Genomic DNA, 576,716 nt, shown 5'->3' on the forward strand with positions numbered 1-576,716 from the left:
CTACTAAAAAGATAGTTTCACCACGTTTAATAGTGCAACTTCTTAAACCATCATCAGCAAAATATGTGGCTGCAATGTGATATAAATCTAATTAAGCCTGATTTCTGACATTTGCTATTTCAAACTTGACTTTCTTGCAAATACACCCATGCACACCACCAGCCCCCACACATATGTTTGCATATATAAATGGAGCTATGTAAATAATAGCTAATAATTCAGCTATTCTCTAAATAAAAAAATGTAAGACTGACAGTTTGCATGAATTCTTACACAAGTGCCTATTTCAAGTTTCTGAGACATTAATTTCTTCAAATGCTCCAGACTACCTTATCTTTATGACTTTATATTTTAAGAGCCCACCTAATTAGATTCCTACACCTGAATTTCCAGTTATGAAATTATGTTAAGGCAACATGCTTTTCATAAATTGAATGATGAAAGTCCACATGTACTGAATTACTATTGTTGCTGTGACTTCTGAAATTACATAACTTACATACATCACCAAACTTCAAGGACTTGGGTGGTTCCTTCCACTTTCCTCTTCTGCACAGCTATGTGCAGAATCAGCACAACAACAGGATCCTTGTTTTATTCTTGTCTATAACTTTAATCCTAAGGTTGTTTTTAGCAAAGCATTTCAAAACACTGGACTGTTAATAGATCAGTACGAAAACTACATTTTTGAAAAATGGTATAGACCAACTCTATTTCATTAAATTATTTCTAATTAGAAAACCATTTTTGAAAGTCCAAATTAGAAAACAAAGTAAATTGACCTTTTTTTTTTTTTAGCCTGTAGGAAGAGATAAGATGCTAAAATGATACTTCACAGCAACAATATTAACCTGAATAGATTTGAGTCTGTAGGAAATTATGCTTATGTCTACCATTTTCCATTAGACACACAGCTCCTCCAAGGCAACCCATGGTGCCCATCAACCCTTTGAAATCATAACCTTTAACAGTGTCCGGTACACAGAGGCACACAAAAAGCATAAAGGACTGGTTTCCTGCCACAGGCCTGCAGCCAAAACAGAGGAGTTAGGAAATCTCATGAGAAAGATCTAGAAGAGAAAATACTGAAAGTCACTAACTACGTACCACTAATCTCAGGGAAATCAGAATTATTTTGTGGATCTATTTCCCAATGTGCTAAATGGAGGGCAAAATGCACTATTTCCAAATATGATAAGAGAGATAAGATTAAGAGAAAAATCCACATCTTCATGTTATTCCTATTTATTACCATAAAATATGAAATCTAAAAAAATGCTTTCAATACTAATTTTCATAACACCTTGCAGCAAGGTGTTATTCTCAGAATAATTCTCAGAATGATTCCCCATATTTGATTGTTCATTATCATAGTAAGATACCATATCATGGGTAACTTTTATAGAAGTGTGTGATATGCACATTCATTTATTTGTACATTTATCATTATTATAGAAAAACTAGAGGACAGATAAGCAAGAAGAAAAATGACACTTAAAATCTCACTCTTGAGTAATGACCACTGTTAAAATTTTTGTAAATATTCATGTTCCATGCAAATATATTTATATGTTATACATACTGTAACTTGCCTTTCTCTTTGCTAATACCTCATGAATCTTCCTTTGTCAATAAAAGTATCTATACTATTTGAATAATTTGTTAGTATTCCCTGGACATAACAATTTCTTCACTCTTAATTTTATTATTTTGTTTTTTTTATTATAAACAATACTGTTATGAACCACTTCCTAGAAACATACATCTTTGTGCCCTTATCTATCCCTCAGAAATATTCCCATATATTCGCTATATCTATGTCGAAGGGTGTGAACCTTAAGGCTTTTGATACATATTGCTCTAATGTCCTCAAGAACACTTGTACTGATATATACTCTCACAAACTGTTATCTGAGAATATTCCTTTTCCACATCCATGAAAATGCATATTATTCTTTTTAATCTATGCAGGCAGGTGAGCAGTATCCTATTGTTTTAATTAGTATTAGTTTCTGATTCAACATTTATGTATATTTACTGGCCATTTTATTTTGCCTATACAAGTTCTTGATCAAGATTATCTATTGGTTGGGTCTTTTATGAATTTGAGAATGCTCCTTATGAATTAAGGGTATTTGTCATGCATGTTGTAGTTTACCAGTTTGCTTGCCTTTTAACTATTTATGGCATTTTTGCCACACCAAACTTTAAGGACTTGGAAAAGAAACAAGATGTGCCTCCTTGTGCTTTCCTCTTCTGTGCTGCTATGTACAAAACTGGTGGTAACATTAGGATCCTTGTTTTATGGGAAGGATTTCAGTAGTTCTCCACTAGGCATGAGGCCAGCTGTTTGAGACAGCAAAATAGAAGGGAAACAAGGGAGAAAAACAGTTCCTTTGCATGATAATAACTGAATCTAAAAAACAAATTGGAAATAAATTTTTGAATTTTATCAAATGCCTTTTACACTGAATGAGCTATTGACATTTTTTGGTGTGTTTTGATGTACTAATAGTAAATAAAACCTTTCTTGTTCAGTTCATAAAGTAGTACATAGAAGTATAAAATAGTAATTAAAAGGACTAGGAAGTCAGATTGCTGCTACCTCAATCGTGGCTCTGCTAGTTACTAGCTGTGTAACCTACCACAGTGACATCGTGTCCCTATACCTCAACTACCTCATGTACAGTATGGGAACAGTAATAGTACACCTGCCTTACAGGGCTACTGTGTGGATCAAATAGGGTAACGTGCATGGAACACTGCACATAATAAGTACCAACAGTATCTATTATTCTTATTAATACACTGTTGGACTTGATGTTCACTTTACTTATTATGAATTTATCATGTTATATTCCTAAGTGAAATCAGTTCTTTGTTTTGGCAATCCATGTTATTTGATCTCTGGATTACATTAGCTTTAAAAATATTTGGGAAGCCTTCCTTCGGTCTCCATACTCAGGAAAAATTAACGGTTTACAGAAGTATTTTTGTAAAATGCTGCTTTGTATATCAGCAAAATAACCTACAAAATTTTCAGGCAAGAGGGAAAACAGGCAGACGATGTCATGGAAGGAGTCAGAGTAGCAGATAGGAGGAGATCAGATGTCTGGGTAGCCCCATCTCTGCCAAGGCCATGTGGATCTCAAGGACACAGTGAGGATGCTGAACTAACACCTAACACGTCTCTCCTACCTCTGTGATGCCTCTGAGCAGATGTCTGACATATACAACTAATTAGTTCCCCCAACTTGTTTTAATTACATCTATCCCAAGGGAGAAAAAAACCTCACAGTATACTTCTGTTTTATTAATACTACCCACCCCAACATTTTAACTGAAATGAGTATTAAGTGTAATGAAACAGCAGAAAAGGATTACACAGAAATATGTTCTCCTAGACAAATAAAGACCGGGATTTAAGAGTTGAATATGAATACAAAAACCTCAAGTTTTCAAGAATTACCAGTCAGGTGTGTCCAGAGGTACCGAAAACTTAATTTCAATCCTTGGGTTCACTCCTGTATTACATCAAACTCCTAGATGGTTGTTTGAAGGATTTCTTCTCCTCAAAAAGCAAAAAGTATTATTCTAAATACAGTATAAACAAAAGTAGGTAAGTCCTACCTCAAAAAAAAAAGTCATAATTTATCCAGATTTCAGAAAATAAGCTCTTGGGAAATTTTTACTTAAGAGTAAAATTATACCTCATTTAAATTATACCATATTCAATTAAAAAGTAAGACAAGTAACCAATAAAGATGAAAATAACAATAAGTATTAATCACTACCTTTTACAGAGCATTAGTATGTGATAGGGATACAGTACTTCATGTTTATTTCATCACTTAACACTCCTAATCACCCTATGAAGTATTTCTTTACTTTTTAACATAGGAGGAAATTGAGGCTCACAAAGGGTAAGTCATTTGGCCACTATACTGGGCCTAGGATTATAATCTAAGTTTCAAAGCCCATCCTTTTTAATATTTGCAGTCAAATGAATAGGTGAAATTAAATTTGGCCATATAATTGTATTCAGAATCGTATTTCTTTTAACTCTAATACCTACCACTGACAATGGAAAGGTACCTTTAAAATATACCATTTTACAGAATAACCATCCTGGAAAGCATACTAAACTGAAAAAGAGCCTAAAGAAATGTTACTTCCAAGATTAGTTATCAAGTTTGCCATCAAAATAAGTATGAATATTATTTTATTGGATTATGTGTAAAGGAGTCAAAGATAAATTCTAGATCAGACATGCTGACTTCAACCCAAATTTATTCAATTTTTTAAAAAGTAATAAAAACATTTTTATTAAACACTTCTATTGAACATGTTTAGGTAAAATACCTTGAGTTTATAATCCCAAACACCAGTGACTAAGAATAAAAATGGAAAAATAATTTGAATCTATTTTCATGGTCCACATACATTGAAATGCAAAACAAATATAATAGACATATGAATATTTGGGCTTCAGAGAAAATATCAGGAGACTGACACAGGCATAAGGAATCTTAAAAATGTCATCCTATATGATTACAAGCAGATTTATATACTAGATTTTGTTTTATTATACTGTACTTCCCAAAATTATAAATATTTTAGGTATAACCCGATTATAAATATAAATTCAGTAATTCTATCTTAACTTTAGTTAAGGAGAAATGAAAATGTATTACGATAGTTTGACATTACTTAAAGCTGATTTGGCATAGTAAATTTGAAAGGAACACTTCAACTGAAGCAATTTTAAAGGTAAAGATAAAGGTTATATTTAAGTAAAATAAATTCAGGAAGATTTACTTAAAAGAAGACTGGAAAGAGTCCCCTTTATAGAAATCTTTGAAAAAAAAAATATATATATATTCTTTCAATTTAAAAGAAGACTGTCATCTAGGTGAGATGTTTACAGTAGATATGCAATAGATATACAATATTTTCCCTAAAAAGGGTCTTTTGTATCAGATCTCAAAGTAAAAAATAAATTGAATCCACTTTTGTTCAGTATTTAGGTCACACCTCAAAATAAATATATTAATTCTACCAAGTAAAACTGCTAGCATGAAAGCTCTGAAAATTCTTTAGCTTAAGATATTTTCTCCAAAATCTATATAATAATTAAGATTTATGCTTATTTTATCTATGAATACAACTTCAACTACGAAATTCAGTTCAATACTCTGCGTAAGTCAGATAACAGAGAAGCATGCTACAAACCCTTTGCTATTTCTCTCCCAACTATCTAGCTATGAAAAGGGAAAGAATAAAATTTTTAAATAAAGCTCCTGAATTTGCCCAAATATACTTTTAGAAATTTACATTTAAAGTATAATCATCTCCAAAGTGACTCTGCTTTCCACAACCCTAGAAAAAACCGGGTATTCCAAAATAGGAGGGATTTGACAGTAGGACATACTGAAGTAGGTGAAGCTGAATGGTTGGTCACATATAATAATCTTGCATAGATTTTGTGTTCAGCAAAATGTTTGCAGATCATGGGCATAAGATGATGAATTAACATGGAGAGGATCTTTGAAGACAAATGAGAACACTGGAAAGCAAAAGGCTGAAAAACTGAAAATTTCAGAACATGTTCCCCTGAAATGGTACATATTTTTCTCTTCAGATGAGAAAAAGTTGTAAGATGCATTTTCAATTCTGGTTTTTCTTAGGAAAACAATAATGATCTGTGCCAGAAGATTTCTTATCTTGAAATAAAAGTGTACGAGGGAATGGACTCTTTAAAACATATATACCAACCATACCTTGATGAAATTTATTCTCCAGTGTGGAGTAAGGGCTCTCCAGTTCTAAAGGTAAAAATTGGTCACTTTATTCTATTTTAAAAGATATACAGATCCAATCTCAGCGTAGAAGATACAGGTTCAAAGTCTGTTCTTGGTTATTCCAAAAACTCTGCTTGCAAAGTGTTCATAATTTTGACAAACCCTATAAAACTCTTCCACAATGAACTTTTTCAACCTACTGAACAGAATTCATGCCCACACTCTGTTCACTTGAGCAGCGTTTGTCTCTGTGAAGCACATCAAAATCACTCAAACATCAAATTGCTGATTTGATAGAATGATTTATTTTCCCATTACAGGAAAGTCACGAGTGACTTGTTCTGAGGTACGTTTTTGAGCTATGAAGGACATTGATTAGAAAGCTCCACACTTGAAGGTTTCTCTTTAGATGGTAACATTTTATGGCTGGACAGTCTCTGCAGGTACCAGATTTCCTGTTGTATCCAACTGCATACATTTACATGTGCATGCAGAAACGGGACACTCTGCATGGTCCCTAAAAAAAATAGGTCAAGTAAAAATTAAAAATCTAAATTAAGCATATACATACATACATTTATCTATATACCTATCTGTATGTAGAATGGTATTTGAAAAAATACAGGAATTAAGACCCAAAGAATTAAACAAAAAATGACTGACAAGCTGAACTGGGAAGAAAGTTACTAAAAAGTAAATAGCTTTACCTTTTAAATATACAATAGACACCTTATTTATAGTTATGAAGTTGACAGGGATGTGCTCAGAGTTGTAATTAAAGCCAATGTGACAAACTGGGTATAAAAGTTACAGCAATGAGGACAAAGGGCCACTGGCACTATTCAAAGCAGAAGTTAAACGTGGCTTGAGTCTCCAGTGCATCGAATGCATACTTACTATATATATAACAAGTTTATTTAGAAGATAACTGATGCGGTAGTTTGATATGTATACTCTGTCATTTAATTTCTAATTTCAATTACACACTAAGATTGGATATTAGGTTAGCTGTAAAAACTGTAAATTCATACATTTAACCCATACATAATATTTAAACTATTTCTTATATAAGTATTAATCTTATAGTTTAAAATTACATAGGCTATCTAATGATAGAAATGTTGACACCACCTTTGTTAACTCCAACGACAGCAAAAAAGAAATTTATCCTTCGGCTACATAACCCTGAACTATTTAAAAGGCCATCTGTGCTATCACCTCCAACTCCAAGCCTATTAAAGAAGAAATGTGCTGATTACCTGAACCAACTAAGCATATGGCCAGCATGTCCACCATGCCTGCAATTGTGACACCATGTGAACCAGTTGTTAAATTGAGCTAATTTTTTATCCTTGCTCAAGTCTACTTTTTCATCTGATTTGGATCCTCCTATGGGTTAAAGAAAATCATCTTCATTAACTATTATCACAAAATTTTATTCAAAGCTTTAACTTGAAAGTTATTTCTAAAACTATGTTAAAATACAAATCATACATCATATTGAAGTAGCTATTTTAATGCTACGACCCAGTTTAGACTGAAAAACTACTGAATAACAAAAGTTTCCTTACATTTTTAATAGTCCAAAAAAAAGGAAAAATATAAATTACCAAACCCACTAAGAAGCAATCTGGATTAACCTCAGAAAAGCAATCAGTTTAAAATCTTCCCACAGAGAAAATACCAAGCCCAGTTTACAAGTGAGTTCTACTAAACCCTGAAGGAACAGGTAATTTTCATCTATACAAACTCTTCCAAAGAAGAGGAAAAGAGAGAAAATTTCTCAATGTACTTCCTGATGCTGGTATAACTTTGCTAAAAGCAGCAGACCAAGATAATGTATGAAAGGAAGATTATAGGACAATCTCTCTCCTGAACAGACATAAAAATCCAAAGGAAAACGTTAGCAAACAGTATTAATTAGCAATTCTATTTCTAGGTACATAGAGAAACTTATGTACATGCACAAAGGAGTCATATGCAGTAATGTTCGTAACAGTATTGTTTGTAATAGTAAAAATCTAGAAACAACCAAAGCATCCATCAATAATAGAATGGAAAAACTGTGTTAGAGTCAAGAATGGAATATCAAATATTAATGAAATGTGAATAAACTACAGCTATACTCATTAGCACAATTAAAACTAAAAAAAAAAAAAAAGAACCCCCCCCCCCAAAAAAAACAGTGTTGAGCAAAAAATGGTAAGTCAAAGGATATATTCCTGAAGATTCATTCGTATGGAATTTAAAATACAGACAAAACCAAACATGTGATAGAACATACAGATAAGCAAGCAACCAAGTAACACACAATTTATGGCCGTAGTTACTTCTGGGGAAGAGGAAAGAGGTAGGACTAGGCAGGGAATAATGAGCAAAGGCACTGGTATAGACAATGTTATCTTAAGCAGGCTAGAGGTCTCGGGGATGTTCGATTTGTGTTACAGTTCACAAAAAAGTTTAAGAAAAATGTTTTATTACACATGCATGTTTATACATGTGTATCTTCACACACATATTTACATAACTTTTAGTACTCAAAAAATGCTCATTCTATTAATCCTGGCCACCTTAATATTTTTATTGTTGTTGTTCTAAAACAGATCAAAGTATTTTAAGATTGTATATGATTAGAGGCAATAGGAAAAATGATTAAGTAAAAATATTAAGTTTAATCGAGCAATTGTGCTATTAACATATGATGCTGTGCTAGTAACACTTTAATGACCAAAGGGATAGTCTTACAAATAGTTTTTTAAAATATCCATCTGTTTTTGCTAATGATATAAAGGTGAAAGGATGTACAGGTGGTTGAAGAATTTAAGATGTAAATACACTGAAATTCTTCCTAAAAGCTTCATAAAAATGATTAACAATGAAAGGGGAGAGGAAGACAAAAAGAAAGAAAATACAGACCTTTATTTTTTTAAAATAGACCTTTTAAAGATAACCATTTTATATTGTGTAATAGCTCATAAGTGATTTTCACTTTATTTTTGTAACTTCTAAGATGCAGAAAACAGACTGAATCCAGAACAGTTTATTCCTTATGTTCCTCTGATGAAGCTGAAAATATTAAGGTCTGCCTCAATGCCATGTGAAAAGGCTTCTGAAAGATCAAACAGCTTTAGCAAATGATATATCTGATAAAGGGTTAATAACCAAAATACAAAAGAAACTTCTATAACTGAGCCAGAAAACAAACAGTCCTATTAAAAAAATAGGCAGAGAACCTGAACAGTTGTTTTTCCAAAGAAGACATACAGGTGGCTCACAGACACATGAAAAGATCAGGGAAGTATAAGTTAAAACCACAATGAAATCTGACCCTTCTCAAAATGGCTAGCAACAAAAATATAAAAATAACACGTGCTGGTGAGGATGTAGAGAAAAGGGAACCCTCATGCACTGTTGGTGGGAATGCAAATGAAACAGCCACTGTGGAAAGCAATATGGAGGTTCCTCAAGAAATTAAAAATCCAGTAATTCCAGTAATTCCAGTATTGGGCATTTACCCAGAGGAAATGAAAACACTAACTCAAAAAGATACATGCACTCCTATGTTTATTGCAGGATTATTTACAATAGCCAAGACATGGAAGCAACCTAAGTGTCCATCAATAGACAAATGGATAAGCAAAGTGTGGTGTACATATACAATGGAATATTACAAAACCATAAAAAAGGATGAAATTGTGCCACTTGAGACAACATGGATAGACCCAGAGGGTATCAGGCTAAGTGAAACAAGTCAGACTGAGAAAGACAAATATCATACAACTCCACTTGTAAATGGAATCTAAAAAACATGAATAAACAAACAAAAAGCAGAATCAGGGCACCTGGGTGGACCAGTCAGTTAAGTGTCTGACTCTGGATTTCAGCTCAGGTCATAATCTCACAAGTTTCATGAGTTCAAGCCCCATGTAGGCTCTGTGCTGACCGTGTATAGCCTGCTTGGGATTCTCAATCTCTCTCTCTCTCTCCCTCTCTCTCTCTCTCTCTCTCTCTCTCTCTCTGTGTGTGTGTGTGTGTGTGTGTGTGTGTTCCTCCCCTGCTCTCACTCTCTCAAAATAAATAAATTTTTAAAAAATTAGAAAAAAAGGAAGAATCAGACATATAAATACAGAGAATAAAGCTGATGGTTGCCAGAGGGAGGGATGGGAAGGGTTGGGCAAAATGGGAAGGGGGGAGGGAGATACAGGCTCCCAGTAATGAAATGACTAAGTTACAAGAATAAAAGGCAGAATGTAGGAATACAGTCAGTGATACTGTAATAGTGATGTAACAGGTAGATACACTTGTGGTGAACATAGTATAACATATAAACTTGTCACATCACTAAACTGTACACCTACCTGAAACTTAAGTAATGTTGTGTGTCAACTATACTCAAAAAAAGATCAAATAGTCATAACTTTTATAATATTCACAGTGAATTACAAAGATAAGTGCTACAGAATAGTCAAGGGAAGCTAGAGTTTCACATAGTCACTAACTACTACTACTACTGCTACTACTAAAAGAAGAGTAAGAGAGAAACTAGTATGTAACCTAATTTTAAAAAAGGTATCACATCTGTACAGTAACATCTATAAAGGCAGGGATTTTTCTGTTTTGTTCACTGTACTATTCCCAGCACTTAGAAGAATAAGTGCTAATTAGACATTTGTTGACTAAATAACGGTTACAATTCATACTGCTAAATATGTTTACAATTAAACATTATAGTTATAAAATTATAAACATTTATAAATAATTGTGTTTATAATTATAAACTCTATTGAGTTTCAACAGAGTCCAATCTTTAAAGCACAACTGAGTGTAAAGATATGCAACCCTCCGTTAAATAAGCTTATGGAAATCCTGGCCACTTGGATCACAAAGCATGATGGATGGATGGTATCTCTAATTGTAGGCAAAGCAACAGAGGGATGTGTACACCTCAATCTTTAAATTACCTTGAGCTAGCATTTTATTTCTATTAGGTCCTGTCTTATTTTGGAACTCAGAGTCTTCTGATTTTACATACTAAAAAAGAATATGCTTATTATAGCTGACCCTTGGAAAACATGAGATTGAACTATATGGATCTGCTTACATGTGGATTTTTTACAGTATGGTAAATATATTTTCTCTTCCTTATGATTTTCTTAACACTTTATTTTCCCTAGTATTATATACTATACAGTATATAATACACAAAGCATACACTGTATGTTAATCAATGGTTTAGCTTATCTGTGAGGTTTCCAGTCAATAGTAAACTACGAATTGTTCAATTTTGGGGGAGTCATAAGTTATACCTGGATTTTTGACTGTCTGGAGGTTGGTTCCACTAATCCCCTGCCCCCACGTTGTTCAAAGGTCAACTGTATTTTGTAATTAGCACAACAATCACTTAAAGACCAGGTTTCCCTAATTTCCCCACACTATTTCCTATTAATCTACTTCTGAGGCTTTTGTCATACAGACGCAACTGCTAGTTCCCATACACTCTCTGTACTAACACTCACTAATCTCTTTACTCTTGTTTATGCTTTGTACACTTCGTCTCCAACCTGGAAGGCCTCTCTAAGATCTTCCCATATTTAAATCTCCCAAACTTTTTAAACGACCACCTTAAACGGCATCTTCTTTCTGAAAATTTCCAGATGTCCTTCAAACAGAAGTATAACACTTTCTTTATACAATATTCCTTATCTAACTCAGAAAGCCTAATGTGTTTCAGAATACAGAATGCTTGGGATTTTTGGAAAATAGTGAGCAAATATTATATAACAACTCCAGGAAAGTCAGAGGCAGCATCCTGTTATCAAAGACCTTAACAGCCTTCTGCCAGTTCTGAACAGGTTTGTTTACCATATGAGATTACTGTAAATTCATTTACAAAACTTGGATTTTCAGATCTTTTTAGAGATTCTGGAATGATAGATAAGGGATTCTGGACCAGTATTTCTTTTCTTAAACATATCATTTCTTATTTTATCCATGCTCATTGTACACTATAAGCTCCACAAGGATCTTCGATTCAACTCAGCATATACAGCCTTCAACTGTTCAAATATACATTATATAAAAAAAAATATTACTGAAGCAAAATACAAAAAAAAACTTTCTGACGCAAATATGGAAAAATGTTAAGATTTTATAAACCTGAGTGTAGAATATTCATTAAATTAACAATCTCTATAACAGGGTGAAATGTTTTGAGCTTCCTTCAAATTTTAGAAAATTGATTTTATCTTTTCTTACCTATTTCAAAAATTAAAAAGATTGAAAAGGAAATATCTAGCAAAAAATAATAGGCCATTATGGCTTCCTGAGGCTATGTTGTGAAAGATGGATTAAATTTACTTTAAAAAAAAATTTTTTTTAATGTTATTCATTTTTTGAGAGACAGAGAGAGACAGAGCGTGAGGGGCAGAGTGGGGAGGGGCAGACAGAGAGGGAATACAGAATCCGAAGCAGGCTCCAGGCTCTGAGCTGTCAGCACAGAACCCGACATGGGGCTCAAACTCATGGACCAGGAGATCATGACCTGAGCCGAAGTCGGATACTTAACCGGCTGAGCCACGCAGGCACCCCTAAATTTAACTATTTTTATGTATCCCAGTTCATATAGAACTTCTTTATGCAATATTTTGCCTCCTTGTTCTTTCACTGTAGATTTTTAGTCCAAACTATTTTCTATTTACCGTATCAGGACCACAAAAATGGTCAGCATGCAATGTATAAAATGAAAATCAAAATTTGAAATTTCAATCAAAACTAATATGTAAATTTGACAATATTATGTATTGCCTTTATTTGCTTAAAAAGTATCAAACTTGAAAAATAATTACTCAGCCAATGATACCAGCACATCTCTTTCACAAATGTTAATGTAACAAATGAACTATTTACATGAACCAATTGCACAGTTGATTTATAAAATTTCTTAACTAGAAAGGATCTCCGTCTAACACCTTACATGAAAGATGGCTAGAGTAACTGAATGTCAGACTGTCACAGAGGGAGAATAAAACAGGCATTCTGACACCATATCCAGTTCTTTATTATACCACTGTGCTAAATACTCAAATGTTTTTAATTAAAGTTTTTGCCATAGTATAATTTTCAAGTTACATAAACAGCTTGAATATTTCCAGTCATTGGATACATTATATTCAATTATCTACTGTTCTCAAAAAGTTTTTCTATATGTTTACTATAAGCAGTAAACAATAATCCTAATACTTCTAACCATTAAAAAACACATGTTTTTACTAGGTAACTGACAAATCTAGCAGAAGCAGCACCAAAACCTGGAAGTAAAGGGATCTGACTTCTAGACTAACACTTCCTCCATGTATTTCACAGGTAGATTTTGAAAATTATGTAAGATAGAATGTAAAAGTGCTTTGGGACTATCAAAAGCTCTTTATGCATACAAGGTACTTGTTAGCAGATGAGGGCATACTGACTTTTAAATATAAAATTTGAGGGAACTCCTCTTAGAAAAGTGATAAGAAAATAGTATAATTATAGGGCTACTTAATAGTTAAGCCCTTTTCATGAACTTTAAATTGGCCAGCATTTGTGAGATTACTTGTGATATCATGAATACAGATTTTACTTTTAATGTATAGACTTTATAAATTACAGGAAATACAAAACCTTTAAGCCAGCAAAGTGGCTTTCTCCTAGAAATAATATAAACTCAATCTAGTATGTCTTCTATTTACAACATTAAGTCAATTACGTAGGAACAATTTCAGCTCAGAAAATTATAGAATTATGTCATACCAGGACAGCTAGAAACAGGTGTTCCCATATTAATGAGGCAAAGCGCACATCGAGGAAGGGGTTTTCGACAGCCAGGGCAGCTTGTGACTTTAGATTTTGTTGGTGAACCGCTGACACCGTACTGACTAAAACCTCTGCCCTGATGAGGCACAGTTGAACAGCTGTAGGAGATCGACTTGCCACAGAAATTGCAACTCACAAACACCTATACAAAATGAAAGGAGGGATAAATATCATGCAAATTTTACAAATAAAATAAATTTAAAGTTTGATCCTAACAAATTACTCTTAAATAACTGTTAAACTTTATTTTATATTATAAAATAATTTGTTATCTGCTAAGTTTAACCAGCTCCCATTTGAGATTTCCACTTAGCAGTTATGTTATATGAATACTTCTTCTGTTACCTCTGTTTAGTTATATTTCTCCTAATACTACTAGTATCTGTAGAAAAGCCTAGAAATATTAGATAATAACATTTTAGAAATAACAAAGACTTTAGAATTCACTTTGAACATTACAAAATAACCCATTTTAACTTCTGATCCACAGTTCAATGATTTGATCTCCTGAACAAAATATTCTTATAAAGAAAGCACTCATTTCCTAAGACAAAAGGAGTTAAGGATCCTAAAATGTCAAATAGTTAGAATTTTAGAATAATAGCAACAGAAAAGTGTTCATTTTGCCATTACGTTAAATTCCTAAGCTCTTAAACACTTACACAGATTAGTAACAAATATTACCATGCAATGTTATTTTACAAATACTTTGGTTGTTTTAATATAATCACTAATTTCTCAACTTTCTAAAATAAGAAAATAGCACCATCCAGTGCTCACATTGAGGATATACCTGATATCTAATGTCTGAATTTAGATATAGTGATCTCATGGAATATGCTTTATGTGATAACTGAGCTAAGGATTTTTAAACTAATGCTAAAAGAAAAAAAATGTCCATGTCTAATTAGACATATGTATATACTGTTAGAGAAAAAAGGAAATCCTGCCTTATTACACATATATCAATAGGAACTTAATATAAGCAAAAGGATGAGCTAATAATAATTTACTAAATTGAACTCTAAATTTACCCAATATAACATGCTGTAAACACTTCTATTTTGGGCTGGGTTATTAAGTACATGTTACAATTTGATTCTCTCCAAAATATTGTACTTACCTGTGCTAAAGGTTTAGAACTGGGATCCAACTTACTCCTGTGAATATCAAACTCAGCTCGTTTGTGCCAAAACCTCCAGGCATCTAATAAATTTCTATAATTCTCAATCCAGTACTGGACTCTTTCATCTTTAAGAACATCTAAAGGAGAACCCTAAAATGAAAACATGAATTAATACAAGTGTTTAAAAACTTCCTGGCTAAGTCAGAAAATCGCAGGTAACATGTGAGTATGAGTCGCACAGATGAAATAGGCTCCCTTTTTGCCAAAAGCTGATTCCTAATGAGGATACGGACAAAATAATTGGCGGAAGCTTCTTTAATTTACTTTAAGCTGGCCTCTACTAATGACATAAATATGTACTATATATATTATCATTATACCTGGCCAGGAAAGTATAATTCTGTATCTCTTACTTAAGTTGAAGGATCCAAGAGGAAACAATTCACTTTCCTACTTGAATACAGTACAAAGTGATGTGAATACTCTGTCCCCAAATTAAAACCTCTGCCTTCACAAAATCTGTTTACTGTTTAATCTAAAAGCATACCAAAATAGCTCCATCACATATAAAATAATACTGAGCCTTGTCCTTTGGATCTAGCAGTGTACTGTGAATGCAGATGCTATTTTTTGTATACCTATTTATCTGAAAGTTAAACCTGTCTATTCTCTCTCTTGGCCTCAATCAAAACATACATTTACTACCTTCAAAATAAAAAAAAAAACAAACAAACACAAAAAAAAACCCAAACCAAAAATGTTCTTCATTCTTTTGCCCCTAGGCCACAGTGAAAAGCAACAGTTTCTTTACCTTAAACTTAGATTTCTTCTCATTACGAACTTCAATTTCTTGCCAGTAAGGCTCTTCCTAAAGCTGTATTCTCCCTGGCAGCTGTGACATTTCACATTTCACCTGTGCTTATTTTGGGTTTGCACAGAATGCTTTTAGCCCTGTCCAGCATATCTTCCTTAAGTTCACATGATGAAGAAAGTAGAGAAAGTCTCAGCCTCCAATGACGCCACAGGCATCAGTAATGAAGCCCAGGTTTCCCAGTTTTAGGGAGCCAGATAGAAAAGTAAAATGTTAGAACTTAGCATCTTACTAATGGAAAAAGGGAAGAAACCTGTAACAGCTAATAGACAATCTATCTTTTAACATTCTATCAAAACAGAAGAAGCTTATCTTTCACCTATTAATTAGGTATTAATTTCAATTAAATTCAGGGTTAAATTCAGCAAAAAAATATGTGAAAAACTCTTGGCTGACAATTTCATTTCTTAAAAAAGTAAACATCTCCTCTAGTCCTAATAATGACCAACTAGCCAAAACTAAGTGCTAAAGTAGAGTATAATCCCTAGTTTAAAAAGAAAATTCACAGAAAAATAAATCTTCATATCCCACGCTTCCCCAATTTGGTCAATTCATATTTGATAAGTCTTCTCTAGATCTGCCCCCCAAAAATCTAAATTTAATCTCCAACAAAATGTGCAATGTAAACAGTTCAGAGATTATGACTGGAAAGGCTTGAGAAATACCCCGGGCTTTCCAAAAATCCATAGTAAGAAAATCTAAGACCAAAGTGAGCAGCTAGTAACTGAACTTCCAAAAGCATTAACCAACATTCTTCAGGAAAAGGTAAAAGAACCCAGATCTCTATAATGTACTATACACAAAATCCAGTATTCAAATGAAAAACCACCAGACATAAACAGGTAAGTATAGTTCAAAGTCAAGGAAAAAGGCAGTCAACAAAAACCAAATCTAAAACACCCCACATTAAGAGAGTTAGCAGGAAAAATCATAAATGCAACCATTAAATATATGTTCAAAGACTTAAAGGAAAAGTAGAGTTTTTGTTTTTTGTGTGTTTTGTTTTTTTTTTTTTAATGTTTATTTATTTTGAGAGAGAGGGAGAGAGCACATGCGTGTGCGTGAGTGGGGGAAGGGCAGAGAGAGAGAGGGAGATAGAAAATCCCAACCAGGCTCCTCGCTCAACACAGAGCCCAATGCAGGGCTCAATCTCAGGACGGCGAGATCATAACCTGAGTCAAAATCAAGAGCCAGGCACTTAACTGATTGAGCCACCCAGATGCCCCAGGAAAAATGTTTTAATCAGCCTACAGATAGGGATCTGAGTGAAAAATGTAAACTATATAAAAATTAAGACTCTAGAACTCAACAGTACAAGAGCTGAAAATCTTCTCCTCAGGTGACGTTAAGAGTCAATGAACAAATCACAGCATTTAAACTATTTGAAGAACTTCACAATCTAATGAGAAACACTGACTTGCAGATCAGTGAACCACAAGCAGGACAAAAAGAACTACAACTAAACATCAAGGGTAAACTGCTGAAAACCAAAAGCAGCCCAAGGAAAAATGAAACATTACACAGGGGAGACATTAATAATAATGGTTGACTTTTCTTCATAAACAATGGAGGCCAGAAAACTATGAAACGACACCTTTAAAGTGCTGAACCAAAACAAGAGTGAAATAGACATTTTCAGTTAAAATTAAGCTGAGAGGATCTGTCATCCATGAAACTGTACTACAAGAAATGCTAGAGAGAAAGACCAAAGAGAAATAATACAACGTGAAAATTGTGTCTATTGGAGGAAGTAAACAGTCCCAGGAATGATAAATAAATAAATAAATGTAAAAGTCCATGTTTTCATTTTTCACATAATTTACATAAAAGACAAGTGACTGTTCAAAACAAATACAATAACACTGTTAGTTGAAGTTTATAAGGTATATAGAAGTAAAATAATAGGACAAAGGAAGGAGATGTGTAAATGGAATTACACTGTTGTAACATCTGAAAAGTGTGAAGTATGAAGATAAAAAGTGGAAACGTCAGGTGTGAGGTAAAAGAGAAAAAGTAGGAAACATGATGTGTTAGGTGTGAAATGTGAAGTATGAGGGGGTAAAAATGTTAACTGATGAGGCAGGGATGCATTTTTGTTAGACTAAGAACAACTACTTCAAAAAAATAAATAAATATAAAAGATAACGACAGGTTAATAGTTAAAAACCCAGTGGGTGGAGTGAAACAATGAAATGTTCAATTAGATCAAAAGAAGGGAGGAAAGGGACAGAAGAACAAAAGGAAGAAGGAAAAATAAGATAGAGAACAAACAGCATGATGGTAGACTTAACCTTGATCATATAAATACAAATGGGGGAAACATCAGAATGGATTTTCTAAAAGCAAGATCCACTGTCTTTTATTATACACTGTCTGCATATTAACTATATTTTATAAATCTTGTTAAGAAGCTATCAACTCATTTGTACTTGGTAGTCATACTTCTCCAGTGTAATTTAACACATGTAATCTCATTTCAGTCAGACAAAATTATGCATTATGTTACAGAAAGACACCTTTTCTTCCATGGACAGTGGCCTGATATGTTGGTAAGTATATTATAGTGTGGTTTGTGGGCCAGTATCTGTATTTGTTCCTGAGATGGTAGGGGTGGGGAAGGGAGCATTCTACTACGTTTGCCCAGTACACAGCATGTTATCATATTGTATGAAGGGATGGGGACAGGAAAAAGGACACCATGAAAGGGTAAGAAGAGTTGGAGAGCTATAGGAAATCTCAGGGAAATGCTCTAAATTTTCATGGTATGTCTATCAAAAGTAAAGCAGAAGGAAACTTTTGCCAGAAATCTGTTTTTAACAGCTAACAGTAAACTACTAACAGTAAAAACTGAAAGTAAAGTGACGAACTTGTTATTCCAAATCATGCCCGTTGATAACAAAGAGCGAAAATGACGAGTTAAGAGAGTTGTGATATAACTTGCCTTCAGGACTTCAAGGGAGACTACAGTTCAGGTCAGGGAAAGACCATCTCTTTCACAAAAGGTATAATTCTGTCAACTGGAGAAACTGGAGAGAGGTTTCTCTGCTCCATTTGAACTTTATATAAATTCAACACTGAAACTTCCCCAAATGAAAGGAATAACTGGATAACCCAAAGCAGGAGGGTGAGGGACACGAAGAAGTCCTCTATAGATCAAGAGATTGGGTTAAAGTGAAATGCCTCCTAAAGATCCTAAGCAAGCAAATGGCATAACCATTCGATGAGGGAGGAAGGTGGTTAAGCACTATTTTTCTTTAAGCTGCCACCACACTGCACTAACCTGTAACATGCAGTAACTCGCTGTTTGGACGTCTCCAGTTCTATCGACATAACTCTCCATTAAGTCCACTCCATCTTTAGTAAGGCCTGTAAGCAGTATTCCTTCCAAATTTCCAGCCTCTTTCATTTCGTTGGTCAACTTTTCAATATACCTATTTAACTGGAAAATTCAAAGTGATTTTTCTGAATTAATATGTTTTACTATATACTTTGTACCTTCAAAACTTGTACTTTTAAAATAGTGCTATATTTATGGAAAACATTTTAAAACCAAAGCCCTTGCAAAAATCTAGATATGATCTCTAAGAAGTCTGCATCTATCATAAACTACAATGCAGAATCCATGATCATTTAAAACACTTTTTCAAAACAGCAAGACATTTATTGTTTTAATAATTATTCTACAAAAGAACTACAGAGTTTACTATTTTAAACTTAAAGAGAACTGTCCTCATTATTCTGCCAAGTTCTTGCTGTAACAGAATTGGAGTTGAAAGGGAACTTTAAGATTATCAAAAATAACATCTCTTGGTAAGGTGTTCCCTGGCCTCATCCCACCCCAACCTGTAGCCAAGATTCCTCCGTTTTCCCTCAGCACTTTCTCGTTATTGTAGCACTTAGCACATTATGTTACTCATTGTTTCTGTGCATTTCTCTCTCACTATACACATAGCATATGCATTTAATACTTGTTTACTATATTAGGAAATGAAGGAATTCTCTTATGACATCCCTAAGGGGTGAGTTTAACATCTTTATCTATAGGCCAAAAGCAGAAATAAACTAAAATATTAAGTCAGCATTCTTACACAAGCAAGTTTGGTTATGATACACAGGTTTATAATATCTTGACCCAACAAAGAATTATTAGTTTACTTTTTTAGAATAATTCATATATAAATGTCACATATACATATCTATACAAAAAGATTAATTTCCTAATGCAGTAAGAGTAAATATTAATAACTTCAAACATAGAATTGTATCAGTTTTTACCTGACTATCGCTAAGGAATTTACAAGCAAATGCCACTCTGTCACGTACAGCAACTTTGTTTTCATACTGAAAAGGAAAGAGCAAGGAGTTACTTGTAGGTGCTATGAGTTTTATATTTTTGCAGACTATTTTACATATCTAATACGCAATTTAATTTTCAAATGTTTTAGTAAGTTACTGAGTATATACTGGGAGAGCCACTGACTGCCTAAGATGCCTTTTTTTTTTTTAAGTTTGTTTATTTATTTATTTTGAAAGACAGAGGGGGTGAACAGAGAGAGAGGAGAGAGAGAATCTCAAGCAAATTCTGCACTATCAGCGCAAAGCCCGACACGGGGTTCGAATCCACGAACCATAAGATGATAACCTGAGCTGAGGTCAAGAGTCAGACACTTATCTGAATGAGCCACCCAGGTGCCCCTAAGATGTCTTTCTTCATGTAGCCCTCAGGAAACTCCATGCTAAGGTTATTATTCTTGCAAAGTAAAAATTTATGTCTAAAATGCTGACCAATTCAGGTTAAAAATATTCCAGTTCAGTTTTACATAATTCCAACATAAAATGCAAGCAATAAAATATGGTTTATCAAATTTAAGATGCCATGTAATCCTTTCATTATAGAAATACATCTGGGGGAAACTGAGGAAATCTTTTCTGGGATGCTAAGTTAATCAACAAGTCTAGGAAATCTGTGAATTACCAGTGAATATACCAATACAGAATTTAAAAAGACTATCAATACATGTTTCTAAATACAAAGTAGAAAGTTTTAAACATACCCTTATAAATAAATAGATACACTTTTTTTTGGCCATAGTAAAATACTGCTATATTGGTGGTTTGTGGCAAAAATTTCAGGGGTACTGTGATACTTAAATTTTTGTAGACTTGTCAATATTGTAAAATACTATTTTGAATTTCTATAAATGTAGGAAGGTAATTAACTTTGTGCTAAATATAAAAGTTTAAAAGTGACTTCCATTGATTTCATCCTATGAGATATAGTTTCCCTGCTTTAAACATAAGACCATTTCAACTGATACCTATCCTAACGTGCACTTCCAAGTATAAAATACGGTGCTGCATTTAAGATGGAACATGTCTCATGCAAACTAGATTTAACTCTTTAGATTCAGCGCATGTGTATAATTTTGACTGCAAAAGAATTATAAATATTATCTGTCCCATTTTACAGCTCAGAAAATGAAAACCCCAAAAGTAAACTGACTAGCTGAAGTAACTGTGCTGGAGCAAGGACTTTATGTTCGATTTCCCAATTCAGCACTTTTCATTAGATTACTGCAACTTAACAATTTTTAACAAAGGACACATTAATTATAATTATTAATACATAAAGAATAATTAGGCACACTCTCAAAAGAGTTTGGAAATATGAAGTTTCTACTTAAGGCAAGATATATCTTACTTAATAACCCAAATTTAGATATAAGAAAATAAGGGTATTTGTAATAGATCACTTAATTTAAAATACAGAAATTGAGTATTTAAACAATACTTCTCTATCAATTTAAAATATGAACAATCTGGGGCACCTGGATGGCTCCGTCAGTTAAGCATCTAACTTTGGCTCAGGTCACGATGTCACAGTTGGTGAGTTTGAGCCCTACATCGGGCTCTGTGCTGACAGCTCAGAGTTGGGAGCCTGCTTCAGATTCTGTGTCTCCCTCTCTCTCTGCCCCTCCCCGACTCATGCTCTGTCTCTATCACTCTCAAAAATAAACATAAAATTGAACAATCCACTTCTTCTTCTTGTCTTTACCATACTTTACTACTTCCTGAAAGTATTTCTCCAAAATACAACATTTTAAAGTCTTCTGTTTAACAAAAAAGAGTAATTACAGTAAAAACAAATAAAAAAAAAAACACTCTTGGATATTAATTTGAAGTGGTTAGAAAAGTTCAATAGTTCTTTTATTAGAAGTTAATGGACAAAATCCATAAACTAAGGAATTGCCAAAGTGGACATTAACAACATTTATTAAATTTTTCATTAAGATACCTCAATAAAATACATGTTTTTTAAAATTCTTAGGGCCTGACCCTGTAATCAATCATCCAAGCAATGTGTCTTTTATATGAAGTGCTCTAATAGCAAACACAGAAATAAGTTCCATGTTAGAAAGCTCTTCTCAGTGGTAGAAAAGTATCCAACAATGCAAAAAAAAGTTATAGTACTAATGTGAAACTTAAAACACTATAACTGAAACTGATAAGTATATCTCATTTCACTCTTCTGTCCCCACTTTGTGTAAAGAACTTATTTGGTGATATGGTTAGATACATATGTGGGTAAAGCAGGAGAAAAAAGTGATAGAGAAGACCAAATAATGAAAAAATGAAACAGTTCAGTATAAGTAATGTGATGATAGATCTTCCAAACTGTCTGTATGTCTGAGAATGCAAATACTAACTCAGATAAGTTACATGGTTATTCTAATCATAATTGATCATGTGTTTGTTTACTTAACTAAAAACAAAAACACACACTTTTAAAAATTTGCATTTTTGGGTGCCTGGGCGGTTCAGTCCATTAAGCATCCAACTCTTGACTTCAGCTCAGGTCATAATCTCATGGTTCATGGGTTTGAGCCCGTGCCGGGCTCCGTGCTGACAGTGCAGAGCCTGCTTGAGATTTTCTCCCTCTCTCTCTCTCAAAATAAATAAACTTTAAAAAATGCACTTCAATATGAAATTTATATTTATATAGTTGTATAATTCTAGAGCTGTTCTTAAGCTAAACAATAAAATCCTATTCCCTCTGTATCTGCAAATTATATTGTTAAAACTATTTAAAAAATCAAGTTTGTTATCAGGTATTTAACTGTAGAATGACATTCAAGAGCCGCCCAAAGATATTTAAGATACCTTATTTTAACTAATACAAAATACATCAAAATATAACAATATTTCATGCAACAGACATTTGAACATTTTAACAAGGCTAGATAAAAACTTTTATTTTAAAAGGAACCTTGTCAAACAGAAATTAGCTTACCAATACTCCATCATAAGATCCTGTTTCACTTGTCAGAAATGCAAACATGACACACAGATATGGGTTATTTAACTGTAGTCGTAGAGTGCTGCACATTTCTCTCCAAAGGGAGTTTTTCTCATCTGTGTAACCCGATAAAGCCATTGCTACCACATTGAGATTCAGATCGCCTGCATGTTAAAAACAGTCAGCTAATCAAAGTAATCAAAAGCTTAATATCTCCTCTTCCAGTTCTTAAACCATAAACCAATAGACTGGAAGACAACATTTACCTACAGAAAAATAAGCCCACTAGAATAGGGGTTTTGGTCCAGACTGGAAAATTTGGCAAGGACCATGAGCAAAAATTTCTATTCTTCTAAAACTGTTGCCAATATTACTAACCCTGTGCAGGACAAACACATCATTAAATTTTCAAGTTCTCATTCCAGGCAGGTTCCTATACCGTGTTATTGTGTAGGGTCTAAATGAAGAGAAGTGGAGCCATACTACCAGAATCATTGCCAGCCTTATCATGTTCATTTACATACAGATATTTCAGAACACTGATAATAAACATTACTGTACCTCAGGACTACAATTTTCAAAATAATTTTGTTTTCCTATTCCTAAATACAGAATGCACATACTTAAGTATATGTTCTGAAAGCCATTATTTTAGCATTCTTATTATAGTATTATACTTTTAATTTTTCTAGGGCAAAATTAACTATCAAAATTAACAGAGTAACATTGTATTTAGACACATTTGCAACAAAGCATTTGTTACCAATAGTCTTCTAAATTGCAGTTTTTAGCAGTTCATACAGCCATGGATAAGCTGCTAAACTGGCAGTTAGCCCTATGACTGCTTGGCCATCTAAGTTCAGCTTCAGAAAAGAAAACTAAATTCACCTTTAACTTTTGAATATTTTCTACATTTATTATAGCAATTTTCTTATTCTGTTCCTTGAGACTGATCATTTTCTTTCTTTTCCAAATAAAACAGCATTTCCCACTTTATGTTCTTAAATAGCCTTGCTATTCATTCCTATGAACACTTTCCCCAAGTTACTTTGTGCTTGCTTCCTCTGCCTACTCTATTAAATTAGATTTAAAGTCTTTTGAGATAAAAACAACCACTCTCACAACCAAAGAATATCTTTGTGAATCCTGCTTAAAACAATTTATTTCCAAGTGGAAAGGAGTATTTGACTCAGAAAATCTTTTCTTTAGTCCTTAACCAAGTTATTAAAATCACAGGAAATATACTTTCCCTATTGATAGTATGGGTGCTTAAATCTAACACCAAATTCTCCAGGCACACATGATAGGGAGGCATCAAGCTCTCAGGTTATACGAAAATTATAATTACAAATGGCTTAAATATCGATTCTTTTTTTCATCTCCACATTATCTTCTATTGCTCTCCCAAATGGGGAAGACTTACACTGGAGCAAAAGTGAAGGAAAAGAGGCCAATCTGGGCAAAACATTAGTTTTTCAAACTTTTTTTTACTGCAAGCAAATACATTACAATTATTTGCATGTTTTTCTCTGTGGTACAATAGAAATGTAATGTTTTCAAAATGGACCATCAAATAAGAATTACACATTCTGAATATTCAGAAATAATTTGCTAGGTGTATTAAAAATCAAAAGCTATATATAATCTTAGTTACTTTCAACTGAAATATTCCTGATAAGGAAAAAACTGCATGTCTAGACTGAAATTTATTTGCCCACGTATTCTCTTGCAAAATGTCAGAGTAAAAACTTTACATTTCACTGTTTCTTCCTTTTAAAAAATATTACTATTTTTTACTATACTATTTATACTATAGTATAGTATAAATAGTATACTATTTATACTATTACTATAAAACTATGTTTAAGTCACCAGACTCCAGTAAAAGCATTTTTGCAGATCAAAGTATGATTTTTATAAGAATCTGTATTAGTCTAACTAAAGTGTCACTTAGTTTCCTAAAAATCAACCAATAACCATCCGAAAGATGATGTATAAAATACAAATGTTTGCCATAAGAATGCCTGCAAACTGAAGTAGTCCCATCTCCAATACATTTTTAAAAATGTATGTGAACCATCTTTAAAAGAAAAAAAAAACATTAAAAGGGACACATTTGAGCATTTACTGTAACATCATTAAAATGGTACTTAAGACACATTTTCTTTTTTAGACATAAACCAAAGCATACACATAAGAGATGGGATATCTACTTTCACAGATACAGTTCTGTGCTCACTACTCTTTCAAAAAAAATTATCTAAAAATACTGATTAAATATTTTAAAGTTATCAGCATCTTTACTTTAAAGGATTCTATGAACTGCAGTCATCTTAGAATATAACCTAATACCTTTTTCTGAAGATGCTCCTTCATTCAGGATTTGGATTGCTCGTCGAATATCCAAGTTGAACAATGCCACAGCAGCAGCTCTCTCCCATTCCCCTTCTTGTACAAGGGAGTTCAAAAATGGCCCCACATCTACATCCGTTCCTTTCTTTATCCACCCGCAAAGCTGTAAAGCTAAAATTCTCTCTTCATTTAAATTCTGAGTATCAGTTTGCTTATCCAAACCGCTCCAAATATGTCTGCTACTTTCCACCATTCCTAAAAAAGATAAGTATTTTTATATTAGTTGCTTTATTACTATATTTTGAAATATATTTAGGAAGTAAGTCCGGGGATGCCTGGGTGGCTCAGGCAGTTAAGCATCCGACTTCAGTTCAGGTCCTAATCTCATGGCTCGTGAGTTTGCGTCCCACATCAGGCTCTGTGCTGACAGCTCAGAGCCTGGAGCCTGCTTTGAATTCTGTGTCTCCCTCTCTCTCTGCCCCTCCCCTGCTCACACTCTGTCTCTCTGTCTCAAAAACAAACATTAAAAAAAAAAAAGTAAGTCCATTTTACACAGAAATATTTCAATATTACACTCTGGATATTTGACTTTTTTAAGTGTATTTTTTAAACTTATTTTGAGAGAAAGAGAGAGAGAGCACGAACGCAGAAAGGAGCAGAAAGAGAGGGAGAGAGAGAATCCCAAGCAGGCTCCAGTGCTGTCAGTGCAGAACCTGACAGGGCTCAAACTCATGAACCATGAGATCATGACCTGAGCCGAAATCAAGAGTGGAACCCTTAACAAATGAGCCACCCAGGTGCCCCTGGATATTTGACTTCTTAACCACAAATTCATGACAGCATAAATGTAAAATATGCCACAAACAAAACATGCATTACATGTTGTTAACTACAACAGTTACTTGAGATACCAAAAGAGCTACTGGAAGAACAATTAATGCTTGATGGACTGAGCTGCTGCTTCAGAGAAGCTTCCCTGACCACCTAATCTAAGAGTGTCACCTGCTATTATCTAATGTAACACTGTTTCTTCGATTTCCCTTAGACCTAATGTAAGCTCCCATATTTTATTAGTTTTCAGTCTTATCTCTTCTCCTACTATAATATATGCTTCAAAAGGGCAGGTGTCTTTTTTCTACTTGAAAGATTATCTCCAGTGCTTAGAATTCAATAGACCGACTCTCCCTCTCCGACTTTCTCTCTTTGTATGTATGTATGTATGCATATATGTATGTGTGTGTGTATATATATATATACACACACACACACAGGTATATATATATATATATACAGGGGCACCTGGGTGGCTCAGTTGTTAGGTGTCTGACTTCGGCTCAGGTCATATTTTCATGGTTCGTGGGTTCGAGCCCCACGTTGGACTCTGTGCTGACCGCTCAGAGCCTGGAGCCTGTTTCAGATTCTGTGTCTCCCTCTCTCTCTGTCCCTTCCCCACTCATGCTCTGACTCTCTCTCTCTCTCTCTCTCTCTCTCAAAAATAAACATTAAAAAAATTATATACATATATATGAAAAAATGAGATCGTAAATACCAAAGTACTCTGAAAGTTTGAAGTAAATACTAAAGCTAAAACAGAATGGGAATTATTTGAAGGTTTCTTCCCCTTCACTAAATCAAAAGATTTTATATATTCTCATTCTCTTTTCAGAAGGAATCTAATTCTTCGAGTATTAGATTGTAATCAAGGCAGATGATCCTAATGGCACTAAATAAAGGTGAAACAAATAGAAATAAAACCTGACTCCTATTGCATATCAAATCCTTAAATGTTCTAGAAAGTTGTACCATCAAAATTGTCATTATAGAATTATCTGTTATTTTAACAAAAAGGATTTTCAGAATAAACTCAGTTATGAGTTAGGCAGCAAGAATGTTTAACATTATAAACATCTTTTATTATAACTTTTATACTTACATATAATACATAATTATACCTTTGTAAATAACTAGATCAATAGGTTTTAAGAAATAATTCCATTTGTCTGTGGTAGGCAGAATTGTAAATTGGGCTCCATGATTCTTGCCCCCTAGTATACCCTTGTATAATCCCCTCCCCTTGTGTACAGGTGAAATCTGTGACTTGCTTCTCAATTACACAATATAGTACAAGTGAAAGCATTTTGCAGATGTAATAAAAGGTCATTACTTAGTTGACTCTGAGTCAATGAAAGGGAAATTATCATGTGTGGGCGTGACTTAACCACGTTAATACCTTCAAAAGAGTCCAGAGAAAATGAGAGAGGTTCTCCAGCTATACTAGAAGTAAAAGCTGCTTTGTTGTGAGAAGGCTGTGTGGCAAGGAAGCGTGGGTAGCCTCTAGGAGCTGAGGACAGCCCCTGGCGACAGCCAGCAAGGACAATTCTGCCCTACAAGTTCAAGGAAACAATTCTGTCAATAAGCATATGAGCTTGGAACAATACTCCAACCTCCAGAAACGACCAAAGCCTGGCTAACATCTTCATTTTAGCCTTGTGAAACCTAGAGCAGAGGACCCAGTGAAGCCATGCCAAGACTTTAGACCATGGAAATGATGATATTTGCATAATATAAAAACTAATATACTGTCCAAAGTTGACTTTATACTCTTCTGAGAAAAGAATTAAAGAAATGAACACAAGCAAAATTGGGAAAATATTAAAAACTGAATCAATTGCCATTTGCAAATCAAATACATATATAAATAATGCAAAGCATTATTTCTTAAAGTCCATTTAATCTAAATACATGGGTAGAGTAAAATTAGTATATAGTGAATGTCTAAATACATAAGTAAAGAGTAAAATTAGTATAACAGCAAAAGTCTAAACTCTCCAAACCTAATTCACACTTTTAAATAACTTCCTTCATTATATGATGTTAGGCCGTGGCAAAAGCTCATAATATTATTCATGGTAGGACATATTTTAAGCTATATATCATTGCTTTATAAAAAAGTTTCAAGATGAGTTATTTGTAAAATCTGAAAATTAAAAAAAAACAGTTAAATATCTACACGTGAAATTATTTATTTTTAACCTTACTGCTGAAAACTGTTGCCGTTAAGTCAAGGGGTCAGGAGGAAACTTCTGAAAAGTTTTCTTCCTTTAAGAGAACCACCTGCCCATTGAAAAGAGGAAGCATGCTGCTCTATTTGCAATCATGAAGAAAGTTAGTCATGACAAAATCACTTTTAGCTTATGAAAGTGAACTTTTAAGAACTGTTATAAAATTCTGAATAATAAGGTTAAAGCACGTTAAAAATTAAATACAACAGGGACACCTGGGTGGGTCAGTCACTTAGGCATCCGACTCTTGAGTTTGGCTTGGGACATGATCTCTCAGTTCATGAATTTGAGCTACACGTCAGACTCTGCACTGATGGTGCGGAGCCTGCTTGGGGATTCTCTCTCTCCCTCCCTCTGCCTCTGCTCTTCCCATGCTCTCTCTCAAAATAAATAAATAAAAACTTAAAAAAAAGCTAAACACAACATTTTTCTGAATAACAAATTTACATTTAGATAAAATGTAGCTATTAAATTTTAAGAATAAGCTGTAGATGTACCATTTGGTATTTATTTTTGTATCTCTCCTATAAATTTTGGATTGAATGCTGAGGATATTAAAAGGTAAAAATGACTATTTCAGGGGCACCTGGGTGGCTCAGTTGGTTACGCATCCAACTCTTGACTTCGGCTCAGGTCATGATCTCACGGTTCCTGAGTTCGAGCCCTGCATCAGGCTCTGCATAGATAGTGCAGAACCTACTTGGGATTTTGTCTACCTCTCTCTCTGCCCCTCCCTTGCTTGCTATGTCTCTCTCAAAATAAATAAACTTTTTCTAAAAAAATAAATAAATAATACCTATTTTAGGGGCACATGGGTAACCAACCACATGAGTTGGTTAAGTATCTGACTTTGCCTCAGGTCATGATCTCACCATTCCCAAGCTTGAGCCCAGTCAGGCTTTGTGCTGACAGCTCAGAGCCAGGTGCCTATTTCAGATTCTGTGTCTCCATCACTCTCTCTGCCCCTCCCCAACTCACACTCTCTCTTCTCTGTCTCAAAAATAAACAAACATAAAAAAGACTATTTAAAATTGTTTAATGTTTATTTATTTTTGGCAAAGAGAAAGAGAGACAGACAGACACAGTGTGAGCAGGGGAAAGGCAGAGAGACAGAGAGGGAGACTCAGAATTTGAGGCAGGCAGGCTCTAGGCTCTGAGCTGTTAGCACAGAGCCTAATGTGGGCTTGAACTCACAAACTGTGAGATCATGCCTTGAGCCGAAGTCAGACGCTTAATGAACTGAGCCACCCAGGCACCCCCCAAAAAAGGATTATTTTAAACAGGTGAACAAAAAGCAGCAATTTATTTTTCAAACAAATTCTCACAGTGTAATAATATTTGAGTTTCTTAGAGTTTTTACTTTACAGAAATTGTGCCATGGAATAAAGATGAATACGTACAACTCCAAAGAGTTCAGTACTACAAAGTGGAAATATGTCCTGTAAGTCAAGTGCATGGATACCACGTCATGTATTTTGCCTGATCTTTTGGCCTTCTTATGGCTTGATAACTATGCAACTGGTAATTAGGGTTATCAAATAAGCAGCGTGATATTATTGTGCATTTTTAAGTATATAGTCATTCTTTTTAACACATATAAATTTTAAAATTTATGATTTTAATTTATCTCTGAAAAAGAATTAAAATGTATTTACACATCTTTCAATACTAAAAGAACAAAACTATATCCCTTAAATTTAAGACTAACCTATATATATAAATAGAATCGATGTTTTATTGACAGGCGCAAGAGAAACAAGTTCACTTAAACATTAAAAAACATTTTTAGTTTGTGAGAGAGGAATTAAGATGGTGGAGTAAGTAGTAAGGGGACCCCAGACTTGGGGATCTCGTCCCTTAAACACAGATCAACATCAAATCATATGAACACCCAGGAAATCGATCTGGGGATTAAGAGAACAATCTGCATAATCTGATAGAACGTGGCAGGTACTTGGTGCAGGGAGGCAAACTGGGGGACAGGAAAGCCATGGTGCTGCACAGGGGTGGGAGCCTTTTTCGCGAAGAGGAGAAAGAGAAGGGGAAAGAAAGAAGTGTGTTGGGTTCGCACAAGAAAAGCACTCCCCCAAAACCACTGATGGGGGAATCTTGAGGAACTGACTATCCCAACTTTTTGCAAACAGTTGAGCTGAAATTCTGGGTTTTTGACAGTCTGTGCCATTTGCTGCAGTAGATCCAAGAGGGTGGTGGTGCTCCTAGGGAGATGGAGGGGAGGCCCCGGAATAGACAGTGCGATGTGGGGATCCCCTGGGTCGCACTAGGAGAGAATGTTCCTTTCCTGGAGTGCATTCGGACAAGGATATATTGCTTCTCCAAGGACAAAAGCTGAGGCTGGCGCCTTTGAATGTTCAATAGGAAACAGAGGTGTGCACTGTGGTGGGTAAAGTGGTCACAGCTTTTCACTGTGCATCATCATAAACTCCAGGCACCTGTACAGCCCTGCAATTGCTTTACTGGGACAGAAGGCACAGCACGGCGAGCCTCTCCTTTAGAGGGGAGCAGGTCCACATTGTGGTGAGCCCTTTAAGATTCAGAGTTTTGAATCTCAGTCCTGCACCAAAGATGAAAACACTGAAGGGACACCTGGGTTGCTCAGTTGGTTAAGTGTTTGACTCTTGATTTTGGCCCAGGTCATACTCTTGTGGTTTGTGGGTTTGAGCCCTGCACTGGGCTCCAGCCTGCCAGTGCAGAGCTGGCTTGGGATTCTCTCTCTCCCCTCTCTCTCTCGGCCCCTCCTCACTTACATTCTCTCTCTCTCTCTCTCTCTCTCTCCCCTCTCTCTCTCGGCCCCTCCTCACTTACATTCTCTCTCTCTCTCTCTCTCTCCCCTCTCTCTCTCTCGGCCCCTCCTCACTTACATTCTCTCTCTCTCTCTCTCTCTCTCTCTCGGCCCCTCCTCACTTACATTCTCTCTCTCTCTCTCTCTCTCTCTCTCTCTCTCTCTCTCCTCCCTCTCTCTTCTCTCTCAAAAGAAATAAATAAACTTAAAAAATATATATAAATAAATGGGAAATATTAAAACAAACAAACAATAACACTGGAAAGCTATGGTGCCCAGCATGTCTATGGCCCAGGGAACAGAAGGGTTGAGGGCACGGATCTGACAGAAGCCTGGGACACAGGAGGAGAAATTGTTCGCTTGTCTGTGAGGACTACCAGAACAGAGGTGGGCACCAGCTCTCCTACCCAGGAATAGAGGAGAGAGCAGGGTGGCGCCATCTTCCCCCACCCATCAACAGGGTCTGACTTCAGCAAATAACACAGCTCCCCCAGTCAAGGCAGAAGCTGTTTACACCAAACCCCGCCCCCCTACACCCTGCAGGGACATCTTTACAAGGGCAGGTCTGATTGTAAGCCAGTGCAGTGGGCCTCTTCCCCAAGGACCAACACAGCTCCCCCCTCCCCCACCCCCAAGTGCACAAGTCCACTGATCATAGAGTGCTCCAAAGCATCAGCTTCAATTCTGGTGGAAACAGGACCCGACTTTTTTTTTTTTTTTTTTTTTTTTTAAATCAGGCTTAGTTTTTTGTTCATTTGTTTGCTTTTGGTTTTTTGTTTCCTTTTCTTGTTTTTTGGATCAGGCTTCTCTTTCTTTTTCTTCTTTTTTGTTTTCTATTCCTTTGAAATCAGGCTTATAGTTTTTTGTTTGTTTTATTTCTTTTCTCTTTTTTTTGATCAGGCCTTTTTTTTTTTTCAGTAGGCTTATTTTAATAGATCAAAGCACACCCAATTAAAGGTCAAATACTCCCCACTACAAGCAAGGAAGAACTCTGCCAAGGACGGACCAGGGGGAAAAAGCAGCTGTATCACAACAGCACAGTGCATACATACAGCATATACCTGAAACACTTCCTGAAATGCCAGGCCCTGGACAGTGTATGACCCCTTCTTGATATACCCATTACTCTCAGGACCAGGAAATATAACAAGCTTTCATAACATGCAAAAGACAGGAACCTAGACAAAATGACAAGATGGAAGAATTGTCCCCCAAACAAAAATCAAGAAGAAACCACAGCCAGGATTTGCTCAAAACAGATATAAGTAATTTATCTGAACAAGAATTTAGAACAAGAGTCATAAGAATACTAGCTGGGCTTGAAAACAGCATAGAAGACACCAGAGAAACACTTGCTACAAAAATCAAAGACCTAAAAACTACTCAGGCTGAAATAAAAAATGCTATAACTGAGATGCAAAACTGACTGGATGTAATCATGAGGATGGAAGAAACAGAGGACCAAATAGGTGATATAGAAGATAAAACTATGGAAAATAATGAAGCTGAAAAGGAGGAAAGAAAACTATTAGATCATGAATACAGACCTAGGGAATGCAACAATTCTATAAAGTGCAATAATATCATATCATAGGAGTCCCAGAAGAAGAGTAGGAAAAAAGACAGAAGGTTTATTTGAATAAATACAGCTGAGAAATTCCCTAATCTGAGGAAGGAAAACAGGCATTCAAGTCCAAGAGGCATGCTGAATTCCCGTCAAAAACACACACACACACACACACACACACACACAAAACAAAAAAACAGGTCAACACCAAGACATATCATAGTGAAATTTGCAAAAAAAAGAATTATGAAAGCAACTAGGGACAAAAGGTCCTTAACCTACAAGGGTAGACACATAAGAGTACCAGGAGACCTGTCCACAGAAACTTGGCAGGCCAGAACAGAGTGGCATATGTTCAACATGCTAGTCAGGAAAAAAATGCAGCCAAGAATTTTTTTTTTTTTTTAACTTCACATTTTCCAGAAATGTTTATTTATTTTAAGAGAGAGAGAGAGAGAGAGATGGAGAGAGACAATCCCAAGCAGGCTCCATGCTGTCAGCACTGAGCCTAACATGGGGCTCAATCTCACGACCATGAGATCAGGATCTCAACCAATCAAGAATCAGATGCTCAACCAAATGAGCCACTCAGCCGCCCCATCAACTGAGAATATACAGCAAGGGTGTCAGTCAGAAAGGAGAAAGTTTCCAAAACAAGCAACAACTAAAAGAGTTTGTGAACACTAAACCAGCTATGCAAGAACTGTTAAAGAGGACCCTTTGGGCGGGAAAGAGAGACCAAAAACAACAAAGATAAAGGAACAATATACAGGAACAGTGACTTTACAGGTAATACAAATGGCACTAAATTCATATCTATAAATAATTACTTCTGAATGTAAATGGACTAAATGCTCCAATCAAAAGACATAGGGTACCAAAATGTGTATGTATGTATGTATGTATACACACACACATACACACATACATATAAAAGACCCATTTATATGCTGCTTACAAGAGATTCATTTTAGACCCAAAGACACCTCCAGATTGAAAGTGAGGGGGTGAAGAACCATCTATCATGCTAATGGACATCAAAAGTAAGCTGGAGTAGCCATACATATATCAGACAAACTATATTTTAAACCAAAGACTATATAATAAAAGATGAAAAAGAGAACTATATCATCATAATAACGGGGCCTATCCAACAAGAAGATCTAAAAATTTTAAATATTTATGTCCCCAAACTGGAAGCAGCCAAATATACAAATCATTTAATAACAAACATAAAGAAACTCATTGATAATAATACAATAATAGTAGGGACAGTAGGGGACTTTTATACTCCTCTTACCAAAATGAGAGATTATCTAAGCAGAAAATCAACAAGGAAACAATGGCTTTGAATGACACACTAGACCAGATGGGCTTAGCAGATACGTTCAGAGCATTTCACCCTAAAGCAGCAAAATGCACATGGAACGTTCTCCAGAATTGATCACATACTGGGTCATAAATCAGGCCTCAACCAGTACAAAAAGACTGAGATCATACCGTGCATATTTTCAGACCACAACACTATGAAACTTAAAGTCAACCACAAGAAGAAATTTGAAAAGACCACAAATATATGAAGGTTAAAGAACATCCTACTAGAGAATGAATGGATTAAGCAGGAAATTAAAGAAGAAACTAAAAAATACACGGAAGCCAATGAAAATAAAAACACAATAGTCCAAAACACTGCAAAAATACAAACAATTATAAGAGAATATTATGAAAAATTATATGCCAACAAAGTGGGCAATATGGAAGAAACAGATGAATTCCTAGAAACATATAAACTACCAAAATTGAAACAGGAAGAAATAGAAAATTTGAACAAACCCATAACCAGTAAAGAAACTGAATCCAGGGTCCAGGGCTAGATGGCTTTCCAGGGGAATTCTACCGAACATTTAAAGAAGAGTTAATACCTATTCTTTTGAGCCTATTCAAAAAAAAACAAAAAGGAAGGAAAACTTCCAAACTGATTCTCTGAAGCCAACATTACCTCGATTCAAAAACCATACAAAGACCCCACTAAAGACGAGAATTACAGACCAATACCCATGATGAACACGGATGCAAAAATTTCCAACAAGATACTAGCAAATAAAATCCAACAGTACATTAAAAGAATTATTTTCTATGATCAAGTAGGATTTATTCCTGTGCTGCAGGGCTGGTTCAATAACCACAAACCAATCAACATGATACACCACATTAATAAAAGAAAGGATAAGAACCATATGATTCCCTCAATAGATGCAGAAAAAGCACATCCTTTTTTGTTAAAAACCCTCAAGAAAGTAAGGATAGAAGGAACATACCTCAACATCGTAAAGGACATAAACGAAAGACCCATAACTAATATTATCCTCAATGGAGGAAAACTGAGAGCTTTTCCCCTCAGGTCAGGAACACAACAGGGATGTCTGCTCTCACCACTGGTACTGAAAGTCCTAGCTTCAGCAATCAGGCAACAAGAAATAAAAGGCATCCAAATTGGCAAGGAAGAAGTCAAACTTTCACTCTTCACAGACAACCTGATACTCTATGTAGAAAACTCAAAAGACTTCACCAAAAAATTCCTAGAACTGATCCATGAATTCAGCAAAGTCGCAGGATATAAAATCAACATACAGAAATCAGTTGCCTTTCTATACACCAATAATAAAGCAGCAGAAAGAGAAATCAAGGAATCAATCCCATTTAAAATTGCACTAAAACCACCAAGATACCTGGGAACAAACCTAATCAAAGAGGTAAAAAATGTGTACTCCAAAAACTATAGAATATTTTTAAAAATTGAAGATGATACAAAGAAATAGAAAAACACGCTCATGGGTTAGAAGAACAGATATTTGCAAATGACATATCGGATAAATGGTTAGTATCCAAAATCTATAAAGAACTTAACACCCAAAAAACAAACAATCCAGTGAAGAAATAGGCAGAAGACATGAAAAGACATTTTTCCAAAGACATCCAGATGGCCAACAGACACATGAAAAGATGCTCAATATCACTCATCATCAGGGAAATACAAATCAAAACCACACTGACAACCACCTCATACCTGTCAGAGTGGCTAAAATTAACAACTCAGGAAACAACAGATGTTGGTGAGGATGTGGAGAAACGGGAACCCTCTTGCACTGTTGGTGGGAATGAGAACTAGTGCAGTCGCTCTGGAAAACAGTGTGAGGTTCCTCAAAAATTAAAAACAGAACTACCCTACAACTCAGCAATAGCAATACTAGGAATTTATCCAAAGGATACAGGAGTGCACACTGATAGGGGCACAAGTACCCCAATGTTTATAGCAGTGCTTTCAACAACAGTCAAATTACAGAAAGAGCCTAATGTCCATCAACTGATGAATGGATAAAGATGTGGTTTATTACTTGGCAACGAGAAAGAATGAAATCATGCCACTTTCAGCAATGTGGATAGAGCTGGAAGGTGTTATGTTGAGTGAAGTAAGTCAGAGAAAGACAGTTATCATATGTTTTCACTCATATGTGGACCTTGAGAAACTTAACAGAAGACCATGGGGGAAGGGAAGGGGAAAAAAATAGTCACAAACAGATAGGAAGGGAGGCAAACCATAAGAGACTCTTAAACACAGAGAACAATCTGAGAATTGATGGGGGAGTAGGGGAGTGGGGGAGAGGGGAAAATAGGTGATGGGCATTGAGGAGGACACTTGTTGGGATGAGCACTGGGTGTTGTATGAACCATGGGAATCTACCCCAAAAACCAAGAGCACACTTTACACACTGTATATTAGCCAATATGACAATAAATTATACATAAAATACATACATATTGTTAATATGTTTATACTACCCAAAGCAATCTATACATTCAATGCAATCCCTATCAAAACAATGCCAGCATTCTTCACAGAGCTAGAACAAACAATTCTAAAATTTGTATGGAACCAGAAAAGACCCCAAATAGCCAAAGTAATGTAGAAAAAGAAAAGCAAAACGAGACGCCTCACAATTCCAGACTTCAAGCTATATTACAAAGCTGTAATCATCAAGACAGTATGGTACTGGCACAAAAACAGACACAAAGGTCAATGGGAGAAAACAGAGCACTCAGAAATGGACCCACAACTGTATAGTCAATTCATCTTCAACAAAGTAGAAAGAATACCCAATCGAGAAAAGACAGTCTCTTCAACAAATGGTGTTGGGAAAACTAGACAGCAACACGCAGAAGAATGAACCTGGACCACTTTCTTACACCATATACAAAATAAACTCAAAATGTATGAAAGACCTAAATGTGAGACAGGAAACCATCAAAATCCTAGAGAAGAACACAGGCAGCAACCTCTTTGACCTCAGCCGTAGCACTTCTTACTAGACACATCTCTGGAGGCAAGGTTAACAAAAGCAAACATGACTTATGTGAATTTCATCAAGAAAAAAACCTGCACAGTGAAGGAAACATTCAACAAAACTGAAAGGCAGCCTATGGAATGGGAGAAGATATATGGAACTAACATATCTGATTAAGGGTTAGTATCCAAACTCTATAAAGAACTTATCAAACTCAACATCCAAAAAATAAATAATACAGTTAAGAAACAGGCAGAAGATGGGGCACCTGGGTGGCTCAGTTGGGTAAGCATCTGACTTCAGCTCAGGTCATGATCTCACAGTTCATGGGTTCAAGCCCTGCATCAGGCTCCGTGCTAATAGCTCAGAGCCTGGAACCTGGTTCAGATTCTATGTCTCCGTCTCTCTCTGCCCTTCTCCCACTCATGCTCTGTCTCTCTCTCTCTCAAAAATAAACATTAAAAAAAATTTTTTAAGAAAAAAAAACAGAAATGGGCAGAAGACACGAAGAGATGTTTCTCTAAAGACGACATACAAATGGCTAACAGACACATGAAAAGATGCTCACCATCACTCACCATCAGAGAAATACATATCAAAACCACAATGAGATACCACCTCACACCTGTCAGAATGGCTAAAATAAAAACCCAGGAAACAAGAGATGTTGGCAAGGATTCACCTTACACTGTTGGTGGGAATGCAAACTGGTGCGGCCACTCTAAAAAACAGTGTGAAGGTTCCTCAGAAAGTTAAAGACAGAGCTACCCTACAACTCAGCAATTGCACTAGTAGGTATTTATCCAAAGGATACAAAAATACTGATCTGAAGAGGCACAAGCACCCCAATGTTTATAGCAGTACCATCAACAGCAAGCCAAATTATAGAAAGAGCCCAAAGTCCTTCGACTGATGAATGGGTAAAGAAGACATGGAAAACACACACACACACACACGCACACGCACACACACACATACTGTATGATTCCACTCATATGTGGAATTTAAGAAACAAAACAGATCAACATGGGGAAGAGAAGGGAGAATAAAATAAGATAAACACAGAGAGGGAGAGGGCACCTGGACAGCTCAGTCAGTTGAGCATCTGACTGTTAATTTTGGCTCAGGTCATGGTCTCAGGGTCATGAGATCCAACCTTGCATTGAGGTCCATGCTGGCTGTGGAGCCTGCTTGAGATATTCTTTCTCTTTCTCTTTCTCTCTCTCTCTCTCTCTCTCTCTCTCTCTCTCCCCTTTTGCCCTTACACTGCTCACACGTATGCTCTGTCTTGCTCTCAAAAAAATGCAAACAAAAAAACAAGAGGGAAGCAAACCGTAAGAGACTCTTAACTACAGAAAACAATTAGGGGTTGCTAGAGGGGAGATGAGTGGGGGGGATGGGCTAAATGGGTGATAGGCATTAAGGAGGTCACTTGGTGCTATATGTAAGTGATGAATCACTAAACTGTACTCCTGAAGCCAATATTACACTATATGTTAACTAACTTGAATTTAAATAAAATCTTGGAAGAAAAAAAAAACACTTTTAAAAAATTGGTTTCAAATACTACACCAAGCAGACACTATGCTATTTGCAGATAGTAATTTGTTGCATTTATACATCTGTATAACAAAGCAGTAAAAGTATCAAGTGTTTATAAGAACATTTTGTTAAAAACATTAAGTCCTAGCTATTCTGTCTGTTAAAATAATTCTGAATAGACAAGTTCTATAGATCAGAATTTACCCTTTAAGTATGAAAAATATTTTCATCATATTGGGTAGAAGGCTGACCAGTATTTATTACACAATTTTCTGCCATCTTAAAAGGAAGAAATTATAATTAACATTATGAACACTACTCCACAAGACTTACAAGACATTCCCTTAGAGCATGCCTTCTCATCCTGGTTGACTTCAACACTCAGTCTGTCCAATAAATCAGTCTGTCTCTTTGCTTCCTTATATCCAGTGGTTCACGCCTCCAAGATTTTACCCACTCCTTTAATGAACACATCCAAACTGATCCTCCTTCAAAAGAGCCACTTTCTTGGGCGCCAGGGTGGCTCAGTCAGTTAAGTGTCTGACTTCAGCTCAGGTCATGATCTCATAGTTTGTGAGTTCGAGCTCCACATCAGGCTCTATGCTGACAGCTCAGAGCCCGGAACCTGCTCCAGATTCTGTGTCTCCCTCTCTCTCTGCCCCCCACCCCTCACATTTTCTCTCTCTCTCTCTCTCTCTCTCTCTCTCTCTCATAAACATTAAAAGGAAAGTTACAAAAAAAAAAAAAAAAAAAAGAGCCACTTTCTTACCACAACCTCATCGCCTTTCAGAAATCTCTCTTCTAAATTTTTCAACCTTACAATCTCTTGGACCCTCTTATTTTTACTTACCAGCCTCCTGTCATTTCCCTCCCCAAAACCAACAAATGAATCATTCTCTTGCCAGTACCCTTAATTCTCTCACCATACTGTCCTTTATTTTATCTTCTGATTAAAACAATTGCCCCACAATCCTCTCATGTTTCTCAAAACAACCCTGGCTCCTTTTCTCCAGGTCTTCTACCACCTTCCTGCTCCTTTTCAACAAGCAAACCTACCACACTGAGAAGAGAGAGCCATTGCGTGGTAAACTCATCAGCCTCCAGTCATTCAACCTTATACAACCTACATACCTTTCCCTCTCCCTCTGGCAGTATGGAGAAAGTGTACATCCTGTCTAAAGCTAATCTTTCACCTGTGCTCTGGATCCTATTCCTTCATATTCCTAGGAATTTTGCTCTTCACTCCCTTCTCTCTGCATCATCACTTCTTTGCATGGGTTTCCTCACATTAGCATTTAAACTTGCTTAAATCAATCCCACGTTAAAAACAAAGCAACACAAAAACCTTCCTATGACTCTGGATTCACCTGCTGTGCTGCTTTTATTGTATCCCTTTTTATCCTCCTTCATGTGGTCAAATTCCTTGGAAGAATTATTTAAAATGGATGACTTTACTTCTTCAACCTACCCTAAATTTCTTGCCCACTGCACAGCTCCACCTAGCTATCTCAAATTCAACTTTCTCTAAAATGAACGTTTTCTTCTCAAATGCACTCTTAGGTTATTCCTATCTAATCAACTAGTACCAGTATTATCTTAGTTTCCTAAGGTAAATATGTGTGCTTTCACTTTTCCTTCCCATCCGTCTCCTTTACTCAATCATTAAATTTTGTCACACTCTCTAATTTACCCACATTTCTCTCACTCCTCTGCCACTAACTTTGGTAGGAACACCCTCATATCTTGCCTAATAACTGTAGCTTTTATCTGAGGTTCCTGTTTGATCCTTTCCAATTCATTCCACACATAGCGACAGCTCTAAAACACAAATCTAATTTTGTCAATACTCTGAAATCTTTCCTTGCTTCCCCTTGTTACAGGGTAAGTCTCCCTAAATTCTTACCATGATTTCTAAGTCCTGAGCTGCCCCACTGCTTACCTTTCTAGTCAGCACTCTTTCCTTATTTTTTTTCTCTCACACTCTGTTCCAGCAATACTAAAATGTGCTACAGTCCCTCTCCTCTGGGTTAATCGCATATGCTGCTCCATGTCTAGACCTTGTCTTCGCTGTTACCTCCTCCAGGGAACCCTCTCCAATCCTTAACAGCCAGGCTAGCATTCTTCTATACATAATTGTTTGTTCTTCCTTATGTTAAATTGCCTATGTACTTGTCCATATTCTGAATTAGAATGTAAACTTCCCAGGAATAGGGGTAATATCTACTTTGTTCAGTCTCTACAAAGGAAGAGACTTATCTTGTTGACAGTTATGCCTTTATTATTCCAAGGACAATTCTTGGCATATAACAAGCAAATAATAAGCATTTGCTGAATAAACAAATTTACCTCATACTGTAATTGTAAGAATGACATAAAGTAACATGGGGAAAGCAGTTAGCATGATGCCTAATTCATAGAGCACTCAGTATCTATTATTTGTGACCAAAGTTAAAATTTCACTGTGTGGTCTAATAAACTTGTATATGAGATTACTGTGAGCAAGAAGGTTCAGTGTGTTGACTTACTATGTGTTGAATCATTAGGGATACAATTAGAGAAAGGAGTAGGGCCAGATAAAAAACTGAAGTCCACAAGTGCCATCTTTGACAGTTATTTCTCTACTTTTTACTTTGGGGCTGTAAAAACAAAAATATCAAAACCAAAACAAAGAAAAAGCTAAAAGTCTAACAATGAGGAACTCTCTCCCATATAGTTTTTTAATGTGGGTAAAGACTATTTTTGATTCAAGACATTCGGTTTCTACTTCACCAGAAATATATAATGATGGTCTATTTTTCCCCTTGCTTTTCCTCAGAGGTAGTTTGTAAGTTTTTTCCCTAAAATATGTCAAAATACAACAACAACAATAATAAACCTCAGAATAACTAAGAATGCAATGTGCCCTCACCTACCATATGGCAAAAATACTAAAAATTCTATAAACTCGGTGTTTAAGTCTTTGCAGCAGCAGTTCCAAAGTCATGAACCATGGTACACAGGTTCATCTACAGGGATATGATAGTATTATCTGCCCTTTTATTTATATGAATAAAAATGGAAGTTTCTAGGTAGACTCATTTTATTTATAATAAATTTACTTATTTGTTTACATTTATTTTTGAGAGACAGAGCACAAGTGGGGAGAGGCAGAGAGAGAAGGAGACACAGAATCGAAAGCAGGCTCCAGGCTCTGAGCTGTCAGCACAGAGCCTGACACAGGGTTCGAATCCACGAACTGTAAGATCATGACCTGAGCCGAAGTCAGATGCCCAACTGACTGAGCCACCCCAGCACCCCAATAATATATTTATAATAAAAGTTACTTTTGGGGCACCTGGTAATAAATTTATTTATAATAAAAGTTACTTTTGGGGTGCATGGGTGGCTCAGTCGGTTGAACGTCCAACTTGGGCTCAGGTCATGATCTCACATTTTGTGGATTCAAGTCCCATGTCAGGCTCTGTGCTGACAGCTCAGAGCCTGCAGCCTCCTTCTGATTCTGTGTCTCCTTCTCTCTTTGCCCCTCCCCTGCTCACACTCTGTCAATCTCCCTCTCAAAAAATAAACATTTAAAAAAAAATTTTTTTTTAAATAAAAAAAGAAATTTAAAAAGTTAGTTTTTTGGTGGAAAGCTAGTAATAAAATACCAAAACGGAACTGATCAGATAATAGTCTATTGCATGTTCAGCAATGTGGAACAAAGTAACGTGAAAGTCCTTTAAGCTTCTTTTTAATAATATAACAGTTTAGTTAAAATGCTTAACCTATTCTTATTAAAAAATAATATTTTATTTGGTATTATTTGTACAGTATTTATGAAAACCCTATTAAAGACCAAGTTGAACTTATTATTTGAACTGCCACTCTTTGACTAATAGTATAAACTACTTTTCGAGCAGCCTGACTTTGTGGCCCAAATTTGACTGCCATCAAAAGCTAGATACTGAATACTAGGTCAGGGGAAGTACCATAGTAAAATGCACAATTCAATTCCAATAAAAACAGTAAGAACAACGGTTCAATGAAAAGATAAGTTTGGCTCTTTTGTCATCTTTATCTTATTCTTAAATAGTTGATCAATTTCAACCCTGTATTAATTCATACATTAATTTAATTATCAAGGATTCTTTCAGGTAAGGCTCCTTCAGGCAAGGCCACACTTCCTGACATAGTTACTTAGATCTTGCCATAGATAGCTAAGACAAAGTGTTTGGACAGCAGAATTAAAAGGGAACTCCTTCAATTATACATCTTTTTATTTAGTTTTTATAGAAGCAAAATACTGTGATAAAATCCAAACCAACCACCATGACCCTGTAAGTCATCGGATGTAATACCTCTCAGGATCTTCAAAAAATAACATGGGATAAATGAATAGATTTAGAAAGACAGTATCACTTGAAAGAAATAAGACTCCCTCCAAAAAGAATTCTGGATATAAAAACAATTATGCATTTAACTCAACTAAAATATCTAATCAGAACCCCCCCCAACAAAAAATAAAAAACAAAGTATGTATGCATACTATTCTGAAGTAACTAACGAGGAAAAAGTAGAAAATAGAGTACAAAAATTATAAAACTTTAAAAAATAAAATTGAATTTTCTTACCCAAAGAGGATTTTACAATTGATTTAATTCCTGCATAAACCAATGATCCTTTGTTTCCTGGAGATTTCTGATCCATATCTTCTGTATACTGCTTCATAAGTATTTAAACGCATAGGAAATACTAATGATGATGTATAATAAAATACGTCAGAGCTGAATTTATTTTGATACGGAGCCAATTCATAATAGGCATCAGTGATAGTTCTACTTTATCGTAGATATACTTTTCTTCTTTCTCTACAATATATAAAGCAGTATTTCAAGCTCAAGTTTTAAATAATTCTACTCTGTAATTTTAGCATTATGTAACTCGTATTTGCATATAAAACATTCGGAATAAAATTTAAAGGCTGACTTTTCAGCAAACTTTCAGAACATTTCTACCTGATTCAGCTCATGAAATTCACAATGAAAAGGATATAGTGCAGAGTATACCAGAGTGACTTGAGCTGTGGATCTTCATTTCCAGCTAAAATATGGTTTCTCCACACCTGTTCTGTATCAAGTCCATACCTGGACAAAGCCCGAAGGCGCATCTTCGTTGCTATATCTTTTTCTAAAGAATTATCATTTTCTTCTTCTGCACATTCATACAAATGACGGCCACAAGCCCACATTAAAGATGTTATTGGGCTCCAGGCAAGAGATATCCTTTCAAAAACAGTGAAATCAGACATTGTTCGGTTGGGAGTTACAACTATCATTCGATTTTGACTCGTTGGATGCCAAGCAAAGGAAGCAATGTAATTGTCACAAGGTTGCACACTTCTTTCAATTATTGTGGGCTCAGTTTCATCTCCAATGGGAGTGGGTGTGTGCTGCATATCATATAATCTAATAATATTACTATCCCTTGTCAAAGTGGCAAGCAGACCAGTCCTAGTTGGACACCATGCTACTTTTGTTAAGGGCTTTGGCTGCTCAGTCAAAGTCAAAACTGGCTTCTCAAATTTCCTTAGATCCCATATTGCAACCTGACCTTCATAGAAGGAAGCAACACGATCGTGGAAGTATGGGTCTACTGTCACCCCCTGAACAGCTTTTGTATTTACAAACATCTTTTGGCTCGTATTCCGAAGATCAAATATGGCTAGGTTACGATGCATACCAGCAAGGAGAAGTTTCTGGTCTCGTGGAAGCCAACAAAGAGACAGACAAGCATCATTCTGTCCCAATTCATAAAGAGGTTTTGTTACCAATAATGTTGTTTCAGTTTCACCTGCTGAAAGTCTCACTTTCTCCATGGGAACTATGTCAGGTGTATATTTGCTGCAAATATCCCAAATCAGCACCGAAAAATCAGCTCTATGTTTATCTAGCCCAGCAGCAAGCCAGTTACTATCCAATGGATTCCATGCAAGGGTATTGCATTGTCGGGCATGTTTTGGGACAAATTCTTTTCCTATCAAATCTTTGAATTTTGAGTTATGATCCTGACCAAGACTTGTAAGTACAACTCGACCATTTGCTTGTCCAACTGCTAGGAGGCATTCAGGATCATAATTGAGATACCAGGCAACACATTTCATATATGGTGTATCTGAATTTATTGATAGTAATGTAGCTGCAGAGTCTTCAGATAAACGTAAAGATCCAGCTTTGAGTTCTGAATTCACAGTAGATTCCACGTGATACAGGCTCAGTTCTGAGTCACACACAACAAATCTATCAACTTGGTGTGGTGCCCACAATATATCAGGTTTGGTACCGCTCATGTTTAGTGATGTGCTCAAGTAGTCCAGTCAGGTCCATTCACTGAAAATCTGTTTAAAAATAAAAAGTTTTAAAATGTTAACAAAATACAAATCTAAGATGAATAAGCTATTTGGAAAGTCAGGAAATTCTCTATATAGGTACTCTGTTTCTCAATATATTTCTTCCAACTGCTAGGAATTCATGACCATATTTATTAATTAAAGAGGGAAAAAGAAGGGTGCCTGGGTGACTCAGTCAGTTGAGTGTCTGACTCTTAATCTAGGCTCAGGTCATGATCCCAGGATCGTGGGCTTGAGCCCCATGTTGGGCTCCATGCTGGGTGTGGAGCCTGCTTGGGATTCTCTCTGTCCCCCTGCCCTTCTCCCCTGCTTGAAGGGAAGGGGAAGGGGAGGAAAGAAGGAAGGAAGAAATAAGGAAAAAGAACTTCTCCCAATAAAATGAGGTGGTAAGATTCTGAGAACTATATTTTGGCCTTTTTTCCCATGATCAAGTATTTTAATTGCACTGTGACTACTAACGTCATTAACCTCAGAATTAATATAACTTCAGCATGGTGAGCAAATTAATAAGCATCATCCCTTTGAAGGGGGTAAAACTTTAAAGAATTATGAATCATGTTCTTAAGCAACAGTGTAGAGCAACACTATCCAACAGAACTTTCCGCAGTGACAGAAATGTTCTCTAGCTATACTGCTGTCCAATAGGGTAGCTACTAGCAACATGTGGCTACCAAGCACTAAAAATGTGACTAGTACAATTTTTAAATCTTATTTACCTTTAATTTTTAATAAATAGCCACAGGTTGCCAGCATAATAGACAATGAAGATTTAAAATACAATGCCACTACAAAGACAGAGGTCTCTTTCTCAAGGTTCAACAATAACAAGCAGCTCTATATGGCAGAATAAATAGCAGCATGTATTGAGCAGAGCTGACTTTTATTCCCACCCCTGACGTATATTAGCTATACGCCTGGGAAAGGCCTTTGTGACTGGGGGTCCTTTTGTTTTTTCGTCTATACAACCAAAGAGTTGGTTTAGTGTTTGCCAAATTTCATTCACATACCATCTATTTTTACTTAATATTTTTATTTACATTGACTATTTTTAAAATCAGAAAATCTATTTTAACCTATCATAAAATCCATGGATCATGGGCATGGTATGCTAAATGTATTTTTCTAATATACATTGAAATGTATAACTATTAAAATGCTTAATATGTTAACTATACTGGAATTTTTTAAAAATGCTTATGTTTTACCTAAAATCATCCTGTTTACAACCAGCAGTACACACTGCATTTGAGAAAAACTGAATTAAGTGATCATTAAAAGCTCTTTCAGATTTCAATTCTATACATTTTGATTAATATTGACTTGGGATTTTGAAAAGATAAATATGACAGTCATTTAAGCACAAACTAAAAATAACTATGTTAAAATGTTATTTTAAAAACAAAAGCTATTTAACAAAAATGTAAATGTAAATGTCTGTTTTTAACCAATTCTCGCTAGAGACTATAGTGTGGATTAAAAAGGAACATGGGGCGCCTGGGTGGCTCAGTCAGATGAGCATCCTACTTTGGCTCAGGTCATGATCTCCCGGTTCATGAGTTCGAGCCCCACATCGGGCTCTGTGCTGACAGCTCAGAGCCTAGAGCCTGCTTCAGATTCTGTGTCCCCCTTCAGATTCTGGGACCACCCCACCCCTGCTTGTGCTCTGTCTCTTTCAAAAATGAATAAACATTAAAAAAAATTAAAAAAAAAAAAAAAGGAACAAAGACATTTAGTACCTTTATGGCAAATGGTATCTGCACAACCATGTTCTCAGTTTTTTTTTTTTAATAGGTTTTGTTTTGTTTTGTTTTGTTTTTAACTTTTACTTATTCTTGGAGGGGGAGGAGCAGAGAGAGGGAGACAGAGAATCCCAAGCAAGCTTCGTGCTGTTAGCGCAAAGCTCTGGGGTTCCAACTCACAAACCATGAGATCATGACCTGAGCTGAAACCAAGAGTCCAATGCTTAACCAACTGAGCCACCCAGGTGCCCCTATAGTGTCATTTCTTAAAAGGTAAAGCTATGGTTCATTCATTCATCCCCTATACCAGATAGAGAACCTGGCACAGACTCCTAATATAGATAAACTAAATAAATTCAGCTCAAACATACTTGCTTTACTTTTTGATCTTGTAAAACTTTTAGTCAGGAACTATTAGTCCAGAATTCAACAGACTCATACAATTTAAGTGGAAAATCCACTAAGAATACTTACACTGGCTTATTTCCTTTCTTCGGGTTCTGAAGCTCAATATCAATCATTTCAATTATATTCTTACTAGACAGACCCTCAATTTCTTCATTTCCTTGCCACTTTAGGCTTGTCTTCCCCTAACCTTGATCAACCCTTATTCTTCTCTCCTCCACTCAGGCTGCCAAGTTTCACAGCTTAAGGACAGTTTCCACAGAAATTAAGGTATACAACATGTCTGGCCTATGGTGCTGATTCTGCAATTCTTTTACTTATCTGTATACTCAGGCCTTTATGAAATTCATCTTTATGTAATATCACAGGGACCTTTCTAAAATGCAAACTTAACCAGGTTATACAATCTCTGTTTAAAACCCTCTAATGGTTTCCAATTGTTCTCAGTACAGAGTTCCAAAATCTTCAATATAACCTATAAAGTCCTAAATCTTTTGGCCTCTACCTACTGCTTTTGCCTCAAGGCACACCATTTTCCTCCTTGCTGTGTTCTGGCGACACGGTCTTCTTTTCAGTTCCTAGATTATAACCTCCCTCTGTCCCCTCCCCTCATCACCCCCCCATCACCACTCTTACAAATGCCGTTCCCTCTTGTTAGAACATTCTTCCCTCCCTTCTTGGTCAAGTTAACACCTGCTTGACCATCTCTCAACCATCATGGTTGACATCAAACATCCTCTAGCCCCTCCCTAGTCTGTCAGGTTACTTAGTTATGTACTCTCAGTAAATAGTATTCCTTCCCTTTAAATCACCCTGTCTCTCCTACTAAATTATAAGCTCCATAAGAGCAGGAAAAGTACCTTTTGCTTTCTATTTGTACCTCTGATACCCAGCCCAGTGCCAGGCACTTAGTAGATACTTAACAATTATTTGTTAAATGAATGCATTTGTTAAATGCTCCATCTGACATTTCCCACACTGTTATATCCAAGTTTTACCAATCTCCTCATGTTTCTACCTATACTCTTCCTAGTAGAGACTGGCTCCAGGCAAGAGCAAAGTGCCCACTGTCATAACTGGTTCCAATGATGGGCAAGAGCCCACAGTGAGCCACAATGATCCTAAGAAAGGATCATTCTAATACCTTTCATTTATTCTATAAATTTTTATTGGGCATAGTGTATGTGCTAGACACTGTTTCAAATGCTAACATGGTAGTAAACAGGGACAGATAAACTCTCTGACTGCTATGGACTAAATTGTGCCCTCTCCCCCAAATTCATACTGAAGCCCTAATCCCCAATATGATAGTATTAGAGAGAGCCTTTAAGGGGGGTGATGAGAGTGAAATGAGGTCATAAGGGTAGAGTGCTAAACTCATAGAACTGGTGCCCTTACAAGAAGAGAGAGAGAGCTACAGAGCTTTCTCCCTACCATGTGAAGACACAGTGAGGACACAGTAAGAAGGACACAGTGAGAAGGCAGCTATCTGTGAGCCAAGAAAAGAACTCTCACCAAAACTAGACCTGGCACCCTGATTTCAGACTCCAACCTGTGAGCACTGTAAGAAAATAAATTTCTGTTGTTTAAGCCATCTAGTCTAGGGGCTTTTGTTATGGCAGCCCAAGCAGACTAATAAAGGTCTAATAATGCCTGCGTTCTAGAGGTGAAGTTAGGATGTACTCGGATGTAGCTGCAGTAGGACGTAGGTAAGACAACAGAAAGCAGGAACAGATACTACCAAGTAAGGGTTCACACTCATGCCTGTACGGAGAGAGGAAACCTCTTAACTGGAGGTATCTGGAGATCTAGCCTATCTTCCTATCTTATCAATAGGACTTTCAAAGTGTGCTTCTATTAAGCACACCTTCAATCTGGACTTCCATCCCATAATCATATTCTTTACATGGATGATCTGTAAGAAAACTTGGTGGCAAACTGAAAAATCCACCTTAAAAAACACAGAGGGTGCCTGGGTGGCTCAGTTACTTAAGCATCCAACTTTGGCTCAGTTCATGAACTAGCAGTTTATGAGTTCCAGCCCCACATCAGACTCCATGTTGACAGCTCAGAGCCTGAAGCCTGCTTTAGATTCTGTGTCTCCCTCTCTCTGCCCCTCCCCCACTCGCACTCTGTCTCTCTCTCTCAAAAATAAGTAAACATTAAAAAAAAAATTAAAAGAAACACACAAAATAGAAAGTGTTACTATAATTTAAAAAACTCTGATTTGCATGACTCTCAAGGGAGGACCATCAGTATTTCTTCTGATGTAAGTATGCATGTACAACGTTTATATCCATAAAATGTTTCATATCCATAAAATCTGATTACAGTAATTTTTGTACAAAACTTGAGAGTTAGACTGGCAAACCCCTCTCATTTCACACTGGAGTAAAGTGAAGACCAGGCGTTTTGGTTCTTGTCCAAAACCTCCCAACTCCCATCCCAGATCACTGTATAAGAAAAAAATCAACTACATCATTTGCAGGGCCTAGTGCAAAATGAAAATAACAAGGCCCTCTTACTGAAAAATCATTAAGAATTTCAAGGTGGTGACAAAGAACATTAAACCAAGTGCCAGCCCTTCTAAACAACAGGTCATATGTGACTGCATAGGTTGTATTAACAACCTAGAGATATATCCATAACCACCCTTTTAAGAAATATGTTTTTTTTAACAATCCAACACATGGTATAGATGGATCCTGGCTCATGAACGTAGATGACTAGGAATAAGGTGAAGAGCAAAGAGAACTGAACCTGGAGTCAGGGGACCTCCAGCCACGCAGTGGCTAAACACAAACAAGTCTGTTAATACACCAAGACTGTAAGAGATAGAACACACCCTACCTTCATGTCACAAAATTGTGACAAACTGAGTTCTTCATATCACACAGCTGTTAGTATCACTATGATTTTCTTCCACAACCCTGAAGTTAATGTTTTCAAGTGTTGGAAACACTGAAAAGTGGGAGTGGAAGGGGTGAAATCTGCAATAATTACAGCTTATGTTAACATCTTCACCTTCAAGTTTTACAAGCGTTCACTTCCCCTCAATGGTTTTGAGCACAGGAAAGCCATGCTGATCCTGTATTCTTCACCATAACATCTGTAAACAGCACTATCCGACAGAAATACAGTGTTAGCCACAGGATTTAAGTTTCTAGTAGCCACACTGAAAAAGTATAAAGAGATGAAATTAATATATTTTATTCTCCCCAACATATAAAAAAAAATCCCTTTCCAACATGCAATCAAACTAAAAAACTATTCAATTTTTTTTTGTCTGTTTGGGAGGGGGGTGTCAAGTCCTGTAAATCCAATGGGTATTTTATCTTACACTCAGAGCACATCTCAACTCTGTGTGGCTACTGGACAGTGAAGATCCACAATACTAAGTGTACAAAGTATCCAACTACCCTCTCACATCCTTTTGTTGTCTTCTACTCTTCTTACCGTAACAAATAACAACAGCAGCAGTTTCAGGAAGTTTTCACCCTCACCATCTTCAAGGAGATGCACTACACAAATTTCCCTTAAAATATAGTTATACAAAGGGCCTGTAATGCAGGCATCTGCAAATCATTTTAGCACTGCTCGTGGCACACGTGAAAGGCTTTATTCATCCTCTTACGGAATTTTCACTACTCATACAATCACAGAACACAGCTAACCAACCGGGTGACAGGCCCTTTAGGAAGTATTTAATAAAGTACAACCAAAGCGAGGCTCTTGCTATTCCGGGTAAATCAGGAATCTGAGGGCCACTCCCACGCTCTAGACACCTGGCTGAGCTGCCCGTCCAAAGCGAGGACGCAGTTCCGCAAAAACTCGCCGCGCGGCGCACGGCCCCAGCGTCCCCGACGAGGTCCGAGCGCGCCCCAAGGCCTCCTGCAGCTCCGAGGCTCCCAGCTAGGCCCTGCCGGCCGCCCGGCGCGGTTATCCCGCAGCGCGGAACGCGACGCCCTGTGCCTCGGCTCCGAGATGGCCCCCGGGTACGCCCCCGCCCGGGCCTTTCAACCGGGCTTTCCCGGGCCCCTCGCGGCGGCCCCGGCACTCCCGAGCCCACTACCCGGGCCTCCGTCGGAGGTGCTGAGACGCGCGGCCCGAGCCGCGCTCACTGACCTGATGAGGCAGCGCGGCCACCGCACAGCCACTTCCGGCTTGGTCACCGCCCCTCCCGCCGCGGGAGTCCGGGCGCGGGCAAGATGGCGGCCGCGGTGGCGCGGTCAGTAACCTAGGCCACCCGGCTGGGACCCACGACCCCACCACCGCGCCTCCGGCACACGCGGACGTGCTTCGGCCTCGAAAGGATAGTTCCCCGCCCGTCAGCCCCGCCCTTCGTCGCCCCGGAATAGCCCCGCCTTGGGGCGGGGCCACTGCCCAGGAGGCCCCGCCTTCCGCTCGAGCGCTCCCCTGCGCCCCGGAGGCGCCGCCCCTGCGGCCTGCGAGAGGTAAAGCGGGCAAGCTTACCTGGACCGACTCTCGGAGAGGAAATTTCCCAAGTACTACACACACTTTAGCTCATTTGATCAGTTAAATTTACATTAACAATTTATGCAGGCCATACATGTAGTGGAAACTCCAGGGTGTTTGGTTCAAGATTTATTCATTAATTTACTCATTCTACAAACACCTCTTGAGTGACCTTGTGTACCTAGCACCGTCCTGGAATGCTCGGGAACTGAAGTGAACAAAAAAGAAGTGGTCCTGGAAGAAAACAGGGATGCCTTGTAAGGCTAATACGTGCTCCATCGAAGGGGCGCCTCCTTAGTGTAGGGAGGTCAGGAAGGCTTCCTTGAGGACCCCTAGGGTGAGACTGGGGGAATTAGATGGGGAAGGGAAGGGAGAGGAGGGGGTTGGAAGAGAAGAGCCTTTTAGGGCAGAGGAAGAGTGAAAGTTGAGGAGGGATGGCATCTCAATGGGGAAGCAGTCAAGTATGGATGGATGAGCAGAGGAAGTGGGGAGAGATTAAGATGCTGTATCAGAAAGGCATTTGGAAACCACGGTAGTGGGTTTGTCCTAAAGACAATGATGCAGTATTGAATGTTTTTAACTAGGCAAGTGGTATGATGGTTTTTCCAGGAGAAAGGAAAGGATAGGGTAAGTATCCCCACGAGAGATTATGGTAATCCATACTACCAGTGATATGGAGAGTGGGAATGGAGAGAAGTGTGGGGAATATTTAGAAGATGGAATGAACAGAGCTTGAGGGTTGACTAAGATGAGTGAGGGACAGAGAGGGTTCTAGGTTTCTGGTTCCCATAACTGAGTGAATGGTGCAGCCACAAGGGTCACAAATCTGACACAGGCTTCCTTGAGATATCTGGCAACCATGCTTAAAAATGGGCGGTTTGGGGCTTGTAGTGATTGGCACAGATAGCAAAATGAGCTTAATCCCCATGATCTTCAAGGCAGATCGTTTTGGCAAGAGGATGAGTTTGGGAGGAGCATTGCCTGAAGTGGTCTGAGGCTCCTTTTCATTCCTGCTGTTGGAGAAGTGGCGGCTGGAGAAAGTACTGTACTGCTGTGGGGAGATACCACAAGATCCATCACCTCAAACACTACCTTGCCAATCTTCTCAATGGTTTAGGCCCTGGACCCAAAACACCAGATCAATACAAGTCTCTTCCTTATCCACTCCTACCATATTCATAGCCAAGGAAAACATCTCCCCTCATGGTCAGGAGATGATGTTGCTTCCTACTTCAGAAAGAGAATTTAAGGTATTTGGTAGGAATTTCCCACAGCCTTCTACTATTTTCTCTCTCCTTCCCCCAACATCATCATTCACTCCCATTCTTTCCTTCTTCTAGTTGACACAAAGGAAGAGGAGGGACTAGATGTTTCTCCTCTTCTGGGACAATTTTCTTCTTTTCTGTGTGTCCCTATTTCTACTGTTTTTTGTTGTTGTTGTTGTTGTTGTTGTTTTTACTTTCAACATGTGTTCAAGTCACTCCCATTTTTCTCCTCAAAGGAGAAGGCCATACTGGCTCTCTCTAATCCTATATTTTCCTGTTTTCCCCTGAATTCACTCCTCTCAGGCCTTCATGTCACCGCACCACCAAAACTGCTCATTATTTGCCTATAGTTCTCTTCTGCTTCCAGAATATATGCTCGACATCACCAGTTTTCATTCTGTTATATGTTAGCCAAATGTTAGCAAGGCACTCGGTGACCTAATTAAAGAGAAGAATTCCTTGGCCTCCCTTTCAGCTAAGTATGGTTATATCAAAAATTGTGGGGGCACCTGGTGGCTCAGTTGGTTGGTCCTCCAGCTTCAGCTCAGGTCATGATCTCATGTGCTGACAGCTTGGAGCCTGGAGCGTGCTTCGGATTCTGTGTCCCTCTCTCCCCCTCACACTCTGTCTCTGTCAAAAATGAATAATAAACACTAAAAAAAAAATTTGTGACCAAAGCGATGGAAGTAGAAATGGATTATGTCCCTTAAAAGAGAAGCTGCTTGACATCTACATTCCTTTTCTCCCTTCCAGCTGTCTGGAAAATAGGAAAAAATAAACATGCTATAGAAATGGAGGCCATGTATTAAGGAAGACAAAACTGTCCCCTTCCTCTAGGTCCCAGCCTAACTCGGAAAGCAGAGGTACCCCCTCCCTTGGATCAACCATAGATTTCTGGACCATTACACAAGAGAAAATAAACTGTGTTCTCTTAAAAATTACTGTTTGTTTAGACCTGTTTTGTTATAGTGGCTCAGCCTATTTCCTGATACCCAGGGACACTATCTATTTTATTTTCTACTTAATCTCTAGAGCCTAAAACATAGGGTATGTGCTCAATAAAAATTTGTTGAATACATCCTAAAACAATACCTTTCTCTACACTCTCCTCCAGCTAGTATATTTTTCTCTCCTTCCTTTTCCATCTAAGCCTTTGTGAAAGTGTGTTGCCACCAGTTTCTTGCACTCTAAAATCCCGATAGGAGTAAGTGACACTTTTCGCATTCTACTTGGAAGTCAATTCTCCTTTTTCACCAAACGGTGTTCCTTGTTAGTAAAACTGGACTGGGTCCCTTGGAAGAGAAGCTTCTTGCCATTCACTTCCTCTTCTCCCTTCCTGCCATCTGGAAAATGGCAGATGGCACTTCCTGGTGAGTAGCGTAGAACTTTGGATTTCCTGTAGCTCCTGCTATATGATATGCATTCAAAAATATTTACTGAGTGGGAGAGTGCATTGCATTTTTTGAAGATTATAATGTGTCAGGGAACTTAACAGACTGCTCTGAGGTTACACTAGTCGTTTCTATCAAACGTGCGTTTTGTAATGGATGCCAGAGTTGCTATAGTTCAGTCTCATGGTTTTTTGTTTTCTTTTTTAATTTGAACTTCTGTGCCATTAACAAGATACTCTTCTAAGTTCCTTTACATATGGTGTGGCGATCCAGGATAGGATTTGTTTGTTGTGGTTTTAAACCAACAAAGGACAACAGCTGAAGAACTGCTGATTTCCTTCTTTTTAAAAAAAATTTTTTTAAGATTTATTTATTTTTGAGAGAGAGAGAGAGAGAGACGGGAATGAATGGGGGAGGGGCAGAGAGAGAAGGAGACACAGAATCCGAAGCAGGCTCCAGGCTCTGAGCTGTCAGGACAGAGCTCAATGTGGGGCTTAGAACTCATGGACTGTGAGATCAAGACCCGAGCCGAAGTTGGAGGCTTAACCGAGTGAGCCACCCAGGTGCCTCAGATTTCCTTCTTATTTACGGCTGCCCTTAGAAGGAATTCAGTTACTATTGGAACATGCTGTGGAGTCTGTGACTGGCTAATCCCAGCTCCCTTTATTTGCACATGCACAAAATCAGTCTGTACCTGAGAGGACCTCAAGCAGGCTGTGTGCTGTCAGCACCCAGCCACCTCCATCTCTTGAACTGTGAGATCATGACTTGAGCCTTGATCAAGAGCCGGAGGCTCAACCGACAAACCCACCCAGGTGTCCCAATGTGAGAGATCTTAAACTAGTGGTCTTCAAAAAGTATTCAAGTATACTCCCAAATCAGTGTGTAAATCAGTATACTTATTTGTATATTTTGGGGGGTTATATCTAACAATGTCATAATAAACTTACATAGCTTCAAGGATATGATTTATAGTACATTTTTAATACTTAAATTATAAATAAAATTGTTACACCACACTTTAAATGTACTTGATGAAATTTAAATATGTTAGAGTTTCTTACAATCATTCATTTAAAATTTTTGTGACTAAGCTATTCTTTAATCGTGGGAAACTTTATATTATTCTATTTTTTACTTCTTGATCTTGTGCTTCCCTTTTACTTTCTTCCAGAATTCTTTGATAACAAACAACTATATGGCATATACCACGTGCCAGATGCTCTACAACACAAGGCTCATTTACCACTGTCTCGGATTAGATGCTCTGGAACCATATTTCAAGATGGAGTAGGACGTAGGATACTTGTGAAGAAGTGTTGGGATCAGCACCCATGGAAGGAAGAAAGAAGATGCAGGACTGGGCAGAGGGAAAAGCTGAGCCGTGATCCAGTACCAACAAAAGCCTCAGCCAATCCACGAGAAGCTTTGAAACTGGATTGGCCCTCAGGAGTTGTCTTGAATTGGGACAAGGGACTCAGGACTTTATACCACCTCACTGATGTGGATATGTCATCGATGTGACCTGTCCCTTGAAGGAAGTGTGGCTTTGAATGAGGCAATTTTCTCCAGCAAACAGTCCCCAAACACAGCTGGCTGCTGAAGGACATCTCCTGGCAACTCTCCCAGCAGCCCAAGGACTAAGTCATTTATTACTGAAGGAGGACATCTAGGAGGTGCACCATGGACTCTATCACATCTTCCTCATAACGAGGATGATACTGTTATTTTTTTCCCTGTTACAAATGAGACAATGGAGGCATGGAAATGTTAAATAAGTTGCCCCAAGATATCTCTTAAGTGGTGGAGTCCTTGAGGATATGAACCCAGACAACATGGCCCCAGCATTGTGCTTCTAACTATTGGCCCAAGCACTTATCAAATGGAAAAGCCACTTAACCTAATTCTAAGTGTTATTAAAATAATCTTTGAAAACAGGACTTGGCAATTTTTTTTTTTTTTGTAAAGGGCAAGACAATAAATATTTTCAGCTTTTTAGGTTACTCTGTCTCTATCACAACTACTCCATTCTGTCATTGCAGGGCAAAAATAGCTGTGATAGTACATAAACAAAGGGGTGTGGCTATGTTACAAGAAAACATTATTTATAGAAACAGGTGGCAGTTTGGATTAGTCTGTTAAACCCTGTTTTAGAAAAACATTAAAGACAGAGGAAACACTCACGGTGTACTATTATAGGAATAAAATAGTACCGAATGGAGTAAACATAATAATTCTAACCTTATTTTTTGAAGGCTGGAAGGAATTATGCCAACATTTCATTGGTAGATTTCTCTGTGTGATAGGCTTAAAAGTGATCATTATTTTCTTTATTATATACTTTTCTATGTTTTCTGAAATAAAAATGTAAAGATTTTTTAATGAGAAAAACACCCAATGAATATTATTTTAAAGAGTGTAGTTGGAGGAATTAGGATGCTAAATTCCATAATGATAGGCAGATACATCATAATCCTGTACCCATGGGAGTAAGGCAGAAATAATAAAGTTTAAGCAGCATACTATATGCTTCAGGAACTGAAGCCATTCTAGGACATTTACTGCAACATGAGTGGTGCTAACATTTCCTGCTTGGCTAACTGATTCTTCACAGGGTCTCTGTTTCATTTGTGGGCAACTTGGTATTAAGGAATGAATGTGTGTGTCCCCCCTAAAGTCGATATAGTGGAATCCTAACACCTATGTGGTGACAATAGGAGATGGGGCCCTGTGAGATAAGGTCATGAGAGCGGAGCCCTCACGAATGGAAGTAATGCCCTTACAAAAGGGACCCCAGAGAGCTCTCACACTCCTTTTCTGCCATGTGTGGACACAATGAAGTCAGCACTCTGAAATCTAGAAGAGGGTCCTCATCAGAACTTGACCACACTGGTACTCTGATCTCAGACTTCCAGCCTCCCGAACTGTGAGAAATACATTTCTGTTGTTTGTAAGCCTTGCAACCTATGGTAATTTGTTACAGGAGACAGAACTAAGAAACTTGGCTTGTCCCTTCTGATGAGCACGGAAGCACGAAAGCAGTAGCCAGCAAAATACTATCAGAGCAGCACTGTTAATTCTAGTGAAACACAGGCCACCTCACTGCCTGGTCTCTTCCCCTCCTTGGATGGGATTTGAGAAAATCACATTTGGGCTTTTGAAACAGATGATTAGGCTAAATTCTGCTCATCTCTCTGCTCCCACAGCCATTGCCCTAGTTTTGGTCTTAATTACTGCTCACCCAGACAGTAGTCTCCCAACTGGCCTCTGTCCCTACCTTTTTCCTTTAAACCCTGTCCTCTGTGTAGCTAGATTGATCTTCTTGAAGCACATCTCAAGTGACTCTCTTATGTGGAACTCTTCATTGGTTCATGTTCCCTGCAGACCAACATCCAAACTCCTCAGCCCACAGTTAAGACATCAATACTGTAAGTCTTAACTGTCGATGAGAAAGAACATTTGTGTTTTCAATGGATCAAATTAATTTTAGAATTACCTAAACCAGACAAAGCCCAAAGCAGTCATACAGGCACACTTCTCTTGGTAGTAAGATGAGAAAAAGATTCCCAGAACCATCACTGAAAGTTAGACATATATCTAATTATGAAGATGATGCATTCAGAACCAGTGTAATTTTGAGCAAAAGACCAGGTCACAGAAAAACCAAAGCATATCTGATAGGTCTAAGCCAATAATATGGAATGTTTCTGATGTAATGTATGATGAGTGACTATAAAACATTTAAGTGGATGGTTAATTTGATTCTCATGTTCAAAATCTTGGACCATCAGCAGCTTATTTGAGAAGCTAAGCCTGACTTTCTTATTAAGTATAATTGCAACCCCAGGAAGAAATGCAAGAGGTAGGAAACCAAAAGCATAAAGAGAATCAGAATTAGAATCAGGATAGAAATGATGAAAAAATCTACTTCCTAAGGTCTAACCCTTTTGTAACTTTTGTTATCAGTCAGTTTTATAGTCATTGAAGAGTGGGGCGTATTTTTTCTTTTTGTGAAAAACATTAAAGAAATATCTGCTACTGTATACTTGAGAAGAAGTATTCAGTTTGCAATGTTTACGAGTTTGAGGAAATCTAGCTTATTAAATTCATGTATTTTCAATATGTTAGTTGTATAAATGAAGTAAAATATGTACTAATGATTTAAAGGTTAACAAATTACATATAATAGTCAATACTCCTCTCCATGTAACATGCATGAAAGCTTCTGGGATATTAAAAGGAATGTTATCACCATGAAGTTGTCCCCATTCTGGCCCAATATGTTTTTCCCATTTGATCTCTTAGAGCTAGTAGCTCTAGCCCTACTGAATTGTGCCTAATTATTTTTATATAGCACTTTTCCTGTAACATGCCTGCTAGCGTAAGCAGTTAGATACACATGAGCAGAAGGGGAGAAAGGAAGATAACAGAGGGACAAATGCCAGGGACTACCCCATCTCTGCCAAGAGGCTGCCCCAGTTCCCTTAGACCAACCCCTTTTTTGGCCTAGCACAGACTGATAAGCAGAAGATACTGGGTACAGGGACTTCCCCAACTTCGGAGCATGCACACTTATGAAAGACCATGTGCACTAGTAATTCTGAGGCTGTAATGATATCATTATAATACCATGTGCAATGCGGTTTGGGCCCCCAACATGGGTTACGCCTACACTCATGGGAAGATGACTAACACAGACTTACCAGAAAGGTTGGAGGGGAGGAAACCAAGGCAGACCCAAGATGGAGTGATAATAATAAGATGAGAGGGAGGAGACCAAATAAACCCCATAAAAGAACACAATGAGAAACTCAGCATGCTGCACCCCTACCTTTGGGTCAGTCCTCTCCTCTGTCTTTGGAGTGTACTTCTGCTACATAGAAGACCTTTGCTACTTTAACTCTCTATCTCTCTATCGGGTCTCTCAACCGAATTCTTTTCTTTGAGAAGACAAGAACTGAGGAATTCCACAATCCACCGCCCAGGAATACACCTTTGTTCCTTTTTTTTTCTGGAATGTCCTTCTCCAAGAATTAGAAAAATTAAGTTCTATTCATCCCACAAAATATATCACTCAGTTCCTCTTTGAAGTCTCCTATAGCTGGAAGTAATGTCTATCTTCCCAAACTCCTTAACACCTTGTCTACTGTGCCTAGGTTAGATCCTTTGACTCTTCACACACACACACACACACACACACACACACACACACACACACACACGCACACACACACACACAATTATATACTGTAATAATGCTATTACCTATTATATTGCAATATATTTATATAGTTTATGAATTCCTTGAGGGTGGGATACGTTACAGTCATCATTGTTCCCCTCATTATTTATTAAATCATGATGAAAGAAATGCATAATGTAAAGTTACACAACTATATGAATGCTTCCATTCCAACTCAAAAATTTAAAAATATTATTGTGAAAACAGTATTGAAGGAAATGTCTTGAAATTCATATATTCCCACCATGCACAACTGTTTTCATTTCTCTGTTTCTGTTTCAGGATTTATCCATGCTCATACAACATGTTTGTTTGAGTAATAAGATGTTAAAAATAAATTTGTCATTTCTAGTAACTAGCTAAAGCCCCGCTAGACTGGGACAGAATAATAGGTGATGATTACTCCCACATTCCAAAGTGAGATGCTACCACTGTGCAGGGCTAGAATAGATTTTGTAGACTAAAGACCCCAAACCCTCCTGAAAGGGGCTTGAAACTGAAGAATCTGAGAGAGATTTCTTTGAAGAAATTCATGTCCAGAAAATCTTACTCCTAATTCCCTAGGAGAGATCTGAGAGTGCTGTTGTCCATGGAGGGCTTGATCTGTGCAAGCTGGAACAGAGACACAGGTAGAGAACATGATGGTCTGTTGTCTGAGCCATGCCTGAAAACTCCAAAGGCCAGCTTGGTTGTTCTGAAGGCTGAGAGGTGAGAGGAGCATCTGTTGGAAAGAACTTTCATTCCTGGAGTTTGTCAGGATAAACGATGCCTGAGTGTACCCTGTGGACAGGATGAGGGCCACAAGGGCAAGAGAGGCAGCATAACCCAGTCAATAAGAGGGCTTTCTGGTGGGAGTAAGGTGACCTCAGCTGAGAGACACTGGAGGTGTTCCTTTGGGAATAGGCTGGGTGAGAGGAGGGGGAGTTCAACCCCCACCCCCACCCCCACCCCCACAGAAGAGACCTAGCTGGCTTTAAAAGAACTTGGGATAAGAGATCCCCAGTGACGCAGTCTCCCAAAGAATGAGGGAGAACTCTACAGTGGAGAAAGAGATCACTTTAATACCTTCCAAAACCACCGCAAGGCAGTGAAGTAGTTCTTTCCTGCTGGTCTACCTGCTCTTCGTGAGTGTGTGAAAGACAGACAGACACAAAGTGGGGAAGTGGGAGAGTTGACTATGCCCCTTTTCCTATTGCAGGCTTCCAGCTTGAAGTGAATCCCAGCTGAGGAGAGGAGAATCTTCAAGCTCAGAGTTTGGACTACTATATGGGAATAGATATTTTGATTATGGAAAGAAGATAGTGTTTATAATTAAATGTGAAAGAAATGATTTTTATATAAAAGACTGACCCAAAGACTTAGGGCACCAACCTGTGATCCAAGTGGCAAAAAGGGAAAAAAATATATATATATGATATATATATATGATATATATCCTGGCCTCAAAAATAGAAACAAAAGGACGGTGGGAAGTAAAATAAAGTTATTCTATAATGCATCCTATGGAGTCCTGCATATTCAACAGATTGATGATACTCAAATGGAATCAAATGAGCAAAAAAACAGTATGCATCCAAAATTTCAAGTTTTTAATAAGTTAATACAAATGATAAGATATAATAGGGGCACCCGGGTGGCTCAGTCGGCTGAGCATCTGACTCATGACTTTGGCTCAAGTCATAATCCCAGGGTTGTAGGATCAAGCTCTGCATCGGTCTCTGCTCTAAGTTTGGAGCCTGCTTGAGATTCTCTCTCTCTGCCCCTCGCCCCACTCATCCACATGCGCTCTCTGTCTGTCTGTCTGTCTCTCTCTCTCAATAAATAAATAAATAATAAAATAATAAAATTGAAAAAATATATAATAAATTGCAAACAAATTTATACTTTTTATACCAAAATATTAATTGCATGAAAAGTGTGTTGTTACACAGGGCTGAAACCTATAGTTCTGCAGGTTATGCATTACATGACTCTGGAAGGGCCATTTGCATTGTGGTTATTCTGACAGTTGTCGGGCAGTAAAAGTCTTGAGAAAAATACACTTTTCTAGTATGGGGTATGATCCTCTATATTACATGTGTAATACTGTAAAAGGAATGGACTATGTATCATTAGAAGCATTCACACATGGTGTATAAATTAGGCAAATGCTCAGGCTATTAGAACATTATTTTGTGATGATGGATGTTGATACAGGAAACTTGGACGAATGTGTGTTAGACTATCGTGCCCATCATTCAGGATAAATCTAACTCCTTCTCCTATGGGGAGGTGTGAATAGTGGGAGGAAAGAGATACCAACAGTTATACACTAACATAAGTACCATAGAAAAATGAAAGAAGGGGAATATTTGCTAAAGAAAATGGAAATATCAGTCAACATCCCTGTTAGAACTATAGTCAGGCATCAATTGCAACCAGAGGTTGACTAAGGATACAAGAATTTGGCAAAAATAAATGAAAGCATTCTATGAGAATCAATTTGCTATATGGAATTCATAATGCAGAAATTTGTATATCTTATTATTTGTAAATAACACCTATAAATACACTATATACTCCTTATATCAGTAACATTTATAATAAGCTTACATAAACTTGTGTACATATGTATACACACTTTTTTTCAGAGAGCCAGGTGCTAAATCCTCTTCAGCAAACTACTGGACGCTGTGCTTTTTCCTTTCCTTTCCTTTCCTAAGCAAGTTAGGTAGTAAGCTCTTTGGTTCTGTTTCCTAAGTATTTCTCAGAATTGTTCACTTCTTTCCATCTCTGCTGCTGGTATTTGAGAGTCTTATCTTTCATTGGTATTTTGCTAAGTTTCCTTATAGGTCTCTCAGTTTCCAGGTTTGCTTCCCTCCAATTAATTCTTCACATAGCCAGTAGAGTGATTTTCCTAAAATGAAAATGTGATCATGTCTCTCCTCTGCTTAAAACTATTCAGTGGCTCCTTGTTGCTTTCAAGATAAAGTCTAAACCCTTTAACATGGCAGCAGAGAAATGTCTATTTATCTTCTGCTCCCTGGACTTCCAACTTCTGTGTCACAGTGTGGACCGGGTGCCTTCTTCTCAGGTCTCTTTTATAGATATCATCGTACTGTATTGTCATTACCTGTTTTTTTTCACTAAATATTTTTTAATGAAAATTTTCAAACATACAGAAAAGTTGACAGAATTACACAGTAAACTCACTACCCACCATCTAGATTCCATGATTAACATGTGATCAATAACGGACATATTTGCTCCATCATATATCTATCCATCTACACATGGCTTTATCCATCTTCTTTTTATCTGATGCATTTCAGACTAAGTTGTGGGTAACAGTGTATTTTGCTTCCAAACACATCAACATGGTATCATTAACTAGCATTTGTCTTTCGATTACTTAAAAAATATTTTTTTGGTAAAATTTGCCACTGCCTTTTACTTCCTTATCTCTTTCACTGAGCTGAAGTGACTAGGTCTTATTTATTTTTTACCCAATGCCTCACATATACTAGGAACTGTATGTGAGTTAATGTTTGTTAAATAAATACGTTTGGAATTTCATCAGATGTTAGTTTCTTGATTCATACATAAAAGTAATTTTGCCATCTCTTTGACTTACTCTCTTATTTCCTTACCCAGAAAATTTTATAGAAAGCAATTTACATTCTACCCATTCAGCATCGTAAGCAATTAAGAATTTTAATCTGTTAATGATAGTAGGCAAGCGGACTCTCACACTGTGTCTTTCCACAAAGCCCCACAAGGTGGTGCCCAAATATCTTTTTTCAATCAATAGTCCCTCAAGACCCAGGGTCAGTCCTAATTTGTGTATTTGGCATTTCCGAATTTGGTCAATTAACATAATGGAAAATATATAATTAAGTAAAAATTACATTAAAAATTATATAAAGAGAGAAGTTAAGATGGCAGAGTAGTAGGGGGACCCTATGATTGCCTGATCCCTAGAACACAGATGGATAATTATCAAATCATTCTGAACAGCCAAAAAATCGACCTGAGGTCTGAGAGACCAAACTGCACAAGGAGAGGGAGAAAAGAGGCCACATTGTGGAAGTAGGAGGAAGCATTGCATTGTGATTTTCTGTGTGGACTCTCACACCTGGTTTTTAATTCTGGACTCTAGAAATTGCATATGTGATCTTGAGCTAGTTGCAAGATGCCTTTGTCCCTCAATTTCCCCATCTGTAAAATGAGAATGATAAAATAGTACTAACCTCCCAGGGTGGTTCAACAGGGCTGACACTTGCAGCACTCAGCTAGACAACTTGCCAGGAACACCTTCTTGGCTTCTGCTCTCCAGACTGCTTGTCCCCACTCTGTAGCCAGTTCTTGGAAATTGTGCTGCTCCAGGAACACACGTGTGCTGCCAATTTCCACAGCAATCCCTTGGCCTGCTGGGCGGAACCCCAACTCCCTACCATTGCTCATCATGGTGCTTCATCTACTCAAAAGACTCTCTTCTCACTTCTCTGGTTACTAAGTTTTCCCCTCCCTGCAAATTCCTCTCAAGCCTCACTAAATCCCCAAATCTTGGTGATCTGTTTTCCACATTGGCCCATCTGCTCTGAACACCTTCAAATCAAAGAATCCTTGCACTTAAAGCGCTTCATTATTTAAGTCCTGACACTTAGTGTACTGGCTTCTGAATTTTTTAAGTAAAAAAGCTTTCTCCCTAAAAAAATTATACATGTGTAATTTCAGAGTCTATAGTTCTGGATATAAATAATAAATAATGACTATAATATACACCTTATACTTGTGTAGAGTGTTATTTTATTAAAATATTTTTCATATCCTAAAATAGTAAAAATATTAACTCACCTCAGGTCTCTTTTGCTGTAAACTTTGTCCATGAATAATCTACTCTTATTGCAGAATTTAAAAGGACAGAAACTATATAGGAGAAACTACATAATTTAGATGTAATGCAAACAGTTGACTCTTTTACTTCAAATAGGGACAATGTTCTGTAAACCAGAGTTGTCATGGGTTGGTATAATGTGGCATAATGTTACTTAATGTTCTTAAAGCATTTTAGTTCCAGAAATTTGAATTATTTTACAAACTTCCTTTTGGGGGATATTCTTATTAAATCACAAAAGTACTGACCACAACATCCAGATGGGTGTTGAGTTTCTGAAACTTACACATACAGATGATGATGTCTTCTTATATTTCTGGATGTATTTTGATTAGGTATCAATAATATGCACAGTTGGTCACTGAAATCTTTGTAATAATCCTCAGCTTCTCAGGCGAACCTACCCAAACCCAGAGGAGACAGTTCTTCAAGGACTGGTGTTCATTGCCTTTGATAGTCCAGGCATACATAGTGAGATGTGAGACTCATTACATGCAGGAATTTAGCTCATGATAATTTGTCCTGAGCCATTGGCCCCTAAAGCAAATCCATATTTTTCAAACATATATTGTTGGCCATAGACCAGCATCCTTTTTCTCCTGCTGTGGCACAAACCTAGACGGTACAAAGGCCAAGCAATCCTGAGGGCTTCAGGATTAAAGAAAGATGGCCAGCTACCACACAAAGATCTAAACTCTATTCCCTCACCGACTCACGCTAGGACCTTTGGGTGGGTCACAATACCTACCTCTAGTTTATCATCTGTGAAATGGAAAAATCAAATAGAAGTTGTGTCTAAGTTTCCTTTCAGTTCTGATATTTGATGCTCTTCTTTGCCCCTCATACAAGAAAAGCTCCAATACCATCTAGTGGGAAATTAAATAATTCACCCCAATACAGTACAACATTAAAAAAAAATTTTAATGTTTATTTATTTTTGAGAGAGCGAGAGAGAGCGAGAGAGACAGAATCCAAAGCAGGTTCCAGGCTCTGAGCTGTCAGCACAGAGCCTGACGCAGGGCTTGAACTCATGAACCACGAGATCATGACCTGAGCCGAAGTCAGACACTTACCTGACTAAGCCACCCAGGCATCCTAGTATAATATTTTCTAATACCTGAAAGTAAAATCAACTAAACGAAAAATAGAAAATATTTTCTCCATTAAAACAAGAGTTTGGGCAAGGCTTAAATAGATCTGATCTTTCTTTTTTAGTGGACTCTCCATGAAAAAGTTAATACTGCCCTATCCACTAACTGAAGGGAATAATTTTGAAAAAACAAACAAAAATAAAAAAACCTTAACATTCAAACCTATGGTACCACAAGACCTAAGCACTTTGAGACATTTATCAGACAGGAAAATTTTAAATTTTTCCAGAGAGCACTCTGGTTTTTTGGCATGAATTAATTTGATCATAGTAAAGAATAAATGCAAAGAGGAAATATCAATATTGAAGGAAAATTTTAAAGAAAGATTTTAGCAATTGAGATTGGGACAGTGGGAATTTATGCTGTCACGGTGGTCTAGGGCACTGTGTGTTACATTTGTGACACGATTACTCAAGCTGAAGGCCAAATGACAAACAATCCAGATATATCAGGGAACAAACAATACAAACCGTAAGTGAGTAAAGAGAATGCAGAAGAGTCAACTCAATCAGCATTTGGTGAGGGGAGGTGCGCTGTAGTCACACTGCTCCATACTGAAGCAATGACACATTGCCTATGTTTTATTACCAATGATAATTTTCACTTCCTTGTTGTCTTTGAATATTTTTAATCCTTTCCTTAGTTGATAAACAGAACCAAATCCATTTTGGTGTCCCTCTAATTTACGGATGAATGACATGAGAGAATGTTCAAGTCATACCCTTAAAGCCAAGAAAGATGGTGAATCCCAGAAGCTCCAGAGCTTTGGGGCAAAAAACAAAACAAAACAAAACAAAACAACAACAACAACAACAAAAACCAAAAAAACCCAACTCTACTATCTCAAGATTTTATACGGAAAAATAATAGAAGGGGACCTCTAATGATTACAGATAACTCCAAATTGGGCAAAAAAGTCTTTGGCTTCTCCATTCTCAGTTGATAATGTTCTTTTCTATTCTAGATCAGCACTGTGAAAGGTCAGGGAAATTGGGAGAAGATTGTGAAACATTATGCTATAGCTTGGTCTTGGTCCAGATGTATAACTTCAATACAAGTTTGATCTGATATATTACTTAGCCTTTTCATTATTTCTGTAACCTCAAGCAGATAAAACCTTCCAATATACACAAGTCATCCCAGACTTTGATTCCTTTTAAATGTTTCTAGGACCCCAAATACCATCATTACTGAAACGGACATCTCGGCACTGGTACCAAAACAAATAAAGCCAACATAGATTCTACTGTGGTAGCGTATTAAACATTTTTGAAAAAGATGCAAAAAGATTCCTTGTCTAGTAAATCTCTGGAAGAGAACAAGCTATTGTATCACAGTTCTCAAGTGATTGATAAATACGAAAAAATTAGTTCGAGTAATCACTCAATAAATATTTCTTGAGTGCTTATTCTAGGCCATTACAGTAATAATAGTAAAAATAGTGTGCTTCTTTCTTCTATGAAGACTTTGCTACAGCCAGCACTGTGCACTGTAATAGAAAAATTAGAGATATTAAGGTAGATGTTGTCTAGTGGGTGTATAAAGGAGGTAGCGCCCCTATAAGCAATAATAAAAGCATAATGAAAATTTAAAAAAAAAAAGGTCTTTGCTACAGAACAACTGTCAGAAGGTCATGGACTCCAAGTTGCCTTTTCTAGTCATCATCATTCTCCATGTTCCCTTATTTGGACTGTGTATGTCCAATTGCACACTAATTGAAGACCACCCATTAGGATTAAGACTGCATTCTTCACCCACGCCATTTTGCTTCTCCGTACGTAAAGCCAATTGCCTTATGTAACTAGCCTTTTCATGTAAATGGACAGAAGATTTTCTTCAGAGTCATCTACCCAATCAACCAATGTAGTGCTGATTGCCACACCTAGGAATGAAAGGTGGAAAACCCTGGGTGTGGGTTACCCTATTTGACCTTGGGGGATGAAAGGAAAACGATGAACAAGCAGGACTCCAACCTGTCACCAACTTCAGTCAAACACTTCCGAAGCAGGAGGGCTTTAGTCCATTTCTCCCCTCCAGGAGTTGCCTGTTGCTTCTTAGAGGTATTATTATTATTCCGCAAGTTGGTACTTTACCCCAGAAAAAAAGGAGTTGACCTGAAAAAAAGCCACTTCCTTGTCCCACGATTCTCATCTCACAAAAGTGATAAGTGTGGCAAACATCCACAGGTTATTTAAGGTATATATGTGGTTGCTTCCTGGGAAATTCCATTTGTACTTCTGCACAGTTACCCACTGTTTTTCTATTACCAAAGCCTCACAAAATTTCCTCGGTTCCTCAAAAACTGCTTTGTGGTGCAGAAACCATGAAAACATGAACGTTTACCCAGACACGTAATTTAATAATGCGTTAGTTGTTGTAAGTGAGGCTCAGGGTTCAGATACATCTGAGTTAAGATCCTGTTCTGGCATTCTCTAGCATTAGTATGACAGTGAGAAAGTCTTACCACACTCTTCTCTGCCTCAACATCCTCATCTGCAAAATGAATTCTTACAACACTTACTGTACCGTAGGTGGTGATGCTTTGGGAGGGCTAAATGCCATTATGTGAATGAAGCATTTAGCGCAGTGCCTCACACCTGGTAAAATGTTCATGAAGTAGAAGCTATTATGTTACAATAAGTGTATCTGTAAATGTCAAAATGCTTTCCTAAGAAGGCTACTTTTAAATAATTATAACGTGAAGATTTGTGTTGCTATCTCTGATCATCTTGCTACTCTCTGTGAGGCAGTTCCTTGAGAAGCCTGTCTGTTACTTGTCTAGGAGTCGAGTGGCTTCGTGGCAGTATGTTTTGCACTGATAAACATCTTAATATGGGTTGTAACCAGAAGGTAGAAAACAGGAAAAAAGAGAACGGAGCCACTTCAGTGACTACCTTTCTGGAACAGAGAGCTCAGAATATGACCACTGTAAACCTAGCTCTTGTGTTATACTTTGGAAGGATCTTGATAAATAATTAAATTCACTCCCTCATTTCATAAATGGGAAACTGAGGTCCCCATATTAGAGACAAAACCAGAACTAAATTCAGATCACTCTTTCACTGTATATAATACCAATGGTAGTATGAAAAATTTCAAAAATCACAGACATAGAAAGGCTAGAATAAGGAACTTCTCTATACTCTTCATTCAGCTTCAATAATTTCAATCCATTGCCTCTCTTGAAAAACCAGTTTTGCATCTGAGTCTGTTGTCATTTACACTCCCTCACAGAGCAGTTAGGAACTAGTATCACACAGAGCACACCCCAGGCAAAGAAATGTAGAAACAGAAGGAGGATATGGTATGAGACACAAAGGCAGGCTGTCAATAAATGCCGAAAATGTAGAAAATCTGCTCAAGTTATTTTTATAACAGTTTGGAGAACATAGACTTGTTCCAAGAGGACACTGTTCCTTTAAATTACTTACTGATCCCACCCAGATCTTGCACCCTGGCCAAATGCCTGACCACTCTTGCTTTAACTTAGGCTAATAAACACAAATAAAAGATTGCAAAAGTTCCAAAAGCAAAGATAATTTTTTTTTCCACAGAACAGAACAATATCAAATAGCTAACTCCATCCCCAACAATGGTCCTTGCCGTTGGCATTTGCTTAATCAGTCTTTAATTCCAGTTTGACAAACTTTATAAGGTAAGACATAACTGTTTTATTTTAATCACTTGAAATCAGAGAAGACCACCTAGGCACTGTGGAAGACTGCAAGGTGTGCATACTTATTATGTGAAGAAAGCTGAAAATAATAGCTGATAGAAAAATTTTCTATCCTCTGCCATTACTTTAAATTAATTATTAGAAAAATATAAATAATTGTTAAAATGTAGACATTTAAAATTTATGTCAAAATTATTTGAAAATTGATTTTTAATTCACAGGCTACTACATAGCATTGCAATGATGTTAATATCTTTTGGGACCTCTTTTTCTTAATTTGGAACATATTTTTATAACTCAGTATTACAGAATGTTTTATACCTTGGTTAGTTTGGCAATTTGAATAAAGTGCTCATTTGATAATTTTATCTTTATGTGAAATAAATGCTATGCAAACACTGTGAATACAATTGGTAAACTCTGCTGAAAGAATTTTAGTTTTAAAACATCATAACATATGAAGTCTCTTGGATTTATTGATGCTGATATTTACCCAAAATAAATTTTAGACAAAAAAGGCAAATATATAGCATTTGGTTAAAGATAATCGCTGTCTCTGCATTTATAAAATGCCACTTATAGTAAACACAGAGGTTTTTATTTCTTTTCTTTCTTTCTTTCTGTCTTTCTTTCTTTCTTTCTTTCATTCTTTCTTTCTCTTTCTTTCTTTCTTTCTTTCTTTCTTTCTTTCTTTCTTTTCTTTCTTCCTTCTTTCTTTCTTAATTTCTTTTATTTAACTTTTATTTTATTTATTTATATCTTTTATTCTTTTATCTGAATTTATAAATTTCTTTTATTTAACTTTTATTTAATGGCATTTTCCCTCTGAAACCTATTTTACTTGTATATGATGTCTAAATGAGCAAAAGGTAAGAATTATTGAAAACTGAGGCAAAATAAAACATGGCAAAAATGATTAGAAATGAGTGTCTCTTACTATGCCAAACTAATAAAAAAGAAAGAGATTTCAGAAAGGCTGTGGAACTAGAAACCAAACGTATAAGGGTATCCTCAGGCTAATACCAGTAAAGAGAGAGGAATAGCAAGACTGCTTTGGGAGAGCTGGATAAAAAATAACAGAGGAAATAGTAATAAAATATGAGATTGTGATTGTTGCTAGTGAAGATGTTGTGACGGTGACCATTGTATAGAAAAAGCTTCAGGTGTGATTTCATGGTTATATGACCAACCCCCCCCAAAAAAAAAACAAAAACAAAAACAAACAAACAAACAAACAAACAAGTAAACACACACACACAACTGTATGAGTAAGTGCTTAGTTTTAGGGAAGACAAGTCTTTATTTAAAGACAGCATTTCCAAAGCCCAAAATGAGGCCAACAAATGAGAAGAAAGTGGTTTTCTGCTCAGGGTCCTGCATGGGAATCATCTTCTTTAGATTTTTTTGAAGAGTTGTATTGATCGTGTAGCTTGTAAAATCGTCTTATTTTCAATGAAATTAAATCCTCAGTCTCTTATTCCTATAACTTCTGAGACGCTTCTTATAATAATGGGCTCAACGAAAGGGAAAGGTCATATGTCACACCAGGGACATGGTGTTATTGCCCTGGCCTGCCCCCCTGAAAATGCAATAGCAGCTGTGTTTTGCCACACAGCCTTATTTTTACGTTAGTCTTCAGTTAAACTTGTACTTCCTTCTGCATTCTTCTCTTTGGTTAACAAGGGATTACTTGAGGGAAGGATGTCCTTTATGTGTTTTATTTCCTCAGGAAACTTCTTGTTCTTCTTCTTTTTTAAACATTCAGCTGTCTTCACATCTTAACATACCTGATCTGAAAACTGTTGACATCTGGCCAATTGCACTTGATGCACTTGCCAAAGAGAAGCTTGGCCAGACTGATACAGAGTCAGCTTAATAAACTTCCTGCTAGGCGATATTACTTGAGGAGCAGATTATGGCATGGAGCCATCCATTGGTTCATCCTCAACCCAACAGCTTTGATTCCTTTTTGGGTTTCTCTATGTGGCATATATGAAAGAAGTCAGTGATCCATTCCATTCCTCACTACCTTTGCATATATTTCCACCCCCTATTTGAGCCTGGAAAAATCATGCTCATGATTTCCTCGTTCCCATTCCCTGAAGGCAAAGTGAAGGAAAATGTGATTTCCTTTTCCAGAACTTCTGAAGTCAGTATAGTTTAAGAAGGAGAGCATTTCCAAACCATGCAGAACATTGTTTCAAAAAAGACTTTTTGTTCCTTCTCCAGTATACTGAGCTAGCCACATGTGAGTTTTCTCTTGCCAGGGAAGCCTGTGGGTTTAAAAGTCATCCAGCGGATAGCTGGGCATATTGAGGGATGAAGATGGCTGAAGATTTAATACAGGATTAGAGTTTTCATTGTTAATTGACCCAGAAAAATAGTTTCATAGGAATGGTCAGAGGAAGTGTGTTCTGATATCAAGTCTTATTTCTGCCCATCAGTTCTTCGCTGGAAGAACAATGTTGCTGAGCAAATCTGCTATTTTTGTTCTCATACTCATTTGATTCATTGGATATGCAGCTGTAGTCCAGCTTGGAACTCTGTTGTAGATGAAGTTTCCAAGCAAGAGCATAAAAGAGAAATGATGTTCTATGGGAATACAAGGGCAATTTCATTTTTGACTAGCCTTTTGAAGTCACTAAAGTTGTGCATGTATTATTAAGACTGGAATGATGGTGGTTCTCTACAACCCTGTAAAAATATTGAGATCATCAGGAATTAGTTATAATGAAACAACCATGTAGCAATCTGATATCACCTTGAAGAATGTGGAAATGTCAAAACAGACCCTATGCTTGAACCATGGTCATCATACAGAGTGGGACTGAAGTGTTCTCAAATGGCTTTTCCCACTCTCTGCTTCTCATAATAAAATGGGAAATTCAGATTACTTGGCTGTAATTCTTTGACTATATAGAAATATTCAGTAATAAGTGTTGGCTTGTGGTGCCATGATTTATTTCAATTAAAATCTTCTAAAATCTCAGTGTAGATGTTTTTCTGGAAATATGAATGAAAACCCTTTTCTCTTGTCACATGCTGGTTTTCAATTCTGCTGGCTTGAAATTAAAAAATAGCAAACATTTTATTTTACCAAAGTATTTATAACTGATTTTTCTATTAAAGGTGCTACAAGACAGATGACCTTTCACCACCTGCCATGATGTGGAACAGACATTTTGTCTTCTATCTCCTGCTTTTGCCAGCTTTTATGAGTCAAACAATACATGGACAAAGAAAGAAAGGATCAAAGTCCAATTTACTTGCAAAGAAAAATAACTTCCAGGGTAAAAAAAAAAAAAAAAAAGGTTTTTTTTTTAATGATTAGTTTTAGCCTGAATATTTTTTTCTGAATAACACTTGATATAAATATCAAACCATACATATATAAAAACATATGTAATATTCTATTTTAATATAATTATGTTGTGATAATAATATACCTTGTATACATACAAAGGATACTTATAAAAACTTTAGATGTTTTAGAGCCCTTGTACATTCATTATCTCATTTGAGCCTCACAGTAGCTTTATAAAATAGTAATGACAGAAAGTGCCACTCTCATAAAGAAATGGCAGCCCAGAGAGATTAAATGGCATATCTCAGGCCATAGACAAATGAACTAGTAAGATGCAGAGCTAGAATTCAAGCTCAAGTTCTCTGTTTTTAAGATTCCCCCTTATTGCTAAAGTGATGTGTATAGTTGTTTTCTCCCTGGATTTCAAAAAAGCTAAAAAAAAAAAAAATCCCCAGACCAACTATCCGAACAAGATGAAGCCTCATGAATGTGACATAGAACCTGAGATTTAGGCAGAGTGTTGTTTACGTCTAGACAGCTTTGCCCAATATTTGCTGGATTTCTAAGCAGCTTTTACTTTGAGGAGATGCTCGATATACATGGTATTTTATTTGTTGGCTTTTCATTTGCATGATTTTAAGGGGTAAAGAATTTCTAGATTTGGAAAGAGATGTAGTTCTTCACAACTTAAGCCCCATCTCCAAGGCACCTCTCTTTTGCACTCCCCTCTCCTCTCCAAAACAACACACATCCCACCACCTCAGGGCTTTCCTTAGGCAAAGTGGTTTCCTGATTAGGAACAAATATTTTGCCTAACCTGTTTGTTCTATTTCAGACTCTACTTGCTTCATAGATGTGGTCTTCATTGTGGACAGCTCTGAAAGTTCTAAAATTGTTCTCTTTGATAAACAGAAAGATTTTGTGGCTAGCTTGAGTGACAAGGTTTTCCAACTGACCCCGGTTCGCTCCTTGAAATATGATATCAAACTGGCAGCACTTCAGTTTAGCACCTCTGTCCAAATTGATCCACCTTTTTCTTCTTGGAAGGATCTGCAGACTTTTAAACAGAGGGTCAAATCTATGAATTTCATTGGGCAAGGCACCTTCTCCTATTATGCAATCTCCAATGCCACTAGTTTGCTTAAGAGAGAAGGGCGTAAAGATGGTGTGAAAGTGGCTTTGCTGATGACTGATGGCATTGACCATCCAAAGAATCCAGATGTCAAGAGTATTTCTGAAGACGCCAGAACTGCAGGAATATTGTTTTTCACCATTGGACTTTCCACTGTCGTCAATGAAGCCAAACTTCGTTTGATATCTGGGGAATCATCCAGCGAGCCCATTCTACTGTTGAGTGATCCCACACTTGAAGATAAAATTCAAGATCGCCTGGTAGGTACTTGAGGAGTGGGTCTTATATATATATTTCCAACCATAATATTGATACCTTAATTATAAATTCTGTGAGGATAGATACTGGGTCAGAAAGATAAAGGAAAAAGAATCCACCTCGGAAATAGCTAAGAGAATCTTTCCGAAGTCTCTCCACTTCCTTGATAGTTTACACCAGATAAACTGGGAAAGTACCAGAGTTCCTGCTCTGGAATTGCATTCCTAACTTTATTGCTAGCCAATGCTGAGAATTTGGGAAGAATTACTTTCCAGTTATACACTTCAGTCTCCTGTTTATACATCCTGGGATCACGAACACTGCTGACTTATATTCAATTTGTGGTCAACTTGTGGTCTGCAGTATTTGTACTAAGTTGGGTTTTTTCCTCATTTAACATCTGCAGAAACATTTTGACTCAATATGTCACCTACAGCAATATTATGCTACTCAAGCAAAGTTCATAGACTTCTAATTTTTTCATTATGTCCTTGTTTCTTAGGTGTTCGCAAGCCCACCCAATGTAAAATCACCTGCAACCTTCAGTCACCCAACAGTTTCTCCCACATATCAATGAGTGCCATTTGATTGGTCTGATTAGCTATGTCGATGCTTTTCTTTGCTGATTGCTCAGCTGTGTGTGAGCTCCTTTCCTTTCTGCTTGGGAAAACACAAGGCAAAGCAATCAAAATAAAATCCCTCTTCAGAGTATTTCTCAAGAAAAAACTCCTAGAGAAAAAGTGGTTGATTTGTTAAGTGTTAAAAATCGATTTTCCTACAAATACTGATTTTCTTTGATTTCTTGAGAAGAGGGCAAGGCACATGTGTCCCTTATACTAGGCATTTCATATAGCTGTTTTCTATAGGTTGCAAAAAATCTCAGCCTTGTTTCAGAGATTGTTTTGCCCTTTTGTCCCTTCTCCCAATCTTTTTCCTAACATTATTCTTATAAGTTAATAACTTAAATTCTATTTATATTTTATTTTTATATTATATTTATATTTTTATATTATATTTTTCTGTTATATTTATATAACTATTCTGTAAGTTAATTCTCTTAAATATTAACTTGAAGATAATAACTTGTAAGTTATTCTTATAACTGTTGTTTTCAGCATGAGACATTAACTATTTTATCTAAATAATAGTTATCATGTCTTGAGTGCTCTCTGTCTTAGCCATTGTTCTGAGTACTTTACTTACATCTTTTATTTTATTCATTATTTTATTTATTTTATTTTGCAACAATATTATGATGTAGGTACTATATTATCCTCATTTTATAGTTGAAAATGTAATGCCATGCAAAGGCCCTGAGGTCTTCACAGTTAACCCTATGAAGTTATCTTGAAGGGGGAAAATAGAAACTGTGTTTTAAGATTTTCTCAATCAGAACTGCCTTGAAACAGTTAAGCAACATCCCTCCTCCAAAGCTGCTATTGTTTCTGGTCTCTTTTCCTTGGGCATTGGGGGTAGATAGGGAGAGCTCAGCCCAGGTTGGAGATGGTGATTTCAGTCCCCAGGGGAGTTAGGGGGAGTGCCTACCCTGAGCATCTTTTTTGCATGAAAGGGAAATGTGCAGGGGTACCTGGCTAACTGCCTAGGTCTGTCTGTGCCATAATGTAAACAGTCCTTACCACTGAACCCAAAATAGAAGATTCTAGCATGTGCTGGAGAGAACACTTGAATTGAGATAATGAGTTGCCAGTTGCTGACTATAGAAGTTGCAGGGGAGGCATCTCTTTGGCCAGTTGTGTAGGCTCAGGAGGTTCATACTCCTTCTAGACACATTGTCTTGGCTGAGAGCTCCTGCCCAACTCAGAACACAGGATCTTGGCAGTAGACTTGACACAGGACTATTTGTCCATTTTTGGGGGAAACCAGAAAATGATCAAGTGTCCCAATGACCCCGCTCTTGCTTAGCATCCTGTGATTTCAGCTTGTTTGTTCAGATGGAAGCTCTATGAACAAGCCACTTCTCAGGAGACGCTGCTTTCCAAACACTTCCAGCAACCAAAGTGCTTATTAGGCCCTCAAAGAACAATATGCTAAGTTTCAACGTTTCCAATTGCCACTATGTGGGAGGCAGAACTTGACTCTTGATCAGGCCATTGGAAAAATTCCTCATCTAATCTATTTCCATTACATTTTTTTTTGTTGAATTTTTAAGCTTTTCATTTTGAAATGATTATGTAGTTGACTTTCTAAAAGAAGTTAATTAGGTATAATTTAAAAAAAATTGCATCTACTTAAAGTACAGAATTCTATGAGTTTTGATAGATGTACACATTCACGAAACCACCAACACAGTTAAAATACAGAACATTCTGCCACGCCCAAATTTCCTCATGCCTCTTTGCACAATATCCTTCCCTTGCCTCTTAGCTCCTGATCTGATTTTTGTCACTCGAGTTTAGTGTACATTTTCTAGGCTTTTATATAAACAAGCTTATGCAGTGTGTACTCTTTTTCTGTCAAGGTTTTTATACCCAGCATGACAATTCTGGAAATCGACTGGGTTGTTTTTTATATCAACAGTTTATTTCTTTTTACTGAGGAGTAGACTTCAGTTGAATTTAATGGACATGGGTGCCCACAATGAACAGATTTTGCAGGAAGCAAGACAAATCAAGGAATCATTACCAACTCCCTGGTACCTCTAGTAGAAAGTATCATGTAAGAACCCCATGAATACATTTCAACTCTGAATGACCCAAGAGATACCTGATGATTCCACATTGAAGAGGATATGTAAAATGTTTTAATACTATTTTATTATGATTTACATAACAGTATTGAAACCAAGGAAACAATTCCAACCCAATATCCCATACATATAGTTGGTCTTTCAGAAAAGATGTTATGGTGGCTATTTTGCCATTATATTAAGCTGTAGATATTTTTTTGTCACAGTTTGTAATCCTCGCCTATTAAGTCTTTGTTCTGATCCCATCTGCTACCATGCCAATACCTTTGCCACCTTCCTCACATGTCCTCTGTCCCCTTCTCAGAGCATTGACCTCATACTCATTCACAAAATTGGCAGTTCCATTCTAGTCTTTTCCTTCCACATATATGCCATCATAGAACTCTGCCTCCATTAATAAAATGCACCTTCTTTTGCTCAAGGGAGGGCTTTTCTCCATTTATCCCTTCCATTTAAACTAGAGCAACCGCATAGATCTTTTTTTAAATTTTTTTAATGTTTATTTATTCTTGAGAGAAAGAAACACAGAGCATGAGCGGGGGAGGAGCAGAGAGAGAGAGTGAACAACAGAATCTGAAGCAGACTCCAGGTTCTGAGCTGTCAGCACAAAGCCCAACGCAGAGCTCGAACCCACTAACTGTGAGATCATGACCTGAGCCAAAGTTGGACTTTTAACCGACTGAGCCACCCAGGCACCCTCATCTGCCTAGATCTTAACTGAACGTGCCCTTCCCTATGGCTTTGACCACGTTCTCCCAGCTGTATGCTACATAACCTGCCTCTCTGCTAAGTGAAGGCACTCACTACTTCCCAAGGTGTCCAGCTCTGTCCACATGGGCCCTTTTGTCCACTCTTTGAAATGTCCCTCCTCACTGCTTCCTTTGTCTTATTGCCCACACTAGTCCTTATGACTTTTTCCTCATAAACTTTGACATATAGGGGAGCATTCCATCAATGAGCTGGTCCTTTGCATTCTTCTTGAAAATTATCCAGAAAACCCACCTATTTCCAGAAACTGTCTTGTTTCCCACCTCCCCACCCAGTCTGGGATCTCCTTCCCACGCTGCTTGCTGTGGCTGTTTTCTGTCACTGGGGCTTATAGACTATAAGTGTCCTTAGGGATAGAACTTTGTTCTTTGTTTGAAACAGTCTTATCTATTGTATAGTCTTTGGTCTACTTTTGTTTCCATAGAAATACAAATTCCAGCAAACACAAAATCAAATGAGTTCCAAAATTAGTTAGTTATGTTGTTATGGTTTTAAGCCTCATGGCACATATTTTTAAAGAGTTAACATGGCACAGCAGAAATTAAATTCTCAAAGGAAGAGCTGAAAAAAGTGTAAAATTATACATCAGGCATAGTGGCAGCTAAATTCATGAGCTTAAAAACTGATGCTAGATAATAGAAGGGTGTTGCTTATTATAAAAAGGTTGTAAGGTGACAGAACTTTGCATTTTTATTTATTTCAGTAGTTGCTTTCAAACATTACAATTTGTCTTGAATTATTACTTGTTTATTATATTTTGAACTATTTTCAAATTCCTTTCCCTCTCTCAGGAAAACTAAACTTCTGACATGTGTTCAAAATATTTTCATAATTTGGATCACATTCTATAAATCCCTCTGCAACTTGCTTTATCACTCACTGTCCTTGGGAAATTTTCTATGTTGAAATATGTAGCCCCAATGGATTCACTTAAACTGCTGAATAATATTTCAGTTATTGACCCATTCTAATACTGATGGATATTTTCATTATTTCCAAATTTTCACTATTGAAAATAATGAATGCTGAAATATACAATACTTCAAGAATTTCTCTAAGATATGTCTGGAAGGGATGTCAGAGTAACAGGTGGAAACAAGGACTCATCCTGGGCAACCTAGAAATAAAGTATGCACATCTTCAGTTTTCTAGGCACAGCCAAATGTTCTGGAGAGGGGAAATTACACCAAGACTGTCAGTATATCTGAATTCCCATTTCTCCACATGACCTGTTAGTTCATAAAGATACAAGCAGTTCATCTGCTTTCAGCCTGAATTTATACTGGCTGGCTATTTTAAATCAGGAGGGTGGAGAGTGAGGGGAAAGGAAGGGACAAAAGGCCATTGGTGAGACTCTGAGTTTTGTAAATAGGGTGTGTGGCCAGAGTTTTACAGCTCCTGAGACCCCATGGTCAAAATTTCTTATTTTTTGTATTTTTGGAAAATGACCTGGAAGGATTATGTGTCTTGTCCAAAGCCACACAGCTAGTTCATGGTGGACACAGGGTAAAAACTCCAGACGATGCTTAATTCTCAGCCTAATTTTGTCCTCCTATTAGATCCTTAGAACTGCTTAAAGCATTTTGCTACATCTTCGCTCTGTATTATTAGTTTGTATGGAAATAAAGGTAAAGTAAAAATAAAAATAAACGGATGTGGGGTCCTCCATAAAGGTACAGCTCTGACTTATCTTTAACTTCCTCATTACATTCTTCATTTCTTATCATTTTATTTTTAAGTTTATTTATTTATTTTGAGAGAGAGAGAGAGAGAGAAAGAATGTGAGCTGGGAAGAGGCAGAGAGAGAGGGAGAGGGAGAATCCCACTGACAGTGCAGAGCCTGATCTAGGGCTCAAATTCACGAACCATGAGATCATGACCTGAGCCAGAAGCAAGAGTTGGACACTTAACCAACTGAGCCACCCAGGTGCCCACTTCATTTTTAATATCTTGCAACAAATATTCTAGGGCTTTTTATTTCCATTTTCTATTTTATCATATTAAATTAACCCTTCAGGTCCAGTTGTAAGGCATCAATCTGACACATCATTTCTACATTATGAAAACAATTCTCTCATCTGTAAGCATTGGTTCATTTCTTTCCCATGTTTGGCTTCGGACGTGGCCTTAGTGCCCTCGTCAGATAGTACCTCATTCAGCGGAAGTAGGTCAAGATGTTAGACAAAGACTAGATTGTGAATTTCTCTAAAATTGTGAATTTAAAGGAATTTTGAAAAATATTCTGGCTCATTCATTACTGTGTGGGTAAGTATAAAGTACCACTTGAACTTGTTTAGGTAGCTCCACCCAAGTGTATGACATTGGGCAAGTGACAGCACAGCAGACTCAAGTTTCCTTGAGGCAAAATGAAAGTCTGGACCTGATTGACTTCAAACGCTTGTTGTTATTTCATGAAATTATCACGCTAAACTTAATGTTTTAATGTTTGAAAAAATGCATGTATGTATAGGGATGGAAAAATAAAAGTAGAGAAAACATACAATTATGTATTCTGGCTAAGTCTTTATAAGTAAAAGTGAAAAGTCTTTATTATGACTGATCAAGCTTGTAGCCAAATTATGGAGATTAGACAGCTGATTAAGAAAACAAAAGCTAGAACATAGGATGTAACAAGATAAAGTTCCTCAAAAAAGAGTAATTTTTAATGTTAGTGCCCTTCCTGTCTCTTGTGATATGGCTCAGAGTGCTCCTTGGGAGGTTGGTTGGGAGGCTCTACTGCTTTTATAAGGTTAAAAAGACTGAATTGCTATTCTTCTTGAAAATTGCATATCCCATAGAGAATAATTAAGACTAATAAGAAGCTGGAAGCAGAACCATGAAGCGAGTTAATGTTTTATTCTTTTTTCCCTCCTAGGATATCTTATTTGAAAAGAAGGTAAGCACCACATGCTTTGATTACTATGAATTAACTCTAAAATTTGCATAATCAAATCAGCATTGTAATTCACATTAGAAGATAAAGAGTGTCTAAACAAAAATGCTTAATTCTTTCTAAAATGAGCCAATTTTGAGGCAGCCATCTGATTTCTTTTATGCTGCTCTATCTACTGCAGATTGGAAAATTTAGAAAAAGTAAGAAATATTTAATATGATTTTAGAGAGTAACTTTAGAAATCAGTGGTAGCCAAAATGCATAATTTTTTTAAAAGATTTTATTTTTAGGTAATCTCTACACCCAGTATAGGGCTTGAACTCACAACTCTGAGATCAAGAGTCACACATTCCACCAACTGACCCAGCCGGGTGCCCCCCCCGCCCCCCCCCCACTAAATGGCATAGATTTTGCTTGTTTTGGTAACACTTCCTTTATTCTAAGCATGTCTCTGATACCAGCTACTCGTGGGGATCCTTCACTTTGGGAGGTGTTTTAGCCAAGATTCCTAGCCCAGAGACACCGCTCAGAGTCTCCTGCTGCTGCCCAGGGATTGACTTTAAGCTCATTCTCCTTCTTGCTGGTGGCAACCATACCAAGTGGCAAAGGAAGCTGGCTAATATCGTTTGGATAGTGCTTAGCACAATCGAAGACCACAATGTTGCTGAGGACTTCTATACTGCATATGTGTTTCTTAACACAGAGTTTAGAACATGCGAATTTTGTTTGATAAACTGCTTATTAAACATCAGGAAATGTACAGATAATAGGAGCCAACTAGACCCTGCAGAACACCATGTTTCATCAAATGGTCAGAGACACCATTGTTTTGTGTACCACTGAGATAGGAAAGGACCCTGCCAATTAAGCTGTGATATAGTAACTTCTTATAAATTACAATTCTTGATTTTATACTTATGGTAAGAGTCCCTTTAGGTTTATTTAGACATAGAGTTTTAAATACTGTATCACTTTTGTCACGTATAAGGGAAAGTAGAAGCAAACTAAATTGGTTATTTCTAAAAGTTCTTCGCATTCAGAGTCTAAATCCTCTGCATGGCTTTTTGTCTCTGAGTCATTGATGCCCTTCCTCCCACCTCCCCCCAATATCAGCCTGTGCACCATCAAAAACACTGGTGATGCAGCATTTCTTGAGTGTGCTCCAGTAGTGTCTCTGGAGTTTTCTTCCATTTCATTCTGTAAGTTTTGAAGAACTTCAGAAAATAACACCTTCATTATGATCAGGCCTGATTCAAATAAGACTCATTCTGATTTCAGACATGTTAAAATAAGGAGAAATGTACATCCTAGAATTTGTAAAATATGGTATGCCACATGTTTTCCTTTTTGACTAAAGGAATATTTGATATCTGTATGTTATTGAGTTTTGATGTACTGTATAGAAGAGAAAAGGAAGAAATTCGAAAAATCCACTGAAAATGTTTATTTTCCCTTTTAACTGGCAACTAGATGTTATACATATATTTTTGGTGGGAGGTCTAATTTATCTAACCATGGCAATGTTTAGTAATACTTTATTAGCTGGCTCTTACCAGATCTGAGTTAGCCTAGAAGACTTGAAAAGGGAGAGCAAAAACTCCATAAATTTGCTTGGTAAAATTTCTTCAAGGGAATAAGATTTGAAATGCTGCATTTCATTATGTGTTAATATTGGATTTCATTCTTGACTCAGTGTGAACACAAGATTTGTGAATGTGAGAAAGGGGATCCAGGCGATCCAGGGCCTCCTGTGAGTATGTTTCCACTTTTTTTTTTTTTTTGTATGTTTATACTTTGAACTTACAGTCAAGTCAGGAAGCCCTAGTCATGATTGCTCTACTGACGCTTGAAATCGCAGGACTGTTTGATGCTGTTGAAAAGAAGTTGTGGGGCGCCTGGGTGGCTCAGTCGGTTGAGCGTCCATCTTCGGCTCAGGTCATGATCTCGCGGTTCATGGGTTGGAGCCCTGTGTTGGGCTCTGTGCTGACAGCCTGGAGCCTGCTTTGGATTCTGTGTCCCTCTTTTGCTCTGCTCCTCCCCCGCTCATGCTCTGTCTCTTTCTCTCTCAAGAATAAATAAAAAAGAAAGAAAGAAGAAAGAAAGAAAGAACGAAAGAAAGAAAGAAAAGCAGTTGTGTGCAAATAGCAGCAAACACGGAAATGCTGTTTTTTTCTTTTATTCCTAAAGGGATACACTCTGTCCTTACAAACAGGCCTGGGATTTTCCTGACCTGAACTGAACTGAGGGCAGATTTAGTTTAAAATGATGAAGCTGTTCTCACAAAGGATATTTCAGGATCACGTCTGATGTGACAATTGGGGCCAGAATTTCTCAACACTGAAGTGAAAACAAAGAAAAAGGTCATACAAATCCTTGGTGCTTTAGGGAAAGCTTTATCCCACTCCACCTAAGAACAAGTGACACGGATCTCTCTGGAAGCTAACTGTGACTTCACATGTATCCAAGAGCAACACTGTGTGGGCCTCTCAGGGAGGAAGCTGGTCAGGAAGCTTTGGGGATTAGAGTGAATCCTGTGAAATGGAACTTGGCAACTAAAGGTTAAAGGCAGGATTTACTATGATGATTCAATACTTGATAAGATAATCCCAAAAGGAGTGTTTCCTTTATATTCTGGCCTAACATCTGGAAGGTACCATCTAGGTACTGGGAAGGGACTTGAAAAAACATCACAATGGTAGAGATACTATATATTTCTCTAATACATTTCATTCTGATGCATCCATGCTGCTCATTCAGTATTCCATTTACTTATGTTGTTTCAAACCTTTGAGGTCATAAGCCCAGTGGACATATCTCACAAAAATGCATTGATACAGTTTTTGAACGAATGCTTGTATTTGGGGGCAGGGAGCGGAATGTGCACTGTGAATTGCTTAGACTGTGCACATTTTCTCTTGAGACTTGGGTCCAAAGACTATATTTTTTCAAACCATTCTATCAGTTGAGGCATTAGAAAGCAGGAGGGTCTGTCCTTTATTTTTTTTCTCCAAAATGTAAGTTAGATATGTTATAGGATAATGTGGCAGCCAGTAGAAGCTGATTTGGGCCAAAGCAAAGGTTTAAACTTCCCCTTCTTATAAAGTCTTCACTTATGTTTATTACACCAAGAGGTTTTCTGGGAAGGTGTACTTGGGATATTCAATTATGTTTTAGAATGAACTGTAAAGAAAATTTACTAGTTGCTGAGCTAATCTGACAATTTTAGTCACTCAATATTGTTAGAGATTAATGTACCATTTTTTAACGGAAGTAGAGTTGACACACAATGTTATATTAGCTTCAGGTGTTCAACACAGTGATTCAACAAGTTTATACATGATGCTGTGTTCACCACAAGTGCAGCTACCATCTGTCACTATACAGCACTATTACAATACCATTAACTATATTCCCTATGCTGTAACATACCATGTTTTAATAGAGATAGACACAAAACTATGTCATTTAGCATTTACTGAGTCTCCCTAAAAACTCTCAGAAAAGCCAGCTTTATGGCGGTTGAGAATGGGAAAACAAAACGCCTTTCTGGAACAGGATTGGAGCACTCTCTTCTCTCATATTTTCTTCTTCTTCTTTTTTTTAAATTTTATTATTTTTCTTTTTATTTAATTATTTTTTTAGATAATTTACATCCAAGTTAGTTAGCATATAGTGCTTTCAGGAGTGATTTCAGGAGTAGATTCCTTAGTGCCCCTTACCCATTTGGCCATCCACCCTCCCACACCCCTTCCAGTAACGCTCCGTTTGTTCTCCATATTTAAAAGTCTCTTATGTTTTTGTCCCACTCCCTGTTTTTGTGTTATTTTTGCTTCCCTTCCCTTATCTTCATCTGTTCTGTGTCTTAAAGTCCTCATATGAGTGAAGTCATAGGATACTTGGCTTTTTCTGACTGACTAATTTCGCTTAGCATAATACCCTCTAGTTCCATCCTCATAGTTGCAAATGGCAAGATTTCATTCTTTTGATTGCCGAGTAATACCCTATTGCATATATATGCCACATCTTCCTTATCCATTCATCCATCGGTGGACATTTGGGCTCTTTCCATTCTTTGGCTATTGTTGATAGTGCTGCTATAAACATTGGGGTGCATGTGCCCCTTTGAAACAGCACACCTGTAACCCTTGGATAAATACCTAGTAGTGCAATTGCCGGGTCATAGGGTAGTTCTGTTTTTACATTTTTGAGGAACCCCCAGGCTGTTTTCCAGAGTGGATGCACCAGTTTGCATTCCCACCAGCAGTGCAAAAGAGATCCTCTTTCTCCACATCCCCGCCAATATCTGTTGTTGCCTGAGTTGTTAATGTTAGCCATCTGACAGGTGTGAGGTGGTATCTCATGGTGGTTTTGATTTGTATTTCCCTGATGATGAGTGATGCTGAGCATTTTTTCATGTGTCAGGTGGCCATCTGGATATCTTCTTGGAGAAGTGTCTATTCATGTCTTTTGCCCATTTCTTCACTGGACTATTTGTTTTTTGGGTGTTGAGCTGGATAAGTTCTTTATAGATTTTGGATACTAACCCTTTATCTGATATGTCGTTTGTAAATATCTTCTCCCATTCCATTGGTTGCCTTTTAGTTTTGCTGATTGTTTCCTTTGCTGTGCAGAGGTCTTTTATTTTGATGAGGTTCCAATAGTTCATTTTTGCTTTTGCTTCCCTTGCCTCCAGAGACGTGTTGAGTAAGAAGTTGCTGCGGCCAAGGTCAGAGAGGTTTTTGCTTGCTTTCTCTTCAAGGATTTTGATGGCTTCCTGTCTTACGTTTAGATCTTTCATCCGTTTAGTTTGTTTTTGTGTATGGTGTGAGAAAGTGGTCAAGTTCATTTTTCTACATGTCTCTGTCCAGTTTTCCCAGCATCACTTTCTGAAGAGACTGTCTTTATTCCATTGGATATTTTTTCTTGCTTTGTCAAAGATTAGTTGGCCACATGTTTGTGGGTCCATTTCTGGGTTCACTATTCTGTTCCATTGATCTGAGTGTCTCTTTTTGTGCCAGTTCTCTCATCTTTTCTTCTTCTTCTTCTTCTTCTTCTTCTTCTTCTTCTTCTTCTTCTTCTCCTTCTTTAAGTTTCTTTATTTGGAGAGAGAGAGAAAGAGAGAGAGAAGGACAGGGTTAGCGAGAGAGGGAGACAGAGAATCCCAAGAAGTTTCCATGCTGCCAGTACAGAGCCCGATATGGGGCTTGATCTCACAAACTGCGAGATCATGACCTGAGCTGACATCAAGAGTAGGACGTTTAACTGACTGAGCTACCCAGGTTGCCCCTCTTCTCTCATCTTTGAGATTATCCCTTGGATATTAAGGAGGGAGAGACATTGTCCTCTTTTGAGCAAATCTAGAGAATCTACCTCTTCAAGACAGTGCAGTCTGCCTTGTTTGTAGTAAAAGAGAGAATACAGGTAAATCTCTGCTTGGTAGGTTAAGTTTTTTTACAGTCTTCCCTCATTTTATGGGATGGAGCTGATGAGAAATTATTGTAATGTGTAAAAAACGAATATAATGCCTGCTTAATGCAATCATTTTTCCCTTTGCCTTCAGGGTACACATGGAAACCCAGGTATCAAAGGTGAACGAGGACCAAAAGGAAACCCGGTAAATAAATAAACAGCTTTCTTTATAAACGAATGTATCTCTTTCTAGATTCATTTAAAGAACAAAACTGAAGAAAACAAAAGAGAACTGTACTATATGTCAGTGCTGGAAATATGATGATTTCTGTGAAGACTACAGGATGTTTACTTCCCATATTGTCTGGTTTGTGTTAGCTTGCTTTTACAAATTCTAAGTAATATATGACCATTTTAGTTAATAAATCTGGGAAACGTAGGGATACTGAACAAATAGAAATTAGTAATTACATAACGGTGACCCTATTAATTTTTACATTGTTCCATGAATTACTAATACATATCCCATATGAAATTGATATTGGCACTTATGTTTTTTATAGATCCATTTTATGTATAACCGACCTATGATAATAATAGAAAAAACAAGTATCTCTTACTCCCAGACCATCTTCAGGCATTTCCCTAGTTCTTTTATTTGTGAGCCCATAAAAAAATTTTCTAGATTAATTTTTTAAAAATCAGATAATATTTCAGGTGATGATCTTCCAAGTTCAAGAGTGATGAAAAGAGTCATAGGAGAGAGATATAACTATGTGAAAATTTATGGCAAAATTCTATATAATGAAAAATAATAATTAAAATCAAGAGGAAAACAGGGAAATTTTGCTTTAAATACAATGGATATTGGATTAATTTCTATAGTATATAAAGACTTTATAAAACAGATAAGGAAATATCAAACCACTAATAATTAATTGGTAAAAGGAACCAACAATTTTCAAGAAAGGAAATAAAACCAGTAAATAAAGAAGTAGAAGAATATTTATTTTCACTGTAGAGTGAATGATACTTAAAAAGAGATAATGAGGTACCCTTCAATATTAATTATTCACATTTTAGAAACTTTGGAGTCCAGGGCTGTTGGGTTGTTTTTGTGTGGAGAGGGGAGCAATTTTCTAGTTCACATAGTTTGGGGTGGGTTTTTTTTTGTGTATTTCAGATTAAAAAATTTTTTTATAGCAGTTAGCACAGTGATATTAAAATAATAACTAGTGATAGCAATGGGTGGTTTGTTCATTGCAAAGGTAACTTGGCATATTTTGGAAAGCAATTAGGCACTACATAAGATGTATTTAAATACTCAGAATTTAACCCAATAACTGCACTTCTGAAACTATGTTTAGGGAGGTAATGAAAAAGAGAATAAGTTAGATGCATTAAAGTATTTAGATACGTGAAAGCCAATTACTTGCTTGTCAAAGAAAGAGAATGTGAAATCCTCAACAAGATATTAGCCAACCGGATCCAACAATACATTAAAAAAATTATTCACTACGACCAAGTAGGATTTATACCTGGGATGCAGGGTTGGTTCAATAACTGCAAAACAATCAATGTGATTCATCACGTCAATAAAAGAAAGGACAAGAACCACATGATCCTCTCAACAGATGCAGAAAAAGCATTTGACAAAATACAGCATTCTTTCTTGGTAAAAACCTTGAAGAAAGGAAGGATAGAAGGATCATACCTCAAGATCATAAAGCCATATATGAAAGACCCAACGTTAATATCATCCTCAATGGGAAAAAACTGAGAGCTTTCCCCCTAAGGTCAGGAACAAGACAGGGATGTCTCCTCTCACCACTGTTATTCAACATAGTATTGGAAATCAGTCTCTGCAATCAGACAACACAAAGAATAAAAGGCATCCAAATCAGTCAGGAGGAGGTCAAACTTTCACTGTTCGCAGATGACATGATATGCTATATGGAAAACCTAAAAGATTCCACCGAAAAACTGCTAGAACTGATCCATGAATTCAGCAAATTTGCAGGATATAAAATCAATGTTGAGAAATCGGTTGCATTGCTATACACCAACAATGAAGCAACAGAAAGAGAAATCAAGGAATCAATCCCATTTATAATTGCACCAAAAACCATAAAATATCTAGGAATAAACCTAACCAAAGAGGTGAAAAATCTATACACTGAAAACTATAGAAAGCTTATGAAAGAAATTGAAGAATACACACACACACACACACACACACACACACACAAAGGAAAAATATTCCATGCTCCTCAATAGGAAGAACAAATATTGCTAAAATGTCAATACTATCCAAAGCAATGCACATATTCAATGCAACGCCTAAAAAATAACACCAGGATTCTTCACTGAGCTAGAACAAACAATCCTAAAATTTGTATGGAACAAGAAAAGACCCTGAATAGCCAAAGCACTCTTGAAAAAAAAAAAAAAAGCAGGAGGCATCACAATACTGGACTTCAAGTTGTATTACAAAGTTGTAATCATCAAGACAGTATTGTACTGGCACAAAAAGAGACACTCAGATCAATGGAACAGAATAGTGAACCCAGAAATGGACCCACAAACATGTGGCCAACTAATCTTTGACAAAGCAAGAAAAAATATCCAATGGAATAAAGACAGTCTCTTCAGAAAGTGATGCTGGGAAAACTGGACAGAGACATGTAGAAAAATGAACTTGACCACTTTCTCACACCATACACAAAAACAAACTAAACGGATGAAAGATCTAAACGTAAGACAGGAAGCCATCAAAATCCTTGAAGAGAAAGCAAGCAAAAACCTCTCTGACCTTGGCCGCAGCAACTTCTTACTCAACACGTCTCTGGAGGCAAGGGAAGCAAAAGCAAAAATGAACTATTGGAACCTCATCAAAATAAAAGACCTCTGCACAGCAAAGGAAACAATCAGCAAAACTAAAAGGCAACCAATGGAATGGGAGAAGATATTTACAAACGACATATCAGATAAAGGGTTAGTATCCAAAATCTATAAAGAACTTATCCAGCTCAACACCCAAAAAACAAATAGTCCAGTGAAGAAATGGGCAAAAGACATGAATAGACACTTCTCCAAGAAGATATCCAGATGGCCACCTGACACATGAAAAAATGCTCAGCATCACTCATCATCAGGGAAATACAAATCAAAACCACCATGAGATACCACCTCACACCTGTCAGATGGCTAACATTAACAACTCAGGCAACAACAGATATTGGCGGGGATGTGGAGAAAGAGGATCTCTTTTGCACTGCTGGTGGGAATGCAAACTGGTGCATCCACTCTGGAAAACAGCCTGGGGGTTCCTCAAAAATGTAAAAACAGAACTACCCTATGACCCGGCAATTGCACTACTAGGTATTTATCCAAGGGTTACAGGTGTGCTGTTTCAAAGGGGCACATGCACCCCAATGTTTATAGCAGCACTATCAACAATAGCCAAAGAATGGAAAGAGCCCAAATGTCCACCGATGGATGAATGGATAAGGAAGATGTGGCATATATATGCAATAGGGTATTACTCGGCAATCAAAAGAATGAAATCTTGCCATTTGCAACTATGAGGATGGAACTAGAGGGTATTATGCTAAGCGAAATTAGTCAGTCAGAAAAAGCCAAGTATCCTATGACTTCACTCATATGAGGACTTTAAGACACAGAACAGATGAAGATAAGGGAAGGGAAGCAAAAATAACACAAAAACAGGGAGTGGGACAAAAACATAAGAGACTTTTAAATATGGAGAACAAACGGAGCGTTACTGGAAGGGGTGTGGGAGGGTGGATGGCCAAATGGGTAAGGGGCACTAAGGAATCTACTCCTGAAATCACTCCTGAAAGCACTATATGCTAACTAACTTGGATGAAATTTTAAAAATTAATTAAATTAAAAACAAAAAGACAGGGAATGTGAAGAATCCTCGAGCAGCTTTACAACACACACAACTGTACCTCTTCATCATGTGAGTCCGAAATGATGTCATCGTGTCTTCTTTTTGTTTTGTTAAACACACGTTTTAAATTTATGTTTACATTTCATTTATTTGGCTTGTAATTTTGTGCCACATCATATATTTTCCTAAGTCTTGCCGAAATCAAGCAATTACTCTTAATGACATCTTGGAAAACATTCCAAAGCCCCTTGGAGAAAAGCCAGAGTGCCTGGCTCCGATTGGGTACAATGCTGCATTTGAAAACAAGGGCTGTGTTGTTAAACTGAGAAGCAAACCTAGGCCTAAGCTATGAAAATGTATCTGGAGTCTGCACCCTATGCATCTGGCTTCGCTCCAAAGGGCAAAGGCTATCTGAGCAGCGATTTTCTTCCCTAAACTCCATGGTGAAAATGTCAATGGTGAAGGCCAAAGATTTTTTCCCCACTGGGTTAACCTATTAATCTGGGAATTCGGAATAATTTTATTCCGAGCATTTTATTGAGCAATCAGTCACTCTGTAGGGCTGTGGAATTTTGACTGAGTTTTTTTTCTCCCCCACAGGGTGATGCTCAAAAAGGGGAGCCTGGAGAAAGAGGCCCAGGGGTATGTATGCAAGTGGAATGCTTTCCCCAGAATGTAATCTAGGATGCTAAGTTTCTGTAAATGATCATTTTGCCCCCTGTAGTACAAGTGCCAAAATGACTTACATATACATGTGCTCTTGATGGCACAGATGGGCAGTCAGACAGACATGGCCTTGGAAATGGAAATATGGGGAGAAAATGTTCTACTCAACAGGAGTGATGATGACACAGGGTGGTCAAGCACATGACATTCTTGGATACCTAAGTGGGTTTTGTGGAAGACTCAACTCAGGAAAATATTTTTCTTTGCTTCTTGTGTTTTTTTAAAATATGTTTATTTATTTTTAAGAGAGGGGGAAGGGAAGAGAAAGAGGGAGACAGAGAATCCCAAGCAGGTTCCACACTGTCAGTGCAGAGCTGGCCGTGGGGCTCAATCTCACGAACCATGAGATCATGACTGGAGCCAAAATGAAGAGTCAGACATTTAACCAACTAAGCCACCCAGACACCTCTGTTTGTTTGTTTTTTTCCAATAAAGAATGCGTTAAAAATTCTGGGAGCACAGAACTAATAGTCTAAACTATGCTTTTGTAAATTTGATCTGCAGACAAAAGAAAAAGCATTCTAGTTGATTTATTATCTCTAAAATTAGAAGATGTTAGAGATTGCCTGAGAAATAATTACAGAAAATTTCTTCTTTTTCATTTTTCTGGGAGTTGTAGTAAAGTTGCAAAGAGCAGAGAAGGGTGTACAGTGAATAAAAAAAGACCATATCACATTTCTCTTCCTGGCTGTCCCCCTGGCAAAAGCCTAGGAGACAGGCCCAGAGGTTTTAAAAACTGGTCTCTTGGTGTCTTTAATCAACTTTATGAGTAAGTCTAATAGAAAGATTGATGATCAATGGAAATTCATTCAGATATGTGTGTTGTTCTTTTAGGAAGTATTTCTTAGGTGTTGTCTACATGTAAAGCATATTATTATGTGAAAAGAAATTAAGACAAAGCACTCATATTTTTTGAAAAGTGTGTTATAGGAGAGATTAAAATATCTAAAATAGCTACAATATTGGTTGCCAAAAGGGAGTCTGGGGGCAGCAAAATGGGTGAATGGGAGTAGGAAGTATAGGCTTCCAGTTATGGAATGAATAAGTCACAGGGATGAAAGGTACCATATAAGAAATATAGTCAACAGTAATGTAAGAACATTGTATGGTGACAGATTGTAGTTACACTTTGTGATGAGCATAGCATAACATATAGAGAAATTGAATCAGTATGTTGTAGATCTGAATCTAATGCAACATTGTATGTCAACTATACTTTAATTTTTGAAAAAAAATAGCTACACCATGAGGCAGAATGTCAAAATACTATAAAAACTGCATGCACAAATTATTATGGGCCTTCAGAGAAGATTGAAGCTATCGGGATGGGTTTTATAGAATGACTTCTGGAGAGTAGGATTGTGACTGGAAAGGATAGAACAGAAAGGTGGAAGGGACAAGCATTCCAGATGGAGAGTGCCATGAGCATCGACCTGAGGGAAGGCTATGGGTTGGAAAATGGTGAGAGGAGGTGCCTAAAGAGGATGTTGGCAGACACAGCTTGAAGGGCAGAGTGGATGTTCCATGCCGACTGTAGATCTGGGCTCTGCTAGGTGAGAGACTGAGATTTCAAATGAAGGGTGCAACCCAAGAGCTGTGTACTTGGAAGATTAATCTGGCATGACTCTCAAGGGGAAACTGAAGTGGGAATAAACAGAAAGAAGGAGTACTTAGAAGAAGGTTTTTTGTTACGGCCTGTCTGAGAACAGGGACATTGGCTAGGGCTGCTCCAGGCAGGATGAAAGCCACTAGCCATATGTGCTTACTGAGCAGCTGAAACACGGCTAGCCTGAACTGAGGTGTGCTGTAGGAGTAAAATACACAATGAATTTGGATGACTTAGTGCCAAAGAACATGTAAAATATCTCATGAATAATTTTTATATTGGCCAAATGTTGGAAACCCTTGTATTTCAGACCTAGAGGGATCAGTAAAATATATTATTAAAAATTAATTTCACCTGTTGTCATTTTCTTAATGTGGCTATTAGGGAATTAAATCACATTCAATTGGATAGAATGGGGCCACAGTGATGACAGAATAGAGAAGAAGAGAACATTGTGAGAACCATAGAAGGCAAGAAGGATAGGCTGTGGGGACTGACACTGACTCATATAGTCAACAAATATGTATTGAGCGCTTGGTATATGCTGGGCCGTTCTTTAGGTGCTGGGGATACAGTGAGCAAGATTGATAGTTCCTGTTTCATACAGTGTGCTAGCAGGGTGAGCAATCAACAGGCCAACAAATAAATGAGATTTCATCAATGAGATGTGTTCTTGACCTATAAAACCAGGTCATACGTGAGGTGCCTGGGTGGCTCAGTCGGTTAAGCACCCAACTTTGGCTTAGGTCATGATCTCACGGTTTGTGTGTTTGAGCCCTGCGTCGGACTCTGTGCTGACAGCTCGGAGCCTGGAGCCTGGAGCCTGCTTCGGATTCTGTCTCCCTCTCCCTCTGCCCCTCCCCCACGCATGCTCTGTCTCTGTCCCTGTCTCTCTCTCAAGAATAAACATTTAAATAAATAAATAAATAAATAAACAAATAAATAAATAAATAAATAAAACCAGGTCATGAGGATGTTCTAGGCAGAAAGAGCAGTAGGTACAACGACTCTTGCGTGGGAACAAGCTTGTAGGCTGAAGAAATGGAAAGAAAGCCAGAACTTGGCAAAGAGTGGTGGTAGACAGGTTATGGAGCTAAGTAGGAGTGGGTCACAGAGGATCCTCCTGGCTGGGGTGGGGGGTGGGGGCGGACAGTGGAAAGGATGGACTTAAAACTAAATGCAGTGACAGCTGTTGGAGAATTTTAACTGGTTGGATTCAAGGAATGTAAGGGGCAAGTAGAGAGAAAAGATAAACTTTTGATTCTGTGTGATTTGAAATATGATGGCACCACTAATACAAACAGGAAACAAATTTGGCAGACCAATGAGTGCAGTTTTGGATATCTTAAATTTGAATACTTTCAAACAAGTAATTAAGATGTCAAGGAAGGACGAAAGAAAGGAAGGCAGGAAGGCAGGAGGGAAGGAAGGAAACTGATAACAATCAAACAATAAATTGACCAGAAAGTTCAGAAAGAAAAACAGGGGAAAAAAGAGTATAATATAAAAAAGTAAGGTTTTTGCTGCAAACATGAATTGTTTTAATAAAGTACCCCAATTTAACTATCTATAATGTGGCCTTTAATTTTAAGCACAATACTAAAACCTAAACCCTTTATGCTAATAAACATATCTGAGAAGAACTAAAATGCAGCATAACAATACTTTTGACCGTAGTTCTATTTTTAGTTTCAATTTCCCAGTGACCACTCATTTGGAGAGAAGTGTTATTTCCTTCCCGAAGTTTTCCTTTTTTTTTGCCTTTTGTAAAAAAAAGTCATACAAAACAATATTTTGTCATCTGACACATGTAATTGTGATAATAGCTTGTTTCTCCATCGGTTTCTCCGGCTCACTTAAAATATATCTTACAATTTTATTTTCATACTTAAAAGCTATTGTTGTATGAGAAAGATATAAAGTCCTATATGGAAAAGGCTTGCTCTTGCTTAAAGTTGTTAATTTCCTAGTTCACTTAATATTCAGAATCACATTACTTCAAGGGCTCACAGGCAGGGACGCAATGGAGGAGGTTGTGCAGGATTCCCAGGACTGACACAGAAGAGGAGTTAGCCCCATAGTTAGCATGAGATAAAATATAGTGCCTTAAAGGCCACCGTCTCATTAGGGTTGATAAAGGAACCATGCATTTCATTGATGTTCCATATTCGAGACTGAATTTGAAAGGAGGACCGTAATGGATATAAATATTTACATACATTGTAAAGGCCATTATCTCAGCTTATTTTCAAAGCCAATTTCTTTAACAGTCTCTGTGAAACATTCTCAGCTATGATAGTTCATAGTTTAAAAGTCAATATAACAATTTTGAATGGAGCATTGTAGGTCGTCCCTTTTACAAGTTTCAGTGTATAGTTTCTCCTTCAGCTTTGGGCCAAAGGGTAAGAAATTGGGTTTGAAAAAAATATGTGGAACTGAGAATAGAATGTAATGAAGAGGAAAATGGGTTCTTTTCTTCTCCCCAGAGAAATAAAATAGCTTACATTTCTGTGTGTGGTCTTATTTTCCTTGACTGTACAGATGTGTTTTTTTATACTTTGTAAATGAAAAACATCAAATACTTCCTCCAACTATGTCTTCTAATATGTTTTACTCTTTCTTTCTTTTTTCTTTTGTAACTAGGGAATCCCTGGGTACAAAGGTGAGAAGGTAAGTTGGTAACAATGAATAGACAGGCCAGGATTTCAGAGAGAAAAACAGAAGCATAACTGTATTTATGTACTTAATAAAAGTTGTTTTCCTTTATTTTCCTAGGTCTAGGTTCCCTAATTCCCAAGTATACTCTTAAGTCTGTAAACATAAAATAATAATAAACTTCAGGTACGGAGATGTGTTGGAAGGGGTGAAAAGCATCCTAAGATGCCTGAGATTAGGATCCAGCCTCTCTCACCTCTGCAAACACGAGGACCCCTATTTACCAGCCATGTAGCACAGACTATAAGTTCCAAATAAAAATGGATGCGGCAATACTTCAGTTAGGTTGCTACCTTGATGCTTAACTTCCTATGAAAGCTAGACACCAAAACCTAGACATCAAATCCTCTTGTAGAAGCAAGAGGATTTATTCTGGTTAGGCGATAAGGAACCTCTTCATACAGTGAGACATCTGGGTGGAGCTTGCAAGGGGAATAAATTTGACAAACCAACAAAAGTTATGGGCTGGTAGACTATTTTATGATTCTTTACAAATTAGAATGTTAGCAAAGTGGATGGGGGCTCAAGAACCATGTTGACAGTTGTTCATGGTTCATTCATAGATTTTTAAAAAATATTTATTTATTTATTTATTTTTGAGAGAGAGAGAGAGAGAGAGAGAGAGAGTGAGAGAGAGAACAAGCAGGGGAGGGGCAGAAAGTGAGGAAGACACAGAATCTGAAGCAGGTTCCAGCCTCTGAACTGTCAGCACAGAGCTGGGTGCAGGGCTGGAACTCAGGAGCTGTGACTCAGATCATGACCTGAGCCCAGGTCAGATGCTTAACCAACTGAGCCACCCAAGTGCCTCAAGTGCTCATTCATAGATTAATGTCACAGTTCTATCACCAGATGTTCTATCTGAAAATAGAGTGTGTCCTCGTTCATCCTGTCTACAGCCCTCAGACCTAGGGCAAGAGGTCTTTCTCTGGGTCTCCTATGGCCTTCTGACCCCCGAAGGATCCAGGAAGCTACAGGGCATGAGGCTTATGCCCCCTTAAACCTGGACCACACTTTAGGTAACCAAGACCCCAGCAGTCCCTGCAAAATGGCCTGAGCCTGCTTTGAAGGCAGATACAAACATCTTTCCTTTGTCCATCTTTTCCCCAGGCCTGAGGGGAAAAAAAATGTAAGTTGGTTTTGGGGCTGGAAGGGGCCCTGGTGGGAGGTTCACTGTATTGTATTGCCTGGGGCACCTTCTTGTGCATTTGTTCCTCCTCTCCTGGGAGGAACCAAAGGTGGGGAGAGGCCAAGTAGGAGCTGGTCTGTAGGCTGTGGGCATGGGGTTGTACTAGCACTTAGACCTCTAAGGAATACCACAATTCTTTCATTTTTATTCTTATTGATACTTGTCAAAAAAGGAAGCTAGAACATTACTAGGTTGGTTATTAGCTTAATTTATAACATTCAGCTGTTTAGATACATGGTACGTAGGCCTCTGTTTGCAGTCTTGTCCTGGGCCCTGCAAATATTAGAGGTGAGTCTCCATACAGGCAAATAAATCTGTCCCCAGTCACTAGAAATGTTAAGTGTTTGTTTCTTCATCCATATAGAGCTGGATTAATATAGGCCTTCTAATTTACAGGGTGGTTGGAGAAGCAAATGAAATAATGGATGTGACAATGTCTTATAAGCTGTTTGCTGGTCGATAAAATGCAAGGTGCTGTTATGAAGAGGCAGAGAACAAATGATAAAATAGGAAATTTAAGAAAATTTGATGATTATAAAATTGTCCTATGTATAGTTGAAGAAAATTGTACAGGTCCCCCATCTTGATTTATAATATGAGCTACTCATGAACACTAAATATATATACATACACACACACACACACACACGCATAAACACACACTATATAGTATATATAGTGCTATGTATATATACTATATATATATTATATAGTATATAGTATACTACAAATATAGTATATATGTGTGTGTTTATATATTTATATATATGAAAAGACTCATTTTAACCTTCTGGGAAATTATAGAATCACTGGTGGAGCTCTCATTTGGAAAATACAAGTTGTCAGGGTAGAGTGACCCTGAACCATTGACATTCAAACCAGAATTTCACCAGGAACAGCAGCATCAGAAATCAGAGGCTGGGAACAGAGCTAATCTGTTCATAGCTTTCTGAAGCACTTGCTCTGTGAAATTGTAATTGTGGCCATTCCACAGGGATTACTGAGCCCACCAAAAAAGAAAACGCCTTTACAAAGGCGAATAACAGGAGTACAATATTTTCATTGATGGAAGTCTGCCCCCAAAACAAATGCTGTTCCTCAGGACCTATAGCTAACAAATCTGTCTGGACAAATGGAATGTGAATTCTGGCCAAAAGAATTTTGAGTGTATTTATGGTACTTTTCTGTTTTATATTTTGGTGGTTGACTCATTTATTCCCATCCAACATTATTAAATTAATTGCTTTCTAATTGACTCTTCAAGAGTGAGTTTCCATTTGCATTCAGAAATAAATGTTCAACTTGTTCTAAGTGAAAGGTCAGTTTTTCCTGGGTCAGTCTGACTCACAATATGATGTGGAGAGAGAACAGATTGCTTTTGAACAGAGGCATAGCTGGATCTAGGAATTGTACCTCCCTCTTTCTTGCTCCTGATGCCAGCGACACCCCATGTAGTACTCTAGGCTAGTGGAAACTATCTTGCAGACCATGGTGGTATGCCTTGTTCAGCTTTGAGTGGCTGATGACCATGGACTTGGGAATCTAACAGACTCAAGCTTGTGGTCACGGGCAAACTATTTAATCCCTCGGAGTCTCCTTTTCCTCATCTATGAATGGAGATCTCTCTCTCTCTCTAATCTAATCTGCTGTGGGGATTAGCAGTAATGTAAAGGTTTGGACTTTGGATCCATAATTGGTGGTTACAATGGTTATTTCCCTTCTTAGAGCGGAGCTATTCAAAGTGTGGTCTGTATGCTGGCCGTCAACCTGTGAACTGCTTGATGGTATTTTGTCATGACATAAAGATTGTACCAGAATATAAACCCACTATATCACTAAACACACTGTTTAGTTCAGTTGACATTCATTTTTCACAGCATGACTTCTTTAATGAAGGAAGCAGGGCACTGATCATTGTAGTGCAAGTTTCTTATGTCACTGTGAGGTGGCATTTTGAGAAGCATGCTTACAGCACATGGATGATAAAGCAGTGGTGAGGGCACTGGACTAGGAGCCACTGGCTAGCATGTGCATTTAAGTAATTCATTTAACTTCTCCAGTTGAGTTGCCATATCTTAAATATATGAATGGCTTTTAAGGAATAGAATCAATGATATTGTAACAGCATCGTATGGTGACAGATGGTAGCTTCACTTGCGGTGAACATTGCATAGTGTATAGAGAAGTTGAATCACTATGTTGTACACCTGAAATGTAACACTGTGTGTCAATTATGCTCAAATAAAACATTTTTATTTGATTTTATTCTATTTTTAATTTAAATCCAAGTTAGTTAACATATGGTGTAATAATAATTTCAGGAATAGAATTTAGTGATTCATCACTTACATGTAACACTCAGCGCTCATCCCAACAAGTGTCCTCCTCAATGCCCCTTGCCCATTTACCCATCCCGCTACCCACCTCCTCTCCAGCAACCTTCAGTTTGTACTCTGTATTTAAGAGTCTCTTATCATTTGTTTCCCTCTCTGTTTTTATATTATTTTTGCTTCCCTTCCCTTATGTTCATCTGTTTTGTATCTTAAATTCCACATATGAGTGAAATCATATGGTATTTATCTTTCTCTAACTTATTTCACTTAGCGTAATACACTCTTTTTCCATCCGCATTGTTACAAATGGCAAGTTTTCATTCTTTTTGATTGCCGAGTAATATTCCATTGTATATATAACACATCTTCTTTATCCATTCATCAGTTGGTGGGCATTTGGGCTCTTTCCTTACTTTGGCTATTGTCAATAGTGCTACTATAAACGTTGGGGTTCATGTGCCCCTTCGAATCAGCACTCGTGTATCCTTTGGATAAATAGCTAGTAGTGCAATTGCTGGGTCATAGGGTAGTTCTATTTTTAATTTTTTGAGGAACCTCCATACTGTTTTCCAGAGTGGCTGCACCAGTTTCCATTCCTACCTCCAGTGCAAAAGCATTCCTCTTTCTCCATAACCTCACCAATATCTGTTGTTGCCTGAGTTGTTAATGTCAGCCATTCTGACAGGTGTCAGAGGTGGAATTTCATTGTGGTTTTGATTTGCCACATCAGCCCTGATGCTGAGTGATGTTGAGTATTTTTTTCATGTGTCTGTTAGCCATATGGATGTCTTCTTTGAAAAAGTGTCTATTCATGTTTTTTGCTCATTTTTTGGGTGTTAGTTTTTTTTTTGGGTGTTGCGTTTGATAAGTTCTTTATAGATTTTGGATACTAACCCTTTATCTGATATGTCGTTTGCAAATATCTTCTCCCATTCCATCTGTTGCCTTTTCGTTTTACTGACTGTTTCCTTTGCTATGCAGAAGATTTTTTATCTTGATGAGGTCCCAATAGTTCATTTTTCTCTTATTTCCCTTGCCTCTGAAGACATGTCAAGTAAGAAATTGCTGCGGCCAAGGTCAAAGAAGTTTTTGCTTGTTTTCTCCTGTAGGATTTTAATGGCTTTCTGTCTTACATTTAGGTCTTTCATCCATTTTGAGTTTATTTTTGTGTATGGTGTAAGAAAGTGGTCCAGGTTCATTCTTCTGCATGTCATTGTCCAGTTTCCCCAACACCATTTGCTGAAGAAACTGTCTTTTTTTCCATTGGATATTCTTTCCTGCTTTGTCAAAGATTAGTTGGCCATACATTTGTAGGTCCATTTCTGGGTTCTTTATTCTGTTCCATTGATCTGAGTGTCTGTTTTTGTGCCGTAACATACTGTCTTGATGATTACAACTTTGTAATACAGCATGAAGTCTGGAACTGTGATGCCTCCACCTTTGGTTTTCTTTTTCTAATTTATTTTTAAGGTTTATTTATTTTTGAAAGAGAGGGTGGGGAGGAGCAGAGAGAGAGAGAGAGAGAGAGAGAGAGAGAGAGAGAGACACAGAATCTGAATTAGGCTCCAGGCTCCAGGCTTCAACCTATCAGCACAGAGCCTGACGTAGGGCTCAAACTCACAAACAGTGAGATCATGACCTGAGCCTAAGTCAGACACTTAACTGACTAAGCCACCCAGGTGCCCCAGTTTTCTTTTTCAGCATTGCTTTCGCTATTTGGGTCTTTTCTGGTTCCATACAAATTTTAGGATTATTTATTCTAGCTCTGTGAAGAATCCTGGTGTTATTTTGAGAGGGATTGCATTGCATATGTAGATTGCTTTGGGTAGCATTGACATTTTAACAATATTTGTTCTTCCAATCCATGAGCATGGAATGCTTTTCCATTTTTTGTGTCTTCTGCAATCTTTTTAATGTGTTTTATAGTTTTCAGCGTGTAGATTTTTCACCTCTTTGGTTAGGTTTATTCCTAAGTATTTTATGGGTTTTGGTGCAATTGTACATGGAACCGATTCCTTGATTTCTCTTTCTGCTGCTTCATTATTGGTGTATAGAAATGCAATTGTTTTCTATACATTGATTCAATATCCTGCAACTTTGCTGAATTCATGGATCAGTTCTCACAGTTTTTTGGTGGAGTTTTTTAGATTTTCCACACAGAGTATCACGTCGTCTGCAAAGAGTGTAAGTTTGACTTCCTCCTTGCCGATGTGGGTGCCTTTTATTTCTTTGTGTTGTCTGATTGCTGAGGCTCATATAAAAAAAAAATTTTAATCAATTGCTTTGAGGCTCAGATAAAAGCATGAAAGCACTTGAAAATTTTAACTTTGATAGCTGTTTTTCTAATTGCCTTTGATACATTTTGGTTCTAATTATGCAAAGTCTTAGAAGTCTGATACAATGGATTAGTATTCAGAGGTCCCAATTCTCATTCTACATGAGCAAGGTACTTAACCTTCTGAATCAAAAATTCTCAGTCTGTAAAATTGGGCTAATAATATCTGTGTCAAACAGTTAATGTCAGCTTACCTGAGATAATGTCTGCTAAATAAAATTAATCATAAACTGTAAAGCACAATTTAAATGTTAGTTCTTTTTTCATTAATATGCCAGGAAAGGCAGGGCAGTAGAGTGTGTTGGAAATATATGGCATTCTTGCCACCATGCCCGTCCCCAGCAGACCTTGCTAATTCTTCCTGGCTCCTTTCCCCACCAAGCCATGATGTGGTCTCAGGACCTTTCTCTCACAGTTCTCTGGGCAAACACTACTAATTGATCAAAGCTGGTACTCAGGGTGGAGTATAGTGTGGCAAAAATAGGGACTCTGAATCAGAGCTGCTTATTTGAGGAAAGTTATCTGGGTGAACTTAAGTTTTCTCATCTATAAAATACAACTGTAAAACTGATCTCATTGAGCTGTAATGTGGATTCACTTAAATCACAAAGAGCATATGGTGGATACTCGGTAAACCTTAGTTTCTTTCCTTTAAATGTCATCTCCCTTTCAAAAATGTCAAACCTTACTAGGTGGTATCACTGATTTGATTCTGTCAAGTGGAAGATGACTCATGGATAAAATTTTTCAGAGTGTAATGCCCAAATAACCCACAGGATTCAGGATAAAATTGTGTAAAACCCATCAGAGTGCTTATGTCATAAGAAAACTTTTTAAAACATCCTAACCCCAAACGACTGCAAAGGTCTTCTTATTTGTTTCATTTCTTTATTTTTTAGGGTGAAAATGGAGAATGTGGAAAACCAGGAATAAAAGGTGACAAAGTAAGGAACATGTTTTTAAAATGCTAACAGTTGGGATCCCTTTGGGCTGAGTTTCCCTAAGAGGAAATTCCTGGGATGCATTACCTTGCTCTCACTCCTGGAGTTGGAAAGTTACTGGCTCAATTTTCACGTCTGTAAAACATGAAGCAGAAAACAAAACTATACCTAACTTTACTTAATGGAGCCTCCACATACCTTTCATATGGATCTTTAAGACGGTGCTTTGTGGCCCCCTAACCTTTGAGGCTAGGCCTGTGGAATTTTATGGCAAAAAAGGATAATTTAACCAGCAAAGTCAGTTCAAGCTCCAGTTGGGTCTTTGCATCTGGAATTGTTTTCCAGATGTAAACACTGACAAGCACTTTCCAAAATAGAGTGAAGAACTCTATGGAATAAGTTAATGAAATAGTTATAAATAATGTGGCAGAACTAGGCATAGATAGGGGATTGAAATTTTGAAACTGCAGTACGCCACAGGCAATTGGGTGGGTCTTAACCTTTCGTTAAAAAATAAATATGAATAAAGTATTTAAAATGGAGACAATATTAAATGGGTCAGAAATATACAGACAGTACATTTGAAACTTAATGACAGAGCATCCAAAAATGTACAGAGTAAAAATAGTTTTCATTATAGTGAAGAACTATTAACAGCATGCTACCAAGATACTCAACTCATTCAATATCTGTATTTTAATTATGGGAGAGAGTCAAGGAATAAAAATGAGGCAGAAGGTGAAAAGCAGAGAATAAGATGATAACACTGGCCTATGTAACTAAGCACTTTAAATAGCTTGAGACTTTTGTGAAAGCTTTTAAAGTACTGTAGAGTTAAAGGCCAGGTGGATCTGAAAAAAAATGTAGGCTTGATAATTATCTCTGGGCAAAATGAAAACTGTAGTGATGAATGGATTCTGCCTGGAGGGTAATTGAAAATGGGAGGTGGACACAGACTTGAAAATACAGAAGGGGACAGAGAAGAACGAAAATGAAAGTTAAACAGTAACTGTTGAAAACTGTTTGAAATGAGAATGGTTGATAAAGAGCTAATCATCATACTTCATTGACTAAGATGCCAGGGGTTGTGAAATGCCCTATTATATTCTGTGCCAAAAAGAAAGAAAAAGTGCTGCCAATTACAAACAGAAGACGCAATTGATTATAAGACGTATCTTGATATTAGAGATGTAAAGATCTGAAAAAAAATGCATGTCTAGAGTCAATGAAATACAGCGTCCTTGACATGAAGAGTTCATATAAGTTCTTAAGTCAGACTATAAAGAACATGAAGAGACACAAGAGAGGAACTATAAATGGCTAATAAGTGAAAAAAACCCAATACATCAGCGATCAGAGAAGTGAAATTAACACATTAAAATATTATTTCACTTATCAAATTAGCAAACACTGGGATAATAGACAATACTCAGCATTGATGGGGGTGTCTGTTAAGGTGGAGATGCACATTCTCTACTCAGGTAGTAAGAATGGAAATCTGAGCAAACTATGGAGGAAAGCTTTGCTTTTTCTTCCCATGTATTGGTGTGAGACACAAAAGAGAGCGAGAGAGCCTTGAATGTGTTCATCATCTCTGTGTCTGTCATCCTCTTCCAGGACATTACCTTCAGGAATCTTTCAGAAGTTGGACATGACTTATAAACAAAGATATTCATTATAATATTATTTAAAATAATAATCATCAGAAACAATTTAAATGCCAAAACTAGGGAAATAAGTAAATTATAATAGATACATATTCTTGAATATTTTTCCATTTACTAAGAGTTTTTAATTACATGGAAAAATATTTTTGATACAATGGAAGACCAAATAAGTAGGACACAAGATTGTATACACACTTGAATCAATTATTTGAAGAAAAATATTCTATATGCCTAAAATGTTAATAGCAGTTGCTTCTGTGTGATTTTTTTCTGTTTCTTTACTTTTTTCCTTTAATTGCCAAGGTGTGTCTATTGTGAACAGGTTATATTTTGCTAAGCAGAAAAATGAAAATCTGAGAAAAGAGTGATTAGACTATACTATATTCTCATAAAAATAAATTTCAAAGGGTTTCCTAGTTATGGAACATATTGCAATATCTTCTATTAGAGAGTATTGAGTATAAACAGTGTTTTGTCAAGTTGCATGTCTTGAAGATGGGCAAAAGAGTGATCTAGACATTGTGGAAACTCACTAAATTGTTAATTTAACTGATTTTGCCTTGTTGGAAAGAAACAATATTCCACCAACTGTACTTTTTCTAAGGAATTGTAAGGAATAAATTGTTTGCTCTGACCAAAATTTCAATATACAGGTGAAGGACTTACATCTAAAACTGTTTTCATGGAGTTTACTGAAGGAAAATCTGACCTCAAATTGGCTTATTATTTAGGATCATTTTGTTGACAATGTATCGGTTTGCTTTGCTGTTTGGATAAAGTGGGAAGATTGGCCATCACTGAGAACACATTCTTTTCTCCTCTACCTAAAATCATTGCATTTTGAAGATGGATACTTAGAGCAACTTACCATTAATTTTATTCCACAGGGATCCTTAGGGCCGTATGGACCAAAGGGACCCAGAGGACTTCAGGTAAGGAGGCTAAACCAAATCTATATCTGAATTAGAATCACCTAGGAAGCTTTAAAAATCTGTTTGCCCATTTGCTCCCTCTGCCAATTCAATTAGGATGTCTAGGGATTGGAGCCAGGCATCAGTAGTTTTAAAGATCCCCAGGTGATTTCAATGTGCAACGAAGTTTGGAAATCACTGCCCTAATGTTTTGAATGACTAATTCAGGCTCCCCAAAGATAGGTACCAGCAGGTGAGTTTACTTAGTAGAGGGATAGAAGTTTAAAAATTCGAGTTAGGAAGATGAGTGAAGTCAAAGCAGTTAAAAGAAGGATGTAACTATTTTTGCTTTGCTAGTATAATATAGTTGGAAGAACTATGCATTTTATCTAATTACACTATGTGTAATTTAGATACAGTACTTAATATTCAAAAACATGGAATGCTCATTATAAGTACTTAATGTTCAATAGCATGGAAAAGATTTTGAAGGCATTTATTTAAGTTAGACATATTCCATGGATTTCAGAAAATAATTTAGATCAGTTTTTTCCCAGTCTGGGGACTTGCCCAGTCTAAAGTTTTCATGGCGGGGGGGGGGGGGGGGGGAGGATGTATGTATATGAAGAGTTCATTTATGTATTTCAAAAAGTCTACTGAAAATTGTAACTTGGCTCAAGATTTCCCAGACAGCATCTAATTAACCATCAACTCCTTTGCTCTGGTCTGGAATTGTGTCAACACAGGGCAGGAACTCTGGTTATCACAGGGTCATTGGAAGCTCCAACTTCCAGTTATAAATGCCTTAGCTATTTAAAAAAGTTGCTCATTCAAAATTCTTTAAGAAGGGTGTCCAGCACAGGGATAAGGTTGGAAACAGGCTTAGAAAGCAAACACCTCATTAATAAATGTTTGTTCTCAGCTTAAGTATAGTATTTTAGAAGCTGCCTATTTGACAGGAGGAATTTTATCTCATTCCATTTCTCAGTCACATTTAACCCTAACTTAACTCTGAGATATTTAGTCTGACTTCTAAATTCAGGATCTCTAGGGACCTTAATGAATAATTCCTTCTTGGTTGGCCTTTTATATATAGAACTAATTGTTGGTTTTCACCTCGGAGCAGGGCATTAGTGGACCTCCAGGGGATCCAGGCCCGAAGGGATTTCAAGGCAATAAGGTAATCATACCCTTTGAGTAAAGACAGGCAGAGTGCCTTTCCCCGGTGAGCTATAGTAATTTATGTTTTTATTAAGCAGAAGTCAATGGACTCCTTGAGGATGTATCTTTGGCAATACATAATAACCTGCAGGTATATACACAGAATCATGTTCAAGTACATGCAGGAAGTCAGTGGCGTGACTTTATCATTTATTATTACATTATTCAGAGGGGCATTATTAAATACAAGCCATTATTCAAAATCTTTGCAGTATTTCCAGCTTTCTCCTGCCCTATAGTCATTTTATGGTTCACTAGAAACTGAGAAGTAGTAACAAATAACCAATTCAAATCATTCTATTTCCCCATACATGATGTCAACTCAATATATAGTTTATAAGAGTAGGCAATTTGTGACTGTCATGCCAACAAAGATTGAGCTTTTAAAAATTATTACAGGGGTGTAATCTCAACCATCAGTACCATGCTTGTAATGGCATTCCACGGATCAGCAAGACAGATGGGGAGGGATCGAATAAGAGCCAAATAGAACCAAAAGATGCTACGGCTGGGATCTTTAAAAGACCTTGATACAAGGCTCTGTTTTGCAATGAAAGTGGCCATTAATTTGCTGAATACAAGCTTTTTAGTACCTTTTAAACTTCTCAATGCTTAGTAAATTTCATGGATATAGTAAATATACAATAAATAGTGTCAGTGACTAGAGATCTGTGGAAATCTGTGGCAGTAATAACAGCAGAAGGTGCCATCCTCAACGGACCCTAGATAAAGCCAATCTTTTAAGGGTACTATCAAATTTAAGCTGTGGGGAGCAGCTGGGCTACTTGAGTGTTCTTTTTCCAGAGAGAGGAAAGAGAGTGACAAGTATAGTATTTTTAATGAGATAACAACAATGTGTGATTTCCCAGGCCACTTTTAATTGGCAAATTAAAATAGAATGAGTTTCTCAGTGGGAGTGTGCTTAAGCTTCATCTGGGGAAACTGCCTTTTCCAGTCCTTGACTATGATTAATTCTCTCTGGGGAAAAGAAATGTATCTCTTGAATACTGAGTAGAAGTTTTTATAAAATTGCTTTGGCAGTAGATAAAATCCTGCAGCAAGAATAAAAAACATTTTGACAGTCCACACTTATTTCTAGGATTCTTTGGTTACCTAAGATGATCATTTTCATGCTTGGGAAAAAGAGGCTTCAAATCAGGTATCAGTGCTGGAGTCTGCAACAGTGATAGAATTACAGAATGTTTGAGCCACCAGGTATATTAGGAGATCATACTAGCCCAAGGTTTTCATTCTGGAAAATGAGAAGTGAAGTCCAGATATCAAATGGCTTGCCTGAGGCAGAGACACAGCCAGACTCATCAGCTCTGGGGAGTGCCCATGCAGGACTGAGGACAGTGCATGTAGTTTTGGGAGATGCTTAGTGGCAGTCCCTAAAAAGGTGTCATCATTTGCTCACTTCTCTTTATGTCTCATAAATTACGATTTCAGTTTTTCTTTTAACATAAATTTATTTAAACAGAATATAGCTTTTAATTTCACCAGTGCATTAATTCTCAGAAAGAATAAATACAGTTGAGTGTTTAGGGGAGCTTGTAATGCTCTGATGTAATAACACTTCATGCTTGACTTTCACATCATCATAAAAGGAGTAGTTTTTCCAAAAGTATTTGAGGACTTCATGAGTTTTCCAAGGTCCTCTCTTTAAAAAAATTTTTTTTAAATTGTGGTAAAGGATACGTGACATAAAATTACCACTGGGATTTAGTCACAAAATTCATTGCCAGGTGAATACACGAAGTTCACTGCCAATTGAAAAGATGTCAATTTCTAGAGAATGTTCTGGATTGCTAGGGGCAAGTGAGGTAGTAATGAGTTTTTCTTTTTCCTTGTGGTTTATGGTCACAAATTTAGTGGTCTCTTAACTCTTAACTCTTAAGAGTCTCTTAACTCTTTCTTCAAGACTATTACTAATTTCTACTTCTCTTTGGATCTGTCAAGGAGAGATGCATGTTGCATTGATCATTAAATTTTTAAAATGTTATACATTTATTTGTGTATTATCTTAAAAGTCAGGTTTCAGGGAATAATTTCATCTTGTGTCTCAGAATGTACTTCTAAATCTTAAAGACTTAATATACTATATTTTCCTCAATCTGGAAATAATATTATGTTTATAATGACACTTCTTTTCATCTATTACCATTTTATCACAAAATGTTTTTAAGAAATTGCTATTGCAATTTGTGCAGAAAAACTCTAAAATCCAGTAATTCTGTATTTTCTAATGGGAACTGGGAGGATTATTTATTTTGAAACTTCTATAATAATCAATAACAGGGGTGCCTGGGTGGCTCAGTTGATTGAGCGTCTGACTTCAGCTCAGGTCATGATCTCGTGGTCTGTGAGTTTGAGCCCCGTGTCGGGCTCTGTGTTGACAGCTCAGAGCCTGGAGCCTACTTCAGATTTTGCGTCTCCCTTGCTCTCTGCCCCTCTCCCACTTGTGCTCTCTCTCTCAAAAATAAACAAACATTAAAAAAAATAATAACACTTAGTGTATATTTACTACATACAGATATATAGTTCTTTATTTATTTTGAGAGAGAGAACACGTGTGGGAGGGGGAGAGAGAGAGAGAGAGAGAGAGAGAGAGAGAGAGAGAGAGAGAGAATACCAAGCAGGATACACACTGTGAGTACAGAGCCCAGTGTGGGACTTGAACTCATGAACTGTGAGATCATGACCTGAGCCAAAGCCAAGAGTTGGACACTTAACTGACTCAGCCACCAGCCACGCCAACAGATATGTAGTTCTAATTATTCATGTAACATAATACTACACTTTGAGGCATGATCTAGTCTTACCCCATGGTACAGATTAGGCTACCCAGGCACAGAGAGTTTAGTAATGGGTCCACATCTACATGCTAATAAGGGACAGAGCCAGGATTCAAACCCAGCCAGTATGCTCTGAACCAACATATTGTATTTGTCTCCTTAGGAACATTGCTGAATTTCCTCAATAGTTGACCTGAAATAAATGCATTTGTTTGGACAATATGGAAATTGCATCTGTCCCTCTTCTCATGTACTCTGGCTGGAAACACCAGTCTGTTTGTTGAGAGGTGTATTTCTATTTGATTATAATGTTAATCTGAAAGTACAGGAAGAGAAGGAAGGTAATCACATGGGAAAAAGAAACCAGGGATGTGCATTTTCAAATATTTTGTCTCTTAGGGGACCTTAAAATAAAAACCCTCAGATTTGTAACATTTGCAAAGATTACATATGAATTTCTAGATGGGGCCTCTATATATCTTTGAATTTATGAATGGTCTCTGTCATGAGCTATAGTCCCATTTTATTGCTCTAGTAGTTGATGTTCTTCATCAAGTGGTTTGCGGAAAGGTGGTCAAAGAACAGAAGGAAAAAATAGGATGTGATAAATCAAGGAAAAACGTGATTCTGGCCCAGTTTCATGAATCATTTCTGTCATTAATATTTCCACATGTAAAGTAGCTCCTATTCTTGTTGCTTTGAAACAAAACAGATGTTTCTCAGGATGAAGCTGTGGCTCTGAGGCCACCTCAGCCTCCCCCATATATGGAGATCATGCAATGGCATTCAGAAGAACAACATCCTGTCAGTCTCCAAAATCAGTATTATAATCACACAAGTGCCTGAGAAGCCTTATCCCTAGGACCAAATGGAAAATGCTATTTTCTGGACAGAGCTATGCTCCGGAGAGAGCGCTGTGCTTTTTCTGAGTAAAAATTGAGTACCTAAGAGCCCTACACCAACATCAAATGGCTATTGTGATGGCTTAGATTGCAATCCCTTCTGTCCATAGAATGGGCCCTCTAATAACTAGAAAAAAAATGGCTCAAGATTGGCAGGCCTTTCAATTCACAGAGAACAAATTACAAAATCAGTTTTATACAAATAAACACAGTAGAATGCTGGGTGTGTCAAACCCACATTAGGTAATTTTTGCCATTTCTTGATGTATTTCTGATGTTATTTTTGAAGGGTATTTCCTTCTCAAGTTTCATGTATATTGGCTCTTTCCAAGACGCTCTTTGTGCTCCTGGGAGGAATGACTGCCCACTGTGGCATGAACAGAAAATAGCTTGTGACAAGCTGACATATCCTAGTCCTAGTGCTTTAGTGCTAAGGCCAAAAGAGCACTAGGAAATATCCCTGATATACTTTCCCATGTCAAAGTACCACACATTAATCCTCAAACAATGAAAAATACCATGAGATTATATTATATACTAATTTATCTTAATGGATGAATTATCTCCCTTCTCCTAACCTCTTCCATTGTTTTACTCTAGGACATTCATCTATTTCCTGCAGGGTTTTTCTCCACTAAGATTTTTCCTCTTATGCTACACTCAAGTGTAGGAAACACAAAGTCCTTTTATATATGAGACTTTGTCTTAACCCACTTTTACTTCTGAGATGTTATGAAAACCCACAGAGAAATAGCACCAGTCTTTTCCAGTTTAGTAAATAGATATGGGGAGGGTAAATAATCCCCAGTGAATCAAACATTCATCCATCCATTCAAAATAAACAAAGAAGCTCATATCAACGAATAAAGGGAACCTATGTTTCAAGAGGACTGAGGGCAGATCAAACACTTAGATCATTCCATGGTTCTGCACCAGACCATGATTCTTGGACACCCTTCTCTTCCTTATCCAAGTCTGTTAAGGTTTCACCTCATTTTTTTGACGCTTCCAAGGACAGTACATGTTTTTCAAGTAGCTGGTAATCTTATGAAGAAGTAAATAAGAGTCAAATGTACAAATCCTAAAATTGAAATTGTAAACCTAGTAAACATCTTTACACAACATCCTGTTTTCCTCAAAATGCTCAATGAAAAGAAGTCGATTTAATTTTTTTTAATTTTTCAAATTAGTTTTTAAAGTTTATTTACTTGAGAGAAAGAGAGAGAGAGAGAGAGAGAGAGAGAGAGAGAGCAAGTGGGGCAGGGGCAGAGAGAGAGAGGGAGAGAGAGAGAAACCCAAGCAGGCACCACTCTGTCAGTGAAGAGCCTGACATGGACTCGAACCCATGAACCATGAGATCATGACCTGAGCCTAAACCAAGAGTCAGGCATTTAACTGACTGAGCCACTCATGAGCCCCCAAAAGGAGTTCAATTTTGAAAAGAGGGATGGATGTCAACCTTTGCAATAGCTACCAGGAATGTACATGCAGATATTTTTGGTAGCCAGTAGTTCCTTTTAGCTTCCATGCATTATACCTTTAAACATTGCTAGACTTCTTTCAGATATGAACCACTGGCAGGAGAATTAGACAAATGTGTGCAGGTCCATCACTTTAAAAAAAAACCCGAAGCAGAAGATGTAGTGACAATGGGTCGGGGGCACCACTATCACATGAAAGAAAAAGTTATATGTAACAAAGAAGTATTTGTTAAATGAATGGATGAATGAGTATTTAAATGGAATGAGTTGTCAACAGTATTAAGCTGCAGACAAGTGAAACAGGCAGGAGCCCAACAGAGTTATTTAGTTTGTCAACTTTGAGGTTTTTGGAAATCTTTAAGGGAGCAGTTTCAATAGAGATATTGGGGAGGTGACAAAGGAGAAGAGTACAAAAGCCAGGAATTCTGACCATTCTTCCAAGATATTGGGATAATAAAGGGAAACAGAACAGTGTTGACATAACCCATGAAAAGCTTCTTGTGTGTTAAATAATCTAATGTGTTCGTATACTTCCACTTTTTTCTAAGAGAGGCATGAGAAGACTCATGTTTTCTATAACTATTTTTGCAGGAACCGAAATATCATTAATGAAGATTTAGTAGATTTAAAAATACTTTCTTGTTTTGTTCATTATTTAAATATTTTACTCAACTCAACGTTAGCTTTGTAGGTCAACCTACTAAATGTAACTAATATTTCACTTATGGTTTGGGAGTAGTTCAACACCACAGGTATGAACAACTATGAAGAATTTTAAACTTCTTCCTCCAACAAGCATTTATGTAGTTTTTATTTCAGCTCTCACACAATTTAAAAACCTAACAAAATCTTCTGACATCATGATGTTGCTTTCATCTGTAAAAAATCATGATTTAAAATAGGATATAATTCCTTAAAACTTTATAGGACGTAAACCAGGTGAAACATACACAGACATCAACAATCCTGGTATGGAGTAATTACTCAAACAGAAAAGTTTTTTAAGTTCATGGCTCTTTTAACAGAATGACTATATTTTTTGCTTCATGTAAAGCATTTTAAGTCAGGGTACTTGAACATGTCAGCTTTCCCAATTGTCCAAAACCAATAATGGGCCTTCTCATTCTCCTGGAAAGCTAACAACTTTTATTATTAATTTTTAAAAATATTTATTTATTTTTGGGAGAGAGAGAGACAGAGTGTGAGAGAATGAGGGTTGGAGAGAGAGGGAGACACAGAATCCAAAGCAGACTCCAGTCTCTGAGCTGTCAGGACAGAGCCTGACACAGGGCTCAAACTCACAAACCAAGAGATCATGACCTGAGCTGAAGTCAGATGCTCAACAGACTGAGCCACCCAGGTGCCCCTGGCAGGCTAACAACTTTGAACAAGGTTGTGATGCTTGTAAAGCACTGTAAAGGGAAGAATCCCTTTACAATTGTAAGTAAAAATATCTGTTTAATGAAGAATTGGAACCAACCTGCCAAACTATGTGAATATTTTTTCTTCAGAGGGGTCAAAGTTTAAATGCTATTTCTGTCCTGGGCCTAATTAAAGGGAAAAAAAATCATTAGTAATCCAGCAGTTGTTGCGAAAAGGGCTTTGACCTACATGCACATCTGCCCACCAGGAGTCTAAATGAGCTTATTAACCAATTTGACATGAGACAGCTGATAGTGACAACTTGAAGAGGCTGCCAGAACATGTGGGATGTCAGCCAATGTCTTCAAGGCAGATAATTTTCATTCCCAAATCTCTGATGCATATGGTTCTCATCAGGAGGGGTATACTGTGTATGTGTGTGTGTGCACACGTATGTGTGCATGTGCATGCATGTGCACAGAAACTGTCAAGGTAAAGACTCTGATGGATCAAGAAACCCAAACCCAAAATGCTGCCAATATAAAGGTGCTGAGTCTAACCCACAATGCCCAGGCAAGCTGGGCACTAATGTGGAACAGAATCAGGTACTGCAGTGTCTTCTGAGGGATGTCAGAATTTAAAAAACAATCACACGATTGTCCCGAATCCAAGAAAGTTGCAATAGCTTTGCAACAGGGAGTATGAAGTTTATTCCAAGGGTAAGCCTTTTTTATTGTGATAAAATATGCATAATATTTATCATTTTAACCATCTGTGAGTGTACAATTCGGCGGTACTAAATACATTCACAATGTTGTGTAATAATCACCACCACCCATGCCCAAAAGCTTTTTCATCATCCTAACACAAACTTTGTACCTTTCAAATAATAACTCTCCTTATTTCTCCTGCGCCTAGTCTCCAAGTGTAAGTTTTTAAAGAAACATATCATATGATCATATGAACCCATCTTCTCTAATAAACTAATGTCCTTGTTCTCAGATTCATGGGTAGGGATCACAGTGAATATTTTCCAGTGAGTCATTTTGTGTTGGGAGAGTCCAAGGAGTGTCCACCAGAGCTGGGATTCTTTAAAGCTATCCTGATGGGCCTCTGAGCAGACTTTCCTCTTAGGGACAATGATACACAATTCTTTATATTTTATTATATATGATGAAGTATGACTTTCCTATTAGATTGAATCATATGAATGTCATTTTTGTAGGTCAACCATGGTTGAATATTATCAATTTCATGCGGTTTAACCTAATAGCAATCAAGAAAATGAGTTGAATTACTAAAATCTGGTACAGTTTTCATTACATTTTCACCACTTTTTTGTTATTATGGGTTTTTTTTTTCTTTTTTGAAAAGCATGAATAAGTGGAATATGTGGACTGTGGTCTTTTCTCTTATCCAACTAGATGATATTCAAAAAAGATTGCAGTTGGAGATTTCAAATAATCATGGTTTCTAACTCAGTGCAGTTGGTTAATAACTGATTTATATGTAGACCTACACTGTGTGATTACACGACTGCCAATTATAATTTATGTTACCTTTACCACTCACTTAGTGACAACACTGACCCAGGTAGACTTAAATGCCTGAAATGAAATGTGAATTGGCTTGTAAAAGTATATTTTCTCTTGGTTTGCATTTTATTTTAGAGATCCTCTGTCTTCATATGATGGATCTTCCACAATGAGTAGTTTCTTATAACTAATAATAAGTTTCTTATAACACTTCTCTGAAATAAGAGAAATTAGGTATTAAAAATAGAGCTTGAGTTATCAAGTATTTGATAAATGTTAGTTTTCTGCCTCCTAACACCTGCTTTTCTTTCTTTCTCCCCCAAAAAGGACCTTTTTTTGCTTTTCTCCCATATCTTTGTATGCAGTCATCACTGTGCTGAGTTTCAGATAAGACTGTATCTTGGCTGTACTTGAACCATTCTGCATCATTTTCCTCCATTAGGAAAGTATCAGAATATTTGCCATAAGACTTAAAATATTAAAGTTGGTGCTACACATATTTGGGAAATGATAAAAAAAGAAGTTGCTAAAATGTTGTTCTCATGTTAAGATCCTAAAGTATGATTAAATTGTTCATAACTGAATTATTCAAGAAAAGGTAAATTTCTGTCCCCCCAAAATTCAGAATTTTGAACAACATTTCATTATTTATTATCTTAGGGCAAGGAAGATGTTGACTCTGGTTAGAACTGGTGCCAGGAATAAGGCATTTTAGGTTTCTTTAGCTGAGCTTCCCATACAGTGTAACCTTAGTCTGTCTATTGGGATTTCATTGTGACTTCAACTGAAAAAAAAAAAGTTTAATTGTGTCTGGGTAAGTTTTCAGGAGAAACTGTGTAATAGGTACTTTACATCACTTTGTAATTTATGTACAGTTGCTCTTGGTTGAAACTTAAGTAAACCAGAGGGAACCCCAAGGGAGCATTTCTAGATTTCCAGCTTCCCCAGCCCAGACCTGTTTGGTTTCCTGTTTTGGTCACCTCCAGCAGCTAGCACAGCACCTGCTTCCAAGTTGCTGCTCAGTAAATGTTTGCTGCATGGATGGTTGAGTGAATGTTATCCATTAATTAACCATTGACAATGCAAAACTGAGCAAACTCACATGACATCCTCCCCACAGTCTAGGGATAGATGCTAACTAAATGCAACATTATAATTATAATGAATACGCAGAAAAAGAAGAAAATGGTGCAATCAGTGCCTCTAGAATAGGGATTTCACCTGATCAGAGAAGCCTTCTCTGAAGCTGTGCTGCTTAAAATAAGATTTGAAGGATGAATAAGGATTAACTAGGGGAAAAGGGAGGTAAGAACATCCTAGATAGACTGAGTAGCACATGCTAAGATCCCGTGGCAGAAGGGGGCCTGGCAAAGAAGGACAAGGAACAGAACAAAGGCCAATGCTGCCAGGGTGGTGAGTGAAGAAGCAACTAGTTACAGATGGGAATGAAAAGACTGTGGGACAACACCATGCAGGGGCTCGCAAGCCTTGTAAGGAGCTTTGTCTTTCCACTAAGAGCAAAGGGAAAGGCCTTGAATGGTTTCATTCACATTAAAAATCAAAAGATTGGACTGGCAGTAATGGTGGGGGTGGAGGGGAATAAATTAAAATGTGCAACAATGTATGTGTGTAGGGTACTAAGACTTTGTTGTAATCTGTGCAAGAGGTGAGATTAATTTGAAGTAGACTACAGAGGCATGGTAGGGGATTAAAAATGGTAGATAGATTTGAGAGAGATTTAGAGGGCATATTGAAAAGAGTTGGCAATACATTACACATGGTAAGTAAAAGAGTGAGAGATGTCAAGAATGACTCCTTGTTTGGCTTGACTCATGGAGGGATTGTGGTGCTCTTCCCAGATAGAGAATGCTGGAAGGTGATCAGGTCTGTGAGGGGAAGAATATGAGTTTGTCTTTGGAAATGATGGGTTTCTTTTGAAATTCTCTTTCCTGACTTCTATCACACTGCGTTTGTGAGTTCCCATTTCTTTTTCTCAGACTGCCTTCCTCAACTCCCCACAAGACATTTCTATGTTCTTCCATTCCCACCCAACTTGTATGTTGGTACTCTCCATGGTTCTGACCTAAGCTTCTGGCCTGCTTAGTCACTAAACCCACCCTGTTCAATACAGTAGTCACATGTGGCCATTGAGCCCTTGAAATATGGCTAGTCTGAATAGAGATGTGCTATAATTGTTAAATATACGTAGGATTTCAAAGACATGTGTTAAAAATAGTAAATAAAATCATTGATAAGGTTTTTATGTTGATCACATACTGAAATGATATTTTAGATATATTGAATTAACTAAAATATGTTATTACTTTTTTTAAAAGTTTATTCATTTATTTTGAGAGAGAGAGAGAGCATGTGCATGCATGTGAGTGGGGGAGGGGCAGAGAGAGGGATAGAGAGGAGAGAATCCTAAGCAGGCTCCATGCCCAGCATGGAGTCTGATGCAGGGTTTGATCTCACGAACCATGAGATCATGACCTGAGCTGAAATCAAGAGTAGGATGCTTAATTGACTGAGCCACCCAGGTGCTGCTGTTATTATTAATTTTTTAAGGTGACTACTAGAAAATTTAAAATTACATATGTGAAAAAATAAATAAAATTACATATGGGGCTCATTGTATATTTCTAGTGGGTGGCTCTACTCTAGACAGTGACCCTATTGTTGCCTTATTTCTGTCCGTTTGAGCCCACAGAGCTGTTTATTGTCCCCAGAACATTTCACATCATTTTATGCCTCAAACACTTTCCTTTTCCTTAACTTTTGTTCCTCTTCTTTTATGCCAGATTAGATATGATTCCTACTTTTTTTTGGTTCAGAGAAAATATCTCCTCTACTATTTGAAACTTTTCTCATTCTTTAAGGCAGACTTAAACACTTGTGTCACAGAGTCTATCATCCTCTGTTAATATCTTTATTATAGCTAATTCACATGCTTATATTTTCTTTTATATTCATTTGCCCCTCCAGCCAGATTGTAAGTGTCTGCAAAGTACAGGTGTGATCTGATTTATGTCTATAATTATGTAACTGGGTACTCAGTATGAGGGTGGTACTCAGTGAAAGTCTGATGAGTAACAATTGAATCTACACATATTAAATAGTGATCATATAATTAGTTATGACTTAGATGTTTTATAGATAATATCTTGAATCCTCTCAACAACTCTGCAAGGTAGATATAATTATCCTCATTTTGCATATGGAGATCTTGCAAAAGCTCAAACTGTTAGTAAATTATAGAGCCAGAATTCAACTAGACCGAATGAAAAAAGCCATGTTTTTTCTTCTGTGATTCTATGCATACTGAAAAATTGATTAAAAAGTAGTGATTATATCCTAAATTATAAAATAGGGAAAAATACCCATTTCCTAAAATTGTTAGAAGATTAAGTGACATAATGTATATAAAGTGTCAGGGCAGTGCTTAGAAATGCTAGGTTTTATTAAACATTGGCTTCTTCGATGTTGAGGGCCATAGCACAGACATCCTTAATTTCTTTTTCTTTTTAAATTTTTTTAATGTTTATTTATTTTTGAGAGAGAGAGAGAAAGACAGAGTGCAGGCAGGGGAGGGACAGAAAGAGAGGGAGAGACAGAATCCAAAACAGGCTCCAGGTTCTGAGCCATCATGGTGTGGGGCTCGAGATCGTGACCTGAGCCAAAGTCAGATGCTTAACCAACTGGACCACCCAGGTGCTCCTAGCATCCTTAATTTCTGAGAAAGACCGAAGTGTTTTACCCAACCTCCTCGATGCCCCTACACATGCTTACACTCATATGAAAGTCATGTGAAACAGACCACCTCCAGGGCTATCCACTTTAACTCAATCTTCTTTGTATATGCCTCTGATGGTCAAAGAAAGTGAAATTGAGAAATAACAAGTAGTACTGAGGCCATTCAACCTTTCTCTGTGTATTTGTGCTTATTGGTGAAGGTTGTGGTAGAAATAATGGCAGAAAAGGAATCAAGCCTGGAGGCTTACCAGGGCTATGTTGCCTTGGTGAATTTCCAGAAAATCATTGTGAGTATTCTCAATGATTCTTCTCTTCCTGTTCTCTTACCCAGCAATGCTATGTTACAATCAGGATCACTTTCTTTACCACCTCAGGAAACTTTGTAGGAAAGGGGAAGGAGAAGTATGAAACAGATAAACATTAATTGTAGGCCAATGCTGGTCTGCAGGCCTATGTGGAGGTGCTGAGCTCCTGAAAAGTAAATTCACGCAACTGAAATGTGAAGATATGTTGCTACTGAGCTGTCTTGAGGAAAGGGAAAGAGATTCCTTTATAACCTTCAGATCCCTGTAACTTCCCTAAAAAAAGCAATATAGAGAAATTGCTCAGTTGCTATGGGTACTTGACCAAGGCTAAAGGAAACTCATGGGTTTCAGGGTAAGATAGTCGCTCTTCTATTGATTTTCCTGATACACACATTTCAAGTTAACAATGGAACCAATCCCTTGCCCCTAGTTAGAGGAAACCTTCTCACCAACCTGTGCTCTTATTTATTTTAGATCAAACATACAGAAAAGTGGTACATAATATATAATATTATAAATTATATTATATAATATAATATGTAATATAATATAATATAATATAATGATATATACTATGAATATAATACAGTATAATATAATATAATTAAAATAATATAGCATAACATAATATTTAAAAGCCTTCTGATCCATTTTAGAACCAAACAAATATAAATGGGGCAGGGAATGAATAGAAAAAGGGAACTTAAGGCCTTATGTTATTATTATTTTAATGGTGTGTTTTACCTCTTAAACTAGTCCTTTGGGTTTAGGCACTATGTCCTAAACTTTTCTATATTTACTTCATTACTGTCCACATAGTAAATGCTTGCTATTCCTTTGCTGAGTGACGGAAGCTGTCACCCATTCACACGGATAAGGATGTATGTAGCACAAGAAGTTGTAGGGAAAAGATTCTTTGAAATGAAAATTTTGAATCGACATTAGGAAACGGAATATTCTCTAGTACTTAAATCAAACTTTGATATCAAGAAGACAGCTTCAAATCTGGGAGAGCCTTTGTGTCTGATATTATACATGGAGAAATTCCATGGCCAAGAACATGTGAAAAATAAGAATGGCAATTATCTGGCTGCTCCAGAAAATTTAATATGCATAGAAAAATATGTAAAGCTTTGATTTTAAGGGAAAAATGCAAGTTTATTTTTCTGCCAGATTGACTTATTACAAGAATGAACTGAAGGAAGATACCTTTAGATACAAGCCACTTAAATGCCAAAGCATCATAAACTCTCACAATCAACTGATTTTGAGACAGGTTTTCTTTGTTATGATTTTGAGCCTGGGCTTATCTTTTGGGGGGCTGATTTGACTCTGACCCTTCTTCCTGTCTCTTCTTTCCCCCCTTTACAATTGATTAAAGTCCATAGACTTCCTTAAAGTAAGGCCTCTACCATATCAATAGAAATTGCTTTAGTCACTAAAGAGTCCCCTTCAAAAATCACAAGCCTCCAGGGAAAATTGAGGCTTTAACATTGGTGAAAATTCTTTTGTTTCCCTCAGTCTGGAGAAGGATTGTTTCAACTTCTTGTCCCATTTTACGGTTAATTAATACAAGGTTGAAGAGAAGAGAGAAATCTGTAAGTTGGATGAAATTTTAAATAGCAAGTATTCATTAACTCAAACACAACAGTATTCAGAAACCTTCCTTCCCATAAATTAGAGGTATGTGTGTGCATAAAGAACTAGAAGGAAATGCCCCAGAAATTAATAGTAGCTATAGACAGATAAGTTAAAATTTTCTATGTGTGTATGCCTTTCAATATGTGGTGAATTTCCTATAATGAAGGTATGTTATTTCTGTAAACAGAAACAAATTAAAAAAAGAAATTGTAATCAATAGCCACTTCTAGTAAACAGAAGGTTTGAAGGTGGGTAGCTCAATGAGGTTTTGTTTGATCAAGTTCAGTGAGATTTTCCAGGAGCCAGGCACTTAAAAATGTTTTTCTGCATGGTCCTCTTCAATGGTTGGCATTCAGCCAAGAGATTGGCTGCCTCAAATTTACAAGATACCTATCGCATCTCCAAGTAGGAAAGAAGAGGCAGGGGCAAAATCTTTTCTCTTTGCACCTAATAATGTCACCACATCTCATTGGTTGGTACTGAGCCAAAGAACCAACCAGTGGCAAAGGAACAGGAGATGGTAGATTTGCATTAAACCAATTGTTATTCATCCTGTGACCCTGAGTATAAAGAACAGCTTTCCATTGACATGAACAGATCAGAGTTCCAATAGCAGGGAAGGAAAGAGGGCAGGGGATGATCATTGGGTAGGAGACAAATGTGTCTGTCAGAAGCATATAATAAAGACTTGCTGAACAACAAGTGAGGGCTACAGTGCAACATGCATCCTGAAAACGTTTGCTTTTGCGGGCCTCTTCTTCCATTAAAAAAAAAAAAAAGCTAAAAATTATACATTACAACTGAATTGGGATAAAGACAAATTTAATCCAGAATGAATTCATTGTCATATATTCATCATTTTTTTTTAAATTTGTATTCTGATTTTAAACATTAAAATAGAAACATTTTCATGGACCCTATACATTGTGACTTCTGTGTTCAGTGGTTAATTCAACCCTGAGTCTTTGTTGTCCTTCCAGCTGGATTATAAACACTTTGAGGGCAGTGACTGTGTCCTAGATTTCACTGTTGCCCTCAAAACTCCTACCACAGCACTATGCTCTAAGAGCTGTTCAACAAATACTGTTGAGTTGACCTAACATATAACTGTTTCTTCTTGTAGGGTGAACCAGGTCCCCCTGGTCCTCATGGCCCTCCAGGAGCCCCTGGTATTGGACAGCAAGGAATTAAGGTAAAGATTCTTGTCTTTTTCCCTATTTATGAGTATTAATTTTATTGTTGGGCTGGAAAAGCTATGATTTGAATCCACTCAACCTTACCCTCTAGATACAAAGAGGCTGCCTGCAGAAGGTACTTACAGTCTAGGTTCTTGGAAACTGCAGTGCTCCAGGCAGGGGCAGTTACCACAAGAAAAATCAATGTATTTTTTATTTGGTTGGTATGAAAAATTTGTCTTGTCTCCAAATAAATACCCACCTTATTGCCAATGTACATCAAGTTCTATTAATTTCATGGAATGTAAATGTTAACATGCAAAATTGTTATTGGGATGTGAAGCATCTTAACACATAAACTATCATCTTCTCACACTAAAGAAGCATAGAAGGGCAGAAACCAGAAGGACCACAACACTGAACGAGTAAGTGTTGATAGAAAGGTTTTCAGGGAACTAGAAAGTACTGGAACATCCAACACCCTGGAGTGCTCTGCATCATGTAGGATGTCACAGAGCAAAAGTGCTTATTTTAAATGGCTTTTCTATGTCATTGGGACAATAAGACTTTGTTGCAGGAATAAAACAGAGAGCAGCACAAAACAGTGCACTTCTAATGAAGTCAAGTATCACCGTGGATGGTATTTAAACAATAAGCATATTGAGACTCTAGAGAAAGTGGAGTTTATATTGGCAGAGTTATCGGACAAGGATTCTGAAGGAGATCAAGTGTGAAATAGAATTGAAAAGAGAGGTAAAATGGAACAGAGTGGGTAACATTCCAGGATGGTGGCAAGGGGGGCAGGGAACAGCACAAGCATTGTTTGCTTGGTCATCTCTGTAACCAAAAATGAATCGAATACAGTCTATCCTGCCAAATACTACACAATAGCTTCTGAAAGCTAAAAGTAGAGTTCACTTAAATTCAAACCATTTTTCCTCCTCCAGAATTTTTTTTATCTTTATGAATGTGAAAAGTTTGACTATTTTGCCATTATTTTTGTTGAAATCTCCAGAGTATCTTGTGGTATGTTTATTCTTTATTTAAAAACTCAAACCTTCATTTGATTATTTCTTTCTCTTAGGGGGAAAGAGGTCAGGAAGGAAGAACAGGGGCTCCAGGACCGATTGGCATTGGTGAACCAGGCCAGCCAGTAAGTATCAAGAAATTCTAGATGGAATAAAAAGGACAAATACAGTTCTTATTTGCTCTTTGTAGTTAGACTAAATGGTTAAATTAAGCCATCTTGTATCTTTGGGACAACAAAAGACAATAAATATGCAAGGACCAGATATGAGTGTTATTTTTCATACCACTTGGTAGAACCACACGCATACACATGTGACATATACGACTGGCTTTCTCTTACCATAATCTCTTTCAAGATTGATCAGCTTGTCCAAGAAGGAAAGAGATCTCATGTGTCAAAATTTCCTAGGATATAGGAGAACTGGATTTAGGCATAGGTCTATACTTTGTAACTGACTTTCCTGTAACCATGAAAAATCCCTGAGAATAGGACCTTGTTCATAAGCTAATTTATGGGTAGGATTGATGAAGGTAGACAGGTGATACCTGTGTTATTTGCAGCTTCTAACTTATGTAGCTTTGAAGTTTACTATTTTTGCAGAAGAAAAAAAAAGTGTTTCTATCAAGAGATCTGGAGAAGAAATGAATAAAACATGACTATTCTAGTATAGAAATTCTCTTAACTTTTCAAGTAATCATTATTCTCCCAGAAAAGAATAGTAACTAACTCACTGAGGTACAAATAAAAACAACTGTATTGGATTGGGAGAATTAGTATTGTTAAAATGTCCATACTACCCAAAACAATCTACTGATTCAATGCAATCCTTATCAAAATTCCAATGGCATTTTTCATGGAAATGGAACAATCTTAAAATTTGTATGGAACCGTAAATGATCCTAATAGCCAAAGCAATCTTGAGAAAGAAGAACTAAGGTGGAGGCTTCACACTTTCTGATTTCTAAATATATTCCAAAGCTATAGTAATCAAAACAGTATTGTATTGTCATAAAAACAGACACACAGACCAATGGAATGGACTAGAGAGACTAGAAATAAACTCATACATATATGGCCAATTAATTTCCAACAAAGGAGCCAAGAATATACAATGGGGAAAGGACAGTCTCTTTAATAAATGGTGTTGGGGAAATGGGACAGCCACATGCAACAGCATGAAAGTGGATCACCATCCTCCACCATACACAAAAATTAACTCAAATGGCTTTGATTCTTGAATGTAAGACCTGAAATCATAAAACTCTTGGAAGAAAACATAAGCAGTAAGCTCCTTGACACAGGTCTTAGCAATAATGTTTTGAATTTAATACCAACAGTCAAAGGAACAAAAGCAAAAATAAACAAGTTGGGACTATATCAAACTAAAAAGCTTCTGTACAGCAAAGGAAAACATCAACAAAATAGGCAATCTACTTAATGGGAGAAAATATTTTCAAATAATATATCTGATAATATCAAAAATATGTGAAGAACTCATACAACTCAACAATAACACAGGCAGAAGAGTCGAACAGACATTTTACCAAAGAAGACGTACAGATGGCCAACAGGTATATGAAAAGATGCTCAGCATCATTAGTTACCAGAGAAATGCAAATCAAAATCAAAATGAGATATCACCTCACACCTGCTACAATGGCTATTATCAAAAGTACAAGAAAACAGGTATTGTTGAGAATGTGGAGAAAAGGGAACCCTCATGCACTATTGGTGGAAATGTAATTTGTATAGCCAGTGTGAAAAACAGTATGGAGATTCCTCAAAAAATTAAAAATTCTATTACCATATGATCCAGCCATTCCACTTGTGGGTATTTATTCAAAGAAAATAAAGTCACTAATATATTGAAAAGACATATGCATCCCATGTTCATTGCTATTTATAATAACCAAGATAGGGAAACAAACTAAGTGTTCATTGATGGATAAATGGATAAAGAAATTGTGATATATTTATAGAGTATATCCATACATATATGATGGATTACTATTGGATATATATATAATGGATTACTATTCAATCATAAAAAAGAATGAAGTCTTGCCATTTGCAACAACATGGATTGACTTCGAGGACATTATACTAATTGAAATAAGTCAGACAGAGAAGGGCAAATGCCATATGATGTGGAACTGTAAAAACAAAAAATCAAACCAGTCTTCTAGATAGAACAGGCAAAATCAACTTTATTTTTATATTCCAGTAGCAGACACATAGAAATAAAAATTTTAAATACAATAGAATTTATAGTCATTAAAAATAGAAATACTTGGGTATAAATTTAATAAAACATGTATAAGCTTTATATCCTGAAAACTTCAAAACACTAATGAAAGAAATAAAAGAATATTTAATAAATTGAGAGATATACCATATTCATCGATTGGAAGACCTGACATCATAAAGCTGTCAATCTCTTTAAATTGATATAAGGTTTAATGCAAGCCTTTTAAAAAATCCCAGTAAGATTTTTTTAAAGGTATGGACAAGATTATTTTAAAATCTGTATGGAAAGGCAAAGGAGCTAGAATAATTAAAACAATTTGCAAAAAGAAGAATAAAGTTGAAGAAAGGGTTTAAGATTTATTCACATAACTACAGCAATCAAGACTGTGCAGTTCTGACATCATAGAAACATGATCAGTGGAATAGAATAGAGAACCCAGATACAGACCCACACACTGATTTTTTTATTTATTTAAAAAAATTTTTTAATGTTTATTTATTTTTGAGAGAGAGACAGAGTACAAGCAGGGGAGGGGCAGAGAGAGGGAGACACAGAATCTGAAGCAGGCCCCAGGCTCTGAGCTGTCAGCAAAGAGCCCGACGTGGGGCTTGAACCCTTGAACCATGAGATCATGACCTGAGCCAAAGTCGGACGCCTAACTGACTGAGCCATCTGTGCATCCCTTGAATTCATTTTTTAATAATTGTTTTACTATACTTCTATTTTTAGTGTAATATTCTCTTCTTGTATTTTATATTCCTATTATTAGACCATTAAGCATTCAAAGAGACCATTTTTTGGTCTCTGTTTTATAATTTTATTATTTGACATTTTGGGGAAAATTTATGTTATATAGGCTCACTTTTATTCATTGTCAATTGTTTTCTTATATGTTTTGTACTCTGTCATCTGAATTCATGGTCATCAGGTCTTTACCTGTGAAAATCTTAAGTGTTCTGGGTGGAGGGTATTTGAAAGGAATTTGCATGTACACCTCTTAGGTACTCCTCGGATATCCTTGATACTAATGTCTTGACTAGGCGTTCCTGGATCACCTATGTGATGGCAGTTAAAACTACAAACCCATACACAGCACTGGAGCAGGCTTGGAATTTTTAGGCCCATTTAGAGCCTAAGTGAGGGTAGACAAGATTCTTGTCTTTCATATCGCTGTGTTGACTAAATGGCTTTTTTCTCAACCCTGCCCTTTCATTGACAATATGTAAGTAACTTTGAAGGTCCTAGCTTTCTGTGGGGATCTCAGGTCTAATACTCTCCTCATTTTCCTTTGAGTGAGCCAAAATCTTTGCTCCTGGTTCTCTGTCTTTGGTTTTCTAGACTTATTTCCACCATACGACCACACGTTTCCACCCAGAACAACGACAGCATCAGTTTCTATGCGCACTACCCTAACGTTCAGCTCTTTTTGTTTTGGAGCCCTGTGACTTCCCTCACTTATTTATTTTTGGATTTCAGCCTTTAAAATTTATTTTAAAGAAAAATTGTATTACTTGCCTTTTTGTTTATAGCTAGAGAGTTTACACAATATTGCTAGAACATGAAGTTCTTGTTTGTTTGCTTTCTAAGCCACAATTATACAAATCAGAAAGACACCATGAAGTCTGCAGTTCAAGTGGGAACCGAAATCATTACAAAGATGGGGAGGATCGCAAATAATGTATGCAAATGTTGTACCAAAATGTCATAATAAAAATCCAACACTGAGTTTCTGAATTATTTAGAAGTAACATAAAGACTTACCTTGGGACTGAGAAAGGTTCTGCTGAAAAGTCTCTTACCTTTGTTTCTTTGTCTGGATGCTTTCAAACGGTGTCAGGTTTTTTTTGTTTGTTTGTTGTTTTCTTTTTGTACAAGGATATTGAGAACATTGTTAGTAAAAAATACCCACTAAAGTAGAACTATAAATACTTTGAAGTTAAAAATTATATAAACAGTACTGTTTGAATATTATGGGCAATTTTTATTATTATTTAGCACAGTTATTTTTAATGCTTGAAATGTATATTAAAACCACTTTTACTGATTATCTACACTAGTGAGAATATTAAGAAAAGTAATAAGATAATGGATGATCACATTTTACCTCATTAATGTCTCAAATAAAGCATTTCACTGATCAGACTGTGTTAACTGATAATAACAGTCCTTATATTTTTTTTATTAGAGGCATTCAGGAGAAATCAAATAAGTATGCCATAATTATAATTGATTTTCATGGCTTTTGAAAAGGACACTGTGAGTTTTTTATAGAAGCATTTCTGTCTTTTAGAAATAATCCATGGGTTCTGTCGTAGTAAAGTATAGTTCATCTACCCGAGTACCTGCTCTTTCTCTTAACCAAGCAGTCACCTTTCATTCTGCTTTGCTGTAAAATACGAGAATACTCTGATAATACAGACTGTTCCTCTGACGGTTGGCAATAAATAAATAAATTTTGGATCACTGTTGTTTTAAATGCCTTTAAGCAATTACTCACAAGTATTAGTTCTCTGTTCTCTGCAGCTTGGAACACATGGCTCATCAAAGCCTCCAATGTTTTCAGTCTCATCTTGGCTGGTGTACTCTAGAAATGCAGAGATGAAAGGAGGGTTGGGTGTTTATGCCACGTAGCAGCCCTCTCTCCATATTGCTTACTGTAAACCATTCACCCCGAGGCTAACTTATTCATAATGCCCTGAAAGGACATTCTTCACCATCACAAGATTCAAATAAAATAATTTCGATAGTGATGGCAGATGTTTATTAAGTGCTCAATATTTAAGAGCTTTAAGTCTCTCTGACCTAACCCATATATTAATACTCATGGTTCTGGTAGGTACTATTGTTACCACCATCATGATGAGGACGCTGAACTTTAGAGAGATTAAATTCTTTGTCCAAGTTCGCACTGCTAACACATAGCCGAGCTGGGACTTGACCCTCAGTCCATATGACAGTATAATTGTCAGGAAAGCCTGTAAGCTCTAGGAGACCAGGGAGCAGGTCTGCCTGCTGTTCCCAGAACTTAGCACACTGCCTGGCACTTACTAGGCATTTGGTCAGTATTTGCTGAATGAATGGAAAAAATTGAGTGAACTGGAAAAAGACTTCTTTGCATTGAATGTAAATTGTGTTATTTTCATTTGTTTTATCATTGGGGAAGAGGAATCATTTGTCATTTTTTTTTTTTTTTTGGTTAAAGCATATGATATTAGCTAGGCACTTACTCTTTGATTTGCAATCTAGTTTTCATGCTTATATTTATTTTTCCCCTAGTTAATCACTCTAACGTTAGAGTAAGCTATCATGGATATTAGTGCTTTGATTAAGGTCTTGGACTGTTAAAAGCTAGGTTTCCCATAAGCATAGCAATTTAAATTGAATTAAATGTTAGCTTTTTTCTTTAATTAAAGTCTTTATGAAATTGGTTATGCATAAATACTGAAGAAGACTGTCTTTTAAAATATACAATAATAGGGGAAGGCAAAAAAAATTTGAACACGGGATACAATTAGCTTTCTTTTTTATAAATCTGTAACTGTGATCAGTCACTGATTAGCATAATGCTGAATCCTAGCTCTGCTCCCAGGCTCAGTAGAAAGCACCTCCTAAATTATCCCGGATTACTGTGTATCGAGCCCGAAGATCATTCACAGTGCCTGCCGTTTGCTGGCTTTGGAGCTGCTGGGCAACTCGGTAGACTTTGTTCTGTCCTAGGCTCACTTTCTGGCAAGCAAGCCCTCATTATTTTTCTTTTACATCCATTAGAGGAAAAGCTCCTATCTGTGCTTCTAAGGTTCTTGTTGTTAGTTCCTTTTCTACTTTTATGCCTTCTGGCCAAGAATAAAGAGAGGGAAAATTCGTAGCCTTTTAAAATTTCCACTTTAATTGAATATCTTGCTGTTGTCTTTTCTTTTTCAATCAGTTTGTTTCCTGCCGGTCCACTTCAAAGCCAGAGAGTGTGTTGTTTCTCTTTACTTACGTGAGAACTCTTCACCGTCTGACTTTCTGAGCAATAGTTACATGGACTTTTTAATTTGAATCACTGAGATCAAAAACCATGCTTCCCCTGCATGATTCTATCAAGATTCCTATTTGCACACAAACCCCCAGTGGACTCAACCAGTCCTCGAAAGAATTCAAGAATTCAAGTTTGAATCCAAATTTGTCAGGATAGAAATTAAAACACATGTAAACAGAATTCGATGTTTTAAAGCAGCTGTGCAGTGATTTCTTCACAGGGCTCCTCTGATGTTTTTAAATTACTTAATCACTCAGCAACCTCCTCCAGGCCACACAGTGGCTAGATTTTTAGACTTCCCTCAAAGGATTTATTTCCTAATCCTTATTCCGAAGCATCACTTAATTTCCATTTTCCTCCAATATGAGGACACCAGAATAGAACATCTTATGCCAATCAAATGGAATGAGTAATACAATGGGAATATTCTTCTTCACAACTCTACAATTCTGCTGATCAGTATGGAACTTACTAGGATTCTCACTAATAACATAAATAGGACTATATCATTGCATGCCCATGTGAACGAAAATATAACCATTTTCTCTCTTCCTTCTTCCTTCTATCTCTCTCCCCACTTCCCATTCTCTCTTTCTTTCTCTTTTCCTGTTCCTCATTCCCTCTTATCCAAACAGGGTCCCCGTGGTCCTGAAGGAGCACCAGGAGAGAGGGGCTTACCAGGAGAAGGATTTCCAGGGCCAAAGGTAACAACACCTCCTGTACTATGAAAAAAATGCTTTGCCTTGCATGGTCATGATTTATAACTTTAAAAAAATGGGTCCTAGCCAATTACCAGAAGTCAAGTATTTTCCTGACCACCTTCACCCTATTAAATGAAGGAAGATGTAAGTTTTTCCTTAACATGAAACTCTGGTGAAATTTGCAATTATAAATAACTAATTGGCAGACTTCTACTTCATATAATTATTGCATGTGAAATGAGAAAACTCTCTTAAAGTAATCTATAGTCATTAAAGTCACAGTGATAAATAGCATCGTTATGCCCAGAAGTTATCAAGCGTAGCTACCATAGAACTTTATTCACAGCTTTGTTTTGTGAAACATAGATAAGAAACTAATAAACCAATTTGTAATCACATTGTCATTAGCATAATAAGAAAGGAAATATGGCAGGGAGGAGGGCACTGGAATTACCTTGTTATAATAAGGAGCAAAAACTATGAAAAACATACCTTTTACCTGGCAATTGAGAATTTAAATGCTTCTATTGCTTCCCATATATAATTCTTGGTGCTCAAGTTCCCCTGGGAACCTTGGTTCCTTGAGGAACCCTCTGGGGTTGGCACACTTTTTCCGTAAAGGGAAAGATAATAAATATTTGAGGCTTTGTGAGCAGTATGGTGTCTGTTGCAACTACTTAACTTATGCTGTTGTAGCATGAAAACAGGCATCAGCTCCGTATAAATGAGTGAGCGTGACTGTATTCCAGTAAAGCTGTATTTGCCAAAAAATGTAAGCAGTGAGCTGGATTTGGCCAGTGGGCTATAATTTGCTGACCTCTGGTCGAGGCTACTTACCCACAATCTACCAAAGGCCACACAGGAAATGATTTTGCAAGACACTTTGGGCAGCATCAACAAAATTTCAGTAACTAAGAAAACATTTGGGGGTTCTTTTTCCTTCTTTCTAGTCTTTCCCCAAACACACATGCATGCACACATGCACCGCCCAGGGAGGCACATGCTGTTTTCTTTCTTTTCTTTTCTTTTCTTTTCTTTTCTTTTCTTTTCTTTTCTTTTCTTTTCTTTTCTTTTCTTTCTTCCTTCCTTCCTTCCTTCCTTCCTTCCTTCCTTCCTTCCTTCCTTCCTTCCTTTCTTTCTTTCTTTCTTTCTTTCCTTTCTTTCTTTTTCTTCTTGTGTTTATTTATTTTTGAAAGAGAAAGAGAGAAAGAATCCCAAGCAGGCCCTGCATTGCCAGCATGAAGCCCAATGTGGGCTTGAACCCACTAACCATGAGATCATGATCTGAGCCGAAATCAAGAGTTGGATGCTTAACCAACTGAGCCACCCTGTGCCCTGCACAGGCTGTTTTCTTAAGTGTCTAAGAATTTCCACTTTAGTCAGTCAGATTGCTAAGATCTCACCTTCTCAGTATAGCCTCATGCTCTAGAATTGCATCTCATTCTTAGCCTTTTCCACCATGATCAATATTCTATTGTCTATGAGAAACCTGAATCTCCACTAGAGGGAAATCAACTAGTTAAAACCTAATTTACACTAAGTTGTGACTGCTGGGTTGAATTTTAAAAGAGGCCCTCATTAACTAACAGACTTTAATTTGTCACAATAAGTGGGAATAATATGTAGGATAAAAGGGACATTACTAATGCCCTGACTTAATCAGAGTATCACTCTCAGAAGACAGATGTTAGCAACTTAGCACTACATTTCAGGAAGTTTTATAATACATACTTTCTTGATTTTTTTTTTTTGGCATAGAAAATTTCTGTTTATGTGTAGTCCAAACAACCTGGGAAATTCAAATATCCAGGGTTACTTCTCTTTACAATCTGTGGGGGGTTTTAAGATAAATAAATAAATAAATAAATAAATAAATAAATAAATAAATAAATAAGAGGGGCACCTGAGTGGCTTGGTTGATTAAGTGTTCAACTCTTGATTTTGGCTCAGTTCATGATCTCATGGTTCGTGGTTTTGAGCCCCACATAAGACTTTGTGCTGACAGTGTGGAGCCTGCTTGGGATTCTCTCTCCCTTTCTCTCTCTACCCCTTCCCTGTGTACATGCTCTCTGTCTCTCTCTCTCAAAATAAATAAATAAAAACATTTTAAATGAATGAATAAATAAATAATGAATAATTGAAATACAAGAAGCATATTGCAGGGTGTGTCTTAGTGACAGGTTTAACTGTATGTTATAATAATACACTCACAATAACCCACAGCACTGTGTTACCCTCATCCCAGAAAGAATACATTATATTCAATGTTATTTTATGGTTGATTGTATATAATTGTACTCTGTGGTAATGATCGGAAGAAACCATTAGTCAGAATACCTCATTCCCCAACCAGCAGGACCAAGGGGAGTTTTCTATATGTGCTACATGGGGTTACTTTGCACTGATATAGAGCTTAAGTGAATAAATTATGAATCTAGAGGGACTTGAAGGTTTATTGTTTCCTAGGTTTCTTGCAAGTGTTCTTTGATTTTACCCTTGGCTTAAACAAATTCATGAAACAAAAGCTATTTCTAATTGATTATATGGTTTATTTTTCATACAAAAGCACAGAATGTCATGATTTCATTGGTATGCCATCACGACCAGAGCTATTCACGTAGGTCACATGACTATAGAAATCTACCCAAGAAGATTTTCTATGAATTCTCCTAAAAACTAATAGCCAAATTATGGAAAGAGCCTAAATTCCCATCAACTGATGAATGGATAAAGAAGATGTGGTTTATACATACAATGGAATACTACTTGGCAATGAGAAAGAATGAAATCTTGCCATTTGCAGCAACACGGGTGGAACTTGAGGGTATTTTGCTACGTGAAATAAGTCAGTCAGAGAAAGACAGATACCATATGTTTTCACTCATCTGTGGATCTTGAGAAACTTTACAGAAGACCATGGGGGAGGGGAAAGGGAAAAAATAGTTACAGAGAGGGAGGGAGGCAAACCGTAATAGACTCTTAAATACAGAGAACAAACTGAGGGTTGATGGAGGGGTCAGGGGGAGGGGAAAGTGGGTGATGGGCATTGAGGAGGGCACCTGTTGGGATGAGCACTCGGTGTTGTATGGAAACCAATTTGACAATAAATTCTATTAAAAATACACACACACACACACACAAACTAAATTTTCAATGAATGTTTATAAATTATGATATAAAACATATGACAAGTAATTCAGTACAAGCAAGTATTAGCTCATATTCTAATATGAGAGACAAATGTTCATTGTGTGATGGACCTATAGCTGCATCAGTGTTGAGGGAGTGGAGGGAGTACAGTTTGTTGTACTATATGATTAATTAGGCCCCCCATTTCTAGATATTTCTGATTATATTGGGAATGGAGTTCTTTTCCAAGGTTAGTGATGCTGTGTACATGTTCTGTTTGGATAGATTCCTTCCTATTTAATAGTATTAAACCTAATTATGTGTATTTTGCAAGTTACAAATCTTGGGGTCCGCTAGAATGACCCATTTGCAGTGAATAGTGAATTTGAATGCTTTGGATGCTTCAACTGTTTTTAAATCCTGATTTTTATTAGTATACTGATATTCCTCCCATATATATTTTTAGGGTGAAAAAGGCTCTGAAGGACCAATTGGCCCACAGGGATTACAAGGCCTGTCAATCAAAGGGGACAAGGTACTGCATATGGAGTATACAATAGGAAAGATGCACCAGTGTAATTATTTTTATTCATTGTTCTTTATGCATGTACATTTATGAACTGTATTCAACCTGACAACCCTATCACACAGGGATCCAGGTTATTATAAATCAAGTATATGCAGGGTTTATTGTTATGTGAGATGAATTATGATTTGAAAAATCCCATCATTTATATTTACAGTAATGGCTCATTTATTTGGGTTTTGACTTCCAGTAAAACTATCTTCAGCCAACCAGCTTTGTAGACAAACATGAGCAAAACAGACCCCTTCTTAGTAAAGAAAATAGTTTTTAAAAACATATTTACTTGACCTATTACAGAAAGTGCATGTCCATCCTTAGATGCTCACTCAAAAAAATATTACTGGGGCACCTGTGTGACTCAGTCAGTTAAGCATCCGACTCTTGATTTCACCTCAGGTCATGATCTCATGGTTTGTGAGATTGAGCCCTGTGTCTGGCTTGGGATTCTTTCCCTCTCTTTCTGCCCCTCCCCCTGCTCATGTTTGCTTTCTCTCTCAAGTTAAATAAACTTTAAAAAATGGGACTAAAATAAGAGAACTTATTTAAGAAACCTAGCGTTGGTGCCTCCTACAAGGACCAACAGAGATCCACCTATAGTTGAACAAAGTTAGGTTTTATAGACTCATTGCAGTGAGGGAGACCACATACCATGGGGAACCCATCACTACTCAGTAAGAAGATGAAAGTTTTCTTTATAGGACTTGGGCTTGTGTTAGGTGATTTGGGGAGTGTCTAAGAAAGTACAGGTTGGGTTTGGATTGGACACTGCAGGTAATTTTAAGGTGAGGTAATTTTAAGATTGGATATTTTAATGAGTCTTATCTAGGAGGTGGGAAAAATGGAGTCAGGTTTAGCTATAATTGGTAAAGAAATAGCCATTCATTTTAGCTCAAATAGGGGGATGTTTGATCATTTGTCCAGGAATGGGTTGTTTGGATGTTGTTTTTTGTTTTTGTCTGTGTTCAGACATGGCTATAGACTCCTCTTGCTTTTGTCTTGGTTCATTACATAGAATGTTCATATCTGATACTGGTAGCCTGTAAAACCGTTTATGTTCAACACAACACCATGGCCTACCTGCCATTGCTTGTCTCTTTCTCACTAGTTACTTGTCTTCTTTAAAATAGCTACAGATTGTCCCCAGATTAGAAGTGGTATTGAGGCTGCTGATAGAAGCTGCTGGAGGCTGATAAGGCCCAACAGACCAGAGGGAACAGAAAGCTGCAGAGGGGGGAGAGGATATAAGAAATGTGCAAAAAACAGAATTCATACCAATTTGGAGTCATGTATGTTAATTTCTAAGCATGCCATCAGATTTTATATATTACAATAATGACTTAGATTCATGATTATCTTGGGTCTTGTGTTTCAGTTTTGAATGATTTATTTCTTTTATTTACTGGTAACTGTCTCTTCCACATATCTGTATTTAAATAGCAGAGATACTGGTAAAAAGTGACTTATACCAATTTTAGTTGTAATACAGTTCTTGGCTCGAATCGCTCAGCCCTGGTTGTAGCTCTAGCTCCTAAAAATATGTAAAGATGCTCTTTCTTCCTTTGGAGCAGTGAGAACTGAGTACAACAGAACTATGGTTCTATGAGTTTAGTTTAATTTACTAATGATGATACAAATTTGTTTATAAAAACATATTTATTTAGCCCAGGTATTGGCAAACTAGGGCTGGCTGCTTGTTCTTATAAATAAAGTGTTTTCAGAACACAGGCACACCTGTTCATTTAGGTATTGGCTGGGGCTGCTTTTGCACTACTAAAGCAGCATTCGTTAATTATGATAGAGACCTTATTACGGTCCTTGAGAATAAAATATTTACTATCCAACCGTGTAAGAAAAAGTTTATGGACCTTGATATAGCCTAAATACAACTGACATTTGAATATCTGGGGGGGCCTGCTGGCTCAGTTGATAGAGCATGCGACTCTTGATCTCAGGGTTTGTGACTTGAAGCCCTACATTGGGCATGGAGCCTGCTTTAAAAAAATAAAAATAAAAAATAAGATAAAATATGCAACACATTGTGTCTTTGCTGTTCTGGGCTGTTCCGGCATCATCATCCTTGCAGTGGATGTTTACTCTGCCTGGAATGCTTTTTTTCTATGTTTCTACTGGATTCATTTTCTCTCTCCAATGAGGTCATCTCTGGCCACTTTATGCAAAATTGTAGCTGTCCCCCCCTTCCCTGATTTAGTTTTCTGCTTAGCTTTTATCATTCTTTAACATATTATTTATTTTATCTATCCTGTTTACTGTCTTCTGTTTTTCCCACTAAAATGTAAGCTCCATGAGAACAGAGACTTTTGGCTGCTTAGGTCACTGTTGCTTCCCCAGCATTTGGAATAATTCCTAGCACATAATAGGCACTCACGGGTACCTGCTGAAACACACAAAGAATGAATGATAGTGTTCTTCTTGCTGATAACTCTCACTTTGCTTCCCAAATTTATTTCAGAGAAAGGAAAGGTGAGGTTCTTCAGTTCTGTTGCATTTACCTTAAATAACTTCTTAATTTTTAAGGCATATTTTTATAAGATGTGGAGGGTAAAGGTATTTAGATAATTTTGAAACATTTCTCTTCAAGTTCTCTCTCAAATCCTGATTTTTTTGTACCCAATGAATATTATACATTTAAATATTTGTTATAATCCTAACAGGAAGCAGTTGTGTCATTATAACAACCATTTAGGAATTTTGTGTTCCTGTGAGAAAAATGACTGATAAATACAAACATGTGCAAATAGTCACCAATTTAGACTAAACAGTGAAACTAGCATTCACTACTTTGGCAAACTTGAACCATAAACTGTTTAAAAGAAAGAGTTTTCTAACTTTTTATGTTGAACCGTTTTATGCTATAGATGGATTTCAATTCAGCATAATTCAAGATTAGCAAAGTATGAAAGAATGAGGTTTATTGTTATATTTCTCTCTTATTTTCAACACAGGGGGATTTGGGACCTGCGGGACCCCAAGGGCCAATGGGCATCCCCGGAATTGGGAGTCAAGGGGAACAGGTAATCCAAGCTTTCTCCCTTTCCTCTCAGTACGGAACATTCTGGCCAAATCCTACTGTTCATTGAAAGCCAGTCCTGCAAACACCTCTGAGTATATTTGATAGTCAAAGCACAAGGGATGTACATCCAAAAGTTAAGTGTAGGGAAGGAAAAGATGGTTCTATGAGATTTTATTTTCTAGAACTTCCAAAGACTTAAAAAATAAAATGTGTGCTTCTTGGAGCTGTGACTTTTAACCTTCATGTCTAATTAACAGGATAAGAGTTTCAGATTGAGTTTATATTTTTAGTTTTCCTTAGGAGCAGTGGTTTATTTTCCTGTGGGTTTGTGTATTTTCCCCTTGAGGCTTTGTGAATGGTTAGATCCCACTTTCTCCCAATGCCAATAGTGTAGTCTTTCCTACTCCCCAGCCATGTACCAATCTTAAAAAAGTATTAAACTTAAAACCAACACCAGAATCAGAGGTAACCACTTAATTTAACGGGTACTGTTCCTGAATAGAAGCAAATCACAGAGAGGGTTTATAAATAACATTTGGCCTCCCTCGGTCAGAAGAAAGGAAAGCACTCTGAGGATGTCTCTACATTCACGGCTGGAACTGCTTCCCAAATCTTCTGACCGTAACTTTTGGAAAAGATGGGCAATTTTGTTAGATCTGAGTAACACAAAAATAATATAATAGTACTATCTACCTACAGAATCTCATTTAATCAACGTGACGAACAAATCCAAATTTATGCTGAATGTCCTCCTGCATAGAAAGTAGCCAATCTGTTGATTAAGATTTATGATTAAGGTTTGAATTATTCCATTGCCTAGAGAATGAACAGTGCTTCCTTTATCTAGGACAATGGGAAAAGAGGATTAAAAAAGGATAATTCCAAATCTCATTGTTGACATTAACTCTGGGTTTATTTCTAAACATCTAGTAATTAATTAGTATTTTTGTTGTTATTGTTAATCTAAGCAACAGAAAATCTGGATATAACTCCTCTTTCCATTTCCTTTCTCTTTGTAGAAATCCTAGTGTAATACATTAGGAAGGTTAAGATGCAGGAAAAGCCAAGATAAGTCTGTATATAAGTATTTAGATAATAATTAAGAGCTGGATATTTTGATTACATAAGGATTATGGTTTGACTATGGCATCAAGCAGTCTCACACTTTGTAGTTTATTTGCCAATTTCATACAGACTTACATTCTGGTCCTGGATGTGACTGGACAGTCGTGTTGCTTCCTGAGTCTTGTGGTCCTGGTGCTGAGTTACCACTATAGGCCTGAAAATTAGGTCCAAAAAAAGCCAAATCTTTCCAGATGGCCTGTAAATCCTGGATCCCACCTGCAACTTCCTATTGCCTTTACTACTGGATCTTGGTGGATGTTGTTGTGCTTCAGGTTAAAAAACATCTCTGACTTCTTTTGTTTTCTCACCCCTTTCTCTCCTTTTCCAAGAGAAGATAACTTTTAAGGTAGACCTGTCTATTAGGAGCTGACCCCTATCGGTAGGAGATTGAATAGAATGTGTTATTTATAAACTGCTTTAAATAAGAAATCATTTGCCCTTTTAAGACAAATGATTTAAATCCTACTTACATTTAACCTCCACTTATACAGTTATTCATTTTTCTTCTTATCCTTAATTGAACATGTTTACCCACGGAATGATTGTTGTTGCTAGATCTCCCTAATTCTCTTATAGAAATGAATTTTCCCAGTCATCTGTTTTGGAGGAAATTCTTGTTTTCAGGAACATGTTTATAATATGACTCAAGTGGCCGGCAGATTTTCATTAAATGTTTGGAGGCCTGACAACTTCAACTCTGTTACAAATTGGAGTGAAATACAAATAACCACATACACATAAGTGCACATAACCCTTCGAATTTTTTGGTTCCTTGTCACATACCATGCTACTTGTAGACTATTGTAAATGATTCCTTCTAATAATAACATTTTAATTCCTTATTATAATAACCTTAGCTTTCTTAAATTGTTTACGCTGCTTCATCTTCATTAACCAGAGAAAAGGGGAATCGTGTTTATAATTAAAAAATAAACAGCAGTTGTATCATCCAGCTGGAGAAAAGGGGATGCCATTTGTAATAAACCAATCATATATCTATAACCATTATTTATGCAAGCATGGCTTGTGAGGTGTAAGTGAAATAAAATTTTAGTTTTTTCCTCATCATCCCTTAAATATTTTCCAGTGGGGAAAGTTTTTTCTTTTTCTGGAAGAAATTACCAACAAGCCTCAGTCTTTTCTTATCACTTTTAGGTAATAAAACTTATTGTGTCACCTCTAAGTTGTAAATCACAGTTTTAATTATGTAATGCAAATTATCTAGTCAATATGTTAATTTTCTTTTTAATCTTCATTCATCTGGTATGAGCTGTAGGGAGAGCCTGTGGTCCGTGGGAGGGATCGTGCTTCTCATCCCTCCCAGGCTGAGTCAAGGATGAGGGTAGAGGGGGGAGGCCACAGAGGTTCTTTCCTGGCTGGTCTGTTGTCACATGGCTTCGGATCCTCTGGTCTTGACAGATGTTTGACACTACGTTTCCTTGTGGGGCTCCTGCCTTGCCCCTGTGACTGCCACTTTCGGGACATGGATGAAGAACTCTCTTGCTCCAGTCATTTCTCCCCATCAACCTCTGCTTTTCTGGGGGTTCATTTAACACTGACTCTCTCTGTTGGAGTTCCACAGCTCCTCCAGGTCCTCTTGGCCAGGATTCAAAACAATTCCAGGCCAACCCTGTCTCTCATCTAGAGTACATCTGGTCCACAGAAAAAAACTAGTGTGGCCTTTGTGCTGACAGACCCTGGATGGATGGGCTGATTGCTCCCCCCGCTGACCCCACCCATGCCCCTCTTGACCATCATAGTCCATTTTAGCTCTCCCAGGTATGAGGCAGACAAAGGTCCCTTGTGTCCCCAAAGCAAAAATCAAGGTCAATAAGTGGTTTCACTGAAGCTCTCTCTCTAGAATAGGCTAAAGAGGGAAGCAACCCAAATCCCTCTCATTTTCTGCAAAGAAAATGCTTTGTAAGACTACTTTCTCCAAAGAAGAACTTATTAAATCCTGTCTCTTTCCCCTTTTTATATCCACAATGTGAGTGAGAGTCTAGTGTTTGAACATTCTTCAATTTGATGTCTATAAGCTATTGCTTTTTAGAGCCTATGGCCAAACCTTTAACTTAATATCCTGATATATTTTCATTGATGCAACTAGAATATAGGTTTGCCTGCATGAGACTGAGATGTGAAATAAGCTCGCAAGACGGAATTTTGTTTCTCTTATTTGCAACTCCAAGCTGGTGTGGTGGCTCTGCTCATCAGGGTCTTCAGGGGTTTGGTCTTCTTCATTCTTATGAGTCTGCCCTTCCAAGGGTACTTTCCTCATCCACAGGATCCACAATAACCAGTATGTCTTCACTTCAGCCACTGGGGCAGGGGAACATGGAAGGGGAAGGCATACTTCCTCCTTTGTCATGAATCAGAAATTGCACACATCACTTCCATTCATATCCCATTGGCCAGAATCCAGTCCATATGCCAATGCCTGTCTGCACAAGGGACTGGGAAATATGGTCATTATTCTAGGCAGCCATGCAGGTCAGCTAAAATTCTTTTACTATGGATAAAGGGGAGAATGCATATTATGGTTCAACTAGCCGCCTCTGCCATGCCATTCAACAAATATTGAGGATGAGTAATGTATTATGTGATGTGAACTAAAATTTCATGTTAGAGGATATGAAACTAGTCTTATCCAAATTTCTGAATTTCACTAATACTATTTTTAAACATTTTATTTTAAAGGGAATCCAAGGTCCTATGGGTCCACCTGGTCCACAAGGGCCCCCAGGACAAGGCTCACCTGGTTCTAAGGTAACTTTCTTTCTTTTCTTTTTCTTTCTTTTCTTTCTTTCTTTCCTTCCTTCCTTCCTCTCTTTCTCTCTTTCTCTCCCTCCCTTCCTTCCTTCCTTCCTTCCTTCCTTCCTTCCTTCCTTCCTTTCTTTCTTTCTTTCTTTCTTTCTTTCTTTCTTTCTTTCTTTCTTTCTTTCTTTCTTTCCTTCCTTCTTTCTTTCTTTCCCCAAGGTAACTTTCTAAATGAAAGCAGAGTTTAGTACATCCATAGTCTATTGCTGTTTCCTGGTCAGGAGCCAGTGCACTGGGAAAGCAGTAGATGAAATGAACTTAAACATCAGATTTCTACTTAATGCAAAACATTATGGATATTCCTGATGGTTTAGATAAGGTAATGTGTATTCTTTATGCTCTTAGACACATTTATTTATGCAGTCTTAATTTACTGTTTTATTACATTTTCTCAAGAGATCCTATTCTAGCAATTCAAGGAGGATTGTCAGTAGAGGCCACCTGTGGGCTTGCTAATTCATTCTGACCAACACTCCCACAATAGGTCAAACTCCTGAAACATTTAATTAAAGATATGGAGTCAGAAATACATAAAACTTTTCTGTGAACATGGGAATCTTATTATGTCCTAAATTAACAGCTATTATTTATCCTTAGGGAGAGGCATGGCACTTATTATTTAACTAGCTATACTTAATGTTGCTTCAAATGGTCATTAATGATTATTAAATAAATACTCCTCTGAGAGTAGTCACCTTCCAGTACACTCCTTAGAGATTCCCATGTGAGAAGCACTTGACGGCATAAAGTTACTGTCCTTGAGACTTTTGATCTGGGCTCACCATTGGAAGCTCAGGTCATTCTGTCTGTTCACGATATTGCCCTTGATTAGCAGTCACTTGGGCTTCTCATGTGTCAATTTTAGTTAATGTGGAATGTAACTGCCTATATTCCAGGTGCCCCCCACCTTTTAAGTATGCTACCTAGCCTGTATTTTAAGCCAGCCTATTATATATTCCAAATTTGGTACAACTCCATCTACCTAAAGGGATTTTAGGCATATATATATATACACACATATATATATATATGCATACATATATTTGAATTACATAGAAACATATACTTAAAAACATAATATATTCACATATTTTCATATTTTACATTACAACATATTGTGAGCATTGATATTAATAATATAATCAATATATATTAACTATATATATATTCAAACACATATGAATTGAGGACATAAAGCTCTGTTTTATCTTATTGTGTTGTTGTAAGAGAGCACTTAGCTCTTAAGGCAGGAATATATTATTTTTATTTTACTGTTGTAGTCATATACTCTTCAAATACTCTTTCCTCACTAGGGAGAAGTAGGCCAAACAGGAGCTACAGGTCCTAGAGGGCCAGTGGGAATTGGAGTACAAGGCCCAAAGGTGAGCTGACCATCCCGATCAGAAGCACTTAGATAATTTATGTCATATTATGTGAAGTTTCATTCATATCCAAATGCAATACGGATCATGCATGTGTCATCTATTATTTCACCAGAAGAGAATATTTGTTTGGAAAAGTGATGCTCAGTGTAACTCTTATCATTTAAGAAGAACCAAAAATCTTAGTTTATTTTAACAACCGCTATCTGTTTTTTTATTCATATATTTATTAGCATCAGAGGCCCTCTTTTGGCACAGATTGATTCTTTAAGAACATTCTTGCCTGTCTTATTGTAAAACAGGGCACCTAGCACGGTAGGATTGCAGCAAAGGGTACATTCCTCATCTTGCTTGCCGCTGGCTTGTGTTTCAGGTGCAAGCTCAAGCTACTTCTTCAGAAAGTCGTTCCTTAAGCCTAAAGTATGCCTACCCCACTCCTACTACCCAGTTATTTTATGTCTCAGCCTGCAGTTTCCTTTGCTTTTACCACTTACCTCAACTTGCATGCTTTCTGAATTGCTTCTCATCTGACTAATCCGCTCACGAAAGACCCTGGTCAACATTGCAGCCACTGGCCACACATGGTTACTGAATGCTGGAAACATGTTGAGTGTGTAGTGGGATTTGGGATAAGTGTGAAATACACACTAGGTTACCAAGCTTGGCACAAAGAATGTGAACTATGTCATTACATTTGCATGTTGATTACATATTCAAGTGATGAAATTTCAGATCCATTAAAGTAAGTAAAATACATCAGTAGAATGATTTTCACCTGTTTCTTTTAATTTTGTAAATGTGGCTACTAGAAAATTTACAATCATGTATCTGGCTTGCTTTATGCTACACTATTAAATAGTGCTTCTCACCTGTGGCAGGGACCTGGTTTCTTTTTTCGTCTTGTTTGTTAGTGGATCCCCAGTTTTAGTGACATGATAGGTACTCAATAAATGCTGTTAAGTAAATGAATGAATTCTTATTTTGCCCTTCACAATTTCTAGAAGTAATCCTGAAGGCATATAGGACCTGGCTAGCCACACTGAGGATTAAACTCCATCATTGTTTCTGCTGACATGGTCACTGTTTGTATAAGTATTTGGGATGTGTAAGATGTGGGTCTAGAAGAATATACACATTACATATGCATAAACATACAATTACAAAGGCTACAAAACATACCAATATAAATAGCAATTACTAATATAAATCAATGGTTATAATAGCTGCCATTTGTTGAATGGTTTTGATGTGCCACCCAATATGCTAAGTGCTAAGTGTGACTTACATATATCACCATACATCTATGTAGTGTACGGATCTGTATATACACATATTACATCATTCATGTGCCAATTTCAGAAAGGCACTGTAGGATAGTAAGGCTCAGCAGTTAGACTCCTTGTCTAAATCCCAGTTTTGCCACTAACTAGATGAACAATCTTAAGCTTCTCTCACTTCAGAAAAGGAAATCTTTCAAACATACTCAATAGTACAGAGAATAATGCAAAACAAACAAACAAACAAACCCACCCATGTATTCCACAACCCAGCTTTATCCAATGTTAACATTTTGCCTTATTCATGCTAGCTATTTTTTAAGAAGAAGCATTAAAAGCATTATTTTTAAGAAGAATCCACCTGGTTGGCACATCTGGTTAAGCATCTGACTCTTGGTCTTGGCTCAGGTCATGATCTCACATGATCTCACTGATGGTGCAGAGCCTGCTTGGGATTCTGTCTCTCCTTCTCTCTGCCCCTCCCTGCTTGTGCTCGCTCCCTCTCTCTCTCTCAAAATAAATAAACTAAAAATTTTTTTTAAAATAGAGTTTTATAAAAAAAAAAAAAGAATTACAGATATATGTAGAGGCCTCTGGTTGTGCCCCTCAATCTCATGGCCCCTCCCCACCCTCCCCTGATGTGTTATTTTCATGACTTGGGTATTTATCATTCTGTCAAAGTTTTTATAATTTTCCCACATATGTTTTTATCCATAAACCACGTATATCTTTTGTGTGTTCTTGAACTTTACATAATGTATCATTCTGCCATATATCTGTATTCAGTCTCATGTCTTATTTGTTTTCCTATACCTTTAATTTACTCATTTTCTTTGTCTATGGTAGTCTGTTGTATAAAAATATCTCATTTAAAATGTATCCATTTTCCTATTGATTGACATTTAAATTGCTTCTCATTTTTCGCCTTTGCCAACAATGCTGCCATAAGCATTCTACAAGTTTCCTTTCGTGTAAGTCAGACTGCAAGTTTCTCTTACTAGTAGGTGATAAACACTATGAGCAGAATTGGAAGATCATAGAGTATAGGCAAGTTTTCACGTCTGACATTGTGAAAATCCTGTCCAAAATGGATGATGGGTACTCTGCCCATTTGCCCTCCTTCCAGCAATATATGACAACGCTCCTTTCTCTACCTTCTGGCCAACAGGAAGTGTGAATGATAAATCTCATTGTTTTAATTTCTATTCCCTGGTAACTGTTTGAACAGTTTTTGTGTGCTTAATGGACCTTCAGGTTTCCTCTTTTGTTTTTTTAAAGGCTTGGTGTTCCTTTTTTATTAATAGCTCTTTCTGTATCTGGATATTAATTCTTTGTTGTTTAGGTTGCAGATATCACCTCCAGGGCTATGGCTTGTCTTTTTTACGGGGTACCTTTTAGTATACAGAAGTCCTAAATTTTGGTGTATTTCTATCCCATTATGGTCTCAGCTTTCTGAATATTATACATTTCTTGACTCCAAAGTCATAAAGATCCTCATGTATTTTCTTCTTAAAACTTGGTGTGTTTTTGTTTTTTAAAATTTAGGTATTTAGTCTTTATTCCACTACAGTTTATTTTTTGTATATGGGGCAACGTGGTGATCTTTTTCTTCCCCATACAGATAACCAGCTATCCCCACATCAGTTACTGAGCAGTCTGTCTTCGCTGCACTGATTTGTAACTACACCTATGTCATACGTCAAGCTCTCTATGTGTGAGGATCAGTGTCTGAGTTCTCTATTCTGCCCCATTTGTCTATTTCTCTCTCAGAGCTATTACATCTCTGTCTTGATTATGATCGATTTATAAGTTTTATCATCAACAGGGAAAATACTCCCAATTTCTTTCCTGGTTATTCCTGAATCTAACATACTCATTTCAGGATTGACTTGTCAAACTTGACAAAATATCCCATTGGAGTCTCCGACTAGCGTTGCATTGAACCTTCATATTAAATATTGACTCTTTCAGGGACGCCTGGGTGGCTCAGTTGGTTAAACATCTGACTTTGGCTCAGGTCATGAGCTAACAGTTCATGGGCTTGAGCCCCATGTCTTTGTGCTGGCAGCTCAGAGCCTGGAGCCTGCTGTGGATTCTGTGTCTCCCTCTCTCTCTGCCCTTCCACTACTTGCTCTCTGTCTCTCTCTTCCTCTCAAAAATAAATAAAACATTGAAAAAAATTTAAATATTGAGTCTTTCAAACCACAGAGTAAAACTAATTTTCCGGGAAAAATATTTGTCATTTTATCCATATAGATCTTGTAGTTTTTCAGTTATAATGGTACATTGGAGGGGATCCTGGGTGCCTCAGTCGGGTAAGTGTTGGACTTCAGATCAGGTTGTAATCTCATAGTTTGTGGGTTCGGCCCGCTTCGGGCTCTGCTCCCTGCAGACAGCTTAGAGCCTGGAGCCTGCTTTGGATTCTGTGGCTCCCTCTCTCTGCCCTCCCCACTTCGCACTCTGTCTCTCTCTCAAGAATAAATACACATTTTTAAAAAAGTACATTGGAGAAATGTTTCGCAATTGTGAATTGTTTTCTTTTTCTACATCTTCTAATTAGCTATTCCAGGTCTACAGGAAAAGTATTATTTTGTTGGTGGTGTTGTTTGTTTTTTGGTGTATTGATTTTTGTATCCAGGCACCTGACAGTATCTTTTATTTCTATTTTTAAGTTTATTTATTTATTCATTCTGAGAGAGAGAGAGAGCAAGAGCGTGTGGAGAAAGGGGCAGAGAGAAAGGAGAGAGAGAATCCCAAGCAGACTTCACACTGTCAGCACAGAACCCAATGCAGGGCTCCATCTCACGAACTGTGAGATCATGACCTGAGCTGAAATCAAGAGTCAGATGCTCAACTGACTGAGCCACCCAGGCACCTTCCTCTTATTGTTTCTAATTGTTTACAAAATCTTCGTTTTTTATTCCCTGTGTACGTAATCATATTGTCTGAAAATAAAAACTGTTTTACCTATTTCTTTTTAGCTTTTTTCCTATTCATTTTTAAAAATTATACACTGACAGGACCTCCAGTGCAATGTGTAAAAGAAGTGACTTCAAAGGAAGTGCTTCTAAAATTTCACTTAAAAAATTTTTTTTAATGTTTATTTTTAAGAGAGAGAGAGAGACAGAGCACAAGCGGGGGAGGGGCAGAGAGAGAGAGGGAGAGAGAGGGAGAGAGAGGGAGAGATGCAGAATCAGAAGAAGGCTCCAGACTCCGAGTTGTCAGCACAAAGCCTGATGGGGGGCTTGAACCCAAGAACCTCGAGATCATGACTTGAGCTGAAGTCAGATGCTCAACTGACTGAGCCATCCAGGCACCCCTAAAATCTCAATTTTAAGTGGGGTATTTATTGTAGGGTTTTGATAGACAACCTCTACTATGTTAAGATAATTACTTTCTGTTTCAGTTGTACCAAAAGTTCCTTATTAATTATGAGTATTGGATTTTATCAGATTCTGCCTCTACTAAGATAATTGTTTTATGTTTCCCTTTTAACCTGTTAATAGTAGTATATTGCATTTCCAGAATTTTTAGGTATTGAACCATTCTGCATTCTTGAGATAAACCCATCTGATCATGATGTATAACTTTTTTAATGATAGCAATTTAATCGACTAATCTTTTATTCAGGATTTTTTCATCCATTTTAAACAATTCCATTTATTGCATAGTTGACATACAATAAAGGCACATGGTTAAAGTGTACACTTTGATAAAACATATGTATATGTTCTTGAAACCATCACTAAAACCAAATAAAGTATCCATCATCCCCCACCCCCAAAATTATTATGTGTCCCTTTGTAATACCATCCCTCCATCCCTCCATCCCTCCATCCCTCCCTAACTTCTCCTACTGATCTGCTTTGCAATCTCTGGTAACTATTGATCTGCTTTCTGTCATTATAGATTAGTCTGCATTTCCTCGAATATTATATTAATAGAATAATATATCGTGTAAGCTTTTTTCTCTGTCTTCTCTTTTACTCAGCAAAATTACTTTGAGATCCATGTTTAACATCTATGAACAGCTTCTTTTTTTATTGTTCTTTTTATTGCTGAATAGTATTCCACTGTATGGACATACCATAATTTGTTCATCTAGTCACATGTTGGTGGGCGCTTGGTTGTTTCCAGATTTGGGATAGTATACATAAAGCTGTTATGAACATTTATGTACATGTCTTTGTATAGACATATGCTGTCATTTTTCTTGGATAAATGCCTAGGAGTGAAATGGCTAGGTCATATGGTAGGTATCTACTCAGCTTTTCAAGAAACTGCCACATTTGTTTCCAAAAAAGTCTTTATTTTGTCCATATTTTCACTGGGTATGGCATTCTAGGGTGATGGCTGTTTTTGTTTTGTTTCTTTTTGTATGTTCAAGATGTTGTTCCACTGTCTTCTCACTTGCATTGTTTCTGATGAGAAATCTGTTAGAATCTACACATTTGTTTCTCTATAGGTCTCTCTTATCTGGCTACCTTTTAGGTTTTCTCTGTATCACTAGTTTTGAGCCCTGTGATTACAATGTGCCTTAGTTTTGTTTTCTTCATATTTCTTGTGCTTGCAGTTCATTGATTTTCTTGGGTCTGTAGGTTAGCGATCTCATCAAATTTGGAAACATTAGGCCATTGTTTCTCAAAATATTTCCCACTGTCTGTCTTCATCCAGGAATCTCCATTTTACTTATATTTGGCTGTTTTCCTGATGCTCTGCTCATTCCTTTTCAGTCTCTATTCTCTCTGCTTCATTTAAGATAGTTTTTATTGCTATGTCTCTCAGTTCATTGATTTTCTGTGATGTCTAATTTGCTTTGAATTTTATCCAGTGTATTTCTTCATCTCCTACTTTGCAATTTTCAACTCTAGAAGTTCAATTTGTATCTTTCTCTACCTTCCTGTCTCTATTTAATGTATTTCAACTTTCCTTTGGTTTCTTGAACATACAGAATTCAGTATAATAACTTTCAGTGTCCTTACCTACCAATTCTATCACCTGTGTGAGGTTTTTTTTGGTCAGCTTTTTCCTAGTTTCTTTGAATTCCTGATAATTTTTGGCTAGATACAAACTTCATAAATTTTACCTTTTGGGGGGCTAGACGTTTTTGTATTCCTATACATATCTCTGTATTTCTATGCATTGTCCTGGATTCTTTTAAGACACTTAAAACAGCTTGAACCTCTTGGTCTTGCTTTTAAGCTTTCTTAGGTAGGACTGGGGCAGCATTTAGTCTAGGGTTCATTTTTCCTGACTACTGAAGCAAGACCTTTTCTAGAACTCTAATACATGCCCTCAGAATTGTGAGATTTCCTTTTTTGCCACTGGAACCAGGCACCGTTTCTGGTCTGCTGCCAGTTCTTTATATTCTTTTCGGTTGGTTGTTTTCTGGGAGTCAGGTAGTTTTGTCACACTGTACTGAACAGTATTTACTTGAATATTTGAGGGGACACTCCTCAGAGCTTCATTGTTCTGTGTACCTTCTTCCTATCAGGTAATCTAGTCTGTGAATTTTTGATACCTGGCTTACCCAGACTCCTACCTTTGTCTCCTGAAATTGGAGAGATTTCTGAACTTTCTCCAGATTCTCCTTCCATACACCATGGCCTGGTAACTACCCTGGCAGCAAACTGGAGAAAGTATAGTGTTTACGTAATTTGTTTCCCTGCTCCCCGGTATTATTATCCTTTATTACTGGTGTCTAATGTTTTGAAGGATACTATTTTATATATTTTGTCTGGTTTTTAGTTGTGTCAGGGAGGAAATTAAATCTGGCCCCTAATCCTGCATTTTGACTGGAAATTTACATTATATCTATATTCATAGGTAGTCTGGTCTACAATGTAGTTTACTCATCCTATTATTGTGTGACTTTAATTAAGGTTTTATTACCCTTGTGAAATAAATTGGGTAGACTTCCTTCTTTTACTGTTTTTCACAACTATTTGTATAAGATAGGGAATATCTGTTCTTCAAAGGTTAAAGAATTTATAAGGCTTGACTGTTAAGCCAACGAAGCCTGTGATCTTAGAAGGAAAAGAAGTTAGAGATTTTCATTACTGATTCAATTTTTTGATGCTTCTCGTTCATTTAGCTCGTCTGTTTCTCCTATGTCATTTAAGTGATTTATATTTTTCTTAAAGATTATTTATTAATGTTCTCCAATACATTTGTCTGAAATTGTCATGAAAATTTTTCTAAAATTTTTATTATATGTATATAGTTGTATTTCCTTTTAACTCTTAATACTGTTTAACTGTGACTTTTATTTTTAGTATTAGTAATTCCTGCTAGTAGAGGCTTATTTATTTTATTAGTTTTTAAAGGTAATACCCTTTAATTTTGTTACCTTTCTTACTTTTGGCTTTCAACTTTATTACTAACTGCTCTTATCCTTACCATATCCTTCTACTTATTTTTAGGTTTACTGTGCTTTTATCTTCACGAGTTTGTTTTTTTTTAGCTAAGTTAGGTGAAATGACTTTCACTTATTTTTAATATTTTTGCTGTTAATGAATGCAATAAGCACTCTGGCACTGTTTGAAGGTAGCACATGTTATCTCTAAACACTTTAAAGGGTGTATTCTTAAATACAAATTAACTTGAAAGCAAGTAGCAGTACTGAATATTAGAGCTGAAATTTCACTTTCATGTTAACTTCTTAGGGTTGCTATACAAAGAATCACACACTGTGGTTCAACACAACAGAAATTTGTTATCTCACAATTCTCGAGGTTCAAAGTCGAAAATCAAAGTGTCTGCAGAGTCATGTTTCTCAGAAACCTGTAAGGAAGAATCCTTCTTTGCCTCTGCCCAGCTTCTGGCGCTGGCTGCCAATCCTTGGCATTCCATGACACACAGTGGCACCACTCTTGTCTCTGCCTCTGTCATCACATGGAGTTCTTCCCACGTGTCTGTCTTTACATGGCGTTTGCTTCTTCTTCTAAGTACAGAAGTCATATTCAATTAGGGCCCACCCTGATGATCTCATTTTAACTTGGTTACGTCTATAAAGACCCAATTTCCAAATGATGTCACATTCACGGGTACCAGAGGTCAGGACTTATGACATATCTTCTTTGAGGTTACAGTTCAATCCAGAACAACATAATCCAAAACTGAGATCCAAGAAGTTGAAGTAACTTGCCCAAGGTCAAATAATTTCATTACTACTGGTTACTACTCAGATTTCCCCATTCAGAGGTTTGTTTCAAATATTGTAAGATATACAGTTGGTAAGCACCTCAAAATGGTGGTGCATAAATATGAATTTAAATTATGGTAAACATGACACTTATAGATAAATATGAATTTCTGGGAAATAAAATCTTTGCTCATCCACCAGGGGGAGCCAGGCTCAACAGGGCTCCCAGGACAACCAGGAGTACCAGGAGAGGATGGGGCTGCAGGAAAGAAGGTAACAACAGTATGTTTTTCTGTGACTAGAGTAAAAACTATTGAACCACACTGATACCTTGGTCCTGCAGGAACTCAAAGTAAACCATCCAGGACAAGCTTAGTCTTTTTAAAACATCTCATAATTATAAATTTCCTTTTCCACTTATTTCAGAGAGGAAGAGCACCAATTTAATGGGTGAACAGGGTCTCATGCTCTCTGCTTTCTCTCTGGTGTTTCGACCATGGTACCCTCCAGTGATCTAGTCCCTTTGTGATTCCTAGAAAGTACCTGAGTGTAGCCTTAGAGAAAAACACTTTTTCCCCTCCAAAATGAGAGGCTGTAAATGCATTCTGGAAGTAAGGCCATTGTAAAGATTTTCTGAGGTGTTATGAGTTGACATTTGAAATACTCATTTTTCAATATAAGTAGAGAAAAATAGCAGATGGAAAGGCTGAAGGTCTTTCCATTTTTTTTTTCTTTTTAAGCCAAACCATCACATGTGAATGATGAGCCATAGGAAAGTGAGTATAGTCTTTGAAAATTGGCTGAGAAATTGGACTTTTTCATATTTCAGCGGCTCTGAGCTAAACTAGAGCTTGATATTAATTTATTAAAGTTGGTAGATTTCCAAATCCATTTTAAGACTAGAATGAATGTCTTATTTCGGAGGGTCTCAGCAGAAAATCCACTGACCAGAAAAGGAGACAAGGTGGGCTTACACAAACTGTCCATGGAGAGTCAGCTAAGGCATCATTGTCATTTCCTCTAGGGAGAAGCAGGGCTTCCAGGAACAAGAGGCCCAGAAGGACCACCTGGAAAAGGACAACCTGGCCCTAAGGTATGGAATTGACAAAGTGTTGAGGAAAGCAGATTGCCCGAGGAGACAACTGGGGAGAAATTCGATTGTTAGACTGGTATTCCTGCTATGTCACATGCGTTTACTTCTGGTTTAAAATTATGGATCTAGCTTGTCGGAACCTTTGAAAGACAGCAAGTATGTATCATTCATTTTTGTTTTCCTAAGATCTATCATAAGACCCAGATAATAGGAAGAGTTCAACACATGTTTTCTCAATAAATGCCCACATTGACATTTTAGAAACAGAAAAGAAGCCTTGAAATACATCCTTGAGACTTGAAAGTCCATATATTTTCTTCAAAAATTTATAGAATCTCACACAAAGCAATAAGAAATAAGTCATAATCCCAACCTTATTAAATGGAGGTTGCACTTTCACAACTTGGCCTAAGTTTATTTTGCACATTATAGAAATGCTGGTTGAATAACATCTTTATAGGTCAAGATAAGAATATCCAAATTCATCGACAAGACCACGAGTGACATAACCTACAGACTCTAAAGTGCCAGATGTTCCTGCAGTTTTTGTATAGTCATCAATGTTCATATAAAGATTATGAAGAATTACATATGAGTAAAATAAAAATAAAATCTGTATAATTATTAGTGTTCTATTTATAATTGTCTTAAAATGGTCATTGAAAACCTAAGAAATCTATGTTTTATGCAAATATTGGCTAAAATTGAGTCCTTAACCTTAATTGTAAGAATTTGAAATTTAAATTCATTTGTAGAATTTCAAACAGTTTAATTTATTGACTTATCAGACTATGAGATCTCTTTTTTTGTGGGTGAATGTTGACAGAGAATACCTTTTTCACATCGTACAAAAACATTTTTATAAATGCTTGTCTATTAACATTCAGGAAAACGAACGTTTTCTAGAATATACTTTCGGAAAATAGACCCTTGGAGTTAACCATTGAAGCTGTAGAATGAATGATGTCTCTGAGAAAGAGAGCTGAGGTTTGAATCCCACCTTGTGGTGTAGCTGGAAAAGAACATTCACAATAGTGTGAAGATAAGCAGAATAGCTATCATGTTAGGGAAACCAAGGAGAGGGGCTTTCAAGAGGAAAGCAATTGGTGGTGTTGAATGCTACCAATAGAGCAAGGACAATGCTTTGGAAAAAGAGGGCTCAGGATTTGTAGCTCTGAGGGGTTTTGTGGTTTATGGAGGGTGATGGAGAAGAGTGGTAGGAATATATCACACAGCCCAGGCATGCTCTTGTTCAGTGTTGGCACTTTATTACCTTTAATTGGGTTCCTATTGCCATCTTCTGGGTTATTTAGGTCAGTAAATTAAACGTGGGAGTGAATGGAAGAAAATAACTAGTTGGGGTTAGATTTTGCCTCCATTGTCAAATGATAATGATACAGTAAGTTCATGGTACAATAACAGTCAACTGTTATTTTTTATCACCCGTGTCACTGCTCTTTATTAGTTCGGACCTTGGGGAGTTAATTACAATCTGTGGGTGTAATAGGAGTTCACCTCTTCTTAACGGAGTGTCTGCATTGCTGATGACCTTGGGAATGTGTCAGAAATGTGAATTCTTGGGTTTCAATGCAGACCTACTAAATCAGAAACTGTGGATGTGGGGCTCAGCACAAACCCTCCACGTGGGGTGACAAGCCCTCCACGTGACTCTGATGCACGCTTAGGTTTGAAAACTGTGGTATAATCATATCTGATAAATGATTAAATGGTTTCACCTGCAACCCCCAAATTCATTCCTTTGTTGAGCTGAGCACACATTTAGATATGATACCTTGCAACTGAGCCCTAGTTTAAGGATTGCTTTGTAGTTCTCTGAGCTCTCTGGTTGGAGGTCACAAAATTCTTTCAGAGAAGCATAAGGTTACACAACCAGGCTGAGGAACAGCCAGTAGGCAGTTTCTAACTCTGCTCCAGGTTAATGCTCATGGATCTTTCTACCAATAGAATTATTGGTCTCCTTCGGGAGATAGAGCTAGACTCCTCATTGAGGAAGAAATGGGGCTGGATTTGAAAAATATGGTTTCCTTCAGTGGTAACATTTTGTGTAGCTATTTCATGCTTCACTACCTTGTTGCCACTTCTTTTTAAAATTAGATTTTTTTCCATTCAACTATAATTAACATACAGTGTTTTGTTAGTTTCAGGTGTGTAATATAATGATTCAACAATTCTATACATTTCTCAATGCTCAAGATGAGTGTACTGTTCATCCCCTTTACCTATGTCACCCATTCTTCCACCCAACTCCCTTCTGGCAACCGCCAGTTTGCTCTCTATATTGGAAAACATCTCATTTTACGTTTCAACACTGAAGTGGCATTAAAGCTGAAAAAGCATAGGTAGCTCTCTTTTCTGAAACTGTGAATGTCTCAGAAGCATCTGTTAATAAACCAACGGTGAAAAGAATTGTGAATTCAAACTGAAGTCCCCAAAGAGAGATACTGAGCTTAGATTGTTAAAAATATTAAATCACATTGAATAAATGGTGAAGACTGAACAATTCTGAAGTCACCCTATCTGCTCAAGCACATTGACAAATCCCATGCCACCCAGCAGGACTTGGGACACATTGCTAGGAAATCAGTGTCGGTTGATAACAGGGTCCTGATAGGGTTGTTAGAAGAGCGAGGACGGTTTGTTAACACAACTGTCTTTTTATAACTATTTCATCAGGGTGATGAAGGGAAGAAAGGGAGCAAAGGAAATCAAGGACAGAGGGGATTTCCAGGGCCTGAAGGGCTGAAGGTATGCTTCTTATATTCTCATTTGTGCTCTCGGGAGATTGAAATTGTGTCTGGTTTTAATAGAATAGATTTCCACTGCAAATTGGATTCCCTGGTTCCTACTCAACAAATACAAAACAAAACTCCCCAATGAAAAAGGCTTTAGAATAAGCATACTATTCCAGACCAAACAGGATGGAGTAAAGAGTCCACAAACTGTGTCATCTTCACTGGAACATTTATGATTCTTAGAGACAATCTGTTTGTCAATTCTTTCAACCTACCACCAAATATTCAGAAGTTGGGATGAAGTTATGACTGTAGGAGATACCAATTCTCTACCATCCTTTTTTGCTAAACAACAGCACAATTCCAGACTAAGGCAGCACAGTGATGATGAGGAGTGGGGCTTCAGAATGCGGTACAGTAGGATTTTCATCCTGCCCCACCCCGAACCTTTCTGGGCCCGTCACTTCAATCACAGAAAGAAAGTAAAAATAGTACCTATTCTAAGATTGCTGTGAAGATTGAAAGAGTTAATAAAGCACTTAGCACTGTTCCTGGCACATAGTACGTGGAGCTATTCAGAGAGTAAAAAATCAATACTGTGAAATGGAAAGTAGGAGATATATGTCCTGATAAAGTGACCAGGACAGCGTGCTGAGGATGAAGAAAAGGAAATTGTGAGGCAGGCAATTAGGTATGTGTCCTGACTTAGCAGGAGAGAATATTGAGGTCATTTGGATGTGTCAGGAAACCGAAATTGCAAACCTAAGACAGTTCAGGCTTCTAGGAAGATGCTACTTGTAAGGAGACAAGGAGCATGTTCAGGGACCAGATATTAAAAAAAACAACTAAAAGGGAAAAAAATGGTATCAGCCACATACGAGCAGGTAGAAAATAAAGCATTCTCTGTAGACCAGTTATTAAGCTTCAGTGTCCATCAGTGTCACCTGGGAGCTTGTTACAAATCCATATTTCTTGCGGCATCTGGGTGGCTCAGTCAGTTGGGCGTCCGACTTCAGCTCAGGTCATGATTTCATGGTCTGTGAGTTCGAGCCCTGCATCAAGCTCTGTGCTGACAGCTCAGAGCCTGGAGCCTGCTTCAGATTCTGTGTCTCTCTCTCTGCCCCTTCCCAGCTCATGCTCTGCCTCTCTCAATCTCAAAAATGAATAAATGTTAAAAAAAAATTTTTTTTAAATTGTATTTCTTGGTGCCATGCCTGGATAGCGTGACTTAATAGGTGGGTGGGTCCTAGCCATCTGTGTTTTGTAAATAAGTGCCCTATGCTCCAGGTAATTCAAGAAGCACCTGATGAGAAATGCCGCCATGTAGGGAAAATGTTGTATTAGTATTAATAATAATGGTTATTCCTTATATCTTACTCTTATTCAAAGTATTTTTTCTGTATTTTGAAATAAAGCTTTTTTGATGAAGAATTGCTATTTTTTAAAGCATAATCACAATTTAATACAGTCTTTAAGAGAATTCTATACTATATGTATAATTTCTTATTTTAAAAGAATAGATTAAATCTAGAAGCATAATCTTGTTTACTCTGGTTTAAGTGAGAATTTTAATGAGTTGATGTTTTATCCTTGGCCATAGGATTGAACAGGGTGGTTGTCTGTTGCCAAAATCCTCACTGTGTCATGTGCCATTGCCTTACAGGTTCGGAATTAAAGACTGGTGTGTGCATGTGTTGGCATGATCTGGGCCCTGGTTGGCTGGTGTGCTCAGCCTGTGGGTCGTACAGGGTAATCAGCACAGTGGGAGGGTCTCAGCTCTGAAGATGAATGTGGTCTAGGGCAAGAGTCTTAGTGGTGAATCTGATTGATGGAGTCCCTCTTGGAGGAAACACGGGGGCCAAGTGGGCAGCTCATGCACTTGGAAACAGCTCAATCTCTAAGGCAAGGGGAGGCAAATTTCTTGGAAAAGTATAAGTAGTAAATAATTTAGGCCTTGTGGCCAAGAGGCAAAATTGAGGATATTACATAATCACTTATATAACAATCATTTGAAAATGTGAAAACTGGGATGCCTGATAGAACATGTGATTCCTGATCCCGAGGTCATGAGCTCAACTCTCATGTTGGGTGTGGAGCCGACTTACAGAAACAAAACAAAATATGAAAACCATTTTTAGTCAATGGCTGTGTAAAACATGGCAGCAGGCAGGATTTGGCCTGAAGGTCCCAGTTTGCCACACCTATCCTACATCAGTAGTTTCCAAACTGATTGATTATAAATCCCTACTAGCAAAAATGAATTCGACCACACCTCAATATAGGTTTATTTTTTAATTGTAAGTTTTATTCATAAACTATCATATTGTTATGATATTTACATATATAATTGAAAATCTAAAAGATGAGATAAAAATATATCATGAAGCTTTAATATTTTCTTCTAGTATCCCAAATGGGTCATTTTGGACATGTCATGTTCTTTTAATGACAATTACTTTGCATAGTGTTCTCAATTTTTTTTTAAGGTTTATTTATTTATTTTGGGGAGGGGGAGGGCTTTCACACATCAGGGAGGGACAGAGAAAGAGGGAGAGAGAGAATCCTAAGCAGGCTCCGTGCTGTCAGCACAAAGCCTATCACAGGACCAGATCTCACGAACCACAAGATCATGACCTGAGTCAGAATCAAGAGTTGGATGCTTAACCAACTGAGCCACCCAGGCTCCCCGATGGTGTTTTTAAGTGAGGTATTTGTACCTATATCAGAACCACCAGAAGTGCCTCATAAAATTCATATTGCTGGGCCCAGCCCCTAGAGCTACCGAATTAAAGTTTCTGGGGCTGAGAACTGACTATATTTTACCAAATTCCTCTTATGATTTCTCTACACTAAAATTTGAGAATCCTGGTCTAGAACCAGGTGGGACAGAGATATTGCTTGGGTTTTTATTGAGAGTCAATATTGAGATGCCAAAAAAATTAAATAAGTAAGTAAATAAAAGACATGTTTGAAATTTTCTATTAAAAATTCCATTGTTTTTACCATAAACTCCCTACTTCTGAAAAAGGATGTGAGATAGCATACAATAGAAGACTGATACACCATGGGCCATAAAATAAAATAAAATAACAAAGGAAAAAGTTATAAACTAAAAGGAACATTATTTGTCTGCCAAGTGTACCCAAGAACTTATGCTGGAGAAAGTTCTTATAATTGAACACATAGTTCCCTCTGAGCTTCCTGGCACACAATACAGAATGGAAGCACCGTGAATTGCATAATTTTTATTGGCAAATAAAAGAATACACAAGAGATAAAAATTTCCTAATACTCAGAAGTTAACTGAATGCATTTATTAAAGGCACTGAAATCTTAATCATGAAAAACTTTAGTAGTGGTTTACAAAGATGCTCAAATATTTTCACATTGGTCTGGGAAATAGGTCATAATATTTTAAAATGCTGGGAATACATTTCTATTTTTCCTAATATAATTCCTATATATGATTTCTTTGCTTGCAATGTAGTAAGTATTTTGCTCTTTTTTTTTTTAGGGTGAACCAGGAATTATGGGCCCTTTTGGGATGCCCGGAGCATCAATTCCTGGACCACCTGGGCCAAAGGTATGCATTCTTGAGAATACTTATTTTTTATATATACATATTTTAAACTTGGATCTTTGGCAGGTGGGGTGGGGAAAAAAATTCATGATACCAATGGACTAGAATTTTAGTTTTGGAAGAACCCCAAGATATTATCTAGTTCAACCCTGACAGTTCACAACTAAGCAAACTAAGGTCTAGCAGGAAATTTAAGATTAGAAAACAGATTTCTAGCTTCTGCTCTTGAACTTGTCACTTCATCATGAACTACCTTCACCAAATCCTGGAACCCTAATGCAAGTAAAAATGTACTGTGTTTATTCAGAAGAATCAGGTAGGATTAATAATCAGAAAGTCTGGCAGGAAAGAAATCTACTCAGATTTAAGAGGTTCCCATTCTTACAGTCCAAGTATTTGAGTCTAGGTAGCCACCTATTTTAGTGGCCTTCCTCTAAACAGCTGTCATAGTCTTTACCAACAGGTTTGATTTGCTTAGGATTTGCAATCCCCCTCAAATACATTAGAAGAAGCCACTACCTCAAGATCAGAGACTGATAGATCAAAGCCTTTATAAACTGGTTCATCTCTTTTGTGCTTCGTGCTATTATGGCTTCTCCTGATACTTAAAGCCTGAAACTGAACGTTATTTGAAATATGCAGGGAGACAGGGGAGGACCCGGGATGCCTGGATTTAAAGGAGAACCGGGAATTGCTATTCGAGGACCAAAGGTAGGCTTTATTCATGTTCTTTCTTCCCTCTACGAGACAGAAGGGAAAGGGGATTTAATGCACAGTAAGTTTATAGTTGAGACTGTTCTACTCACTGTCTACATTGAAGAACTCAGTGCACTGTTTTCGTTTTTAAAAATCAAGCCATCAGATAATTTATTTTTCATAAATGTGGAGGAATGATAGCCCCTTATGGTGAAATTTTGGATGACTCAATAGTTGTTTGAAAATACTCCTTTTGTAATGTCTGTGGTACAAGAGATTATATGACCTCTAGCTTCTTTCATTTACATATGAATGGCCTAGGTGTCTCTTCTGCAAACCACCACTGTGGAAAACAAAGCAGAGAAATTTAACTCAATAAATCTTCCAAACTTGAACTTTTTGGACAGCGTTTTGCAGAAGAGATACTGAAAGTTCATGTTTGGAAGCTTTATTGAATTAAATTTCTCTGCTTCGTTCTCCATCTTTCAGTTATTTTAAATGAAAATGCAAATAATTATAGGAGAAGACGGCTTTCAGTAATCATATCTATTTTCCATGGCAACAAGGCACCATTTCCCTGTTCACACAAAACCCAGCATCGCAGCAAAATTTAACATTCCAAATGTCACAAGCACATCCCATCCCCGTTTATGAGAACAGGCTTCAGGGTTCCATAATCAGCGCTTCATTAAATCAGTAGCATGTTGTTATGTGGTTTTGAAACTGGTTTTAGTTCTATCAGATTGCCTCTTGTGGATACAAGGATTCAAGTACTAACATCAGGGATTTTCAAACTTCAAAAAAGAAAACTAAGAACCATTTTTGAAATATAATGCAAAACTTATTATATACTGCAATTAAGTTGGAGTGGTCCTTTTAAAGGTCAAGGGAAGATCCTGAACTCCATTGTTCTTAATCACTTTAACAGTTGTCCTTGCTAGAGAGGCAATCTTCTGGTTTATTGAGGACACAGAAGGTTCCCAGGATGTGGGATTTTCAAGCTAAAACAGAGAAAAGTCCAGGGCAAACCAGAACAAGATGGTCATCCTACTCCCCAGACACTGAGGTACATGGGAACCCAAGCTCTGTACGACACAAGGAGAAAATTCCAAATTTTCTAATGCTAATACTGCAGATAGGGCTTTGATCAAGAACATTGGGTAGCAGTTTTCATATTGTTTGATAACTCCCTGAATCTGCATATTCCTAGTTCCATGATTTAAAATTACGTCTCTCTACTTATACTGTCCTTTACAGTAGAAATAAAATCCAATTAAATGTGCAGCCTGGATTTACTAGCCCCTCTTGTTTTTTTACTGATCGCCATTGGCATTGCTAATGATGTAGTTAAAGTTATTTGCTTCTTTACTCCATGATTTTTCTAATCCCTTGGTCTCTAATGATACTCTTTCTGCCATTCTTCCCTAATGCGCTATTTTTTAAAGCTTTGAGAGGTTAAACGTCTGATAGAAGTTTTGGCACATAATTCAGTTTTGTATATGACTTCAGGGAGCTCCAGATCCTCCCCTAAAGCCCATTGCAAAACACCAGATTGATATTTCTGCCCTAATTTCTATTGAACGAGAGACGCTTCAAAGGGAATTGCTCTGCAGGACATTTTCTTGAATCCAGCACATAAAGGCCAAGTGACAAAAATTCTCTCTAGAAATATATTGTGAGGAGTCCAGAATAAAAATCTGAGACAGAACAGTGCCCCTATCCCTGCCCCCTGATATTTCCTATTAATATTAGAAGTAACAAGCTAGCTGAAAATTTTGCAGGAAGCAGCACAAGGATCTCTAGGTAAAAAATGTTTAGCTGTAAACTATAAATGTTTTAACATTTTTTTTTCTCCCCATGTGGGTGCCAGAGGATAAACAGTAACAGCTGTTGATAATCTGTTATAGTCTTGAAATTTAGAAATAAAACCTGAAAGTGAATCTTGATTCCAGTTTTCTTTTCCTTTCAACTTAACCAGGGAGCAGTTACTATTTTCTTCTGTCGTTGGCCTGTTCCTTGTGTAGGCATGGAAAGAAACGGATATATTGTCTTGGGACATGTCTTTATGTAATGTTTGGCACTTTAACATTAAATTTGGTTGGATTAACACAATACATTGCTTCTAGTGACTAGTTAGTTCCTTAGAGATGGGGATATGCCAAAATTCACCTCTCCAGAAGAACCTGTTTTTGCTCTCTGTCACATAACTTGAAGAGATCATCCTGGGGTTGTGTTCATGATAAATAGTAGATTAAGTTCTTACAAGTGGCCACACGTTTCCTAGAGATCACTCTTAAGAAGGTTAATCCCATAAAACCAGTCTCAATTTAATAGGAAGAAACAGCTATTGTATTCATGATTTTCAAAATAAACTTAACTTCTTTATACTTAAAGAGTATGTAATTTTCTTCCCCCCAGTCAATCATTCATTCATAGAAGTAGAATTAGGAACAGCTTTTGAGGGTTGGATTGTGGGCAGCATTTGGCTTGGGATAATGGTAGTTGGATCTCAGAATTTGAGATCCTTGCATATAAGGAAAGCACTGAGAGTCCTGCTACTTTTTCCAATCTTGGGAAACAAAGGTCTGCCAATTACTAGTTTCTTTCTAATGTAAAACCCATAGGAATATGGACAGTTTTTAATCAAAATAGTTGATATGCGTTGAAAGGGTCATTGTAAGAGTTATCACAGCAACAGAATGGAATGTGATACAAAAAAAATTACACATTTTAAATACAGTGTAATAGGTTTATATTTACTGAATCTTCTAAGAGTTTTCCTCATTTTTTTCTTCCTCTCTCTCCATTTCACTTGAGCCAGAAATTTCTTTGATTTCCATTCGAAGGAGAGTTACACTTTCCCGAAAATCCTGTCATTCAAAAGGCAGTAATCACACTTTCCTCTATAGAGGAGGCCAATTGTAGCTACCAAAAGTTTTTGATGCCAAAGGTTATCATGTAAAGCAATATATAGAACTTCTTCCTCGGTCTTGAGATATGAATCACAACACAAACTCTGTATCCTATATGTTTACAACTTGTTTTTTAAAAAAATTAATCTGTATTTAATTTTCATTTTGGCTTATTTATTCCTTGTGTAATTTGGGCACCAATGAAGAGGACAATGGATATAGTTTAACAATAGGTAGCACATAGTTATCTTACTTTACATTCAAAATTTTACACTTGAAATATAGCTATGTATTCTTTCCTTCTCTTCTCACACTGTGCTTATTAAAATTTCTCATTTTTATACTTCTCCACAATTTATGATGCAGAAAAGTATAAATTTAAAAATTAACCTATCAACAATCGGCCATTTTTAATTCCTATGAAATGTGTTTCCTATAGAGGACTTTGTAATGGTTCACATATATTCCCTGTATTCACTCCACGCTTCCCACTAAATGCAAATGGATAAGACTTATGAAGAGAGACTTATAACAAGTTGCCATCTGTGGTAGAATTCCCTTCTAAAATTTTTCAGATCATTCCTTTGCATTATCAAATGCATGTTTGCCATATAGAGTTGGTATTGTGCTTAAGTTTTGCCAGGTGTTTCATAGTTTAGTCTAACATTATGACCTGGTGTTGGAATTTACCCAGGGTGCGCAAGGACCTCGGGGACCAGTGGGTGCTCCAGGACTCAAAGGTGATGGCTATCCTGGTGTGGCTGTAAGTGTGGACATCACTGTTATTTCCTTCATTTCCTCTCTCTTCCCTCCTTCCTTCCTTCCATCCTCCCCCCCTTCCTTCTTTCCTTCCTCCCTACCTTCCTTCCTTTCTTCTTTGATGAACACTGCACATGACAAGTACACTCACTCTCTCCTTTATTATGTCATCTCAGGGACCTCGGGGACTACCGGGACCCCCTGGACCAATGGGTTTACGTGGAGTGGGGGACACTGGAGCAAAGGTAAGATTTTAAAGTAAGTAACATAGAAGCTTCTAAAAAAATGTATTTATAGGTAAGTGACTTTGGTAAAGGTGAATTTTTTTTTTCCAAACATGCTAGAAGAGCAGTGGTGTCTAAAGAATATATAGTTATTTATCTTCACCTATGGACTTTCTGGGGAACTCACACTAATTTGAACATGTAGATAAACTTTGTGGATTATCTCCTGCTTCTCTGGTATCAACTCCCATGTTCCTTTGCTGCTTTGTTTTCTGTACGAAAGTCAGAGTTTGGTCCAGAGCCCTCTTCCCTACTTTAGACATCTCTTCCCTGGGTGTACTCATTCAGTCCCATGGTTTTCACCACTACCCATGTGCTGATGCCTTCTCTCTTCAAAACATATTTTTGATTCCAGCTGTTTTTCTCCTTCTGCTTCACCAGGGCAGACCACCATCATCTCTTGCCTGGGCTGTTAATCTCCTCAATGGCCTTGCCTCTTCCATCTTGGCCCTTCTGTTACCTAGCAGGCAGAGTGGTATTTTAAAACCATGAACCAGGGGTGCCTAGGTGGTGCAGTTGGTTAAACATCTGACTTGGGCTCAGGACATGATCTCTCATTTCCTGAGTTCGAGCCCTGCATTGGGTTCACTGCTGTCAGCACAGAGCCGGCTTCAGATCCTCTGTCTCCCTCTCTCTCTGCCCCTCCCCAACTCACACTGTCTCTAAAATAAATAAAAACATTTTTTAAAAAGTCATTAAAACCACGAAACAGATCATATTCCTTTCCTTCTCAAAAAACACTCTGATGGCTTGTCTCTGCACTTAAAACAAGCTCTTCCTTCTTTCTGTGGCCTGTGAGGCCCTTCATGACCTGATGGTAGCTTCTGCCTCCTTCTTTGTTGCCTTCCGCCAGCCACACTGCTCTGCCCTATTTCAGCTCATTCCTGCTTCTAGCTCCTGGCTCTGTCAAGATGGCTCATTTTCTCTCTCTCTCTCTTTTTTAAATTTCTTGATTTATTTATCTATCTATTGAGAGAGAGAAAGAAAGAAAGAGAGAGAGAGCAGGGGAGGGGCAGAGAGAGAAGGAGAAGGAGAATCTTAGGCAGTCTCCACACCCAGTGCACAGCCTGACACAGGGCTCGATCTCACAACCATGAGATTATGACCTGAGCTGAAATCAAGTGTCAGAAGCTTAACCGACTGAGCCACCCAGGCACCCCAAGATGGCTCATTCTTAAGGCCTCCACTCAAGTCTCACTTCACCTGGTCTTGACCACCTAAACAAAGAACAATCCTGTCTCCCCTTCTCCATCACTATCACATCCCCTTGAATATTTCCTCCATAGCATTTATCACCTTTTGAAGCCATCTTGTTCATTTACTGTTCTGTGTATCCCACGGAAGTGTAAGTTTCCCTGAAGGCAGGTTGTTTGTCTCATTCCCTGCCAAATCACTGGCACAGAAAGTAGGTGTGCCACACACAAGGAGCATTATAACATCTAATGAACTGCAGGGGTGCCTGGGTGGCTCAGTCGGTCAAGCTCAAGTGTCTGACTTCAGCTCAGGTCATGATCTCATGGTTCATAAGTTCGAGCCCTGCATCAGGCTCTGTGCTGACAGCTCAAAGCTTAGACCCTGCTTCAGATTCTGTGTGTCTCTCTCTCTTCCCCTCCCCACTCATATTCTGTCTCTCTCTCTCTCTTTCTCAAAAATAAACATTAAAAAACAAAACAAAAAACATGTAATGAACTGAAAATGAATGAAGGATATTACTCTAAAGAAAAAATATTTCCTTGGAGGCATATCTACTTAGCTTTTCAAATGCTTCCAGGTCATTAGTGAGAGAAGTTGTAATTGCTCCGTGTCAGCTTCTCATTTTGAGTTTTTGGTCTCTGCCGTCGAACTTGGGAGTGACAACACCTACTGATGCTTCTGTGCAGTGAGGCAGATGCCCTTTTGCCTTCTCCAAAGATGATTGGAGACCCATGGCACTAAATATTATCTCTAAAGGACAGCTTGGCTCCCCCCTTTCTCTGTTAGGGTAACCATGAGAGTCCAGGAAGAGACTGCATCTGAAGGTACTATGTAAACGTGCAGCTGAGCACAGCTGAGATACTTTGATCAAGGTTCTGGCTTGGTCTGACTCAGAACTGAATCCAATCCTCTAACACCCCTTGACAGTGTCAATACCATACTAAATTTGGGGATTGAAGTATTCTTTGTTTCCTTAACGCATGGTAATCTGTCAAATGTTAAAATTTAAAAATAGAATGACATTTCAATACATAAATCTTGTTATTTTCTGCTCTGAGTGAAGCACTGGTAAGAGCTTTTGTTATTACATAAATATTCCTTCAGTTAGGAAAGTAGAAACTTATTTAAAATATGGCATGAAATAAAATGTATTAAATATCTACTGGAATGCATTTGTATTCTAGTGGAAACATGATCATTTACATTTCCACTGAGCACATTATTATATTTTATGTAAGTATACATCATATTATATTAAATTATACTATTATGCTACTGCTTTATATTTAGCAATGATAATAAAGACAGGCACTTATACACGTAGGACATTTTAAAATCTGTTTCTTGTGAATATTCTACTGTGTCAGTTTATTTAACATACAGGCTAAAAGATTTACTAAATGATTTTGGGGCACCTGGTTGACTCAGTCAGTTAAATGTCTGACTTTGACTCAGGTCATGAGCTCACAGTTTAAAAGTTTGAGCCCCGCATTGGGCTCTGTGCTGACAGCTCAGAACCTGGAGCCTGTTTCAGATTCTATGTCTCTCTGTCTCTCAAAAATAATAAAATAAACATTAAAATAAATTTTAAAAAAGATTTACAAAATGATTTCATATACTACTGTTTTTCTCTAAAAGTCCCTTGTATTTGCTATCATAACATTTTAGGGGGGAAATAAAGAAAAAGGGTATTTCTTCAAAATTTTATCCTATTTTGCTTCTTTTTAAAAAAGTTTTTATTTATTTACTTTTAGAGAGAGAGAGAGAGAGAGCAGCAAGGGCAGGAAGAGAGGGAGAGAGAGAGAGAGAGAGAGAGAATCCCAAGCGGGCTCTGCGCTGTCAGCCCAGAGCCCAACGTGGGGCTCGAACTCACAAACCATGAGATTACAACCTGAGCAGAAACCACGAGTCAGACACTCAACTGACTGAGCCACCCAGGTACCCCATGCCTATTTTACTTTTTGAAACAACCAACATGTTGCCAGAGATGTGTCTTAAGTGACACTCATTATCTCTGTTAGCTCACACAGGAAGCTGAGTGGAGGCAGAAGCTGAGAGCTCATTCCCAGCTGAGATGAGGAAAGAATATTTGCAGGACCTGCCTCTGTTTCCCTGTCCCCCACCACCCTCTAGGCTGCCTTTTTTCCTCTCTTTGGCCTCTTCCTGGGGATACTAGGAAGATGTGTTATCCTGGAAATTTCTGTCCCTAGAAGGAGATGTTAGGAGTATGAGCTGGTCTTGGAATGAAAGAACATGGATCATAAACTTGAAAATAAAGGAAATTCTAAAAGCAAACACCAACTTTCAAATAATTTTCAATATCACCTCTCGTCTTTGTAGGGGCCATAAAGTCTCTATACGGCCTCTTCCTCTGAAGAAAACTTTTGGAAACACACACACACACACACACACACACACACACACACACACAAAGAAAAATGTTTGGAAAAGTTTAATTTCACCTAATTTTGTCCTTCTGATTTGGTAAAGTGGGGATGAGAGCCTTAAAATACCTAAAGGTGTCAATGGTAGCAAAAGCACTGGTCTCAAATGTGTACAAAATTCCTTGCCTTTCTTTCTGACTTAAAATAACAGAGAAATTGTAATTATGTGGGAGTGTGTGTACGTGTATGTAATTGTATAGACATATATATCTGATATGTTTTTCATTTAAACCCTGTGTAGTCACCTTAAAATATTGGCCTTAGCGCATTAACTTACAAAACAAATGTGTTTTGAAATGAGGAAACCATTAAGGTTGACAATTTATGGTAGGTTTTTGTGATATTTAGTTAAGGGCACATGTGTTTAGCATATGACACAGACATTAGAATCAAAGCTCCTATGTTTCAAAACATATCAAAAGCAGTCCCTGACATCTTGCACCCTTGTGGTGCTCTCTGGCTTTTTTCCAAGTGGAAGAATTCCATATGACATCAGTGGGTATAGTGCTTCTATATACAGTGACCTTGAATTGCATCCAAATTTTGACAAGCACTTCTGAAAGATTTCTACAATTCTTGTAGAAAGTACACTTCCAAGCGGATGGTAGATACAGTTTTAAAACCTACTTTTGAAACACGCCAGGAAGAACTGACAATTTGGTTTCTTGGTAAGCGGGACATGCTCATCTAACACCCAGTTCCCTGGAAACTGACTTGTTTGTTGATGGGGAAGGCCAGCTCCATGGTCTTATTTAATGCTGCCTGGACCCCTAGATGAGAAGGACCCTTTGTGATTTGGGGACAATCATTATGCGAATCTCTTCTCCCTTTGAGAAGCCCAGATAACTCTTTGATCCTGTATTTTCACCTGCAAAGGCTCATGAGGTGCATGTCACCCAGAGCCTTATCCACTGACATCTCTGAGGGTAAGAGTTTATTCTTGGCCTCTTAGAAGAGAAATACAAGGAGTGGCTCTCCTGAGCTCTATAAGGGCAAGTGCATTCTGCCATGCACCTGTCTTGGCCCTTTCAGCCCCCTTCAGTGTGCTAGCTCATCAGAGAGGAAGTCAAGCCTTCCCTAAGGCTCTGGAGCAGGTGAGCTTGGGCCACTCCTTGCACAGAGGAAATCTAACCTGCCTTTTAGGGTGTTCAAGGGACCTCTTAATCATCAAGTGGTTGGAATAAAATCTGTGGGCAGAGAACACATGTTGGGTTGCTGTTGCTATTATTACTGTATACCATATAAATATATATTATACACTACTTAAGTATTTCCAGAATATCATGGCATTTTAAGCTATTCCCTTATTTTATAGGTGAGGAAATCAAGACCAGGAAAGGTTGAACAACTTGCCCCTTTACAATACAAACAGTTTTGATACTATGTTGTGTTCATGTGTAAGGGAGAGACTATGGATATGGATGAATGAACGAAATCAGAGCAGAGAGAATGACTCACCCTGACCTACAGATGCTTAATCTTCAAAGCTGTCTATCTTCCAGTTATCTCAGCACCATTTAGTATATAGTTGGATTGTTTCTCTTTCCATCCTAGCTTTTCCATCACCAAAACTTAAATCACGTAAATATTAAAGGGACGCATAAACCCAAACCCAAAAGAGTTAAACATTTTTCCAAAGATTTAAATGTTTGAATATTGTAAATACACGCTTTATTTGACAAAAGTGGCCCAGAGTCATAAATTAAAACGCAAGTCTCTGTGAAATTCCACCGAGTATCATTATTCTAAAAATGTTCCCAGCATTTGAATTGTCCCTCTGTTCTCTGCAATGGCTCACATATGTGCACACCACCAACAAGCAGTGGCAGAACAGAGGAGCGATTCACACAGAGATGCATTCGGAATTTGCAGATTCTCTTGGTGGGTATGGACTGGACAAGAAACTCCAGCTTGAACAGTCTCTGACAAGGAGGGCTGGCCTTGGATGCAGGCTTAATGACAGTGAAATTAAGGGTCTGTAACTCCAAGTTGGAGCTGAAGAAACCCACCTCCCATAATATGACTGCAAAATTGTGACAGGCAGGGCAATCGGCTCAAAAACAGGATTAATTAAAGCCAGAGCCATAGCAAGTTGAAATGCCAAGCAATCCGACCTTTAGATTTCAAAAGAGGTCACATTCAAGACCAGGAAAACTTGACGAGGTGACCTTTCCAGGTTATCCGCCAATTCAGTTCCATGCATGTTCTTCAAAATCAGAACTGCATTCCGGCCTGTCTTGTGACCTGCAGAGTTGCTTTCGTCTCTCCTTGCTGTTTTCCTGGCTCTGCATGGCTCTCCCCAGCAGCACATACATCCTTCCCTTCCGCCTTGGAGACACACACTAAATCCTCTTAACATAAGCCAACCAACTCACCATCAACACATTTCTATTTGCAATCATGCAGACTAGAGGAGTGTGCCCCCAGTGGGAAGTATATTGAATATCAGTGCAAGAGAGCCTTCTCTTCTGTCATTAGGGACAATATCAGTATTTTTATTTTCAAGGTTTCTAATTCAGCTAAATGAGAAAGACTCTCTCTCCAATGAGATTCTTGGCATAGGGGAATCATTTGTTCATCTCTGATGAGTTGATTTTGAGAAAAGAAAGATCCTCCCTGGATCGTAAAGCAAATTTTTAAATTATCACGGACTGTGAGAAACTGCTGCTTTGGGGTGAATATTAAAGTTCTAGGAGAGAAATTACCTGGAATAATTGAAATTAGCTTAAATATTTTGAAATTTAAAGCTAGGAAAATATGATAAAGGAAATGTTATCATGATTTGTGTTCTTGTTTTCCAGCACCTTCTTTTTTTTTTTTTAATTTTTAATGTTTATTTATATTTGAGAGAGAGAAAGAACCAGAAGGGGAGGGGCAGAGAGAGAGATGAAGACAGAATCTGAAGCAGGCTCCAGGCTCTGAGCTGTCAGCACAGAGCCCAATGCGGGGCTCAAACTCACAAGCCGTGAGATCATGACCTGAGCTGAAGGTGGATGCCCAACTGACTGAGCTACCCAGGTGCCCCTCCAGCACCTTCTTAATTATTTTCACATCTCCCTGATAATTGTGCTAGAAATCGTTGCTGTCTCCCTTCTCACATTAAAGGGTGTCAGTGAGAAGTGACTGAGTATTATGACAACGGCCAGTCAATAACCAATACTCATTGTCAGTATCAGATTGCGTATTCATAAACTTAGAATAAGACCTCTAAAATTTCCATTGACATCCTGGCAACCACAAGGGAGGTATTGCAGTCACTAAACCAGTACCTATGCTCATTAGATAATCCGTTCCAGAGTGGTGCTTGTGTTTGTGGTAGTTGGTGCCTTAGTAGGTACATCTTAATTTTATTTAAAAACCAGAAAGGAAAAAACATTAAGCAGTTGCTAATCATCGCTTTGACTTATGCCTTAATTTTTTAAAGTTTATTTATTTTTTGAGAGAGAGAGAGAGAGAGAGCGAACAGGGGAGGGGCAGAGAGAGAGAATGCCAAGCAGGCTCCACGCTGTCAGTGCAGAGCCTAACTCAAGGCTCGATCTCATGAACCAAACCATGAGATCATGACCTGAGTCAAAATTGAATCAGACGCTCAACCAACTGAGCCACCCAGGTGCTCCAGACTTGTGCCTTATTTTAAAACTCAATCATTTCCTGGTTTCATCATTTAGGAGAATCTTGAGTACTGTTCCTTGGAAAATTTTTAAGAAGTGAATTCTTTTCATAGGGAATTCAGTTTGCTTTTCATTGTGCCCAAGTAGAAAAGCATGAAATCCTTTTTAGAACAACTGTAACCTGCTTCCACCATCCTCTCAAAGAGTGACAGGGACCTAAGTGGCACAGCCAGGAGAGAGGCAGTGAGTGATTAAAGCCTTGTCTAAATGTGGGTGGGGGAGGGGGGGGCAGTCTAACTGGGCTCCTTTGTCTCTAAGAGCACTGTCTTCTCAAATATTTTATTTAAATCTTATAAAATATAGAAGGTATAATAGATTGTTTCCTTTTCACTGCTCTACTCGAAACCTCTGTTATCTACTAGCTGTGAGACCTCAGCAAGTCATTTAATTTCCTCAACTATGGTTTAAGAAATTAGTGGAATAATGTCTATAAAACGTTTTAATAAACTGTAACACACTAAAGTAGTAGTAGTAGTCACAGCATGTGTTACTCTGCCAAATCAAGTATATTGCAGTAGGGATACACGGAGAAAATAAGAATTGTGTAGGCAGAAGATCTGGAATGAGACTAAGTACAAAATTGGGGTTAAGCCACAAAACCGAGCAACGGCAACGGCGGGGAAATGAAGAGGGAGGCCTTAGGCAGCTGGGTACCTGTACAGGTTGTGTGAGCCTGTCAGGGATCTTGAAATGAGGATGCTTTCTTCCTTCTCCTTGAGAGAGTGTGATTAACTGAGTATAGGAAACGCCTTTCACAGCTACAGAGCCATGTCTTTGCATTTAATGGTGGTTGGAAGAAAGTCTATGGAGACATTAGCTAGCGTTTTGCATCTAGCTCCAGCCACCGCCAAGATGAGAGATGGGCTCTGGAGTTAGGCCTGGGTTTGAATTGCTGCTGGCCATGTGGTTTTGGGGAAATCGTGTATTCTTATCTGAAAGTCTCAGCTTCCTTAGTCTATAAAATGAAGTAAGTTGATGTTGATAGGATCGGATAATGAATGAAGAGTACTTGCCACCTAATAAATTTAATAAATGCCAATTGTTATTAATTTTATTATTAATTATGATAATTTTAATGTTAACCAGAGCAAAGAGAAATGAGAAAAAGAATGAATGCGATAATGTGTTTGGTTCCTTTCTCTTTCTTTTAAAAAGTGAATGTTGTGATATTAATCAATGAATGATTTTCAACCATTCTACAAGGTTATGGTCCATGTAAAACCTTCACTGAATCATTGTTAAATTACATATACAAGTACTGCAGGTAGTTAGTTCTAAACTTGGCCATTTCCTGTGAAAATGGCAAGAGTATCTTGAGTCTAGAATTCTCTTTGTGGGCCAAGGGGAAGCTCTGGGCAATCTAAACAGTTTCGATTTGTTTTGTTTTGTTTTTTCTTTTGTTTTGTTTTGTTGAGGAAGGGGAGGGATAGGGCTTAGGCTATGTGGTCTTATGAAATTGATGGATATAGTTAAAAATGGCAACTCCAGAATTTGCCTGTTTATTATCTCCTAATGCAAGGGCTCCCTCTGCAGGTTCTAATAACTCTCAGATCCTGCATGTCCAGCTGTGCGAGTCCCTGTTGTAATTCCTTTTATTTGTGATTGTCACACCATCCACTGACAATAAAACTGCATGTCTGAAAATGTCATGTCTGAAAGTGGTACTTCTTAGGTACCACTTTTGCTGCATTGTGGCAGATGGGGTGCTATCAAATGGTGAAGTCCGTCTTGACCATGGTCTTCTTGTATGCATTCACCCACTGTTGTGGCCTCATATGGACACATGGCCCAAGGAGCAAAAGACATAATACATTTTCAAGACCCCACCATAGTAGAGAGACTCTGTCTCTGTGGATTCACATAATTCATTAAGTGCCTGATATTCCCACCTCTTGAAAAGTATGGTACAGAAACACCAAGGAACAACCCTACCTAATACCATGTTACAGACCAACTCTAACATCTGCAGAATATGTTAAGACTTGGTTTGAAGACTATCTATATATCAGATGCATATCTCAGATTATATTTACCTAGGTCAAAGGTTACAAAAGATTATTTTGATACGTAAAACATAGCTATATGTCAACAGTTATATGAGTAAAGATGGACAGCTTGTTTGAGGGAAACACTGAAGCACCACAGGTGACATGGGAATCACACCTTCAGAGTTCACTGGCCAAGGTTCAAGGGTAGAAAGAGCAACAAGGTGCCCACAAGGTCGGCACTCAGCCTGCAGGCAGTCCTACATGATGAGAGTTAGGGAGAGCCGAGTAAGAGAGAGAATGAGTAGCAATAATAAACGTGGACAAAGCTGGCCTAAAGTACACTCACAACAAATTTCAACTGTTTTTCCCCTTGCTTTCACATCTGGGCTCTGTGTGCGTGTGTGTGTGTGTGTGCGTGTGTGTGTGTGAGAGAGAGAGAGAGAGAGAGAGAGAGAGAGAGAGAGAGAGACTAATACTAAATGAGAAGGAAGTTTTAACCAAAACCATCACACACACACACACACACAAAATACCACGAATTAAATTGTAGAGTATTGAATTCTTTCTTAAAAGAAATATTTACTCAGTTAAAAAAATCTCCTACCTTGCCTCCATATACTTAATTTTTAAAAGTTATATAACATTTGGGACATGCCAAGAATGCATCAAAGACATGTACGTTCTAATGATACTGAATCCACTTGTGTGCTTTTACCCTTTGCCATATTTTTGTCTTTAAAATCTTGTATTCTTCTTCTCATTAAAGGTGAACATCACAGTAACATTTCCTCCCCTTCACTGGTGAGATTGTTATCAGATATTGTTGATGGATTTTAAAAATACTATTAAAAACATTTTATTCTGAAAATTATCAAGCACATATAGAAGTAGAAAGGCTAGTAAAATGAACTCCCATTTGCCTGTTGCACTTCAACAACTATCAGTATGTGGCCAATCTTCTATTATCTTCTTCCCCCTCTCCTGCTGCATTACTTTGAAGCCTATCCCACACATCTCCCATATAAAGGTTTAGTATGTGTATCTCAAATTAAAAGCTGTTTTTAAAAACATAACTGTAGGGGCGCCTGGGTAGATCAGTCAATTGAGCATCCGACTTTGACTCAGGTCATGATCTCGTGTTTGTGAGTTCAGGCTCTGTGCTGACAGCTTGGAGCCTGGAGCCTGCTTCAGATTCTGTGTCTCCATCTTGCTCTCTGCCCCTCCCACACTCATGTTCTGTCTCTCTCTCTCTCTCTCTCCCTCTCTCTCTCTCTCAAAAATAAACATTAAAAAATTTTAAAAACGTAATTGTAGTACCATTAACAAACCTTAAACAGTATTAATAATTTCTTAGTATCACCAAATATCCGGTGTTCAAATTTACCAGCTTGAGGGGCGCCTGGGTAGCTCAGTCGGTTAGGCGGCCGACTTCGGCTCAGGTCATGATCTCACGGTCCGTGAGTTCGAGCCCCGCGTCGGCCTCTGTGCTGACAGCTCAGAGCCTGGAGCCTGTTTCAGATTCTGTGTCTCCCTCTCTCTCTGACCCTCCCCCGTTCATGCTCTGTCTCTCTCTGTCTCAAAAATAAATAAACGTTAAAAAAATTAAAAACAAATTTACCAGCTTGTCTTACAAATTTGTTGCAGTTGGTTTGTTTGAATTGGGATCCAAATGATGTCCACACATTGCATTTGATTGAGATGCTTCGTAAGTCTCTTTTAATCAAAGGTTAATCATCCTTTGTTTTTTCCTTGGGCTTTCTGTGTAGATGAGTTCTGTGTCCTTGAGGGTCTCATCCTCGCTATTTTTTTTTTTTAATGTTTATTTTTGAGAGAGAGAGAGTGCATGCATGAGAGCGAGCTGGGGAGGAGCAGAGAGAGAGGGAGTTACAGAATCTGAAGCAGGCTCCAGTCTTCGAGCTGTCCGCACAGAGCTGGATGCGGGGCTTGAACTCACTGACTGCGAGATCACAACCTGAGCGGAAGTCAGATGCTTAACAGACTGAACTACCCCACGCTATTCTTATAGTGTTACATGTTTCTACATCCTCTGGTTGTACAGAAACATCCTCTGGTTTCTGCATCCTCAGATTTAGAGACTTCCTCAAATACAGGTTCTGTTTTTCTTAGCAGAATTCTTTCCAGGTGGGGCTGTGTACTCCCCATCGCATAGCAGGTTGCAGCCATATGCTTTCCAACCTCACTGTGGAAGGGGAGAGGTGAATAGAAACACAAGAGAGGGAGCCATTGTATCTGGGGTGGAGTTGACAGTAACCAGGCAAAGAAGACAATTATTATTTTTGATAAAACGTTGAATGATTTTGGGTAAAATCTACTGAAGTATATTTACCTGGGTTCTGTTTTGCTGGAGGGTATCAAAATGCAGCGAGTGTGAGTCAGGTATAGCTGGATACCCTCCCCCAGGGAACTTACATATACTGCCTCTAAAGGCACATCAGAGATACTTAGGAAAGGAGAGACAGCAGAAATGTATGTGATATAGGACATGTTCATGTTCTCTACTTAGAGCTTTTGATGACAGGAGAGATCATTTAAGCCGGGAGAATCTGGGGGTCAATTAAGACCCAAAAGTTGGGAGGCAGAAGGAGAGAGGTGTTAGAGAATTAGTACCTGTGACCACAAAAGCAGCTAAGAACTAAGTGGAAGAGATGGTAACAGGAGACCCACATCATAAAAGTGGTCTGCAAGCACAAGGAAAATAGGTAATTATGAAAAGAGAGATTGAAAGAATTAAGTCAGTAATAAAATAAAGCTTAAATGCTTTCTAATTCTTTTAAGGCCTTGTTTTCTCTAGAAGTACTTTAGGATTTATACATAGAGAGTAAATTTAAATAAGGATGGGCTATTTTGCTAAACAATGTCATCATTTCTTATAATCCATGATCTTTGCACTGTTGAAATCTATAAGGTATTTAGCTCCTAACAGAACATGGATGAAAGCGAACCTGGGACAAGAGCTTGGGAGATTTACCTTCAAAGCCTGGCTTTGGTTTCTGTCCTTTTTTCTTTATAATTTCACTGAGGCATATTTTATATATCACAGAACTCACCCATTCCAAGTGTATTTTTCAATGATTTTTAAAGTACATTTAGCGAGTTGTATGGCCTCACCATAAATCAGTTTTAGAACACTTTCTTCCTCTCAATAAAATCCCTTATGCCCATTTACAGTTAATCCTGTCCTAGTTCCTATTCCTGGTCCCAGGCAATTATGGATTTGCTTTCTATCTCTATAGATTCGCCTTCTCTGGACATTTCATACAAATGGAATCAAGCAATGTGTGGTCTCATATATCTGGCTTCTTTTATTGAGATTAATGCTTTTGAGGCTCATCCCTGTTGTAGCATACAGCCGTAGTCCATTCCTTTTTACTGTGGAATATACCACGCTTTGTCTATCCATTTATCAGTTGATGGGCATTTAGAGGGTTTCTAGTTTGTAGCTATTATGAACGATTCTGCTAAAAGCATTCATTTGTAAGTCTTTGTGTGGACATATGTTTTCATTTCCCTTGGGTGCAGGAGTAAAATTACTAGATCTTATGGTAAATTGATGATGAACTTTTTAAGAAACTACCAAACTTTTCCTAAGTGTCTGTACCAGCAACTGAGGGTTCCTCCTTCTCCTTGTCCTCCTAGTCCTACTTCTCAATAGCTGTGCAGCTTTGGGCTAACTTTAGTTTCCTCTTTAATAAAAGCTGCAATGAGGAGCACCTGGGTGGCTCAGTTGGTTAAGCATCTGACTTCAGCTCAGGTCATGATCTCACGGTTTGTGGGTTTGAGTCCCGCATTGGGCTCTTTGCAGACGGCTCAGACCCTGGAGCCTGCTTCGGATTCTGTGTCTCCTTCTGTCTCTGTCCCTTCCCTATTCACACTCTGTCTCTCTCTCAAAAATAAATAAACACTTAAAAATTTTTTAAAGACAAAAGCTGCAATAAGGAGTTAGTATTTCCCAAGTGCCTACTCAGCTAGACGTTGTGATAGACACACTCACATTCTTTGTCTCACTTCTCTGTCTCCCCATGAAATGTAAGTATGACTTTCTGTGTATCTGATGAATTTACTGAGGTTCAGAGAAGTTAGGTAAGTTAGTCATCACTGTGATGCAGAATTGTCGCGAGTACTAAATCACATCGCTTAGCATATGTGAACGTGCACAGCACAGTGCTGGGTACATAGAAGGTGGTTTGATGAAGAGATTTCCATTTCTCTGCTTCTTCCTATCATTCACATCTCACATGGGTCTAGGCACAGGGCCGGACCTACCCCAATTAAGCCCTACCTTTTCTCTGGGCTAGTTGCCTGTTCTAAAACACTTCCGGGACTCTGAAAACACTTTATAGGAATTTTCCTGGAGCCTCAACTGCTCTTGGGGCAGAAGTATCACAAAGTTCATCCGTACCCCAAGTAGCATAATCTTTGTTATATGAAAGAACAGGAGGGACTAGTTCGGGTTGGAGCTCTACCTTTCAATGGTTTCTTTTTATTCTCGTCTCGTCTTTCTCTCTCCACTCACAATGGTGGCACTTCCAATTCCAGAGAAGGGAGCTCTGAAAAAAAGTACCTAGGAATGTTGTCACAAGTTAACTGACTTGATTGCTTTGAAGTGTACCCATATCAGTTGGCTGGAAGATTGCATAAATGGCAATAAGAAGTGAAAACAAAGGGCGATAACATTCCCTTTGTCAAGTATAGGGAAGTGAGCTGATAGAAAAGGCCCCAATTAATATCTCAAATTCAAGGGTTTGGGTTTTAAAATATATTTTCTTACATGAAAGTTCATATGGAATATTGTTAATATGAAATATGACATTTTATATAAAATATACCACATAAAGCTTCACTTTAATCAGTGACTTGTCACTCATTGTGTCTTTTCAGGGAGAGCCTGGTGTCAGAGGCCCCCCAGGTCCCTCTGGGCCTCGGGGCATAGGAACCCAGGGGCCAAAGGTGAGTCTTAAATTCTGTGCTCTGTGTGAAGGCCAGGTACCAAGTGAACATTAACTTCATAGCAAATGTTTATTTTAGCGTTGACTTATTTTTTCTTGATTGCTGATGAAAAGTCTCAGTTTCTCATATTATGTGAGCTTTCAGTAAAATAGATCATAATTTCATAAAGCCATTTATTTCCCCCAAAGAAATTAGGAAGTGGTTGCAAAATGCTCAAAATATTTCCAGGTTTCTTAAAGGCTGTGCTCTCCTTAAGAAGCACATCTTCACTTTGGTCGGAGGCGCCTCTGCTGGCCTTTTAACAGAACACCTGCTAATGTATCTATTGTGACATATGTGCGTAGTCCACTCTGTCAGGGCCTCAGTGCAAGGGTCCAGATTTATTGCCCCCATAGAACATGAAAGAAACTGCCTCTGGATCCCTTTGCTCTGTTTTCTATTCCTCTTTCTTTTTCCATGTCCATTTTGGTGATTATTCATCTTTCATTCTCTTAATCAAGTGTTTTTCAATGAGGGAGTTCTTGCCTTCCTGGTCTGCCCCCAGGAGACATTCGGCAATGTCTGGAATCATTTTTGGGTGTCACAACCAGGGAAGGGGTGCTACTGGCAGGTAGTAGCTGGGGGCCCAGGATGCTGCTAAACATCATACTGTACACAAGATAGCACCCATCACAAAGAATTAGGCAGCTCAAAATGGCAAGAGTTCAGAGGCTCAGAAGCCCTGTTTTAACCATTGATTCACATGCCCAACAAAAAATTCTTTGATTTGTTCAAAAACTAAAATAAAAAAGTATCAGGCATGTTCATAGGGAAAACGGGCGTCAGGGAGCCTCTCATTACACATGCAAATTTCAAACATGTATATTCACGACCAAGATGCACAGAAATGAATGAGAGCCCCATTATCAGAGAGGAAAGGGAAAAGGCTCTATGAGTCAAAGATTTTTCTGAGGATCCCAGAATTACCACGATTCTTAGTTTATCCTTTTTTGTCCATCAACTTCATTCTGGCAGTAGGCGATTTCTTAACTTTATGGATCACTTGATATGGATGAAGACATACCCAAGATGTTAGTAGTTGTTATCACTGGGTGGTGGAAAGAGGGGTCCATTTTTCCTTCTTCATTGTTATCTTTATTTCTGTTTTTAGTTTTAGTTTTTGTTTGTTATTTTCTTCAAGTGAACAGGTGTTCCTCTTACAATCAGAAAATAAATAAATAAAGCTTTTGCCTATAGTGGAAAGAAAAAAAGACTGACTTGTACTGTAACTTATGTTCATCCAGCCTTGCTCAAAAGCTTATTCCATCAAATGTTACTTTGGGAACTTCTGGAATAAGCAAAGTCAAACTAATCTCTCTATTGTGGGACTTTTTAGAGGCTTTAATATATTCATATAGGCATACCTTGGAGACACTGAGGGTTCATTTCCAGACCACCATAATAAAGCAAGTACCACACTAAAGAGAGTCAAATGAATTTTTTGGCTTCCCAGTGCATATAAAACCATTACCTTCTAGTCTATTAAGGGTGCAATAGCATTATGTCTAAAAAAGCCCAATGAATATACCTTAATTAAAAATGCTTTATGGCTAAAGATGCTAACCATCCTCTGAGCTTTCAGTGAGTTGTAATCATTTTGCTGGTAGAGGGTCTTAATTCCATGTTAAAGGTCACTGGCTGATGAAGGTGGGGGTTGCTGCAGGTTGTGACAATTTCTTAAAATAAGACAACTATGAAGTTAGCCGCATTGATTGACTTTTCCTTTCACAAACGATTTCTTTGTAGCACGCGTTAGATAGCATTTTACCCAGAACAGATCTTCTTCCAAAATTGGAGTCGTCTTCTCAAATGCTGCCACTGCTTTATCAACTAAGTTTATGCAATATTCTAAATTCTTTGTTTTCATTTCAGTAATTCTTCACATTTCCTACAACAAAATGTATTTCCTTTTTTTTTTTTAATGTTTATCTGTTTTGAGAGAGAGACAGTGCACAAGCAGGGGAGGTGCAGCAAGAGAGGGAGAGAGAGAATCCCAAAAAGCTCCGCATTGTCAGCTCAGAGCCTGGCTCAGGCCTCAAACTCAAGAATCCCGAGACCATGACCTGAGCTGAAGTTAGATGCTTAACTGACTGAGCTACTCAGGTGCTCCACAAAATGTATTTCTTCTTTTTTTTTTTTTAATGTTTATTTATTTTTGAGAGAGAGAGAGAAAGAGAGAACACGCATGAGTGGGGGAGGGGCAGAGAGAGATGGAGACACAATCTAAAGCAGGCTCCAGGCTCAGAGCCTGATGTGGGCATGAACCCATCCACTGGAAGATCATGACCTGAGCTGAAGTCGGGCTCTTAACTCACTGAGCCACCCAGGCACCCCTGTATTTCTTAAATAAGACTTAAAAGTCAAAATTACTCCCTGATCCATGGGCTGCAGAATGGATGTTGTGTTAGCAGGCATGAACACAACACAACTTTCATTGTCTGTCTCCATCAGTTGCTCTTGGGTGACCACAAGCACTGTCAATATTTTGAAAGGGATGTTTTTTTCTTTTTTCTTTTTTTTTCCTCAGCAGTAAACCTCAACAGTAGGTTTGAAATATTCAGTAAACCGTGTTGCAAACAGATGTCATTCGGGCATTATTGTTCTCCTTATAGAGCATAAGCCAAGTGGATTTAGCATAATTCTTAAGAGCCCTAGGATTTTAAAAATGGTAAATGATAACTGGCTTCAACTTCAGGTCACCAGCTGCATCAGCCCCTAATATTCTTGTGTCTCAGGGAATAGAGATGCCTGAGGAGAGGGAGAGAGACAGGGGAATGTCCCCATTGCTGGAGCAGTCAGAACATATACAACGTTTATAGATTAAGTTTGCTGTCTTATACGGGTGTGGTTCGTGTCCTCCACCCCCCCCCCCCCCCACGAATTATGATAGTAACACCAAAGATCACTGATCAGGGGCACCTCAATGGTTCAGTCGGTTAAGCCTCTGATTTTTGATTTCAGCTCAGGTCATGAGTTCATGGTCCTGAGATCTAGCCCTGTGTTGGGCTCTGCATTGTGTGTGGAGCCTGCTTAAGATTCTCTCTCCCTCTCTCTCTCTCTGCCCCTTGCTTATGCACATGCTCTCTCTCCCTCTCTCTTTGCATCTCATTTATGCACATGTGTGCTCTCTCTCTCAGAAAACAAATAGAATTTCTTAATAAGTGCGAGACAGAACAGATCCTGCTCAGGATTCTCTCTCTGCCCCTCCCTAGCTTGTTCTTCCCCCTGCCCCCCAAGATAAAAAAAATCAACTTAAAAAAAAGATCACTGATCAGAGATCACCATAACAAATATAATAATAATGGAAAAGTTTGAAATATTGTGAGAATTACCAAAACGTGACAGAGACAGGAAGTTAGCAAATGCTATTGCAATAATGGCACGGATAGACTTGCCTGACACAGGGTTGCCACAAGCCTTCAATCTGTAAAAGATGCAGTGTCTGGGAAGCACAAGAGCGAAGCACGATAAAACAAGGTATGCCTGTATGCACTAGGGATCTCCAAGGAGAGGCACACACGGTGGGATAGAACATTTTCCAATCTCATTTGACCACAGGAGACTTTGCCCAAGAAGCGTGGGGTTAACTTGTGCTGCAGAATGCACACACTGGGCAATGCTACACTTTCTGCTTCATTTGCAGATTTTCTTAAAAGTTCGATATTGTATCACTCAACAATCAAAAAGAATGAAATCTTGCCATTTGCAGCTATGTGGATGGAACTGGAGGGTGTTATGCTAAGTGAAATCAGTCAGTCAGAGAAAGACAAATATCATATGACTTCACTCATATGAGGGCTTTAAGAGACAAAACAGATGAACATAAAGGAAGGGAAACAAAAATAATATAAAAACAGGGAGGGGGACAAAACAGAAGAGACTCATAAATATGGAGAACAAACTGAGGGTTACGGGAGGGGTTGTGGGAGGTGGGATGGGCTAAATGGGTAAGGGGCATTAAGGAATCTACTCCTGAAATCATTGTTTCACTATATGCTAACTAATTTGGGTGTAAATAAAATTAAAAAAAAAAAAAGTTTGATACTGATCCACTGAACCTTTCACTGCAAGCCCGGTGAATAGCACACCATGTTGAAATGAAACAACACATTGGAGGCTACACAGAATTATGTGTGAGCAGCCTTCACACCCCTGGTGTTCTAGGGGTTGGTGGTAGGTTCAACCAGAGGAGGCCAAGCAGACAAGGTGACTGGGACAACACTCGTCTTCGGTCAAGCAGCCCTGCCCTGCCTCTTTACTTACATTTGCATTATGTGTAAGATTTTCACAAAGGATTCTGTGGCTTAAAATTTTTGGAAAAACACTGCTTTATAAAAAATATGATCTAGCTTGTGGGGTGCACAGATGCAGGTCCTGATAGGACTGAAGGAAGGAAGGAAGAAGGAAGACAAGAGCAGAGATACATTTCTTCTTCCTAAATCTCCTCATGTTTCTCTTTGGTTTCTCTTCATCTTCCAACAGGGAAATATTGGGCAGAAAGGCCTGCCTGGCCCTCCTGGCCCCCCTGGCTACGGATTACAAGGAATTAAAGTAAGTGGATGTGAACGCACGAGAGTCATCTCTCAATTCGCCAGAACGATGAGAAAAGAGGTTATGGATAATATAAAAACATGACTATAATAAAATGAATTTAATATAAGCTTAGCGGGTAAAATTACCTCCAGTACTTTAGAGACACAATCCAGAAGTGTATAAATGGTGTAAGTACATTGGTTTTCATGAACACTAGACATTACATAAATTGCTTGGTGAAATGTGTTACAGTAGGTTTGTTGTTCTTGCTGGTCTCTGAGTGGAGAATTTATGCCCAGCTGTGTGTTCTCTCTCTCTCTCTTACCTTCCTCAACTGTATCTTCCATTCTTAGCCTAAGATTTCCTAGTCTTAGCTCACAGTGGAACTTCCTGGGGAACTTCATGAATAATACTGACAACCTACCCCAGAAGAATGAAATCTGAATCTCTCGGGGTAGTGCTTGAATACTGTGGGCTTAAAAGCCCCCCAGGTGATTCTCCTGAGCATCTGGGGTGAGAACCGTGGCTCTCAACCCTGAGTCTGTGTTATTGGAATCCACAGCCACGTATATTCTGCTGTATTTCTGTCTCAGCAGCAATAAGCCTATCCAGCAAGGTGCAACTCCCAGGGTGCCCCATGTCTCAGCAGACAAAATTTGGCATCTAATGGTTGCAATGTAATTTCAAACAATTTCCTTTTCTACATCTCCTATGTTCATTTTTATTTTTAATTTTTTTTTTACTCATTCACATTGTAGTTTCTCCCTAAAAAACTTCTATTGTTTTTACCACAGTTAAACTTTGAAACTGAGTAATTCATCCCCTGCATAGTTGGTATTGACTCTTAAAAATTGAAACGTTCAAAATAAACTGTTTTTCAAATAGGATTTCTTGGGATGCCTGGGTGGCTCAGTCGGTTAAACACCCAACTCCTGGTTTCCACTCAGGTTATGATGCCAAAGTTGTGGGATTGAGCCCTGCATCGGGCTCTGTGCAGGCGTGGAGCCTGCTTAAGATTCTCTCTCCCTCTCCCTCTGCCCATTCCCTGCTTGTGTGCCCTCTCTCTCTCTCTCTCAAAAAAAAAAAAAAAAAGGCAACAAAATAAAAACAGAAAACAAATAGAATTTCTTAGCACGTAGGAGACAGTGGGAGCTTAAGATAATAATTGTGAAATCCAGTGTTGAGAAAATAAACTGCCTACTCCTGTGTAAAGAGTGAGGTTTGTCAGAAGCAAAACTCACTGAATCTGTGTTAAATCTTTCTATCTCTCTCCCAATGTCTGGGGCTTCCATGTCAGGTCTTTTCAATAACAGTTGCTCGTCTGTGGGGCTGAGTATCCAAGGGAAGGCCTGACAGTTAACATGTTGCTGATATTTTACTAGCACTGGAAGATACAGCAAAAAACTGCTTCCTTGTAAACAACATCGCTCTCATACTTAATCTTAAAATTCTACGGTTAAAAGATAGAAACGCTCTATAGATACCTTTGCATGGGTTTGTTTAAGCAATGAAGCCACGTTCGATCACTGGTCTTTCCGCCAACAGGAGCTCCATTCACATGTGCCGTTAGTTCCTTATTGCCACCGTGTTAAATCTGGTGCCAGTTTTTCTTTTTCATGATCCAGGAAATACTTCCTTATTCAACAAGGAGTGGCCTGGGTTGCACGTAGTGCTCACCAACCTACTGAGGTGCCCTGCCTTCCTCACCACTTGTCTTTTATTATGCCCTCCACGTTATGCTATGTTCAAAGTCCATCTTGAGTGAATCTCTGATACCGTGAAGCCTACCACGATAGGGAAGGAACCAAAATTAAAACTGTCACATATCCAGGGCTAGCAGAAATGAGATACACTCTGAGGACTGTGGCCTGATACTACTTGGCAGTGAACCTTGACCACGGTGGCCTCATAGAACCTCTCTAGACATACTGGATTGCCTGGCATCCTGTTGGCAACAGGGCGAGCCTATTTTACTCAGGACTGCCACCTCATTTTCTTGACCCTGGGTTATACCATCATGGAAAAAAGGGAGGGAACTGGTGTTCCTCCAAGTTATTTTAGGGCTATGTGGTGAGTAAAATATCATTTATGTTCATTTGTTGGCCCATTTCCCACCTCTTTCTAAAAACCCATTTGAATTAGTAAAACTCACTTCTGCTGGTAAGTCTTTGATGGAAGCCCTTGTCGCTGGTAACATTTAACATTGGGGTATGATCTATGCCCGTCTCTCATACTGTCCCAACCACAGGGAAAATGGGGATTGGGTTACAATCACAGAGGTATTTGCTCCAACACCCACCTAATTTTGTTGCTAAAATATTTTTCTAAGTTTATTTATTTGTTTTGAGAGAGAGAGAGAAAGAGAGAGAAAGAGAGAAAAAGAGAGAGTGAAGGGGTGGGGCAGAGAGAGAGAGAATCCCAAGCTGGCTATGTGCTATCAGGGCAGAGCCCTACATGGGGTTCAGTCTCAGGAACCATGAGATCATGACTGAGCCGAAATCCCACATCAGACATTTAACTGACTGAGCCACCCAGAGGACCCTGTTGCCAAAATATTGTGTCTCAGTCAGTTACTCATCCACCAACCAACCAACCAACCAACCAATACTGATTGAACACCATCTGTGTCAGGCAAATAAGTTAAGTGCAATATAAAATGATGACTGAAAAGACAGGAATTTAGTCCTCATAGAGTTTACAGGCTATAAAATAATCACACTCTGAACTCCAGAGAGTGTGGAGGGGCAGTACATGGAATAAATTGGGCTTAACGTAGTGCACAGTAATGAGTTTAGTCTTCACCCTAAGAGTAATTGAAAGTTAGGGAAGGATGACATGATCAGAGAGGTATTAGCAAAGACTCACTCTGTCTACCATCTGTAGACTGGATGTGCACTGACTATGAGGAATGTGGGCCCTCCCCTTCCCATACCCCTATGTATTCTCCTGATTTTCCATATGAAAGAGTGTGACCTTCTGGTAACCCTCTCTTCCTACCTTTCCTGAAGCTCTGGGACCATATAGGGCTGTTGCCATGGCAGCCTTGGTCCTGGGAAACATGAAAACCTGATGGGCTCACTCCCCGTGGGCACCCGGGCAGCCTCCTGCAGTTTCTCTGCAGTCCTCACTGTGACTCAGCTGGCTCTGCATTGCAAAGAATCTCTGGCTCCTTCGGAGACTTCATTGCTTTCTCTCAACTACAAATGTCTATTGATTGAATGGGTGAATCTGGGAGCGTGGCATAGACCAGGAGTTTATGTTATTCCACCATCTTGTCCCACTGTGAACACTGACCGTTTCCTAAATATGGACTATATATATGCCGGTAATCCTCCAGATTAAGTCAGGAGGGAGGAGAAATGGGGTGGGGTCTTAAGGGATTCCATGATATGTCAACCATCCAACCTCCTAGAGTCCAGGAGGGATGTAATGAGAGTGTGGGCCAGTTTTCCTCTCTCCATCTTTGTTGAAGTCAGTTCCAGTGTCCTGATCAGCTCTGACATTCCTGTAGTGCTTTTTCTCAGACAATCAATCGGTATTTATAAAAATAAGATTCCTAGTGGCCCTCCTTGATTTCAGGAGTTTCTGAGGTAGATTTGTGGACTGGTATCTACTATAATTCCTGCTGGACATAAACCCTTCACTCATTTAAAAAAAATATGCTTCTATGGCATTGGCTTCCATTCTGTATTTAGGCCTGAGCATGACTGATCCAAACCTGGCTGAGGGAACTCTCCCTGCAGTTAGGCTGTGACACAGGAAGGGCTGATATTTAGGCCCAGCCAGTGTGAAAAATAGCCTCAGTGACATGCTAGGGGAATCTAGTGAACATTATCTGGCAGAAATCCCAATATCTCCGAAGCGGGTAAATAGTGATGATGGGAGTGGTCACATGGTTATAGAGTTAAAGGATTAACCTCTAAGACAACTGGAGCCCAGAAATGGAGGGAAACTCCATCCAAATGATCTCCCCCCTCTACCTATAGTCTGACCTCAAAGCATGATGGGAAGAAAATGAGCTTGAGAGAGAGCTACACAGACCTTGGGCTGAATCTTGCTAGTTGTGTAAGCTTGGATAAATCCTTGAACCTCAGTTTCTTCATCTTTAAAATGGAGATACGACAGCCTATTTTACAAGGCATTGTGAAGATAAAATTGCACAAAGGGCCCAGGACACAGTACTGAGTACTCAATCAGAGGTTGGCTGTGGAGTCAACAGATTTGAATCATGGCTTCCTCAGTCCTGCAACCTGGCCTCAGTTTTCATATCTGAATAATGGAGATAATAATAGTATAATTGCCTAAAATATCATAAAGAAGAGATGGAATTAAATGAGACTGTATGTATAACAATTTAACCCAGGACTCGGCACATAGTTATATAGGCAACAAATATTTATGGTTACTCACATTATTATTCCTTCCCTGCTTCCCTCACTTTCCACTAGTCCCCTTTCTATTTTCCAGGATGAAGGCTCAGAATTCTGGCATTCAAATGACTTCATGCTCTACAACATAAAATCTTGGTTGTGTGACTTAGTGTGGGCCTGGCTCCATTATTCCAAAAGGAATAACGGCTCAAAAACAGTAGAGCTCACATACAGTATGTTTGCTCACATAACAGGCCAAGGTAGGTGTTCCTTTTTGGTGGACAATTTTCTTTCATTTAGAATTTGAGAGAACCTCATCTGCCATTGATGCTTCCTCCACGTGCTGGGCCTCTTTACCACTTATTCCCAGCAGGCAGATAGGGACAGTGTGAAAGAGGCACACCTGCTTCTTCAAAGTCTTGGGCAGGTGTTGACATACATCACCTCTGCCCCCATTCTACTGGCTGGAATTAGTGTTGTGGAAAGGCAGTACAGTTATGTGACCAGGAAGAAGAACCACAGATTTGGTGAAGAGCTAGCATTAATGCCACACATAATTTAACCCATCTCTAGGAAGAATGGCAAAGTTAAAGTGATTTGTTGTTCTGAAGTATATTGGTGCTTCCAGAAGCAAACACAAGATAAGAGTAGTCTCCATGGCAACTTCCAGAACGGCTAGTTGCTATCCTGACAGTGTGAGACTCTGTTACCTGGGCTTACAAAGACTGAGTTTGGCTTCATCATTCTTTTATCCTAACTTGAAAAGAAAACCTTAGAACCTTGATATCTTCTTACTTATTTCACGCGGCATCAGGAGCACCAGCGGATGATTTAGAAATTTGTCTTGAGAAGACAGGCCGAGTATTAGCCACAGAGCTGGAGGAGGCTTGAGGTTTGGAGGGACCAGGAGAGGAACAGGAAATGCTCATTCCTATCTGTGACAAAGGCAGGGTGAGAGGACAAGAGCCACCTGGAACCTGGCAGCACAGCTGTGGTTCAAAGTCTAGAGAGAGATGACATCAGAGGAGGGAGGCAGACCTGGCATGAAGAGGAAGAGCCAGACAGGAATAAAGAGAAGCCAGCAATTGGGCTCATGTGGGGAATGAGGAGAGGGTCAGTGTCCTAGAGGATTACTCAGGATACTGATAGCATCTGAGACCAGCATGAGTGTGGTGGTAGGTGAGTCAGCTCAGCTTTCAGGGCCAGCAGGAGAACAGTCAGAAAGAAAATGGCTTTACCCTCCAAAGCCCTCTGATTTAGAAATTTACGTTAGGACCCAGAGCTTTCTAAGATTCGTCATTCAATGTTTAGGGTTAATGTCATTTCTTAGGTAGATTTTTGTTTGTTTCACCTGCATTAAAGTAATGGTGGTTCTATAAACTCAAAGAGCCCTTTTAACTGAGAAGTATTTTTGCCACCTTCTGGGATCCTTTCACCAGAAAGGCTAAAGCTTCAAAGACTTGGAGCATACATGGAGTGGTGGACATCTCACAGAGAGTCCCACAGCCTTCTCTTTGGCTCCTACCTATGACCTGATCAGTTTCAAAGCGTTTCCAGAATCCATTTGACTAGATTTTTGGTTAGAGTGGACCTATTACAGCCTGGAAAATTACCCCCACTTAAGGGTCAAATAGAAATGATTTATTTGTTGAAATTGACTTAAGGGGGGAAAAGTTAGGGGTAGATTTGGTTTACACCAAGTTGCAAATGCCTGCAGAAAGGTTAAGAGTCATTGACATTAGGAAGATTTCCTAGTCTTCTAAACTGGTAACCATGTGTATGATAGTGTTAATACGATTAAGAGAGAAATATATGCGCACACATGTTTTAATACAATGACTTTCTGGTGTTTCAACCTAAAGTTTTCTTTGTTCTTCGTGACTACAAAGAGCAGCATCAAAACTAAAACACAAACTAGCCCTGGCAATGGTAGAATCACTGCATTCAACCTGAACACACCTTAAAAATTAAACTGAAACAATAAGGAATATAGTTAACGGCATAACATAGATTATATGTGTGCTTATGCCACAAACCATCTTTGAATTAGCTTCTGATACTTTTCCCATATTGTGATCTTCTAATTCCCACAATGATTCCTCTACATCGAAAGGAGTCATCAGGACCACGTGACAGGTACCTTAAAATAGTTCAGCATTTTGGGATTACACCTGCCAAAGGTGCTTCTGGTGGGAAGTGCTGTGGCTGAAAGTTGATCCTGGTAATCAAAATCCACAAACCTGTTTTTCAGACATCGAAGGCATCCTTTTATACCTGTATTATACCTTTATACCTTTTACTATTTTTTAAACTAAATTAAAAACAATTACATGGGTTGTAAACCCAAACCAATAGCACTGCACTCACAGTATTCTCTACATAGGTTGTACAGGTGAGGGAAAGCTTACATTCATCAACCGGCACTGGCTCTGAGACCATCTGCATTTCTCACTGCTTCATGCTTTCATTTTCCTCCTGTGCCGAGTGGTTTTCATTCCTTCAAGCCAGTTAGGAAAAAGGATGGCTTTTTTTTTTTTTTTTAATTTCTCAATCTGAATCTGAAGATATGGTAGGCTGTTTCCCTTCTCAATCTCATCATTACATTTCCAATGAAAATAGTCTATTCCCCAGATCAGAACCGGAATGGAGATTTTAGGCTCTTAATTTAGTGCACTTGAATCATCATTATCAGTTTATATTTGTTCTCTATTTACTGTGGATACAGCCCTATGCAATGGCTAGTGACGGTCTCAAAAGTCCGCTTGACTTCTATCACACTCCTCACACTGCCATGAACCCCAAAGGGAAAACTAATTTTTTAAGTCACTTTTTCCAAAGATAATGGTGTCCTGCCCCAAGCTTTACTATGGTTTCCCCAATTCCCAAAGGGAAGTCAAAAGACTAAAGACTTGGTAATAAAGATAAGATAATGTTCAATGCCATGTGCTAATGCTGAATATTAAAAAAAAAAAAGATTTGTTATCACCAAATATTTGAAAATTATGTGAAAGATTTCATTTGAGCAGTTATATACTAAAAGTACTTATACTCTAATAGTACCTCATTTTTAATTATGGTGAGCATGCTGCCATTTTATTTATTTATTTATTTATTTTTAATTTTATAATTATGTTTCTTTATTTTTGAGAGGCAGAGAAAGAGCACGAGTGGGAGAGAGGCAGAGTGAGAGGGAGACACAGAATCCAAAGTAGGCTCCAGGCTCTGAGCTGTCAGCACAGAGCCCGATGTGGGGCTTGAACCCACGAACCTCTAGATCATGACCTGAGCTGAAGCTGCACGCTCAACCTACTGAGCCACCCAGGCGCCCTGGCATGCTGCCATCTTAAATTGTTCTGACTTTTTTCTTCCTCCCTTTGTGTCTCCTCCCCCACCCCCTCCTCTTCCTACCCATCCATTCATGTCTATTTAATATATTAAGACATAAATATTATATATTTAATTCCTTTTCATTCTTGTAACAGATATTGTCCATATAAAACCTAGTTGAATGAAGGACATGGATAAATTAACTCTTTGCTGCTGCCATCTTTATAGCACATGAATTTCACTGTTGAAAATTTACAAAAGGTATTTTATTTTTTTTCCCACCCATCAATGCTTGGTTAGAAGTAAATTACTAGTACATATTTTTCCCCTTCTTTCAGCAGGGAAAGAGGCAACTTTATTCTTCAGGGATATTGAGCTCAGGAAGGGAACTAAGGCCGTATTACATTCTTCATATTCCATAGGTGATACACAGACATGCTAAGTAATGTACCAAGGTCATTCACCCCTGCTCTTCCTCCTCCCTGAAGGAATTATAGTAACCAAGTCAAGGTAGGTGTCAGAAAGAGGAAAATGATCGGTTTGAGATTTTCAGAGGTAAATGCTATGCAACATTTTTATTTGCATCTTGAAATTAAAAGTTGGCCTTTCAAGGGGCTCTTGGGTGGCTCAGTTGGGTAAGCGTCTGACTTCAGCTCAGGTCATGATCTCATGGCTCGTGAGTGTGAGGCCCGCATTGGACTCTATGCTGACAGTATGGAGCCTGCTTAGGACTCTGTCTCCCTCTCTCTCTTTCTGCCCTTCCTCCACTAGTGTGCTCTGTCTCTCTCAAAATAAATAAAAACTTAGAGAGAGAGAAATATTAAAAAGCACTTCTGTTTCCCTGAGTGCAGTTCTGTCAAAAGCCAAGGATTGGATTTAGTGAACTTTTGTTATCAATGACCAGGCCTAAGACTAGGAATTATGGCAGACTCTGGGCTGGTACGTGTAGCTGTGGGGGAAGGCTATAAGAACCGGTATACCCCCCACACACTCAAAGTCTTATCAAGTCCCTTCCTGTGTGGCTGGTTGAGGACATATGCTTTTGTACTGCAAACCTCTGTGACAGGTCCGTGAGTGCCAACTGGTCTGTAGTCAAAACTTTCTTACGCTCTTACAAACACCTTAAGAACTTTACAGTTATTGGTTTCTTATTATCAGCACCTTTGCTTATCTAGTTGCAGATATGACTTCTCATTTCAAATATAAGATGTCAGAGGAAATGAGGTAAATTACCTGTTTGAGATCAGAGAAGCTCTAACAAAGCCATGAGTATGGAGTTTATGGGTATTTGTGGCTCAAACTGAAGGCGATAAAAACAGCCCCAGAATAATCTTTCTTTCAGCCTACAGCAAATTCTTCAAATCAGCAATTCTTCAAAACTGCTTCTCACATCATAAGGCTGGGAATCATGGGCCCAACGGGAGTGCATTGTGCCCTAGGAAAGTGAAATTGAGCGAGAAGAGCAAGGAGTATTGAAATGGAGAGAAACAGGCAGAACACTTGCCTGAATCAGAGAGGGAATTAGGAGGGAAAAGGAGAAAGGGAAATACAAGAAAGAATCGAAAACTGGCTATGATGACTTTTTTAGGATACTAGGGGTAGTAATGCTTTTGACTTTAAAGCCTCTAATACCTGAAATTAATGTAGTTACTGTTTCTTGGTTAAATTTTCCTGATGTTCTACTCTTATCCTTTTATTTCCACGTTTTTGTATCCTTTTATTTTATGTTTCTTTTAGACAATATATATTTGGATTTTTTTTAAGTTTTTTAATTTATTTCGAGAGGGGGGAAGAGCACAGAGAGAGAGAAAGGGAAAGAGAGAGAGAGAAAGGGAGAGAGAGAATCCCAAGCAGGCTCCCCACTCTCTCTGCAGGGCCTGATGGGGGGCTTGAATTCACAGACCGTGAGATCATGACCTGAGTCAACATCAAGTCAGACGCTTAACCAACCGACTGAGCCACCCAGGTGCCGCCATGTATTTGGATTTTTAAAAGTCCAGTCTGGCAACATTTGTCTTTCGCGAGGAGCATTTTTAGTTCAGTTACATTTAATATAATTAGTGAACTTTAATTTATTTCTACCATCTAATTTTGGGTTATTTGTCTCCCCTTGTTCTATGTTCCTTTTTAAAAATCTTTTCTTCCCCCTCTTTTAAGGTTTACTCCTTTTTAACTATTGTATTTTCCTTTTACTTGTTTGGAATTTACTCATTTTTCTCTTTTTCAATATTTACTCTTAAAAATATTCACATTTACCTTATGAAATACCCATATTAACTTTTTGGGTACTACAATAACTTAGAATACTTTAATTCTATTTACCTCTACCCTATCGTTATTGTTTCATGTTTTAATTAATTTTCAATCCCTCGGGTCATTTTTGCTTAATCACTGTTTATTCAGACTTGTCCGCATATGTACTCCTTTCTACCTCTTTAATCCATCTTTCATCTCAGACTGGAACCACTGTCCTTCTGCCTGAGGTGGATTCTTCAGAATTTCCTTGGTACAGAGCCGCTAGAGTAAACTCTCCATTTGGTTGCCTGAAACTACATTTATTTCTCCTTAATCTCTTCTTAAAAGATGTTTTTCTGAGGATAGAATTCTAGGCACACAGCTTTTCCTCTCAGTGCAGGGAAGATTTTCTCATCAATTGGTCCCCACTCTTGTTCTTGAGAAGTTACCCATCATTCTAACTATTCCTTAGATGATAATTTGTCCTTGTCTCTGTGACTTTTAATGGTTTCTCTTCTTATTGGGTGTTAGGCAGTTTCACTATGATTTATCTAGCTGTAGGTTCTTTTTTTATGTGTCTTAATCTTTATTTGTTAGAATTTTTAATTTTGTGGACTAGTATTTTTTTTTAATCATTTCTGGGAGACTCTCATCATCCCATTCTCAATCATTCTGTAACTTTGTCCCATTTTATTGTTTTCGTAGCACTATCACCATCCGAAAATATTTTTTTTTCCTGTTTATTATCTGTCTTCTTTTGGTTAACAACAACAACAACAACCAGACAACAACTCTTTGAGAGCAGGGACTTTGTTTCTTCATCCATATCTAAATTCCCAGTACCCAGCAGAATGTATGGCATAGAGTAAACACTTAATAAATATTTGTTTAATGAATGAACAAAGTAATGAATAATTGAATGGATATATGAAAGTTATATAGTAAATAGTGTAAAGTTCCACCTGTAACCATATTATTGACCCACAAAATGATTCATTTATATATACTTTAATTCAATAAACAACTACTGAATTCCATTATTAAGAGAACTCTAAACTTGTGAAATGATAAATTCTTTTTTAAATCCTAATGTTTAATAGTGGGAGTACCTTACTCTTGCGGGTTGGTATACTTGATTGGCCTAACAGATAGAAGTTTATTTGAAATGCTGGATTTGGCTTTCTTGAAAGTAGATCTTTGTGACAAAATTATCTACTACCACAGTGCAACAGGATCACAGTGAATTCTATCCATGTAAACATATGTGTTTGTTACAAATGGGCCTGAGGTGTTATACCTGGTGATTCTTTTGTACACTCAAGCATTCTGTCCAGTGGTAATCAGAGCATATATTTAATAAATTCGTAATTGATCTAGGTCCTATTTTAAAGACTCTCATTAATAGATTAAGGAGATAAGCAGGAGGAAACTTAATCCATCATTACCTGTCACCAGACCAGACAACCATGGCAATATCATTACACTTCCCATGGTCCTCTTAAGTTCATAACCAAGTTAGAATTAAATGAGACACCCAGTATCATCCAGTTATATTTTCACAACTTTACCAGGAAGTAATTTTTACCAAGAAGTTTTAGCCTTAAAAATGGACAGATTTTCCTATGAGTTCATATTTGTAGAGATGACATTTCAAGAATACTAATATAATTCATTATCAATTCCTATTCATCAGTGTAGAGACAGTGAGCTTTTTTATAGGACTATTTATTGGCATATGCAATTATGCCTTTAAATAGTAGCTCTTAAAGTTCCAAGGAGAGAAGAGATTTTTAATTTATTAGAATACTAGCCTTCTGAAAATTCTCCTATTGGCTTCTGTTGGTATTGAAAAATGAAATCTGATGAGTCAATAGTTCCCATTGTGATTATTATGCCAATTTTAGAAATAATAAATCTTCCACAGACCTCCATCTGTCCTTTCTTCTTAAATTACCTTACTATGATAATTTCATGAAGTAAACATACTTGCTGTGTTTTTCTGCTACATATATACTTAAATAATAGTGCACACACACACACACACTTTGCCAGGATTGAGATGAGTAATATTAATATGTCCTTCAAATAGGATATGTTTTTGTTCTGTATATAAGGGAAATAACTTTATACGTAAGTTTTAAAAATCAGATCTTCTTTCTGCTCAAAATCAAGGATATTGCCTCCAATATTTAGTCTCAGCTAGTTATACAAAATTTTATTTTGGCAATTCATTCAAAAAGTATTTATTGAGCATATTTAACTATGCCAGGCTGTGTTATAGGTGGTAGGGGTATATCATGAGCAAAGAAACAAAGATGCTTGACTCATGGAAATTGCATTCTATTGGCAATAAACATAATAAGTAAGTTATCTGGTATATTTGAAGATGAAAGCTGATATGGGAAAGAAAGGGAAAGCAGGGTAAGGGGATGTGATGAAGTTTTAAGTGGAATGAAATCATGAGAAGGTAACATCTGAGCAAAGATCTGAAGGAGGGAGTCTTGTATTTCTGATGGAAGAGCATCCCAGGCAGAGAGAAGAGCTTGTGCAAGGGCCCTGTGGTCTCAGGAAGGTGCCTGGCAGGTTCAAAAGAAGAGAGAAGGGATCTGTGTGGCTGGAGATGAGGTCAGGAAGGTAACAGCAGGAGGGTCAGGGCGGGGGGCAGTCCATGACTAGCCAGATAGGCCCTTGCAAGGGCTTTGGCTCCTACTCAGAGTGAAGTGGGGAGCTGTTTCTGGGTTTTTAACCAACACTTTGATTTGGTCTGACTTACTTTTTAAAAGAATAACTATGACTGGTGGGCTGAGAATAGACTGTAGCAGGACCAAGACTGAACTAGGAGACTATTTAGGAATCCAGGAAATTACAAATGATATTTGAATATCTAGGTTTTGCAATATAGTTCACATAAATTTAACTTCCTCAGAAAGGATTTATATCTAGTTACTTGTATCTGATAGTAGAAACATGTGACAAGAGACGCTCTGGCACAATTGATGCCAGACACATAAATCAGATTGCGTAGCTACCAACTGAGTTTTAAACTACTGAAACATACTGAACTGTATCTTATATCTGGACTGTGTACAAAAATAAAATATCCTAACCCCAAAGACATGTTTTCATTATGCTTTTGTAGAAAACAAAGGTGGGATTTTCCTCTTTCCTTCTGCCTTTCTCCCTTCCTTTCCTCTCTTCTCTATCTATAATAATCATATGTTAAAACATTATAGGTAAAATTATGAGGTTTAGGACCTATATGTGACAGAAGTACCACCTGTTACCTGACTTCCCTGCCAAAGTCCAGTAAAAGAGTGGCTGGTCTTCTACTGGCCATTAGAATACATTCTAGAATGTACTTCTTTTTTTTTTTTAATGTTTATTTATTTTTGAGAGAGAGAGAGAGAGAGAGAGCGAGAGAACAAGCATGAGTGGGGGAAGGGCAGAGACACAGAGGGAGACATAGAATCTGAAGCAGCTCCAGGCTCTGAGCTGTCAACACAGAGCCTGATGCAGGATTTGAACTGATGGACTGTGAGATCATGACCTGAGCCAAAGTCAGGAGCTTAACTGAGCCACCCAGGTGCTCCTAGAATGTATTTCTTAATACACAAAACCCTTATCCATAGTAAAGAGGTAGATATAAATATACTATCCAAAATTTGTTCAATAATTTTTAAAAATCTTCATATATTTATATATCAAGAAAATAAATCTAAAGAGTTCTTAACATGTACCCAAAAAGATAGCTTCAAAAAGTTAGCAAAACTCCATATGATCTGGGCAGCCAGCCAATCTTAAGTTTATTAACCCCTCAGCTCTGAAAGTCAGTTCCCCTGTATCCTGGCCCCAGTGCTTCTGAATATGCTTTCCCTCTTCTTCGAGAGATCCCTTTCAGACTTTACTTAAACAGGCTCACTTTTTTTATGTTAAAGGTATATAGTACAATGACTTTACTTACATACATGATTGCCACAGTTACTGAAGTTATCATCCATCATTCTCATATAGATACAAAAAATAAAGTAAATGAAAAAAACATAAAAGATTTTTCCTTATGATGAGAACTCTTAGGATTTATTCTCTTCATACCTTTCAAACATATCATAAAGCTGTATTAACTATGATCATCAGGTTGTACATTACATCCCTAATACCTTTTTCTCTTATAACTGGAAGTTTGTACCTTTTGGCCGCATTTATTCAATCTCCCCTACCTCCACTCCCTTTCTCTGGTAACCACAAATCTGCATCTTTTTCTATGATATTTGTTTCATTTTTCTTCTATTTTTTTAAGATTCCATATAAAATTAAAAAATATAGTATTTGTTTTTTTCTTTCTGACTTATTTCACTTAGCATAATGCCATCAAAATCCATCACTGTTGTAGCAAATGGCAGAGTTTCCTTTTTGATGGCTGATTAGTATTCCCATATATATAACACTACTTCTTTATTCATTTATCAGTTGATGGACATTCAGGTGTTTCATGTCTTGGCTGTTAAAAATAATGCTGACATGAACTTGAAGGTACAGATATCTTTCTGACATTTTGTTTTGTTTTCTGTGGGTATGTTCCCAGCAGTGGAATTTCTGGATCAGGTAGTAGTTCTATTTTTAATTAAAAAAAATTTTTTTAATGTTTATTTATTTTTGAGATAGAGAGAGAGACAGCATGAGTGGGGAAAGGGCAGAGAGAGAGAGAGAGAGAGACAGAGGATCCAAAGTGAGCTCCGTGCTGGCAACAGAGAGCCTGATACAGGGCTCGAACTCACAAACCATGAGATTATGACCTGAGTTGAAGTTGGATGCTTAACTGACAGCTATCCAGGGGCCACTCTATTTTTAATTTTTTAAAGGAAGCTCTGTACTGTTTTTCACAGTGGCTGTACTAATTTGCAATCCTACCAACAGTGGATGAAGGTTCCCTTTTCTTCAGATCCTTGCCAGGATTTGTTATCTCTTCTCTTTTTATGATAGCTATTATTTCTTTTTTTAAAAAAAATGTTAATTTATTTTTGAGAAAGAGAGTGATGGAGAGGTAGAGAGAGAGGGGGACAGAAGATCTGAAGCATGCTCCATGCTGCCAGCAGAGAGCCATATGCAGGGCTCCAACTCAAAGCTGGATGTTTAACCAACTGAGCCACCTAGGTGCCCCTATGATAGCCATTCTAAGTGTGAGGTGATATCTTATTGTGTCGCAGACTATGAGTCTGGAGTTCTCTCTTGTCCAGCAAGAGAGAAGACACAGAATTGAATACGAGAGAGGCTAATGTCCAGGAGGAGACAAGAACCCAGAACGGGGGTTTCATCTCCCTATTTATTGAGCTCACGAGATATTACCCACGTGAAGAAACCAAGATCTTATACATGTGAATATGGAAAAAACAATCAGACAGTGATCATTAACTTGCATGTGTAAGAAGCAAAGTGTGTGGGGGGCAATTGGAGTTTGTGATATTGGTGTCAGATGGGAAGTAATTACCTGCAAGTGATATAACAAGTTACTCATGATTCCATTACAACATCTTGCTAACTAACCTTGGGCATTTTCACCCTGTGGTGGTTGCTTTCTGCCCTAAGTTTTTTTCTAACCCATTTATGTAAGAAGAACCTATTTTCTCACATTATTGTAGTTAAAAAAATTTTTTTTATTTATTTAGAGGCAGGGGCGGGGGCAGAGAGAGAGGGAGAGAATCCAAAGATGACTCCACTCTTAGCACAGGACCCAACATGAGGCTTGATCTCATGACCATGAGATCATGACCTGGGCTGAAATCAAGAGTCAGACATTTAACCAACTGAGCCACCCAGGTGCCCCTCTTATTGTAGTTTTGATTTACATTTCCCTGGTGAGCACTGAGTAATGTATAGAATTGTTGAATTACTATATTGTATATCTGAAATTAATAGAACACTATATGTTAACTATACAGGAATTAAAATGAAAAACTAAATTTAAAAATTTACCATTGACTAAACAACAATGAAAAAATAAGTTTGAAAATGTATTGATTTTCAGAGGAAAAGAAATGGTCAACAAGATGGAAAGACATCCTGCAGCATTGAAAAAAAAATTTCAAACCATACATTTGATAAGTGGTTAATTCATAAATATAGAAACAATTTATACAATTAAATAGCAAAGAAAAAAACAAAAAATGGAATAAAAAATAAGCAAAAGTCCTGAATAGACATTTTCCCAAAGAACATATATGAACCAGTAGCAGGTAGATAAAAAGGTGCTTGACATTACTAATCATCAGGGAAATAAGCTCTTATCCCTGTCAGGGCTCAGAAGACTTCCCTTACACACTGAAATGAGCCTGTTCCTTTTGAACTATAGAATATGTGTATTTATGATTTACTTCTTATCATTGCATGAGATAATGGCATTGCAACCAGCCTTGACCACCAAAGCAAATGTTCTTAGGTTTAACTGTTTCCTTTGTTGATGAAATCATAAACTGGAAGTAAATCCTAATAATATCAGCCAATGTGGAAAACAAACAGTTCCCCAGAGTAACCAGCTGTATTGATGGCATATTCTAAAGTCTGAATGAAAGGAACAGAGAACTCAGGGCAACAAATCTCCCACTGGGAGACTCTCTTTACCACCCGTTTTTGCTTAATTTGTCAAAAACACTTTCTTTTTGGTCACATCCTTTGTCCTTCTTCACTCTGCATTCCTAGCCCTTGACATTCCATGCTACAGGTTAAAAAGCAGAGTAGAAGCTCAGGCAGTGGGTAGAAGGAATTTGGGGGGTTCTTAATTCGGGATTTGAAATAAGAATCCAGGTCTGGTATAGTCAAGGAGCATCAGTAACAGGATGATGGGACTGCAGTGAATCATGAATGAGATGAGAAGCCATTAAGAGGATGTGCCTAGAGGAGCAACCTGATATAAATCATAGTTTTAAAGAATGGTCCCAGCAGCATGTGGCAGATAGATACACTGTGGGAGTATGAAGACATAGAGTTGAGATAGGAAGGTATTGCCGAAGTGCAGGTGAGAGATGGTGGTGCTTAACCAAAGGTGGTAATGATAGAAATGGGAAGGGGTGTTTGGATTCTGGGTTGAGTGTGGGGTGGAAGACAAAGGAATCAAGGATGACTAAGATTTTTGACACGAACAACTGGAAGGATGGGGTTGCCATTTTCTGAGCTGGGAGGGAGAGACTATAGTAAAATGGGGATGGCCAAGTATGGAGGAAATCAATTCATATACTCTGAAATTTAAATTTGGACATGTAAAGCTAAAACCTCCAATGGGCCTATTAAATAGATTTGGGGAGAAAGAAATCTAGAGTTCAGTGGAGAGATCAACACAGGAGATATAAATTTGGTTTACCAAATGAGATGGTATTTAAAGTCTTAAGTGAGAGTGGATGGGAGGGGCACCTGGGTGGCTCAGTCAGTTAAGGTCTAGCTCTTGGTTCCAGCTCAGAGCATGATCTCAAGGTTCATGAGTTCAAGCCCCACATCTGGCCCCACGTTGTCAGTGCAGTCTGCTTGGGATTCTCCCTCTCCCTTTCTCTCTGCCCCTCCTCTGCTCATGCTCTCTTTCTCTCTCTTTCAAAATAAATAAACTTGAAAAAAAAAAAAAAAGGAGTGGATGAGGACATGTAGGGAGTGAATGTAGAGAGAGAAGAGATCTAAGGACAAGGCCTAGGCTCTCCAGCACTTGACAGTTTGTATGATGAAGAGGACGCAACAAAGGAGACTGTGGATTAGTAGCCAGAGTAGTAGCCAGAGAATTAAGAGAAAGTGGTTACCGGAAGAAGTGTTTCAAGGAGGGAGTGGTCATTTAGTTTCAGTGCTGCTTATTGTCTGCAAGGTGAAGATTGGTCATTGGGTTTGACAACATGGAAGTCATTGGTGACCTTGACAAAAGTCATGTGTATGCGCACACACAATACACGCACACACAGAGTGTGAGAAAATCTTAACAAGTGATGAATTGGGGTGAAGGGAATGTGGGAAATATTTGTATTATTATTGCATTTTTTCTGTATGTTTAGAATTACTTTAAAATAAAAAGCATGAAAAAGAGACACTGGTGAGAAATAAAGACAGAGCACATCAGCAATACTTTTGAAAATGAGGTCATAGAGAAGGAGTAATAGAGTGATATGTGTGATTAAGGAAGTGTTTTTTTTGTAAGATAGGAGAGATTTCGTGTATATATTATGTATGTATGTATGTATGTGTACTGTATGCTAATGGAAAAGATCTAGTGAACAGGGCAGTATTCGTGATGCCAAAGAGAAAGGAGTTGCTAGAGGCATGCCTATGGTTTTTTGAATTAGAAGGTGCTTCTACTCGTTCTTTTCCATCCAACACAAGAATCTATCCTACAGTATTCTAAAGGGCATCTGGCCATTCACACTCTGCTTGGATGTTCCAGGAAGTAAAAGCTTTGCACCTCTCTCATATGTTTCCCAATGGGCTGGTAGCAAATTCAAGAAGCTTCGCTACTTTTTAATATTTTTTTAAATTTAAATTTATTTTTATTTTTTATTTTAGAGAGAGAGAGAGAGCACGCACCCAGGGAGAGGGACAGAGGGAGAGGGAGAGAGAATCTGAAGCAGGCGCCACACTCAGTGTGGAGCCCAGTGCAGGTCGCCATTCCATGACTCTGGGATTGTGACCTGAACTGAAATCAAGAGTCAGCCATTCAACAGGCGGAGCCACTCAGGTGCCCAGCTCTGGGACTTTTTAATGTTTATTTATTTATTTTGAGAGAGAGTGTGTGTACACATGCATGCACGCACGTGAGCGGCAGAGGGGCAGAGAGAGAGGGAGGGAAAGAATTTCAAGCAGTCTCCACACTTACTGTGGAGTCCACATGGGGCTCAATCTCAGGAACTGTGAGATCATGACCTGAGCCAAAACCAAGAGTTGGACACAACCAAATGAGCCATCCAGGCACCCCAAACTATGTTACTTTTTAAAATGAAAATAATGCAAACTGTGTCAAATCTAAATACCTCATAATCATGCAAAGTTGTGAAAGTCTCCCACTTTTCCCTTCAGTCCTAGCATACAGATTACCACTGTTTGTTGTTTGATGGGTAGCTTCCATAGCTTTGACTATATGTGTAAACACACATACAGCACAGCAGCCTTTAAAATCATTTTATATGTAATTTTCCCAACTTGCTCCCCACCCTCAGTTAATAGAGCACGGATGGCCCTGCAAATCAATACATAAAGACCATACTTTTTAACAGCTATGTAGCACTCCATTACACAAATGTAACATAATTTATTTGTATAGTTCCCTTCCTTATATAATGCTGCAGAGAACATTCCTGTATTTTCTCATACTTGTGCTAGTATTTCCATTTCATTGTATGTTGAAAGGCTTATTCTACAGCTATAATTGGTAGGCTTTCCTTCTTTATGTTGAACTGAAATCTGTCTGCCTGTGACTTTGTCTGTTTCTGCCGCTTTGTTGACGTGGTTTCCTACTTCACTGTGATCATGAGTCTAGGCTTATAAAAATCTGTGAATACACTTTCATTATATGTATATTTGTCTCTTACTGTTAAACTTTAACTCACATGTTTTCTTGCTTTATCCTTGAAGGAAGTATGACGCAGTTGAAACCGGAGTTAACTTTGTTAACAGAGTTTTTGAAAGGTAGGCTTTTATAGGGGACTGTGGTTTTATGGACCTTTTCACGTTGCTTCAATTCTGTTTCTTGACCTGAGAGATGCCAACCACAACTGTGTGTTCTGTGGTACAGCACGGCCAACTGTCAGCTTCTCAGTAAGCAGCTTATGAAGACAGTTTAGAGGAGTTTTGCCGGGAAAAATCAAAAGCAAAGTTTCCATAGATGAGTTAGTTCTGCCTTTTTGAAAGTGGAGTCTGAATCATTGGGAATAGTTCCTATCACGCGGAGCTGGAAGTAATGAGAAAGGAAAAGAGGGCATATAAATGAATGAGATTGACAACTGCCTACAGGAAGTAGGTGTTATTGTACTTTTTCTTCCAGCTTTTTAACATTAATGTAATTTTCTTTATTTTATTCAAAAAATATTCTTGGATACCTTTATCATTTCCACTTTTTAGAAAAGTTTTTATGTATTTATTTGAGACAGAGAGAGAGAGAGAGAGAGAGAGATCACACAAGCATGAGCAGGGGAGGGACAGAGAGAGGGGGAGGGAGAGAATCCCAAGCAGGCTCTGCACTGACAATTCATGGCCCAATGTGGGGCTTGAACTCACAAACTGTGAGATTATGACCTGAGCCAACATTAAGAGTCAGACCTCAATCGGCTGAGCCACCTGGGTGCCCCTATCATTTCCACTTTCTAAAAAACAAATTTATTCTTTTCAGCTATTGTTTTCATTTTTTTACTGTGGTAAGAACACTTAACATGAGATTTACCCACTTAACACATTTTTAAGCGTACAGGAGAGCACTGTTAACTATAAGCACTATGTTATACAGCACATCTCTAGAACTTACTCATCTTGCAAAACTGAGACATTATATCCATTGAACAACACCTCATTTCCTCCTCCTAGCCCCTGGTAACTACCATCCTACTCTGCTTCTATGACTTGACTGTTTTAGTTACCTCGGATTAGTGCAGTCATGCAGGATTTGTCCTTCTGTGACTGGCTTATTTCACTTAGCACTCCTATGTTCACTGTAGCACTATTCACAATAGCCAAGATAGGAAAACAACCTAAATGCCCACCAAAGCATGAATGGATTAAGAAAATGTGGCATGTATACACAGTAGAATATTATTCAGCCTCCCCAAAAGAAGGAAATTCTGCTATATGCGACAACATGAATCAACCCGGAGAACCTTATGGTAAATGAAATAAGCCTACCTTCACTTAAAGAATTCATAGGTCTAGGGGCACCTGGGTGGCTCAGTCGGTTAAGTGTCCGATTTCAGCTCAGGTCATGATCTCATGGTTTGTGGGTTTGAGCCCTACATCAGGCTCTGTGCTGACAGCTCAGAGCCTGCAGCCTGTTTCAGATTCTGTCCCCGGCTCTCTCTGCCCCTCCCCTGCTTGTTCTCTGTCTATAAAATAAACATTAATAAATTTTAAAAAAAATCATGGGTCTATAAATATTACTTCTTTAATCCCCATAGCATATCCAGAGACACATAGAAGAGCTACTATTGTGAATCCTCTGGCGAAAGACACGCTGTGAGAGGACAATTAGTTATTGGTCTTTTTGTGCTTTTAATTCCTGGTAGAGGAAATCAGTCTACAGAATGCCACTGTCTCTCAGGAGCTATAATCTTTTTGACAGGTAATAAAACTAGGAGGACAGGGATGCCCGTGTGGCTCAGTCAGTTAAGCGTCCAGCTCTTGACCTCGGCTCAGGTAATGATTTCATGGTTCGTGAGATAGAGCCCCCACATCAGGCTCTGCACAGACAGTGAGGAGCCTGCTTGGGATCTTCTCTCCATCTCTCTCTGCCCCTCCTCTGCTCTCTCTCTCTCTCTCTCTCTCTCTCTCTCTTTCTCAAAATAAGTAAACATTAATTTAAAAAAAACAACTAGGAGGACAGTACAGAGGCATAGGTCCTATAATTCACATCTCAAACACAAGTGTCAACACCGCCTCCAGAATTTCTACATGGGGAGAGCAGCTATTTGAGTTCCAGGATGGCCGGGGCCTGATCCGCAAGAGTGTTGGCATAGTGGGTGGATTGGGTGTCATTGGTGCAGCCAAAGGAGACCATGGGATAAAGCGTTGGAGCAATTCACCTTTTGGCCTGTTCTTGGTGCACCACACATTGGTGCATTAACATTGGTGTCACATTGGTGACATTAACAGTTGTCACCAAACCTACTGACAGGAAATACATTGGGCCTAAGGAGAGACCTGGCTGAATGTCACATTGATATCTTTTTTTTTTTTAATTTTTTTTAACGTTTATTTTTGAGACAGAGAGAGACAGAGCATGAACAGGAGAGGGGCAGAGAGAGAGGGAGACACAGAATCTGAAACAGGCTCCAGGCTCTGAGCTGTCAGCACAGAGCCTGACGCGGGGCTTGAACCCACGGACCGTGAGATCATGACCTGAGCCGAAGTCGGACGCTTAACCGACCAAGCCACCCAGGCGCCCCCGATACCTTCTTTTTGATATAATTAAACATGTCACATAGAGCCTAAATCAGTTTCCCTTTCCCCAGAGTCATATGGTGATGAAATAAAGTCAACATCATCTTTACCAGCCTTCACACCTAAAAGTGTGACAGTCAAGACACATTTATTGTGACAGCTGGAGCTGCTACCTTCTGCTTATGTATAAAGCTGCCTACTGTACTTTTCTGTTCATGTTAAGTATGTAACGGACTCTCACCATGCATTTCCTCTTGGTGTTTCTAAAGTTGGTGAATACTGAGGCTAGTTAACTCTAATTAGAATCTTCCCTTTGGCTACATGCCCAAGGATGCATGGCTTATATAGTTTGGTATATTTAGAATTTTAAGGTTTATACCTCATGAGTATTATTTTGCTTTCTTATTCCTTTTTCTTTATGGCCCCTATCCCAGGGGATTTCAATAAGGGGATAACATTGACTTTAGGAGGAGGTAGTTATCTGTTCATGTGAGATGGAAGGGTGCTGGGGTGGTCTGGGACCAACCGCTGGTTCAAAAACATTAATTGAACATTTATGGGGCACCTGGGTGACTCAGTCAGTTAAGCATCCGACTTCAGCTCAGGTCATGATCTCACAGTTTGTGAGTTCATGCCCCATGTCAGGCTCTGTGCTGACAGCTCAGAGCCTGGAGCCTGCTTTGCATTCTGTGTCTCCCTCTCTCTCTGCCCCTCACTCACTTGTGCTCTGTCTCTCTCTCTCTCTGTCCCTCAAAAATAAATAAATGTAAAAAATTTTTTAAATCATTAATTTAACATTTTCTATGCACCAGGCCCTGGGCTAGATGCTACGGATGAATCAATGCCCAGTGTGTAATAGATGGCCAGAACTTGGTGGGGAACTAGAACTAGATTTTTTTTTTTAATATGAAATGTATTGTCAAATTGGTTTCCATACAGCACCCAGTGCTCATCCCAACTAGAACTAGATCTTTATGAGATAAGGTTAAGATGAGAGGAAGACTTTAGAGGAATAAACTGGTAAAACACGCAGGGCCAGTCTGTAAAGGGACATTAGGGCCAAGCCAAAGAGCTTTGGCTGGAGCCTATCAGTCAGCGATTCCCAAAGGGGCTCCCCACCAGCTCTATCAGCCTCACCTAGGAACCTGTTAAAAATGCAGATTCTTGGGGCACCTGGGTAGACCAGTCGGTTAAGCATCTGACTCTTGATTTTGGCTCAGGTCATGATTTCACAGTTCATGGGACCACGCCCCACATCAGGCTCTGTACTGACAGCACAGAACCTGCTTGGGATTCTGTCTCTCCCTCTCTCTCTGCCCCTCCCCCACTCATGCACACACTCTCTCTCTTTCACTCTGTCTCTCTCAAGATACACAAATATTAAAAAAAAATGCAAGTTCTTGGGGTGCCTGGGTGGCTCAGTTAAACATCGGACTTTGGCTCAGATCATGACCTCATGGTTTGTGAGTTCAAGCCTGGCATTGGGTTCTCTGATGTCAGTGCAGAGTCCAATTAGGATCCTCTGTCTCCCTGTCTGTCTGCCCTTCCCCTGCATGTGTGTGTGCACGCGTTCTCCCTCTTTCTCTCAAAAAACAAATAAACACTTAAAAAATCCAAGGTCTTGAGCCCCACCTAGACATAATGAATCAGTAACTTTTAGTGTGGAGGCCAGTAATCTTTGTTTTCACAACTCTACAGATATTTTTGATGTATACCAAAGTTGAAGAGCCATTGCTCTGATGATAGAAAACCCTGGAAGGGTTTGTTTATTTTAAAAACTCAGTTTTATGGTGATATAACTAACATACCATACACGTCACCTGTTTAAAGTAAACAAGTCAGTGAAGTTTCGTATTTTCACAGATTTGTGCAACTATCAACACAACCTAAGTTTAGGACATTGCCATCATCCCCAAAAGAAACCCTCTGTCCCATAATAGTCACTCCCCTTTCCCTTCCCACTCAACCTCTCGTCCCTGGCAACCACTAATCTACTTTTTGTCTCCATGGATTCGACAATTCTGGACATTTCTTATAAACAGACTCACACAGTGTGTAGTCTTTTGTGGCTAGTTTCTTTCACTTAGCATCATGTTTTCAAGGGTCATCCATATTGATGGGGATTAAGGAGGGCACTTGCCCTGATAAGCACTGGGTATTGTAAGGGTTGAATCACTAAGCTGTGCACCTGAAACTGATACTACACTGTAGGTTAACTAACTGGAAGTTAAATAAAAACTTAGAAAAAAAAAGGTTATTCATGTTGTACTAGAACTTTCTTTATGTGGCCAAATAATATTCCACTGTAGAGATGTACCATATTTGGTTGTCCATTTGTCCATTGATGAACACTGGGTTATTTCCACTTTTTGGCTGTCATAAATAATGTTGTTATGAACCCCTATGTGTAAGCTTTGTGTAGATACATGATTTTATTTGTCTTGGGTGTAAACCTTGTCCTTTTTAAGGACGGGAGTGACCTGGCCAGCTGAATGTTTTAGTATGTGACAGCTTGGGGCAGGGCTTCTCATTCCTCTGCCTCCACACCATTCCCACATCCAGAACACTCCATCCTCAGCTGTACTCATTGTTCCCTTTTTAGATGGTGGTGTGGGGGTAAGAGGTGGGCTGTGCCATTGGAAATATCCTCTCCCTTGCATGCTAGCATCTCTCTCTCTGGCCCCACAAGTGAGAATGTTTAGTATAGATGTACATGAGCTGAAGTAAAGGCCTGCATTAAACTATTGTAACAGTTTAACCCATGGGTGAGGTGAATCTGAAGCAGGGCAGGTTGAAATTTTTTTTTTATGTTTATTTATCGTTAGAGAGAGAGAGAGAGAGAGAAAGAGAAAGCGCGAGGGGGCGATGGGGCAGAGAGAGAGAGGGAGACACAGAATCCAAAGCAAGCTCCAGGCTCCAGGCTGTCAGCACAGAACCTGACACGGGGCTCAAACTCACAAGCCCCATGATGATGATCTGAGTCAAAGTCGGACTCTCAACCAACTGAGCCACCCATGCGCCCTGAACCAAGGCAGGTTTAAAAGGGATGGATTTATTCATTCTGAACCATTATCCTTAGTAGCTCATAATCTTCTTCTACCAGTCTCCAACTATCTTGCAAAAGTGATGTGCTATATTGAACAACCTTCCCTTTGGTGTGTGAAATATTTTTCAACATTGTTTCCTCTCCTGAAGGGAGAAAGGCTACTGAAAATCACAGCTTCTCAAACTTTTCCACAAAGCCCAGAGCCACCCTAAGTGCTGCTCACGGCCTTCTCATTTTAATATTAGAATTGTCACTTTGTGACACTTGAAATACAAACGATTTCTGAGACAAAATATTTTTTGGTAATTTAATGCAAAATGCCATGTGTTGTGGTCTGATCTGCTACAAGTGGGAGAAATGAGAATGTCGGTGTCTCTGTTAGTTTCCTCTGGCTGTTGTAGCAAATTATCACATTTGTGGCTTAATACAACACCAGCTTACTCTTTTGCAGCTCTGGAGCCTAGAAGTCTAAAATGAAACTTAACGGGGCAAAAACCAAATGTTGACAGGGAGTCTCGCCGATAATCTATTTCTTTGCTCTTCCAGTGTCTAGAGCCACACTCCTGCATTCATTCCTTGGCTCATGGCCCCTTTGTCTGTCTTCAAAGCCAGTGATATGCATCTTTTCTGACTCTGCTTTGCACTATCACATGATCTTCTCTTCTGTCAAGTCTCCCTTTGCCTCCCTCTTATAAGGGTATTTATTTATTTTATTTTTAAATGTTCATTTATTTATTTTGAGAGAGAGAGAGAGAGAGAGGCAAGGGGAGGGGCAGACAGAAAGGGAAAGAGAGAGAATCCCAAGCAGGCTCCATGCTGTCAGCGCAGAGCCCCACACGGGGCTCCAGCTCCTGAACTGTGAGATCGTGCCCTGAGCCTAAATCAAGAGTTTGACGCTTAACCCACTGAGCCACCCAGGCACCCCTGTAAGGATATTTATGATTGTATTGAAGACCCACCTCTATAATCCAGGATAATCTCTTGAGTAAGAGATCAAAATCTCTCTTCAGATCCTTAATCACATCTGCCAAAACTTTTTTTTTCTATATAACACTCACAGGTTCTGGGCATTAGGACCTGCATTTCTTTGGGGCCATTATTCAGCCTGCCCTCGTATTAAATCAGCGGAAAAGAGGCTTTGCCCTTTTCACTACTTCTGGATCCATTCTTGTCTGCTAAGCAACTGAGCCATGGAAAAGAGAAGTAGAATTGAAAAGCATACAACATTTCATGGCATCTCTTCGCTCAGCAGACTTAGACCCTTATACCATTGTGCTAGGAGGCCCCACAGCAGGAGGCCCCCTGTCCCGCTGCTGTGGCAGCAGCTGTGGCCATACAGATCAGCACCTCCTAGCGTCCCCACACCCTGGCCGCACTGCTAAAGTGGTCAGGACACAGCTCCACACTCCAGGCCAGATGACGTGCTTGTAAGTGCCCCCTTCAGCACCCACATCGTGAAGTCTCTGCCAGCACTTCCACACATCTTTTTGTTATCTCTTTTCCCTATTGATCCCAAAAGCTTATCATGGAATTTGCATTATATTAACCAGAGAGGCACCTCATTACCTGTGTGTGTGTGTGTGTGTGTGTGTGTGTGTGTGTGTGTGTGTGTGTTGGGAGTGGAGGATTTGTGAACATAAAAACAGAGTTTAGGGTGTATGGTGTCTAGACAACTTCTACCAACAAGGTGGCAGGCCTCCACATCCACTCCATCTAGCTCAGTTGGATATGCAGGGCCCTGAAATGGGTACTTCGGAAGGTAGAAAGACAAAGAAGATGAAGAATCTACTTTGGGAATTTAAGTAGGACAGAAAGATGTGCATGCCCAAACCCGTTAGACATGTGCCACAGGAGAGGTGTGGCATGCTGTGGGGTATTACTCATGGCTGGGGCGAGAGTGGGTCAGGGAAAACTCCTTGAATATGTTTGGTGGGCCAGGACTGGCCCACAGATGGAATGAGGGTATTTAGAGAGGACACAGAAGTTCAGGACACGAAGAGAACCCCAAGCCTGGAGTCAAAGAGGGAAAGGCAGAAAACAAAGCAGGCTTGGCCGAGTAGAATTTCTCTATTTGATGGATTTGGTTCTGATATGGCTAGCAGGTGGAAAGTTCTGGAAAGCAGATATAAAGTTAGGCCCAGAGCAGAGAGACTGGGGTGAGACTGGGGATCAGAAAAGTGGAGATTATCCTCGTAGGGTCACTACTAATGCCAGGCACGTGGATAATATTGCAAAACAAAAGTAAGGACCATGGCAGACATCTACCTTGAGGGCACAGAGAGCACCAAAAGAGATACTGGAGAAGTAAAACGCAAATTGTCAACGGCAGGAGGGAAACTGGGAGCCTGGACTATGCAGGTAGCCAGCAAGGGGAGCATTCCAGAGTCTCCTGTCTCTAGCAGAGGCAACTGCCATAAAGCTGACCTTGTCTCCTTGTATGTATCATTTATGCAGTAAGTGTAGCCAAATGCCATGCAAGATTTTCATGAAATTTGGCAGGTTTTACAGAAGGCTACTTAGGCAGACAAAGTTAATGTGTACAATTGAGTTGATCCAGCAAAGCCCCTTGAAGCCATGAAGGTCTTTGCACTATGACTTATCAATGTATTCAATTCTGAAATTTATGCTAAGAACAATTTTATTATTGGAAAATAGGACCAAATTCTGCAGTCAGATAGAAAATCATAACCGGGAGCACATATGTCCACAAAGCAATCAAACAGTCCAGTTTGGTGGCTTGACTGCTGAGATCATTTGTGAATATTCATGTGCTAATTGTTCAACTCTATTAACATCTGCTGGCAGATATAAACAGAAAAATGGAAGCAGGGACTCAAAGTTTAAGAGAAAGAATTGGAGGGAAATATGCCCAAATTGAGCACATTTGGCTATGAGTGTTGTGAGCTGAGCAAGGCCAATTTGGACATTTAAATTTGTCAGAATCTTTTTGATGACTCTCAGTAGCCCCTGAAGATTAGAGGTTGGTAGGAGTTACTTGCTTCCTCCTAGACAACCTTGCTATCGGATTGTGTGTTTTAATGAAAGCAAGTTTCAGATAGAATTCTACCCAATGTTCTGCTACTTATTAATAAGGAGGCACAAAAACATGCACCGAAGCCTGGTCCAATTTCCAATTTTCTGGTTTTCTTTAAAGCACTTTGACAAGCACTTTGCATAAAATGATTTCTCTAAGATAAATACAACCATATTCTCATGATTGGACCACTTAACCTTTTAAATCAGTGAAGGGACTCTTCATTATGGAATGAGGGTTGAAGGCACCTGTTTCGAATGAGTTCTAGAATTAGGGTGCCCTACCAAAGCATTTGGCTGATTCTTTTACCCCATTCGTGCAAGGAGTAAGGTATCTGCACAAAATTCCTAGCTATGACAGGTCTTGAATACCTCTTATTTCCCCAAGGATAAATTGTTTCCGTTATCCCTCTGGAGCAAATTCAGAGAGTGAGTGTTAAAGCACCTGTCTTTAAAGTATGGCCCACTGATTATGGTATTTCAAATGTTACCTTAGCACCCCTAGAGTATAAACTAAATTGCATATACACGTATTTGCATGAATAGGGAAAAAGCCAACGGGGTAGGCTGGATAATGGCCCCTAAAGACGTTCATGTCCTAATCCTGAGGGTCTGTGAATATTACCTTCTATGGCAGAAGAAACTTTGCACACATGATTAAGTTGACCATTTTGAGGTGGGGACGTGATCCTGGATTGTCTGGGTGGGCCCTCAGTCTGATCATGAGTGTCCTTATAAGAGGGGAGCAGAAGCAGAAGAGACTACAGAAGAGGTGATGTGACGGTGGACACAGGGATGGAGTGGAGGAAGATGAAGGAAGGGACCACAAGCCAAAGAATACAGGTGACCACTAGAACTTCTTGGTCAAGGAAACAGATGCTCTCCTCAGAGCCTCCAGGGGAAACCAATCCTGCCGATACCTTGACTTCATTCCAGTGAAACTGACTTTGTGCTTCTGATTTCCAGAACAGTAAGAGAACAAATTTATGCTGTTTTCAGCCACCAAATTTGTGGTGATTCATTACAGCAACAATAGGAAATGAATATAGCCATCAATATTAACGTCAGCAACATTTTGGTCCAACTCATGGAAGTTTCCACTGGAGCTGTTTTGAAAACCCTTGCTGTACATGGCTGACACTTCTTAGATTATTAAAAAAAGACCCTGAATTGCGGGCCATGGAGAGGAGGGGAGGAACAGATGGTGCAGGTTTTAAACCATTTTTAGGAACAGATTCACAATCAGTCCCTGAATCTATAAAAAGTAAACCATTTCTCTGCCTCTCATGGGATACAATGGGACTCAATCACCATTTGAATGAAAATCAAGTATAATGAAGCCATGTTGTTCCATTTAGGCCCATTAGGACGATATTCTGGCCAGGTACCAGGTGAGCCTAGGCTATGCTCCAGCAGAAGGCTCGCCTGATCACAAATAATGTAACCACTGATTGTATTCCCAACCAAGTGGGCTGCTTTGCGGGACAAGCATTAGGCTGTCTTAGCCCGTGTTAGGGAATGTTAACATATCAAGATGGGATACTAAGTTAAAGGAGTTCAATTCCACAAAGAGAAGGATTTGAAGAAGCTGGAGGCTCTTGATTTTCAGGCTGGAGATGGAGAAGCTGCTTAGCTTCTAGTCTGTGCCGAGACAGAACTGAGCGAAGAAAAACAGAGCCTTTGGGAGAACCACCTTTGGAGAGATTTACTGTTCAAAGAAAGCATTGCTGTGAAATCAAATACAATCCAAGGTGATGGAAAAGAATTGCAAAGCCTCAGTTTTAGCACTTATATACTTGTCCCTAGGTTATTACAGCGATTAAATAAGCATATGTCTAGCTCTCTGATTACCTGGCTCAGTCCTTCGCATGTAGACACACAAATCATTGGCAGTTGCTAGTTGTAACAGAAGAATGTTATGCTTGGAATTTAGGTGGAAGGAGAGAGGTGCCAAAATGCCAGACCATTAGGTTGTTCTAGAGGGTCCCTTGATAAGCTCTTTCTTCTTCTTCTTTTTTTTATTTTTAACGTCTATTTATTCTTGAGAGAGACAGAGCACGACTGGGAGAGGGGCAGGGCGAGAGAGGGACACAGAATCCGAAGCAGGCTCCAGGCTCTGAGTTGTCAGCACAGAGCCTGACATGGGGCTCAAACCCATGAACTGTTAGCTCATGACCTGAGCCAAAGTCAGATGTTTAACCGACTGAACCACCCAGGCGCCCCTAGATAAGCTCCTTCTGTCTACATGTACAATTATATGTACTCTGTAGGCCACCAGGGAAATACTATTTTCCATCTAAAGTGAACTAGCCATTTCCTTAAAGCCTAAGAAAATAATCCCTTTCAATACAGAATGGTTCCTGGATTTGAGGCCAAATACTTAGATGACTATTCAGGCAGGTTACCATGTCTTGCTAACTCTGCCATTTACCCACTAAGTCAACATCTTAATCTAATACTGCTTTCTTACTTCAAGCTGCTTTTCATTCAAAGGCCTGCTTGACTGAGCTTGTACTCCCTACCTTCAAAATTTATCAATATTTACTACATTCCCCTACATAACACAGTAAAATTATAAACATCAAAAAATTATCATTGCTACACTATTTCCTCTATAGACCCTATTCATTTTGCCAAGTGTTCTATTAATTCTTTTTACTTTTTAAAAGACTCTTCTTATTGTTTAGTAAAAGAGTATTTATAATCTTATTACTTACCTTTTAAGTGTACAGTTTCACAAGTTCCAGCAAATGCATAAGAGGCTTCTAATGAGGAGGGTTTCCTGACCCTTTCCAAGTAGTTAGGACATCTCCAAAGATCTGGGACCCATTCCTGCAAGTTTTATTCTATTTCCTTCCTCCAGCTCCCATGGATCATCTATGCCCTAAAGGTGACAGCGTTTGCTGTACTTCCCCCAGAAGCTTAAGACTTTTGTCCCACAAGAGGCTTTGTGCTTTTCACAGGGGTTACCTGCTTCCTTTCCCTGGGCCTGCACCACTAGGGAAGCTTTGGGACTCGCCCTGCCCCCAGTCTCTCTCATGAGCACTGGTGAGGTCCCCGAAGAGCTCATGAGACAGTGGGTATAAATTCCCCTGCGTCTGGAGCTCCCAGAGGTCCTGTCTTCTTACACTAGCCCACACTCAGCCATTGGTTAAGAATTTTCACTAAGTTCTTACCAGCTTGTATGACATCTGGTGTCTCCAGCAGCTAAGTAACTACCTGTGTCCTGTCTCTCCTTAGAGGATCCTTTGTTTCCTTAGATTTTGAGCTAGGTGGTTGTGCTGCAACCACAGGTCTATGATGCTCTGAGAAAAAGTTGTGCTTTCATAGATTAGTTAGCATTTTTTTTACTGTGGATTTAAAAATGAAAGCAGCCTTTTCTAGTTTCTAGAAATTTCCCTAAAAGGAAGCCAGAAGTTCATTTTATAGTTTTTGATCATCCGTGAGTTTGATTTTTTTTTCTTACTGCACCTTAAATATCTGAACAATGAAAATCTAAGGCTGAGATACGGTGGTTGAGAAACTGGGTTTGAAATTTGGATTTAATGACACCTTCAGATAGACAGGTTCTTTCCTGTAGTTGCATCTGATCCAGGCTGATATAATTGTGTATCATTTTCCTGAGACTTGTAAGGAAAAACACAGGTGACTGGAGAGCATTCACCTCTGCCAAATTAAGAGGTCTTCTTGCTGCTAGCCAGATAGTACAGTCTGAAAGTTATAGGAAGATTTCAAGTATTTTGAAGGTAAACTGATAATTAAAAGGGGGAAAAAAGGGGCCTCTTTATAGGGAAACCCAGCTGCCTGGAATAGCTACAGTGTTAACAATTACATATAAAATATCTATAATGTGAAGTAATGCAAAATAAATTCCTGACCACGGAACTGATCCTGACGTGATTAGAGGCTACTTTGAGGTTTTTCCCTCAGGGCTTGGCAGTGAGGCCACAGTAGCTTTTAAGTTTGCTAGGAAATTGTGTAATTTCTTAAAGGAAGCTAGTTAGTCATAAACATCTATTGGACATCTATATTAGCTGTCATAGGATCCAAAAGGTTGTAAAAGACATAATTATTCTGAATAATTGTCAGAAAGGTGTCAAGTTCTTTCTGGACCCACTTCATCTACTGCAATTCCCAGTGATAATTTGCTATCATATCCCAGTCCTAGCTGCTGTGTTTTCCGCACTCTTCTGTCCTTCAGGGCTGGGACAAAGCCGACTGTAGATCTTCTAGTGTTCTCTCATGAACCTTCAATCCCCTTCCACCTGGCTAGGAAACCTCCTGACCACCCCCTCCCCCCCAGCTCAGGTCGCAGCGGTCTCAAGCATCTTCCTGACACCCTCAAGCTACCTTTCAACCAGTTACCTGGTCGAATAAAGATGTCTTCCTTCACGCCCACAAAAAAATATGAGAAAACTAATCTATGCCAAAGTATCCCTTACCGACACACCTGTCTTATGATACACTTCATATAACTTTTGGTTCTTATTTTCTTTTTAATTAGAACAGAGAATGGCAGAATCTCAGGCAGGCATCTTCCCACCACCCTGCCTATGACTCTGTGAGCTGGCCACCCAGTCTGTATGTAGACAGACCCTTCTACCCTTCATATTCAAGATGAGGCTGCACATCCACTCTTAGAGCACGTTTTTCAGCAAGTGTAATGAGGTTGGTCTGTGTTCCACATATTCCTGTCTATTCCTCTTCATACCTGTGTTAGCTGTGCAATCTTCGGAAACAGAACAGATTTTTCTCCTCTCCTTTCTCCTGCTTGAATATCCAGCTTGGAATCTGAATGCGGATTTACTGTCTCAGGCATATTTAAGTGGCACCAATCCCTATCCAAGGTTCTGGGGCTCTCAATACCACCATATTTCCTGGGTGAGAAAAGACTATTCTCTCTTGAATGTGAACGGAGTATAGAAGACCAGCGATCTCTGCCTGTCTCCTATCACCACTGAAGCAACCAACAGAACAAACAGAGGCACCACTCCTTCTTCTGGGGTGGGTGTCCTCAGGCCTGAGACATCCACGCACAATACTGCACAAGCCTTTACTGTGGGCCCACTCTACCATAGCACTGTGTGTGCTTGGCTCAACAGTTACCAAGATGAAAAAGACCTTCAGCAAATGAGTTCTCTGCAATCTGACCTTTGTAAGGAACTTGGTCTAAGTCCTCTGGAGATGAATTGAGGAGGCAAAACTGTAACCCCATACCTGCCTTGCATTTAGAAATACATGGCAGAGATGAGAAGGACCTAGAAGTTTAGCCAAGTCTTGGGTCCAACAAAAGTTGCACATTTCAAAAGGAGTCTCCAATTATATTCATCTTATTTTGTACCCCCTATATGAGATTTGTTTTAATGAAAAGGTTCCCTTTTAGGGATATGTACAAGTATGCAAAGATATATAAGAGCGTATTTATTGAAGTGTTATTTGTAACTGGGAAATATTGGAAACAACCATATCCATCACTAGGATAATGAATAAATTATAGTCGAGTTATTTAATGGTGTACTGTACAGCAGAGAAAATTAACAAACTAGAACTATGTATAGGTACACAGACAAATTTCCAACAGATAATGCTGATATTTAAAATAAAAATTGGAGGGGCTCCTGGGTGGCTCAGTTGAGCATCCAACTTCAGCTCAAGTCATGACCTAGTGGTTCATGAGTTCAAGCCCCACATCGGGCTCTGTGCTGACAGCTCAGAGCCTGGAGCCTGCTTTGGATTCTGTGACTCCCACTGTCTCTGCCCCTCCCCCGCTCACACTGTGTGTGTCTCTCTCTCTCAAAAAATAAATAAACGTTAAAAAATTTTTTTTAAGAAAAACTGGATGTGGGGTGCCTGAGTGGCTGGTTAAGCATCCCATTCTTGGTTCTGGCTCAGGTCATGATCTCATGGTTTGTGTATGTGAGCCCCATGTCGGGCTCTGCACTGACAGTGTGGAGCCTACTTGGGATTCTGTCTCTCTGCTCCTTCCCCAAGCACACACACTCTCTCTCAAAATAAATAACCAAGCTTTAAAAAGTTTTAGAATACAATTGAATGCATAAGTATATCACTTATCTGAAGTTTAAAATGTTAAATATTATCCATTGTCTTAGAATATATATATGTAGTTAAAGCATAAAAACATGGATATGAGTGATGCATGTCAGTTTCAGAAAAGATTTCCCCTCTTGTTAAGAGCATAGGATTGGGTACATCAGGGTATATCAGTGGTATCTGCACCATTTCATCTTTTAATATGGTGGTATATAGGTGAGTGTTTGCCTTCTTCAGTATAAATTTTATGTCTGAAATATTTCATTATTAATACTTTTTGAAAGAAAGGGTCCTGTTGATTTTAAAAAGCTTGAAAGCCAATGAGCTAGGAAGGGGGGCTGAGGAATGCCAATACTCAAAGTTACAATGGTCTCCAAGCAAGCTATCTGGCCTTCTGCAGCAGTGGCTCTCAAGTCCTAGAAGGCCATGGCAAAATGCATATTTTACTCCTACCCCTATCCTTGATTCTCATTTCATAGTCTGAGGTTTTCATTAAGAATCTCAGCAGTTCTAGTAGGTGTGGTGAGTATACCTTTGAGAAAGATATTCAAGGTAAGCAAGTGAAATCCCCGGAGCTCCTGACCAGGAGAATCCACAAAGCTTTGCCACAGACTCATTGCTAATAATGATTCAGAGTTAAGCAGCATCAGAACTATGACTGTATACTGAACAGGGGTTATTCTGTTTCATGCTCAACATCATGAAAGCCCTTTGTGTTCTTTAGGGAGCAAGGGGCAGGGGACAGGAGATAATGTTAAGGTACAGGAGGGGGCAGTTAAAGTCCTTGAAATGAATACATTTTTATTTTCTGAATTAAGGAGGTACTAAATTTAGATAAATAGATTCATGGTAAAAAATTATCAGGGCTGGAACTAACAGTATATGGTAATTATATAAACAGTTGTTTGACATTCATTGGGTAGAGATGCTGTTATATCCTCATTTCCTCCATTATTAAGATAATAAATGCTTTTAGCCTATCAAAAAATATAGAAAAATGTAGAGAAGTTTATAAAAATCACCATTAATATCACAACTGAAATAACAGCTGCTTGTTATGTGTGAACTGATTGATATAATGTTCACAGTTTGAAATTGGCCAAGGTGGGAGTAATTACAACACAGAAATAGGCAAATGCTATAAATCAGCTCCTTGACTTCTACCCCAGATTCAGAAGTTAAATTTTTCCTAGCAAAGAATCGAGCCCATCTGACATACATAGTCCCCTCCAAATTTGTTTTGTTTTTTTTTTTAAATGTTTATTTATTTATTTTTGAGAGGGTAGAGGAAGGGACAGAGAGCAGAGCAAAGAAGACAGAGAATCCCAAGCAGGCTCTGCACTGTCAGTGCAGAGCCCAATGCACTGGGCTCAAACTCACTAAGGAGATCACGACTTGAGCCAAAATCAAGAGCCAGACACTTAACTGACTGAGCCACCCAGGCACCCCTCCCCTGCAATTTAGATAATGTTATAAGGCTGTTCTGAAACTGCAAGTGTATATATGACCCAAGGAATTTTCTGAGTTATCTTGGGAAATTAATGGGATGATCCCTTCTTTATATTGTGTGTAGGGGGAGCAAGGACCTCAAGGTTTTCCAGGGCCAAAAGGCATGACAGGCCATGGCCTCCCTGGCCAGAAGGTAAGCATTTCAGGGCCTTAGAGAAATGCTTAGGTTTAGGATCTCAATAGCTTAACATAAACTTTAGAAGAACACTTCTACTGGTCATTTATCCTGACAGCTCTCAGAGGAAACAATCCATTTGAAAGCAGTTCCTTGTGCATTTCCTTTCCTAACTATAAACATGCTTACTTCATAAAATCTCATTTTTTCATCCTTAAAAGCCAGCTGATAAAGGAACAAATCCTTACAACATACCACATAGAAAACACTGGATAACCCTGGTTAGAATGTTACAATAGTTGAACTTCCCGAAGGTAGCCAGCCGATCTGATAGTAACTCAAGATCTCCTCACCTTGAGACCCCCGGCTCATCATGAATTAGATTATGGTACCTGGGGGGTGGGGATGGGATCTAAATATAATGCTTGCCATTTTTTTCCGATAGTATATTTGTATCAACAAGCCCCACAGGTCTTTAAGAGATGCCGCTTGCAAACGAACCAAATTTTAGAGTTTGGCTTTAATATTTACGTTCTATACTTATTTTTTCACTATATTACAAAGGGAGAGCATGGAGAACGGGGCGCTATGGGAAAGAAAGGTGATAAAGGTGAAATTGGGGAGCCTGGATCTCCAGGGAAACAGGCAAGAAATGATTTTTAAAGTCTTAGTGTAATTTTATACGTTAGCTTGTTCCAACCTACACTGACTGTTACTCTTCTTCCACTAAGTAGGGGTTACAAGGACCAAAGGGAGACGCAGGACTTACTGTGAGTATCCATCCTAGAGGGTAATTGAGGGTTTACATTTGCAAAATTATTACATTCATGTTTTAGCTTCAGAAGCATGAATTCTTTGGACGCAGAGCTCCAGTTGCTTTTTAAATGATATCACTGCTACAAGCCCAGTGTTGACTGGGCATGAGGTAACTGATCTGAGCGTGAGGGAGAAATAACACCAGGCAACCCTTACCCAGCCTCGTGGGGATATGCTGCTACTTCCCTCCGACCCCTGCTAGACATGGTAACAAGGAGGTGAGCTGTTTCAAAGAAGCCACCCGACCAGGTAACTTTTAATTTATGTGATCCTTCACGTTCCGGAATGGGAGTTCTGTTTCCTTGACTGGCTCCTTTAGGAAGTACTCTGAGAACAGCCATCACAAAATGGGGACTACTTTAAGGTACGGATTCACTTATTCCAGAGAACTTGTGAGGCAACGACAAACTTTTCCTTATTCTCCCCGCATCATTGCAAATAAAAAGCTGACTCATTAACGTCCCACGGGGTGGGAAAGTTTTAGAAATTCTGTGGCAAAGTCTTTTTCTTCCTTTCTCATTGGAAGGCACTACATGTCCTAGAGTGGAGAAGCAACAAGAACCTTCTCTTTTTTTTTTTTCCCCTTTTTGATTGTTCAGTGGGTCATGGTCTGAGGACAGTGACCCTATTTGCTGTGCTAAGTGAATCCAGGTGTAGGGGGTTGGGAGTTTAGGTGGTGATGGTAAGACACGAGAGCTGGGCATATGACAAACAGAACACATACTTTCTTTATGGCCTGTTTGCCTTTTCCTCTTTGCTCTTCCTCACCACAAGGCAGACACCCCCAGATGCCTATGGGCATGAAACAGCTGTGTGCACATCAATGCCTCCCCCAGAGTAGCAGGGAGAATGTATGTCAAATCCCCAGAGGAACATTCCCCATTGGTTTATACCCTCCCTCCTATCCCAACATGGGGAGAGGGCCTGACTTCCTTCATCCATTCATTTGTTCCCTCATTTCACCGACATTTATTGGGCATGTATTCTGAGTCAGGCTCTGACGTAGGTGCCAGGGGAATTGTCGAGAATAAAAGATTCTGTCTCTGAACTCAAGGAGCTCACAGCCCATTAGAAAGAAAGACAAGCAAACGATGTTCACCTGCAGTTTGATAAATGCTATGATAGGAGTAGATATGTGGATCCTGAGCAGACGAAATGATGTATGGTGATGCTTGGGGCCAAGTTAGGCTTTTATCTCCTGAGCAGAAATTTTTTTTAATTTTATTTTTAATTTTTTAAAATTTACATCCAAATTAGTTAGCATATAGTGAAACAATGATTTCAGGAGTACATTCCTTAGTGCCCCTTACCCATTTAGCCCATCCCCCCTCCCACACCCCCTCCCGTAACCCTCAGTTTGTTCTCCATATTTATGAGTCTCTTCTGTTTTGCCCCCTCCCTGTTTTTATATTATTTTTGTTTCCCTTCCCTTATGTTCATCTGTTTTGTCTCTTAAAGTCCTCATATGAGTGAAGTCATAGGATACTTGTCTTTCTCTAATTTCACTTAGCATAATACACTCCAGTTCCATCCACATAGCTGCAAATGGATGGAACTGGAGATTTCATTCTTTTTGATTGCCGAATATTACTCCATTGTATATATATGCCACATCTTCCTTATCCATTCATCCATCGATGGACGTTTGGGCTCTTTCCATACTTTGGCTGTTGTTGATAGTGCTGCTGTAAACATGGGGGTGCATGTGTCCCTTCGAAACAGCACACCTGTATCCCATGGATAAGTGCCTAGTAGTGCAATTGCTGGGTCATCGGGTAGTTCTAAAATTAGTTTTTTGAGGAACCTCCATACTGTTCTCCAGAGTGGCTGCACCAGCTTGCATTCCCATTGAGCAGAAGATTTTGAACCAAGAGGCAGAGATCTTAGAAATGGGGGTGTCATTCTGCTGATTTGGCTTTCTAGATTCTAGAAAAGGGCCTAGCAGGGAAGGATGAATGAAGGAAGAGAGAATTTTCATTAAGTGCGAATCTAGTATGTGACCGGTACTGTGTAGGCTCCTTCACATCAGTACCACCCTTACTGGGTAAGATGCCTGGGGGCTCCTTAGAGGGCCCACTCTGGACCTTTAGTACTTCTTCAGCTGTACCCTTTCCTGGGTGAGGAGTCCTCAGGGCCAACAAGAGTGACCACCCTGAGCTCATGCCCCCCCCCCATATTACACTCTGGACACACAGGATCCAAGAATTGCCTGCCTAAATGGCCCATTTGGAAAGCTGACAGCACTGACCTGTATGCATGGGTCCACCCAAAAGGTGGGCAAGGGGAAAGTGTTTTCAGGGAATTTGGACAGAGCTCAGAATTGAGGACTGTGTTCACTACATGAATGCTGGCCCAGGTCCCATGCAGTGCAGAACTGGTGGGGAGAGGGTGCAATGAGAAGGGGACAGACTGTAGGCCACAACCCTCTCTTGCCCAAGACTCCATGTTAATCCATACGATAGCCCCGTGAGGTACTGTTATCTATACTTCAGTGAAAGACATGCTAAGTCAGATAGAAAGTTTGAGCCATATGCCTGAAGTCACCTTGCTAACAAGTAGCAGAACCCTTGTAGCCAGAGATGGCTTGTCTGGTACCAAATCTAGTCTGCTCCCCAACAAATGCTGCTCTTAGAAGGCCTCTTTCTTCTTCCCACCCACGCTCTCTCCTTGACCAAATATATCCCCAAACAGCTGTCAGTTGTAGATTCATCCAGATTAGCAAACTACTCTTTTAAGAGGCAAATACCAATGGCAGAGTTCGATGTTTTAATACTTCATGCCAAAAATTGCTTCAGAAAGACTATTTCTCTACCTGTCCCTTACATGTTCGCGTTTCTCAGTGTCTGCCCTCAGTCTTCTCTCTCCTGGTCTTTAAACTCTCAGGAAGGGATAGCCATGAAAGGAAGGTGGGGGATGGGGGGGTTGTAGTTTGAAAAGGCTAATGTAATATCATAGTAAAGTTGAATGGAGGGTGAAAAAATATTGTCTTTAGATTATAAACATGGAAAAGAATATGTTCAACAAATGGGGGTATGGGGATACACTAGTTTAAAAAAGACTGAAAGGCTCTGCTCCATGAAATCTCATCTGCCATCAACAGTCAGCTGTACACTGGCTTTTCTTAAATCCGCCTCCAGTTTGAACTGCTCTCTTGAGCACCAGACCTTACATCTCACTGCCTACTGGACATCTCCAGCCACATGTCCCCTCGATGCATCAGACCCAGCCAGGCCCAAGCTGAGCCCCGGTGATCTTCATTAGCTCCCAGCCTGCCTAGTCCATTCTTCCCTACCTCTGAGAGTGTGCCATCACCATTTGTTTCCTTTGAGATTCCTTTTCCTCACCCTTTCTTCCAATTACTCACCAACCCCTTCATTGTCCCTCTGAAAGGTCTCTCCAGGTCAGCCCCTCCTACCCATCCACTGCCACTGCTGCTTTCTGGTGTCACTTTTCCCCCTGAACTATTTAGGAACCTCAACCCCCTCCACTGGCTGCCATGATCACCTTTTTAAAGTAAAATGTGATCAGATCTCTTCTCTGCCTAGGGACCATGTGTCTTCTAGCTGCCCAGGATAAAATTCACACCCTTCAACATGACACAGAGACCTTCTAGAGTTCATCTGTCTTCCACATTTCCTGTCATCCTTTCTGCCATGTACCCTGAGTCCTAAGTTTACTCAAGTACTGTAATGCACTGTGCTTTGTGTACTTTGCCCCCTGCCTGGAATGTTCCTCCCCCAACCCCTCTACCCTGCCACCATTTCCTACCCCAACCTGCTCAAAATCTACCTCCCTGGACCACAACCCCACCCTCATGCTCCCACCCCTGGAAATCCCAGCAGACCAACGTGGTTCTTTGGCTCCAACCCAATAGCATAGCACTTACAAAAGTACTTATTTGTCTACTTCTAATAAGAAGTACTATGAATCTTTTGATGGATATAAATTTGATGGCTTCATCATTGGCAAAAATAGCCAAAGTAGTCATTGGGCAATTTGAGTAGAAAAAAATAAAACAATTTTAGTCACGTAAAAGCAAAGAATAGGAGGAAAAGATTGATATATGTGAGTACTTAAAGCATTTTAGACCCAGTTATGACATAAAAGCACAATGAAAAGCATTAGAATGCAACTTTGATATATATATTATTCTTATAAATCAGTGAAAGAGAAACATTTTAATAGAAAATAATGGACAAAAAACATACAAAGAATTTGCACACGAGGATACAACTTGGAAACATGCTTATGAAATAAAATTGAGCCTCACTGAGAATTGCCTAAGTATAGTTTAAAATACTGCAAATTCTTGTTCTATCAAATGGCAAAGATTATGTAATAGTAATAACCAGTATTTTGTGTCTAAAATAAAACAGTTTTTCTTATAGACTGCTGTTAGCGGTGTCTGTTACAATTTTTCTGAATGTCACTTTGGCAGGATGAATCAAGAACCTTAAATGGTCTGACTTCAGTAACTTCAGTAAAATTTTTTAAAATTTTTTTAAATGTTTATTCATTTTTGAGAGACAGACAGAGTGGGAGCAGGGAAGGGGCAGAGAGAGAGGGAGACACAGAATCCGAAGCAGGCTTCAGGCTCTGAGCTGTCAGCACAGAGCCTGACACGGGGCTCAAACCCGCAGACTGTGAGATCATGGCCTAAGCCGAAGTCGGATGCTTAACTGACTGAGCCACCCAGGTGACCCTCAAGTTTTTCAGAATACTTAATAATATGGGAAATTAATTATGCAATAATGTTAAGTGAAAAACTACAATCATAAACTTGGTGTCAAGTATTTTCTCCACTTGTAAAAAATTGAATATAAATACATATATTTCCCCTTTCCAAATACATAATATAAATATATAAATATAGACATTTGCCTTTTCTAGACATGTCCTGGTTTCAGATTTATTAAATGCCTCTCTAAATGTGCTAAAATATGACAAGCCCCCACCCCCCTCGAAAGAGATATCAGTGATGTTGATGACTTCATTTTATATAATTTTATAATATTGTATCTGGGAGTTCTTTTTAAATAGCCACTGGAATTATTGGCTTTTACTCAATTTAAATTAAAAATACAATTAAATTAAAGTGCCCTGAATATTTTCCATACGTGTTTCTGTTAAGTCACATCACCAACGATGTCATCTTTACCCCAATTCTGTCAGTATAGATTTTTTTCTTCAAAACTTTACTTTTGCAACTGTTAAATTTTTATCTTCTTAGATCAGGTTCATGCCTCCTTCCTGTTGGGATTTTCTGGGCTTCTATTAAGTTAATCATTCCTGTCACCTTCCTGTCTTCGGCAAATATAGAATTCTGCCTTCTGTCGCATCATCCCAGTTATTCGTAAATGTGCTGCTCAGGGCAGAGCATTGGCAGCTTTATTTCTACTACCCACCTCATCCCAGGCTCTTCTGCTGGGGCTGATGGCTGCAGGACCAGGGCATTCAGGAATATGGCGACACTTCATGGAAGTGCCAAAGTCAAAGTATTGGGAAGCTGGGAAGGAGACTTGCAAAACTGGACAGCGGTAGAGAAAAGAAAGAGGGAATACAGTGTAGAATGAATTCTCTTTTGGCCCCAGTATTTGTCTTGGTTGCTCAGCACATGTGGGTTAAATTGTGTAACTGATTGCACGCATTGCCCGCACCTTGTAAGCGGTACCTTATGGCGCTAGACCCTATCCTAGGAGTTCTGTGTGCATAGCCTCATTCGATCTCCATCACGGCCCTGAGACACAGATACTGTTAGATCATCTATGTCCAAGGTCACACAGCTGATAAATGCTAAGCCACAATCTGAACTGCGAAAATCTGAGCTATGACATTTCACAATGCAAACGCATTTCAGTTGTGATATATTGTGGCCAACTTTTAACCCCTGTGCTATTTATTTCCTTTGGTGAAAGAATAAAAGGAAACAGACCAATGCTGACTGTAGTAAGACATAGCTTTTAGGACTATAGGAAGAAATATTATGGTCATATAATTAATACATTTTCCTTTTGTCCTCCAGAAAGAAGAAATTATCAAAATTATTTTTGAGATATGTGGTAAGATTTGACTGTCAAGAAGAGAATCATCACTTTAAAGTACCAACCCTACTATGTTCTGTGTTGGTCAAGATAAATGTGGTCACCCGGAGATGTAGATGATACAGCTCATGGGAACGTTTGAAGCTCTTTTGAAAAGTCAATGAGAAATGGCAAGAAGCAGTGAGAGAGGCTATAGGAATCCTGATTTAAAAAAAGAAATCATCTTCCCAGGGTGGTTCAGAAGAGTGAAGATACTGGCCCTGGAGTCTGTGGGCAGCCAGGCCTTTTGTGAGCACAGAGCTCATTTGTAATCAGTGACATTTACCTGAGCTTGGGAAGGAAAAAACAACAAAAGAAATATAACCACAGGGGCCTAACTGGTATTTGAATCCAGCCTGGCTGGTGATTATATTGTCTGTGTTTTTCCTGAAGCAAGAAGTCTCTCTGAGTGGAGTTTTAAGCACTATTTCTAGAGCACATTTCATTTCAGAGGCAGGCCGACAGAGTCAGGAGGTCATCTTGCTTCAGAGCTCCATCTAAATGCTTCTATGGCTAAATATGATTGACTTAAAATAGAATTAGCAGAAAGAGGAAGAAAAGAAATTAGCCAAAAGGCAAGAGATTAATAGACTAATGAAGATAAGAGAAACTTGTGTGTTTCAGACAGAGGCAGAAACGTCTTTGTTTTTCCTTACAGAGAACCCCTGAACTGGCTTGTCCCCCAAAAGACCTCTGGGCTTTAAGAACCCACTTGGGACTCTGTATGGTGACAGGCCAATTTAGACGTGGCTTCTGAGTTTTAGAAGCCCTGTAAATATAACACCAAGTTTCCTCATGATTTTTTATGGTAGGGTTGTTGGGCAACCTGAGGATATGAATAAACCAATGGAGCCCTGATAGTTCTTATTTCCTGGTGACTCTAACGATTGCTTTGAATGGTAAACCCTAAATAGAAGGTGTTTATTGACCAGCATTCTGAGATCATTCTCCTTAAAAGGTTTCATAGTATGGATGCACTGTTGGCCTCACTGAGCCAGCTTAGCGGTCACTGTGAGTGACTCGAGACATAAACTTGAGTTGCTGGGGACAGTTATTCTTGTGAACAGTTACAGGTCCTAATCCTTCCCCCACGATTAAACATTTTCAATCCATCACTTTACCCACTGCTGATGCTAATGAGCAAACAGCAAATCTCACAGAAGGATATGATTGAAGACTAAAATAGTAGCTTTCAGATTCAGTTTCAATACAAATGCTGGAAGGATAAAGAGCAAACTGAGGATAGGGTGATCTCTTAGGAAGAGGGAGAAGAATGTCATCAGGAAGGCATACACAGGGATGCCATCTCTTTTAAAAATGTATTTTTTTAATCGGAGAAATTGGCACATAGCTGTTCGTTATTTTATCTTCTACGGTGTTTTGGTGGTGGGGGGGTTTGTGGGGTTGTTTTTGCAGTATACTATTTTTTTTTAAGTCAGATATAGAAACCAGAGGGGGACAGTTGTTAGCTATGTTAACACTCACAGAGAAGGAAAGTAATAATCCAGGTCTCTTGTTCATCCCTGCCCCTCTCTCATACCAATCAGTAAGTTTTTATTTTCATTCATGCAATGTTTCTACCTCAACATGCATCTTTTAGGTTGTGGGCCCAAATGCAGAGAGACTCCTCTAGAACTGCTGTTTGTGATCGACAGCTCTGAAAGCATGGGGCTGGAGAACTTCCAGATCATCAAAAATCTTGTGAAGACTCTGTCTGACCAGGTTGCTCTGGACCTAGCTACGGCCCGCATTGGCATAATTAACTATAGCCATAAGGTGGAGAAGGTGGCCCACTTGACACAGTTCTCCAACAAGGATGACTTCAAGCTGGCTGTGGACAACATGCAGTATCTGGGGGAAGGCACCTACACGGCCACAGCACTCCATGAAGCCAACCACATGTTTGAAGCTGCAAGGCCAGGTGTAAAGAAGGTGGCCTTGGTCATCACTGATGGGCAGACAGATATCCGAGATGAAAAGAATCTGACAGAGGTAGTGAAGAAAGCCAGTGACATGAATGTGGAAATATTTGTGATTGGGGTAGTGAAGAAAAATGACCCCAACTTCGAAATGTTCCACAAAGAAATGAATCTGATTGCTACTGACCCAGATAGTGAGCACGTTTATCAGTTTGATGACTTCATTACCCTGCAAGGTAAGACTCAGTATCAGGTGAAAGGAGTTGATGTTATTGCTCCAAGTACCACCTCACTGGATTATTCTGACCAAAAATGGAAATCAGTAGGAGGCTAATGAGGCTTACACCAACATTTAATTGAACACATAAACTCCGGAAGGTAAAACACATTTAGCATCAATCCAGTTTAGAGAGTATAATCTCTTGTCTTTATTCATTTGGAATAAGTGCTGAGTTGGCCTTGGAGTTTGTTAACTGAGCTATCATGGTTGAGGATATGGTTAAAAAGAAAGAGTAGGATTGGGGATAGTCTAAGGTAATGTTCAAAAAGTTACCTAATTGCATAAGAGATGCAGTAAGCCAATAGCAAGGCGGAAAATAACCATGGAAGCAAAGTGAATTAAGAAGTACACAGGGAATGAAAAAAAGTTATGGTAATCTAAAGAGATGAGAAATACAATAACTGGGATTATTCTATTCTAGTCTCTGTTCTATTTCCTATTCTCTGCTCTTAACAAAATATGAAGATAATGAAGAATAAACAGGTGGATATCAGGAGTTTATCTTTTTTTTTTTTAAGTTTATTTATTTGAGAGATGGGGAGGGGGAGAGAGAGAGAGAGAGAGAGAGAGAGAGAGAGAGAGAGAGGAATCCCTAGCAGGCTCCATGCTGTCAGTGCAGAGCCTGATGTGGGGCTCAATCTCAAAAACCATGAGATCATGAACTGAACCAATATCAAGAGTTGGATGCTTAACCAACTGAGCCACCCATGTGCCCCAGGAGTTTATCTCAAAGTACAACATTGTGAATAGTCATCATGCTACTCTGATGGGCTTCCCTCTATTACTTTACTCTTTCACATGAAGTGATATTTTCCAGTGAGTCATTCTAAGACACTAACTCATCTACAATTGCAGTAGGGTCAGTATTGTTTCACAAGCAATATTCCAATTCTTTGGAAACTGATAACTCATTCCAGCTTAGGAAGTAAGTAAAACATATGCTTAATCTGTTTGCAGTCTTAGGTTTGGCTCCCTCTTTCCTTCTCCATCCATCTTGGAGCGGGGTCTGACGTGGCCTAACACAGACTTTCTTTCCCTCATGCTGCTCCTGGCCTACTCTGGGTCCTAGCATAGCTCACCAGAAGAATAGCATGCCTCACTCAGAACCTTCTTACTTTCACTTTCTCCCTTTCTCCAGGCCTTTCGAACCTGGGGTTTCATTTCCTTAACACACACTGCAGGGTGACTGGTGGGTTTATCTCACATAGTCAATCTCACTGGGCTATTAATGTGTTAGAATGTCCATAAATATGACACATTTCAGACATATTATGTTTTGATAATTAAGAACTTTATCATCTTAACCAAAGGAGTTAGACTTCATTCCAGCCAATGAGGGATATATTTTTGGACTGGCTGGCCTTTTGCTATCCCTAAAACCAGAGATGACTGGCTATTATACTTCTTATGGGTAGAACTTGCCCCTTCCACAGAATAGTTCAGCTAACTGATGCTTTGGAGAGCAAGGATTTAAGTCATTCTTTTGTGTACTTTAGGTTGTTGTACGTTATTAAATTAAATTGAATTATTTTATCTTATTATTTTTGAAAGTTTATTTGTTTTGAGAGAAACAGTGCAAATGGGGGAGGGGTAGCAAGAGAGAGGGAGAGAGGGGCGCCTGGGTGGCTCAGTCGGTTAAGCATTCGACTTCAGCTCAGGTCATGATCTCGTGGTTTGCAAGTTCAAGCCCTGCATGGGGCTCTGTGCTGACAGCTCAGAGCCTGGAGCCTGCTTGGGATTCTGTGTCTCCCTCTCTCTCTGCCTCTCCCCCACTTGTGCTCTGTCTCTCCCTGTCTCAAAAATAAATAAACATGAAAAAAAAATTTAGAAAGAGAGGGAGAGAATCCTAAGCAGGCTCCACACTGCCAGCACAGAGCTCCATGTGAGGCTCAAACCCACGAATCATGAGATCATAACCTGAGCCAATACGAAGAGTTGGGCTTAACAGACTGAACCACCCAGGCACCCCAAAGTGAATTATTTTAGATGGCCTCTTATAGGTGAGGCCCAAATGCTTTAAAACTTAGTTCACCGAGCAGTTGACTTCAAGTGATGTGAAAATGTCTTTTTATTTTAAGCAAAGTGTGGAAGATCTCTTTAAACATATTTTGTTCCCACTCTCCCCCCCTTTTATACTTCTCTTTTAAAAGACACCCTGAAGCAAAAAGTGTTTAAAAAGAAGTGTGAGGATTTTGATTCCTACCTCATTCAAGTTTTGGGTTCTCCACTACTTCAACCTGGGTTGGGGATATCAGAGGAAGAACTTGGTGGATCCACTCCAGAGCCTCAGGAAGAAATTTCAGAGTCCGTGAGTAACTGTCATGCCTAATTTGTGCCTAGCTTAAAATTGTGTATTCTGCTTTACATCAAAGACCATCTTGCCCTGCAGTGGCAAGAATCAACTGAGGGAGGGATATGTATTTTCAAGTCCTTGACTATAAATAGTAGTACTTTTGTCTTCATATATCTAGTTCTGAAATAGCTCTGGGGCTTGTGAACATGAATATGATTTTTAAAAATGTTTCCATATTTTATAAGTAATTATTTATTGAGTGCTACAAGTAATCTTTTTGTAGTGTACCCCAGCTACCACCAAAGAAATCGTGCACACTACTAGAACAGATTAACACTACACTATTTTAATCACCCAGTTGCCTTGCTCTGTGGATCCTTTCGTACAGGTCACAAGTCCCCCTCATCCTTCTGTGTATATGCTCCCCACTCTGCATCCTCGCAAGTTTCTTCTACGTGTGCACATGCTCAACCTGCCATTTTCCATGATCCAAGCCCTGCTCTTGCTCATTTAGCTTCCACCTCCTGTGCTCAGAGTGGGGATGGGGTGGGAGGCTAAGCATCTCTATGGTACAAGGTGGATGCTCTGTTTCAGAGTTCCTCAATCACATGTGCGAGAAAGAACTGCCCCCTGAATGTACTGAGACAAATATGACAATCCCCATAGCAAGCTTCTGGGCACTGACCTCAGCCAATCAGGTCAGGAGCAATAGCTGTTAGGTTCTTTTAGGTGAAAAATAGAGAGCCTGCCATAATTACTGGTAAAGAAGTGCTGTGGTCTCTTCCCCACCAAGTTACAATTGAAGCAGGGCTGACTGATCCCTACCACACATATGGACATCTCCTAGCAAGAGGCACACAGGTGTCATACCCCTATTCTGTGAGCTCAGTGAAGTCCCTGTGCTGTGCTTTAATGAAAGGACATGAAATATTCATTATTGGCAAATACAGTAATATTCTAGCGTCAGGATTCAATTAACTATCTAGTTGGACTAAGGCTCTGAGAAACCTCCAGATTACTAGCTGGACCCAGAACCATTCAGATGGCCTAGGTTGCCATTCCTAAGGGGACAGACTATAGGACTCACTGGATTTTTATACTCTGTTCAAAAAAGGGTATAAAAGTCTCTAATATATTTTTATTTGATTAAATACTGACTCCAAGATGAGTAATTCCAGTGAGAGCAATAGAGTGCCCCTGGATTGCAGATTGAAATTCACATACACATTTATACCATATGGTCTATATCAGGGGTCAGCAAATTCTGTAAAGGGCCACATAGTAAAATTATTTACTTATTTATTTTTGGTTCTGCATGTCATTTGATCTCTTTTGCAATTACTCAGCCCTGCCTTTGAAGTGCACAAGCAGCCATAGCCAATAGTTAAGTGAACCAACGTGGCTACATTCAGATAAAAGTTGTTTCTAAAAACAGATGAAAACTTGGATTTGGCCCATGGGGTTTGCCGATTCTGGTCTTCACTGAGCATTTAAAAGTAAATTACAGACAAGAAAGTACACAGTTTATCTCTTCCTGAGCATAGAATGCTCCTGGGGCCTTGCCTGCTTGTGTGACTTACCACTTTGTCCCTTCCCTACTCAATCTTCTGAAGATTTCCTATATGAGGGCAAACTCAGGTTTGATTCAGCAAGTGGCACTTAAACCCTGAACTCTCCTTGTAATCAATGAATTCCATAGTACGTATTGATCATTTACCACTGTATGAGGTGGTGGCTCTTAAGACACAGTTTCTGCCCAAGAGAAGTCCATGGCCTATCAGGAATATGGAACATGCAAGAATTATTAAGAACTTTAGCAGAGCTGTGGGTGAGGCACAAAAGATGTTGCAGTTAATCTCAGAGTAAAGGAAGAATTTACAGAGGAAGTGGCATTGAGCTGAGTTTTAAGGATAAGTAGGAGTTTCTCAAGAAAAGGGTAGGGGGAAGGGTATTTCCAGCAGAGGGAACATGTGGGCAAAGGGGGATTCCAAAAGGCATGGCATTTTAAGGCATTAGGACAGGTTCAGTCTAACTGGAGCCTAAGACGTGTGTGGAAGAATGGTGAGTGTTACAGCTGGATGTTACACACGTCATGTGGCAGGTGAAGGAGCTTGAACTTCATCTGTAGGCCAGGCAGCCAGGAGAAAGCAGAGGAGTTTCTAAAGTGAGGGTCGTATGGTCATGTTTGGTTTGCATGGGGAATAACCCTGTTGCAGCACAAAGGAGAAGTAGAAGGAGGAGGAGGACAGGAGATTGGAGTGGAGCTGTGAGATCCTGTGATGGTCCACAAGAGAGGTAATGAGGCCCTGAACTAATGCAGGGTGGTCGGAATGAAACCAGGCATAGAGTAGAAGTCATTTCTGGGGTAGAATTTAGTGACTGGATGGATTGGAACTTAACCAGCTGGATTTCTAATTTGGATTTGGAGTGAACTGAAACACCATCTGCTGAGATGGAGGCTATAGGAGGCAAATCTCACAAATTGTGAGATCATGACCTGAGCCAATAATTAAGAGGTGGACACTTAACCGACTGACTTACCCAGGTGCCCCATGGTGGGGTATTTTGAGGAAAATAATGAGCTAAGTTTGCTCCAGGTAAAGTGGAGGTGCCTGAGGGACCTCCAAGGCACTTACAACACAGAATGAGGGACAGCAAGCCCCTCTGCCTCTGCTATCACTACCCAGGAAGTTAGAGGGACCTGAGAAACAAATGATGTTAACAGATTATGACAGATGAAGCAGTCTAGTAGTTGTGGAGGGGAGGGCATAAGAAAAGTGCATCCAAAATGGTTTGGATTTATAACACCAAGCACCACATAAAGGGAAACCGAGGCCCAGCTAGGCTCTCCTAGGGTGCCTCTGAGCAAGACAGTGAAGCTTGCAAAGGTCTTGAGCTTCTAGCCCTTATCTCTAGACCTTCTCACCCTGGCTCTCTTTGCAGAAGCACCAAGGCAAGATTGAAGTTTTAAACAATAAATGTTCCTAATAGATTTTAGACTGAACAAACATATCTGCATTTATATTCATAGCTCTGTCATGTGTATATATAATGTACACACACAAATACAAAAACATACTTATATACCTGTGCATGCACACCCACCTTTATCTTAAAGCATAATTACAAAAATAAATAAATAAATGTATAATTACAAGAATCCAAACATGTAATGTGAATCTGCCCAAACCTTTCGATTCTCAGATTGTTCCCAAGCCTACCCCTAGGCAATCCTGTAAAACAAATGATCCCAGAAGTCTTATTTCTGTTACTGTGTCTGTATTTCTTTTCTCTGTTGCCTCATTACCCCTTACAGCATTTAATTCTGGCCTTCCTTCTTCTCTTCTTTCTATCAAAATCTGTTCTTAGAGAAAAGTGTAGTTATTTATACATTTGTGTCAACTCTAAGTCAATGGGTTTCCACCTCCAAGAAGGACTTACATTTTAAGCATTGCATCTTTTTGTGGAGTGAACATGAGGCACACTACACATCTGTGAACAGGTGGGTTGGGAAATGTAGAAAGCAGGTGCATTTCCCAGGTTCTACTAAATTCATAACACTTCGGCAACCCCTGCTCTGTTGCTCTCTTAGGCCAGTCTTGGGAAGCTAAACATGGGCATCCATTCTAGTCTGTTCCTCTCCTGAGATCTCAGGATAATGGATTCTTTCTTTGGAGCTGATTACATTTTACATTGTTAATAATTATTTATGCATATACCTTAACTCTCCTAACGGATTGAACTTCCTTGAGAACATGATCTGTGTCTAAATAAATGTTGTGTCCCACTTATGACTCAAAACTGTGCTTCATCTTTCATACAATAGATGCCCAATAAATACTTGTTGACCAAATGAATGCTATGCCAAATGTTAGGCTAAAAAAGAAATCTCAAATTTTTCTTCAATGAAAGGCATCAATTATACTGTTTTTAAAAAAATCCTTATCTTTCACGGGACTAATAATGTTGACACTCATGTTCCTTTATTCTTTCTGGGCATATTGTTAGGTTAAGATTTCCAAGATAAAAATGTGAGTGGGGCAATAAAATCAAGGACACATTATTTAGTCAGACCCACTGATTATATCCAGTAATGGTTCATTAAGCAAATAAGCATATTAATTTCCTGCATGAAGTCACTTTTTGTCATTCTAAATGCATTAATAAACTAATGTCAACACACAGGTTGTTTACTCACTGGAGCTGGTTTCTTATAACAATATTCTAGCTTTTTTTTCCAGTTGAAAGAGTAGAAATGAAAGAAGCCCTGTGTACCCTTTCCTTAAAGCTTCTTTCTGTACCATGAAAATTTGTTCCCTGATTGCCAATAACTTGGATAACTGGTAGCAGAGATATATTCCTCTTGGTGGAAAGGAGGCTGTGGGATTCCTATGCAGGGTGCTTCCACAGCAAGCCAGTGAAGAGGGAGTCAAGCTAGTGTGGGAAGGGTGCCTCTGGGTAGCTCTGTACCAGGAGGAAGTGGGAAGTTGGGAGTCTTCTCGCCTTTGTTCTCATCAGGAGATGCAGTCCAACGCCAGGATGCAGGCCCCTCATTTCCATGGAGGAAATGTACACCTATTGATGTAAATGATGTAAATGGCAAACTAACATAGCAGGCTGATGGCTGGCCGTCCCACCCTCTCACTGTCCACCCTCTCAGTTAGTGAGATCCTGTCCCCGGTCCCCATCCCACTTGCCTCATCACTCCCCTCATGTCCATCTCATTTTCACTCTTGCTGGCTCTCCCATCTCTTACCCTCCTTTCCCTGCAATGTGTATTCATTCTTACTCCATCCTGAGATGGGCTCCACTGGCAATTTCTTTAAGAACTAGAGCTCTGGCAGGTTTTGACTTGATATTGGAATTGGATGTGTCCCTTTGTCCTAAAATATGACCCTAGGCTCTATCCTCAATTCTAATGTGATACCTTTTAGTCTCCTACCTGTGCTCTGAGGCCCATTCCCTTCTGCGTCTTCCAAGACTAGGACCTTGCTTCACTGTTGTGTCAATATTTCCTTTCTTGCCAATATTTCTGACTCTCTCCCTACAGCTAGTAAATAGGTTTTAGACTCTCACATCTAAAACATTCTCTAACCCCTCTTAGTTCATGTTCCTCTTGCTAATATCCTATCTCTATCTTTTTATAATAAAATTATTCCACAGGCCAGTCTCTGCTGTCTCTGCCTCTCTGTCAAACACACACATATCCCTTTACTCTCCTTCCCTTCCTCTCCGTCTCCACTTCCTTAGTTCTGTTCACTTGGGAAAAATTTCTGAAGGCAGGCTACTGCCTCCAATATGGCACTGAAACAATCTCCTAATTGCCACATCCTTACTGCCATCCTCTTACTTACTCTCTCATTTGCATAAACACCATGCCGCTCCCTTCTTTGATTTTGAGAGTCTTCTTTCTCCTTGTTCTCCCCCCAGCCTTCTGAACATCCTTTCTCAATTGTTTTGGGGGGTTCTCTGTTTATTCCTTAAATGTTAAACTCTTAACTTTTCTAACATCTGTTCTTAGCCTTCTCTTTCTGAGTTCCAAAGCCACCTATGTTAACAACTCTCAAAATCTGCTTCCCCAGTCCAGATCTTTCACCTGGGCCCCAGGTTTACATTTTTTGTTATCTGTGCAGATCTTACTCTGCGTGTTCCACAGTCAGCCAACATGGAATACGTTCACAATGCTGCTCCTCCAGATCGCCTTCCTTAGGGATATAGTCCCACCAACCAGCCAGGCACCTGATGGGAAACCTGGATGCACTGGTAGCTGTAATCTTACTTTATCTCCATACTTGCTGATACTGTCTTCTTTGGTCTGTTCTTATCATCTCGCAATCCATGCTGTCAACTCTTTTCTCCTCATCCATTCAGACTGAGGTCTCATCATTTCTTTTCTACGTTAATAATATGGTCTCAAAATCCTTGTCCTATCTCTCTTTTCCACATCCTCTCCAGTTTACTCATTATTTGCTGATAGTGTCATTTCATTTATTTTTTTACTCTCAAAAATAACATCATCAATTATTTCTCCTATATATAATCCCATTTTGACTGAATTTCCTTTAAAAACCTGTCTATAATACAGTGACATCTATTTTAACTTGGTATAAAGCCCCCATGACAGTACATTAGGAAAAATAATATAAACACTTGGGTATATCTGTTATCTTCTCCTATAGGATCCTCCTAATAGGGTATTGAATTCCTCCTAACAGAATTCAAGCAAAATTCTGCAAGTTGCTTGATCATATTATACACATTATTAAATGAAATAGTCTATTCATAATCAATGCTCTTAAAACATGTGGACTTTTCAAACTTTCAGAAACAACTTGAGACTGAGACTAGTGTTAGTTTAGCTTCTCCACCAACAGGAAAATTAAGTTGATTTCCTGAAATCAGACCTAATTATTTGTGGTGGTCAAAAAACTCAAATTCTTGATAAAACCCTATGAAACAACCAATATTAGTATTGTTTAGTGAAGTTGCTGTATAAGTGCCATATGTTGCTAATAATAGACTTATTAAGATGCTTCTATCTTATGAAGGGGTAAAAAAAAAAAACACTGCAGACTGATCTAGAAGAAATATTCTGGACCTAGAAGTTAGGAAACTTGGCTTGTATTGTCAATGTTGAAGCTAAATACTTTATTTCCTTGGCTCTGTAGTTGTTTTTTTTTTTTCTATGTTATTATTTCAGAGATCAGGATGCATCTATTTAGTGTGTTGTGGTCTTTTTAAAAAGACTTTAAAGGGGCGCCTGGGTGGCTCAGTCCGTTAAGCATCCGACTTCAGCTCAGGTCACGATCTCACGGTCCGTGAGTTCGAGCCCCGCGTTGGGCTCTGGGCTGATGGCTCAGAGCCTGGAGCCTGCTTCCGATTCTGTGTCTCCCTCTCTCTCTGCCCCTCCTCCATTCATGCTCTGTCTCTGTCTCAAAAATAAAATAAACGTTAAAAAAATTTTTTTAAAAAAAGACTTTAAAAATTTATAGTGTATCTGACAGTGAATGACCTCTTAGAAATAAAATCTGATAGCTGCCTGACATTGCGTGAATCACCTATTACTTAAGATTTCTGTTCCCTCATTTGCAAAGTAAAGGATTATTGCTAGACTCTTCTTCCTTTAAAAAAAAATATGATTAGAAAGAAGAGTCTGAAACATTTACTGGGCAACAGCAGAATGGAGGGCATTATACTCATGTAGAGGAGGTTTTAAACAGAATAAAATCCTGCAGTCCACCCTCTAGGAAAGCTGCAGGCCATCAGGGGAGGCACACAGCCCAAACTTAAGGTGTTCCTAACAGTCCTCAGCAGCCTTTACTGCAAATAAAGAGCATCAGTTTAGATATGTGCTGAGAGATCTGGCAAAGAAGTGTGGTCACCTGGGAAGAGTCAATTAAGGTTAGAAGCCTAAGAAATCAGGCACCTTGAAGGTGCTGGCTGTGGAGCCAGCTGGCAGGAGCAGAGTCCCCACAACCAACCAGGAGAAACTTGGATCCTCACTTTTGGAAAAAGCAAAGTCCAAACACATGGGCTAATGCAGATCATGACTAACATTCATCCAGAGAAGACATGAGCTCAGATTTGAAGAGCCTGTCTGTAATATATGCAAGATTTGGGGTAATGAATGACAAGACAAATGGTTGGAAATCACAAACCAAATGACCTTTTGGAATCATGTGGCACCCTGGCTAGTAATTCTCCTTTTAGCTCTCACGTTCGCTTTCTAGGATGTTGCATGAAATCTGTTTTCTCCTCTTAAAGATCTGCTCTAAGGCTGAAAGAGACTGACACTGTCACATGTGCTTGTCCAGCATCACAAAGTAGCCCTGGACTCTAGGTGTTGCCCCCTCACGTGCCCCTAGCTCCTCTTCTGTGTTGTTTTCTGTGGGGAGTCCCTGCTCGGAGCTAAGACCACTGGTCTCCTCCAAGGAAGGCTGCTGAGGTGATAGGCTTTTGTTTTTAGGTTTAAGATTTATAAAAGATCAGAGAATGCATATAACAAGCAGTTGAGTGCCCGCCACCAGGACATGACTCAGGTTTCCATTTGTTCACTCACTCTTACTTCAGATAAAGTTAAAGTCCTTGCTTGTTTGTGGTCAGTCTGATCCTCCTCCTCCTCCTCCTCCCCCTCCTCCTCCTCCTCCTCCCCCTCCTTCCAAAGGCAATGACTACCCTGAATCGGGTGTGCATTCTGCCAGTAAAGTTTGGGAATGCTTAAATACCACTTTTAGAGAGAGAGATGTCAGGGTCTAATCTTTTCTTATTTTAAAACAATGACATTAAAACCTAAAGGAATGGAATAATTGACCCAAAGTCCCCTCTCTCCTTCTCTCTCCCTCCAATGTACTCTGAATTTATCCAGTGACTACTATTTGCTGTTTGCTGTTCTATGCAATAAAGATTTTTAAAAAGAAGACAAACAGGAAGGAAAAAAAGGAAAGAAAGAAAATGTGGCATGATTTAATTCCTCTTATCAGGGAGGTGATAGTTACACATGTGAAACAGGAAAGGATAGGAAATAATGTAGGATTAAAGGTTAACTCCTAGATATCAGGGCCAAGTGGGGAGCATTTGAAGGCACTATGCATGTACTGGAAGGGGAGCATTAGCACTGACTAGGTTATTGGGAAAGGTTTTGGTGCTGGGGACCAACTTTTCCTGGGCCCCTTAGGAGGGCAGACTTTGAGAGCCTGAGGCAGAATGAAAGGGAAGAAATGAAAGGTATAGCAAAGTGGGCTGAGAGGAGTGGCTGGTGAGGTAGCGTGTGTGTGTGTGTGTGTGTGTGTGTGTGTGTGTGTGTGTGTGTAGGAGACAGAGTGTGGCAGGACTGTGGAGAACAGTTGAAGAATTTTTCACCTATCAAACTAGTAATTACATCTTTTTTCAGTCATAATAGCTAGGAAATGGTGATCATTTAAGAAAAAACACTCACTAGTGAGAATGCAAATTATAAGACTTTTCTGGAGAAGACTGTCTCATAAGCCTCAAATATGTGTGTTCTTAGATCCAGCAATCAGCATGTGGTTTCCAACAGAAAAAAAAAAAAAAGCAAATAAATTAGATGTTTAAAAAGGTATTGTCATTGTATATTTAAAGGTAGTAATATAATTAAATGGTATTTTAGGGCCACAGTAATATAATAAGTTCAAAAAAGGAACATAGGAAACCTGTTAACACTCCAATGTTTTTTATTTGTTAAAATAAATGCACAGAGGAAAAAGATTGAGGTAAAAATACACCTGAATATCATCGATGATTGTTTCTGGGAGGTGGAATCCCTTGTGATTTTTATTTTCTTCTTGTTGCTTGTCCATATTCTCTAAATTCCCTTCAATGACTGCGTTTGTTTTTATAATAAGAAAATTATAAAAATGACAAACCATAATAATGATGCATTTGTTTAAATAATCTGAAATCTCATGGAACCAAAAGGGAAAATAATTCTCACTGATGAAAAAATATTAATTCCATTTGCTCTAGAACCTGAGGTATAATGCTCTAGCAGTCAAAATTCCCAAATGATGCTGTGACTGAGAAAGAAAACACACACTCCTACACTTACAAGAGGTAAAGAGTAACTTATGAGGCCCTAAGGCTTGAACAAGGGAATGATTTAAAGGCCGAGTTAGTTCCTTTAAGAAAACTGCTGCCCAGTGCACTTCTTCAAAGGAAACTTCTCACCTGACAGATAGTAGATCTGAAGTGTAGCCTACTGCCTATTGGCTTTTTTACGTTTGATAAACTACTCCTTAGTCAAGCTTTTAAGTTATTTTTTCCTTAACAAAATATGTGCAAACAAAACAAAACCAAAACATAGGATTTCTTTCTTGAAACAGGCATTTCTCAGATTTTATCACCAGCTTACCAATGATTTGGAAGTTTAGGTTCCCCTATAGAAAATGAAGTATTCACAGAATTTTCCTTTAGCCTTAAAATTCTGTAGTTCAATGATGACACCAAAATTTCACATTCAAATCGATATATTGTACACACAAGACCATTCTCAAAGAAGGAGGAAGGCCAAGTGACCCATCGTTTTACCTCCATTTGTCCCAAAAGTTGTGTTTTGGGGCTAGTGACATACCATAATTGTATTTGAATTGAGTGCTCTTTATATTGGGCTTATGACTACATCAGTCCCAATGGAAATGTTTGCTTTGATTTACCTGGTAGTACTTTAATCATTGTAAAAATATACATAATGAGTAATAGAACTGATTAGTCCTTCCGTGTGTGTGTGTGTGTGTGTGTGTGTGTTCTGTGTGTGTGTGTGTTCTGTGTGTGTGTGTGTGTTCTGTGTGTGTTCTGTGTGTGTGTGTGTGTGTATCTATAGTTTAGACAGCAGAGAGCAGCTAATGATAACAGCTGGCTCTGGTCCCAGGATGATAGGAAACACAGGTAAGAAAACATCAAAAAATGACTTTACTTAGTTCGATTTGCCTATTTAAATAAATAAACAAAAAGAAAACAAAAAGAGTGCCTTGCAAGGATAAGTGACCATACCGTGCTAAGACCAAGATAAATGATTGACTCAATTCCCTGTATCTGGGGTCCAAGGGAAAAGAAGTACAAGAACTTAATTGGTCCCATAAAAGACTGACCTTGTCAACAATAACTGACATGACTTTTTTTTCGAAACAAAATACCTTTTTTGCCTTGTCTCATTACATATCATAAATTCAGACAGAACTTGGAAACTTGAGTCCAGAAAACTTGCTTTTGACATTATGTTCCTTTGTTCCTTCACTAACAAACATTTTTAGAACTTCTTAGAAGCTGAGCATCCTGCAGCATTGGGCATTTGTTGGGGTCCAGATAACAGGATGAGACGAAAAGCAATTGCTACTATTTTTATTTCACCTGCATGATTGTCCTCTGCCATCCAATTCCCAATCCCAAAATCATTTGAGGGTTTGTTGTAGATATTTTGGAATATATTATTAATTTCTCTAGTGTTTAAGAAATGGAAAAGTCCGTTAAAAAGGCAAGATCAAAGAAACTAGTGGTTATTTCCCCTCCTCATGACAGTGAGTATGAAAAGAATGGAGATAGACTTCTCCCAAGCCCATACCTTTCATACTCTGAATGTGGATCTCTCCGGAAGGCCAAGCACAGGGACATCTGTGCCTGGCAGAAGGGAAGTCCATAACTTAGGTACTCTGGGATGCATGACACAGAAGAGGGGCATCATTCCCTGAGCTCTTATTGAAATAATATTGGAGAGTTGGGGAGAAGAAGCAATGCTGAGGTTTTCCTGAAATATTTCCCCAAACTAGAAACGTGAATTTTTTTGTGTGTAGGTCACTGTCTCTGGAGCCCAGGACAAAGAGAAAGAGCCTAACTGGGCTGATGGCCTGACTACCACTCCTTCACCTGAGGCTGCTACCACCCAGGAGCCATTGCTCAGCCTCCCTGAGGAGGGGGCAGAGGGTCTGGAAACAAGAATTCCAAGTCCCATTTTGAACTTAAAGCCAGAAAAGTTGGCACACCAAGGTAAGAGATACCTGGCAATCAGCTGCTGCATCTACAATGTCAAGGCACAGAAAGGGTGTGTCTCTGAAATCTCATTCAGAAATAACATGTGTTGACTCAGGGAGGACAAAAGACACTTTTCATTTTATTATAGGTAGAATAAGAAAATAGAATGGTCATAGGACAAATTTGTGCAATAAGAAAATTTTAAAGCTCTTATAATGTTTAGTTTTTTAGAGATTTAGGAGTTTTTTTAATGTTTACTTATTTTTGAGAGAGAGAGAGAGAGAGAGAGAGAGAGCGCACAAGCAGGGGAGGGGCAGAGAGAGAGGGAGACAGAGATTCCAAAGCACGCTCCAGGCTCCAAGCTGTCACCACAGAGCAGGGCTTGAATTCACGAGCTGTGAGATCATGAAACTGAGCCAAAGTCAGACACTTAACCAAGTGAACCACCCAGGTGCCCCATGTTTATTGTTTTTTGTTTGTTTGTCTGCTTGTTTTATTTAAATGCCTTTACAAGGGTACCTGGGCAGCTCAGTTAAGCATCTGACTCTTGGCTTCAGGTCAGGTCATGATCTCCCAGTTCGTGGGTTTGAGCCCCATGTCAGGCTCCGTGCTGACAGTGTGGAGCCTGCTTAGGATTTCTCTCTCTCTCTCTCTCTCTCTCTCTCTCTCTCTGCCCCTTCCTGGCTTGCTCACTCTCTCTCTAAAAAAATAAATACACATAAAAAAATAAATAAATTTAAATGCCTTTACAGATGAGTGTGTTCTCATTTTGCCATGGCCCCTACCACTCCCTATTGTCTTACATGTGGCCTTGACTCATGTAGACATTTGAATTTTTGACTCCTAGATTATAGAAGAGAAAAAAGCTAGAACCTAGATTCCAACTCATCAACATATTTTCTGTGGAGTTAGTATCTATAGAAATTAATCATTATATACATCGTTTCTGAAGAACATGCAAGAGAGACAACATCTTTGCCCAAAAGAACTTTAGATTGGTTTGACAAGTTACACAGTATACATTACTTAGTTATTGTTTTTAACAGTGGAGATAGTGAAAGTCTACTCCTTTCCATTCGGTCTAAGGAGTCTTCATAGGAGAAGGAGATTTGGAAGTTAGTTTTAGAAAATAAAGGAATACAGACATGCTCTATATCCGGGGAAATGATTACGGGAGATGGAGAAAGGACTTGTTTTACAACTGAGAAAGGAAGCTTATGGCATATAAACTGTCTCACAGAACACAAGTCTCAGGCCGTAAGTACCTACTTGGTTTTTGTGGTTTTTCTCACCTTGGAATCACTTCCTCAGTAAGGAAGACTAATCAAGACACTAAGGAGTACCATGAAATAGAGATTTAATGAATGGCTTTCCTATTGTAGTTCTCTTTTCTCTTTTTTTCCTCTTTACAATGGAAGTGTTTCTGAGACTTATTTGCACATAGACATTAAAAGGTCATGATTTTATTGTCAAGAACTATTCTTTTTATTTATTTTAAAAACTTTTAAAATATTTATTTATTTTTGAGAGAGAGAGAGAGAGAGAAAGAGAAGGGGAGGGGCAGAGAGAGAGGGAGACAGAGGATCTGGAAGCGGGCTCTGTGTTGACAGCAGACAGCACAATGCAGAGCTCAAACTCATGCACTGTAAGATCATGACCTGAGCTGAAGTCCAATGCTTAACCCACTGAGCCACCCCGGCGTCCCAAGAACTACTCTTCTTAAGAGAAACCTGTGATATAAAGAGAGCCCTTCATTTTATTTATTTATTTTGTGGTAACTTATTTTATTTTCATTTATTATTTCATTTGTTATTTTTATTATTTTATTTATTATTTTCATTTTACATTTCATTTATTTATCTTGAGAGAGAGGGAGAAAGGGTGCCTGTGTGTGCAAGAGCAGGGGAGGGGCAGAAAAAAAGGGAGAGAGAGAATCCCAAGCAGGCTCTGTGCTGACGCTCTATCCACAATCCATGAGATCATAACCTCAGCCTGAACCAAGAGGCAGGCACTTAACTGACCAAACCACCCAGACACCCCAAGGATTTTCCTTTTCTAGTGGGCACAATTACATGGGATCACAAGTGGCACTTTCTAGAGGGAATGTGTACAGAAGGCTGAGATCCTCTTTATTCCAAATGTTAATCTGATTTTAGATCAAGTCCAAAGTAAACGAAGAACTCCTGTTTTTCTCTTGCCAACTAATCCCTGCAAGAGTGTTAGCCAATGAAGGCTCACGGGGTTATGTTTTCAGGGAAATATGCATTTTTAATGAGGTTGCATGAAGATCAAAGGAGTATCCAATAGTGGAGTTTCAGGTGCTGGAGGAAATATTTTAGGTATCAGGGAACACGCCTTTAACTTGGAACCATATTTTCTTCCTTGATGTGTTTCTGTGCATGGAGAATAAACTTTACAAAGCTTTCTCTTTTCATCTTTTCAGGGGGAAAAAAGCCTATAATAACATGGTATCCTTTTCTGACTCTAGATCCTAGATGCTTGGAACCCCTAAAGCCGGGAGACTGTGGCGAATATGTAGTTCGATGGTATTATGACAAACAGGTCAACTCCTGTGCCCGCTTTTGGTTCAGTGGCTGTAATGGCTCAGGAAATAGATTCAACAGTGAAAACGAGTGTCAAGAAATCTGCATTCAAGGATGAGTAAGTGAATCAACCTCTAATGAGTGTAGTCTGCACACCTAGAAAGAGCTTCTATATTTCAACACATTCACCCAATACAAATAAAACACCACACCTCAGTACCTACTGAGTACTTAAAATTCACAAGCATAGGTGAGTCCTTACAACCACCCCTAGGATGTAGGTATTAACTACTTTTATAGGCAAAGAAACTGAGGCTCTGAAAAGTTCAAGGACCACTGGACGGTTACCCAGCTAAAAAGTGGCAGAGCTGGGGATTTGAGTCAGGGATGTGTAACCTCAAGACACAGGCTATCACTACATCACAGCCGGCAATGTAGTTCTGATACGAATTATGTCAGATTAAACACCTGGCCCAACCTCCCAACGTCCCCAGCACCCACCCAGTACATCTCACTGGTCTCAGTGCCCAACCCCCTTACAGCCCTGTCTATAGCAAAAGGGAAGTGGTAGAAAAGATTTGAGTCTGGAAATCAGAAGGGATGGGAGTGTGTCTGTGCATAGCATGTGGCGAGATCAGAAAGACATCCTGCTTGGGGGAAACCCAGCAAGATGGTGATTATGGGAGATGAGAGGTACTGGGATAGGAGTGAGGTGCTGAGGGTAGTTAGATTTTTGCCTCCCTAGCCCTGAAAGTGATTGAGAAACCAATCTGAATGAAAATTCAGGGGTGCCTGGGTGGCTCAGTTGGTTAAACATCTGACTTTGGCTCAGGCATGATCTTGTGATTCATGAGTTCGAGCCCCGCATCGGGCTCTGTGCCAAGAGCTCAGAACCTGGAGTCTGCTTTAGATCCTGCGTCTCCCTCTCTCTCTTCCCCTCCCCCACTTGTGCTCTGTCTCTGTCTCTCAAAAGTGAATAAACGTTAAAAAATTAAAAAAAAAAAAGAAAACTGCTTAACTCAAATTTATTAACAATTGTCACTTCTCACTCCTCTAACATGTTTGGTAACAAAGGTAAAAAAACAAAACTATATTTAAGACAAAAGTTGTAATTTAAACAAAGAAACTCTTTTCACCCTTCCTTTAAAATATGTAAATGAGTCACTCAGTTTTCAGGGGCAGAATGAGAAAGCACTTGATAGCCAGGGACTCGCTGAAGACCATAACGGCTCCGGAACAGGGTATTTTAAAGGCAAGACTTATTCTGAAAACTGAGCCACTAAACTGAAATACGACCCAACAGAGTAACAGAGAATTGGCTCTGTCACTTTTGTAATAATTTTGCGACATCCAGCCCGGGAAGATCATTAGTTCTGAGCTGTGCTTAGACAGCATTTTTATATATCATCTTACAACACACTTTTTTCTTCTTTCAGGCCTGTGACCCTCATTCAAGTTTGGAGATACAAAAAAGGGCAGTCCAGGAAGAGGAAGCTGGAAGAATAGCCATCTTAACAAAAACAATTTTGTGTGGTTTAATTACATTTTTATTATGTAATATTTGAGACCACAAAAGAATACATACGATATACTTGTAAGTTACCAAACACTATAACAAGATGAACATCAGTGAACATATCATGCAGACAATGAACCAGACATAATCAATTCTGTTGAAGCTTCCTGTGTTCCCTTCTGCAATCCCAGCTCCTTGTTCCCTGCCAGGGTTAACTCATCTTGAATTTTGTGTTTACCACTTCACTTTTCTATCAGGTTTTTATAGGTAATTTTACATGTAAAATCATTTTTTTTTGTAGCTCTGCACAATACATAGTCTTGCTTATTTTAGAGCTTTATAAAAATGGGGTCATGTTCTAGTCTTCTGCAACTTGCTGTTTTCATTCAATATTATCATTAATCTATATGTTTTACCATATCTAAATGTATTCCTAAGTAACTTATTATTTAGGTTTTTTGAGCTTTGGAACATTTGTTTCATAATATGTAATTCTTTGCAACTTGGTGTGTCAATATATTATAATTCATAGATGTCCATTTACGTTCAAAGTTGCATCATATCTGTGGGCATATATCACAAAATATGTTTAACCATTGCTTTGTCTATGATTAAACTGTTTCCATTTAATTTTTCCCCCTGTTCCATCAGTGTTGCTACAAATGCTCTTATGTAGTTTTGGGTGTATGGGTACCAGTGTTTTTCTAGGGTATATACTGGGTATAATGATGGAGTTGTTGGGTTCCAGGACATATAAATATTCAAAAATAGTATATTATACCAATTTTTCCCCCAAAGTGTTTTGAACCAATTCATTATAAATTCCCACCAGTTGTGTATAAAAGTTTCCACTGTTTGATAATCTTGTCAACACTTAGTATTGTCAGACTTCTCTGTTTTGCTAAAAGTGGGTGTAAAATGATATCTTGTTTTAATTTGACTTTCTCTGGTGGCATCTAACCTTGTTTGTTTACCATCTGGGCTGAGGCTTCTGTGAAATGTCTGTTGATATTTGGAGAAGATTTTTCTATTGGATTGTTTGTCTTTTCCTTCCTTATTTAATTCCTGGAGTTCCTTATAGATTCTGATATTGAATTCTTTGTTTATTATTTGTGTCCTCATATCTTTCTAAAAGCATTCATTATCATTTCACATAAATTAGTATCTTAGAAAAAATTCTTCATTTAAACAAATTCATTTAAAGTCACATCAGACTCTGAGCACTGGGAAATTTTAAACCCAGCTTTAATCAGGCTCTTAGAATTGCTAACAATCCTTAGAGTCTTCTAGTCCTATGTCTTCTCTGTTGCTTATATCCTTCAGACAAATACTCTAAGTGACTGGGTCGTCATGGGGTAAACATTTCTGGTAGGACAATTATCTCCTTCTGAGGCAGCCCATTCTTTAGATAACATTGACTCTCACGGATGCAACTTGACCTGGATGTCTCCTTTCATTCCAACAGCTCCTGCTCTGACCTTGTGGAGCCTTTCAGATGGTTGTGTTCTTGTTTTAAAAGAGTTGATATGTGCTCCTTCATTCTGGGTGCTTTGGTGGCTTCCCCTATTTCCACGGCTCTTTTGTCATTTTGACAAGCTGAGCATGTCTTCGAGCTTGAGACAATGTTCTTGGTGACTGGTGTATGAGCGAAGGGTGAACTAGCACATCCTCATTCTAAATATGATGTTGCTATAAAATATAAAAAAATCTAAGATGGCTTCCATGTCAATAGAAAACATGGGAAAATTTCCTTCTGTCTTGGAAGCAAAAAGAAATAGGAATTATGCAGCAGGAATTCTAAGTAGTAAGTAGGACTATGGATTGTAAAGACAGCAAAATTAAAGACTTCTTTTCCTATTTCTCTCTGAAATTGACCAGAGAGTTCAATTTTATTTTTACCATCCTTCAAATTTGCCCTTAAACTCCATACTCATGATTTCTTGACATTATTTTTAAGAATTGATGGAATTTTCCAGTTATTCTCTCCTTAGCATATTAGTTGGTGCCATCTTAAATTTATCATTTCAGAGTTTTCCCTCTCCGACATTTTAAGGAAGGATGCTATGGTTTTGCCAGTATCTGCAACTTGGTTGGGGTTTTTCTCAAAGTGATTCTATTATGAATAACTCACTGCTTGGGCTTGTTTTCAGCTGTTTAAAACATTGAAACATTCTCCTCCTTAAAATGCTTTAGGGTTTCTCCATCTTCGAGACACAGAGAGTAAACCTTCCAGTGTAGTATTTGAGGGCCTTCAGGACATTTCTGCTAGTTACATTACTAGTTTACTTCCCTCTGGGTTCTTACACGTGTTCTTCAATTCAGCTATAGTCAAACATTTGCTACTTTATGAGCGCACCATTTATTTCCCTTTGGAGTATTCCCTTCCTCACTGCCTCCCTGATGGCCTCCCTCTCTCCCTTCTTCACTTACCATTACGGAATGCACTTCGTATCAGTAGATAAAGAGCTACCCTAGGTTTAAGTGCTTCACAGCTGCTTGTTTTATTTAATCAATTCATCTTTGCTGGGCCTTTAAATGTTCCCAATCTTTTGCTATGACGACCAAAATTTCATTGAATATTCTTGTATACCTTTGTCTTTGTGTAAGTATATTCATAAGGCAAAATAGGACATATAGAATCTATCGAATATATTCATAGGGCAAAATTATATGGAAAACTGTAAAGACACAGAGAATGTACTTCTTAAAATCACTTTAAGTTTTTTCTTTTAATTCCAGTATAGTTAACATACAGTGTTATATTAGTTTCAGGTGTGCAGTGTAGTGATTCAACAGAGAATGTACTTTCAATAGGCGTGTCAAAGTGCCCTCCTTAAAGACTGTGCCAATTTACATCCCTCCAGCATAGGAGTGTGCCTGTTTTTTCACCTTCTCACCATCATGCAGTGTTATTAATTATTTTATTTTTTCTCATTTGATGGTTAAAAATGGAATCTCACTTTTATTTTTTTCAGTTTTTTTTTCAAAGGATGTTTTTATTATTTTATTTTATTTATTTATTTTAACTTGTTTTATTTCTTATTTTTTAAAATTTACATCCAAATTTGTTAGCATATAGTGAAACAATGATTTCAGGAGTACATTCCTTAGTGCCCCTTACCCATTTAGCCCATCCCCCCTCCCACACCCCCTCCCGTAACCCTCAGTTTGTTCTCCATATTTATGAGTCTCTTCTGTTTTGTCCCCCTCCCTGTTTTTATATTGTTTTTGTTTCCCTTCCCTCATGTTCATCTGTTTTGTCTCTTAAAGTTCCATATGAGTGAAGTTATATGATTTTTGTCTTTCTCTGACTGACTAATTTCACTTAGCATAATACCCTCCAGTTCCATCCACATAGTTGCAAATGGCAAGATTCCATTCTTTTTGATAGCCGAGTAATACTCCATTGTATATATATACCACATCTTCTTTATCCATTCATCCATCGATGGACATTTGGGCTCTTTCCATACTTTGGCTATTGTTGATAGTGCTGCTATAAACATGGGGGTGCATGTGTCCCTTGAAAACAGCACACCTGTATCCCGTGGATAAATGCCTAATAGTGCAATTGCTGGGCCGTACGGTAGTTCTATTTTTAGTTTTTTGAGGAACCTCCATACTGTTTTCCAGAGTGGCTGCACCAGCTTGCATTCCCATCACTTTTGTTTTAATCTGTATTTCTCTTTCTTTTGGAGGGAAGTGTTGCTCCAACTACAGCTCTGCATGTCCACAGGAGTGTGTATGGATAACAACAGCAAAGGAAAGCAAAAGTCTACATCATTTTCTATAGTGGAGTTGAGTGCCAGAGCTGAGCTGTCTGGCAAGCATGGCTAGACCATGTAGCATCATTTGGTCCTAGTTAATCCTACGCAGGTTCTAACCAAATGCCACCTAGCACATTTTTTAGTGCCTTGGGGAAGTAAGCAGAGAAAGACATTCATTCATTCATTCATTCATTCATTCATTCGTTACTTACTGCCTACATGCACCAGGAAACATCTCTGCATTTATGAAGCTTATTTTCCAGTGGAGGAGAGAGAAGAGTCACATAAATGTCAAATTGAGATTAATCTGTAAAATACTGTGATGTGTTTGGTACCATGAAAGAGGTAAAGAGGTCCATTGTGCTAGAACACATAGTAAATACAGCAAGAGAGAGTAAGCCTCCAATGCTATAGAAGATTGTAATTGCTCATAATTATTCATTCTTTCTCTGTCTTTGCCATGCTCCCTGTGGGTAGGGTGTACTTTCCCACACACTTGACTTTGGGCTTAGCTACTGACTTGCTTTGGCCTATGGAATGTGCCCAGATGTGAGGGATGCCAGGACTGTACTACGTGCTTTGGCCTGTGCCTCTTGCTCTGGACCCCCACCAAGAAAATAGCATGCCTTCACCTTTATTTCTGGAAAAAGAAGATGTAGAGAGCTGAAATGAGCCCAGGCAAGCCCAGTTGGACCAGGCAAAGCTAGCTGAGCCCAGCTGAGCTAGAGACGGCTACAGTCCTCATGTCACGTAAACAAGAAATAGATGTTTGTGGTCATCTACTACTTAGATTTTGGATTGTTTGTTACCACTGTAAAAGTTGACAAATACAAATCCCTCCTCCCAGGCTTGCCTTGGGCGTATGGACAGCTGTAGCTGCTGGCCCAGCTGACATGAGTAAGTCTGTAGGAGATGGCTGGGTCTCTTCCCTTGTAGGAAAAGGCTCTGACATGCCTACTGTTGCAGCTTCTTGAAAGAAGAAAGAGACAGAGAGAGAGAGAGGGAGGGAGGGAGGGAGAGGGAGAATTTTGCTTCCAACTATGATGAAGTAACAGGCACCAGATTTACCCTCATTCCTGAAACAACCAAAACCAGACAAAATATAGGAAATGATAGCTTGCAGAACACTGTAAATCAGTCAAGGAAAAGCAATCATTCTGGATAAGAAGGAAAGAAAATGGAGTAAGCCCTGCAATTGCCCCACTTTACTGATTTGAGAGCATTTCCAAGCCACAGTGCAAAGAGGGAGAATGAAGGCAGAAACTGACAGACTCCCCAGGGGCTGAGTGAATGAACTGAGAGTCCAGGAAGACCAAGGGGACTAGAATTCTGAGGAGGCAGACAGAATGCTGAAAAAGAGACAAGTTCACAGAGTGGGAACTTGGGAGATCTGTGGAGGGTTCCCCTTAAGTATTCAGCTAAGAACTGATGCATGAACACATATGAGGAAACTACCCAAAGCTGGAAACTGAACCGCCTGGAGGACGTGAGGCAGCACGTGCCTGGTACTAACAGTGGGCCAGAAAACAGTGCCCGTCACACCAGCCAGACTGGAAAACCTCAAGATTCCCAGAATAGTAGGCAGAGTCCATATTCTGGGCCATAAAATAAGTGCCATTAAATTTAAAAGAACTCAGATCATACAAAGTATGTTCTCTTATCGCAATGAAATTAAATAATAAACCAACAACAAAAGTGTATTTTGAGAAATCTCAGAATATTTCCAAACTCTATAAAACCCATCTATATCCAAGGGCCCAAAAAGAAACCAAAAAGTAATTACAAAGTATTTAAAATTGAATGAAAATAAATATACAATGTATCAAAATGTGTGGGCTGCTACTAAAGCGGTCCTTACGGGGAAATTTATAGCACTAAATGACTACCAGAAAAGGAGAAAAGAATCTCAAATCAATGACTTAAACATCCATCCTAAGAAACTAGTAAGGAAGAGCAAATTAAACCTAAAATAAGTAGAAGAAAGGAAATAGTAAAGACAAGAATGGAAACTAATGAACTAGAGAGCAGAAAATAAGTGAGTATAAAGTTATCAAATTGTTGAATTTAAATAGATGCAGTTCATTGCATGTCAATTATATCTCAATAAAGTTGCTAAATATTTTTAAAGTGTCTTGTCTGAAGAGAGAGAGAGAGTACATGAGTGAAAGTGTCTGGAGTGGAGAGAGCACATGAGTACAGCCTGAGTGAGAGACAGAACTCTCCAGAGACTAGAAATTCCTATGTGTTTGGCATTTTAATGTACATTGTCCCTGTCTAGAAGTAAATGTAGCTACTTTGGTGATGTGTGATCAAACAAGTTAATATCCTGTATTCTTAAGGAGAGAAACTAGGGGGTTCAGAGGGGGGTATGCAGAGGTTCCTTTTATACTACTTAACCCATAAATGAGCTGGCTTATTTCCTGTGACAACTCCAAGCCCTTCTGAACCCCAGCTTTACTCCTGTTGCCCCCATCTCTGTTAATGGCATTGCCATGTTGCCAATCTTGCCCATTTATTTTCAATTCCTTACCTTCCTTTCATATTTCATAAACCATTGAGTCCTCCCAATCAGACCTCAGAAATTTCTCTCAAATCTACCCCCTTTCTCTACATGCTAGCTTCTATCATCTTCAAGTGCTCTCTTTACTTGTTTTAGTTGTCATGTCAATTAGCACTTCATAGAATCATCAGAAGTATTCTAAGATATAAATCAGATTATTTTCAAAGCACTACTTCCCATTACCTTCATGATGAGGTCCGACCTTCTCAGCAGGGTTTAAAATCCCCTTAACAATGCAGCTTCATGCTGCTCCATCAATCCCTCCCTACCTTATGCTCTAAGCATTCTGCTTAATAATCCCATATGTACAAGTAAGGTTTGTTTTTGGTATTTTTGCCTTTGTGTCTTCATACTTTCTGTTTCCTCTATCTCTTCTCTGCATGGCAGATTCCTACAGATTCTGTAAGACTTAGTTTTAATATTATATCTCTGATGAAGCCTTCCTCAGCTCAGAAAAAATGGTCCCCTTTTGTTTGACCCCCAAATAATATTGCCTAGTGGCATCTACCAATGGCACAAGTGAAATAACTAACTGTAACCTGGGACTGCAGACTTGGATTTCTACAGTGGTTTGGGCTAGGCTGTCACAGAAATGCTAGCATAAAAAGGGAGTAACAGGAAGAAAGAGGGACTAAGTAGGTCAGAGTTTGTAGTACTACCTTTCTTGGAACCACTTAGAGACAAAGACTATTTGTAGAAATATAGCAATAAAAAATAAAGATTAGCCATTCTCTTAGAATTAGAAGCATGATCTATGTTCTGGGCATTTAGATGCTTATACTTATTAATCCCACCCACCTGACAAAGAAATAATTTACTTACTGAGAGAGGGACATGTATCGTTCCAATGGAGACTATAAACAGGCATTTAAAAAATATATTTATTTATTTTGAGAGAAAGAGAGAGAGAGTCAGAGAGAAAGGGAGATAGAGAATCCAAGCAGGCTCTGCACGTTCAGCACAGGGCCCAACGTGGGGCTTGAACTCACGAACTGAGATCGTGACCTGAGCTGAAACCAGGAGTTGGACACTTAACCAACCAAGCCACCCAGGTGTCCCTAAACAGGCATTTTTATTTTTTTATTTTTATTTTTTTTGAGAATTCTTTAGTTTTTTTTATTTATTTTATTTTTTACTTTTTTTCAATATATGAAGTTTATTGTCAAATTGGTTTCCATACAACACCCAGTGCTCATCCCAAAAGGTGCCCTCCTCAATACCCATCACCCACCCTTCCCTCCCTCCCACCCCCCATCGACCCTCAGTTTGTTCTCAGTTTTTAAGAGTCTCTTATGCTTTGGCTCTCTCCCACTCTAACCTCCTTTTTTTTTTCCTTCCCCTCCCCCATGGGTTTCTAAACAGTCATTTTTAAATGGGGCTCATGCACCAGGGACAAGAAGGAGACTGGTCACTACCCTCCACTGGCCAGTGTAGCCAAATGCTAATTGAAAGCCCATGTACATTTTTGTTTGTTGGTGTGACTAGTACAATTCATTTTAATGAGTATCCATCACTGTGGGAAAAGCCACATGGAATAAGAAGTAGAAGTCAGGAGACAAGTTTCTTAATTCAACTCTGTTAAAAATTTTTTCAACGGGCCCCTGGGTGGTTCAGTCAGTTGGGCGGCCGACTTTGGCTCAGGTCATGATCTCGCGGTCTGTGAGTTCCAGCCCCGCGTCGGGCTCTGTGCTGACAGCTCAGAGCCTGGAGCCTGTTTCGGATTCTGTGTCTCCCTCTCTCTGACCCTCCCCCGTTCATGCTCTGTCTCTGTCTCAAAAATAAATAAACGTTAAAAAAATTAAAAAAAAATTTTTTTCAACTGATTTATCTGGTTTGTTTCATAAAGAAAAACCATTTTAAGACAATGAAGTTTTGAAACTCAACTCTATAGTAATATTTATATTTCCAATAGCAAAGGCTCTGGCGAATGATTTGTAAGTAGAGTTTCGGCACAAAGAAGTGGAAAGTTTTTCTGTGATATATTTGTTATCTGCACTTTCCTAGAACTGTTAGTTCCAAATTAATGAATATCTCTCTTAAACCTGTTTTCCAGTACAAATCCTACCCTTCCACTGGTCATTCTGTTTTACATAAAGCTTAAATGAGTTTCCAAAATGAAGGAGTTTTCCATTATTTTATTTTGAGAAAATCTTCCCAAATTAATTACTACAGGATATTGAATGATATACTTTGGTTTTCTGAGCCATAAAATATAAAATAGTCATGAATGCATTAAAAGCCTTGAGTAGGTTTCCAGTATTTTCTGTATGCTTTCTTTAGTTTCCACTTCTACAATGGGAAATCTGTGGGTTTTGGGGGGGTTTTTTGGTCAATTCAAACAACATTGTATAGCCTTTAACAGGGAGGGCTTATTCTCTAGATTCTTATCATTTTAGAAAGAATCTATATCTTCCTAGAAGAGTTCTTTAGTAAATATATATTCTTTTTTAAAAAAATCAAAAAAATATTTTTGAACCTATTTAAAACTAGAGAATTTTGTTCATGGTGATAGGGCGACTTTAGTTAGACCAATCCTCTTTCTGGGAACAATGAAATTGTTGAAAAGAGTAGAAGAAATTTCTTTAAAGCATCAGACTGCTAATGAGATATTGAGCAATAACAAGGCTAAAATCTAAGTGGAAACAGGATATTAGAGATGTTAGTAGAACATTGGATCTGGTTTTGCCACACAACACTTATTTCATACATTCTGAAAGAAAACATATAGGTGATAGAAACCATCTACAAGATTAAAAAATACCTAATTTCAATAGGCCAAGAAAAACTTAATTTTTTTGTATTTTCTTATTTAATATGTGCCATTTCTTAACCACCTATAATGTAGTTAAATTTGATGAACAAAACAGTGTGGTGATTGTCATGTGGTCATTAAATAATGTACATCTTCAATTTTTTAATAGACGTAAAATTATAGGGGCATCTGGGTGACTCAGTTGGTTAAGGACCCAACTTCAGCTCAGGTCATGATCTCACGGTTTGTGAGTCTGAGCCCCATATTAGGCTGTGTGTTGACAGCTCAGAGGCTGGAGCCTACTTCCGATTCTGTGTCTCCCTCTCTCTCCGCCCCTCCCTTGCTCAAGTGCTCTCTCTCTCTGTCCCAAAAATAAACATTAAAAATTAAAAAAAATAAAATTATAAAAGAAGTAATAGTTGTACAAAAGAAAATGAATGCATGGCATCTCTAGGAAGGATTATAAAGTGGAAAGAGTAGAGGCCCAGGACACACTTCCCAAGTAACAGCAATGTTAGAGGGTTGGAAATTAAAGAGAAGCCTGCTGAGGATCCCCAGAGGGAGAGGCTCGAGAGTCACAACTGAGGTGTCTAAGCAGAAAAGCCAAAGAAGGAGAGTTACTGGTGATAAATGCCATTAGGAAGTTTGGTAAGATTTACATCAAGTGTCCACTACATTTAATGACAGGATGGTCATGGAGATCTTGGCAAGAACACCCTTAGAAGAGTGAATGTTTGGGCTGAAGCAAGACTGAGGTACCTAAACGAGAGAATGGGAAGGAAGTAAAAACAGGAAATGTAGTGTAGTCTTTCAAGTAATTAGGTGGGAATTCAGAGGAAAAAGCCTAGATGGTAGTTGAAAGGGGATAGAGGCTATATCAGTTATTGCTCTGTAACAAACAACCCTACAACTGAGTATCTTAAAACAAGGATTTATTACAACTTTTATGTCTTTGGGTAAGTTGAGTGGTTTCTCTGATCTGGGCCTGCCTAGACCCACTCATGCATCTGGGGTCGGTTGAGGGCTAGCTGATCTAGAATGGTCTTAATTATAGTTTAGAAAGTTGGTTTTCTGTTGGCTGGGATGGGGGAGGTACCTGGACCATGTTTCATCATCCAGCATGCTAGCTTACATGGTGATGGGAGGGTTCTAAGTTAGAGCACAAACCTACAAGATCTCTTGGGGCCTAGTCATGAATTGGCATTCCATTCTGCCACATCTCACTATCCAAAGTGAGTCACAAAGTCAGCCAAGATTCAAGATATGGGGAAAGAGATTTAACTCTTAATAGGAGGAGCTGCAAAATCCCATTGCAAAACCCACTGGTAGGGGTAAAGAATTGAAACCATTTTTTGGCAATCAATCTATCACCTGGGATGAAGGCTTGTTTTTATATTTGTTTTGTTTTTAATGGAACAGACTTAATTATATTTAAATGATGTTGGGAAAGCTATATAGAGGGAGAAGTCAAATATATGAAGGGAAGAGATAATTCCAAGAAGGAAGTTTCTGAGTTACATGGGGAGCATATGATCTACAGCACAAGTGGACGGATTAGCCAGAGATACCAGTTCCATTGCAACATGAAGGAAAGAGGAAAAGATGGGTGCCAACAGAGAAATGTATTGATTTGGTGGTAGAAGGTTGAGTGAATTTCGTCTAATGGATCCTTTCAAATGAGAAGAAGGCAAAATAATTTGTCGGGAGTGAGAGGAGAGGTGGAAAGCCTCCACGTCTATGGATCTAAAAGGGAAACTAGAGAAATAGTAGGTCTGGTTGAGATCAAGACCATGGCTTTGAAGTTTCAGCAATTAGCATGGTGTTGTGATTTTCTCCAACCACATTAAGGTGCCTAGGTGCAGGCTGGTATGAGACAGACTATTAAATTCATCCAGTGTCGAGATTTTGTTAGGCCAATGAACTGGAAAGACAATGGAGTAAGGATGTAGTAAGAGAGTGGTAGATGGCTCATGAAATACAAATCAGACTGAGAGAGAAGAAAAAATGGAAGGTAGCTGTATTAGTGTGCTAGGGCTGCCATAACAATACTATTACCTGGGAACCTTAAATGAAGAAATTTATTTTCTCACAGCATTGGAGGCTAGAAGTCTGGGATCAAGGTGTCAGCAGACTTGGTTTCTTCTGAGGCCTCTCTCTTTGGCTTGCACATGGTCACCTCCTCACTGTGTCCTCAGATGGTCTTTCCTCTGTGCAGACACATGTCTGTGTCCCAATCTCCTCTTCTGAGAAGGACACCAGTCATATGGGATATGACACAACCATATCCCATATGGGCTGTGACCTCATTCTACCTCTTTGAAAGCCCTATCTCCAAATACGGCCACATTGAGGTGCTGGGGTAGGACTTCAACATACGAATTTGGGAGAGACAAAATTCACCTGGAAACTGTGGTGACAGTTGGTAAGTGAAGAGATTCAAAGACTGTTGGCTTTGCTGAAGTCAAAGACTTCATGGGAATGGATGAGAATGAATTGGAAGAACACGGTTTTATGGTTAATGAGTAGCATGCCTGAATTTTATAACTTCAGGTTATGACAAAGTGTAAGACAAAGCAAGGAGAGTGGGTAGCTGTAGAAGAAAGAGTGGTCATGAACTCAAGAGGCCAGGATTCTGAAGGGATTTTCCACATTAAAAGAGACGTCACTTAGGTCAACTTGGGATGGAGGGTACTGATAACAGGAGGATGGGTTATTGGGACTTGAAGACTGTGAGAGAATTAGTCCTCAAAGTCCTTTGGTAGATGTGGTGACAGGCTATTCTTCCACAGGGCCTCAGGAGAGATCAGATACTAAGTAAATGGGGAGACTCTGGTCCCTCCGGACCTTCAGACTGGCTTAAGCGTGAGGACTCAGGGGAGACACTCTGAGTGTCTCAAGATTCTTAGATGGGAGACTCTCTGGAGCTTGGAGGTACTCCAGGAATGAGAGGTCTGTGAGATGTTTGTGATGCCCAGGGAAGGGATGGTAGAGCAGGAACATGCTTTGCTCCTTGAGCCGAATTTAGATTATAATACTATTCCTCACTTTATACCTTTCCTGTCAGCACACAGCAATAAAAAGCAACAAGTAAAAACTGAAATATTGGAAAAATAAATGCTACTCTCCATGTTGCTAAAGCACATATTTTGAATCCTATTCTATAGATTTGCCTTTCTGGTGCCTTATTACTATGGTTACCATGTTTTCCAAACCAAAACCGGAGACCCTTAGGCTGGCAATAGGCAGAAATTCAGATTCATAGTAAAAATAATAGCATATATGAAGTGAATGCATATTATGTTCCAGATTGTTCTCTAAACCTGTTTATTTATTTAATTATCATAACAATCTGCTTTTTCAAATTGACTTTTAGATACTCTATTTTTTAAATTTTTATTTATTTGAGAGAGAGAGAGAGAGAGTGCTTGCAAGTGGGGAGGGGCAGGGAGAGAGGGAGAGAGAGAATCCTAAGCAGGCTCCAAGGTGTCAGTGCAGAGCCCAACACAGGGCTTGATCTCATGAATCCTGAGATCATGACCTGACTGAGAGTGGTAGTTGCTTAACCGACTGAGCCACCCAGGTGCCCCTATATTTTGGATTTGAGCAAGTGGTATGTTTTGCAAAAATGTTTTTCTTCTATACTGTGGGTCACCTGTTCTCTCTCTTAATAGCGCTTTCCACATTTTTTAATCTTATAGTCTTATGTATTATCTTTTTTTCCTTCTGTTTATAATACTTTTCCTGTTCTGTTTAGGAAATCTTTGCTTATTTTAAGGTAATAAAGATGTTCTCCCATTACTCTAAAAATTTTAATCCACTTGAAATTGACTTTGAGATATAGTGTGAAGTAGAGACCCAGACTTTTTGTTTTCATATTTCTACCCACTTAACTGAGTCCCATTTAATGAAGTGATTCTTTTCCCCACTGTACTGCACTACCCCTTTGTTATCAGGTGAGCAGACATGTGTGATGTGTTTCTAGATTTTTTACTTTGTTCTGTTGCTTTATTTGGCATTGTGAGTAAAACCTAATTTTACAGATGAGGAAATGTATGCATAGGAAGGTGAAGTAACCTTAGGCCCTAGGTCATATTACTCAGTAAGTCCACCCTGTCAATCATATAATATGTGTATTAAACATCCCTGAATTAGTGCTTCAAAGAATACTCCCCCATACTAGTAACTGGTATTAGGAATTAATGGAAGGTTCAAGTCTGAGAAGTGGGTTTGAAAAACCATTCCAACATTCATTACAATTGAGCTCTCAGAAATGTTTCTATATCTGTAAAATGAGACCGTGATGCCTATCTAGCAAGTTTGGACAAAACACAAATGAGATCCTGTATATATTATAACCTAGCACGTAGTGCTGAATGATGATATTTGTTTCCTAGTCTCTTGACAATAATGCCTAAGCCTGAAGAAATTTATAGATGAGTTTTCTGGAATTATATGTTCTGGGCAATTTCTGGATGTTTAGTTGGTTATTGTTTCTTTGCTTTGGAGGTTGTCTCTAGTTTGGGCCTCACTAGGAAAACTAAATAGGTGGGTGCCAATACTTCATGGCAAAGATAAACAGAGAAGGAAGGACACAGCTGAGAAAAAATAACCAGGAGTGTGGCTGAACACCACCATGGCTAGTCATGTCTCTATTTTCATTTCACTTTGCAAGTACTAAGTTATCTTGAGATTATGGATGAAAAATACAGAGAAAGGTAGCAACTTGCCCAAGGCATTATTGTTAGATCAACCTAGGATTAGAATGCATGGTTTGTCCTTCAGCTCAGATTCTCATATACCCTAAGTTGCTATGAGGAACCATGATCCCTGAAGCAATTTTTTTAATGTTGATTTATTTATTTTGAGAGAGAGAGAGGGAGATAGAATCCCAAGCAGGCTCTGTGCTGTCAGCGTGAAGCCCTACGCAGAGCTTGATCCCAGGATGCTGAGATCATGACCTGAGCTGAAATCAAGAGTCAGACACTTAAGCAAATGAGCCACTCAGACGCCCCACTGAAGCAGTTCTTTAAAGGCAATTTATACCTCTAACAAAAACAGGTCCTCTTACAAAATATTTGTTCTTCCCTTTCCTGCCTCTCACCTTCTTACCTCTTCTCATTCAACTGTTTCCCATCTCAGTATTTCCCACTTCTTTGTCTTCTTCCCATGGTTTCGACCTACCTGATGTGATAACCCTGTGGCATTTCCCTCCAGCCTGATGAAATGCTGCCTCTTGCAACAGCATCAAAAGCACTTAGGAAAAATTGATTGCAGACCTCTGAGAAGTATTTATACAGCAACCTTTAATCCTACTGGCCGTGTCTGCAGAAGTATCTCAATTAAAGAGATTGTTCACAATGCTTAAGATATTTGCAGAATAAGAATATTCGAAATTTACCTTAAAACTGCATGTGGTGGCGTCCAGCCTGCCCCAGTAGAAGGGGTGGGGGCATAAGAGCCCACAGTTCTGTCTGGTGCCCAGACTCACCCCTGCTGTGAACAGGTGCATCCAGGCTGCCACAGACAAATGCTAGCAGACATCTGCATCATCCCACTAAGTCTTCTTGCTCTGATTCAATGCTCCTGAAGCATCTCCCTAATTAGGATTCCCAGGAGATGTGCCCATGGGGAGAAAATGGAACTGATCATGCATTTATTTGCCTAGTATAGAATAGGAGGGACTGACATTTCTTAATTTCAGTAATTTTTTAAAGACTTGAGGTAATGCAATTCCTCTGAAAAGCTGGGAGAACAAAACAGAGGAATAGAAGCACAAAGGATTTGCCCTGGAATCACATTTCAAACCGATGGTTAATGGGCAGAAGTCATCTAAATAGAATAATAAACATTTAATTGCAGAATGTATAAAGAATATATGAAGACCATATGAAAAAGCCAGAGCATAAGCCTTATACTAACCATTTTCGCCCCTACTTATAAAGTCTGAGACTGTTTTGCAGCTTTATTAAATGGTATATGCCTCAGGCTCTTCTATTTAATAATTCCATTTTCCCTGGAATTCTCATTCTGAACCATTTTAGGATCTAATAGTACACTGGAATTTTAAGCATGTGACGAGAATGACTGAGAAATTTGGGTTCTGTTCGCTTCCCCCAATGCTTAGAAAGCAATTACAGACATGTCTGGCACCATCTAATACCCAGAAGCCCCCACACTTTGAGCAGGATGCAGGATTTCTTAACCTTTGTGTGCTGGCCCCAGACAACTAACGGGGCTTGTGTCTCAGAGCGAAGAAAAATATGAAAACAGAGATGGAAGTCATGATAGCTTTCTTCACTCTTTTGAAGGGATCTAGAATACAGGACTAGAAAACCAAAGGTGCTATCTGTGGTCTAGAACTGGAGATCTCTGAAAATTTCTGGTCTCTGTCCATGAGCCCATCTGCCCCTTTAGCCTCTCTGCCTTTCCCTCCCACTGATGTCAATGAGGTCGAGGGAGGCCTGCCAGACAGAACCCATCAGGTGCTTGTAATTCCAGGATTACATTAGTATGTTTGCTAGCATGCTAGTTTCTAGAATCCACTTCCCGTTGGCAGTGGCTTCTCAGCAGTGGCTGCAGGATAAAGCCTCACTTAAATTCTGGGCTTATTTAACACTCTGCTGGCTCTGAGCTTCCAGTGCGAGAGCTGCATGATCAACTCCCAGTGGCACTGTGGGGAAGGAAATTTTGCCTTGGTCTCGGGGACATACTCCCACACATCGTCTCCTCCAGCACCAGACATGGCTCCATCGACTACGCATGTAGCTCTCCAGGCCATTTAAGAATGTGGAGCTTAATTATAGTCACAAAAAGACAAATACTATTTTATTCCACTTAGCGGTCGAAACCATAAAGACAGAAAGTATAATGGGGTTGGGGGAGGGGAGACTGGGGAGTTGTTTATTGGTACAGCTTCAGATTTACAAGACGAAAAGAGTTACGGGCATGGATGTGAAATACCACTGACTGTACACTTAGAAAAGTTTAAGATGCAAATTTTATGTTATGTGTTTTTTAACACAATGGAAAAAAAAAAACCTGGGGCTTCATAAGCATGAAGTTGGGAATGAGAAGACAAGTTGCAAGCAGAAGCGAAGAGAAACTGCCACGGAGGTAATGTCATCTCCTTAGACAACAAGTTTTACTGGGAGAATAAATTTATTTAGCTGAGTGTGTGTAGGGAGCAGAGAATGAATGATGCGTTTCGACCCCTGTTTGGGGCACATGCCCTCACATTCAGCTGCAGAGGACATCAAATCTCTAACCATTATGCAGGGAGGAAGCAAGTTCCCGGTGCCACATAGAGAAACCTAGTAAGACTTGTATATACAGGCACTGTCAACGTGCAAATTTTACTTATTAAACACCTATTTCCTCTGTTGTCCCTGTGCAACTCAGAACAGCAAGCACATAGCCTGGCAATAGTTTGCACACTCTTCCCTTCTCAGACTACAGCGCAAGAGGGTTGGAAACCATGCTTTTTCTTCTGTGCATCCCGAGCACCCATGTGTAAAAATTACGGAGGCTATAAACACAATTTGAAGTAGGATTTGGTGAGAAGAAGCAATGAAAGACCTGGAAAAAAATTTTCCCTTCTAAAATTAAAAAAAAAAAATCATCAATGTAAGAACTATTTGTTATTTGTGGACAATTTTAAATAATGAAAGAAATTAGTGAACTTTCCAAAGGTAACAGCAAAGGGCCCAAATCCTTTTGTCTGCTTTAATATGTGTGATGGTTAATTTATGTGTCAGCGTAGCTTGGCTTTGCTGTCCAGGTACTGGGTCAGACACCCACCTAAATGTTGTTGTGAAAGTATTGTTTTATTTATTTTATTTTAAAAGTTTATTTATTTTTGAGAGAGAGAGAGAGAACGTGAGCGGAAGCAAGCAACGAGGTGGGGGTTGGGGGGCAGAGAGATAGGAGACAGAGAATCCCAAGCAGGCTCAGCCCTGTCAGCACAGAGCCCGATGTGGGGCTCAAACTCACAAACCATAAGATCATGACCAGAGCCGAAGTCAGGAGTAGGACGCTTAACCAAAGATTCCTCTGAAACTATTGTTTTAGATGTGATTAATATTTAATGAATTAAATCAGTAGACTTTGAGGAAAGCAGATTCTTTTCCATTATAATGTTGGTGGGCCTCATCCAATTAGTTGAAGACCTTAAAAAGAAAAGACTGAGGTCCCCTAAGGAAGAAGGAATTTGCCTCCAGACTTGAGCTACAACTCTTCTCCGAGTCACCTGGCCTGCCATGCAGGTTTTGGGTTTACTAGCCCCCACAATCAGTGAGCCAATCCCTGAAAATAAGTCTCTCTATGTATACACATCCTATTGGTTCTGTTTTTCTGAAGGACCCTAATACAGTATGAACAGTGACCTTTTGCAAACATGATTGGGAACTGACGACAGATGTGTTGGTGTGACTCTTGAGATGTTGAGACTGTAAGAACAAGCTCTAAGGGGAAATGTGGGAGGCACCTGGACGTTTAATCTCCTTCATGGAGTACACATGAAACTACATCCAATATGATCATGCCGGATCTGATTTTCAGCCAACGACCCTCTCTTAGGGAGAAGGTCAAATGTGCACCACACTTAGTTAACTGACTGATTAGCTAGAAAGGCAAAAGTGGCATTTAATCAGAGGGGCATGTCCAAACAAGTAGCAATGTCCTTTTTTCCCCTGACAGCCTAGATTCAGCGAATAATTAAATTTTTATTGAATGCTGACTATATTTAGAGTACTGAATTAGGTGTTGTTGGGATTGAAAAAGAAGAAAAGACATCATATTCCCACTGAGCCTGCATACCAAAGGAGTGAGTTTAAGCCCACATGTAGACAGTAAGTCAATTACAATAATATTCCATAAAACTATCATTGTTAGGGAATGTCAGGTGCTATCCTAAGAACTTTTCATATAATGTAAACTTTTTCATCCAATACCAAATTTTGTTCCAACTTAAAAAAATTGGAGGTTTTTGTTAAGTGTGTATAATGCTTGTCATTAAGGAAATTCAAAAAGGTTTCTGTATCAGTGAAACATTTTGTTTATAACTCTAAGACTGACTTAATTGAGTCACTTGAGAAACTTGAACTCAGGGAGTTCTAAAGGAACCAGGCCTAGACTTTTCTTCTTAAGACTTACATCCTAACTTACATAGAGTTCATGTTTCTTATCATCAATCTTTTTTTTTTTAAGGAGGCTCCACACCCAGCATGGAGCCCAATGTGGGGCCTGAACTCAGGACCCTGAGATCAAGACCTGAGGTGAGATCAAGAGTCAGGTGCCCCTTATCATAAATCTTAATAGATGTTTATCATGTAGCAGCTATTACTGAGGACACAGCCTTCAGTTTACAAATGCCAGAACTCAGTTCCTGGAGGTGAAATGATTTGCTCTCAGTCACTTATCTAATTACTTCAGCTAGTTATACAGTAAAGTTACTACTCAAAGCAAATTCTTCTAACTCCAAGAAATGTGTTCTATTGGTTGGACTGCTCTAGGTTGTTGCTCAGGGTGTCTAGAAGTGGCCTACGTGACCTGCCAGGAGTCCTTGGCACACAGCCCATTCCCAAAGGCTGGTCCAACCTCAGGGTGCTGTCCAATGTGTGGTTTTATAAGGCCTCAGAGCCTGATACTGAAGAAACTGTGATTTCCGGCCTCTCTGGCCTCTCTTTCTTACATTACACATGTCCAGAAGGGTGGATCAGCTACAAGAGAGACCCATGGGTTTAGTTGACTCTGGGCAGCCCAATTACCGTAACAGAAACTCAACTTTTATTCTGCACCAGGTACATAGAAAATACACTAGAAATAGTGTCACTTAAGTGTCACTTTAAGTGTCACTTTAAGTTGAGCTGTTGGAGGAGCTCTCTACCCAAGTATCTTCAAAGTTTAAATCCACAATCAAACTTTTACCTGTTTTCCCCACAACTTCAGTTGAGATCCACAGAGGCCCTTCCCAGTCCTCTGTGCTCCAGAAGCGGACTATAACTTAAGAGGGGTCTGGAGCAAGTTTTGTTAGGATTTATACCCATTTCCATGCATGATGCTATAAATACTGTTTAGCAATTGCCGCTGTTATTTGTAAAACACCAATTCCTCTTTACATCAGGACTAAATCTCATCTGTAATTTTCACAACACAATCTCTCCTAATTCAGCAGTAACTCCAGACCCCTTAGGAATTTGCCTAATGGTCCAATGTTAGAGAGGGAAAATGATATATCTCAGAAGGGAACCCAGAGGCCTTAGTAGGCATTAACATATTTGGTGAGGGCAGGCAAAGGTGACCCCATAAGTATTTCACATTTCCCACCAGGCTATAAAATGAGGGGCCCAAAACCTGCTTTATGGGGACATGGGCTGGACATTCCCTGAGAAGGCATGTTCTATAAGAAACAAGGGTCACCATGGAACAGACCAGGTTTTGTCCCCTGTTTAACACACATGACTGGTGTTTATCTCTGAGTGGAGCTAATCTTCAAGTGACTCCAGCACTAAATGTGTTGATTAAATCACTGACCCAGCCCCTGGGTCTTAGCCTTCCACCAGGGCAGCCCCTTGTACAGAGGTCTGCACTGCCTTTTGTCCTCACATGATGGAATCCTGGTTTCCTTGCCCGCAGCCCAGTTTCCTTTCCATACTATCTCAGTGCACCATGCTGACACTCACAGTTACCTCAGTGACCCAAACGAGAAGGGAATGCAAAGACTCCCAACACACTAAAGCATTAGTTCAACAACATCACACACAGGCAAAACACTGACACGTATTTTACCCACTTTCTCATGGCAAAGGACATCTGTGTTTCTTTGATGGATCTGGATTCTTAAAAATTTCATTTTATTTATTTCACATGCCTTTCTAGTCCTAATTCCCTCATGTCCCCTCTAATCATAAGAGTGTGAACCCAAGTATTCCTCAATCCTTCTGAGGAAAACAAAAAAACAAACAAAACCCAAAAACAAAAACCAAACCAAAAACTACATCCTTGGAATCTCTGATTCCTCTTATATCCCATATGAAAGAACTAGCCTCTCTGAGTCTTAATTTCCCTTCTGTCCCCATCTAGCATGTGGCGACTTGGTTCCTAGCCTTGTAAAGAGCAACAGAGTCATGCTTGCTTCTGCTTGATGTTTCTTTTTTTTTTTTTGAGTTATTTTTCATATTTATTTTGAGAGAGAAAGTACACACACACACACACACACACACATACACACACACGTGCACACATACATGCATGCATGAGAGTGGGAGTGGGGCAGAAAGAGGGAGAGAGAGAATCCCAAGCAGGTTCCATGCTGCCAGGGCAGAGCCAGACAAGGGACTTGATTTCATGAACCAGGCTTGATATCATGACCTGAGCCAAAATCAAGAGTCAGATACCTAACTGACTGAGCCACCCAGGCACCGTTTGATGTTTCTTTTTAATCATGGGACTTAGACTCTTTCAGATATAGCAGAGGGGCTGGCTGGTGTAGTTTAGATGATGGTCTCCAGGGAGGGCAGATATTCATGAAGCCCATTGTGTGCTGGGATCCCAGCACTTCTGAGACGTGGATATCCAGAAAGCCAGAGGGAGAACAGCAACCTCACCATTCAAGATACAGAAGTTGTGCTGGTGATGCAGATGTGGTACCATCTGCTCATCTATTTCAATAGCTGTTTGAGTAATGCTTTGTGTTGGAGTTGATTGTATAAGGCAATTAGTGGTACTTGAAAAATGATTGTGAAGATACGAGTCTATTTCACAAGCCACGGGTCCTCACGCATTCTTTTTTGCATGTGTGAAATGAAGGTCACAGCTTAGATCTAATTTTCATGCCTGCCTTGGGAATTCTAGAATATCAGAGGCAGCTGTGAGTCCAGTTTGCAAGCGGACATACTCAGACTTCTGTGAGAAAAGGCAAAAGCAACTTCCAATCTGATTCCTGGGGTTAGAGTCACTCACGGGCGCAGAGGATACATGCAGGCAGCTCCCAGGGCTTTCTCATGGAGAACTGGGGCTCAGGGAAGCAGCAGGGGCCACCTGTCATTTCTGTAACGGTGGAGGTGTGAAAGGACAAACCAGGTCAGAGGTCATCAGGAAAAGTTGAGTGTCAAAAGCTGGAAAGACCATTCACAAATGGTCCTTATTAAGGATAACAGGTCCACAGAGTCTAGGATTAGTTAGAATTATACTAGATCAGACTGAGAACAGGATGGGAATAAGTGAGGAGAACATGATACCTGCTGAGGTAACTGCAGAGTGTTGGTTGTTAGCAAGAAAGTAGAAGGCGGCTTGGTTGGAGCCACTCAAAGAACCAGATGCAGGGCTACCGGAGTACCCAACAGCAGAACCCTGAAAGGTATGTGCTACGTGGCAGCTGGTAATGCCCTTCAAATGCCCTCTGGCCTGATTCTTGGACATTCCTGCCAAGTGAAATTTCTCTAATCCTGAGGCAAAATTTCCAGCATTCTATGTCCACGAATAGTTTCTGCAGCAGCTGGACAGCAAGTGGCAGCGACACGAGGAGGGAAAATATGAGTGTACAGATGGCTGCAGATGTTGCTAGGTGATTAGTAAACAATGATAAAAATGTGGCCATGTACCCCCAGCCCAAGAGACACAATGGCTCCTAAGAAAAACCAAACAGCACTGACAGGAAGTGGGGACCCAGTTCTGGGTGGGGATAAAAAGAGTGCACACCTGCCTGAGCACTCAAGCTCTCAGCTGTTGCAGCCATGTGAAGGCTGGGAGGAACTTCTCAGACTCCCACAATCCTTTGACACTCTTCCCCCAACCCCCAGCTCCAAGGTACAATATAGTTGACTCTTGAACAGTGTGGGGGTTGGGGTACTGACTCCCCGCACAGGCAAAAATCCATGTATGACTTTTGGTTCCCCCAAAACTTAACTACTAATAGCTTACTGCTGACCAGAAGCCTTACTGATAACATAAACAGTCGATTAACACATATTTTATATGTTACATGTATTATATACTCTATCTCTTACAATGAAGTAAGCTGGAGAAAAGAAAGTATTAAGAAAATGATAAGGAAGAGAAAATACATTTATAGTACTGTACTGTGTTTAGCAAAGAAATCTGCATGTAAGTGGACTGGTACAGTTCAAACCCGTGTCGCCCAGGGTGCATGCTCCCATGGCCACCCCTGTTCTCACAAGTTACACAACAGGGCTCAGCAGAGTCTGACTCCTGCATGCCTACCTGAGTCTTCTACCTCTTTCTGGTCACTTCCTCTGTACTCCAGCCACACTAGCACCCCTTCTGTCCCTCCACAAACAAGATTCTTTCCCATCTCAGAACCTCTGTTCCTGTTGTTCCCCTGAGGGGAAGGTCCTCCCTCCAAATCCTCATGTGGCTGGTTTTGTCTCCATCTCCCAGGTCTGGCTCAGTGGTCTCCCCTGACCTCTATTATCACCCTCCCCCACTGACTCATTGTTACCTCCTCACAATGTTTGTTTACTTTCTTTTCTTTTCCTCTTTTTTTCTTTTTTTTTTTTTTTTTGAGAGGGTGTGGAGCGGGGGAGGGAGAGAGAGAGAATCTCAACCAAACTCCCACACTCAGCACGGAGCCTGATGCAGGGTTTGATCCCACGATGACCCTGGGATCATGACTTGAGCTGAAATCAACAGCCCTAAACTCAACCAGCTGAGCCACTCAGATGGCCCTGTTTACTTTCTCTGATCTCTTCTGAGGGCACGTGCCTTGCAAGTCTCGCTCACTGTATCACCAGAATGTAACACAGTGTCTTGTGCATGATAGGTGCTCAGATAAATCTATATAAGTGAATCGATGAATGGGAGAATTCTCAGGAGGTGGGGGATAGGATGGGAGGGGCTGGACCAGCAGGTGGATTCTCTGTTCAAGGAATTCTGAACCATCACTTCATTCTTCATCCCCTGTGGCCATTCCTCTCCCCCCCCCACCCCCCAACCATTGACTTGACACCCTTGTTCCTATTATCTTGAGATGGTTGAGGTACCAGAAGAGGTCATGGCAGTCACACACAGCCTTTGAGCATACATGGAGCAAGCTCCAAGGTGCTGTGACATGAAGGGATTGGCAAGTGCTCTCTGACCCAAAATATCTATTCCATCTGCTTGCCACATTGTCTTTTTCTTTTTTTAAATTGAGATCTAATTGACATCACGTTGTCTGAGATCCTTCCATTAGCATCACAGTCACGCTTTTTACTTTGGCTAAGACTTTCAACTAAGACGTTGCCTCCCGAGTCCTCCTTTTTCCAAATGTGAAAAAGGGAAACACAACAAGTTGTCACCAGCTCCTTACAATGACCTGCACGGAGCACTGGTTGGAGCTGCCCCATCCCAGGAGCCGCCTGATCCTTCCTGGAACTAAAGCAGAGCCAGGTGGAGCACCTGATAAAAAAAGTCCCAAGAGACCTCCACCTCCACCCTAACGACAAGCCCAATATAATATGCTACAAAATCATCTTTCACAAACAAAACATTTGAAGCAACTGGTGAATGGAGTCCAACCGAAGTCCAACACAGCCCAGCGCCAGTTCAGCTACAGATCAGATTGCTGGGCCCCCCTTGCGACACCCCCTCGCAGGTGGTGGGCCAGCTGTAAGAGTTTAGCTTCATCTAACTTCTCCAGGAGGTCTCCTCCACAAGGGTAAGAATGACAGGACTGGGCCAGATGACAGCCCTTAACCTGCCCAACCTGCCTCACAAGGTCATTATGAAGATGGAATATGATAAAGACTGTAATCTGTCCTGAATTACACAAACATAAGCATTGACAGTGACTTAAGCAGTTTTGCCCGGGGCTTTTCTTTCCTCTGTCTCTCAAATTACTTTGAAGAGTTTCCAAGAAACAAACAAACAACTCAGCCCAGATGGACACAACTCTTGGAACCAGCACAATGTAGGCTGGCACTTCAGGTATAACTGTCAGTGTTTGTTCACCAACTTTGAAAATCACTCTTTTTAAGAGGTAACACTTTACCCCTCCTGTTCTTGGGCTTCTCACTTTTCCTTCGCCCCACCCCCACTCCCCACTCTCTTTCTCTGTGTAGCTTCCAAAGTCGGCCCCACTGACCTGAAGAAGCATCAGTCTTGAGCAGGAAGCCAGCTCTCATCCAGGTCGACCTACCGGAACCTGCCTACTTCCTGGGGCACTGGGGTTCTGCCAGCGCCTGTAGGAGGCTTTACTGCAGTCCTCCGCAAGCCTGTGCTCACGCAAACCAGCCGGCCTTTTCACGCAGGTGTTTTCACTTTGTAATACACACTAGCCCTTTAAATGCATCACGCCTAGTTTTCATTTATGCCTGAAGTTTTTTGCTCTTGATTTTCTTGCTTTATTGGGTTTGGTTTTCAAGCCAGTAAAATACATGAAGCTTTCTATTTTAGTAGCTAAAGCTCTGGAAGTGTTTGTTTTATTTTATTTTTTGTAGCCCATGGATTCTTTTCCACAGCCTTGATCTAATTCAAGATCTAATCCATCTAGTCCCAGAGATGGACTGCACTCATACTTACTTTAGGCAGCATAACCAGAGCAGCTTACTAATAATAACTAGGAAAGAGTTCATTCTGAAGAAAAAAACATAAAGTCATAAAGGAAGGGCAGGGACTGGCTCTTCTAACACACCCATTTTACAGATGAGGAAAGTGAGGTTTGAAGATCACTCAAGTGATTTGACCAAAGGCACACCACTATGTAAGACTAGCAGAGATGGTCCTAGAACTATGGCCTGTGCCTCCGGCCCCACATCATTTCCACTGTGTAGGATGACAGGGCTGCTTGGGTAGGGACAGCCAAGGTGAGGAAGACTACACAACTAGTGTGTCACTTAGGATTAAGTTCAGTTGTCAAACAACAGGAAATACGTGCAAGACGGTAAATATATATATATATATATGTATGTATATATATATACATATATATGTATATATGTACATATATACATGCACATATATATATGTGCATGTATATATGCGTGTGTGTGTGTGTGTGTATACACATATATATTTCTACAAAAAGAAAATCAAAAGGTAAATAGTCCAAGATGAGCATGGAAGCTCCATTATGTCATTGGGCAATCCGGGTTCTGTCCAGCTTCTCTATCCACCTTCTTTAGTGGGTGATCACTGTCCTTTTGCTGTCAGGACAGCTACCAGATTTCCAGCCATCATAGCCATGCTTCAGGCAGGAAGAAAGGGAGGAACAAAGGGAAACAGACACTCAAGCTAGTGGAGTTAGTTCACTTTCAAGGACTTTCCAAAAGTCCCATTCCATGCTTCCTGTTTGCCCTTAATCGACAGTCCTGTGCCGTATGATTATTTCCACCTTCAGAGAAGGTAGACGCATTATCATCTTGGATAAAACTGGGGTTCTGTAAGGACGAGGAAAACATCTTTAGGAGGCAACTAGCAGTCTCCCTGAATGGGGAGGGTTGGCTTTAGGTGCCACTAGGGATCAATCCGTTTCCATCACGTGGGAAGAAATGTGGAGGAAGGAATCAAATCCAGTGGGAAATGTTCAGGCCACATTTGACTTAATCTCTTGGTAGTCTTTCAAATACTTGATCGCTCCCTGCTTGTGAAGCCCCTATTTTCCCTCTGGTTTCCAGGAAATCGCATCCTGGTTTCCTCCTCTGACACTGGCTTTTTCTTCTTAGCGTCCTTGGCTGGGTCCTTTTCTCTCCCTGACCTCTGCTACTGAAAAAAACAGGGCTCAGGCCTTAGACGGCTTCTCAATCTAGTTTTCTTCCTGGAGGTCTCATCCAGCCCCTGATTATATATACTTTTTATATGCCAAAGACTCCCCATTTTTTAAATCTCTATTCCTGTCCTCGACCTTTTAGTTTTATCTCTCTGGTGGCCTAAAATCTCCACTTTGAAGTTGGTAGGCCTCTCAATACTAACAGACACAAAACAAAATTTTGTATTCATCCCCCAAAACGGATTTCTTCCTGTGTTCTCCTTCTCTATAATACCAACACCATTTACACACACATGCCAAAGCTTCAGGGTCACCCTCTTGCCCAACGACAGACCTTCAAAGTGCATCTGGAATCTGACTACTTCTCACCAAGTGCAGCACTACATTCCTGGTCCAAGACACTGCCAGGTCTATGCAGTTGTCTCTTAACTGGCCTCCTTGTGTAATGGTTAATTTGATGTGTCCTCTTGACCGGGCCATGGGGCCCAGATATTGGTTAAATATTCTTCTAGGTATGTCTGTGAGGGTGTCTTTGGATGAGATTTACATTCAAATCATAGACTGAATACAGCACATTTCTCTCCCCAGTGGAGGTGGGCCTTATCCAATCCACTAGAGGCCCAAATAGAACAAAAAAGGCTGAACAAGGGAGAATACGCTCTCTCTGACTGCCACTGAGCAGGTCATTGGTCTTCTCTGGACTGTGGACTTTGACTTAGGGTTCTCCATCCTGTGACTGGAGGATTCTTAGCCTCCATAACTGTGTGAGCCAATTCCTTATAATAAATAAACACATAAATGAATAAATAAGCTTAAATAAATTCTGTTGGTTCTGTTTCTTTGAAGAACCCAGAATAATACCCCTCATCTTCTATAGTCAGTTCTTCCCACTGCAGCTAGCGTGAGTCTTGTTAAATAATAAATTCAACCAAGTCCATTTTAAAGACCTAACTGGATTTATTAGTCAATTCATGATTGGAGCAGCATCCCACCTAGCAAGTAGAGGGGAGTTCCATCAAGATGCAGGAACAGGAAAGGTTTTTAAAGGTAGAAGGGGAGTGGAAATAAGGAAATTATGAGCAATGAATCCATCATTCTAGGTGAGGTTGCCCTCCTAAGGGGGACAGAAGGGGTCTAGCAGGAAATTTCCTAGTGCTGACTAGGAAATTCCCAGGTTGACTGATTAAATGTTACATTCCTGAGAAGTTGAAACTGAAGTTAGATTTGGTATTAAGTCTTGGTTTACTGACTTGTGGCCTAACCTAAGTGACACAGTTTGGACCTGTGGTTTTCTTTTTAACAGCCTAGTAAAATGTAAATCAGGTTATGTACTTTTGCTCAATACTAGCCAATGGCTGATAGGATCTTCATTATCCTTTCTAACCGCACCTCTATTTTTTCCCTCACTAATACTTCTCAAGCCACACTTGTCCTGACTGTTGTTTGTTATACACACCAAGCATATTCCTGCTGAAAAGTCTTTGCACCTGCTGTTCCCTATTCCTAGAATGCTTTGCCCTCAGATCTCCACATTGTTCATTCCCAAAGTTGATTCAGCTCTCTGTGCCAATATGTCCCTTCCGAAGATCTTCCCTGCTGGCCTGATTCTTGTCATTCTTCATCCTCTTACTCTTCCTCATTGTATTTCCAAGGCATCTATCACTACCTAATATTATGTATATTTTGTACACATTGATTTACTTACTTGGTCTTTTTTTTCTTCCTTCCTCTTTCTTTTCTTTCCTTCTTTTGCTTTCTTTCTCTTTCTTTCTTTTCTTTTCTTTCTTTCCTTTTTCTCTCTTTCTCTCTTTCTCTTTCTTTCTTTCTTTCTTTCTTTCTTTCTTTCTTTCTTTCTTTCTTTCTTTCTTTCTTTCCTTCCTGCTTGCTTACTTGTCTTTTCCATGAGAATGTATGCTCTATAAAAGCAAGGACTTGGTTTTGTTCAACACTACTTTATCCCTAATGCCTTGTTATGTGATAAGTTGTAATGAACTGAACATTTATGTCCTCCACCCCTCTAGGGTCATATGGTGAAGCCCAAATGCCTAATGTAATGGTATTAGGAGGTGGTATCTTTGGTACTATGAGGGTGGAGCTCTCATGAATGGGATTAGTGCCCTTATAAAAGGTATCCAGAGATGTCTCTCACACTTTTGCTGCCATGCAAGGATACAAGAAACAGGGAGCAGGATCTCACCAGGACCCAACCATGTTAGCACTCTGATCTTAGACTCCTAGCCTCCAGACCTGTGAGAAATGAGTGTTTATTGTTTGAGTGACCCAGGCTATGGTAATTTGTTATAACAGCCTGAACTGACTAAGACATAGGCATTTAATGAAGATTCTTTGAATGAATGATTGAATTCATAACCGAAAAAAATTGTTTAGGAGACATTAACCATAATTGGCTTTTGAGTCTTTCTTAGGGAGACTTATATAGGGTTTTAGAACACTATTCTTTCTTTTTAAGTTTATTTATTTTGAGAGGGGGGAGGGGCAGAGGGAGAGTGAGAGAGAATCTTAAGCAGGCTCTGCACTGTCAGCACAGAGCCTGATGTAGGGCTCGAGCCTACAACTGTGATAGATGATATCAAGAGTCAGACACTTGAACCAACTGAAATACCCAAGTGTCCCTAGAGCATTATTCTTTAACTTATACAGAAATCCAAAGAGACAGGTGGATCATGTGGGAAATAACATAATAGGAATCCTCTAGTGAAAGACATGATGTGCCCTATTTACATTAATACTAATTTCTTCCATCTTATAAAGGGCACTGCTGGCTTTCAGCAATATAATCCCTATCCTGCAGGTGCTGGAAATTCTGGAAAGTAGAATGTAAAGGTGCTGCTTTATCTTTCAAATGGCATTGAAAATATAATGCAAGTCTAAGCCCAAGAAACATGAGAAAGGATTATGTTTTAATCCACAGAGGCTGTTGCTACTCTTGAATTTTAGGAACTGACTGGGTTCCTAACATCAAACTTTCTCTAGCAGAAGGGACAAGGACACCATGGGCTTTCTGACCAAGCTGCTTCTTGAACAAAGATTTAGGGTAATTATAAGAAGGGTACATACATAGAGTAGGAATCAGAGTATTAGTGTGGCAAACTGAGAAATAAGAGCAATTAGCCTGATGGTTAAGGTTCTAGAAAGGTCAATGAACCACAGTGAGTCAGGTCCTATATGACAGTGAAAAATACACCTGATCAGGAAGCATAAGGCAGGCTGAGGGACAAGCACAAGCTAGCACAACCACTCCCCACCACCCCCTGCCCCAGGTAGGATATGTGCCATATTCCTCAGCACTCCTGGCTGCCCAAGAACAAAGAAAAGGAAAGAAAACAAATGTTTAACTGATAGATCACAGTCATGCAGGATGTGAGTCTCCATCAGTTTACAAATGTCTTAGTAAATTATAAGAAAAAGGCAATCTTATCAATAGCCTTATAGTAGAGCCCCTCCCTAAGGAATGTGCTGAAAACCTCAACACAAGGGAAGGCAACCTGGCTCAGTGCGAGTGCTTAACGTTCTCACATTCTCGAGACTCTGTAACATAGACCACCCGTTCAGACTGTGTGTTACCGTATATGGGAGACAAAGGAGCAAAAATTGTATAAAAGGCAACCTGCACTGGGGGCTCAGCCTTTTGGGTCTTAACCCACTGAGCCCGTGCAGGCACAAAGAAAGCTGCTTCCTGGAAAGAAAAGCCTTTGTGTCATGACTCTCTGTGTCTCCCCATACAGCCTAATCTCCAGAAGCCTATGGACCCAGTTTCCTGGAGCCCCAACATTACCCTCCCCTCCATAGTGATATGGGGAACAAAGGTAAGAAGGAAATGGCACATAAAATTAAATCTCCTTATAAACTGCAGCCCACTGACAAATACTTGAGGCAAATAAAAAGTGATGGGGCTTTGGAGGGATGGTGGGGTTTGGAGCCAACGGCCAAGAAAGAATTCTTGAAGATGTCCTTGGTGCAAAAAAGGTGATTTTATTAAAGCATGGGGACAGGACCTGTGGGCAGAAAGATCTGCACTGGAGTTGTGAAGAGTGACTGGGTTATACACATGGAGTTGGGGGAGATAAAGTCAAGAGGAAGTTTCTTAAAGGGGTTTTCATATGCTAAAGACTCACGATTACTGGAGGTCTAGCTATTGTCAAACTGAAGTTGTTTTAATCTCTACCAAAGCATTATCATTAAGACAGTAGGGAGTTCCTGGAGATTAGGCTATTTGATAAAATTGCCCTTTTCTTGTAATATTACTAAGAGATTTATAAACTGAGACTCTTATCAGTTTAACCATTTGTTTTCTGTCCTTTGTTCTTGGGCAACCAGAAGTGCCTGAGGAATATCACACATATCCTACCTGGGGAGGTGAAGGGGTTGTGCTCGTTTGTGCTTGGCCCTCAGCTTGCCTTATGGTCCCTCATCACAGAGTAAAACATTTCTCCAGAACTCCATACTGTCATAATGTTAATGCTTTGCTAGAGGGAAAAACAACCTTAGCGTGACAATAGCTAGCCCTCCAATAATCTGTGAGTCTTCTTTTTCTCTTGGTGGGGGGCACAAGTGAGCAAGGGGCAGAGAGGGAGAATCCCACAAGGGGTAGAGAGAGAAAGAGTGGGAGAGTGGGAGAGTGGGAGGGAGAAGCAGGGCTCACCCAATGCAGGGCTCGAACCCACCAAAAGTGGGGCACTAGCTCACCAGATGTGGGACTCATAAACTGTGAAATCATGAGCCACCCAGAGCCCTCTGTGAATCGTCTTTAGCATATGAAATCCCTTTAGAAACTGCCTCTTGACTTATCTCCCTCAACTCCAGAAATGGTCACCCTTCACACTTATAACACAGTTCTTTCTGCCCACAGCTCTTTCCGTCCCCATGCTTTAATAAAATCACCTTTTTGCACCAAAGATGTCTCGAGAGAATTCTTTTTTTGACTGTTGGCTCCGGACCCCCACCACTCCAAAATCCTCTCATACCCCAGCATGAGTGGAAAAGTGCCAGAAGAAAAAGTCACAAAAGATTCATTGTTGTTAAAGCAATAACAAGTGCTCTCTCTTAAAGGTTAGTTCACAATTCCAAGGTGGCATTTATGAACGTGAGAAGATAGTACTAGAAGAAATCATGAATGACTTGTTTTTTACTATTATTTTAGGGTGAGGAATGTTCTTAGAAAGAAACAAACCCCAGAATCTACAAAGGAAAATAATGACAATTATGTAAAAAATATAATAGGAAAAAACTTTGTTAAAAGGTGTAACACAAACTGGGAAAAAAAAAAATATTTGTCCAACCTACAACCAAATGTGAATTTCCTTAGCATATAAGGAACACTTAATAAATAAAGAGAACAGCCCAAGAGAAAAATAGACCAAGGACAAAAAAGTAATTAAACTGCTAATAAACACAATTATTTTTTAATGAGCAAGCTCAACTCACTGGTGTATAAATAAAATACAATTTTTATTTTTCCAAAAGCTGCTGTGAACTGTACCATCTTGATCACCTTCCCCTTTCCTTGTCACCCACTCCTACATGTTCATAGTTAGGCTAACTTGGCAATATCTCAACCTAATTCCACAAGTTCTCAGTCATTAAAATAATCTCATTCTAGTTCTTACATTTTGGTCGTGTTCATTTATAAAATTTCCGTCTCCTATGTGATGAAAATCTTAATTTATAAAACTTCAATGTCCAAGGGCCAGTTCGACCTGCCCCTCCCCCTCCAGCACAGGCTGAGGGGAGGCTGGGAATGAGGAAGGGGGGGCTCTGCTGTCTCACGCGCCAGGCCTGTGGGGGAGAGGGCTTCTGCTTTTAGGCTGAAAGGAGGAATGCTTCTGCCTCGGGCAAGGTTGTCCCTTTCTCTATAAAGTTGCCACCTTATTCTCTACTACTAATTGGCTTTGACTTCCATAAATGGGGAAGAGGGCTGGAGCCAGCTCTCCAGCAACTATAATTTGATTCTTCTAAGGAGACCCCTGTCAGAGCCTTCCTCTACAAAGTGAGAGCTCAGGGAGGTCTAGGTAAGGCCGGACCTCTTTCTCACGCACTCACCTTTACATCAGCCTTGAAAGAGGACTTTAGCTGCCTCTATTTTAGCCTCAAACTTTCTGGTTGTGTTCTTCTTTCTAGCTTGTCTCTAGGCTCAGGTGGAATACCCAATAGGCGTAAGATCCCCTGATCAGGAACTAGCCCCTCAAGCAATAAGGACTACCTTAAAGCAGCAAGACCCCACCCGTGACTGACTCCAAGACAACGATGGATTTGACCTTCACTGCCTACCTGCACAGGCGCACCCACCTTTGCCCCACATTTTCCTTATATACACGTGGAAGTACTTTTGTCACTTTGGAGACAGTCTTTGGGATGTTAGTCCTGTCTTTCTAGTGCTGGCCTCACTGAAATAAATTCCTTTCTCATTTCAACACCACTTGTCTCTCTGCCTCTGGATTTTGTCAGCAGCCAGCAGCCAAACTTGGTCTGTTTGGAACCCAGGTGCTCTTGCACCTGGCCCCTGGCTCCAGCCTCAGGGACAGACAGGAGGTCTGCAAAGATCAGGGAAGCCTGAGAAGGCCTCCCACTCTGCATCCTCCTCCTCCCATCCCAAGGCAACTTCGGAGATGGAACATTGGGAAATCCTACCCACTGCGGTGAAGATATTTTTAATAATTTTTATTTTGAAACCTAGTTCTTAAAAGCTTGAAATCAAGAATAAAATGTATTAACTATTTATTTGCAGTCAGGAAGTAGGGTAGGTACGTTCTGGGGAGGGGGAAGCAACCCCCTCCCCCCACATCCTTCCCATGCCAGCAGCTGGGACGCTCCCTACTCCAGAGGCAGAAAAACCCTAAAATGAAACCGCTCTTTTCATTGACTGGTCAGTAGCCTTGAAAGCAATTCTCTGATTGTAACCTGCTTTCTCTCCTACCTCTATCAAAAATCTTTCTAGTAAGAAACCCACTATACTCCCAAAGCCTCAAGCCCTGTGTTTGTATTTAGAGAAGAATATACCTGTACGCTGACATAAACCTCAGTTTACAAAGTTAAGTATATGAGAAATCTCATCTCTGTTTTAAAACTATATTAATTTAGTTTTCATTGAGTCCCCACGAAGCTAACCTGGCAGTAAATTCAAGCCTGGCCCTTTTCTTCCATTCTGCTCTTAGGCCACAGTAGTCTTTTTGGAGCTTCTGTCTCTCTCCCCATGATGGCTTTACCCCCTCCCCTCAAGCCCTAATCTCCTCAACTGGTAAAATGCTTCTAGGAAGGGGAGCCAGGGTGGCTCTGTTGGTTAAGCATCAGACTCTTGATATCAGCTCAGGTCATGTCTCACAATTTGTGGGTTCAAGCTCCATATCACGCTCTGAGTTGACAGCACAGAGACTGCTTGGGATGCTCTCTCTGCCCCACCCTCTCCCACCTCAAGATAAATAAATTAATTAATTAAAAAAAAAAAAAGAAAAAAAAAACTTCAGAGAAAACAAACCCAAAAAGTCTCTAAGCTTCCACAGACTTTCTCCACCCTTCTTCCTTGGAGAAAATGATAACACCTTGTTATGAGCAGAGATGGAGGTGGAGAAGATTAAAAAAAAAGAAGAAGAAGAAAAGTATGGAGAAAATAACGGTCGATTCACCAAAATATTTCCAACCAATTCTTGGTCTTGTGCTCTGTTCACTCAGTGTTCAAATCACTCTGACCTGTAAGGTACCCCTCACAATGTGACATCAAGCACATCCCCTAGGAAGTATGGTGTACTGGCATGGGATTTTATATAAGGTGGAATTAGATGCCAATCTCACTATAAATAAAGCTCCAAGCAGGATGGTAAGAAGTAAAGAAGACCCATTTTAAATAATCCCTCTTTACTTCTGAGGTCTGTGAATTACTCCACTAATTCATCTACTTTGAAATTTTCTCTTTGGTTGGATGCACAGGCATTTAATAGTAAAATAATTAGACATAAGTAGATTGTCTAGGTGCACAGTTAATGGAGTTTAAATGCTTCTTTCACATTCTCTCTTCAGCTTGCTTGACTAGCTGACATTATTAGCTCAGGCTGGGACTTATTTATGAATAGGCAAGTGATAGCATCATCTGTTTGTGTGATCTAAGGGTTCAAAAGTTTCACCCCAAAGAAACAAATTCTTTATCTACCATCATTGCTATTTGAAATTCTGCTAGTTAACCATTTATTTCTTCGTAATAAGCAATGTCTCTGGGATAGCTAATGTGTCCTTTAAAATGCAGTTATTAACCTTGGGAAAGAGAACACTTTTATGTGATGTGATTTTATCTGATTGCTTTTAATTTAGAAGGAGCAGCTAATACCCTGACTCCACTGGTGTCCTGGGAAATGTAGACAGTGATTACTGGCAAAATGGTGTGTAACTAATATGGCCCGTCTTGGCGTGCCTGAGGTTAACAAATAGGGTCACTTTTTTTTTTTTTTTTTAAAGTACCCATAACTTGGAGACTTAGAATCTTCATCCCTTAGATTCTAGAAATTACTTTTTTTTTTTTTCCAGCCTTGATCCCGGAGGAGGATGACTTAAATTAGAGCCCTCCAGCTGACTCACAGTGAAAATGTAGGGTGACTGGGGTGACTGGGTGGCTCAGTCAGTTAAGTGTCCAACTTTGGCTCAGGTCATGGATCTCACAGTTGGTGGGTTTGAGACCCGAGTCGGGCTCTGTGCTGACAGCTCAAGGCCTGGAGCCTGCTTCGGATTCCGTGTCTTCCTCTCTCTGTTCCCCTCCCCTGCTAGTGTTCTCTCTCTCTCTCTCTCTCTCTCTCTCTCTCTCTCTGAAAAATAAATAAATAAACTTAAAAAAAATGTAGTGTGAGTAAAAATACTCTATGGTCTTAAGCCACTGAAATTTTTTATTTGTTTGTCACTGGGACATATTCTAATTTATTCTTTTTTTTTTTTTTCCTCCTGAGTTTCCTTCCCAAAGGAATTTTTGGAAGTCACTGAGGATTGCTTACATTGTCCACAGATTCTGGCTGTTGCTTGCCACCTCTGCTGTGCTCTAAACAGCACTGCACCAGGACTCGGGAGTCACCTCTTGATATCTTGCAGGTTCTGCTGTTCTGCTTCTGTGGCATGCTTCTTCTGCTCCTCTCTCTTCTTCTTTTTCTTCTTCTTCACCACTTTCCTTCATGCCCCTTTGGTAGCTCTCCAAGATACAGCTAAAAGAAAGATGAAGACTTCAAAATATTTACTGAAGACTGAGGACAACAGTAAGGAAGTAGTGTCCAAAAAAAGAAAAGTTAAAACTGTATGCAGGGTATTGCTCTTAGGGTGTGAGAACATACAGCCTTTCACAAGGGATATCCTCCTAATGACTGTCTCTCTCCTCAGCTTCCTCCACTGTTAAAGTCACAATTTTATTTCCCACCAAGAAAAGGACCATTCACCATGTCCAATACACTCCTGGACCCCATTATCAACATAAAATCATCTCCAGAAGTTCAACTCTCCCTTCTTTAAGAGAATCTGCCAAATTATTAAACATAGCTGTTCAGCAACTCATCTCTTAGATGACATGGACCAATTTGTAGAAAGACACAAATTATCCACTCTGACACAAGAAGAAACAGAAAATCTGAATAGACCTACAACAAGCAAAAAAAAAAAAAAAAAAAAAAAAAAGTTAAATTAGCAATAAAAATTTTTTCCACAAAGAAAAGCCTCTAGGCTCATTTGGCTATACTGGTGAATTCTATTAACTATTTAAGGAAGAAATAATACCAATACCAACAAATTCTTAGAAAGTAGAGGAGGACAGAACACTCCCCAATTCATTTTTTCAGGCCAGTATTAGCCTGATACCAAAGCCAGGTTAAAAGCATCACAAGAGAAGAAAACTAGGCTCACAAATACAGATGCAAAAATCTTTGATAAATTATTAACAAAACAAATGCAGGAAACTATAAAAAGAATTATGCACCATAAACAAATGAGATGTATCCCAGAATGTAAGGTTGGTTTGACACAAAAAAATAATTAATGTAATACCTTATATAAATAGAAGAAAAGAGGGGGAAGAAAGACTATCCCAATGAAGCAGAAAAATCACTTGATAAATTCCAATACTCATTCATGATTAAAAACTTTTAACATACCAGTAATAGAAAGAAACCTATATAGAAACCTTATAGAAAGGGCTTCTATAAAAACCTACAGCTAAGATATTCTTAATGTGAAAGTTCGAATGCTTTTTCCTAAGATTAGGAAGACAAAGGTCCACTTCAACCATATGTGGTAGTTGGTTTTATATGTCAACTTGGCTGGGTCACAGGGTGCCAAGATTAAACATTATTTTGGGGTGTGTCTGCGAGGGTCTTTCCAGAAGAAATTAGCATTTGAATTGGTGGACTCAGTGAAGTATATTGCATCCCCCCCAACAAAGTGGGTGGGCATCATCTCATCTGTTAGGGACCTGAATAGAACAAAAAGTGGAGGATGTGAGAATTCATTTACTTCCTGCCTACCTGCTTGAGCTGGGACCTTAGTCTCCTGCCCTGGAGTTGGGATTGACACCATCAGCTCCTCTAGTCCTCAGGCCTTTGGACTCAGGAATTACATTTCTGGTTTTCCTGGGTTTCCACCTTGCAGATGGCAGATTGTGGGACTTCTCAGCCTCCATAGTCATGTGAAGCAATTTTTCATAATAAATGATCTTTCTATATCTACATCATTTATCTATATCATCTATCTCTCTTATCTGTATATCAGTTATCTATATATCCTCTTTCTATATGTACCCATATGTACATCCTATAGATTCTGCTTCTTTAGAGAACCTTGGCTCGCACATCACTTCTATTTATTTTTTTAACAGTTTTATTAATAATTTATTTTCTAATTTACATCCAAGTTAGTTAGCATATAGTACAGCAATGATTTCAGGAATAGATTCTTTAATGCCCCTTACCCATTTAGTCCATCCCCCCACTTCTATTTATTATTGTACTAGAGGTTCTAGCCAGTGCAACAAGGCAAGAAAAATCATGTAAGGGGCATGTTAAAGCATACAGATTGGAAAAGTAGAGATAAATTGTAAATATTTGCAGGTGATGCACTCTTTTGTGTAGAAAACCACAAGGAACCTACAAAATCTGTTACAACTATTAAGTGAGCTTAGCACTGTCATAGGATTACAAGATGAGTATGCAAAAATCAATTGTATTTCTATTTACTAGCAACCAACAGTCTGAAAATGAAATGAAGAAAACATATTCATAATGATATCAAAAGGAATAAAAGCCCTAGGAATATTTAACAAAAGAAATGCAAGACTTATCTAATGAAAACATAACATTGATGAAAAAACTTTAAAAGATCTATATAAATGGAAAGATATACCATGCTTATGGAATAGAAGACTCCATATTGTGAGGATTGCATTTCTCCTCAAATTGATCTGTACATTCAAAACAATCCCAGTCATAATCCCAACAAAGTTTGTTTGTTTGCTTGTTTGTTTTTTAAAGATATTTTTAATGTTCATTTACTTTTGAGAGAGAGAGAGAGAGAGAGAGAGAGTGCAAGCAGGGGAGAGGAAGAGAGGGAGGGACAGCAGATCCAAAGTGGGCTCTTCGCTGACAGCTGAGACTGATGTGGAGCTTGAACTCGATCCCACAAGATCATGACTTGAGCTGAAGTGAGACACTTAACTGACTAAGACACCCAGGTACCCCTGTTTGTTTGTTTTTTTATAAATTGACAGGCCAATTCTAAATTATATGTGCAAATGAAAAAGACCTAGAATAGCCAAAATATATTTTTTTAAAAAGAATAAATTTCAAACTTAATGTAAAGCTACAGTAATCAAGGCAATGTGGTATTGGCGTAAGTATGGGCATGTAGATTAAATAAATATAATAGTTCAGAAATAAGCCCACACATTTATGATAACTTAATAATTGATAAAGCTGCCAAGGTTGAAAAGATAATATTTTTAGCTCTCTGTGCTGCATGGTTGGACATACATATGCAAAAACAAAAAAGAGCCAAACCCAAGACCTTTACCACACACTATACATAAAAATTAACTCACTATGAATTATAGACATAAATGTAAGAGCCAGATCTAGCCAAACCTGGAACAAAAGAGAGAAAAACCTTCATGATCTTGGGATAGACAAAGATTTCTTAGATTTCTTAGATACTAAAAACATGATCCATAAAAGAAAAAAAACTGATTAATTAAATTCCATTAAAATGGAAAACTTGTTTTTTAAAGGATACCATTAAGAGAATGAAATTACAGCCAAGCCTGGGAAAGCTATTTATAAACCATTTGTCTGATTAAGGACTTGCTTCTAGTATAAAGAATTTTATAGTTGTATAATAAGATGATCTAACTTTAAAAACTAACAAAATATTGAAAAAGATATTTTACCAAGAAAAGTATACATATGGATAATAGTCATTAGGTAATGCAAATTAAAATCAGGAGATATCACTTCACACTTTTTAGATTTGCTAGAGTAAAAAGAATTTTCAATATTGTCAGGACGTGGAGAAATTGGAACTGTTTAGAATATAAAATTGTATAGCCACTTTGGAAAATAGTCTGATAGTTTCTTAAAAAGTTAAACATAGACATACTATTTGACTCTGCAATTTCATTCCTAGGTATTGACTCAAGGGAAATGAAAACATATGTCTACACAAAGACTTGTACATGAATGTTGATAATGACATTATTCATATTAGCTCCAAACTGGAAGCAATCAAATGTCCGGGCATCTGGTGAATAAATAATCAAATGGTGGTATATCCATGCATGGACATGGAATACCACTCAGCAGTAAAAAGGAACAGACTGCTCAGACTTGTGGCAACACAGATGAAAATCAAAAACATTACAATAAGTAAAAGAAGCCAGACACAAACGTTGCATATTGTGAATTATTCCATTTACCTGGAATTTCTAGAGAAGGCAAAATGATAGCGATGGAAAACAGATGGGAGTGAGAATGGGCCTGACTGCACATGAGCATGAGGGAAATTTTTAGGGTGATGGAAATATTCTAACACTCAGTTGTGATGGTAGCATAACTATATACATTTAGTAACACTTAGGGATTTTATGGCATCTGTGCTAGTGGGGCATAGTTTGTGGCACTGAACTCTTTGGCCTTAATAGAAGATTCTACCCAGCTACTCCCCACCTCCCACCCCATCTGGGTCACCTATAAAGCCTCTTACTCTGCAGTGTCATAATGTCACATTGCTCATACTTTCATTAACATTGCTAGCCAGTGCCCTTCAAGGCAAAGAAAGGGAGGCTTCTCTCAGATTCCAACAAGCTGTTGTGGGACAATTTGGGTCTGTTTGGTCAGAGATGGTTTTACTAGCAGTTTAGTCTGAGATTTGTCTTCAGTATCTTTCACTATCTGATAGTGAGGTTCCTGACTTAATGGTTGACTAATGCCTCTACCTGATTGTATGTTTCCATGGACATACTTTAAAAAGAAACGGGCATCTGCCAAGTGACTAGATTGGTGTAGAGGTGTTCCACATAGGGAGCATGTGAAGCCTGACACCACTCCTGAGAGCTGCTAGCAATGGTCCCAAATCCAGGTTGCCTCCAGGGGGCATTTGTACCTCCCCAGTTAAGTGTCACTCCCTCTGTTTCCTCGATTCTTTTCCCTTCTTAGACATATCTTGTGAACTCTAGGATTAATCTCTTATTTTACCCACCTTTTCCTTTCTATTTTCATTCCTTTGTCTGTTTCTCCTTCTATCCTGAGGATTTCCTGAATCCCCTCAACTTCCAACCTCCTTGATATTTTGAACTACAGAGGAATATATAGAAGGTTTTTTCTTTTTCCTTTTCATTGAATCCTCCTTGAGACATATATCAGCATTCAATAGAAACTTCTTCTGTATCTCAATTATTTCTAATGCAGCAAGAGGAACAATTATTAACGTATGATCAATGTGTTGACCAATTATCTTGGTGAAGAATGGAACAAAAGAAGAAAAAAGACTAGGAGTGAAAATACTTGTTAAACAACAACTGCATTCTCCCAAGCCGGAGCAAATGAATGCTAAAACAAACATTAGCAACCTCTCAGAGTGGGAGGATTCAGGAACTCAGGAATAGGGAAGAGGAAAAAAATAGCAATAACCACCATCAAAACAAGAAAGTCAGCGCGTAGCATTTTGGGTGAGGGAAGAAGATGGGAGTAGTAAGATACGGGCTTAATGGTAGATTTTGTTTTAAGTTTGTGCAGTTTGAATGACCATGAGGACTTTAGGGAAGAGCTGTCTTATGGGCAAATGAAATGAAAATCTGAGTCATAAGAAGGGTATATGCTGACTCACTTGTGGATAAATCAAAAACACATAAACACATGAACAGAGCCTAATGAGGGAAAAGGGAAAAAGGGACAATAACAATAAAAGGATCAGAACACAGACAGCAAGAAATAACTGCAGGTGAGTGAAGAGGCTGTGAATTATCCTTTCAGTAAGTATGATGAGGAAAAGAAAGTGCATTGGCATAAAGCTCACTAGGATAGAAAAGTCAAAGAGCATTACACTAGAAAAAGGAGAACTTAGGGGTGCCTGAGTGGTTCAGTCGGTAAAGCGTCAGACTCTGGGTTTCCATTCAGGTCATGATCTCACAGTTCATGGGTTCAAGCACTGAATCGGGCTCTAGGCTGACAGTGTGGAGCTGACTTGGGATTCTCTCTCTCCCTCTCTCTCTCAAAACAAACAAACAAACAAACATTTAAAAAAAAAAAGAAAAAGGAGAACTCAATTGTATAAATAGTAGAGGAAAAGAAGCAATGAAGAGGGAGAGACTGAACATACAAAAAAGATAAAGAAGACTAAAAGGATGTTATAAAATCAAGGGCATAGACCAAAGACTTATTCTTACAAAGAAACTTCTTACAAAGAAGTTTCATCTCTTTCTTCCAAGAAAGGTGAGTGAAGACAGGGTAAAGGTAGAGTGTGGGACATTTTCTGCAAGGTCTGTCTACATAAGCAATTGGATTGAAAAATGTCTCACAAAATTAATGCATCCATGTAACATATCATTATTAATCTATGAGTGAAGATTTAGAATAATGGTAGAGAAGTATTTATCCATTTGTTATCCAATCAGTGCACATGAAGATTCTTTGTAATATCTCTCCCTGCTCAGACCCAGGAACCATCTCTTTGTGCTTTTTACTGTCAAATGCACCTTTCTTGGCCAATTTCTTACAATGCTATGGCTCTTCAGAACCTCTTGGTATTGCAACAATATAGCTATTCTTGCCTTTGTACTTCCCTGATACCACTGATTTAATGATGTTTGCATCATTATTCATAATGTAGCATCATCCATCATGCTGTCCATGAATACTGTTTTTCAATGGCTCTCTCAAAGGTTGTTATCATGCTTTGTTGATGATAACCACAAATGCAAGTCTCACCCAGAGTATGAGGGAAAATGTGAATGATACCTCATTTTCTGGTCATGTTAAGTTTATCATTTGTAATTTTACAACATAAATGTAGAACAACAGGTCTTCCAACCATGTCTTCTCTTGAACTTGTTAGGCTGTGCTCACTGTATTTCTAGAACATGATCTCTTTCAGTGTTCATTTCACCATTTCCTTCCATACACTACCACCAACAAGTAGAAGAGAAGAAGGACCTGTGGGCAAAGCTGGAAGGGCAGTCCCATTCATACAAAAATGTCCTTCACTTACCTGATCAACCCAGGAGAGTATGGTGTTACCACATTAATGGAAGACAAGAAAGGACCTTGATCAAAAGGACTCATTGTTCAGGTGGGGCAATAACCTCAGGAGCTCTCAGAGGAGACAGTTGTAGCCATCCCAAGAGCTGACTAGCATAGGGTGCCAAGCCTGTGGAGGGGACAGGGTGACTACCGTGGGTTCAGTGGTAGAAACACATAGGAAAAGAACACCTACCATCACCACCACCTTCAGGTTTATAGCCTGGAGGCAAAATCACAGTCAGAACACTGATGGGCAGGAGCCTACATGTGGGCTCATACAAGGGGCTCAAGGCCAATGGAATTTCATAACCCCATGTGCTCCAGTTGTCCACTATGCCTCTGTCAAGGCAAATGACTGGAAATAAAGATTGGAGTAAAAGATGCTACAAACCTCTCATTATTTTCCCCAGCACAATAATATAAATCCCTTGCCTTACATAAGGCATTATATAGACAGCGTTCATTCTTTTTTTTTTTTTAAATGAAAACATTAAAAACAAGCAAGGACTATTTCTAAACAAAGAGGGAGTTTTGATAGGAAATTTGCAGCTTGACATCTCCTGTCTTTTGCAGAAATACAATTATGTCTAACAGGTGCTACACTGATCTTCTACCTTAAGAACCAGAGACAATAATGAAAGTCTGCTAATGCCACCTATCTCCCAGAGAAAAGGAAGCATGGCCGAAAGTAGGGTCAAGGGGTCTTCAACTCTATATGGGGATCTTTCCCAAGGCTCCTCATAAAAGGTATGCAAAGACAATGTAAGATATTCCTACAAGTTGGCAGATTTTGCTAAGAGTTGTTTTAACAGAGTAAGTAGGATGAGTAAAAATAGTGCTTCCCTGGAGGGGTGACATACTAAGGTTTGAGCAAAACTAGAGTTTCAGGGAGTGGAAAGAGAGAAAAGCATTAACAGGGATTGACCATAAGCAGAGATCTGATTGGAAGAGCCATTTCTAAACCACGTCCAGCATCAGACCTTAAACATTTTTAAAAATAAGTTTCCCGGGGTGCCTGGGTGGCTCAGTCGGTTGAGCTTCCAACTTCAGCTCAGGTCATGATCTCACAGCTCATGGGTTTGAGCCCCGCATCGGGCTCTGTGCTGATAGCTCGGAGCCTGGAGCCTGCTTCAGATTCTGTGTCTCCCTCTCTCTCTGCCCCTAATCCACTCGCATTCTGTCTCTGTCTCTCTCAAAAATAAATTTAAAAAACATTAAAAAAAAATATTTAAAAATAAGTTTCCATCCTAAATCTCTGCAGTGCATAGGTATAACTTTCACATTCATGAAAACAAGTTACATACAGCACACAAGAAAGCAGATCATATCTAGGTAAGTGGCAAAGCTAAGCTCTAGTCAACTCTGTCAGTAATTTAGTCTCTGATAATGTTCCTAAATTAAGAATCAAATTTTTTGAACAAATATTCAGGGCTATCATCATAAATATAGAATCATGCCAAAATGATTTATTCATTAAGGCAAACATTAATTTCACACACAACAAAGCATTTGTTAGGAATGGAGAGTCTTAGTCTGTCTACTCTGTGCTAAGAGTACATCCACCTTAGAAGTACATGCTGTTTGGGCAGGAAAGATAAAATCCTGCACACACTCATTCATGGTCTTGGCTTTAAATTGCTTTCTTCCTCATTCTTGTCACCTGGATCCATCAAACTTTCAAGCCCTTAGGCCATGGACATTTCTTCTTTCTTTCCTCTACCTCACTTGACATGACTGTTGGCGCTATTCAATTATCTGGGTAAGACCATTAGTTCTCCTTAAGACAGTAACTACCTCTGGCTATGCCAGCTAAACATGCCTTCAAGGTCAGCCTAGAACAGTTCTGCCTCGATGCTGGCCAGTGTGAGCAGCATTGCCACTGGGCTCACCTAGGAATAAGAGCAGGTCTCAACAGGAATCAATATACCTTCTGTTTGAAGAAACTATCCCTTGGGAAATGTAAGTGGGAAAATAATTTATATAAAAAATACTGCTCTGATAAACAAAGACAATAACAAAAATATTCCTTGGGTGGGACTAGCCTGGGCAGTGTGTGACTTTTTCTAAAGTCCTTTCTAGCAGAGTTAATTTAAAAGCCACCTGGTTGGTGTTGGAGAGGTCACACCAGCAAACACCTATCCAGGCTCAGGCCTCCTTCTACAGGATGCTGCTCAGTCTACAGCCTTGGTGCCTACATAGCCACAATTGGATGACATCACCCTGACTCTCTTGGCCATGGTTGATTGGGCAAAGACTGAGCATCCCATCCCATCTGAGGTGGCCACATTCGGAGGTTGGCCTGGCACCAAAAGATAGGCTGAATGTATTCATATCCTACGGCTTCTTTAACAACTTACCATAAACTGAGTTTCTTAAAATAATAGGTGGTTATTCTCTTGCTGTTCTGACGCTGGATGTCTGAAATCACACTCCAAAGGCTGTAGGGAAGATTCCTCCCTTGCCTCTTGTAATTACAAGAGGTTGCCAACAACCCTTGCTCCTTTGGCTTCTAGATGCATCACTCTGGTCCTTGCCTCTGTTGTCACATGGTGTTCCCCCTGTCTGCCTTTTTTTCCTGTGTCCAAATATGACCTGTTCTTGTAAGGACCCCAGTCATACTGGATTTAGGGCCCACCATAATCAGTATGACCTCTTAACTTGATTATATCTGCAAAGATCCTATTTCCAAATAAGGTGACATTCACAAGTACTGGGGTTAGGACCTGAGTATATCCTTTTGGGGGACACAGTTCAATCCCCAAACACTGAGTCAATCAAAGTCCTTGCCTTGGGACTATGAATGAAGAGACACATGGAACTAACCAGCAGGTAGTGGAGTTCACAGCAAAACGATGTGGTGAGCTGGAATCAGGGCCAAGATAACTGAAAGCCATGTGCAAGCAGGAGTTATCTGGGAGCAGAAAAGCTGGGTGAAAGCCAAGGAAGCTGGAAGGAGAGAGAGGAGCCTGGAGCCGCCACAGGGATGGAAGTGGCACTCCCAGGGTGGTCAAGGTGGCCCTGAAGTTGCCCTGCATTCTTGACTTTTAATTCCAGAACCTCTCTGGCTGCATATTAACCACCCCCTGTTCTTAAGGTAGCCATTTTAACAATTTGTTCCATGAAACTATAAGAGTTAAGGTAAAAGAGTCCAAGGCTAATCTTTTTAGTGGTAAGAAAACAAGCCCAGAGAGATGTGGTAAGGCCTTCTAAGGTCAGTTCCTCCAGATGCTTCAGATTCCTGGGGGTTGGGGGAGGGCTGGCGGCCAGGCAAAGGAAGGCTTTCCTTGAGCACTTCTCTGGAAGAGTAATAGTTACCCACAGGCTACCAGAAACAAGTTATTTGTCTTCTAAGATAACCCAGGCCTGCCCAGGAGGCACAATAGTGGCACAATGGCTGCCTTTCTATTTCTATCCTGGATTCCTAGATTCCTGGCCAATCCCAGGGCAATAGGCTAGGATGTGCTGCCTGCTGTTTGCCTTGACCATCAATCTCCCAAATGGAGAAGCTGGCACAGGGCCTGGAATAAGCCAGAAATGACTTGGTCAATTGCCCTTTTCACTTTCAACCTGGGATTCCCCAGACCCAGTCTCTCCTGCGGCTGGCGCAGAACAGACCATTGCATAATTTCCTATCACTAGTGGAAATACAATGATCAGAGCCTGAGAGAGAGAGAGAGAGAGAGAGAGAGAGAGAGAGAGAGAGAAAAGAGAAGAAGCAGTTTATTCTGGGATTATACTATGCTCTACCCACTTGTTCCCAGCTTTCTGCTACCCCCAACAAAAAATTCTGTGTAAGTGCAAAATAACTTGTCATTCCAGAAAGAATAGAATAGATACTTATTAAGAATTTCCTTATAAAGCTTTCAACTGAATATCAGAATGACTGATAAATTCATTTTCATTTAAATTTACATACCAGGTAAGAGAAATCCAATTTGGAAGTCAGGTGGCTCCAGTTCTGTTGCTCTGATGAGCCAGGGAGTTCTGAGCAAGGCTTTGAGCTGGCAAGTGAGAATGTGATGTAGGAGATCTTGGCGGCCTCTCATTCATTTACTGATCTGCCTCCCCCAGGACTGACCTGGCTGTGACTCTTACACCCAGAGGTTACAGGGGAGCAAGGGAAACTTACCGGATTTCAGGGCGGACCATCTTCGGGAATGTAAAGGAATTTGCTGCAGATGATCTCATTTAATCTGCAGAACCACATCAAGAAATAGGCTTACCAACTGAGGAACTAGAGAATCAGAGAGATTACTGCAATTTCTGGTACTTGAATTTCTGGTTGAGCAGGAAATATTGGGAGATAAATTATACTCTGAACCTTTTGTTTGTATCAGCCTTTTTCCTTGGGAAGGGGCCAGCAAATTAAAGGAGGTAGTGCAAACTTGAGATACAAAAAGTTAGGTGTCAGTCACAAAATATTTACCAACAGTTTATATTCAAGTCGGAATGTTTATGTGAAGACATTACATCAAAAAAGCCAGATGTGAAATGACAAATATAACATCATCTCTCATAATCCTTCCTAAAGTAGCAAACCTAAGCAAACAAAAATAGAATTGCCTTTCTAAATCTGGAGATAAGCACACCAAAAGTTTAAACAGGGATATGTGCAATCTTTCTGGCTTTTCTATGTTTTCCTATTTTTCTATGATAAACAATTAGTATCTATTTCTATAATGGGAAAAAAAAAAAAAGCACATTGTAATTATCTTAAGGGACCAATCACCCAGAGTTGTGGTTTTAGACTATGGCGTCTTGGGCTGGATCAAGGCCACCAGAGGTCAATATGCTGACTCATCCTCCACTGCTAGAGTCCAAGGGGCTGAGGGTGTAGGGACCATCTCCAGTCCTCCTCATTGCTAGCCCCCAGAAAATGGAGGCACCACTGTTACTTACTTGGTGGATGGGAGGTTGTTGCTCCCTTTCCAGGCATCCAACCATAAGAAATACTGGCTTTGTCACAGGCACTGTGAGCACAATGACAAATAGGTCCAGATCACTGCTCTCAAGGGGCCACAATCTCATGAAGGACACAGCTTCAGAGTGGCGTGATAAGAGCCGGTGGCAATGTGCACAGGATGTCACACACATGTGTGCACATGGCAACTGCCAGGAAACCACACTTTGGTGTGGAGAGGGCTTCCCAGAACAGGGGCGTTCTGGCATGGCTGTGTGCACACCGTGACTCTGACACCTTGGAATAACTTGCAAGATGATGGTCGATCTGGGCACACAGTGCTGCTCATCCAAATTGCCCAGCTCCCTCAACACCTGAAGGGCAAATCTGCTCACGATGAGTAGATAAGGGCTTTGGTGTGGCTGAAGGGTGAAGGAAACGGCAGCAAACCCCAGGCTGAAGGAACCACGTGTGCAGGGGTGTGGGCCCGTGGAGTCTATTTAAGGAAACTGAGAGTAGTCTGTGTGGTTAGAACTTGACAGGATTGCATTCAGAAGGCTCTAAGAAGCCTCTGATGGGTTCAAACCAGAGTGACATTAAGGTCAGATTTGACTCTTTAGGAAGATCGCTATAAGGACAATGTGTGGAATGAATGGGAGCCAGGAGATCAGGGAAGATAAGGCTTGTGGTAATTATTAAGGCACACAGAGTGTGAATTTCACCTTGGCCAAGGAGCCAGGCTTTGTCTTCTTGTCACCATTACATCATAAGTGTCCCAGAACTCTACCTCCAATCCAGGGTTGATGAGCAGTGGGTTTTGTGATATGTGCATGATGAAGTTTTGGGATGTGGGGGTTCGTGGAGTTTGGAGACGACAGCCAAGCAAATTCTTTGGTGCAAAAAGGTGATTTTATTAAGGCACAGGGACAGGACCCGTGGGCAGAAAGAGCTGTACTGGGGTTGTGAGGGGGGTGACAATTTTATGGAGGTGGGGAGGGAGATAAAATCAAGAGGGAGTTTCCAAAGAGACTTTCGCATGCTAAAGACTTAACTGGAGGCCTAGCTATTGTCAAGCTAAGGTTGTTTTTCCCTGTAGCAAAAACATTAACATTAAGACTGTAGGGAGTTACGGGCCATTGATTTGATTTTTTCTGGTAAACTGATGGAGACTCTTAACAGTTTAAGCATTTTTTTTTTTTTTTGTCCTTTCTTGTTTTTGGGTAGCCGGAAGTGTCCAAGGAATATCGTATATGTCCCACCTGGTGAGGGGCTGCTATTAGCCTGCCCTTTGCCCTCAGCTTGCCCCATACTCCATCATGTGTGTGTGTGGTGTGTGTTGGGGGGTGGCGGGGACTAGCGTGGGAGGTGTGTGTGTTACATGTGGTGTGCGTGTCTGTGTGTGTACCAGGCAGGGTTTCCGGGCACGGATGAGTCTCAGCCTATAGAGGCTGCTTACCCTGCAGTGGCCGTTGGCTCGTGCTGAGTCTGCCTCTGCACCCTGTCTCCGGCTCCACCTTCCAGGGTTGAGGTTTCTCTACTCCGCGTTCTCCAGTCCCCATTCTCATTCATCTAGTCTGTGTAAGAAAAACAGTCGGTCAGTGTGTGCCTCAGTCTTTCAGAAGCATTGGAGGTCAGACGGTGAATGCTGAGTAAAGAGGAGGAAGCCGTGTGGGGGAAGCCCTTTGTGATGGTGGCGGCTGAGTGGGGCCCCGCCCGAAAGACACATCGAAGTCCCAACCCTAGTACCTGTGAATGTGATCTGATTTGGAAATAGGGCCTTTGCAGACATAATTAAGGGAAGGATCTCAGAATGAGATAGTTTTGGATTTCGATAGTGGGTCCAAATCCAACGACTGGTGACTTTATAAGAGCAAGAAGAAGGAGATTTGAGACAGAGACACACAGAGAAGGCCATGGGAAGATGGAAACAGAGGTTGGAATGATGCATCTACCAGCCACGGAAGGCCAAAAATTGTCAGAGCCAATAGGAGCTAGGGGAGAGACATGGGTGCTCTCCTCAGAGCCTCAAGAAGGAGCCAAACCTGAGGACATCTTGATTGTGGCCTCTGGCCTCTAAGACTGTGAGACAATGAAGTTCTGTTGTTTACAGCCACCAACTCTGTGGTCATTTGTTTCTGTAGGCCTAGGACACAAATATAGTGACATGTGAGAAACAGTTTGGTGAGAGCAGAGGAAGGGATACACATTGTCGCTCAGATTACTGCTTGGAGAGATCAGCCCCCACACAGGCAAGAGACAATGGGGTCTAAAGCTAAGGTGGGCAGTGAGAATGGAGGCAAAGTAGAGAGATGTAAGAAATATGCATTTTCTGTATTTAAAGGCAGACTCTCCCCGCTTAGACTCTGAGATACAGCTCCTTGTCAGTCACACTCAGAGCACAGTGCTGCTCTTCTCTCCCCAGTCACTTAAAACGCTCACTACATAGACGGAATTACTAACAATGGCATCTGAAAATGGAGAATGTAAACTGCAACAGTGTGTTAAAATGGACTCTTCTTTTCACCTTGAAACCTGGCAGAGGCTCTGATTGTGGAGGACAAAACAGGAAGTGCCAAGTACCTCCTCGTTCCAAAGAAAGGTAATGGATTGCCCACACACAGCCGGTGAAGACATTGCGAAATGGTTTAACCAGCATTGCCACCTCCAGACTATAAAAGAGAAGGTGAGGGTCACTGGGAGGTTGGAGAGCCTCCTGGGAGGATTTTCTTGCTGAAAAGTATCGTGTTCCTTAGAACAGGGTGTGGTGGTGGGTGGAGAGGGTATTTCCAACTCGAAGCTAATGAGAAGAGCTTAGAGAAAACCACGTTTGGAGAGCTTGAACTTTGTTACCTGACTGTCCCAACTCTACCTTGCCTGGCAGCAGCACAGGAAAAGGGGAAGTTGCCTGTGAACGGCCAGCACTCTCAGTGTGGCAGGGTGAGAATGACTCAGGGTGTCCAGTGGCCAGGCACACGGGGAGGCAGCCGGATGGAGTCACTTTGAGAAGAACCCCTGTCCAAAGAGGCCACCTGGTGGGAGACTGAGGCCTGAGGAGTGATTCCAATAACTGAATGAACCTCTCTCTGGGAACCTGGAGCTGAGTGGGGACTCACCCAAACAGACACCCGGGAAAGGTATTACCTGTGATAGGGGATCTTGGAAACCCTGAGGGAGTGCCAGTGAGATAGGGTTGGCTCCAGTTTTTTATCATGCCCCGGGGACACCTCCAGAGATTGCAGCTGCACCTCTCAAGTTAAACGTTTTGTACCCATTTCCTCCAATTGCCAATCTTCGGGTGCTTTATCCCCAGAGGTACCCAAAACAGTGCAAGTGGTGGGAAGGAGGTAGAACAAACACTCAAGAAGAATCTTAAAGTGAAATTAACCTCTCCAGCACATTTCACAGCATCGAGTAGAGACCTGAGACCTGACGCAGGCAAGGGGAAAGGTTTAAACTGGTAGGGACTTTGAGTTTCACTATTACCCTGGATTGGACTTTCTTTTTCTTTCTTCTTAGACAGTTTTTAGTTGTGTCTTTATTCACCTGAGTTCATTAAAAATGTAGTTGTTTTAAAGATCCTATAAATAGAGTGACTATCCACTAATGCAGGATGTAGGTCACCCTTCTCAGCATGGTATTTTTCTTAAGGCAATATTTCTTACTGTATTCTTATTGCTCATACAGTAGTTATAAGAAGGCCAGATATAAGGATGTATACAATCTAAATAAGACAAGCTGATTAAGAATGTACCTAAAGTAAAAAATACACATACTAAATGTTAGCCATGTGGACAGATACATGGGGTAGGAAGAATATGTGACAGGAGGTTGGGGGTCCCTATAGGATCTGTCAAGGGCTCATACACAGCGATATTGCCCTTTCCCTCCATTACAGTAAATAACTGTCACTAAGAGATGCGAGTACTCTACATACACCTAAACACACAAGCATGAGTTTTGACCTGCTACAGATACAGTCTAATGGGACAATATTGTGAATTTTCTGTGAGATTCCCATGAAGAGTCCAGTGAATCCCAAGCAAAGAGCAGGAAGCATCAAGTTGTTTATTTACGTTGAACCTAAAGGTTGTTTGTCTCTTGACGTTAACCTAGAGTAAAGAGCATATGTCTCTTTTTAGCAATGTTTACTTCGCAATTGACATGCAGTTAGAATGGGGGATTCTGGTGGTCATTTCATCTAATGGTGATAACTGAGGTGCTCTGAAAAATGTGACAATTTTAATAACATATTTTACTCAGTCACTTAACATATAACATGAATCGTGTAGAGCTTTAACCCAAAAAGTAGATAGGAGTGAATCTGAACTGTAATACTTTTTTGGTTTTGGTAATCTATAGTTTCTACCACTAACAAAACTGACCAAACCGCTTGTTTACTTACCAAATTAGGCACTAGTCTGAGTTTCTAGAAAAATCCAAAAGCAGAAGAAATGCTACTCCCTTTTCCTCTGGGACTTTTTAGAAGCTAGACCAAAATTACAAATTTTTCAAGATTTCTATTAAGCAGTGTTATTGTTGTTGTTGCTTGTTTTCTATGTGTAATCATTCAGAGAACAAACAAGATAAGAACTTGCTAACACTGCAAGAAAGTTAACTTTTGGTTAACTACCTATAAGGAATCAGGAACCTTGTATGGCCATTCAAAGTTAGGATTTTTTTTTATTATTATTATACATCTCTATGTATCTTTCTTCGTGCCAACTACCATGGCAAAGAAGTTTGGGAGGTTATGCTTGACTAGTTAAATTTTAAAAAATCCTCTTGTGGAGATTTCTCTGGTCGAATAGAAGCCCTTCTACGAAGTCAGCATGTTCTGTGAGCCTAAAGACAATGTCCCTGTGAATGCCTTTAAGCTACTGCTTGCAGTGCATATTCCTATTGGGGAAAAAAGAGCATTAAAGTAACTCCAACGTCAATTTTATTGGCCACTTAATATGCGAAGTATTTTATTTTTAAACTTAAAAAATATTTTTTAAATATCTATTTTGAGAGAGAGAGTGCTCACAAGTGGGGGAAGGGTACAGAGATTGAAAGAGAGAATCCCAAACAGGCTCTGCACTGTCAGTGCAGAGCCTGACGCAGGGCTCGATCCCACAAACTGTGAGATTATGACCTGAGCCGATATCAAGAGCCAGCCACTTAACAGACTGAGCCACCCAGGTTCCCCTAAACTTTTAAAACTTAAAAACAAGAGAGCCTAGGCTAAATAATGTGGTTTATCCAAAGCTGAATGTGGCTATTTGGAACTCAATTTTTTGGCTTGAAATACCAAAGCAACTTCCTAAAACTCTTAGGTGGGAACACCACACTTTGATAACCTGTGATTAGGTGAATTGATCAGTCACAGTTGGTAGCCTCCCTGTTATCCTTGGCAAGGGTTTAAAACATTCTAGAATAGATGCATTTTGCTAGTCTTACATGAGCCTTTTCATTCTGAATGTTTCCTGAGAGGTGTACACTACATATAGGAAGGTTTCTTTATCCTTCTCACTTTGGTATGCTTCAGAACCCAAGTGGAAATGCTTCCCACTTAATATCTATTACCAGAAGGAAGTGGTTTGATTAACATTCAGTTGTATGCCCTTTGACTTATTCTGATTAATCACTCATGTTGACATGATCTAGTCTGTGGTGCTTGGTTTTATCCAGTCTAGGAAGCTGCTTCTCATCCTTGTATTATTCTTAGTACCCCTGGGACTTTGGTAGGATGCTGCTCTTGGATCAGTCTATCACCTTCTATTCTCTGTTGGAAGGTATGGGGTTGCTTGAAAGTCTTTTCCCACTGTGGGGGTGGGGGGAGGGGTGAGAGGGTGAGTGGAGACAGCAATGTCCATTGTGTCTCCCTAGCCCTGCAGCTGGGTCAGTCAGGCTGGACGTTTATTATGTGATAGTCACCAGAAAGATGACAGAACTTGCCTGAGATTTCATCCAGAGCTGGCCTAGAATGGATTCACAGGGTAGGTTGGGAGGGGACAGGTGAGAAGGAAAAATGTTGCACTCTGCTTATACCTACCAAGTCCAGCTCATTCAATAAACCAGCTACTATGGGATTAAGAGGATCCGGGGACTGACTGGTCACCTATCATACAAGATGGGTCTCTCTGTGGTTACCTCTTATCTCATGTCAGGGTTCAGGATAAATTCCACAATGCCACATGGCATGGGTTAGGCGAGAGGTGTTACTGGGAGGTGGGGGGAGAATTACTATCATGCATCATCAAGGGAAGGGGAGGAAGCTTCCATTCTGTTATCACCCCACAGGGAGAAGTTGTAGGCAGAGTGCTCTATTCCGCATATGATGGAGAGAATTGCTCCTGGTTGCAGCAGGGGGCGGAGATGTTTTCCTCAATGATGCTGGGTCTCTGGTTGGATCTGATAGTTAAACTGACAAAGACAGATTAACGGGAAAAAAGCACACAAATTTATCTAAGTTTTATTAACACAGAAGCCTTCATAAGAAACTGAAGACCTGGGTTCTTGGGTGGCTCAGTCGGTTAAATATCTGACTTGTCTCAGGTCATGATCTCATGGTTCATGAGTTCAAGCCCTGTGTCAGGCTCTGTGCTGACAGCTCAGAGCCTGAAGCCTGCTTCACATTCTGTGTCTCCCTCTCTCTCTGCCCCTCCCCCACTCATGCTCTGCCTCTCTCTCTCTCTCAAAAATAAACATTTTAAAAAATTAAAAAAAAAAAAAAGAAACTGAAGACCCAAAGAAACAACTAGACCTGAGGATTTTTATTCTAGGTTTGATGAAGAGTAGGCAGTTGTGAAGAAATATGGTAGACGGATGAGTGAGGTAAGTGTAGTTAACATGGAGAAACTTAGCATGGCCTGTTTGTTAGGATACTTCTCAAAGTCCCTTGTTCTTCAGAGATAAGGATGTTCCTTTCCTCCAGGTATTGGGTAGGCACCTCCCACAAGAGGGTTTGATGCTGCTTCTGGGGTAAAGGGAGGATAGGGGAGGTCAGAATGACCTTCCTGCTTCTGCCATTTTCTCAAACTCCTTTGGTTTAAAATACACAATATGTCAAGGTGTCATATTTTGGGGTAGTGAGTCCTGAACCCCATCAATGCCTATCCTTTGTATTGGGCCGATGTGAGGAAACAGCCTGCTACAGGGTGATGGGGAAATACATTGCTGGAGGCTATTGTTTGCAGAACTTGTCTGGGAATGTCAGCTGTCCCTCATGGGAAACCTTGGGCCCATGGGAAGCTGCAGGGAGTGGTCAGGAGATAGGAGAAGGGGCCTGCCCCCTTGAGCAGGCGGTATGAGGGCAGCCTCTTCTACCGAGAAGGAGATGGCCCGGTTGGCACACTGTCTTGGCAACCAAGAATGAGCATGTGATCATTTCCGGCTCTTCTGACCATTGCACCACAGTGCAGGGGTGAGAAAGAAGGCAGAAGCAGGGGTGAATCCTGGCTTTCTGGCCTGGACAATTGGACATCTAAAGGAGGAGGAGGAAGCGGGTGGGCAGAAAGAAGACAGGGAGGAAGAGGGACGTTTGAGGAAAAGACTTAAAGGTATTTATATAAAAAAGCATCCACTATATCCTTGGTGCACGGACAAAAGAATATATGTTGAATACCCAAACTAGTAAGCCTACCAAGTTTAAATCCTTTCCTTAGCTTTTTTCTGCTATGGTGGGTTAGAGGACAAATATCTCCACAGATATTTATTTAAGAGAATAAAAACAAATTCTGGTCTTTTACTCCTATCTCACACCCAGAGTAATAGAAAAGGAAACAAAATTTTCACTACCCATCACATTTTTATTTATTTTATTTGAGAGAGAGAGAGAGAGAGAGAGAGGGAGGGAGAGAGAGAGAGAATCTTAAACAGGCTCCATGCTCAGCACCAATGAGGGGCTCGATCCCACAACTGGGAGGTCATGACCTGAGCCAAAATCAAGAGTCAGGTACTCAACCAGGTGAGCCACCAGGCACCCCAGTACCCATCACAGTTTTAACTTTGAACTGGTGAGTAAGTTAGAGCATCTGACCCTTCTGCAAGTCAGGGCAATGAGGTGGGTTATGGTGCTAGGAACCTCCATCTAGAAATGACCGGAGGACACAGGTATTAATTGAGGCATTTTATATATATATATATATATATACATATATATATATATATATATATATATATGAAAGGATTGAAAATAACAAAAATTATTATCAAAAGAGTATTCATTACAATAAATCCTGTTACACAATTCACTAGAATATAGTGCAGCTATAGAGACAGTATTTTTCAATATGCCAATACTTAATGACATCCCCAATTCATTGTTAGGTAAAAAAAGAAAAAATAGAATAGAATAGAATAGAATAGAATAGAATAGAATAAAATAAAATGCCAAATAGTATCTATACTATGCTATCATTTGTGTAAAAGAATGGTGGTGGTAAATGTATATGTATATATGGCCTTGTACAAGCATATAGTATTTCTGGAAAGATATGCAGGAAACTAGTTGTCTTTAGGAAGAGGCACTAGGTGGCTGGGAACAGAGGTGAGAGAGGTATTTCACTGAAATACAATTCATGTCCTTTGAACCATGTGAATGTATTATGTGTTCTGAAAAATAAAAATGTGGCGAGAGCAGCATGTAAAACCTTGGGTTTACTATCTCAGACAGTCTTTCTGCATTTACTCATTGCCTTTTACCAAAATTTCTGTTATATCATTTTTCTGGATTCTTTTTTTGCAAAGCAGTAGAGTATACTTCTGTTTTTTCCAAGAGTGTGGGTTTGGAGTCAGACAAACACAGTTTGAAAGTTGGCTCCACCACCACCTATGTAGCTGTGGGAATTTAGGCCACCTGCTTTACCAGAATCTCGGGTTCATTGTTTACAAAATGCTCACAACATGGAAGCTAGCTTTCCCCAGAGTGAGTGATCCAAAAGAGAGCAAGGAGTAAGTGCCTTTATGATCTACACTGCAGTCAACACACCATGGCTTCTGCCTTTTGTCATTTCTTAGAAGCCAGTCACCAATCTAGCCCATAGTCGAGAGGTGGGAAATTAGGTTCCACGTCTTGGGGGGAAATAGCGAAGAATCTGTGGACATATTTTTAAGCCACCACAGAAGAGTAACTATATAATTTATCATTCAAACTCAGGCATTTTTAAGAGTGAAAGATGGTGTTATTAATAATCAAGGCTGGAGGGGCGCCTGGGTGGCGCAGTTGGTTAAGCGTCCGACTTCAGCCAGGTCACGATCTTGCGGTCTGTGAGTTCGAGCCCCGCATCAGGCTCTGGGCTGATGGCTCAGAGCCTGGAGCCTGTTTCCGATTCTGTGTGTCCCTCTCTCTCTGCCCCTCCCCCGTTCATGCTCTGTCTCTCTCTGTCCCAAAAATAAATAAACGTTGAAAAAAAAATTAAAAAAAAATAATCAAGGCTGGGTAGAAAGTGTAAACTGGGACTCTCCTGGGCAAATCAGGATGTATGGTCACTTAGCTACTGGTCTTCCCATAACCTCTCGTGAAGATAAATCTCAGACCGAGACACACGTGCAAATATGTATTACAAATTGACTCACAAACACTCATACTTCTTGCTCTGGAAGCTTGGTGAAATTCTAGCTCCCTGATCATCTAAGAACTCCAGCGAATGCTTTGCCTGAAAGGCTGATTCCTAGGAAAAATGAGAACACATTCTGACTGAAGATCAGCTAACTTTCTGATTAGGTCAGATAAGAGAATCTTCTGTTAAGAGAAGGAATGCAGGACAGAATCCTAAATCTAGAAGTCTTCCCCCAAGGTGCTAGGCGGCCAGGTTCCTCAGGTGCCACATCTTTCAATTCACTATTATGCTAGCCTTTAAATCCTCTTACGTGCAGATTTAAACAGCAGTTTTTGAAGGTCTTGCAGAAATGTCCTCCAGAGTACAGCATCTTTCAAGTGCTATCCACTTTTCAAGTATGGATTTGTGATTAGAATAGTTCAGGTGTTAACAAACATCTCCTTGAGTATAGATTAAAACTAATTTAAACAGACACCTACACATCACACTACCTATGCTGAAGGACTTAAGGTAAATTTCACACGGTGTAAAAACTCAGTAACTGGGTTCCTAAGCAACCTTCAGTTTTTAACAATTCCATTAAAAACTATCGTTTCAAGGGGGAAATGGAAGTTACAGTCTAGAGAGATTTAGACTAGTAGTAACAGATGTTTTTCCTACAGAAATTTACCTGATAAAGTATTTTCTATATAATAGAAACAGAGTACATCCAGTACTGAATTACCTCCGGTTTCTCTTGAGAATAACTGCCTCTCCTTTTACTACTACAGCAGCAATATTAGCACCTTTGTCATTTTATATTATGAATAAAACTTCAAGCCACTGTTTTCCAGCCCTCCTCCAACTCTTATTTTCTGCATGATATCATCAAGATAGCAGCATTTGCCTTACCTTGTCAATGATGTCATAGTCACCTCACATTGCTGAAACCTCGTGCTGAGGGAGAAACACCTTTCAAACACTTTTTCTGATGTTCAAGTGTGCCAGAATTTGGTTCTGCACTATCTTATAGAAAAATAATATAAGCCACATGTGTAAGTTGAAATTTTCTAGTGGTCACTTGTAAAAAAAATATATGGAGTCAATTTTGATATCATATTTTAATTAGTTCTATCTTCCCTGATGGGATTCAGAGTGTGTCACCCCAAAATATGCCATTCTGACATAAGATTATTTTTGCTGAAGGCAACTGGAAAAAAGCAAACATAAGAACTAACTCTTTGCCCTTCCCCTTTCTCTTAGAAAAGGAAGGATGATTCTTAATCATTGGAGACAAGACTAGACTCTTAATAGCCTAGAAATGGCACTAGAGGAATCAATCAATACAATACAAACAAACTCTGTAAAACAATTCTTAAATTCCATTAGTTTCTTCATATATTTGCCTTCCCATAATTTGCCATCTCTAGAAGCTCAAAGTTCCTTTCCTTCGTCTTGTTACTTCTCCCCAAACTAGTTGTTCTTTGTTAAGATGCTATATAAGCTTAAGTTCTAACCACCGCTTTGAGTTATTCATCACTGAGTACCGCTGTGTGTATGTGTGATGCACAAATTAATACAATTGTTTGCCTTTGTCTTGTTAATCTGTCTTTTATCAGTTCAGTTTGTAGAGCCCCAGGTAATGAACCTGAGGTGGGTAGAGGAAAAAGAAAAATGTTTTTCTCCATTATAATCCAATGCCTTGTATTTTGTTGTGTTTTGTTTCTGTGTTTGTTTGTTTTTTCCAATGCCTTGTATTTTAATAGGCAGTATTTCCTATTCTTAGAAATCCCTTTCCCTGTCTCAGTCTTTGGAATCATGCTTATCTTCCAGTGTCACCTCAAAGGCAAAACAAAGCTTTTCCACCTGGACCAGATGTCTTCACTCACTTATTCTACCATAGATTATTATAATATATGTACACATATTGTTCTTCTTCTTAGACTTATCAATTGCCTTATACATGGTAGGTATTCACTAAGTATTTGTTGCACTAGAACGGATTACACTGAATTAACTGCAAAGGAAAGGAATCTGTCTATTGAAAATCAAGCCACTGATAGCTTGTGAAACATCTGCCATGGTAATATGTTTTCTACCTACTGGAAAACCAGAAGCTGGCTGACTTAGTCACTCTATATCCAAAGCAACTGTTAATCGGATGGAATTGCTCACACTGTGTGGTAATTCAAGAAAAGTCCTCATCATTAAGTTGATGATTATATTTTATTTTGCTCTTAGCACTTTGAGGCTGTGCAGGGCTCCCCATCCTTTTTTAGTATATTGTCTTTTAGCTAGGATGTTCTCTGTCGTTTCTTAGAAAACTGCCAGTTAGTCTGTATCAGGCAGTGAGGATGCTGAAAGGGATGGAATGAAATGGTAACTACTCTGACTACACATTTATAAAGTGCTCACATCTCCCTGGTCCCATTCTATCTAAAATGAGAATTCTCTCTGTGCTTGGAAAAATAGTGAAACAGCACTAGAGTACTACATTTCCTCTTTCCGTCTTCCCCCACTCTGCTCATTTCTCATAAGAACACCAACCTGCTTTCCTCATAGGGGTCCCAGAGCTGAAGTTACTTACCTTTCTTCCCCCCCAAATATGAAAAAGTACCTCATACCAAAGACTATTTACCACTAGTATCTAAAGTGTTACTTCTGATAGGTATTTGCACTGTATTTATTTGACAATAGAAATAAAGCCCTGTGGGTCTCTGGCATACCATGAGTCACACTTTTTAGACTTTCCTATATGTATAAAGACCAGTTTCTCATTCACCAGTAGTATTGGACTTTGCAGAATGTTCCCCCTCCCACCCGCCCAGTAAGAGGGTAATTACTCCATGTTAAGAAATTGGACTTGATTTCTTAATCAAGACAACCCCTGGGTTAACCATTCATGACTGTAAGATATTAAGCAAGTTAATAAACTTCTCTGAGCTTTGCTTCTTTATGGATAATACTATTTAGTTCATAAAATCATTGTGAAGTTTAGAGGAGATAACATATGGTACATAAAGTACCTGAAGCATAGCAAATGCTTCCTAAATATGAGATATTATTATTTTCCTTTGAGACAAAGTCACCCATTTATAAAATAGTAAGTAATATACATTTTAATGCCTCTTATACTGCAGATCTTATGTTGGCTTTTTACATATGATCTTTCTCAGGTCATGACCCACATACAAAATGGTAATTGTTGCAATACACTAGGGTGAACGGTAAGGTTGCCCAAAGCCAAAGGTGAGCAGCCCAGGGGCTCCAGCCAATGTCTTGGCATCCTTGTAATGCATTTGTGAAGGGAAGCAGAAGGTGCTACCCCAAAAGATGCCTTTTTGGCATAAGGATTATTTTGACCTTATAATTTTGAGAAATTGCAGACACAGGAGAAACTCTAGCAGCAGAAGTTACCCTCTTATAAGGGAAATTTATGTTAGAAAGGGTGTCCATAACAGGAAGAGGGCTATTGCCAGAGATCATTTTTTTCACCTGGGAGACTTATCCGCATGGCAGGGCAACATTTGTTTATCTGTATTTCTTCTTGCCTTCTTTGAATTGCTTTTCCTGGTTTTGAAGCCGCAGAACACCAACCTTGTTCCTAACCTCAAAGCCTTTTGAGTTTCATATTTTTGTGGGGCTCCATAATTAATTAATTAATTAATTAACTTAAAATTTAAATTATTTAAAATTAATGTAATTAACTAGATAACTCATTTTAATTAAAATTATGCACTTAATTAAAATTGTGTTTTTCCTTCTGTTAATCTGTCTTTTATCACTGGGAGGTATCAGCCAAGAACCTTGAAGAGTAAAGGGAAAATTATTTATCCCTACATTTTATTATTTCTACATTTGGGATATCATAGTGTCTCAGAACATCAGCTGGAAATTTTGCTGTAAAGTGTTGTCTTCCACTATACATTGGAAGGAAACTGAGGCTTGGAAAAGTTAAAGCTACATAGCTCATGGGTACTTACTAAATAGTGGGGCTATTGCTGATAAATAGTGGTACTGAGATATGGTCTTGAATAGTCCTGGAAATATTTAGTCAAACCAACATATGTTTGTTATAATGTTTGTTTCAGCTATTGTTTCATTAGACTTTTTGTTTTGAGGCAATTGTCGATTCATATGGAAATGCAGGACAAGATCAGAGTTAAGAGGATGAGTTCAGTTTTCAAATACTCTTTTTAAGGTACCTGGAGGATGTCTGTGGACAATGGCCAGGAGGATGTGTGGGGCAAGAGCTCTACAGAGATGTCTAGGCTGCAGAAAATGATTTGTCCATCTTCCACCCACATGTAAGAGGTGATGGAACCCCAGTGACAGAAAAGTTCCGAGAGTGACCAGGGACATAGAGAGGAGACAGAGATCCAGACAAGTCACTTCTATTTTCTTCACTGCAAATTATTGTAAAGATTAACATCAAGCCCACGTCATATTTCCAGGGATGAGAGAATGCACAACAAGGGTTAAAACATTACAGAATTTTATAAATTCAAAGTATTGCTACTGCAATAAAGACAACCTTAAAACAGAACTATAGTGAAATACTAGCAAGTTTTTAGCCCTTTTTATTTTTTCCTTTAGACCTAAGCACTTATTTTAACCTTTTCCAAATGTATAAGTCATGCTCCCATTTTTGAAGAAGTCTGAAAGGCAGACATGCAATTACAGCGATATTCTGAGCAGTTGTTCAAGGCATAAACACAGCTTCAATAGCACAGAATCTTGTAATTAGGGCAAGTCCTCAACCACAGCTCCTGCCAAAGTGGGATGGGACCATGTAAAGCACCAAAGGATCATCACTGAAAAATGAAAACAGCAACATCCAAATGTATCTTTTCTTCCTCTGGCACATTCAACTCTGAATTTTCCATCTGCATATTGCTCTATCTTCTGCCCACACTGAAGTCACAGCAGTGGAGGATACTCATATGTGAGAGAGCCCTTCTGCAAATCAAAACATATCTAGTGGTATCTGGTAATCCCTCATCCCCTCCATTTGTATCACCATCCTGCCTCACCACAGGGATGACTTATTTCCTTTGCTTTCTTTCAATATGCATATATTTTTTATTTTTTATTTTATTTTATTTTTTTTTTTTGAGAGAAAGATAGAGGCAGACACAGAATCTGAAGCAGGCTCCAGGCTCTTAGCTGTCAGCACAGAGCCTGACACAGGGCTTGAACTCACGAACCATGAAATCATGACCTGAACTGAAGTCAGAGGCTTAACCGACTGAGCCACCCAGGCACCCCTCCTTTGCTTTCTTTTAAAAGATTATTTTTTTAATTAATAGGATTCATGGATACTATAATGAAAGCACAGAAAAAAGGACATCAAATTGGTTACTAAACAAAATGCCCCAAAGTACCTAACTATGCAAAAAATTCTATGCTAAACCTTAATATACTCTGTGTCTGGGAAACAAAATCACAGATTTCCAAATGTTCGAGAGAATTCACAAATTCTATCAAAGTCACACATGCACTGTATCCTTGGGCTGTATCCTTCTTATTAGACTGAGGGAAATAGGAATTATTCAAATTCTTCCTGTCATATTGATTAATGAGTGCTTTCATTAATCTGGCCAGTACCAGAACTAGTCACCATGTTAGGCTCTGGGTGAGGTCTGGGACTTGGGGAGAGGGGAATAGCTAAAATAATTTACAGTCTGGTGGCTCTTAGTGACTTAATAGAATCCTGATTGTGATGTTATCAAAATGTCTCCATATTTTTAAAGAATTCCATATTGATTAAGAGACCTCAGGAAGCCAAAGAATATATACTGGAGATTCTCCGTATTTGCTAATACTTCTTTTTGATAAAGTTATCTTTAGCAAATTATCTTATTTATCACTGCCTATTTTCAAAGAGGTTGAAAATAGCTAGCAGGTAGCAGCTAGCAGCTAAGGGTCCCCAGTAAGGGGAAATAAAGGAGACCTGTACAAGTAAAGTTAAGAACCTACATCACCAGATGATGTGTCAAGGCTACATCTATCCAGGGAAAAAGCTGAGTATTCCTGCAGGAAGTCACTCTGTGCTATCCTGAAGTGTTGCTAAATATAGTTGTGCAGCAAGCCAAGACATTAAATCCGTAGGACTGATTCATGGTTTAATAATGGATGAAATTCAGGGAGACATAAAGTGTCTTCCAGAAAGGCTTCATCTACTTCTAGCCCATGTCTCTGCTTTATATCTAGGCTTTTTCTGTAATGGGAAGACTCGTCTCCAGTTACCAGCAAACTTAATGGTGCTGAGAAAAGCTCCTGATCAGGGTGTTGCCCAATCATGTGGCACAACAGTGTTGGGTGGGGTGGGAGAAATCATGTTGAGGGATGGTGTTGGGACTCAACATGGACAGAAAAGATCCTTTGCAGGTGAGGGGGGAAGAAAGTAGTGTTGGGGACAGAGAACAGAAGAAACACAAGAGTGACTCTCTGCTTTTCCTGGAATGCATGGCTTCTCATTGCTTCTAAATCCACAAAGGTTTTGCAGACTGGCTGGCTTCTCATCTCTCCACTAATGAGACTGAGAAGTAATACCAGCCAGTTTAATTAATCATGCACTCAACAAATATTTATTGCACACCTGCTATGTGCCAGGCTGTTCCTGGAGCCAGGGAGACAGCAGTGAACAAGTCAAGAAATTCAAATTGTGGGTTGGGTGGGGATGGGGGAAAAACATTTCAAAGAGTAAAAAGCCAGTATCCTGGTAGCACTGATCATTCCAGTGCCCTTGACACAAGTAATCACCATTTTACATGTTTGCATGTTCTTGGCTTCCCATCCACATATTCTGCCAACATGGAACCAGTGGTGTAACAAGCCACTCATTTTTGACTCCCTGTACACTCAGTCTCAGCCACACTATTCTCATTCTTACTCATGGTCTCACTTTCTGCCCCATTCACTCTTATGCATTGACTGCAACAGAAGCACAATGAGTTGTTTTTAGGATTTAACCAAGAACTGAGGCCTGAGGTTTCCTTCCTTGCTTTCTAGTTTGATGGAATTCCTGGCTCAACCATGCCTCCTGTTTAGCCCTTGTTTTGCTACAAGCCCTCACCTTTTGTATGCATACCTCTCAGTGTTTACTTGTGTGTACATTTCTCTGCCAGCTGTCACAAGGGACCAATAGATGACACCCAGCTCACTCACCACTCTGGTGCCCACCACAGGTGCCTGTGCTGACAGACAAGAGTCTCCCTCCTCCCTCCCATGCTACAGCTGCAGGCCCCAATAGGGGTGATGCCCTAAGACGTCACTCAGCTCTATTGGAACTATTCTTGTGGACAAATGCCCTTTTTAAAAAACAGGATAACCAGCTCTCTGAGACTTGGGCCTAGACACCACAAGGAGGGTGCAGTGGAAATGAAAGCTTCCAGCCCCCCTGTTCATGCCTTGGAGCAACTGGATAAGCTTGAGGGTGCACCCTGAGTTGGGGTATTTGTAAATCACTTCCCTGTCACACCTCTAATTTGCTATTACCATATGATGATCCTGTTTAGGCATTGTATGTCATTATGAGAATCATTACTATTTGCATACAAGGTAATTTTACTCCAGGTAAATGCAAGTGGTTGATGTTGGTTGATGGCTAGCTCTGTGTGGGGCTGTCTAGCAAATGATAACTTCTGAGAGGCAAAGGTTTCGTATTAGGGGCAGGTATTGTGACTTGTCTCAGGTCTCACTTCTTCCCACTCTCTTCCTTCTCTTCTCCACTCCATAATTTGGCCATTTGCTGGTCTGTAGAGGAAACCATGTCCTAAAGGGTCATAAACTAAACCAGAGGTACGGCCTCTGGTGAGCTTCTCTGTGTCAAAGAGAATCAGACCTTCCAGGCACTTTGATGTTATGGAGAGATCAGACATAGATTCATGAAGTAGAAAAAGGAGTCACATAAAGTAATATAACAAACAAATGAAAATTAAAATCATACCAGCATACCTATAAATTCTAGAATGACCTGGAATAAAGATACAATATAGAGATGACAGTAAAAGAAGGCTTGCTGGAAACAGACTCCTCCCAAGATAGTGGGTATGGTGCCTGCTGGCAGTCTGCACCACATTAGCTGCCAGACAGAAGGAAAACTGGCTGGGGATGATAGGGGGAAAAAAATCCAATGTCTGTGACAAGCTGTCAGATAGTCATTAGCATTCCCTTGACCACAGAGGAGTTCAGATTTGAAGGTGTTGCCTGATCAAACACACTTTCTGTGTAATGAAGTATTGAGCCAACCCTTGGAATAAAAACCTGAAGGTCTCCTTGGAACTACACTGCCATTTGGAACACATTTATCTCCTGCTTATGGGATCACATCACCATCAGGTCCATTTTTTCTTAATATTTCAACTATTAAAATGGAAGGAAACGACTTTATTTAAGGTGGAACTGATGTCTGATCCATTTTGTTTCTTTCAAACTAGGTAACAAGGGTGTTGGTAGTTCTGATGTAATAAATAGTACATAAGTTGACTTAATACATTTCTAAATAAGAAGCTAATATAATTCTGAAACAGGTAGTTTAAATAGAATTGATTATTTTTTACTTCTGATAAATTTATTTTACCTACCTGCATGTTCTCTCTCTGTCTCTCTCTCTTTCTCTCTCTCTCTATATATATTAAATGCATTCACTTTTTATTCAAAGAACAGAAATACCACTTTTTCAATTTGTTGCCCAAATTTTAGAAGGCATAATCTTTTTACTACATATTAGTGTTAACAAATACATACTCAAATTTCCTAAAGTCACTTAGAAATGTGTCCTATGTTCATACTTGCTGCATTATCAAAAGTAAACACTAAGTTTACCTAAGATAGGTTGAATCTATGCAACAGCATGATTCAGAGATCAGAACAACTGTGCTGCCATCCCACTTCTAAATTCTCAGGAGTCTATAATTAATTCTCTATAACTCACCTTGGGTATATATCATTAGAATCTGTCTGTGCAACAAAGAGTTTAAGGAACCCTCAGGGTGAATAGCATTGTTGGAGGTGTTTGTTTCTTATTCAGCTAACAGCTTCCTTTCTGAGAGGTTACACCCAAATTCCAAAAGCTGCAAGGAGAATAGAACCTGAGCTTGGAGAATGACCACTGGGGTGTATTTATCCCTGAGCTCAAAGTCCTAGAGGATTATCACACAATAGATCTTCACCATGCAGACTGAGGTTCCTCAAGAAAGTAGCTTGATGGGGAAGAACTTAAAACCTTATACAGAAAAAATAGGAAAACTTGGCAGGCTGTAGTTGTCTGCAAACTTTCTGGCAGCAAAACCGAGTTTGAATGCAGATAGTCCTAATTGCACAACTTTAACCGGCGAATGGTTTACAAAAATACTATCCCTGTGAGGATTTTCCACACTCTCTGCATCTTCTCACGGTAGAGACCTTGAAAATGGATCTGGTGCTCCATTGGAACATGAGAAGATACAATAGCTGGACGAGAAAGGAAAGAGATAGGCAGGACGTCAGGTGCAGGTTCTACCACTTTCACACAAGTTCCACTGCCACTGAGGAAGGGGGAGGAGCTGCCCTAGGCAGGTGGATGTACAGGGAGTGCCAACTGGGAAAACAATGGCGGGAGGGTGAAAAGACACGGGGCTAATATATTAGATACATAATACTCAGTAAAAGCTCAGACGTGTTGAGTTTTCAAGATCTAATAGCTTGTGATAAGAATGACTACTTAAAATGATTTTATATTCAATGTCTACTCTCACAATTTACACAGTTATTGCATTTGTTTTATATCAATAAGAGTGATTATGTAATGCTCAGTTTTTCAAGTTGCTCCTTAACAAGCATTATATTGTATCAAATCATGTAAGACATGGTTTACAATGAAAAGCAAGTGGATGCCTTCATTAGGTTTCAGTTACATTTAGATCAGGGCATTGGCTTTGCCATGAGTTGCTGTGGTTGGAATATAAGCGTACCAGATCTTTGGAAACCTGCACTGACAGTTTGGAGATTGAACCCTGGTCCTTAACTTGATGGCAAGTGGCATCCTTTTGTTCTCAAATCATGTTCTTATACCATGTATTACAAACCTCTGAAAGAGGCTAATGCATTTTAGATCATTAGAACTATAGAATAAAATATAATTAGTGTTCATTATAGTCCTAATTTAATAAGAATACATTAAAACTATGGCCCTATAAAAACAATATATTCTCTGACAACTTTTGTTCAAAGATATTTAAAAACCAAAGATATTTTACTTAAAAATAACCAAATTTTAAAAAATATCTATATTTGTGTCATTATCAGTTCTAGACTTCTATGAAAGGAAAGCATATGCAAAATGACCTCCAAAGGCTGAAGGAGTCATAAGATTGAAAAAAAGGCAACAAATCCAGCTTGATAAGAAATGGCTTATTAAGGTGACTTACATACAGAAGCATGTCTTGGGTGGCCGCAAAACAAGTAGATTTCCACAACTCCACCTTGGGTAACACCTGCTTTTATAGTCCTACAGACCGAGGAGTACATGCTAGGAGACCATCCAGGAGGAGATTGTCTGAGAATAGGTGTGCCTCATAGTCATATATCTATATCTCCAGGCCAGATCAAGGATGTTATGCCCTGAGGATGTACTTAAGAAGGATGTGCTCAAGAAGGCTTCATGTCACACTGTGACATGATAGACATGTACTATCTTTGTTAGATAGACATGTACTATCTTTGTTCAAGATAGCATTAATTGGATTCACACAAGACCTTTTTTTGATATATACAAATAGAAAAGTCACATAATCTCTACTGCTGTTCTTGACAGTTGTAGGATGTGCTAATCAAATTCACCAGAAATTCTCAAGCCTTATTTATTTATTTATTTATTTATTTAGAGAAAGCATGTGCATGTGCATGAGTAGGGAAGGGCAGAAGAGGAAGAGAGAGAGAATCTTTTTTTTTTTTCAATATACGAAATTTATTTTCAAATTGGTTTCCATACAACACCCAGTGCTCATCCCAAAAGGTGCCCTCCTCAATACCTATCACCCACCCTCCCCTCCCTCCCACCCCCCATCAACCCTCAGTTTGTTCTCAGTTTTTAACAGTCTCTTATGCTTTGGCTCAGAGAGAGAGAGAATCTTACGAGGCTACGCACTCAGTGTGGAGCCCAATGTGGGGCTCAGTCCCTTGCCCTTGGGATCATGACCTGAACTGAAATCAAGAGTTGGATGTTCAACCGAATGAGCCACCCAAGCATCCCCCCCTTTTTTTGCTAAAATATATTCATTGGGTCATAATTCAATAAGATTATCTTTTATCTTTTATAGAGAGGATTATCATTGATGGAATTGAGGTCTTTTTTTCTTAAATGGCCCCAAATATCCTTGTTTTTTTTGTTTTCCTTTTTTCTACACAAAATATTCAATGGAAAAAACCCATGAAAAAAAGTTACTCAATTGTTGCAAATATGTTGTCACATTAGTTGTGATAGTCATTTCTTCATTTTCTAAAACTGTTTGTTCAAGAAAAGGAAAGTCATTTCAACATTCTTTGTCTCAACTAGAAATTTCCTTATAAAGAAAATAGAGTAAAACCTTAGTTTGTGAGCATAATTCGTTCCGGAAACATGCTTGTAATCCAAAGCACTTGTATATCAAAGCGAATTTCCCCATAAGAAATAATGAAAACTCAGATGACTCGTTCCATAACCCAAAAACATTCATATGAAAATGATTACTGTAATAATACAAAATAATAAAGACAATATAAAATGTAAAGAAAAATAAACAAATTAACCTGCACTTATCTTTGAAAACCTCCATGGCTGGTGTGAGGGAGACAAGAGTAGGGTTATTGTGTAGGATGACTTTCACTATCATAACAGAATCACTGCTATCTATTGGCTCAATGGAATCTTTTTCTGCATGGAAGCCATTGTATATGCTTTCACGGATGTTGATGACAGTACAGTATTAATACACTCTTGTCATATATTGTACTTAATGTAACTGGCAATAAGGCAGCAGACGAAAGGGTCTATATCTGCAGGCAGCCTGACCTAGAATGAAGCAAAGCATTCCTAAGCTTACTCTTGTATGAAAAAGCAAAGGACTGTCCATAGGTGCTTTGAAGTGACAAAAAATACATTAGTGCCAGTTGTGGGCACCTTCCAATGTCCTGAAAAATCACTGATTTCTGCCAAACACTGTGGCCTGTGGTGGAGCATCTGAGCATGGGAGATGATCACCCACAATCCCGTGAGAGATTGAAGTGAGAGAGAGAAGAACCATTGGCTCAGCTGTGATCATGTGACATTCGGTGTCATGTACTACTCATATTGGAAGACATCACTTGTTTATCAAGTTCAAATTTATAAGAAATGTTTGTTTGTCTTGCAGAACAGCCATGGAACAATTTACTTGCAATCCAAGGTTTTACTGTAATTTCTTCTTGTCTACACCATGTTCTTATTAGATCACTATTTAGAGGGATTAACTATGCTCATTTTCATGCTTGAGTACAGTTGCTGTATATGCTATGTGAAGGATAAACTTTCTATTTTTTAAATTGTCAAGAGGCATGTGGGTGGCTCAGTTGGTTAAATGTCCAACTCTTGGTTTTGGCTCAGGTGATGATCTCATGGTTCATGAGATTGAGCTCCATGCCAGGCTCTGTGCTGACATCAGGAAGCCTGCTTGGTATTCTCTCTCTCTCTCCTTCTCCCTCCACCCCTCCCCAACTCTCTCTCAAAATAAATAAATAAACTTCAAAAAGATAAATTGTCAAATAAAGTATTAATTTGGTGTAAATAAATATATTTCTCATGGCTTTCAAAAACAAATATAACAGAGTTGCAGATTTAACTTATGTTACAATAGAGATTTGTTCCTTTATTTTTATCCATAAATACTGTGGGCTTCCCCCCTGACTTCTGGTAGTGGGGAGAAAAATCATTAACTTTTGGCCCTATCTGGGTGAAATCTTAGTTCAAATGAATAAAGGAAACAATCCCTTCATTTTTTTTATGCTAAAATCTTTCAAACAATCACTTTATTTATTTCTTTTAAATTTTTATGAATGTAATTTTTGTCAAATTGGCTTACATACAACACCCAGTGCTCATCCCAACAAGTGCCCTCCTCAAATGCCCATCACCCATTTTCCCCTCTTCCCCAAACCCCATCAACCCTCAGTTTGTTCTCTGTATTTAAAAGTCTCTTGTGGTTTGTCTCCCTCCCTCTCTGTAACTACTTTTTCCCCTTCCCTTCCCCCATGGCCTTCTGTTAAGTTTCTTAAGATCCACATATGAGTGAAAACATATGATATCGGTCCTACTCTGATTGACTTATTTCACTCAGCATATTACCTTCCAGTTCCACCCATGTTGCTGCAAATGGCATGATTCCATTCTTTCTCATTGCCAAGTAGTATTCCATTGTTTATATATACACATCTTCTTTATCCATTCATCAGTTGATGGACATTTAGGCTCTTTCCATAATTTGGCTATTGTTGAAAGCGCTGCTATAAACATTGGGGTACATGTGCCCGTGTGCATTAGCACTCCTGTATCCCTTGGGTAAATTCCTAGTAGTGCTATTGCTGGGTCATAGGCTAGTTTTACTTTTAACTTTTTGAGGAAACTCCACACTGTTTTCCAGAGTAGCTGCACCATTTTGCATTCCCACCAACAGTGCAAGAGGGTTCCCATTTCTTCACATCCTCACCAACATCTGTAGAGGAAACAATCCCTTCAAATAATGCTTAGGGAAAAAAGGCAAAAAAATGAAAAGCCTCTGTGATCTCTTGTATCACATGTCCCCCACCAATTTCTCTCCAAAATGGCTTCTGCATATATGGGTGTGGTTTTCATGACTCCTGGGACAGTAGTCTTTGGGGTGATGGACCTACTTCTCCTGGTTGGTTCTTGCCCAGCTGATACTTGTGGCTCAGTTCTGTGGCTACTGAACAGCTAGAGTGCCCCAAAGTCCCTATGGGTGCTGGTTTGGCATCATCAGCATGCTCCTCTCCATTCCCCACACAAGTTTTCAATTTTTCATATACTTCTGGACCTCTTCTTCAATGCCAATGGTTAGGAACCTTTAGAGCAGTCCCCAAGGTCTTCACATGGTTAGAGCTTATCTGAGGGATCTATGGCCACTCTGTCATCCGATCTTCTCTTGACAGACTCAGCCCCACTTTGGTCTCTCAGGGGCTACAGACACTTCTGAGTCCCTGGTCTGGTGATTTACTCTGTAACCCTCTCTACAGAACACTCCACCCCCATTACAGCAACAACCACTGGGTCTCTCTCCACCCCAGGCTCAGCAATTGCAGGATCCTATATACACACCACATGAGAGGCAAGGCCACTTGGGGAAACCATAGCCTCCTCTTGACCTTCTGCAAAGCCAAATGATATGGGTTCTCTCCAGTTTGGGGTAGAACAGCCTGCAAGGCAATCCCTCTCAGAGTTCCAAGTGACGAGATGGGGCAAGAATCCCTCTGCCCCCTCTACCTCTCAGTTTTCCTCACTCATCTAGCTGGGGTGGGAGGGGGCATACATCATTCCTGTACTTTGTTTTCTTAGTCTTCCTTCTTCATCCTACTTCCCTCTTTCCACCCTGGGAAGAAAAATGTGTGGGTTGTCTTTAATTTTCTGATGTATCTTCTTCCATGTAGCAGCAGTTCTTGGAACTTTGCTGTCTGGTAGCAAAAGTTTCTTCTCTAGCCCACATAAGCTGGATCACCCAGGCTGGAACTGTGAGATGTTAAAGAGGAGAAATGAGAGTATTTGCAAAAATCTTCTCACAAGGCAATAGCCTGACTTGGAAGTACTTTTTACATTTTTCTGCATCATCTTATTTCTTACGCCAGAATCTGAATAATATAAAATAATGTTTTTTGCATTCTTTCTTACTATAAATCCCAATCTCCACCACTGTACCCCCCCTTCAATTAGATGGGCATTCAGCACAACTAGGTGAAGGTCGCCCTCTCAGTGAGACAAGAGAAAGAAATACATTACTGATTTCCAAAATTTTACCCTATTACAAAATAAACATGCTGCCATTGGAAGTCACCTCCTTCTACATAGAGAGAGATGATGTGCCAGCTAACAATTTCTTAGCAAAAATCATGGAAGAAGCAAAGATTTGGTTTTTAACTCCCAGTGGAGACTTTGTTACTATAATAAGACTGGGCATTTTTTGTTTTTGTAAACAAATCTCTTGCAGCAACTAGATGACAGTGTACTATACAAATGGCTATTTCTTTCTGTATATAGGCAGAAAAGCTGGACATTTTACCAAGCATAGCAGGGGATACTATCAGTGCAAAATGATCCACACACATGAAGGTTGGTTTATAGTTCAAAAAGAAATCTTAGATGAGACTGAACACATTGATTCCTTTCATAGTTAAGAGGTACACAAAAGAAGAATTCATTTAAACTCTCTTACACACCGCAAAAATACCAACAGCTGACTACAGCCATTATTATCACATGGCTTGTCAAACTAATATCCACTTTAAGAGGGAGGATAGATTTTCCATTTTCTATAACTTACTTCCAGATATCCATGTAAATTTTAAAACAAATCTTATCACTGAACAAGGGAACATGCTGAAGTTTCTTTGGTACATCTCCTTTTAATACTTCTTTCTAAAAACATTTCCAATGCACAGAAATTTATCCATTACAGGAGCTCATTTTCCTTGGCATATGAATTTGATACTTAATAGGATGTCTGTATCCAAAGCTTCTCAAGTCACACAGACTCACAGGTCCTCAAGGTTTTGCTATGATCAAATCACTCCCTTATACATGCACAATGATGAAGTGTATCTTCCCACATTAAAAAAAAGGGTTCAAAAAAGGTTCAATTTCAATGTCTGAAATAGCAATGTACACAATACACATTGCAGTTGTCGCGTTCCATCCCTCTCCAGTGAACAAGTAAAGTTGAATGAGATTTGTGGTTCTGGTTCTTTTTGTGTCTCTATAACATGGTGCAAAAAACTAACAAACATACAGAATTTTGTTATGGAATAAACCACAATCAACATATTAAGAGTTAATGGCCAACTACTCAAGCAAACTTTTCTATATTGCTGACACGTCATTATCTACACGTGCATCAAGAAATACCCCCCCAACGTGGCAAGACAGATGAAGCCACAACAGAACAGCTTTATATAATAGAGTCAACTCACCAACACACACATTATTACTGGCAATCTTGCTTTTATATTTTAATTAATAGCAGAGAGCTGTGCTTGATTTAGTTATGTGCATTGGTGAATTGGACATTAGCAAGATGTGGGGTTGACAAATCCCACTGGAATGGCTAAATGTGTGTTTTTGATGGTGAAATCAGGCACATCTCCCTCTTCCAGAAAGGGAAGAGCTCCAATAAATGACCACTAGTGTAGAGGATTGAAATGCAACATCCAACAACAAGACATAGTATAGGTTCTGTATATGACGTCCTGAGTGGTATTTGGAAGTATTTTAAAAATCAAGATCTATGAGTACCTGGTTACCCTATTAAATTTTATCTCCAAGTATTTTTAAACACTGCTTTATAGGTGAGGCTGAGCTTTTTGGAGAAAGGGTAGAGGAGGTGGGATGGTGGTGAGCAGTACCCAGCTCAGGTCTCAGTCCTTTATACCCCAAGAGCAAAACAGTAAGCATTCAGTTAAATGAACCAACACTTGGTATCCAGTGAACATCTGGTGTTGATTCCACAATGCCCCTGGAGGCCTTAGCTCTTGTTTTCAGCAGTCTATCAAAGTATTCCCTATATACATACTCCCCCTGAGGTGAGTTCTGGTGTACACGGTTTTATTAATCTTATTATGTTCAGAAATGTTTCAGTGCCTCTTATAGACTGATGCCCCTGTCAGGTGTCCAGTTGGCTTCTCCTTCATCTGGCTTTGAAGACAGCTAGAGCCTAGGAAAGTTTTCTCCTCTCTCTGGGTGGTCATGTGTTAACAGTTTATTGAGAAAAAAAAGTAGTGAATCACCTTACAGAAAGCTAGAAACCCTTATAACTAATATTACCTGAGAAAATGGAGAGCATGGGGAGCTATGAGGCTCATACCATCATAAAATCAGGGGATCATAGATAAGAAGTGGAGACAGAGGGCCTATTTTATCTTCCTTCCTTCCTTCCTTCCTTCCTTCCTTCCTTCCTTCCTTCCTTCCTTCCTTCCTTCCTTCCTTTTGGTCTTTTGTCCCCCACTTTAAAGAAATTAATTAATTAATTAAAATTTACATCCAATTAGTAGCATATAGTGCAATTATGATTTTAGGAAAGGAATCCAGTGATTCATCCCCTACATGTAACACCCAGTGCTCATCCCAAAAAGTGTCCTCCTACTGCCCCTTGCCCATTTAGCCCATCCCCCCACCCAACACCCCTCCAGAAACCCTGTTTGGTCTCTGTATTTAAGATTCTCTTATATTTTGTCCCCCACCCTGTTTTTATATTATTTTTGCTTCCCTTCCCTTATGTCCGTCTGTTTTGTATCTTAAATTCCACATATGAATGAAGTCGTATGGTATTTGTCTTTTCTCTAATTTTGCTTAGCATAATACAATCAACAACAACCACATTGTTGCAAATGGCAAGATTTCATTCTTTTTGATCACCAGTAATATTCCATTATATATATATATATATATACATATATATACATATATATACACACACATATATACACATATATACATATATATACATATATATACACACACATATATATAATACCATTTTATATACCATATATATGTGTGTGTGTGTGTGTGTGTGTGTATATATATATATATATATATACACACACCACATCTTCTTTATCCACTCATCGGTTGATGGACATTTGGGCTCTTTCCATACTTTGGCTATTGTTGATAGTGTTGCTATAAACACTGGGGTGTCCCTTTGAAACAGCACACCTGTATCCTTTGGGTAAATACCTAGTAGTAAGGTTGCTGGGTCGTATGGTAGTACTATTTTTCATTTTTTGAGTAACCTCCATACTGTTTTCCAGAGTGGCTGCACCAGTTTGCATTTCCACCAGCATCTGCTATTGTCTGAGTTGTTAATTTTAATCATTCTGACAGGTGTGAGGTGGTACCTGATTGTGGTTTTGATTTGTATTTTCCTGATGATGAGTGATGTTGAGCATCTTCTCATGTGCCTGTTAGCCATCTGGATGTCTTCTTTGGAAAAGTGTCTGTTTATGTCTTTTGCTCATTTCTTTATTTCCTTGCCTCCAGAGACATGTTGAGTAAGAAGTTGCTGTAGCTGAGGTCAAGGAGGTTTTGCCTGCTTTCTCCTCTAGGATTTTGATGGCTTCATGTCTTATGTTTAGGTCTTTCATCCATTTTGAGTTTATTTTTGTGTATGGTGTGAGAAAGTGGTCCAGGTTCATTCTTCTGCATGTCACTGTCCAGTTTTCCCAACATCATTTTCTGAAAAGACTGTCTTTATTCCTTTGGATATTCATTCCTGCTTTGTCAAAAATCAGTTGACTGTACACTTGTGGGTTCATTTCTGGGTTCTCTATTCTGTTGCATTGCTCTATGGGTCTGTTTTTGTGCCAGTACCATACTATCTTGATGATTACAGCTTTGTAATAGAGCTTGAAGTCTAGGACTGCAATGTCTCCAGCCTTGGTTTTCTTTTTCATTTCCTTCCTTCCTTGTGTTTTTGTTTGTTTGTTTGTTTGTTTGTTTTGTTTTGATAATATAGGTAGACGTCTTTGTAACTTGATCATGATTCAGGGAGACTGACTGAGCAAAATATCATAATATAATCATTTATAGTGGCAAGTAAGATTCTTGGACCCCATTTTCCCTCCTGAGAAATAAAACTCCAGTCACATAGGATGAGGGCTGAGATGGCTTAGCTTAGAGTTAGATCTTCAGAATGAAAATACAAGAAACTAGAGTGGGATTCCCTATAATTTGTTGTTTTCCAGCATAGATCTGATTGGTTCAAGCACACAACTTAATCATAATGGTAAAAGAATTATTAAGTTTTCACATGTCCAGGACACTGTGCTAAGGAACTTCCACGCATGCTCATGACATTGCTTATTCTTATTTTATAGATGAAGAAAGTGAGGTTCAAAACTTTTCATAAACTTAATATTCCCCAGTGGAAAGAGGCAGAGCTGGGATTCATAAGAATAATAAATTGGGACAATTAAACCTAACTTGCAAGTGATTGTGGAGTAAGCAAAGAAATATGTCAGGCACCTCGTGTTGACTACTAGGTATTAAGTCACACATAGAATCTATTTTCACTTTTGCCTGCAATGTCTTCTCTGCAGACTGAGTTACGCTTTTGTCCATTTCTTTTCCAAACTATGGATTAAAACTCACTTAATATTCTCAGGGCGCCTGGGTGGCTCAGTCGGTTAAGCGACCGACTTCAGCTCAGGTCATGATCTTGTGGGTTCGAGCCCCACATTGGGTTTTGTGCTGACAGCTCAGAGACTGAAGCTGCTTCAGATTCTGTGTCTCCCTTTCTCTCCCTGCCCCTCCCCTGCTCACACTCTATCTCTCAAAAATAAATAAACATTAAAAAAATTTTTTTTAACTCAATATTCTCTCTCCATTCGGTTTTATTCTCCTTTTAAGAGTGTGTTCTTTCCACTGCCCTGTACTTCTTCCCATCGTATCATTTTTAAAAGCAAGGCAAGATAAGGGAGATGTGCCATTTTTCCTGTATTTTCTTTTCCTTTAGATTTTTGCACCATTTATGTGTATTAACTCTTCAAAAGGGGAAAATATTTTAAAAATCACTTAATAAAGGCATGTTGGAATATACATGCCTCTCAGACCTCATGAATTAAGTGACTTTGGGTCACATTTCTAACCAAAATGCTATCTTTGAAGTAAAATGTAGGTATTTTAGGGTTGGTAAGTTCCTTAGCAATTAGGCTTATGTTTTAGCATACCTAGTACTTAAGGAGTTATATTTTTACCTAGAAAGTATTCATGCAATAGAGTATCACCAACACAAATATCTCTGGAAACGCCAACAGACACACCCAAAAGCCCAAATAACAGACATGCAGACCTGAGAAGACTTGCTGGCATAGAGATAAACTTCTTTCGTGAATCAAAACAGTTGATTTATGTTTAACAAAACTTTCACACTTGTCCAACAAAAGCTAATGCCGTTTGAGGAACTCTTATTTGGAATACATCCAGTGTCTCTTTCTATGTTCTCAGCATTTCTCAGGTTTTTCTCAGCATTTCTAAGGTCTCCAGCCATCCAAGTAAGCCTGTTCTGTGCCTCAAGCTGTTCTTCCTGGCTGAGCCAACAGTGTAGATCCAGGCTTGTTGACAGTTAGGATTTAAAGAGCACACACACACACACAAGGTATAGAAACAGGTCTCATGTCATCCTTCTGTTTTTATTCCCTTAATTCTCCGTAAACTTCCTGATGGCTCAATCTTCATGCCTTGTTGGCCCATGATCACTACTTAGTAATAAGCTCACTCATTAAACAAATGGTTTAATCTCATGGCTTTAGGTAGTTAGGGTCTCACTCACTGCAAATAAAATTGAAAGTTCAGGGGTGCCTGGGTGGCTCAGTCGGTTAAGCGTCGACTCGTGGTTTCGGCTCTGGTCATGATCTCATGGTTCATAAATTTGAACCCTGTGAAGGGCTCTGTGCTGACAGGGCAGAGCCTGCTTGGGATTCTCTGTCTCCCTCTCTCTCTACTCACTCCCTCAGAATAAGTAAATAAACTTAAAAAAAAAAAAAGCTAAAGACTTGTGCTTTGATGTACTAACATGGTGAATGGATACTAAATTTCCATATACCAGTCATTATGCTTTATGTAATGTACAGTATAAGAGTTATGTGTGTCTATATCAAGGACATTAAATTTATTTGAGAGTACTTATTTGAGAGAAACCCACAATGTACAGTTCTTTTAAGTGGCAGAATGCTATTTGTTGAGGGTGAATAGTTACCTTGCTCTTCTATGTAATCTCCACAGGAGACATATATTTGAGATTGATTTTAAAGGAGAGTGATTTGGGCTTTGTGAGGAATGAACCTGAAGAAAGGACACAGGAATAAACTCAGATAGCTGGCTCTGCGGCTGCTTAGCTGTGACCTTTAGAACAGTGCTAAGATTTTCTGAGTGTTGGGCCCCATCTGAGAGAGTGATCGAATGACATGTTCCAGGTGCCTCACAAAATACCAGTTCCTAAGAAGTCATCTGCCTGCCGGGTCTTTCGGGATCTTGCAGGTGATGCTGGATGAATACCTCCTACTATGTTCAAAGCATTGTGCTTTAAACTATGGATACGACAGCAAACAAAAGGGATATGGCTACTCTCTTCAGGAGCTCACATGGAACTCCCTATGCAGGAAATCATTTCCAAATGGAAAATATTAGAGACAACTCTAAGGGTCATGATAAAGATACAAAGATACTCAAAATGAGAGATCTGAAGCTTTTTTAGACAAGGAGATTGTTTCTAGATATCTAGATTATTAGGGTGCACCCTGATATGTGGAGTTAACATATTTACGAAAAGTTATGTAAACTGATTATGGGGAACATTTTCTGAGACCCTGGCAGCTACTACCCTTCAGCAGGTCCTTTATAATGAACGTGAAAGTGAGCCTTGTCTTGGTTCTCCCCACTCTTCTACATCCCTCCCCACATACCCAGTATTTCCTGGTTTATATGCAAATATGGGTTTTACAGACTTTTTAAAGATTTTTTTGAAGTTTGTTCATTTTTGAGAGAAAGAGAGACAGACTGTGAGCAGAGGAAGGGCAGAGAGAGAAAGGGAAATGTAGAATCCAAAGCAGGCTCCAGACTCCATGCTGTTAGCACAGAGTTCAACGAGAGGCTCGAACTTACTGTGAGATCATGACCTGAGCTGAAGTAGGAATCGACTGAACCACCCAGGTGCCCCGAGACCTTTTTTTTTTTTTTTAAATAAAAACCTGTGGACATGTTTTCTCCAGTTATTTCCTTACTTATTATTTTCTGAAATACAGAATACCAACTTTCCCATGAGGACTGTAGTAACATACAAGGAATATAAATGTCTTTCCATTCCTTTGCAGCACAGTAAAGTGGAAAAAAACATGGGCCAGTTAGAAGTAGCTTCATCATTTTCTGGATAGGTGATCCTAGATCAGTGTATTTAGATGTCAGTGCACAAAGAATTGGGTGGTTGTTCAAAATGCAAGTACTCTAGACCCTATTACCAGAAATTCTGATTTGCATTCTCAATCAGTCCTGTGTGTAGTTAGAAATGCTTTTAACTGAAAGTAACAAAATACTCAATAATCTAACTATCTCACATAGTAACAAGTCTCCTAATAACTGCTCCAGGGTTGGTGCAGCTCAGTGATGTCATCAGAGCCTCAGGCTTTCTTTCTGTCCTCACTTCTCAGCATGTTAGCTTTTTACCTTAGAGGTCTCAGATCTAAGGCTTAGATGCACAGATGACTGCTGCTCCCAGGAGCACATCCTCTCACTACCATGCCCAAGGAATGGTACCAGACAGCTCCCCTTGTGCACCTTCATCTTTTTTTTTTAGAAGCAAAACCTTTCATAGAAATTCTCCATTCCTGGCAGTCTCCTGAGATGTTTTTGGTCAGACTGTTACAGGTTGCCTCTAGCTACAAAGAGATGGGAAGGTATTTGGGAAAGTGAAACATGGAGTGTCAAATTGAGACAACAACCTCAGGCTAGGCACATTGTTCCCTGAACATAATTGGGGTTCTGTTGTAAACGGAGAAGTAGGGAATAGCTGTCAGGAGACAACCACTAGTGTCTGCCCTGGCCCTGAGGAGATTCCACAGACCACACTTTAAACCAATGGGTTATATCAGAAGCATCCAAGGAGGCTTTAAAAAGTGTCAGAGATCTGGACTTAACTGATTGAGTGGGTCAGGGGTAAGGCCTGAACATCTGGATTTTTTTTTTTTTCTAAAGCTCATTAGGTGATTCCGGTGTGCAGCTTGGATTAAGAATTCAGTGGACTTATCAGTAAATTTCTCTGAACAGCAGTTGGCAGCCCATGGTGATAATATTAGGATATAACAGTATCTGCCACATAGGATAAGTATTAGAAATAAATGGGTTGGTATATATAAAGTCGAAGCTCAAGCCAGCACATTAAGTTTTGGATCTTAGTCTACCCTCCTCCTCTTCTGCTAGACTGGTTCTGGAGGAGGATTCTGGTTTCCTTTTTCTTTCTTTTTCTACAATTTTTTTTTATTTATAACTTTATTGAGGAATACTTGATAAATATAATCATATTTAAAGGGTACAATGTGATGATTTGATACACATATGCCTTGTAGAATGATTACCAAGGTCAAGATAATTAACACATCCATCACCTCACCCACATCATCATCATCATATTTAGCATAGTTCTCTCTCTCCCTCTCTCTCTCTCCCCTGAGGGAGAGTGTAAAATAGTACAGATATTAAGGAAATAATGTGGCATCTCGTCAAAAAATTAAAAATTAAACTATCATTTGATCTAGCATTCCCATCTGTGTATGTATGCAAAGGAACTGAAATCACCATCTTGAAGAGATACCTAAACACTCATGTTCATTGCAGCACTATTCACAATAGCCAAGACATGGAAACAACCACAGTGTCTGTCGACAGATGAATGGATAAAGAAAATGTCATATACATATTATATACATACATATACAATATTATGTACATATATACACAATATAGGAATATATATATTGAAATCCATATATATAGGAATGTATAGGGGGTAAATATATATAATTATATATAGGAATATTATTTAGTCATTAAAAAAAAGAACACCTTGCCACTTGCAACAACATGGACAAATCTGGAGGGCATTATGCTAAGTGAAACAAACCAGACAAAGAAATATGCTGTATGGTATCACTTATGTGTAGAATCTTAAAAAAAAACAAAAACAAAAAAACAAAAAAAACCTCTAGTTTTCCCCACAGCAACAGTGCTTTTCAAAATAGTGAGTAGACTTATTAGTCTTGGCTACTGCACTAGTTCTCTACTGCTGCAAAAACCAAATACCACAAACTTAGCAGCTTAAAACACCAACTTAATTTATCTCACAGTTCTGTACGTTAAGAAGTCTGGGCACGCTAGGCTGGGTCCCATGCTCAGGGTCTCAGGATGAGATTAGAGAGTTGCCTGGGCTGGGTTCCTACCTGGAGGCTTGGGTAATGAATATTCTTCCAAGCTCAGTGAGGTTGATGGCACAATTCAGTCCCTTGCAACTGTAGGATTGAGGCCCCATTTTCTTGCTGGATGTCAGCTGGGGTTTTCTCTCTGCTTTTAGATGCAACTCTCATTTTTTTCTCACATGGTCCCCTTTATCTTCAAAGCAACAAGAGTGTATCTATCAAGTTCTTCCATGCTTCAAATCTGACTTCCTTTTCTACTCCAGTTGGAAAGAGCTCTCCATTTTTAAAGGCTTCTGTGATTCTATGGGGCCCATCTGGATAATGCAGGATGATCCCTTTATTTTAATGTAAACTGTGCTTTATATTAACAGAATCATGGAAGTGATATTTCCTCATATTCATGCATTCTGGGGAATTAGGATGGGACACCTTTGGGGAGGGGGAACTTTAGAAATACTGCCTACCATATCTGCCCATCCACTTCTCTATTTCAAGCACCCCTTTATCCCAATGGCTCTTACCCATCCTTCAATCTTGTTATCAGCCAGTATTTAGCAATCTCCAGGTGAGGTGTTAGTACCTGCCACATTTTATAATTGAAGGCTTATTAGGTATAAATTATTTCCCATATTAGGCATAACTTACTTCGCATATAGGCAAAGACCAGGATAGGAGTGTTATCTTCACATGTATGCCCTCCCTGGTCATGGACACGGAGAATCAGTAGCCTGGCCTGACCTCAAAGGGTTGGAGGCATTGGGCAGTCAAGCCTGGGAATTCCAATTAGACACAAAGAGATAACAAGAGGAGACAATTCATTCCAAGGGCCAAGTGAAGGACACTGACAGGTAAGCACCATGGAGGTTCACAGATAGTTGTAAATGGGAACGATTTCAGAGCTGCTGAGATATTTCATGACCGTTCCAATCACACAGCACAGGCAGACCCCAACTTCCCTGCCTCCTAAACTCAACTGACTTTTCTCTGAAGCCCAAACTGGTTCAGAAAATTCCTGTTTTGGAGCATATCCTACTACCTAGTAGTTACCCAGAGCATTTTTTAGAAGTCTTACGTAAGTATTGTTTTAGCCTGATTTTTAATCTTTACCTTGAGAAAACTTAAAAGTACTGAAAATCAAAGCATAAAGAGTGGAGACACTGGGAAAGTCTGGATAATCTTGAAAAGCCAAAACAAAACAAAAACTAAAGGCCCAAAGACAGCAGCCATAGGTGAGGTTTCATGTCCACATTTTTACTGTGGTTCTGTAGTGGACACTATGGGGTGTGGTCCAGTCCTTCCTTCAAGTCTGATGCATCCATTCCCCAACTGCTGGGGACATTGGCAGCTGACGGCTCTCAGCCATGTTCCTCTCAGGGAATGACCCTGATGAAAAGAATGACCTTGTGCAAGATCATGCCCCTCCCTGGGCAGTCCTCATCCAATGATGGGTATATATTGGTGTATGAAGGTCAGACAGCTTTGCCCTAAGCAGGACAAGACTGAAGGGCCATTCCAGTTCTAGAGTTGCCCTGAGAGACTGGTGTAGGCCTCTGTAAGGGATGCCTTGCAGTTCAACACCCCCCTCTGCACAAAGCTGTTCCCTCTAATTCCCCACAGGCGTGATTCCCAAGGCCACTTCCCAACCACTTTCCTGCAAGCTTGTCTCAGGCTGGCAACAGATTCTAACAAGTCCCATCAACCTGAGGATGTGGATGTGTCTGTGTCTTTGTGCCTGTGTACACGCATCAGGTGTGTGTGTTTCTCTGTTTAGCTTGAGAAAGAAAGAATGGGCAAGTGATCTAGCAGTTTAAAATATGACCAGAAAAAACAAAGAAAAAAACGTATTGGATTTAAAAATTTTTCATCATGAGCTTCAACATTTCTTTTCTCAAGTCTCAATTTAGTCTGCCAAAAAGAGTTATAAAAGCTAATGATGGAATAGTGAAAAATTCAGAGAGGCAAGAAGTGTACCGAATTCATTTCCTTCCCCTGATGCACTAGACATGATTTGGGTGCAGTCAAGACAAGGGGTAGATTGTTAGCCATAGTTAGCTATCCAGGATACGGCACTTGCAAAATAATGGAGCCATTTCAAACATTAACAACATACAAGAATGTTCCATCATCTTTCGAAAAATGACTCCAGGAAATTATTCCCTCCCAAATTCATCTCTTAATTGTTCTGTAGAGTGGTCAGCAATGGCAGGTGGGAACACAGCCTTAAGTGGCAATCCTGACGGAAGCACTACTCCTTAGAACACGGATAGACTTTTTAGAGTAACAAGAGCCTTGACTCACTGACCTCCAGTCTGGATCTTGTAAAGTGTTAATTTGGCTGGAACTGACATGCTGATGCTAAGCTAGAGAGAATAATGGATAGTATCTAAGAATAGGACAAAGTAGAATCAGTCTGGATGTTAAGATATATGTCAGATTCATGTATGTAAGTATCTATTTTATGCCCCAAAGTAGATAATTCTATAGACATTTTCTACATCTTCTGATATCCTTGGTTTTGTGGAAATTGGGATAATTTGAAAAGAGTACTTCTTAACCCAACACTAAAGAGTTAGGGCACAACGTGCTCTTAAGTATAGTTGGAAATCAGAAGGCTATCTGTGGGTAAGACATGTGTGAAAGATTCTGGTTTCCTGTGCTATTCATCTTGGGTAAAAGTTTGGCTTCAAAAGATTTTTAAAAATGTAGTATGTACATTTTTAGAGGTAATCATCCCAGGTTAAAAAACACTGTATATTCTTTATAGTGATAAATAACAAAATTGCTACATGTCAAGCAAACACTGGAAGCAAGTCAGTATACAATTCAATGCTTCTAAAGTGAGGTTCCACATTGCTTGCATTGGAATTATCTGGACTGATTTTAAAAATTCAGATTGGGGCACCTCATTGGCTCAGTTAGTTGAGTGTCCAACTCTTGATTTCGGCTAAGGTCATGATCCTAGCATCATGGGATCAAGCCCCACTTCAGCTCTGTGCTAAATGTGGAGCCTGCTTAAGATTCTCTCTCTGCCATTCTCTACTGTGCTCTCTCAAATAAAAAAGAAAAATAAATAAATATTCAGATTCCTGGGGCCCCAACTCCTGATCTACTTGGCCTAGAATTCTGCACTGTAAGTAGCACACTAAGTGATTCCTGGACACATTAAAATGTAAGGAAAGGTGGCACAACAGGTCGATTAGCTTTGGGCTAGAAGAGTCTTCAAAGATAAATCTAGCCCAAACCCCTTGGATTGTGACCAAGGCACATAGATATGCTATGATCTAAGGTTTAAGTAATGAAGTCACAGTCTGAGATCCTTTTAGTTGAACAAATATTTATGAATGACCTACTCTGCAAATCTCTGTGTAAGATAAAAAGATAAATGAGACATAATTCTTGCTCTCTGTGAATCTAAAACGTCATCTAATTTTCAGCTAAATATGTAATTCAACCTTTCCCTAATTCTGTTTTTATTCTTAACATCTCTTCATGTAAGATTGTCTCTTGGAAGTCATTTAATGGAATGCTCATAAAATTGAACTGATTTTATTTTTTGCTCTCAATGTATCTCCCCACTTTACGATCAAGACCAGGTGGTGACAGGTGAATTGGTGAACAGGAGTAATACCAACCTACTCTATCAGACTGAAATGATATTAGGCATGTGGCGCTAACAAAGTCAAAGTTATTATCTTCGAAATGTCTGTGCTTATTCCAAGTGCAGTATTGTCACACTACTATTGATTTGTTGGTGAGGACGTCCGAGTCCCTGAACTATTCAGGGAATTCTTAGGGATATAATATCAAGGTTCCAACTCCAGAAAGAAAAGCCCAGACCTTGAGTCTTTTCTTAAAATATAAAGACTTGACTTTAAAATTTGAGAAACTGCACACTTCTAAGGATATGTTTAACTTTAGAAACTCCTTTAGAGCTGAGGCAGTACCTGTTCCCAAGTGCAGAGTCCAACCCTTAGCCTCTACTATCTAAATGAATACTTGCAAGTTTCTCCAAATGGAGCTTTTAATGAATTTAGGTCTGCTAAGCATGGTGGAGTGTATGGCTTGCTTCTATGACTCAGTAATGCTGAAGGAATGCAAGATACCTCCTCAGAACTCCCTCAGTTCTGTAAATTTGAGTTCATGGAGCCCTCACTGAAGTATGACTGCTAGGGCACTAAATACAAGTTTATCCTTTAAAGACCATGCGGGTTTGCTTACCCTTGATCCCGTCTAAAACAAAGGGATTTTTATTAGGTTGAATACTAGTCAGTGCAATGTGGATATTATACACATCACAGGAATCAGAGTGGGCTCCTCCCTCATTTGGTTCTCTGAGGGCAATGCTTGGCTGACCTCTCTGCGTAACTTCTCCACTTGACTAGTAGGTCAGTGAGGTTCTTGGGTTGACAGTTAAATATACACTACTGCCACTGCAGGACTCTGGATAGCATAGATTTTATAGTTTCTATAAGGTGAGATTCATTTGTCCTATTCAAAAGACTACCAAGTGTAATGTTCCGGCCAAAGATAGTATTCAATCAAAAGTAATAAGACAACGGGGCACCTGGGTGGCTCTGTCGGTTAAGTGTTAGACTTCAGCTCCGGTCATGATCTCACAGTTCACAAGTCCGAGCCCCACGTTGGGCTCTGTGCTGACGGCTCAGAGCCTAAAGCCTGCTTTGGATTCTGTGTCTCCCTCCCTCTGCCCCTGCCCCACTCAAGCTCGGTCTCTCTCTCTCTCTCTCAGAAATAAACATTAAAAAAAATTTTTTTTTTTTAAATAATAAGACAGGAAAATGTAACTGAATTACCAAAAGAAGTGACAATAGAAATAGACCCATGGTGGGGAGGTTGTGGTCCAGATAATGGGGGTAGGAGACATGGATTCTATAATGTCTATACTTAATATGTTTACAGAGGCCTGGAAATGATACAAAATAACCAAATAGAAATTCTAGAATTGAAATATTTGATAAATGAAACCAAGAACTCAATAGATGGGCTTAACAGTGGGCAAATACTACCAAGAAAATTTTTCATTACAGAAGTTACTGGGTGACCTTCCTCAAATTCTAATCTCATAAAAAGCTTATTAGCTTCCAAAAGGCAGCCTTATTTGCCTTGGACAGTGCACCAGGTAGAGCTTTATCTTAGTGAACAGGCGTGTCTTGTCTTTGAGTTTTGCTCTTTAAGCCCTTAGCCTTCACTGCCCATTTTGGTTTGACATATTTGAAGACTATCATTGGCTCTGTTATAGTTAAGTTGAAGGAGTCTTCCCTAAACACTGAATTCCCAGGGCCAAGACTTTATCTTTTCCTCTCTGCAACCCTAGGACCAGCAAAGTATCTGGGCGTAAAAAGTCATTCATATGAATGTAAGAATTGGACTTGAAGAGTAAAAGGATACTGAGAGACTGAAAACAACAAGCCCTAGGGCAAAGTCCTGACCTACACAACACTCGGAAGCTGCTTCTCCTCTCAAGGCAAAAGCCTAGCTCAAGCTGCCCTCAGCCTGGCCAGTCCTCCCTTCACAGTGATTGATAGGAGTGTGATTGTCCTCTTGTCACTGGAAGGTATTGTGCTTATTCTGTTAAAGTAGTAAAAAGTGAGAGGTCTGCCAAAGACCTGACTGGTGGTGTGTAGAAGGCAGCTGATCTTTTCCATTTCTCTAATGGTAACCCCTCTCCCATCTTACACGTTTAGCAGAGAGTGCAAATGTATAGCTAAATTTTATTCAGTGGTAAGGAAACTGTGGGATCACAATACATAAGTAAAATTATTCTTTAGTTACCTTGACTCAAGACTAAACTACTAAAGAAGAAAAAAAGTGGTGAATCAAAATATCTTTTCCTGTGTGCAATGCATGAGGTGGAAAATGGGGTCACTGTACTTGTGTGGCCTCAAAGCACATCTCCCTTTTCTATCCAAACTGTTGAACTAAATGAAGAGTAGGGTCCCTAGAGGAGTTTTGTTCCCTGTTTTGTTAATGGGGGAGGGCAAGTATTCCTAAAAGACAGCTCTGAAGTATCAGGAACAGTGAAGATTTAATTTAACCACAGCCACCCTTGGCTCTAGAAGCCCCATTGTTACTTGTCAGATTGTTTCTGTCATTCTTTCTCATATGAAAGACAGTGTGCCCTGACTGGTTTAGAATTAGGCTATTAGGAGACTTGATGTCTGTATTGCCACACCTGGGCCTCCCGGGTGTGATTGTGACATGTATTAAAGCTAACAAAGTAAATCAAATATTTGCTGACTGTGTATACAGAAGCTTGGAGAATCACCTGTGGGAGAGGTGAAAGAGTAAGTAAACAAAACAACTCTTGAGTTTAACATGATATGCCATGGAGTGAGGCTAATTTTTAATTCTTAGGTGTAAAAAGTACAATAACTTAGGGAGGCAACCACTACCATCCTGTCACATAAGGTGGAAGTCTGAAGAAAAATGGTGTCAAAGGAAATCAACCTACTTTAACTTCTTTAAAAAAAATAATCTCACTGATGTAAATAACTGTGCTTTCCGGTAAATGCTTTGCATTTTCACAGCTTCTACTTTTTGTCATGTATTTCAGTTTTAGTAGTGACAGGAAATCTGGGTGCAAAGGAGAAAAAAGAAAACCCTTTTAAAGACATCCTGACAAGTGAGTTTCAAATAATTCTATGCAGTGATCTACAGTCAAAGAATAAATTCAGGAAATATGCTGTAAGTTTAGCATTTGTAAAGACTACTGAATTAGTGTGGCACCTAAGTAGCTCAGTCGGTTAAGTGTCTGATTCTTGATTTCGGCTCAGGTCATGATCTCACAGTCAGGAGATTGAGCCCTGCATCAGGCTCTGTACTGAGCCAGGAGCCTGCTTACGATTCTCTCTCTTTCCCCTCTGCTCCTCTCCCCTGCTCACGCATGTGCTCCCTCTCTCTAAAAATTAAAAAAATAAAAAAAGATTACAGAATTAATAAGATAAATAAATTTCTATTATTTAATGTATAGCAAAAATTCTATTAATATTCTTTAATAAGCACTAATTTACATTATTATGAGGTAATCAATTAGCCCTAAATGAGGTCTTTGTTGATCTTAAATTACTTAACTGCACCCAGCAGTTTTTCATCTACTTTCTAAGTCAGTATATTATAAAGAAGACTGGATCTTCATGTGTTTTAGAACTTCAGACTCAGGTTCAGTTTCACCACTCAGTTCTGCTTCAACTGTTCTGAGTCATTCGACCTTGGAACACCAGTTTTCCTATGGGTAAATTTGAAGATTTAGTGGTCTAAGAGGGTTAAAGACAGTAAGACACTGAGAGAAGATCTAACCTGGTAAAGATTATGAGACTTTCAGATGGGAAAAACCACCAAATACCATGATTACTTAAGGATCTCAGAAATAGGTGGCTACCTGTTTAATTTAAGATTAAGAAAATATGTGATTCAATTATTTCCCTTTTTTCCTGCTTCTGTAACCAGGCAAATAGGTTTGTAAAAATTACTTTTTATAAACATTAAATAACTTTTATGTCCTATTATTCTAAGCACAGTTACCTTCACCTCCCTTTAGTAAGAAGAAGATAAATTAAGCAATAATTCTGTGTCTTTTCCAGGACTACACCTTTGGAAAACTTAAAATAGGTAGTAGTAAATCTGTATGTATTTAGGTAAATAAATTTCTTCTTGAGTGACTTATCAATTAGCAATACAACTGAATACAATTAATTAGAAAACATGGGGCAACTGAATATATTAAATTGTACAACTCCACTACTAAAGCAATATGAAGCGATGTTTATTTCCTCAGGTTTTCTAAAGTTGGTGAATCCAAATAACGGTGTGCACTAATAAGGAACATACTGGGTGTCAAGTTACTGAAAATTGAGGTAGATAGGCTAGACTCAAGGGCCTTATGAACATCTGCAAGCATCTGTTTAAGGAAGAGGTAGGTAAATTTTTATTCATATTGTAAAAGTACTAGAGTGATTTAATATCAACAAATAGACCTGAGCTCTGGATGAAATATGCTTAAAACCACAAAGTTTTTGGTCTATTGACTGCATTTCACCAAGCCTTTTCCTATAGCCAAAGCGTAATTAAGCAAAGGTGAAAAAATTATTAATTTTTTACACAGTAGGGGCAAAGAACCTAATAAATATAACAAGTATACAAAATGTTTTTCAGATCTCAGCTCAAATATTACCTCCTCAGAATTCTTTATTGACACCCTTGAGACCCTAACCCAGAAAATTGCTCTATCAAATCACTATTTTCTTTGATTAATACCATTCTCTGAAATATCTTGTTCATTCATCTATTAACTTGTTTGCCTATAGACATATGAGACTAGGAATCCATTCATATTGCTCACCACTGTTTTTCCAGTAGATGCCAGGCATAATTATTTGAATAAATAATTACCTGAATAAATGAATTCCTCAGTGTACATGACAGATCAAAATACACCAAAGAGATAGAAAAGTACTCCCCTGTCCTCCACACACACTTACCTGGGTAACAGAGTGTTTCTAATTAAAAAAAATATATATATATTTTTAATGTTTATTTCTGAGAGAGAGAGAGAGAGAGAGACAGACAGACAGACAGACAGACAGACAGACAGTGTGAGCTGGGGAAGGGCAGAGAGAGAGGGAGACACAGAATCCGAAGCGGGCTCCAGGCTGTGAGCTGTCAGCACAGCGCCTGATGTGGAGCTCAAACACGAGATCATGAACTGAGCCGAAGTCAGACGCTTAACCAACTGAGCCACCCAGGTACCCCTCTACTTTTTTTAAGGTTATTATTCAAAATCAGAGGTGGAGTATTTTGTTGCTTTAAAGACAAATATATACTGCAGTAAAAATTACATAAGCCTATGCAAATTAAAGAATTTTGATGGAAAAATAATTTAAATTAATATTTTTGTGGGAATGCAAACTGGTGCAGCCACTCTGGAAAAGAGTATGAAAGTTCCTCAAAAAATGAAAAATAGAACTACCCTACAACCCAGCAATTGCACTCCTAGGTATTTATCCAAGGGATACAGGTGTGCTGTTTTGAAGGGGCACATGCACCCCAATGTTTATAGCAGCACTATCTACAATAGCCAAAGTATGGGAAGAGCCCAAATGTTCATCGATGGATGAATGGATAAAAAAGATTTAGCATATATATACAATGGAGTATAACTCGGCAATCAAGAAGAATGAAATCTTGCCATATGCAAGTACGTGGATGCAACTGGAGGGTTATTATGCTAAGCGAAATTAGTCAGAGAAAGATAAAAATCATGACTTCAGTCCTATGAGGACTTTAGGATACAAAACAGATGAACATAAGGGAAGGGAAGCAAAAATAATATAAAAACAGGGAGGGGGACAAAACATAAGAGACTCTTAAATATGCAGAACAAACAGAGGGTTGCTGGAGGGGTTGTGGGAGGGGGGATGGGCTAAATGGGTAAGGGGCATTAAGGAATCTACTCCTGAAATCATTGTTGTACTATATGCTAACTTGAATGTAAATTAAAAAATAAATTATTCAAAAAAAATAAACGAATTCATATTTTTGGTAAAATAACCCCAAAACTACCCCTTAGTCTCTCCCACAACTCTTATATCAGTTAAAAATAATCAGATAAAACAGCTTTAAACATGGTAATTTATTTTATGTGGTTGTTTAAATCCATTGTTTAAAAATGTTCAAAAGGCACTTTAAAAAACATATTTAAAAATACATTTTTCTGACTTGTTAGTGGATCACTTAAAATAAGCAAGTCACCACACATTTTTAAGCCATTCATGACACTATCACCTTACATAATTTTTAAATTCCAAAACACAAATATTCACTGTGTAATATAACACACTGCTTAGCAGTTAGATTAGTTTCCCTCTAACATATACTTTATATGGATTATTAATTTGTAGGGCCCTGCAAAGTTATTTAAAATGAATTGATAAAAACTAAAAACTACAGAGGTAAATGGAGGTGAAATAGAGCACTATTTACCTCTGAAACTAGTTTTAGAACTGGTTTTTCTAGAGACAATTTGTAAAATTTCTTACTCTAATCTGTGTTAAAATTGCTATTTCAACTCCAATGTATAAACGTAAGTCATATTTTTAAATCGAGAAGTTACATTTAGCATAAAATAAACCACAGGTTGTCCCCCAGATTTCTTAAGAATGTTTCTGTCAGGCCTACAATAAATCAGAGTTTTTTGGTTTGTTTTTGAGAAAAGGGAGTAGAGGGAATGGAATCCACATAACTTTATTTAATAATTGTGTATCTAGAATGTCGAACTGTAGACTTTAAGTAGGGCAAATATCCTGAGAGCCAGTAGGCATTATTCTTGGATTTTTTTAACTTCCAATCTCATAGGGAAATCTGAAGTTAACAGGTATAAAGTTATTAATAAGTGATACAAATTCTAATCACTAATTACAGCCAAATTAACCTTGCAAAGGCAGCATTAAGAGTAGTTAGAAAATGGAAATTAGTTATAAAGGAAATAAAGAGCAATAAATACAAAGAAGAAATTGTCAAAGACAGAATAGTATAATGAGCTAAAAATCTAAAGGAAGAATAAAAGGATAGACTTGATCTAATCAATAAAGTGAAGCATTTTGTTTTTCAAGCCTCAATCTGGTAATATAAATAGTTTGATAGGTTCCCGGAAGTGAAAAATTAATCTCAAGAGACAATTATGAAAATAACCAGTTAACAAATTTAATGCTCAAATGCAATTACTGTATTTCAAAAAATACTAAAAACTGGCCATTTTGAATTTTCTTACAGTAACAAAAATTCCTCTTTCTGAAATTTAAAATATTTGAAAACAAATCTGCTTTGTATCATCTATGAACTTCCCACTTGAAAATATAAGTATACTGGTGTTGGAAAACATAAAGATAGCAAAAACCTTATGTTTTGAGACCACACTACAACCATTTATCCAAATGATCTTAATTTAAAAGATAGTAAGTCATCATTATGAAATCTGGTTTTATGTGCTCTGTCAAATACTTGGGAGAATTTTTGCTGTATTAGGTCATATAGGACAGTCAAATGGATTCTTAAAAGTGATGAAATTTTGATAGTATGAATTAGCAGAAAAAACATTCTGCATATTATAAAATAGCATTTTGCTACTTCCATTTAAAAGCTTTTACTAACAATTGGAAAAAAATTTTTACTAACAAGTGAGGACACTCACTTAGATATGCTTATTTAATGAACTAGTATGTATTTACTAGTACTTATTAAACTCTTCCTGCCCCCATTGTGAAATTACTAAACTTGGAGAATTACATATTTTCTTGTGGGCCCTGATATTGGTCAGTCTGAAGAAGCTAAAGAATTTTGTCAAAATGAATGATCCAAGGACCCTTTAAATTATCTTTAAAGTCTCTTACGTTTTATATGGTGTGATCTGGGACCACACCAATTTAAAACATGCTTTATCTAAATCTTTGAAAGATACCCTACTTCTGGGGCAATAAATCTGCAGCACATTCCAATCATTATTTGCATCAGAATTATCGAGGTCTTGGTTCCCAAACTAGCATGAATAAAACTCATTTGGAGGGCTTTACACCCTACATTTGGAGGCTGCTAGCCTCCACCTCTGGAGTTTCTAATTTAGGTCTGGGGTGGTCCCAGAGGGGCTGAATTTCCAAGTTCCCAGATGATGCAAATACTGCTACCTAGAGCCAACACTTTGAGAACCAGTGACCAAGAGAATATGGCAATAATGCATATTAATGGGCCCCATGCTAGAATCAGAATTTCTGGGATTGGGGTTTGGAAATCTGCATTTTAACAAGCTCCCAGGCAAGAAGAGTGTAAGACCACAATTTGAAAGCCACTCTGACAACTGGGCTGGTTAATCTGACTATTACTGGTTGATGTATCAGATCACTCATGTTAATAAGTAAAAATGGAAATAATGTTAAATGACTAACCTCAAGGCTGATATGGCATGATGAACACACAGGCTTTGAGCATAAGTCCTAGCTCTGTTACTTGCTAGCTTAGTGACAGTGGAAAAGTTACTTTAATTTTCTGAGCCTCAGTTTTCTCATCTATAATACAGGAAGAACAATCAATTTGTGAGGATTAACACTAATATACACAGAATATCTAAGCATACTATATGGCATACAATAGGCATTAGATAAAACTAGCTATTACTTGTTACAAGAAATGTAGGAAATATTTCAATATATTTGATTAAAGCAGATTTTTCATTCATTTAGAACAAATATTTACACTCTAAGGTAACAGAATAATAATAAAACCTTATACTTATTGCTCCATAGTCTGGGCCAGACAAGCGTTCTAAAAGTTGTACATATATTCACTCATTTAATCCTCATAAAAATCCTGTGAGGTAGGTAGTATTACTGTCCCTAATTTATGGATGAGGAAATTGAGGCACAGAGAAACGAAGTAAATTGTTTAATGTTACAAAACTAGGAACTGATAGAGCAGGAATTTAAACCCAGGAGGTCTGACTAGACCCCAGGATTCATCACAATGTTAATTTCCCATGAGTAAATGTTAAGGTTTTTAGAAAGTAACATATATGGACTGCAAATAAATTCATATCCATACCAACGTGAACAGTTGTTTAGACAACAGAATGAATGACTTGAAATTTTGGCAGATGATATTGCTGTGAAAACCACAAAAAACAATTTAAAGTAAAAAACCGGTGTGAATTTTCACTCTGTGGACAGAGTAATCCATAATAACCACTAATTGCTACTAAGATGAACATCCTCTCAAATACCATCCAAAGAGATGATTTTGACATGTTTTGGCACAATAAATATAAACTCTTTAGCTAAGCAGCAGAGTCAATGGCATGACAGCCATGTGAAATTTGCAACATTTAAGATAATCTTATAGTCTGCAAAATATTCTGTTATGATATACTTTTCTTTCCTTCCAGAAATTCTTTAAATAGTCACTAAAGTTAGAATGAAAATTTATGAATGTATTTTTGAAGACAGTATTAAATGTGTATTCTGCTGTTAGAATTATCCATTGGCAAAAAAAATAAATTTAAAAAAAATCCCAAAATATTAAGTCTGCATCAAAATTCAGGCTGTTATTCATGAATTAAGTATTTGGTCTTTTACTATCTGACATATTTCAGTTTGTTTAAGCACTCTGTTTTTTTAATGTTTTTAATTAACTCTGGTCAAAATATTACATTCAAATTATTTTGCCAGTGTAACCAAAAGCCACCTCAGAGCCTAAAAATGAATGTCTAAACTCTGCTTTAAACAAGTTATGAAAGGCACAAACAAATTTTCATCTCTCAACAGGATGATAACGAAAGGAACTATAATTACGTAGCTGGAATGAGTTTTAAATAATCAATTAAAAATGTCACTTAGTAATTCCTGAGAGTGGCACTGATCTAAGAAAAGCATCCTCAAATAGCATTAAATTTACTATTTATTAGTTACCCATGATTAACAATGGGTAAATTTGGGAACAAAATATTTTAAAATGCATATTTATAGAATGCTATTAATGCTTTGAGTAAATAAATATTAATAAAATTGTATTCAAGAATAAACATATTTAGAAAAGAGACAACAGGGACTCAGTAAAACATAAACTACTAATTAGAACCAAGTATATAATACAGTCAAGGCCCATATAATTTCAAAATGTGGTTTTATTAATGCACTTTAGGACAAGTGCCATTCTTACTTTACCTCATCTGGAAGAAATACTGCCAATTATAATCACAGGAAATTTTTCATTAGACAAAAACTGCGTGTGTGTGTTTGTGTGTGTGTGTGTTGGGGGGGGTTGGTTCATTTATATCATGCTGCAAATATAAACTCATGTCTTGAGTTTATAAATAACATTAAGCAACAATATTTCCTTCTAAACTTTTCTTTAAGGCAGACCTTTAGCATCGTGTGTGTTTTACTAATATGTGCAGTATAGTTTTAGAAAATTTAAACGTTCTAGTTTCTCAGTGAAAATAATACATGTGGTCGAGAACAGACAACAAAAATCTTGTTTCTAGTCCTTCTGCCTGGCCACCATTTTAAAAACACAAGTTTTTTCATATATATATATTACTGTATCAAAACACATTTTAACAGATTTCACAGCTCACTTAAAGCTTCAGTTTACAGTCATTTGTATGAAAGATTTCTAATATGGAATGTTCACTTCAAAAGAATTCCTCACTGGGACTCCAGTGTTCTGTATCAGATATGCAGAAGTTCTTCAGTGCAATGCTAGACAGTTTACCTCTTCATTTATGTTTTTCTTTCAAGAGTTCTCATTTTACTTTTGGATCTTCATTTTTGTATGCTCGACTTCTTTCTTTTAGTATATTCTCAGGTAAGGCAGGTTGATATCTATATAAATAACCATACGGACGAAGATGATAAACGAGGTATTCTAACTCATACATAGTTGTAGGATCAACATAGTGAAAAGAAACTGCAAGATCAGAACAGCAACCAGGACCCTAAAAAAGTAATGGAAACAGGCATTATTACTAAACAGTATACAGTTAATATACAATATTAACATATTCATTGAGGAAATATTAATTTTAACAGAATCCAAGCATTAAAGCTAGCAAGGTAAAGCAGAGGCATCCAATTTATTAGACCTGTAGAAGAAACTAAGAATTTTTAGAGTTCTTAATGATTTAAAACTAAACATGAAAACTGCTAAAATATATCTAACTGAAATAATATTCTCTTAGAATCTATAGTGCTTTTGCAGAAAAGAATCTTAAGACTTCCTCAAATGAAAGAGGCAGCTCTATAAAGAATGAAGCTCTATTTCTGAGTTTTGTTTTTTCTTCATAATGTTCTCACTATGAATTTTTGCTTGGCTCAACCTCAGAAAAACATCTTTGGAGAATTTCAGTGACTACAAAGCCTTGCCCATTATGTGTCTGCAACCTAATACTTCATCTGCACATCAACCCAAACAGTACAGTATTTAAGAGGAAGTGCTGAGTCAAATCTAAGTTTGAATCCAAATTTTGTCTACTAGTGTCAAATTCTGCCTATTGGTGTATGACCTTGGGCAAGTTAATTAATCTCTCTATAAGCTTCAATTTTTTCATCTGCAAAAGATAGTTACTTAAAGGAGATAATGTCTGTAAAATGCTTGGGACCAGCTTAGCTTGTAGTAAATGCTCAATAAATGTTGACATTATTGATAGAATAATCACATTTAGGTGGCCCTAGTAAGTAGATCATAAACATTTGCTCAGATATATAACTCTGATTGATTCCTAACAGAGTTGGTATGAGAACAGGTTTAAAAAAGATAAAAACATGACAATAATAAAAAAATACAACAAAGAAACAGGAAAAAAAAAAGCAAGAACATAACACAGAAAAAAACACAAAACTGACCCCAGAATTAAACAGTCATAAGGTTATTTTGGGGTTAGAACTGGTATCTACAGAATGTTTCACCCAGGTGACTCAAACAAAACTTCACACTCTATCTAATGTCTTTGCAAGGACCAAGAAGTAAGATATTCTGGCAAGTTCTCAGTGAAGATTCATACTGAACATTTAATAATTCATGTTTGAATTCACTTACTGCATGCTTACAATGCAGTAAAAATTATCAAGGAATTGTCCACTATATTTTCTCTGGCCTTCTCTCTGAACTTTCCTTTGAAACAAACACAGGATATGTGAGGTTTCTGGACAATCACATAGACACTGGAAAATTGTTTGGTGCCTACTTCTTACACCTTGAAGGCAATGTAAGGATAGGAACAAATCTGAAAAGTAAGTAGGTAAGTGAACTTGTGATCATCAAACCATCTCTGCCCAATAGATATATGTGAACCACATAATGCAGTTTAAAATCTGGTAGCCATATTTAAAAAGTAAAAAAGTGAGGGGTGCCTGGGTGGCTCAGTCAGTTGAGCATCCAACTCTTGATTTTGGCTCAGGTCATGATCCCAGGGTTGTGGGATTGAGCCCCACGTCGGGCTCTGCGCAGAATGTGAATCCGGCTTAAGATTCTCCCCACTCCCCTCCCCCGCACCTCTCCCTTACATGCTCTCTAAAATTAAAAGTTTTTAATTAAAAAAAAGTAAAAAAGTGAAATTAATTTGAATATATTTTAACTATATAAATCCATATTCTTTTTTCAATATCCAATCAATATTTTAAAATTGTTAAATCATTCTTTTATTTGTGCTGAGTCCTTGAAATCAGGTAGGAATTTTATTATACTGACAGCACATCTCAATTTGGACTAGCCATATTTCAAATACTCAACAGTCATACCTGGCTAGTGACTACTATACTGGCCAGTGCATATTAAACTAAAGGACTAAATAGCAATTAATTTTAAATTGCTGATGCTTTCTGACAGCAATTTTATGTGACCCTGAAATACTGCAATAATATTTTTGATAATATTTACTGCATTAATTATGTTTCACTCTATTGCATTATTGTTTTTTTGCTAGATGGCCAGGATACTGTTATTAAGATTTATAAGCAATAAGGTGATAAAAGAAAACAGCTATAACTATTAGAAACAAAATAGTTCTTTGCATATAATTATGGTCCCTACCAAAATTCAAGAGAATCAAGTAAAAAATCATCAGAAATAGAAAATCCAGAACAAAGCCAGACTTTAAAGATGCTTTCAAGAAATAACAGCTTTCATATATAACATGCAAAAAGTTTTTAAGAAGAGCCCAGGTAGAGTAGTAACAAAAACATTAAAAACAAAGGGAGAGGGCTCCTGGGCAGCTCAGTTGGTTAAGTGTCCAACTGTTGATACTGGCTCAGGTCATGATCTCATGGTTCATGAATTCAAGCCCTTAGTAGGGCTCTGTGCTGACAGTGCGGAGCTTGCTTGGAGTTCTCTCTCTCTCTCTCTCTGCCCCTCTCCCCTGCTCACTCTCTAAAGAAATAAACATTTGAAATTAAAAACATAGGGAGATACTTAAGAAGAAATAAAATCTGGAGAAAATATAAAGCTTTACTAAAGGACCGAAAATAAAATTTTAAATCCCAGGCAAAGACATCCATTGTCCCTAAATGAATAAATTAATGCATAAGGATAAAGGCACAGTATTACCAACACAATCTGAGAGATATATAAAGCACAGGAATATACAATCTTAGATTAATAACTTCAAAATCTGTAAAGTTACAAGGGTCAAAACAATATGGTGCTTAGGCAAAACCAAATAGGACAGTGGAACAGAACTGAAATACCAGACACCAATTCTACTGTAAGTAACACTACAGTATACAACACAGGAGATATTTTAAATCAGCAATGAAAATAAGACAGTTAAAAAATGGTACTGGAAAAGGGGCACCTGGGTGGGCCAGTCGGTTAAGCATCCGACTTTGGCTCAGGTCATTATCTAGCAGTCTGTGAGTTTGAGCCCCGCATCCGGTTCTGTGCTGATAGCTCAGAGCCTAGAGCCTGGTTCAGATTCTGTGTCTCCCTCTCTCTCTCTCTCTCTCTCTGCCCCTCCCCCGCTCACGCTTTCTCTCTCTTTCAAAAATAAACATTAAAAAATGCTTTTTAAAAATGGTATGGGAACAATCAGTTAACAACTTGGAAAAATCAGGAGCTCTCTACCTTAACCATGTATCAGTAAGTTTCAGATGATACACTTAATTCAAATAGAACTGAAGAAGAGAATAAATTGTTATTTGATCATTTCTGACCTACAAAAAAGGCAATTTCACACACAGGGATATATACGTGTGTGTGTGTGTGTGTGTGTGTGTGTGTGTGTGTGTGTGTGTGTCTGTTTACACATTTTTTAAATCCACTATATTAAGACTGATTACACATTCTCTGGTGAAGGCGATTTCTAGGAAACAGACTTTAGTCCGAGGAACTTACTTCTAGGGAAGTGAGAAGGTGGTGGGAGAAGGGAATTGCGTGAAGAACACGTTCTAAACAACCAACTTAAGCACGTAACTCTTTGATCAACTGTAATATCTCACACACTGACTTACTAAAATAAAAATTTTCCACAATGTGTTTCTAGTGATTACTACAAAGAAAAAGTATATGTATGAGATTTAGGATAACTTTGAAAATCGTAATTCACTTAGGGAGAAGAAAATTTGTTAAACGATGGATGAGTAATAACAGAAGTTTGATTTCACATTGTGTGTATGTAACTTCCTGTGAGAGAACAGGCAGGACTAGGAAGTTGGGTCAATTTTGGTACTTCCAAGTCTTTTACGTAACTGAATAAATCTTCATAGAAAACATAAATTTTGCATCCATTTTAAAAACAACTACAATTTAAATAAAAGATGTATCATAGAAATATTTATTTTGTTCATATAAAGTATATTGTTAGGTACACCCTATTTGTAGGTGGGAATTGTGGGTAGCACTCTTAAAGGGAAAGAAGGATATTTTACTGGTTACAACATATAACAATTAGGACGTCCCTTTACTGTTACTGTATGTGTAACCAATATGAGACACTCTTAGTAAAATCTTATATGCATTTAGGTGTTTTTGTTATATGCATTTGTAATGTTTTTAAGTTTGGATGGGAAGGAGGACAGAATTAAGAAGGGAAGAGATCAAGTAATCTTGGAATGGTCAGATTATGCTAAGAAAAGTTTACATCAAAAAAGCACGCAAGCACTCACTAGAACAAAATAAAAATAGACTATCAAAAAGCAGACCGGGAATACATCTGTTTTATAGTCTAGGAAATTGCTGCATCTAAAATAGCAATAAAGTGCTAGCATAAGCTTTCAAACAGGCTCAATACATAGAAATGAACTTTTTAAAAAATAATTTATTTTCTTAAGTTTATTTTGAGAGAGAGAGAAAGAGAACAAGTGGGGGAGGGGCAGACAGAGAGGGGGACAGATGATCTTAAGTGGGCTCTGTACTGACAGCAGCGAATCCAATGTCGGGCTTGAACCCACAAACTGTGAGATCATGATCTAAGCCGAAGTCAGAAGCTTAACTGACTGAGCCACCCAGGCACCCCAGGATCAAACTTTAAACTGTTTGTTTATTAAAGTGGAATTTCATCCCAACAACAGAGTGTTTATTTTAACATTCCTCAGCTCTTCCCTTTGGGGCACATATCCCATTAATCATGGAGGGGAGCTCATAATGGAAATTACAAGTTTTAGAATCAGAGTGGTTTGCAGTATTGCCTAGACTATCAGGAAAGACAGATTACTTGACTTTCTGGAGTCTCAGTTTTGTCACCTATTAAATGCAGAATTACTGTAAGGAATAGCTATTGTTACTGTAAGGAATAGCTATTGTTACTGTAAGGAATAGCTATTAAGTACCAAGAACAGACTGGTGGTTGACATCGGAAGCAGTAGTGATTTGCTTCTAAGTTTTCAAAGCTGATTACCCAAAGACTGGATCAGTTGTTCTAGGTCAAGGTTTCTTAACCTCTGTGTTACTGACATTTTAGACCAGATAATTCTTTATTGTGGGGAGCTGTCCTATGCATTGTGAGATGTTTAGCATCTAGTGGGTTTACAATCTTGTGGGTTTCTACCCACTAGATGCCAGTGCAGCCTCCCAACTAACAACAAAAAATGTCTCCAGACTTTGCCAAATGTCCTCTGGGAGGCAAAAAAGCCCACAGTTGAGAACCACTGTCCCAAATAATGATTTGAAAAAACTGGCTTGTGAAGCTGAGAATGCTAGCATGAGGTGTATTATTTGTATCTTAGGGCCAGAAAAAAGAGGCCAGAGAGTACTAATGACTTACCTACATGCATTATTAATCAATAACAGATATGAACCGAAAAAATGGCTAGGTTTGTGATTCCTGGTCTCCTTCAGTCATTCACTGCTGCAATGTTCCTAACAGTGAAAACGTGGAAACAAATTTCTAAATGTTTACCAGCAGGCAAATGGATTAATTACCACATACTCATACCTTAGATTACACAGCAGCCTAAATTAATGAAACACATACAGGTATTAATGTTGATAAATTTTAATGTTGTATGAAAAGAGCAAATGTTCAAGGATTTTTATGGAATAATTCCATTTGTTTAAAAACCTACAAAACAATACTATATATTATTTATGGATACATAAATATGTAGGAAAAAAGATACAACCATGCATGGTAATGACAAACATTAAATTCATGATAGTGGTTAACACTGAGGAAGGAGATAAGAAAACTGGACTAGGGAGGGTACACAGGCCTCAACTGTATCTATATCCTTTTTTGTTCTAAAAAAGGAAGCAAATGTGGCAAAAGATTAATATTTGGTAAAGCTAGTTAGTGGGTACAAAATATTAATTCTTCTCAAATATTTAGCTGTACATCTGAGATATCTAATAAAATAATGTATTTTAAATAAAATTCTCTAAGATGCCAAATGAGAGCTAAGGCTTATTAAGTGCTTACTGTGTGACAGGCATACACTGTAATTACAATTGAGTGAGACAGGTAGATCAGGTCCATTTTCCAAATGAGGCAACTCAGGCTCAGAACTTGGGAAAATTCTGTCCATCCAAAGTCATTCAACTATTAAGTGGGAGAAGATTTCAACCTAGGTCTTTCTGAACCTCAAAAGTCTTTTCATGCACCATTCCTGAAACCTTGAAGGCTCTTTACCCAGATCTTCACACAGCCTGCTCTCTAACCTCCCTCAGATTTCTTTTCAAAAGTCACCCCTTAGAGACACCTTTCATAATCACCCAAACTAGCATACCCCATGACACTCTGGGTCACTCTCTATCCCCTTACCTGGCTTTACTTTACTTCAGGGCACTTATCACTACCTAATATCATATTTTATCTTTACTAGTCTGCCTGTTTATTGTATGTCTCTGCATCCAGAATGTAAGATTCATAATACACTGTTATGTTATAAGGTTCACAAGAACTGGAACTTGACCATATTTACTGCTATATTTTCAGTGCCTGACATATAATAGCACCAATATTTATTGAATTACTATTGCTGGCATTCATATTCTCAGCTATTTTATTATACATCGCCACTCTATATAAAAAGAGTAAAGGAGATTCTTAGTTATTGGTACCAAAGAAACACATTATTTGCTAGTTTTTTTTTTTAAGTAAATAAAAGTCAGTCTAAGTATTTATACAGTAATAAAATTTCTAAACTTACCTCTACAGGAGGATAATAGTTGTAATTCCAGTACCAAAAGGTTCTAGGTAGATACCCCTTGATTAAGTGGTGTTCTGGTACAAAGGGATGAAAAGTTTCTTTTCCAGTGGTATCTCTGGAATCTCCCGCTTCTACATTTATAATTTCCATGCATCTCCCCAGTGCTAAGTCTTCAATGGAGGAACTATGTGTACATTTGTCTGTTTTAAATGCATCAACAAATCTTTTCAAGGCTTCTTTGCTCAGTACATATCCTGCTCCTCCACTCATGTAGCCCTGCTTTACATAGGGCTTAAATCTTCTGCCAAAGTAAATGGGTTCTTCAGGGTTGTATTTTGAGAGAAGCCATCTCAAATTATCTAGTATAACATATGTATCATCATCTGCTTTCATAAACCAATCAGCATCTTCTAAATAATGATCATGAACATACTGAAAAGCTTTAATTGTTTTCCAGTATAGTTGATCTCTGCCTTCTCTGGTTTTTAGTCCCACAGCAGGGAAGTCTTTATTTTCTTCTGAACTCATAAACAACACTTTATTACAACGCTGGGCCCATGTAGCTTTGACGTGTTTGGCCTTTTTCTCTAGATTTTGAGGCCCTGTCATAACCCAGCAAAGAATTTTAACCTTCTGATAGAGGTTTTCAGCGATGTCTGTGTTCTCATCTATTAAACAAAAAATTTTTAGAGTTATATCTACATAGGTGTAAAAATGCAAATAAATTATATTGAAGAAAACGTTTTCTTACGCAATTTCAAAGGCCCCCTTCTATTTACCTTTCTAGCATTAGTAATTTAGCTGAAAGAAAGCAAAACTCAACCTAATATGAATTGACATTCTGATTTATTGGTATCATGTCAGTCTTGTCCAGGAGATTCATTGGCGTTAATAAGAACTGCCACTATGACTTAGATTCTTACTATTTGAACTGTGGTTTATTGACCAAACAGCATTAGCATCATCTGGGAGTTAGAAATGCAGAATCTCAGGCCCCACCCCAGATCTACTGAATCTGAATCTGCATTTTAATCTCCAAGTTCTCTCAGAGATTTGTATACATATAAAGCACAGTCTTAGTCTCTGTTTTTCACTTCATTCTACAAAGAAAGCTTCTACTGGTTCACAACAGAACACTGAAGGAATTTCTCACTGCTCTGAATAAGCTTCTAAAAGACAGGAAAGACATGCTACTGAAGTAGCAGTTCATTTTGGAGTCCACAAGAGTTCACTGTTAGGAATTTATACAAGTACCCTGATGTGACTTTAAAAAAGGCTTTCATGACCATCTCAGTTTGAAGAAACAGGGTTAATAGAGAGTTGAGATTACTTCTCATAGTACCATATTTCATTCCAAAATGCAAATCCATCAGTCAGAAACAGAATAGAGTATCAGTAGTCTTTCCAAGACTATCTAGAGCAATGTTTTTCAAAGTACTCCTTTGTAAAGAAATAGGGAGCTTATGCCAGAATATAAAGCAACACATTACTTCTTTCATCAAGGAAGTCCTGCTATACCCCACAAAAAGTCCACCTAACTAAAAAGCGAGCTTAACTGAGTTACATCCTGATACAAACTCCTTATCTGGATGCAGACTGATAACAGATAATTCACACTGTCAGGCCAGGACCACATTCTGAGTATTAATGGTTTAAAGTAAGACTCTAATTTTAAGATTCTATACCAGTGCTTGGTGAAGGATCAATTTTTATTTCAATAAAGACCTATACTTTTGTAAACATGCTAAAAAATGAATTAGTAGAAAAAAAAAACTAAAAAAGATATTGCAAAGTATAAGTACTAATTCTTATAGTTTAGACAAAAATTACTCTGTTAAATTACCATGAAAGCTTCCAACTATTTAATCCCAATTTCAATACTTATGTGGTTGTGGACCAGCATGGACCTGCAAAACCATAGTTTTTTGTGGTAATAATACAGGCAGAATCCTGAGGAAGCATGTCCTTAAAGGTAAGGCCAACCAGTGAGTTACAAAAGCTCAGTCCTGTGAAAAATTAACAACTGGAGGCATAAATTTCTACTTAACTAATTGAGAGGGAATACAACATTGGGCAAGATTGGGCATGCATTGAAAATATTCTCTTGTCCCTCTGAATAGCGATAATTCACAATTCAAAAACAAACAAAATCACCCTATTTTCAGACAGCATTCATATTTCATTGGGACTTGAGGGTCCCAAACTCCTGGCTATAGATAAACAAAATACTGGATGAACAGGGAAACTGGTAGATGCAGGACTTTCTAATGTTTCACTTTGAGCAAGACAACCTTCTCCTCACTGCTGGGATTTGGTAGAAATATTCTTTCTCATTTTTTAGTTATTCATTTATTAATTACTTTGTTGTAGGCATGTGCTCGCACAGGAGATGAAAAGATGAGTAAGACATACGGCCTACTACAGAAAATTCACAATCTTGCAGGAGACCTTGGCAGGCAATCCAGTATGTGACACACAGTAACAGCGATGCTATAGTAGAGCTCTGTACAAACAGAGCTCTGTTCAATGTGCTGAGGAATAAGACAGCTGTGGCTGATAAATCCTATAGAATAGTGGAATGGGAACTTGGCCAGAACAGAGAAGGGGAGATAAAGCAAAATCAGGAAACAGATGATGCAGAAAATAGGTCTTTAAATGAGTAGAAGCTCACCATAAGAAAAGACAAGAGGCAGAGTGAAGTTTGGTTGATGTAGGTACCTGGGTACAACTGAAGGTCTGTACTAGGGGAAATGAATGGAGAGAAGAAATCTGAAAAATGGTAAAGAAGTAGAATGTTAGAACTTACGGAAAATGGGATTGATTGGTAAGTGAAAGAAGACATCTACCATGACTTCATAGTTTCTAGCTTAGACAGATGTGGACCATCGAGCAGGACAAGTAGGTACCTAATATATGTGCCTGCAGTGACCTGATACAGCCTACTAGTAGAAAATGCATGGCTCCAACTGATCCTTCGACAATCTGGAGCAATGCTCATTGCTCTATGATGGTGATTAACTGCTCTATGATAAGAACACAGAGCACCTACTCAGAGCTGAATCAGAGTTGTATAAACATTTACACAATATGACATAATTTGTAATAGTATACATGTGCTTGCTAGTTCATAATAACTCAACCAGGATGTGGTATTTCATCCCTCAGCTTCTGCCTGAGAGGTAGGAAAGAAATATCTTATTGCCAAAAAGATACAAGAAACAATTCTTAACTGGGGGACCCTCTGCATCCCAGGATTCCAATTGTTTTCAAGCCGCTGTATTCTTTTTTGTCAAATAAATCACACTTGCAGAGATCTTTGAATTATGTTAATGTCTTTTCAGTGTTAGGAACTGGGCTAAGACAAAGACAGTAAAGAATAGATGGGAACTAAAATTATAGGAATTGATGATATCACACAAGAAAAGAAACAGCCAAAGGACAGAAACATGGGGAAAACCAACACTTAAAGGGGCACCAGAGGACACAATTGAGAACATCCTGTTAGAAGCAGGTGACCAGGAGAAAATGAAGTCATTATAACACATCCTTAGTTCTTTCCTCCTCTTAAGTTTTTATGCCTCTTAAAAGGTGAAAAGATTAGTTATTTTAGCTACTGATAAAAATATAAATTGAAAAAATATATATAAATTGAGATTTATATATATCTCTTTAATTTCTATAAGACAAGACTAAGTAAAAACTAAGACTAAAATCAGGTAATAGCAAAAACGAAAGACACAGATAGAAACCATGATAACAAAATTAGGCTAAATGAATATTTTCAAAAACAAATCTAATCTGAAAGTTCTGCCTTTCCCCAAATTACAGTTTCTGAACTATCTCTACTTAAAAATGAATTCAAAATTAATACCGTACTCCCTAAATAAATCTGGGTTTTAGCAACTTCCTTCTGCTGAGGCAAACCAAGAATTGTCATTAAATATCAGGAATTAAGCTCACTTTTATCAAAAGATATTGTATGTAACAAAATTCAAATAAATTGCCTTTTCCAAGTCTCACAACACTTACACAGACTGAAAACTACTATCTGTGTTTACTCCTTAATAAAGCAAACCATACCTTTATGTTGGCTAGAATCTGCATTGAAGTTCATCTGTCCTTCTAGATGATTCTGTCCATTATCATCTGAATGCCTAGCATGAGGATCATTATGAAGAATATTAGGCTGGGTATCACCCTGTTCTCCCAGTAAAATACTAAATAACTGAGAACATAAAACAAATCCAATTGCAGATCCACAAAGGAAGGTTAAAAAATTCAGCCAAGATTTAGAGGCCATTTCCCGAAAGTTTATTTCTGTAAGAAAAAAATTAGCAAGATGTTATAAATTATAAAGCATACATACTATAAGGAAAAAACTTGATTAACTTTTAGCCATATGGGAAAGTTAATTCCTTCCATATAGGAGAACATTTCTAAGAATATTTAACTTTTATCTCTTTATTTGCTGCTAAAACACACATTATGGACAATTCAATAAAATAGATGAGTAGTAGCTTAGAGAATCATTGTTAGAGTGGAACATGGGTAAATAGGTCAGTATTTGCACATAGAATTCCTGTTCCTCCCAACTAGAATCCTTTGTGAACCCAAGCCTGCTTGCCACACTCTTCTTTTTTGCTGTCGAAATAGTTACATTTATCTTTTTTTTCTCTTTTGGTAGTTCATATTACGTGGTATACATTATAGATATTATATAAAAAATATATATAATATGACACAACATAATATCTCACAAATATTACTATCATTGAAACAAATGGTAAAACTTGTATAAAAATTGTGGGGAGGACACAGAGATTGTGTTCTAAAATCCTATTGTTGTCCAGAAGTAGTAGAAGTATTAATGTTAGATTTTAAAAGACTACGTATGTATAAAGTAATTACTAGTATAATCATTAAAAAAAAGAATACATAACTAAAACAGAAAAAATGAAATATAAAATAATAATCAAATATAAGGAAAAAAGAGAAGTGGATAAAGAACAGATAAAATAAACAGAAAAAAATAGTATTATGACTGATTTTAATGTAAATATATCACCAATGACATTAATGTAAAAAGACTGAAAACTCTAATTAAAAGATAAAGATAGCCAGCCAGACTAGAGAAAGAAAATAAACCCATCTATATGCTGCTTATAAGAGACACACATTAAATATATTCAGAAAGAGCAAAAGGATGGAAAAAGATGTATCATTCAAACACTTACAAAAAGAAAGTATGCTAATATCAAAATAAAAGTAGTAGCTACATAGCTATCTTTGAGATATTCATCACCAAGCTGTACATTTTTGATTTACACATTTTTCTATATTGGGGCGCCTGGGTGGCTCAGTCGGTTAGGCGTCCGACTTCGGCTCTGGTCATGATCTAGCAGTTTGTGAGTTCGAGCCCCACATCGGGCTCTGTGCTGACAGCTCAGGGCCTGGAGCCTGCTTGGGATTCTGTGACTCCCTCTCTTTCTGCCCCTCCCCTACTCATGCTCTGTCTCTGTCTCAAAAATAAATAAAAAACATTATAAAAAAAAATTTACACATTTTTCTATATTAACATTTACTTTAGTAAAAAACTTATATAAAAAATAGCTCAAATAACCTTTTACTTTATTCCTTTTACTACATATTTAATATACATATATTCAACACAAAAGGATTCATACTCAAATCTGTAAGTAAAATTGTCAAGCCATGGAGCTATACCATGCTTATCTTATGTCTCGTATTACAGGTCCTCTCTAGAATAATAATTCAAATTTGAGAAGGATGATTCCAAGGGGAAAGCAGAAGATAAAGGAAAGACAGTGTGAGCAAAGTTGTTCACTAATCCTTGAGATGTAAATTACCCATATGAAACTGGCAGGCACTTGTTTGTTTATTTTATTGTATTTATTTTAATTTTATTTTAATTTACATCCAAATTAGTGAGCATATAGTGCAACAATGATTTCAAGAGTAGATTCCTTAATGCCCTTTACCCATTTAGCCCATCCCCCTCCCACAACCCCTCCAGCAACCCTCTGTTTGTTCTCCATATTTAAGTGTCTCTTATGTTTTGTCTCTCTCCCTGTTTTATATTATTTGTGCTTCCCTTCCCTTATGTTCATCTGGCAGGCACTTGTTTACTTACTTCCTTTGTTCTACCTTAACTGCATTCTTAAATTCAGAAAGGTAGGCCTTCCTGGATGAAGAGTATATATGTCCCACTCAACTTCCCTACCCAATTTCCCAGAGGAAAAGCAGAAATAAGTTTATCCAATCTTGTTGCTATTTTTCCTGAGAGGGAGTCTCAAATTCTCTCTTGCTATTGTCCTCTTTTCCCCATTTAGATTGGTCTTTAGTGAAATCCTTACACCCAAAAGGTATAATCCACAATCCCAGGGAAAATATCCCTCTTGGTTTAAATGATTCTTTTGAAATTCTAAAAACCTCAAGATTATTTGCAAATGATATATCCGATAAAGGGTTACTATCTGAACTACAGAAAGAACTTATAACTCAACACCAAAACATCCCGAGTAATCTGATTAAAAACAGGCAGAGGACCTGAACAGATATTTTTCCAAAGAAGACATACAAATAGCCAATAGACACATGAAAAGATGCTAAATATCACTAATCATCAGGGAAATGCAAATCAAAACTACAATGAAATATCACCTCACACCTGTCAGAATGGCCAGAAACACAAGTTTTGGCAAAGATGTGAAGAAAAAGGAAGCCTTGTACACTGTTGATACAGCCACTGTGGAAAACAGTATGGAGATTCCTCAAGGAATTTAAAAATAGAATTACCGTACGATTCAGTAATTTCAGTACTGGATATTTATCCAAAGAAAATTAAAAAAACACTAATACAAAAAGATATGTGCACCCCTATGCTTACTGCAGCATTATTTATAATACCCAAGATATAAAAACAATCCAAGCGTCCATCCATAGATGAATGGATAAAGAAGATGGGTGATACACACACACACACACACACACACACACACACACACACACACACACACTGGAATATTCCTCAGCCATAAAAAAGAATGAGATCTTTCCATTTGCAATAACATGGGTGGATCTAGAGGGTATAACGCTATCATTTCACGCATATGTATAATTTAAGAAACAAAACAAGCAGAGAGAAAAAGAGATAAAAACCAGTCTTAAATACACAAAACTGGTGGTTGGCAGAGGGGAGGTGGGTAGGGGATGGGTAAACTGATAAAGGGATTAAGAGTGCATTTACTGTGATGAGCACTAATGTACAGAACTGCTGAGTCATTATACAAGGGGGGGGAGCCAAAGAGAACTACTCAAGAATCTCGAAATCTCCCTTTAGTAAGAGCATACATTATCAAGACTTTACCAACAAAAGTAATTTGAAAGTACCATGAACTGCAAACACGAAGCCAAGAGAAGTGAATGAAAGGTATCCTAACTCTAGATTTTTTATGGTAAATATAAAAAGATTGTCAGAGTAAGACTGAAGCAATAAACCTAAAGGAAAGCTATTAAGGTAACATTAGCAGACACTGAATCATTTAGGAGCCACACTGTAAGCAATTTACACCACATCTTCTAATTCTGTGACACTTTGCCTTCTAGCACACTGGTTTTGATTTTGTTTTTGTACTGGTTGTGACTTTCCTCACTATATACTAGATATAATCACTTCACAGTCTCACAAGGACACAGTCCAATTGAATTTTGCACTGCTGTAGTCTTACTACTCCTGGTATTAGAGGAGAAAGCAACAGTCACAGTGGTGTTCAGTACCACTTTAGACAGAAAGCACTGTGACTGAGAAGGGGAAAGGACTGCAGGACCAAAGAAAATCCATTTCTTCCATCATCAGAGCAGATATATGAAGTTAATTAAGTGCTCATCTAGCTCCAGTAACTATGAATACTAACCTGCTACCCCACCATTTTCCACATGACACTGAGCTTCAGAACAACTCTATTTTTGCAGCAGGGATGGTTTACTGTTTGTAGAAAACTAGTGACATATTTATGGATAGGGTTTTCTCAGCTGAGGTGGCACTTTTTAGCAACATACCTGTTCTGGGGTGAGTGGAGGGAAAACTGACTTCTGGATGTTAAAAAATTTGTTTTTAATTAAAAAATATTTTGTGATGCCGTTGGATGGCTGCCATCCTCTCCCCCATCTTCCTCCAGCGCATTATCAGCCAAAACGTGTTGGCTCACCCCTGTTGTTCTTATCCCATCCCTTTCCAATTTCAAAGACTCCTGCCTTATGACTAAATTTCCGTTTACGCCCATTTTATTTTCCTGTTCCTGCGATAAAATAGCCACCTCATATAGGTACAATGTACCCCAAGCCCTACTCCGGTTTTTGGCAAAAATCTGCACCCTCAACTCTTCAGATTCTTTTCTTTTTTGTTTTTTTCATTTCATTTTTTAAATTTAATTAATTAATTAATTTCTAAATTTACATCCAAGTTAGTTAGCATATAGTGCAACAAGGACCTCAGCAGTAGATTCCTTAATGCTCCTTATTTAGCCCATTCCCCCTCCCTCTTTAGATTCTTAACAAAGAGTATGGAAGGAGACCAGATTGGAAGACACTACACAACTAAGTTGCACATTATAGGAGCCTATAATATGTTAATTAAAATTAAGTGCAGGGAAGTTCTCAATGTCAACTGCTTTCTAAACCTGATACATCATCAAAATCACTTGAGGAACATTTTAAAAATACAGATTATCAGGCTCAACAATGGAGATTTCAGATGCAAAAGAAGTGCTGGGACAAGTAAAACTTATATTTTTATTTTTTAAGGGACAGCTTTGTGTTATTCATTGTAAAAAATAAGTCAAGCAATATAGAACAGTAAGTATAGAACTACATTGAAAAAGAAAGAAATCACCTCAAATCCCATCACTCAGAAATAGCTATCATTAATATTTGGTAATATCACTACAGATAGGAATAACATCTTTATAAATAACAGAGAATGAAGAGGAGAGAACTACAGCTAACAGCTGAGCCCTGTACCGAGAGATTTAGACAAGTTAACTGTAAACCATAAACAAGGGACTGTCATTCCCATTTTACAGATAAACTCAGAAAGAAGGTTAGTAATCTTCACATTCACACTAACAATGTCTATCAAGAATTCAGATTCTTGGGGCACCTGGGTGGCTCAGTTAGATAAGTGTCCGACTCTTGATTTTGGCTCAAGTTATGATCCCAGGCTCGTGAGATCAAGTCCTGTGTCAGACACTGTACTCAGCATAGAGCCTGCTTGGGATTCTCTCTCTCTCCTCTCTGGCTTGCACTGTTTCTCTTCAAACAAACAAACATTAAAAAAAAAAAAAAAAAAAGAATTCAGATTCTTAACCATTTTACCATAGGTTTACAGAACTAGAACTGTGAATCACGCTATTTTAAAAATTTAACCTATGAAGTTAGATTTACTTGAATTTACTGGGGGAAAAAAAGGGAAATTAAATGACTCTAAATGAACTTTGAAAGAGCTAAAACTTATGACTCTTCTAAAGATAAGAAAAAGACTATGAAAAATATAAAGCAATTGGAGGCCCTTTTTGAAAACTACATGTTTTAATTTTAGATAGTACCTAGTAATTTCTTGCTGTGAGAAATATGGAAATCAGCCTATATATACTCCCCCAAACACTCAATTTTTGTGAACTATTTTTATTCTGTAAAATTTTGCATAGTTTACATTCTATAAATTATACAGTAATTCCCATGACTGCTTAATCTTGGATATGTATTAAATTGGATTCCATGCTCATTAATAGTCCTTTTATTACAGCTCCTTTATATGTGAGTTCTTCATTAACGTCATGTTTTTTGGCTGGGTTTCAGCAAGTAATTTTGGTAATAGTGCTCACTGGTGCTATATTCTAAATTCTTGCAGGCTTAAGACTGTCTACTACTGCCTTTATATATGAAGCACAACTTGATCAAGTACAAACTTTGTAAATATTGTTCATAGTCTCCTCACACCGATGCCAGAAAAGTCTGAGGGCAGAGAAGCACAACTTGATCAAGTACAAACTTTGTAAATATTGTTCATAGTCTCCTCACACCGATGCCAGAAAAGTCTGAGGGCAGAGTAATCTTTAATCCTTGTAGATAAATGCTCCTCTTCTCCTATGCTTGGTTTGTAATCATTCCACCAGTTACTAATATCCTCTCAGTAAGACTTTAATACCCTTTATATGAGATCACGTCTTCCTCTAATTTTCAGGATTTTAAAAAGTCAAGGGAATTCACAATAAAGTCCCTAAAATGCAAGGCTTTTGGTGTTTTTTTTTTTATTTTTTAAATTTTTTCTTTTTAATGTTTATTTATTTTTGACAGAGAGAGAGCGCGCGCGCGCAAGCATGAGCGGGGGAGGGGCAGAGAGAGAGGGAGACAGAATCCGAAGCAGCCCCTAGCCTCTGAGCTGTCAGCACAGAGCCCGATGCGGGGCTTGAACTCACAGACCGTGAGATCATGACCTGAGCCAAAGTCGGATGCTCAACCGATTGAGCCACCAAGGCGTCCCTTGTTTTTATTTTTATTCTTTATTTTTATTTTAGAGAGAGGGAAAGACACGAATGGGGAAGAGGCAGAGAGAGAGAGAGGGAGAGAGAAAGTCCCAAGCAGGTTCCCGTGCTGCCAGTGCTGAGCCTGATGTGGTGCTCAATCCCACAAACCAGATCATGACCAGAGCCAAAACCAAGAGTAGGACGTTTAAATGAATGAACCACCCAAGCGCCCCTGTGTTTTTGTTGTTTTTAAATTTTGGTACTTTATGCTATATTCTGCCAAGGTTTTCATTCTATTATTTATAATTTTTTCTAGTTTATAGTATTCATTTGCTATATTTACATATTCAACATGTAGTTGTCTCTTCAAACCACATTAAAATGATTTTTGATATTTTCCCTAAAAGACTTCCCTTAAAAAATTGAGATGAATCTTATATAATGACAACACTGTATAAATGCTTACAAATATACTATATGAGGCAAATATGTTTAAAACTTTTATATGTTTTCTCTGATCCTCACAACAACTGGAAAACTTGATAGTAGTATCTCCATATTACAAATGAGGAAAATGAGTTTCAGAAAAATTAATGAAATTGACCCAAACCACACAGCCTACATGGTAAGTTAGGATTCTAACTCGCATTTCACTTAAAGTTAATAGTTTTTTCCCAATTATACCACACTTGCGTGTATAGTCACCCATCAACTTTCCAGTCTTCCCCCTTTCTTTCTAAAATTATCTTTAAATGGAAGATAAGATTGTTACCAGCAGATTCTAGAAGAAACCATTTTTGCTCTATTCATAAATCTTGAGATGTAAAAAAGATACAAAAAAATGAAAAGTCCATAGGCTCCAAGAAAGACTGAAAATATTAAGAGAGTAGTTGAGAGATCGGAACTGGTTTCAGACTAAATTTTCATGCTTCTGCTCTCCTACAGTAATCTTATTAATATTTCAAATATTTGTTTATATGAATTCTTAAACAAAAAGGCTTATTGCTGAGACTTAACCCCTTTCTTGCTTCCAATACATTTTTCACTAAAAAAAATTAAAGCCTCTGTTACAGAGAATAAAATTTTACTTGCATATTCTCTTACAGTTTTCTTGTAACATTTTGAGAACATTTCTACTAATTTTGTTTCTTTACAATTCCAGATTATTAAATTGAGGGGTCAATCTGAATTACTATATGCAAGTCTTGACGTTCAAAAATCATTTACAATTATATGGCAATGTGCTAAATACTGGGAAAAGCTAAAACAAAGTATCTTTCTCTGCCTTCATGGAATTTACAGTATTGTTAATTATACAGGGACACAAAAGCAGCAATGAAAGAGTTTAAAAACAGAGGGACACAGTTAAAGCAGTGCTAAGGAAAACTTATAGCAAGCACTAAATGCTTACATTAGAAAAGAGAAAAAGTTTCAAATCCTTTAACGCCAGGTCCCACTTCAAGAATCACAAACAAAATAATCCTAAAGCAAGCAAAATGAGTAAAATAGTAACAGAAATCAATAAAATTTAAAATAGATAAAACTAATAAAGCAAAAAGCCATTATCAAATGCCTAACAAAATTATCAACACCTAAAAAAATTAACAATAATTCTTTGGACTCCTCCAACTCAAGTATGTAATCAAATTTCCACAACTGTCTTCTATAATCAAATTGCCTCAATTAGTTCACAAATGTCTTTTTTACACTTGGTTTGGTCCAATCAGGATGTAAACTATATCCACATTCACAGATAAAATTAAAACACACACACACACACATGCACACGAGAACATTTTATATAATAAATAGCTATTAAACATGAAAACTTAAATGAAACACATTTCTCTAAGAATGTAAATTATCAAAACTGACTCAAGGTATAAAAACTAAATGGACAAATAACCACAAAGGAAATAAAGAGCCAGACTTCAAAGAGGTCCAGGCTTTTCTTGGATAAAATACTTAAATCTTTCAAAAAACATAATTTTTATACAGGCATACCTCATTTTACTGCACTTTGCTTTATTGTGCCTTGCAGATACATTTTTTTACAAATTAAAGACCTGTAGTAACTTTGTCCAGCACGTCTATTGGTGTTATTTTTCCAACAGCATGTCACTTCATGCCTCTGCATCACAATTTGGCAGTTGTCACAATATTTCAAACTTTTTCATTATTATATTTGTTATAGTGATTTCTGATCAGTGATCTTTGATGTTACTGTTCTAATTGTTTTGGGGTGCCATGAACTGTACCCATATAAGACGGTGAACTTAATTGATAAATGTGTGTGTTCTGACTGCTCCACTAACTGGTCATTCCTCTTTCTCTCCCCCTAAGACCTCTCTATTCCCTGAAACACAACAATATTGAAATTAGGCCAATTAGTAAGCCTAAAATGGTCTCTTCATGTTCAAGTGAAAGGAAGAGTCACATATCTCTCACTTTAAAAGTTAGAAATGATCAAGCTTAGTGAGGAAGGTGTGTTGAAAGCCAAGATAGGCCCAAAGTTAGGCTTCTTGTGCCAAAAAGCTAGGTTGTGAATGCAAAGGAAAAGTTCTTACAGAAAAAAGTGTTACTCTAGTGAACTCATGAGTGATAAGCAAGCTAAATAGCTGGCTTAGTTATTGCTGATATGGAGAATGCTTCAGTGGTCTAGATAGAATATCAAACTAGCCACAACATTCCCTTAAGCCAAAGCCTAACCTAGAGCAAGGCCCTAACTCCATTCAATTTTATGAAGGCTGAGAGAAATGAGGAACTGCACAAGAAAAGTTTGAAGGTGGCAGAGGTTGGTTCATGAGGTTAAAGGGAAAGAAGCCATCTCTGTAAGATAACAGTATAAAGTGAAGCAGCAAGTGCTGATGTAGAAGCTGAGTTATCCAGGGAAATCCTTTTAAGATAATTAATGAAAATAGCTCCACCAAACAACAGATTTTCAATGAAAACAAAATGGTCTTCTGTTGGAAGAAGATGCCATCCAGGACTTTGAGAACCAGATTGGACTCAGCTTCAAAGCATCACAGGACAGGATGACTCTCTCGTTAGCGGCTAATGCAGCTGGTAACCTTAAGTTGAAGCCAACGCTCATTTAACATTCTGAAAATGCTTGAGCCCCTTAAGAATTATGCTCCATCTATTCTGCCTGTGCTCTAGAAATAGAACAAAGCCTGGGTAACATCATATCGGTTTACAACATTGTTTATTTAAATTTTGAGCCTGGGGTGCCTGCATGGCTCAGTCCATTAAACATCCGACTCCAGCTCAGGTCATGATCTTGTGTCCTGTGAGTTTGAGCCCGCGTTGGGCTCTGTGCTGATGGCTCAGAGCATGGAGCCTACTTACGATTCTGTGTCTCCCTCTCACTCTGCACCTCCCCTACCTGCACTCTCTCTCTCTCAAAAATAAACATTAAAAAAATAATTAAAAAATACATTTTGAGCCTACTGTTAAGACCAACTGCTCAAAAAAACAAAAGATTTCCTTTCAAAATATTATTGCTCATTGATAACATACTTGGTTACTCTGAGCTCTAGTAGAGATGGACAAGATTAAAGCTGTTTTCATGTCTCCTAATACAACATCTATTCTGCGGCCTATAGATCAGAGTAATTTTCGACTTTCCAGTCTTATTATTTAAGAAATACATTTTCTAAAGCTATAGCTGCCATACATAGTGATTCCTCTGATAGAGCTGGGTATAATAAATGAAAAACCTTCTGAAAAGGAGTCAATATTTTATAGGGCATTAAGAACATTCATGGTTCATGGGAAGAAGTCAAAATATCAACATGTACGGGAGTTTGGAAGAAGCTGTTTCCAGCCCTCGGGAATGAATTTGAAGGGTTCAAGATTTCAAAGGAGGGGTATCTGGATGGTTCAATCAGTTAAGTGTCTGACTCCAGCTCAGGTCATGATCTTGTAGTTCATGAGTTCAAGCCCCGCATCTGGCTCTGCAATGACGGTGCAGAGCCTGCTTGGGATTCTCTTTCCCTTTCTCTCTGTCCCTCTCCCACTTCTGTATGTGCTCTCTCTCTATCTCTCTCAAAATAAAAACAAGGAGTAAGTACCTGCTGATATGTTAGAAACAGCATGATAAATAGAATTAAAAATGAAGCCTGAAGATGCAATTGAAGTGCTGCAATCTCATGAAAAAACTTGAATGGATGAGGAGTTGCTTCTTGAGGATGAGCAAAGAAAGCCATTTCTTGAGATGGAATCTACTCCTGTAAAGATTGTTGACATGGCAACAAAGGATTTAGAATATTACATAAACTTAGTTGATAAAGCATTGGCAGGATTTGAGAGGACTGACTCCCACTTTGAAAGAAGTTGTACTGTGGTAAAGTGCTATCAAATAGTATCTATGCTACAGACAAATCATTCATGAAGGAAGATTCAACGCATGTGGCAAACTTCATCGTTTATTTTAAGAATTGCCACAGCCACCCTGATCTTTAGCAACCACCACCCTGATCAGTCAGCAGCTATCAACAGGGAGGCAACACCCTCCACCAGCAAAAAGATTATGACTCGCTGAAAGCTCAGATGACGATTAACATTTTTTTAGTAATAACGTATATTTCAATAAGGTAAATTAAGGTATGTACATTTTGAGACATATGATACTGCACCCTTAACAGACTATAATGTAAACATAACTTTTATATGCAGAGAGAACCAAAAATTCAACTGACTTGTTTCATTGTGGTATTCACTTTATTGCAGTGGTCTGGAACTGAACTCACAGTATCTCTGAGGTATGCCTGTACTACATGAATCATTCCAAAAGTTAAGCAGAACTTAACCAATTCTTCTTTTATGTAAAAGTTTGATATATAAATATCTGACAAAGACAGTCCAAAATAAAGATAGCATTAAAAAAAAAAAAATCAGTCTAATCTCACTGCAAAACAATACATTATCAAAGGGAATGAAGCCCAAACATTAACCCATCTGAAGCTGGGTCTTCAGAAAAGGAACCATGAGATGAGGTTTATGAGAAATTATTCCATGGAAAAACACAAGGAAATAGGAAAGGGAAGGGAAGGAGGTCATGCAAAATCCCATGGAAGGTGATTTTAGCTCAGTCCCATAGGGCAGTTCTGGAGGCAATGCAAGCCACACCTGAGTTATAACCAATTAATCACTGGTTAAAGGCTCTCTTTAGGAAATAAATTTCCCAGACACTTCCATTGCTTATACATTGGCAAAGCAGGCCCTGGCAGTGTGAGGGCAGCCCTGCAACAAAAACCTTAGAAGACAGATAATGGGAATGAAAATACATCAGGACCCTGTGAACAGGAAGAAGACATGGGCCCTTAGACAAAGCATTAGCATCATCTGCTCTAGGAACTTTAGGACTGGGAAAGTTAAAAATCATTTGGTTTAATTTGCTCTATGGAATCCCCAATAGGTTCAGCAATCTATCATTCCAATCCAATCATTGTACAGTGAATACCGTATAGCCCCAAAAATGTATATAGAGATATTTTAATTAGCTTTTTAGTATCTACTCTAAAATATGAATAACCACTTAAGAATCACCAGATATTTTAAGGAATGCCTCTAATATGAAAGAAAAACACCAACAAAGTCAAATTTAAAACAACTTGGAAGAGATGGTAAGATTAAAACTAAAAAAAACCCCAATCACTGATATCCTAAGAGAAAAAATGTCATGGCATTCTATTTCTGAAATAAGAATAAGACAGTAGCTTAAAAAAATATGAGGACAAAAAGAAACCCAATAAATTAAAATATAAGAAAATAAAAAACCTACTGAATAGAACCAGCATAAGATAAAGTTAAGGAAATCACCCCAAATGTGAGCAAACAAAAAGATAAAGTGATGGAAAACAAGAGAGAAAATTGATAAGATCAATTTAGAAGGGCAGATAAAAAAGAAGGGAAGGTATCAACAACTAAATATTTCAAGGAAGTTTCCAGACTGAAAGGATCCAATGATAGCTAGCACTCTGAATAAAAACAGACCCAAAAAAGATATGGTATCATGTAATTTCAGAGCAATTTGGTCAAACTATTCTGTAAGCTTTCAGAGAAAGAGGCAAAGAAACAACAATGAAATGGTTTGGACTTTCAAACAGTAACACTGAAAGCTAGAAAGCAATGGAGAAAATCCTTCAAAATTCTGAGAAGAAATCATTTCCAACCTAGAATTTTATACCTAAACTATCCAACAAGTATGAGTAATGAGTAGAGATATTTTAAAAATATGACAGACTTTGGTCAGATCAATATTTGGTGTACCATATTGTATCTATCGTAAAGTGCCAGCAGGGCACTGATTCAGAAATGTTGAGCAAGCTGTCAAAAGATGCAGGTCTGGAACCTGGGAAAATATGCACAGTCAGTCACTTGTACATCTGAATCACAAATTAAAAATAACACTGCCCTAAAATATGATCTAGCAAATAAAAATAGTTAACTACTCAATGCAAAGGAGACTCTTCTTTAAATTCATTCACTTAGTCTTTCCACAATACTATGCAGGCTAAAAGAGTTGTGTAAATACCTAATACATTTGAGAATTTGCCATGTGACCTGATAATATAAAACACTCAAAAGACAAGTTAAGATTTTCTTTAGTATATTCCCTCTTTGCCTTCAAAGTGTAGCTCACTGACTCAACTTTTAATCTAAGGCAATCATCTTAACAAAATATAAAAAAGCACTTATGAACAGTGTCTGCACATAAACTCTCAAGTGTTTGCTAAATGAAAGAAAGATTCATGGTCAAAAGTTAGAATAAAAGGAAAAATTATATAAAGTACATTAACTAAATACAACGCTTCACAATCACTAAAATGTTTTTTAAAGATTGACATGGAAACACAGAACACAAGTGAAAAAAAGCATGCAGAGTTTTACATACAATGTTATTCCAACTCTGTGCTTTAAAAAAAATCCTTAAAAAAAAGACTAGAAAAATATGCCAAAATGTTAATAATTTCTCATTTCTAATTTTAATTCTAACTTCTAATATCAGTGTTAGGAGTAGGGGCAACTAAGATTTTTTTCCCACATGTTTCCAAGTTGAGTTTAATGAGTATGCATTACTTAAGCAGCTATCAAAAATTATACTCTTGTATCCCTTTAAATACTTAATTAGTGAGGACCTCAAGTAGCTTTTGTTTTTATGGGTTATATTCACTGATAAGATTTTTATTAGAAATTAAAACATAAAAAGTTTTTAAATATTCATTTATTCATAAGTAATAATGGCAAACGCACTACCTGTTAGCATAAATTTTTATGGTAAATATCTTATTTTATAAAAAAATGAAAGAGAAGAGTGGCATTGCTTTAAATTTTTATAAATCTCAGTATCTGGTTTAATAGAAGACCACTGGATCTAGAATTCCATACCTCCTTCTGCATTTAATTTTTTGCAATAGCATATAACATGTAGCTTCTTAAAAATCTGACTATACATTTATGCGAGAAAGAGCGAGTTAAAAAAAGCAAATATTGATATTAGTATCATAATTTTTTATTTTATAGTCTTCCTGAAAGGGTCTAAGAGATCTCACTTTCCCTGGACCACACTTTGAGAACTGCTACATTATTCTGATAAAAAAAAACATTTCTCCAAAAAATATTGAATGGTGGGTGGTAGCTTGCTGAATCATGAAAAATAGGATGGACGCTTGAGAGTTTTGATTTCTGGGTGAACAAAACCCAAAATGGACCATGCTATATTCAGCCTCCCTCTTTGATACAAACAGTAATGTTTAAGGCCGAGAAGGCAAACCTTTTCCTTTCCCCCTTCAGTTCAGTGCTCTTTCCCTCTAGTTTAGGTTCATTCTCTTTACTGATAGGTTACTGATAGGTATACCCAGACTTGGAAATTCCAGTCTGAGTGTTAGCCACTAAGGATCATCAGTGAAAGGAAATCTGTATGGCACTCTTTCCCCTTCTCCTTGTCTTCATTTTTATATAAAGAGTGTAACACAGCACTAACCTTGGGTATTATAGAAACGACTGAGGATACAAAGAATGCAGAACTCCTTGAACAGTAAAAGACATTCTCACCTTTTAATCATCTGAACCTGGGATTGGAGAAAACATTTTTTAAAAATAGAATTACCGCTTGAGATTTATACAACTTTAATTTGATTGTGAGGTTTTATATAATCTTTGAAAAGTGTTAATGATGAGTACCTTTTAATGTGTCAAATACTGTCCTAGGAGCTAAGGATATATTTTCTCCTGTTCACAGAATGTAAACTACCAGAAGGCACAAAATAGTATCTTTCCTCTCAGAGTTACCAACTATGATGCTTCCCACAAGATGATAGTGCAATAAACATTAGCTGGCTTGAAATAAGGGAGCAAAGCATCTACCTCTTTATTCTTCTCCCAAACCCCCAAATCTGATTATATCTCCACATCTATTTTACTCCAAAAAGACACTTTTCTCTCTCCAGGTCTTGATCATTTTTCTCCATGCTCAGGTCTTTTAACTTCTCTTAACCAACAACTTCATAGAGGCTTCACACAGCAGTCTTGTTTAAAAAACATGTATTTTCCAATGCCACAGGATGAAGTCCATACTTCTTACCTGGTACAGAAGACTGGCTCTAGTTTATCTTCCTGCTCTCTTATTTCTCATACTCCCTTATCTGAAAAGAGCAGTCAGCCATTCTCCCGTTTGCCATGACCTTTCATATGGATGACTTCAGCCATTCTATTCTTTTTGCATGGTGTGCCTTCCTCAATTTTGTCTACTGGATAGATGCCAAATTCTTTCAAGGTTTCTTAGTTTTGGTACTTTCCATGATCACTTTTCCCTAATGCCCATGGTCAAATTAACTGCTTTCCCTCAAATGTCTCCTTGTTCCTTTATTCACACCTCTTACTATGTATATATCATACTGCATAATAGAATGTGCATTTCTTTCCCACTAGACTAAGAGGTCCTTAAGAAAAATGGATAGGTTCTTATCTCTACGTCTCTAGCACCTAACACACTCTCTGGCTTACAAAAGGCATTCAAATGTTTGCATGTTTGTCTTACTGAAGGGAGGAATACAGGTGAAATGATTTCTGCAAACAGAGATCTATATACCATCTAATTTACTAAATAAAAAAATCATATATGGATCCATCATTTGAAACCTAAAGGCATAAAACAGACATACAATATGAACTATATTCTTTCCTTTGATGTATCTAAACTCAAATTAACTATAATAGAATTACATATTAATTCTGAGACAGAGACACTAAAAGCATTTTCTAGTACTAATTTATTAAGATTATAGAAATAGAAAATTAACACACAGCTGTCACCTAATGACCCTGACGTATTTTGAGCATGGTTACACAACCTTAGTGCTAGAAAGGACCGTGGAATTTTATGAATCCTGAAAAAGCATGTAAGGATAAGAAACAATAAACATTCCAAAAATTATATAACAGTTCACAACCAAGTTAAAATCAAATTGTATTGTTTCAAGCTATAATTCTATTTTTAAAAATATTCCCACAATTTCAGATTCAGAAAATCAAAAGTGAGAATACCTTTTTGTTACTGTTCCATGAGAACATAAATATTTTTTTGCAAACTCAAGCTACAATAATCAAAATAGTGGCACTGGCATAAAGATAAGACATACAGACCAATGGAATAAAATAGCCCAGAAATAAACCCTTGCATTTATGGTTAAAAGATTTTCAACAAATGGACCAAGTCCATACAAGAACAGAGGGCAGTCTTTCAAAAAAGGTGCTCAGAAAACAGGATATCTACATGTTAAAGAATGAAACCAGACCCTTACCTAACACCATATACAAAAATCAACTCAAAATAGATAAACGACCTAAACATAAGACCTAAAACTATAAAACTCTTAGAAGAAAAAAATGATACTGGAATTGGGAACAATTTCTTGGATAGGACATCAAAGGCACATGCAACAAAAGACAAGTAGTCAAACTGGCCTTCATGAAAGTTTTAAAATACTGTGTATCAAAAGACACTATCAACAGGGGCACCTGGGTGGCTCAGTCAGTTGAGCATCTGACTTCGGCTCAGGTCACCGTCTCACAGTTTGTCACCTTTGTCAGCCTGATGATATATACCCCTGGTAGTCTACCTGTCTCTCAAAATAAATAAAAACTTAAAAAAAAAAAAAAAGACATTATCAACAAAGTAAAAAGGCAACCCACAGAATGGAAGAAATATCTCTAAGTCATCTATCTGATGGGGGATTAATATCCAGAATACATTAGAGAACTCCTAAAACATAACAACAAAACCAACAAAATGGGCAAAGTACTTGAACAGACATTTCTCCAAACAAGACACATAAATGGCAGATAAGCATGAGCATGTTGAGGATGAAAAAGATGCTCAACGTCACTGACCATCAGGAAAATGCCAACAAAACTACAATGAGATACTACAATGAGATACAATAGGACGGCCACTATTAAAATAACAAGTGTTGGTGAGGATGTGGAGAAATGCAAACACGTGTGCACTGTAAGGTAAAATGTACAGCCACTATGGAAAACAAAAAATTAAAAAGTTAGAATTACCACAGGATCCAGTACTTCCACTTCTGGGTTTATGACCCAAAGCACTGGGAGCAGAGTCTCAAAGAGGTATCTGTATACCTGTGTTTATAGCAGCATTATTCACAATAGCTTAAATGTGGAAGTAATCCAAATGTCCATAGATGGATAAATGGATAAGCAAAATGTGTTATGTGCATACAACGGAATATTATTCAGTCCTTAAAAGAAAGGAAATTTTGATGCATGTTATAACATGGACGAACTTTTGACATTATGCTGAATGAAATAAGCCAGCCACAAAAAGACAAATACTATATAATTCTATTTACAGGAGACACTCAATTAAAACCAGAGAAATAGAAAGAAGAATGGTGGTTGCCAGAGACTGGGGGGAATGGAAAGTTCTTGTTTAATGGGTATAGAGTTTCAGTTTTGCAAGATGAAAAGAGTTTTGGAGCTAGATGGTAGTAATGGTTGCACAACAATATCAATGTACTTAACACCACTGAAACATACACTTAAAAATGGTTAAAATGTTAAATTGTATGTGTATTTTATCACAATAAAACATTGGAAAAAAAAGAATCAATGATAACAATGCCGATTTTCTCCAAATTAATCTATGTATGTAACATCATCCAAACTAAAATACAAGATGATTTAAAAAAGTTAAATAACTCGGTAAGAAACATTTAAAAGCTTTGTAAAAATAAGCATGAGAATATACCGGGGAAATTCTGGAAAGGGGTGTGGGGTCAGACTAAGCTTAATGGAGTCATTTAAAATACAAGACTTTTTGTGGTAGAAAGTTATTCTTAATGTTTGAAAAATAAATATGTGAGTGTAACTGGGAAGTTCCTGAAAGGAACACGGCAGTATGGAGAGTAAAATATATTACCTACAATAAACAGTTATATAGTAATTAAAACAATTTGATATTCATGCTGAACAGACATATCAATTTATCTATGAATCTGTAAAGAAAAAAAATGTTTAATGCTTATTACTTAGTACTACAGACAGTGCTGAGAGACTTCTTTTCTTTACAACCACACTGTCAGAACTAAGCTATCTGAAAGTATATGAGTGAGACTGGAACATCCCATTCTTGTATGGATGATAGATCATTAATCAAACAGCAACAGGCTTAATTTCCAATTCAGAATTTCAGATAGGGTATCCCAGACACAACATTCCACATTTATCTTAACTGTGTAGTCTCTAAGGAAATAGGACTTTGAGTTTGCTTCTCAGCCCAGCCTGATGTTAATTAACCCCCTGACATCACAGCCTTGCTGTACTTCAAACTTATCAAATATTGCTTCATTTAAATTTTGTCTAAACTCCACCCTTGTCCAAAATCCTATAATAACCCTATCCCTTCTTTATTTAGTAAAATGCTGACAGTTCTTCTGATGTGTGGTCTCCCTCACAGATGCAAGTTAATTAACCTTTGTCAGCCTAAAGATATATAACCCTGGTGGTCTTTACCGGATCAAAATAAAGGGTTTATTTAAAAAAAACAAAAAAAAAAAAAAAAAAACACAACTATGTATGGAAATTTAATACATAATATACATACTATTTTAAATCAAGAAAAAGATGGCTTAGTCAAGTAATGATACTGAAATAATCTTTCAGGAAAAAGATAAAAAGCAGCCAGTTGAATACCTACTTTCTTTCAAATTCCAAATGTTTCTAAAATTTCAATATTCTAAAAAAATGAAATTAAAACAAAACTAGAAGAAAAAATCATTTACATTTTTTAAAAACTTCGTTTAATGTTTATTTTTGTGGGGGGGAGGGGTGGAGAGAGAGGGAGACACAGAATCTGAAGCAGGTTCCAGGCTCTCAGCTGTCAGCACAGAGCCCAAAGCAGGGCTCAAACATACAAGCCATGAGATCATGACCTGAGCCAAAGTCAGACATTTAACCGACTGAGTCACCCAAGGCACCCCACTTTATCATTTTTGTACCATGAATTGAGATCTTCTCAAAACTCAGAAACTATGACTATAGGAAAAGTGAAATTATTCATTGATTAAATTTCTGGCAATGAAACTGCTGGTTCAAAGACATGTTCCTATATAAAATGTTGGAAAAAAAAAACTGTACAGCAAAATTGCCAAGAAGTATCATAACAAAAAAGACAAAAGATTAATATAAAAACAGATAAAGTTAAAACAGGCACCTGGGTGGCTCAGCTGGGTGAGCGTCCAACTTCTGCTTAGGTGATGATCTCATAGTTCGTGAGTTCGAGCCCTACATAGGCTCTGTGCTGACAGCTCAGAGCCTGCAGCCTGTTTCAGATTCTGTGTCTCCCTCTCTCTCTGCCCCTCCCCCACTCTCACTGTCTCTGTCTCTCTCAAAAATAAACATTTAAAAAATTAAAAAATAAAATAAAATAACAAATAAAGAAAACAAAGGATTTGCAGAGAAGAAAATACAATGGTCGAGGATATTCAAATTCCACATTAAAGAGGAATACCTGGGTGACTCAGTAGGTTGAGCATCCAACTCTTGATTTCGGTTCAAGTCATGATCACAGTATCATGGGATCAAGCCCTGCATCAGGCTCTACACTGAGCGTGGAACCTGCTTGAGATTCTCTCCCTCTCCCCCTTCCTCTCGCCACCACTCCCCACCCCCTGGCTCTCTCTCTCTCTCTCTCTCACAAAGAAAAAAAAAATTCACATTAAAGAAAACTAAATCAAATGCAGAGATAGTATTTTAACCTATCATACTGGTAAAAATGTTCAGTAACACACAGTAATGACATGGTAGAGAAAACTGGCACTCCTGCATTCTTTCTCACAATACACATATTTACCGTCTTTTGGAAGGACAATTTGGCAATATATTTTAAAATGTTTAAATGAGCATGACCTGGCCCACCATTTCATCATCAGAAATTTCTCTTATGGGGGCGCCTTGGTGGCTCAGTTGGTTAAGCGTCCAACTTTGGCTCAGGTCATGATCTCACAGTTCGTGAGTTCCAGCCCTGCCACTGGGCTCTGCACTGACAGTGCAGAGCCCGCTTAGGATTCACTCTCTCCCTTTCTCTCTCTGCCTCTCCCCCACTTGTACTCTCTTTCTCAAAATAAATCAGTAAGCTTAAAAAAAATTTTTTTTTTAATTTCTCTTATGGACAAAAACAAAGTCGTCTGCAAAAATGTTCATGGCAGCCATTGCTGTAAGATGTTTGCTTGTTGATAAGGAACTAGTTAAATAAACAAACAAGGTACATCCATACCACAGAATACTCTGCAGCTGTCAAAAACAATGATCTACATGTGCTAAGGAAAATCTTTGCACATTTGGCAGATTATGATTTTTTTTGCCAGTAATGTGTAGTGGCTACTTTTTAAATAAGAGAAATGTAAAGAAAACAAATGTAAAAACCCAAACTAAAACCATAGATAAAAAATGTCTACACAAAAAAGAGTACATTTTCTTTCCCATCTCTCTGTGTATCTTGCAAAAAGGGTAATGTCTATATCAGCTTATACATATGTGCATCTTTTACTTTACAACAAAGAGATGATGTCCACTTCACCCTTTCAAAACTATTTTCTCCCATAACACAACTTCAGTCATTAAAACTGTGTAAGATAAAGATTTATTTTTATATTTTTTTGAGAGTGCACAGCACAAGGGACAGAGACAAAGAAACAGAGAGAGAGAGAGACAAAGAGAGAGAGAGAGAGAGAGAGAGAGGGCATCCTAAGCAGGCTCCATGCCCAGCATGGAACCCATGACCTGAGCGGAAATCAGGTCTACTGAACCACCTACGTGCCCCCAGAATGATCTATCTAAAATGAAAAGCTGACCAAGTCACTCCATGAATTCTCCATGGAGCCCCACTGCCTATAAGAAAAAAACTAAGCATCTTTAATTTACATGATATATATAGGCTCTCCTTGATCTAGACTCTGTCCAGATTTCCAGGCTCATATTTCAATACCCCATGCCTTATAATTTATTCTTCAGTAATCCTGAACTACCTATACAGTTCACTAAACATCCCAATGCAGTGGGCTCCTCTATTCCTATTGTCTCCTCCATCTACACAATACTGTCTTCCCTTCACTATCTGTGCCTCAACCTAAGTCCCATCAAGCCGGTGTTTTTTATTGACACAACTGACACCTTGAGCTGGATAATTCTCTCTTGTGGTGGCTGTCCTGTTCACTGTAAGATGTTTAGAAGCATCTGTGGCCTCCACTCACCAGACACTAGTAGCACTCCCCCTGGTTGGGACAACTAAAAAGGTCTCCAGACATTGCCAACTGTCCCAAGCAACAAAATCAGCTCCAGTTAAGAACCACTCTACTAACCTGTTAAAACCTGTTTATCATATATATATAAAATATCTAAAGAAGAATATATAAAGACTAGTTGTAACATCAGTTAACTCTGAGGCAGGCAACTCAGTGACTGAAGTAACTAGGCAGGAAAAAACCTTATTTTTCACTACAGTCCTGTATGTTTTTCATCTTGTACCTCTCTTCTAACCTCTTCACTGCTACCACCCTACCATTCCTTTTCTTCCTTCTCCTCACCCTCCCCCTTTCTCTCTCGACTAGTATAACTGGATCCTAATCAACTTTTCCCTTTACAGCCTTCTTTCTTCAATCCATTTTTACCAGTCCATTTCACCAGTGTGATCCCTTTAAAAAGACATTAGTCATTTGCTCAAAATCCTTCAGGGTCTTCTCAGTCTCACTCAGAGACAAAGCCAAAACCAGTAAGATGAACCTGAACGGTCTGCCACCCTATCCTCACTCTTCTTTCTCTGATATCTCCTCCTAGTATTTGGTTTCTACAGTTCAAAAACAAACAAACAAATTTCATCAACTCAACCTACTGTTTCCCTTGCTGTGTTCTCTCTGGACTCCTTGCTGTTCCTCAAACACATGAGGGTCTCTGCCCCTGCTGTTCTGTTGGGAACACAACTCATCTACATAGTCACATGGCTCACTCCCCAACTCCTTCAGGCCTTTACTTCTCAGGGGGTTTTCCCTATTCTTACCCACAGCACCTACTAACGTCTAATATATTACATATTTTATTTACCTTGTTTATTGTCTCTTTTCTCCATCTTGTTCATTGATTCTCAAATCTGAGTCTGCATCAGAATCATCTGAAAGTCTTTTTAAAACAGTTTCTGAATCAAGAGGTCTGGTGGGGGCGGGGGGAGGGGGGCGTTGAGCCTGAAAATCTGCATTGTTAACAAGTTCCCAGATGATGCTGATGCTGCAGATCCAGGGACATTTTGAGAACCAACATTTTAGAATATAAGCTCCTCCAGGACAGAGATTTTTGTCTGTTTGTTTTCCCTCTACAACCTGGTTCTGAGTCAGCAGTGAGATAAGTAAATGATAAATAAGTAAATTTAGATGTCCCTACTCTGTTCCCACCACACCCTCTGATTTGGTCTGCCCTATGGTGCTAAAAATTTATTGAACACTGTAAAAGATAAATGTGACCTATTTGGAAATGGGGTCTTTGCAGATGTAATCAAGTTAAGATGAAGTCATCAAGGTGGACCCTAACCCAATATGACTGGTATCCTTATAAAAAAAGGGAGAATGCCATATGAAGAGATACAGACACAGAAAGAATGGAGGGGAGTGATATAGTGGCAGGTCAAGGAATATGAAGGGCTGCCAGTGACAGAAGAAGCTCAGAGACATGAACAGATTCTCCCCTACAATCTAGAGAGCATGGCTCTGCCAACATTTGATTTCAGACTTCTAGCCTGAAGAACTGAGATGATGAATTTCTATTGTTTTAAATCACTCAATTTGCCATACTTTGTTATGGCACCCCTAGGAAAATAATACAAGGACCAAGAATGCAAATTACTACACCAAACCATATATAATTTCAAATTTGGCTCTATCTAATTTCCACCAGTTCAAATGTTTTCGTGCATAGCTTTAGTTGTAAACTAACCAGGTTTCCCATTTCAGAATCTCACCAACCTAATATTGCTTTTTCCTGCCTTTAATATGTGCCTTCAATGTGCAAGGCAGCTCATACTACAGGTTCTAGATAAATTATTCAGATTTTTTGGTTTCTCCCACTTTCTTACAGGCATCTCTATTTAACAAATATCAACTTCTTTATATATTTTTCTCTAAGGGACACTTCTTTTATTCACACATTATAGATTTTGGTATGTATTTTCTCCTTGGCCATTCGAATTAGCTGCAGAGTGAAAATTTAAGTACACATTAAATATACATTTAGATTTTTCTTTTAATTTTTTTTTTAACATTTTATTTTATTTTTGAGACAGAGAGAGACAGAGCATGAACAGGGGAGGAGCAGAGAGAGAGGGAGACACAGAATCTGAAACAGGCTCCAGGCTCTGAGCTGTCAGCACAGAGCCCGATGCGGGGCTGGAACTCACAGACCGTGAGATCAGGACCTGAGCCGAAGTCGGACGCTTAACCGACCAAGCCACCCAGACGCCCCGATATACATTTAGATTTTAAGATAAAATGCTAACTTCTTTTTTGTAGAACAATATTCCTTTTCTTTCTTCTCTTTCTTCCTTCTTTTAAAAGAATGACCTTAATCGTAATGAATTTGGAGCAAAAAAATTTTGTCATACTTTTCTTCCCACCTTGTTATAGTTGGTACGCTAGCATCTTTATTCAAATCTCAACAAATGTTCTAAAAGTAATATGGTTGTATTAGGAAGCTTAAAATTTTAAATGAATGTGAAATGAATTTCACCAAGTTGTCCCTTTTCCATTTAACATTTGTTTACAGCTACAATGTCACAAGAATTCCAATCAATAATTTCATCACACAAAGGCTCTATTTTAAATTACCATGGTTTACAAAATCTATAAGCTGTAAAATGCAATTTTTATCTTAGGGAGCAAAAATCAATATACAAATAGTAAACAGCATATGCCTAAACGACACACTTTTGTATTTCTATGACTGGGTGAAAATTAATTCATTATATGTACCACTAAACAAGTTTGTGATAAAATTCTAAGAATTTCTGGATATTAAATTTACTCAGAAATACAGACTAGTATAATCTATACCAAAAAAAAGCATATTTAAGAAAAACTGTATCTATCCTATCTATGAATATTAACCACAAAATATTGTTTAAACGCTGAGGCCTAAATAAGAAGATACAGAAAAACACAAATTACAGACATATTTGAGAGAGATTTTTAATAGTTTTCCACCAGTACTTAAAAACCATGCTCCTTTCCTACGAAGATTTTAAATGAGTCATACTTTCCTTACTAAATCACTGTTTTACTTAACATATGGTGAAAAGAGTTAACTGTTTGGTAACTTAAAACTTTATATTCACTGAAATTGCACATCAATATATACTAGCTAGTGGAAAACAAAATAAGTATAGTTTACTATATTCAATACTCAGAACACACAGCATCATGTGCATAAGGCTCACTTGACATTTATCTGATAAGGGTATGGAAAGTTGTTTAAATATCTCCTAAAAATTCAAGTTCCCACTGTCTAAACCTACACCAGAATTAAACAAGTTGAACTTGTGCACAACACTTGTTCCTGGCACCCAGGCCAAGCTATCTATATTCTCTGCTTAACTTTTAGTAAATGAGCATATTTCTGTCCAGGTCACTTTGGCCTAATTATTCACTTTAACGTGTTAAAGTTCTACCTTTATAACTAACTTTTTAATTCATACTGAAGTCAAGTCATGGTTAGCGTAATAGTTTCCAACCCGAAAAGCGTTAAAAAGATATACTACAATATCTATAACGAATTGAGAAAACTAGATATAAATCCAATCAACTTTTCCAGAGCATGTGGTGCCTTCTTGTTTATTATTTTAAAAAATAATAAGAGGAGAGTAAGAGCTAGGGAAGAATAAATCCCCACTCCCAAATTACATTCTTCTTTTAAGAGTATATAATTTATCCAAATTCGAAGGCGTATGGCCAACTTGTCAGCACCTACTACTCACACACTCGCGAGGGGGTGCCGGGGGTGGAGAAATAAACTCTTTGCCTCCTTCTCTACCGTGCAAGTGAGCCAAACACACCTGGCTAGCTCACTTTGCCAGAGGCAGTGAAATTTTAAAAAATAAATCAGCCACAAACCTGATGATCCAAGAAAGCCCCGAGGAAGTCCCCCCGGCACTTGGGGAAGACGCTCGCTCGCCCGGCACTCGCGCCGCCCGGCAGCCCGGCGGCTCTCGATGAAGGTGGCCACACCTGAGCCCCGAGTCCGGCCGGACCCACAGGTCGGAGGAGGGGGGCGGGGCAGGGACCGCCCGGCGGGCAGGACCGCTAAGTGATCCCGCCGCGACCGAGACGCAGCTCGAGTCTCACTGCCGCCGCCCGACGGCGGGCAGCGCGCGAAGAGGAGGTGAGGGGCACCAGAGGGCAGAAAGGAAGAACCCACCACCAAGAGGAGGCTACTCGTCAACAAAATAGAGGCCCGGTGGTGCCCCAATGGCAGTTCACAGTGGCGCCGGGAGGAGGAAGTGCCCCGCGCCTCCCTCAGCAGCTCCAAGTCCCCAGCCCCGGCGGCGACCCCGAGACACCTGTTTGGCTGCGCCCGGGTTTGGTTCCACCCTCCACGCTCCCCCAAAAGCACACTCCGCGCTGGGAGGACGAAGGGAGCCGAGACCTTGGACCCGCAGCCTGAGGGCGCCTCCGCCGGCCGTACCTGACATCAGCCGCGGCTCCCTCTCGCCCCTCCTGGGGGGCGGAGAGGGGGACAACAGGAGACCGGCAACCTTAGCTCCTCCCGGCACCGGCAGAAGTGGCTCGTGGCCGCTAGCTGGGGCCGCCCGCTGCCGCCCAGATTATTCCCTGGCGGCGGCGGCGGCGGCAGCGGCGGCGGCTGCCGAGGCGGACCCAGCTCGCGCTCCCGCCCGCTCGCTCCGCCCCTCCCCGCAGCGCGTCCAGGCCGCGGCCCGCCGACGGCGCAGCCGCCACCCAGGGGTCTCCTAGCGCTGACGTCTCTGCCGCCGCACCAGCCCCAGGGAAGGGCGGAGCGAGAGGGGGCAGGGTGGGGCGGGGTTATGGCGACGTGCGGACGCGGAGATTGGCCGCCAAGCTCACGCCCCGCCCTTCTGCGAAGGGGTCTGGGAAGTCGGGTCTTCTATGAGCAGTAGTCTCTGCCCACTTGCGGCTCCTCGCCGCTGGGCTTCTCCTTCCTGGTCCTGGTGCTGGTTTTGCACTAGCTTCCGGACCTTGAGAGAGACTAAGCAGTGAAACTGCAGGGACTGAAGCTGGAGGTACCTGAGGGACCTCTGTGTGAGGGACAGGCTCTAACCCTGCAGAAGTCTTTTGGCCTCTAGCCTGCTTCCCGTTCTTTTTTCTCCTGTTCCCCACTCACCCACCCACCCACCCCGTACTCTCTGTAGTCAGTATCTCTCTGTCCTTAATGAAAGGAAATACGGCAAGATGAGATATGCAAACGGGTGCTGGGTAACCAGATGTGTGAACCCGGAAGGGTTGAAAACATAGTGGTACCACAAAGCCTTCTGTAGCACACGCGGTTTGGTTCTGTCATTACTTCAGTGCTGCCAGGCAATAACAGGAAGCGCTTCCTTAGCGCTTTGTAAAACTCATCTTTCTTTTCGTTGGCCAAAGGACTTTGAATCAGAAAGCTGTTTTTGGATTAGAGGGAGGAGCCTGTGAGCCACTGAGACAACCCCCACAGCAGTCAGGAGGTGGGGATAAGGTCTTGGCTTTAACCATCCTCTGTCTACAAGGCCTTAGCTTGAGGGTAAGAAAGCTATCCTGCTTCCTTTAAACGCCTTCCTCAGTCAGTTCTGAAGTGCCTTTCAGTAAAGCCTTTAGGAGTGTAGGCTCTGGGCTGCAATCTTGGTTCCTCCTATTTGCTGTGCAACCCTGGCAAGTTACTTAACATGCCTGGGAGAAATACGGAGCAATGTATGTAAGTTCTTGTTCTTTTTCCTTTAATTTGTTTAGATTCAGCTCTACTGGAGTTTGCCATGATATGCCGTTAATAGATCCAAAGAGATCTTACAAAAGAATTGAAGCACATCTAGTGATTCTTATTTAAACCTTTTATTTTTCAGATGAGAAAAACTGAGGTCAGAAAAACTGATAGACCATTTTAGAGGTGCAAGTATCCTGATGTTCAGTTAGTACTCTTTTCCCCACCCATCTGTCCAGACTTCTTTCCCTTCCACCCTTACCTGTATTCTCTTCTCTCTTTCCCAACCTGTGTATGGTTAATTGCCCAGCCTTACCCCCTTCCTTTCCACAACTACTGTGAAACAGGAAAAGGAGACCCTTCCAGAGGTCGCAGTGTTTCAAACAGAAAGCAAAACAAAAACTCAAGATACCTTACCTAATTTTAATTTTATTGAAAAAAATGTTTAATTGTACTGAAATTTTTAATGAGTAAGAAATAACTTTGCTTTTTCCATTGAGCAAAGATAAGAAACCATTTCAAAAAGATAAATTCAGCCATTGCATGTCTAAGATAATTACTGGCAGGAAGTAATATTGATATGACAAAAACTAGATCAAGTCAGCCCCTCCCATCCTATTGGGTATTTTTGAAAATAGCTGTTATTTGTATGAAAACCATACATAGTTATTCAAACAAATAAAAAAAATAACCCACAGATAAGCAGTTTTAAAAATGTGTGTTACATTCTTCCAGATATAAAGAAAAACACATAAAGACATAAAAATACAATATTTCATAAACTGGATCTTATACAGTTCTTTTTTCACTGAACAATGTATCATGATTAACATCATTTTTAAAAGTTGCGTTGCCTGTTAATTGTATGTACTATCATTTATCTAACCAGTATTCTATTGATATTTTGTTTTTTTCACCCAAATTTTTGATATTATGAACAACTCTGATGAACTTCCTTTTGCACGTACCTTTGCACAACTGTATAATTATCTCCTTGGACAGATTCCTAGTAGTGACATTAATGTCAGCCAATTCTTCAATGTTATCAACTAGAAAAAAGAAAATTGTGGTTACTTTGAAAAATATGCTTTATATATGAGACTCACAATGACTAGATTCTCCCATTTGAAACAGATAAATCTTGGACAGTATGTTTGTTTGTCTGGTGTGGTGTTTCAATAATGTGTGTCAAAGCTTGTTGGAGCAGGATAATGTGTGTTGAGACTCCTTGGAGCAGTGTGGTAGACACTGCTAGTTGTTTAAACCAAAATACTTTCTTCCTTACTAGCAGAACTCTGATTTTTTTTCAGGGTGACAGTGTGTCTAATTAAAAGTATTTACTTCTCCAGATTTCTATAAGCCATGACGGGCCATGTGACCTTTCAATAAAATGCAAATTGATATTGCTAGGAGAGGCCCAAAGTTTATGGAAGAAATGTCCTTTTAGCCATTGGACCTGTACCTATTTTTGTTGTCTTACCTGGAACAGTGACATGATGCTGGAGGTGGAGCATCCATATTTCAACCATAATAACCAAAGCCCCACACAATATTAATAGTGTAGGAAGTCAGAGGTACCAGGGTTGTGATTGCTTTGGAGGGTGAGCTTATTAGCTCTGGACTGACCATTTCTAGATTTGTTGTTATGTGAGGGAAAATAAATCCCTCCTATTTAAGGTTTTGTTGTTTGGGTTTTCTGTTATAAGTACTGAATACAATTCCAAATTGATACAACACGATAGGACAAGTCATAATTTATTTGGCACTGTATGTAGAATTTTTTAACAGGGTGAAATAAAAATAAGGACACAAAATGGGAACAAATAAACAACAACTATAAAGAAGCCACTCTTTAATACACTTAGTTTCCTTTAAATATCTACATGTTATAATGAGGTTAACAAATCATTTTGTAATAATTAGATTAACTTCTGTAAATTAAATTATATTCACTGATATAGTGGCTTTAAAATATGTCCACAAGTTCTTTGATGCTTCTTCCTTCAAAAGGTGGAACTTAATTCCTCTCACCTTGAGATTGGACTGTGTTTAGTGACTTGTTCTCATGAATAGAATGTAGAAATGATGTAGTGAGACTTCTTAGAGAAGATCTTGAAGCATATGCCAGCTTTTTTCTTCTTCTCTCTCTGGGATTGCTTGCTGGGGAAAGATGGTTGTCAAGTCACAAGACTCTTAGGCAACTTTAGAGAGGCCCACATTATGAGTAATTAAGGTTTCTGGCCAACAGCCACTGAGGAACCAAGGACTCCTGAGGATAGCCATGTAAGTGAACTTGGAAGCACATGCTCCAACCCTAGTCAAGCCTTCAGATGACTGCATCCTTCATCAACATCTTTACTGACCTTAGGAGAGATCCTGAGCCAGAACCACTCAGTTAAGCTGCTCCCAAATTCCTGGCCCACAGAAACTATAGGATAATATATGTTTGTTGTTTTAAGCCATTAAATTTGGGGATAAATTGTTATAGAGCAAAGATAACTAATATAGCTGGGTATAATAGAGCCTAGCACAATGGCTGACACATACATAGGTGTTTAATGATTTGTTGTTTGAATAAATAAGCAATTTGATGAAGAAGAATATATCTTTTTCACTTTAAAGGGATACATAAAATGCTGGTATTATTTTTGATCCCTGACACATGTATTATATAAGGTTTTTGGACATGATCATAGAGAAATCACTTGTGAATCTTATTGCAATATAAACATCGATAACCCTGGAGGAAACATGTGGTGAATAGAGCAGTGGAACCCTTGAGACTTGGATAATGCTCCCAGTTTTATCACTGATTAGCTGAGAGGCCCATGGCAAGTCACCTAAACTCTCTAAATCTCAATTTCCCTATCTATGAATTGGGGAAAATAATCCCAACATGCCTCAAAAGGTGATTAATCACATTATATGTGACAATGTAATTGAAAAGCATTGACATTCTTTTAATTACATTAGGCTCATGAGGTCTATCCTATTTTATTTTTAAGCAATTAAGCATTAAATATTTTAGGTGTGTACACCATGAAGACTTTTCTTTCAAGAGGTGATAACTTATTACTGATTTTACTGTGTACATTTATAAAATATTAGCATCATTCATAGTAAGCAGTAAGATTTAAGAGTATGGCGGGATGGTAGGTTATTATATGTCAGATCTCATTTTATTAGCCTGTTGAAAATTTATTGCACTTTAAAAAGAATACATAATTATGACTGCCTCCTTTTTCTTTTCATGAATTAATTTGTAATTGCAGTTGGGTGTGTGCCCCTCTTTGTGGTAACAGTGGTAGTTAAGCATACTTAGTAATAAACATACATTTAACCAATAATTTGGTCTGAGTCTAAGAATTTATCCTAGAGCGAAATTGCACCCGACAGCAAGAAAATAAATGATAGAATATACATCTTGCTCTTTCAGTGAGGAAGACTTGGGCACACAGGAAAGTCTTTATACAGTGGAGCCTCAGAGGTTATGCAGTTGTTGACAATGCACAGTTTGGTGGTGTGGATGACCCCAGAGGTAAATATGTGAGATGAGTAAGATAGAGCTTTAGTGTAAGATTCAAGTCCTCGTTATGTAGTGGATGAATTATTTAAATTCCGGGTGTTTTGTTGTATTATTCTTTCTTCCTTTCTGGTCTTCAGTATGACTCTAAATCAGTTGAAACTACCGGCTTAACTAGACATCAGGTTATTTGGAGTTGTGGATGACCCCTGCTACTTACCATCTTTATTAACTTGAATAGGAAGGAGAACTCTCGAAAAAAAAGGACAGAGATGTCTTTACTGGTGAGAGTGTGCTTTTCAACAGGGCTTCTTGTTTCATATTGAAATTACCTGGGGGGGGGGCACTTGGGAGGCTCAGTTGGTTAAGCACCCGACTCTTGATTTCCGCTCAGGTCATGAGCTCATAATTTGTGAGTCTGAGCCCGTCATTGGGCTCTGGGCCAACAGTGCAGAGCCTGCCTGGGATTCACTCACCCCCCCCCCCCCTTTCTCTGCTCCTACCCTGCTTGCTCTCTCTCTCTCTCTCAAAATAAGTAAACAAACTTAAAAAAAAAATAATAAATCTTAATAAAAAAAAAAAAAAGAAAAGGAAAGGAAAGAGAATACCTGCCAGGATAAAGTATTTTCATCCTATGGAAACTAAAAGAGCATTTCCAAACAGTTTTTATTTCTCACAGCTACATCTTCACAAAATCTGCCAAGATTTTGAGACAGCTACAACGTTAGAGTTATTTTCTAAATTGATTGACACGTAAAGGGGATAAAGGTGAAGAATGGAGCAGACGAGGTGATAAAGAGAAAAAAAGAAAGTTTAGGAAATACTTTTAACCTCATGGGAAGAGGACTCAGCATAACTCACAGCATATTAGTTTGAAAGCAGAGACTGCCACTGTTGCACTGAGTAACTTGTGTCATCTAGGGAAAGATTCTCAATTTATGAGATTAGGCTCTCTGGGATTACTTACCCTGTGTTCCTCAAGTTTCCTGGGATAAGAATCAGAATATTCCTTAATTGTTTTCCCTCGTGGTTCAACAAAAGCAGGACACATTTGTTGTAAATGGAATAGGTGAAGCTAGCTTTAGTTTAAAATCCCTAAGCAGTAAATTATAAGTGTGTATACTACTTCTTTTATTGTAAAGAACTAATGTCTTACACATTTTAGCTGCATATTGTGGCACACTTTTGTTCTCATTTCTTTTAAGTTGTATTTAAATGTGTACAAATCTAAAAATGGATTGTGATAGATACTTTGTTGGGTTTCTGCTCATCCATTGAGAAGGACCCTCTTCCTCATCTTTTTTGCTCCAATTCTCATCTACAGCTTGAATCCCCATAGTCCTGTTTATATGAGAGGACACTTCCTCTATTCTGGTCATAGCTGATTGGGTAGACTTTGATCCTCAGAGGAATCTGAATCAATCAGATTCTCTGTTTTGAGAATTTGGAATTGGGAGAGAAGTCTTCGTTTCTGTCTGTCGAACACTAAAACTATAGTCCAGAGAGGGACTTGTAACCCAGACATGTAAATCCAAGATAAGGGAAATCTACTCTGGAGAGAGAGAGAAATGAAGCAGACTATCTGAAAAGGGTAGTAACCCTGATCTGTGGTTACCTGATCTTCTCTGGGAAGAGAGGGAGTGAAAGGGGAGACAGTCACTTTCTAGCTTTGTGCAGATTTCCTCTGGCCATCATACTGCAAGTGGCCTGACTGCTCTGGAGTTCTGTGGATCCCTACACTGTATTCTTCTATTAAATTATACTTTGTTTCTTGTTGTTAGTTTAAATGGATAATTTTTCCATTCTTTAGAATACATTTCTAATAAATCTCATTTTGGTTAAGAGAGATCTAAATAATTCTTTTCATTAATAAGAAGTGAAAAGCATTGTGCAAACTTTGGTCTGAAGAATAACATAAGGCTTATGAAAAAATGCAAAAATTACAGTGTTTTGCATAAGAAGAACATAATGGCAGAGTAGGAAGTTCCAAAATCTCACTCTCCCACAGAAACATCAAAAAATAAGCAGAAATGGTCAGACCCAATCTTGTGAGAACTCTAGAAAACAGTTAAAAGTTTCAGTGAGCACTGTAGGGCCACCCGGGTGGCTCAGTTGGTTAAGCCTCCGACTTCAGCTCAGGTCATCATCTCACAGCTTGTGGGTTCAAGCCCCACGTTGGGCTCTGTGCTGACAGCTCAGAGCCTGGACCGTGCTTCAGATTCTGTCTCCCTCTCTGTCTCTGCCCCTTCCCCTCTCATGCTCTGTCTCTCAAAAATAATAAATAAACATGAAAAAAGAATTTTTTTTAAAGTTTCAGTGAGCACTGTATCAAGAAAAATTCACCTCAAAACAGTAGGAAGAGTTTGTGGTCATTTTGTCTTTCCCCTACTCTTTCCCCTGTATGAGGACAGTCTTACAATATCAATACTTTTAAAGGGGCAATAGTCTTAAGGCAGCAGTCATAATGCCACGGAAATCATAAAGAGGCAGAGTCTTAACGTGTAGCACTAAAAAAATAGCAGCTACCCGTGTTCCCAGTGTGCCACTGTTTCCCTGGTTCTGAAGGGAGCAAACTGACCTTGTTCAGAATTGTATGTCCCAAAATTCATATGTTCGGGCCTTAACCCTCAGTGTGATTGTAGGGCTTGTAAAGAAGTGATAAAAGTTAAATGAGGCCATGAGGGTGAGACCCTCATCCAGTAAAGCTAGTGCCCTTATAAGAATAGACACCAGAGCTCATTCTCTCTATCATGTGAGGACACAGAAGGCAGCTATCTGCAAACCAGAAAGAATCCTCACCAGAAAGTGAATTGGCTGGTACTTTGATTTTGGACTTTATATACTCCAGAACTGTGAGAAATACATTTCTGGTGTCTAGGCCATCGAGGCTGTGGTATTTTGTTATGGCATCCTGAGCAGACTAATGTGGGACAGCCTCTGATGCAAAGTATTCTGCCCTGTTTTGCCTAACTCAGAACTCAGGTGAAAAAGCTTGAAAACACTGGACACTGAATTAACAATCATCAGACACTGGAGACAGAGATTACAGTTGAAACATACAACAGACTGCCCAAGGCAAAAATTAGGTAAAGTTTCTTTGGGAAATTAGGATGCTCAAAAGCAACTATGTATATGAAGGGGTTGGGGGGTGGGGGAGTGGATTTAGAAAGCCATGTGCACGCTCAGGGCAAGACATACTCTGAATTCACCCGAGAAGACCCTATGCTTTCATCTTGGGCTGATCCCTTGGTACAGTGAAATCTGGTAAATTGATGGAGGGCCCTGGCTCAGATTCAATTTGCAAAGCATTCAAGGATATTTCTGTTACAACACTAGCTGAACATAAGCCAAGGAACAGAGACTTCAGTGACCACAATGGCAAGGAATACAGTCTAAATAATAGTTGGGGAAGGGCATTTAAATCAACTGGCTGCTACAGCCTTCAACAACGAAAAACATAGTGAACCTTGTGAAAGGGGAAGAACCTGACTTCTAGTTACTGCATTATTATAGTCAAATGTTTAGTCTAACCGAAAACATTGCAAGACATGTGAGCAAAGTATAGCAAATTCAAAGGAACAAAACCATCTGTGAGGAATTACTAGACAAAGATTTTAAAACAGCTGTCTTAAATATGCTCCAAGAACTAATAGGAAAAAATGGACAAAGAACTAAAGGAAATGAGGAAAACAATGTATGAACAAAATTAGAATATCAGTAAAGAAAAAGAATTATGAAAAGGAACTAAAGAAAAATTCTGGAGCCAAAGGGCACAATGGCAACAAGTTGGACAAACTGTTGGCTCTAAGATAAAATAGCTTTTATGTAGAAGATTCTGGCCTGGTCCCCCAGCAGGAGATGGTATCCCTGAACTCAAATCATAAAATTTGTCATGGTTTAGTTTCACGGAAAGATCTTGTGTTTCGGCTTAAGATCAATGTGTTTGAAGTATAGCTATAAATAAAAGTAACCATGACTAGCATTACTACTTGAAGTGGAGAAAGCTCTAAGAAGGAAGAACTCAGAGTTTAGGATTTATATAATTTCTGATGCTTGCTGTCATATTAGGCACTATAGTAAACACTTCAGTCATTAGTTCCTTTTCATCTTCACACCAACCCTCTGAGGTGTTATCAACTGATAAAGAAACTGGTTTCCCAAATGTTCTCCTGCCATTTCCCACTCCACCTCATCTCTAAGCAACCATTGACCTGACCTGCACTATAGATTTGTTTTCAGTTTCTAGAATTCTATAAATAGAATTTATAGGAAGAACACAATGTGTGTTTTATCTGGCTTTTTTCATTCAGTGCAATTACTTTGAAACTAAACCATGTTGATTTGTTCAATAGTTCATTCCTTGTTATTGCTGAGTCGTGCTCCATTATAAGGGTATACCACAATTTACGTATCCGTTCACTTGCTGATGGACATTTAACCCCAATTGTTTCTGACCCTAAACCCATGCTACACCCTTGCCTACTGTGTGGTCCTGGGAAACCTAATTATTCTCTTTGACCCTCAGTTTTTCCCACTGTAAAATGGCAATAGTATTTCTCCCCCACGAGATTGTTGTTAGTGAGAAAACATGTGAAACACCTACTACTGTTCCTGGCATACAGTCGGTGCTTATAAATATCCATTTTCTCCAAGAAAGAAATATCTCCAGAAGGAAATGAGAACAAATATAGCAGTATGTGTCTTTCTGGAGTCTTTCTTCCCGCATTTCCACCTCATTATAGGAGACTTCTCACTGCAATTTTCCCTGCTTGTATCTTATCAGGACTCCATGGACACGATGTTGCCCTTTTCTCTCTAATCCAAATATGGACACACGTTATTTTTCTTATTCTCATACCATAGCTGAAATAGAGTGATTGTTTTCACAAAAATTAAGGGCTAAATTAAAAAGGTATAATTACATAAAACCGAGCAGTGTCAAGGCTCCCAGATGCATGCTTCTATCCCAAACAATCCCAGCAGGGTAAGTCAAAGAGCTTTGGGTTGTTTGTTTGTTTTTTTTAACATAATTTCAGATTTTACAGGAAAGTTGAAAGAATAGTATAAAGAATCTTGATACAACCTTTTCCTTGATTATTGCTTTACAATTTTTTTTTTTTTTTTTTTTTTGCTTTACAATTTTGACAACTCAAACTATTCTCTTATTCTATTGCCTCCAAAATTTGGTCTAATAGTGGCTTTGACAGAAAATATTCAGTTAGCTCAGTACGAGAACAGATATAACAACTATAACAGTTCCAAAAATTGCTTACTGAATACCTGTTAAGTGCCAGACTACCTGCTGGATGTTTAACTTGGATCCTCTACTATTCTAAACCCTGTAAGGCCAGCACTATTATTATACCCACTTAATAGAAAGGATATTGAGACATAGGGAGCTTTAGGATATGGCCCAAGGTCACACGGATCTTATGGTACTGAATGCAAATGAAACCAAACAGATTCCTGTACCTGGGTTTTTAATGCTAATTTTAAAACTCAGGTGTCAGCAAACTACAATGTTTGGGCTAAATCCAGCCCACAAAAGAGCTTTATATAGTCCCAGATCTGCTTGTACAAGGATTAGCATCCTCTCACACAGACAGATGGGCACAACCTGGTCTGAGCTACTTCCTAACCTGCCTTCTGTTTTTCAGTTATCTGGCCGTTTTCTCTCACTGACTACCGGGATTTCTTGCCTTGCTCACAGAAAAACACAAGCCTAAGTTCTAACTAACTGACACCATTTTGTCCTTTTACTGAAGGTCTCAAGTCTAAAGGCAAGGTTAATCTTCACCAGGCTTGGGAATTCTTGGGACATTTTATGATGGCTTACCCCAGATACTTTAAATAATAAAAGTGATACTGGACATGTGATCAAAGGCAGCAAACCTGAGATGGATGCTGTAATTGCTTTGCTCTGATCCCCCTTCAGGGCTGAAAAATTTATTCCCCTAGATATTGGAAGTGCTGCCAGCAGCCAACCCCAGCCCTCTCAGGAAACTGCCTCAGGTGCAAACACCTGCCTTAACTCAAGGTCACGACTCCTCTCAGGGCACCCATGCAATGACTGATCAACAGGAGGGTGTGGAAACCCAGCCTCCCACCCTCAACCTGTAATATTCCCTAGGGCCATTGCAAGAATACAGTCTTCCATAGAAAGACCACACAACTTCTTCCTCTGCACAGTCCTGCTTCCTTCTCTTCTCTCTCACAGACATTGATCTCAAAAGCAGTTCCTAATAGACTTTATGCATGCTGATGTCTATTTCAGAGTCTATTACCTGGGGAGCCCCCTCCCCCCATCCATGATAAAACCTAAAGCAAGAGGAGAGTTGTTTCTCAACCCCCTTGAAATCCAAGCTCCTTTTTTAAGTGTCTAAGGTCAATAGGTGATACAATTTTGAGTGACTCCTGCCTACCTAGAGTTAGTTCCTGCATTGACATCAGCGTTCCACGTGAGAAATGAAGACAAATAGACCCAGTGCAACCTGTCGGTCTTGTTCTCTGTCCACAAATGAGCCCATAATCATTTCACCATGCTGTTCAATGTTGACTTGGACAATTACTGGTTTTTAAATTTTTCATATTATAGATAGAATTTTGAAATACTTGCAGCATGTCAGCCCTCTTTATGACCATATTTTCCTTAAGGTAAACCTCAGTAAAATATTCACTTGCGCACATATTTTAAGAACACTTGAGGGGGTGCCTGGGTGGCTCAGTCAGTTAAGCGTCCGACTTCAGCTCAGGTCATGGTCTCAGGGTTTGTGAGTTCAAGCCCCACTTGGGGCTCTGTGCTAACAGCTCAGAGCCTGGAGCCTGCTTCGGATTCTGTGTCTCCCTCTCTCTGTGCCCTTCCCTGATCACACTCTGTCTCTCTCTCTCAAAAATAAATAAACACTTGAAAGATCACATACTAGAGACAGTTTTGCTTTTTTTTTTCTGATGTGTTTTTCTAATGTTTCCATGGTGACACAACCTGATAGAGTAGTAGATATTAGACAAAATGTGTTCTCATCCTTGCTCTGTTATTTACTAGCTGTTTTTTGAGCCTCATGATTCTCACCTATAAAAGAGAGGTAATGATGCCTATCTTTCATAGTGATTGGGTTAGTTGAATGAGAGGATGTTCACACAGGGCCTACCATATTCAAGTATTCGATAAATGGTAGCTATTTTAATGAACAAGTATAATAATGACATAAGTGGATTGGCTAACAACTTTTAAAGGAAATATCTTTTCAACGAATATTTCAATTTATTGTCACATTTTTAGTCCCCTAGTAGCAAATATTAACTGGAAAACAAAGATATTTACTGTACAGATTTCTATACTGAAATGCACATAAATGATCTTCATCCAAGGGTCAATTATCTCTAGGGGCACCTGAGTGGCTCAGCTGGTTGAGTGACTCTTGGTTTCGGCTCAGGCTATGATCTCAGGGCTTATGGGTTTGAGCCCCACATCAGGCTCCGCAGTTGGCAGCTCAAAGCCTTCTTGGAATTCTTTCCCTCTCCCTCTCTCTCTGTTCCTCCCCTGCTTGTGCTGTCTCTGTCTCTCTCAAAATAAATAAATAAATTTTAAAAAAAGGGAGGGGGTAGCAATTATCTCTAAAGAAAAGAAGTTGAGATAAGTGATTTGAGTCTTTTTTTTTTTTTCCCAGTGGTTAGAGCCTCACGAGTCTATGGATTAGGATGACCCTCCAAAAATAGAAGCAACTATTTCTGGGAATTTGAATCTCTGTCTGTTGAGGGTGGCTGCATGTCAATAGAATTCTAGTTCTAAGTCTTCTTGACTAATAGTCTACTTGCAAATAATTCAGACTCTCAATCTGTTATACCATTGTCTGTACAAAATACCTGTCAGTGTAGTAGTCAGTAATGATTAAATTATTGCAGAAATAGAAATGGCTTTCCTGTATTTAGCCCTAGCCTTACTGTTCCTTAAACTCTATTTAAATTGATTGTATATTATGGCTCATTATTTTTCTCTCAATACTAATTTCTTCTGCTGATTAGTGTATTTATACACAGAGGCAGTTCTGCCCAAACTGAAGGGAAGAATTTAGCTCTCCCTCTGTCACCTGTTAACACTGTTCTCTCAGGAACTGGTTTCTCTGATACAATTCCTGCAGCTACCTCACATCTTTGGCCAGGTCCTTGGGCTCGCACCCTCTATTTAATCTTTTGTCTCTGGAATGCGTTGCTTATATGGCCATCCTCTAGAACCTCTTTAGAGTCAAGCCTTACCTCTACTTTGAGTTGGACTTGTCTTCTCTTATTGAGTGGATCCAGGCTAGGAGACACATAAGACCATTTTTATTTTCCTCCTTTTCTAAATATCTCTCTCTACATCCATCTTTTTACTTTCTGCCTAAGAAAAGGAGTCTGATCTTAAACTTTCTCATAAAAAACAGGGTAGCATTTTTGTCTCTCTCCCTACCCTACTTCAACCATTTAATATAAGTACTAGAACATTGTCAATCAAGGTAACATTACTTACTCCCTTATACACTGGACTTCTGTCAAGGATATAAATGATGGAAGAAAATGGCAGGGGCTTGGAGATGAGGGTGGAAGGTGGAAGCTGAGTAAGGAAGTAACACTTTCTGGTTGAAGCCTGGAATATCTAAATGAAAGGTGAGGGTGATATACAGAAACAATAGAAACTTCCAGGGGCGCCTGGTGGCTCAACCGGTTAAGTGGCAAACTCTTGATTTTGACTCAGATGAAGATCTCTTGGTTGGTTTGTGAGATTGAGCACCACCCCCCCACCCCCACCCCCGTGTCAGGCTGTGCGCAGCCAGCACAGAGCCTGCTTGGGATTTCCTCCCTCCCCCCCTCTCCCTCTCCCCCTCTCCTTCTCTGCCTTTCCCCTGCTAGTGCACGCACGCCCACATTCTCTCTCTTTTTCTCTCTCTCTCTCAAAATAAATAAACATTTAAAAACAAAAAGAAAGAAAATTCCCGAGTTCAGGAGAATCAGAACTCCAGTCCTATGAGGAGAGTGGAATTTGTGCCCAGTATAAAATGTAGAAAGATAACGGGGGCAAGAAAGACACACATGTGGGGCAGGAAGGAGCTGAAGGAAAGAAGAGGGATCAGGACATTTAGCTAGTTTTGCTTCTCATGTACCAATTGCCTTTTATAGTGTTACTGCCTTTTATCTTTTAAGTGCAGACATATCCCCCCAATTTAGCAACATGGGTGAATACAAAGCTCCCTAGAGTGTGAGAACCGAAATAAGATGTTATACTCCAGTTTACCCAGCTGATGACTAAAAGGCCAATTCCCTTTTCTTCTGCTGTATGTTAAATACATTTTGTAAACTGTTTTGATAATGTTTTAACACTGTTTCTGTTGAAAAATGCATACTTCGAATTGAATCACCTTAAAATGAATTTTGGGTATACAGCTCACATGGAGACAGGGAACTTTTTCTAGTTTTCTAACATTAACTATCTAGATGTTGCAGATAAAGAAAATTCAGGTAAAACGGTGGCTTGTAAAAGGCATTATGATCAAACTGAACTAAAATTATAATTTTATGCACTTTCATTCAATCTGTGAGCCTTCTTTTTCTACTGGATCTCCAGGGAGGCTTTGGAGAGATTATTGGTGGAGGGGAGGGGGCAGCAGGGAAGGGAACAGACTAACCACAGTCTGACAAAAAGATCACTTTCTGCTTTGCATTTCTATTTCTCTTCCCATCTATTTCTTTCCTCTTCCTCCTCCCCCTTTCCCTCTTCTTCTGTTTTCCTGTTGGGGGTGGGAAATCCCTCCCTGTTGGAGGGATTGTTTTTTTCTTCCTTTTCTTTGCTTCCTGGTCTTTCACTGCCCTTGGTGTTTGGTCTGTCTGCTTTCAGTCTCTTCCTTTTTATTTTTCAGTTCTTGTTTTTATATCTGTCTTTCCTAGTAGAGAAAAGCATGTCATTATTACTGTCATTAGGAGAAAAGTTTAAGTTCTTAACTCTTTCCGGCTCTTTGCTAAGCATTATAAAAGGAAATTGCATAGGCAGAGTCTGACTCCTGAAGTATATACCATCTACTGGGAGTCCCAGCTGTGATTTTATAACTCCCTTATGAGTCTTGACATATTGTTTGTTTCTCAGTCCCATTAAAAATCTGGTGATAGCAATGAACTGCCTCCTTCCAAAAATGCCTAAGTCACGGACTTAGGCAATTTTGCATGCAATTTCAGACAGTTCAAAAACCCCCTGAACCCCTTAAGATTTTGACTTCAGATCAAGAATCTCCTGGTCATTTCAATACATTTCACAAATGTCACACAATTTGAGATCGGAGGAATCTTAAAACCTCGTAAAACTTAATCAATTTTAATTCATTTTGTTAAGAAAATCAACAGGCTATGTTTTGTGTGGGAGAGGTAAAAGGGGAAGAAATGTTATCAAACTACAAGTAGATTGTAACATTCTCCAAAAAGAACAAACGTTTATGGAGCGCTGCCTCCCACATACATAACTATATATAAAATTCCTACCTGACACAGCAGCTATAAAAATTATGTATGTGTACACATATATACAAATATATGTGTGTGTATAATACATAAAGGATGTATAATATAAGATTTTATACATATGTTAAATTTTCACAACAGCTGTATCATGTAGATTTACACTGAGATAAGGAAATTGAGGCTCAGAGAAATCAAATAGCTAACTAAAGTCAACTGTTAGTAGATATAGATAAGGATCCTAACCCACATCTAACTCTAATACCCCCTTGGAGGTTAATTTCTTACTTATCTTTTCTGTTCAACACAAAACTTAGGGCATCGGACATATTCATGGAAGGTTAGAGTGTTGATTGAATTAAACCAGTCAACTACAGAACCCCTGCAGTGGTTCCTTGGAGGTTTGAGGCCACTCTCCCCATTCCTATTCCCCATTTCATTTCATTTCTTTAGAGAAAAGGAAGGGGGCATTTAAATAAATTCTGAAGAATAGAGGGAGTCTACAAAACTGCAGAGAAATATAGTAATTTTCCTCTATTCATCAGAGGAATATGGCAGTTCTAGCAGTGTGAGGGTAACAGGCTTGAATGTGCCAATTTTCATTTGGAAAGAATTACTGCCAAGTTAATACAATATTAACTTGAGGAAACCATTTTTGATTTAGTAAGTCCTCTGAACATTAAAAGAGGCATTCTGACTGAAGCTCCTGAAATATAAAGAACAATTTGAAACATGCCTAGGAGGAAAAAATACAGCAATTGTAGCTTAAGGAAATTCTTAAATGAAAGTCTGATTTTAAAGGAAGAAGAATCCCATTGATTGAATAAATTGTTCAATAAGTTGTTCAGAATGTATATGTACACACTCTATCTGAGGTTAGGTAATGAAGGAAGCCATATTTGAAGAGAAGTTGGTGAGGAAAATGAAAGCAATATCAGAATATGGACAACTCTGAGATAGAGGCTGATTATATTTCAAAAGAATACTTCTAGGGAAGCTAAATAAACACTTAACAAAGTTGAGGAGAAACTACTTAGGAAGTAACTATAATCTTAGAAGCCAGGCAAAACACTGCAATAAAGAAGGATCAGTGACTATGTTTGCTTGATTGATAGTATCATGATTTAAAAACAAGCCCATCTTGACTTCAGGTCAGGGCAAGTTCATGATGCATAGGTTGTTTTTATTTTATTTTTTTAAGTATTTATCTATTTAGGATTTTCAATTTTATGAAAAAAAAAGTGAAAAGCAAAAATAGCAATCAGTGTTTATAGATAAAGTGAGAACCCAGAGCAGTGAGAGTGGTACCCCTAAGCTCCTTCCCAGGGAACTATACTTAGTACCTCAGTATCAAGCTGCCATAGCTTTGAATTGTATCCATGAGCATCTGTGCTTTATCTCAAATTATTTTGTGCATTCATTAGCAAGATGTGCCTTAAAGGTATCAGAAAAGCCTAAGAGAGGTTATTTTTTGGGGTCTGGAAACTCTAAAAAGTTTTCCAGATAAGCGATGCTAATTACTTCCTCACTTTATGTCATTTTGGTTTATGAAAGCTTTCATAGTTTCAGATAGTAAATGAAAACCTGTACAGCAATTGCCAAGATATACTCCAAAGGAGAGAGAGTCCCTTGTGGAATGGAATTTTCAGCAAGTTGAATATTGTGAGAATAACAGTGAAAAGGAGAAGATTCCAGGTTCCAGTTATGGGTGCCCATGGAATAGTAAGAGCACAGCTACACACTCAGGCACTATGGAGAGATCAGAAGGTACTGCTGTGGCTTAAATGCTCAAAGAACTCAGAAAATATCTAACAAAATTCCTGTCCTAAGGAAAATGCTCCTGTGAAGAGAATTCAAACTGAGCAAGACAGGAACTCTTAGGGCAAATGGGAGAAAAGGATCAAACACTTTGGGGGAAGGTAGGATTCCAAAGATGGCAGATCTCAGAAGTGGGTATGACTACGCAGAGAGGCTATCAATATCTTTATTTGTATCTTTACCTACCTACCTATATTCTTTAATAACAATAGAGGAAAAAGCTCTCAAGCAGTGAAGGTAGGAAAACTACCATAGTGCATCTCCATTCCCTACAAGGAAATCACTTTCTAAAGACATGGAACACTTAGATTTGTTTATACTTGAACAACAGAAAATGATATTGTCAAGCACTAAATTTACTGTTATTTTTTAAAATGGGCTAAATGATGAAATAGTGGGTAATTAATATATTCTAGAAAATATACAACAAACACCAGATGAAAACTAAATAATAGAATTATCTGAAAGAACTTAAGAAAACAAAAATTATAAAAGAACAGCATACATTATAATTAGGAAACTGAGAAATGAGGCAACTAAACATCAATTGGGAATTGATAGGATTCAGAACTGGGCTCAAGTCACTGTGAGGGCTGCTGTCTTTCCAGCTTACCCTTACTTACAAAATGTGTCCCTTTTTGGTCCCAAAATCTATAGGTTCCCCCTTTTTACTGCATGGCTCTGAACTTTAATTTTCTCCAAGCCCCTTAAATCTGTGAAAAGTTTTGCTCAAATTCTCATCTATTCAGCTGCTATTCTCAGATTCCTTTATTTTCTGGAACAAGTTCCCATAAATCCTCATTGCCTGAGTGAGGATTCTTCAAATACCATCACATTGTTCCGAGACAAACTAATCCACCATTGTCGGAAATAGAAATTGAGAAATATAGTTTACAAAGGAGGAAAAAGAGAAAGAAAGGGAAAGAAAGAAAGGGAAAGAGAGAGAAAGAAAGAATTCAAGAGAAAAATGAGAGCTAATAGAAGATAGGAAAGAAGATCCAACATAAGTGTAATATATGTTGAAGGAAGTAAATGAAAGTAATAGAACAAGACAAATGCAAAATTCCATAATACAAGAATGTTTTCTTAAAAAAAATTGGAACATCTATATTGAAAGATCACTCCATTAATCTTGGAGAATGAACCCAGGAATGTAAACACTAAGACATAGTCTTGTAAAACTAGACAATAAAAAAAACACTCTCTGGAGATCCAGGTATAAAGACAAAGTTATATATAAAGGAAAAAAATCACATTTTCATCAGATTTATCCAACAGTATAAGATAATAGAGCAGCATATTTAAGATACTCAAGGAAAGAAAACATGAAATGGTGATTTTATACACATGCAAATTTGCTTTTAAGTATAAAGTACACAAAAACAAAGTAGTTGTGAACATGCAAGAACTCATGGAATATTTTTCCCTGGAAGATCTACCTAGAAAATAAGATGCAAGCAATCAAGAAATCATGAGATGCTTCAGCTAAATTTTAGGAGCATGTAGCTTGCCAATAATGTTAGTTGAACAAATGGATAGATGTATAGATACATGGTTTAAGGAATAAGTTTATTAATTTCAGGATATACCTGGTAGGGAAAAGGAAAGAGGCATCCATATTGCTAGTTACCTGAGAGGTAGAAATATGAAGTCAGAGAATGTTAGTTCTCAGGAAATTTTAGATGAAGATGAATAAACTGTTTCAGAGTGTTTTGCCCAAGATGCACAGATAGCCCATAGATGAGCCCAGAAACGGAACCAGAGTTTTCTGAAGCTTAGTGAATTTCTCTTTAGAAGCTCATTTGCTGACAAAATATAAACCTTTAAGTAGCATTATTCATTTTTCCCCCAATGTGAATTAATCCTCTTGTCTGCATCCCATAGTAAAATGTTTCTTGAAGACTAGGCCATAACTTTTCCTTTCATTAACTTAAAGTTTATAGCAACAATATGTTTCTTATAGAAAAATTAGAAAAAAATCCTTACTTATAATCTCAACACCCAGAAAAACCTGTTATCAGATACAAACATTTTTGTCTTCCCTTTTTTAGACTTTTTCATTCTTTTTAACAAATGTACAATGGTGTCTAAAACAAAACTAGAATCAAAAGAACATATTGTTTTATAGTCTTTTTCATGGTGTATCAGTCATATCATAATCATCTTTCATCATCAATAAATATAGAGGTAAACACAGGAAAAGTCTTTTAAATACTTTAAAATGGATCTTATATCCATAGAAATATAAATTCTAATGTTTACCTTGTATTTTATTTTCCTGAGTATTGTTCATCCAGTGTCATTTATCAGTAGTGTAACTTAATTTATGTTCTCCTTTATATTTGGTTGACATAAATCTTAAACTTGCCAGGGTGATTAGTTACAGTTCCTTAGGTCCTCCTGAAACCTGGAGTCAGTGAGATTTTTTTCCTTGGGTAGGGAAAAAGAGAGGAAGCAAGACAATAGCTATATGCTGAGGGGAAAGTAGCTATGAGTAATAAACTGGAGGTAATTATGATTGGCCATTTCAATCAGGCCTCTTATGGAGATGCCATAATCAGATGTGCCTCTGGGGAAGAAAGAGGCCTCTTGTATATGGCCTAGGGCTGAAGAAGTCTGGAGAAGCTACAGAGAGCAGCCCCAGCTGGCATCTTGGAGGCGGGGTTACAGGAGCACCTCTCAGACCCTCTTCCTTTGATAATTCCACCCCATATCATACCAAACATATTAAAAGGCAGCCATTTCTCACTAGAGATATTCCCATAGAACCAAATGAATGTTTAGCAGCAATTGACTGCTTGACTTGACCTCACCTTTAGATAGTTAATTCAATATTTTTCATTTTTTTCTTCTTTTGTATCGTAGGCCCAAAACTTTCTTTTCTTTTTCAGGCATCAAACCATTTTGCAGCCCCTTAAAATGCTTGTAGGTCTGGATGCTTTGCTTATAATGCCCAATACAATGGATAGGAAGGTTCTGTAACCCTCACTTGGGCCTGCCCCTCTATTACGTTAGCTACTGTTGTTGGTATTCTTTTTTTTTTTATTATTCTTTTGGTTGTTGCTGTTGTTGTTGTTGTTGTTGTTTTTATTTTTTGTTGTTGGTATTCTTATTATTACCACTACTGTTATCTCATATGAGAGATGTCAAGGCCCCAATTCTCTCCCATCCATGACTTTCTGTGGTTATCTGGGTTGTGTCACTGTCTAATCCTACAGGTAATGGTGGCTTTTCCTTCTACACCATCCCACACCTCTACGTATTAAAGATTTCCTTTTTTTCCCAGGGGTTGTTTTGAAAGGCAGAATGTCCAACAAGAGTCCAGTACCTCTTGAAACACTGGTTGGTATCTTTTGATAGATTTTTGGGCTGTCTTCTAGGCTCTTTATTCTGGCTCAGTGTCTGGTATATTATTATGATTATCGTTGTTGTTGTTATCTGATATCCTTTGGCTCTTGGCTCTGCAGCCCAAAGTTCAGTCCTGTTCTACTCCACACCCAGGTTCCCAGAACTCTTGCTTACATCTCACTTACCAGGACCTATTTAATTGGGATCAGAAAAGAGGCTGGGTCCATGGAGCAGGATAAACAAGCGTTTTGGAATTAGGCAGACCTGGGTTCAAATCCCTGTACCACTATTTGTGAGTTTTATTGTTTAGATCAATTACAAGACCTCTCTGTGGATCATTTTAGCATATGTAAAATCAAGAAGTTACTGACCAACGTTAGTGCCCCCCTCAGTTTTGAGGATGAAATAGTATAATGGATATGTCTGACGTAAAGTAGATACCCTCAAATGTTAGTTTCCACCTATATCTTATAGATTTAAATTTGCTTGAGTTTAGATTTACACCTTTGTTTTCTTCTTTCTCTTTCACTATTGCAGTTCAGAAGTTGCAACAGAGTTACGAATAATAGTGAGTTCAAATTTGCTTTACTACCATATTTGAAAAGCAGAGATGATCGTTTTCCAGCTAATAATATATTACTATTACATAGGTGAGCCTGTTATCTCATTTTGTATTCCTCCTTAGGCGATTGCTTTTCTTGGAACCATTTGTTTCTATGCACTTGACCTTGACTCACTTTCTGATTTATTTATTACTTAACATAACCATTAGCTTGTTCGATTATCTTTAATTAGGTTGTATTGGTTCCTGAACATGGAAATGCCCTTGTTTCTTGGTTGGCCAAGTTCCACCTTTGCTGAGTGTGACAATTCAGTCGACTCATTTTGTCCTTTACAATGTTAAAAAACAAAATTCAACTGAGTAAATTTGAAGATGTAATTGGCTTTATTAAACAATTCGTGAATCAGGCAGCATCCCATCTAGCAAGCAGAGGGGTTCTCAGAGGAGTTCTACAAAATGTAAGGTTTTCATAGGAAGGAGGGTGGAGCAAGAAAGTTATAAGCAAAAGAAAAGAGAGGATTGTTTCAGGCTAGATCACCTTCCCTTAGAGGGAAGGACAAGTGAGCTTATTATGCAGATTACCTCATGTTCCTTTGGGCAGAGGGGATGGAGAAAGCCCAGACAGATTGCCTCATTGGTGCTTATCAGAAAATTCCTGACTGACCTGGATAAGACTCATCCTTCTGGGAGAGGTTGAAATTGCAATTAGATTAGGTATTAAGCCCTGTTTACTGACTCGGGGCCTTAACCTAAGTGAAGCCATTTTGAGCCTATAGTTTTCTTGTTAATAATAATAAATGTGATACTTCTGTCTCCATATTTCTCTCAGAAGAAACATCAATTAAAAATATGTTGTAGTGCAATGGGCATTTTAATAATAGTATCTATTTAAAAATGAAAACAGTTGATTAATTGGTAAAAAGGCCATTTATGTTATAGCCTTTAACACAAAAGTTCAAGAAACCAACATATTAGATTTACTATTATAAATTTCTCTTTAGGTGTATACATTCCTATGACATAGCTCTATAACTTATAATTGATTAAAATAAACACGGTCTTCCTGTTAGGCCCTTGGTCGAAAACCAAATCTTCTCTCGTTTTTGTTTATATGAAAAATGCTGATTCAATTACATCACTATGACTTCCAGCACCATTTCAATTTCCCCCATGTTCAAATAATAGAATTAGCAAGGTGGCGACCCACTCAAGAAGAGAGGGGCAGGGGCTTGGAGGAAAGGAATGGACACACAGTCACTCAGACATACTCACACTCACACTGTTGGGAGACAGCAAAAGAAACTCTTTGTCCTTCAACGCTTCCAAATTCTGGCCTCTTTTACTTCTCAGGAAGGATAAACCGGCTTTTCTAAGTTCTGGACCCTTTCTCAAAAGTAGTGTAATTCTGTGTTTAGAGAAATAGGTCTTTTATGGCTAAGAGTCTAAAGGAGAGGGGGTGGGGTGTTCTGGGGACTGCTGAGGCCCAGGAAGTGTCAGGATTTGTGCACAATGAAAGAAATGGTGCTTCAAGCCCCATGTGGTGGCCAGATGAGGAAGCCTGCCCTGCTCTGTGTTCTTGGGGTCAGTTATGGAGGTAGAAGGACGTCTTCATCAGGCAGGAACTGCATGAAAAAGACCCCAGAAGTTTTATGTCTCCTTTGTAGGTTCTTCAACCCCCCTGGTCCCTGTGACCTGTCATGGGGCTCCTCCCAGGTGACTCTAGCATGCTCATCAGCAAATACCCTGGGGACTTTTGCTCACCAGGGATGGCTGATGGCTCTGGTAGTCATTCAACAAAGATTACAATATGCCAGGATCTTGGTCTGGGGTTAGACTTTTGAAAGGGAGAGGACAAAACCTAAAAAGGTTCATAACCTCTTCGCTCCTGTTTTTGCCCCTGAATTATCTGTCTTCCTAGAACTCAATCACTTTCTTAAAAAGTTTTTTTTAAGTTTATTTATTTGTTTTTAGTAATCTGTATACCCACCATGGGGCTCGAACTCATGAGCCCTGAGTTCGAGAGTCGCATGTTCTTCCCACTGACCCAGACAGGCACCCCTAATCGCTTTTTATATGTCTCTTTGTTTATTGTCTGTTTTACTCTCTCAGAATGCAAGGCCCAAGAGAGTGGAAACTTTGTCTTGTTTATTACTGTCTCCCCAGTGTAGACCAGTGCCTGGCACATATTCTGTATTTGACAAATATTTGCTGAATAAATGACTGAGGGAATCCCGTTGTTTTAGTCCATGAAAGTCAAGCAGACTTGTATATTATTTTATTTTCTCTTTCTAAAATAGTCTTATGCTTTTATACCTAAAATAAATACTGTCTTTTCTGCCTCTTTTCCAAAAAGTGCTTATAGTGCTGCCTCATTTATAGTCAATGGAGCTGCATAATGAATATGTGAAGGAAAAAAGAAAAACTGTACACCTTGTAAAGTCTCTAGTCTTCCAGAGCCTTACAGAGCCAATTCTTTTATGAAAATCTTCTTATGAAAGATCTGAGGCAGTTCTATAATCTTCTACCTCAATTTGTATTTATAATTTGAAGCAAAAATACGTCTAGTTTCTGCCTGAAAAACAACCCCTTTGTGGTGGTCATTATGTGTGATAAAAACAAGGAAGGAGTAGCCTCCAGAAGTTTCCACCCACCGCCTCCCCCCACCACCGTTGTCAGTTAGATTCTTCTTCCCACTGCCCTCCTGGAGGGCAGCAAGGAAGGGCAAAGAAGGGCAAGCCACAGTGGGTTGGAGGTTTTTCTCAACTGTCATCTGTGCCAGTGCAATGTAAGATGCATCATTTTCTATTTCTATAGCAGTTGTCTGCTAATTTTTGAATAAAGGCTTCATTGATGTGCCCTCAAAAAATTATTTAGACAACCCTAGTGACCGTGTCCGTGACTTTCTTTCATCAGATAGCAATCACAGACTTATTCAACTAAGCTAGCATGATCTTCTTTTAATAAAACCTGTGTCAATAGGTTGTAAACTTTTCATCACTTGGCATTTACATATTGATTTTCTTTATAGTATTCTTGAAACTTAATTCTGAGAAATGGTGTTAGCTTTTTAGCATGCTGGAGTTTTCCTTCTTTTCCTTATAGAGATCAATAATTTTTGGGTTTTGCTCCTTTGGTAGTCCTCTGGACTCTTGAGATTTATAATGCTTTACTATTTTACCTAGCCTTTTCTTTTGGCTTATAATAGCCCTTTAGAAACTTTCTTGATAAGGTCAACATAGCATTCTTGATTCAAAGAATGACATTTTTAATGCTCATACTTCTCTTGACTTTCTAATGAAGACTTTTAATTCTTTTTCCTTTTTCAACTTCTTACATTTCTTTGTATTAAGAACAAGTCTAAGAAAAAAATTTGGGGGGAGAGAGTTTATACTCTGCATCTGACCCTAATTTTTTTTTTTCTTTTAAGCATTCCCTTACCATTTCATTTCCCTGTTCCTGTCTATGGGAATTTTCACAGAGCCTTCATTATGTAGGAACACTGAGGTAAGGACTGTACTTTCCCTACGTCCTTGGAGTCTCACCACCGTCCTATGAGATAGGTATTATTCTTAGACTTCTTTTTCAAATGAGAAAACAGACTTGGAGAGTATCCCACCCAAAGTAATAGAGTAGTACTTGGTGGAGCTGCCCTTGAAATCGATTATCTGCCTGACTCAAGACTCTCTACTGTTCACCAGCATGCTATAATGCTTCTACAGTGCTTCATGCCTCGGGTAATGATCCCTTTCCAAGTCCATTATTTCTTCAGTTTTCAGTCCTGTCTTCAAACACTTCATTCCAAGTGTTTACACTTTTACGAAGACAGCAGAGCCTGGTGGTTTAGAGCCAGGCTCTGGAGCCAGGTCAAGTGGATCCAGATCCGGAGCCACCACACACTAGCTGTGTAACCTTGGGTGAATTAGGTAGCTTTTTGTGCCTCAGATTCCTGACCTGAAAGCAGTGGATAATAGTGCCTATTCCATAGGGTTTTAATATTTAAATAAATCATCAATACACGTGAAGTGGTTGGAACAGTTCTTGGTATACGAGAAGTACCTGATAAAAAGCTAGTATCAGTGGGTGGTTGCTTGTTTGTTTATTTACTTATTTACTTATTTATTACTTATATTGATTAGTTCAACACACGTACTTACTGAGCACTGTTCCCTGTTACAAAGTGCCAGGTATGGTGCTAAATTCTGAAGGTAGAGGGGTGATTACCATAGAGTCTTTCCCTTCCCGTGTTCACATCTAGTGGTGGATCATGACAGAGTGTACTCACAAGGGGGGATATGCCATATTTAAAAAGTCAATCCAGATATTGGGTGGTCATCTCAGTTCACTAAATTTGAGAGAAAATGGTTAATGAGTGGTGGAATAAGGATCTCCCTCCCAGACCGGTCCTTTCTAACTCAAGTAGATCATTTCCAGAGGGCCAATCCCTCCCATTCCTTTCACCTTTTTGCAATATTACTTTTCCAGTCTTCCAACTAAGAAGTGGAATCTACTTCTTTTACCTTGAATTTGGACTAGTCACGTACCTGGCTTGGACCAATAGAATGTGGCGAAAATGATGTGGCATGACTTGGGCACGCTGACCCTATGAGGCCTTGCAGATTCCTTGGGATGTGGCTTCCATGTAAGGAAGCTGAAGCTAGATTACTGATTGAAGAGACAGGGAGTGGAGAGAGAAGCCCACCCAGTCTGCCACCATTTCAGTCACCTCAGCTGGGTGTCAGTCATGTGAGTGAAGGCTGGCACCCTGTATCTTGTAGCTTTTTTTGAGCTGCCCCAGCCAATACCATGTAGAGCAGAGTTAAATTTCCAATCTGCCCAAGTTGCAGAATCATAAGCAAATAAATCAAATAAATGTTTGGGTTGTTTGGGGATGGTTTGTTTCATAGCAATAAATCCCTGGAACATAAGAAGGTTTGCAGCTTCCATTTTCACTGTCTTGGAAGTCAGCCACTATATATAAAGCTTGGATTAGATAATGGAATAATGAGACACCATGTGGAGAAAGTTAAGTCCCAGCCTTCCAGTCATTTCTGCCAAAGCCTCAGGCTTGTGGGTAAAGCCACCACCTTAGACTTTCTAGCATAGCCTAGCCACCAGCTGAATGCAGCCCTATGAGGGAGCCCCAGTAAGACTAACAGAACCACCCAGACAACTACAGATTCATGGTGGTTATTTTAAGCCACTATGTTTCGGGGTAATTTATCTATGCAGCAATAGGTAACTGAAACACCCACAGTTCACCATGGCTTCCCAGAAGTGAGGGTATTGAGGTCTTTGGCTAATGGTGTGTTGGGGAATAATAATTTTTACCATTAATCAAGTACTTTATATGTGTCAGGTACTTTACATATGTTGTTTTATTTTATTTAACTCCCATGGTAACCCTGTATGGCAGGTAGTTTGGCACATGACAAAGCTAAACTTAAGAGATGTTAAGTAACTTGCTCAAGGCCTCACAGGGGTATGGTCACTGCAGAATGGTCAGGTAGGAGGTAAATGCCTCTTTTCCTGCTTTCTCCAATTTGCTTCTTTCTATGGTGGTGATCTTCTGATGCATCTCACCAGCTTCTGGCCTCACATCACTCCAGTGGATCCAGTCAGCTCTCACTACTGAAGTCGGTGCTATCAGATGTCTATGGGGTCTTTGGTTCACCCTTATTAACACCTTGCTGTCATTAGGATAAAGTCCATGGCATGCAAAGCCTCTTTTGCTTCTCTAGCTGTATCTCTCTGCACCTTCTTTATTTACCTTTTTGCCATGTGGAGTTCCTTGCACAGCACAGATTTGAAACCTCTTCTTGTGTCATCCCTCCAAGCTTATGCACAGAGTGCTATGCCAGGGACACCCTCCTTGCCTTCCCCACCCCCCTGACATACCATTCACCCTCCAGGACTTAACTCAAGGTTTGCCTTGACTATGAAGCCTCATTACCTGGTCTCCTCCAGGCACAGCTGTCCACTCCTCACTTGTGGCCCCACTGAAACTGTGCACTTTCCCAGCAGAGCATCGGTATAACACCTTGTTGTTTTTATCAACCAGACTCTGAGAGTCTTAATTTTTTTATTCAATCCTAGATGAATAAAACACTAACACTTTGCCTGGACTGGTCCTTAATGAGAGAAGTGCTTCAGTAAAGAAGTGAGACCCAGAAAGGATCAGGTCAAATTGTCAAGAGCCTTGAATGTCATGCTGGTGTAATCCAAATGTCTGCCACCTGGATGTCCCCAAGTCTTCCCCTTCTCGGGCCACCCTTTCCTCTTATATTCAAATTGATAGTGTCTACCTTGCATTCCACATTGTAGGGAAAGCCCACCATCACCATCCTCTTCCTTGGGTCCTCCCCCCCCACAAATATCTCTGGAGCTTTAAGAACTGAGGAGTTGAGTCAGAGGCTCCCAGCTTCCTTAGTTATCTCTCACTCCCATTTCCTGCTTGTGCTGACAGGGTCATTCTTCCTGTGGCTACTTCTACACTGCTTTACTCTTGATAGGTTCTGCTTCAATTCTTTTGTTCTCTCAAAGCAGCTTGGACACAGGCTGTGGTAGTTGGAAGACTCCCCCCCTCCCAGTTGTGTTTACAGTTTTGAATAGATAATATATTCACATGGTTTAAAAATCAAATTATATAGAAGGGTGCATAGTGAAAATTCTCACTCCTACCCCTGTGCCTGTCTGCCCTATTTCCCCCCTTTTCCCACCCCCAGTATCTATTTCATTAACTTTTTTTGGTATCCCTCTAGGATTTATTTATGCAAATACAATTCAAAGCAAATATATAAAGCTTTTTTTTTTTCTTTCCCTTGTTGAACATTGCTGGCAAAAGCTATGAAAATATGCTGCCTGGACCCGCTTCCAAATCTGTGCTGTCGTCTGCTCTCTGTGGGGCCTTACCCCTGCCCAGAAAAATCCTCTTTTCCATTTTCCTGCAGGGATGATTTCCACAGTGACAGTATTTTTTGAAAAACAAAATCGGGGCACAGGGTCTAAGAAGTGAGTTTTTGTAAAATATGGATCCAGATAGTGGGTTTGCACTAGCAAATTGGGACCAAGGTCTCCATAGTTATTCCAACCCTCCTTAATCCTGAAGGCCAGGCTCCTTCTCTGGGATAGCAGTCTTTTAGTATTATTTAGGCCAACAGACAGGACTACAGCTCAGGAAAGAATTGAAAATGATTTAAACTTGAATATTAAGCGTCATTATCCTGACATGGGGGATGTACACTAGTCACCCTTTCCTCCAGGCTTCCTTCCAGCCTCCATCTGCCTGGGCCTCCATCCCTCTGCTTAGACCTCCTCTTCAATCTTTTCCCTTTTCTTCCAACTCTCACTGCTGTCTCCCATTCACAGATTGCTCCCAAACCCCCTGCTTCCTTTTTGTTTCATATGTGGAGCAGTTTAGTTTGGGGTGGGGGAGGGGTCCCATGTATGGCACCCCTCTGGGGACTCTCAGAAGTAATGAGGGGCTCTTGAGCACCACTAAATCTGAGCAGTCAAGCCAGGCCATAGTAATTTGCATATAGATAGGAAGTACCCCTCATTAAGATTAATGAGATTAGTTTCTCATTGGATTTATCATCTAACAAACATCTCACTTTTGGGGTTAGTGCATTTTATACACTGACTGCCTGTATAGTTTTAATGCAGAGATAATTAGTGTTCCCAAAATATTCTAGGTGTTCTACATTACACAGCCTCAGTTACAGTTAGGTTGGGCCATGTGACCTGTTCTGGCCAATGATCTGCAAGCAGAAATGGTGTGTTTCTCTTCTGGACCAAGGCAATTAAGAGCTCATGTGCCTTTTCTATCCTTCCCCTTCCCTTCAGCATAGGCCAGGCATTCCAGATGGCATAGCTACAAGCTGCAGAGAGCCACCCGATCCACACCGGACTGCAATGTGAGTGGGGAAAAAAAAAATTTATTGTGACAAGCCATTGATATTTGAGATATTTTAATTAATATTTCATTGCATACCTATGCTACTTGCACCCACACACTTTTGGAAATTAAAATCTAAAACCTAAAGTCTCTAAAACAATAGACAGTGTGTGTGTTTGTGTGTGTGTGTGTTGTTTAGGATATGCAAATGTGTCTTCACATTCTGCACGAATTACAATTTGAAAATCTTTACAATTGTTTATATGTTTGGAGGTCCTATCAATGTCTACACAAATTTTATTAAGGTATTCTAGTATCTTAGCATTCCTATTCTCAAAACCATCATGAACATGAAATATTAAATATAAGCTTACACTGTGTTGCCCTTTCACTTGCTCCCTGTTCTGTACATTCAGTTACAGGTAAAACTTCCTGCTGGCCCACTTTCAAATTTCTTCAAGCTTTCCCAGAAACAATTATGCAAAATTCTGGCTTGCGATTTGTTTTCTTAAAATTTTTCAAGGTAAATATTGTAATCCTTCCCCGTTCTTAGGGAAGTGAAATTTGTTTGGAAGCCTTCTACTTAATAACCTGTTCAAAGGCTCCTAATGACCAGTCCAATTTTCTGTCATCCAAGATGAGCAAATACCAGGCCCCGTTCTGGCTCCTCCAATACCTTTTCTTCTCTTAGCAGCGTGATTTTCTCATACAGTGCTTATTTCAACTAGAATTTCAATACTTCCATGACTGTCATATAGTTCTTTTATTAGTTTTCTAGGACTGCTGTAACAAAGGGCCACAAAGGGGTGCTTAGGTGGCTCAGTCAGCTGAGCGTCCAACTTCGGCTCAGGTCATGATCTCACCACTCATGGGTTGGAGCCCTGCATCTGGCTCTGTGCTGACAGCTCAGAGACTGGAGCCTGCTTCGGATTCTGTGTCTCCCTCTCTCTCTGCCCCTCCCCCACTCATGCTCTCTGTCTCTGTCTCTCTCTCTCTCACTCAAAAATAAACAAACATTAAAAAAAATTTTTTTAAACCCAAAGTACCACAAATTGAATGGCTTGAAAAACAGAAATTTATTGCTGCACAGCCTGGTGGCTCATAATCCATGATCAAGGTATTAGCAAGGCCGTGTTCCCTTTGAAGGCACCAGAGAAGGATTGTTCTAGGCCTCTCTCCTAGCTCCTTGTAGTCCCTTGGCTTATGGGAGCTTAATTCATCTAAACATGGCTTTCTCCCTGTGTGCGTGTTTGTATCCAGATTTTCTCCTTTTCACGCCAGTCATTTTGGAGTAGAGGCCTACCCTACTCCAATATGACCTCTTTGAATGAATTACACCTCCAACAACCCTATGTCCAAATAAGGTCACATTTCGAGGTACCAGAAGTTAAGACTTCTCTATATTTAAATTGGGGGTGGTGGTGCTTGGGTGGCTCAGTTGGTTGAGTGTCCCACTTCGACTCAGGTCATGATCTCAAGGTTTGTGAGTTCAAGCCCCACATCTGGCTTGCTGCTCTCAGCGTGGAGCCTGAGCTTCAGGATCAGAGTTTCAGATCCTCTGCCCCCTCTGTCTCTGCCCCTCCCCCCACGGTCAAATATAAAATAAACATTTAAAAAAAATGAATCTGGGGGGACATAATCTAACCCAAAACAGTTATCAGTGTTTGCGTTGTCAAACATATAATCATAGTGGTTACAGCAAAAGCCTTAAAGACATACTCATTTGTGTTGGAATCTCATTTTCTGCCGTTTGAACCTCAGTTTCTTTGTCTCTAAAATGGGAGCATTAATCATTACTTTTTAGGGTTGTTGTGATAATTAAATAACATTTTGTCTCAATTTTGGCCTTAAAGACCAAAATTTCATGGCTTCAAGACCAAAAACGAAGTAAACAATTACAAAGTACCTCCACATTCTAAACTGAGTTGCTAAACCACCTATGTGAGACATGCTCATACAGTATGAAACAACTTGGGCTGGCATATGCAATCACCCATCTTCTACTGATAATGGAACCACGGCTGACAAGAGAATTCTATTTTGTTTTGGTTTTGTTTTGTTTTGTTTTGAGAGTTGTTCTCCTACTCCTCATGTGGGAGGGGAGAGGAGTGATTCCCTCTCACCTCAAGTCAGGTGACAAGGACCCTTCGGAGCTTGAGGGGAAGTAGGAACTGATGTTTGACTTGTGCCTTGGGAAATTAAATGTGGAAGGCTCTGGGTAATGTTGCCTGCCTGGTGGCTGCAGGGGCCCAGATCCTCCTCACTGAGAGCAGAGCAACAAGCTGGGGAGTTTTCTCGTGGGCCCGGTGGGCTGGCAGGATGGAGTTTGAAAAGGCTGCCCAAGAAGGCTTTGTGCCAAACTGGACCTCAGCAAAAAGAAGTTGGAGTATACCATCATATACAGAAACTGAGGAGGACTCATTACTGTGCAGTCTGGAAAGATGCGGGTTGGAGGCTGGAAGGCTGCGGTGGGATTTCTTGGAGGAAGCAATGTCAGCAAGCCAGCAGAGAAAGTAGCGGTGTTGGAAATCTGCCATACCCAAAGGGCTCAAATGCCAGATTATATTCAGACCAGTTTAGAGACTTTTTTAGGGACTAGTTTTACCTCTTCCTGACCACATTCCAACCGCAGAAGATCCTGAAGCAGCCTAGTGGGGGGAAGGGACATGGGGAAGAAATATTTTACACAGAAATGGAGCAGAAACCAACCGTATTCTCTCCCCCAAAATGACAGGCCTTCCAACCCAAAGGAAGCTCAAGCTGAGGGCATAAATAAGCTTTAAACTAGATGAGGCATTGGGTTATATGCTAATGGCCCTAGACTGGACATTTCAAGGACTGAAATGAGTTGATTTGGAGGACTGCAATGAATTGGAGGATTTTTATGATCTGAGAGTGACTGAAAAAGTAAGACTTTAATTTCATTCATGGAGGAGTGGATGAATCTACCCACAGAGTTTGAGTAGGATAGAGAAAAGAATAAAACCATCCTCTGCGTGGACCCCAGTGAGTTCTGAGAGAAAGTACTCAGAAAAAGTTGCTGTTACTCTGATGCTGCTGCTAATTATTTTAGTTTCCATTATGACTGAAGAAACCCACACCATCTTTCATAGCGATGTCAATGTGTAGTTCCAGGGGAATAAAAACCATTCCAGCAAATTTTAAGCAGAAAAGAGATTTAATACAAGCAGTTAGGTGCTTGCAGAATCGTTGGCGAGCTGGAGGAGCAGCATCTAAACCAAAACGCCAGAAATAACTCCCAGGAGATAACTATTCATCTGGTTTGCTAGGGGAGCTCTTGCCCCTGCCACAGTCGTAAGTGAATACAGTCAAGAGTCTTTTGGGGAAACTTTTGAATCTTGCAGACACTGCTGTCATTGCAATCTGAGGATCGTGAAAACACTGTCACCCTTGCAGTCACTAACTTCTAACCCTCATGGAGCTAGACAGTGAACATTTGGGATGTGGTTGCAAAAGAACTCCAATGTCTGCATGGTCTTACTTGCCAGGAGCAACAAATGACAGGCAGGTGGCCCTGATCTCGCCCCTTCTTTTCAAGTCTCTTGAGTGTATTTAACTCATAATCTGAACATTAGCTGTGAAAGAGTCAGAGAAATGTGCTTTGGAGCTTTTGAGCCTTTGCAGTATAAGAAGAAACCATAGAAGAATTCAGAATGGTTGCTAAGAGGTGGTATTTCACATCCACCATGATGCTCCAGGCCTATGAAAAGACATACAATGCCAGTGGCCCCAGCTTCTAGCTAGAGGACCAAATACTGGATTCAGTTGGATTTTTAAAAAATCAACTTTATTGAAGTATAATTTGCATGTAATAAACCGCAACTATTTTAAGCATACAGTTCAATGAATTTTGACAAATATAGTGCAAACATAGTCAACCCCATAATCAAAACATAAAATTTTTCCATCTTTCAAAACAATTTCCTTTGTATTTCTTTTTAGTCAGCCCCCTCATTCCCCTTTGTCCAAGCAACCACTGATCTGCTTCCTGTCTCTATAGACTACTTTTCTCTGTTCTAGAATGTCATGTAAATAAAAGCATGCAGTAGGAAACAGCTGTTTTTAATATTTACAAATAGTTGTGTTTTTTATTTTTTTCTTACCAAGTATCTAGCACGGCGTAGGAGAATAGTATGAAGCCAGACAAACGCAGGGTTGGATCCCAACTCTCCCACCTAACAGCTCTTGACCTAACAAGTTGAACTTGCTGGGCTCAAATTTCTTAACTGTAAAATGGTAATTTAAAACAAAAATAAAAACAAAAAACATCTGCAAAGGTTAGAGCTAATAAATGAAAAGCACACAAATGGCATTCCATGAAAGGTAACCATCATGATTCTTCTTGATGATGGCCTGTTATTTCCTGTTTATGCTGGTTTTCCAGTCAATTGTATCTAAACTACAGTGCTTGGGAGAAGAGTTTTATTGCTGACTTTCACACATGACTGCCATAATGACAATTAGAATTATTCTCTAGAGTATCAGATTGCTTCACATCTGGATTCTACCATTCACTACGTGACCTTGTGAAAAATCTGAATCTTTCTGTGCTTCAGTTTTCTCTTCTGTAAAACAGGAATAATAACAATACCTAGGATTGCTACACAAGTTAAATAAGGTAATATATATTACCTTAGTAAATACTCAACAATGGTTAGCTATTACTATCTTTATCTTGAAATGTTTCTGTCTCCACACCTTTATCTAAGCTCCTTCCTCTGAAAGAAGTGCCCTTCTCTTTCTTTTCTGGCCAATTAAATTTTTTCATTCTCACCCCCAAGAACCTCTCCCTCCTACAAAATAACTGTGTACCCTCTTATTTGGCACTTATCTTCCCATACTTTATATTACCGTTGAATCATAGAATGTTTGAGATTGAAAAAAATGGTTCATGTGAACGCTCTCATTTTACAGCTGATGTGATAGAGATCCACTAAGGATAAATTATTTACCAAAATCATATCTTTAGAACACAGATTGGGTTAGGACTTGGTCTCCTAAGTCTCAGTCTTGTGTCCACAGCATGATTTAAAGTGCTTAGCACACAATATTCAGTTACTGGCTTATTGCGTGAATTCCTAAAATATACTGTGCTCAGTTGATTTCTAGAGCCAAATCCAAGGACTTTGCTTGCCATAGTAGGTAAGCTCTTGTCATTCTCTGAGATTAAAGAAATGATATTCAGCCCTGTCAAAGTAAAATCACAAAGTTTATCAGGAAAACCATCTGAAAGTAAGTCATGCATATTACACAGTGTGAGATGGATATGCTGTATGGCAGGATGTGCTGCACAGGTTTTATGAGGTGGATGTGAACTCTTGCTGATGCTGTGGTGCCAGTTCTTTTTTGGCTAGCCATGCATTTATGAAGTATTGCTATCTAATTGTAAAGAAAATACTTTCTATCACCAGTTTGGTCTTATGGTAAATATTTAAAAAAGAATTTCAATATCTTTAGCCCAGTAAAGTAAAAGCTCCTATACTATACCCACAAGGCAAACACAATTGGGTAAAGAATAAAATGCAGGCATGATTGCTTGTTATATATGTTATATATGTTTGCCGGATGGCAGTTACACAGCTGCTCAAGTCCTGAAGAACTAAGTGTAATCTCCAATAGTGTCTTGATGTCCCCATGCTACTTTGGCTTTAGGTGAGAAGGAAGTTCAATATGCATATTCTGGGAAGGAGGGGTGAGAGCAAGAACATGAGAAAATTAAGAGGGACCTCCTTTTAAGAAAAAAAAAGTTGAAGAACTCTCTAAGATCCTTCACAATTTTTTAAATGTTGTACATCGAGGGTCCCCAAGATCACCCCCCAGGTCCAGTGGTTTGCTAGAAAGGGTCTCACAGAACTTAGCATCTATTTGTGCTCATGGTTAAAATTTATTACCAGTGAAAACATACGAAGTGAAATCAAAAAAGGAAAAGATGCATCAGGTGAAGTTGGGGGAAATATCAGGTTCCAGGTTGGAAGAGCCTCTCTCAGTGGGGTGGCTTAATTCCTTCAGCAATGAGAGGTGATAACACATGCAAAGTGTTGTCTACTGGGGCAGCTCATTAGTGACTTGGTGCTCAAGGTTTTTATCAAAGGTGGTCACATAGGCACCCTATGCTCATCACATACCCAAATCCCAGACTCCTAGAAGGAAAGCACATGTTCAGCATAAGCCAGACTGTTTGTAGAAGCAGTCTAGCCATAGGGAGCCACCTTGTCATTTAGGGAAAGTTTTATGTCAGTGTAGGGAACTGTTTCGCAGCCATGTTCCCCGATGCCAGCCAAGGGCCACTTTTGCAAGTAAACCTTTCAAAGACTAGCAGTCTCAGGTCTACTCTGCTAACTCTTTTCTGCATATTTTCTTTATCCCAGTATACATCAAGACATAAGAAAGACAGCTATCATAACCCCGTTTGAAATAAGTAACCTGTAGTAAGGATGGTTTACATGGCTTATCTAAAGTCCTACTGAGTTAGTTGGCTGGGATGGCTCGACTTATCTGAGGACTCAATCTCGGCCGTTATTTGGGTTCTCAGTTATTCTCCACATTGCATTTCCTGGAGGTGCCAAGATGCTGCGAGGACAGTTTATTCACTTTGATTCCTGGGCTGGGATGGCTGGAACAGTCAGGTCTAGTGCTCTTTCTATGCAGATTTGCCATATAGATATCTTGGACTTCCTTACAGCGTGACAATTCCACATACGTGGACTTCTTGTGTGATGGCTGGCTTCTGTCAGAGCAAATGTTCTACAGCAGACCTGGGTGAAAGTCCTGGAACATCACTTCCGTTATATGGTTAGTTAAGTAAGTTCCAAAGGCCAACCTAGATTCAAAGGGAAGGAATTGGACTCCAGATCAAGAATAACAAAGAATTTGCAACTATCTTTAATATAGTGCAATAAATAATTTATCTGAATATGTTAGCATTATCCATTTCTATTGTAGTCATACACTTTGTTCTTTTATTTCTCCCACTGGACTATAAATTTCTTAAGGGAAGAAACACTGTCCGCCTCAGTTTCTAATTCCCTACAATGTTAAGCAGTACTTTATTTATAGCACATATTGAATAATTATTTGTTGAATAAGTGAATGCTATTAAATGTTTACTGCATGGCAAACACTATACTAAATTCTTTACATTGATTATCTTCTTTAGTCCTTACAACAATCCTGGGAGGGAGGCATTATTATTATTTACATGTTTTAGATGAGGAAACTAAGGCCCAGAGTAATAAAGTTACCTGCCTAAGGGCACATAGCTAATGGCAGGATTTGAACTCAGACTGACTCTAGAACATATGCTAAATCATTACACTCTACTGCTTTCTTTATGGACTGCACTTTGCATAAAGAGGAAATCTCCAAAAATCCAAATTATGGTACTCTGCTGTGCAAAAAGAGAGGTCTTAGGAATGTGAAGCCTTTTTTTTAGTTCCATTTTCTGTGTTATTGAAGAAGTGGGAAAGGAAGCATGAAGAGAAGGATAAAGAACGATAATAAGCCTGAAAGGTATACTAACTGTCAAGGCCATGTTATGTAATCTTGAACATTATATAGTCTTGAGGTATTTGTAATCTTGAAAAACCACTTTAAAAAAATCTGTGAAATGAATGCAAAGGATGAGATGAAGAAAATAAATATAAAATGGCCAGAAGTTCCATACCATGTTATATAGGCTTTGGGTTATATTTGATCCTGAACCATTGATCATTTTTATTTTTAAAATTATCTATGCTAAGATGTGAAGTCTAAGGGTAAAATGCCTGACTTGTGATATATCTGTCATTAGAACATAGTTAAGTTATAAACTGTCTTCCTTGAAATAGTAAGGGGGGGATGATTAAGTCCCCATCGAGGCAGCAATGTCATAGATGAGCCTTCCTTGGGAGAGCAGATATTTCTGATTAGAAGGGATTGAAGGGGATTCCAAAGTATCTGAAAGTAGAGGAAGGAGGGTGGCAGTGAAGAGAATCCTAAATACAGAAGAAGTGAATAAGAATGAGGAGAGGGAGGTGAAATCTCAAAAGCTGTTCGTGGAATGGTTTTTCCTGGGATGGTGATGGGGGCATACAGGACTGTCAGGGTAGATTCTGCTGTGAGTAACAAAAAATATAAGATAATAATGTCTGACACAGTTTGGACATCTATTTCTCTCTGACATGAAAACACATCTGGAGGAGAAAGGTCCAGAGTTCTATGTTTGCTCCATGGATTTCAGGAAATCCAGTTCTTTCTATCCCTCTTTCTCTTTACTGTGAGCTGACACAAGCCAATGAGGTCCCACACAATTCGCAGGGTTTTTTGGTAGAGAACAATAGATTCAAAGTACTTCTCCAACCTTGCTCCTAGGTGCTAACCAAGTCTCAGAACAGATTCTGCCACAAAAGTGAATATTTATTAATAAAACATTTATTTGCAAGCAAGCATAAGAATATAGTATCTGCTCTTTCAATTCAGTGAGGTCTCAATTCCAATCTCTTCCAACCTCCAGTCTTACCTGGAGTAAAAAATCCAATTGAGGCAAGCATGACAACATTCCAAAAACAGGAATACCCCAGGTAGCCCAAAACCAAAGGCTTGACCCAGGGTCATTAGAGATCAAGCCTCAGGTACCATTCCTAAAAGTATGGGCTGCAGGCCTCACTGGATTCTCTTACTCTATTCATCCACGAGTGGGAAGTGTTTCTAGAAGATTTTAGTCAATGTTATGTCATACATATCTTTAAGTTAACCAGTGAGAGTTCCTTTTTCACATTCATTATACTAGTTGGCAGACTGCTAATTTCACCCTTAAAACCCCATTTCTGAAATTCACTGTGAACATTAGCAGTGAGTCTGGTGTTGATCCAGATATTGATGACAGAAACACTTAGAGTACTCCCTTGTAGGATATGGGTTTTTTGACTGGAATATCAGGGTGTACACTTTCAGTTAAACTTCTAGCTGACAGCACCTGGGTTGCAGTTTATCCTAACTAGGACAAATAAAATAATTTAACGTAATTGTCACCCTCAAAACATGGCTTGCATATATATTTCTGCTTAGATCCCATTGGCTGGAAGTTGGTAACATGACCACATTCAACTGCAAGTGGGATGGGGAAGGTACCCTTTTCCTAGGAGCCCCTATGTTGAGATGTCATAGATATTGCCACAAACTTCACAGAAACTTTGTGAATTCTGCATGGCCTCCCATGCAGAGGACAGACTCAGTATAGTTGCTCAATATTTTCACTTGTTATTGCAATAAATAAGTCCTACTCCACCCTCAGTCTGTGGGAAACTTTCCCAGTATGAGAAATAGTCCCATGTCTTCCCAGAAATGGGTCAGAGATGTAGCAATAGCTTAATGGTAGATAGATGTGTGAAGGCAAAAGATTTCTTCTATCAGATTTTCTTATGTTCCAGTATTACTAGGATTTTGCTACTAAAACTGTGTTTGTGCCCTAGGAAACTCCTGCATCACCTAGGAGCTTGTTATAAATGCTGAGTGCCTCTACATTTTAACAAGATCAACAAATGATTCCTATGCATGGTCATGTTTGAGAAGAAGTGTTTTTGAATGCTTCCTTCTCCTTTCTCAGTGCTCATGAACCTGAATATACTGTCACTGGGGCCAAAGTATTTCCTCCAGCAGGGCAACTTTGACCTAGAGCACAAGAGTAAATCTTGGAGAATTCATGGACAAATGGTACATTACAATTTAGATCATAAATTCCTCAGCATGCCATGTAGATTAGCTTATTATCCTATGCAAAAAGTGACTAACATATATTTCTTTGGTCTATGAGTAGAAAGTAACTAGAATAATATATTGAGAGCAAATCTGTTTGAATGGTGGAACTCTGGATAATTTATTTTTCCAATTTTGTCATTCTTTTTCAGAATTTTCTTTTATGAACAAACTAAAGTGGAAAAAAATTGTTTGAAGATGGTATGAAGCATTTTTTTTTTTTTTAGTTCTAGCAATCAGATAGCTGAATAGAAGCAAATCTCTAAGTGGCCTGGAAGAGAACGGCAATGGCATGGTTCATTATGATTCCACCCAAGACAAACTTCTGCACTTGCCAAAATAAACTGCTTATTCACCAAAGATGGGCAGTGCTTATTTTGGAACATTACTCTTAACTGCTGACTTTTGCAATTTAAAAATTTTAATATTATTTCCTAAGTTTGTTTTAAATGTATTTTCATTTTGAAACTTGGCACTAAAGTTTAATAAAATTTTCTTCTGGTAATTGAAATGATTCAATTCAACTGCATTAATTGGATAGCTGAAAGTTACATAGTTCTGAATCTTTTTTTTTTTTTTTTTGGAGGGAATGTAGAAGAGATTAAAGAACATTGGTCCCCGAATTCAGGAGCTCACTTTAGAAGACTATTGTAGAGGGCTGATGGGGGGCGGGGGGAGAGGGGAAAGTGGGTGATGGGCATTGAGGAAGGTACCTGTTGGGATGAGCACTGGATATTGTATGGAAACCAATTTGACAATAAATTATATTTAATAATAAAAAATTATTTTTTTACACCAGCATTTTTTACACAGGTAGAACAAACAATCCTAAAATTTGTATGGAATCACAGAAGACCCCAAAGAGCCAAAGTAATTCTGAAAAAGCAAAGCAAAGCTGGAGGATTCACTGTTGAACATATTCCAAACCCCCCACTCCCCCAAAAGAAAGAAAGAAAGAAAGAAAGAAAGAAAGAAAGAAAGAAAGAAAAAGAGAAACAAAAACCTAATGATTTATTGTGACTGACTCACTTATTCCATGTATGCTTGTTTTTCTTTTGTCTTTATGCTTATAGTTCATCAGTAATATCATAAAATCAACTGTTTGCCACTCAAATATTTAGAATAAATTAAGAAAAAAATGAGAGCAGAATGTGGGAAAAAAAGACTGTTGTAGAATTCTTTTATAACTCTTTTAAAATTAGGACTCAAGTATAGTTAAATAGTTTTTTTCTGGCTGGATATTCTTATAACTCTCTATATTCATTCCAAAACCCATGATATATCTGATCCATTTGATATAAAACCAAGGAGAAATTCTAGCTTCAAAGATCAAGATGCAGAGAGAGGATAGTACTGGAGTAAGACATGAATTCACAGTAGCAAATATGGAAACACATTGAAGTCATCGAGTCTTTTTCTTAAGACTTCTGGAGAAAGATGAAGGACAAACGAAGGGAGCAGTGGAAGCATTAGGTTTCCTTAATGTGTTTTTGGCAGGAAATCTTATAGGAGAGTTCACAATGGAAAATTCATGTCTAGTCCTTGACTCTTGAAACAACAAAACTGAAATCGCCCCCAAGAAATTTTTACTCTAGTGGTGCGATTAGATTAAATTGACTAAAGAGTCAAGGATTGGGGAAAAAGACCCTACATTCTATTAGAGGATTAAAAAAAACCCTCCTAATTCTTATGACATTTTAATTTGTGTACTGATTGATATAGATGTATATTTTTATGCATAGCTTTGTTAATAGTTCTTTGTGTTTTAAGAAACAAACCCCAGGAAATGAAGATAATAAAGTTAAGGCTTTTTTATTTTTTGGTTGCAAGAAATAAATACCCACTCAAATTACCTTCATTATTAGGAAGGAAATTTTGTTTCAGTGTTACAGATATTTTACAGATTCTGTGCAATTGGGCCTCACACAAATCAGACAGCTCTTCAGAACCAAGATAAATTCTTTCTCAATCTCAGCCTCTTTTCCACATTTATATCATTTTTATCTCTCTGAAGATAAGTTTCATTTGTTTACCCATCATCTTCCAAAAGGCTGCCTCAACCACTAAGTTGACATGACTTTGCCATTTCAATGCCCACCAATGACCAGCAACAATCTCTGTATTTTATAATTTGAACTCATAATGGAGGGAATCTGATTAGTCTAGGTATCTGTTCTAGTCAAGCCACACCAATCAAAGGTCTCTGATCAATCAATGGGTTGGCTGCCCATTTGGGGGAGATACCTGGTTTAATCAGCCAAGGCTGGGAGGAGAAAAGGTAGTATGTGATGTGCTGGGCTACCCTATTCTTCTGGGCATATTCTTACTTCAGATAAAGTATAAAGAAAGGAATAAATTGAGGGTGGCCTTAACAAGCCCAAATTTATAAAGCGAAGCTATAGAAGATAATACCTATGAAAATAAATAATATAACTTCACTAAGTGACCAAATAAATAGTATGGCAAAAAAGTACAAAGGTCTAAAAATTCAGTATGAGCTATAGTAAGCTGAGAAAGCTTATGATAACATGGAATATTAGAAAGCTGAAGGATTGTCAGATATGCCAAAAAAAATAAAAGTAGGAAAAGAATGTATTCCTTGAGTAATAAGTTACAGATTAAAATTAACATTAAATTGTGTAAAGAATTCTAGCTTAAGATGGCTGAGGAAGCGTATGCTCAGGAATAAAAATATATAAAAAATGAAAACAAAATAACACAAAGGAGTAAGAGGGAATAGAAGGTTTATTGGTAGACAAAAGATTTCAACAGATTTCTGGAAGATACAAAACAGATTAATGAGTTTTGTTTGATGAAGCAGAGTGGAGGAAGTCGTAGCCAAGAACTCCCCTCCAGCTGACTGAGCCCCAGGCAGGCCCTAGATTTTGACACAGCAAATACAATACAGTACAATTGGGGTTGGGCCTGAGACAATGGACTGAAAGAATTTGCAGACAGCCCTTTAGCCCTGGGCAAAAATCGGAAAGTTTAAATAATCTTAAGAAACTGCCTAGGAAGAACTTGAGCAGATGACTACGAAAACACTCCCAGGGTAAATGCCTCCTTATTCTGGCATATAAAGGTTCCCAGGGTTATAGCTGGCTTCATGCCTGCCTGAACTCTGTTGAAGCCTACCATCAACCAGCCCATGTGCATGCAGTTCCCAGAGGGTCTTTCACTGCCATATTCTCTTTTTGATTTTTGTTTGTTCTTTTAATTAATTAATCAATTAATTAATTAATTTTTAAAATAATTTATAGTCAAGTTAGCTAACATATAGTGTATATGGTGTAGTCTTGGCTTTGGGAATAGATTCCCATGATTCATCACTTACATACAACACCCAGAGCCCATTCCAACAAATGCCCTCCTCAATGCCCAACACCCATTTTTCCTGTTCCCCCCCACCCCCATCAACCCTCAGTTTGTTCTATTTAAGAGTCTCTTATGGTTTGCCTCCCTCTCTGTTTGTAACTTATTTTTACCTCTTCCCCCATGGTCTTCTGTTAAGTTCCTCAAATTCCACATATGAGTGAAAACACCATATTCTCTTTCTTAAAAAAGCTTTTTTCCCCCTTATTTTGGCACAATCTTATTTTATTCTTATTTTGGCATAATTTTAGATTTATAGAAAAGTTGGAGAAGTGCAAAGAATTTCCATATACACTGTGCCTAAATTCCTGTAATACTAACATTTTAACATATTTATTTTATCCTTTTCTCTTTCTTAACAAACAGGTGTGTGTGTGTGTGTGTTTTATTTTTTGCTGAACCATTTGACAGTCAGTTGTAGACATGATGCCTCATTATACTTAAATACTTAAGTGTGTACATTTTTTTAAACATGCTCTTACACAAAGAAAAATTATCAAAAATCAGAAAATTAACATTGATATAATATAATTATCTAATTGTAGATCTTATTCATATTTTGCCAGTTATTTTTTAACATATTCTTTTTAGCAAAAGAAATTTCCAGATCATGTTGCATTCAGTTGCCAAGTCTCTTCTTATCTTTTTTTAATGGGAACCAATCACCAAACACTATTTGTGTTTCATGATACTGACATTTAAGACTACTCTTCAATTATATTGTAGAATATCAGTGAGTTTAGGTTTGTCTACTGTTTCCTTGTGATTAAATTCAGATTATACACTTTTGGCAGAACACCACAGAAGTAGGTGTTTTTCTGAGTGTATCTTATCAGGAGGCATATGATGTTAATTTGTCTCATTACTGCCTCATTCTTAATGTGAACAGCAACCAAGAATTAATAGATATCAGATGAAATTCTCCAATATGAAAAGGAAAACTCAAGATAAATTAACAGAAGAAAGAAGGGAAGAAAGGAAGAAGGGAGAGAAGGAAGGGGGAAAGGAAAGAAAAGAAAGAAAAAGAAAGAAAGAGAAAGAAAGAAAGAAAGAAAGAAAGAACAAAAGAAAGAAAGAAAGAAAAAGAATTCAGAGACCAGAAGTATACTTCAAAATAGGAGATACTTTCCAATTGGTAGCTTCTGAGATGTAAAAGCTATGGCATATATAAAACAAAAGTGTGTGCTGTGAAGAAGAAAAATAACTCTTGGAAAATAAAACTGTAATTGCAGAAATTAAAAAAAAATAGTAAGATTTAAAGATGAAGTCAAGAAACTCACCTAGAAAATAGAACAGAAAGAGAGAGATGGGGAATATAAGAGATAAAAGACATAACAGATCAATGCTGGGATTCTGTATTAAGGTCAGATTTAGCTGCATTATATAATAGGAAGTAATAGAAGAATCAGAGACTGACAAGACAGAAGTCTCTCATTCACATAAAACAAGTAGGTATTTCTGAAGTGGTTTGGTGACTTCGGTGAGTCACCAGGAAAGTAACCAGGCTGTTACTTACCAATTCTATCATCTAGTAAATGGTTTCCATTGTCAAGGCCATGTTATAGTCCAGGATGGCTGCTGGAACTGCAGCCATTTTGTCTGAATCCAGTCCAAAAAAGGAGCAAAGCCAAAAGAAGAAAGAAAGAAAGAAAGAAAGAAAGAAAGAAAGAAAGAGAAAAAGAAAGAAAAGTTCTTCCAAGCTGTGGCAACTATTTTTAAACAGCTCTCCCATAATTCTACTTACATCTCTTCTGTCAAACGTAGTTGCAAGGAAAGGTAAGACATGTAGTCCTTCATTCTGGGCAGCGATATGATAAGATAAAGACCAGGATACTTTGAATTAGGAAGCTAGAAGATTCTGCACATGGTTTAATATGCAATGTAGCTTCTAGAGCAGAAAGGAGACCCAAATTATTAAATTAAAAGGACCTAGCAAATATCTAACAGGATACATTTTTATACACATGGTCATAACTATTTGAAATGTTAGAAATAGAGGGATAAAAAAAGTATAATTTCAAACAAAGCAAAACATGTTTAACAAATACATAAAAGGTGCTTGACCTTGTTTAAAAAAATTAGAAGACTGCTGATGAAAACAAAATGAAATATTTTTTAGGATCAGCTTCGAAAAATTAAGTTATTAAAAATATCCCATGTTAGTGAAGGTTTTGAGAAAGTTTGCTCAACAACTATTGGTATATATATAAGTAAATCCAGACTTTTGGGATGAAATTTTGGCAGCATTTATCAAAATATAAATGTATTGGTTTTCTTTTGCTGTTGTAACAAATTACCACAAATTTCAGTGGTTTTCAACAATACATATTTAAAATACACACACATACACACACACACATTTATTAACTTAAATTCTGAAGGTCATGGTCTAGTATGGGTCTTGATTAAAATCAAGGCCTCATCAGGGCTGTGTCCCTTTCTGGAGACTCTAGGGGACAATCTGTTTCTAGCTTATTCCCCTTGTTAGCAGATTCAGTTCCTTGCAGATGTTAAATCTGAGCTCCTCATTTTCTCGCTGGCTGTCAGCTGGGGGCAGACCCAGTTCCTAGAGTCCACCTGCAATCTTTGGCTCATGGTCCCCTTCTTCCATCTTCAAAGCCAGCAGTGACAGCTCAAATCTCTCTCATACTTCACATCTCTTCCTTATCTTGTGTCAGCTCTGATCCAGTCAGAAAAGAGAGCTTTTGAAAACTCACATGATTAGGTTGGGTCCACCCAGATAATCCAGAATAATCTCCCCAGCTCCAAGTCGGTAAATTTAATCATGTATGCCAACTGTCTTTTGCTATGGGAAAGAACAGATTCATAGGTTCTGAGGATTAGAGCATGGAATCTTTGAGGGTGTGGGGAGCATGATTCTGCCTGTCTCAGTAAAACATACATTTCCTTTCACCCAGCAGTTACACACATAAACACAACTCCCACACCTTAAAATCTAAGAGAGAAAGAGACAGAAAACAGAAGATTTACAAGGACAATTACTATTAATTGCATCAAACTTAGCATCATGAGATGCTAAGAAAAATATGGAGGCTTTCAAAATTCTGGGGGAAATAATTTTAGATCTAGCTTGCTGTGCTCAGCCAAACTATTAATGAAGTTGGTGAAAGGGTGGGGGAAGGGGTGATTTTCAAATATTTAAGGATTAGAATTTTTCTTTCCAAGTTTTTTTGAAAAATTACTTGAGGATGGATTTCACCAATAAGAGAAAGTGATCTAAGAGGGGGGTGTGGGGCACAGGGAGCAGGAAAGTGAAGTCGCAGGATGATTGGGGAGCAGCAGGTTGCAGTGCACCCCGCTGTCACTGGAGCAGGATGGAGAACCCTGGATAGAAAGACGGCAGTGGCTTGGACCTTGAAAAATCTGAGGCTATAAGAAAGGCATAGAACCCATGGTCAAAAAGCAACATGTCCTGTTCTAAGCGACTGTTGAAATGTTAAAAAAAAAAAAAAAAAAAAAGCAACCAACCAGCAACTGTTTTTGAACCACAGTTTTTGAACTGTTTGGAGGAATATTCTCTTCTGAGTAAAAAAAAGGCAGTCATGGCCTTGAAACTGTGTAGGAGAGAACAGTGCCTGTGCACACACACCTATAAGCCTGATCACAATCTGGACATGTTTGTTTATGATGCTTTGTGTGGGAAAATGTCTGGAGAGTTACGGAGCATGAGGTTAATAGTGATTGCGGTTAGAGATGACATTTGAGTGACTTTTTTTCTTTTCATTTATGTGTATTTTTCAAAGTTTTATAATGTGACCATGTATTAATTAGCTATGTGATTTAGATAGTGTCAGTGACTTTTAAAACAATGTAGAGAAATTGTGACATCATTATGGGAAAGACACAAGGGCTTTGTTGATAGAAGATGGCTTTGACTCCTGGCTTTGGTACTTGTAAAGCAAACTGGGACAGTCGGTCACCCTATTTTCCTCTAAGACCTACCAGGATCAGCTAAAAGGCTAAAAGTATTCAAAGGGCCTTCCAGACATACATACAATTTTGCTGTGCCTTACTGTGCCCAGCGCTGTGCCAGGCATGAAAAACTGAGAGGAACAAGATACAGACTCTGTCCTGAAGATGCTCCAAGTCAGAAGAGGAGCAGACCAGGAAAATTGTAGTCACATCACAGAACGGCAAGAGCTGTCCTTTGTGTAAATATGGAATGCCCTGGAACCCTAGAAAAGTGACAGTGCCCCTCAAACTAGGGAGGGTCCAATGAGGCTTCTCATAGGAGGCAACATAATATGTGTTCTGAAAGTCAAATAAGAATAAGCCAGACAGAGGACCTGAAAAGGGCATTGTAGGCAGGGCAGTGGTGTGTATGCTGGTGGCCTGAAGCAGTCGGAGCCCCAGGGGCATGTGATCCTGGGTTGGTGGCTGGGAGCCAGGTCTCAAGAGGCTGGGGAGCCCTATGAAAGTGACTGGACTTTTACAAAAATCCCTCTGGTGGTTGTTCAGGAGGTGGATTGGAAGAGAATAAGAAAGGGATTATGTGTGATGCTGAGAGTTTAGAAGGAAATTAGGTGACTCCTGGAAGGCCTCCCTGCCCTCCCTGTCTAATCAGATTCCCTCTTCCTCCCCTATTCTCCACCACATCCTGCTTGTTTCCTCCTCACTACTTACATTTATAATCTTAAATTAATGTGTTCACGTACTTGTTTATGGTTTTTCTCCTCCATTGTACTGTAAAACTTTCAGGGCAGGGGCAATGCTTCACTCACCAAAATAGTGTAAATTCCTACACCTAAAGAGTAGTAGGCACTTGTTGAACAAATAATGCCCAGAATAAGGTAGAAACTAAAGAGATGGGGAAGAGAAGAAAGGGCAGATTTGAGAATCAAGATGCAGAAAAAGACAGAACTTGGTGACTGATTGAGAAAGCTGTGCTGGATGAGGGTTGGGGGTTAGGGAGAGAAAGATGGAAACTTCCAGGGACCTGACTTGAGAGAGGTCAAAACCCAGCTGGTGGTTGTAGGGTGAGTGTGGGTGAGGTGAGGTGAGGTGAGGTGAGGTGGAGTGGGTGGAAAGGGGCGGGGTGAGTGAGTAACAGAGAATGAGCTCTCATCAAAGAAGTACTGGAACCTGAACTCATCCCACAGGTGTGAGTCTCTTGCCTTCCTGCTTTCGCAGTGGTTCTTGATCTTTGCTACACCTTAGAATCACCTGGAAAATCCCCATACCTGGGACCCTACCTAGACAGATGGAATCTGAGGATAGGGGCTGAGCGTGAGTCTTTTAAAGCTTTTAATGTCCTGATCTTCAGTTAAGACCTTTCTCCTAAGATGAACAATTCCCTTCCTGCCCCTTCATTTCATTCAGCCAGCAGCTCACTGCTGCCTGTCCTGTTCCAAGAGGCATCAGCTGGCTTCCATTCTTCTTCTTGACCAGGATTGGGTCCTGGCACTGAACCCACCCCTTCCCCCCCCCCCCCCCCCCCGCCCTCACACACATATCTGGGCCTCACATTTTCCTCTGCCTGGCATGTGTGTCTCTGTAGCCAATATCTGCATTTGTAAAGGACTGCCCTTAATGCTTAATGGTGTGTTTTGCTTAGTAAGTGTACAGGATATGAATTACTTAAGTTTTCCTATTTCCTTTTGAACCTTGGCAAATGTCCAGATGATTTTCTCTTGCCCTTATACATTTTCTTCAAACATTTCGCAATTTGAACCCATTCGGGTAAATCCAATGACTCAATACCCAATTTCTAATTTCTTGCCAATAAGCAAGGTGCATTTTTCTGGTTGGTAGTGTGGCAAGGGGGAGTCACAGCACGTTGTACACTGAAACAAAATTGGGCTGCAGTTATATTCTGGGGTGATCCCTGGTGATTTATATTATGGACATTACTACCAGTTTCTGTGGTTATCAAGACCCCAGTTACACTACTGGGAATAATAAGACTCAGAAGTGCTAAGAAACTACTGATTGAAGCTTGGCTGTTATCAATTAATATGTTAAAAATCAATAGATTTTTTTTTCCTTCAGAATTTGCAGGTGATTTAAGCATAGAAACTGCTTGCATCCTATGTTCCTTATTTGGTTTATGTACATACTCTTTGGTTCTGAAGACAAGTTTTGAACTTTTAGACTTTGATTTTGTGAAAAAGCTTCTTGGTATGCTGCTGGAAGGGAGAAGGCTCTTTTCCAGTGTAAGCCTAATGAGGGAGCAGAGAAAGGGTCTTCCCAGGGCATGGAGCCTCATGTCCCAAGCCAGGAGGGCTTGGTTTGGTCGACGACCTGCAAATGGTTAGATGACTGGCTTGTGGCTGGGTGGGTCTAGGTGAAGGACTGGGTTGAAGGGGTGGGAGGGCAGGGGCCAGATTATGGAGGTTTATACACTTGTACGTGACCCCCGCCCAATCTGTAGGCTCCTTCCTCCACTGCGTCCTGCACATCATTCTTCCCAAAGTAGAGATTTGATCATTTGCTTCTCACTTAAAATAAAACAAAGACTTCACTAGTTCCAGGTTGCCCAATAAATAAAGACTGAATTCTTTAGACTCTTTAAGTCTAGTTTTGAGATCTTTCTCCTGCTTCTTTTTTTATATCAACCTTATTCTTTGGTCAATTTTGTCTTTTTCCGAATGTTCCTTACTCTACCCAACTTCTACACCTTTGCTTTTTTATACACTGCTTGTTTATAGAATGCCCATTCTCCACCTCCACCTAGGGAGGCTGGCCCATCTATGAGGGTCTAACTGAAATGCGAGTTCCTTCATCCACTTGTGCTGTCATTCCATGTAGCAGTGACTTTTATCTATACTTGGCTAGAGTATAATTTATTATATATAACTTATTTATTATATTATATTTATTTATTATTATTTACTTTATTACTTATTATATATAATTTATAATTTAAAAAGTTTAATTTTTTAAAACTTTAATTGACGTAAAATTTGTATCTACTTCCTTTCATACTTAGCATACTTACCTGTAAATGTAAATGTAAAGGGACACCTGGGTGACTCAGTCGGTTAAGCCTCTGACTCTTGATTTCAGCTCAGGTCATGCTGTTACGGTTGTGAGATAGAGCCCTGCAAAGAGTTCTGCACTGGGCATGGAGCCTGCTTAAGACTCTCTCTTCCCACCCCTCTCTCTCTCTGCCCCTCCCCAAATTGCTCTCTCTCTCTCTCTCTCTCTCTCTCTAAAAAAAAAAAAAAAAAAAAAAAAAATATATATATATATATATATATATATATATATATATATATAAATGTACAGGCTGAAGAAGTTTCACAAACGAAACACACTGTGTAACCAAGAATCAGAATATTACTAGCATGTTTCTCCCAACCTTACTCCTACCCCAGGGTAACTGCAATCCATACTTCAGAAGATACATTAATACTGAGCTTCATAAAAGTGGAATCATAATGTATGTACTTTTTGTATCTGGCTTCTTTCCCCTGCTATTATGTTGGTGAGATTTACCCATATTGTTCTATGTATTTGTGGATGGTTTACATATCTTAGTTCTATGGTGTTACATTGTGTGACTATAGCATGATCACGAACACTGATGCATTCTACCGCCATTTGCTCTTGGAACATTCTAGTAAATGTCTTTTGGTGAAAGTACGTTTGCATTTTTTGTTGCATTTGTATGTGGGAGCGGAGTTCGGGGTCATAGGGTATGCATATATAGATACTACCAAACCGTTGTCCCCAGTGATTGCACCTATTTATCAACCACCATTGATACTCAAGAGTTCCAGTTGCCCTATCTCCTCACTATAACTTGGGATCTTCCATCCCGTTGTTGCATTGAGCAACCCCCCCACCCCCCCCCCAAGCATCTGTCACAGAGTTCCCATTCAAGCCTACGCAGAGACCCTGACCAATGTATAAAGTAGGCCAATTCTTCTCCCCAACTTTTCTGTCACGTGACATATTTCTTTCTTTTTGTTCTAAACACACTAGTTGAGAAATAAAATGTTTTCCCAATTCTAAAAAATTAAGAGGGCCTAGGGAACCTTCTGAGATGTTGGAAATGTTCTAATCTCTTATCAGTGTGATGGTTACATGGGCATATATATGTGCATAAATTTAAAAATAATTAAGAGAGAATCAACAAATTGGTGAGTCTGACTCCAGTCCTATCCTAACAGTCAATGAGACTTATGTGAGTACATATTCAGAGTAGATTCTTGCCAGGCTGGGGACTAGATTAGTGAATTGGCTATAACCCAACCTGGAGGTTCTTAGAGAAGCAAATTTACTGCTTGCAACATGGAACCTGTTTTTTCTGCCTTAATCATCACTCTAGGTTTACCTGATGGGAAAGAAGCCTTCCTGGGAGAAATTAGTGTGCATTTCTTTCAAAAGCAAGGCTATGAATGAAGGGGTGATTTCGGTAAGCCTTCTTCAATTTTCTTCAAATATCATGCTAGTGCCATATTTATTCCATTGTTATTTGTACTGGGCACTCTGAGGCCTAGAGTTTAGGAATGAAATAAAGATACAACAGATCTAGGAAGTCTTTTAAAAATGATAGTGTGTCAATGTTACTGTTTGTGCCAAAGCAATACTGCCACCTATTGGTGGAAAGAGAACTTTATCTTCATGTTTAATCTGCAAGTGGTAATGAAGGGGAGTTCCAGGCAATTAACCAATGACAAAAATAAAACTAATGTTAATTCAACATTTTCACCCTGCTCTCTCCCACAACCTCACCCCAGAAATAAAGCTCACAGGATTCTTAAAAGTATGCCACAATATCAAATACATGATAGGGCATTATAATCCCTCCAGAAGGCTGGAATCACTGCCCTCGTTTTCTTGAGAGAAACTTGTTTCATTGTTGTTGGTTTGTTTTTTTTTTAATTTAATGTTTATTTATTTTTGACAGAGATAGAGAGACAGAGTGAGAGCAGGGGAGGGGCAGAGAGAGAGGGAGACACAGAATCCGAAGCAGGCTCCAGGCTCTGAGCTGTCAGCACAGAGCCCAAGGTCAGGCTCTAAGTCACAAACCCTGAGATCATGACCTGAGCTGAAGTCCAACACTTAACCAACTGAACCACCCAGGTGCCCCAGAAACTTGTTTCATTGTTAACTATCATTCCATATCACAAGATTTGAAGATCAAATAACTACTTTTTCTGTTCTGTACAGTAGTAAATTCTCCTACTATATCTCACACTTATTAGAAGATATGTGTTCTCACTCTGCTTTCCTTAATGATATATTTATTTGGCAAATCCTACTTTATTCATTGACTTCCATTTATTAAGTTTTGCCATTTTATGTTGCTGGACATAATAAAGTTTTACTGGAGCATGAAAACAAATGTTTATTAACAATCATAAGAGGAAATTACATTTTTTTTCTGATACATTCTAAAATGTTAACAGCCATGCTAATTATGTACCAAAGATACCATAAAATAAAATAACACAGTAAAAAGTGTTCTGTGGACATCGAAAATTTGGCAATTTAATTTTAAGTGAATCTTTCTCTTATTTATTTGTGTATATATTAATTTTCCGAACATTTATAAGGAAATGATTAAATGCCTACCCTCTGTTAGAGGCTGGAAATACAGAGATAATGAAACACAGTCCCTGCCCACTGAAAGGCCATACTCTAGGAGGGTAAGAGACACATAAAGACAGATAATTATAATATTGTGTAGAAAGTGTAGTTATCAAAATATTATAAAGGCATAGAGAAAGGGACCCCAATCCTTCCATGGAATGATAGAAGGGAGGGCAGTCTTCATGGGGTGGGGTGAAACAGAGTCTTAAATTATAAATAGGTGTTGGTTTGGCAAAAGGTAGGGGTTGAGGATAGTGGAGGGCTGATGTGGATTTTGATGTGGGATTTCCAGGTGGAGAAGTCCTGCAGGTACTGGAAATGAGAGGCAGAATCAGGGGCATAGGTTAGAGAGTAAGATATAAATTTGGGATTTCACCTAGAGAGGCTGTGTAGCAAGAAAAAACCCCATGGGCTGGGGATGAACTCCTGGGAAGGTAGAAGCAGTTTATCTCACAGAGCTAAATCCTTTGCTGTCTCTAGCAGCAAAAATCAGAGATTCTCCAAGAGAACCAGGGAACTTCCATCATAGACTTGGAATCCATAGCTTTTAGGACAAGTTGGCCAAAAGTTTTGTTTTCTTTGGTTCATCGCGGTTTATAATATTTTTTTAAAATAGTTGCCAACATTTTAAAGTTGAGAGATGTTGCATAAAATCTGTGTTTCTAGCCTCCCTTGAAACATTGGAAAAGTTTCTTATTATGGGACCCACAATAGCGGATGGGGCTGCTCTTTTGCTATGGGGACAGGTCTCCAGGTCCCCACATACTCATATCTCAGTGAGGCCTTCTTCATTCATTGACATGGTCTGCCTAGCTCCTCTGGGCATTTGAATTTGGAAACTTTCTGTAGAATTTCAAGAAGGGTATAATTGACAAATGTCCAGTGTGGCAGAGGAATGCATAAAGAATGAGAGGAGTATGTGGTGGCTCAGTAGGTTAAGCTTCCGACTCTTGCTTTCTGCAAGAGGTCATGATCTCATGGTCTTCGGATCAAGCCCCTCATTAGGCTCTGCGCTCCACGCTCTGGGCTCCTGACTCCATAGAGTCAGGGATTCTCTCTTTCTGACCCTCCTTTGCTTGTTCTCCCTCTTTCGCTCTCTCAATATAAATAAACTCTTAAAAAAAGAAGAAGAAAAAGAACAAGAAGAAGAATGAAAAAGTCTCCCCTGTCCTTTGAATTAGGAGAATTAGGAAATGAGGAGTCATCTGAGTGACCCGAGTAAGGAAAGATTAAGAAGATGGTAAGGCACAGAAATAAGATCACAATGGCTGTGGATTAAGGAGTGGTGAGGAAGGAAAAGGGTGGTGAATGTGGAGGGGCGAACAATTCTTCCTGTAAAGGGCCATAGAGCAGATTTTTTTTTTCCCATGGCGGTATGATCTCTATCACAACTTAACTACTCTGCTGTCGTAGCACAAAAGCAGCTGTAGACAGTACATAAACATATGAGCATGGTTATATTCCAGGCAAATTTTATTCAGGAATGTAGGCTTCCTGTGGGCCACAGCTCACCAAATCCCGAGGGTATATGCTGGGTCCAAGCATGTTAGGAATGTTAGACGGAGAGGAACATGAGCAGGTCTGTAGGCACAAGAGCAGGAGCCAGCGGAGAGGGGAATGTTGAAAGTAAAGACAAACAAGAAAAGACGGATGAAGCCACTTCCAGGGGGCGCAGGTAGGAGCTGGGGCAAGGTCCTCAGGGCTGGTGGAGAGAGGGGGAGACCTTGCCCACTGAGACGCGGGCAGAGCTGGAGAGCAAGTCTGAAGTGTGCACAAGTGAGATGAGATAGGACATCAACCATGCTGCTGCTGATGCCAGTTTTGTGGATAAAGGCAGAAGTGAAGCAATCAACTGAGAGCCGCTGAGAAGATGGGATGGAGAAGCTTGTCAAAAACAAACAGGCTGATAGACGGTGCTCAGGGCTCGGCAGAGGGCGGAAACCGCAAGCGATTCTATAGTCACTGTGTACCCTTGTGCACAGGCTGGAGCAGTGCCAGAGTTTAGCACCAGAGAAGGGCAGCTGGTAGCACTGATCACGGGTGTTGCTTTTCCTGGAAAGACGGTAATTTAGAGCAAAGGGGCCGAGTGGTGGAGAGGAGAGGCCGAGAGGGTCCCGCTAACCTGCAAGGAAGGAACTGTCAAGGATTAGAGAGTTTGGGGGAACAAATACTGTGGGTATGAAGGTAGAAAAAGCAGACAGGGCGGGAGGCGACCTGCACATGGACAGTTGGAGTTTAGAATTTCTGTGTTGGGGCATTTCTAGGATGTTCAGATCCAGGATAAGATCTGGGGACTTCAGGGGACCAAAGTGTAATGAAGCAAAGGAGATTCAGGAATTGGGAAGCAAAACTGCTCACTGGCTGTCTTCATAGGGGTTGAAATCTCTCAGGTTTTGGAGTGGAGGGGATTTTTCTCAATGACGGCATGGTCCCGAGGAGGTAGATGAGGGCAATGAAGAGGAGGGGGAGGATGCACGTCTGGACCCTGTGAGCATTGACAAGAAAGGTAGGCACAGTAGCTCTCCTTCCAGGCTTGCAGACGCCTGCCTGCTAGTCCTGCTGAGCAAGTGCCTCCGTTGCCAAGGAGACCCGTTGCCTGCCTCCACAGACAAGGCAGGCTGGGGCCTGTTGTTTAAGATACTGAGGAGGAGTTGCTGTTTATGCTAACCCTCTCCTTAATCCACGCAAGCCCGGCCTTGAGCTTCCACTTGCTCTTCTGGGAGAGTCCCGTCAGTGGAGAATATATGGGCCTTCTCTGCCTGCCTGCCTCTCTTTGCCCATCTCATTCTGTTCAAGTTGTAGCTCCAGCCAATAATGGATTTCCTATTCCTTCTCTCTTCCACCAGCAAGTCGACAGGCGATCACATCTGTCCAAATGTGTCCTTGGAGAAGAGTCTAAATGACAGTGCCGCACCCTGTGGGGGCTGTGGGAATTGGGCTGTGGCAGAATCCACTTGGAATCTCTGTTAGGGATGATGCAAGTAGTGAGCAGTTAGTGACCACTCTTCTCCCAGTGCATCCTGAGACAGGCCTCGGACTGGACTGTCCGGGTGGGGGATTCTGAGCAGTGTGGTAAGAGAGCTAGAACACTGGGCCTAATACAAGAAGACAAATATGTGTGGCTTATTTAAACTACCCATAGTGGGGCACCTGGGTGGCTCAGTTGGTTAAGCGTCTGACTTTGGCTCAGGTCATGATCTCACGGTTCGTGAGTTCAAGTCCCGAGTCAGGCTCTGTGCTGACAGCTCAGAGCCTGGAGCCTGCTTTGGAATCTGTGACTCCCTCTCTCTCTGCCCCTCCCCTGCTAATGCTCTGTCTCTGTCTCTCAAAAACTAAATAAATGTTGAAGAATTTTTTTTTCAATTAATTAAATAAATAATATAAAAAATTAAAAAAAAAACTACACATAGTATAATTTTCATTATACTATGTTTCATTTGTTAACAACTCTGCTCAACTTAATAAACCCTCCCTTTTCTCCCAGAAATTGAAGATTTGCTTTTGGTACCAAGTATGAGCTGGCCCTTATGTCTAGAGAGAGGGCAAACAGCACACAGGAGTAAGGCTGAAGATGCCAGCACTCAGGGTGAGATGATGTCCTTATCTCTGAAGCCTTAGAAACAGAAGCTGAGTTGGCACAATTCCTCAGCTGTTGAGTCTGGAAGGGGAGAATTCTCACCAGCTCTTTAAAGAACAGCTAATGAAGGAGACCTGCATGCCCCTGGTCTCCCTTTGCTTATCTTAGGCATGAGTCAGTCACACCTAAAGGCTGGCATTTGTCCCCTCAATTAAGAGCTAAGACCCATGTCTCTCCAGACTAGCATCTCTAAAAACAGCCAGTGCCTGGGCAAGTGACCAGCAGGTGGGAGGGTCCACCTAAAGAATGCCAATTCTTTTCTTTTAAAAAAAATTTTTTTTACATTTATTTATTTTTGAGAGACAGAGAGAGGCAGAGCACAAGTGGAGGAGCAGAGAGAAAATGAGACACAGAATCCGAAGCAGGCTCCAGGATCTGAACTGGCAGCACAGAGCCCAACATGGGGCTCAAACTCACAAACCATGAGATCATGACCTGAGCTGGAGTCAGACACTCAACTGGCTGAGCCACCCAGGTGCCCCGGGAATGCCAATTCTTAACTTTGTGGGGTCGGGGCGAATTGGCCCACATCCTGAGGGGATTGGCAGCTTTCAGTGTTCAGTGAAAATAGGGAGTGAGGAAAACATTCAACCCTAGTTCTCACTTTAGATGGAAGATCAATCCTTATGGTATTAATATTTTGGAATTTTTTGGTTTTTTTAAGAACTCTGAAACCTATCCACCCAATATAGCTCATTTTTCTTGCAGAGTAACTTTAAATATGTCATTTAAGTCAATCTGCATTCATCTAGAAATATAGATACATATATATATATATATACATATATATATTATGGTATACTCAGACAAGAGAATAGAATACAAAGCTAAGAAACTGTTTCATTGTCATTTAGTAATGTCTATTCTCTGCAATATGGGGGAAAAATGGTACCAGTTTGGTTTTCAACCCAAAGCAATGATTTGAAAATTTTACATAGGTATCACCTGGAGCATTTAAAAAGTTATTTTTTAAAACATGCTTATTTATTTATATTAAGAGAGAGAGAGAGAGAGAGAGCAAGCATGGGTTAAGCAGAGAAAGAATCCCAAGCAGCCTCTGAGCTGTCAGTGCAATGCCCAGCTCAGAGCTTGAACCCACAAACCGTGAGGTCATTACCTGATCCAAAATCAAGAGTTGGATGCTTCATTGACTGAGCCACCCAGGTGCCTCTGGAGTCTTTAAAAAATTCTAATACCCACACCACACCACAGACCAGTCACATTAGGATCCATGGGAGTGGGAACCAGGAGTCAATGGTTTTAGATTTCCCCAAGTGATTTCCAGGAACAGCCAAGACAGAGAACCACTGAAGAGTGTCATTTACCCAAGTGATGACAGGTATCTCTATTAATTCAATTCGTGGTGTATTCACTGCCATTTTCACTTAGCACTCTGAGGGGTGATGTGATTCTCCTGAGGGTATTTCTGGAGTCAAATAAAATCATAATCATTTAGGGAGCAAGTAGAAACAAGAGCCAGGTGGGAAGCAGAGGTTTTGTGAACCAGAGGGGACATTTTGTGTCATCAAACCTGAAGGAGCCCAAAGCATCCATCTATCAAAGTCAGAGGTGCTGAACCCTGAGTCTGGACAGCCCAAGCATGGCAGCAGAAGTAGTGTATATGCATATGAGTGAGGCATGCACCAAGGAAATTTCCTGGAATAATTTTCCCTGCAACTGGATCTTACAGGCAAAATGTAGTAGGATATTTGTGTGGGCCCACTCTGTTTAAAGAGATAGGAACACAGTTTACAGACCCCTATTTCTTTAAGTCTCTACGGTGATGATTCTTTGAATGAAATTTTTTTTTCTAGCTGGGAAATTCCTTTTATTATCATTTTGTCAAGGAAATAAACCACATTCATTTATCAGATACATTTTGAGAGTCTTTTCTGTGCTGGGTACACCATCAGTTGCTAGGGATACAACGATTAAATAGAAAGCAGTGTATGTCTGTGAGCGCCCATGGGGAAATGGATACATACATTAAGACCTTTTTAATAAAATGTGGCAGAAAACAATGCTACATTTGGACACAATTCTGTGAATCTGATGTTAACCCTAATGACATTAACCCTCATTGACTTCATTTTCCTTCTTCCGTTGCCATATTCCAGACTTTGTTTTTTTTGTTTTTTGTTTTTTGTTTTGTTTTGTTTTGCATATAATGCAAATTAATACTCTATTGGTTTGTCCTGTTCTTGTCATTTGGGAGATGTATAGAGTGAGCTATATAGGAAAGCAATGAAACGACCTCCAAACTCACACAGCTGTGATCAACTAGAGAGCATTTTCTCAAAGCCCTGTCGTGGACTTCCTAGTTGGCTTGTCCTTTTACCTCTTATTTGATCATTAAATTGCTTAACTTCCTTCGGGGGACTGGTGGTTTCCTGTCAACCTGTCATAATAGCAAAATATGTGACTGCATTCCTGAAAAATTCAGATCCTATCTGATGTTTAAAAGACTTATGTTTTCTACATTTATAGTCAAGGTCACCTGCTCTCAATTCTGTGAACTTAGTTCTCTGACAAAGTTCTTATACAATGTTTACTAAATAAAGCACCCAGTCTCCACGACTGTTCAAAGCCCTCTCTAATGGTGGGTATATACCTTTGCCAAGTACTAACCCACGAATATAGTCCCATCTTGTTCAACAGCCCATCCCCCTAAGTTGTGTTTACTAAATAAGAAAAGTTCTGTAACACGCTTTGCGCAGCACATGGGAAACTCTCAAAAAAATGAGTTAACATGATACAGTATTCTGAAAAAGTTTAAGAGAAGTTCAATTATGAACAAGTTTGATTATGTGAAAGGGAGAGGAGTTGTCTTTAGAAACCACAAGGGGTGCAAGCAACAGGGAGGTAGATGTCTTAGCATTGGGGGAGGGCAGGCAGTTTGAGACCCTAAAGGTAAGAGCAGGGGGCAGCTTATCTGGAGTCTGGTATGTGTCACTACAGCGGCTACAGTTCTTTACAGAAGTTAACATAGGCCAAATTGCTACTGTTAGGAAATTGTTTCTTTCTTTCTTTCTTTCTTTCTTTCTTTCTTTCTTTCTTTCTTTCTTTCTGTTTTTCTTATTTATTTTGAGAGAGAGGGAGAGAGCAAACACAAACCAGGGACGGGCAGAGAGAGAGAGTCCCAAGCAGGCTCTGTACCATCAGTGCAGGATCTGATGTGGGGCTTGAACCTACAAACTGTGACATCATGACCTGAGCTGAAATCGAAAGCTGGACACCTAACCAACTGAGCCATCCAGGCCCACAAAGCTGTTTCTTTTCAAATCTTTCTAAGTTTTCAGGGATGCTGTTTCTGTCACACTAGAATGGGTGGGGATGGGGGGTAGAGAATACCTGCTATACCTACTTACATCTTGGGTCCCAGTGGTTATGTTTTAATCTTATGTTTTGTTACCTCTTTTTTCATGGATCATGATCCCTAATCTTTTACGTATCCTTTGTCTCTCCCCTCAACAAATTTATCTGCAGTTTCCATGTAAATTCTTTGGCCTCTTCCCTTTTTCTCATTTCTCTGACCCCTCCTTGTCCATGACCTCATCATCTCTTTGCTGGATTATTGCACAGTCTCTCACTGAGACTTCCTCAGCCACTGCTGCGGAGGATCTAAGCTGAACTGTAACATGCTTACTAGAACTGTACTTTATATAAGAAATTCTAACTGTTGCTTTTATAATCATCCAGCAAGACTGAAGCAGAGAGAAAATGAAAGAGTCTAACAAGGCAGGTGAAATGGGAATGATCTGAGCAGAAGGGAAAAGATACTAAGACATAAAGGGACACGGATGCTCAAAATCAGCATGACAAACAATGTAGTCTGGTAGGTCAGTGATATTTACCAAATGCACCAAAGGCTTAAAGAGGTGGCAGATTTGCTAAACAATTACAGGGAGTCCAGACAGGCTCTGGGAGCCAGAAGTCTAAATTAGATTATCAAACATAAGACACCAAGTAAGCCGAGCTGCTTGGGCACAGCATTTGGAATACATAAACTGTAATAGTTATTCCTCCCAGGCTTCTACCTTAGGGGTAGAGTCAAGATTAAATGAACACAATAGTTTAAACACAAACATTCTTGTTTACATGACTCACAAAGGTAAGAGGATTTATTTCTAGGGTGGCTCAGCTGCCTGGTCCCTCCTGATTGTATCTATGTACTACTGGTAAGTTAGGCGGGAGACTCAACGTTAACTAGAACCATCTTCCACTCCGTCTCTAACGATAGAAATATCAGAATCATCCTTAACCCCCCTTGTCTATTAGGCAGAAAGGCCATGCTGCTGCCTTCCCTCTTCTCTTGTTACTTGGCACGTGTACCAGTCCGGCCACCCTGCAGTCCACTCCACATGGCTACCAGTTATGCTAACAACCACCACGTCTGATCATGTCACCTCCTGCTTAAAAACCTGGGCAGACCTTCAGAGTGAGGTGCAGGGCTCTCAGTTTGCTCCCTGGAACCTCTAGAGTCAGGCCCCGTTGCATCAGCCTCCACCACGGATCTCCACAAACCCCAGCTCTAGCAGATGCATTTTCCAGAGCCCCACAGGACTTTCCAATGCTATAGTGTCCTTGTCCGTGCCTGGAACGTCCCTTTCTTCTATGTCTGACTTGAAAACTGGTATTTACTGAGTGGCAGTGCAGTTCTTCCCAAGAGTGGCTGGTCATGGCAGTCATCTGGAAGTTGCTTTCTTTTTTTTTTTTTTTTCATGTCTATTTATTTTTGAGAGAGAGAGAAAGAGAGAGACAGAGAGAGCACAAGTGGGGGGAGGGGCAGAGAGAGAGGAAGACACATAATCAGAAGCAGGCTCCACACTGTCAGTGCAGAGCCCAACACAGGGTTGGAACCCACGAACCTCGAGATCATGACCTGAGCCGAAGTTAGAGGCTTAACCGACTGAGCCACCCAGGCGCCCCTGGAAGTTGCATTTTATAAAAAAAATTTTAATGTTTTTATTTATTTTTGAAGGAGAGAGAGAGAGACAGAGCATGAACAGGGGAGGAACAGAGAGAGAGAGAGACACAGAATTCGAAGCAGGCTCCAGGCTCCAAGCTGTCAGCATAGAGCTGGTGCGTGGCTCAAACCCATGAACCTGAGCCGAAGTCGGACGCTTAACTGACTGAGCCACCCAGGCGCCCCTGGAAGTTACTTTTAAAAGACACACACACACACACACACACACACACACACACACACTCCAGATCACGGGGCCATGCTGCAGAGTTGTGGATTCCTAATACTGTATATGGAAGCATATTTGAGAGTCATTTCTAAGGATAAGAACCACCAAAGTATATAACATTAATACTTAGAGGCTTTTGATTTGAAGACACACTTTTTGCCTCACCTAAAATTGATTAAGTATCCACATTTTTGAGTGACAAAAGCTAAGAAGAGTAAAAAAAACACATATTTATAAGTAGTTCTGTAGGCATTGAAATCTTCCCTATTTTACCCCAAGTCCTGTGAGTTTAGAATGGTGGGAGACCTCTGTGGGGGAAGGAAAGCATCTGACCCTGGTCCTCACATCAGGAGAAATGGGCAGAGCAATCCCAAGGCTACCTGATCTTGGGAGCAGAGTGCTGAATTCTGTTTCTCAGCTCATGGTACAATTTCACTGTATGTCCATGCAAGGCCCTTCTCTTGTTTTATTGATTTATTAATAGGAACCCTGCCTATTGATCAGTTTCCTGTTTATTCCAAATTTCCCTGTATGTAGTCATTCTACAACATCTAATGTCTGTGTGTATACATTCTTGCATGATGGGTATTTTTTGTGTGCAAAAGTTTTGGTTTATGTAAACTTATGCAAATATTGTTAAGTCATCTATCTCATCTAGGTTCTTATGCCTGGTGTGCCATTTTGGAAAGAATGGGAAGCCTCAGAACCCTGTAATGGACATTTGTTACATTTTTAATGAAATACCTACTCTGTGTGACTGTAATAAAGGAGGGAATTGTGGCTGAGAGCTCTGGCCCTGGGTTCTGAATTCCAGGGCTCAAATTCTAGCTCCTCTACTTATTAGCTTCCTGGTCTTAGATAGGTTATTTAACTTCTCTTTTTGTTTAATGATCTGTAAAGCAGGGATACTTCAGCATGTATCTCAGAGGTTGTTACAAGGATTAAATGTGATATGCACATCTGGGCTGTTCCTGTTTTGGAGAAAAATCATACGACAGATGGTACTGCAAACTGCTTATACCTTCCATGTTCTTCTGGATCCTCAGTGATGCTCAGTGTCCCCCTTGGTTGTAGCTAGTTAAGTCCTTTTCAGCACTTCCTCACTAGATTTCCCAGATTCTCAAATTGCTTCATTCCCAGGAGGCTCACTTTCAGCAGATGACTTTGGCTTTTAATTTTTAAAGAGCTTAGAGATCATGAGATATGATATTTGATGCATTTTTCTTCTTCCAAGGAAAGAACCCATGCTCACTTCATGTTCTCTTGTTCTAGAGAAGTAGAAATTCTACCTGTTCAAGTTTGGGTCCTCCATCTGCATCAGAGAGTCAAGATCCCTGCCCTTGGGGAAAATAACATGCCAAAAGGGGCATATGCCAATAAACAAATAGACAACCCATCTAGAAAATGTTTTTAAACTGGCCAGAAGTGCTTTGAGGCTAACACAGTAGAGAGACCATTTGTGTGGAAAGGAAAAGCCTTTCTGAGGAGGTAACATCAAAGCTGAGATAGGCTGTCATGTGAAGATCAAAGAGCCACAAAGTCTAGATGGAGAGAACAATCTGCAAAAATATTCGGTGGGAAGGAGCTTAATCTGGGTGAGGAACAGAAGGTGGGCCAGTGATGCTGAAGTCCAGTAAGCAAGGGGGAACATAGTGGGTGATAAGGCCAGAGCAGCGCCATCCAGTAGAACTTTCTGTGATGACATCAATATTCTACCTCTGTGCTCTACACTATGTTAACCACTAGCCACATGTGCTATTTAAGTTCTATAAATTAAATAAAATCTAAAATTCAGCTCTTCAATCACACTAGCCACATGTGGCTCCATGAATATAAATATAAATATTTTTTTAAGTATGTATTTTGTAACTATCACTAGCATTTCAAAGACTCAAGAGCCACATGTGGCTCGTGGTTATCGGTCAGTACCGGGTCAGAGGAGAAGCAAAGACAGCTCAGGGGGGTCTTTGCCCACTAAGGTAAGTAGTTTGGATTGTTTGCTGAGTGTGGTGAGAAGCCACTGGAGAGTTAGGAGCAAGAGACTATGGTGAGTGATTTACGTGTGAAAAGATCTCAGGCTGCTGTGAAGAGGGCAGAGTGGAAAGGCAATCTGGAGAGGCAAGAGAGACAGCAGCGAGACCAGTTATAGCCCTTGCAGTTGCCTGGGAGGGAGACAAAGATAGCAGGAGAAGGGTAGATGAGGATGTTGGAGTAGGGTAGCAGCAGGGAAGCAGAGAAGTGAATGGATTCCAGATTTATTTGGGGGATAGGTCCAACAGAAGTAACCGAAGACTTAGACATGAGATGTGAAGGAAAGAAAGGAACCAAGGATGATGCCTACATCCTTTTTGATTTGAACAAACTTATTCCATTCCAAAGGCTATTAATTAGGCTTTCCCCATTTTTAAGGTGGATTACATTCCCTTTCTCTCTTCCAATTATGGATTCATTTTAATGACCAAACTTAGAGCATTTAAGATTGCTTGATGCTACTGGTGGGTTCTGCCTCTAACTTCACCGGCTCCATCGACGTTGCTGTTTCCGGGTCACCACTGACTTTCTTAGTGCCAAATAAAATGGCTAAGACTTTGTCCCAGCCCTGCAACACATGCAGTTGTCTGTCTACTCCCTCCACCCACTCTCTCTTGAGCCTCTTCCTGCCTCTCAACCTGTACCTTTGATGGGATTTTGTAGTGATGGTGGGGTTTGGAGCCGATAACTTTGAAGACAGGTCTATCTTAATTAAACCAGCAAACTAAAATCAGCTTAAACACAGAATACGTTCCACTTGCATCTACTTAAGACAATCTGTTCTCCATTATAAACTTTTACCTGGGAGACCAGTAGGGAAATCTCAAGTGGGCGGTCCAAGTGGGTGGTCTTCACTCCTTGACATCGAAGGTGGGTGGAGCCAGTGATGCCTGAGACACCAAGGAAGGTATAGGAACCAGTTTGTAGGCTATACCCAAGATGGTGTAGAAATAGTAGGAGGCAGAAGAGGCGAGATGCTCCCAACAGGTAGAGAAAGAGGGTTTGTGGTTCTAAACCTTGTCAGCTGGAACGGATGAGCAGACGCCTTTTTTTTTTTTTTTTCCAAAGTGGAAATATACAGTCCATGTCAGGCAGGAGAAGGCAGGGAATTTCCCTGAAACAAAGGGAGTTATAGCAGCTGCTCTGCTTGGGAATATTCCTTAAAGTCCCCAGGATGTGGACTAACCACAGTTGGCTCCAATTATAGCCATTAACCCCGGAAATGAATGAGGGAAAAGTCCCCACTATTAGGAACAGTAAGAGAGAAAGAATCAATGTCCCCTTTTTCAGGCATGGCCTGTGCTTCCTCCAGCAATTTGGGTTTATTCGGAGGAGGCCTATTTAGATAATAAGAGGCCCCTTAGGTCTGGGTACTGACTTAGAGTCATAAAGGCCTGAACCTAGGGTACCTTTGTCTATTTGCCCTGTTTTCTGCAGAAGAGATCTAACTGCCAGATCCTATTGAAGCTATGCAGTGTTACAGAAGATCAGTCCTTTCCCAAATTTTGCAATTCGAATTCTTTCCAGTGGGTTAACAAAGCATTCCAAGAAAGAGTACTTGGGGACTGAAGAGAGAAAAAATCCCCCACACCCTGACTGCTGGGTGGCATCCCTTGCACAGGATATATCAAGGGTTCCTGAGGTGTCAAAGTGACCCAAGGTATCCTTGGAACAAAATTGCTCTGATCACTGATGTCATTAAAGGCCCCTGTAGAAGGGAGGCTGGCCCTCCCCCTGCTTCTGCATTGCATTATAGACTACAGTGGGTGCTGACTTATGAACCAAGTTTGCCTTGCTGAGAAGGCCTTGCTGTGCTGCACCATTGGCCGCCATGCTGCCGTTTTTAACCCATGTAAAACACTGGAAAAGTCTTGCAAAACTACCCAATTCTTTAGTTGAGGACAATGATGGAAAACAGTAAAGTCAGAAATCCTATCATGATCTCAGCAACATTCCAACACATGTAGTCCTTACAGCCAACTTCCTAGGAAACAGTCCTTGGTTGTTGTTGTTGTTGTTGTTGTTATGTTTATTTATTTTTGAGAGAGAGAGAGAAAGACAGAGGGTGAGTGGAGGAGGGGCAGAGAGAGATGGAGACACAGAAACCAAAGCAGGCTCCAGGCTCTGAGCTATCAGCACAGAGCCCGATGCGGGACTCTGAACTCAAGGACTTTGAGATCATGACCTGAGCTGAAGTTGAACACTTAACTGACTGAGCCATGCAGGCTCCCCACCCCCACTGGGTTTTAATTCAATTGGGTACTGGTTTCAGCTGGCTCCGAGAGGAGGTCTTCTGGCCAGAAGTGGCCAGACCAGAGATGTGAAGGGGATCACATTAGACCAATGAGGAGGATCCTCATACAGGAGTCTTAAGATTGGTAGTTGTCCTGGTGACTTAGGTGGCTGCCCCGTGCCCAAGATAGACAACTTTGTATAAGGACAGGAATAAAGAGAAGGCGTCAACTTTCTGGATCTTATTACTATTCTGGCCAGGGTACTAACTTCCAGCCAAAAGGCAGGCTTTCCCCTCCCTGTAGAGTAGTCATGGGCTAGAGGATTGCAGTCTGAGCAATTGACAGGGAAATGTTCCAATAAGACCGTACTCCTTGAAAAGCCCTGAAATGAGAGTAAAGGAAGCAAAGAGAAAGCACTCATGAACTTTGCACTGATAAGAGTCCAGATGAAAAGACTCAAAGCCCTGTATTTGGGCACCCAAATATGATGGGTTTTTGGAGTGATGTTGGGGTTTGGAGCTGACAGCTAAGCAAGAATTCTTGAGATGTCTGTTGGGCAAAAAAGGTGATTTTATCAAAGCACAGGGAAGGACCCGCGGGCAGAAAGAAATGCCAGGGAACCATGAGGAGAGACTAGTTATATACTTGGGAGTTGGGGGAGGTAAAGTTAAGGGAAGTTTCCACTGGGATTTTCATATGCTAAAGAAGACTCACAGATTACTAGAGGCCTACCTATTGTTGAGCTAAGGTTAGTTTTCTCTCTAGCAAAGTATTAACATTAAGACAGTAGGGAGTTCCTGGAGAAATGTTTTACTCTGCCTGCCTTAAGTATTTGTCAATGGGCTGCAGGTTATAAGGAAACTTAATTTTATCTGCCATTTCCTTCTTGCTTTTGTTTCCCACGTCACTGTGTGTGTGGGGGGGGTGATCTTGGGGCTCCAGGAAACTGACTATATAGGTTTCTGGAGATTAGGCTATTGATAAAAGTGCTTTTTTCTTGTGATTTACTAAGATATTTGTATACGGATGGGAACTAATGTCCTGCATGACTGGATCTCTATCAGAGATTGTTTTCCCCTTCCCTTTGTTCTTCAGCCTCCAGGAGTATCCCAGGAATGTCACACATATCCCACCCAGGGGAGGATATGTTTGCCACCCCTCAGCTTCCCTCATCACCTTCTCCTCAGCCTCTGCCTGCTCCCAAGCTGCCCTCCCAGTGCTCAGTCTTGTTTCTTCGCTCTTGCACAACCTGGGTCATTAGATCCACCCTGCCGTCTGCATTTCCCATCTCTATTCTGCGTCTCGCAAACCTATAAAATAATAGCACCAGCTGTTTCTATAAGCCAGGGACTTTGCTAATTGAGTTAAAAACGTTATCTCATTTAACTCTTCCCTGACTCTGTGGGGGCAGGTGTGACTTTTCTAATTGTCAGATGAAGGAGCGAAGGTTCTGGAAGGTGTTAAGACCTGCCCAAGCTCAAAGAATTAGAAGTGGCAGGGCTTGGACTGAAATCCAGGCCCATGCAGCTCTGCAACTGTTTTTAAAGCCAGTGCTTACTGCTGTCTGGAGCCCCAATTCAGACCTCACATTTCCAGATCTGTACTTTGAGCCACCTTGTGAACAACACATGTGTGTAACTCACACATCTGAAAATGGGCATGAAACAAACTTATTATCACCTACTCTTTACGTTCCGGGAAACCCACGAACAAACAAAAAGGAACAGACTAAAATATCTCCTCTCCTTGTATTCTTTATTTGGTTTCATGGTACAACCAACCCAGTTGCCCAAACTAGAAACGTCTTTGTCTTTTACTGTTTCTCTGCCTTCCTACATTTAGTTGATTTCCAAGTCCCTCAGGATATACTTCACAGGTGCTCTTCTGAAAAGGAAGTCCCATTCCTAGAGCCTGAAAGCCACACTTCAGCCTGCATTAGGATCACATGGCTGGCTTGTTTCTCCAGATCTCCGGACCCTGCATCCGATACCCAGAGTTTCTGATTCAGTGGGTTTGGGCTGGGTTCCAATATTCTGCATGTCTAAAAATGCTCCAGGAACCACGCTCAGAGAACCAGTGGTCTAGAGCAAGTCACGGATCTCAACCCACGAAGCACAGGGCAGGTGAGGTGGGATGTACAGAAGTGCTAAGTGCAGCAGAAGCACAGAGAAGGAGGGATTTGTTTGGCCTGGGAATAACAAGGAGGGCTTATTACAGGAGGAAAACACCAGTCAACCACCAAATGCCTGGGAATGAAAAACTGAGCCCGTTAGCCAATATCTCCATTACCCCGAGTCACATTTCTTTCCAGGCTCACAAATGCAGTGTTAACACGTCATCCCTCTCATGTCTCTTGCCCCATTCTCCAGCCTCTAGTCTAAATTAGAATCTGCCTAGCAGCATCAGAGTCCACTCCCCTTTTCACGGGCTCTTGCAAAAAAATGATGAAATGACTAGCCTGCATTCAAACTGCCCAACAGGGCATGAAAGGGCAGAGAGAAAGCCAAGGAGAAAGCTGTGCCCAGCAGCTGTGGCTGCCTCTGTGTCTCCCGTCCTTCAGGACCTCACTCTGCTCCAGTAATTTGTAGAGCCCCATACATTTTGGACCCTGCCCTCCTAAGAGTTGTACATCACCACTGTCCTCCCATACTTGGTCTGAGGAGGATGCTTGGCTGTGGGTTGGAACTAACCAGAGGTACAAAAGATGGAGAAAGCTAGTGCCATGAGGATCGTGTTTATCTTCTCACTTCCTCCTGGCTTCTGTCTCTCTTCCCTCTTGCCACATTTCTGGACCTACAAGCAAGTACCTCTTTGCAGATAATCAACAACAACAATGAAAAAAATGAGTGAGAGGACAGAGAAGTATAAGTCACAGGATTTTAATATTTGCACAAAACAACATTTTAAGAATACAAAGTGAGAATGATTAAGGAAAAGGACAACTCCATAATCCCACCATGTTCCTGTGTCCAATAAACTACAGACATTTTTTTTTTCAGGAATGGGGCTCCCAGCCCTTATATCTGTGTATATTTGTAATCAGAGTGTTGTTCAAAAGTCCTCAGCCCTGAGGTGCCTGGGTAGCTTAGTTAGTTAAGCATTTGAATTTGGCTCAGGTCATGATCTCTCAGTTCCTGAGATCAAGTGCCGTTTCAGGCTGTCCACTATCAGCACAGAGCCTGTTTTGGATCCTCTGTCTCCCTCTCTCTCTCTGCCCCTCCCCAGCTTGTTCTTTCTCCCTCTCTCTCTCAAGATAAAGAAATAAACTTACAAAAATAAAAAAGAAAGAAAGAAAAGTCCTCAGCCCTGGCTGCCCATCTGAATCACAAGGAAGCATGGACTCCTGGACCCTCTCGGGATGGGGCTAAGGCTTATGTACCTCTATTTTTGTTAACTTTTTATTGAAGTAAACATATAATAAATGTGAACCTAGATAAATTTTTACAAACTGAACAAGCTACAGATTAAGAAACAGATTTTCCCCAGCATCTCAAGAGAACGATTTGAACCCCTTTCTAGTTACTACTGCCCAGCAGAAGTTGTCAACATCCTCACTTCTAACATCATGGATTAACGTAGTTTGGAGAGTTAAAAAAACAAAAAACAAACAGAATTAAAACAGCATATACTTTTGTACCTAACTTCTTTCCCTCAACATTTAAAAAACTTTTTTCTTTTTAAACATTTATTTATTTATTTATTTTGAGAGAGACAGAGACAGCACAAGTGGAGGAGGAACAGAGAGAGAAGGAGACAGAGAATCCCAAACAGGTTCCGCACTGTCAGCGCAGAGGAGTCCAACGTGGGGCTCAAACCCACAAAACAGTGAGATCATGACCTGAGCTAAAACCAAGAGTTGGATGCTTAACTGACTGAGCCACCCAGGTGCCCCACTTTTTTAAAAAAAAACTTTAAATCCAACTTAGTTAACGTATAGTGTAGTAATGGTTTCCGGAGTAGAATTTAGTGATTCATCACTTCCTAATGACACCCAGTATGCATCCTAAAAAGTGCCCTCCTTAATGCCCATCACCAGTTAGCCCATCCCCATGCCCACCTCCCCTAAATTCCACATATGAGGAAAATCATATGATATTTGTCTTTCTCTGACTGACTTGTTTCACTTAGCATAATACACTCTGGTTCCATCCACGTTATTGTAGATGGCAAGATTTCATTCTTTTTGATCGCTGAGTAATATTCCATTGTGTGTGTGAGTGTGTGTGTGTGTGTGTGTGTGTGTGTGTGTGTGTGTGTACACCACATCTTCTTTACCCATTCATCAGTTGATGGACTCTTTCCATAATTTGGCTATTGTGGATAGCACTGCTATAAACATTGTGGTGCATGTGCCCCTTTGAAACAGCATCCCTGTATCCCTCGGATAAATACCCAGTAGTGCAATTGCTGGATCATAGGGTAGTTCTATTTTTAATCTCTTGAGGAACCTCCATACTGTTTTCCAGAGTGGGTGCACCAGTTTGCATTCCTGCCAGCGGTGCAAAAGGGTTCCCCTTTCCCTGCATCCTCACCAACATCTGTTGTTGCCTGAGTTGTTAATTTTAGCCATTCTGACAGGTGTGAAGTGGTATCTCATTGTGGTTTTGATTTGTATTTCCCTGATGATGAGTGATGTTGAGAACTTTTCATGTGTTTGTTGGCCATGTGGATGTCTTCTTTGGAAAAGTGTCCAATCATGTCTTCTGCCCATTTTTTCATTGGATTATTTGGGTTTTTTTGGGAGTTGAGTTTGATTAGTTCTTTATAGATTTTGGATACTAACCCTTTATCTGATATGTCATTTGCATATATCTTATCCCATTATGTATTTGGCCTTTTAGTTTTGTTGATTGTTTCCTTCGCTGTGCAGGAGCTTTTTATCTTGATGAGGTCATGATAGTTCATTTTTGCTTTTGTTTCCCTTCCTCCAGAGACATGTCTAGTGAGAAGTTGCTAAGGCCGAGTCCAAAGAGGTTGCTGCCAATTTTCTCCTCTAGGATTTTGATGGTTTCCTATCTTACATTTAGGTCTTTCATCCAATTTGAGTTTATTTTTATGTATGATATAAGAAAGTGGTCCAGGTTCATTCTTCTGCATGTTGCTGTCCAGTTTTCCCAACAACATTTGCTGAAGAGACTGTCTTTTTCCCGTTGGATATTCTTTCCTCCTTTGTTGAAGGTGAGTTGGCCATACATTTGTGGGTCTATTTCTGGGTTCTCTATTCTGTTCCATTGATCTATGTGTTTTTGTGAAAGTACCATAGTGTCTTGATGATTACAGCTTTGGGATACAGCTTGAAGTCTGGAATTATGATGCCTTCAGCTTTGGTTTTCTCTTTCAACATTACTTTGGCTATTTGGGGGTCTTTTCTGGTTCCATACAAGTTTTATTTTTTTTTTTATTTTTTTTTAACGTTTATTTATTTTTGAGACAGAGAGAGACAGAGCATGAACGGGTGAGGGTCAGAGAGAGAGGGACACACAGAATCTGAAACAGGCTCCAGGCTCTGAGCGGTCAGCACAGAGCCCGATGCGGGGCTCGGACTCACGGACTGTGAGATCGTGACCTGAGCCGAAGTCGGCCGCTTAATCGACTGAGCCACCCAGGCGCCCCTCCATACAAGTTTTAAAATTGTTTGTTCTAGCTCTGTGAACAATGCTGGTGTTATTTTGATAGATATTGCATTGAATGTGTAGATTGCTTTGGGTGGTATCAATATTTTAACAATATTTGTTCTTCCTATCCAGGAACATGAAATGTTTTTCCTTTTTTTGGTGTCTTCTTCAATTTATTTCATAAGCTTTTTATAGTTCTCAGTGTACAGATCTTTTACCTCTTTGGCTAGATTTATTCCTAGGTATCTTATGGTTTTTGGTGCAGTTGTTAATGAGATCAATTCCTTGATTTTTCTTTCTGCTGCTTCATTATTGGTATATAGAAATGCAACTGATTCCTGTACATTGATTTTATATCCTGCGACTCTGTTGAACTCATGTATCAGTTCTAGCAGTTTCTGATGGAGTCTTTCAGGTTTTCCATGTAGAGTATTATGTTGTCTGCCAAGAGTGAAAGTTTGACTTCTTCCTTCCAATTTATATGCCTTTTATTTCTTTTGTTGTCTGATTGTTGAGGCTAGGTCTCTCAATCTTATATGAGATTTATCCATATTATTGCAGACGGTTGTGATTTGTTCATTATTATTGCTATATAGTATTTCATTCTGTAAGTAAACTACAATTTATTTTTTCACTTTACTATTGATGGGCATCTAGATGGTTAACAACTGATAATTGAGATATATTAAGAACTTCTGTTCAACAGAAGTCACCACTAAAAGAGTAAGATGTAAAGGAAAATATTTCCTCTCTCTCTCTCTCTCTCTCTCTCTCTCTCTCTCTATATATATATATATATAAAACAAAGAACTTGTGCCTTGAATATGATACATATTATAACATATTAATAAGTCAGAGAATCCAACTCAATTAAAAAATACTTGACACATCTCAATAGAAAATATACAAAATGACCAATAAACATACATTCAACTTCATTTGTGTTTCAGGATATGCAAATTAAAAAAATCACTGAAATGGTTGAAATAGAAAGAACAGAATACCAATAGATGGTGAAGATATGGAGCAATGGAGATTCTCAGACACTGCTGATGTGATTGTTAATTTGTATAACCGCTTTGGTAAGCTATTTGAGAGTATCTACAAATATCTATATCTATATCTATATCTATATCTATAGCTATATCTATATCTATACCTATATCCCCAAAAAGATGAATACAAGATGTTCTTAGCAGCACATTTGCTGTGGCCCCTAAAAACCATCTTTCTTTTTAAGATGCCCTACAGGTGATTTTGAGGACCAGTCAGGATTGAGAACCATGACAATGTCAGATGCACTTCTGATAGAACTTAAATTTAAAATTTCTTTTTGTGTAGTGATTTAATTTCTTTTTGTGTACTGATTTCCTAATATGATAGGATAATCATAAGCCATTCCCTTTCTCCTTTTAAAGAAATAAGGTTAAATGATGAAAATGGCTAAAACTTATTTATTTATAAAATACTTATTTTTTTAATTTGTTGAAATACTAAATATTTTAAACAATTTTTTTCTTACGTGGTAGAATCTTAAGAGGTCTTTGGCACTGATGGTAGGATCTAATTTGGAAAGAGATCAAAGTCAAGAAAAAGTAATGATAATCCCTTAGTAAGAAGTTTGTACTGTAATGTAATATAACTTGGTCCTCAGCTGAATCCTGAAATTAAAAAAAAAAAAAAAAGGAGACTGGAAACTATTTCCCTTCCCAGGGAAGCCACCTATTCCTCAAGCAACATCACCAGGGCAACCATCTTTTAAGTCAGTCTCTCACTACAGAGGCCCCAAATGGGAGCCAGGTTCTCTTCTGGATGTTAATTGTCCCAACCCTCCTGATAGCCCTGGAGGTGTTTTTCTCCCTGCTATTTGACAGGTGAAGGAGTTGTGGTATTAACATTTAATGGAGAAGGGGGTTGTGATTAGGGGGGAAGAGTCTCATAATGCTGTTTAGGGAGGTGATAAAATTTAAGAAACACTGCTGTAGCTACATATTAGAGAGAGGAGGGTACTATAATTAGGTTTTAGCCTGTCACTGAAAATCCATTTTCCAGTGGGACATGACAGGGCTGAATTTTGCATAATTTTACCTGGAAGAAAGTCTTACTGTACCTTGGGAAGAAATACAGCGTTTCCCATTCAAATAATCTGGGCCTGCTTATAGTGAGCACCATCATTATGTCATTCTTTGGTCCACAAGTCTATCCTGAAGATCCTGTTGGGCATTCCTGAGCTAGCTAGCTGCAGAGTTATTAGTGGGTCTAGGAGGTTAGGAAACTGGAGGACTGGTAGAGGGTGAAAAATATGATTGCAAGTGCTTATGAGCAAGGCAGTTTAGCACTGATTTACCCTGCTAGGGTCTGGTTATGCAAAGTTTGGTCCTCAAATGGCAGCATTAGCACCACCTGGGAGCTTGTTAGAACTGCGGCATCTCTGGCCTCATCTCTGGCCCCACTTCAGCCGTACGGAGTCAGGAAGTGAAGTTCACAAGACTCCCAGGTGATTTGTATGCACATTAGATTTTTGAGAAGCACAACTTTAGGCTAGTGGTTCTTAGCACTGGCAACAATTAGAATCACCTGGAGAGACTGACAACTTTAAGACCCTCAGGCCCGACTCAGGACTATATAGATTAGGAGCCTGCTCAGGTAGGCTCTTGTGGGTGGGTGTTTTATGCTGAGTGACCTGATTTATGGTCTGAATAGATCCCTCTGCTGCTCTGAGGGGTAGTCTGTGAATGTGTGTGTGGAAGTGGGACCGGCCCAGGAATGGAAGCAGGGAGACCTTCCATATATGCTCTGTCAAGCCGGGAAAAAACTGGATCAGTGTTTTTTTTGTTTTGTTTTGTTTTTGTTTTTTTTACTTATACCTCTAGGCTTCCCTTCAAGGTAGGAAAAAGATTGCAATTTCACTTACCATATTATGGCCCACATCCTCACCTGGACTCTGTGCTGCACAGGAGCATTGCAAGTAATCTACATTTTAAGAAGGTCCCTTGGCAGCAGCATATCAAGAGTGGATTCCCCAGGAACAAGGGAGGAAGTAAAGAAGCTGCCTAAGTGGCTTTCCAGGAGAGACATGATGGTGGCTTCATCTAGGGCGGGTAGCAGAAGAGACCAGAAGAGTTGTATTTTGACTGATTTTTGAACCACAGTTGCTGATGGAATTGGATTTGGTAAGTCAAAAGAGGATTCCTTGGCATTTTTAATTTAAACCAGGCTTTAAAAAACCTGTTAATATGGTTAATTGTATCCTTTAAAATTTTTTTTTAATGTTTATTTATTTTTGAGAGAGAGAAAGAGACAGAGCACCAAGAGACACAGAATCTGAAGCAGGCTCCAGGCTCTGAGCTGTCAGAACCCAACACAGGGCTCAAACTCACAAACCACAAGATCATGACCTGAGCCAAAGTTGGATGCTTAACCAACTGAGCCACCCACGCACCCCTATCCTTTCTATTTTTAATCCAGATTTCCCTCTCACACACACACAATTATATAATGCTTTGGATAATTAAACTTTCAGAGCCCTAGGAGTATCTGAACACTGTTCTCACATCACTTTTCGATCTGTGTTGTGACTCTCAGATTTACTATATATGCCAAATCCAAGCTTAGTGTTCAGTGTTGGCCCACTTTGTGCTTGTTGAAACTCAGGCATTGCAGTTCTCTTGGAAAAAGCAGGGTTTCTCAGTCTTAGCACTCTTGATACTTTGGGCTCCATAATTACTTCTCTGTTGTGGGGACTATCCTATACATTGCAGGATGTTTCATAGCATCCCTGGCCTCTACTCATTCAATTCCTGTAGCACCTTCCCAGTTGTGACCACCCAAAATGTCTCCAGATGTTAACAGCTATGATCCAGAGGGTTAGATTGTCCCAGGTCAAAAACAGCTCAACCAGAGCTGGGAGGAGGACTTGCAGTGTAAGTTTTTGGTTAGTTAGTAGGATTGTTCCTCAAGGGGACTCTGCCTTCCTTTCATTTAAGGTGCTTTGGGTCTTTGAACTGATTTACATCTGGCAGTTGGCTGAGGGTCCACAATTCTTTATTGCTAAGTAAGGTATGACTTCTTTTCACCACACTGCTTCTACAAATCAACAAGACACTAGTAGGGGGATATTTATTTCTGTTCTAGGAACATCATGATCAACTATTGGATGTCCTATGGGTCAGACTTTGGTGATGACTTTCGGTTTTGCTGTCTGTTATGGTAATATCTTCCTCATCTTTTGTTATTAAAAAAACAAACAAACAAACCTCTGCCACCCCAGGATCTCATCATTCCCATTGAAATCAGGGACCCCAGTTTGATGGCAACATTACTTCCTTTCATTTCTAACATTTAGACAACAGCCACCACAGAGTTCTTGATTGATGCTAGGCTTCTTTGCCTAATGTGTTTCTTAAAGCCTTAGTGAAAGGTGTATCCTCTGGGCTATTCTGAGGAACATAGAGGGTATTACATAATAAATCTCCTTAAGCATATCATTTTCCCTAATCCTTAGGATCCTTTCATCAGTATACCAAGACGGTTATGAAACTTCAAATCCATTTAGGACAGAGTGTCTCTAACTCCAGGTTTTAGTAACCAACCAACCAACCTTTCCAAGACATTCACAGCCCCTAGAGCCAACACATTTATTCCAGAAACTCAGCCTAGTGCACCAAAAACAACTGTTTTCAGGAGGTCCAACATTATATTTCTTCTCTGATCCAGTACAACTTAGGATCCATTCTCATGCACAATACTGAGGTTCTGTCAATATTAATTGACAAAATCTTGCGTGTGTGTGTGTGTGTGTGCATTGAACCTCTTATGAGTTATACTTTATAGCTTCCCTCCTGGGACCTTCTGGGACTTGAACAAGTATAGAGGAAATGAGAGGCATGAGGGTAGTTCTTGAGGAAGAACAGTGGTTTCCTGCAAGGTAATTCTTTTAGGAGAAGATGTTATAGCTTCTTCCTACTAGGGAAGACCAATCTCTTCAGAGGTGGAAGGGCTGCTTCTGTTGCCAAAGGAGGATCAGTAGAATTTAGGGGTTCAAGGTCCTCAGCTTTATTGGATTCTGCTCATATGTTCCTATCCTCAATTTTAAGTCCTGTTCCTACTCAGTCTATGTCCTGACCTTAACATGAGAAACCCTGCAAAGTTCAGAATTCAATTTGCGTTGTAATTCAGCTCCCCACAGAATTGAATTTCATGTTTGCTTTTCAGAAATCTTGACTCTAGAACAGGATATCTCTATCTTTGAGGACAATGATATATCCTTAAGCTCATCAATTTCTTTCCTCGTGTTCTTCAGTGCACTTAGTAGCAGCCACTCAATCCCAAACTACTTTTTTATTCTTGCTGAAATCTTTGGTAACAATTAGTTCACTCAAATCCTTCCCTTTTATTGACACTTGATTACAGGTGTCTACAGGTGATACTTCAAGTACTCTTTTGCATGTCATAAACTACCAGTGTCTCCTCTACTATTGCCTCTCTAATTATATCAGAAAATCAATTCCAGATAGCCCCAAACTAATTTAGAGTGTCATCCTTAAGGTTCTGTTCCCCTGGAACCATAACTGATACAGCATCAATTCTGTATCAGTCAGAGTTCAATAAGAGTGATATGAAATGCATGATCTTGCTGGATTTAGATCTTCCACAATTGGGGGAGGTGATGAAGAAGTCTATAGAAAGCTGCGTCTGGTATGCCTAGTGGTAGGCATGCAGTCAGTAGGTCCAGGAATTGGGAAGAAAAGCTGAGTGTGAATCAGGGGAGAGTGGTTATGAACTGGAACCACTTGTGCCTCCAGCTTGATCATGTACAGGACCTCCCTCCCCTCCCCCACCTCCTCCAGCACCTGACCCAGGACTTGGAGAAGCTGAAGGAGGAGATACAGAGGGAGCTGGAGAAGCCAAGGGCACAGCTGCTGCCCCCCTCCTACAAGGTGAGCCAACACATCTGTAGCAATACAAGTGAACTGCCACAGGGTACCCTGCACTGACCGCTAGATCTTAATGGCTGCTGCTTTTTTTGGAAGTTGAAATTTCATGCAAGCTTTTCTTACATCCCACTATAACCCACCACTACACAGGAAGGGAATTCTGGGAAATAAAGTTCCAATTTAGTTTAATTAACACAGTAGAAAGCTACCATAGATGGGGTTGGATTTGAGCTTGATTCTGGGACTAGAGCTGACAGCAGTTGTTGATGGATTGGATTTGGTAGATTAGGGATGCAGAATTACCTGTTAATTTTTGTTGGAATGCTTTTTCTTATTGATTATTTTTTTAAGGTTTATTCATTTTTCAAAGACAGACAGAACGTGAGCAGGGGAGGGGCAGAGGAAGAGGGAGACAGAATCTGAAACAGGCTCCAGGCTCTGAGCTGTCAGCACAAAGCCCGACGTGGGGCCAAACTCACCAACCGTAAGATCATGACCTGAGCTGAAGTTGGACTCTTTTTTTTTTTTTTTCAATATATGAAATTTATTGTCAGATTGGTTTCCATACAACGCCCAGTGCTCATCCCAAAAGGTGCCCTCCTCAATACCCATCACCCACCCTCCCCTCCCTCCCACCCCCCATCAACCCTCAGTTTGTTCTCAGTTTTTAAGAGTCTCTTATGCTTTGGCTCTCTCCCACTCTAACCTCTTTTTTTTTTTCTTCCCCTCCCCCATGAGTTTGTTAAGTTTCTCAGGATCCACATAAGAGTGAAAACATATGGTATCTGTCTTTCTCTGTATGGCTTATTTCACTTAGCATAACACTCTCCAGTTCCATCCACATTGCTACAAAGGGCCATATTTCATTCTTATTGCCACGTAGTACTCCATTGTGTATATAAACCACAATTTCTTTATCCATTCATCAGTTGATGCACATTTAGGCTCTTTCCATAATTTGGCTATTGTTGAGAGTGCTGCTATAAACATTGGGGTACAAGTGCCCCTATACATCAGTACTCCTGTATCCCTTGGGTAAATCCTTAGCAGTGCTATTGCTGGGTCATAGGGTAGGTCTATCTTTAATTTTTTGAGGAACCTCCACACTGTTTTCCAATTTGCACCAATTTGCATTCCCACCAACAGTGCAAGAAGGTTCTCGTTTCTCCACATCCTTGCCAGCATCTATAGCCTTCTGATTTGTTCATTTTGGCCACTCTGACTGGCGTGAGGTGACATCTGAGTGTGGTTTTGATGTGTATTTCCCTGATGGGGAGCGACGTTGAGCATCTTTTCATGTGCCTGTTGGCCATCCGGATGTCTTCTTTAGAGAAGTGTCTATTCATGTTTTCTGCCCATTTCTTCACTGGGTTATTTGTTTTTCGGGTGTGGAGTTTGGTGAGCTCTTTATAGATTTTGGATACTAGCCCTTTGTCTGATATGTCATTTGCAAATATCTTTTCCCATTCCGTTGGTTGCCTTTTAGTTTTGTTGGTTGTTTCCTTTGCAGTGCAGAAGCTTTTTATCTTCATAAGGTCCCAGCAGTTCATTTTTGCTTTTAATTCCCTTGCCTTTGGGGATGTGTCAAGTAAGAGATTGCTACGGCTGAGGTCAGAGAGGTCTTTTCCTGCTTTCTCCTCTAGGGTTTTGATGGTTTCCTGTCTCACATTCAGGTCCTTTATCCATTTGGAGTTTATCTTTGTGAATGGTGTGAGAAAGTGGTCTAGTTTCAACATTCTGCATGTTGCTGTCCAGTTCTCCCAGCACCATTTGTTAAAGAGACTGTCTTTTTTCCATTGGATATTCTTTCCTACTTTGTCAAAGATTAGTTGGCCATACGTTTGTGGGTCTAGTTCTGGGGTTTCTATTCTATTCCATTGGTCTATGTGTCTGTTTTTGTGCCAATACCATGCTGTCTTGATGATGACAGCTTTGTAGTAGAGGCTAAAGTCTGGGATTGTGATGCCTCCTGCTTTGGTCGTCTTCTTCAAAATTACTTTGGCTACTCAGGGCCTTTTGTGGTTCCATATGAATTTTAGGATTGCTTGTTCTAGTTTCGAGAAGAATGCTGGTGCAATTTTGATTGGGATTGCATTGAATGTGTAGATAGCTTTGGGTAGTATTGACATTTTGACAATAATTATTCTTCCAATCCATGAGCATGGGATGTGTTTCCATTTCTTTATATCTTCTTCAATTTCCTTCATAAGCTTTCTATAGTTTTCAGCATACATATCTTTTACATCTTTGGTTAGATTTATCCCTAAGTATTTTATGCTTCTTGGTGCAATTGTGAATGGGATCAGTTTCTTTATTTGTCTTTCTGTTGCTTCATTATTAGTGTATAAGAATGCAACTGATTTCTGGACATTGATTTTGTGTCCTGCAACTTTGCTGAATTCATGTATCAGTTCTAGCAGACTTTTGGTGGAGTCTATCGGATTTTCCATGTATAATATCGTGTCATCTGCAAAAAGTAAAAGCTTGACTTCATCTTTGCCAATTTTGATGCCTTTGATTTCCTTTTGTTGTCTGATTGCTGATGCTAGAACTTCCAGCACTATGTTAAACAACAGCGGTGAGAGTGGGCATCCCTGTCATGTTCCTGATCTCAGGGAAAAAGCTCTCAGTTTTTCCCCATTGAGGATGATGTTAGCTGTGGGCTTTTCATAAATGGCTTTTATGATCTTTTAGTATGTTCCTTCTATCCCGACTTTCTGGAGGGTTTTTATTAAGAAACGTTGCTGGATTTTGTCAAAGGCCTTTTCTGCGTCGAACGACAGGATCATATGGTTCTTATCTTTTCTTTTATTAATGTGATGTATCACGTTGATTGATTTGCGAATGTTGAACCAGCCCTGCATCCCAGGAATGAATCCCATTTGATCATGGTGAATAATTCTTTTTATATGCTGTTGAATTCGATTTGCTAGTATCTTATTGAGAATTTTTGCATCCATATTCATCAGGGATATTGGCCTGTAGTTCTCTTTTTTGACTGGGTCTCTGTCTGGTTTAGGAATCAAAGTAATACTTGCTTCATAGAATGAGTCTGGAAGTTTTCCTTCCCTTTCAATTTTTTGGAATAGCTTGAGAAGGATAGGTATTATCTCTGCTTTAAACGTCTGGTAGAATTCCCCTGGGAAGCCATCTGGTCCTGGACTCTTATTTGTTGGGCGATTTTTGATAACTGATTCAATTTCTTCGCTGGTTATGGGTCTGTTCAAGCTTTCTATTTCCTCCTGATTGAGTTTTGGAAGTGTGTGGGTGTTTAGGAATTTGTCCATTTCTTCCAGGTTGTCCAGTTTGTTGGCATATAATTTTTCATAGTATTCCCTGATAATTGCTTGTATCTCTGAGGGATTGGTTGTAATAATTCCATTTTCATTCATGATTTTATCTATTTGGGTCATCTCCCTTTTCTTTTTGAGAAGCCTGGCTAGAGGTTTGTCAATTTTGTTTATTTTTTCAAAAAACCAACTCTTGGTTTTGTTGATCTGCTCTACAGTTTTTTTAGATTCTATATTGTTTATCTGCTCTGATCTTTATTATTTCTCTTCTTCTGCTGGGTTTAGGCTGTCTTTGCTGTTCTGCTTCTATTTCCTTTAGGTGTGCTGTTAGATTTTGTATTTGGGATTTTTCTTGTTTCTTGAGATAGGCCTGGATTGCAATGTATTTTCCTCTCAGGACTGCCTTCGCTACATCCCAAAGCGTTTGGATTGTTGTATTTTCATTTTCGTTTGTTTCCATATATTTTTTAATTTCTTCTCTAATTGCCTGGTTGACCCACTCATTCTTTAGTAGGGTGTTCTTTAACCTCCATGCTTTTGGAGGTTTTTCAGACTTTTTCCTGTGGTTGATTTCAAGCTTCATAGCATTGTGGTCTGGAAGTATGCATGGTATGATCTCAATTCTTGTATACTTATGAAGGGCTGTTTTGTGACCCAGTATGTGATCTATCTTGGAGAATGTTCCATGTGCACTCGAGAAGAAAGTATATTCTGCTGCTGTGGGATGCAGAGTTCTATATATATCTGTCAAGTCCATCTGATCCAATGTATCATTCAGGGCCCTTGTTTCTTTATTGACCGTGTGTCTAGATGATCTATCCATTTCTGTAAGTGGAGTGTTAAAGTCCCCTGCAATGACCACATTCTTATCAATAAGGTTGCTTATGTTTGTGAGTAATTGTTTTACATATTTGGGGGCTCCTGTATTCGGCACATAGACATTTGTAATTGTTAGCTCTTCCTGATGGATAGACCCTGTAATTATTATAGAATGCCCTTCTTCATCTCTTGTTACAGCCTTTAATTTAAAGTCTAGTTTGTCTGATATAAGTATGGCTACTCCAGCTTTCTTTTGGCTTCCAGTAGCATGATAAATAGTTCTCCATCCCCTCACTCTCAATCTGAAGGTGTCCTCAGGTCTAAAATGAGTCTCTTGTAGACAGCAAATAGATGGGTCTTGTTTTTTTATCCATTCTGATACCCTATGTCTTTTGGTTGGCACATTTAGTCCATTTACATTCAGTGTTAGTATAGTAAGATATGGGGTTAGAGTCATTGTGATGTCTGTATGTTTTATGCTTGTAGCGATGTCTCTGGTACTTTGTCTCACAGGATCCCCCTTAGGATCTCTTGTAGGGCTGGTTTAGTGGTGACGAATTCCTTCAGTTTTTGTTTGTTTGGGAAGACCTTTATCTCTCCTTCTATTCTAAACGACAGACTTGCTGGATAAAGGATTCTCGGCTGCATATTTTTTCCGTTCATCACATTGAAGATCTCCTGCCATTCCTTTCTGGCCTGCCAAGTTTCAGAAGAGAGATTGGTCACGAGTCTTATAGGTCTCCCTTTATATGTTAGAGCACGTTTATCTCTAGCTGCTTTCAGAATTTTCTCTATCCTTGTATTTTGCCAGTTTCACTATGATATGTCATGCAGAAGATCGATTCAAGTGACGTCTGAAGGGAGTTCTCTGTGCCTCTTGGATTTCAATGCCTTTTTCCTTCCCCAGATCCGGGAAGTTCCCAGCTATGATTTCTTCAAGTACACCTTCAGCACCTTTCCCTCTCTCTTCCCCCTCTGGAATACCAATTATGCGTAGATTATTTCTCTTTAGTGCATCCCTTAGTTCTCTAATTTTCCTCTCATACTCCTGGATTTTTTTATCTTTTTCTCAGCTTCCTGTTTTTCCATAATTTTATCTTCTAGTTCACCTATTCTCTCCTCTGCCTCTTCAATCCGAGCCGTGGTCGTTTCCATTTTATTTTGCAGCTTGTTTATAGCATTTTTTAGCTCCTCCTGACTATTCCTTAGTCCCTTGATCTCTGTAGCAAGAGATTCTCTGCTGTCCTCTATACTGTTTTCAAGCCCAGCGATTAATTTTATGACTATTATTCTAAATTCACTTTCTGTTATATTGTTTAAATCCTTTTTGATCAGTTCATTAGCTGTTGTTGTTTCCTGGAGATTCTTTTCAGGGGAATTCTTCAGTTTGGTCATTTTGGATAGTCCCTGGAGTGCTGCGGACCTTCAGGGCACTTCCCCTGTGCTGTCTCGAATAAATGGAGCTGGTGGGCGGGGCCGCAGTCAGACCTGATGTCTGCCCCCTGCCCACTGCTGGGGCCACAGTCAGATTGGTGTGCCCCTCTCGTAGGGGCAGGATTCACTGTGGGGTGGCGTGGCCCGTCTGGGCTACTTGCACACTGCCAGGCTTGTGGTGCTGGGGATCTGGCGTATTAGCTGGGGTGGATAGGCAAGGTGCACGAGGGCGGGAGGGGCAGGCTTAGCTTGCTTCTCCTTCGGTGATCCGCTTTGGGAGGGGCCCTGTGGCACCGGGAGGGAGTCAGACCCGCCGCAGGAGGGGTGGATCCGCAGAAGCACAGCGTTGGGTGTTTGCGTGGTGCAAGCAAGTTCTCTGGCAGGAACCAGTTCCCTTTGGGATTTTGGCTGGGGGATGGGCGAGGGAGATGGCGCTGGCAAGCACCTTTGTTCCCCACCAAGCTGCGCTCTGTCGTCCAGGGCTCAACAACTCTCCCTCCCGTTGTCCTCCAGCCCTTCCGTTCTCCTGGCAGAGCTGTTAGCTTATAACCTTCCAGATGTCAAGTCCCGCTCACTGTCGGAACACACTCCGTCCGGCCCCTCCGCTTTTGCCAGCCAGACTCGGGGGCTCTGCTTGGCGGGGGGCTGCCCCTCCGCCCTGGCTCCCTTCCGCCAGTCCGTGGAGTGCGCGCCGCCTCTCTGCCCTTCCTATCCTCTTCCGTGGGCCTCTCGTTTGGCTTGGCTCTGGAGACTCCGTTCTGCTAGTCTTCTGGTGGTTTTCTGGGTTGTTTAGGCAGGTGTAGGTGGAATCTAAGTGACCAGCAGGACGCGGTGAGCCCAGCGTCCTCCTACACTGACTGCCATCTTCCTCTTTTTTTCTGAAGTTGGACTCTTAACTGACTGAGCCACCCAGGTGCCCCTGGAATACTTTTTTTTTTTTTTTTTTAACTCAAAAGTTTCTGTTCCTTTTTTGGAGTAAAACAGGCTCTTTGCTCTTTACAAGCTTATTTCGGAGTTATAAGAAATGATCTACCTCCCTGTCACTGTTTTTGTAATTCCTGTTTTCCAACATTCAATCTTGGCTGCCACAGACAGAAAACACGAGGACATGTTTTCTTGCATCTGTAGTGGAAACTTTAACAGATACTATCTGCTACAAGTGGGTTACATATGTGCATTAATGTTTTTAGCAATGTCAGTAATGTTGGTTACGCTTTTTAAAAATTTTTAGAGACAGCAAGAGCAAGAGAGAGTGAGAGGCCACTTGAGTGCAAGCAGGGGAGAGGGGCAGAGAGAGAGAGAATCCCAACCAGGCTCCACACTGAGTGTGGAGCCCCATGTGGTGCTCAGTCCCACCACCCTGGGATCATGTCCTGAGCTAAAATCAAGAGTCAGGTGGGCAACCAACTCAACCACCCCAGCGCCCCAGTTATGCTCTCCTTTTTAATCTGGATTATGTTCTCTGTCTTAGACCTATGTATTGATTTTGATAAATAGCTTTTCATAGTCCTAGAGTGCCTGAATACTGCCTCAGTAGGTGGCCATTATCCTCACATCATACTTCAGGCCTCTTGCTCCCTTATCAAGTCAAGATTATGCATAGTTCTCACTTTCAGAAATCAGACCCACCTCTTGCTTGTTGAAGCTCTTTTTTCCAGTGACTGCCAGATCATCCTCTTTTTCTGATTCATTTCTTTCCTTCTCAGCTTTTGTTGCCTGCCCTTCCTTCAGTTGTTTCTCTAGCATTTCATCCTCAAGGCCCTGCCTTTTATTTTTCTTTTGCTCTTCAAGAAGGATATGTTCCACTATCTCAGGGGATAGTACCAATACTCTGGTGGCTTGTAATCTGCATAAAAGCACCTGCTATTTTTTGAGTAACTACCCTATGCCATTCATTTTATTAATATAAACCTTTAATTTAAAAAAAACTATAATCTTTTGTAAGTAACCCTTGAAGCAGGTATTAAGGATCTCCATTTTCAAATGGGGAAACTGAGACTTGGTAAAGTTTAGGAATTTTGATTGAGTCTGTTAGTATGTGGGTTGGAACCAAGGCCTGTCTAACTTGTAAGCTAGTGTCATAACAACTAAGGTTGACTGCCAACTAAAGATCCAGCTCCAATCTCCTCATTGTCAGACTTATATATCCCATGGCATGCTGAGAGATACCACCTGAATTTCAAACTTAATATCTATAAATCCATGTCAGTATTACCAGTCTCACATATCATTCCACCACTCCAGCCTCATCCAAAGTATACATACCTCCTCAGGCATTCCCGTTCTTTTCAAGGTAACAGTCTCTGAAAGTTTCTGAAGCTGGAAGCCTCTTTGGGCACTCAATCTCCCGTACTGCTTCATCTGATTGCTCCCCATGTCCTCCAGGACTGGGGTCAGAGGTATCTCTGTGTCACTGTGGTTCCTGATACTCTCTCCTACCTCCTTCCTGGACTCCTGCCACTGTTCTTTCCATTTCACCGTTGGCTTTTTACACTGCTGCCAAAATTATCTTCAGGGAAAAAAAAAATCAATCCAGTCCTGTCAGTTTGCTTTAAAACCTCTTTTGATACCCTTTTGCCTCCAGAATAAATTTTAGTCTCCTTGGTATGCCCCTCAAGGCCCTTGACAATTGGTCTAGCCTGTCTTGCAGTCAGCTATTTTTCATACATACACAAGTGATTATTTTTCATATGGATAGAGACGCCATAGAGGTGCAGAATATACAAGCATTTCAAAACTTGAATTCATTTTGATTTTTTTATCACACACTTTCTCAATCAATGGGTACTAAAAAGCACAACTAGTATCATGTGGAGTTGTAATTTTATGTTTGGTAGGAAAAGGATTCTTCTAATGTAAATACTGGGAACCAACTAGATCTTATTTTCATGAAATATTTCTTCCAGGTTTTAGAATTTAATTATTTCAAGTAACTTTCTTAGCCAAAGCTAATAGTGGGCTATGAACTCTTAAGTTCAAGGGTATAGCTGATAAATTTGTTTTTTAAAAAAATGTTTTAATGTTTTTATTTATTTCTGAGACAGACAGAACATGAACGGGGGAGGGGCAGAGAAAGAGAGAGAGACACAGAATCTGAAGCAGGCCCCAGGCTCTGAGCTGTCAGCACAGAGCCCAACGTGGGGCTCGAACTCACAAACTGTGAGATCATGACCTGAGCCAAAGTCGGACGCTCGACTGAGCCACCCAGGCACCCCTGATGAATTTTTTAATGTATATTTGTGGAGAGGAACAGAGGAGGTTTGCATGATAGGATGATGGAACGATATTAGCCCAGAGATCCATAAAAAGCAGGGTATTACTTTATTCTTTCTTAATTCAAATAAAATACTTTTAAAATGCCCCTCACTCTTTTAATAGACCACAATCAGGGAATAAAGGCAGAGGAAGGAAAAATACATCATTTAATACTGTAATGTCATGCTATGAAACTCTGACTTTGTGTCCTGTGGTAAAAGAGGGAATATAGCTATTTTCATTCTCAAGAAGCCACTCGTTTTTCAGCAGCATCCTCTAGCACGCTGTCTTGTGTGGCCAGTCTCCCACTGGAGAAGCAGTGTCTGTGAAGGTTAGAGAGGGGTGGGCCGTGGATTCAAACATTTGGATTCAGATCCTAGGCATACTGTCTGACCTTCCACAAATCAAAGCTCTGAGACTCCATTTTTTTTTCCCTTCAAAGGGGAATAAAATAAAAACTTTGAAGTTGTAGTGAGGTTTATATGAAGTCAAGTTGGTCTGCAGGAAATTTATCCAGGTTCATTTACCTTTCTACTGCATTATGCCTCCCAATACCTTCTTTATGTTTGGTGCTTCAGTCTCTGACTAGAACTGTCCTTAGAGCTGATTTAGTCCATTTGGTTTATAGATATGGAAACACAAAGAGGTCTTAGCAGGTTATCTGCAGTTACATCAAAAAGGAGTTGTAAGTCCAAGACCCTACTCTGTGCTTTTTCCCTTTTTAGCATCGATTTCATTCTTAGCGATGAAGAAATCAGACACCGGACAAATAACACTGATAGAAAATTATCTTGAATGGAGCAAACATTCAAGAGCCTGCTCAATGCCAGTGCTGCATTGGGAGCTGGCAGGGTAAAGCAATCCCCTTACCTGAGGTGCTCAGAACCTGGTAGAAACATAGATGTAACCCAAGATCTGTAGGGCAGAATATGCAGAAATAATTGTAAGTGAAATGTCAAGTGCTGTGGACCCGGAGGAAAGAGGGATGAATTTTGTGTGGAACAACATAGAATTGGCATCTAATGTCCGCGGCAGTGTTGGGGGGTGGGGGAGGGCAGCCTACCAGCTCACCATTCATTAATTCAACACCAATCTGCGATAAATCTGTGTCAGTCAACTACTGTGTTATGATGCTAGATTTGAGAATAGGAGGAGAAATAACCTACCAAATAATGTGCACAGAGTGGGCACAGGAATAAGACACAGAGGAAAACAAAAACAATGCGAGGCGATAATTTTCTCTAAAAGAGATATGAACCAAACAGAAGCAGCATTATTTTCAGTGCAGGAAACTAGGCAACCCCTCCCTGAATAGCTGGGACGGGGCTCGGTTTTGTCTGTGGGAATATCTCTGTTCTGTCACATTGCTTTGCTGACAGCCAGGCACATAGGTACAGCTTTACTCCTTGCCCTCTCCGGGCTTCTCTGGCCTTTGTTCCACTCTACACACATCTGCCTCCTATCTCGTCCCCCCCACCACCCTCCCTGTCTCAGGGCTTCTGATCTGAGGTAGCATCTGCCAAGCAGCAGTAGAGGCTCCACCCTTTGAAGCCCCACTGGCTCCCTACAAGAAGGAGGAGACTGGGGACTTCAGTCTACACTCATATATATATGGACAAACAGAACATGGAGGAGGGGGGCAGAAATATGGCTGAAACAGCCAATGGCTGCCCACAGCCGTGTTGGCACAGGTCTGCTTCTGTTTTTGCATCATATCTTCTGTACAATTTTGACTTACTTGTAATCAGAGTAGGCCAGGGGTGCTCAACCTTGGTTGGTGAGCAGAGTCTTGAAGGGGGCTTTCAAAAGATGTGATCATCCAGGCCACAAACAGACCCATGGCAGTAGAACTCTTTTGGTTGGAGAGCAAGTCTGAGCATGTTTTGTAAAGCTGGACAGGTGTTTGTTATGATGTGTAGTTAGAGCTGAGAATCACAGGAATTAATTCAATTTTGTAGTTTTCCTTGAAAACTTATTTTTGGGAGCTACCATTATGGAAGGCTGACAAGGCAACTCCTTTCACACGTAGAAAAGTAAAGTTTAGGGGTGCCTGGGTGGCTCAGTTGGTTAAGCATCTGGCTCTTGGTTTCGGCTCAGGTCATGATCTCATGGTTTGTGTGTTTGAGCCCTGCTAATAGTGAGGAGCCTGCTTGGGATTCTGTCTATCTGTCTCTCTCTCTCTCAAAATAAATAAACTTAAAAAATTAAAAGAAAAAAGTTAATCTTAAAGACTGTAAATGATGAAGAAAATTGAAATTTCAAAATATAAAAAAATTTTAACAGTTTTTGATCTTACCCTTGAGTTCATGGGAAACTTAGGGGAGTAGTTGGGAGTTTTCTGCTCAGATTCTCCTCATGTCTGGAGGTATGGATAGGGTATCCTGGTCCAGGTGTTATATCTTTTCTTTCTTTCTTTCTGTAAATAATTGTGGTGATGTCTGGATGTCAAATATTAACTTTCACTCAAAAATGATAATTGCCAACATTTAAAAACACCCACTATGTGCCAAATGTACTGTTAGATCTCACTCGTGCTCTGATTGCATCTACACCCCACAACAGTCATGCAGGGTTGTTACATGGTTTTCACTTGACAGGTAAAGGTGCTGAGACTTAATGTCACCCAGCTTGTAAGTAATAATGCCAGGATTTAAAAATGAATATCTCGGATTCTAAAGTCCAGATTCTCAATATGACAGTTTGTGAGAACATGGAACTGAGTGGTGGGCACTGGCCAAACATAGGGTAAGATCTAGGATGCTTGAGTATATAGGCCAAAGATAAGGCTGGCATTGAGGAGGCTAGAACAGTGGGACAGGAGGTGGACAGGATGATTGTCAGGACAAGATAGAGTTGTACTTGGCCATTTACCTGCTCCCATTTAAGACCCTCCTCCCTTTGGTAGAGATGATAGAATCTTGACCTGCGCTCCAATGAGTACACTCAGGTAGAGAAAGTTGACCCTCACAGTATAGCATTCCACTGAAATGCCAGTGGTCTACCACTTGGCATGGACTTTCTAACTTTCCTTGGCCCCATCAGATTTCTCAAAAGTCCTCTTGTTGCTTCTAAGCTTGCTAAGTGATTACCTTTCCTTCATTAGATTTTTATGCAGCACCTCTATTTGCCAGGAAGTATGCTAAGCATTGGATTGTGACCGTGTTTCCAGAAGGAATGGAAACCTGAGAGATGGTAAAGGGGAAAGTGTAGTTTGGGGGTACATGGTGTTATGTGTGAAAGAAGGTGGTGATTGGCTCCAGCCTTGGGGACTGTATAGGTAGCCAAGTCATGTAACTGGCTACCTGTCTAAAAAGAGTGTGCAGAACACCTGGCTGTATTTGGGCACTGGATGGACAGATAATTAGGGAGATATACTTGTCAGCTGAAAGTGGAAGGTTAGGAAGCTGGTTAGGTCAAATTCAATTAGTTGAATATCCCTTAGGAAGTGATTAAAATGAAGACCATATCACATTTTCCAGGAACCCTTGAGACTGGGAATGGTGAAAATGGTGAATTACACCTGTTATCAGTCAGGGTTCTCCAGAGAAATAGAATAGGAGTGTGTGTGTGTGTGTGTGTGTGTGTGTGTGTGTGTGTGTGTGTAAAGAGATTTAGTCTAAAGAATTAGCTTGTGGATTATATGGAGCTGACAAGTATGAAATCTGTAGGGCCAGTTAGCATGCTGGAATCCTAGGTAGGATCTCTATGCTACATTTCTTGACATGGAATTCTGCTCCAGGAAAAGTAAGTTTTCCCTTTTAAGGTCTTCAGTTAATTGAATGAGGCCCGCTCACATTGTCACATGTAATCTTCTTAAGTCAGCTGATGGTAGAAATTAATCACATCTACAAAATTCTTTCAGAGCAACATCTAGATCAGTGTTTGACCAAACAGCTAGATATTGTGGCCTAGGCAAGTTGATACATAAAATAGAACCATCACAACACCCTTAAGCTTGGAGGTAAGGGTCAAGGGGTACTGTTGAGATGGGAGTCATTATAGATGTGGTGTCACCAAATATCCTAGTAAGCTGGATTTGGAGCCATACATAAATGGCAGTGGTCTTTTCAGGGTGGTGGGGAGTACTAGTGGCCTGCTCTTGCTTGCCAGCTGTTTATAACTTTCCCTAGGCTCTCGCCATCTCCAGACTGCCCAGGAAAAGCATTCTTCTGCCTAAGTGGGGCCATGTTGCTGCCAAGTCACCAGACTGAAAGATTTCCCAGGCTGGGCAATATCCTAGCTAGGATTTCTGCTAGGCCTGTTTGAATGCTGGGAATATAGAAAATGGCGAAATTAAACTACCTAAAGATGATGGCACTCAAATGGCCTAAACTGGGGCTGAACATTAGTACCATCTCGGCATAATTATACATATCTTGGCCCTACTGCCCGAGATTCTGATTTAATTGTCCTAGGCTGGGATAATATAATTTTTAAAAAGTTCCCCAGTTGGGATGCTGGGATGCCTGGGTGGCTCAGTTGGTTAAGAGTCCAATTCTTGGTTTCCTCTCAGGTCATGATCTCATGGTTTGTGGGTTTAAGCCCTGCATTGGGCTTTGTGCTGACAGCGAGGAACCTGCATGGAATTCTCTCTCTCTCTCTCTCTCTCTCTCTCTTTCTCTCCTCCTCTGCCACTTTCCCAGACTTATGTTCTCTCTCTCAAAATAAATAAACTTAAAAAAAAAAGTTCCCCAGTTGAATCCAATGTACAACCAGGCTTGAGAATCACTGGTTATCTTTGATTACTCAGGTTCTCTTTGAAAAAGACCCCAGGCCAATCATCTGTCATTTATTTATTAATGCTATGTTCCAAAGAGAAACGAGTAAGAATGGGGAAGCAGGACAGGAGAGGGAAAGAGGCTAGGCCAAAGGGGGCATTTCAGAGCAAGGCCCAGGCTTAGCCTGTTCCCACAGGAAGTTCTGAATTGTAAATTATGCCTCCAGAGTTTGTCTGGCCTTGAAGAAAAGGAGCAGAGCTCCTCTATTCCTATTTCAGTCTGTCATTAAGCCTCATAGGGAGAAATGTCAACTCCCAGCTACTTCTTATACTCTGTACAGGCAAGGTAGCTCTGGTGCCCGAGGGTAGCCTCTGAAGGTCTCAGGTGAGAGCAGTTAGCAGCAAAGTGCTCAGAAACTGGGAGATTAAAGAACAGAGCTGCTAGAAGAGATTTAAGGCGGGGGGGGGGGGGGGGGGGGAGATGTGACATACACTAAATAAGTGGTTATTATTGCTCTTTCTGAATCTGCTTCAATTGCTAGTGGTCTGCATGAAGCCATCAGGGGAGCTTGTTATATAAGGTTTCTGCTTCAAGGATTTAAAGGCAGCTTTGATAGCTAATAATACTTAGCAAATGTCAAGAACTGTGGAAGGTCTGAGATTTTTCCCCACTATTTGGAAACTAACAAGTTAGCCTGACAGTTTCATGGATGCTGGCAGAAGAAATGAGATGCCTGGGTCAGAGACAAAGCATTGAATTACAATATTCGCAATAGCCAGACTATTGGCTTTCTTGTAATGGTTCCCACAAGACAATATGAAGAGGGCTGGGTGACAGCTGCATATGCAATGAGTTGGTGGCATTACAGAGAGGAACCCTGAGCTTAGAGAACCTGCATCTTTTATAATTGGCAGTAAGCAAAACCTCCCTTTGCTTTGGAGGGAGACACTGTATTTATTTCCCAAGACTATTCACTATACAAAAATTGTCAAAAAGGTTGCTGAGTACAAAGGCAGTATGTGCCTCTGTTTGCAAGATAAGCAAAACATGAGAAACCTATGGAGAATTGTTTCCCAACAGTAAGTGTAGGAGCAGGGGGATCTTTGGTATTTGCTTTTCATTTCTGATTCTCACTGTCAAGTAGATTTGGGGAAAAAACAAAACAAAGCAAAACAAAACCCTTCCCTCATGCACATTTGTGAGTTTTTGTTTTTGTTTTTTACCTCTGTTGGTGTTGATGGTTTTCAGCAATCCTCATAAGCTTCCCCCACCCCCCATTTGCTTTTATGGTTATTCTAAATATTACTAACTAGTTCATGATGTAATGAGAGGCAACCTATATGATCTTTTTTGGTTTGCATATCTGAAGAGTAAGTGAAGTGATCTAAATAAGCTCCAAGGTTCTTTCCAGACACTGAGTTTGAAGCTTTAAACATATGAGGTATTCAGGGGCATAGTGATTTTAATAATAGTAATAGAGAAAGAAAAAAAATACATTAATACCTGCAAGAGCAACTTAATTTCTCTTAAAGTCCTCACAGTGTTATACAATGTATCTGTTACTCATATAATAGATAAAGAAATTGAGACTTAGAGTGATTTGTTCAAGTTCACAGAGATCCAAGAGTGTTCCAAGGATTTAACACCGAATACATTTGAATCCAGTGTTTGCTTCCTCCAGTGACCACAGATTCTATAATGGGATACTGTCTGATACAAGGTGGTGTTCTAGTGATGCTGCCTGAAAAACTAGTGGCTTCAGTAGAGTGGAAGACCTTTTTTTATGAGAGGATATTATGGAAGACTAAATTGTTATAAATTAGGCTATCATTGATAGGACTTTCCTCTACTTCCCTTATTGAAGACTATCAAAGAAGCCAGAGTTGTTTTAATTGAATTGTGAAAAAGGAAGAACATCCTGCCCTATTTATATAAGCCCTGGGCTAATCTCCTTCACACCACCCACTGCCACCTACACTATATACATACGTGCACACACTAATCCAAAACCAAGCTTATTTTTCAGCCCACTGACACACCACTGTTCTCAACGTCTTTATCACTGGAATGACCCTGCCTTAAAAAGTTACTTAGCATGAATAAGTGCTGAAAGTTGGAAGAGTATTTTAGAAATATAAATCCAGTAAGCTTCCAACTTTAAAAGTATGAGAATCTCTTTTTAACATCAGAAAATTGCAACTCCCCATGATAATAGCTCTACTTTTTTGTATTCCATTGATTGAAAAATACATAAAAAAACCAGTATGAGTTTCAGTAAAGCTTTTAAATGAGTTTATATTTTTTTCATCTCGATAACACCTATATCTATCTGAAAAGTAATCACTCATGTGTGTGAAAAAGAACTAACTTAAAGGGATTTGGACCAATTGTTAAGGGCCTTAGGAGACCTACAAGAAGACTGAAATTTATTCTGTAGGCAAAATAGAGTCAAAGAATTTTCAAAGCAAAGTAGCAGAATTCAGTTGATTGTTTTTCTGAAAGATCATTTTGGCAGTAGAGACACCAGTAGTAGAAGGTCAGCTAAAAGGCAGAAGATGATGTCAAGAGCCACAGTGATGCAGAGATAACTCTGGCCCTAGCACTGGAGGCTGGGTAACCAGTTGGATGTGGGTCATGCCAGAGAGGACATCGTCAAGAGTATTTTTTTTATTAAAAAAAAACTTTTTTTAAAAATGTTCATTTTTGAGACAGAGAGACACAGCATGAGTGGGGAGGGTTAGAGAGAGAGGGAGATAGAGGATTAGAAGCAGGCTCCAGGCTCTGAGCTGTCATCACAGACCCTGACATGGGGCTCGAACCCAAGAACTGTGAGATCATGACCTGAGCCAGAGTCGGACGTTTAACCAATTGAGCCAACCAGGTGCCCCAAGAGTATTTCTAAACTTGAAACCTGTGTTGGAAGATGAGACCATGAAAGGAATAAGGAATATCAGAGAAAGAGGCTTTTTATTTATTTATGAGGGAGGGGTTGGAAAAGGGCGAGATATAGATAATTGACTTGGATTTTGTATATACTCTTTCTGTGTGTGTGTGTGTGTGTATATATATATATATAGTATTGAAATATATATAAGTGTATGTACATATCTACATACACACACATGCATAAAGATTGACTACAACCCAATGACGTGCATTAGGCAGCTGTACATATGGACCTAAACTGAGGCCATATGAGCTAGAGCTTCAGATAACAGGAAACTATCCCCCTGATGGCATAAGTAGAGACCTAAGAAAAGCTTGGTTATATTCTCAATGCAAAGGTGTATTCCTAACCCCTCTTGGGAAGAGAGCAAACTTTCTTCTAGTCAATACCCATCATGGCCCTTGTTGAAAGATTGGACATTTCTGGGGACTCCGTATGTACAACTCCCCACAGGTTATGAGCATGAAAGGGCTGCAGGAGGGGTGATTTTAGTTGGAAAGTCAACCTGGATTCTCTTGGAAGAAGAGACTAACAAGGAGAAGTGAAATGGGAAAGAAAACTAATGAAAGGTAATATTAAGTGTGCCACCTTAATATTAGTGTGAGACAAGGGCTTAATCCCACAAGGACCTTCTTGGAAATGATGGAAAATACATGCTCAAGGAATTAGATAGTATTTATATGCCAACTTCCAAGGGTTATAGTTGAGGATTACTAGGGGTTCCTCTGCACTTTATACCTGCCAGAAGCTTAGGCAGGAAGGCCTATTGTGTTTTTGAAATAAAAGTTCTCAGTCACCAAGAGGCAGCTACCAGCAGTTGAAGTAATGGAGCGCCCACCAAAAGGTCTGAAGAACATGAGAGGGCACTGACAGTGTCTGCTACTCACTGTCCTCAGGGAAGAGATTACACAGGCAGCAGAAAGGTACCCCTAGACTTTAAGAGTTTAAGTATTAAAATCAATAGGAAACATAGAAACAATGCAATCTTAATTGGACAGGATGGGAAAGTGTTACTGTAGCCCAACTTACTGGGCTAATGAGTTTAGGAGAAGTTGGAGTAGTCATCAGAGAAACACCTGTCTGGAGAAGATGCATTGCTCTGGACCCAGGATGCTGTTATTAGCAAAATCACTTACCCAATAGTCCTTGCCATAGCTATTTAAATCTGCCATTGTCCTACAAAATGGGCAATGCTGTGATCCTGCAAAACTTTATTTATGGATACAAATTTGAATTTCACATAATTTTAATTTGTAATTAAACACTAACCTTCTTTTGTTATTTTTCAACCATGTAAAAATGTAAAAACCACCCTTAGTTTGTAGGCTATACAAAAATAGGTAGGGGTCAGATTTGGCTCAAAGGCCGTAGTTTACTAACCTCTGATACAGAAATGAAGGCAGATGTACCTTTACTCTTTACTTGTGATGCCTTGAAGTCCTTGGTCACTTTAATATCCATCTCATTCGGTGGCCTTGCAGCTCTTGGCAAACGTGTTTTGTCACATGTTGCATATTGTTGAATCTCAGACACGTTGATGATGGCACTTTCTTAATCTTGTTTTTTTCCCATTTTCTATAAAGATTTTTGTTGTTAACCTCCCCCTTTTTATTATGATAAGATTCACTTATAATATTTACCCTCTAGAAGTACACAGTTTGCTGATTTTTTGGTCAATGTACAACATTGTGCAACTGTCACCATCTAACTCCAGAATATTTTCATCACCCCAAGGAGAAACCCCAATACCATTACCAGTCACTTCCCAGTACCCACTTTTCCCAACCCCTGGCAACCACTAACCCACTATGTCTATGTCTCTATGGGTTTGTCTATTCTGGACATTTCATGTAAATGAGTAAATGAGATCATACAATTTATAATCTTTTGTGTCTGGCTTCTTTCATTCATGTTTTTACTCTTCATCTATGTTGTAACATGAGTCTGTACTTCATTGCTTTTTATGGCTGAATACTATTTCCTCACATAGATGTAACACAATTTGTTTAGCCATGCATTAGTTGAGGGATATGTGGCTGTTTTCAGGGTTTTTTTTAATTAATTTTATTTTTTTAATTTGCATCCAAATTAGTTAGCATATAGTACAATAATCATTTCAGGAGTAGATTCCTTAATGCCCCTTACCCTTTTAGCCCATTCCCCTCTCCCATGCCCCCTCCAGTAACCCTCTGTTTGTTCTCCATATTTATGAGTCTCTTGAGCTTTGTCCCCCTCCTTGTTTTCATATTATTTTTGTTTCCCTTCCCTTATGTTCTTCTGTTTTGTCTCTTAAAGTCCTCATATGACTGAAGTCATATGATCTTTGTCTTTCTCTGACTAATTGCACTTAGCATAATACCCTCGAGTTCCTTCCACATATTTGCAAATGGCAAGATTTCATTCTTTTTGATTTCCGAGTAATACTCCATTGTATGTATATACCACATCCATTCATCCATCGATGGACATTGAGGCTCTTTCCATACTTTGGCTATTGTTGATAGTGCTGCTATAAACATTGGGGTGCATGTGTCCTTTTGAAACAGCACACCTGTATCCCTTGGATAAATACCTAGTAGTGCAATTGCTGGGTCGGTTTTCAGTTTTTTGATTTGTATGAATAATGATGCTATGAGCATTCACATACCAGTTATTTTGTAGACACGTATTGTGTTTTTGAGCCTCTTGGATATTTATCTAGAAGTGAAATTGTTGGGTAATGATAATTTTATGTATAACTTTGTGAGGAACTGCCAGATCAACAGAAGGTTTTAAATCCACTATGTCATGACTGCCATCTGGCTGACAGTGTCTGTAAAACAGTTAATTGTAAGAAGCATTCTGATTTTGGAGAGGTTAAATTTGGGGGGAAAGTGTCTTTTAGGATTGATGTAAAAGGATATAAAAATTTGACTTCTGCTGTCAATTGAGTGGAAAAAACAATAGTAAATCTTGTGGGCACAAGCATTCTGGTTCACAAAGCAGGTATGATTTCTTACTGTAAATTATGATACTGGAATTCCAGTTTACTTACCAGAGTTATTTTGACTACCACGAGACTTCTTATGGATCATATCAACTCTGTTCTGGAAAAAATGTGATTTTTGGATGCATAAGCAAAGATCCAAATTTCAGATTGTGATATCTTTAAGAAATAACACATTCCCTGAGGCCATGTTTGGGTGGCTGTCCAGTCAGCCTTGCCTAGACCTCACCTCTCTACTTAGCTGTACCCTTTGAACTAAGTACCACTTTCAGCAGTAAAAAAGGAATGATGAAGCAGATACCTGTATAGATTGCTTTTTCTAAAATTTTAGAGGTGAAGGCAAGTAGAGACGTGAGAGGTTTTGTCTCTAAACTGGCTGAATGACAACAGGTCTAGGAGTAATGGGACCTGAAGGATTCGTAGAGGATGAATCAGGTAGTCACCAGCATTGGTGGAATCAGGGAGGTCTACATTGGACACAGCAATGTTTTTCTCTGGAGAGTCCATGGAACCTGAGTAGATGAACGAGTGATATTTGATTTTGGAGGTATACCAGTAGAGAATCTGTCTGGACTATTATGTGATTTGATAAGAGCATATTTGAACTGCCCTCCAAAACTGGAATAGACATTGAGGTTGAACAGTGAAGATTGGGTGGTTGGTTAGAACTTAAGGATAGAAAATATCTTTCATGTACATGTTGTGGTAATGAGTTCTGAAATAGACAAAGTAGGAGAAATGCTGGAGTGAGTGTGGCTGGGTGATAGCTGCACTAAGGATCAGTGGGTCCCAAAGGAGATCAGGAGTCAAGATAAGAGTGGCAGAACTTTGGATGCCTGGGAATATCTTTGTAATGTAGGTGCCTCAGGCACTTAGACTCTAGAAAAAAAGTTTCTTAGATACAGTGTAGCAGGGTCTGTTCAGAGGCACAAGTATTGCTGTAATTAGCATGGCTGCATAACAAATCATCCTGAAATTTACTAGTTTAATATCTGTTTTGCTCACAAATATGCAATGTGTGCAGTGCGCATGCTTGCTCTATGTGATGTTGTCTGGGGCAGCTTGAAGGCTGGGGCTGAAATCCTCTGAAGGTTCATTTACTCACATATCTGGCAGTTGATGCTAGGAAGACTCAAATAGGTAGGGCAACCATATCCGGGGTTTCTTGGGCAGTTCTATCTTGATGTGTCCTCTACATGAAATCTGTCTAGCATTGATCGTTTCAGAGTAGCCAGACTTCTGTGTCAACTCCTAAGGCAAGCACCCCAAGAGAAAAAAACTTCTTTTGGTTTCAGAGCTTAGAGAACTTCCTCAGCTACCATTATTCCATGGCAGCAAATCCTGAGGCCAAAGACAGATCATTTTGCATAATAATTTGGATTTGTGTGTGAGTATGTGGAGGCATTAGGTGGGGAAGGAGGTAATGCCAGGTCAAGTGCCCTTCATTAGTAGGAACTGAGTTCATTCTCAATAGCAAAATTTAAAGAATTTTAAAATGTCTCTAGCACCTATAACTTCCAGTAAGTGAATGGAGCAGGACTCAGGAAAAAAAATATTTAGTGATAATATTTTAGTGATAATTTAATACTGTTAATACATGACAATTTGTTCTTCTATTATGTCCTGTAGTAAAAAAGGGATGACGAAACCAGTTTTTATCCTAGTGAAACCATCTATGTAAGTCAGTCTCATACTACATGGATGATACGTTGGGCTTGGAATCAAATAGATTTGGGTTCAAATGTTGGATAAACAGTGAGCAACCCTTTGATTTTGGATAGGTTGTATCTTTGAACCTCAAGTCCCTCACTAAAAATAGTTTTTAAAAGGAATAAAATACTTAAAAAGAGACAATATGGGGTTTATATAAATTTGGTCTTTTTAAGATTAACAAGTAGTATTTTTCCACTTAAGAATGCCATATTTTACTAGCTCACACCTATTCAGTGCTTAGAATTCTTGGGCTAGAAGGAATCTTAACAGTGTATTAATTAGGACTCAAAGTTTGGCAAATACGGAAATCTCAGGAGGGAATGCAAGTTTCTTATGGTCACATCCTAAGTCACCTATGTGACTGGGGCTTGAGCCCAGGGTCTTCCCTAATTTCCTAGCTGTAGTTTGTATTCAATGGGTAGAGAGGTTATCTAGCAATTAAATATAATGAAAAGTCAACATTGACGTTAACTGAGTAAGTTTGAGTCTTCTTAGTGCTGGTGAATACAGTGGTACTTCAATTAGTTTCTCTATTAGAAGATACTCCTAATGGGGTGGAGGCAAAGGTATTAACTAAATCAAATCTTGCTACAGTTGGGCTGGGATAGCAGCTGAAATAAAAGTTTGAGACTACAGAGGAAGGGAGGTATTAATTTTGCCTGGAGACAAAAGAGAAAGCTCCACTCAACCCATTGTGTGCATACTGGAAATGCTCTACTGTTATAGCTGTTCCTTTGGAGTTATTCATCAGTTCAACAAATGTTTAAGGAACAAATCTTTTCCAGATACTGTGTTTAATTTGGTCAGAGGAAAAGAAGGCAAATAATGCGTCTAACAGTTAACAACCAAGAGGGGTTGGTGGTGAGATAAGGGGAATTACTACCAGAATAGGTGATAATTTCCTCATTAACATGTTGGCTCCAGTGGGCAGAGCTTTTCATGTGTTATGTTTATTGTGTCCCCAAGGCTCAGAACAGTTCTGGACACATGGTGGGGTCTGAATAAGTAGTTGTTGAATGAATGAGTATCCTCAAAAGAGATAGAAACAAATACAAAAGATAATGACATTTGCAGAAGATTAAGCTAGGCAATTACTAAATGGTAGAAAAAGGCAGTCCCTCCTTCTTCTCTGGGGGAAGTGAGAAACTAGCAGCCAAAATTCCTCAGTGATTCAGAATTGCAGGTCTTTTCTGAGAGCCTGACTCACATAACTAGCTTAACATGCCCATTTCCATCATTACTTTTTCCCAGTCTGTAGCTTATTTATTTTCATGAGGTTTTTGTTTTTGTTTTTGTTTTTTTTAATTCCAGTATAGTTAACATACAATCTTAGTTTCAGGTTCACAGTATACTAAATCAACAATTCTATACATTATGCAATGCTCATCATGATAAGTGTACTTATCAAGTGTACATAAGAGTACTTAATCCCCTTCACCTATTCCACCCATCCCCCCACCCACCTCCCCTCTGGTAACCACCAGTTTGTTCTCTAACGTGAAGAGTCTGTTTCTTGGTTTGTCTCTTTTTTTTCCCATTTGTTCATTTGTTTTCTTTCTTAAATTCCACATATGAGTGAAATTATATGCCATTTGTCTTTCTCTGACTGACTTATTTTGCTTAGCATTACACTCTATAGCTCTATCCATGTCATTGTAAACGTCAAGATCTCATTCTTTTAATGGCTAATATATCAGTGTGTGTGTGTGTGTGTGTGTACACCACACTTTATTCATTCATCTATTGATGGATGCTTGGGCTGCTTCCATAATTTGGCTATTGTAAATAATGTTGTAATAAACCTAAGGGTGCATTATATCCTTTTGAATTTTTTTTTTTTTATTTTGGGGATGAATACCAGTAGTGTAATTAATGGATTGTAGCATAGTTTTATTTTTAATTTTTTGAGTAACCTCCATACTGTCTTCCATAATGGCTGCACCAGTTTGCATTTCTACCAACAATGCACAAGGATTCTTTTTTCTCCATATACTTACCAACACTTGTTGTTTCTCGTGTTTCTGATTTTAGCCATTCTGACAGGTGTGAGGTGATATCATATGATAGTTTTAATTTACATTTCCCTGATGATGAGTGATGTTTAGTATCTTTTCAAGTTTATGTTGGCCATCTGGATGTCTTCTTTGGAGAAATATCTGCTCATGTCTTCTGCCCACTTTTAATCAGATTATTTGTGGTTTTTGTTTTTGTTTTTGTTTTGGTGTTGGGTTGTATACTTTATATATATTTTGGATACTAGACCTTTTTAGCTATGTCATTGGCAACTATCTTCTCCCATTAAGTAGGTTGCCTTTTTGTTTTGTTGATTGTTTCCTTTGCTGTGCAGAAGGTTTTTATTTTGATGCAGTCCCAAAGGTATACTTCTGCTTTTGCTTCCCCTGCCTCAGGAGACATATATAAAAAAAGATGATGCTACAGCCTATGTCAGAAAAATTACTGCTTGTGCTCTCTTCTAGGATTTTTATGGTTTCAGGTTGCACATTTAAGTGTTTAATCCATTTTGAGTTTATTTTTGTGTATGGTGTAAGAAAGTGGTCCAGTTTCTTTCTTTTGCATGTTGCTGTCCAGTTTTCCCAACACCCTTTGTTGGAGAGATGTCTTTCCCATTAAATATTCTTGCTTCTTTTGTTGAAGACTAATTGACCATACAATTAGGGGTTTTGTTTCTGGGATTTCTATTCTATTTTACTGATATATGTGTCTATATTTGTGCCAGTACCATACAGTTTTGATTACTACAATTTTGTAGTATAATTGAAAATCTGGAATTGGAATACCTCCAGTTTTATTCTTCTTCTTCCAGATTGTTTTGGCTACATGGAGTCTTTGGTGGTTTAAAACAAATTTTAGGATTATTTGTTTCAGTTCTGTGAAAACTGCTGTTGGTAGTTTGATAGGGATTGCCTTAAATTTATGGATTGCTTTCGGCAGAATGGGCATTTTAATGATATTTGTTCTTCCAATCTGTGAGCATGGGATAACCATTTGTGTCATCTTCAATTTCTTTCGTCAGTATTTTATAGTTTACAAACTATAGGTCTTTCATCTCCTTTGTTAAGCTTATTCCTAGGTGTTTTATAATTTTTAATGCAATTATAAATGGGATCATTTTCTTAATTTCTATTCCTGTTGCTTCATTATTAGTGTCTGGAAAGGCAATGGATTTCTGTACATTGGTTTTGTATCCTATGACCTTACTGAATTCATTCATCAGTTCTAGCAGTTTCTTGGTGGAGTCTTTAGGGTTCTCTGTATAGAGTATCACGTCATCTGCAAGTAGTGGAAATCTTACTTCTTCTTTAGCAATTTGGATGCCTTTTATTTCTTTTTGTTGTCTGATTTCTGTGGCTAGAACTTCCAGTACTGTGTTGAATAAAAGTGGTAAGCAAGGACATCCTTGTTCCTGATATTAGGGGGAAAGCTCTCAGTTCTTCTCTATGGAATATGATATTAGCTGTGGGTTTTTCATATAAGCGCTTTATTATGTTAAGGTACATTCCCTCTACACCTACTTTGTTGAGGTTTTTATCATGAATGGATGTTGTACTTTGTCAAATGCTTTTTCTACATCTGTTTATATGATCACATGGTTTTAATCCTTTCTCTTATTGATATGATGTGTCATGTTGATTGATTTGCGAATATTGAATCCTTGTATCCCAGGAATAAATTCCACTTTATTGTCACGAATAATTTTTTTAATGCATTGTTGGATTCAGTTTGATAGTATTTTTATATCTATGTTCATCAGAGATACTGGCCTGTAGTTCCCTTTTTGTGTAATGTCTTTATCTAGTTTTGGTGTCAGGGTAATGCAGGCTTCATGGAATGAATTTGGAAATTTGCCTTACTCTCTTATTTTTTGGAATAATTTGAGAATAATAGGTATTAACTCTCTTTAAATGTTTGGTAGAATTTACCTGTGAAGCCACCTGGTCCTGGAATTTTGTTTCTTGGGAATTTTTTGATTACTAATACATCATCATTGCTGATACTTGGTCTGTTCAAATTTTCTATTTCTTCCTGATTCAATTTTGGGAGGTTATAGGTTTCTAGGAATTCACCCATTCTTCTAGGTTGTTCAATTTGTTAGCATATAATTTTTCATAATATTCTCTTATAATTCTTTGTATTTCTGTCTTGCCAGTTGTTATTTCTTCTCTTTTATTTTTTTCCTGATTTTATTGGCATCCTCTTTCTTTAGGAGTCTAGCTAAAGGTTTATCAATTTTGTTGATCTGTTTCACGGAATTAGCTCCTGGTGTCATTGATTTGTGCTACTGTTCTTTCAGTTTTTATTTCATTTATATTTGCTCTAATTTTTAATATTTCCTTTTTTATACTGTATGGGGTTTAGTTTGTTGTTCTTTTTCTAACTCCTTTAGGTGTAAGATTGTATATTTGAGACTTTTCTTGCTTCTTGAGGTAGGCCTGTATTGCTATAAACTTCCCTTTTAGAACAGCTTTTGCTGCGTCCCAAAGATTTTGGACTGTTGTGTTATCATTTTCACTGTGTCTAAGCAATTTTTTATTTTCTCCTTGATTTGTTGATTGACCCATTCCTTGTTTAGTAGCATGATACTGAACTTCCATGTAGTTGCGTTCTTTCCAGATTTTTTTTGTGATTGATTTCTGGTTTCATAGCACTGTAGTCAGAAAAAGATGCATGGTATGACCTTTTTCATCTTTTTTCATGTATTAAGAGTTGATTTGTGGCCTAATATATGATCCATTCTGGAGAATGTTCCATGTGTACTTGAGAATAGTGTGTATTTTGCTGTTTTAGGATGGAATGTTGTGAATATATCTGTTGGGTCCATCTGGTCCAATGAACATCTGGTCATTCAAAGCCACTGTTTCCATATCAATTTTCTGTTTGGATGAGATACTCATTGATGTAACTGGGGTGTTAAAGTCCCCTAGATTACTGTGTTATTGTTGACTATTTCCTTTATGTTTATTATTAGCTGCTTTATGTTTTTGGTGCTTTCATGTTGGGTGCATTATGTACTGTCCTTGCCTCTTGTTACAGTCTTTGTTTTTAAGTCTATTTTGTCTGATATAGGTATTGCTACTCTGGCTTTCTTTTCACATCCATTTGCATGATAAATCCTTCTCCATCTCTTCACTTTCAATCTGCATGTGTCTCTAGGTCTGAAATGAGTCTCTTGTATGCAGCATATGGACAGGTCTTACTTTTTTTTTTCTTTTTCTGAAAATAAGGGAGAGAAAGAATCTTACGCAGGTTTGATGCTGGGAATGGACTTGGGGCTTGATCTCCAGACCATGAAATTATGACCTGAGCTGAAATCAAGAATTGGAAATTTGACTGAGTCACCCAGGCACCCCTTGCTTTTTAAATGTATTCAGTCACTGTGTGTCTTTTTTTAAATAAGCTTATTTGTATTTATTTTGAGAGAGAGAGAGAGAGGGAGAGCATGCATAGGGTAGGGGCAGAGAGGGGGGGAGAGGGAGGGAGAGAGAGATTCTCTCTAATATGGGGCTCAAACCCAGGAACTGTGAGATCATGACCTGTGCCAAAACCAAGAGTCAGACCCTTAATTGAGTCACCCCGGTACCCCAATTGATTGGAGCTTTTAGTCCATGTATATTCAAATTAATTATTGATCAGTATATACTTAGTGCTATTTAGTTACTTGTTACTGTTTTTGTAGTTCTTCTCTTTTTCTTTGTTGCTCTCTTCTCCCACAGTTTGCTGGCATTCTTTACTGATATATTAGGATTCCTTTCTCATTATTTTTTGCATATCTATTACTGGCTTTTTATTTGTGACTTTCATTAGGTGTATACATAAATTTTATGCATATAAGAGTCTATATTAAGTTGATGATCACTTAAGTTTGAACCCAATCTAAAAGCACTACATTTTTACTTCTCTTGTACTTGTATTTTAGGTATATGATATCATACTTTAGATCCTTTTATTTCATGAATCTCTTCACTGATTTTAATAATTTTTTAAAGTTTATTTATTTTGAGAGAGACCGCATGCATGGGTGAGGGGCAGAGAGAGATGAAGACAGAGAATCCCAAGCAGGGTCCATGCAGTGAGAGCAGAACTGGATGCGGGGCTCGAACTTATGAAACCGTGCGATCATGACCTGAGCTGAAACCAAGAGCTGGATGCTTAACCGACTGAGCCATCTAGGCACCCCTTCACTGACTTTTTTTTAATGTTTATTTTATTTTTGGGAGACAGAGAGAGAGAGCACAAGTGGGGAGGGTCAGAAAGAGAGAGAGACAGAGAATCCAAAACAGGGTTGAGGCTCCAAGCTGTCAGTGCAGAACCCAACGCAGGGCTCAAATTTCCAAATTGTGAAATGATAATCTGAGCTAAAGTCAGATACTTAACCGACTGAGCCACCCAGGCACCCCTCTTCACTGAGTTTTATAGATATACTTAGTTTTTCTGCTTTTGTGCTTCCTATTTTCTTATTCCTGCTTATGTTTTTTTCTTTCCATTCAAAGATTACCCTTTAACATTTCTTGTATGTCTGGCTTCATGGTGATGAGTTTTTTTAACTTTTGTTTGTCTGGAGAGTCTTTATCTCTTTTTCTATTCTGAATGATAGCCTTACTGGTTAGAGTATTCTTGGTTGCAGATTTTCCCTTTCATCACTCTGATTATATTATGCCACTCCCTCTGGTATGCAGAGTTTCTGCTGAAAAATCAGCTGATTGCCCTATGGGGTTTCCTTTGTATGTAACTGTTTTCTTTTCCCATATACCCAGATGGTTTTCAAACTGCTACTTCTACTCTGTATCTCAGTGGGGCTGTTTGTTATGCTGTCTCTTTAAGGGCTGGGACTCAATTTTCTGTCACCTTCAGGCTCTCCCAGAACTGAGCCTGCTGATTTTTAAAGTTCCAGGTTTTAAACCGCACTTATTGTAAGAACTCAGGAAGTTAAGTCCCTTTGGTTTTCAAAGCCAAATATTATGGGGACTCCTCTTCCCCATGCAGATCCCCCATGCTTGGAATGCCTGGTGTGGGATCTATTCCTCTCCCTTCTCCACATCCGTACTGTACCTTCCAAAGATACTCTTGTAGGTCAGTTTGTTTCCTGATAGTGTCTCTGCCTCTTCTCTACATTTAGCTGTGGGCAGTCTGTAGTGCCAGTGTTCGGGTCATTCTCTGGGTTATTTACAATGATATCAGTGTTGTCTAGGAATAACCAGGGAAAGAGGTGAACTTGAGTTCCTCCTACTGCCCCATCTTCTGGGAAGTTTGATTGACTCACTGATATGAGACCCTAGCATTGGCTCCATGGATCCCTTTAATGTTATAATCCATGCTTCCACCATCATCTTCCATTTTTATATACATTTATTGCCTTATCACCCCTAATATTGCTAGTTTTTAAATTTGTCTACTTTTTCTGCCCCTCCATATTCTCCTTCTCTGCAAATCTCTTTATGGTTAACATATTTCCCTTCTCAGCCCCAAATCTACATTCCATCATATTAATGACTCTTTTGCCAAAAGTCTTATTTCCCTTAGCTTTTTATCCTTCTATCTTTGCTATACTTTGGACCAAACTAATCTGTATTAACCAGTTACCTGCTTTCTTCACTTCTGATCCAGGCTGGCAAGTATTTGCACCACTAAAAATGAATCATTTCCAGCCTTTCCAATATTTGTAAGCCCCTCCCTCAACCCTCTCACTCTTAGCATATTTCTTAGGGAAAAAAATGGAGTCTTTGAAGTACAAGCTCTTCCAACTTCTCTTTTACTCTTCTCTAGGCTTACTTATAACTGTACCCATTCTTACCTTTTCTTTCCTATTCTGAAAGAACAGGCCATCTTCTTAGAGATCAACCCCTTGTCCTGGATACTGCATTATAACTGCCACCTTATTTCTTCATCTGCCCTCCCTTAAGGTTCTTGTTGCATTGTCACCTCTGCCTTTAACGAGCAACTCTCACTTTTCACATGGTCCGTCCTCTAAGCCTGACTTTGACTATAACCTCACAGTAGGCTATCACCTGTGTTTTTCCAGTTCTTGCCCAGTGAACTTTGAGGAAGAAAAGCATTTGCATGCTGTGTTTACTTCCTCAGTCTGTATCACTGCTATAATATGTTTTATTGTCTTTTCCTGTTTAAAGGGAATGACAAAATATAGGGGAGGTGACAAGGTACGTGGACAGCCTCACCATCAGATAATCTCATGGGAATATTTTATTTTCCAGTCATGTCAGGCTGGGCTTTGAACCTCAGCTTTTCCACCCACAAGTGAAGTTTTCCAACATTCCCAGAAGTGGTAAGATCTAGATAGATAGACTCATGGTGATCAAACTCATAATGGCCTGAGTTAAAACAGAATCAAACATACACTTTTAAAAGTAAAAAATATTTCTACTCTTTCGGACAAGAATTCTTTCCCAGTTGTAAAAGTACACAAGAAGACAAATTATATAAAGTTGTGACATTGCATTTTAAGCAATGAGCTTGATGACTTAAGAACTTGTTATTTTAGGGGCGCCTGGGTGGCTCAGTCGGTTAAGCATCCGACTTCAGCTCAGGTCATGATCTCGCAGTTCGTGAGTTCAAGCCCCGTGTCAGGCTTTGTGCTGACAGCTCGGAGACTGGAGCCTGTTTCAGATTCTGTGTCTCCCTCTCTCTCTCTCTGGCACTCCCCAGTTCATGCTCTGTCTCTCTGTGTCTCAAAAATAAATAAACCTTAAAAAAAAAAGAACTTGGTATTTTAATCGTTAATGGTTTCAACTGATCACACATAGAGGTAACTATTTTTAGAGCATTGATATTCAGAGGGTTTGGACACCTGAGTTGGTAACTCAGAGTCCTCAGAAGCCTAGGATTATGCTGTACAAATAAATTTTGTTTCTTTGAGCAGATTCATAGTTTCCATGTTCACCATTTCATCTTCCTTTATATACTAGAGTGATATCTTTTCTTCTCACTTAGTTTTGACAGCGTTGTGCTTGTTAGAATTACATTGTGATTTTACTAATCAGGCATTCTGAGCTCCAGGATTTCAGAGGTATTGCCTCTACTACAGCAGGTCAGGTCATCAGTGACTTCCTTATTGCCAAATTCACGGGTCAACTTTTACTCCCAATACTCCTTAAAGATGGTAACCAGCCCCCTGGTTGTTCTATCATGTTATTTCTTTGGCTTCTTGCTCTACCCTCTCCTGATTTTCTTCTTGCCTCTCTGACTTGTCCTCCTTTCATGTTGAAGAGGATCAGAATATGCCACTTTGGCATAATGATTATTTTGAGCTGAAGATGATTGAGAAAGAGCAGAGATCAGAGAGCTTTTTACCTTTCTTCTACCTGCCTAAAAACAGAGCAGAAATATCCCTTAATGAAGATGTCTCTCTCTTTCATATCAAGGAGAGAAGAATAGACTTTACCACTGTAGGTAGAGTCTGAATAAACAAACCTTTACTAAGTAATCCTTATCTTCCATTAGTGTCCCCCACATAGTTAGGTCTATAGAATTTATCACCCTTTGTTGAAATGGAATATGAGAGCTCAGGTCTAAATGTTTATTTGGGTCTTCACTCATTTTTTATGAAGGCCTCTGTGTAAGTGTAAAAATCAACATCAGACAGAATTCGTATGCCCTTTCTTCTGTTAATCCATCCTTTATCAGTTTAATTCACAGATCTTATTAAAAGAAACTAAAAGGGTACAGAATTTCTTTTTTCCCTACAATGTCTTTGCTAATCTTCCTCCTACTTGTCAAATACAGGCTATGTTTTCTTGGTGGCGGGGGCAGGGGGGAGCTATACAGGACTTTATTATTTTTTTAATTAATTTTAATTTTTATTTTTTTATTTTACATCCAAGTTAGTTAGCATATAGTGCAACAATGATTTCAGGAGTAGATTCCTTAATGCCCCTTACCCATTTAGCCCCTCCCCCTCCCACAATCCCTCCAGTAACCCTCTGTATGTTCTCCATATTTAAGAGTCTCATATGTTTTTGTCCCTTCCCTATTTTTATATTATTTTTGCTTCCCTTCCCTTATGTTCATCTATTTTGTCTCTTAAAGTCCTCATATGAATGAAGGCATAGGATATTTGTCTTTCTCCGACTAATTTCGCTTAGCATAATACCCTCTAGCTCAGTCCACATAGTTGCAAATGGCAAGATTTCATTCTTTTTGATTGCCGAATAATACTCCATTGTGTGTGTGTGTGTGTGCGTGTGTGTGTGTGTGTGTATGTAGTATATACACACATATACTACATCTTTATCCATTCATCCATTGATGGACATCTGGGCTCTTACCATACTTTGGCTATTGTTGATAATGCTGCTATAAACACTGGGGTGCATGTGCCCCTTCAAAACAGCATACCTGTATCCCTTGGATAAAAACCTAGTAGTGTAATTGCTGGGTCATAGGGTAGCTCTATTTTTAATTTTTTTGAGGAACCTCCGTACTGTTTTCCAGAGTGGCTGCACCAGCTTGCATTCCCACCAGCAGTGCAAGAGATCCTGTTTCTCCGCATCTTCGCCAACATCTGTTGTTGCTTGAGTCGTTAATGTTAGCCATTCTGACAGGTGTGAGGTGATATCTCATGGTGGTTTTGATTTGTATTTCCCTGATGATGAGTGATGTGGAGCATTTATTCATGTGTCGGTTGGCCATCTGGATGTCGTCTTCGGAGAAGTGTGTATTCATGTCTTTTGCCCATTTCTTCACTGGATTATTTGTTTTTTGGGTGTTGAGTTTGTTACGTTCTTTATAGATTTTGGACTAACCCTTTATCTGATATGTCATTTGCAAATATCTTCTCCCATTCCAGTTGTTGCCTTTTTGTTTTGCTGATTGTTTCTTTCTCTGTGCAGAAGCTTTTTATTTTGATGAGGTCCGAATAGTTCATTTTTGCATTTGTTTCCCTTGCCTCCGGAGACATGTTGTGTAACAAGTTGCTGCAGCCAAGGTCAGAGAGGTTTTTGCTTGCTTTCTCCTCGAGGATTTTGATGGCTTCCTGTCTCACATTTAGGTGCTTCATCCATTCTGAGTTTATTTTTGTATATGGTGTAAGAAAGTGGTCCAGATACTCATTTTTCTGCATGTTGCTGTCCAGTTTTCCCAGCACCACTTGAAGAGACTGTATTCCATCACGTATTCTTTCTTGCTTTGTCAAAATTAGTTGGCCATACGTTTGTGGGTTCATTTATGGGTCCTCTATTCTGTTCCATTGATCTGAGTGTCTGTTCTTGTGCCAGTACCATACAGGTTGATGATGACAGCTTTGTAATACAGCTTGAAGTCTGGGATTTTGATCCTCCTGTTTGGGTTTTCTTTTTCAAGATTGCTTTGGCTATTCGGAGTCTTTTCTGGTTCCATACAAATTTTAGGATTGTTTGTTCTAGCTCTGGGAGGAATGCTAGTGTTATTTTGATAGGGATTGCATTGAATATGTAGATTGCTTTAGGTAGTGTTGACATTTTAGCAATATTTGTTCTTCCAATCCAGGAGCATGGAATATTTTTCCATTGTTTGTGTGTGTCTTCTTCAATTTCTTTCCTAAGCTTTCTATAGTTTTAAGTGTATAGATTTTTCACCTCTTTGGTTAGATTTATTCCTAGGTATTTTATGGTTTTTGGTATAATTGTAAATGGGATTGATTCTTTGATTTCTCTTTCTGTTGCTTCATTGTTGGTGTATAGGAATGCAACCAATTTCTGTGTATTGATTTATATCCTGCCACTTTGCTGAATTCATGGATCAATTCTAGCAGTTTTTGGTGGAATCTTTTTAGGTTTTCCATATAGAGTATCATGTCATCTATGAAGAGTGAAAGTTTGACCTCCTCCTGACTGATTTGGATGCCTTTTATTTCTTTCTGTTGTCTGATTATTGAGGCTAAGACTTCCAATACTATGTTGAGTAACAGTGACAAGAGTGGACATCCCTGTCTTGTTCCTGACCTTAGGGGGGAAAGGTCTCAGTTTTTCCCCATTGAGGAAGATATTAACATTGGGTCTTTCATATATGGCTTTTATGATCTCAAGGTATGATCCTTCTGTCCCTACTTTTTTAAGGGTTTTTATCAAGAATGGATGCTGTATTTCGTCAAATGCTTTCTCTGCATCTATTGAGAGGATCATATGGTTCTTGTCCTTTCTTTTATTGATGTGATGAATCACATTGATTATTTTGTGGATATTGAACCAGCCCTGCATCCCAGGTATAAATCCTGCTTTGTCGTGGTGAATAATTTTTTTAATGTATTGTTAGATCCAGTTGGCTAATATCTTGAGGATTTTTGCATCCATTTCATCAGGGAAATTCGTCTATGGTTCTCCTTTTTAGTTGGGTCTTTGTCTGGTTTTGGAATCAAGGTAATGCTGGCTTCATAGAAAGAAGTTTTCCTTTCATTTCTATTTTTTGGAACAGCTTCAAGAGAATAGGTGTTAACTTTTCCTTAAATGTTTGGTAGAATTCCCCTAGAAAGCCATCTGGCCCTGGACTCTTGTTTTTTGGGAGATTTTTGATTACTAATTCAATTTCTTTACTGATTATGTGTCTGTTCAAATATTCTGTTTCTTCCTGTTTCAGTTTTAGTAGTTTATATGTTTCTAGGAATTTGTCCATTTCTTCCAGATTGCCCATTTTCTTGGCATATAATTGCTCATAATATTCTCTTATTATTTTTATTTCTGCTGTGTTGGTTGTGATCTCCCCTCTTTCATTCTTGATTTTATTTATTAGGGTCTTTTCCTTTTTCTTTTTTATCTGGCTAGGGGTGTATGAATTTTGTTCATTCTTTCAAAGAACCAGCTTCTGGAAATACAGGCTATGTTTTAAATTCACTTCCCTCTTGCTCTTTCAGGGCAGCTGATTCTAGTCCCTGAATAAGATGTTCCTGATCAGGTTTACATCATTTATTGACACAAATAATATTTGTTGGGTACCTACATTGGTTTAGGAAGCAACTATGATTAGAACAAATTTCCCACCTTCTTGGAGTTTACTTTACAGAGAGGTGAGTTGTAGAATAAGAACAAAAATGTATGGTATATTAGGTGTAGGTAAGTGGAATGTAGAAAAAAATAAAGCAGATTCATGGGGCGCCTGGCTGGCTCAGTCAATGGAGCATGCAACTCTAAATCTCAGGGTTGTGAGTTCAAGCCCCACATTGGGCGTGGAGCCTACTTTAAAAAAGTAAAGCAGATTCAGAATATCAGAAGAATAATCATTCCTGCCATTTACTAAAATATTATAATATGCTCAAAACCCTGCTAATTAAATGTCATCTAATTTAATCGTTACAATTTAAATAGCTAAATAGTACTAGCCACATTTTGCAGAAGAGGCTCATCATTGTTCAGTCACTGCTAATAAAAGGGAGGCTGAGATTTAAATCCAGATTAATCTAACTACAAAACTGTTTTCTTAATCAGCATTCTATACAGCCAAGTACTGTAATTGCAAATAAGAATCATCTGTGGAAATTAAAAAAAATACAGGTGTCTGTGCCCTAAGCTAGTACTCCATCTCAGACATCTCAGTGGGTGGTGTTAGGACTTACGTATTTTGGAAAAGCACCAAATAATGTAAAACGCTGTTCTTGACTATGTCCTGAATGTCTGTCACAAGCCTTACTTAAATCTGTACAAAAGAGAGCAAATTATTTTCCTTCTAAACTTCTTCTTTTCCTTCTTTTCCCATTTATTAATAATATCACAATCCTTATGAATTTAAAAACCAAGTATATTAGTTTGGGCCCAATCAGGAAAGAGAAACAACACAGGGATGGGTAGGTTTAATATAAAAACTATTAACTAGAAAAAGGAATAGAAGTATCAAAAGATAGTCTTGGAAGAAGAAAAAAGAATTGCTATAGCAGATATAAGAAGCAGCCACTGTCCCCAGGGCTGACACAGAGTGCAGAAAGAAGGCCCCACCCCTTTTAGCATGAGACCCAGACTATGTGGGACTGGGCATGGCCAGTTCACTGGATGGCAGAGAAATCATTGTGGTGCAGTGCTGGTGGAACTTGCCAGAAATCAGCCCTCTAATGTGCCAAGGAGAGCTGTTGACAGGGAGGTGTCTCACCAGAGGCATTCTGCCAAACCTTCTGAAGGGGATAACTGGGGAAGCTGCTGGCTGCTGGCCACCAGCCATGGGGAAGCTGTGCATGACACAGGAGCAGGTGCTGGGAAAAGACACATATGAACACACACACACATTTCATCAGAACAGGGAAACAAAATCCTTTCCTCCTGTGCCCTCTACTGACAAAGCTTAACATTGTGCCAATCGGCAAAGGAAAAATACTTAAAGGGCCCAGGTCCATTTCCCAGAGCAGGCTTGGGGTGAATTTGAAGCTGCATGGTTATAAATGGCTAACTGGTGCTCGGGCACCATCCCAGGCTGATTCCTCCCCCTCCCCACCACCACCTCACCTTCTGCTCGGTTTGTACCATGTCCTGCTGAGCTTGCCCTGGACATCTCCACAGCTGCATCATCCTCTTCTGCTCCTCATTGGTTTCCTGCTTCTTAGCGGTTCACATTCCAGCCCTCCTTCCCCTACTTCTAGAGACACTTTTCTTAAGTCAAAAATGCATATATGGATGCCCTATGTCAAGAATTCCTCTGTGGATTTATATAGGATACACATTAGACCAAAGGGTATAGCACTAGCTGGCCTCAAAGGACTGCAAATGAGCATGGCCATATAATACTCTATCTGAAAGTTGGAAATTCTCTTCTTGAGTTTTTCATCCTGTTTTTTATCCTGTTGAATTATGGTTTGGAAGCAGTATACCTAAGGAATCGTGGGAGACATCTGACAGGATGGGAATGAATGAGAGAATTTTGCTGTCTCAAACCTGCATTTCAAATACTGCAAAGAAGTCCTTTTAGACCACAGATTGAAGATAGGAGAAAAATAGCACTATCATTTGAGTTATTGATGAACAAACAACTGAATAATTAGTGAGTACTTGGTATATACACCACCCTGAAGTGCTTACACCTGGGCATTGCTGGCTTCTCTATTAGGGAAAGTGCTGAGGACCCACAATGAACATGTTTTTATTTCTTTTAAAATAAGAAGGAAAAAATGAACATTTAGGTCAAAGAAAATATTTTAACATATAATATTAATATATTTTTCTGTATAACATTTCAATTATAAAATATAAATTTTAACATTTTTTATAGAGAAAGGATTCACAAAGGCAAAATTGTTCAGGGCCCGTGAAAGCCATAATGTGGCCCAGGCTCCAGAGGCTCAGACCTAAGTTGGGAATCTAGTTTAGTGTTTTCTAATCAGTAGGCCGTGGACTCTCAGAGTTAATGCTCTTGTAGTTTTGTTTGCAGACTGAATAATCTCCGATAACAGTTGTGTAACTTTGTGATCAATAAGATAGGAATTTACTTTAAAGTGTTTCTAAAGTCATTCTTTCATATATATTGTCAGTAATGATTACCAAGAGAATAGTTACTATGATGTGTGCCTGGAAAGCATCCACATAATTTTGTAATGTTAGGAAAGTAATCCATAAACTGGAATGGCTAAGAAGCATTGATCTAGTAGACTTATTTGCAAACTATATCAACATCTTAAAACGTCTTAACTACTATAATACTTTCTGGGCTAAGCCAAGATGCGTTCATATAGGCCAAGAGTATACATCTCCTATAGGGTAAATCTGAGAGATGACGACTGGCCCAGGCCTTATCTTGGAAGGGGAGGATTTTATTATGGATCTTCTTTGGCTCAGGGCTGATGGGGGTGTGGGAGGGAGGGGAGGGTGGGTGATGGGTATTGAAGAGGGCATCTTTTGGGATGAGCACTGGGTGTTGTGTGGAAACCAATTTGACAATAAATTTCATATATTTAAAATAAATAAATACATACATACATACATACATACATACATAAATATTAAAAAAAAAATAAAAAGTTTGATAAACTCTCCCAGCCTGTATAATGGATCTCTAAATTGTGAATGGAGTTCACTCTGGAAAAGATAGGCGTATATGATTTCCTTTTGTTTTATATTTAATGTTTAAAAGAGAGGATATTTATTTTTTCATCCTAGTTAAATCCATTCTGTCTTTAGTCAGTTCTTCTAGGTTAGTAGTGTTATAGGTAAAATACTAGTCTTCTACCATTTTAGAAAATTCTTGTGGTAGGAGAATGGATTCCAGATTTGGAAAAACCAAAGTTGACATTTTTAGTGAACTTTTTCTGGTTATGGGTACTTTGAAAATCACATAACTTCTCTCGAATGGCAGTTGTTTTTATCCTTGTAAAATAGACATAAAAATATCCCTCTCCCCCAACATGTTTCCCATCCTTACTGAGTCATCTTCTGAGTTTGGTAACCTCTTGTTTTGTCAAATACAGGATTCAGAGGTGAGAGAGTGAGTACAATTTTGTCCAGAAACCTGAAAAAACATTTTAAATTGCATTTTAACTCTACAGAAAAGTTAACAGTTTTGTTTGTAAACTAAATATTGATTCTTTACAAATTATCATTATATTTATAATAGCCAAATTAATCAATCAAACATCTTGCAATTCATACTTGCTATAAGTTTTGTATTTTCATCCTGTTTCTTCCCCACAGCCATTACGGTGCTGTGGACTTCCATTTGTTTTTTAAAATTAAAAGTTTTTTTCTTCACAGTATTTGCATTGCAACCACCATTCCTATCTAGTTCTAAAATACTTACATCATTCCAAAGTAAAACCCCTTACCCTTTATCTTTAATTGGTTTCTCCCCATTCTCTGCATTACCCATTCCCTGAAAATCATCAGTCTGCATGCGTTCTGTCTCTATGGATTTACCTATTTAGAATATTTCCTATAAATGGAATTATAAATATGTGACCTTTGTGTCTGGCTTTGTTCACTTAGCATGTTTTTGAAGTTCGTTTATGTTGTAACATGTATTAGTACTTCATTTCTTTTTATGCCTAAATTTGTATTTACATACATACATCTATTGTATGTGTATACCCCAGTTTTGTTTGTTCATTCATCCACTGAAGGACTTTTGATCTGTTTCCACCTTCTGGCTGTTACCAAATGTTGCTACCAACGTTCTTGTATACATACTACTTTGAGTACATGTTTTCAAATTCTTTTGGGTGTATTCCTGGGTCACGTGGTAACTCCTTTTTAACTTTTTGAGGAACTGCCAAAATGTTTTCCACGGGGGCTAAACCATTTCACACTCCCACCAATGTCTGAGGGTTCTAATTTTTCCATATCCTTATCTTAATAAAAAACGTTGATTTTGCTTAGTAGGCAGCTTAAATGAGATGGGAGTTCCAGAAGGAGAAGCAGTGAGTAGTCATCCCTAAATTCCGCCTCATCCAGACTTCTCAGTGCCTGTGTCAATGAGGAACACACTTGCCCTTGCAGAATCCACACCTCATGGCACTTCCTCAACAGGTACCAGGATGAATGCTTGGCTGTGGTCTCCAACTGGGCAGAGCTGGAGGCCATGGTAGCAGGATTGAAGGCTCCCTTGGGATGCCATTTCTTTGTCTGTATCCATCACCTCTCCCTCGCCATTTCTGTCCAGGCACCATCTCTCTTGCTACCTGGTGTACTTTCAGAAGGCTTTGTTTTTTCTATAAACAACAATTATAATATTCTCTAAATGTAGCTTATAAACAGTGTTGTAATGAAATGTATGGAAACAAAAAGGAGAGAGTGTGCAAAATCTATCCTCTTGAGCAACTGCTGTCATTTTTCAGGTGCTTTCCAAGCCCTTACTCCTAAATGTTCTGAGAATAGATCTGTAGCGATTTATACTTTAAATACCCATATGTGTCATCAGGGAAAATGTGAAACATACCCATATCTGGGTTTCTCTCCAGAGCTATGAACTCACTGTCTGTGGACTAAGATTCCAGAATCTGCTGTTTCATGGTTTTCAAGTCCTATTCATCCTTAGCCAGAACTGTGACCCCAAGAGAATAAAGAATTTTTTTCCTTCACTTCCAAGTTGTAGGTCCATTACCTAAAATTTACCAATTAGCTTGGTAAGGGATTATAGAAATATTTTTACAAGTTTTGTTTTATAATCTTCTTAGTAACTGCCCTTCTTTTTATATCCCTCATCCACATACAGTTCTATGAGGCAGAACAGTGGGTGACCTCTCTGGAGAGCAGGAAAGTGTCTGGTCTGAAGTTGTCTCAAGTCCGAAGTGGGGTGGAGGGAAGCTAGGGTGTCTCCAGGTCTTTGAGATCTAGATACAAAGACTGATCTGCCACTGAAACATATACATTCAAAGGGTAAATAGTAAATCTTATTTGGTTATAGTAATGGCCATTTATCAAACTTCTATCTGATTCTGGGGACTGCATTTTGTGTGTTATAAACATTATTTTCAAATTCTCAACAAAACCCATCAGTGTAGCTATTTTACAGAAGAGGGTTAATGTAGCTTATTTAACCCTGCATCCTCTCTACTATACAGTATGGTTTCTCTGCCCAGAGAGCTTACTCTGAGAATCAAGCTGGGGAGACATTTGGTCAACACCATAGTTCTAAACTTGGAGTGAGTGGCTGGTTAGCAAGAGTGCCAGAGATAGAAGGCTGTCATGACTAGGCCTTTACCTGTTTGGCTTGAATACCCATCCTGGGCGTGGCACAACTGTGGCTTCCTCAGGTTTGCTGGGAGAAAAGCATATTAGTCTCCAATATAGACACTGGGAAGGAAGACAGCCAGGGTTTCCCACTCTGATTGCCTGGGCTCCTACTAGACATGGCTTTTATACCATTCTTTGGTGCATCAGAAGGTTATTTTGGGAGGGCTTAAGTGGGCTGGCTGCCAGAGTGTTACTGTGTCCAGGAGAAATGGAGAATCCGGGAATTGGTACCTACTGGTCTGGGAAGATAATTCACATAGCCGTAGACCTGCAAAGGCTAAGAGATGGAAATTGACTGTAGGAGGGAAGAAGAGTTACTTCGATTGACAAGGTCGTCAAAGGCCTCACCAAGGAGATGACATAGTAGCTGATGAGAATAACAGGAGGAATGGGAAGATCCTGAGAAAAAACACTCCAGAGAGAGGGAACAGCAAGGGCAAAGGGTTTAAGATGGGAATGAATTGCATTGCCAGAGGAAAGTAAGGTGGCCATTGTGCTAAATTTGGTACCCAAGGTGGGGGATATAAAGGAAGATGAAGTACAAGAGATTGTTGGGGGTCTATTCACTTGAGCCTCCTAGACCCAGGGTAAATAGCAGGGATTATATTTTAAATGCAGTGGGAAACAATGGATGGTTTGAAGCCTGGGAATATTATCTAATTCACACTTACAAGATTCCTTGGATAACTCTACAGAGAATTGTTTCTCAGAGGAGTAAAATGAAACCAGGACACTAATTAAGAGACTAGTAGTTCAGGAAGGTGATAATACCCAGCCTGGACATAAACCAGAGAAGGGGTATAGAGACTTGGGATTTATTTCGATAGTATTAACTAACATAATTTATTAATGGAGTAGATCTGAGAGGGGAAAGAAAAAAGGTATGTCGAATGATTCTCTGCCTTTTTGTTTTTGAACCAGATCATTCCTTACTTTGCATTAGGGTCTTCCGGTTTTGGATTTATCTTATAATTTCTTATCTTATAAATTGATAAAAAGTCACCTCCTGTATACTGCTGCTACCCTCATGTCTCTTTTCACAGTGATGTTTTTCAGGACACTGATACTGACCCACTGACAAATCCAAGGTAGATTTTTAGTGCCTGTCCCCAACACTCAGTGAAATTGGAATGATACTCACCTCTTCCCTTGCTTGTTAAAACTCTTACTTTGTTGGCTTCAGGTCACCAGCCTTCCTGAGGTTCTCTCACTTTTCCCTCTCATTCGACTACTTCTCTAGTCTTGATATCCATAGAGCCCTGCTTTGATTTTTCTCTTAGGGTAGAAAATCGCTTCTCCAGTTGAACTTGCGTGGCTTCAACTCCCAGACATTTCTGATGGTTTGAAAATCTATATAATAATAATTGTACTTAAATTGATTGTAAGATTGTTATGCACCAGCACATTTCTAAGCCCTATGTATATGTTACATCATTTTATTTATACTGTGGTATTGTATCACTATCCCTATTTTTTAAATGAGGGAACAGATTCATGGTTAACGATTTTGCTCAAGCTCACATAGTTAGCAAATGGCAGACCTTGGTTTTGAACACAGACCCGTATGAATCCTAAAGTATCATAACAACTGAAGTCTACTGTCTTTCAAAATTCACGTTCATTCTAATTCTATCCTTCCCCCCAAACCCAACAAGACAAAACCCCTTCTTTTTGTTGTCTTTATTTTGCTTCATGATTTGATCTTCCATATGGTGTCCAAATCGGGAAATATCCTGGACTCTGCCCTCTACACTATCCCCTATCAAATTGTTCTTTATTTCTAGCAGCACTTAGTTCACAGATGTCATGGCAAATATATGTTGGTGACATCTCCTGCCTCCTAATTGATTTTCTGGGCTGGTCTTTACACAGTCCGGTAGTCCTGCACAGTTAACAGATACTTTTCTTTCTTAATTTGTTTGAACTTTCATTTATTTTTGAGAGACAGAGAATGAACGAAGGAAGAGCAGAGAGAGAGGGAGACACAGAATTCAAAACAGACTCCAGGCTCTGAGCTGTCAGCACAAAGCCCGGTGCGGGACTTGAACCCACAAACTGTGAGATCATGTGCTGAGCTGAAGTTGGATGCTTAACTGACTGAGTCACCCAGGTGCCCCAACTTTCCAATCAATGTGATTCTGTCACTTTGCTTAAAAATCTCTCTTGGCTTCTTGTTGCCTACTAATATCCATAGAATTCATCCAAGGTCCTTCACAATTGACCCCACCTGTATTTTCTGATCAGATTTATCTCACAGGTATGTGAATGATTGCTTTCTTAAATGTATGCACATGAGGAAAAACATACAAAATAATTTCAAGGTATTGCTAAAGATATAGTGGATTTTTATCATTGTGAATATCTCAATCAATGAAATGTTAAACATACAACTACTTTCATATAGGATACTTAAGAGTGTCTCAGAAGTGAAAAAGGCTGATATCTGCTGATTGGTTCTTCTTTTTGATTGATCATCATTTCATAAAACCTTTCTTTGGGATTTTGGAGCTTAAAATTTTTAATGAACATGATTAGCTATTGTAGTTCCAAGGTTGTGGACCTTGTAGTGAAAGTCATTCCTGGGCTGAATAATGGAATAATTTTTTGGGGTGTGAACCTAGGTGTGCATGGGGTTATAAGCCCTAAGATCTTAACAAAGTAGGGAAGAATTTAATTTTCATTCTTAATAGCTTATTATAAAGAAAATTTTAAATGTATCCATCCCTTATGGTAGGTTTCAATATAGAAATGGGAATGAAATAACAAGGGAAAAAATGATATTTAGTTATAATACTATATCAATGTTGTTTGGTCTTCAGTTGTGTCCTATATTGAAAGCAGGGGATTGATGGACATTGTTTTCTATCCCAGTGTAGCCACCTGTTGATTTGACAGCATCTCCAGAGCAAAGAGCTTATTTAGGTCATTTCCCTGGTACAAAGGCCCTGTGTGGTCAGAGAGAAGATTAGGCTCTGGAGTTAGACATGTTTGGGTTAAAACTTAAATACAAAGTCACCAAATACTACACTTTAGTTTCCTTATCTTCAATATAGGAAAAAAGTCTACTTTGTTATTGGGAGTTTAAATAAGATAGAGTTGAACTTAAAAAGAGTAATAAATCTTGATTTCTCTTTCAATGGTACTATGTACCCAAATAGCTCACATCCATTTAGTACTTAAAACTCTAAGGCTGGAGGAAATTTAACCCCTAATTAGCCTAGGCCCATATTTCATAAATGTGAAAATACCAAGAGGCCATGTGAGATCTCTTGATCACCTTATGAAATTGCTATATAATTGAGAATAGGCTGAGAAGTCTTCTTCTAGCCTAGGATTGTCCATGCCTAGTGATGGCAAACTGATCTTCAATCAAATGCTAATGAGATATTAACTGGATTGAATGAAACAAATAAGTGAGGATCTTCTTAATCCTAGGCACTCAGCTGTTGCTGCTGGGTACAGTGATGGATACAAATATTTCCTCTATCTGAAATGGCTCCTACAAATTCATAACACTGCCTGCATGCTAGAATCACCTGGGAGAAGTCTTTTTTTTTTAAATATAATTTATTGCCAAATTGGCTTATATACAACACCCAGTGCTCATCCTAACAAGTGCCCTCCTCAATGCCCATCACCCATTTTCCCCTCTCCCTCTCCCTCCCATCCACCCTCAGCTTGTTCTCTGTATTTAAGAGTCTCTTGTGGTTTGCCTCCCTCCCTCTCTGTAACTATTTTTTCCCCTTTCCTTCCCCCATGGACTTCTGTTAAGTTTCATAAGATCCACATATGAGTGAAAACATATATCTGTCCTTCTCTGACTTATTTCACTCAGCATAATACCTTCCAGTTCCATCCACACTGCTGCAGATGGCAGGATTTCATTCTTTCTCATTGACAAGTAGTATTCCATTGTATTTAAAAACCACATCTTCTTTATTCATTTATCAGTTGATGGACAGTTGGGATCTTTCCATAATTTGGCTACTGTTGAAAGCGCTGCTATAAACATTGGGGTACATGTGCCCGTATGCATTAGCACTCCTGTATCCCTTGGGTGAATTCCTAGTAGTGCTATTGCTGGGTCGTAGGGTAGTTCTATTTTTAATTTTTTGAGGAACCTCCACACTGTTTTCCAGAGCAGCTGCACCAGTTTTCATTCCCACCAACAGTGCAAGAGGGTTCCCGTTTCTCCACATTCTTGCCAACATCTGTTTCTTGAGTTGTTCATTTTAGCCACTCTGACCAGTGGTATCTCAGTGTGTCTTTGATTTGTATTTCACCTGGGAGAAGTCTTAAAACTTATTCATGACTGGACCTCACCCAGAGCTTTAAATTCAGAATTTCAGAATTCTTTCAGTCTAGGGTGCAATCTAGGTATTAGACATCAACACAACTGAATACTTAATACTATTTATTATGGAATGACAGCTATGATGGAAGTGAGAAGAGCTTGGGAACACAGAGGAAGGGACTTGCCTGGGGATTAAAAAGACAGCTTTGGGAAACCTGCGGAAGAGTAATTCCAACTGATCTCACCCATCATCAATTCAGCAAATATGTCTGGAACAAAGTGTCTCTTTTCAGGTATTGTGTTTGACATCATCTGTGGAAAAAGAAATGAGTCAAACAATTTACAGTTAAGGGGTGTGGGGAATAAGACTGCAAGTCGAATAAAAATAAGAATTTATAATTACTTTCCAAAGAGATGTAAACAATAGCAGAAGTTCCCTGTTTCATAGAGCAACACACCAGGCAACTTCCAAGTAGCGGCTGAGGCAGATATTTGGAAAAAAGATCCAGATCAGCCCTGGATTTTTATTATTCTGATTTTCATTTGCATTCTGACAGTTTGTCTCAAAGACACAGCTGCAGGCTTTTCTCCCCTCCCCTCATCCTTCCTGCCAACTGTTGCTTCCTTCCTCAGACCCTTTTTCTTCTCAATAGTTAGCCTGACAGCTGCAACGGAGGCCCTACCTCATTTGGAGACCTGGTCTGTCCTTTGAAGAAATGAGGTAATGTCCCCAACAGCAGTGAAATGTCGGGACAAGCAGGCAGGAGCAGAAGGAAGGCTGAGAGCAACTTAGGGTAGATGGAGGCCCTGCCAGTCCCTACCCTTCCGTCTCCCTTTCCTCAATACCTAGCAACAGCTTAGTAAATTTGCCATATGCCATAAAGTTGTTAAAATTTTACATATATGTATCTACACAACTCATGTAAATCTCCACAAACACATGATTTAGGTGATGAGCACCCTCTGACGCACTACCTCAAATCATCCAGCTATTTGAGACTATATTAGCTTCTACCCTTCCACATTCTTCCCCTCCACTAACATACCTATGGTTTATTTTCTTTCCTTTCTACCTTAAGTCTTTTGCATATCACAACATGTACAACTTTAAGCAGAAATCCAGGTCATTGTGATACAACCAGACTGTGTGATATGGGGGGATGGGGTAGAGGGAGGATTGATAGAGGGCAGAGCTTGTAGTCCCAAGTTGACAAACTTGAAGAAGACTTTTTAAAGGGGACTCGCTATAAATGAAGGAAGTTATGCTATTTATCTAATAAAATATTTAAGATTTAAAAATAATTTACAGTATTTGTCTAGGAAAGGAAAACATACTCACTCTGTAAAAGAATCACAATGTTTATCCCCAGAGCAGTAGCCTAAGGAAACCTTGAGATTTTATCTGTCAGGATATATGTCAAGAAGTTCTGTTTATTATGCATGGTTTTTTTTCTTCATAATCAACTTCCCCACTTTGTAGCTTGTCATCCAGACATGTATATCTATATGTTTATGAATCTATCTAGGGAGTATAGATATTGACTATCACTTCCAGAGACACTTGAGGGAGAGGGATGTGATTAGAAGCAGAGTGGGAGGGTCCTTCCACAGGGGTATTGGCTTGGTGGTGTACCAAGTACATGCCCAAGTCCTGATATTACTTGTCCTAAGTCTCCCTGAGGAGCATAGATGTTTCCTTGAGGTCTTCACTCAGTTTCATGGAGATGCCACAGGATATATTCTTTCTGCCCTCTAGGATAAAGAAGATATTTGTTTTTGCAACTTCAGGGGAGAAGGGTAGGGAAGGAATATCACCGTTGCGGGGGCAATGACAAGGAAGCTGTATTTTCACATAATCTCCAGTACTACAACTCCATGGTTTTTGTTTGTTTGTTGGTAAAAGCATTATTTATTGAAAAATAATTTATATACCATAAAGTTTAACCATTTAAACTATATAATTTTTTGACTTTTTTGAATTTTTTCCATTGGATATTCTTTCCTGCTTTGTCAAAGATTAGTTTACATTTGTGGGTCCATTTTTGGGTTCTCTATTCTGTTCCACTGATCTATGTGTCTGTTTTTGTGCCAGTACCATACTGTCTTGATAATTATAGCTTTGTGATATAGCTTGAAGTCCAGAATTGTGATGTCTACAGCTTTGGTTTTCTTTTTCAGGATTGCTTTGGCTATTTGAGGTCTTTTCTGATTCCATACAAATTTTAGGATTGTTTGTTCTAGCTCTGTGAGGAATGCTTGTGTTATTTTGATAGGGGTTGTATTGAGTATATAGATTGCTTTGGGTAGTATCGACATTTTAATGATATTTGTTCTTCCTATGCAGGAGCATGGAATCTTTTCCATTTTTTGGTGTCTTCTTTAATTTCTTTCCTAAGTTTTCTATAGTTTTCAATGTATAGATTTTTCACCTCTTGGGTTAGGCTTATTCCTAGATATTTTATGGTTTTTGGTGCAGTTATAAATGGGATTGATTGCTTGATTTCTCTTTCTGCTGCTTCATTATTGGTGTATGTAAATGCAACCAATTTCTGTACATAGATTTTATATCCTGCGACTCTGCTGAATTCATGGATCATTCTAGCAGTTTTTTGGTGGAGTCTTTTGGGTTTTCCACATAGAGTATCATGTCATCTGTGAAGAGTGAAAGTTTGACTTCCTCCTTGCTGATTTGGATGCCTTTTATTTATATGTGTTGTCTGATTGCTGACACACAACATTGTGTGTGGACTTCCAACAATGTGTTGAATAACAGTGGTGACAGTGGACATCCCTGTCATGTTCCTGACCTTAGGGGGAAAGCTCTCAGTTTTTCTTTGTTTGTCTATACTTTTATAGTGTATTTGCTTAAATCATTCTCTTGTTATTCCTAAAATGTTGGCATTTGCAAGGCCTGGCCTTTAATTCCTACCTCTTCTGCTTTTTCAGGATGATCGATTCCATTCTCCAAATATTCCTATGATTTTCCAAATATACCATTGGGGGGGGGGACATTATTATATGCTGGTAACTGTGTTTATTTCAATATATTTGACCTCATTTAATTCTTATAACAATCTTAAAATCAATATTCCTGTTTGGCATGAGGATGAAAAAGTTGCATACCTTGTTCAAATCACATCTGGGACAAGATCCCAGATCTCACTGCAATACCATTGTTTTAAACTTAACATATGCTGCTCAGTATATTGTGAATCTCAATGTCTGACTTGAACCTGAAACCAGGGTTTCATACCTTTGGGGCACTAGAGAGACATGAATGACAATTATTTTAAATATAGATGCCTTGGGGAGCCTGGGTGGCTGAGTCGGTTAAGCGTCTGACTTCCGCTCAGGTCATGATCTTGCCATTCAGAGTTCGAGCCCTGCGTAGGATTCTGTGCTGACAGCTCAGAGCCTGGAGCCTGTTTGAGATTCTGTATCTCTCCCCCTCTCTTTGCCCCTCTCCTGCTCGTGCAGTCTGTCTCTCTCTTTCTCTCTCAAAAATAAATGAACATTAATAGATACAGATAGATAGATATAGATATAGATATAGATATAGATATAGATATAGATATAGATAGATGCTTCTGTCCCTCCTTTTTCTTACTGAAAAAAAAATCTTGGCAAATGCTTTTGATGTATGCTATGGATGCATACCAGGTAGTGAGAGCTCAATCCTTATGTTCAAATTGCCACTTAATGGATTATTACCTAGATGCCTCCCAGAAACTTTAACTTGAACAAACCTGAACCTACATTCTTTCAAATTTCCCCTTACTTTATTTCTCATATTGTTAATCTATCACCATTGACACACAAATGGATATTTGGAAGTCGTTCTAGAATCCTGCTTACTCTTTCTCCTTATCCGTTTGTCTCCAAGTCCTACAGAATTTACCTCAGAGTTGTCTGTATATCTCTACCATTAATTCTATCCTCTTTCACCTCCTAACTAGTCTCGTTGCTTTTAGAGTTTTAAAAAAAATACTTCTTGCTTTTAGCTTCTTATACTTCAGTTGCATCCTATGTTGTACTGCCATATTATTTTTTCTAAGAAGTGTCTTTTGGGGACCATGTTAATAGTTCTTTTTTTTTGCACAGAGAAATGAGGTTTAATAGCTGGTCAAAATATCACAAAGCAAAACATCATGACAATTTTACGGTGTATTGAGTATCCTCAAATTTTACTTTCTGCAGTTCAACCTTTTGAACTTGATTAGGATGTGAAGAGATGCATGCAGTCCCTTTAGGAAACATGAGGGAAGACTGATAGCTGGAGGGCTTAACATGAGGGTTCATGTCGTTGCCATTCTGAATTTTTGCTTGGGAAGTAAAATATTGAACAGAAATGAGGAGTCTGAGTGTTAACCTATGCAAAAGTTAAATCATGGGCTCTGCCTTGAAGGCATAATCATTTTTGTATGCAAATAAATTCATTAGGAAGCCAGTTGTGTTTTTTTTTAATTTTTAAATTCTTATTTATTTTTTGAGAGAGCGTGCACAAGCTGTGGAGGGGCAGAGAGAGAGGAGAAAAAGAGGATGCAAAGCAGACTCCAGGCTCTGAGCTGTTACGAAAGTACAGAACCCTATGTGGGGCTTGAACCTGCAGACTGTGAGATAATTACCTGAGCTGAAGTGGGACACCTAACCAACTGAGCCACCCAGGCACTCCTCCAGTTGTGTTTTTCAATTTGTGGAACATGGAGCCTGGATAGTTTGGGGGATTATATAGCAAGGAATTGGTGAACCTGGATGTTGCTGCCTCATTGTCTGTACATTGAAAATAATGTAACTGATAAATCTATAAAAATAATTTTCAAGTAAATGTTATGATAAAATATAAATTTAAAGTGGGACCAAGTGAACAGTAGGTGGTTGCATTATAAATTTTGTTATCAGTGGTACCCAATTACAACTACTCTCATGTGAATGGTTTAATTTTTTGATGTTAGCAAAGAGCTCCACAGAGTTGAAAATTTTAATAAGCATTCATTTAGTTGATGGGAATTTCAAAAATTTATAGTTTTTAAAATAACTTCAAGTAGATATGTTGAAGTGAAGATTGATATAGTATTCTGGAATTGCTGGAGCAATCCAAGGTTAAGATTTAAAGTTGTGGATCATGTCAATTTTTTTAGGTCATGATACTAGATTAGATTGAGTGGTGAGTGTAAATTTAAAATAATAATAATAATAATAATAATAATAATAAGAGAGTCCAGGACTGAGCTGTAGGGTTTCCAATATTAACATTATAGTAAGGAGCCAGCAAAGCAGATAGAATGGCTAGCAGAAAAAGAGGAAAATCAAGGGAATTTGTGTCCTAAAAGCCAAGTGTTTAAAGCGGAGACTGATTAACCGTATCAAGTGTTGCTGATAGGTCAACGGAGATGAGAGCTGAGAAACAACCTTTGGATTTTGCCATGTGGGGGTTACTGGTAATTTTGGTAGAAGGTGGGAGAGAAAATCCTCGAGGGGCGAGTTCAGGAGAGTACAGAAAAAAAATTCTAAATGGGGAATTTAGATTGACTACTAGAAGAGTTTCACTATCGAAGGTAAAGAAATGGAGCAAGAGGTAGAGAAAGAGGTACAGTCATAGAGTCAAGAATGTGTTGTTGTTGTTGGTGGTGGTGGTTTTTGCTAAGATGAGAGGAACAACAAAGATCACAAGCTGAGGGGAAAGATCCTGAAGAGATCCATTTCAGCTGTGTTAATACTATTAACCCCTTCCTGTTTTTAAACTAGATTATATTCTCTATCTTAGAGAATATATTTCTAATAATTAAGCTTTCAAACTTGTAGGAAAGCTGAATGCTATCTCTATGTACTGTTTCTACTTGTTCTTTCATCAAAGTACCCTTTGTTCAGGTCAGAACACAGATATCCTCATTAACAGATGTAATGGTTAATTTTCTGATCTGTAAGTGCTTAATACAATGATTCTGATTCATTCTCCTGTTGCCCACTCCCACTGGCTTCCAGGCCACAGCACTCTCCTGATTATCCTTTCTGCTTCTACGTCTTCTCAGTCTGTTTTTGCTTGCCCCTGCTATGCCTGCCCCTCAAGAGTTGGCATCCCCAAGGCCCTGCCTTTAATGATCTTCCCTCCTATACTTCCAGGGTTATCAGCTCCAAACCTCTGACTTCAATTCCTACCTTTATTCATGGTTCAATAACCTATGTAGTAATAATAGCATATAACATTTATGGAACAATTACTACTATATGCCAGGCACTTTGCTCATTGATGTATCTGCCTTGTCTCATTAAGTCCACATCAAGTAATCATTTGAGTATTTTCCAAATCATTTGAAAATGAGTAATCATTTTCAAATGAGGAAGTTAATGCTCAGAAAGTCTCCAAACCTTGTCCAATCCCACAGAATTAGTCATGGCAGAGCTTTTAATGAATCCATTGTCTATTTGACTCTAAAGCTGATTTTTTTATTTTTGAGAGGTGGGGAGGGGCAGAGAGAGAGGGAGACACAAAATCCAAAGCAGGCTCCAGGCTCCAAGCTGTCAGCACAGAGTCCGACGCAGGGGCTGAACTCATGAACCATGAGATCATGACCTGGGCCGAAGTCATATGCTTAACCAACTGAGCCATCCAGGCACCCCTCTAAAGCTGATGTTATAACTACAGTGTTTTATTGTCTTTTAAAACTCTGAGATCTCCTTAGTTTGAGATTGGTACATCTGTCCAAATACCTAATGTATGTAGCTCAGGCATGTCTATCTTAATAGATGTTAAACTAAACTCGGTATTCTGTGCCCCTCATTTCAACCCCTACCCTACTTCCCAAATGTTTCTATTTTAATATCCTCTGATATTCCTTATTTCTTATCATGGTTTCTCCTTCAGCCCATCCCCCCAGTCTGCAATGTTCTGGATTTGCCCTTCTCTCACCCTCCTGTCCATGTCCCTTGTTCTCATCTCCAGGTAACTGTAGGGGTGTCTCTGTACCCCAGTGCTGTTGACCTCTCCTTCCTGCTGCTGGGCTCCCACTGTAGTTGGTTCTCATTACAGCTGGCAAGGTTAGCTTTTGAAAAAGTCCATCTGATCATTCTGTTCCACTTAAAAAACTTGTAGCCCTCATCACCTCCACTGCCCTTTCCATTCTCCTTATCACTCTGGCCTTGCCTGCCTTGCCTATCAGAGACAACATGAACATATGGGAAGAATTGTATTTTAAGATATGTGTAGATGCTGTTATGCTGAAGAAAACAAAATGGGTTTCAGAACTTTTATTACATTTAAGTGGCTAATCACTTACTCTTCTCAATCGGTGGGGAAATTAAATGTACAGCTATTGTCACATGAGTCTGCTCAGTTTTTTGACATGAAAAAAAGACATTCATAACTACATGCCAACTAGGTTATTTTCATGTAAAAGCTCTGGTTTTAACTAATATTCTCTGGTTATTCTCTGGCTGTAGACCCTGCACCTAGGGGACATTAATTTTATATAATAAACTTGAGTAACATGAGTGACAGAGTGGAGGTGCATACATAAGGATGGGGAGGGGAAGAGGATACTAACACCAGGCTCATTTTGAAACAGGAATGGGATGAATTCTATGTTCTTAATAGCTCATTTAAAATAATAATAAAATGTATCTCCTCCTTTGTAAGCTTCCAATTTAAAAAATTCCAGTGAAGACTGGAAAAAATTATACTTAATTATATACTGTATTTTCTTTCTTTTTTAAAAAAATATTTTTTGAGAGAGAAAGTGAGGGAGGGGCAGAGAGAGAGAAGGAGACAGAGAATCCCAAGCAGGCTCTGCCCTGTCAGCACAGAGCTCCATGCTGGGCTTGAACTCCCAAACCATGAGGTCACGATCTGAGCTGAAATCAAGAGCTCGATGCTTAACTGCCTGAGCCACCCAGGTGCCTAATATACTCTGTTTTAATTTGGCATGATGTGGACTTTTTGTGTCCTGAAATAAAAATGATTATACTCATATAGTTCAGTCTCCCAGGTAAGAAGTCATGTGGAGTGGCAGGGAATAAAATCTGGGTTCGGATCCACTTGGGTTCAAACCCTGGATATATTCCTGGATAACTGTGTGATCATGAGCAAGGCCTATCTTATCTCTGATTCTCAATTATCTTTAAATGGAGGAAAATCCTATCTGCAATGTCAATGCGAGGATGCTTGGGACCAAAGATCATTAAGTGTTAATTTCTCTTCTGATATTATGTCACATCCATTTACTAGAAGGGACCAGGAAATTTATGTATTTCAGCCCCATTTTTTACAAATGTGGAAACCCAAGAACATTATATGAATTAGCAAGAGACACATCATAAACTATTTGTATATCTGGGAACAGACATCACAACTTGGTTGGTACCAGACTCCTGCCCCAACTCAATTATCATTATCATAAGGCTGGGACATGACATCAGCTCTGAGAAAAGTGGGAAACATTTCTCTTACATGAAATGTAAGAACATAATGTATGAGGATTCATTTTCCTATGTACCACAAGGAACGCTTCAAACCTGTTACAGTGAAAAGAGAACATTCTAGTCTTCTCATTTATTCCACTCCAACTCACCGTTTCATAATTCAATAAGTATTCATGCAATAACAAGTCTGCCAGGTACTATTTGAGTTGATCTGAAAAGTCAGAAAGTTTACAATTAAAGGATGAGGGAGAAATAAAATGGTGGAAGAGGATAGTAATACCAAGTAGTAATCATGTCCCTAAAAGAAATGCAAACAAATACAGAAGCACCTTCTTTTCATAACAGCAAATTGGGCAACCTCTTAATAGCAGGGATGAGGTTCCTTCCCCCAATCTGAGAAATAAAGAGGCCAGTCACTTTTTTGTTTTTGTTTGTTTTTTAAATCTAGAGTTATTTTTTTCTGTCCGTCTCACAGATGTAGCTTTAATAGTTTCCTCCCTTTACCGTCCCTTCCTGCCATCCACTCCCCTTTGTCTCAGCCTCTTGTGGAATCTTCCTGGTAGCAGCAAGCACTTTCAGAAATGTCCAGTCTGCATTCATTTGCCAGACACACAGACATGGAGGTGGGCGGGGAATGACTTGGGGGAAGATGAAAGGAAGGTTGAGGAAGCTGAGTGCTGCCTGCAGTACCCTTGCTGCCTCTGTACCCCTCTCTTCTCCAGATCTCACAGCACTCTGATGAACTGAAGAAACACACGTCCCCACTGCCCACCTCCCATCAAGACACAGTGGGACATTGGACTGTGCTTTGGGACCCTTTTGAATGGAACTGGATGAAGAGAATCCAAGAGGTGTCACAGGGATTATTTTTCCTCCCCTCATGGCTCCCAAGTTTGCTCCTACCTTTTTTTGCTCCAAGACCTCAAGCAGATGTTTCTTCCTAAAATTGAGATGAATGAAAATCCACAGGAAAGTGTGATTTACGTGGGTAAATGCATTGTTCAAACTTTATTGGAACCCCAGTAATGCAAATTATAGAAAGAATGTCCCCAGAACCATACCATGTTATCCAGATAATTGTCTTTTTGTAAAAAGTGCAATTTCTACTGTATTCATCTCCTTTGTCTACTCTGAGATATTTTAATATGGCCAAAATGCTTCTCAACTCTGGATCATCTGAATCACTATCGGGGTTTTTAAAAGGTGTTGACCTACAAAATTGGAATCTGTGTTGGTTAAAGTAATCTCCAGGTCAACATTCTGATGTTGAAGACAACAGCAGTTTCTGCCTCTTTTTATTATTTATTTTTTTAATTAGTTTATTTTTGAGAGGCAGAGACAGAGCATGGGTGGGGGAGGGGTAGAGAGAGGGAGACACAGAATCGGAAGCAGGCTTCACTCTCTGAGCTGTCAGCACAGAGCCTGATGCGGGGCGGGAACTCACAAACGTGAGATCATGACCTGAGCTGAAGTCAGACGTTCAACCCACTGAGCCACCCAGGTGCCCCGGCATCTTTTTAAAAAATTAATTTTTTGGTTAAATTCACATAAAATTTCACCGTTTTAAAGTGTACAGTTCAGTGCTGCTTAGCACTTTCACAATGTTGTGCAACTGATGTAATTTACAAAGCATTTTGAATAACATCTGATATGTAAAACTAGAAAGTTACATTTCTAACAGATACAATTAAAGGCTGAGAAAGTTATTTCAAACTAGTTTTTTTCAAACTTTCTCATGATTTCAGTTATTTCCACTCCCAGTCTAGTGAGGTAGAATTATAGAAATATCTGGGGATAGTTGAAGTGTCCTGTTCATCTTTTCACGGCTGGAAGAGTGGGCAAGGCTGCCCAGGGCTCTGCCACTCTTCTTTTCTGTGATCTACAATATGAATATCAAGGTAGATCCAATAGTAACAATGGCTGACATATTTTGAACTTTTATTGTGTTCCAGCTACTTTGCCGGTTCCCTAATCCTCTCAATATTTCTAAACCTCCTAACGAACCTGCAAAGTTCATACTTTTTTCCTATTTGGCAGGTGAAAGAAAGAACTCGCTCAAGGTCACACAGCTTGAAGGTGTTGTAGCTGGAATTCTATATTGTTTCTGTAGGATTGCATTATCCAGATGCTCTCTTCCACAGCACAGCATGAGAGCTTGTGAAAGCAACATTAGGTGGAGAATCTGGTTCAAACATTAAATAAAAACAGTTCTGAGTTTCTGAACCTAAGATATGTAAGCAGGGAGGCCAAAATGGAGGAAGAAGAAATGGGGCAGAAGACTAAGTATAAGGTAGGGGCTGTGCTTGAATCTTTGCTTGTTCACCTCATGGACTCCTCTCTCTTTGGCAGAAAGGATTCACTAGAAGCAAGTTACAACATGTACCTGTGTGACCAATGGGAAGAGGCCATAACAGGCTTTCACCATCACTAGGTGACAGCCTTTAAGGATAAGGTCAAGCTAAAGAGAGTTGTCAAGTGTATTAAGGAGGCCAATGACAGCAATGCCAGTGGGAAAGTCTTTAAAACATTCTTTTATGCAGTGGTTAGTCTCTAGAATATCTTCCTGGATGTTCCAAAGCCATCTTAATCATTCAATCAGCAAGTATTTATTGAGTGCTGTCTATGTGCCAGGCATTGTGCTTAGCTCTGGACTGGACTGTGTCAAAAGGAGTGGAGCTTTGAGAAGGTAGAGGGAGAAATGACAATTTTTAGGGAAATGGCTATTCTGTAGGAGGAAGAGAGCAATTTGCTGTATGACATATCTCTGGAGGCTGAGCAAGTGGAAGAACCATGGTGTCTGGAGGGGGTGCATCAGAAGGGCACCTGCTGAATCACCTGCATGTGTCTGGGCACAGGTGGGAGGGAAGGTGGGAGAACAGTTGCATGAATAGTTTTGAATGGTGTCTTGCCAAGTTGGAGCATGTGTTAGAATGGAAGATTGGAGATTAATTGGTTAAATAGTCCATGAAGATGGAGACCCTCTTTCATGATCAGGTACTTTGCTCCAAATTTGGGTAGTTGTAGGGTGAGTGGGGGTGGGTGCAGGGAGACACCTTACTTTGAATGTGGTAGGGAGCACACCTGAAGTAGAAACAATGTTAATTACAGAGGAATTTAGGATCAGGAATGGTCCTGCTGCCTGGCTTCTCCTTACCTTGGAGGCAGACATCAAGAGTAGGGTCAAGTTAAAGTTACCGAGTGTCTTAATTTCCTAAGGGCTGATAAAATGTATTACCATATACTGGATGCCTTAAAATAACAGAAATTTATTCTCTCGTGGTTCTGGAGACCAGAAATCTGATGTCAGCATGTTGGCAGGACCGAACTGCCTCCAAGTCTCTAGGGGAGAATCCTTTCTTGCCTCTTCCATCTTCTAGTGGCTCCGGGTGTTCCTTGGTTTGTAGCTGTATAACTGCCATCTCAGTCTCCATCTTCACATGGCCTTGTCCTCTGTTTTTCCCCCTCTGTGTCTTTTATAAGAAAGCTTGTCATTGGATTTAAGGCCCACATGGATAATCTAGGATGATCATGTGTCAAGATCCTTAACTTATGTACATCTGCAAAGGCCCTTTTCCCAGATAAGGTCACATTCACAGGTTCTGGGATTTAAGGAGATATTTAGGGTGCCACCATTCAACCCACTACAGCAAGTCTTTTGCATACTATGTTCAGAGACACAAATGGACAGAGGTGACCTCATAGGTAAGCCTATATTTTAGGGTGTTGTTTTCTTGCCCCAATTATCCCCTTTCCACATAAGTGGAAACCTATGTGTTCCCACCAGATGTCTTGGATCGTGGCCAGATGCCATGGGAAGGTGCATTTTTCTGCCTGTGCTGGGGCCTGATGGCTGAGATAGGCTCAGTCTGGAGCATTTCCTGAGAGTGGGGCTTCCCTGGTAGTCCAGCATCCAAGCCACAGTGTCTGCCTGGATACTTAGCAGTAGGTAAAAAGTTACTTGAAAAAGGTGGCCTAAAAGGTCCTCATGAACAGCAACTACTATTGTCATTTGATCTGCTACAATTGGTCTGGATAGTCTCAGTGTAGTTGTTATTAGGTGTTAGTTTCTTAATGGTCCTGCTTCCCAGCCACAATAGCAACTTCAATTGCTAATAATTTTTGTTGTCACCTTTCTGGGCTGTAGATGTAGTAGCGAATACCATTTGTACCTGCATCATTGTGGGAAACACTGGTCTCCACTAGGGTGTTAAAGACCTTGCTTTGAAGCATTGGGTTGGGTCCTTTCATGGTGGCCACAATTGGAGTAGGAGTGTAATGGGTCTTCAGCTGCTGCAATGCTGTGTTCATGGCTGGAATCCAGCAAACTCTTCCCTATTGGGTGGGCATGGTTTAGAGTAGTAAGGGCTGAATGTGGTGGAAGAATTGAGCATATCTGACAAGCCTCAGGGACTATTGGATGACTCTTTACTGGGTACCTTTCATTAAGAGATGTGAATTCTGGCTCAGCTTCATCCTGGAGAGATGCTTGTAATATTTTACTAAATGTGCAAACCAAACATAAGACGAATGTCGTAGAGTGATACTATGTAATGCAACAACAGGGGCACAGTATGGTGTGCTTCCTTTTCTGCTCTAGTTTTCTCCGTAGCAGTTATTTACCCTTCTCTGGGTATCGCACTTAGGTATCTTGTTGATTTCCCCTGTGACTGTAAGCTCCATGTCCCGATATCGTAGATTCTCCATATATATTGTTATTTAATGAAGAAATGAAACCATGCTTTTCTGCCCTGACAACCTCAGTATGCATAACTTCACAGGAAGGAAAAGGGATAAATCTGGTTTCTAGTCCCAAGCCCAACTTTCAGCAGCTGAAAACCCTATTCACCTCTGCCTGTTGTGTTTAAGAAAAAGGAGACCAGTGGTCTGGGGTGCAACACAGTAGGAGATGTGTTTGGAGAAGAATGGATGTTTTTGTCAAGCTTCAGGACTTGCTATATGACTGTTTTGGGGGGGTCTTTTATTCCAGGGCTGCTAATTCCTAGCCTCATAAACATCTTGACTGGATAGGGCTTAACCTGGTAAGGCACAGGAGAATTCTGTTTGGGGAGGACCTTTGCTTACTTAATGCTTATTGTGTTAAGGGACTTGGGATAGGTCATCTTACATTCACTATTTTATTTAGCACTTTAAAATTATACATTCCTGGGGCACCTGGGTTGCTCAGTCAGTTAAGCGTCCAACTTCGGCTCAGGTCATGATCTCACAGTCTGTGAGTTCGAGCCCTGTGTCGGGCTCTGTGCTGACAGCTCAGAGCCTGGAGCCCATTTCAGATTCTGTGTCTCCCTCTCTCTCTGCCCCTCCCCTGTTCATGCTCTGTCTCTCTCTGTCTCAAAAATAAATAAACGTTAAAAAAAATTATATATTCCTTTCCCATAAACATACCCTGTTCATCTATTTCTTCTATTCCTATACTTCCTTAGCCTACAACTAAGCCTCTAATCCATTAGCCCCTTTTAATCTTTTAATAAATTAAGTAACTTCTAACTTGACTTCTTTCATTCTAATTTAAAGCGTTCAAACTCTACTCTTGAAGTTAGACTAGGTTATACTGCAGTTACAAATGATCACCTAATCTCAGACCCTTGTAACCAGAAAACTACAGACTGATCATGGGTGGGCTGTAGTCCCTCTCATGTTTCATTCTGGGTTGGTGGAGCTGCCTGCCTCCAGAGCACTGCCAGACTCATGGCAGAGGGCAAGGAGGATATGGTGAACCATAACCATGGCTCCTAAAGTTTCTGTTCACAAGAGACACCTGTCACTTCTCATATATCACTGGCGATAGCAAGTCACATGGCTAAACCGGATGTCAGTTGGCTAGAGATGGTATAATTCTCCCCCTGGCAAGGAGCGCTGAATATTTTTGAACAATAACAGAGTTTACTGAAAGTGCTGTCTCTGCTGAGGCACACTTGGTGCACATTCCCATGCCAGCTTACCTGTGTTCTACACATGCTCTGCCAAACCCAGAGCCTGGATCCATTCCCCTCCATGTCTGGACCCTAAATCTTGGATTGTCCCATGTGGTTGGAGAATATGCGCTCCCTCATTGCCCCAGTCATGTTCATGTCCTCCTGTATTGGATCTCCACGTTGCCCAACCATCTCTTGTTTTTTCCCCTTATCAACTTTTATTGACATCTGTCTGGTATTTCAAAGTTCACCCTCACAGCATCCCAAGGGTTTCAGTACCACAGTCAATATACCTTCTACTTCTTAGAGAAAAAGGAGGCCTGTAAGCACAAATTCTTCTAAAAATTGTAATCCCCCCATTCCTTTTCTTCTCTCTCTGTTTTCCTCTAAAGCACTTACTTATCATCATTGATATACTTAGTGTGTCTTGTTTGTTTTCTCTCTGTTTCTCTTTCCTTTTCCTCTAGGCTTACCTATATCCCACTACCATTCTTTCCCCCTCTCCTGTCCTAAATTAAAAGTAATCTTTCTTCTCCAAATGCATGCATTCTGCCCATTTCCTGTGGCTGCCCTTCTCCATTTACTCTTCTTGCTCTCTTCAAATGGGATCTCTTCCTCTTCCTTGGCTTTTCCCACTTGTTCTATGTACTGTCGACTCTTGAATAATGTGGGCCTTAGGGGCTCCATCGACTGCCCTGTGTAGTCGAAAATCCAGTATAAGTTTTAACTCCACGAAAACTTACCTACTAGTAGCCAGCTGTTGACCTCACCAATAGCATAAGTATTTGATTAGCACATAGTTTGTATGTTATATGTGTTTTATACTGTATTCTTACAATAAAGTAAGCTTGATAAAAGAAAATGTTAATACTCTGGTTTCTCCTCAGATCGTATAAATCTTTTCGCCTTTTACTGAAGAAAATGTTAAGGAAATCATAAGGAAGAGAAAATACATTTATGTACTGTATTGTAAAAAATTCATTTATAGTTGGATCCACACATTATAAACCAGTGCTGTTCAAGGATCAACTGTACTTTCTCTAGCTGTCTTTAGGGACACGCTGGGACCTTTCATGTCTCACTGCCATTTCTTGGAGGGGCTCTCTCTACCTGGTCTGCTTGCTGAGCAACTTCTGGAACAGACATGGAAGCTCTCACGTCGTCATGCTACGTTTGAGGCCCATGGCTCAGCCAGTTGATAACTGTTTGGTGTTGGGTATGTTACTTTATATTCTTGAGACTCTTCTTTGACAGTCAAAAGATAAGAATAATTGTTCTTTCCCATGGTTAGCCTACAGAATAGAAAAAAATTTAAAATACATTGCATCTAGGAGGTAATAAATAACTGTTAATATTATGATCTTAAATATCAGTCTCTGCTCCCATGTCATCTGCTGTGCAAGGTCAACTTTGAATAGTATTATTTATGTTCATTTCACTCTATTCTTCTTTAAAGCAATTATTATTCTGATTCTAAATTAGTGGAACTTCCCAGTAAGTTTTTCATCTTTCAGAGGAGAGACTCCCATTTTTCTTTCAGCTTTTCCAGTCTTTTCTTATTCCTTTTTATACCAGTCTTCTTGTATTTAGGACTACACAAATGGTGTGTTGAAATATAGTTCATTCCCAGTTTTATGAAGTCTGGTTCCAGAAAACACATATGCACATAACCCATGTTAATATTCCCTCTTTTGTTGCACTAAGGCTAAGTAACAGATCCTAGGTAACAAATGCAAAAGTATCTAATTTTTCTGGAATCTGGAATTTTCAGAATTTTCCATATTACTGTTGTTTTTTTTAATGTTTATTTATTTTTGAGATAGAGAGACACAGAGCATAAGTGAGGGAGGGGCAGAGAGAGGGAGACACAGAATCTGAAGCAGGCTCCAGGCTCTAAGCTGTCAGCACAAAGCCTGATGTGGGGCTTGAACCCACAAACCACGAGATCATGACCTGAGCTAAAGTCGGATGCTTAACCAACTGAGCCACCCAGGTGCCCCTCCATATCACTGTTTAACCTGCTGAGTTAAATGTAGGTACCAGGGAAATTTCGATGACATGAGAAGAAAAGTAGAGGATATAGAAGTAAAGATCAGAAGTCCTATCTCAAATTGCATTTCAACACCTGATTTTAAAAAATCATAAGAAATAGGTAGAACAGCAGAGAAATGGAATCAAAAGCTGCTGAGAAGGCCTGTGGCTAACATTTATGGGACAGAACAAGAGATCAAATGGAGGCTCCAGCTATTTTTTGTCTCCAACTCCGTCCTGTGCCTTTAGAGCTCCCCCATGGTGGCATCCTAAACTCCCTGAGTGGGTAAGTTCATGTACAGTGAAAAGCTCAATGGATCTGGTTACTGGGATCTAAAGGTGACACTATTGCTGATAATTCATCTGGTGTTTAGGTTAAGGGCTAACCATGTGGCCTGCTTTGGAAGCATTTTCTGTTTTGGGGGGTGGGAGGATGGGCTTATAAATTCGTTGGAATCCTAAGTCAGTGTTAGCTAACATGTGAGTCATGGTCTCCTGGGTAGCTTTGGAGTTATGACAGGGGTTGGCAAATCCGAATGGTTTGATAGCATTTTCTATAGACCATAAATATGTCAAACTCATCAACAAACTTTTACAAAGGTACATTGGGTTGAATAAAATGCGACTTCATTTTATAGTGTTTTAATAACAATGAAGCTTTTTTATTATTATGTACATTTTAAAATCAATGAGTCCCAAAGGGTAGCTATCATTATGTGGCTGGTAATTTTATTACTATATATTTTTTTAATTCTAGAAAATGGATCAATCTACAAAAAAAAAAAAAACCATTGAGAAAAATGAATTTAGTATTTAAAAGAATTTTAAAGACTTTAACTAATGCTCTCAGGGCTGAACAAATGCAATCTTGTGTTGTCAATTATACTTTTGGGATGGGGAACCAGCCTAAAGGTTTTACTTGACAGAGGAAGATTTTATTTGATGCCTCAGTGACTCAGGTCACAGAATGTTAAATGCTTCCGGGCTGCTTTTAGAGGTTTCAATAGAGGGGTGGGTAAGATGTGGGAAAATAGGCCACATAATTTAGTTTTCATTTGTGTCTAATAATTAAGAGAACATATGAATGATTTTCTACTCTAGTTAAATCCGTTGCGTCCTCTGTTATATCCTAGATCAATGTACTGGGCAGGGTTCTGATAGGAAGCAGATGTCACATTCCAATTGACACTAATTACAGAAGTGTGGACAGGATTCAAGAAAAGCAAGATGGTTTGGTGCCTCGGGCTAAGCCTAAAGGGGAAGAGGAAGGAGCAGTTCCTGGAATCTGAGGAGACTGTGCTATAGAGAAGGCCATGTGGCAGGAGCTGTGGGCTTTAGGAGAGGAGTTCTGTGGGGGTGCAGGAGCCTGGGGAAGAAACACCCTGAGACCTCTCCCTTCTAACCTCTGCGTCTCCCTTTGGACACTTCCATGACAAGAGGAGGGCAAGGGAGCCAGGACACAAAGTGAAGGGAGGAAGGATGGAGTGACTCTGGAGGGACAAGTGGAAGATACTCAGCACAACCAACACTATGTAACATATCAGGTATCTGTCTTTTACTACATAAATCGTGGGGGTGGGGGGGTAAGGGAAATCGTCTCTGGGTTTTATATGATTATGGTTATGATTCAGTTTATGATTATGTGCAGTTGTGATGACTTAATTCAGACTGGCTAAATCCTTCAACTTATCTTAGTTTTACATCTGTACAATGTGGATAGAAGATCTCCTTTCCTAGGTTGTTCTCAGGTTTCAGACATTTTATGTAGATTAGGATGCAGCAAAGTCAGTTTGCTAAAGACTTTAGGGCACTGAGGAACCTTTGAACTGAGTCAGCTGTCATCTTTGCTTTTGCCTGTCAATTACTAAGTGTTCACTACATGCTCTGTGTGGAATTTATATTCTTGGCAGTTTGTAAACTAGTTGGGAATGTAACTTAGGGGGATATCGAACCTGTGTAGTCTACGAGCATTGACTGTAGTCTGTTCTTAGTATGTCTTACACATTTTACTATTTATTTATCTTTGTGCTGATGTGACCAGTAAAATAGACACTTATTTAAGAGTGGTATGAAGCCTTGATAACTTCTTGGGTGTTTTGTTTTATTTTTATCATGGTGCTATGTTTTCTCTATCAAAGGAATACTAAAAACACACTATTTGGTGGGGTGAGGTCAAGAGAGACTTTTTTTTTTGTGATTCTAAAAGGAATCTTGTACTTAAAATAGTAAGAAGGGCGCCTGGGTGGCTTAGTCGGTTAAGCGTCCGACTTCAGCTCAGGTCACGATCTCACAGTCTGTGAGTTCGAGCCCTGTGTCGGGCTCTGGGCTGATGGCTCAGAGACTGGAGCCTGCTTCCAATTCTGTGTCTCCCTCTCTCTCTGCCCCTCCGCCGTTCATGCTCTGTCTCTCTCTGTCTCAAAAATAAATAAACATTAAAAAAAAATAAATAAAACAAAACAGTAAGATACATAGGAATAAACCTAACCAAAGATGTAAAAGACCTGTGTTCTGAACACTATAAATCACTGATAAAATTGAAGACAACACAAAGAAATGGAAAGACATTCCATTCTCCTGGATAGGAAGAACAAATATTGTTAAAATGTCTATACTACCCAAAGCAATCTACACATTTAATACAATCTTATCAAAATACCAGCAGCATTTTTCACAGAGCTAGAACAAAAAATCGTACAATTTGTATGGAACCACAAAAGACCCCAAATAGCCAAAGCAGTCTTGAAAAAGAAAAGCAAAGCTAGAGGGATCACAATTCTGGACTTCAAGTTATATTTCAAAGCTGTAGTGATCAAGGCAGTATGGTACTGGCACAAAAATGGACATATCGATCAATGGAAAACAATATAAAACCCAGAAATGGACCCATAACTATATAATAAACTAATCTTAAACATAGCAGGAAAGAATATTCAGTGGGAAAAGGACAGTCTTTTAACAAATGGTGATGGGAAAACTGGATAACAACATGCAGACGAATGAACCTGGACCAGTTTCTTACACCATATACAAAAATAAATTTAAAATGTACTAAAGACCTAAATGTGAGACATGAAACCATAAAAATCCTAGACAAGAACACAAGCAGTAACTTCTTTGATATCAGCCATAGCAACTTCTTTCAAGATAGGTCTCCTGCGGCAAGGGAAACAAAAGCAAAATGAACTATTGGGACTACATCAAAATAAAAAAACTTCTGCACAACAAAGGAAACAATCAACAAAATTAAAAGCCATGCTACAGAATGGGAGAAGATATTTGCAAATGACATATTTAGTAAAGGGTTAGTACACAAAATATGTAAAGAAATTATATAATGCCACAAAACAAATAATCTGATAAAAATGGGCAGAAGATATGAACAGACAGTTCTCCAAAGAAGACATCCATATGGCCACAGACACATGAAAAGATGCTCACCATTACTTACCATCAGGGAAATGCAAATCAAAACTAGAGTGAGATAGTACCTCACACCTGTCAGAATGGCTAAAATCAACAACACAAGAAATAAAGGTGTTGGTGAGGATGTGGAAAAAATGGAACACTCGTGCACTGCACTGTTGGTTGGAATGCAAACTGGTGCAGCCACTGTGTAGAACAGTATGGAGGTTCCTCAAAATGTTAAAAACGGAACTACCTTATGATCCAGCAATACATTACTGAGTAGTTACTCAAAGAATATAAGAACATTAACTCAAAGAAACACATGCACTCCTATGTTTATAGCAGCATTGTTTACAATAGCCAAGATATGGACGCAGCCCATGTGTCCATCAACTGATGAATGGATAAGGAAGATGTTGATATATAATGGAATACTATTCAGCCATAAAAAAGTGAAATGTTGCCATCTGCACCAACACGGATGGAGTTAGAATAATGCTAAGCAAAATAAGTCAGAGAAAGACAAATACCATATGATTTAAATCATATGTGGAATTTTAAGAACACAAATGAGCAAAGAGAAGAAAATAAGACAAAACAAGAAACAGATTCTTTAAAAAATTCTTTTTAAGTTTATTTATTTATTTTGAGAGAGACAGAGCATTAGTAGGGGAGGGGCAGAGAGAGAGAGAGATGGAGAGAAAGTATCCCAAGCAGGCTCCACGTTGTCAGTGCAAAGCCCGACATGGGGCTCAATCCCACAAACTGCAAGATCATGACCTGAGCCAAAATCAAGAGTCAGATGCTTAACTGACTGAGCCATCCAGGTGCCCCCAAACAGATTCCTAATTATAGAGAACAATTTGGTGGTTACCAGAGGGAAGGTGGATGGGAAGATAGGTGAAGTAGGTGAGGGAGATTAAGGAGTGAACTTGTCATGATGAGCACAGAGTGATATACGGTATGTTGAATCACTATATGATATACCTGAAACAAATATAACACTGTAGGTTAACTAACTGGAATTAAAATGAAAAAAAAAAAAAAAGGAAAAAATTGGTTTCTGACGACAAGTCTTTCCCTGTATTGCATAACAAATTGAAGAACCTAGTGGTACCAGTTCAACAATGCCTTTAAAGTGGAAAGTCTCAGGGGCCCCTGAGTGGTACCTGAGTTGGTTAAGCATCTGACTTCAGCTCAGGTCACGATCTTGCCATTCATGAGTTGAGCCCCGCATCAGGCTCTGAGCCTGGGGCCTGCTTTGGATTCTGTGTCTCCCTCTCTCTCCTCCCTTCTCCTGCTCATTGTGCTCTGTCTCTGTCTTAAAAATAAATAAACATTTAAAAAAATTCAAATGGAGAGTCTCCCCTTTCAAACTCTTAGTGCAGATAATACAAATTTTAGGGTAATGCTCCAATACAGGAACGGGGATGAAATCTGGAGAATAAAATTTATTTAATCCTGAATGCAAATCTTTCATGTTTAGCAAAAATAAGAGAGGCTATGTCAGCTCCTTGCTCTCTGTCAGTATCTCTGGTATGACCCAGCCAGCTCTTCCTGTCTATCTATCCTACAGGCAGAATTTGATCAAAAGAGGATGCCCGTGGACCCAGACAAACCTGATTTCACATCCTAGATCTATAAGTATCAGGTGAGTGAATTTGGGCAATTTACTTCTAACTGGGCCTAATGTAAAAATATACACATTGAAAAGTTATTCTGAGCTTCAGCAAGACAGATTGATATTATGGGGATGGAAAAAAAATTTCCTCCTTGGGTGCTATGGCTCTAAGAACTCTCATCACTTTAGTGCTTACCATTTCAAGGCTGGACGGACCCCTGGTAATCTCCACTTTCCTTTCAAAGAGGGAAACCTAAAGAGATTATAAAACATGCCCATGGTCATAGAAGTGGTTAGTGGTAAAATTCAGACTGGAACTCCATCCTTTCCTGCCTGAAAGTGAAATTGGTCAACAACAAAATGTGATGAGGAATCGAATTGAATTGAATGCAGGTTTTGAGAATCTAGCTAGTGGTATCCACTGAGCTGATAGTGAGCCTCAAAAGGTGAAGTCAACACAACCAGGAAGATGCCAATCTAGTCGAAGGAGAATATAACCACATCACAAAGTTTGATGATGATCCAACACAGAACACAAATACACCGAGCTATAGATCCAGAGATGGGAGAAATTTAATTATGTCTGAGGTAGAAGACATAATGAAATCTGCCTTGTAGTTAATAAAAAGATCGTATCCTTCCAGCGCTTCCTACCTGCCCCATTATTTATTAATAGAGCAAATATTTCTGTATCCATCTTATGCACTAGATGCTCTTTTTGTAGTTACGGAGAAACTAAAGTACAGGTTTCCCTGTTATTTCAAAGTAGAGTGTTCCTAGGAAACATTTCATAAGCTGAAATGACATAAAATGAAGAAGCAGTTACCATTAATTTACATGAAAAATCTGAGTTTTCTCAGACGCAAAAAATAACCTCTGCTAGGCCTTTCTGATACCTAGGGCACATCCTGCTAATGCATGCACAAAATACAGACAAAGCACAGATGCTCAGAGACAGTGTTCAAAGCCATGGCGCCTGGACACAGAGTGTAGTCCTGGGGAAGGAACTTGGCAGTGCCACTCGCTTGCTGCCTCCTTAAATGGCCAGCTACGAAATCAATACGGAACGCTATTTTCATTTCTCACCTTTTCCCCTAAAAGCAAACATCCTCTTCGGATTTCTTTCAGTTAGCAAAAACTAACTGAATTAGTACCACATGAGGGTCTAATGTGGGTCTTCTGTAAAAGCAAAGTGGCATAACATGAACTTTCGAAAAGCGGGGGACACCTGTGCTCCTAAAATTGTGCAGTTAAGGATCTGCAGGGAGATGTGCTGTAGGGGGGACACGGCCATCAATTTGGTGTTGATTTCCCCAAGAACAAACCAAGTGCAGAAGGCCCCCTAATTGTCAGAACAGCGGGTAAGATAACCCTCAGTGTCAGTGGGGCACCTGGCTAGACCTCTTAGGCAATCCTTCAGCAGGTGTACTAACACTTTAAGGAGCTGGAACGCAGCAATTCCTCCTCTAGTTCTCTGCTCCTCCTCCGCCCTCCCCCCTCCTTGCCTCCAAGGTCTCGCATTGTGGGCCACGCCCCTACGCGCTGGTTGGTCCTCACAAACATGATGAAACTTCCCGCACGCATTACAGGAGCTAGGCCAGTATAAAGTGAGAGGACGCCCGGCCGCCCCGCCCGCCAGCTGCAGCCCCTACCTGGCACCTTGGTCACTCCACCCGCTGGATCCCAGGTAAGCCAGGCCCTGCTGCGGGGTGCAGAGTCCTTCCAGGGTACCCTGGGCCGCTCCGGAAGGGGGAGGGGAAGGAGAAGGAGGAGGATGCGCGGCAGTCTGGCTAGCACACTGGTGGGCAGAGGCTGATCCGGGCGCCGGAGGGCTCTGCGGCTCCCACCCGTAAAGGGGGCGGGGCCGATTGTTGCGCACCTGGGAGCCAGCTGCGGGGTAAAGACCCCAGTCTGGCCCTGCAGAGGTTGGGATCAAGTGGAAGGAAGAGGGGAGGCCGGGTTGCAGCCCACGTTGGCCCTTGTAAATCTTACTGTTTTTAAAAATTACATTGCATCGAAGCCTGTGGAAAATTTTGCAGTCCGGGGGCCCTGCTGCGGACTGGCCAGAGGGTGCACGTGGCTGGGGTGCAGTCGGAGTTTCGGGACACACAGTCGCTTGGTCCTGGTCTCAAGGCTGTAGGTCCAAGCCTAAGGGTCTGTACTTAGCCCCTCACCACTGGTCCCACCATCTCCCTCTCCCTGCCCCACCCCCCAGCCAGACTGCAAGACTCAACAAGTGACTTAATGAGCAAATCCTGCCTAGAAGACAACTGTTCAGGGCGACAGGCGGCACGGTATGCGAAAAAGCAAATGAATGAACATGCCTTTCTCAGTGGATATCTGTTCTGTAGGGCTGGTTTCAGATTAATGTTACTATTTTGAATAAAAGGACAGTTTTCTGGGCCCTTGGCCTATATTATTTCTTCTTCCTGGGTACTTGAGTAACAATTTAACGGGACTCCTAATTCTTTTTTTTCCCCGTTGATTGGCCACGTTCCTATAAGATTACTTAGAAGTAATTTAGGTCTTGAACCTGTCCAGGAGTTGGTTGCTGATATCTTAAGGTAAAAATGAAACGAGATGGTGAAATTGAAGTGGTTGGTAAATAGCATAGAAATTAAATGCATTGGATCAGCACAAATTCAGTACACATGTAACTGTTTTGAGACCTTCAAAGGCAGACTAGTCCGAATCAAGGTCTGGGGTAAGTATAAAATACGCCAGATGTTAACTTGAGTAGAGAAAAGCAATATAAAATATCTTGTCGATAACTTTTATGCCTGATTACCTGTCAAAATACTATCTTTTAGTACATTGTGTTAAAATAGATTTAAAAACTTCCCATTTTCTCATGACTTTTTTTAATGGAGCCACCAGCATATTGAAAATTACATATGTAGCTCACATTTCTACTGGACAGCACTGCCCTAGAAGTTTATGAGGAAATAGGGAAAATTACTGGGAGCGGTAACAGCAGTTGGAAAAAGCATTGCAAATAGGACCTTTGCAAGTGAGACTGATTCCAACAAAAACAGATAACAGTTTTAACTTGCTATTTCCTGCTGGAGAAGTGTGCTTCACTAATATGTGTTGCCTGTCTTTCCCCTGTAATTTAGTGTTTAGTGTGTGTTTCCTATAACAGGCTTAATAATGGGATTCACTAAGCAGCATTAGGAAGACTTAGGGAAATGATTCACTAATGACGACCTCTTGTGATTTTCAAAGTACTGTCTCAGCCCATTTTTCATTGGTATGGAGTCAAAGATAGATGGCTTATCAGTAGTCCTCTCACCTCAATCTAAGTGAATTTCCCCCTAAATCTCAAATATCTCATTAGAGGCTATTTGCCAGGTTCATGGAAGGGACTGCATAGGACATGTGCTACTTCATTTCCAAGTTGTTGGAGTCACTATCATTTTTTATTAATTTGATATGGTCTCATTAAAAGGCCAAACAAAGGTTTGGTTCATTTAGCTGTGCATGTCCTCAGAGGATTGCTCAAAGTGATTGATGTAACTTGAAACAACATATGTATTCTATGTATATTTTATATAGTATATTTATGTTATATATATATAATATATATTTATATTATATATATTTATATATAATTTTTGTTTCAAATTAGGCATCCACTGAAAATTTGCATTTAAAAAAACCCAAATAGTTCCAAGTTATTTTGGTAAAATAGATGTTTTGAGTTGGCAGCATCTAAATAAAAAGCCTTTATTTCACAATTGAGAATATAAAATTGCAAAGTACCATTCACAGGAATTATTTGTTTGCTTCTTGGCCTGTAGGGATGGCCAGCTTGTTTTTCAGAGATGTTCTTGCTGTTTACATCCCACCTATTTTGCTTTCTTATGGACCAAAGCAGCTTTGAGACAAAAGTATTTGAGGACATTTTTGTCATTTAGGACATTTTGATGGTGAACATTATGTATCTCTGTCAACTTAAAATTTTTTTTTTTGTAATCGATCCAGGGTATCTAATGTCAGATAACATGCCTTTTGTCTCTTTAGAATTTCTTTTATCACATTTGAATAAATCACTTAGAGGTAAACTAGAAGTTGTGAAATGCTTGTAATAGCTATGTATCTTAACATTACACGAGCAGTATGTGTGATCTTTCTTACCTGCTATACTCTACATGCAGTTACTACAGGTAAAGAGAGGACATTTAATTGTCAGGAGTCCCGAGAGGGGACTGTAGTAGTAATCTGGGGAGTCTATTGGATTTTTGAGGGCTTCTGACATTCTGGGATGGAGAGAATGGGACAGGGACCTCTCACTAGGTTGGAGCCAGCCTGCATGTATATCTGTATCTTGGAAGTAAACCTAGAATGTGGCCTGACTACCCGGCTCAGGTGAGCCAAGGTCCAAGGTGAGAGAGATGCAGGCATTGATGGGGCGCTAACTGCTTTAGCCGGCTGGATGTGAAGGTCATGCATCTTTTCTGAATACCTGTAAATCAATTAAATCAGTCTCAACTCCTGTGTGCCTGCCAGCCTAATGCTATAGATCAGATGGTTTAAATATCAGTCTTTGAAGTAGTTTATGCCAGTTTTTGGAATCAAGATTTAATACAGACTTGGATATGGAATATTCAACTGGTCTGCTTTTCTCTCCATAGAGAGCCCCTAGCTCCATTGCACCATGTGTGGGATTTGGGCCCTCTTTGGCAGTGATGACTGCCTTTCTGTTCAGTGTCTGAGTGCTATGAAGATTGCACACAGGGGTCCAGATGCATTTCGCTTTGAGAATGTCAATGGATACACCAACTGCTGCTTTGGATTTCATCGGTTGGCAGTGGTTGACCAGCTATTTGGAATGCAGCCAATCCGAGTGAAGAAATATCCTTATTTGTGGCTTTGTTACAACGGTGAAATCTACAACCACAAGAAGGTAAATAAACCAGAAGATATCTGGATGTGATTAAACCTCAGGGCTAGTTGGTTGTAATAATTTTATATATTTTGTATAAAGCTTTTTACTTTTCACACAGTTTCCATGTTCATTACCTCATTTGCTCCAATTCTAAAGAGAGATAGGGCACAGATGCACAAGGAGTTCAAATGGCCTGGTCACAAAAAAAAGACAAAATGAAGATTATAATTCTTTAACTCTTAGAATTTTTTTTCCTGTCATGAATTTGAATATTAATTAGAGCCTGTGTTTGGTACTGGGGATACAGTAGTAAGTATGAGACATAGGTCTGCACTCTGATGGAGTTTATTCCATTAAAAATAAAAAAAGACAAAAAATCCTTGTACATACGATAGATATTCTGGACAAAAAAAAATAATAATAATATGGGAGATCCAGTGTCAGCAAGGGTGGTCAGAGAAGGCCTCTTGAGGAACTGACACTTGAACTGAGACCTAATGGATAATGATCAACTAGTGGGGCTGGGAACAGCATTTCATGCTGGGGGAATAGCATATGTAGAAACCCCGAGGTAGGAAGCAGCCCTGGGATTGTCAGATGTGATCAAGGGGTAGGTAGGTGGGCAGGGCACGACCAGATCAAGCAGGACTTGGCAAGGAGTTGGAGTATCATTCTAAGAGTAGGGAGACTGGAGGACTTTAGGGCAGGTATGGAATTTAATAGTTTGGAGGTAATCATACTGGTAGCTTTTATATAATGCTGCCCTTATGACATTTATTGCTACTGTGTACTGACTGCACTTAAACAGAGCCACAGGACAGAAGAGTGAAAGGAGTGATTTTTTTAGCAGCATTAAAATTGGAACAGCTTTCTAATCTGGTGAAAGCTTACTCAGGATGAGAGTGGTGAGGGGGTGGAAATTCTGACCCCAGGGAGCCAAACTGGCTAAGAACCTTCCAATCTGGAATTATTTGGCTAGTGTTTCATAAATTTTTTAATGCAAAATTTCCAAGTTATTTTTTGTTTGCCACCCTCCTCCCCAACTTGTAATTTTGAAAATTTAAAACATATAAAAAAGAACAAAAAAGAAGAACAAACCAAAAAAAAAAAAATAGAACAAACAGAACCTAGGTTATTTAATTGTTAATGTTTTGCTGTATTTGCTCTATTTCTCTCTTTCTGTATATACACCTAGGCATTTAATTTTGGGCTGAATCATTTTAGAGTATACTGCAGATATCGTGACACTTCTAAATATGCAAGCACTTATCTCTTAAAAATTAGGGCCTTCCTCTACCTAATACCAATACTATTAAACCCAAGAATCAATAAGATCATCTAATATTGAGTTCAAATTAAATTTCTGCAAGTGTCACAAAAATGTCTTTATAGCTGCTTTGTTTTGTTGAAGCCTGATAGCATTCATACTTCATACATTTAGTTGTTAGGTTCCTTGGTATTTTTTGAGTCTTGATATACATCTGTCATTCATGGGGAGGTATTTATATTCTAGCCACCATTAGGACATTTTTATCTCTGGACAATAGCTTTTACCATTGTGTGTCATCTCCTCATAAGATTACTTTTAATAATAGGCTTCTCATTTGAAAAGTTTTTATGGTTATTCAGCAGACTCCTTTCAGACATTTATTAAGAGTATATAGGCATGATTTTTCTAGGTGCTTGGAGATGAAATGGTGAACACGAAAAGTAAGAATGGAATTTCAAGCTAGTGAGAGTACAGGAGGTACTTACAGGAGGTAAGACTTCTTTCTTACCAAGCCAAGTTAGTGCCATACACACGAGAATGCTAGGTTGTATTATGGCAATATTAACCTTTCACCTTAAATCAGATAGGAAATACCTTGTGTAACTTGAACAACATTGCTGCTTTTATATATTTTGTTGAAAAGTTACAAAATAGTAAATATTTCACAAGTATTTTTATTCTAAATTACCAAATATATTGTATTTTCAAAAGCATAGAAATTCCATTGCATCTACCAATCATCTAAGCTTCTGTTGCGTGAGCGGCCAGAAATCTGTTGATGAGGAGGATGGCCATTTTACATCTGTATAAAGGACACTACAACATAAGCTCCAAAGCCCCTCCTTTTTTTTTTTTTTTTTTTTTTTTTTGGATGAAAAAAAATTTACCTCTAATAAAATCCAGCTAGAGATGTGCTGGGTGTGGAGGAAGAACAAATGAAGGAGAGGAGGAATCTGAGTAAAGGCTGGGGCAGAGAGGAGGCTCTCTCTCTACAGGGATCATCAGGGGCTTGCAACCAGCAGGTCAAGTGGCAGTGTGATTTCTGGATGGTGGCAGGATACAGGGACTTTTATCTAAGTACAGCTTTTTTTTTTTTAAGTTTATTTATTTTGAGAGGGGAGGGAGGGGTAGAGAGAGAGAGAGAATTCCAAGCAGGCTTTGCACTGTCAGTGCAGAGACCAATGTGGGGCTCGAACTCACAAACTCTGAGATCATGACTTGAGCTGAAATCAAAAGTTGGACACTTAACTGACTGAACCACCCAGATGCCCTCTAAGTGCAGCTTTTACCTAAGTGTGGTTTCAGGAGAGTGCAAAGTGGAACTTGGGAATCATTAACCAGTAAGTTACCTGCAAGGTTTAGCCAAAGAGCAGTGATGACAGTAGTAGAGGATAGATTTGGGAAGCTGTTGCTTACTGAAATCACTGAATGCTTTGGAGGGTGTATTTATTCTTCCGATACGTAAGTGCAAAAAGGCAAGCAAAAGACTGCTTCCAAACCCCACCTGCTAGTGACAGGATCTCCCCTGATCTCTCTCAGAGGAGGGAGAGGTCAACAGGAAGTGGCTTTATAGTCACTCAAGGCAGCCAGAGCCCATGGTTTGGGTCATTCAGTGAGTGCTTATAGGCAGAAGTTTCACAAGTGATAGAGCGAGTGTGATTGTGAAGCATGTTTATAGGTCATCCATATACAGACATATAGATTTACTTTGTGAATTTTAAAAACATGTTCTGAATGTTTAAACTTAACCAGGATTTCCCCGTGATTTTGTTTATAGGAACCTTTTCTCTCTCCATGGTCAGCCAAAAACAGGAGTAAGCACAAAGAAAGAGCAACTCCAAGGATTTCTCCCCCTCACAGTTGGCCAGTGGTGATGGAGAGCCAGAGCCCCGTGTAATGTAATCAGGCCCTCTCCCTCTGTGCTGAGTGGTCATGATGGTCACTTTGCTGAGCCCTTGGGGCATGTGGACTACTAAAGCTCCCCTGTCATTTTCTCTATCAGTGAGAAGTAGTTTAATGCCACTGCAATGGTGGGAAGACTGAATATTCTAGGCTTCCCCCGGGGGCCATCAGCTTTATCTGGACCTCGTGTCTTCATCATTGTGATGGAGCCATTTGTCAGGGAATAGTACCAACTGTGTGTGTCCTTTTACTTTCCATTTTCATAGGCAGGTCTTTGAGACTGAAATGGAAAAACCTCAGCTGATCCTATATTCCCAAACCAAAATATTACAGTTGGGGAAGACACATTTTTAGTGTCATTGCAACCTCTTTGAGTAACTGACATACAGATGTAAACATACATGTATTATAGACATAGGACATGTATCATGGGCATTCCTATCCTTCCTGATATGTATGACTGTTTTTGCTACATTGCCTCTGCTTTTCATTTATCAGAAGGCAACTAAAATGTGCATATTTAGCTTTATGCTGTAAAGAATGAGCAGAATTGTAAGTTCAAACGAGTTGTATTTTGATAATGCAATGATTCTTCTAAATAAGGTGCGTGATTATCGAACATAGAAATGTTGAAGCAACTTTGCAACAAAAAATTATTAGTGGATGCACAAGGACTGTAACATTAACATTTTTATTTTGCTATTGCTTTTACAAGATGCAACACCATTTTGAATTTGAATACCAGACCAAAGTGGATGGTGAAATAATCCTTCATCTTTACGACAAAGGAGGAATTGAGCAAACAGTTTGCATGTTGGATGGGGTGTTTGCGTTTATTTTGCTGGATACTGCCAATAAGAAAGTGTTCCTGGGCAGAGATACTTATGGAGTCAGGCCTTTGTTTAAAGCCATGACGGAAGATGGATTTTTGGCTGTGTGTTCAGAAGCTAAAGGTAATGATAGAATATGTCTGTAGGTATTCATTATTACTCTGGTTTTGTGTTTTCCTCTTGATCATATTTGCAAATCCTATGCTGGGCAGTCCAGAAGTTTTCGAGTGACTGTTTCTCAATGCTTTTAGAATAGCGTGTCAAAAACTAATCGGTTGATGGTCCTCCCTGCTTGAAACTTTTTAATTAATCCTCATCCCCCATAGGGGTTGTGTGCCTCTCTTGAGGTCCGCTAGCTAGGCAGGAATCTGGGTCCGATCTGATCTTTGAATTCAGTCTGACACAGAAGATGACTGGGCTGACAAACTCAAATTGTGACTCGTAATGAGCATTTAGATAGGCTGTTCCCATTTACAATAAAACACTGGTTTTTAATCAGAGATCATGGTGATGCCAGGTTGTTTACTCCCTGTGAAAACTTTTGAAGAAATTTAGATTATACTGTTTAACACACAGTATATAATAACTAGTTCTGCCATTACCTCATAGTGGATCATTTTGTTTGTTCAAGGACCAGAAATCATGGCTGTTTCCTTAACATACCTCAGTGATGACAAAGAAATGACTGCCAGGGTATCATAACAGTAGCAATTTCAAGTCCATCTTCTTGCTTAATGTGTCTTTTCTTATAGAAAATAGATTTTCTTGATCTGAAATTCCAGCCAGGGAGAAGAAATTGAATGTTGGGGATCTTCTTATTACTTTGAACTACTAGAAATCAGTGTAACCTTAGGGTACATCTCTACCACTGTTCTCTCTCTAGTAAGTAGGTGGTAGCATTTGGGTTCATTCTTCCCTATTTTGCTTATATAATGGACATGTGTTTATATCAAAAAGGGGGAATAAACAGGAATTGAGAGGATAGTAAGTCATGGTGAATTGTATCTTGAGTAAAATTATCGTTTTGAATTTGTAGGTCTTGTTAACTTGAAGCACTCCACAACTCCTTTTTTAAAAGTGGAGCCTTTTCTCCCAGGACACTATGAAGTTTTGGATTTAAAGCCGAATGGCAAAGTTGCATCAGTGGAAATGGTCAAATATCATCACTGTAGAGATGAGCCCCTGCATGCGCTCTATGACAATGTGGAGAAACTCTTCCCAGGTAACAAAGCGAACGCCCACCCGCCTGTTCCCCGCCTGTCTCTCCCAAAGGGAAAAAAAAGTGCTACTTTCTTGTCATTGGAATGGTTCGAATCAGAAGAGCTCTTTCCTATTTAATTTGGAGGTGGCACACGGGGATTTGGCAGATTCCACCCTGGAGCAGGTGTCATCATGATTGATAGATGATTGTCTGCCTTGTTTCAGTAAACAATTCAGCCCAAGATTTTCTGGAACTGTTGATTTGCTTTACGTGTTTATAGGTTTTGAGCTAGAAACTGTGAAGAACAACCTCCGGATCCTTTTTGACAACGCCATAAAGAAACGCTTAATGACAGACAGAAGGATTGGCTGCCTTTTATCAGGTGAAGTCTATTAAAAAGCCCAATTATATTTAGCACATATTTAAGTAAATGATTTGTAGCTATCCCTGAGATTTTGACTATAAAATATTTATGATTTAATTTTCCCTCCATTATAGGACAAAAATGTTTTCTGTAAGCTGCATTTAATATTCATGGCAATAGAGCAGCTTCAGGTTACATTCTAATTATTGGTATGAGTGAGCTAATAAACATTTTTTTAGAATTGTGTATGGTGACTTTTGACCAATTCAAGTACTGTAATCATTATGTCAGGTTATGTGTTAGATTTTTCATAATGTTGATTTTCGGTTTATAAAACTTGGGGATTTTTAAATTTTTTTTTTTAATTTTGTTTATTTTGAGAGATAGCGTGTGCAAGTGGGGGAGGGGCAGAGAGAGGGGTAGAGAGAGAATCCCAAGCAGCCTCCATGCTGTCAAGCACAGAGCCCAAAGCACAGGCTCAATCTCACAACTCGCGAGATCATGACCTGAGCCGAAATCAGGAGTTGGATGTGTAACTGCCTAAGCCACCTAGGCGCCCCTAAAAGTTGGGGATTTTAAATAGCAAAACTCTAATCTTGGTGCTTAATGGGATTGTAAATCATATCTGTTTCTCGTAAGCATGGCGTATAGCCAGTGTACTTCCCGTCTTGCTCATAGGGGGCTTAGATTCCAGTTTGGTTGCTGCCACCCTGTTGAAGCAGCTAAAAGAGGCTCAAGTACAGTACCCTCTCCAGACATTTGCGATTGGCATGGAAGACAGTACTGATTTACTCGCTGCTAGAAAGGTAAGACACCGTCCTGCCCATTATGTAATTGGGACAGACATAAGGATAAAAATCTAGCCACTAATTAATGATTCTGTACTTACGCTGTATTGACTCAGGTAATTGTTTTAAGTTAAATGTATTAAAATAAAATGAAATGCATTGTTGAGTATCAAGTGTGTCATACACTGTCCTCTGGGTACTTCTACTAAGGCTCATGCAATCCTCATAAAAACCCTGTGATAATAATTCTGTCGTTTTGAAAGTAATGGTACAGTGGTTGTGACTGCATGCTTTGGAGCAGACTGCTGGTCTCAAATCCTACCTCCAACATACAATTCCTCACTTATGTAATGGGAATGACAGTATCTACTATGGGATAATGTCAAGGTGAAAATGATAGAATTCATGAAGTGCATAGGATAGTGCATAGCCTGTAGTAAGTACTTTGTAAGTGTTAGCTGTTTTCATTTCTTATAAAGCACCGTGTTTAGGATTATGGGCAGAGAGGACCTTGTGCATACACATTCCGTGTTTGGGAGACTTTGTTCCTACTCTGGCAGAATTTACAGGGAATGGATGAGTGCAGTGTCAAAGCAAGTTGATCAAGGCTAAAAGAATCCAAAACAGCCACAGAAAAAAGAATGAGGGGAAGGCATTTCCCTTAGGAATAACATCCTAAATGTAACATAAACCATCGATGGAGGGCCAATAGGGGGCCGAGGTTAGAGTGGGGCCATGTTGGACTAGAGAGGGAGGAAGTGGGTGAGGTAACTTAAGTGGGGGGTGGGGGGGACACAACTCACTGGAAGCCTGTGAACAGTTAGGTTGAAGTCTTGGAGTGGGAAGAGCTGATGGGCTGTCTACCTCTTGGTCAAGTCAGGGCAGAGACTGGGGGAGGCCAGGAAACCTAACTGGGCTGTGTATGTGGTGACTAGAGAATCATTTCCTCATATTTTGCCTGATTTGTTTTTCACTATTATTAACTTATAACGTGTTGTGACATGACAGTATTCATGTTTCATTTTCAAGGGCAGTGCTTATAACAAGTATATGGATATTTCTTAAATAATCAGGTGGCAAATCACATTGGAAGTGAACACCATGAAGTCCTCTTTAATTCTGAGGAAGGCATTCAGGTCCTGGATGAAGTCATATTTTCCTTGGAAACTTATGATATTACAACAGTACGTGCTTCAGTAGGTAAGGTATTTTACAGTATCTAAAAGATTTTTTTTTTAATTTTTTTTAATTTTTATTTAAGAGAGATAGAGACTGAGTGCAAGTGAGGGAGGGGCAGAGAGAGAGGGAGACACAGAATCCAAAGCAGGCTCCAGGCTCCAAGCTGTCAGCACAGAGCCCGACACAGGGCTCAAACTCATGAGCTGTAAGATCGTGACCTGAGCCGAAGTCGGATGCTCAACCGACCGAGCCACCCAGGCGCCCCTCTAAAAGATTTTTAATCCTGAAAAGAGTATAAGGTATAAAAGATTATTTCAAACAACAGTTTACAAAACAATACTTAAGAATGAATGCAAATAAAATTCTTAGGTCAGCACTATTTTAAGACCAGACCATTTAAGAATTCCCCCAATCTTTTTTTTTTTAATTTATTTTTTAATGTTTATTCATTTTTTGAGAGACAAACACAGAGTGTGAGCAGGGGAGGGGCAGAGAGAGGAGGAGACACAGAATCTGAAGCAGGCTCCAGGCCCTGAGCTGTCAGCACAGAGCCCAACGTGGGGCTTGAACTCACAAACTGTGAGGTCATGACCAGAGCCGATGTTGGACATTTAACTGACTGAGCCACCCAGGCACCCCTCCCCCAATCTCTTTTGGAGTGAGAGGAAATAAACACATAAACTCCCCCATTTATGGTGTCCCTACAGACAGTCCTTTACTTACCATGGTTTGACCTGAACAATTTTTGACTTTATGAGGGTGTGAAAGCAATACACATTCAGCAGAACCCTTACTTTGACTTTTGAATTTGGATCTTTTCCTGGGCTGACGCCATGCAAAGGATTCTCTCTTTCTCTGTCCATCTCTCTCTCTCTCTCTCGATACTGGGCAGTTGAGCTGCAGTTCCCAGTCAGCCAAGTGATCACAAGGTTGAACAACTGAAACACTTATAACCATTCTGTACCCACACCCATTCTGGTTTTCACTCTTAGTACAGGGTCAGTAAATTACTTAAGATGCTCAGTGCACCATTCATTACCAAGTAGGCTTTGTGGTCTGTGATCCTGCCCAACAGTAGGCTAATGTCAGTGTTCTGAGTACATTTGGGGCAGGCTAGGCTAAGCTATGATGTTCAGTAGGTTAGGTGGATTTGATGATGTTTTCAATTTAAGTGGGTTTATCAGGGTGTAAGTCGAGGAAGATCTGTATTTATATTTCTCCAAAGAATAGATGCACATTTCTGCACTCCTCACTCCCCAATTTCTCTGCATATAGTTTCTTGGGCTGTATAAGGAAATAGGTCTGTGTTGTAACTAATTTATGTAAGGAATACTCATATATACTTTGGTAACTATTCTATCATATGACTTATCAATCAATAACTATTACTGCCCAGCAAGCAATGCTAGTTTTGTTATGTGGATATATGGCAAGATCAGAAGTATACTCCAGTGTCGTTGAGCCTCTAATGTGCTACTGGCTGAGATATGTCTCTCTTTTAAGAGACTCAGAATCTATCTGAGAAGACTCCATTGCAAAGTTTAGGGCATGAGAATATTACCACAGGGCTGATATTGCCCACAAGAGAACTAAATTGGTTCTTGGAGTGTAAAAAAATTTTCTGTATACAGTGGCCTGTGGGCTTCCAAAGGGCCACACTATATAAATAGATTTATAGTATATCCAGTACTCATATTTCATTGAGAAGGCAATTGGGAAAAAATGTCTAAAAAGTCTTCCTAGATCGGTGATCATGAAAAAAATGATGAAGAACAAATACTGGTTTACATAGATTTGCAGCCGGAACCAATGGCTCTCTTTTAGTAATTTACATAGTATTCTTAACCACCTGTGAAATTTGGTGTTAGGAAAGAAAAGCCTGAACTACCAAAACTCCCAACTTTTATTATTTTTGTATGATAATATTGGTATGAAAGTTATGAATTTGTTTTAGATATTTGTCATTGTTCAGTTTGTCAGAGTTCTAAGGTGGATATTCTTGGTCTAAAAGCATTACAATTTTAAAACCCGTATATAAAATTGTGGAATAAGGGGCACAGTGGCTGTGGCTCAGTCGGTTGAGCATCTGACTTTGGCTTAGGTCATGATCTTTTGATTCTTGGGTGTGAGCCCTGCATTGGGCTCTGTGCTGACAGCTCGGAACCTGGAGCCTGTTTCAGATTCTGTGTCTCCCTCTCTCTCTCTCTGCCCATCTCAAAAATAAATAAACATTAAAATTTTTTTAATAAATAGGTAAAATTGTGGAATGATTTTGGGCTGTTTCATTGCAACCGTACAACTTCTGGGTAAAGTATATAAAAATTAGCTTATAGATAAAAGGTCATTATTTTGGAAACTACATTATTAATATAGAGTTCAAGTCTAAGTAAAACATCATTGTTTCCAAAAGCTAAATATGAGACATTTTTGGTGGCCAGTTATGTTGACATCAACAATTTCTGTCTGTCTACTAAGGTATGTACTTAGTCTCCAAGTATATTCGGAAGAACACAGATAGTGTGGTGATCTTCTCTGGAGAAGGTTCAGATGAGCTTACGCAGGGTTACATATATTTTCACAAGGTAAGTTTTCTGACATGGAGGGATATTGGTGCTGGGTGAAGAAAAGTGGTTTGCTCTCGTCTGTCTTAACGCTTGAGTATCTTGTGACATGTGAGGAAAACTGATGTGTCTCCTTTGTATTTCTTGGGAGGTGGGGGGAAGAAGTCTTAATGTGAGATAATCTCCATTTTTCAGAACTGGTGAAGCAGGAGAATTGGGAGTCTGACTTTTCTGAATCCCCTGTGGCAGCCTGGTTACTGCCCTGGGCGTCCATTTTATCGCCTGACAGCTACCTGTTTGGTGTGCAGGAAGGCCTATTTTAGCAAGTAGGGACCCCCCTTCCCCAAACTTTGTTTAGCTTTCTGTCTTACTCCCACTAGAGCTGGAATATGGGAAAGAGAAATGAACACTGTTCTGTGTGCACAAGCAAAGCTGTTGGTGTATTTGTAACTCCACCTGTTTATAAAACAGGCTCCGTCTCCTGAAAAAGCCGAGGAGGAGAGCGAAAGGCTTCTGAAGGAACTCTACTTGTTCGACGTTCTCCGGGCAGATCGCACTACTGCTGCCCACGGGTAACTCGGTAGTTTGAGAAGCAATCGTTAAGACAGCCTCAAAAATCAAAAAGCTCAATGGCCAATTACTTTTTTCAGTTGATTATACGTTTGTGCAAAGTATGACTTTTTGTTTTTTGAAAGAGAGCATGAGTTTACATGCACACGTGAGCAGGGGAGGGGGAGAAAGAGAATCTTAAGCAGGCTCCACGGCCAGCACGGAGCCCAACTTGGGGCTCGATCTCACAGCCGTGAGATCATGACCTGAGCCGAAATCAAGAGTCAGACACTTAACCCCCTGGGTCACCCAGGTGCCCCACAAAGTACGACTTCGATAGAGAAAACGAAGCTTGTCTCAAAGCACTGTTCTGGCATTGGTGAGGAGACTGTAGGTTGTTTTAGATGGACTTCATCTTTAAAGCACAGCCACACTCTGCTACCATCAGAACCGAAAGGGAAGGCAGGTGCTGCTCTTTTTAAGACTTTTTAAGAGAAGTTAAAGCTGACACAGCCCCTGTAACAAGTGTTGAGTGCCTACCACACCTGTTTGATACTGTGGTGACCCTGCGCGGGCACAGGGCAATGAAGAGCCGGGAGGGTTGATTAGATTATAAACAGGTTTCTCTATTTCTGGTTGCCCGAAGTTTTCACTTTTTAGCTAGTCATGTTGGAGAATTCAGAACTCTTACTGTAGGTGATAAATTACGTTAAATATTTTAGTTGCTTCTACGAAATCACACTTAGATTAGAAAATAGTCAGATACGGTGTGGGGAAGGAACTGAATCCATGGTTGTTATCCATTTGCCTTAACCAGAGTCACCAGGATTCAGGAAACACGACGTGGCCTTTGATGAAACACTGTGGAACAGGGGTATATACTGCATGTTGTATGTAAATTATTTAGTAGTAAACAATTCTGAATTCTTTAGTTTTCCATAGGACAAGAGATGGCCTCACCAAGAAAAAACTTTGAGTCAGAAAGGTATAGGAAAAGTACATTCTTAATGATCAGATCACTCGTGTTTCTTACCATTTTCTGCTCTTTGAGATGTGCATTTAATTGTTTACAGAAGGGAAAGTAAAATTATTGTCCGTTTGTTTCACTCTCTAGATGAGGTAATACATCTTGTTGGGAATGAAGATTTTTGCTACTCATGCAGTAGTAAAGGACAGTCAGGAGGACCCTAAAAATGACTTTTAGTCTTAACATTACATAGAGGCTAGTTGAATTGCTAAGAAACTCTCAAGGAGAATCTAAAAGGACAGGCACTAAATATCCATTTTGATTTAGATTTTTCTTTTCCCCTTTAAGCCTTGAATTGCGCGTCCCGTTCCTGGATCATCGATTTTCTTCCTATTACTTGTCTCTGCCCCCAGATATGAGAACTCCCAAGGTAGGTGAATTGATGCACGATGGAAACTGTCTATTGCTATTAAATGTATTTGGAATTTTTACTGCCATTCCTTTGTTTTCATGTCAGAATGGGATAGAAAAACATCTCCTGAGAGAGACATTTGAGGACTCCAATCTAATACCTAAAGACATTCTCTGGCGGCCAAAAGAAGCATTCAGTGATGGAATAACCTCGGTTAAGAATTCCTGGTTTAGGATTTTACAGGAATATGTTGAACATCAGGTATAAGGTCTTTAAAAATATTTTCTGGCATAGGACAATTTGGATGTAGAATGGCAATAAATGTTCATTTTGTGTTTCATTTAAATGTTTTGTGGCTGTAGGAGAAATTCCCTGTAAACAAGAGTTTTATAAGAATTTCATAAGATATGGGGCACCTGGGTGGCTCAGTCAGTTAAGGATCTGACTCTTGGTTTCAGTGCAGGTCATGATCGCATGGTTTGTGAGTTCAAGCCCCGAGTCAGGCTTTGTCCCGACAGTGCAGAACCTGCTTGGGATTCTGTCTTCTCTCTCTCTGCCACTCCCCTGCTCATGTGCTCTGTCTGTCAAAATAAGCAAACAAACAAAAAAAGAATTTCATAAGATTCAAGTAGCATGAAGGATTATATAGTAGCATCTAAAATTCAAAGAGCAAGAGAAGAGACTTACCAATCATCACTGACCTTCATTTAACATTTAACACCTGCCAGGTGCCAGAAATTATTAGTCATAAAACACTCAGAGCCACCGTGTATTAAAATTCGTAGAAATGTTCCTTGAAAGTTGCTGCAGCTGTGTCTATTGTTGTATTTTAGCATTTTCTAAGTGATGGGTGATTCAAAGGGTCTCTTGCACAATTTACAGTCATTTTGTTGTTGGGAAGCCACATTAAATACAAGTGTTTCTATGCCATTTAACAAAGCCATTTTGAATTTATATTCTTACAGGTTGATGATACAATGATGGCGACTGCAGCCCAAAAATTTCCCTTCAATACTCCTAAAACTAAGGAAGGCTATTACTACCGTCAAATCTTTGAACGCCACTACCCAGGCCGGGCAGACTGGCTGACCCATTACTGGATGCCCAAGTGGATCAATGCCACGGACCCTTCTGCCCGCACTCTGGCCCATTACAAGTCAGCCACCAAAGCCTAGGCACCATCTGAGCTATCCAGTGAAAGGAAACATTCCTCCTGTGATGAGTAGGGGGCTTGGGGGCAGGAGGGGGAGCAGTGAGCATCAACCATTCCGGCTTGTTGGGCATGGAAAAAAATAAAAGTCTTCAATCTGACACAGTGCTATAGTCATTTATATTCATACAGCCCCTTCCTTAGAGGGAGCTAGAAACTGAGCAGCTTTTACTGTATCCCAGGAAGGTAGAGAGTGAGCTTAGGAAAGGAGCAAGCAGCCTGTCATTTGCAGGAGTCCTTGCCTCCTCTTAGCGTGGCCTTTTCACAGCTTCCCTCTCTGTTCTTTCTGTATTCACAGCAGCTGGTGAGGCAGGCTCTGTGGTGCTGAGTCCGTCGTGGACGTCCCTGACAGCTCTCTCTTGTAAGACAGTAATTCATATTTTCATTTTTCTGGTGGAGCCAACACCTCTTCTGGAACTACTGTTCTAGATCTGAGATCAGCAGATTGTTAGGGACAGTCAGTAAGTATCATAGGCCTTGCAGACCTCTGTTGGAACTGTGTAAAAGCAGCCGTAGCCAGTATGCAATCAAGTGGCCAGGGCTGTGCTCTACTCAGTTTATAGCAACGGGCTGGATTTGGCCAGTAGGCCATAGTTTATAGAGCCCTGTTCTACAGAAACAACTCAAGCCAAGCATTTCTGATAAAAGGAAAAAGCATTCTGAACCCAAGAGGGAAAAGAGAAAGTAGAACAAGGAAGCAGTCAATGAACAAGTAAAAGATTCTTGTTTGAATGCATTGGTTGTGTAAGGACCACATTTTGAAATACCCTATAAAGATGAATGTAGTAGGAAGTTTTGAAGAGGAAACTGTTCCTGTGCAGGTCAACATATGAATGTTTGATGGGAAGAATGAGTGGGCTGGATTTCAGCTAGGAAGTTAGAAGATAGGGACCGTCTGAGGCTAGAGGCCCTCACTGAAAAATGTAAAATGTCTCTAGACAGCCGAGGAAATGCCGTGAGTTAATATTGGAAGATTCAATGATAATCCTGTATTTGTAGGTGCTTGAAGGGCCTCAACCTGGCATGACTTGGTTCCAGGCAAACCTATTCATGGTATAGCCTCATCCAGCCACCCTAGGTGACACCGAGAAGGCACGAGAAACTAGGTGGTGGTGGTTGGGCAGAATGCATGGCAGGATTATAAATCACAAACTGTTAGTTTTTGAGCGTATGAGCTGTTTAACTTGAGTGACTATCAGAGCTGGCATACTCAGGTACCACTCAAGAGTTCAACAGTAGAGGTACTCCGTTCAGCCAAGTTCATAGCAGTGAATTCAGTCCTGCAGGTCAACCCTAACTACAGCAACTTGGTAAATGGCAACCAGCACATGAGATCTATCAGAGGTTCTTGGCACATGGTATAAAATTAACCTCTTCTTTTGCAACTGAAATTCTAGAAGTTTAAAGAAGTGGTAGCCACTGAAGCATATACACACGTGACTCCACAGCTCCGTACTGGCCAAGCCTGTTTTCCTGGCCTACTCTGATCTTGGTGACTCAGTGCTAAAGACGCCTGTGGTTTCCAATCCACACAGCACTGCTAGCAGATAATTCAGTCCCCCACCATAAACTAAAAGATTTTTAGCTGATGTTGTCCTGGCTTTTCATCCTCTTCCAAGTACCCTCTGGGATGATACACCCCTTCAGAGGTTTATTTTACCTTGCCTTCAGACATAACTAAAAAAGGTACCTTATAGTTTGGGACAGGATATGTTCCATAGAAAAAGAAAAATTAACCACCTAAATACTACCACTGCTTCAAATAGTTTTAACATTTTCTTGCAAGTATCTTGCTTTAAAGGCACAATTACACATATGCAACTGTTGATTTTGGTTAAATAGGCTGCAAAGTTTCTGGAACCCTTTACAAGGAAACGATCAGAGAACCGTGAGCCTTCTGATGTCAGACTGTTGTGTGAATATCTTGTTGAGGCCATGGGGTCAACGCATGCTCCTCAATTCCTCCTGTCTTGGGGTTGCTGTAGTGTGGTCTGTAGTCTGAGATAACATATCCTTGGGGTGGGTCCCCATGAGAGGGGAAAGCTGGCCACAGGAAGGCAGTTCCACATGGTTTTAAACCTGTACAGTGGATCAGACACTAACACCCAGCATTATGTACCTAATGTTCTAAGTACTTTGTTGGATTAACTCATTCAGTGGGTTTACCCTCACTCTGAGGAAGTATGGCAGATACTGTTTTCTAAAAATGGCCCCACGGACTCTTCCAGACCCTAGCTGCTACTCTGAAGAGGCAGTCTATTTCCCCTCTTCTTGTGTCTGGGCAGGATTTCAAGATTGCCTTGACAAGCTGAATCCAGTAGAAGTGACACTGTGACTTGCAGACGCTAGGTTGCAAAAGGTGATTCAGCTTGCGCTTCCTTTTCTCTCGATGCATGTGGTAAGGAAGCCCAGGTCACAAGGAGAGGCCACATGTAAGAATTAGGGCTGACTTCTCCGGCAAAGGTCTCAGTCAACAGCCAGCATCCATCACCGGATGTGTGAATAAACTTCCAGACAGTTCCAGTGCCTACTTGGAGTCTTCAGCTGGGGCCCCAGTCACAGCCAGCATAGATAAACTGTCCCTGCTGCGCTATGTCTAAACTCCTGATTCAAAATTCCTTGAGTATAGTAAATGGACACCATTACCTTTTACGTGGTTTCTTACACAGGTACAGTAACTGGAACAGCTAAACCCTATGACCCCTATCTTATACAGGTTAAATCAGTTGTTCAAGGTCATTCAGCTGAATTACTAAGAAGTAGAATTCCAAGTGACCTGACAGATTGACTCCAGAGCCTTTGTGTCGTTCTTTCCTGACTATCCCTTCCCCTGTCAGCATGAAACTACAGGCCTGGTCTCTGCTGTAACTTGGACTAAGAGAAGGACCCCCTGTCACCTTGAGTTAAGTTAGCTCCCAGGAGATCACAGCGATCCTAAGCATTTTCTAGAATGGGATTGGTGAGAGGACCAGGAGAAAATTCCAAATTTTTAGTGTCTTACCACAACTGAAGCCATTTCTTGACCACACCGTATGTTCCTCTGGGTCTACAGAGCTCAGCTCATCATTGAAAAGGTTGTAATCACTCTGGGACCCAGGCTGATGAAAGCCTGATCCTGACACATGCTTCCATGACCAGCAAGGCAGGGGATGGAGAAAATGGTCAACCATGTGCCAAAACTTAGAGCTCCCACCCTGAAGTGACGTATTACTTTTTCTTGTATTTTATGGGCCAAAGCAAGTCATGTGACCACTCTTAACGTGAAAGCTGCATGTACCAGGAAGGAAGATGAAATATGTAGAGAACAGTACCAATGACCCCTCAAATCCACCCTCCAGTCACCAAATATTCACCTCTCTCCCCTACGTACAAAATATACTCCTCCCCTTTTCAAGAGTGACAACCTCCCAATTCCACTTTGCCATGGCCGTAAGCCCAGAGTTGAAGATTTCTGGGTGATGTACTGATATGGGAGTCTGTTTCAGGTGACCCCTTTTGTGAACTGACAAGAAAAGTTATCTCCTCCCCACCTGTGCAATATATAATAGGGCAGGAGCAGAATGACAACAAAACACGTACTGCTTTTCGAAAAGGATAGAATGAGAGGCATACAGCAAACTTTAATCGGTAGCAATTCTGACACCCTGCTCACCGGTTATTTTGAGGACCCTCACCTTGGGTGTGCAGCAGAAAATTGCCCCTCAGCAATCAGGCAAGAGTGAAAGAGCTGAGGAAATCAGTTCCTGAGCATGAAGTGAGAGATGGGGAATACTTTGAAGGGGGAAGGCTGATGTCGAGCAATAAAACTAATTTGACTCATGCCATCGTAATCATGGTCACCCAGAATATTGATCCCTCTTCCTGAGTCTGACCAATACTGCTCTAAAAGCTACAATCAATCTTGACAACATTCCTGTGAGGGCTGCACTATCGAGCTCATCCACATTTTATGGATGAGTAAAGTGATACACAGGTATTCTGTCATATACCCAAGTTCATATAACTAACAAGTAATCAAAGTGGGATATTAGATCCCAGGTTCCAGGGTTGTACTTAATCCCTACTCTGTATTACCTTTCACAAGATTATAGAATTATTTGAATGGAAAAAATAATTCCAATTTTTTTCCGGTAATTCTGTATTTTTAGTGAGATTATATATTCATTTTGTAGCTAGTTCTTAAGTTATTTAGCACATCTAATTTAAGCATGAGACAATTTTGTTAATTTTAAAAATGTTTAGGGGTGCCTCGGTGGCTCAGTGGGTTAAGCGTCTGACTCTTGATTTTGGCTCAGGTCATGATCTCATGCTCAACATGGAGCCTGCTTGGGATTCTCTCTCCTCTCTCCCTGCCCCTTGTGTGTTCTCTCTCTCTCTCTCTCTCTCTCTCTCTCTCTCTCTCCAAATATTTAAAAAATTTTAAGTGTTTAATGAACATATATAAGCACATATCATTTACATAATTTAGATTTTATGTGATTGAGAGCCTATAGGACTTAGATCTCATGTGAATTCTTACCTGATTTCAACCCTAGCTAGCCAGTACAAGGAGGCCCAGAAATTAGTTCATAGTCCCTTCTGCAACTTGGAGAATTTTTAATCTAGAAGAAAACTATACTTACACTGTTGGTATACTTTAGAAATTGGTTGTTGCAGTGTAAAATGTTTGTTTGATTTCTGAGGACGAATATAATCCATAAAACCACAAGGTGGCAGCCACAAGACACTAATTTTTCTCTCCAGACGATTTGAACACATTTCTCCAGCTTAGTGGTGGGAACAGATTATTTTATGCCAAATTAGATAATATGTTGCTTTCATAGAATAAATCCTAGCGGGGAAGCGCCACAGTTCTAGTTAGTGAGCAGTTTTAATTGGGTAATAGCATATGACTGTTGTACAAGCCAGTATGAGTACCTGTATTTTCTTCTGAATCTTTCATATCCCTCCTTTGATCGATCATCCCTAAACACACTTGTAAAAAGTATGTCCTTAAAAGAAAAGATCTTTTATGCTCTGAAAGATAAGAGGGAATGTGGACAACCCCAAATCTGTTTTTATTTGCCTTTTGAATGCAATCAAATCCACATGTAAACCGTCTTTTTCATAATTGCCCACTGTCGCTACCCCTGACTCATTTCAGTTTATTCTAAGTCAACCAAAAAACAAACCTTGTACTGAACACTAACAAGTACTGATAACTTACTGTCAGCCAGACACTTATTTTAGAGACCTGGTGTGGTCTCTAAAATAATCCTGAGAGGTACCCACTATCACTGTCATCCCTATTTAATGAACCAAAAAAAAAAAAAAATGGAATGTACAGGCGGCCTAGACATTGAAAGAGATGGTGAACTCATGGCCAATGGAATTATCTGTCAGTTATAATGAATATGACAAAAAAGAGTTCTAGATTAACAAACGATTTGTATTTGTGGGTAGATAACTTCTAGAAACTTGGTGAGCCCTCATACAGTGACTACTATGGAGATTCTTTCTTTAGTTCTTACTAACAAAATAGTAACTCCTGTTCACTACCTTTATACTTAATACTTTTACACCAGTAGAGGTTTTAGTGAGAATGTTAGAAATTCTGGAGCAAGGATTTTCAAAGTGGAAAGTTAGGGAAGAACCCTGGATTTATGTTTATCTGTTTCAGGGAGTGAGACGAAAACACAGTTGAAAAGAAGGATTCACGACTGGGTAAAGTGGCAGGGTTTCTGGGGGTATGCATCAACTGATCAGATCAAAGTTTACAAACTCTTGGTTTGGGATCTTTGCTAAAACTCACCAAACACGATAGTATCTCAATCCTATTACATTACCCCTAGATGAGGCCACATTCTGTTTAATTGGGCTCAGGGCTGGGTCTAGGTTGTGTGTCTCTCAAATGACCACAAGGTGGAGCAAGATAATACTCTGCCAAATAATGTTCCACAAGATTGGGGGGGGGGGTAGTTTTTTTGTTCGGTTTTAACTCTGAACTATATATATTGGTGTGCGTGCACATTTGTGATTAGCACTATCGTGGTCATAGAATAAAACCACACCCCCCAGGTAATATCCTTGTAAACATCTTTGTCATATTGTACCACATGATATGTCTGTCATACCCCATCACCAAAATTACGCACTCAGCAGCTGAGAGGACAAGTTGCTAAGAAAGTAGAACCTCAAAGTTGTCATCACAAAGAATTTTTTTCTTTGTAACTCTATAAGATGATGGATGTTAACTAACCTTACCGTGGTAATCATTTTCAATACATGTATGTCAGACCATCATGCCATACGTGGTTAAACTTATACAATGTTGTGTGTCAATTATATCTCAGTATAAGTGAAAACAACAGCTAAGGAGTCAGGCACATGCTAATGGTGAAGCCAGCCTGGGCAGGGACTGGATTGCTGTGGCCAATGGCAAAGAAAGACTAGGCTCGTGTATATGGCACAGCTGTTCCTCAGGTGCAACCCTTCAATGCTTTGGGCAATATTACTGTTTTTTTCCAGAAAAGAATCCAGAAATCTAGATTTAAAAAAAATATTTATGAGAGAGAGAGAAAGAGAGAGAGAGAGAGAGAGAGAGAGAGAGAGAGAGAGAGAGAGAGAAAATGCATGGGGGGGGAGGGGCAGAGAGAGAGGAGACAGAGTATCTGATGTGGGCTCTGCGCTGACAGCAGAGAGCCCAATCAATGCAGGGCTTGAACTCATGAAACGTGAGATCATGACCTGAGCCAAAATCAGATGTTTAATGGACTGAGGCACCCAGGTGTCCCAGAAATCTAGATTTTTAAGTATTAGTTTTTAAATCTCTCAGGAGGCCTGGGTGGCTTAGTCAGGTAAGCGTCCAACTTCGGCTCAGGTCACGATCTCACCGTTCTGTAGTTGGAGGCCCGCATTAGGCTCTGTGCTGACAGCTTGGAGCCTGGAACCTGCTCCAGATTCTGTCTTCCTCTCTCTCTCAACCTTCCCTCCTCATGCTCTCTCTCTCTCTCTTTCAAAAATAAATAAACATTAAAAAAATTTTTTAAATCTCTTTGATGTTGGCAGTTTTGATCTAAGGTGGTGACACAGAAGGGTTGTGAACTCACCTCCCACTGAATCTATTGTTATACAAAGAATGAGTCCCTCTCAAAGAACGCCAGAAACTAGCTGAGGGACTCCTACATGTCAGTCAAACAAGAGGGACAAAAACCCACACTGAAATGGTAGGAAAGGCTGACACATGCTATTGTCATAAACCCCACCCCAGCACAGTGACATAAATTGAGAAGGAACTCACAACTGTTTTTTCCTGAGAGGTAGAGGCTTTGGGCCCAACATCTAGCCCTTCAACTTTTAGGACTTCCACCTAGCTCTGAAAGTCAACAGGTCTTGTGTCCCTGAGACCCACAAGATTATAGCAAATTAAGCAGTTTTTAAAGAGCTTGTTAAGACTCATCAAGGCTATCCCCTTGGATAGCTCAGCACACAAAAAAAGCAGACACTCAACTCCCAGTCTTTTCCTAAAAGAGGTATATTTGCATATCTTTAAAAAAGCTACAGGCTGAAGGTCAGTGCCCCTAATTTAGCACTTATCTAAAGAGGATGCTATGGAGAAGGCCATCTCCCCTTCTCCCGCTAACCTGCTCCAGGCGGCCAATGTCTACTTGAAAAGAACTTGTGCACATGTATGGTGCCCTGGCTTTTGCCACTGTTACCTCGATGATGCACCCTTTGATTGCCTGGATCTCGTGGGCAATGGGGCTTATATGCACAGATTCAATGGAACTGTAAAAAAGAAATGTCTTAACCCAGCTATTACTGCCTAGCCCCCTCAGTGCAGAAGCAGATTTCCCAGTCTTCCCCTGAAAGAGGTATATTTGCATATTTTAAAGGATGCTGCCTGAGGGACTAACTTCTAATCAGCCTACAGCTAGGCGCTGAGATCTTTCCCTTCTTAGCATTCCCGCAACTACTAGGAGCCACAAAGAGCAAAGAAGTCTGTTTGGACAATCCCAAAAGTTTGAGAAACAACCAAGAGCTTAGTCTGGGCTGGTGAAGAAGAATCATCTCCTACATGAGAACACTCTAAGACTGGGAGAGGGAGATGTTCTAGCTAATGCACAGAAATCAACACAGAGAGGTGCCTGGATAGCTCAGTCGGTTGAGCCACCGACTCTTGATTTCAGCTCAGTAAGGATCCCTGGGTCATGGGATGGAGCCTTGTGTTGGGCTCCACTCTGAGTGTGGGGCCTGCTTAGGATACTCTCTCTCTCTCTCTCTCTCTCTCTGCCCCTGTCTCCTGCTCATTGTCTCTAAAATATATCAAAATAATTTAAAAATTAACATAGAAAGCCAAGAAAATTAAGCAACTGAGAAATATGATCCCAACAAAAGAACAAGATAAAACTCCAGGAACAGAACCGAATGAAATAAAGATAACTAATTTCCCTAATAAATAGTTCAGAATAATGGTCATAAAGACACTGAGGTGAGGAGAACAACACACGAAAAAGTAAAAATTTTCTATCTCGACAAAGAGAAAATACAAGTACCAAACAAATCACAGAGCTGAAGAATTTTACAGTGAAAAATTTAATAGAAAGGACCAACAATAGACCATATGAAGTGGAAGAAAGGATTAGCAAACTGGAAGTCAGGGTAGTAGGATTTATATAATCAGAGGAGCAACAAGAAAATAAAGGATGAAAAGGAGGGAAAATAGCTTAGGACATCATCAAGTGGACCAATGTTCATATTATAGGGGTCCCAGAAGGCGGAGAGAAAGACAGAAAGGGAAAAAAGCTTATTCAAGGAAATAATGTCTGACGACTCCTCCAAATTGTGGGAAGGAACAGACATCCAGATCTAGGAAGCCCCAACTTCCAAATGGGATGAACTGAAAAAGACCCACCTCAAGAAACATTGCAATTCAACTGCTCATAGTTCAAGACAAGAGGTGACATCAGGAAGATGGAGATTAAGAGGGTCCAGTTATTGTCTTCCCTTACACACACACACACACACACACACACACACACGGTAAAACAAACAAAATAGTTCAGGGAAAGCTCTGGACTACAAAACAGCAGCCAAAACTCTGCACAGATATAAATAAAATAAAATAAATAAAAATAAAATAAAATAAAAATGTGGCTGCATAGTAAAGTACAGGAAGCATATTACCCGTGTCATAGTTAAGAGCAGCTTGACACCTGGAAAGATCCTGTCAGAAGAATTTTACCCCACTGAAGAGAAGAGAGAACCCCAGCAAGCCTCATCACTAAGCTACAAAAGGTCTCCCAGAGTCTTCACCAATGCTGATCCCAGCTAACAGAGCTGCCTAGAATCCCCCCTCCACCCTACTGCATTTACTCCCAGGATGGGGGAGCCATAGCACCTCACCATATAGAGGACCAGAACTGCTATCGCTTTGCATCCCACTCCTGAACCCAGGCTGTGGCTTTGTCCCATCATTACCAGAGCAACCTCTGTTGTTCTCAGCCCCACCCCCTGGGTCCTAAGTCATAATGTTACTTACATTATTGCCCCGAGCCTAACTCCACACCCCACCCCCACCCCCCAGTCCCAGGTCATGGCTCTGGACCCTCATTTCTGGAAATGGGCTACCAAAGTTGTGAACCCCATCTTCCCAACCTAGGGTGCAATCCAACTGACACTGCCAGTGGTGCGGCTGCTGCCCTGAGACCTGTGCCCCATCCCAGTCCATGGTTCTGAACCTTCCTTGTTGGGACTGGGCCACTGCCTTCCTGAGCCTCACCACCAGGGTCCCAGGTCATGGCTATGACCCTTAATTTCCAGGGGTGCTTCTGTTGCCCTGAACCCCACCCCCTAGGTCCCAGGCTGGCTCTGAACTCTCATTGCAAGAGCTGTGCTGCCACTGCTCTGAGCTCAGCTCCCCAGGCTTCAATATGTGGCTACAGCAAATAACCACCAGGTTTTTTGTGATGCTGTCCTTTGACTGTCCCTGGGACCAGAGTTGAGACTTTCACCCATTATCTCCAGGCTGCACTGCTACTGCAAGTGCACTCCAAGCCACTGCTGCACCTTGTCATCCCAAGACCCATGCTGCTACTGCATCCCATCGTCCTTTGGCCAGAATGACTGCAGTGAGTCCCCAAGTCCCAAGTCCTGGTTTCATGCGAGATCAACACGTGCCACACCTTAGCCACCTGTGCCACAACTATAGCAAGTACACCTGTGCTCCATGACTGAGGTGCTATGGGAGTTCCATGTTGCCTGATCCCAGGGCTCTGGTTCTGATAGTGCTCTGGGTGCCAACATGACAGTCCAGGTGCCGAGAGGGATCCCCTCGACTAGAATGCCCTTCCAGGGGGAAAAAAAAGAAGAAGAAGAGAAAGAACCCAGGAGCTTTTGCTTCTGCAGATCTCATAACCCTCCACTCTGCCACTGACACCTGTAGGACCTCTCCAGTATTGGCCACAGAAGATTTCTGTAGTCTGACCAATGCTATTCTCAGCTGAGGAACTGCATGAAGACTATGCCCCCTATGCCTTCTCAGGAACCAAAAACGCTGCATCCCACCCAGCCGACACCCTCATAGCCACCTCCAAGTGAAAGTCTTTTCCCACCAAAGACAGTGTGAAAAGGCAAGAGGAAATGAATGCACCATCAAATGCACAGGTATCAATGCAAAGCCATCAGAAAGATAAAAAAAGCAAGGAAACATAACACTACCAAAGGAACACAATTTTCCAGTTACTGACCTGATCTCCCCAAAATGGAGATCTGTGAGTTATCTGAAAAAGAATTCAAAATAATTATTTTAAGACAGCTCGGCGAGATTCATGAGAACATAGATAACTCAGTGAACTCAGGAAAACAATATATGAACAAAATGAGATAGAAACAAAGAGACAGAAATTATTAAAGCAAAACAAAACAAATTCTGGAGCTGAAGAATACAACAAATGCGATGAAAAAAATGCAATACTTCAACAGCAGGCACAATTAGGCAGAAAAAGGATCTGTGACTTTGAAGACAGATCTCTTGATATTACTTAGTTGGAAGAAATTCAAGAAATTAGAAGGAAAAGAATGAAGAAAGCCTACGTGTATTATGGGAAACCAGCAAGTAAAGCAATGTCCAGATTATCAGAATCTTAAAGGAGAGAGGGAGAAAGGGACAGAAACCATGTTTAAAGAAAAAAAAAATGGCTGAATTACCCAAATATAGAAAGCAATATGGTCATCTAGGTACATGAAGGTCAAAGATCTCCAAACAGACTAAACACAAATATATCTTCACCAAGACACATTATAATTAAGCTCTCAAATATCAAGGACAGGATTTTGAAAAGAGCAAGAGAAAAAAGAATTATCAAATACAAGGGTATCCTGATAAGGCAATCAGCGGATTTATCTGCAGAAATCTGACAGGCCAGGAAAGAGTGAAATGATATATTCAAAATGCTCAAAGAAAAAAAACTTGTTATCAAAGGCCCAGCAAAGTTGTCATTCAGAAATGAAGGAGAGATAAACACAATTCCAAACAAATTAAAGCTGAGGTAATCACCAACAGACCTTCCATACAAAAAAATACTAGAGGGACTTCAAGCTGAAATGAAAGGACACTAAATAGCAGCATGAAAATATATGAAAACATAAAATTCACTGGTAAAGGCAAATATATAGTCAAATTTAAAATACTCTAATACTGCAGTGGTGGTGTGTAAATCACTTCAAACTCTAAAATATGGGTTAAGAGACACAGGTATTAAAAATAACTATTACTATGATTTTATATAAATAGATACACAATATAAAAAGACACAAATTGGTACATCAACGTAAATTGTGGGGGCATGTAAATAAGTGAAATTTTTAATGCAACTAAAGTTATTAGCTTAAAATGGATGGTTGTTACTATAAGATATAGTATAAAAGCTTCATGGTGACCATAGAGCAAAAACCTGTAAGAGACACAAATGGTAAAGAAAAAGAGCCAAAGCACACTAGTACAAATAATCATCAACTCACAAAGAAAAACAGCAAGATAGGAAGAAAGGAACAAAGGAACTACAAAATGCTCAGAAAGCAATTAACAAAACAGCAATTAAAAGTTTTACCTATCAACAATTATTCTAAATATAAATGGATTAAATTCTCCAATTAAAAGACAGAGTGCCTGAATGAATTATATGCTGTCTATAACAGACTCCCTTAACCTTTCAGGACATTCAGTAGCTCAAAGTGAAAGGACTGAAAAAGATGTTCCATGCAAATGGAAATCAAATGAAAGCAGAGGTAAATATACTTATAATACACTTCAAATAGACAATAGGTTGGGGTATCTGAGTGGCTCAGTCAGTTAAGCATCTGACTGTTGATCTCATCTCAGGGTCATGAGTTCAAGCCCCGTGTTGGGCTCCTCACAAAGTGTGGAGGCTACTCAAAAAAAATTAGACTTTAGGTCAAAAACTAACAGGAGTCAAAAAAGGTATATATATATATATATGATATATATATATATGATATATATATGATATAATGATAAAGAAGTCAGTTCATCAGGAATATATAATAATTGTAAACATATAGGAACCCAATATTAGAGCGCCAAATTATATAAAACAACTATTAATAGATCTGAAGGATAAAACAGCAATGCAATAATAATAAGGCACTTCAATACTCTATTTTCAACAATGGATAGATCATCCAGACAGGAAATCAATAAAGAAATAGTGGATGTCGGGGTGCCTTGGTGATTCAATCGGTTAAGTGTCCAACTCTTAATTTCAGCTCAGGTCATGATCTTACAGTTTGTGGGATTGAGCCCCATGCAGGCTCTGTGCTGATAAGTGTGAGCCTGCTTAGATTCTCTCTCTCTGCCTCTCCTCTGTTTGTGCTCACTCTCTCTCTGTCTCTCTCTCCTTCCCTCTCTCTCTAAATAAATAAATAAACTTTAAAAAAATAGTGGATTTGAATGACACTTTAGATCAAATCGACCTAACAGACATATACCAGAACATTTCATCCAACAGCAGTAAAAGACACGTTATTCTCAAGTGCACACAGAACATTTTCCAGAATAGATTATGTGATAGACTACAAAACAATTCTTAATAAAATTAGAATTGATACCATATCAAGCATCTTCTCTTATGACAATGGTATGAAAGTAGAAATCAATAGTAGGACAGAAGCTAGAAAATTCATGGATGTGTGAGATTTAACAACATGTTACCAAACCACTAATGAGTCAAAGAAGAAATCAAAACGGAAATCAACAAAAATCCAAAAACAAATGAAAATGGAAGCACAATATATCAAAACCTATAAGATACTGCAAAAGTATTCCTAATAGGGAAGTTTATAGTAATGACCAACTACACTGAGAAACAATAAAGATCTCAAATAAAAAACCTTATACTTTAAGAAACTAAATAAAAGAAGAATAAACTAAGCTTAATGTTAGCAGAAGGAAGAAAATAACAAAGATAAGAGCATAAAAACATGAAACAGAGACCAAAAAATGGCAATGAAAGTAAAAGCTGGTTTTCTGAAAGACAAAAAAGTTAACAAACCTTTAGCTAGATCAGCTCAGAACAAAAGAGAGAAGACTCAAAACCAGAAATGAAAGAGATACCACAAAAATATGAAGGATTATGAGAAACTACTATAAATAATTATACACTATCAAACTGGATACCCTAGAATAAGTGGATAACTTCTTAGAAACATACAACCTATCAAGACTGTATAATGAAGAAATAGAAAGTCTGAACAAATTACTAATAAGGATATTGAATCAGTAACCAAAACTTCCCAAGAAAGAAAAGCTGAGGCCTGGGTGGTTTCACTGATAAATTCTACCAAACATTTAAAGAATAATTAACATCAACCCTTTTCAAATTCTTCCAAAAAACTGAAGAGAAGAAAGCCCTCCCAAACTCATTTTACAAGGCCAGCATTACCCTCATACCAAAGCCAGATAAGACTGATACAAGAAAAGATAGTTACTGGCTGATATCACTGATGAACATAGATGCAAAATTCCTCAAGAAAATATCAGCAAACTTCATTCAACAACACATTAAAATGATCATTCACCATGATTAAGTGGGAATTATCCCTGGAATGCCAAGAAAATTCAACATCCTCAAATCAATCAATGTGGTTGAGGCCACATTAGAAACTGAAGGATAAAAGCCATATGAGCATTTCAATAAATGCAGAAAAATAGTTGACAAAATATAACATAACTTTATGATAAAAACACTCAGCAAGATGAGTAAGAAGAAATGTTCCTCAGCATAATAAAGGCCATATACAATAAGCACACAGCTAACATCATGCTCAACAGTGAAAAATGAAAATCCTTTCCTCTAGATTAGGAATAAGGCAAGGATGCCCACTTTCACCATTTCTATTTAACATAGTACTGAAAATTCTAGCCATAGCAATTAGGCAAGAAATATAAATAAAAGCATACATATCAGAAAGAAAAATAAGTCTCTGCAGATGGCATGCTTATGTATATAAAACCCTAAAGACTTCACTAAATAAATAGAATACATTTAGTTAGAATAAATAAATTTAACAAAGTTGTAGTATACAAAACCAGCATACAGAAATTGGTTGCATTTTTTTTTTACTGTGATAGAATTTTATTTTGGTATCCAATTTTATTCTACAATCTCAGGTCTGTTCCTAAAAGAATTCCTAGTACACTGACCTGAAAATCGTGGCATAGATCAAAAGACATGCATTGCTAGGCCTTCAAGAGCTTTTCTCCATCATTAATTCACTATGGAGAATTTCAGGAAAACTGTCCTATTTTGCAAAAATCACCACACGATTATTTTGCTTATTTCCAGTTATCCACATTAGACTAAGCAGAAGTTGCACTGTGGAACTAATGTCCATCCTCTGAAGGATGGAGGTAATGGTGCAGAACGGAGAATAGGTGACAAGCAAATGGCACACTGATTACCTTATCCAAATCAGTTGCATTTGCATATGCCAAAAAACAATCTAAAAGAATAATTAAGAAACCAATTCCATTTACAACAGCATTAAAAACAATAAAGCACTTAGGAATAAATGTAAGTAACAATGTGAAAGACCTGTACACAGAACACCATGATGAAAGAGATTGAAGAAGACACAAATAAATGAAAACATAACCCATGTTCTTAGTTTGGACAAATTAATATTGTGAAAATGTCCACACTATCCAAAGTGATCTACAAATTCAATGCAATCCAAATCAAAACCCCAATGGTATTTTTCACAGAAATAGAGAAAACTTTCATAAATTTTTTTTGGATTCATCAAAGACCCTGAATAGCCATTGGGATCTTGAGAAAAAACAAGGTTGGATGCATCACACTTTCTGAATTCAAACTATCTTATGGAGGTAAAGTGATCAAAACAGTATGGTACTGGCATAAAAACAGGCATGTAGACCAGTGGAACAAATAGATTACACATAAACCCATGCATATATAATCAACTAAGTTTTGATGAGGAAGTCAAGAACACAAAATGAGTGAAGAATAGTTTCTTCAATAAATGGTGCTGGGAAAACTGGATATCCACATACAAAAGAATGAAGAGTGTCTTATACCACTCATAAAAATTAACTTGAAATGGATCAAAGACTTAAATGTAAGACCTGAAACCATAAAACTCCTAGAAAAATAAACAAAAAGAAAATTCTTGACATCGATTTTGGCAAAGATTTCTTGGGTAAGATACCCAAAGCACAGACAACAATAGCAGCAACAAACAAGTAGGAATGTATCAAACTAAGAGTCTTCTGCACAGCAAAGGAAACTATCAACAAAATTAAAAGTCAATCTGTGTAATGGGAGAAAGTATTTACAAGTCATTTGCCTGATAAGGGATTAATATCTAAAATATATAAGGAATTCATACAACTCAATAGCAAGCAATCTGATGAAAAATTGGGCAGAGGATCTGAATAGGGTTTTCCAAAGAAGATATACAAATGGTCCCAACAGGTACTTGAAAAAGTGTTGAATATCACTAATCATTAAGGAAATGCAAAGCAAAACTATAATAAGTTATCACCTCACACTTCTTAGAATGGCTATCATCAAAAGATGAGATACTAAGTGCTGATGAAGATGTGGAAAAAAAGGAACTGTTGTATGCAATGTTGTTGGGAATGTAAATTGTTGCAACCACTGTGGAAAACTGTGGAGGTTTATCAAAAACTTAAAAATAGAACTACCATAATCCAGCAATTCTACCTCTGGTTTAATACATGTAATAGAAACAAAATCACTGTCTGGAAGAAGTATCTTCACTCCCATGGTCATTATAGCATTATTTACAATAGCCAAGACATGGAAACAACCTAAGAGTCTAACAATAGATAAACGCAAAAGAAACTGGTGTTTATATATATACAATGGAATATATTCATCCACAAGAAAGAAGGAAATTCTATTATTTTTGACAACATGGATGGACTTTGAAGGCACTATGTTAACTGAAACAAAACAGAAATAAAAAATGCTGTATGATCTCATTTACATGTGGAATCTAATGAAAATTGAATTCATAGAAACAGAACAGATTGGTAGTTGCCAAAGGCAGGAGGTGGGGGGGGGGGTGGAGGAAATGAATGAAGGTGGTCAAAAGGTACAAACTTCCAGTTATAAAATGAAGCTCCAGGGATATGATGTATAGCATGGTGACTATAATTATGTTGTATACTATAAATATAATATACAGTTGTACATAATTGTATATTGTACAACTTAATTACAATTGTACAATGATAAATATGTTACATGTCAATTATATCTCAATAAAATGGGTGGAAAATCTCAATTTTTAAATGTAGATTAAAATGTTTAATAATTTCAAGCCAAACAAGACATGTCCCATATACTAATATTAATCTTGTATAAATTAATCTATATAATCTATATAGATTCTAGATCTAATCTATACAATATAACTCATCTATATAAAATAACTAAATATAGATTAAATATAAATATATATTTATATTTACTTGTTTTATTTTTTTATTTATATATTTATATTTATTTATATATAAATAAATATATAATCTATATAAAACAGCTCAACACAAAGATCAGTGGCCCTCTGACTATTTTTTTTTTTTAATGCTTATTTATTTTTGAGAGAAAGAGAGACAGAGCACAAGCAGGGGAGGGACAAAGAGAGAGGGAGACACAGAATCTGAAGTAGGCTCCAGGGTCTGAGCTGTCAGCACAGAGCCTGATGTGGGGCTCATACTCACAGACTATGAGATCATGATCTGAACCGAAGTCAGATGCCCAACCGAACCATCCAGGCACCCCATCTGACTACTTTTCTTAATACAAAGCCCAGCACATTGTTAACTACAAGAAGGAATTTTTTTTTTTTTTTTGCAGTTTCATTTTACTCATTGAGTCATGCCTTCAATATTAAAGTCTATGTTAAAGACCTGTGACAATGTGTTACTGATGAGTGACAGGACAAGCAACCTCAAAATATGTCGCTTTGGCACAAGGGTTATTTTGAGCTAAGGTACTTGAGAAACAGTAGGTATAAGAAGGACACACACTGACCCCTCCTTTTTCTTCCTGAAAGCAGGAGAGGATACTCCAGGATAGAAGCTTCCCTCCTTGCACTTGGAGGAAAGAAACATTTTTACCATGAGAGAGAGAGAGTTGAGGTCCAGAGATATCTGTGCAAACAGTTTGTTAAAATGATCTGTTAGTCTCCCCATTACATCTTTGTTCCTCTTTCATAATTACTACTCTTTGTTCAACCTAGTTTATAAGCATTGGGGTCTTTCTGCTTTCTGGGTCTTCATTTTCCTGTGAAAACTGCTATGTGTACGTAAGATAAAATTTGTCTGTTTTCCTCTCGTTCATCTGTCTTATGTCAGTTTATTTCCTAGGCCAGCACAGAACCTGTGGGTAGAAGAGTATAAGGAAGTTTTTCCTCTTCTACAGTTCTGGGGACAAGAGGGGATAGCATTGGCTGGAACCCTGCTGACTCTGGGGGCTAGGGCTGCCAGAGATTCTAGGACCTAAATAAACTGGCAGAAGGTAAGAATTCTTGCCATGTCAGTCTCCTGTATCTCTGCAAAAGAGGAAGTTAACCTTCTCCTTGCCTCTTCCTTTCCAAATTCAGATTGACAGGAGAAAAACAGTTCTGGGAATTAATCTTTGGATTATGGCTCTTGGGAATTTGGTTTGGGCTACCTACCCACTGATTATTGATATTTAGCTTTCCAGAAATAGTCATTATTTTCCTTTGCTGCTGGCTTTTGTGTCATTTGTCATAAAGAAGGATATCGTAAGATGAGATTCTCCTTTTGCCTTGTTCTTATGTCTGTGATAATATGATTTATAATAAACATATATTTGCTCTTTGACCGTGTTTTTGTCACAGATGTCCTAAAACCCTTGAAATTTCCTAGTAAGAGCAATAAAGGGGTCTTGATATTTATAGCAAACTCCTTTCAAGCACAACTAAGTTTATGTTAATGAGGGGACTTTCAGAAAACACACCTAAGGATGGAGGCTGGTTGCCTCCACGTGATTAGAGGGTGGGAACTTTCAGTCCTACCCCTCCCCCACACCAAGGGAAGGGAACAGGGCTGGAGGTTGAATCAATTGCCCATGGTCCATGATTTAATCAACTGTGCCTATGTAATGATGCCTCTAGAAAAATCCAAAAAGACAGGGTTCAGACAGTTTCCAGATTGGTGAACCAGAATGCATCCATGTGTTGTGCCCAAACTCCATGGGGACAGAAGCTTCTGAGTTTGGGAACTTGCCCTATGTATTTCTTTATCTGGCGGTTGATTCATATCCATTAATATCCTCTGTAATAAACTGGTAATCTAGTAAATAAACTGGTTTCCTGGGTTCTGTGAGCCATTCTACCAACTTAATCAAACTCAAGGAGGGAGTCATGGGGTCTGATTTATAGCTGATCAGAGTACAGGTGACAATCTGAATTTGGAACTGGAATCTGAAGTGGGGGGCAGTCTTGTGGGACTGAGCTCTTACACAGTGGAATCGGATGCTATCCTTCAGGTGGAAAGTGTCAGAGTTGCGTGAAATTTGGGGGACACCTGGTCAGTGTCTACAAAGCATTAGAGAATTGCTTGGCTGTATGGGGAGAAAACCATCATGCTGGAATTGATGTCAGAATCGGAATGCCCTAGGAGCTTGGTTTCGTGACTAATGAGAATATTCTCTCTGGTTTCCATCAGCTGGGTGGCACAGGTCATAGGGCTTGTATCAGGTGGTTAGCTAGCTGGTTAGGGACCCTGAACACAAAATGACAGGCAGAAGTCTCTTTGCCTGACCATTCCAGTTCTCAGGGAAGTTTGTCTTAAGTGAAGGGTCTCGGTCCATAAGGGGCCTTTATCCTCTCAATCTTAGTTGCCTTGTTAGCTCTTACAAGGTCTCATCCTAGTATTGCCTACATAGGATCACAGATTGGCAGGTCTGTGACCAGACTGTCACATTCATGGGAGAACCAGAGATAAGTTTTCACAAACAGTATTCTTACTGCCTGTGACAATGAAGTTCTTTACTTTCTTAAGCTGTTTTTAACAGCAGTTCTGGATCTTGGATGGGGCTGCACCTTTTGCTCATTCTTTAAGGAAGTCTCCTGTGTCCACAGTTATGTCACAGGAAAGCTTATTGTTTTCAAGTAACACTGAAATACATATACCTTTGAAGACTTTGGCTTTTAGACCTAAAAGGAATTTTAGAGACAAACAAATATCCTGTTTAATACCTATGGGAAGATCAGATTGAGAAAAGGGGAAAATAAAGAAAAAGATACAAGAGAATTCCTTGGCTGACTCAAGACTCCCTTGACAAGATTAGGTGGTAGAGATCTGATTTAGAACAAAAATTAAGAAATGTAAAAGACACTCAAGTAAGCGTGAAACCTATGTAAATGCACAAAAGTGGGAGCGAAACATGCAGAAGGGCAAACTTATGTCCCTGACTCTAACCAAACCCCACCGACTCCAGGCCTTTCCATATTTTACCCCTCCTGCCTCTGACACACACAAGTGAACGGACTACCTTACACTTAAAGAAAAAAATTAAATGGTAATAATAACCCTAGATTTCTGATAATAGGCAAATGTGCCTCTGAATTCCATCTAAGAGAAAACCTACATCCTTTCTGAAACCCTTGGAGATGTAAATATAAATATTCCAGAAGATAACTCATGGCTAACATAAGCTCTGGAACAAAAAGAAAAAAGGGGGAAAGAGACTTCTAAAAAACCCAAACTGCTATTTGGTATTTCCACAGGGTTCCCCACCCCAAATTTAGTCCACAGCCTCTGTAAAACTACCTATCAAAGGCAAATAAAAATCTTAAAAGTCTTCCCCATAAATACTGGTAAGAAGCTTTAGCCATCATTGGGCAGGTAACCTTAACTTGTTCTGTCTAAAAAACAGAATTCAAATTAATAGTTATCATCATCACGGTAATAATGCAAAGATGAGATCAATTCTTGTAAGTTAGGTATAAATACACACACAGAATTTACTAACTCATGGCTAAGATTTAAAATGAAAACTATAAGATCTCTATTTGCATCTGTCTATATGTTTACATATGTCTATTATGTATATATGTGTATGTGTATACGAATGTATGTATATGTACATAATACCTCTACCTGTTATTGCCAAAATTCAAAAAAGAGCTCTGCTTTAACTGGTTTTAAAAATAGTGTTTATATAAATTAACTATTTTTAAAAAACTCTCAGAAATACAGAAACTAGCCCGAATGGTTTTCAGGTTCATGTGGTTTGGGATAGTCTTCAGTAAATAAAAGCCAGTTGAAGTTTGTTGGTTTAATAAAAACAGGTGTCTTTAGAGTTGTCAACATTAAATATAATACAGACATACAACTGTTTCTACCAGGGTTCATCAGTTAAATAAGCTTATGTTATCTCTACTAGATGTTTAACTTACAGAAGTTTAAATTTTCTTCATAAGTTTATTTTTTTAATTTTAAGAGAGAGAGAAAGAGCAACTACAAGGAGGGAAGAGATAGAGGGAGACAGTATCCCAAGCAGGCTCCGTACTGTCAGCACAGAGCCTGATTGGAGCTAGAACCCAGCAACTGTGAGATCATGACATGAGCCAAAGTCAAGAGTCAGAGGCTTAACCAACTGAGCCACCCAGGTGCCCCCAGAAGTTTAAATTTTCAACCTAAGAACAAAATGTACAATAAAAATAAATTGTTTGGTGTATACCAAGCACAGCAATTAAAAAAAAAAAAAAAGGTTGGGACAGCTGTAGATTTTATTATTTAAAAAAATTTTTTAAATGTTTATTCATTTTTGAGAGAGACAGCATGAGCAGCGGAGGGGCAGAGGGAGAGGGAGACACCGAATCCGACACAGGATCCAGACTTTGAGCTGTCAGCACAGAGCCCGACTCGGGGCTTGAACCACGTACCTATGAGATCATGACCTGAGCTGATGTCGGGCGCTTAACTGACTAAACCACTCAGGCGCCCAATGCAGAGCAGTTGTATATTTTAATTTTTAGGTTCTTTGCTTCTCTAATTTTTCCTGATACGTGCTTCATTTGTCAATAAGAAAATTAACTCAAGATCATGACTAACTTTAATGTCTTATGAAACTTTCATGAGTAACCCAAGCAAAATGGTTAAAAACAAGTAAGTTAAATAAATGTAAGTAGGGTAAGGTTTGTAAGTGAACTTTTCAATAATAATTATGTTTCACAATGTGTTTACTTAAAAATATTTTCTCAAACATTTTTAGTAACTTGAAACCTTATAGTTATACTAAGTTAAATTGAATGATGGATGTTCACTGAATATCTAGATCGTTTCCAAAAAAGATAAAATACTGAAATATTAATTGCTAAACTAAGTTTACCTACCTTTAGCTTCTTATTTGAAAGAGGAAAGATATTTGGGTCTGTCAGTAAACATGTTTTTTGCCTCACTGAAAACTTCTACTATGAGGAAGCATATGCCTCTGGAAATTATGAATGGTTTATTCACAAATTTGATAATCTAATATAGAATGTTGGTGTGTAAGAAATAGTTCACAATTGCTTCATTCCTCATTTTCACTGGAAATTAGGGTTACTAAGGGTTAAGAATTCTAATAAATATATGTAAATAAAACTACTAGGAATAATGAAGCTAGGGAAAAACTGCAAATTTCAAGAAAAATAAGATATGTTTGTGGTAAGGGAACGTATGAGGTATAATGAATGTATTTTGTTATGGGAGAGTAATTTTGTCCTAGTTAAGGATATTTAAAGGTTGTTTAAAAATAAATAATAGTGGAAAATAAAGGACAAAAACCTAATTGGATGTAGAAAGAGAGAAGAGAAAATCTTGTGTGGTTGAGCTGGCTAAAATTGAATGAATTTATTATAAGGGTTTTAAGAAAAATGAGCCTCAGGGGCACCTGGGTGTCTCAGTCAGTTAAGCGTTCAACTTTGGCTCAGGTCATGATCTCATGGTTCGTGGGTTCAAGCTCTGCGACAGGCTCTGTACTGACAGCTCAGGGTCTGAGGCCTGCTTCAGATTCTGTGTTTCCCTCTCTCTCTCTGCCCCTCCCCTGCTTGTGCTCTGTCTCTCAAAAATAAACATTAAAAAAACCTTTTTTTAAATAAAAGAGAAAAATGAGCTTCAATATCAACACTGTGCCTATGCAACACTAGAATTTAATTTCCTTTCTCAGTTAAAAGAACAAAGTTTTCCTGGATTATTGTAAAAGACTTTTCTTTACCTGTTGAATAATCTGCCTAGAAAACACAGAATCTGTTTTATCAAAATAATTTCCTGTGTTTCATATTGTCTTTATCAGGTCTCTGATTACTGGGGAAAAAGGAATCTTCTCAACAGTAAAAGAGCTAAGGTTTTCTTTACAATCATGTAATCCTCTATATTTATCTTTGAAATCTTTTCCCATTACTTTGGTTAAATAGATAACTAAGTATTATTTCACGGTGATCTGTGATCTTATTTGGTCAAGTGTTCAAACCTTTGGCATTTTGACAAACTTCCCAAATCAAATTTTAAGTAAAATCTTTTTTTTACTTCAAACTGACTTTGAGATTGCCCAGAGGGTCCCTGGAAAATCTCAAAAGAATTTGTTCTCTGACCTTGTAAAAAAGAGAAATACTAAACTAATTAGGTTTATTTAATACGTTAAAATACATGAGAAACATTGTCAAATATGAAGTAATGTTAAATCTTCAGATTATATTTGTGTGGGCATGTTACCAATATAAATGTTTCCGAAATTATGTTGTATACAAACTGAATCATATCCAAATTCCTAGAAATATGTCGAAGCCCTTACTCTCTGTAATCAATCATAATTCCAATTATTATCTGAGAATGTTGTATGCCAAAGAAATAACCACATTTATTTGCCAACTGCATTATAATGAACTCTCACCAGATCTTTAACCATGGCTATTTTTGAGTCTTGTCATCCAAAGCTTTTGTTTTACTCAGATGCTTTTCTGAAAGCTTTTGCAGTCAGCTACAGGCAAAAAAGCTCCACCTTCACAGAAAATCATGGAAAGGAATCTGACAAGTACAGTAGTGTCCAGGCTTCCGCTAACTTCAAAATCATACCGCTGAACTGGATAAGAATTTCCAGAACTCTAATAAAGAAACTGATAAATTCAAGGGTGCCTGGGTAGCTCAGCCAGTTGAGCGTCTGACTCTTGATTTCCGCTCAGGTCATGATCTCACAGTTTGTGAGTTTGAGCTGATGGTGCACAGCCTGCTTGAGATTCTCTCTCTTTCTCTCTGCTCCTCCTCTGCTTACTCTCTCTCTCCCTCAAAATAAATAAATAAACTTTAAAAAATTAAAGAGAGACTGATGAATTCATAAAGTTGCTAACCCAAGAACAGGCAGAACAAGGGTTGATGACATGGGACTAGGTGAACTGACGAAGATGATTCTAACTTCTAGGACTTTTTGCTTGAAACACTGCTGGTTCTTTAGTGTTTCGTTTCAGATTCCAGGAAACCTTTTTTTCTCTTTTCACTTAAGCTATCTGTACCTTGCACCAATTTAGTAGATTATACCTTTGTAAACAAAATGAAGCATTTAGTTTTCTTCCTAGCTGATCCCTCTAGAATTCAGAGACTCTTATTGAATAATCTTATTTTCATGAAAATAGAGTAATTTGCATACGTTCAATAAGAATCTGTTTTCTTTATAACAGGACACAATTGGAAACATCAGTTGTTATTACCAAGGCTTTGATGGGAATGTCATATTTGAAAACAATGTGCATAGAATCAGATATGACCAGACAGATTTAAGAAACTAATTTTGACTTTATGGAGGCAATGCTTACAAAACCCTCTTGGAATATTGGACTTGGACCTGACTTACATGGTTTCCAGCCTTATGGGTTTGTAAAGAAGATCACTTCCTGGCAGGCCCAGGCACCTCAAGATACCTTGCAAGCCTCGAGAATTCACCCCAATCTGCAAATAATGAAAGTGAAGTCTGGTGGCATGTTGCTGATGTAGCTTCTTAGCCTCAAAAAGTCTTTTAAAAGTCCAATCTGAGCTTCCGCATTTAAAGTTCCAATAAAGCAGACTTAAAAAGAGCTTACCTGACAGATAAATGACTATTTTTGCTGCACTTATATGAATCATCAGGCCAACTTTAAGGAGACTAGACTTATGTTGCAAACAAATTGGTCTTGGATTATCTCTGATAAAAATGGGAGTGATTATAGGGCAAATATTCTGTGTTTCAATAAAAACTATAGCATACACTTGTGGTGGTAGGGTCCCTCCCTAAGGGAAAAAAAACAAAAAACAAACCTCAAGGCAACCTGGTTATATGTGTGTGCGTCTGTGACAACATCCCTCACCACCTTGAAACATGAGACCACTTCATCAGACCGCATGTTTGTGTGTTACCATATATGGGAGACAAAGAAGTAAAAAATATTTAAAAAAAAAACTACGTCACGTGGCATTCGGGGCTCAGTTCTTCAAGTATGAACCCAACTGAGTGGTGCAGGCAGGAATAAAGTTGCTTCCTGGAAAGAAAAGCCTCATTGCCACGACTCTCTGTGCAAGAATCCGGCTACACTGTGGGTTGCTGAATAGTGCACTGTTCACCAACTTTGAGCTTTTCTTCCTGTCTGTAAATGGTCTCCTGCCATTTTGTGCATTTTGTCAGTAGGTAACATTTCCAGTTTTTCTCCTATTCTCCTGACTTGATAGCGCTGAAAAGTATAACTGCCTTTTTTCCAAAGTCTGCAAACTTCAGCTGGGTGACTTGATATGAACTTCAAAGAAATCACCACAACAGATCACATATGAACAACCTTCAAACCTGCTGCTGTGTAGGCCACTCAGAAGGTTCAGGAGAACACCTGATGCCATCACCAGAAACATGCAAACTGCAAACCAAAGAAAATTCATCAGATTGCCACTGCCTATCCTCATTCGACCATCTAAAGAGGTTTTGAGCCCAAGATCTAAAAATCTTCTCGACATACTGCCCTCTGAAATCAAAACTGAGGTTATAGTTTTTTCTAATCACTAACCTTTGCTTTTGTTTACATAGAAATGCCCCTCATAAAATGCCTGATTACTCATACCATATCCAGGCCTCATTAGATGGGCCTTCTTAAATAAGATACAGCTGTTTAACTGAATTGATCTATTCTCAGGACTGTGAGACCAGTTCAGTGAGATATGAAACAATCTACCAGCTCAGCTTCTGGACTGTGAAACTCCTTGGGGAAGAGTCAAAGGGAGGGAAGAAGGGTGTCAGATCATCCCACCCCAAAATATGCCATTTTAACATAAGGATTATCTTGAGCTAAATGCACTTGAAAAACACCAGGTACAAAAACACTCTGACCTTCCCCTTTTCTTTCTGAAAGCAGGAGATAAAACTCCTATGTGAAAGACGTCCTCTCTATGCCAGGAGGGAAGAAACATTCTGATTACTAGAGACAGAAGAGTTGAGGATGATAGAAATCTACACAGACTTTGCTAAAATAACTCTTATCTTCCTTTGATCATTACATCTTTGTTTCTTTTTCACAATTACTACTCTTTGTTCAACCTAGTATGTAAGTACTTGGGCCTTTCTGCTCTACGGGTCTTCATTTTCCTGTGGAGACTGTCTTGTACAAGTAGAATAAAATCTGTATGTTTTTCTCTGTTCATCTATCAGATTAATTTCTAGGCCAGTCACAGAACCTAGAAGGGTAGAAGGAAGTTTTTCCTCCCCTACTCAGTAGAGAATAAAGGTTCGATGAATAGCTGACCTGTCATATATGGGTGTCTTGTTTCTGTTGCCTCTACCTATAAATTTTAAATTCCCAGTGGTCAGACATCACAGCTCTTCAGTTTTAAACATGGTATAGAGCCTGCTTTGGGATGATGGAAATAGCACACTCTGCACACACTGTTGATTGATTTGCTTATCATTTTGTGCTCATTCAAAAGACATCTACCATGTCTCTACTTTGTAGAGACATGAAAACATTTTCATTCCATGGAATAAGTGGCTAGAGTAAAAGGAAGAGTCAATCTCATTCTCTTGTCCGTCCATTCTTATTTGCTCCTAGACTTAGAGGCTCAGCAGATGGTATGACTTTTCACATGATAATGCTAAAAATGTCACGTCTCAAGCTCCCACCTAACTACTGGGCATCTCCATATGTCCTCTGCTATCATCACCAACTCTGTGCCCAAAGCACAACTTATGTTGCCCCCACCTGCTTTCTCTCTTATTCCCTGTCTCAGCTGTGGGTCTGAGTTGGGAAGAGTGCCTTTCCTCACTACCAGCCCTAGTGAGTCACAGAATTAGGAAGTAGCAACAGGCATGATGTATATCAATGTCAGGCTGATGGTAGAAGTTGGCTTTCCAGCATAACCCAAGGTGTGAGAAAGACACAGACAGCACCGCCTAGGACCACGATGACAGGCAGGCACACACAAGTCACTCAGTTGTTCAGTTGTGACATTACAATGGGGTATTCCTCAAGGTAGGCAGACAGAACAGAGTATGCTTTGGAGTTGTAACTATTTGATTTATAACTTTTGATCATGTAGATATATGGTGTGAGGGCCTCCATGTGGACTCTCGTCCCAATCCCCATACATTTTAGTAAGGTCAAAGTGATGTTATGTGTGGAAATGACGATTTCCTCCTTGAACCCTGTGGCACTATGAAGAGGAGATTCATGCTTGTGAGAGATGTCTGAGGCTTTCTTTTCCAGATTCTGGGGGATAACCAGAGAAAACCAAAAGCAGACATTAATAAGAATAGGATTGCCTGAACAATCCTCCTCTCTGCTCTCTCTTAAGTTCAAAGGCTTCCCATAACCCTCTGCTCAGTGGCAAAATCGAGCAGAGGAGTGAGGATGGCCAGGACAGAGTCACACACAGAATAGGAGACAGCGTCCCTTGGATAAATACCTAGTAGTGCAATTGCTGGGTCATAGGGTAGTTCTATTTTTAGCTTTTTGAGGAACCTCCAGACTGTCCTCCAGAGTTGCTTAACCAGCTTGCATTCCCATCAACAATGCAAAAGAGATCGTCTTTCTCCGCATCCTCGCCAACATCTCTTGTTGCCTGAGTTGTTCATGTTAGCCATTCTGACAGGTGTAAGGTGGTATCCCATGGTGGTTTTGATTTGTATTTCCCTGATGATGAGTGATGTGGAGGATTTTTTCATGTGTCTGTTGGCCATCTGGATGTCTTCTTTGGAGAAGTGTCTATTCATGTCTTTTGCCCATTTCTTCATTGGATTATTTGGTTTTTTGGGTGTTGAGTTTGATAAGTTCTTTATAGATTTTGGATACTAACCCTTTATTTGATATGTTGTTTGCAAATATCTTCTCCCACAGAATAGGAGACTGTGAAAGTGTATATGACCCAAGAGAAGTTTGGGACTTGCTTACTTTTTGAGAAAAGAGTAGCAGTCTAGCAAAATGGAGGCATTGGGAAGCAAGACCTGGAGGTGGTGGGGAGAAAAGAGGAACAGGAGGCACAGAAAGTGAATGTAAACAGGGTGTTTTTCAATGGCCTCGGGGATGTCCACATGGTCACATCCAGAAGGTCACATCTGTGCTTTAGTTAAATCCGTGCTTCCTTAATGTGGAAGGGATGGAAAACCTAGAGAGGATATGTGTTTTCAGCAGATGGGAGGCAAGGAAACTGATTTTTCCATCCTCATCTCCTACATCTCTACTGTTCACATTTTGTCACTGGAAATTCTGGTCAAGAGCTGCTTGACTGTGCGTGTGGGCACGTGTGTGTGTGTGTGTGTGTGTGTGTGTGTGTGTGTGTGTCTCAGGCAAGGTGCCAATTAGAAGAGGGACTAGAGTAGTCCTATAATCTCTGTTCCCTCCTTCCTCAATAGCTGTCATTGAAGACTCATTCAGCAAACATCTACACATCATTGGCCTAGAGAGGAGAACCGTAATGGGATCACAGGTCTGAAATGCAAAGTTGACCAACCTCCCTCTCTGCCTCAATGGTCCCCAAAGAAGTGCATGCCATCTGAAAGTAGGGTACAAGATGATCTATTGGGGTACAAGGAAAAGAGAACTTCTGTCTAAAAACTTTCTCTTTAAAATTTCTGTTCTTTTACATCATTTGCAAAATGTATGACATATTGTTACACTTATAATTAAATATATCCACATAGTATGTTCTACATTTTTTTTGCTGATGGTCTGGATAATCAGACAGCTTAAGACCATGGTTCTAGTAGGTAAAGTTCAAACTCCCTTTGCCCAGCACATGAGAAGTGCTGACATGATTAGCCTAAATGCATGCCTTACATTTCATGCCTAAGCAATTCCAAATTTCCACAGTTCTGGCACATATCAAGAAGTGAGGAAAGCAGAGGATAGCACAGGAGGAAAGCTAAACAAAGACAAATTTTCTCCTAATGTCTATTTTCAGATTGGTCCCATGGGGAAAGTGAATGGCACCAAAGTTATCCCACCTTGAGACAAGGGGGCCGGACTATTGTCTGCCTGCATCAGTAAGCCCTTGGCGTCTGATACCCTGGAAGGAAGGCAAAACCTTCTAGGCACTTTCAGGTGAGGGAGCTCCATCAGCTGGAGGCAATTCTGTGCAGAAGGCTGCAGCTATGAGCTGTTAGTGGCCAGTTTTCACAGCAGCTGGGGAATGTGGTGTGCCCATCTGATTAAGAAGATGAGCTGGATGCAGTGCTAACAGCATTGCTGTATTTTGCCACACTGATATCTACAAGTCTCCAATGAGCTGTACAAAAGTGATACTCATCTGAGAAAACTGCCATTTTATTCTCCAGCAACACACTGACTGTAAACTTGGTAAACTTGTGTTGGGTTTCCTTTAAACACGGTTCTATTTTGATTAGTCTTTCCAAAACCTGGCTTTTTTTTTTCCTACATACTTTAGTCTCTAAGTCTTCTCTTGTACCTGGATAATGTCTTTTCACCTTTAAGACTTACCTCAGAAGCCAATTTCTCTGGGAAGCCTTTCCCGATCCTTCTAAAGCCAGGATACTTTTCTACTCCTCTGTTCTCATAACCTCATATATTCCTGCATCATTATGCCAGCGCAACGCCATGGGATTATCTCCCTGTGTGTCTGAATCAGTCAGGGCTTGGTCAGGAAAAAGAAACCACTCCATGTTTCCTGGACATACAGGATTTTCTACAGGAATGAAGCGCTCACTTGACCACTGGAAGAGCTGAGGAAAAAATGAAGGCCAGGAAACCTGTGCTCAGGGGAGGGAGCGGACCCTGAAGATCTGGCTCCAAGTAATAGTGCAGGGCGGTCTCTGAAACTCACCAGGAAGCTGCCTCGCATTTGCGGATTTTAATATCCTTGAGAAGCGCTCTTGTGGGCTCAGGGTGCTGCAGGGACACAAGTGGTCCCCAAGAGCTCACCAGGGGGCCTCTGTGAAGTCCTTGTCTCCTCCTGAGCCCGGCGGCAGTTACCTATAGAGTCATACAGCTTCCCCTTCTCTTCCGCCTTCCAAACTGCCGGGCAACTTCCTCCTGTGGGAAGCTTCAATACCAGGGAGGGGCAAATTTTGAGAGCAGACCTTAAAGAGGACGGTGGTGAGGCTGAGCTGCTAACAGATCATCCAGCTCAATGTCACATGATACATTAGGAACTCCTCCTCAGCTCAAGAAGGTACCTCAACCACTGGCACCTGGGTGGCTCAGTCAGTTAAGCGGCTGACTTTGGCCCAGGTCATGATCTGAAGGGTTTGCGAGTCAGAGACCCGCATAGGGCAGTGCACTCGCAGCTCAGAGCCTGGAACCTGGTTCAGATTCTGTGTCTCCCTCTCTCTGCCCCTTCCCCCTCTCAAAAATAAACATTAAAAGTTGAAAAAAAAAGTACCTCAATCATCTTTATATTCTTAGTGCTTAATTCTAAGTGCTTAGTGCTTAATTTCAGTTCCTGGGAATTAGAGGTGCTCAATAAATGTTCATGAAATGATTGAATAAGTGAATGAGAGGACAATGTCTCCCTGAAACCAGATGATTTGGTTTGTAATTTTAAAAGATGCTATGAATGGGGCGCTTGGGTGACTCACCCGACTTCGGCTCAGCTCATGATCGTGCGGTTCGTGGGTTCCAGCCCCACGTCAGGCTCTGTGCTGACAGCTCAGAGCCTTGAGCCTGCTTCAAGTTGTGTGCCTCCCTCTTTCTCTCTGCCCCTCACCCACTGATGTTCTCTGCCTCTCTCTCAAAAATGAATAGAACCTTTAATTTTTAAATTTTTATTTATTTGGTATTATTAATTGAAGTATAGTTGACATATAATACTAGTTTCAGATGTACACCATAATGATTCCACAACTATATATGTTATGAAATGCTCACCACAGTAAGTATAGTCACCATCTGTCACCATACAAAGTTATGACAGTATTGTTGACTATATTCCCTATGTTGTGCTTTAGATCCCCATGACTTATTTATTTTATAACTGGAAGTTTGTACCTCTTGATCATCTTCACCTGTTTTCGCCCTTCCTTGCATCCTATTCCTTCTGGCAACTACCAGTTTGTTCTCCATGTTTACGGATCCATTTCTCTGTTTTGCGTTTTAGATTACACATGTGAACTCATATGGTATTTGTACTTCTCTGACTTATTTCACTAAGCATAATCCCCTCTAGGTCCATTCATGTTGTCTCAAATGGCAAGGTTTCATTCTTTTTGATGGCTGAGCAACATTCTATTGTGTATATATATCACATCTTCCAGAAAAACCTTATATTTGGTAACATATGGTTGTGACAATAGCAATTCAGAATTATATCCTTTCTGAGCTGACCAGAACAGCTAGATTTCAGATTTCCGATATCTAAAATCCTAGGTGGGAGGGAGCCTTTGCAATCAGTGCACTGAAGCTGGTAAGGGATTCTAGTTCAGAGAACCCAATCTGGACAATATTACCTCTTCTGGACTCTTTCTTAAGTTCCTTCCCGCCACTAGATGGGACTCTTGCTTGTTTGTCATAGTAGATCATTGATTTTTCTAACAAGGGAATTGACCTGCAACGGAGATGGAAATGTTATGACTTTATTAAAGCAATTAAACTGTCCCTCAAATTATAACTATAAAATTGACGTCAGTTGACGTTAAGATTCACACCACTTCAAACAAGAACCACAGCAAACAAAAATCAAAGAGCCTAATATCGTTTCTATAACGCTTTCACCATTTCAGAATTACAATACAACTGGCACTAGAATCTTGCTCTCTTAAGTGCTCCCAGGGGCTCTTTTCCCTATTACCCTGTTCCTGCTTCCTATGAAGGTGGGATGATTCAGAAGCTTACTGTCTCTGAGGTGCCCGGGTAGGGGGGACACTTCCCCCACCCCCATCAGGTGAGTAAGCACTTATATTAGTTCAAATTAAGGCCAAGAAACAGCTGATCATAATAAATAAAGGCAAAATTGCTACAGTGTGTGTAAAAATCTTTCCCTTTAAGATCTACAAATGTCTAACGAAATTAAGGCTTTACCTATGACTCCCTACACTTTTTTTAAAGTACAAAAGTAATACATATTCGTTGAATAAAACTCAGAAAATGAAGATAAAGAGAAAAAAGAAGAAAAATCATTAATTTCAGGCCCAATAAGCAATAAATATTTTAATTAATGTTTTCATAGTCCTTTATTAATCATTTACTTACATATGTAATTGACTTGGTACACTCTTTTATTTTTTATTTTTTAAATTTTTTAAATGTTCATCTATTTTTGAGAGACAAAGAGAGACAGAACACAAGCGGGGGAGGGGCAGAGAGAGAGGGAGACACAGAATCGAAAGCAGGCTCCAGGCTCTAAGTTGTCAGCTCAGAGCCCGACGCCGGGCTCAAACCCACAAACTGAGATCGTGACCTGAGCCGAAGCCAGATACTTAACTGACTGAGCCACTCAGGCATCCTCGTACACTCTTTTTTAAATGTTTATTTATTTTGAGAGAGAGCACAAGCAGGGTGAGGGGCAGAGAGAGAGAGGAAGAGAGAAAATCCCAAGCAGGCTCCACGCTCAGCACAGAGCCTTTCGCTGGGCTCTATTTCACGACTGTGAAATAATGCCCTGAGCGAAAATCAAGAGTTGGACCCTTAGCTGACTGAGCCACCCACGTGTTTCTGCCTTGGTACGCTCTTAATACACTCTATGCTCCAGGCACCATTCTAGGTATGAGTTTGCAGAGAAAAACAAGATGGACAGTCTGTGTCTGTAAGAGATATATAGCACCTCTCTTTCTTTCTCTGCATCTTTCTATAATATATATATTGATGTGGTTTGAAGTATTGCGGTTCAGAGATGACAGCCAAGAAAGAATTCTTGAAACATCTTCAGTGCAAAAAGGTGGCTTTATTAAAGCACAGGGACAGGACCCACAGGCAGAAAGAGCTGCATTGGAGTTATGACAGGTGACCGATTATATACCTCCAAGTTGGAAGGGGATTAGGGATGGCATAGATTCCTAAGGAAGTTTAGAAGCAAGGTTTCCAGGACCTTGAGAGGGCTAGCTATTGTCAGGAAAAGGTCATTTACTACTATTTAGTAAAAACTCAGTCACGAGACCCTTCAGATGTATGTCAGTGGGTCATAAGCTTGGAGTATGATTGCCAACATATATTTGGAGAGTAGAGATAAAGGAAGTTTCCAAACGAATTTTTATATGTTAATGTAGACATACAGGATCCTGGAGGTCAGGATAATGTTAAACTAAGGTGGTCTTTTGCCCTTAGCAAAGTGTCACCATCAAGGCAGCTGAGTTCCTAAAGGAATGTCACTCTGCCTGTTTCAAGGACTTGTCAATTGGCTGTAAGTTGTAAGGAGATTCAATTTTTTTCTTTTGCCTTTGTTTCCCACATCACTATATAAACCTATATACACATACACATACTCATATATGTGTTTTGCAGAAAGTGTATTATATTACACTTATTGCTTTGTATCCTGCTTTTTTCCCCTTAATGATATACTAAGAATATTTTCCATGCCATTAATATTTTTCAAAGGCATTATTTGTAGTTCATAGTATTTTATCTTCTATTAATATTTTTTAAATCTAATTTTCCTGTTCTTGAAATTGTACATTGTATCTACTTTGTTACTACAAAAAATAATTATTCAATGAACAACCTTGCAGCCAAATCTTTGTTCACAACCATAATTATATTCTCAGTCTAAATTCCCAAAGGTAGGATTGATGGGTTAAATGAACTGCAAAATTTGAAGCCTTTGATAGCTGTGGTTAAATTTCCTCCATAAGGGCTACATCAATTTTTGTCTCTATTCACTCATGGTCTTTAAAAGCTCACCAGTACTGAGTATTTCATTTAAATAAAGTTTTCATTTTTATCATTAAAAATATCACTTCTTTGTTATTTTAACTTAAATGATTTCTTTTTGCTGGATGATTAATGAGGTAGAATATATTTTCTTATGTTTTAACTATTTTTCTAATTTTTGAATCGCTTGCTAACTCCCTCTGTCCAATTTTCTATTAGACATTAGTTTTTTTTCTTATTGATATGTAAGGATTCTTTATGCATTAAAGTTATTAATCCCTGGAAATATGTTTCTAGTTTGACATTTGTCTTTTATTATAATTATTTTTTTAGCGATATAGAATTTAATTTTTTTACATTTCTAGTTTAAATTTTTTTTAATGTTTATTTATTTTTGACAGAGAGAGAGGGTAAGAGAGAGCAAGAGAGAGCAGAAAGGGAAGGGGCAGAGAGAGAGGGAGACAGAATCTGAAGCAGGCTCCAGGCTCCTAGCTGTTAGCCCAGAGCCTGATGCGGGGCTCAAACTCACGGACAGTGGGATCATGACCTGAGCTGAAGTTGGATGCTCAACTGACTGAGTCACCCAGGCGCCCCTAAGTTTCTAGGTTTAGACACTCCATTAGGCATTGTCTAATAAGAGGTAGAAGTAGAGATGAGAATTTTTATGGTTCTATATTAATGATTCTCTAGACTCAACTCTCCCTTGTATCTCTGGTTTAGAATTTCTCTAAAGAATCATTGACCATGCAATAGGGAAATTATTTATTATTTAGGGAGAGAGAGGGCAGGACTGTTGCCCTAGGAACCATTTTGAAATGTACAGAGAGCATTTTTTTTTTAAGTTTTGTTTATTTCTTTATTTTGAGAGAGAGAGAGACAGTGCAAGTGGAGAAGGGGCAGAAAGAGAGAGAGAGAGAGAGAGAGAGAGAGAGAGAGAGACAATCCCAAGCAGGCTCCACATTGTCAGTGCAGAGGGCTTAAATTCATGCAACTGTGAGATCATGACCTGAACTGAAACCAACAGTTGGATGCTTAACTGACTGAATCACCCAGGCACCATATGGGGGGCATTTTTGATTGTCACTTGACCAGGAAAGTCTACTGACACTCAATGGGTGGGGCCCAGAAATGCTAAGCATACTGTTATGCACAGAATAATGAGAAAATATTTTTCCTGAATGCCAATAGAAGCTCCCGTCGGGAAATACTGAGTTAAACTATCATCCAAGGATATCTTTTAAAAAATATAATTTCTTTTTTTCTTTAATGTTTATTTATTTTTGAGAGAGAGAGAGAGAGAGAACGCTAGTGGGGAAGGGGCAGAGAGAGAGGGGGACAGAAGATTTGAAGCAGACTCTGCACTGACAGTTGAGAGCCCAGTGTGAGGCTTAAACTCACAAACCCAGACATCATGACCTGAGCTGAAGTCAGTCACTCAACCAACTGAGCCACCCAGGTGTCCCCAAAATATATAATTTCTTCAAAACATTATATCAAAACATGTTTCCCATTGATATGGTAATATCTTTTCTACACTGTATTTACATATGCAAACAATGAATTGGAACATGTCAATTTGCTGCTCTAATAATAGGTAACATAGGCTTGAGCTGAGTATGGGCACCAGATATTCAGCATGTGACTGGTTATCAATTTGGCTTATCAGGTAAGTTACATTACTGATTTGCTCAGAAAGAGTTGCAGAGGGAGCTGAAATAAAAAAATTGGATTGGTTAACTGAGAGCAGTAATGTTCCAAAGGAATTCTATTGGAGGGCACATCTATTTCCATCCTCCTCTTGCTTTCCATTCTATATTCTATAGTAAAGATTCTGACCTCACATTTGCCAGGAACTGGTTTTGCTCAATATTTTTCTCCTGTTTGCTCTGAGTGCTGTTTGTTCCAATGTAAACGTGGAGGGGAGGAAAAACCAAGTCTGTTTTTATCAGTGAGTGCATTGTTCTCTGGAAATATAATTATTCTGTTCATTTGAAATTGCCTTTGATCAAACAAGTTGGTATAAACCAGAGTGTTTTTGCCAGAGTGTTTTGTTTTGCAGTGATTATTAACTTGTCATTCCTAATACAAGGTGTTGGTTTTATTCGAGTTCTGTCTAAAGTGCTATATTAATGGCAGGGTTTATTGTGTTCTAATAAAAATTAGTAAGAGTCACACACTGCCTTTGAAGGAGGGAGTGGAATTTATATGCTTAACATGATGTCATTTAAAATATTAGATAGCCAGACATGGAACACAAAAGGCTTATTCAATTAACACATGTAAAAGCGTTAGTGACAAAAGAGTTTAAGAGCAGGATTTGTTATTGTGTCCACACTTTAGTAATTCATCTTAGAGAGTTAGATTCCAAAATATAAATTATGGTAAATTTTGTGCTTTAAGCTTTAGCTCCACAACAGGATGTGGCAGGAACGGGTCATTGTTCCTCAAAGACATTGGCAAGATATGTTCTGGAATGCAGACAACAATGCCATCCAAATGGAAGGACATGAGAGAGGCAATGGGAATCAAACTGCAAACACCATCTTCCTCTTATATAAGCTCTTGGATAATATATGCAGTTTTAAAGTGTAAGGAAGATATAATGGAGTTGCAGAAATCTGGGAAGAGTCCACTAAAAGAGGGAAGGGAAACAAATAGGAATCATGTACCAACTGACTCAGAAGGTGGGTCTTTATCATAAAGGAGTGGGAATGTGATCAGAATCATGTTTTCCGGATCATCAGGCACTGCTTTACCTTTGAAAGGAGTTCATGTAGGGCATTGAAAGAGAGGTATTACTTTCAGTTATGTACATTCATGGAGTCTGCATATGGAGAATACATAGAAAATAGAAACACCAACATGTTAAAGGTGGGGTACCCAGACATGTTATTTTCTAACATGTTACAAAGGGAAGAAAATGGAAGTTTGGGGAATACATCCAGGCTTTTCTGAACCTGAAGTAAGTGAGTAATAGTTCTGCTTTTCTACAAACTACTCTTGGTTATGGGACTTGAGTAAGAAGGACTTCAACTCAAACTCTGTGCCAATACTCACATCCTATTTTCATCAGAATTACAGATCAGTTGAGAAAGGTAAATCCAAAGCATTGTACTATCATGAAAATGCACGGACCTATTGGATAGTCTTATTGGAGGTACTTAGAAGAGGTTGGACAAGATCTTTTTGTAGATGCCAGAGATCTGTTTATTAAATGTGATGACATCAGGTTTGTAATTCTATGACTTCCAGTTTTAAAAGAGAGGAAAATGAGGATCAAGATTATGAGCGGGATGAACCTGAATATGAGATGTTTTTATTTGGCAAAGCTATCTGGACAGTGGTGCTGCCAACTTTCTTCATTTCCTTTGTTTCCCTCTCTCCAAGCCAAAATTTTCTCATTACTGATCAAGTAGATAATTATCAAGCTCCTACCCTAAATCAGCATTACAGGCCAATAGTACTCTTTCAATACATATTGACTTAGTGGGTAAATTATGATAGTTAGTGGTAAGACAAAGAGGATGAAATCATAGTTTCCATCTTCACATGGGCATAAAGTAAATAATGAACAAGAGAGGAACAGAATTGAAGAGATGGGATCCAGATTTACTAAAGAAATAACTATAAAATAACATGCCATAAATCTCCCTAAATACTGCTTTAACATCATCCTATAAATTTTGAAATGTTTTCATTTTTTTTGTTCAAAATATATATTCCCATTTTGATTTATTGATTTTAAGAGTTTTAAGTTTATTGAGGGGTTTTTGTTGGCTTTTTAATTAAAAAATTATTTTTGGCGAATAAGTATACAGTATAGGAATCTTTGTATTTGAATAGTCATTTAGTGTATTATCAAGTTAAGTAAAACTGCTGTAACAAACAACCTCCAAATCTCAGTTGCTAAATATAATAAATGTTTTTTTATCTTTTTCATAGTTTAAAGTGTGTTTGATGGGCAATCTTTCCTGTGATGATTTAGGTGCCCAGACTCCTTCATTTAGTGGCTCCATCATCCACTGGGGTAGTCTCAAATTTCCACGTTGAAACAAACCTCTGCCATTCTGCTGCTTTGTGAGTAATGAGAAAACACACGGAAGATCATAGTAAAAGTTCTAGAAGTCAAGCCTGGAAATGCTTTATCTAAAATAATTTTTTTATTAATGTTTTATCTATTCTTGAGAGAGAGAGAGAAAGAGCATGAACAAGGGAGGGGCAGAGTGAGAGAGGGACACAGAATCCAAAGCAGACTTCAGGCTCTGAGCTGTCAGCACAGAGCCCGACATGGGGCTCAAACTCATGAGCGATGAGATCATGACCTGAGCCAAAGTCGGAAGCTCAACCGGCTGAGCCACCCAGGCGCCCCAAGCCTGGAAATGCTTTAAATTACCTCTGCCCTCTTTCCATTACCTGGAACCCAATCACATGGCTCAACTTCATAGTAAGGGGGGAAGTAAATGTAAAGGGGTTCTCAGCAAGAAGAGAAAAGACATGGATATTGAGGAGTGCTGGCATTCTCTACTGTAGCACATTTAGAATTATCTGGAACTAGGCTGCCCTCTATAAAGTCATATATTCCTCAATTTCTTAAACTATCTGAAATTACCTGTTCCATTCATCTTTAAATAAAGCATCTCAGGATATGTTCCTGTAAAACTGCTGACAATTACAATGAAGTCCTTATAGGATTTCAGCTTGTCACCCATAATCCAAGAGCTCTTTTCCTTGTTTTTGATGTTTCATTTCTGCTACTGCAAGTTGCCCCACTTCACTATAAACGTGACCAGAGCTTTCTTTTTTTTTTTTTTTAATTTTTAATGTTTATTTTTGAGAGAGAGAGAGAGACAGAGAGAGAGCGAGTGCGTGAGTGGGGGAGGGACATAGAGAGAAAGAGGGAGACACAGAATCAGAAGCAGGCTCCAGGCTCTGAGCTGTCAGCACAGAGCCTGATGCGGAGCTCAAACTCACAAACTGAGAGATCATGACCTGAGCTGAAGTCGGACGCTCAACCGACTGAGCCACCCAGGTGCCCCTAGCTCACTTTCTTCATTCTTTAAGACTACACCAATACAAGATAGATGATGAGTAGTACTGATTATTAGCAAAGCATTATTGAAGACCTGGGTAGATAATCAAGGAGTTTTAACATGGAAAAGAAAGATACTTGACATTGCTGTTTCAAAGCTCTAGCAGCCAAACCCTGCCATAGAAGCCCCTCACTGGTAATTTCTCTGCAGTTCTAAGGATCCGGCCTATTGGAATGACTATGGAGGCTATTCTAAGGTCATCTCCCAATTTATTTTCTCTCTTCTCCCAAAGTCTTCCCCTAAACCAATCAACCAACCAGCCAACCAACCAACAAACCAACCAGCAGCCTCTCAGCTGCCAGAAGAATCAGCAAAATACTCACTTTAGAAAAATCAAAACCATTGGCCAGTCAGTCAAATAATAACAAAGCCAATAGGAAATAGTTTCTCTGCCAAAGGGAAACTTCTTTTTACCTAATTATGCTGAACAACTTTAACTTCCTTTAGAGTCAACATTTCTGACCCAGAGTAGTCTTTGGTATTGGCTTTGTCCATCTAAAAAGAATTTAAATAATTTTCTCTCTATAGTGATCCCCTAATTCCTAGAAAAACTACTTTTTTTTTGGTCCTTACATTGTTTTTTTGTTTATTTCATTTCCTTTGCCATTTTTAACCCTTATACCAGTGTTTATTCCAAAAGGTTTTCATAAATTTAGGAAATTGTGAAAACAATGAAAAGAAATCTGATCTTTCAAAGAATCATTAAGGGCAGACATTCTCAACCTTGTCTGCACACTAGAATCATGCAGGGAGCGTCTAAAACTCTTCCTCCTCAGACCACACTCCAGACCAATTAGATTAGAATGGGGGAAAGGGTGAGTAGATATCAGTGCCTTTTTTTTTTTTTTTTTTTAAGTTCTTCATATGATTTCAATGTGTAGCCAAGAGTGAAAGCTACTGGATTACAGAGAGAGCCATTCTCAATTTCAAGGAGTTAACTTTTAGATGATGGTCAAATTGCAACAAGATATATGTGTTTACAAAATTACAGAGCCAAGTGTACCTTGAGAGCCATTTCTCTTGGGAAATAGCATACAGTTTGCTTGGATCATCACTGTTTGAAGATCCTGACACTGGGATATGATACATTGGCTTCCAGATGAAATTAGATTGCTGTTTTCCCTGCAAGCAAAAGCAGCAACTGTGGTAATCACTCGACTGTCAAATTTGTACATTTCAAGCCTGGCAGTGGGTCTCATTGCCGGTTGAATTTTATCCATGGGTAATTAAAACATCACAATAAATATAATTTAAAGTAAAAGAAATTTTACATAATTTCCAATGGCTCAGGTTATTAGACTGCTAGTAAAACTTTTAGAATCAGTGGTGTGAAGAAAATGGGAGAATAATTATATAACTTTATCGATACCCTACACTTCTAGACCACCAGATGTATAACTGTGGTAAAAATAAATTAATATCAAGATTAATTTTCTGGGCCCAGAGTTAGCTTCTCAAAAATAGTGAAAGTTGTTTGAATTGGGGAATTTTGTACATATATGTGATACGTACAGAGTCATTTCCTTTAAGACGTCTTTTTACTCAACTCTTCCTAATTAGAGGCTGGTCGAGTGGCTGCCTTTGTTCCACTGAGGTTCCCATTCTTATTCCATAACTGTCTGGAGTATCATTACATTTTAGTCTTCCAAATCAGACACTTCTTAGGCCATCTTTGACTTTTGATTCCCCTCTATTTCCTAACTCCAGGGTCACCAAAATAAGTCATTTCTTACTTAAAAAATTTTTTCAGATATTTTACATTCTCTGCATTTCCACTGCTGCTTTTTATAGATCAGGGCTTTACTACTGAAATTCCTAGCTGGTACCCCAGCTTCCATCAGGCTTTCTCTTTTTAATTTGCCCCATTCTTTTATGAACTTTACCTTCTTGATCACCACTTTCAGCAATGCCATGAATTCTAACCTCCTGTTTCTTAAGGCCTTTCATAAACAGGATATTCTGACTCTACAACCCATTTTCTACTATTCCAGCACCCACATGTGTTGGCAATGTAGATTTTCCCTAGGATAGTCTTAAAAGAAATTCAAAAAGGGGAGAGGCAGTTGGTACTTAAGAGTAATTATGAGTTATCTTGAAAATTGTTTTGGGGGTGCCTGGGTGGCTCAATTGATTGAGCATTTGCCAACTCTTTTTTTTTTAATTTTTTTTAACGTTTTATTTATTTTTGAGACAGAAAGAGACAGAGCATGAATGGGGGAGGGGCAGAGAGAGAGGGAGACACAGAATCGGAAGCAGGCTCCAAGCTCTGAGCCGTCAGCCCAGAGCCCAACACGGGGCTCAAACTCACGGACCGCGAGATCGTGACCTGAGCTGAAGTCAGATGCTTAACCGACTGAGCCACCCAGGCACCCCGAGCATTTGCCAACTATTGATTTGGGCCCAGGTCCATTGATTTGGTTGGTAGGCTCAAACTCCGTGTCAGACTGTGCTGATGGTGTGGAGCCTGCTTGGGATTCTCTATTTCCCTCTCTCTGGCCCTCCCCCGCTCACACACACTCTCTCTTTCTCTCTCAAAATAGGTGAATAAACTTAAAACAAAGAAGAAAAAGGAAAGAAAATTGCTTTTATTTTTAATATTTTAATATTTGTTTATTGTTGAGAGAGAGAGAGTGAACATGAGCAAGAGAGGGGCAGAGAGACAGGGAAACATAGAATCTGAAGCAGGCTTCAGGCTCTGAGTTCTCAGCACAGAGCCTGACGCGGGGCTCAAACTCACGAACCGTGAGATTATGGCCTGAGGGAAGTTGGATGTTTAACAGACTGAGCCACCCAGGTGCCCCAGACAATTGCTTTTAATGTGATACAATTCTCTGAAGATGGAGTCTAATTGATTTACAAAAATACAATTTATTTGTTTCCCCTAGAGTTAACAGTTCTGTGTCTTAGGTAAGTCACTTTGCGACTTGCTCACCTATAAAGGTATGAGAGTAACTCCTGATCCCCATTCACTCTTTATGAGCAATGAGCAATCAAAGGAGATGGTATACAAATAGCTGTGGGGCTCATGCCAAGATAATGAGTCCAAATTGTTGCTACTGTTGCTTTGAAAGTTGAACTCGAGCATGCAAAGCTGATCCTATTCAAAGATCATTCTCCTACCTTCAGGAAGACAGCGCTGGAGATGCTACTTAGTGGGTCTGCTTTCCCCCTTCCAGCTTCTTCCACTCTAAGCAAGTGCCCTCCATCTTCAACCCTTCTTGAAGGGACAGGCTCAGGTGGCCAGGTTTTTTACCTTATAACCCACTTCTCCCAGCTCTTCGGACCCAGGGTGGGTGTAGAGTAAACCCAGTGAGAGCAAAACCACAGCCCCCAGCCAGTGGCTGGCAGCTTGGCTCAGGCAATCATATTTACTCTTCAGGGAGCCTGAACCGAGTAACACCAAAAGGCCAGTTACTGGTAACTGAAAAATGGCCCCCAAATTGGAGAGGAGTGTCAACATTGTGTTCATTTTACTTCATCCTTTTCCCACCTCCTTCTCTTATGTTTGCACAGCAAATCTCAGACATTATGTTATTTCACCTCTAAATACACATTTATTCTAAATACACCACTTCGTTATACATCTTTAACAAGTAAGGATTCCTTTTTTAAACATTTTAACAGATTTAATAGTGTAAGGGAGGGAAATAATTTTCCCTCTACCCTTCTGAGTTCTTAGTTGAGACCCATATAATAAAAGACAGAGTAATAAGAGAAAAACAAATAGAAATTTATTAACATGTTTACTTCATGTTTTTACATAGGAGAGACCCAGGGGAAAAATGAGTAATTCTCTTAGGTGGCTTAGAATTCAGACTTAAACACCATCTTAATTGGAAAAGGGGGAGGGAATATTGACCTTTTGGGGAGAGTAAAAGGATTTGGAGAAAGAAGAATGGGCCCTTGGAAAAAAATAGATGGGGGGTATAGTTTGTGAGTTTGTCAGAATGTGCTGCAGACCTCAGTCTCCTCTCCTATGATAAGAGTTAACCCTCCCTGGTTGGTGAGACTCCCAAGAGGTAGTTACGACATTTGAGTTCCTTTTGGAAGATCTGTATCGAGTCAGATAAGGGAATTCAGAGAAAGCCATTTCCAGTATTTGCTATTTTTTTTAGACCTATGTTTCAAAATAATCAATATACCAACGTAGCATAGTGGGGGTAGCATTTCCTGAACTCCTACAGTCATATTTTGGGACGGCACATTCTGTTACCTTTCATCTCATATTATCTAATACCAACCCATATTCAAGTGCCTCCAATTGTCTCAAAGATGTCCTTTTACAGTTCAGTTTATTTGAGTCAGAATCCAAACAAAACCTTCATATTGCTTTTAGTTATTCTGTAGTGAGCAGCCCCACTGTGGTTATTTGTTGTATAGAATGTCTCATATTCTGTATTTGACTGATTGCTTCCGTGAGCTGCTGTTTATCTTTTTCTTCTGTCCACTAAATTGTCAGAAGCTGGGAGGGAGAGGCTTGGATTTGGTTTTTAAGACAAGAATACTTTATTGCTACTGTTGTATACTTTTTTTTTTATCATATCACCTTATGAACCCATAACATCAGACTGTCCCACTTTCAGAAACGTA

The 576,716-nt window shown here is 39.0% G+C and overlaps 5 protein-coding genes across 14 annotated transcripts; 3 read left to right on the forward strand and 2 right to left on the reverse strand.

Moving 5' to 3' along the window:
• Positions 1-4,273: 4,273 nt before the first annotated feature.
• On the reverse strand, positions 4,274-51,405 carry MIOS (meiosis regulator for oocyte development). 4 transcript variants are annotated; one of them, XM_027071950.2, is made up of 11 exons: positions 51,267-51,405; positions 43,644-44,985; positions 43,223-43,321; positions 25,299-25,553; positions 22,941-23,110; positions 19,925-19,990; positions 18,930-19,088; positions 14,776-14,928; positions 13,590-13,794; positions 7,061-7,190; positions 4,274-6,318 (listed from the first exon to the last, which is right to left on the reverse strand). In XM_027071950.2, exons 2-11 carry the CDS (start codon positions 44,935-44,937, stop codon positions 6,222-6,224), a joined length of 2,628 nt encoding a protein of 875 aa, XP_026927751.1. In that variant the 5' UTR covers positions 44,938-44,985; positions 51,267-51,405; the 3' UTR covers positions 4,274-6,221. The 4 variants fall into 4 exon arrangements, with proteins under 4 accessions (XP_026927751.1, XP_014922043.1, XP_026927752.1 ...); XM_015066557.3 differs by lacking the exon at positions 51,267-51,405 and adding an exon at positions 50,598-50,901; XM_027071951.2 differs by lacking the exon at positions 51,267-51,405 and adding an exon at positions 50,166-50,576.
• A 17,638-nt stretch (positions 51,406-69,043) lies between these two features.
• On the forward strand, positions 69,044-242,951 carry COL28A1 (collagen type XXVIII alpha 1 chain). Its single transcript, XM_027071949.2, has 36 exons — positions 69,044-69,197; positions 72,348-72,508; positions 73,358-73,914; positions 80,263-80,283; positions 81,974-82,030; positions 85,841-85,894; positions 90,206-90,247; positions 94,581-94,607; positions 101,406-101,450; positions 104,002-104,046; positions 105,152-105,205; positions 120,144-120,212; positions 121,280-121,348; positions 128,130-128,198; positions 131,791-131,859; positions 134,874-134,942; positions 138,764-138,832; positions 140,197-140,265; positions 148,888-148,959; positions 149,711-149,779; positions 152,474-152,545; positions 156,047-156,115; positions 156,755-156,823; positions 160,415-160,483; positions 160,656-160,724; positions 174,960-175,028; positions 179,550-179,618; positions 215,338-215,406; positions 215,953-216,033; positions 216,123-216,158; positions 222,227-222,263; positions 223,885-224,439; positions 226,634-226,791; positions 238,080-238,272; positions 240,746-240,918; positions 242,237-242,951. The coding sequence occupies exons 2-35, from the start codon at positions 72,382-72,384 to the stop codon at positions 240,916-240,918; spliced, it is 3,441 nt and encodes a 1,146-aa protein (XP_026927750.2). The 5' UTR covers positions 69,044-69,197; positions 72,348-72,381; the 3' UTR covers positions 242,237-242,951.
• Positions 242,952-333,150: 90,199 nt separating this feature from the next.
• On the reverse strand, positions 333,151-373,525 carry C1GALT1 (core 1 synthase, glycoprotein-N-acetylgalactosamine 3-beta-galactosyltransferase 1). Of its 4 annotated transcripts, none has more exons than XM_027071948.2 (4): positions 373,386-373,525; positions 347,677-347,750; positions 343,597-344,264; positions 333,151-336,953 (listed from the first exon to the last, which is right to left on the reverse strand). In XM_027071948.2, the coding sequence occupies exons 2-4, from the start codon at positions 347,708-347,710 to the stop codon at positions 336,762-336,764; spliced, it is 894 nt and encodes a 297-aa protein (XP_026927749.1). In that variant the 5' UTR covers positions 347,711-347,750; positions 373,386-373,525; the 3' UTR covers positions 333,151-336,761. The 4 variants fall into 4 exon arrangements, with proteins under 4 accessions (XP_026927749.1, XP_026927747.1, XP_026927748.1 ...); XM_027071946.2 differs by having other exon boundaries at positions 347,677-347,913; positions 373,386-373,519; XM_027071947.2 differs by lacking the exon at positions 373,386-373,525 and adding an exon at positions 372,815-372,945 and having other exon boundaries at positions 347,677-347,913.
• On the forward strand, positions 373,169-374,835 carry LOC128314785 (translation initiation factor IF-2-like). Of its 2 annotated transcripts, XM_053218417.1 has the most exons (3): positions 373,169-373,959; positions 374,318-374,453; positions 374,770-374,835. In XM_053218417.1, the coding sequence occupies exon 1, from the start codon at positions 373,169-373,171 to the stop codon at positions 373,670-373,672; it is 504 nt and encodes a 167-aa protein (XP_053074392.1). In that variant the 3' UTR covers positions 373,673-373,959; positions 374,318-374,453; positions 374,770-374,835. The 2 variants fall into 2 exon arrangements, with proteins under 2 accessions (XP_053074392.1, XP_053074393.1); XM_053218418.1 differs by lacking the exon at positions 374,318-374,453.
• Positions 374,836-394,332: 19,497 nt separating this feature from the next.
• ASNS (asparagine synthetase (glutamine-hydrolyzing)) lies at positions 394,333-533,312 on the forward strand. Of its 3 annotated transcripts, XM_053218413.1 has the most exons (20): positions 394,333-394,445; positions 397,785-397,861; positions 402,200-402,270; positions 423,670-423,756; positions 444,600-444,731; positions 446,523-446,822; positions 511,502-511,608; positions 515,046-515,120; positions 516,680-516,777; positions 519,725-519,996; positions 523,866-524,103; positions 525,017-525,202; positions 525,462-525,563; positions 526,224-526,351; positions 527,407-527,533; positions 529,988-530,094; positions 530,545-530,645; positions 531,938-532,019; positions 532,107-532,262; positions 532,967-533,312. In XM_053218413.1, exons 10-20 carry the CDS (start codon positions 519,748-519,750, stop codon positions 533,174-533,176), a joined length of 1,686 nt encoding a protein of 561 aa, XP_053074388.1. In that variant the 5' UTR covers positions 394,333-394,445; positions 397,785-397,861; positions 402,200-402,270; positions 423,670-423,756; positions 444,600-444,731; positions 446,523-446,822; positions 511,502-511,608; positions 515,046-515,120; positions 516,680-516,777; positions 519,725-519,747; the 3' UTR covers positions 533,177-533,312. The 3 variants fall into 3 exon arrangements, with proteins under 3 accessions (XP_053074388.1, XP_053074389.1, XP_053074390.1); XM_053218414.1 differs by lacking the exon at positions 511,502-511,608; XM_053218415.1 differs by lacking the exons at positions 394,333-394,445; positions 397,785-397,861; positions 402,200-402,270; ... (4 more) ...; positions 515,046-515,120; positions 516,680-516,777 and adding an exon at positions 516,800-517,384.
• The last annotated feature ends 43,404 nt before the right edge of the window (positions 533,313-576,716 follow it).

The sequence above is a fragment of the Acinonyx jubatus genome, chromosome A2 (assembly GCF_027475565.1).
Source record: "Acinonyx jubatus isolate Ajub_Pintada_27869175 chromosome A2, VMU_Ajub_asm_v1.0, whole genome shotgun sequence".
In the NCBI taxonomy this organism is placed as follows: domain Eukaryota; kingdom Metazoa; phylum Chordata; class Mammalia; order Carnivora; family Felidae; genus Acinonyx; species Acinonyx jubatus.

Coding starts and splice junctions, on each gene's coding strand:
- LOC128314785 (XM_053218417.1), top strand. CDS start 373,169: ATGGCAGTTCACAGTGGCGCCGGGAGGAGGAAGTGCCCCGCGCCTCCC.
- MIOS (XM_027071950.2), bottom strand. CDS start 44,937: ATGAGCGGTACCAAACCTGATATATTGTGGGCACCACACCAAGTTGAT. Junction 13,795..14,775: donor GTTCTAAACCTTTAGCACAG/GTAAGTACAATA, acceptor CATTTTGTATAG/GTGTTTGTGAGTTGCAATTT. Junction 6,319..7,060: donor CATATGCTTAGTTGGTTCAG/GTAATCAGCACA, acceptor TATTTTTTTTAG/GGACCATGCAGAGTGTCCCG.
- COL28A1 (XM_027071949.2), top strand. CDS start 72,382: ATGATGTGGAACAGACATTTTGTCTTCTATCTCCTGCTTTTGCCAGCT. Junction 160,484..160,655: donor ATGGCTATCCTGGTGTGGCT/GTAAGTGTGGAC, acceptor ATGTCATCTCAG/GGACCTCGGGGACTACCGGG. Junction 238,273..240,745: donor AGAAAAGTTGGCACACCAAG/GTAAGAGATACC, acceptor TTCTGACTCTAG/ATCCTAGATGCTTGGAACCC.
- C1GALT1 (XM_027071946.2), bottom strand. Junction 344,265..347,676: donor AGATTCTAGCCAACATAAAG/GTATGGTTTGCT, acceptor TTTGTTTAATAG/ATGAGAACACAGACATCGCT. Junction 336,954..343,596: donor ACTATTATCCTCCTGTAGAG/GTAAGTTTAGAA, acceptor TTACTTTTTTAG/GGTCCTGGTTGCTGTTCTGA.
- ASNS (XM_053218413.1), top strand. CDS start 519,748: ATGTGTGGGATTTGGGCCCTCTTTGGCAGTGATGACTGCCTTTCTGTT. Junction 525,564..526,223: donor GATTGGCTGCCTTTTATCAG/GTGAAGTCTATT, acceptor TCTTGCTCATAG/GGGGCTTAGATTCCAGTTTG. Junction 527,534..529,987: donor AACAGTACGTGCTTCAGTAG/GTAAGGTATTTT, acceptor CTGTCTACTAAG/GTATGTACTTAGTCTCCAAG.